We start from the raw sequence: 532,840 nt of genomic DNA, 5'->3' as shown, positions 1-532,840 counted from the left end.
ATCATTCTGGCAGGGAGATCTGCAGCAAAATAAAAAAAAAATGTACCTTCCTGGGATCCTGTGCTGCAGTTTTCTCTTTGCCCACAAGATGGCGCTAATATACATATAAACAAACTTCTCTATATTTCTCTAATATAGAGAAGTTCGTTTTCAATATTAGCCCCGCCCCCGATGACGTCACGCGGCCACCACTGCTCTGCTGCCACCACGGCTCCGCTGCTCCAACTGGCTGCCGGGTCCCCGGAAGAATAGCGGGGACATGGGGGATCCCGGCGGCCAGGGAAAGACCCCACACTGCCGGGGAGAGAGGCTGGAGTCCCGCTGCGCAGCGAGATCGCGCGCGGGACTCCACAACTTCAAGTAAAGCTCTGCAATGCATACCCCGACCTGAGCTCGGGATCACCGCTAATAGCTTGTTTTTTCTACCCCGAGCTCAGGTCGGGAAAACCGGCAAGGAGGTTAATGAGTAGTGATAAAGTTATTGGCTAATGAATGGGAAAAGTGTGAGGCCTGGAACCCACTGCAAAACGCAATCGCTAATTGCAATCGCTAGCGTTTTATATGAGCAGTTTGCAAGTGATTTCATGAGCATTTTAGGGAGCGTTTTTAAAAAGTGTATCAATTTGCCAGCGGTTGTGCAGCAATTAGCAATTAGCGTTTTAAAGTCTGATTGGTCCGTTACAATTGATTTTAATTTTGTTACAGTGTGCAGTAACTTTAAAAACGATAGCAAAATCGCTCCATGCAGGTTTTGATGAGCGATTATGCCAGTGATGATATACTTAACATTGAAGCGCTAACCCTCCCAAAATGCTGCATGTCCTGCATTTGCGATTTCAAGAAGCGCAATCGCTCCAATGGAAGTTGCCCCATCCATTAACATTAGCTGAGCGTTTTGGGAAAACGCTAGCGTTTTGAATCGCTCCAGAAATGCTCACAAAACCGCTCTTGTGGGTTCCAGCCCTTAAGGCCTCTTTCACAGTGAGACGTTGCGTTTGATGCGACGTTAAAGTCGCACAATGTCTCCCTAACGCAGCGCATGTAGGTTATAAAATTGGACGTTATTTTGTACTATGTTATGTGTCTCTTGGTGTGCCGTTTTCGTCGCATACTGATGGAACGAAAACAGCACATGCGTTACGTTTAAAAAAAAAAAAACATTACTGAGCATGAGCAACACACATAACGCAGCAAATTTATTGCTAAATGCACAGCATGCAGCACTTTCTAAATATTGCTACACGTTACACACAACGCAACGTGTGCACTGTGAATGTCGCACAGACTTTGTATTGCTGTGCGTTACTCTGCGTTATAAAATTTTCTAACGTGCGACTTTAACGTCGCACTGTGAGAGAGGCCTTAAAGTGAACCTTAAGTCAAAAAATAAAAAAGGAGTTTTATTCACCTGGGGCTTCCCTCGGTTTCGCCGTCAGGCTGGGAACGCGAGTGATTCTTCGCGTTCCCAGCCACAATAGCACCCACTATACTGCTACTGCGGCAAGCAGAGCCGGGACAAGGTCCTCCAGCACCCAAGGCTGAGACACTTAAGTGTGCCCCCCCATCCCCCCCCCCCAGCCATCACACACTGATTGCTATTAGACTAACAGGCTCCCCAGGGCCCCCAACACCTTAATCTCTAGTAATCTGGCTTGCAGTCACTGCTATGTATCCCCTTTTCTTGTTTCTCTCTGCTTTAAACACAATAGGGAAATGATAGCTGAGTGAGTTGTGCGCCCCCTCCTACACTGCGCCCTGAGGCTGGAGCCTCTCTCGCCTCTGCCTCGGCCCGGCCCTGGCGGCAAAGAAGGCCGCAATAGCTGTATAGGGGGTACTATTGTAGCTGGGAACGCGAAGAATCACTCGCGTTCCCAGCCTGACGGCCGGTGACGGCGAAACCGGAAGTAGCCGACGGCGGATACAGGAGCATCAGAGCGACTCTACGTGGGCACCGATCAGCTGCAGGGGGCTGAGGGAAGCCCCAAGTGAGTAAAACTCATTTTTTATTTTTGACTTAAGGTTCACTTTAATGTAGAAAATTGCTCTGGTTTTTAACCTCTTGCCGACCGCGTCACGCCGGTAGGCGTGGCCGCGGCGGCAGCCCCAGGACCGCCTAACGCCAATTGGCGTAAAGTCCTGGGGCTCTGTTTTGAATGAGATCGCGCGCACGCTGCGCGCGCATCTCATTCTCGGAGGGCGGAGCTCCGCCCCCTCTTCAGTCTCCGAGCGGCTATTGCCGCTCGGGAGACTGATAGACGGCGTGATCGCCGTCTATTTACCCGTACAGCGCTGCGATCGGCAGCAGCGCTGTACTGGGGACAGCCATGTGACACGGCTGTCCCCCTGGGACACTGGAGAGCGATCGGCTCTCATAGGCAGAAGTCACAATTGGCTGGCTGTGGGGAAGGAGGGAGGGAGGGAGGGAATATATTTAAAAGAACACGCTTTTTTTTTTAAAAAAGAGTAACAAAAATATTTGCAACCAAAAAAATAAACAATCTGGGGGCGATCAGACCCCACCAACAGAGAGCTCTGTTGGTGGGGAGAAAAGGGGGGGGGAAATCACGTGTGTGCTGTGTTGTGCGGATCTGCAGCTTAGCCTTAAAGCTGCAGTGGCACATTTTGCTTAAAATGGCCTGGTCACTAGGGGGGTTTAGCACTGCAGTCCTCAAGAGGTTAAGAGGGAAAACCCCAGTGTAGGGAAGTGGTTAAAACATCCAAATCTGCATTATCCTCTTGCATTGACTTGAAATGTTTTAGCATTTGTGTTACGTCAGAGGTATTGCAATGTGTTTAGTAATGTGTGTGAAATGTGAATGACACTTTGCACTCAACTTAATTATATCTGACTCATTCATTTATGGCACCATCATCTTTTCATGGACTATTGTAGCATGTATATTATTGAAAGGTAAACTAATCACACATAATCTTTGTGAAAGGTAACTACATAGTGCACATGAAATAGACTTTTAACAAAATACTCTTTCTTAAAAGGCATCAGTTGATCCTCTGTTCTGTTAGAGCGTGGTCGATGGGACGGATGCGTAGATCCGGAAGAATCGATGCAGACCCAAACTTGCGGTTCGTTCGGTGGTCCTCTTTAACCTCTTGAGGACCACAGTGCTAAACCCCCCTAAAGACCAGGCTGTTTTTGTTTAAATGGCCACTGCAGCTTTAAGGCGAAGCTGCAGGGCCACACAACACAGCACACTAGTGATGACTACCCCCCCCCCCCCACACACACACACCCTTTTCTCTCCACCAACAGAGCTCTTTGTTAGTGGGGTCTGATCGCCCCCTAGTTGTTTACTTTTTTTATATAAATATTTATTTATTTATTTTTGTATTATTTTTTAACATTTACCTAATTTTTTTTTTTTTTACAAACCCCTTCCTCCCCCCAGCCGGCCAATCCTGGCGATCGGCTGTCATAGGCTTTTGCCTTTGAGAGCCGATCACCCTCTAGTGCCCCAGGGGGACAGCCGTGTCATACATGTTAAAAGACTGTTAAAGACTGAAGGACTGTGCACAATCTCCTGCAGTAGCCGACCCCAGGACCTGACGCCAATTGGCGTTAGGCGGTCCTGGGGCTGCCGCTGCGGCCCCGCCCGTTGGCGTGGGGCGGTTGTCAGGTAGTTAAGTGTCTAAGAATATAGGACAAGTGGCTGGATAGTATACTGGTTAAGGGCACCACCTTTGACATGGGAGACCTGGGTTTGAATCCTAGCTAAGGTCAGTACCTATTCAGTAAGGAGTTCAAAGCAAGACTCCCTAATACTGCAGGGTGGCCTCTTGAGCGCATCCCAGTGGCTGCGGCTCTTGAGTGCTTTGAGTCAACAGGAGAAAAGCGCTATACAAATGTTTGGATTAATAATAAATATATATATATTACAAGTAGTGTTTAGAAATGACAGAGGTTGCACTGCTTTCTTCAGACTAGCTCCAACCATATAATGAAGGCTCAAATGACTCTCATCTTTCCTCTTCAGTGGCGCAGTTAGCTTCAGTTAGATTTGTTTTTACCTTAAATTTCCTTTAACCGTACTATGACTATAAGCTTCCAATGGTTTGTTTGCTAAATCAAAAGAAAACAACAGTAGTATGTAAATAACGTAAGTTCCAGGGGTTCTATAAGTAAATGTACGCATCTGTATAAAATGACTGGCGATATTGAAGATGGCTTGCTCACCTGACATGTATAGTCAGCTGTGGTGCTTTTTCTATTTGCTCAGTCTCCAGCCTAGTGAACACAGCACAATACCTTTCATCTCCTCTAAATTAGTGCTAATGTATTCGCACTGGCAGCTGTCCCTCCTAACTTTCTCCAACAACATATAGCTACCTCCAGGCAGCAAGGGACTGCTAATGAGAGAGTTTTATATGATACAGAGAAGCATGGCCAAGTGCTTCCGGCTCCACACTGCTCGTCCTTTCTCCTCCTCCCTCCATAGTTACAGAATGCCTTGCTATGTAGCCTGTACCACACAACTGATTTAGGCTTGGTTCACACATAAGTCTGAACATTTCCAGTCCAGTCCAGTCCTGTCAGTTTTGCATCAGTTTTCTATCAGTTTTACCTGACTGAACTGGAAATGTACATATTTTATGCGTAAACACAGCCACAGAAACACATACAAAACTGATAAAAGTGGACCGGACCAGAAATGTAGAGTTTTATGTGTGAACACAACCATACAAACTGGACATCTTTTTGTGTGTGAGCCAAGCCTGAGGGCCCTTTTACATCTTAATGTGTTTAATGCGTTTAATGCGTTGCTATGACTTGTGTTTTAATGTGTTTTTTTTTCTTCTTAACAGTTTTTCAGCATATAGTGTGAAAGAGGCCATAGGAAAACATGGAAACTGGACTGCATATCAGTTGTCCATTCAATTACAGCTGACAGCAACTGATATAGTGTAAGAACCCTAAAGGTCGGAGCAGTGCTTTTCAGCGCAGGAAGCTTTGTGCGCAGCCGTCACCACCATAGACTGTAATAGGAATTACAGCTACAGCGGCGCTCAGTGAGTAACGTCGGCGCCGTCAGAAGACGGAACTGAAGTTGCTTTTAAAACTAAATAATTCGGCCTCCAGCAATAGCTGAAAGGCGAATTATATCATTCCCCACCATCCATGGCGGCCTGGAGGGGGAATAGTAATTAATACGGCCGGGACTTGTGCAGAAGCAGGATCAGCCATATATAACGGCTTTATCCTGCGCCCAAGTCTCTCGGCACTGATTTCAAATGTATGCCTAAAGGTGGCCACACACCATACAAGTAAAAGATCCAATTTTACACCAATTCGATAATTACGATGGGTTGTCCCAAAAAAAATCGAAAGCCTTTTTTTAATTCGTTCGAGAAATCTGATTGAATTTCCTGTTTTTATTTGATAAAAGAAGATAAGGAGTGGTGGATTTTTCTGATCAATTTTTATCAAAATTGTATGGTGTGTGGTAGATTGTCAATTACTTGATGTACAGACCCAAGGAATTTTTTCTGTGTATTCAATCATTATTTTCATAATTGGGGAAATATTGAACATAGGTGTGTGGTACATTGGGTCAGATTTTTGAAATGTTGCAATCAGAAAAATTTGTTACAATTATTGAATTGAAAAGATATTTAAATAAATTGTATGGTGTGTGGCCACCTTAAGGCTTTCTGAGGGACGGTGGAGTGGGTACTTGCATTGAAGATGGGAGGATAAACATGAGGAAAGGAGAGTATCAGTTAGGGCTCGTTTCCACTAGTGCGGCGTGCGTCTCGTAGACGCACGCCGGCACTGAGCGGGTGGGCGGGATCGCAGGCGATTCCCATCAGCCGTGCCATGCACGGCTATGGGAATCGCAGCCTCCGCCGCGAATTCTGTGGGGGTTTCCGGCCGAATCGCTACTGCAAGCGATTCGGCCGGCGGCGCCGTTGTCCCCTATGGCAGAGTTTCCCCGCGCGATTTGCCTGCGGGGAAACTCTGCGGATTCGCGGCCGTTTCCGCGAGAGTGGAAACGGGCCCTTAGGGATAGGCATCTGTTAGGAGATGTAGAGTTAGAGGATAGAATATGTTTATTTGTTTGGGATAGAAATTAAGATTAAACATAGGAAAGCAGGTTCCATAAAAAAAATGATTGATAGGAATAATCAATAAGATTAAAACAGTTCCAAGTTGATGCAGAATTGTAGTAACATTGTATGTAAATGTATACAGCTTGAAATGGACCAATCAAATTAGATTTGATTCATCATTTACCAGGTGCATGCATTTGCAAATGCAAATATGCATAATTCAGGATTATGCCAGAATTATATGCATCTCATTTACCATCTGGAGTGATTACAGTTTGGTTTAAAGCCAACCTCATACCGAAATAAACTGAGTAGAGAAAATAATTGTATCTATAGAATTAAAAAACAGGACTTGCCTGGAATCCTGTAGTTAGTATTTTGTGTACACCCCAAACAAAATAAAAAATGTAAAATAACTTACTAATGCTACTACTATAACTTAAAGCCACATACACATGTTCAACAAGCGCACAACATGCAAACATCCACCTGCACGACACGGCAAAACGAATGACCTGATGTACTGCACGACCTGTATGTCCACACGTCCGGACGGATAAACGACCAAATCATTTACATTCTGCACACAATAGCAGAACAACGGACTACAAATTGAAAATAAGTATGTAACGATTGCGGAATCGTCTCCGTGGTCAGCGCACCAGACGTGCGATGACGCGGCGGATTTCCTCCACAAGCGTATAATTGAGGACACCCAGGCTAGGTGCTATGCACCTGCAGAGGGAAATTCCTGTCGGCAAGTGGAGCTGTGGAGTGCAGAGGAACAGCTCCTCTGCCCTACCACACACGCCAGACAGGAATTGTACGAAGGGAAGAAACGCAATCGCAAGAGAAGCGATTGAGAGTGAGCACAGAGACAGATTGTGTGTGTGTGTGCATAAAATTAGTCGCCAACCCACGACTGTGCACACACCACAGCAGATAAGAAGCAGGAACGCGATCGCGAGAGGTGCGATCGCCAGACGTGACACAAGGTTACAGCAAGGCGGAGCACGAGAGTAGCAAAGGCACAGCAAATCATACAATGAGGAAATATGGAAAATAACAAACGCTAGCTAACCGCGAACACCGCACTCATTCGCAACAGTGCACGCGGTTACGCGCGGTCTCCACGTGATAAGCACAATAGAGACAAGCACGCCTAACTAACCATCGACAGACAAACATGAAACAGAGGACGCGAACGCTTGCTTAACGGTTACCTCACCGAGCCTCCAGCAAGTGTCCATAGCAGACAAGACAGACACACGAAAACAGGGACAAGCGAGAGATAGGATCCACAGCACTAGCGAGAAGCGAGTGCGATCCAGGTACAGAGTAGCAGAACAGAAGGATCCCCAGCACTAGCGAAAAGTGGCTAGCGCGATCCCAGAAGACAGAACAGAAGGATCCCCAGCGCTAGCAAAAAGTGGCCAGCGCGATCCCAGGAGACAGAACAGAAGGATCCCCAGCGCTAGCGAAAAGTGGCTAGCGTGATCCAGAGAGGCAGAACAGAAGAGATAGCTGGTAGCAACCGCTGCACCAGCTATGCTCCAAGAACAGAGATCAGAACGACTTCCTATCGACCACCGCTGGGACAGGACAATCGCAACAGACAAACAAAACAGATAAACAATCCTAACTGCACTAGGGAAATCTGCCTAGCACAGTTTCCAGGAATTACTCTAAGATAACTTCAACAAGAAGTAGCATGGCTGACACTCTCTAGGAGTGTGTACTACAAACCCTGAAGGAATGATCAGCAAAGGACTGTGGGTAATCCCAAACTTTATACTGCCAGTCATCACAGGAGGCAGGTAGGGGATTTGCATAACGAATGTATGCAAATTCCTCAGCAGCAAGCTGCAGAACTGACAAAATGTCTCTCTTAAAGAGACCTGCAGAATGCAGACGTGAACAGTGATCAAAACGCTGCCTGTCTGCACAGGCAGCTGAGCAGATTTTCACAAAGTACAAGTTGATTAACAGTTGTTCATACGACTTGTACACACAGACCATCTGCACAATATAATGCAACCGTAGGCCAACAAAGGTCCGACAGTTGGATCGGGCGCAACGCCAGATATCAGTCGCTCGTCAAGTCATTTGCACGCATACACACGCCTGGTTGTCGTCCAACAGTCTAAAACGGACTAAAGTCAGACCACAATCAGGCAGTTTTGTTGAGTGTGTGTACGGGCCTCATACACACCTACCAACAATCTGTCCAACTATCTTCCAAACTTGTCTATAGAAAGATAAGTTTGGTGTGTGTACAAATGACAAACAACCAGATGACCAACTAATAACAGGTTATTTGCCAGATCCAATCGGTGGACCAACTATCAGGCAGATTGTAAAAAAGATATGTCTAGCGCTCCAAAAGACAGTCCACACCGCTTATGTAATCAGATGGTGATTATAGAGCCGCTCTCCAGTTGGGTAAAAGCAGGCAAAGGCGATCTAAGAAAGATGCATAGAGCGCTCCATAGTGTAAAACCATAAAAGAGTTTAATATGCGCAAGTATAAATTATACTTACAGAATAAAAGATGCAATGTCGCATGTAGATGGCCTGCAGACACTTCTATCCCTCCTATTGTGTGGGCACCACCAGGCTATGGCCAGCAGCGTGGCGTCCGATCTCCGGGAAAGTCCTCTCACTGGTGGGGGGCGTGTCCGCTGTCACAACATGCCTCTAGCGTGATGACGCGTTTTGGCATCACTGCCTTCGTCAGATCACGCTAGGGCACCAGGCACGGGAGGTTAAACATGCAGGGGTCCGCCCTCAATACTGTGATGTGTGGCTAAGGGCGGGGGGCGGAGTTCCGCCTATGTAGGGCGGAGTTCCACCTGCAAAATGGGGCGGGTTGTGTGCGTCAAAACGAAAGACGCATCAGAGTAAGAGCTCTTCTGTCCCGCCTCTGGTTGCCATGACAGCGGCCGGGACGCTCCTATCGCGGCTATGCCGCCAAGTACATATGTAGCTGTATGTGTGTATGTAAATGTATGTTATGCCGGTGTTCTGCCCGCTATGTCTAGCGCGTGGCTAAGGAATTGGAATACTGTGCGCTTTCTCCAATGGATCTGTCTGCTGTATAGCAAAGGGCTATTCATTAAAGGGAAGTGAAAGCAATGTCCAGTGTGGAAACAATAAAAAGTTGAATGTAAAAAGTATAATAAATTAACTGTAAATTAAAATCAAATGGAATTTGTGACATGAAATAAATGAATGGATTTATAGGCAGGGACGGATCAAGACCAAGTTGCACCTGGGGCAAGGTCAGGTTTTGGCGCCTAAACTGCCATTCATTTTGCCGCCTTTTTAAGAATTCAACAAACTGCGCCTCGGGCAAGATACCCGCTTGCCCCCCCCCCCCCCCCCCCCCAGATCCGTCCCTGTTGATAGGGTTGACAAAAGGGGGAGGGGGAAGGGGAGGATAAAGGAAGCGTTGGGCAGTGTTGATGTGACATCTGATGGTGACAAGCACTATGGGTGGGATCACTAGCTATACCTGATTTGTCCTTATGAATATGTGTATGGGACATGTGATCTCGATCCTCAATATGAGGCAGGGATGTGGTATAAATTAAAAATCCCTATTTTTTAGGGGGCTGCTATGGGATGGGGAGGGGGAGGGAGAGAGGGAAGGGGAGGATGCTGGTGGCCACCAATAGCACTAAAGTGAAGATCCAGGTGAGACAAAGTCTCCGGGGGCAGGTGGGGGAGGGGGGGGGGGGGGGGAAACTGGGCACTGCGTGGCACAGGCCGACGGTGCCCACTGGCAGAGAATGGGTACAGCTGCTAAATGAGTCTTATAGCACAGGAGGGCCAGTGAGATGTACAATCAGCAAGGTTCAAACACAACATGGTAAGTACAAGGTGTGTCTCAGGGAGTAGGATGGCGAAACTTAACGACTACACATAATCATGGGTTACTATACATGGCTACCAATTGTTAGTTACTCAAAACTCCCAATTGGACTACACAAGTGTTAAATAAGGCTGTGAGGAAAACGACAAAATACAGATGGTCAGGATCAGAGCATAGTCAACAATCATATCGTATCTATTTTACATATAGGTGGCTATTTCAAGACCCTCATTAAAGGGAACCAAAGACGCCAGTGTTAAAAAAATAATTAAGATTTCATACATACCTGGGGCTTCTTCCAGCCCCATAAGCCTGCATCACTCCCACGCCGCCATCCTCTGCTTCCTGGATCGCCGGCACCGGGTCCCGTCACTTCCAGAGGACGCGAACAATTATCCGCATGCACAGGGGCTCCCTCCATACCCGTACGCTTGCGGCTGCGCACTATGCAGCCGCACGCGTACGGGTATGCCGGGAGCCCCTGTGAGACCGCCGGATACAGGAAGCGGAGGACGGCGGCGTGGGAGCGATCCGTGCGTATGGGGCTGGAGGAAGCCCAAGGTATGTATAACTTCTTTTTTCTGGGGCCTCTGGTTCCCTTTAAGTCCGTTGGGGGCCAAGGAATCTAATCTAAAAATCCAAAATGTTTCTCTTTCACAGAGCATTCTATACCTCGCTCCTGTATTCATATTTTTGGGGATAATTTTTAAAGTATCCACTGAACCTTCATGATGTTGTTTAAAGTGTCGAGAAACATTGTGTTTCTCGTTTTTTGCTAAAATATTCCGTTTATGTTCTCCTAGTCTTTGTCTCAAGGGCCTGGTGGTTCTGCCTACATAGAGTTTAGGGCAGGAGCAGCTTAGGAGATATACTACGTACCCACTACTACAATTGATGAAATCGTTGATTAAGATGGACAGATTATGATTATCTTTAATTTCTTTTATTCTATGATTCAAAAATGGGCAACAGCCACATCTTTTTATGTTACAGCGGTTATTGCCCTTCAAACTGGGGAATATGCTGGGTTGTGGTCAGGACAGATTTACATCAAATTGACGATCTGACCATCACAGATACAGGGATACTGAGTGACTTAACAGAATTAATGGAAGAAAACATTGAACATGACAGTGAAGTCAAGTTCAACTGGCTGGACCTTTTACCGGACCAGGAAATCAAACACACGTCCTTTAAACCTCAATCCATCTTTTACCCCACCCATGCCAAGGGGCAATACATCAACACCTTTTACCGGGTTGTATTAGAACAATTCAAAAATCTGTGTAAAGAATCCTCCATAGCCCATAATAAATATGACAACCTAAATATGTCAGAGAAAAAAGCTCTAAAAAACCTGACTGAGAATAAACAGGTTGTCATTAGACAAGCGGACAAGGGAGGGGGTATTGTAGTAATGGACTATGCTAAATACAAAGAAGAAGGCTTAAGACTACTGTCTGATAACAACACTTAGCCAGTGATCCTACGCAAATCTATAGGGATGAACTAAAGGATCTTGTTGATAAGGCCTTTGAAATGGGAATTGTCAATGATAGATAGGATATGATTGTTGACTATGCTCTGATCCTGACCATCTGTATTTTGTCATTTTCCTCACAGCATTATTTAACACTTGTGTAGTCCAAATGGGAGTGGTGAGTAACTAACAATTGGTAGCCATGTATAGTAACCCATGATTATGTGTAGTCGTTAGGTTTCGCCATCCTACTCCCTGAGACACACCTTGTACTTACCATGTTGTGTTTGAACCTTGCTGATTGTACATCTCACTGGCCCTCCTGTGCTATAAGACTCATTTAGCAGCTGTACCCATTCTCTGCCAGTGGGCACCGTCGGCCTGTGCCACGCAGTGCCCAGTTTCCCCCCCCCCCCCCCCCTCCCCCACCTGCCCCCGGAGACTTTGTCTCACCTGGATCTTCACTTTAGTGCTATTGGTGGCCACCAGAATCCTCCCCTTCCCTCTCTCCCTCCCCCTCCCCATCCCATAGCAGCCCCCTAAAAAATAGGGATTTTTAATTTATACCACATCCCTGCCTCATATTGAGGATTGAGATCACATGTCCCATACACATATTCATAAGGACAAATAAGGTATAGCTAGTGATCCCACCCATTGTGCTTGTCACCATCAGATGTCACATCAACACTGCCCAACGCTTCCTTTATCCTCCCCTTCCCCCTCCCCCTTTTTGTCAAACCTATCAATACATTCATTTATTTCATGCCACAAATTCCATTCGATTTTAATTGACAGTTAATTTATTATATTTTTTTACATTCAACTTTTTATTGTTTCCACACTGGACATTGCTTTCACTTCCCTTTAATGAATAGCCCTTTGCTATACAGCAGACAGATCCATTGGAGAAAGCTCACAGTATTCCAATTCCTTAGCCACGCGCTAGACATAGCGGGCAGAACACCGGCATAACATACATTTGCATACACGCATACAACTACATATGTACTTGGTGGCGTAGCCGCGATAGGAGCGCCCCGGCCGCTGCCATGGCAACCAGAGGCGGGACAGAACAGCTCTTACTCTGATGCATCTTTCGTTTTGACGCGCACAACCCACCCCATTATGCAGGCGGAACTCCGCCCTACGTAGGCGGAACTCTGCCCCTCGCCCTCAGCCACACATCACAGTATTGAGGGCGGACCCCCGCATTTTTAACCTCCCGTGCCTGGTGCCCTAGCATGATCTGACGAAGGCAGTGATGCCGAAACGCGTCATCACGCTAGAGGCATGTTGTGACAGCAGACACGCCCCCCCCGCCAGTGAGAGGACTTTCCCGGAGATCGGACGCCACGCTGCTGGCCATAGCCTGGCAGTGCCCACACAATAGGAGTAATAGAATTGTCTGCAGGCCATCTACATGCGACATTGTATATTTTACTCTGTAAGTATAATTTATACTTGCGCATATTCAACTCTTTTATGGTTTTACACTATAGAGCGCTCTATGCATCTTTCTTAGATCGCCTTTGCCTATCAGGCAGATTGGAACGTGTGTACAAGTCTTTTGAACAACCTTATTGTTTTTGAATGCAGACTAATATACACAATAATTATATTGTGAAGTTTGGGATTTAGCTTGCACGCATAGTATTTCAATTGAGTTGATTGTTTAGTTTGTTGGCGTGTGTGTACGTACTTGTTAGGCAAACAACTTGTGTGTGGTTGGTCATGTTGTGTGGTGTGTTGTGCATTGAGTTGGATGTGTGTATGAACCTTGACTCCTGAAACTCCTCCCCCTGCTCATTGTCTTCAGGGTCCCTCCCATTCCCTGTTCCTGTCCTTTTTAATCATGGACTGTGCTAGATGTGCACATTTGCATGCTCAGTAAAAGGAAGCACTCATGTACGGAAGAAAAATGTGTACAAGCGCCTTCTTTCACTGGGCATGTGTGGTTTGGAATTTGAGCATGCCCAGTTCAGTTGTGCTTGTTCACAGCCTGGTGAACTTCCATGAAATTTAAAAAACAAAAAAAACAAAACCTGATTTTTACAGCAGTCACATAATAGTAGAGCTCTCTAAGATATAAAGAAGAGACCCACCTGGCTGTTATTTTGAGCTCCACTTTAGTATTTAACCCCCCTGACGTGTACTGGACACTAAAACATCGACATCTGCATTATCCTCTTGCATTGACTTGAAATGTTTATCATTTGTGTTACTTCAGAAGTATTGCAATGTGTTTAGCAATGTATGTGAATGACACTTTGCACTCCACTTAATTATATCTGACTCATTCATTTATGGCACCATCATCTTTTTATGGACTATTGTAGCATGTATATTATTGAAAGGCGTGAACTAATCACACATAACCATTATGAAAGGAATTACATAATGTACATGAAATTGACTTTTAACAAAATACTCTTTCTTAAAAGGCATCAGTTGATCCTCTGTTGTTCTGTCGATGGGACGGATGCGTCGATCCAAAAATATCGATGCAGACCCAAACTTGCGGTCCGTTCAGTGGAACAAGGTGAACGGATCCATTCGAACGGAGCAATGTGAACAAATCTTATTGAACAACATAGGATCCATTCACCTCCGTTAGGGTCCATTCCATTAGGGCAGGTTCACCCTAGCACTTTCTGGGAAATGGATCCGATTTCCATTTGAACAAATCTGTTTCCATTTTCCTTCCATTCCCTAAGTTTAGTTCTGTTTCCCTATATACCCCCATTACTATAGTAAAGTGTAGAAAAGAGGCTGGCACCACCAAGTGTAGAAAAGTAAAAAATTAGCTCTTTATTGATCAGTCATTAAAATGACAGCATGGTCAAAAATAAGGCTTTGGCGGCGACAGCTCGCTGTTTCGAGCTGTTATAGCTCTTTCTCAAGCCGAACAGCCCATAAAATGTTAGCAACAATGACCACACACTTATATACTGGTCTATGCATCAATTAGCCAATCATTTCAAAATCAGAAACACCAATCAGAGTGCAAGGGCGTGTGGATGGACCTGATGGGGAACAGGCAGTGTGTGATGTCATCAGAACTTACCTCCCAGTCAGCTGACCAAGGACAGCCCATCGCAGCATGGTAGAAAAAGTTCCACATGTAAAAGCAGAGTGTGCAATGTAAACAAAGATCACATGCACCAATAGGAACAGGCTCCAACAGCCCACCCATCAAAATATGGCATGGTATACGCGTACAAATGTCTGCATAGTACGCGTCCCATAGACGCGATATCAATGCATAGTAGCCGCCGTAACTAGCCATCCAAACGCATTATCAGAAAGGATGCGTACAAAAAGACGCATAATGCGTAATAATGGACGCAAGATAGCCTCATACCGCTCATAATGGCAACGCAATACTAATGCGTACAAACCGACGTAAAAACGCCCCCTGGCCGCAAAACCATATAATGGATGCGTACAAAAAGACGCATAACGCGTGGTACATAGTCGCATACTGCTCATACCAATGCCATGTTAATGCGTAAAAACCGACGCAAAAATGCCATCCGGGTGCATAAGAAAATAGATGCACAAAAAGAGGATATACTACATAGCATCATGGCGGGACTCAAATCAAGTCACACCATGAACTAATGCACAGCATTATACACGTAGAAGTCGCATAGCTAGAAAGAACAATTCTCACCAGGCCACAAAGTTCTTCCCTCCATCAGCTCACAGGGACCAAAGAAAAAGAAAAAGAAAAAACACATAACTGCAGGAAGTATCAAAGTGTTCAAAAATATTATAATGCTCCCAACCAGTGTTCCATTACTATAGTAGATTTTTGCTGGCTAGAAAGGTCCATTTTCTAGCCAGTGTGATTAAAGGATACATTTCTCATTGTCCTCAATGCAGCGCTTCAGCATCCGTTTCCGTTCCACTGGGCTCAGCGTTCAGGAAAAATTGCTGCAGCACCAAACTTGCAGTGTGTTCTGCGGAGCGTGCGGAACAGATCTGTTCGAATGGACCAATGCAAACAGATCCATAGGTTAACAGCAAGATTCTATACCATACACAACCAAGCATGCCCATACACACATGGGATCCCCAGACAATCGCTCGTTGTTATCTGAAAATGGCAGATAAACTGCCTTAGTTCATATACACTCTTTCATATAAGCTGGGTTCCTCCAGTGTAAATGTAAAATGTAAGCTAGGTAAAGCACTGTCACTGGTCGACGTCAGTAAGCAAAGCAAGCCACGTCAAACACTGGTACAATAGCTGTGGGTCATCAGATCAGGGGAGTGGATCAATGGCAAACTCCTCCCCCACTTGATCTCCTCTACAACTCTAGACTGTGCTCCAGAGTGTTAAGGATCGTCAATGAACCCTCACACCCAGGCCATTATCTGCACAGGCTGAGAATGCTCCCAACGACTGGGACATGCATTCAGCTGGGCCACGCTTGCGCAGAGAGGACTGAAGCCCTGTTACCGGGGGATATTACAGAGCAATGGAGCCACTGGGGAGGATGGCGAGAGAGGCAACAGAGTTCATGGGGCTGGAGGAAGCCCCAGGTAAGTATCAATTCTTTACTTTACTTGTCTCAGGTTCACTTTAAATCTTTAACTGAGACATGTTGCATAAGATATAGTAGTTTAGGAAGTATCAATCCAAGTTGATTCTCCCAAGCACTGAGAAGGCATGCTTACTACATGCTTAGAATTTGACCTTAATCTGTTCTAAATTTCAGTTCTACATTAAGTAACTACTGGCATCTATTAAACCTCAAACTTTTGTATATATCTGACATACAAAAGTCATCGTCATGCCCCATAAGTCAGAAACAATGAGGCTTAGTTTATGATTGTTCCTGGACTGAAACTAAACAAAATGGTTATATAGGATGGTCATGAAATGGGTGAATGGGTGAATATGCACATAAATAGCAATGATACGTGGAGCCCTCAAATAGCAATAACTGCTAAACATGAGATAATGAAAAAATATACCAACAGATGCAACAACATTGTAGTTTCCAAAACTTCACATCAGTAAAAATGATTAGGTTCAGATCAGCATACAGCAAATAACCGCAAAGTAACCCCTTCTCCTCCCTCCCTCTTCCTTAAAGTTACCAAAATAAAACACTTGTAAAAAGCCAAACTGACAGCATTCCAAAAAATACATAAATAGTTACCCTAGGGACTTAAATGTTATAATAATCAGGACAAATGGGCAAATCAAATTGGTGGGTTTTATTTACCGTAGCATTTTCAAACTATAATGGCTGAAAACTGAGAAATCATGACTTTTCAATGTTTTTCTTATTCCCTTTAAAATGCATACAAAAATAAAATAATTCTTAGTAAAGATTATTTGTCCTGCAAAAAAACAAGATATAGCCAATTAGGTGCAAGAAAATATTGATAAAGCTATTAGCGAATGGATGGAAGGAACGAGAAATGTGAAAATTGCTCCGTTTTTTTTTTAAGCGGGATTGTTACCATAAAAATCAAATTTCAACAGCAACTGGTCTGAGTGTATTAAGTGATAAAGATACTAATCCTGCATTCAAAACTTTTTCTGCTGTTGTGGTTTGGAGTTATCACATACCTTAGGCGCACTGGCCCTTTAATAACCATTGCCAAACAGTTGCATGCTGGGGGGGTCTTTTTTATCTATAATATATTCCTCCTCTTCCCTTTATCTCCCTGTCTAGTTGGCTAGCTGAAACATGATCCTCTGCTTACTTGTGTTTACAAGCAAGGCTGAGGTGACTCACTGTAACGATTGGGTGCTGCAACTCAGATGTCTAATTATTTGTGCTCTGCAGAACCAGAAATAATACAGACACTATACCTGATTATGTGGTGATCTGCAGTATCACCGATAATACAAGTATAGCTAGCAGAGTGTAAGGTGTGGTGTTTGGTGCAACAGTATAGACTTCTCCAGTGGAGCTGGAGAGTCCAATAACAGGAATATAAACAATAGACCTTTACCATAGGAGCTGGTAAAGTATAAGCAAAAAAGAGAGAATAAAAGCAGTTTGACTAAACCTTACCAGAGGAGCTGGTAAGGTACTAACAGCACAAGTGACTGAGTAGTTTAGCTAGCCCTTACCAGAGGAGCTGGCAAGGTACTATCAGTCACTGGAGCTATATACTAACTCTGAACCTCACCAGAGTAACTGGTGGGTACAACTGGAATCAGCGCTAGCCCTCACCAGAGGATCTGGTGGGTCCTAGCTACAACAGAACGAGATAGTTTGGCAACACCTTACCAGTGGAGCTGGCAAGGTACTATCAGTGATAAGACAGTATTAATTAACAAGACTTTACCAGAGGATCTGGTAAAGTACTATCAGACACAGTAACTGTATAGTTTAACTAAACCTTACCAGAGGAGCTGGTAAGGGACTATCAGAAACAAGTGTCACCTCACCAGTGGCAAGGGCCCACTGGTGAGAGGAGTGGTCAGCAGGGCCGGCCTTTGACCTGAGCGACCTGTGCGATCGCTCAGGGCGCCGGCTTCCAGGGGGCGCTCCTGCCGCCTGGCCGCATGTAGCTGGCTGTGTCCGTTTCGCTCCGCCCCCCCCCCGTGCGGCCACCGTGATGGAGGGGGGAGCCGCGGGGAGAGCAGCCCGTCCTCTCCCTCCCTCCTCTCCGGGCGCTCTCCGTGCTCCCCCTGCAGAGTGCAGACTGCAGCAGTGAGAACAACTCACCTCCCTGGTTCCGATCGCCGGCGCCTCTCACTTGCCGCTGGTCTCCTCTTGTACATTGTCACTGATGCACAATAAACTTCCTGCTTAACAGGAAGTTTACTGTGTATCAGTGTCAATGTACAAGAGGAGACCAGCGGCAAGTGATACACCGTGAGAGGCGCCGGCGATCGGAACCAGGGAGGTGAGTTGTTCTCTCTGCAGTCTGCAGCAGCATCGGAGGGGGGAGCACGGAGGGTGGCCCGGAGAGGAAGGGAGGGAGAGGTCGGGCTGCCCTCCCCGCGGCTCCCCCTCCAGTATGAGGGGAGGGGAGCACCTACCTACCTACCTAATCTATACTGGGGGCACCTACCTATCTAGCCTGTACTGGGGGGGCAGCTACCTATCTAATCTATACTGGGGGGCAGGCAGCTACCTATCTAATCTATACTGGGGGCAGCTACCTATCCAGGGCCGGCCTTTGACCTGAGCGACCTGTGCGATCGCTCAGGGCGCCGGCTTCCAGGGGGCGCTCCTGCCGCCTGGCCGCATGTAGCTGGCTGTGTCCGTTTCGCTCCGCCCCCCCCCGTGCGGCCACCGTGATGGAGGGGGGAGCCGCGGGGAGAGCAGCCCGTCCTCTCCCTCCCTCCTCTCCGGGCGCTCTCCGTGCTCCCCCTGCAGAGTGCAGACTGCAGCAGTGAGAACAACTCACCTCCCTGGTTCCGATCGCCGGCGCCTCTCACTTGCCGCTGGTCTCCTCTTGTACATTGTCACTGATGCACAATAAACTTCCTGCTTAACAGGAAGTTTACTGTGTATCAGTGTCAATGTACAAGAGGAGACCAGCGGCAAGTGATACACCGTGAGAGGCGCCGGCGATCGGAACCAGGGAGGTGAGTTGTTCTCTCTGCAGTCTGCAGCAGCATCGGAGGGGGGAGCACGGAGGGTGGCCCGGAGAGGAAGGGAGGGAGAGGTCGGGCTGCCCTCCCCGCGGCTCCCCCTCCAGTATGAGGGGAGGGGAGCACCTACCTACCTACCTAATCTATACTGGGGGCACCTACCTATCTAGCCTGTACTGGGGGGGCAGCTACCTATCTAATCTATACTGGGGGGCAGGCAGCTACCTATCTAATCTATACTGGGGGCAGCTACCTATCCAGGGCCGGCCTTTGACCTGAGCGACCTGTGCGATCGCTCAGGGCGCCGGCTTCCAGGGGGCGCTCCTGCCGCCTGGCCGCATGTAGCTGGCTGTGTCCGTTTCGCTCCGCCCCCCCCCGTGCGGCCACCGTGATGGAGGGGGGAGCCGCGGGGAGAGCAGCCCGTCCTCTCCCTCCCTCCTCTCCGGGCGCTCTCCGTGCTCCCCCTGCAGAGTGCAGACTGCAGCAGTGAGAACAACTCACCTCCCTGGTTCCGATCGCCGGCGCCTCTCACTTGCCGCTGGTCTCCTCTTGTACATTGTCACTGATGCACAATAAACTTCCTGCTTAACAGGAAGTTTACTGTGTATCAGTGTCAATGTACAAGAGGAGACCAGCGGCAAGTGATACACCGTGAGAGGCGCCGGCGATCGGAACCAGGGAGGTGAGTTGTTCTCTCTGCAGTCTGCAGCAGCATCGGAGGGGGGAGCACGGAGGGTGGCCCGGAGAGGAAGGGAGGGAGAGGTCGGGCTGCCCTCCCCGCGGCTCCCCCTCCAGTATGAGGGGAGGGGAGCACCTACCTACCTACCTAATCTATACTGGGGGCACCTACCTATCTAGCCTGTACTGGGGGGGCAGCTACCTATCTAATCTATACTGGGGGGCAGGCAGCTACCTATCTAATCTATACTGGGGGCAGCTACCTATCTAACCTATACTGGGGGGGGCAGCTACCTATCTAATCTATACTGGGGGCACCTACCTATCTAACCTATACGGGGGGGGGAAGCTACCTATCTAATCTATACTGGGGGCACCTACCTATCTAACCTATACTGGGGGGGGGGCAGCTACCTATCTAATCTATACTGGGGGCACCTACCTATCTAACCTATACTGGGGGCACCTACCTATCTAACCTATACTGGAGGGGCAGCTACCTATCTAACTTATACTGGGGGCAGCTACCTATCTAACCTATACTGGGGGCACCTACCTATCTAATCTATACTGGGGGCAGCTACCTATCTAACCTATACTGGGGGCACCTACCTATCTAATCTATACTGGGGGCAGCTACCTATCTAACCTATGCTGGGGGCAGCTACCTATCTAACCTATGCTGGGGGCAGCTACTTATCTAATCTATACTGGGGGCAGCTACCTATCTAACCTATACTGGGGGCAGCTACCTATCTAACCTATACTGGGGGCAGCTACCTATCTATACTATACTGAGGGAACCTACCTATCTAACCTATACTGGGGGGGGCAGCTACCTATCTAACCTATACTGGGGGGGGGGGGGGGGCAGCTACCTATCAAATCTATACTGGAGGGGCAGCTACCTATCTAATCTATACTGGGGCAGCAGCTACCTATCTAATCTATACTGGGGCAGCAGCTACCTATCTAATCTATACTGGGGGCAGCAGCTACCTATCTAATCTATACTGGGGGCAGCAGCTACCTATCTAATCTATACTGGGGGCAGCAGCTACCTATCTAATCTATACTGGGGGCAGCAGCTACCTATCTAATCTATACTGGGGGCAGCTACCTATCTAACCTATACTGGGGGGGGGGCAGCTACCTATCTAATCTATACTGGGGGCAGCTACCTATCTAACCTTTACTGTAGGCAGATCCCCCCTTTAGTGTATATAGGCTTAGGCTACTAGTCTTACAGTCGCAGATCCCCTTTTAGTGTATTTAGGCAGCAGATCCCCCCCCCATTAGTGTATGTGTGTGGTGCGCTCACACGCGAAGAGGATGAATTTGGGGGAGGTTGGGGGGCACCAAAATCTGGTTCTGCTCAGGGCGCTGTGAAACCTAAGGCCGGCCCTGGTGGTCAGACAGGCAAGGTTCGGCAACAGAGAGGTAATATCAGTACAGAGCGATAGGCAAGAGAATAGTAGGTAATCAGGCAGAAGTTCAGCAATAAGGCTCAGATAGGCGGAAGTACAGAATCAGTAAGCAAATGCGAGGTCAGAGTATAGCCAGAATCATACACAAGTAATCAATAACAATATCACAATTCCTAGTCTGGTGTGAAGTCCTTGGTTTCAACACCTGGGAACTAGTCTAAGGTCTGAGCGCTAACACAAAGTATTCACGACAGCAGACGGTTTGCGAATGGTGAACGAAGGCTTTATGAAGCAGAGTAAGACTCTCAGCCGCGCCCATCCCGGAACAGCCAATCCGAGCGGCGAGAGTCACCTCCGACTGGCAGGTCAGCTGACGCGCCTTCTCCCAGCATAAAGGTCCTGTCTCCGCCCGCGCGACACAGCGACCCTATGAGCAGATGACAATACCGTTCCCGGCGTGCTAGACGCCGACGGAACAAATGAGGTCTGAGACGAGGAAGCAAAGGCGGCTGCGGGTACACCCTGCGTGTCCCCAGCCGCCATTCCTACAGATGTTACACTCACCGATTGGAAGAAAAAAGAAAAAAAATTAAGGGAAAAAATGACATAAGCATTTAGCCTCAAACTGTGGCTTCTACTCAAACTTCTACACCAGGAACAGAATTCTCTTCATTTACTATATAAAATTCACTGAAATCAAAACGTGGACAGTACAATACATGTGTTATGTAAGTAGATCAAGTATTTATCTACTTTATAAATGTTTTTTTTCCCTGGCATAGTATGGCTAATCCTCCTGCTTTAAGGGGCAAAAAACCTTTGGTGGGGAAGTGGTTAAACATCATCTATCTGTGTCAAAATGTTATTAACATATTATAGGCAACATGTAAAAGACACTAGCAGCAGTGTGTGTACAGAGCATGGAGCAGCAGGGTGTGTACAGAGCATGGAGCAGTAGGGTGTGTACAGAGCATGGAGCAGCAGCGTGTGTACAGAGCATGGAAAAGCAGCGTGTGTACAGAGCATGGAGCAGCAGCGTATGTACAGAGCATCAAACAGCAATGTGTGTACAGAGCATGGAGAAGCAGTGTGTGTACAGAGCATGGAGCAGCAGTGTTTGTACAGAGCATGGAGCAGCAGCGTGTGTACAGAACATGGAGCAGCAGCGTGTGTACAGAACATGGAGCAGCAGCGTGTGTACAGAACATGGAGCAGCAGCATGTGCATAGAGCATGGAGGAGCAGCGTGTGTACAGGGCATGGAGAAGCAGAGTGTGTACATAGCATGGAGCAGCAGCGTGTGTACAGAGCATGGAGCAGCAGCGTGTGTACAGAGCATGGAGCAGCAGCGTGTGTACAGAGCATGGAGCAGCAGCGTGTGTACAGAGCATGGAGCAGCTCTGGGGATCATAGAGCCAGGTATGAACATGGCCCTGTGCCCTGCTGGGTGAATGCTTCACTTTCCTCTGCATTGCCAGTGTCGGCTGTCCTCATTATCTGTATCCAAACTGCTCCTGATTGATCCGTGGTCGGTTGGAAATTGCATTATGTGTACCTAGCATGATGTTCTTTCATATTATTATACTGTATTGTGCGTGGCTGAGGGAGACCTTTCAGGAATCCCCCCCTTGAAAATCCTGGGTTTGCCCCTGCTGTGCAGCTGCCAATGCTAGGTATTAGTCATAGCCCAGGAATGCTCTTCAGGTGATCATTCTACTTAGCCAAATATTAATTTCCATTCTTAAAAACAGAAGGTATTTGCACTTATTAATCTTTATATGAGCAAGAAAGTTCTTGATGTATCACCTCTGAATATGCAAATTATTTGCATACATTGCAGTGATGCAACATGAGAGATCAGCAAATGTATATTTGGGGGAAGGGTGGTCCTTTAGAGTCCCTTGTAATAGTCTAGTAGTTCTGGGTCATCATGAGCTATCTGGGTACTTTTTTAATATTCTACATAAGGTGAAAGTAGTTATTACATCAGAGAGAAAATTCGGGATCATTCTATGTATCCTGTACTTTCTATGTAAGCTATCTGCATCAGGAAAAGCAAGTGCTGGCATGTTGGCGCATGTTATGCTGGGAATACACTGTTCGTTTCTGCCACACATAGATAATAATACCTTTTTTTGTATAGCGCTTTTCTCCTGTCGGACTCAAAGCGCTTGCGAGGCAGCCACTAGAGCGCACTCAGTAGGCAGTAGCAGTGTTAGAGAGTCTTGCCCAAAGAGCTCCTTACTGAATTACTGGCTTACTGAACAGGCAGAGCCGAGATTCGAACCCAGGTCTCCTGTGTCAGAGGCAGAGCCCTTAACCAGTACACCATCCAGCCACTCGATGGCTAGATGGCTCGATAGATCATTTCCGACATGTCTGATCTCCCGTTCGATCGTTTCGATGCTCGATTTCTCATAGAAGTGAATAGAAAAAGATAAGGATAACGAGCAAAAGATAAGAGAATCGACTACAGAATTGAGCTGCAGAAACGATCAAGCGGAGAATCGAGCAGCAGAAACGCATCGTGGCGTACGTTAAAAAGGGGCGCTGGGAAAAAAGGGTGCGGGGTTTTAAACGATAAGCATGGATAACGTTTAAAAATGTATTGTACTGTATTTCGTTTAAAATTAATGTTTTATAAAGTTATAAATCATTAAATAATGTGCATTAAATCTACAATTGTAAAAACGTTAATCTTCCGTTTAAACAGTGAAACGTATAACGTTTAAAAAAAAATTACTAAGTAGACCTCCATGTACCTACCCCTAACCCCTAGACCCCCCTGTTTGTGCCTAAACCTAAGACCCCCCCCTGTTGGTGCCTAAGTAACCCTCCCTGCACCTACCCCTAACCCCTAGACCCCCCTGTTGGTGCCTAAACCTAAGACCCCCCTCTGTTGGTGCCTAAACCTAAGACCCCCCTGTTGGTGCCTAAACCTAAGACCCCCCTGTTGGTGCCTAAACCTAAGACCCCCCCTGATGGTGCCTAAACCTAAGACCCTCCTTAGTGATCACTGTATTGTGTGTAGAATAAGGTTTAAAAACAGTAAGGGATAAAATATATTACAATTTACATTACGTACTGATCGCTTTGTTTCGTGAATAACAATGTTTTACAAACAGTAAGGGATAACATTTAAAATAATGTTTTATTGAAATAAGAAACGTAATTCATCACAAGCAGTTATAAAACATGAAAAATCATCGGGCACCGTTGGAAAACGTTATTATTCTCGGGCACCCTTTTTTCCTGTTCGGCGCCCAGTAAATGATAATTATTATGGGAGTGAATGGTGGCGCCCGATTTGTCCACTAGCCTCCTGCGCCCTTTTTTACTGTTTCCCGCATCGTGTATTCCCAGCATTATTAGTGTATATAACTATCTTATCCTGTACAAATGAAAGAAGATAAACATATTCTATATACATTCTCCTTGAAAAGAATTCATAGAAAAGCTTGTAATCAATGACTGGCTGTTCACAATCACATGGCCATGTCTTATTTCTGCTTCCTGTGTAGGCCAAAACAAGGAGACATGATGGCGACCAATCATAACCTTGCAAATGAATCAACTGATCAAACATCACTTGTATTTCCATTAATTTGACTGAAGCAAAATTTTATGAAAATTAAAGTAACCACATCAACTAGAAATTCTGGACTCCTGCTATTGGTTAATCTACAAAAGAATATATTTAATACCAAAATGAAAATATTAAGTCGCATGCATTTTTAGTATTATACAATGTGTACAATACATGTAAATACATAAACATTAGGTAATTTGCTAAATAGATAAATAATATATTTAAATTATGGCACTAATTCAAGATACAGTAAGTGTTCCTAATTAAATAGAAAACAGCTTAATTTAACTGTGTTTCTGCAGGTCATGCATGCCAGCGTTTGAAGTTTCTTAGCACCTGAAACAATGAGCTATAGAACTAGTTTGGCAACTATGTTGTATGATGGTGAAACTGTTGGAAAACTGGACCTGTTGCAAGTACCTATAATATGAAAGATTCCAACAAAGAGAAACTGATTAAACACATCTCATTCAGTAATCGTGTACACCTCATGTATATGATGGGACAAATGAGACTTTCTATGGATGGTATAAGAAATATTTTATTTTCGGTGCATTTGAAAGGGAGCATTTAAAACAATGTGTTTAGTTGAGTCTTGCTAGCTGCTGTTCATCTTCCTCCATCGCCCCCTGGCTGGATGATCATGTAATACTGTTAAACTGCCGTTCAGGAAGATGGCACCTTAATTGGCAGCCACAGCCACATGATTCTCTTTTTTTTCCTTTTCCCTACCAATTCACCTTGTTTCCTCCCTCCCGTGAAGGTGTGCAGTGTGGTCTGGTGTAGCCTGGGATGCCGGTGCGGATTGTGGGGAGTTCAGGAACTGGAGTTTTTTCTGCCTTGCCACTGCCTGGGCCCATTGTCTGTGCAGGTACAGACCGTTTGGAGTCCACCCCACTACCCAGGAGGCTCTGCTGAAGTTGGAAGACACCACGCCTATCGGGACACCTTTGGCCTTGCTAGATGCTGGTTCCATCCATGCATCGACCGCTGCTGCTGCTCCACTGCAGCAGGGACACCTTTGGTTCAGCTCCTCCATGATGCCAGCCGCTAATTCAGAAGTAAGGGCCGCCGTGGCTGGGCACTTCTCAGACAGCCAGATTATCTAGACCAGCCCTGCCGAATGTTGCCCAGGAGTCGGTACCCACCACACAAATTAACACTACTACACCTTTCGAACTGGAATACCATGGCCAGCACTGCCAGATGCCAGATGTCAGCAATCGGGATCCTCAGCAGCGTCAGCCATCACCACCGGTTTCTTTCATGAAGAACTGGGTCATCGCTGCTGAACCTCCTTCTCCCTCTGTCCCCCTCCCCCCGCATCTCCTTAGGGATGACAGATGATTGCCAAGTGTGACTGGTGGCACCTCGGCTCTTGGCTTTTGGACATTTCTCCTCCTTACTCTCACCATCCAACCCCCCCTCCTTCCAGAACCTGTATAAGCCAAAACCAATTCTAGGTACAATCCTTCCCTTTGTACTTGGCAAAATAAAGGATTTTGATTCTGATAATAACCTATATCACATATCAAGCCAAAGAATGGAGGCGGAAGAAAGAAGCATGAGGAACTTCATTCAATTTTTGCTTGGAAACAGGCTTTTAAGATTTGTTCAGCCCTTGTGAACATGATCTATAAGTGCAGTATATAGCAATAGTGTTTTTTTATGTTATTTTTGGCATTTGAAAAAGTGCAGATAGCCCGAAAATTGGGACTTCGGCCTGGTGCACACCAAAAACCGCTAGCAGATCCGCAAAATGCTAGCAGATTTTGAAACGCTTTTTCTTCTTTTTCTGTAGCGTTTCAGCTAGCGTTCTGTGGTTTTGTGAAGCGGTTTTGGTGTAGTAGATTTCATATATTGTTACAGTAAAGCTTTTACTGAACAGCTTCTGCAACAAAAACGCCGGCAAAACCGCTCTGAACAGGCGTTTTTCAGAGCGGTTTGCGTTTTTCCTAAACTTAACATTTAGGCAGAAACGCATCCGCAATCCAAAATCTGCAGCAGCCCGGGAGTATGCGTTTCTGCAAAATGCCTCCCGCTCTGGTGTGCACCAGCCCATTGAAATACATTACCCAAGCGGATCCGCACCCGCAAGCGGGTCGCAAAAGGCAGCCGAACCGCTCTGGTGTGCACTAGGCCTTAAAGTGGATCCGAGATGAAAAACTAACTATAACAAGTAACTTGTCTATATATCTTACCTAAAGATAGTTTACACAGCAAATCTAGCGGCAAACAGCTTTAATAGGAAATTATTATTTCTTCCTGTGATACAATGACAGCAGCCATGTTGTTTGTAAACATTACACAGAGGCAGGCTTATCTGTATCTTGAGCACTCAGCCTGCGAAAAAAACCTAACCCCTCCCCCTCCTCCCCTCTGCCTCTGAAATCAATGGCTAGTAACACCTCCTCCTCCTCCTGCCCAGACTGAGCTCCCATGAGCCCTTGTTACTGCCAAGGCTCTCTGAAAACCTGTGGGCATGGTTTATTTAGTTTATATGGATTTAGAGTATTAAAACAAAAAAAAAAAAGTATTTGGCTTGAGGAATGCCCTATAAACAATAGGAAAGGAACACAATTATGCAATGAGTAAAAGTTCACCTCAGATCCACTTTAAAGAGAGTCTGAAACCAAAATAAAACATTCTTTTTACCTTCTATTTACCTTAAGCAATATGAGTAGAGCTGAAGCGCTGCATTCCCGCGGCAGAACAAGGTTTTATTACCCCCCAAATAACCGGGTCAAAAATCGGGGAGCACTTCTTGTAAGAGGCAGAGCTTTGCGCTGTAGCTCTGCGTCTACTGGAGTCAATCTCCGCCGATCCCAGCTTCTCCCTGCCCCTCTCCGTCTTCCTTCACTGAGATTGGCATGGAGAGGCGGAGATCCGCACACAGATTGACTTCAGTAGAGGCAGAGCTACAGCACTAAGCTCTGCCTCCCAGGGCAGTAAAATCCACAACTTTGAAAGTCATGGATGTTGGCCCCAGGATTTGGAGGGTATAAAGCCTTCGTTCTGCTGCGGGAATGATTCAGCTCCACTCATACTACTTAAGATAAATAGAAGGTGAAAAGATTTTATAATTGCTTCAGACTCTCTTTAACTGTAACAACTTTAATATATATATGCTTGCCATATTGCAATAGATAGGAGAAACTGATTCAAGTCGATTTGAAGTATTTCATAGTATTTCAGGCTGATCTTTGATCATTCAGTATAAAGTTCAAACAATTTTGTGCTGTGCATTAAAATTATCGTCTAGCATGTTGTGAACGACATGTCAGATGTGTGAGGGTGAGAAGCAGGCCCAGATCCTGGTACAACATTTATTTAGTGTTTGTCACTTAGCATGTTATATAATCATATGTGGATTTAGTATTAAGTAAATTTGGTGTAACTTTCCCTGTTATTCTCAAAATTACTTGAATATGTGATTGGACAAGTTGATGAAGAGATTTTCATTAATATTTTGGATAAGTGGTCAGGTTAATATGTGATTGAAGAGAGTTAATTAACCCAAATATCAAGTATGTGGCACCCTGCATGGAACATCTTGCCAGTAATGCACAGTGGTAGGGGTCACACACCCCCTAGTGGCCGGACCGCTCAATGCCTTCCAATACTATTTCAACCCACAGACTGTCTAACCTAGTGGATGTAATTGATGCGCCGAAACCACTGGAATTGGGCAGCAGACAGGCTAGTAGGGAGCGTGCATGCGGCACAAACACTTTACTACACAATACAGGTATTTCAGGTACAGTGCTGTGACCACTCTCATTTACAGGCTGAGAGAAACCTTCTGACTAATCTAAACCTGCAAATAAAAATTGGTAAACACTCTGCTCTGGCTAAACAATACAATACCTCAGGGTAATGAATCTTCAGAAAGGCTAGGATCCTTTCTGCTTGGCTTAAAGCAGGTTTGCAGCTGAAAATTATATTAATTATATTAAAATATTAAAAGTAACAATTACAGAAAAAAGTAGCCCAGATAAAAAAGGGAAAACAAAAGAAAATACTTAATACTTCAGGTTCAGGAAGCCAGCCATACGACCCTCTGCTAGCTTCAATGATGTTAAAAAATGTCAGCCTAGCAGTAGGAGAACAGAGGCGCCAGCAGGATAAAAGCGGATAAAAACTTTAAAATTTGCTGGGAGGAAGTGGTGGACTTACCTCCATAAAGCAGACACGAAAGACTGTCTGAATAGCAGCAATCACATTTATTAAATAGTACCCCAAAAAAGTGCAATGCGTTTCACAGGCCCAGCCCACTTCATCAGGCAATAAACATGGGGACAAAACAGAATTTCGGCAATAGCAGGTGTAGCGCCTCAGTGTCAGCCTGTTCCTTTTAAACAGACCTGCTCTAAAGGGTAGATCTCAGAGCCAGCCCCCTGGTCTGGGGTTTTATTTTTGGCAGGAATTTTAAGTCCAAAATATATGACATTTTCATATATCAGACCATGTTCATTGCACAAAGTAATAATAACAAAATTACAATCCCCCCCAAAAATAGATCATATTGATAGACACAGGTGTTGAACTCCAGGCCTGGAGGGCCAAATCCATGCCAGTGGATGAACTGAGAAAGAGAGGAATGAGTTCTACCTGATGGACCACACCTTTCCTGATTCACATCCATCAATTATTTTGAGCTGTGTCAAAATTGTGTGAGGGCCTCGGCCCTCGAAGAACCGATTTGACATCCCTGGTATAAGACATGAATATTGTAGAACATTCTGTTACTGAGAAGTTTAATAACTTAGTTGGGGCTTACCCCAGCTCCTTAAATTGGGTACCAAATAGCTAAACTCAGGGTCTAGACGCTAGAGGGGGCCAATCAGGTAAGCAAACAGACCAAGGACCTTTGTTTCAAAGTTGATTTTTGTTACATTCTGCAGCACGGTGGCGTAGTGGTTAGTGCTCTTGCCTTGCAGCGCTGGGTCCCCGGTTCGAATCCCAGAAAGGGCACTATCTGCAAGGAGTTTGTATGTTCTGCGTGGGTTTCCTCTGGCACTCTGGTTTCCTCCCACATCCCAAAAACATACAGATAAGTTAATTGCCTCCCCCCTAAAAATTGATTAGATTGTGAGCTCTTTTGAGGGACAGTTAGTGACTAGACTATATACTATGTACAGCGCTGCGGAAGATGTCGGCGCTATATAAATAGTAATGTGCTAAGATAATTTTGTAACTACTAGTATTCTTTACTATTTGTTGATTGTTCAGAATGGTGCAGCCGCCTTTTGTATTGTAATTCTTTTCTTGTGAAAAAAAAACAATAAAAAACATTCTTTTAAAAAAAAAAGGGGGGGGGGGGGAGGGATACGTTTTAGCAGTATATCAGTAATGCAGCAAGCACCTGCATGCCATGGGGCACACAAAAAACAAAATCTGAATTTTAATGAATTGCTTAAAGAGAGTCTGAAGCGAGAATAGATCTCGCTTCAGACCTCATATATAGCAGGGGCACTTGTGCCCCTGCTAAACCGCCGCTATCCAGCGGCTTAACGGGGGTCCCTGTCCCCCCAAATCCCCTCCGTAATGCGGGGGAGCGGTTCCGCATTGGGGCAGGGCCGCCTCAGCCCTGTCAGACGCGTATCTCCGCCTCTCCCCCGCCCCTCTCAGTCTTCCTTCACTGAGAGGGGCGGGGGAGAGGCAGCGATGCGCGTCTGATAGACGCGACTGGAGGCAGGGCTGCAGCCGTTAGCCCTGCCTCCAGGAAGGGAAATTCTACGACCAACCTAGCGACCAACTTTTGCGGGGGGTGAGTTGGGGGTGAAGGGACCCCCGTTTAGCCGCGGGATAGCGGCGTTTTAGCAGGGGCACACATGCCCCTGCTATATATGGGAGCTGAAGCGAGATTTAGTCTCGCTTCAGTGTCTCTTTAATGATCTAGCAGTACTATTGTTATTATTATTACTTCCATGGATCAGGTTAATGTAAGGGTTCCTATAGATTAAGGGTTAAAAATGAATGCCTGAGAGTGCAGGGAACACACTTGACTGTTTTTGTGAGTGTTTTCTGCACAGAAAAACTAAGAACTCATGTTAATCAATGGGCTAGTTCACACTTAATATGTTGTTCGTGCGCAGAAAAAAAACTGACATTCTGCATCCCGATTCTGCACATTTTGTCAGTTTTCTCTATCAATTACATTAGCTTCTGTGAAAAAAACATGCGCGTTTTCCTGTACAGAAACACACTTGGTGTGCAGAAAAACTATGTAGGAAAACGCGCGCAGAAAACTGAAAGACAAGTGTGTTCCCTGCCTCAAGATAAAAAGTAAAAAGATGTGTGAATGTACCAAAACTGTATATAGGGCACAAAACATGTGACTTTACATAGGGCAGAAAACAAATCTTTACATTTACATATTAACTATTAATTAAACAGCAGAGGTGCAACAAGCTGTAGTTAATAACATTTCATACAAACAAGTAGAAAAAAAATCAGCATTTAAAACTGGAGGTTTGAATCACTTACTAAATAACCAGTTAAACTATCTGTACTTTGTGTAAATGTGTAAAAGGCTGCATCCTGAGAAGGGAGAGATGTCTTTCCATCTTGGCAGAGAAGGTCAAGAAAGTTTCCCTCATTTCTGACAGTAAAACTAGGCTTCCCACAACTGAAGGCTAGGATTGAAGCAATAGAAAAGAAAGATGGACTATTAGACAGTCACCATCTCACAAGCATTTACATTCAGCTTGATACATGTGAAAATGAATATACATGCTGCAAACATGTCCACACGTGTTGTTAATAGTGATGATGGCTATTGTATCAGACACTTCCGTATAGTCTCCAGGGATAGTCATTGAGGTGCAAATAATTCAGAATTGATGCAGGATTATGCAGATAACGCATGCAAATTTATGCAGCTTGAAAATGGATGGAATTCCACACCATTGGTGTATTTTAAGCTGCATGTATCTGCATGCAAGTTTTGCATAATCCTATAGCAACGCAAAATTATTTGCATCTCATTGATCAACCCTTATGACCACCATTACAATGTCTACAGATGGAAACACAACTCACAACATGTGATGTAATGCTTGCCCAATTACAAACATCCCACTAACCATTGCATGACATCATGATATCCTGTCACTGGACTAGTGTACTTAAATGTAACATATAAATGATCAAAAATAAATTGAGCCATGACCCATACACTTACTACATAGGATTAGGTGTAAACTGTCTTCAGCAGATTAATTACTGGTTACTGGTACCAGGAAACTTGCAAGGAAAACTTACGCTACTTGCATCAGGGCTGGTTCACACTTGTTCTAAAAACATATTGATGGCTCTGTTTTTGGGCCCGGACCAAAACCGGAGCCATGGATACTAATGTTCAATCAATACCAATCAATAGCAGCCATCTTCACTCACTTTAAAAACAGGGGGCCATCCGGGGGATCCGTTTTGAAAAACTGAATGGAGAGTCAGGACTTCATGCACCCTGGATGGGACTTCATGGACCCCGATAACACTGAGGGGTAGTGGCAGGCAATGTGAAAACGGATCACCCTCTACACAGACACATACATGGAGGGAGATCCGGATTTCCTACTGCCTACTCCTCCCCTCTACGTCGAGAGGTGTCCCTTGGTAGCCTGGAGGGTGTAGCAGTCAGGAGGGGGGTGGAGGGGGCAGCGGGCACAGCGACGGGGAGGGGAGTCGGCCCTCCTCCCTCACCTGGGTTCCCACCGTCCTCGTTCCCCCTCCAGCTATTTGCGCAAATGTAATTGTAATGCAGCAAGTAAGGAAACAACTACCTTCCTTCCTTCCTCTGCTCGCTGCGTGACTTCCTGCAATGCAGCCCACTGAAGTATAGAGGGCGGCATTGCAGGAAGTGACACGGCGAGTGGTGGAACGCAAGGAAGGAAGATAATTGCTTCCCGCTTGCTGCATTACACCTGAGGGACCCAGGTGAGGGAGGGGGCCGACCCCCCTCCCCACCGAAGTGTCTGCTGCCCTCCTTCCTGGCTGCTACCCCCTCCAGTTCAGCGGTCCCCCCTCCCACGGCCAAGGCTGGGGATCCGTTTTTAAAATACAAACGGATCTAAAACAAATGCTGCAAAGGGGAGCACGGATCCGTTTGTGTTCCGGTTTTTGAAAATCGGATCCCAGACCACGGATTACGTTTTGCAGCTGTGCCTAGGGGCTTGATTCACAAAAGTGTGATAATGCTCATCATTTTACGCACGCTACAATGCACTTAACGGTTTTCAGTGCGCAAATGTGAATTTTCATGTGCAAATGCGAAAATTTTCATGCGAAAACATTCGCATATGTGCGTGAAAATTCAAAAAAACCGTTATGTGCGTTATAACACGTGCAAAACGCTAGCGAATCAAGCCCCTAGTGTGGACCGAGCCATAGTGTCACCAAGGAATTCTACAAACAAAGCATAGACTACTTACACTATGTAAACTGTATTAATAGCCAGGCACAGATGCCAAAGAGCTGTCATTCATTCTTAGGTTACTTGTCTGGGTTATGCTTAATCTGTTGTCACCTGTACTCCACCTTTGCAACCATTACCATTTTCTGAATTCTCATGGGACAACTTGTTACTGATACTGTGGGTCCTTTTACAATGTAAACATGAACTGCCAATAAGCTATACCTTTAAAGCAGCGGGAACTGCCCTACTGTCCCAGGAAAAAAAACCATATATAAGTAGATAAATACTTTCCTAATTACATAACGTATGTATTGTACTGTTTATGTTTTGATTTCAGTGAATTTTATATAGTACATAAAGAGAAATCTGTTTCAGGCACTTTGCATTTTTACTACCTCTAACTGTCAATCCTGATGTAATTTCCTCCCTTAAAGAGAGTCTGAAGCGAGAATAAATCTCGCTTCAGACCTCATAGATAGCAGGGGCACATGTGCCCCTGCTAAACCGCCGCTATCCGGCGGCTTAACGGGGGTCCCTTCACACCCAAATCCCCTCGTTTCAGCAGGGGATCGCTTCCTGGTTGGGGCAGGGCTAACCACCGCAGCCCTGCCCCACGCTCGTCTGTCAGCGCGTATCTCCGCCTCTCCCCCGCCCCTCTCAGTCTTCCTTCACTGAGAGGGGTGGGGGAGAGGCGGCGATGCGCCGCTGACAGACGCGCCTGGAGACAGGGCTGCAGCCGTTAGCCCTGCCTCCAGGAGCGACCAAGTCTGCGACCAAGTGTCGCAGTGGGGGGTTTGGGGGTGAAGGGACCCCCTTTTAGCGGCGCTATAGCGGCGGTTTAGCAGGGGCACACGTGCCCCTGCTAACTATGAGCTCTGAAGCGAGATTTATTCTCACTTCAGAGTCTCTTTCTCCTAGAAACTGCACTGTCATATCTAGCTAGCTTTGTAAAAACATGTGAGCCCAGCATAGAACGTATTTCAGAAGCTTCACACTGAAGAGCCCTCAGCCAACCAGTGAGGAGCAGGAATGTGGGAGAACAGATAACAAGCTGCCTAATGTGTGCATGTGCAGGACTGAATGACTTAAAAAGCCTACAGGGCACATGCACAAGAACTGTCTTAATGGGGGGACTATATATTGTAGATATAGTCAGACTAGGCATGAGCTTCTGATTTCTGATTGGAAATTAGCTGTTCTGGATGTCAACTCACTGCTCATAAAAGTCTATGGGTCTATTTACAGTGCTGTGCTGTAACTGATCACATTATTCTAACTCGCTGCATACAGGCTTTATATTAAATTCTATGCCCAGTCTCCATTGCAGTTCCCACTCTTTATAATGTTTGCTTTATGCAACTGACCACTGTGAGCCTAGATTAAATTAGACAAGCAGATAAGGCTATAAAGTTTCCCAGTGACCTACTATTTCCTATAGGAGGAGTGGTGAAGATCAGAAACCAAAACACCCCATTTGTGAACAGCATATTTCAGAGAATAATTGCAGGATCTACTGAAGACAATCACATTAATATAAGGGCTAGTTCACAGTGCTCAGTTGTGTTGCAGAATAATTCTGCATGACATCTCACTGCCCATACAATTCTATGGACCAGTTCACGGCACATGTTATTCTATCTCGCTGCATGCAGGCTTTGTACTTAAGTCCATGTCCAGTCTCCATTGCAGTTCACATACATAACGCTGCGTTATGCAACAAACCGCTGTGAATTCAGCCTTAGAGAATATCTGATTTTAGCTTGACCACACTGAAAGCTGTAGAGCTACTATTATTTGACTAGAGATGCATTTTTCCCCAAAAAGTTTTATTTTTACATAACTGCAAAGGCATTTTCAACAAGTACAAAATATTTCAAGGTCATACCATTGGCTGTTCTTGTTAAAGGACCAATTTATCTAATCGTTAAATTTAAAATGCATGTAAACACATACAAATAAGACGTACATTTCTTCCAGACAGGGACAGATCTAGACCAAGTTGCGCCTGGGGCAAGGTCAGGTTTTGGCGCCTACGCTCTTATCCCTACTGTTCCAATGTGGCAATTTACTGAACTCCCCAAGTGGTGACCCCCCCCCCCCCCCCGCAGCCATCCCCTGTCCGATGTAACTATAAATACCGAGCCTTTGGTCCTGCGGATGTCACACAAGCTCTGCAGCCCCTTCTCTGTCGGGACACAGACACGCGGCTTAGTGACGTCACTAAGCAGAGTGTCTGTGTCCTCGGCAGGGAAGACGGAGCTGGGAGCTGCAGCACAGAGCTTGTGTGACACCCATCCACAAGATCGAAGGCTCGGTGTGTATTATTACACCAAACAGGGGATGGCTGCGGGGGGGGGGGGGGGGGGGTGTCGCCATACAGGGGGGTTTAGTAAATCCCCAGATGAAAGGGGGGATTGCAACAACATACGGGGGGGGGGGGGGTGTGTGTGTGTGGGGGGGGTCAGTAAATCGCCACCCTCGGAGAGGAAGAAGTGGGGGTATTGCCACAAGGGGGGGGGGGGGGGGGGGTCAGTAAATCACCACCCTCGGAGAGGAAGAAGTGGGGGGATTGCTATACACAGCCTGTGTACCAGGGGGTGTAACACGGGGGGGGGGGGGGGGGGTAATAGAACACGGGGGAATGCCGCAGAGGAGCTAGAGATCTCCCTGCTGGTAATGACGAGTCTCACTTGTCATTACCAGCGACACACAAGCTAGACGCGCCGACGTGTCACGCTCCCGCGCCTGCCTATCAATGCTGCCAACTGCCAAGTATTTATTTCCCCATCCAAATTTTGCCACCTTTTTAAGAATTCAACAAACTGCGCCTGGGGCAAGATACCCACCTGCCCCCCCCCCCATAGATCCATCCCTGCTTCCAGAGTAAAATGAGCCATAAATGACTTATATCCCTGTCACTTACAGTAGGTAGTAGAAATCTGACAGAACTGACAGGTTTTTGAACAGTAGGTAGTTTCTACTACCTACTGTAAGTGACAGCAACATAGGAGAAAGGTCATTTATGGCTCATTTTACTTTGGAAGAAATGTACTTCTTATTTGTACGTGTTTACATTTTAAAATTTTTCGCGATAGTGGTCCTTTAAAAATCCTGAAACAGACGATAGAGTGAATAATATGTAGCAAGCATGAAGGCATAGTAGACATTTTCCATAGAGATGCATTTTAAAATTACCCTTTAAAAATGTTTTTGCATATATTTTACTACTTGTGAAGTGTGTGTAAAACTCAACTCACATTTCCTGTGCCTCAACAAGGCACATTATTAACCTGTTGCTGTTCCAGGATGTAGATTCTATATCCCAATTAGTCTGCTGTATGTTCCAGGACTAAGAATCTACGTCCTGCATTAAAGGGAACCAAAGACGAACGATCTCTAAGCGGAGAAAGGCGGCGTGGGAGCGATCCAGGGAGATGGGGCTGGAGGAAGCCCCAGGTATGTAGAACATCTTTTTTCTGCCTGCAGCTGCACGTGAACTGTCGCCTATCAACGCATTAGATCGACACAGACTGCGGATAACGGTCCGCTATGTGCCCAGCTAAACGTAAATGGGGTATCATTTTAATCAGAAAGGGCCAAAGAAATGTCATGTGTATATGTTTTATAACTATGGGATGTGTTGTGTAACAATTAGGAAGGGTGAAAAAATGGAAAAAAAAATTGGGTATTTTTTTTTGCATTTACACCTACATTTTTTCCCATAAAATGACTATAAAATAAAATATATTTGAGAGAAAAATCTTACCTAAAGAAAACCTAGACTGTACTGAAAAAACAAGATATATATCACAAAGATGGCATAAGTAATTCAAAAGTTACAGCTTTATCAAAACGACACAGCTAAAGTGTCAAAAATGTCAGGAACCTTAAATAGAACCCGAGGTGGGTTCTAAGAATCCTATTAGCACACAGAGGCTGGGTCTGCATATAATGCCCAGCCTCTGTTGCTATACTGTTTCCCCCCAGGCTCCCTGCGCTCTGCTGTCCCCATAAATCAAATGCCGTGCTAGCGACATCGCTAGCAGGCTGTTTACATCTGCACCTCGGGTTCTCTTTAAGGGGTAAAAGCTGTAGAACACAACCCCGTTAAAGGGACACTTAAAGTGACTCAGAGCTAAAATAAATAAAAAGTTTTATACATTCCTGGGGCTTCCTCTTGTCCCATCCGCTCAGATTGCTCCCACGCCACCGTCCTCCGCTGCCTGCAGCTTCGAGAACCTGGTCCCATCACTTCCGTCAGTTGGAGCCAGTCTAGCGTAAGAGAAGTGCGCTGTTTCAGGAGGAAGCCCAAGGTATGTATAAAACTTTTTATTTATGTTAGCTCTGTTACACTTTAAGCCAGGAATAAAAAAAAAATCAGTTTTACTTGCCTGGGGCTTCTACCAGTCCCTTGCAGCCATCCCGTGTCCTCGCAGTCACTCGCTGAGCCTCCGGTCCTCCGTTGCCAGCTAGTTTTGTTTTTGCTGAGAGGCCCTGACAAAGAGTCGGCTGGCTTTCTGCCCCTGCCTAGACCTAGCCATGTGTATTCTTCTTCATGTTCCCGTCCTCAATAGCGACCTGCACAGGCACAAGACGATATTGCGGACGGGAACGTGAAGAAAAATACACGTAGCCAGGCCTGTTGGGCCTGTTAGCGAAAACAAAACTAGCTGGTGGCAGGGGACCGGAGCCTCCATGAGTGACTGCGAGGGCACAGGACTGCTGGAGGGGGGCTGATAGAAGCCCCAGGAAAGTACAACTGATTTTTTTATTCCTGGCTTAATTGTCCCTTTAAAGAGACTCTGAAGCGAGAATAAATCTCGCTTCAGAGCTCATAGTTAGCAGGGGCATGTGTGCCCCTGCTAAAACGCCGCTGTCGCGCGGCTAAACGGGGGTCCCTTCACCCCCAAACCCACCCCTGCAAACCTTGGTCGCCTTCTTTGTCGCAGATTTTCTCTTCCTGGAGGCAGGGCTAACGGCTGCAGCCCTGCCTCCAGTCGCGTCTATCAGCGGCACATCGCCGCCTCTCCCCCGCCCCTCTCAGTGAAGGAAGACTGAGAGGGGCAGGGGAGAGGCGGAGATACGCGCTGACAGACGCGTGTGGGGCAGGGCTGCAGCGGTTAGCCCTGCCCCAATGCGGAAGCGCTCCCCCGAGGGGATTTGGGGGTGAAGGGACCCCCGTTAAGCCGCGGGATAGCGGCATTTTAGCAGGGGCACACATGCCCCTGCTATCTATGAGGTCTGATGCGAGATTTATTCTCGCTTCAGACTCTCTTTAAACATGGTGGCAAAAAAAAGTACATGGAGCAAGAAAAAAGTAGTGCAAAGTTTAGCAATACTCAGAAGAAATGATTTACAATCAGAATTGTGGTTAAAGGACAGTGAACATAATAAATATGAGTGCTCTTCACAGATCTTAGCTTGTGATAATCAGTAACAGTGCTAATGTAATTATTAACATATTGCATAAGCCTTTTTTGCCAACCACTCCACAGATTTTATATACTGTAGTGATTAGACTAATTCTAAGAGCCAGATTGTCTGATTTACTAAGCATCTCTTGTGACATGTCTCAAGTGATTGTGGAATTCTAGTACCGTATTCCAGGCCAGATACATAATTCCAATCTGGAATGAGGAAAGCCAGGACTCGTTACATAAAATTCTGGTTTTAACAAATAAAATTTGACCAGGTGTCATTATTCTGCGACAATAGTCCCAGCTACCAATCACACTAAGAAAGAGACTCAGAGCTCGTTTACACTAAGGGCGTTTTTGCCCTTTTTTCAAGCACAGGTGATTTTCAAAATCACCCTAAAAACGCTTGCGCAATGATTCCCTATGAGAGAGTTCACAGCTGAGCAGTTAATTTCCGATCCACTCAGCAAAGTGGTGCCTGTACCATTTTTTATCCGTTTTGCCTCAATGGAAGGCGTAAGAAAAATGCAAAACGCTCACAAAATCGCTTTATCGCAGTGATTGCGTGAACGTTTTTAAGAATAAATACATTGTATTTATTCCGTTCCGGGTCAAAGAGTTCACTTCCTGACTTGCGTCAGGGAGGGAATTACAAAACCGCTCTGGAAATGCGCTGAGAAAAGCTCTTCTACCAAAAACACAGTGCGCAGTGGAGGGGGGTTGAGCGAAACCCCCACAAAAACACAAAACTCTTGCGTTTGCAGTTTAGAACTGTGTAATATATATATATATATTGTAATTATAGTAATTATTGTCTTTCTGTGTATGATCCGGCAAGTCCACCAAGTCCACCACTCTGATTAATGTCTCATCCCTTTGTACCTCAGTCATCTGATAGACCCCGGCAAGCTTAACAACTTTGTCTCTGTCTCATCCTTGTCTGTGCCTCGTATATCTGATCCTATGTGTATGACGTCTGCCTGAATATTGACCTAGCACCTGTCTCTATTCCTTGTACTGTCATCTGATTACCTGTGTAACAATCTTAGCCCGTTTTTGACCTAGGTCTACATTAGTCCTTCTGTACCGCGCATTTCTGACTTTTCGTGTATGACCCGAGCTTCAACCTGACCTTGATTTATTGTATTTTCTGTGTGTACATTAGACCCAGCATTACAACACACACGTGGTTACTGTTTACATCGGCGGAGCGCGTACTGAGAGCGCGTCCTCCGCCTGTCCAATGGGAGCTGAGCGCCATCCTGCGCTCCAGTGACGTCAGTGGCTCACCGAGACACGGAAATCTGAGCTGCAGCCACGGTCCCATCGTGCCGTGCAGAGAATATTACAGTACCCCCTCCCCTAGGAGTGGTCTCTGGACACTCCAATCTGGGTTTACCAGGATTTTTCTCATAAAACTCTTTGTGACAATCCAGCCCCGCGATCCCGTCGAGATCTGTTCCCGTTAGCGTACGCAGGAAGTACGGGCGTAGACGGACAACGAGACCGGTCGCTGGATCGTCAGAGGTAAGAAAGAAAAGGGCGACAGAGCGTGCCAATCCCGTCTAATCTGCTCCCGTTAGCATACGCAGGAAGTACGGTGAACAGACTGACAATAAAGATTGGTCGCGCAGCTGCCGACAATATGTAATGGGACAAACATCCACCAATCCCGTATTACTAGGCCACTGTTGCCATGCAGGTCTCATGCACTAGAGACTGCTGGAGGCAAATTCACTGTGTGCGTAGTAAACGGTTAAGATTGGTTGGAGGTGCCCATACAGGTACAATTCTGATTGTATATACAATAGGTAAACTAAAAATATCAATTTCGCGCTGGAAATCGGGTAAATACACTGCCACCACTGTCCGGCTGTATGGAGCGGACAGTCTCCAACGCTATCATAATACAGTAGCCAGCCCAATCACGTTCAACACGCTCAAGTCACAGTTCAGGGAATAGTCACTTCCGACGGCTTAAAGACTGTGAGCAATGTGACGTTAAAGAAAGGTTACTGGGTCCCTATATGATGCAATCTCGAATTGTATTTATAATCGAGAAACGAAGTTATCGATTTCGCACAGGAAATCTGGTACTAGCTAATCCTAGAAGGAAGAAACGGTTATTTACAACCTAGCTAGCAAATCAACAATTTATAAGCAAATCATAAAACAATGCGGTAGTACGACTGACTCTTCAGAGGGCAGATTCGTTATAGCAGCAATCAGATGACCAGAACAGGCACAAGACTGAACGATAAAATCGTTAGTTTATTTCTAAACTACATACACACAGCTTATTTTGGAACAGATTGATTGACAGAGAGAAGGGAAGAAAAGGAACAGAATGTCTGATTATATACAGTTCAAATACCGTTATTGGTAGTCCATGCGGCAATCGCAAGTCTTTGGCGTAAAGTCCCAAAATGGCGGTTGCCATGCGGCCAACAGGCCTTTGCGAGAATTTCCAAGATGGAGGTTTTGGCCCGTGTCCTTGCGGGCTGCCAGGATGTTACTAGGTATCAGATTGAAGGTAAAGGACCCAGAGCTTTCTGGGCTCTCTGTGGTTATAGCCCCCACTCCAGCAAGGAGGGGTTAGGGGGCGTGGATCACACACCTCTTTGCAGCAGGAGGTCTCTGCCCCTCTCATAGAGGCAAGAATTTACCTGAATCATGATAGGTGTGCTCATCTGCAAACCGTACAAGTTATGTTAAATCTAATAACATTTTTAGGTTTGTCAGAATTTATCAAGAACGTTGATACCAAACTTGGGGGATCAGTCCCCTGGGGTATTAGAGGGTTATTTTAAAACACTCTTACGCTAGATCTGGCAGTCCGATTGGTCCGTAAACCTGTCAGAACCAGCGCCCTGTGGAATCCCACATCCTGTGCAGATTTCATGGGCAGGGAGATCTGCTATGCCAGGAATTATGACGGAAAGATGGAGAACATATGAATATTGGGATTCCTGAGGTCACAGCAGGTCAGCTGCTTCCAGAGAGAAACTGATAAGATCTGGGCATTTGCTAGTTCTGTATGGAGGTGAGAATGTTAGAGACACCATTCTGCCAGAAACTTGGGGATTTACGATTTATGCCAGCCCTATCTGTGATGGATGGGCTATAAACACCTCAGGGGGTCCCCTGTGCTGGCAGAGAATCTTTTCACAGGAGGCTAATTAACTGACCATGAAAAGATTCCTCCAGCCCTTTGGAGAAGGAGAAAAAAAAGTGTATTTAAACCAAAAATTGTCAGTTTGGTTGGTTTGCGAAGAAACTGGCGTTCGTAACTCCATGACGCATTCGATATGTCATATCGACGGCGTCACATCTCCCCCCTTTACAAGATTGGGGAAGGAGCGGTTAGCAGGACCTTGACTGAAGCAATACCAACTTGCTACTTGGGCTCATTACAGCGGGGAAGCCTGGGTTCCACATGACCTTGGGGTTTGCCCTTTTTGTGTTGGTCAGTGGTTTAGCCAGGAGGCTACAGGGCTTCGCAAACTCCCTGTAGTATCCCGCTGTTCCCAGAGAGGCCTGTACCTCTGTCATGACAATCTGATCTGCGTCTGGTTCAACGGTCAGATTGTCAGCTGACAGCTGTCCTAGTACCAGGGACGAGTGATCGCAGTGTTGCTCCCAAGTCGGGGGGAACACAGGGATGTCATCCGGGTACGTGACTGTACAACCGTGCTTGCTTTTCCACAGGTCGTTCCACGCCTGGGGAAAGGTGGCTTGGGCATTCATCATACCAAAAGACATCCGCATCGAGGCGTTTAAGTCCAAGGGCAGGGTGAATGTGGATTCCAGGCGCGCCTCCGGCACGGTTGGAATCTGCCAGTATCCGTAGCTCCGATCCATGATCGTTAGGTAGTTGGCGGATGCCAGCCAATCCAATAGATCACTGAGGGGAGTCATGGGATACGCAACGGTTACTGGGATGTCGTCCGGCATCCTATAGGCCTCACAGAACCTGGTGGTCTGTAAGCTAGAGGATTTGCGGAGGACAGCCATCTGCAACATCTCCTCATACTTCATCTTTACTTTTGCTTGCACCTCCGGAGAGGCGCTGTGGGGGACCTGCCGTAAGGGCTTGTGAGTCCCCGGGTCCCTTCTGTGAACTGCTGTATCCTGCCCAGGGTTGCTGCGAAGATTTCGCTGTGGGGGCGCAGTGCGCTTCAGCGAGGCCTTCTGGGAGTACGAGAGGTGGGGGTGACTTTCACATCATCCGCCAATCCTCGTGTGGGAGCTATCAACCCTGACAGGTGACCTGTGTCTTCCTGCTCTAAGTGGCCGTACTCTCCTAGAACTAACTGCGTCCTGTCTGACTGGGCTTCTAACAGATCCACATGGACCGTGCTTCCACCTGGGGTGTCAATTACATAGGGGATGGGTTCACTGGAGTAGTTACCATTCTCCCTGTACACCTGTAGTGGAGCTTCCACTGCGGGCGGCTTAGCGGTCTGGCCACTAAGCGCCTGCAGGTTGGAGTCTCTCTGTAGTATCCTCACGGATGTGGGACTACAAATCTCAGCCAGCTGCCTAGTGTGATCTGAGGTCAGCTGCTGAAAATCAAACTCTCTGGGGTCAGAGCTGACAGGAATGCCTGCAGGCTCTGAGCTCAGGTTACCAACAGTACTGTGTGTGTCTGTCTGCACAGGTACAACACAATAAACATCACCTTTTGGGTAAATCAAAATCACGTCAATATTGACATTGGTCTGGGGGTCAGAGATATCAGGGGAAGTCGAGACTTCTCCAGATAGTCCTGAGGCCAGACTGCCGGTGACACTGAAGGCGTCACCCAGCGTACTCTCGCAAACATGCACAACATTATCAAAAGCGTTTGCATAACATGATATGTCATTTTTAGCATGAGTGTCACCCACCTGAAAGTCAGAATTGTCAGAGGGAATCCCTGCTGTCAGCTCTGAGTTCATGCGGCTGGCCATAGGGCACGTAATGGACAAAGAATGTACAGCGTTTCTATCGCAACTATCACTGACACATGCAATTTCATTAGTAATAACAGGTGCAGAAAGAGATAAAAGACAGTCAATTGCTGGTACATGTAAATCTGAGGGTACCTCCCGCCCAGCGGCGTTAGGTACAGTAGCAATAGCAGGTAAGGGTTTGACATCTCCCTGTTTTCCCCAAGGCTTGTACAGTACCTGGTGGTCAGGGAGTCCTGCTGGGAACTCCTGCATATCAGCAGAAAATTCCGAAGGGCACACAAGCGTGCCTAGATCAGTGCCAAGCACAGGAGGAGAGGGAAACTCAGCAACAGCCCGCTCTGGAAAACCCACCCCCCATCCGGCCTTCTCGGGACCTGGGATAACAGGGTTGTGGTGGTTGGGCCTGACGTCAGTCAGGGTGAGGAGCTTTTGTGGGAGAATATCTTCCTCTGTGGCAAGGTCGGAACAGACCAAGGAAACATCTGCTTCTGGAGCACTGGAGCAAAAGATGATCTGGTCGTCCACTGGAGCACTGTGAAGATTTCCGGAACCGTAGAGCATCTCTGACATGCTGACAGGCTGTGCAGAGGGTGATGCAGGTGACGGATCAGGGTTGCTAGCCATCTTCGGGCTAGGGACGGTCGTTCTCTCCCTCTTGGGACAGAAGAACTTTATGTGGCCGGTTGCGCCACAAAGATTACACGTGCGAATGGCAGGTGTGTCAGACTGGGATGCAGCAATAGCAGCAGCTGCAGGTCTCGGTGGCGCAATGCTCACCGGACCAGGAGGAGCAAATGCAGTAGGCTTACCTCCTTCCAAGTCTTGGGACAGTGTTCTGTGACTGTCCAGCACCAGAGTTCTCTGGCTGTCAGGTACAGGAACCTGATGGTACGCCCTCTCAGAGGTGCGCACAGGAAAGTCCCAGCTGCTTACCGGTAGCCGTGTTTCGGCGAGTCCTCCAGGATGGCTGCTGCTGAGACATTGCTCGTCCCCTCCCCAAACGGAAACACCTGTAAGAGTAATCAATTTAAAAGAACCCGCCCTTATATAAGGACTCCTCCTCCCTCACCAACTCAGTTATTAAGAGTACATCACCTTTAACATAAATCAAACTTAGCAACTATATTACAATAGGGATGGGAACTCGGCAGCCATCCTGGAGGACTCGCCGAAACACGGCTACCGGTAAGCAGCTGGGACTTTCTCCCATCGTCCTCCAGGATGGCTGCTGCTGAGACCAGCGAGAAATTTTCCTTAGGGAGGGATGATGGCTTGTAATACTTTCTTCCAAAAAACTCTGATCCTGGCTTAACAGTAGTTCAACTCTGTAGTGTTTCACAAAAGTTGTGTGTGACGACCAGGTAGCTGCTTTACATATCTGTTCCAGGCTTGCTCACAACCTCTCTGCCCAAGAGGCTGCCAAGGATAGAGTAGAATGTGTCGTAATTCTAGTATGGAATACTTCCTGCGATTCCCTGTAAGCCCAACCTATTAGCTCCTTAACCCATCTAGCTATAGTGGTTTTTTTTTTTTTTTTTTTTTTTCTCTCTCATGCCTGCAATCCTTTTGAGGCTCCCATATATGATACAAATAAATAGCTAGATCTTCTCCACTGAGCTGTCCTTTCTGAATAAACTATGATAGCTCTCTCACATTAATCTGTTTCACTGCTCCTCTCACATCCTGCTGCTTGGGAGAAGAAGACGGTAAAAATCTCCTGTGAACGATGAAAAGCTGAAGATATCTTTGGAAGATAGGCTAGGTCAGGTCTGAACACAATTCTGAATGAATAACCATATAAAAAGGTCCTTAACGGATAATGCCTGAATATCCCCAATTCTTCTAGCTGATGTTATTGCTACCTTTAATGTTAGATTCTTTAAAGGGGTCTGAGCAATAGGTTCAACTTTATCAGGAGTCAAGAAATTTAGAACTAAAGATAAATCCCAAGGAGGAATTAATTTTCCTGGCATTGGTTGGAATTTCATTACTGAAAATAAGACTTTTTAACGACAAATCTTCTTGGACAATTGTGTATGAAGAAAAACCGTCTGTATATTATTCCTTTTCTTCCAGGAAGAATATGCGTTCCAAATTTTTGCATATTTCCTCGTTGTGGAAATCTTTCTGCAGTTAACTAAAGTAAATGCCACCTCTCTAGAAAACCAGTCTTACCAGGATTCTTTCCTCAATACCCAGGCTATCAATTTTAACACCAGGAGATTTGGATGAACATTTGACCCCTGAACTAAAAGGTCTTGTCTTTTCCCAGATGCCATTGGGCCTTTCAGGACTCGAGAGAACAGATAGGGAACCATGCCCTTCTCGGTCACCAGGGACCTATGAATATCACTGTTGCCCTTCAACCTCCATCTTTCTCAGGACCTTGGGAATGAAGTTGAATAGTGGAAATGTGTAGAGGAGACCGCTCAGCCAGTCCACTGATAACTTATCCAATCTGTTCCCTGACACCGATGGGTGGAGAGAGCAGAAATCCTCCACCTTCGTATCAAAAGCAGAAAACAGATCTGAACCCAAAACGCCAAGGCAAACAGATCTGAAACACATGAAAAAACATATCAGACAAACGCCAAAGCAAAACAGATCTGAAAAATGCAAAACAGATCTGAGACCAACGCATAAGCGAAACAGATCTGAGACCAACGCATAAGCGAAACAGATCTGAGACCAACGCATAAGCGAAACAGATCTGAGACCAACGCATAAGCGAAACAGATCTGAGACCAACGCATAAGCGAAACAGATCTGAGACCAACGCATATGCAAAACAGATCTGAAACCAATACAGATGCTAAACAGGTCTAGAACCAAAGCAAATGCAAAACAGATCTGAAACAAATTCAAAAGCAAAACAGATCTAGAACAAATGAAAAATGGATCCAAAGCTAAACAGATCTGACACCAATGCAAAAGCAAAACAGATCTGAACCAATTCAAATGCCAAACAGATCTGAACTAATGCAAATGCCAAACAGATCTGAACCAATTCAAATGCCAAACAGATCTGAACCAATGCAAATGCCAAACAGATCTGAACCAATGCAAATGCCAAACAGATCTGATCCAATGCAAACCAGATCTGAACCAATGCAAATGCAAACCAGATCTGAACCAATGCAAATGCAAACCAGATCTGAACCAATGCAAATGCAAACCAGATCTGAACCAATGCAAATGCAAACCAGATCTGAACCAATGCAAATGCAAACCAGATCTGAGTCCAATGCAAATGCAAACCAGCTCTGACACCAATGCAAATGCAAACCAGCTCTGACACCAATGCAAATGCAAACCAGATCTGACACCAATGCAAAAGCAAAACCGATCTGACACCAATGCAAAAGCAAAAACAGATCTGAACCAATGCAAATGCAAAACCGATCTGAACCAATGCCAAACAGATCTGACCAATGCAAAACATATCTGAACCAATGCATCAGCAAAAGAGATCTGAACCAATGAAAATGCAACACAGATCTGAACCAATGCCAATGCAACACAGATCTGAACCAATGCAACACAGATCTGACACCAATGCCAATGCAAAACAGATCTGAACCAATGCCAATGCAAAACAGATCTGAACCAATGCCAATGCAAAACAGATCTGACACCAATGCAAAACAGATCTGACACCAATGCAAAACAGATCTGACACCAATGCAAAACAGATCTGACACCAATGCAAAACAGATCTGACACCAATGCAAAACAGATCTGACACCAATGCAAATGCAAAACAGATCTGCACCAATGCAAATGCAAAACAGATCTGAACCAATGCAAGTGCAAAACAGATCTGAACCAATGCAAGTGCAAAACAGATCTGAACCAATGCAAATGCAAAACAGATCTGAAAAAAAGGAACTCCTTGAAACTACCCAGAGATTCACTTCCTGAAAAGTTCTATTTCTCATTTACATAGATTGTCAATCACCATCGCTCCAGTTCAGGCTTGACCAATCTTACTATAACCCTGGGGAAACATACTGCCGCAATGGCAACAATTCACCTTCACTCATGCTTTGCACCCACTGCTACATTGCATGGACACAGAGGATAAGTATAAACCATACAAGGGAAATCACTATCAATCAATCATGTAAGTGCACATTCCTGCAAACAATCATCAGCCTCTACAGCTAGTATAGGTTTACTGCAAGCCTGACAATCAAATTGGGAAAACAATCACTCCCTGAAACTGCTCAGGGATTCCCCATTACCCCGAAAGTTTCCATTAGCTGTTTACGTAAATTGTCTATCACTGGAGGGCGTGACCGGAAGCCGATGCAGCCACACGCTTAAGCGAGGAGCTCCGGGGAGACGGCTGCTAAAGGCGTTTTTCTAGGCTGTGTTCCCACCTTAGGAGATGGTGAAGGAGAAGGACAAGCAGGCGAAACATCCTGGGAGACAGAGAGACGAGTCTCCGGCGCCAGTCCAGCGAGGAATCCCGGAAATCTTTAAGTCCCAGAAAGCTACCCCGGGAGTAGGGACAAGAAGCAAGATGGCGGCGGAAGGCGGGCCTCAACCCATGGCCGAGCTCGGCCAGGGAGATGTCGCGCAGACGAGACAGAATGCGCACCAACCCACAGTGAAGGTACTGACTCTGGCGGACCTAAATGCAGTTGCGGGGGATCTTAAAAACGCGTTTCAAGCGGCTGTGACCTCTCTTAGAGGAGACATCCAAGGCCTTTCGTCAAAGGTTGAAGCCATCTCTACCTCGGCCAAAACGCAGGCTAAAGACATTCAATGCTTGAAAGAACGCAATACGAAGCAAGACCGCCAGATGCAACAAGCATTCCGGATTATAGAAGATTTGGACAATCGTGGGAGAAGAAACAATTTGAGGGTCCGGGGAATGCCGGAAACGATCGCTCCAGCTCAAATCATAGACGCACTTCAATCACTGTTCAATAATCTCCTGGAAAGAGATGCGGACACTACCATTAAGTTTGTTCGCGCGCACAGAGCCCTCAAAGCCCGGAATGGGGACACTGATCTGCCGAGAGATATAATCTGCTGCCTCAACTCCTTTGCTTTAAAAGAGAACATAGCAAAAGCGGCAAGAGAAAGGGAGAAGATTTTCTTTAATGACGCAGAAGTAATGATCTTCCAGGACCTATCCCCTATCACCCTACGGCAAAGGAGGGCCCTTAAGCCCCTATTACAGCTACTGAGAGATAAGAGCATGATTTATAAATGGCGATTCCCTTTTGGGCTGAGTGTCACACACCAGGGATCTACACACACTCTTCAAACACCTGATGAGCTGGAGGAGTTCTGCGCGGACCTGGGCCTAACAACCCCCAAGCTGGAGGAATGGAAGGCGGAATTCGGCCTATCCCCACCATGGGCCAAGACGGATACCTTAAAGCCGCAAAAAGCTAGAAACAGACAAGGCCGCTATAGAGGCAACAGCAGAACTCTACCCCACAGGGAGGAGGATACCCGCAAATCCACGGAGGACTCTAGTGCAGACGCTATGTCCCAAGAAGAAGGCTGAGTATTACTATACACAGAGATGAGATGGGATCCGTATGTTTTAGCTAGGTTATGGTTTGACTTTTGTTTGATCGTTGATACGTATCAGTTAATATGTGAAATGCTTTGAAACACGGGACATTTAGTTGCTATATAGGCTTTTTAATAATACTGGAGCCTCGATACTACTCTGTTTATGCTTATCCATTATGGTTGTAGGCCGCTAACCTTTTCATCCTATAATGTTTATATATATATATAGGGTTTGTCCTGCCGTTATGAACAACTATAGAAGGGAAATGATGTGAGGGACAGTGTTAGAACTGTTAGCTTTAATATGCTTAGGCTTTGACAGGGGGGGGTGGGAAATTGATGCAGAAAATGCGGTTATACGTTGAAGATCTCCTGGGAGGGCTGTGCACGCTAATCTCATGTCATTTGTAAAACATTTATGTAAATGTAGGATATTTAAGTCTGTCAGTTTTCTATACATTGTGCGCTTGCCCCCCCCCACCCCCCCCCCCCCACCCCCCCTTCTTAGATTTACAATCTCCGCAAATATTAGTATGCCTCACCCTGCTGAGGCTATACACTCGCTCTTCCCTTATGGCAGGATTAAAACACCAGCTTATGAATATACTTTTGCATACTGTATACTAGCACCATCCTGTGGTGGTGAAAATCCCAGCTTTATTAGCATATAGTCAGCACCTGTCTCCCCTATATTCTTACCTCGCACCTCAAAAACACAACCTTCTTCCCTAACACTTAAAAAGGCTTTGAAGCGTATTACTCTTCAGCTAGTAGATTTGCCTTGGAGAAGGAGTTTACAGCGGACGCTTCTTCCTGAAAGTCAGCTGGCTGCTTTCGGGTCTTCCTATTAGGACCTCCTACCCAAGACATCTCACATTCGTGTGAGAGTCACTAGTTACAGTGCAAGCGTAGGAGACAAGCTAATCTCCTACTCTGTTTTTGTTTATTGGGGACACACTCTCCCGCCTCCTGGTTTACTCCCTCCCCTCCTGGACACCTCTGAACGATAAGACACACCAAAACAGCGAAGTAACTGGTAGACACCGCCCCCCCCCCTCCCCCGCCTCCCGCTGACTCCTTGTTAGTGCAGAGTAACCCCAGGAACACATATAGAGGGGGGCAAATATGGAGAAAGTCACCTTTATGTCCTTAAATGCACAGGGCTTAAACTCCCCATATAAGAGAAAATGGATCTTTACTGAGGCACACAGACTTAAATGCGATATACTACTGATTCAAGAGTCTCATTTTCTCAGGGGCAATACACCCACATTTCGAGATAGGAAATTTCAGCTAGCATACCATGCTACAGCCCCATCAGGGAAAATAAAAGGGGTCTCTATTCTCATCTCGAAGAAAGTCTCCTGGGTCCTCAAAGATAGCCAGATAGATGATGAAGGCAGATTTATCTTCCTCAAAGGGATTCTAAACAATGTACCGGTTACAATTGGAAATGTGTATGCGCCAAACTCAGGTCAGGCCTCTTTTTTGGCAGCCATAACAGATCACCTGCTGACATTTGCACAAGGCATGCTGATTCTGGGTGGGGACTTTAATGTAGCGTTGAACCCCTCCCTGGACACATCCGATGGCAGATCCTCCATAAGATATAAAGTATTGAATAGAATTAAGCACAACCTGGCACTCCTTAGACTTATTGATACATGGAGGACTAGCCACCAGGCTGAACAAGATTTCACATTCTGGTCGGCAGTACATGATAAGTCAACCAGAATTGATTACTTTTTTCTCACACAGCAAGACCTCCCAAAATTGGTGTCGGCCCAAATAGACCTGCGCACAAGATCAGATCATGCGCCCATCACACTCACCCTGGCATTAGGGGACAGACAGGAGAGGGATTTTATCTGGAGATTCCCGGCCCAAATCTTAACGGAACCAGGAGTTCAACTTAAACTCAAGGAGGAGCTAGAGGCTTTTTTCACAACTAATGATACCCCGGATGTCAGCAGGTCATCTGTTTGGTTGGCACATAAATGTACTATCAGGGGAATCCTGCTAGGAGAACAAGCTAGGTTGAGAAAAGAAAAGAGGGCCAGAGTAGATGCCCTCATGGAGGAACTACGCCAATTAGAATTGATCAATAAGAGGAATACCTCGCAAACCCAATTGGATAGATTGAAAGATATTCGGATGCAGATTGGCAAGGCCTTGGATAGAAGGTTCCAGTCGGAATTTATGCTTAGGACCGGTATCTTTTATGAATCAGGTAATAAACCTGGTAAATACTTGGCGAGGGCTTTGAGAGAGAAACAGATTGGGGGAGACATCAAAGCAATTAGGAATAAAACAGGATCAATGTTACAAAAAACCTCTGAAATTGCTCAGAGGTTTGTAGAATTCTACTCTGAACTATACTCCCTCAAGGCGGACACTAACACTGGGGAGCCCACCTCCTCACATATCCAGAAAATTCGAGAATTTCTCAATAAATCAGGCATGCCTAGAATTAGCCCACAAATGCTGGAGGAATGGGGCGAGGAATTTCAAGAGGATGAAATTATAGCTGCAATTAAATCAGTTAAACCAAATAAAAGTCCAGGCCCAGATGGCTACTCAGGGGCATACTACAAGGCATTTAAAAATATTCTAGTCCCACATATCACTTCCATGTTCAATGAAGTATCTGCTGACCACCCACTGCAAAAGGAGATGCAAGCAGCCTACATAACAATTATACCTAAGAAAGGCAAAGACGATACAGTCTGCGCCAATTACAGACCCATCTCTCTGCTCAACGTGGATACTAAACTTTTTAGCAAGGTGATAGCCAATAGACTTGTGCAGGTAATACCTACATTGATAGGAAACGACCAAGCTGGTTTTGTGCCTGGCCGAGAGGCCAGGGACAACACCACAAAAGCTATCACCATGATTGAATATATGACAAAGCGAAATGTCGAGGGCCTTCTCCTCTCAGTGGATGCGGAGAAGGCCTTCGACAGAGTAGCATGGGACTATATGAAGGAAGTATTGTCCTACATTAATGTGGGACCTACCTTGCTACATAAAATCTTGGCCCTGTATAACTGTCCGACAGCTCAGATTAAAATTAATGGATGTCTCTCCAGATCCTTCCCCCTCTGTAATGGCACACGCCAAGGCTGCCCTCTATCGCCCTTGGTGTTTATTCTGACTTTGGAACCATTTATACGCACTATCAATCTGCATGGGGGTATCCAGGGAATCCAGGTAGGAAATCTACAGGTAAAAATTGCAGCTTTTGCTGACGATATCTTGTTATTTATTTCCAACCCCAAAAGCTCAATGAGGGCTATAATAGAAGCTTTTAATGAGTATGGATCTCTATCCAATTTCAAAATGAATCTAACAAAATCTGAAATTCTCAACATTACGTTACCAACAGCAGTAGTTACAGATTTGAAGCAAACTCTACCATTCAAGTGGAGTGATGGTGTGATTACCTACCTGGGGGTAAAACTCTCAAGGGACATCGGGATGCTTTTTGACCTGAACTTTATTCCAATACAAAGCACTATACTTACTGATCTGAAACGTTGGGAGGGTTTGACAATGTCCTGGTTTGGGCGTATTGCAATAATTAAGATGAATGTATTGCCTCGTATCTTGTACCTTTTCCAGGCAGTGCCGATCCACATCCCTATACAATATCTCCGGGGTTTACAAAGCAAGATAGGACAGTTCATATGGAACAACTCTGTCCCTAGAATAAACAAACATATTCTTTCATTGCCCAAACAAAGAGGTGGGGCGGCTATCCCCGACTTCGAGAGATATCAAATGGCCTGCATACTCACTAGAATCGTGGATTGGTCCTGCCATGGAGAGGATAAATTGTGGACTGGCTTAGATGAGCAGATTTTAGGCCAACCTGTGCGGAGTATTCCATGGATTCCTAACCCAGTTGCAAAACATACAATCCGAGACTTTAGCCTTATACAGAATGCACTGCAGACCTTCCATAAGGCATGTAAACTTTTTAAAATTTCATCCACGGTGAGCCCTCTCACTAGTTTGATCTTTAATAATGATTTTGGTCCAGGACAGAAAGGCCCCTTTCTTAAGACAGCCCGCCCCAATGCAGAATTTAAAGCATTTCAATTCAGAACAGGGAACAGGCTAGTAAACTCTTATATGGGAGAGAAGATCCCCCCATGGCCTCATAGACAGATCCGCTCATACCTGGCTAGTACAAACCACAAGGAAAACTTAAACAGAACTTTGACAGGATTTGAGGAGATGTGTCAAACTGGGGAGTCAGTACCCCACACGGTCTCTCTAATGTACAAATGCATGGAAAACCTGAAACCTGAAACAAAATTATCTTTCACCGATCAATGGGAAAAATCGTTAGAGCCCACGGGTGAGGAAATAGATTGGGAAAATATCTTTATACTTACCCATAAGTGTTCAGTAAATTCCTCCATCCAAGAAGCAAACTACAAAATATTAACTAGATGGCATAAAACCCCAGAATCTTTGCATAAGATTTTCCCAGACTATCCAGCAAATTGCTGGAGATGTAACAATACCACTGCAACATATGATCATATTTGGTGGGAATGCCCATGCATAGTCGCTTACTGGAAGAAGGTCCACAAATGGTCCATAAAAATCTCCTCGTTCTCGGTACCATTTAACAAAATGGCCTTACTTTTACACCATAATGACCTGACGGTGAAATCTTATAAAAACTCCCTTTTGATTCATCTCCTCAATGCAGCTAAGGTGCTAATTCCGAGGTATTGGAAAACATCGAGAGTACCTTCCATGAAGGAATGGTTCCAGAAAGTGGATTATATCCACTCTATGGAAGAACTCAGAGCGGTGAAACTAGACAGATCCCACAAATTTTATGTAACATGGGCCCAATGGATAGACTTCAAAGACACTGAAATGTATAAAACAACGATGCTTGGGAATTAAGTAGAGATGTGAGACATACCTGATAAGGGAAAGTACCTTGGGGGGCTCCCTTTCTGGGTAATTCTCCCTAAGCCCTGATAAATACTGGGGTAAAGTGGTAGGGAGTGTGGACGAATCCAACTTATGGAGCTGGGGCGAGGCTCGGCCCTGGGGAGGTGGTGGACAGAGGTGGGAGCCGAGGGGCTCCGATGGGGGGAGTGTGTTACCTGAATGTTGATAGTAAATTAGAGAGAACTGTTATTTTGCTTTTGGTAAAGACGAACTTCTGAATATTATATGCAAACTGACTACAAATAATTATGTGACTTATTAACACTGAAATAGCATAGATTATATGTTGAAAGGTGCATATCTTGTTCTTTCTGCTAAAAAGTGCCTTTAAAACATTGTTGCCTTTTAGCAGCTTTGGGAAACGTGATTACTGTGTTAGTCTTGCAAGTATATTTCCTGTAATGTTTCCGAATTTTTGTCTAAATAAAAAATTTTTTGAAACAAAAAAAATTGTCTATCACTACCTTTACCACAGATTTAGTGCAGGCTTGACAATTCTTTGTTATATTGCTGGGGAAGCCCAATGTTGCAGTAGCAACATTTCTAAGATATTAGCTTCTCCAACCCTATCCGATACCCCCTCTGCTTTGCATGCACTTTTAGCTTGCTAGGTTATAGAGGGAAAGGGAAAAGGTAAAACACAGGGGAAAATCACACTGCAATCTCAACCATAGGAGTGTATATTCCTGCAAAAAATGCACCATCAGTGCACTCACCTTTGCTGCTGGAACAGGCTGGGATGCCTATTGTCTGTGATCCCATCTTTCCAGCATAGTGGAGAACGTGAGGAGCAGTTACATTTCTTATCATGCAATCTAATGTTACACTTTTGGCATCTCTATCTCTCAGGCTGTTGCTGTGCAAGTTTTACAAAACCGTGAAAGAAGAGTCACTGCTCAGAAAAAACATTTTGCTAGAGGTATTTATAGGTAGCAATTGTTTTTTCATATATGTACCTGTGCCAATTCCCCCGAGAGAGAAAGTCTCGGTCGGGCATCAGAGGCTGCTGTTGCGGAGGACTGCTTCTGCTCCATGGCAGCGTCGCTGGCGTCCCACGTGTAGAGAGCGTGGAATCCGCGCTTCTCTTGGCTTTTGAAGACACCGCCCCACTTCCTGTCCTCATTGGCCAAACAGCGGCTAGCAGAAGTGATACCTGCGGGACCAGGAGATCCTATGTCATAACTTCTGACATCTCTAGCTGCTCTGTAACACATGGACGCAGCAAGAAGGGCGGTAATGGCGGCGATCCTTTTGGACAACCTGCAGCCAGGTAACATTCCGCCCCCACCGCACACAGGTTAAAACTGGGGCATCCTACTCACAGTTTCCACCGCCATCCAGGAAAAAACCCTGCCTAACAACATAGGCGCCCCAGGCCAACCTATGCCTTAAAACAACAAATGTCTACAGGTGTATCCTCAGGTGATGGGAAACAAACAAAAACTGAGTTGGTGAGGGAGGAGGAGTCCTTATATAAGGGCGGGTTCTTTTAAATTGATTACTCTTACAGGTGTTTCCGTTTGGGGAGGGGACAAGCAATGTCTCAGCAGCAGCCATCCTGGAGGACGATGGGAGAAAGTCTCGTTCCGTGCCCTCTCCCATGGCAGGAAGATTTGCTGTGGGGGTCACGGGTAGAGGTTCGCATCTCTCCACCGAAACACATAGTGAAGAGTGCTGATTCGATTGGGTTAGCTGGGCCAACTCCAATTCACGCTGGAGCCGTAGCTCTTTGTCCTGGAGATCCCACTGGCGCAGACGCTCTTGGTGCACTGCTTTCAGCAGGCGCATCTTTGCCTCATGCTGGAGTCGTCGCTCCTTGGCCTGGAGATCAAACTGGCGCATCCACACTTGGTGCTCCTGGTATATGCGCAGATCCTCGCCGGTCAGGTTTGCCAACCACTCCGGGGGTATTTGGACTGCAGGGAATAGAGGCATTAAGCAAGGTGGCGACAAGGATTCCATCTCTGGGGTTATGCCACCAGCTCAGCCTTGCTTGTGCTGCAAGCAGCAATGCCGTGCGATTCGCAGAGGGCATGCAAGTTAGGAACTGACCAATTCTGGTGAAACTGAACTGAATCAGACATTCAGAAGAGAAGAGTACAAGAAAGAATAGGGTATAGCAAAGAAAAAGTTAGGAAATGTAGACCAATCTATTCGCTATCAATGTGTACCGTTTTGTACCCAGAACTTCGGTTCTGCAAGACAGGATACTTAGTGACCACTGTCTTATTGTTCTGGTTGCAAAGACTGAGTTTGTCAGATCTTTGCGCTCTGATTTCCCAAAAGCTGGCTATGCCTGGTTTTGGGGTGTGCTATCACCACCACTGGTGGTGATACTGTGCCCCGCGATCCCGTCGAGATCTGTTCCCGTTAGCGTACGCAGGAAGTACGGGCGTAGACGGACAACGAGACCGGTCGCTGGGTCGTCAGAGGTAAGAAAGAAAAGGGCGACAGAGCGTGCCAATCCCGTCTAATCTGCTCCCGTTAGCATACGCAGGAAGTACGGTGAACAGACTGACAATAAAGATTGGTCGCGCAGCTGCCGACAATATGTAATGGGACAAACATCCACCAATCCCGTATTACTAGGCCACTGTTGCCATGCAGGTCTCATGCACTAGAGACTGCTGGAGGCAAATTCACTGTGTGCGTAGTAAACGGTTAAGATTGGTTGGAGGTGCCCATACAGGTACAATTCTGATTGTATATACAATCAGTAAACTAAAAATATCGATTTCGCGCTGGAAATCGGGTAAATACACTGCCACCACTGTCCGGTTGTATGGAGCGGACAGTCTCCAACGCTATCATAATACGGTAGCCAGCCCAATCACGTTCAACACACTTAAGTCTCCGTTCGGGGAATAGTCACTTCCGACGGCTTAAAGACTGTGAGCAATGTGACGTTAAAGAAAGGTTACTGGGTCCCTATATGATGCAATCTCGAATTGTATTTATAATCGAGAAACGAAGTTATCGATTTTGCACAGGAAATCTGGTACTAGCTAATCCTAGAAGGAAGAAACGGTTATTTACAACCTAGCTAGCAAATCAACAATTTATAAGCAAATCATAAAACAATGCGGTAGTACGACTGACTCTTCAGAGGGCAGATTCGTTATAGCAGCAATCAGATGACCAGAACAGGCACAAGACTGAACGATAAAATCGTTAGTTTATTTCTAAACTACATACACACAGCTTATTTTAGAACAGATTGATTGACAGAGAGAAGGGAAGAAAAGGAACAGAATGTCCGATTATATACAGTTCAAATACCGTTATTGGTAGTCCATGCGGCAATCGCAAGTCTTTGGCGTAAAGTCCCAAAATGGCGGTTGCCATGCGGCCAACAGGCCTTTGTGAGAATTTCCAAGATGGAGGTTTTGGCCCGTGTCCTTGCGGGCTGCCAGGATGTTACTAGGCATCAGATTGAAGGTAAAGGACCCAGAGCTTTCTGGGCTCTCTGTGGTTATAGCCCCCACTCCAGCAAGGAGGGGTTAGGGGGCGTGGATCACACACCTCTTTGCAGCAGGAGGTCTCTGCCCCTCTCATAGAGGCAAGAATTTACCTGAATCATGATAGGTGTGCTCATCTGCAAACCGTACAAGTTATGTTAAATCTAATAACATTTTTAGGTTTGTCAGAATTTATCAAGAACGTTGATACCAAACTTGGGGGATCAGTCCCCTGGGGTATTAGAGGGTTATTTTAAAACACTCTTACGCTAGATCTGGCAGTCCGATTGGTCCGTAAACCTGTCAGAACCAGCGCCCTGTGGAATCCCACAACCTGTGCAGATTTCATGGGCAGGGAGATCTGCTATGCCAGGAATTATGACGGAAAGATGGCGAACATATGAATATTGGGATTCCTGAGGTCACAGCAGGTCAGCTGCTTCCAGAGAGAAACTGATAAGATCTGGGCATTTGCTAGTTCTGTATGGAGGTGAGAATGTTAGAGACACCATTCTGCCAGAAACTTGGGGATTTACGATTTATGCCAGCCCTATCTGTGATGGATGGGCTATAAACACCTCAGGGGGTCCCCTGTGCTGGCAGAGAATCTTTTCACAGGAGGCTAATTAACTGACCATGAAAAGATTCCTCCAGCCCTTTGGAGAAGGAGAAAAAAAAGTGTATTTAAACCAAAAATTGTCAGTTTGGTTGGTTTGCGAAGAAACTGGCGTTCGTAACTCCATGACGCATTCAATATGTCATATCGACGGCGTCACACTCTTTAATTGCTAAATCAGCATGAACCTGCCTAGCAGGAACCCAAGATCTTTCTTCTGGTCCATACCCTTTCCAATCAATTAAGAATTGTAATGAATTTCTCAACATACAATAATCAAGAATTCTCTAAAGTTTAAATTCTTGTTCATTATCAACTTCCACGGGTGGAGGGGGTGGGTCTGAAGTATTATAATTAACTGTGGACAGAGAAACATGAAAAGAGTTAACCCCTCTAATGGATTTGGGCAATTTGACTCGATAAGTAACCTGGTTAATTTTCTCCCCCACTGGATATGGACGGATAAACCTGGGTCCCAGCTTAGCAGAAAGCTGGCGTAATGGAAAATGACGGGGTTGAGACCCATACCAAATCCCCCAGGCATGAATTCGTCCTAAACAGTACTGTGCATATCAGAGAACAATTTCTGGGTATTTACAACATTCCTAATGTTATTCTGCACTTGTTTCCAGATTTGATTACATATGGACCATTCCTCTAACTCAGGAGGATTGGAAATACCAGAAAGTGCATTAAACTTAAGGTTTGAACCATAAATGATCTGAAAGGGAGACATCTTTGTAGAACTATTAATCTGATTGTTCATAGCAAACTCAGCAAAAGGCAAAAACTGAACCCATTCTTCTTGACAATGTGAAACAAAACATCTCAAATATTGTTCCAAAGACTGATTCATTCTTTCAAGAAAACCTGTAACGAAGAAAACCTCCCCTGGGGGTACTCACCTCGGGTGGAAGAAGGCTCTGGATCCTACTGAGGCTTCCCTCGTCCTCCTTGGTCCCACGTCGGTGGCGAAAATCCTCCCGGAATAGCGGCAATGTAAATATTTACCTCACCGGCTCCAGCGCAGGCTCAGTATTAGCTCTCTGCACGGAGATAGGCGAAAATAGCCAATCTTCGTCGGGCCACTCTAGTCTCCTGCACCTGCGCAGTAGAGCGGACCCGACGGAGATCGGATATTTTCGCCTATCTCCGCGCGGAGAGCCGCAACAGCGCCCCCACTGGAGCCAGGAGAGGTAAATAAATCAGCGCTTATCAGCGCTTGTCAGGCTTGTCGAGGGAGGATTCCGGGACACTTCGAGGGAGCCAGCGCTGGACTGCCTGCAGCTACAGGAGTGGGGGAAGCCTCATTGGGATCCTGAGGCTTCCCCCTCCTGAGGTGAGTACCCCTCAGGGGAACTTTTTTTTTGTTAAAGTTTCTCTTTCAGTCTGTCCATTGGACTTAGGATGAAAACCAGAGGAAAATGACAAAGAAACTCCTAATTTGTCACAAAAAGCACGCCAAAACTGAGAAACAAATTGAACCCCACTATCGGATACAATGTTTTCAGGAATACCATGGATTTTAAAAATATTCTCAACAAAAATCTGGGCTAACTCCTTAGCCGATGGAAGTTTAGGAAGAGGTACAAAATGAGTCCTCTTACTAAACCTGTCCACCACTACCCAAATGACAGTTTTACCCTGGGAAACTGGAAGATCAACCACAAAATCCATGGATATGTGTGACAAGGGTTTTTCAGGAATGGGTAAGGGTAACAGGGTACCTTGAGGTGCAACACGTGTAACCTTACTTCGGGCACAAACAGAATATGATTTAACAAAAGTATCAACATCCTTACTGAGAGAGGGCCACCAAACATCCCTTCTGAGAAGCTCAATAGTCTTTTTAACTCCAGGATGACATGCAGATTTATCCTCATTAAATTGTTTAAAGACTATCTCTCAAAGGTCACATGGAATAAACGATTTCCCAGGTGGTTTATTCCAAGGTGCCTAGTCTTGTATTTCAAGCAACTGGTTGGAAAGGTCAGGAGACAATTTACAGGTGAAGATAATGCATTTCTTAGGAATTATGGATACAGTATCCATGTTGAAATTTTCTTTCTCAAAACATCTCGACAAAGCATCAGCCTTGATGTTTTTTGAACCAGGTTTATAAGTGATGTAGAAATTGAACCTGAAGAAGAACAAGGCCCAACCGGCTTGTCGAGAATTTAATCACTTGGCATTTTCAATGTATTCAAGATTTTTATGATCAATATAAATTGTCACAGGATTCTCTACTCCTTCCAACCAATGTCTCCATTCTTCTAAAGCCAATTTATTGGCTAATAACTCTATTCCCAATGTCATAGTTTCTCTCTGCGAGAGAAAATTTCTGAGAGAAAAAAGCACAAGGGTGTAATTGCTCGGGAGTGCCAGAAAGCTGGGACAGGACTGACCCAACTCCCACCTCAGATGCATCTACCTCAACAGTGAAAGGCTTTTGGATGTCAGGATGAACCAAAACTGGGGCAGAACAAAAGGCCTGTTTTAACCCCTCAAAAGCCGTAACAGCCCTAGAGCTTCAATTAGAAGGATCTGCCCCTTTTTTTTGTGAGATCCGCGAGAGGAGCTACTTTAGCAGAGAAATTACTAATGCATTTCCTGTAAAAGTGTAACGCTGGGGGGGGGTCATACTTTCTGACCAGCCAGCACAACAAGGCTGAGAGCTGAATTATGGAAGAAGCTACACAGGCTGCCCAGAGCAACTGTAGCTCTGGGCTTCTGATAAGACGCAATGACAGCGCAGTGCGATGTTGTGCTGCTCTTGCATTAACAAACATTCAGACAGATACAGGACAGACTGGAGTAAGGTAGCCAATAGCAACCACAGCAATGGCTACTTGCAAGGACAGGACTAGGAGGACAGAGGCTGACATAATGAATGCTTGCTAGTCTAGTCACTGCCACAGTAACAGCAAGCATTCACAAAGACAGGAGTGAGGTAACCAATAGCAACCACAGCAATGGCTACCTTGCAAGGACAGGACAGAATAGTCAGGAAATAGCAGAATCAAAGGCAGGCAAACGTAATACATAGCAAATATACAATAGATATGATTTCCTAGCATATTACAATTTACAGCTATCAATGAAACTACATACGACTGACTAACATATGTATATATCGGCGATGAACCGATATATAACATAAGCAAGGAACACTGGCTAGGATCAGGAGCAATACCGCAAACAAGGCTAGGCAATACCAATCTCTATACTAGGAGTACGTATATATGTCCCCGTGGGAATTATATAACGTAGCTCCACAGGATAACTGAACTAAGACAAGGAATATATTTTACAATATCAAGGGACCCAGAAACAGCCTAGACAGAGCTGAAACTATGACGGGCGGAGCACGCTTGCAGGAAGCAAACCTTTATACTAAGGTCATCCAATGAGAGCAGAGATGCAAATCTCCACACAAGTGAATGGTAATCAGTCACAAGCTGACAGCCAGAAAAGGCAGACAAAACTATGCAACCTGCATGAAAGTAACTGCAACTCAGCAGCAACAGACAATGTTTGAATTCATAACAGCATCCCAAGCTGCCCAGAACTGCAGAGCAATTGCAAATGTGACGCATTGCAAATGCACAACCGAATGCAGACTGACAAGCCGGAACTGTCCATTTACGGCTCCACATGCAATGGACAGAACACGTCACAGGAGGAATCATAACAAAAAGTTTGCAAAGCCTAAAAAATGTTGCAATCTTTAAGGTTGTTAGGCTGAGGCCATTCTAATACTGCCTTGACCTTTTCCTGATCCATGGTCAGATATCAGATATCACATAATATCAGATATATCAGATATCACATAACCCAGAAATGTGACTTGTTTTACCTCAAAGATACATTTTTCTAACTTAGCATATAATCGATTTTCTTTAACTTGGTTAATACTTTTCTCACATGATCACGATGTTCATACAAAGAAGAAGAAAAGATCAATATATCACAAAGATAAATAACCATAAATCTTCCAAGGAAATCACAAAATATATCATTAACAAAGTGTTGGAACACCGCAGGGGCATTACACATCCCGAAAGGCATGACCAAACACTTATAGTGACCATCTTTAGTATTAAATGCGGTTTTCCAGTCATCATTCTCTCTGATGTGAATAAGATTATAAGCACCTCTAAGGTCCAGTTTAGAAAAGACCATAGCACCCACAACCTGTGAAAACAAATCATCAATCAACGGCAGTGGGTAACGCTTTTTTACAGTAACCTTATTCAACCCCCTGTAATCAATACAAAGTCTTAGACCACCATCTTTTTTTTCCACAAAAAAGAACGCTGCACCAACTGGTGAGTAAGATGTTCTGATGAACCCCTTTTTAAAGTTTTCCTGTATATACTCCCTCATGGCCTTCTCTTCTGTTCTGGTCAGATGCCTGGGGATATGCGGCACCAACAAAACTTGAAGACTGGGCTGTTGTGTTCATCCGCTGGCTTCATGTGAGTCTGAGCAGAGGTCCCGTTAAAGTTTGTCTGATTGATTGTATTCTCCTGCCTGTAGGAGCACAACGCTATTTTCTCTGTACTGTGTTTTTGTGTTTAAAAATAAAATTGATTTGTTGAAAAAAAAAAAAGTTTGTCTGATTATGCATTGCCCAACCTCTTGCTCCTATGTGCTAGTTATTAGCCTGATCTGAGCGACTACCACTTGTGTTCAATGCAACACCATTCGCTATTTCTACAGTCAATGATGGCAATTGGCAAATTACTCCTAATAAAATACCTGCATGTTCCAGACTTAATACGTGACAAGATTTAGATATGTAATCTGTTTTTCTAATCTACCATAAACTTACCACTAAATTTAATTTGTCTCGCTGCAGGATTATGGAATGTCCACGTTTTTGTAGTCAGTTTGGCTGAAAACTGGCCAACTTACTTAACCCTCCTGGCGGTTTGGCAAAATCCGCCAGGGGGCAGCAAATACGTTTTTTTAAAAAAAATTTTTTTTCATGTAGCGAGACGAGGTCTCGCTACATGATAGCCGCTGCTCAGCGGCATCCCCCCAGCCCCTCCGATCAAAGAACGGGATCTCCTGGAGGGCTTCCCCCGTCGCCATGGCGACGGGGGGGATGACGTCACCGACGTCATGACGTCAAAGGGGACTCCGATCCACCCCACGGCGCTGCCTGGCACTGATTGGCCAGGCAGCGCACGGGGTCTGGGGGGGGGCGGCTGCGGCGACGCGTATAGCGGCGGATCGGCGGGTAGCGGCGGCGATCGGGCACTGCACGCAGCTAGCAAAGTGCTAGCTGCGTGCAGCAAAAAAAAAATTATGCAAATCGGCCCAGCGGGGCCTGAGCGGTGCCTCCCGGCGGCATAGCCCGTGCTCAGCACGGGCTTACCGCCAGGGAGGTTAATGAAATACTATAGAATTGTATAATGAAGCTTTTAAGGCAGGATTTAAAGTATAGAATTGTTTGCTGAACCATCTCCTTTTGTACACAAAACATATGTGAAAAACCATAAAAGTGTTTCAGTTGTTAACATCTGTTTCTGCACAGACAAAAAAACCTCTTATACAAAGTCATCAATTATTTAAATATATAAAATATGTATAATAGGCAACTGTACAATGTGAGCTTACATCAATGCAGACCAATGGGTTTATTCAAAAGAACACTGCAAAAGGCAGTAAGGATGTGTACAGATCTGGAACCCATGGCAACCACTCAGACAACACCACAACCAATACTCAATCCCAAAAGGATAACAGTGTTCCCAACACATTTCACTATAAGGGCCTGTGTACAGGGATTGTGGTACATATGCACTGCAACCTGTATGAATGTACAGCATTTGTACTGCAGTAGTGCTGTGTATGTGTCATGGTTGTAGAATTCCAAATGCTTCAAAACAGAACATGCTGCATAATACATGCGTTATACGAACGTAAACCGAAATGGAGACTGGACACAGGCTTTAATACAAAGAATAATACTATTAGTTACAATGCAGCACTGTGAACAGGTCCATAGAACTGTATGGGTAGTGAGTTGACATGGAGAATTATTCTGCAATACAACTGTCCACTGTGAACAGGGCCTAACAGAAGAAAAATTATGGCCATCCCAATTACTCAGAAGCTGGCAACTGTGCTTATTAGCATTAGCATGGTTTGGGTGTAACTCCAGCGGTTTTTAGATCCACCCATAGCAATTTGCAAACTGTATCATACACTTTTCCATATTTTTCCATTAACTACTTAAAGAGGAACTGCAGTGAAAATTATGTAATAAAAAAGTGCTTCATTTTTACAATAATTATGTATAAATGATTTAGTCAGTGTTTTTCCCATTGTAGAAGCTTTCCTCTCCTTGATTTACACTCTGACATTTATCACATGGTGACATTTTTACTGCTGGCAGGTGATGTAAGTGGAAGTACCTGCTGCATGCTTTTTTGGCAGTAGGAAACAGCTGTAAACAGCTATGTCCCACAATGCAATGAGGTTCACAGACAGAAAACTGCCAGGAAAATGGTCCTCAGTCTCCTGTGGGAGGGGCTTCACCACAATATCAGCCATACAGAGCCCCCTGATATTCAATTTGTGAAAAGGAATAGATTTCTCATGTAAAATGGGGTATCAGCTACTGATTGGGATGAAGTTCAATTCTTGGTCACGGTTTCTCTTTAAGGACCAAGGTGTTTGAAATCTACGCCGTTTGGTGGTTACCTGGCTGGAAGGGCGTAGATTGCAATCACCGCCGCAGCGCAAATCGGACGTTTTCATCTCTCCCGCCGATCTCACCGCTGAATCCCCGCCGTGTCCCGTCACAGCTCAATTGCTCTGCCTGTCTCTATGACGGCAGAGCCCTGTGAGCAAGTCAGGAGCCAATTTTATTGGCTCCTGGCCGTGTCTATCAATGCAATGAACTCCCATAGGCCTACATTGATAGACACGGTCGTTATTGTACCAGCGGTCTCTGGGCCTTAACCTCCCTGGCGGTAAGCCCGACAGTGTCGGGCTAGCCGCCGCAGGGGATCGCATGGCCCCGGGAGGATTTTTTTTTTAAATAAAATTTGTTGTATATTCTTCAGCTAGCACTTGGCTAGCTAACTATGCCCCCCAAGTGGTCTCCACCGATCGCCCCTGATCGCGGCCGCAATACATACACCCCAGGCATCCCACGATGGCGCAGCCTCCCAATCAGCTCCAGGCTTCGCTATGGGGAGGATCGGGACTGCGCATGACGTCATGTCCGATTGTCACCTTAGTGACAATTTAGCTCATTGCTGAAGCTGGGGCTCTCACGGGATCGTGGACGGGTAAATATTGCCGGCGGCGATCGGGGGGGTCAGAGAGGTGCAGGGGGACTTGCCGCACATAGTTAGCTAGCCTAGTGCTAGCTAACAAATACAAAAAAATTTTATTAAAAAAAATCACTTCCACGGACGCAGCCACTGCCCTGCATACCGCCAGGAAGGTTAAAGAGAAACCGTGACCAAGAATTGAACTTCATCCCAATCAGTAGCTGATACCCCTTTTTACATGAGAAATCTATTCCTTTTCACAAACGGATCATCAGGGGGCTCTGGCTATGGCTGATATTGTGGTGAAACCCCTCCCACAAGAAACTCTAAGGACAATGGTACTCCTGGCAGTTTCCTGTCTGTGAACCTTGTTGCATTGTGGGAAATAGCTGTTTACAGCTGTTTCCAACTGCCAAAAAAAGCAAGCAGCAGCAACATCACCTGCCAGCAGTAAAAATGTCACCATGTAAATCAGGGAGAGGAAAGATTTTACAATGGCCAAACACTTGTTTGCTGAACCATCTCCTTTTGTACACAAAACATATGTGAAAAACCATAAAAGTGTTTTAGTTGTTAACATCTGTTTCTGCACAGACAAAAAACCCTCTTATACAAAGTCATCAATTATTTAAATATATAAAATATGTATAATAGCAACTGTACAATGTGAGCTTACATCAATGCACACCAATGGGTTTATTCAAAAGAACACTGCAAAAGTGTTAAGCTTGGGGGTGTAATCTCCACAGTCAGTATACAACACATAAGCTGACGTGAAGGAGGTACACACACCAGCACAAGGGATCAGGATATCCCCAGTTTAGTGGAGGAGAGGACTGACTCCAATAGGAGATTGTGGTGCACAGAGCCGGTGCAGATCTGAACAGCCACAAACACTTTCGTAATAACGTCTCAGCGCAAAGTAGCGCTGAGCGCATAAACCAGGACTGAGGAGATCAGGACAGGTAGACAGAATGAACGCTTGCCAGCTAGCGATTACTTAGCGACAGCAAGCGTCCAAAACCAGACAGACTGGAATGAGGCAGCCAATGCGTTGCGGCGATGGCGTGCCTCACAAAGACAGGACAGGAGAGACAGGAAATAGCAGGATCGAGATAGATGAACGTAACACAGATAAATATACAATAAGTATGTTTTCCTAGCGTATTACAATTACAGCTATCAATGAAACTATTCGTAACGTCTGACTAACATATGTATATATTGGCAATGAACCGATATATGACATAAGCAGGAACTCTGACTAAGACTGAAGTAATACAGGGAACAGGACTCAGAAGGATTCGCTATCTCTTCGCAGAGATGAACGCAATCCACAAACAGGACCAGGAACAGGATTCAGAAGGATTCGTTATCTCTTCGCAGAGATGAACGCAATCCACAAACAGGACCAGGAACAGGATAACTAGCTCAGCACGGGTGTTCACGATACGCGCAAACTACCAAAACGTGCTGGAAAACTGACTAACTGAACACAGGAAATAAACAGTTCGTGTACGTATATATCAGCGACACTGATATATTAACGTAACACGAATACAAGGAAAATAACAAAATGCGCAAGTATGCGTATATATTGGCGATGAACCAATATATGACACAAGACAAGCAAGTAGCAACTTCTAGAACAAGAGCAGAACTAGGAGGACTCGCTGACCCCTTCGCAGGAGTCAGCGCAGTCCACACGGACCAGGAACGAGGTGGGGCACGAGCAGAGTAACAGATAGAGTCTGAAACTATGATAGCCCATGAGACATTGCAGGAAGCAGTTCTTTATACTGAGGTCATCCAATGGGAGCAGACCTGCAGATTCCCACACAAGTGAATGGTAATTAATCACAGGCTGATAGCAGGAAAAGGCAGACAATGATATGCAGCCTGCAGGAAAGGGACCGCCCCTCCACTGCAGCAGACAATGTTTGTTTACACAAAAGCATATTAAACTGTCATAAACTTCAGAGCGACTGCAGATGGAATCAGCAACTAGTTTAAGTGCAAACCAAACTATGCAAGCAAATGCATGTAATGACATTAGAACTGCTTGGTTTGCAATACCAGTGCAGTCAGCAGTAAACGCTGCAGAAGCGATCATAACAGTACCCCCTCCCTTAAACGCGGCCTCTGGACGCCTATGAAAACTGACATATTTCTCCTGAACCACCCAAACCAAAAAATCAGAAGTGGGAAATCCAGCAAACTGATCTGACTGAAAATTCATGAAGGTCGGATCCGTCCGACAAAACCAAATTCCCGAATCAGTCTCACCAAAACTAGACCAATTGGAACCAGAACCTACCGAACCATGCCCGTCAGCACTACAAGCCTCAGTGTGACACCCATCAGAACCACGACTTCCAGAAAACAACCCCAAGAAACTCTCTGCGCGATACCCACCGCCTTCCAAGGACTGTCCAAAAACGCCAAAGCCTTTGCAATGCCCACCGGAACTGTCCCTACCAACACAAAACCCACCGTTGAACCAGTCCAAGGTACCAGGACAAGTTTCCTCAGAGATCTCCCAGAACACTTGGAAGCTCCAAAGAGATCCCCACAGGTCAGAACGCCCCTTAGGCTCACATGGAGAACTATCAAGAACCCCTATGGAACCCAGGGCAACTCCAGAGTCAGGGTCACAAGGACAAACATCAAGATCAGGGCTTTTAGGGACCAGAACCATCTCCGGGCATGCAGGCCAACCGGCAACATCAGAACATGTCTCCACTAGGGAAGCACGTGAGCACGCTAACACAGACACATCTGGGCAGTCTGGCATACGAAGCACATCTGGGCACACCGGCACAAGAGAAACCTCTGGGCATGTCAAGGAACTGCGAACCTCAAAGTCAGTCAAGACAGGACCGAAACCAGAACTGGGCAAAAAAAATTCATCATGACTAGACTTCATAGTTACTGGATTCTCACTAAAAACTGCAGGATCAGACTTAGATGTCGCTGATTCCAGCAGGGTTATTAACAAATCATGTTCAGGGGCATTTACAAGACAGGGCAAATCTTCTGATGTATGCACTGAACTAGACAGGGTTCCCATAGCTTCTTCTGGACTAGACAGAGACTCATCAAATACACTGGACTGGAGCTCATGAAGGGCTGCAAAACAAGTCAATATTGCAGCAATCCCCACTGAACTAGGCAAAACTGAGTAACCCACTGGACAGGAAGGGGGCTCTGGAACTTCTGCCACACCGGCCAGAGAACCAGAATTTTCCAGGATACAGGGCTGGGTTTCAGAAACACTCATTAACCCGGACTGAAATTCTGAGATTTCTATTATTTTTTCCAGCGAGTCAGAATTATCCATGTTACAGGGCAAGACTTTTGAAACATTCAGAGGACAGGGCTGGAGTTCCTCGGCTGTTACAACACTGGAGAGGGACTCAACAACATTGGTTAAATCAGACTGTGTACAGGGCAAGGTATCTAACACACTTGCTGACGAGGACAATATTTCAATGGCTTCTGCTTCGCTGGGCAGAAATTCATCAAGTTTTATTAGAGCAGACTGTAATTCCAAAACAGCTGCTAGACAAGTGAATATTACTGCAACACCAACTGAGGTAAGCAGTGCTTCAGCCTCCTCTGCTAAAGGGTTTAAAGTATCCAAAGTACTGGGTGAAGCATAAGACTCTGCGACCACAGCTTCACTGGACAGGATCACTGAACAGTCCATATTGCAGGGCAAAACCATGGAAGCACCTGCTGGACAGCATAATGATTCTGTGACCTGAGTTTCATTGGAGAGATCTACTGCACAATTCATGGTACAGGGCAAATTTATTGGAAAATTTTCTGAACAAGGTAATAATTCTGTGATTTCAGGTTCACATAGCAGATGCTCTGAGCTATTCACGAAACTAGAGCGAGGTGTAGAAACAGGAAGATCAAGACACAATGTTTGCGCATCTGAATCACCATTCATTTGTAAAATTGGAAAATTCAGATGCTGGGGTTCTGAGTTTACTAGACAGGATTGCTGGGACTCGGAAACTGATGTAGTGCATCTATTGGCATCTGCTGGATCAGACAGGAGTTGAACTTTATTAACACAGGTAATTTCTGCAGAAGTGTTTGCAGAGACAGGCAAGATTTTTCTGGTGTCTGTTTCACTAAACAAAGAGTCATGAGTACTGGCTAGGCTGGACTCGAAAGTCAGCAGGACCTCTGGGTCCTCTGCTGAGAAATTTGTGCAGGGCAAGATTAAGGAAGTATTAGTAATTTCTGTCTTACTGGGAAGTAACACTGAGTTATCCATGGTACAGGGTGGAATTACAGGAACTTCAATTTCACACAAAAGGAGCTCAGAATCACTCGCTGAATCAGCCAAAGGTGCTGAAGCAGGCGAGTCCTCAGGAACTGAGGAAGTGGAACAATCTCCACTTGACAGTGTGTCTTCCCTGGTATCAACTGATTGAATTGCATAAAAATCGTCCAGAATCATTCTCCACACATCGATCAATGGAGCCACAAAGTCATACCCACACACACCAGTTTTTATTAGGTTATAAGCAGACTTAATGCATGCATTCAATACTAATTCACTTTTTGCACTGTAAAACTGACAAAATGAACTTGCATCTTTCTTCCATTCATAGACCAGAGCTTCCATCTCTCCTTTCTCAAATGGAGGATCCCATGCATATTTAACAGCTGAGCATTCCGGCTGATCATAGTTTGCAAATGTGTTAGTGGCAGAAACATACATTGGGTTATTTAGCAGGTGATTGGCCGATTTCTTATTCCTAAGGATCTCCAATACCTGTAGCAAGTATTGAACTGTAGTGTATGCAAATTTCCCTTGCTGCACGAATAAATTGATCTGTTCAATACTCTGTAATATATCTTCATAATCATATTCAGATAATTCATTTAAACAAGAACCTTTATTTTCCCTGGCTAGCAATGAAAGTTCATTAGTAGTTTCATAGGTCCATTTGACTCCCCTGAATGGTGACTGAATTTCATTATCTGCTAATGGTGGAGTCTCGTTACAGATCTGATGCGCAGTCGCCAAGGGCAACGACTCCGCTGATTGTAACGCTTTTCTTTTGGAGCGTTTACGTTTGGCTTTAGACCCTGCTGCCTTAGCAGAAGAAAAGTTATCAGAACAATTATCTGCTTGTTGATTATTTTTGTAGGCAGTAGAAGGAGCAGCTGATTGACAAGCTGCCAGGAGCTCATCAAAAGGGCTAGGCAAATCGGTTTTGCGCAGCCAGTTATGGATCACAAACGCTAGAAATTCCAGTGGTCTTTCTTTTAAATTGGTATGATCCAAGACATCGTAGGCCCACTGAAACAATCTTCCCTTAAATAAAACATAAATGTCAGGCATGGACTCACCACTCCGGCGGCTGGCAGCGTGGACGCCGCTCTCGGCTCTGACGTCACCGGATCTCCGAACTTCCGGGCTGCGTCAGCTGGCAGTGCCGGCGGCCGTTCTAGCCACAGGTCCTCATCTCAGGGCAGGGCAACACGCGCACGCACGGAGCGTCAGGCCCTTTATGCCCTGAGAAGGAGGCTGCCTTGATCCGCCCTGCTGAGGCACTCTCCGCCCCTTGCTGACCTCATCCGGGGGGTTGGAGTTCCTGAACTGACAGTCTGCATTTAAGCAGCAGACTGCCAGTCCTCTTTGTCCGCTGTAGCGATCACACTCTGTGCTAGCTCTCGGATCCACAGTATACTTATATATTGGTTACGCCAATATATAAGTACTGGAAGAAACATACCATTGTAATTTACCTGTGCCTTTGATCTTTTGCCTGTCCTTGACTCTGAGTTTGCCTAATCCTTCTGTACTGCTGCCTATCTGATTACCCGTTGCCTACCTAGCTGTGCCCTCGTTTACTCTTTTGCCTACCGTCTCTGTACCTCGTATCTCTGATCTCTGTTGCCGAACCCCGGCTAGCCCTCTAGACTCCGCCTCTGCCTCCTGATTCTGTACCTCGTATTTCTGTTTACCTGTTGCCGATCCTTGCTTGTCGACCAACCCCGCCAGCAGGCCCTTGCCGCTGGACGATAGTCTACGCTCTGTGGGCCCTCGCCACAGAGCAATACGCTATTATTGTTTGCACCAATCATTACACCCCATTTTGGGTGGACAGAGGTTAGCATATATATCGGATTATCGGTGAGACTGCAGATCACTTATAATCAGGTATATCTGTATTTCTGGCGATACTGCAGATCCCCAGAGATCAGTCACTCTCTGTTCTCTCTAGTGTTACGGAACGTGACAGTACAGCGGACCAATTAACATGGAAGCCCTGGTCCAGCAGGTTAATACTCTGTTGACAATTGTTGCTCAGTTGGACCAGACCATTAAAGACCAGCAGGTCCAGATCAATCGTCTAACAGAGATTGTGCAAAACTTGCAGGCGCCAGGTGTTCCCGCTCCTATAGCACCTGTCGAACCTAAGATGCCGTTGCCCATACCGTTTTCAGGGGAACGTGCTGATTTCCGAAATTTTCGAGATCGCTGTCAGTCATATTTTTTGATGCGTCCCATTTCATCTGCTACTGAACTACAAAAAGTCACGCTTATAAAAACCCTCTTACAGGGCAACTCACAGACCTGGGCCTATAGCTTACCCTTAGGTCATGAGGCCCTTACCTCTGTTGAGAAGTTTTTCGAAGCCATGGCGGTGGTATATGACGATCCAGATATTGCTGCCACGGCTGAAATGAAATTGAAAAGACTCAGACAGGGTCAGAACTCTGTTGAGACCTATGCTGCGGAATTCCGCAAGTGGTCGTTCTCCACCAGGTGGGAGGCACAGTCTCTTCTAGATAGGTTTTTGACTGGGTTGGCTGACTCCGTATCTGAGTTGATGTTAAGTCATCCCGAACCCAGAACCCTGGATGAGGCCATAAGCCTTGCTATTAAGATTGATCGCAGGGTACGTTTTCATAAGTCATCTAGACAGCGACCCATTATGCGACCTCAGCCTCCCATGAGTCTTCCCAGTACTCCTCCTTCTGACGAGCCCATGCAACTGGGTCACTCCAAACTATCAGAGACAGAAAAGTTAAGAAGGAGAAAGGAGGGTCTATGTCTTTATTGTGGGGAGAAAGGTCATATCGCGTCTGTTTGTTCCAGGAAGGCGGAAAACTTCTCCGCCTAGGGTTAGTCGGAGGTACTACCCTGGGCGAGAATTCTGTACCTCCCAGAGATAAGGTCTTATTACCCATTTCCATCTCCTGGAATAAACAAGACAATTTACTGCAGGCCTTTATTGATACAGGCGCTGCAGCCAATTTTATGGATTCTAATCTGGCATTAAAGATAGGCATACCAGTCATTCCTTTAGAGAAGCATATCATAGTCACGGCTATTGACGATTCACCATTGCAGGATAGTTTGCCTGTCTCTGTCACACCTGAATTAACCTGTAATGTGGGGGTTCTGCACTGTGAGAGGTTACGATTTTATCTCATTAGAATGCCATCCTGTCCTATTATTTTGGGCTTGCCATGGCTACGTCTGCATTCCCCACAGATTGATTGGGCCTCTGGGCAACTACTATCCTGGTCACCCTACTGTCAGGAGCATTGTATTTCACAAATCCCGCTTCGTTCTACTCACCTAGTTCTTCAGGGCCTCCCGCAGCCTTATGTATCTTATGCCGATGTGTTTTGTCCACGGTCTGCTGACTCACTGCCACCTCACAGACCGTATGACTGCCCGATTGAACTCAGACCTGGAACCATGCCTCCCAGGGGTCACCTTTATAATCTCACTGGTCCCGAGAAAGTGGCCATGAGAGAATACATCCGGGAAAACTTGGAGAAGGGGTTCATTCGACCCTCTAGGTCACCCGCTGGGGCAGGGGTTTTTTTTGTAAAAAAGAAAGATGGTGGGCTACGTCCTTGTATTGACTACAGAGCTCTCAACGCAATCACAATTAAAAATCGTTACCCGCTCCCCCTGATCGACGATCTTTTTAATCAGGTCACAGGTGCTCAGATATTTACTAAGTTGGATCTTAGGGGAGCCTACAATTTGGTCAGAATTAGACAGGGGGACGAATGGAAGACGGCGTTCAACACTCAGGACGGGCATTACGAATATACGGTCATGCCGTTTGGCCTGTGTAATGCCCCCGCTGTCTTCCAGGAGCTGGTTAATGACATTTTCAGGGACGTTGTAGGGAGGTTTGTGGTCGTTTATTTAGATGACATTCTGATTTTTTCTCATGATATCAAGGAACATCGGTCACAGGTTCAGTACGTCTTGCTCAAATTACGTGAGAATTCATTATATGCCAAATTGGAAAAATGTTTATTTGAGGTCACTGAGGTACCATTCTTAGGTTATATAATTTCTAGTTCCGGGTTATCAATGGATAACAGCAAAGTCACGGCTGTATTGGACTGGCCTCAACCGGTTGGGCTGAAGGCCTTACAACGGTTTTTAGGCTTTTCTAATTATTACAGAAAATTCATAAGAGGATATGCCGCTTTGGTAGCCCCTCTTACTGACATGACAAAAAAAGGGGCTAACACCGTCAATTGGTCTTCCGAGGCCATCTCCGCCTTTCAAAGCCTTAAGACAGCCTTCTGTTCCGCCCCCATTCTACATCACGTCGATTCTTCCAGGCCGTTTATCGTGGAAGTAGACGCATCTGAGATTGGGGTTGGGGCAGTCCTATCACAATACACCGGGTCACAGGGAAGACTCCATCCCTGCGCTTTTTTTTCAAAAAAATTTTCTGAGGCAGAGAGAAATTATGATATCGGGAATAGGGAATTGCTTGCTGTGAAATTGGCTTTTGAAGAGTGGCGACACTGGCTTGAGGGGGCGGAACATGTGATCACAGTATATACGGATCATAAGAATTTGGAGTATCTGAAGGGGGCTAAGAGGTTAAATCCTAGACAGGCACGGTGGTCTTTATTTTTTTCCAGGTTTGATTTCATTATCACGTTTAAACCGGGAAGTAAAAATGTCAAAGCAGATGCTCTTTCCCGATGCTTTGACATAGAATCGGTATTGCCCTCTGAACCAGATCCAATTTTATCGGAGAAAGTGGTGTTGGCTTGTATAGGCTCCAGGGAGGATCTTGCCTCTGTTCTCCTTCCTCATCAACCAGACAGTCCGGCAGGAAAACCTCCTGATCTGATGTTTGTTCCTTTACAGTTTAGGTTACAAGTGTTACAGCTGTTTCACTCATCCAAACTGGCAGGTCATCCTGGAGTAGCCAGAACCAGAGAATTGTTATCTAGAAGTGTCTGGTGGCCCAATTGGAGGAGGGATGTCGAAGAATTTGTGGTCTCTTGTACTGTATGCTCACGGAGCAAATCCTCACATATATCCCCAGTAGGTACCCTCCAACCCCTACCCATACCCTCCGAACCCTGGACTCACATATCCATGGATTTCGTGGGGGAATTACCTTCTTCAGATGGGAACACGGTGATTTGGGTTATTGTCGATCGATTTTCCAAAATGGCTCATTTCGTGCCTTTGAAAAAATTCCCTTCCGCCAGGGAACTGGCAGATCTCTTTGTGATCCACATCCTGCGCCTTCATGGGGTCCCGGAGAATATAGTATCTGACAGAGGGGTGCAGTTTGTCTCGGAATTCTGGAAGGAATTTTGCAGAATACTAGGGATCACGCTCTCATTTTCGTCTGGTTATCACCCTCAGACCAATGGTCAGACGGAGAGGGTGAACCAGTCATTGGAACAGTATCTCCGGTGTTATGTGGCAGATAATCAAACGGAATGGGTTCAATACTTACCATACTCCGAATTTGCCCACAACAATCTCCGGAGCTCTTCCTCAGGGTTTTCACCCTTTCAGATTGTGAATGGGAGATCTCCTAGGTTTTCCCCTCTTCCTGTCAGTTCCTCTCCTTTCCCTGCCCTAGAGACATGGCAGGAGACACTAAGATCTCGCTGGAAGGAAGTAAATGCCAATTTAAAGAGAACAGTTGCCCTCCAGAAACAACAGGCTGACCGAAAGCGTTCACCCGAGTGGGAGTTCTCTCCCGGGGATCTTGTTTGGATCTCCACTCGACATATCGCTTTGCGGCAGCCATCAGCTAAACTGGGGCCTAAATTTGTAGGTCCATATCCAGTAGCAAAAAGGGTCAATAAAGTATCTTATCAGATAACGTTACCCCAATCTATGCGTGGGGTAAGAACATTTCATGTGTCTTTATTGAAACCCGCGGTGCATGTGGACTCTGGTCCTCCCCCTGTTATTGTAGAAGGTGAGCCTGAGTATGAGGTCGAGAGAATACTAGACTCTCGATTCGTTAGGAATTCTCTCCAGTATCTGGTTCATTGGAGAGGATACGGTCCTGAGGAGAGATCTTGGGTACCAGCACGTCATTTCCATGCACAGGAACTCATACAGGAATTTCACGATTCCCATCCTGATAAACCTTCATTGGCGTGTTCGGAGACCACGCCTCAGGGGAGGGGTAATGTCAGGCATGGACTCACCACTCCGGCGGCTGGCAGCGTGGACGCCGCTCTCGGCTCTGACGTCACCGGATCTCCGAACTTCCGGGCTGCGTCAGCTGGCAGTGCCGGCGGCCGTTCTAGCCACAGGTCCTCATCTCAGGGCAGGGCAACACGCGCACGCACGGAGCGTCAGGCCCTTTATGCCCTGAGAAGGAGGCTGCCTTGATCCGCCCTGCTGAGGCACTCTCCGCCCCTTGCTGAACTCATCCGGGGGGTTGGAGTTCCTGAACTGACAGTCTGCATTTAAGCAGCAGACTGCCAGTCCTCTTTGTCCGCTGTAGCGATCACACTCTGTGCTAGCTCTCGGATCCACAGTATACTTATATATTGGTTACGCCAATATATAAGTACTGGAAGAAACATACCATTGTAATTTACCTGTGCCTTTGATCTTTTGCCTGTCCTTGACTCTGAGTTTGCCTAATCCTTCTGTACTGCTGCCTATCTGATTACCCGTTGCCTACCTAGCTGTGCCCTCGTTTACTCTTTTGCCTACCGTCTCTGTACCTCGTATCTCTGATCTCTGTTGCCGAACCCCGGCTAGCCCTCTAGACTCCGCCTCTGCCTCCTGATTCTGTACCTCGTATTTCTGTTTACCTGTTGCCGATCCTTGCTTGTCGACCAACCCCGCCAGCAGGCCCTTGCCGCTGGACGATAGTCTACGCTCTGTGGGCCCTCGCCACAGAGCAATACGCTATTATTGTTTGCACCAATCATTACACCCCATTTTGGGTGGACAGAGGTTAGCATATATATCGGATTATCGGTGAGACTGCAGATCACTTATAATCAGGTATATCTGTATTTCTGGCGATACTGCAGATCCCCAGAGATCAGTCACTCTCTGTTCTCTCTAGTGTTACGGAACGTGACAATAAACTAGCTGGGGGGCCCACGTTGAAACAGGAGTAGCCTGGAGCTCAGGATTGGCCAGGAATGGCACATTCAGAAAAAAACTCATTTTCTGTTTCAGAATTGAGCTTCTCAAATTTCTTAAAGGAACAGGAACCAAAACAAACAGTGTCATTTTTGCTGGGAACCCCCCCCCCACAATGGGGATTGGTAATGGGGCTATCATAATGTTAAGCTTGGGGGTGTAATCTCCACAGTCAGTATACAACACATAAGCTGACGTGAAGGAGGTACACACACCAGCACAAGGGATCAGGATATCCCCAGTTTAGTGGAGGAGAGGACTGACTCCAATAGGAGATTGTGGTGCACAGAGCCGGTGCAGATCTGAACAGCCACAAACACTTTCGTAATAACGTCTCAGCGCAAAGTAGCGCTGAGCGCATAAACCAGGACTGAGGAGATCAGGACAGGTAGACAGAATGAACGCTTGCCAGCTAGCGATTACTTAGCGACAGCAAGCGTCCAAAACCAGACAGACTGGAATGAGGCAGCCAATGCGTTGCGGCGATGGCGTGCCTCACAAAGACAGGACAGGAGAGACAGGAAATAGCAGGATCGAGATAGATGAACGTAACACAGATAAATATACAATAAGTATGTTTTCCTAGCGTATTACAATTACAGCTATCAATGAAACTATTCGTAACGTCTGACTAACATATGTATATATTGGCAATGAACCGATATATGACATAAGCAGGAACTCTGACTAAGACTGAAGTAATACAGGGAACAGGACTCAGAAGGATTCGCTATCTCTTCGCAGAGATGAACGCAATCCACAAACAGGACCAGGAACAGGATTCAGAAGGATTCGTTATCTCTTCGCAGAGATGAACGCAATCCACAAACAGGACCAGGAACAGGATAACTAGCTCAGCACGGGTGTTCACGATACGCGCAAACTACCAAAACGTGCTGGAAAACTGACTAACTGAACACAGGAAATAAACAGTTCGTGTACGTATATATCAGCGACACTGATATATTAACGTAACACGAATACAAGGAAAATAACAAAATGCGCAAGTATGCGTATATATTGGCGATGAACCAATATATGACACAAGACAAGCAAGTAGCAACTTCTAGAACAAGAGCAGAACTAGGAGGACTCGCTGACCCCTTCGCAGGAGTCAGCGCAGTCCACACGGACCAGGAACGAGGTGGGGCACGAGCAGAGTAACAGATAGAGTCTGAAACTATGATAGCCCATGAGACATTGCAGGAAGCAGTTCTTTATACTGAGGTCATCCAATGGGAGCAGACCTGCAGATTCCCACACAAGTGAATGGTAATTAATCACAGGCTGATAGCAGGAAAAGGCAGACAATGATATGCAGCCTGCAGGAAAGGGACCGCCCCTCCACTGCAGCAGACAATGTTTGTTTACACAAAAGCATATTAAACTGTCATAAACTTCAGAGCGACTGCAGATGGAATCAGCAACTAGTTTAAGTGCAAACCAAACTATGCAAGCAAATGCATGTAATGACATTAGAACTGCTTGGTTTGCAATACCAGTGCAGTCAGCAGTAAACGCTGCAGAAGCGATCATAACAAAAAGGCAGCAAGGATGTGTACAGATCTGTAACCCATGGCAACCACTCAGACAACACCACAACCAATACTCAATCCCAAAAGGAAAACAGTGTTCCCAACACATTTCACTATAAGGGCCTGTGTACAGGGATTGTGGTACATATGCACTGCAACCTGTATGAATGTACAGCATTCGTACTGCAGTAGTGCTGTGTATGTGTCATGGTTGTAGAATTCCAAATGCTTCAAAACAGAACATGCTGCATTCAGAAAAACCACACAGCTATGCAACCATTTAGCTGCGGTAAAACGGATCATTTACACAATCCCTAAGGCTGTATTCACATCGGTCAGGTGCATAGTACATGCGTTATACGAACGTAAACCAAAATGGAGACTGGACACAGGCTTTAATACAAAGAATAATGCTATTAGTTACAATGCGGCACTGTGAACAGGTCCATAGAACTGTATGGGTAGTGAGTTGACATGGAGAATTATTCTGCAATACAACTGTCCACTGTGAACAGGGCCTAACAGAAGAAAAATTCTGGCCATCCCAATTACTCAGAAACTGGCAACTGTGCTTATTAGCATTAGCATGGTTTGGGTGTAACTCCAGCGGTTTTTAGATCCACCCATAGCAATTTGCAATCTGTATCATACACTTTTCCATATTTTTCCATTAACTACTTAAAGAGGAACGGCAGTGAAAATTATGTAATAAAAAAGTGTTTCATTTTTACAATAATTATGTATAAATGATTTAGTCAGTGTTTTGCCCATTGTAAAAGCTTTCCTCTTCTTGATTTACATTCTGACATTTATCACATGGTGACATTTTTACTGCTGGCAGGTGATGTAAGTGGAAGTACCTGCTGCATGCTTTTTGGCAGTAGGAAACAGCTGTAAACAGCTATGTCCCACAATGCAATGAGGTTCACAGACAGAAAACTGCCAGGAAAATGGTCCTCAGTCTCCTGTGGGAGGGGCTTCACCACAATATCAGCCATACAGAGTCCCCTGATGATCAATTTGTGAAAAGGAATAGATTTCTCATGTAAAATGGGGTATCAGCTACTGATTGGGATGAAGTTCAATTCTTGGTCACGGTTTCTCTTTAAGGACCAAGGTTATTGAAATCTACGCCGTTTTGGTGGTTACCTGGCTGGAAGGGCGTAGATTGCAATCACCACTGCAGCGCGCATCCAACGTTTTCATCTCTCCCGACGATCTCACCGCTGAATCCCCGCCGTGTCCCGTCACAGCTCAGTTGCTCTGCCTGTCTCTATGACGGCAGAGCCCTGTGAGCAAGTCAGGAGCCAATTTTATTGGCTCCTGGCCGTGTCTATCAATGTAAGGAACTCCCATAGGCCTACATTGATAGACACGGTCGTTATTGTACCAGCGGTCTCTGGGCCTTAACCTCCCTGGCGGTAAGCATGGCCCCGGGAGGATTTTTTAAAATAAAATTTGTTGTATATTCTTCAGCTAGCACTTGGCTAGCTTACTATGCCCCCCAAGTGCCTCCGGTCCCCACCGATCGCCCTTGATCGCCGCCGCAATACATACACCCCAGGCATCCCACGATGGCGCACACTCCCAATCAGCTCCAGGCATGCGCATGACGTCATGTCCGATCATCACCATAGCGACAATGTAGCTCATTGCTGAAGCTGGGGCTTTCGCGGGATCGTGGATGGGTAAATATTGCTGGTGGCAATCGGGGGGGGGGGGGGGGGGGGTGGAGAGTCAGAGAGGTGCAGGGGGACTTGCCGCACATAAATAGCTAGCCTAGTGCTAGCTAACAAATACAAGACATTTTTTATTTCAAAAAAATTACTCCCACGGACACAGCCCCTGCATCTGCATACCGCCAGGCAGGGCCGGGCTGAGGCATAGGCTGGAGAGGCTCCAGCCTCAGGGTGCAGTGTAGGAGGGGGGAATTCATTCAGCTGTCATTCCTAATTGTGTTTGAAGCAGAAAGAAATAAGAAAAGGGGATACATGGCAGTGACTGCAAGCCAGATAACTAGAGATTAAGGTGTTTGGGAGGTTGTGAGCCCTGGGGAGCCTCTTAGTCAGTGAGTGACAGCTGGGGTAGGAGGGATGGAGGGGCGCACTTTGGTGTCTCAGCCTTGGGTGCTGGAGGACCTTGTCCCGGCTCTGCCGCCAGGGAGGTTAAAGAGAACTTCATCCCAATCAGTAGCTGATACCCCCTTTTACATGAGAAATCTATTCCTTTTCACAAATGGATCATCAGGGGGCTCTGTATGGCTGATATTGTTGTGAAACCCCTCCCACAAGAAACTCTGAGGACAATGGTACTCCTGGCAGTTTCCTGCCTGTGAACCTTGTTGCATTGTGGGAAATAGCTGTTTACAGCTGTTTCCAACTGCCAAAAAAAGCAAGCAGCAGCAACATCACCTGCCAGCAGTAAAAATGTCACCATGTAAATCAGGGAGAGGAAAGATTTTACAATGGGCAAACATTGACTAAATCATGTGTACATAATTATTGTAAAAGTAAAGCACTTTTTTATTACATTATTTTCATTGGAGTTCCTCTTTAAGGGGGCAGAGACTGCTGGTACTGAAGTGGTTAAAATTATGCTGCTATACAGCACAATATGATACTAATAAACACAATTCCTGGTTTATTCACCAAAGCACACTATTTCATGGCATTGAAACCCTGCATTCACTGGCAGAGTATAAGCCATTCCTCCGTTACTCTAGGTATGTTTTAAAAAAGCTGATTTTTTTTTTTTATTATTATTAAGTGTGATGTGGTCATGTGACTGCTCCAGCTATCATCATAGGGTCTATGGTGATGCTGAAACACAGTCATGTCTTTATACTCTACTTTCTCCTGCACCACCACCCAAAGGTTGACCTGGCAAAGCAAATCCCAGCCAGCATGTCTTCAGATTATAGGTGGTTACAGGTCACAAAACGAGAAAAAATGCTCTGAAGAGGCCCTTGCTTGACTGCAGCATCAGACTTTCATAAAAAGATTTATGGAACACTATTTTATATTTTGCAGCTATAAATGCTGTGCAGGTGGTGGTGTTTACTTCTCCATACTAAAGTGTCAGTTTAGTGTGTCTAATGTCATCCTCCAGTCCCTACAGAGCGTACTCATGTGGGAGGGGGACCAGTCTCTGAACCCGTCAGCTTTCTCTGCTATGACAGATCCTCTGGGGCTTAGCTCAGCTGCATTTTGCAAAACAGATGCCATAGACTGGTAAGTAAGGCTTCCTGAAATGCACCCAATTTATTTGAATTTTCAGATCAAATCAGTTATTTGAAATCCACATCAGTTTTTTTCAGTGAAGTTCTGCCTTAAAGCGTAGCTGTACTTACGCATGCAAACAGCTATCGGTTTGCCCTACAATGCGCATCAATAAACTAAGTTGTATAAATGTATTTGGCCAAAGGACGTAGTGCCCTCCAGTGCACACTGGCAGTTGTAAATCAAGGCCTTAAAGTGGACCCAAACTAAAAATACAAGATTTCAGAAATAAAATCTATTTTCTAAATTATAATAATAAATAGCAGCCTTTTTTCAGCTGCATGATGACAAATATAAAATATTTTACATTTATTGGAGAAACCCCTCCCTTCCTTTCATATTGCCGGCAAATAATCCGGCAAACTGGTGGATTAGATGTTGCCCAGCAAAGGAGGAATTGCTAATGGCTGCCACCTGTATAACCCTAGTTATGCAAAGAGGAGGGTGAAAAGCATGCACTGAAATACTCATAGGCTTGAAGGAGTGTTTATTTATCTTTGTATTTGTCAGAGTGGTGCAACTAAATATTTTAAATTAAAAAAATGTTTGGTTTGGGTCCGCTTTAAAGAGAGCCCGATGTGGGCTCATAGATTTAAAAAAACCATAGGCTACCAGATCCGAAGGGCTGAGCGGATCAGGTAGCCGCAAAAACCGCAGCTCCTGTGAGCCACACTTGCCCACTTTCGTGACCTCTGGGTCACGACGCTGAAAGGAGAGACTGTGTGTCTCTTACAGCGTGCAGGGAGGCGGGGGAGTGGCAGGGGGTGCGGCCAGGGAGAGAAAGCTGCCCAATGGCAGCTCTGGAAACCCTGCAGAATGCCCTTGGCAGGTGTTTTAAAGCGGAACTGAAGATACCGTTTCACTTATCTGGGGCTTCCCCAAGCCCCCAGCAGCTGTCCTGTCCCGTGCCTGTCCTGCATGATGCTCCATTCTCCCACCAACAGCTGCTTTCATTACTGTCGGCGGCAACTGCGCGCACCAGGCCATGCGTATCCTTTTTTGCGTTATTGTCCACTACAGGACGGTAACGCAAACAAAGATACGCATGGCCCAGGACATGCAGGCGCAGTTGCCGTTGACTTACAAGTCGACAATAATGAAACTAGCTGGCAGCAGGAGGAGGATCGTACAGGACTGGCACGGGACAGGACGGCTGCTGAGGGCTTGGGGAGGCCCCAGGTAAGTGAAACTGTTTGTTGTTCAGTTCCGCTTTAAGCAGGAAATCCCTCTCCTTTATGTTTACCTCCGAGATAGTGACAAATTTTGTCGATAATCTCGGGGATTTGGGGACACAGAGCCAGACAGAGAACATGCCTTTGTGTCCCATCTGCCCCCCCCCCCCCCCCCCACGAATTGCCTCGGGTTCTCTTTGAAGTGGACCTGAACTCTTGAACAGAACATAGAGTAAACAAAGAGAAATGCACCCTGTATGTATTTGGAGAGTTTAGCCTGCCTTATCCTCCTTTATCTGGTTCTAAACACATTGTAATTTTATCCCTCAGCTGTGTCAGCTGACTGCAACGGCAGAGATCTCATTTGTAAACATAAGATGTTAACAATGTGTCTGCTTCCATGAAAGCAGGAAGTAGATAAACTGCAGATTTATTGCAGGATTTCTATCAGTTGTAAGAAATAAATGTTTTTCTTTAAAGGTTATTACGCTGTTGCTTATCTTTTAGAGCAGAGAGGGAGTTCTGAGTTCAGGTCCGCTTTAACTGCTGCCTTGGCAGAGCTATTTGAAGCAATGAGCCAAACCTTGGTAGCAGTGAAAAGATTTGGCACAGTATGGAGGTAAGGCAGCAGGCAACATAAAGCTGCAGCACAACATGGGGTCGTTTGAAAGCCACCACACACCTCTGGCAGTGCTGGAGATTTGATAGATAATATTTGTTGCAAGTGGCTGAAGAATACACTTTCTGAGGGGGAAGGAGGAGGGATATGTAATGACATAATACCAAGTGCAACTGTTCTGCAAAGTTGTATGTAACTCTACAGTGGATAGGCTACGGATTTGATTATAATAAATAGACTTCATCTGTACTACACACAAATAAACTGATCTACTTGTTATGCAAGTCTTGGTTTTATGACTAACTTCCTGTTTCAATATTGTGAAACTCCTTCCCAAGCTTAGCATTATAGCGGATGCAACAACATATGTTAGTTATTCAGTTCATTTATTTGTAACAATGGTTCTTATCTCTGGCCTGTAAAGTCAGCAGATATATTTTCTCAGCAGGGCAAACAGCAAAATAATGTACATCCACAGGGTTATAAAATGTTTTTAGTCTTTTTAATTATCAGTCTATGGTATTAATACAATGGCTGAATCTCTTGCAGTTGCATAGTGTCCCCTTTTCCATGGACAGCTGAACAGCAACTACTGGTCACCTTTTCAACATCCCTGCCAAGCGCTAGCAAGTTCCTGGCCAGCCCACAGGAGGGGCTACAGGCAGTCCCACATCCTATGAAAAAGGGGTCTGACAGCTTGAAAAAAGTGTTTAAATTAAATAAATGAGCCTTTCAATTTCAAGCTTACTTAGTGTGCACATTGTCTGATTAAGGCTGATTTCACACTATGGGCCATATACAATTCAAGGTGATACGTAGCTTGCAGATGCGAGCTACTTATCACCTTGCCATTGTGCAAGGATTACCAACAAATCTTATTGCCAGTTTCCTTTGCGTGATGACCGATCGTTATGGAGCATAACTCAGGTGTAAGCCTGAACAATGCTCCCTTTTCCCAGCGATGGGAAATGAGGCTTTACACTGTAGCGCTGTCCTTCAGCACCACGGCCTCGCTCCCCAGAGATGCGCGTGAACCCGCCGTACACCTGCCACCATCTTCCACTGCTACATCTGGAAGTCTCCTTCTAATAAGAGAGCACTCGGCCTCTCGAAGCCTTCTGTGGCGGCAAAGCAGTATTTGACCCATTAGTTGAATACTGCCTGTGGGTAATGGTGCTGGAATGTGGGAACCATGAGAGGAATGGGACTGTGGGCAAGATTTATCAAGAGTATCTGAGACAAAATATTAGTAGGTTTTTAGAAATCCGTGCAGAACTGTCTCAGGCATCTTAAAGAGGAATATTTTACTGTTGGCAGGTGATGTAGCTGCTGCATGGTTTTTGGCAGTTGGAAACAGCTGTAAACAGCTATTTTCCACAATGCAACAAGGTTCACAGACAGGAAACTGCCAAAAGTTTGAACTTTTCTTGTGGGAGGGGTTTCACTACAATATCAGTCATACAGCGCCCCCTGATGGTCTGTTTGTGAAAAGGAATAGATTTCTCATGTAAAAGGGGGTATCAGCTACTGATTAAGATAAAGTTCAATTTTTGGTCGGAGTTTCTCTTTAAGAAATCATTAGATAGTGTAGATTCCTTCTAAAACTGTTGTATAATAGGAGGAGCTAGGAAGGTCTCTCAGAAAGTTCAGTGTGTGAGGGGAATTGCTGTTGCTGAGGTAACCAACACACCTGGGCCCATATGCAATTCACCTTTTCACCTGAGTTTTCTCCTAGGAGATAATTTTTTCATTTTCAATTTAAAATAACTTTCCAGCACTTTTCAACTAAAAATGTACCCAAAAGAAGTTGAAAAAGTACTATCAAAATTATTTTGAGCATTTTCTTGCTTTATGGTGGCTTAAAAGGCATTTTATTGACAAGTTTAAAAATGTCAACTTGGAGAAAACTAAGGAGGAAAAGTGAATTGCATATGGGCCCTGCTGTATTGATAGCAGCAGTCTCTGAGGAGGAATTCAGCAGGTGGGAGGGGTACATCACAAATCATGTACAGCCATAAGCCTGCACTCTGCAATCATGTCTAGCCAGCAGTTCTACATCTGTAGAACTGCTTTCAAGCACTTCTTAATCTGCGCCAGTTTAAAGTGAACCTCCGGACTAAAAATCTACTCAGCAGAAGTGAAAAGGCTTGGTGTTTCTTTAAAGCGAACCTTAAGTCACCTAAAAAAAATGAGATGAACTCACCTGGGGCTTCCCTCAGGCCCCCAGCAGACGATCGGTGCCCTCGCAGCTCCGCTCCGATGTCCCAGGACCCGCCGGCGACGACTTCCGGTTTCGCCGTCACCGGCCGACAGGCATGGGAACGCGAGTGATTGTTCGCGTTCCCAGCCTGTATATCGCCCCCTATGCTGCTATTGCGGCCTCCTGGAGGCCTGGACCTTTCCAGGCTTTAGGTTCACTTTAAAGGGAAGGTTCAGGGAGGGTGGTTAAAAAATAAAAATCAATTTCCACTTACCTGGGGCTTCCTCCAGCCCGTGGCAGGCAGGAGGTGCCCTCGCCGCCGCTCCGCAGGCTCCCGGTGGTCTCCGGTGGCCGACCCGACCTGGCCAGGCCGGCTGCCAGGTCGGGCTCTTCTGCGCTCCAAGGCCCGGCACTTCTGCGTCCCACTGACGTCATCGGACGTCCGCCAGGCTGTACTGCGCAGGCGCAGTAGTTCTGCGCCTGCGCAGTACAGCCCGGCGGACGTCCGATGACGTCAGCGCGCCGGCGTGGGACGCAGAAGTGCCGGGCCTTGGAGCGCAGAAGAGCCCGACCTGGCAGCCGGCCTGGCCAGGTCGGGTCAGCCACCGGGAGCCTGCGGAGCGGCGGCGAGGGCACCTCCTGCCTGCCACGGGCTGGAGGAAGCCCCAGGTAAGTGGAAATTGATTTTTATTTTTTAACCACCCTCCCTGAACCTTCCCTTTAAGGATGGATTTGCACTTCTCTTAACTGTAGTGCAGCTCTAGAAATCCACGCTAAAAACTGCCACTATTACTAGGATTTAAGAACGTTCTTATTATCATGCAGAACTGTTCTCCCTGCTGGTTAGAACAGATTAATAAGAAAAAACTGTCGGTAATGCATTGATAAATCTCCCCCTCAGAGCCTTCCCTCTCCATAGCAGTGGCGTAGCAATAGGGGATGCAGAGGTTGCAACTCCTGGACCAGAGGGGCCCACCTTCATACATGTGTATTGAATAGTGCTAATCCTTAAAGGGAACCTAAAGCATTTAAAATAATGCAAGTTTAACTTACATGGGGCTTCTAACAGCCCCCTGCAGCCGTTCTGTGCTCATGCTGTGCCAAAACGAACCTCCACCACTGCTCAGTTTTGCGCACCAATGCGCCTTCGTGGCCCTGGCCGCACGTGTCCTCATTCGCGCTCCCATCAGAAGAGCGTCCTGCGCAGTACGAGGCTTTCTCTTACTGTGCCTGCGCAGGACACTCTCACCAACAGGAGCGCGAATGAGGAGGTGGCCACGCAGTGGCCTGTCAAAACTGAACTACAGAGGGGAACCGGAGGATTGGTTTGGCACGACATGGGGAACCGGACAGCTGCAGGGAGCTGGTAGAAGACTAGGTAAATTAACCACTTTATCCACCGCTACAGTATATCTTATGATGAAGACTTCATCTAAGCCACGAGGATGTAGATATACGTCTTGTAGCAAAAGCACAGCTGTGCAGGATTGGGCTTGTTCCTGTGCACATGTAACGATTGTGGAACTTTCTCCGTGATCAGCGCACAACGCGTGCGCTGACACGGCGGAAATCCTCCACAAGCGTATATTTGCAGGCACCCAGCAAAAGGTGCTACGCACCTGTAGAGGGAAATTCCTGTCGGCAGATGGCGCTGGGGAGTGCAGAGGAACCAATCCTCTGTACCTCCACAAGTGCCAGACAGGAATTGTACGAAGCGCAGAACGCAATCGCAAGAGAGGCGATTGCGAAGGAGATTGAGCAAAGGGACAGGTTGTATGTGTGTGCGCCAATCCAGTCGCCACCCCGCGACCGCGCACACACAACAGCAGATATGAAATAGGAACGCGATCGCGAGAGGTGCGATCGCCAGACGTGACACAAGGCAGATCAGAATAGAATACGAGGGTAGCAAAGGCACAGCAAATAATACAATAAGGAGATACGGAAAATAACAAACGCTAGCTAACCACGAACACCGCACTCATTCGCAACAGTGCACGCGGTTATGCGCGGTCTCCACGTGATAAGCACAATAGAGACAAGCACGCCTAACTAACCATCGACAGACAAACATGAAACAGAGGACGCGAGCGCTTGCTTAACGGTTACCTCACCGAGCCTCCAGCAAGCGTAGCAGACAGGACAGACACACAAAACAGGGACAAGCGAGAGATAGGATCCACAGCACTAGCGAAAAGTGGCTAGCGCGATCCAGGTACAGAGTAGCAGAACAGAAGGATCCCCAGCGCTAGCGAAAAGTAGCTAGCGCGATCCCAGAAGACAGAACAGAAGGATCCCCAGCGCTAGCGAAAAGTAGCTAGCGCGATCCCAGAAGACAGAACAGAAGGATCCCCAGCGCTAGCGAAAAGTAGCTAGCGCGATCCCAGGAGACAGAACAGAAGAGATAGCTGGTAGCAACCGCTGCACCAGCTATACTCCAAGAACAGAGATCAGAACCATTTCCTGTCGACCACCTTTGGGACAGGACAATGGCAACAGGCAAGACAAGACAGAACAGGCAATACAGATAATACAACCTGACTGGGCTAGAAGGGGAGCCTAAAGCAACCCCCAGGAATTAACTATACTAGATAGCAATGGCTGACACTCCAGCAGTGTCCATCAGGAACAGACCATGGAAAGGAAATGACCAGCAAAGCCTTCTGGGAAACATAAAGCTCTTATAGTGCCAGTCATCAAAGAAGGCAGGTAGGGGATTTGCATAACGAATGTATGCAAATCCCCCAGCAAGAGAACAGACCAGAAACTTGCAATGGAAAAACAGGTCTCTGTTCCAGAGACCTGCAGCCCACAGACTAGAGGAATGGACAAACAGCTGTCTGCCTGTGCAGCCAGCTGAGCGGATCATCACAGCACACCTCTGGCACTATCTGCTGCAGCACTAATTGGTGAAAGGGAATACATGTTCCCTAAGCCAATGAGATTGATTTTTTTTTACCATTAAAAATACTTTTATTTTCTCATTTCATAGTGAAATATACACACTGTACCATTATTTCAGAATCAAATATCTTCACCATAAATTGTGACAGGAACATAATCTAAGTTTTGTGGTAAACGGTAGAAATAGCCAAACAAAATGTGTGCTTTTTATCTCCAGTAGTGCTTTTTATTTTTAAACTGGAATTGGTAAAACTGAGAAATGTGTTTTTGCATTTTCCCCCCTTTTCGATATATATTTCATTAAGGTGTCATAAGTAGGGATAAAGTTAGTACTGATTAAATAGGGACATTGCTGAAATGTAAAAACTGCTGTTCCATAAGGGGGAAATAAGATCTGGATTCAAAATAATTAAAGGAAACCAGAGATGTAATAAAAAAAGTTTTAGGGCCCGTTTCCATTATAGCGAATCTGCATGCAGATGCATAGCCAATGATAGTAAATGGGCTGGTTTCCACATGTTTTTGCTATGCAAATTCGCATACGTTTTTGCCTAAAATCAATGTAAAAGCACACAGGCACTGACATGGTTAAATTTACATACTTACAAAAATACGCGAAAACGTATGCAAATTTGCATTAAAATTCACATACAAATGTGCACGAATTCACATCCGAATTTGTTTGTCGCAACGAATTTGCACCGCACAAGTGGAAACAGGCCCTAATACATACCTGGGGCTTCCTCCAGCCCCATGCCCACGGATCACTCCCACGCCGCCATCCTCACTGTTCTCCTTTTCGGGAAGTTCTGTCAGTCGCGGCCAGTCTGCGCAAGACCCTCTACGAATCTCTGTGGCATAGAGGGCACACTTTTCTTGCGCAGACTGACCGCAACTGACAGAACTTACCGGACCCAGTACCAAAGCTGGAGAAAAGTGAGGACGGCGGCGTGGGAGCGGTGGGCATGGGGCTGGAGGAAGCCCCTGGTATGTAAAAAACTTTTTTTTTGTATTACGTCGCTGGTACACTTTAAACTCGCTTTTTTTTTTGTAACGCTTTAGGTTCCTTTTAACAAACTTTGCTTACTCTAAAATAAATAAAGCTCTCTGACACTGCAGCTGTCCTTTGTAGGTTTCGGGGCTCCACATCAATGAGTGCTTGGGCCCCATGTAAAACTTGCACTGGGGCCCCAAGCTTATCAGCTACACAGCTGCTCCATAAGCGAGTATCTGTTTTCGTATTTTATTTTCCATTCAGTATTGCAGGCACTTCCAATCGAGACAGAAGAGCTAGGACAGATCGCACGCTCATTCTCTATTCCCGTGTGAGCCATAGCAGAGTTCAGAAGACAGGTAACTACGGTCCTTGGCGCTGTTCATACTCCGGCCTCACATGCGGTCACCGCCAGCAGCAACACCTCCAAGTCTGCACTCTGCTCCGCCTCCCCCCGTGTTCTATGACGTGCAGTCCGATCATGTCTGTCGTAGCTCCCGGCTTCCGTCCAATGAGAGGCGAGGATTTGGCCGAGAGGCGTGGCGTTATGTGGCTGTGTGCGCTGGCCGCAGCTGGAGGCAGCGGCAGGAGTGTGCTGTGGTTTGCTGGGTCGGGCACTTTGCTCAGCGCTCCAGCCCGGGGCTGTCCTCCTGATGAGCACAGGGACATAGCGGGCACACTGAGGAGCTGAGCATGGAGCCTGTGCACAAGGAAGGGAAACCCAACCCCCTGGAAGCCGCCAACTTCTGCTCCAAACTCTTCTTCTGGTAGGTGTGCGAGCAGCCTGGCTCCTGGCAGTGGCATTATCAGTGTGTTATCTCCTGGGTATTGGGTAACACCTTCTGCACTGGATATATGCATATTGTAACCCTATATGGCTCTTACTAGTGCTTTCATCCAACTGCTTTTGGTACAATAAAGCTTCATCCATCTACACGATACGATTCTTTGTGTGATTCGATAACGATACTATTTACGATCCGATTAAATCCGACATGTCCGATCAGGATTCGATTCGATTCAATTTCGATTTGCCATTGTTTTGCAATCCCAATCGGACATGTCGGATTTAATTGTATCGTAAATAGAATTGTAATCGAATTGCACAAAGAATCGTATCGTGTAGATTGGGCTGTATGCTGGGCATACACGGGTCGATCCGGCCCGGCCAAATCGACTCCCGCCGCGTGCCCGCTCGTCCGCCCGAATCGATTCCTCCTGGTCCCTGCCGGCGCTTCTTATCTTCCGCTCGATTCACCGCTATTGTCCGCCCGCAGGTATCGAGCGCGGAATCGATCCCTGCGGTGATCGGACACGTTGGATATTATCAATCAAGCCATCAGCGGCTCGATTGATAAGCCTGCGTCGAGCCGTGTATGCCCAGCATTAGATTTACCTGCCAGATAGATAATTTCCAACATGTTGGAAATTATCTATCTGCCTAGTAATTAGGCATTGTTCTACTCAGCAGGAGATAACCAGAAGACAATGCACCAGAGATAATGACCAGTCTCTACCAGTACTTTACAGAAAATAATCTAATTACAGAAAATCTTTTGCTGGACATTCAGGGGTCGATGGGCCCTTATCAATCGAGCTGCTGATGGCTCAATTGATACTTTCCGACGTGTCCGATCACACGGCAAGTCGATTCCGCGCTTCGATCCCCGCGGGCGGACAATAGAAGACAAACGAAAGGAAGATACGAAATGCCCGCGGGGATGAGCGGGGACGCGACGGGAGTCGATCCGGCGGCTAATCGAGCCGCCGGGTCGACTCATGTATGCCCAGCATTACAGAAAATCTAACAGAAAAATCTAGCAGAAAATTGTATGGTGTGTACTAGGCATTAGTCTCAGCTACCTGATGTGTGAGGACAGATCCTGCATGACAGTGGGACCAATGTACCTTCCTGTCCGCTCATAGTCTTACATCATTCAGATCAGATTGTGTGTAGTGTATGGTTTCATAGCAGTCACTAAACATGCACAGAACAAATAAACTGAATAAACAACATTAGTATGTTATAATCTTTTGGCATATCATGCTGGAACATTGTCTGCTGCAGTGTGTTTTTTCCCCCCACAAAATCCTTTTGTATGTGAACTTTCCTGAGCAGCAAAAAGCTATTGACACAGAGAGTGTGATGGCAGTAGTTTGGGATGCTGAAACAATAGTTTTGTGATGTAAAATGCATGCAGAACAGAGGATGATGGGATTGACCATCCTAGTGTGGGCCACCAGTTTATATTTTTTTGTGTTGGGGTACCTAATGTAAAGTCTGTTTGCTGTGAATTCAGGAAGTTTTTGTATGGCTCTTCTTACCTGCATACACAGGTGAAAGGCATTTATAACTTTGTGTTTCAACATGTTTTACAGCATTTTACATATTTTAAACTATGAATTTTACTTTACAACAAGAGAACATTTTCACTTGCGGACATTTAATAATAATATGAATGATCCACATGGCAGAGAGTCTGTCATATGAACATTTGTTTGTTGTCATTGCGACCCCTGCTAAAAATATAATGTAAGCTTCTGAACCATTGAGGTTTATTATTAGTTTTGTTTATGTAAACATTGGCTTACAAAGCATCTATAAATACACTGCATAACTCTTAGCACAAGGAGTGGCAAAGAATTGTGGTCAAGGAAACTTCAAGGGCTAAAAAAATACACACCTCCATAGGCAATAATAATAAAAAAGCTTCAAAAGGTTAATCTTTAGGCTATGTTCACGGTAAAGCAGGGCCACACGTTATCCTCACGTTGCATCACATACAGTTGATTAAAAGTATACTTCACTGTCACCGTGCACGTTTTGCTGTAACACACTGCAGTCAGTATGTTGGAAAGCCGCACGCCATTTAACCCAAGCACACCTGCCACACTGAACATCACATAGGTGGTGGATTGCGATGCGCAAAGCCACGTTACCATGTAGACGTTATGCTGCACCCCTGTGAATGTAGCCTTAGGGCTAGTTAGTTATGTATAATACACACAATGCAATATCCCACCCAATTCACTTGCATTGGGCGATTATTTCCGACATGTTCGATTGGCTCCCGATCGTTAAAGTGATCGATTTTGTTGACTTATAATTGGAAAATTGAATCGCTTTATCAATGCGGTGCACTTTGGACATGTACACATGATGCAACTTCCCATGCGATCACCTGTCGATCGGGTGGGAAATTGCATCATGTGTACTCAGCATTAGCCCAGTTACGTTACAGAATAATTCTACATGTCAACTCACTGCCCATACAATTCTATGGGGCTGTTCACAGTACTGTGTTGTAACTGATTGCGTTTTTATAACTCGCTGCATGCAGGCTTTGTATTAAAGTTTATACGTATATATACTCGCACATAAGCCGGATTTTTGGGACGTGTGTGTTCGGCTTATATGCAAGTCAAGGATGACACCTCCTGAGAGAAGCACCCACTGCAATGTAAAATAATAAGCTACGTGATGATAGCCGCATGATACCCCTAGTCATGTGCTCACTGATTAGTGCTGCACGCAGTGGTGCTCAGCAGAGCTCGAATATTCGAGTAGCTCGAATATTCGAGCTCTTTTCCAGCTATTCGAGCTCGGTATTCGAGCTCCGAATAGCTGTAGCTATTCGAATGGGCTATTCGCGTACACTCGAATAGCCCTTTAACTATTCAAGCTATTCGAGCAAACGGCGCTATTCGAGCTCGGTACCGAGCTCGAATAGCGTCATAGCCCAGATTGATGTCCTTAGAGCCAATCAGAGGGCTCCCAGGCCCTCTGACGGCAGCCAATCACAGAGGGGGACCCTGGCCAGCCCCTACCCTATAAATAGCGGCCGCCATGTTACGTTTCTCCGTCCTTGCCTGAGACTTGCATAGAGAGAGAGTTGCTCCTTTGTGCTTTGGCTTAGCAAGAGCTTTATTGTGGTCATTTACCTAGCGTTTTTCTCACATACACCTCCTATACACACCTATATTGTTGTTAGTTAGTTAGACATTGTATTTTAGTTAGTAGCTTTTGTGTTACATAGAGACAGGCCAGCTGCTGCAGGCTTACAGCTTTAGGCCTCAGGGCCTGCCTGTGTGGGCAGCTGTCCTCCTGTCCTCTGTTTATTTCTCTCTATTCTATACCAGTATTTCTGCTGTCCTTTACTACTGATTGTATTAGTATTGTAGTTATATACTGTAACTGTACTAGGACACTCACTGTCACTGTTCATAGGCTACTAGCTGCTCCTGCGTGTGTGCACTCACTGTCTGTGTACACACTACACACACTCTATTTCCAAGTTCTGATAACTGATTGATTATTGTAATTGAATATTGTAATTAGTTAGTTGTACTCACTGTTACTACTTACTGTACTAGGAGTCTAGGACACTCAGTCACTGTTCATAGGCTACTAGCTCCTGCGTGTGTGCACTCACTGTCTGTGTACACACTACACACACTCTATTTCCTTCTGATAACTGATTGATTATTGTAATTAGTTAGTTGTACTTACTGTTACTACTTACTGTACTAGGAGTCTAGGACACTCAGTCACTGTTCATAGGCTACTAGCTCCTGCGTGTGTGCACTCACTGTCTGTGTACACACTACACACACTCTATTTCCTTCTGATAACTGATTGATTATTGTAATTAGTTAGTTGTACTTACTGACTGTTACTACTTACTTACTTACTGTACTAGGGACACTCACTCAGTCACTGTTCATAGGCTAGCTCCTGCGCGTGTTTGCGCGTGCGTGCACTCACTGTCTGTAGTGTACACACACTAAATTTACTTGTGATTACTACTGATTATTGTAACTGCTAGTTGTACTTCCTGACTGTTACTACTTACTTACTGTACTAGGGACACTCACTCAGTCACCTCACCCACCAACCCACTCCATTAAAGTACCCCACTTTTCACCCGCCCTTTTAAAAAACTTTTGTCTATACGCCCAAAACATCGAAGATGTCTGGAAGTGGCAGCCAGCGCGGTTTGGGCAAGGGGAAGGGCAGCAGGGGAATCAGGAGGAGAGGGAGCAGCATTGTGGCAAGCCGCGGGCGCGGGCGCGCCACCATGCACAGTTCCGCAGCAGCAGCAGCAGCGTCAGTGGCTAACATTCCTCCCATAGCCACTGGCCGTGGACGCCTTGGGCGCCGCCCAGCAGGAGCATCTGCAACTCACGCTGCAGAGACACAGCAGCAGCAGCGTGTAGCACCTGCTCCGATTTTCCTCCAGCCGGGTCGGAAACGTCCCATTGAGGAAAAGCATGCAGACACTGTGGTGCAACTCATGACGGAGGATGAGCAGCCCGCCATCAGCTCTGCATCTGAGGCCTCCACCCTCACCACCACCACCACCACCCCTGTTCGCAGCAGCCGCCCAGCAGGGTCTGGGGAGGAGGCCAGTTCACCGTCACTCGCCGACCTGTCATTCAGCAGTCTTTTGACCCCAGGCATCATGAGTAAATTGTCTGCTGTTGTTGGCGATCTTGAGGAGGAGATGCTGATGGGCACTTTGGGGGATGAGGGATTGGACAGCAAGACTGTGGCGACAGTCAAGCAGCCCATCCATGCATCAGGAGAGGAGTTTGGGGGGTCCTCATCCCAGCAGGACATGTTTCAGGAGGGGGAGGATGTTGATGACCCGGTGACAGACAGAGACTGGGTGCCACCACCTCCAGGGGATGTCGTCCTCAGCAGCTCTGAGGAGGAGGAGGAGGATGCTCTTGTGGGCCTTGCAAGGAGGCGCATCATTGCAAGCATTGGCAGCAGCAGTAGGCAGGTCCCACAGCCTGCTGGTGTCTCAGGCTCAGCAGCAGCAGCAGCAGCATCTGCCAGTACCACCACCAGCCGCACCCAAGCCCCCCAAGCCCCACCCCCAACCACCACAGGGAGACAGGCAGCAGCGCTTCCATGCCGTAGGGGGATGTTTCTGTCACCAATCTGGCGCTTTTTCACCATGCCCACAGTGTACAGCAAGTACGCCACTTGCAACCACTGTCAGCGGAAGTTGAGCAGAGGTGCAGACCCCTTAAAGTTCTGCACCAGCTCGCTCATCAACCACCTTGCTGCGAAACATTTCCACCAGCATCAGGAGTTCCAGAGGCTGAAGGCATCTGGTGCTGGCAGTGGCACCACACCCATCACTGCACAGCCTTCAGCAGCAGCAGCAACAGCAGCCACCCGCCCTCCTGCTCCTCCAGCAGCACCAGCAGGAGTGCGGAAACGCACTGCTCCTCCCCCCTCTGCAACTCCTGCCGCCGACACTGAGGCCTGTTCTGGCAGCCAGTCCTCAGTGGCCTCCTCCGCTGTGTCTGCTGATTCCCGTGCCAGCAAAAGGCCACGCCAGAGCCTTTTGAGCGAGTCCTTCCAGGGGGTGGTTAGGGCTCTGCCTCCCAGCAGCCGTCGCGTGCGGCAGCTGAACGGCTTGCTGGCACGGGCCATGTGCTCCCAACTCCTGCCGTACACGCTCGTGCAGGAGGGGAGCGACATTCGTGCGCTGCTTGCTTGCGCAGCCCCAGACTGGCAGCTCCCCAGCAGACACTTTTTCTCCCGCAAGGCCATTCCTGCACTGCACCGCTTTGTGATGGCCAATGTGGAGCGAGGGCTGGAGCACGCGGTTGGTGAAAGGGTCCACGTCACCATGGACTCCTGGAGCAGCCGCTTCGGGACAGGCCGCTACCTGTCCTTCACTGTCCACTGGGTCAGCTTGGTGGAAGGGGGTGAGGATGGGAGAGCAGCAGCGGGCACAGCAGCAGCAGCAACACAGTGGGTGGTGCCACCCCGCAGGGTCAGGGGAACTGCAGCAGGTTCCTCCGATCCTCTGCCATCCTCCGGCACACCTGGCCAAACCCCCCGCCTCAGCAGCAGCGTGAAGGCCCGCCACTGCCAAGCGCTGCTGCACTTGGTCAGCCTTGGGAAGACCAAGCTGACGGCAACCCATGTGTTGGCCAAACTCCAGGAGCAGGAGAGGATTTGGCTGACCCCCAGAGGCCTCAGAGTCGGAGAGGTGGTGGCCGACAATGGGGCCAATCTGGTTGCCGCAATAGACAGGGGAAACCTGACCCACATCCCCTGTCTTGCCCACGTGCTGAACCTGGTAGTGCAGAAGTTCTTGCGCACCTACCAGGGGATGGGCGAACTGCTGGAAACGGCAAGGAACGTTGTGCGTCACTTCCGGCGCTCGGCTGCAGCCTGTGCGAGCCTGGAAGACGTGCAAAAGGAGCTGGATCTGCCACGCCATCGGCTGATCCTTGACGTTCCGACTCGCTGGAACTCCACCCTGGCGATGTTGGAGCGTCTGGTTGAACAGAAGCACGCTGTCAACCAGTACCTTGCCCTGGCCACTGTTTCCGCCGCTCAGAGAAGGGACAAGACCAGCAACATCCCGTCCATCGTCCCCGATGATGACTGGAGGCACATGCAGCAGGTGTGCTTAGTGCTGGCTCCCTTTCTGCAGGCCACTAACATGGTGAGCAGGGACCATGCTATGGTCTGCGAGTGGGTGCCCCTGGTTTGTCTGCTGAACAGGGCCCTCGATGCTTTGCTGGAACAGGGAGCGGCAGCCTTGGACCAGCAGGAGCGGCAAGCAGCTGCACAGTCCACCTCTGAGGGGGAGGAGGAGGAGGACTTGGTGGAGGTCCCTGACCTTGCTGCTGATGAGGGGGAGCAGCACAGTGCAGCTGAGTTGGTGCGGGGGTGGAGAGAGGATGAGGCTGACGAGGCAGAGGAGGAGGATGAGGACAGCAGCACTGCCGTCGATGTGCCAGCAGACGTGGCCCGCCTCTTCCCAATGGCAGCGCACATGCTGACGTGCCTGCGCAGAGACCCCAGGGTGATCCAGATGAAGCAGAGGGAGGACATCTGGATCAGCATGATGTTGGACCCACGCCTCAAGGGGAAGTTGAGCCAGTTCCTGCCGCCTGCAGGAGGAGACCCAGCGCAACAAATAAGGAGCTTGCAGCAGGCCCTTGTTGAGCGCTTGGAGGAAGCCTTCCCCCAGCCTTCCACCCCCACTGTCCAGCAGCCAGCACAGAGGCAGCAGCAGGTGCCTGCATCCAGCAGCAAGCGCCCCACAGACCTGCTGTCTCTCAGCCACGAGCTCTACAGGACTGTAGAGGCTCCGGCAGCAGTGACTAGAGAGGAGGTGCATGCAGCAGCATCCTCCACCGGTCACAGCCAGCGCCTGACCCGCATGGTGGCTGACTACATGGGGTCCTACAGCGGGCTTGACAGCGATGCCCCTGTTGATCCCATGGAGTATTGGGTCAAGCGCCTGGAGATCTGGAGCGAGCTGGCGCAGTACGCCCTGGAAGTGCTGTCCTGCCCCCCTTCCAGCGTGCTGTCCGAGCGCTGCTTCAGTGCAGCTGGTGGTGTGGTCACCGAGAAACGCTCACGTCTGTCTCACAAGTCTGTGGACAGACTGACGTTTCTCAAGATGAACCAGGCGTGGGTGGAAGGCGAGTTCCTGGCCCCTGTTGTCGGCGAGAGGGGGACATGAACTGGCTAAGAACCATCGTTAATGTGCCTTACCACCCTTTACCACCTCCTGGCTCCTGCTCACTAAGCCAGCCTGGTTCACTTTGACTATTACGTCGCCTGCAGCCACACATTTTACACCTACAGTGGGCTGCTGTGTACTGCCCTTCTGCTGTCTGTCTGTGTTTCCCACTGCCAGGGTACACAGATTTACCTTCTGCTGCCACTCTGCCACCAGCTATTACGTCAAACAATAGCTATATATCTGTGTAATTTGTTTTACAAACAAAACCAAAAAACCATTAAAAAAAAAAAAAAAAAGGTTTAATTTTTCTGAGGTGCCCGGGTTGAAAACTGTGTTGTCCCAGTTGTGTATTGGACACGATGTGGGCTGCACGACCGCTGTCTGGGACCTCCTGTTGTGTTCATTTACGGCCTGGTATCACCGCTAGGTACCAGGGCTATTATGTCACGCTGCCTGCCTGCTGCCACACTCACACTACTCCTCCATTCCTCCTGCTGATGCTGCTGTCTGTCTGTGTTTCCCAACGCCAGGGTACACAGATTTACCTTCTGCTGCCACTCTGCCACCAGCTATTACGTCAAAAAATAGCTATATCTGTGTAATTGGTTGTAAAACCAAAACTACAAAACCATAAAAAAAAAAAAAAAAGGTTTAATTTTTCTGAGGTGCCCGGGTTGAAAACTGTGTTGTCCCAGTTGTGTATTGGACACAATGTGGGCTACACGACCGCTGTCTGGGACCTCCTGCCTGCTGTGTTTATTTACAGCCCTGGTATCACCGCTAGGTACCAGGGCTATTATGTCACGCTGCCTGCCTGCTGCCACACTCACACTACTCCTCCATTCCTCCTGCTGATGCTGCTGTCTGTCTGTGTTTCCCAACGCCAGGGTACACAGATTTACCTTCTGCTGCCACTCTGCCACCAGCTATTACGTCAAACAATAGCTGCTCACATTACTCCTCCATTCCTCCTGCTGCTGCTGCTGCTGTCTGTCTGTCTGTCTGTGTTTCCCAACGCCAGGGTACACAGATTTACCTTCTGCTGCCACTCTGCCACCAGCTATTACGTCAAAAAATAGCTATATCTGTCTGTGTAATTTGTTGTAAAAACAAAACTACAAAACCATAAAAAAAAAAAAAAAAAGGTTTAATTTTTCTGAGGTGCCCGGGTTGAAAACTGTGTTGTCCCAGTTGTGTATTGGACACAATGTGGGCTGCACGACCGCTGTCTGGGACCTCCTGCCTGCTGTGTTTATTTACAGCCCTGGTATCACCGCTAGGTACCAGGGCTATTATGTCACGCTGCCTGCCTCATTGACTGCCTGCTGCCACACACTCATCCTCCTCCTCCTGCTGCTGAATTTACCTCCTGCTGTCTGTGTGTTTCCACTGCCAGGGAGCACATACAATGGCGCTTCCAACATGCGTGCGCCACCAGCTATTTGTTACGCTCAAAAATAGCTGCATTTCTTTAAAAAAAAAAATTTGAAAAGAGAAATAAGTGAAGAAGAAGACGATATAGAAGAAGATGAAGAAGATGAAGAAGAAGAAGATGAAGAAGAAGAAGATGAAGAAGAAGAAGAAGAAGAAGAAGAAGATGAAGAAGAAGAAGATGAAGAAGATGAAGAAGAAGATGAAGAAGAAGAAGATGAAGATGATGAAGAAGAAGAAGAAGATGAAGAAGAAGATGAAGAAGATGAAGAAGAAGAAGATGAAGAAGAAGATGAAGATGAAGAAGAAGAAGATGATGAAGAAGAAGAAGAAGATGAAGAAGAAGAAGATGAAGAAGATGAAGATGAAGATGATGAAGAAGAAGAAGATGAAGAAGAAGATGAAGATGATGAAGAAGAAGAAGATGAAGAAGATGAAGATGAAGAAGATGAAGATGATGAAGAAGATGAAGAAGAAGATGAAGAAGATGAAGAAGAAGAAGAAGATGAAGAAGATGAAGAAGAAGAAGATGAAGAAGATGATGAAGAAGAAGATGATGAAGAAGAAGAAGATGAAGAAGATGAAGAAGATGAAGAAGAAGATGAAGAAGATGAAGAAGAAGAAGATGATGATGAAGAAGATGAAGAAGAAGAAGAAGAAGACAATATAAAAGAAGAAGAAGATATAGAAGAAGAAGATATAGAAGAAGAAGATATAGAAGAAGAAGAAGAAGATATAGAAGATAAAGAAGAAGAAGAAGAAGTATATACAGTACTGAACAAATTTCTGGACACAACTTCTCTTTTCAACTTTTTTTTTTTAAAGGAACATCCCCACATAATCACTTGCTGTTGTTACTTGGAAAAAAAGAGGTTTCTTGCATCATTCACCCTCAAAACAAGTGTTGGAAGCTATTTAAGGCCATTTCGAATAGTCAGCTCGAATAATGAGCTCGAATACCGACTCGAATAGTGAGCTCGAATTCCGAGGTCGAATCGAATAGTAAAAATTATTCGACTCGAATATTCGACTGATCTCGAATAATTTACTATTCGAATTCGACCTAACTCGAATTTTGAAAAGGGGTATTTGAGCACCACTAGCTGCACGTACAAGCATGTGGCCGTGTTATCCCCCCAGCGCGCCACCTGACAAGAATGTCTGGCAGCTTTGATGTGTCCGCTGCATCTCTCTCTCCCCCTGAGTGTCTCCGCAGATGTGTGCGAAGTGGTGCGGCTTCATTTGCTTACCGCCGGGCCGCCGAGATGCCTCTGTAACTGAAGTTCATAGAGGTCCCGTCTCTATGACACTTGCAACACACAAGGCGCCACTAGAGGGCGTCATAGCAACGAGACTGCTGTGGTCTTCAGTTACGGAGGATTCTCGGCGGCCTGGCGGTAAGCAAATGTGCTTTAAGGCAGCGATCCCACTTTCTATGTAAATTTTGCATGCAGTTTTCAGTGTGCACCACTGGAACCCACTACTATGCTACGTGAGCATCCACTCATCCTGGTATGTGACATCTGCTTTGTTTGCTAATCAACACTTTTGGCTTGCAGTGCTTATGCATTTTGTCACTAAGTACGTAACCTGAACTGACAAAAAAAATTGTGGAATAAAGGCCACGGTGGGCAAGATTACCTGTTTCTTAAATGGGATCCCGTTGCTCGTTGTTGTCGGGGTCCCCCGTTACCATTTCCCTGTGCTCTTAATCTTCGTCAGGACTGGCCTGTGTGGTGTGGAAAAAGTAGAACACTTCTGTTTATGCTACGTATGCAGGCAGGGTGGTATGAACAAACACCTTTCGCTTTATATCTCAGTAAAAAAAAGCAGAGGTTGTAACAGGTGCTCTATAATGTTTGATCTTCTGAGATTGCACAGATAGTGGCGTCTGCAGCTCTGGCAGGGTCGTAACAATAGACCCTGCAAGAGATGCAGCCACAGGGGGGGGCCCAGAAGCCGCTGGGGGCCCTGTGGGGAGGGAAGTTTCTTTTCCCTGTCCTGAGAGACTGACAACTAAGGGCACGGATAGAAAAATATTTTCAGCTCTCTGCCCAATTGTTCTAATGACCGAATCTGCTCAGCCACTGAAAAGGAATCACACAAAGTTTTGCAGACAAACATTTGTAGACAATCCCTATTCAGTGTTAAGCAGGCTCTTGTGTACAGAGCCCAGCCCCCAACCTCTCTACCCCTCCTTATCCTCTTGACGACCAGCTAACGCCGATTGGCGTAAACTGGTCGTCTGCGGGTTACCATGGAAGCGGCCTTTCCATGTCAGTTCACGGAGGGTGTCTCCGTGAACAGCCGGAGAGCCGCCGATCGCGGCTCGCGGGCAAAATGTAAACAGGCGGGGAAGAAATCCCCGCTGTTTACATCATACGGCGCTGCTGCGCAGCAGCGCCGTAAGGCAGATCGGCGATCCCCGGCCTCTGATTGGCCGGGGATCGCCGGCATATGATAGGCTGAAGCCTATCCTTCAATGCGCAGGACGGAAATCCGTCCTGCGCAGCTCACAGGGGGAGGGAGAAGGACGGAGCGCCGAAAACGCTTCGGAGGGGGGCTTTGAAGAGCCCCCCCAGCAAAGCGCAGCAAGCCGGTGGCGATCAGACCTCCCCAGCAGGACATCCCCCTAGTGGGGAAAAAAGAGGGGTAGTCTGATCGCCAAGGCTCACTCCTGATCGGTGCTGCGGGCTGGAGAACCCACGTAGCACCGATCAGTGCAGAAAGCCCTGGTCGGCAAGTGGTTAAGTGCTGTGTACTGTAGTAATGCTGGAGGACTCTACAGAGCTATTTCTGCTCCATCAGAGGTGGACAGAGTGAGTGTAATAAGCTGAGGCTAGGAGCACACTCGTCTGTCAGTTTTCTGTATGAGTTTTCTGAACACCATGTGTGTGAAAACATGCACGTTTTATCACAGAAGCTAATGTAATTGATGGAGAAAATGTGTGCAGTGCTTCACTGCTGTCTGTTTCTATCTGCATGGTGAAAACATATTCCAGTGTGCACTAGCCAATTAAATAACATTGATTCTCAGTTTACCTGTGCAGAAAGCGGGGAGTGGGGTAGTGGAGGAGGAGGAGAGGGCCCCATCCAAAGTTTTGCAGGGGGGGCCTAGTTATTGCTAGTTACGCCACTGAGCTCTGGGTACTTAAAGAGAACCTAAAGTAAAAAAAAAAATGAGATTAACTCACCTGGGGCTTCCTTCAGCCCCCTGCAGACGATCAGTGCCCTCACAGCCCTGCTCCGATGGCCCAGGACCCGCCGGCAAACTTCCGGTTTGGCCGTCACCGGCCGACAGGCATGGGAACGCGAGTGATTGTTCGTGTTCCCAGCCTGTATATCGCGTTCCCAGCCTGTATATCGCCCCCTATGCTGCTATTGTGGCCTCCTGGCCGCAATAGCAGCATAGGGGGCGATATACAGGCTGGGAACGCGAACAATCACTCGCGTTCCCATGCCTGTCGGCCGGTGACGGCCAAACCGGAAGTCTTCGCTGGCGGGTCCTGGGCCATCGGAGCGGGGCTGCGAGGGCACCGATCGTCTGCAGGGGGCTGAGGGAAGCCCCAGGTGAGTTAATCTCATTTTTTTTGTTGCCTTTAGGTTCACTTTAAAGGTACTTATTTGTTTTAATTATGGTGTAATGGAATGCTTGTTGGTGTACCTGACTTTAGTGACAGTTTGGCAATGCTTCATAGTTCCAATCACAATCATGTTATCTTGTAAGGAACTTGAAAAGGAGTCTTTCTGAGAACATTTCAGCATAAAAGTTTATTAAAAGTTACTCATTAATGATTTCATTCTGTCCCTAGTGAGAAGAACCTCTGTTTTTTTTGTCTTGTTTATTATATGATCTTAAAATGGACCAGAGCTAGGGCTTGATTCACAAAGTGGTGCTAACCTACTTAGCACGTCTAAAGTCTTTAGACGTGCTAACCAGGGTGCTAAGTAGGTTAGCACCAGATTTCTCAATCAGATCACGCACAAAGTTTTGTGCCCTGCGCTCTGTGCAGTGCACGCGTAAAGTTTTATGCGCGAAAGGCTCGTTTAGACGTGCTAAGGGGGTTTTCACAGGCGTGCTAACAGTTAGCACCGCTTTGTGAATCAAACCCCTAATGTAAAGCAAATCTCTAGCAGCTGTAATGAAAAGTCAGATACCTATGGAGAGGGAAGGCTCTTGGTCTCATAGAGCTTTCCTTCTCCTCTCTCAGAGTCCACGTTCCATCGCTGACCCTGTTCAAAGTTGCCATCTCTGGGAGCCCTCAGAAGGCGGGACACGAGTGCTACAGAAGCCTACCAGAGATCCCTGAAGGCATATTCAACTTGTAGAATGCCTATATCTGGAGTGACAGAACTGGAATGAGGGAGCCGAGAGGGAACCAGGAAGTATCTATAGGACCCAGAGCCTTCCCTATCCATAGGTCAGTATTTGTCTTTTATTTATTTTTTCCTGCAGTGTCTCACTACTGAAGAAGCATGCAGATCAGATGCTTGAGCAGAGTTGCCACATGCTTCGTCAGGTGTGCAATTTAGACAATACTGATGCATGGAAGATGAACAGGAAGCCAGGCAACTTGTGCTTTCAAATGAGCTTATCTGGCTTATCTGCCATAGGCAGTCATGTGACACCAAAGACATCAAATTACAACTTGCGATTAGAAACAAATGAGGGGGAATTATACAGACTAAACTCTCTAAATACCTACAGGGCGCATTTCTCTCTGTCCTGTGCAAGAGTTCAGGTCCACTTTAAAGTGAATGGGAACCGCATTTAAAAAAATGAGACAGATACTTACCCAAGGAGAGGGAAGGCTCTGGGTCCTATAGAGCCTTCCTGCTCCTCTCCTGGTCTTCTCGTTCCAGTGCTGGCTCGCTCGGTGGCAGTATTTGACTAAACTAGTCAAATACTGCTTTACATGGCCGAAGGAGGCTTCAGAAGTCTTCAGGGAGCCCGAGTGCTCCTGAAGAAGGGCGACCCTGTACTGCGCGTGCGCAAGCATGCTCTATTGCACACTCACGCCTGCGCAGTATGGAGCCGCACGTCTTCGGGAGGACACGGCTCCCGAAGACTTCCAAATACCCTTTTAACGGGGGTTTGAAATGGGGGGGGGGGGGGAGCCAGCACAGGATAGAGAGCACCGAGAGAGGAGACGGAAGGCTCTATACAACCCAGAGCCTTCCCTCTCCTTAGGTATGTATTTGCTTCATTTTTTTTAAAATGCGGTTCCCATTCACTTTAAAAGGAGATCAATATGGCAGCCTCCATTACCCTCTCACTTCAGTTGTCCTTTAACTTTCTTCACCTGTTGTTTCTGTCACTTAACCCCTTAGATCGTTGGCTTGAAAGGGTAGGGCCCACTCTCCTTGTGTTTTCATTACTGATGTTTAATGAGTGTGTTTTACGCTCTGTGGCCCATATGCAATTCACTGTTTCACCTGAGCTTTTTCCTAGGAGATAATTTTTCATCTTTCATTTAAAACATCTTTCCTGCACTTTTCAACTAAAAAGTACCAAAAAGTAGGTGAAAAGGGTACTATCAAAATTATTTTGAGTATTTTCTTGCTTTCTGGTGGCTTAAACTGTATTTTATTGACAAGTTTAAACATATCGACAAGGCGAAAACGCAGGAGAAAAAATGAATTGCATATGGGCCCCTGTTTATTTTACAAATCTGTTGATGGTTAGCCCTGAGTAATTGACACTTCTATGTGTTTTCTGTAAATGCGCCACTCTTCATACAATTCTGCTTCATTCTACGTCATGCAACTGTGTACGATGTAATGTGTATTGCACAATTCCTTGGAATATGTTTGCACTATATAAACCATTATACTAATGATGCCATGGTAATAATAATCCTTGCCTGGCCTGCAGTTCCTTGCATCACCTGCGCTCGGTACGTGGCTTGTAACGTGTCCTGGATTTCTACCTCCTACCAGCAGATGTCCTTCCACAGTTCACAGCTCTGTAATAGGCTGATACACCTGTTAATTCCCCTGCATAAAGACTAGACTTTCACTCGGCAAACTGACCTGACAGAACATTGTGCAGCCTGAGTGTTTCAGAGCTCTGGTCCCTATACCTTTATTCTTGTTCCTGACAATTCCATTTGATAGCTAGTATAGGTACTTGGCTTATCTTCGATCTTGCTCTCATCTGCTCAATTTGTGCTGTTATCTGTTGTATGGATTGTGCATTGTGACCGAAGCAGGTCCTTTGGGTGCCACGATCGCCAGGCCTCTAATAGACGCCTGTGTTAAATTTTGGCTATTATGCCCCCAATTGGTTGTTTCGTGCACAGTGCAGCTAGTAGCTGATAGGCTGTTACATTGCATATTACAGTTGGTTGGTGCATGGAAAATACAAGTCATGCAATTGCTTGGTCGTGCAATTGAGCATGTTGTCAGGATGATCATGGGGATAAGTTGAATGTGCGTACATGCCTTAAGACACTTGTCATCTTATAAACCCCCCCCCCCCCCCCAAAACTTGCTAAAAGAAGATGGTGAAAAGGATGTGGAAGGGACTTTTTGTGAGGAACAAGGGGAAGTGGTTAGAATCATTTGAATAGGTATAGTCATTCCTCTTTAGCGTGATTGATCCATGAGATAATCTGGAGTTGGAATGATGCTGTGAGATGTGTTGTTGGTGTGAGGATTGTGGTTGTGTTTTTCGTTTGGGTTGAGTGGATAACGAATTTTTATTTGTTTACATTAGTTTAGACCTCATGCCTTGTTTCAACATACATATTGATCTGGTGGCATTCAGCAGGTAGCGGGAAGAAGCCGAGAGATGGCTCTCCTCGCGCTAAGCAAATTAGGGGAATATAACAAATTTATTCCCCTGCTGATTACCTAGCCTGTTCCTCCATGGACGTATTTTGGGGTCTGACTATTGCAGGCTCACGAATTATAGTGATTCTCTGCTGCGCCGCTATAGCTGGAATAACATAATGGTTTATGGTGGCACCCACAGCAGGTGTTATGCAGCTCGGACCCAGTGCCGAGATCACCTGTCTCGCTTGTTTTGGGATCTCACATACTAAAATTGTAACTTTCAATGTTTTTACTGTCTCAGATAAATGACACAATGTTTTAGTGTTCCACAGCTACTGTCCTGAACTATTCACTTTTTGTATATATTTCCTGCACTTGTATGGTAAGTTGTTTTCTGACCAGCAAGAGTTTTATGGATTGTAATTAGTTAAAGGATACTCGGGGTTACATGTGACATGATGAGATAGACATGCATATGTACAGCGCCTAGCACACAAATAACTATGCTGTGTTCCTTTTTTTCTTTCTCTGCCTAAAAGAGTTAAAGAGACACTGAAGCGAAACATTTTTTTGATGATTTGTATGTGTAGTACAGCTAAGAAATAAAACATTAGGAACAGAGACATAAGTCTAATATTGTTTCCAGTACAGCAAGATTTAAGAAAATCCAGTTCTTATCTATGCAAAAGAGCCATTGGGCTTGATTCAGTAAACGGTGCTAACCCAGTTAGCACGCCTAAAGACTTTGGGCGTGATAACTAGGGTGCTAACTGGGTTAGCACCGTTTACTAAATTCACATCGCGCGCAAAGTCCCACACTGAATACTTTGCGTGCACACAGCACAGTGCGCGCGAAATGTCGCATCGTGGTGCGATGAAAACGGTGCACCCGATGCGCCTATAAGGTGCATTGGGTGCGACTTTAACGTCACAGGGTGCAACGTTAAAATCGCACCCAATGCGACCTTATAGGCGCATCGGGTACGCTGTTTTCACTTTGCGCGATGTGAATTTAGTAAAGGGTGCTAACCCAGTTAGCACCCTAGTTATCACGCCCAAAGTCTTTAGATGTGAATTTATCATGCCTAAACTAACTTTAGGCGTGATATAGGGCTTTTCACAGGCGTGCTAACACTTAGCACGGTTTACTGAATCGAGCCCATTGAGCTCAATGACTTTCAAAGTCACAAAGAGCTCTGTCTTCTGAAGCTCATTACCTCAAGTGTCCGGCACTGTATTGTTTTTTTTTCTCTGCAGAGGACGGTTCAAAGGTTCACTAACCTTTGCTCTGTAAAATCATTTAGAATGCTGAGTAGTGGGTAAACTGCAAATATTAGAGAATGATGCAATGTTATTAAAAAACAACAACTATATAACTGAAAATAAAAATATGAGAATCTTTTCTTTGCTACTAATGTTCTAGCAATTATCCATACTACACAACGAATTCATTATATCATACATTTTTTTTCCGCTTCAGTGTCTCCATCAGGTACAGTATGTAAGTGGCAGTTCCTGTCTGAGTCAGGACTGGGTCAGACTACAGTGTGACCCTCTCTGATAAGAAAGTACAACCATAAAACACTTTCCTAGCAGAAAATGGCTTCTGAGAAAGAGATAAAATAGGTCAATAGTTTATAGATTTTAGCTCTGGCATACTTCAATGAATGTGTCATTGAGCATAAACAATAAAACAGTAATAACTTAAAAAGTAGATTTCAATATAAACCGTGGAATATCTTAAAAAGTCATTTTCACCTTACGTGTCCTTTAAGAACGTGAACTATGCCAGCTATACAGTTCAAGTATTACTGAAGATAAAGTGTAATTTGCATACATGAATTGTTATCCTTCACAACCTAGTTTTATGGAGACTTAAGCTGGCCACTAACGGTCCAATTTCTAGTGAAATATCGTTCGAGCGATCAGAAATTCTGATCGGACGAAAAATCGTTCACTACACCATTAACTAACCAATCATTGCTTCCTATCTATCACGACCACCAAGAAAATCCAAATTTTCGTTCGACATTTTTTTCACTCGTTCATAATCGATTGTGTCCACCAATGGAGATTATTTACAACCAATCCGATCAGAATTTCTGATCGCTCGAACGATTTTTCGCTAGAAATTGGACCGTTAGTGGCCAGCTTTAGGATAGAGTATATACATGTTTATCTCATCATGGGGTAGATTCACTCCACTAAGGTAAGCAGAAAATGTACGATGGGTAGAGCATAATGTGTTGCATTCTGCTCTACTCATCATGCGGTAACACTAAATGTTCTGCTTACCGCAGTGTAGTGAATCTACTCCGTGTCACATAAGATATAATTTACTGCTGTGTTGTTTAAATTGCTTTACAGAAAATAAGTTGTACTATTACTCTATTTGCTGTGTTTGTGCACCAGTCATGGCCTTTGTTTAACATGAGAGGGCAGGATATTATTTCTTCCTCGAAATGTCCAGCCATCGTGTGATGTTTGCAAACATGTGACAAACTAGTCGCTAGGGAGCCAGTGGCTGCAGAGAGCCTATTGTTTTACATCACAGATCTAAGCTTTTTACATTTATAGAAAGGACAGATCTTCCATTGTATAAGTGCTGCCACGGAGATTAAATGAAGGCAATATATAAACACCATGTTTTCACACTTTGTTTATCAGTCTATTAGTGGAGTGTGTTAACCATAGCACCCACTTGGCAATACGTGCTGGTTTACATGACAGTTTAAATCACAAGATTAGCAAGTGGCAACTGCGTAGTTAGCCAGCAATTTGTCATCATGTATAATGTAAAGGGTACATTAAAGGAGATGTTAAGTATGGGTAAATAAGTTGATGTAATTGGGGCTTATCCCAGCCCCCAGTAGTAGCTGAGGTCCCTTGGTGTCCTCCCAGCTCCCTTCGTTGATCTGCTGTCAGCCCAAGTACTATCTTGGCCACAGGCCTCCTTGATTGTGCTCCTGCGGCTGGAAGAGTTCTGTGCATGTGCAGTTTGTAAAGTCTTGCATCTGCGCATGCGTGGAATGCTCCAGGCTATGGCAGCTTGATTGAGAAGGCATGGCCGGGACTGCCCATGTGCCATGGAACTTTAGTTGGGGGAACAGGGGCACAATGGAAGGGACTGGGAGGACACGGTGTTACTTCAGATACTACTGGGGGGTGGAATGAGCCCCAGGTAAGTTACACTCAACTTTTTCCCCCACTTAAGCTTCCCTTTTTTTTCTTCTTGTTTTAACCATTATAGTATTAAAATGAGCAGTGTTAAGTCTTGCTCCTACTATGTTCATTTCAACAATGCATATAGTGTATGGTACGCAAGGACATCAGAATGTTCATAGCCATAGATTGAAGTGTCTCGCATCCCCATTTATGCAGCGTGCAGCAGTGCATTATGGGAACATTTGTGCCTTTGTTAACTTTACTTATAAGTAGTCTCTAAGATTTAAATATTCTTCCAAAAATCATATATATATATATATATATATATATATATATATATATATATATTATATATATATATTATATATTATATATATATATATATATATATATATATATATATATATATATATATATATATATATATATATAAATATATATATATATATATATATTGTGTGTGTAAGTATGTGTGTATATACAGTACAGACCTTCTCATTCAAAGAGTTTTCTTTATTTTGATGACTATGAACATTGTAGATTCACATTGAAGGCATCCAAACTATGAATTAACACATGTGGAAGAATAGTACTTAACCAAAAAGTTTGAAACAACTGAAATTATGTCATATTCTAGGTTCTTCAAAGTAGCCACCTTTTGCTTTGATTACTGCTTTGCACACTCTTGGCATTCTCTTGATGAGCTTCAAGAGGTAGTCACCTGAAATGGTTTTCACTTCACAGGTGTGCCCTGTCAGGTTTAATAAGTGGGATTTCTTGCCTTATAAATGGGGTTGGGACCATCAGTTGCGTTGTGGAGAAGTCAGGTGGATACACAGCTGATAGTCCTAGTTGAATAGACTGTTAGAATTTGTATTATGGCAAGAAAAAAGCAGCTAAGTAAAGAAAAACGAGTGGCCATCATTACTTTAAGAAATGAAGGTCAGTCAGTCCGAAAAATTGGGAAAACTTTGAAAGTGTCCCCAAGTGCAGCCTCAAAAACCATCAAACGCTACAAAGAAACTGGCTCACATGTGGACCGCCCCAGGAAAGGAAGACCAACAGTCACCTCTGCTGCGGAAGATAAGTTAATCCGAGTCACCAGCCTCAGAAATCGCAGGTTAACAGCAGCTCAGATTAGAGACCAGGTCAATGCCACACAAAGTTCTAGCAGCAGACACATCTCTAGAACAACTGTTAAGAGGAAACTGTGTTAATGTGTGGATCAGGCCTTCATGGTAGAATATCTGCTAGGAAACCAATGCTAAGGACAGGCAACAAGCAGAAGAGACTTGTTTGGGCTAAAGAACACAAGGAATGGACATTAGACCAGTGGAAATCTGTGCTTTGGTCTGATGAGTCCAAATTTCAGATGTTTGATTCCAACCACCGTGTCTTTGTGCGATGCAGAAAAGGTGAACGGATGGTCTCTACATGCCTGGTTCCCACCGTGAAGCATGGAGGAGGAGGTGTGATGGTGTGGGGGTGCTTTGCTGGTGACACTGTTGGGGATTTATTCAAAATTGAAGGCATACTGAATCAGCATGGCTACCACAGCATCTTGCAGCAGCATGCTAATCCATTCGGCTTGCGATTAGTTGGACCATCATTTATTTTTCAACAGGACAATGACCCCAAACACACCTCTGTGTAAGAGCTATTTGACCAGGAAGGAGAGTGATAGGGTGCTGCGCCAGATGACCTGGCTTCCACAGTCACCAGATCTGACCCCAATCGAGATGTTTTGGGGTGAGCTGGACCGCAGAGTGAAGGCAAAAGGGCCAACAAGTGCTAAGCATCTCTGGGAACTCCTTCAAAACTGTTGGAAGACCATTTCAGGAGACTACCACTTAAAGCTCATCAAGAGAATGGCGTCAATTCACCAGAGGTTACCAACCTATTTATCTCTTGGGAGGTAATTTACCTCCTGTGATATCTCCAAATAGCAATTCTCCAGAAGTAAAGGGAAAAATATAGACAGAGAGAAATGCAAGAGATAAATGTGAGATAAGTATGAGATAAATAGGTGATAGTTAGTAGTTAGTTTTTCTCCAAATCACAATTCACCAGGGAAGAAAGGGGGTGTGGCCATTCGTTATTTTTTCATCTCTTTATCCCCTGAATGAACCTGGAGATATCGTGCTTTTCACACAGCGGCTGCTGCTGTGGAAGATGGAGCCTTTTGAGCTTACTCTGTTACAGCTTGCTTCTATTATGAGGAGACGAAGGCGCAGGAGGAGGGTCTGTTTAATCGCCCCTCGTATTTTTCATGAGAGAACAGTTCTTGATAATTTTACTGAGACAGAGGTGGTGAAGAAGTTCAGACTCACTCGTGATATGATTTTTAATATATATCAGGAGATAGCACCTGTAATCGATGCTCCTACTACCAAAAATAAGTCGGTGCATGGATTAGTGAAACTGTTAGCCACCCTTCACTTTTTAGGAAGGGAGAAAGCAGCGGATGCAGCAGAAACAGCTCTGCTTGAGCGGCCACACTCTCCTGAGTCTCCCGGCATAAGTTTGTGCACAGCGCCCCTCCCCCTACGCAGGGGCCTTGAGGTCAGCAGATATGCTGTCTCTGGGAGATGCAGTGAAGACAGAGTGGGGCGGCATAGAAGCCAGGGATTAGCTGCAGCCGGCGGGAGGTAGCAGAGCGGGGCGGCAGCGCTAGTAGCACAAAAAAATCGAAGGTACTGACGATCTCTAGATCGTCTGCATGTGAACCGCGGTTTCGGGTTTTAACCGCAAAACCGTGCAGCCCTACTCCCTCGTCCCAACTCGCATACTTGGTCAGATGCATCCCCAGCTGCCCCCCCCCATTCTTTTTCACATGTGTCCTCTCTTCAACCCCTCCCCTCCATACTTAGCCAGATGCCGCCGCCTCCTCCCCTCCCCCTGGTCATATGTATTCTGTCTCATTCCCCCCCCCCCCATAAGAAGATACCTCTGCTGCCCCGCTTCATAGTTTGTCAGATGTGTCCTCTAGTCACTGTGCCTCTCTCTTCGTGCAGTCACAGTACGGGGATGCGGCTTGCCGCCACAGGAGATCGGGAGGAAGGGGGGGTGGAGGAAACGGAGAAGTGAAGTGGAAGGGAGCGCATCAGATAGGAGGAGGGCGCGGAGATAACAAGGGGGTGATAGTAAAGCGCGGAGAGGGCAGGAGAGAACAAGGTGGTCTAACAGTAGAGAGGGAAATAGTTTGCAAAAAACACCGCTGGCAGCTTTGGAGAAGCTCCCAAAAATTTTTCTGCCTGGATTGCTGCATGCAGCCGCCTTCCTCTTCCACTAAACCCCACTCCACTGCACATACAGGAAGCACGCCCAGCTAACATCTGGCAGTAAAAGGCTCGAATAGTCTGATCACGTAGTGGTAAAACTCCTCCTCCTACCCACAATGCTTCACTTTCAAGCTTACAGAGAGGAAAAGTATCCCATGTAAATCATTAACAACGATTACCTAACTCTCTGCTTTCTCACACTTTTCTCATGCATATCTCTCCATTATCCCCTGCTATCAAACACTTTTCTCTCTGTCCTCTCCCACTGGTGAATTGACTCCAGAGTGTTAAAATACCTCATGAGATAAACTATCTACCTTTTTTCTCTTAGTAAATCCTCTCTGGTGAATTGACGCCAATGTCAAGATTGTGCAAAGCATTAATCAAAGCAAAAGGTGGCTACTTTGAAGAACATAGAATATGACATATTTTTGGTTATGTACTATACTTCCACATGTGTTAATTCATAGTTTTAATGCCTTCAGTGTGAATCTACAATGTTCATAGTCATGAAAATAAAGAAAACTCTTTGAATGAGAAGGTGTGTCCAAACTTTTGTTCTGTACAGTGTATATATATATATATACAGGATCTTCTCAAAAAATTAGCATATTGTGATAAAGTTCATTATTTTCTGTAATGTACTGATAAACATTAGACTTTCATATATTTTAGATTCAAATACACACAACTGAAGTAGTTCAAGCCTTTTATCGTTTTAATATTGATGATTTTGGCATACTGCTCATGAAAACCCAAAATTCCTATCTCAAAAAATTAGCATATTTCATCCGACCAATAAAAGAAAAGTGTTTTTAAAACAAAAAAAATCAACCTTCAAATAATTATGTTCAGTTACGCACTCAATACTTGGTCGGGAATCCTTTTGCAGAAATGACTTCTTCAATGCAGCGTGGCATGGAGGCAATCAACCTGTGGCACTGCTCAGGTGTTATGGAGGCCCAGGATGCTTCGATAGTGGCCTTAAGCTCATCCAGAGTGTTGGGTCTTGCGTCTCTCAACTTTCTCTTCACAATATCCCACAGATTCTCTATGGGGTTCAGGTCAGGAGAGTTGGCAGGCCAATTGAGCACAGTAATACCATGGTCAGTAAACCATTTACCAGTGGTTTTGGCACTGTGAGCAGGTGCCAGGTCATGCTGAAAAATGAAATCTTCATCTCCATAAAGCCTTTCAGCAGATGGAAGCATGAACCCACTTTTGAACCAGAAACAGCAGCAGAAGCGCCTGACCTGGGCTACAGAGAAGCAGCACTGGACTGTTGCTCAGTGGTCCAAAGTACTTTTTTCAGATGAAAGCAACTTTTGCATGTCATTTGAAAATCAAGGTGCCAGAGTCTGGAGGAAGACTGGGGAGAGGGAAATGCCAAAATGCCTGAAGTTCAGTGTCAAGTACCCACAGTCAGTGATGGTCTGGGGTGCCATGTCAGCTGCTGGTGTTGGTCCACTGTGTTTTATCAAGGGCAGGGTCAATGCAGCTAGCTATCAGGAGATTTTGGAGCACTTCATGCCTCCATCTGCTGAAACAGCTTCATGGAGATGAATATTTCATTTTTCAGCACGACCTGGCACCTGCGCACAGTGCCAAAACCACTGGTAAATGCTTTACTGACCATGGTATTACTGTGCTCAATTGGCCTGCCAACTCTCCTGACCTGAACCCCATAGAGAATCTGTGGGATATTGTGAAGAGAAAGCTGAGAGACGCAAGACCCAACACTCTGGATGAGCTTAAGGCCGCTATCGAAGCATCCTGGGCCTCCATAACACCTGAGCAGTGCCACAGGCTGATTGCCTCCATGCCACGCCGCATTGAAGCAGTCATTTCTGCAAAAGGATTCCCGATCAAGTATTGATTGCATAACTGAACATAATTATTTGAAGGTTGACTTTTTTTTGTTTTAAAACCACTTTTCTTTTATTGGTCGGATGAAATATGCTAATTTTTTGAGATAGGAATCTTGGGTTTTCATGAGCTGTATGCCAAAATCATCAATATTAAAACAATAAAAGGCTTGAACTACTTCAGTTGTAGTGTAATGAATCTAAAATATATGAAAGTCTAATGTTTATCAGTACATTACAGAAAATAATGAACTTTATCACAATATGCTAATTTTTTTAGAAGATCCTATATATATATATATATATATATATATGTGTGTGTGTGTGTGTATATGTGTATATATATATATATATATATATATATATATATATATATATATATATATATATATATATATATATGTGTGTGTATATATATATATATATATATATATATATATATATATATATATATATATATATACTCTGTGTATATATTGTTTTCCTTGTGAAATTCCCAATAAGTTGATGTGTCCCATGACCCTCTTCCTATTGAAAAAACAAAAGTTGGATTCAAAATGGCTGACTTCAAAATGGCCGCCATGGTCACCACCCATCTTGAAAAGTTTTCCCCCTCACATATACTAATGTGCCACAAACAGGAAATGTATATCACCAACCATTCCCATTATTTATATATATATATATATATATATATATATATATATATATATATATATATATATATACAGTGGGTTGCAAAAGTATTCGGCCCCCTTGAAGTTTTACACATTCGTCATATTACTGCCACAAACATGAATCAATTTTATTGGAATTCCACGTGAAAGACCAATACAAAGTGGTGTACACATGAGAAGTGGAACGAAAATCATACATGATTCCAAACATTTTTTACAAACAAATAACTGCAAAGTGGTGTGTGCATAATTATTTGGCCCCCTTTGATCTGAGTGCAGTCAGTTGCCTATAGACATTGCCTGATGAGTGCTAAAGACTAAAAACCTGTGTGTAATCTAATGTCAGTACAAATACAGCTGCTCTGTGAAGGCCTCAGAGGTTGTCTAAGAGAATATTGGGAGCAACAACACCGTGAAGTCCAAAGAACACACAAGACAGGTCAGGGATCAAGTTATTGAGAAATTTAAAGCAGACTTAGGCTACAAAAAGATTTCCAAAGCCTTGAACATCCCACGGAGCACTGTTCAAGCGTTCATTCAGAAATGGAAGGAGTATGGCACAACTGTAAACCTACCAAGACAAGGCCATCCACCTAAACTCACAGGCCAAACAAGGAGAGCGCTGATCAGAAATGCAGTCAAGAGGCCCATGTGGACTCTGGACGAGCTGCAGAGATCTACAGCTCAGGTGGGAGACTTTGTCCATAGGACAAGTATTAGTCATGCACTGTACAAAGCTGGCCTTTATGGAAGGGTGGCAAGAAGAAAGGCATTGTTAACAGAATGCATAAGAAGTCCCGTTTGCATTTTCCACAAGCCATGTGGGGGACACAGCAACCATGTGGAAGAAGGTGCTCTGGTCAGATGAGACCAAAATGGAACTTTTTGGCCAAAATGCAAAACGCTATGTGTTGCGGAAAACTAACACTGCACATCACTCTGAACACACCATCCCCACTGTCAAATATGGTGGTGGCAGCATCATGCTCGGGGGGTGCATCTCTTCAGCAGGGACAGGGAAGCTGGTCAGAGTTGATGGGAAGATGGATGGAGCCAAATACAGGGCAAACTTGGAAGAAAACCTCTTGGAGTCTGCAAAAGACTTGAGACTGGGGCGGAGGTTCACCTTCCAGCAGGACAATGACCATAAACATAAAGCCAGGGCAACAATGGAATGGTTTAAAACAAAACATATCCATGTGTTAGAATGGCCCGGTCAAAGTCCAGATCTAAATCCAATCGAGAATCTGTGGCAAGATCTGAAAACTGCTGTTCACAAACGCTGTCCATCTAATCTGACTGAGCTTGTGCTGTTTTGCAAAGAAGAATGGGCAATGATTTCAGTCTCTAGATGTGCAAAGCTGGTAGAGACATACCCTAAAAGACTGGCAGCTGTAATTGCAGCAAAAGTTGGTTCTACAAAGTATTGACTCAGGGGGCCGAATAATTACGCACACCCCACTTTGCAGTTATTTATTTTATTTGTACAAAATGTTTGGAATGATGTATGATTTTCGATCCACTTCTCACATGTACACCACTTTGTATTGGTCTTTCACTCGGAATTCCAATAAAATTGATGCATGTTTGTGGCAGTAATGTGACAAAATGTGGAAAACCTCAAGGGGGCGAATACTTTTGCAACCCACTGTATGAGTGTATATATATATATATATATATATATATATATATATATATATATATATATATATACAGTGGGATGCGAAAGTTTGGGCAACCTTGTTAACAGTCATGATTTTCCTGTATAAATCATTGCAAAAGGAGGATAACCTAAATATTAATTTCATTTCTTTTTTGTGGTGCCCAAATGTATGCACCTGCCTAATTTTGTTTAAACAATTATTGCACACTTTTTGTAAATCCAATAAACTTCATTTCACTTCTCAATTATCACTGTGTGTGTCTCCTATATGATATATTTAACTGACATTTTTTATCGTAACAACCAATGATTTATACAGGAAAATCATGACGACTAACAAGGTTGCCCAAACTTCGCATCCCAATGACTCAACAATCCTCTTCACAGCTTTCAAATCACAGGCAATGCCTTTTAAAGGACACCTGAAGTGAGAGGGATATGGAGGCTTCATATTGATTTCCTTTATAGGACTACAGTAAAATGAGTTGAACTTACCCAGGGCCTCTAACGGTCCCCCGCAGACGTCCTGTGCACGCGCAGCCACTCACCGAAGCTCCGTTCCCCGCCTCCGGTTCACTTCTGGAATTTCAGACTTTAACGTTGGAAAACCACTGTGCCTGTACAGTCGTGTTTTTGCTCCCGCTGACGTCATTGGGAGCTTACTGCGCATGTGCAGACCGTACTGGGTCTGCGCTGTACACTCCCAGTGACTTCTGCAGAAGTGAGGACACGGGCGCGCAGGCGCAGTGGTTTTCCGATGTTAAAGTTGGAAATTCTGGAAGTGAACCGGAGGCGGGGACTGGAGCATCGGTGAGTGGCTGCGTGTGCACAGGTGGTCTGCGGGGGACCGTTAGAGGCCCTTGGTAAGTTCAACTCTTTTTTTCCCCCTACCCCCCTACAGTACTCCTTTAAGGCCCATTTCACACTTACCACATTTCGTACTTTTTCTTATCGCTAGGGCAATGTAAGTCTATGGAGACCTACTCACTATGGCGAAGTGATGTGGTGTGACAAAGTAGAGAAGCTAACACAAGGTGACCGCAAACTCTGCATTGCTTTATTGCATGATCCGTGCCTGCTGACCACAGTAGCGCAGCACATGTGTAGCACGATGAAACTTCAGTGATGTACTTCTTGTCCAGTAGTACGTCACTGAGCGGGGGATGGTGATACGCATAATATCCTGTTGGTGCACTCTGCTGTAGGGTAATATGCACAAAGAAATGCAGTTGTAAGTAGCAATGTGGTGCTAAGTTGTAGCTATAATGCTAAACAGCACATGATTGCGTGAGAAATCGATAGATATATAGAAATGGAAAATGGTGGTAAACGTCACAGAGGGAAATGAAGCTAAATGAAAATGCAAAATGATCAAAAGTTGATTATTGAGTGAAAGGTTGCCATGCAGAAGCGTTTCCTAACCAACAAATTTTTTTGATGCTTACATTTTTTTTTCCGCGGCAATCTTGAACACTACTGTGTGTTAAAACTAACATTTTTTTCAAACGTATGATTTACTGAAAAATTGGATTGTATTGATTGAATCGAGTGGAAATGAGAAAAATTGTAACGTGTGGCCATCTTTAGCGGCAGAGGATCAGCATGACAGCCAGGCAATTTGCAAGAAAATAAATATGTCAGCCTCCATATCCCACTCAGTTCACGTCCTTTAAATTGTACTAAAATCAGCAACATAAACATAGTGCCAGCAACAACGTAAAACTAAATAGGCAACCAATGTGCATATTCTCTTTTCCAATCAGTGTATTGAATATATCCTCCCCGTAATTAGTTGTCAGTCTAAAATGACCAAACAGGTGGGTCACCTGGACCTTCTCACATGTCCCCAACTGTGCAACAAGCTCCAATCTATATAACCTCAAAGTAAAAAGGGACTACAGAGCGTAACCCTGCCTCTTTGACTGCGTCACCACCGCTCAGCTTGTGACACTCATTTCCAGATCCTGGGTGTGATGCCTATACAGATGTCACCACCGCTCCCCTTGTGGCCACACTTGGTATGGTCTCAACAAAAGTGCCTCTTCATCCAGAAATTGCAAGCCTACAGTGATCCACCACCACATGCAGCAATCAGATACAAACACAACACGTGTTCCTAGTCTGTCACTAGCCATGAAGCTTGTTTGGTGGGTTGCCCAGTGTCATTGGCGTCTCCACTGTTCCTCTGCTTACTCTTTCACTGCCTATAAATGCTCCAGAAATGGTATTTATAGCGTAATTTTTTTTATTACAAAACGATATAAAAGTAGTGCATTCACAAAAGATACAATATAAAAGTGTATGTAGAAAACCTTTCTTGGCAGCTCTCCATGACAGTCTGTCTTCCTGTTAGCATCTCCAGCAGATGGTGCTGTCTCTCTGCCAAGAATTTAGCACCTGTACAGTGGCCCCTTATCCCCCTAATTGCATCAGGCGGCTTTTACCAGCAAACTCAGGCCACGGGAATGGTTCTCTTACTCACCTCGCTTGTTCTTGGACGCTCCTCATGCACTGATCCATTGGCCCTTCTCTTGCCCCACCCCATAGAAACAGAAAGCTAGCCTGCAGTCTAGTGACGTATCTGTACAGAACTGAGCCTAAACTGTTGTCTGAAGGATTAAGTTCCAGTCCATGTGGGTGACAGTAATTGTGCATGTGTACGCACAATTGGAGTGTGGTTTGTTTATATCTCAAGTTTTCTTATTTAAAATATATCTAGATTCTAGAGGATAGAAAAATGTTATTATATATATTATATTATATTTATATCTATCTCTATCTAGCTAGGTAGGTCGATAGATAGATATGTTTCATTTCTGTATACAAATGTTTGGGGTCTCCTTTGGAACATAATGAATGTGTTTACACTTTATGCCGCGGTGTAGACTGTAATATAAACTACAAGACTGTCTATGTTTTTTTTAGCATGCTGGCTGTAAACAAGTATCAGCTTTCGTGCATGATCTGATTGGCTAGTGTGGCAGTTCCGGCAATCACTAAGAGGTTTATAGGACTTGTTTTGTAAATGATTTCTGTGTATAGTAGCTTGCCATCAACACTATCAGGCTGCCAAGCACAAATGTCAACTCAAGTGACCTTATAAATGAATTCAGTTACTCTTGGCTCAGCAGCACAGCTTCAGGTCTGCTTTCTGTATTCAGATTAATTTGCTTGTTGGCTTAGAATAGCCATAGCAGTAATACTGTTTCCTGAGGGAAGTGTTTTATGCTATATAGTGTAGCAGTTTGCATTAGATGACAACATATGGCACGAAGAACTGACAAGCCATGTGTTGCAAATGTTAATAGGCCCCAGTACAAAAAACAATAAACATACTACAAAGAATACACTGGCTTAATAAAAAAGGCCTAGTTTTTCCTACAGCCTTGTGTTTTGCATGCAAATTCACATGCCAATTTTTACAAAGAGAAAAAAAAAGATAAATGTGCGAATACTGTGAATTTTCACGTACATTTAGCATATATGACAATGGCCTCAATTCACTAAGCTTATCTCCTTTCTTTAATAACATTTCTAGAGTGATCACCATGGTGTCGTATTCAGGAAACATTTTACCTCAGGCAAGCCTAAAGTTAACTCTTCTGTCTTTAAGTTAACTCTTCAATCCTTAAAATAACTCCAGAGTTAAAGACAGGGGCCCATATGCAATAACTTTTTCACCCGCGTTATCTCCTAGGAGATAATTTTCATCTTCTCTTTAAACTTAATTTTCAGCCTTTTAAAATTGAAAAAGTACCCAAAAGTTGGAAAAAAAGTACTATTAAATGTATTTTGAGTATTTCCTTGGTTGGTGGTGGCTTAAAAGACATTTTATGACAAACTGTGAAAATACCATCTAGGAGAAAACTCAGGAGAAAAAGTGAATTGCATATGGGCTAGGCTGTTTATTAACTGCGTGTGAAAATAACTACAGAGGAGGTAAATTAACTACAAAGGAGGTAAATAAACTACAGAGGAGGTAACTTAAGGAATGAAAAGATAAGATAACTCTCTTACTGTGTGGTGGTACGTTTTCTCTTGCTTTATTATCTCCAGCATGATCTTAGTGAATTGAGGCCAATGTCCCCCTTTGAAAACCGATGCAATTTACATTTCTCATGCAGAGTCTTTAAGAATCACTATGTTAGATGCAGGGCTGTAGAGTAATGCCGTGTATACACGGCTCGTTTTATCCCCGCTCGTCCGCGCGGATCGATTGCCGCTCGTCCTCGCCGGCGCTTCCTTATCAATGCTCAATTCCCTGCCATTGTCCGCCGGCAGGAATCGAGCAGGCGCGGGTCGAGCGGCATGATCGGACCAGCTGAATATTATCAGCTGGCCGGATCAGCTGGTCGATACACGGTACAGAAACGTACCGTGTATCCCCAGCATAAGAGTCGAGGAGCAATTTTGGATACCTGGTTTGTGGTTTCATAAACTGAGGAGTCGGAGTTGGATGATTTTTGTACCGACTCTACAGCCCTGGTTAGATGAACACATGAACACACGCAGTAGGCAAAAAATGTAGCAGGCTGTGAGTTTTTTTTCGCCCCACAAAGCAACACGAACTAAGATTCGCATTGGAATTTTTAATTTTGCCAAGAAAGTTATTTAGCCTAGAAACTGCCCTGAATTTGCTTTTGGTTTTTGTATGTATGCATTTAAGAGGAACTGTAAGGTGCAAATAAACTTACCACCAGTGTGAAGCTGATGACAGTTTTGTCAGCAAAATCACAGTCCTCAGAGGGGAAAAAGTCCTGCAGCCAATGGAAATCCAACTGAAAAGGTAAAATCCCTCCCATTCAGTGACATTACTCCTAGGTCTAATTAAAATTCTTGGATGAACATCCTTGTGGGTCTAGCTCTGCATGCCAAGAGTAAACATGATTCCTCCCATGCTGCATGAGGCAGTTTTTCATCACCCCACTGACATTGTAAGAGTATTTTTTCAATTTACTTTTAAATTCAAGCACTTTATTATCATTGTGTAGCACAACAAAATTACTTTTTCCACTAACCCTCCAGGACAGGTGAACTATGACATTTGACCCCTCCTAGGAAATAGGAAACATCCACTTGATCTCACTATAAGTTTAGACCCACCGCAGGTGTCCGGCAGTATTGATGTTTTTCATGACAGCCCCACGGTGCATATAAGAAACCTAGTGATAATAACAAAGGAAGAAATAGAGGAATTATGCAAGTATGCCAGGTATTTCAGATATTTAAACAATTTGAACATAGTTACTGTAATTAATTCAGAGAAGATTCAGAATTTAACAAGTTTATGGCAGCTGGGAAAAAAGTTTTCAGTCTCTTTGTGTATGCGGATTGATCTAAAACGTCTGCCTGATGGAAGAAGCTCAAATAGAGTGTTGATAATGTTTTTATCCCTTTTCATACAGTTTTATAGAAGAGTTCTAGTGATGGTAGTTCAGTGCCAATAATGACTTTTGCTTTCTATGGTGCATGTATAGTTACCAGCAGCTGCTGTGGAAGGTTAGCGCTCCTAAGTTTTTTCAAAGTAGAGGCATTGTTGTGCTTTTCCGATTACAGCTAAAGCATTGTCAGCCCAGGACAAGACCTCTGCGATGGTGACTTCCAAAAATATAAAGTTGGAAACTATCTCCAGAGCCTCTGCATTGATCATTACCGGTTCAGTGGGATGCGAAAGTTTGGGCAACCTTGTTAATCGTCATGATTTTCCTGTATAAATCGTTGGTTGTTACGATAAAAAATGTCAGTAAAGTATATCATATAGGAGACACGAACAGTGATATTTGAGAAGTGAAATTAAGTTTATTGGATTTACAGAAAGTGCGCAATTATTGTTTAAATAAAATTAGGCAGGTGCATACATTTGGGCACTGTTGTCATTTTATTGATTCCGAATCCTTTAGAACTAATTATTGGAACTCAAATTGGCTTGGTAAGCTCAGTGACCCCTGACCTACATACACAGGTGAATCCAATTATGTGAAAGAGTATTTAAGGGGGTCAGTTGTAAGTTTCCCTCCTCTTTTAATTTTCTCTTAAGAGTAGCAACATGGGGGTCTCAAAACGACTCTCAAATGACCTGAAGACAAAGATTTTTCACCATCATTGTTTAGGGGAGGGATACAGAAAGCTGTCTCAAAGATTTCAGCTGTCTGTTTCCACAGTTAGGAACATATTGAGGAAATGGAAGACCACAGGCTCAGTTCAAGTTAAGGCTCGAAGCAGCAGACCAAGAAAAATCTTGGATAGACAGAAGCGATGAATGGTGAGAACAGTCACAGTCAACTCACAGACCAGCACCAAAAGACCTACAACATCATCTTGCTGCAAATGCAGTCACTTTGCATTGTTCAACCATTCGGCGCACTTTACACAAGGAGATGCTGTATGCGAGAGTGATGCAGAGGAAGCCTTCTGGCTGCTCACAGCACAAACAGAGCCACTTGAGGTATGCTAAAGCACATTTGGACAAGCCAGCTTCATTGTGGAATAAATTTTTTTTCCCTTCCCCGCCCAGCATTACATCACTGGTTACATCACTGGCCTGTCCACACTGTCCACATGGCAGTCCCTGATTGGCCCACACTCACCCAACACCTATTTAAGCTGCTATAGCTTGCTCTTTCATTACAGAGGCGCGTAACTTGAATCCTTGTGCAGATTGGTAATTCACTTTGCTACATCTTTTGGAATCTTGACTCCTAGTTTGTATAATTATGCTTTACACATCCTCAGAGTGATACCAGCAAAACCTTTATTACCTTTAGTTTAGTCACTCCTTATCCAGGACAAATACCTGATACTGAATACACTATTATTTATTACTAAACACTTACTACTTCAATCCATATGCAGCACATGGATGTTGCATTAGATCAGTTAAAACAATCACTTATTTGCTGCAATTTCTCTGCATTGCCATGTTTGGCTATGGGTTGTTCCGAGATACATTTGTTCTGAGATTTGTTTTATTATTGACATACTGAATATACAAAATACATAGTTTTGCATTTGAACTCAATTTATTGAGTTAATTGAGGGAACCATATGCATTGCCATGTTTGGCTATGTATATGTGTTTTTCCAAGATACATTTATTCTGAAATTAAATCATGGGCTTACCTTATATATTTAATCCATAGTTTTGCATTTGAACTCAATTTATTATATTGAAATCACTATTTTTGAATATTATATAATAACACATTAATGATTGTATGAGTGTATTCATACTTTGGTCTCTGGCATTTTCAGTTTGATACTCCTCCCTATATTGCCTGATGAAGCGGGGTTGAACCTGCGAAACGCGTTGCATTTCTTTTTGGAGTTCCTAATAAATGTGTTTGACTGTCTGAATCGCAGTCGTTGTCGTGTCTGCTTGAGGGAGGTAAAACCACCACTTCCTCCTTCAATTTTGCCATTTAAATTGGTTTTTAAGCTCATTTAATCTAATCTTATACTTTTGGCGCCTCTGTTCATTGTATACAATTTTGAGTCCACCCTTGGTGGAGGGTTGCTGCCCTTTCTTCCTGTCTACAGAGAGCGACTTCTTAATCCTGAGTTGGGTCAGGACAATCTTCCCACCTGCCTTTACAGTGGTCGCCTGCTGGTGACCCTGACTTGTGAGTATCTAGCAATACAAACTTATTGCCACCTTGTCCAGTATGAATTACACTATTGGGGCTCTTAGTGTTCCCTGTTTTTATCATTGTGGAATAAGGTGCTGTGGACTGATGAAACTAAAATTGAGTTATTTGGGCATAACAAGGGGTCACCGAATGTAGTAAAAAGCTCTTTATTCAAACGTCATTAAAATTACATTCAGTCAATAATGAAAAAATGTAGCAATGGCGACAGCCCGCTGTTTCGAACTTGACGTCCTTTGTCAAGCCATACTGCTAGCAGTATGGCTTGACAAAGGACGTCAAGTTCGAAACAGCGGGCTGTCGCCATTGCTACATTTTTTCATTATTGACTGAATGTCATTTTAATGACGTTTGAATAAAGAGCTTTTTACTACATTCGGTGGTGCTAGCAGTATGGCTTGACAAAGGACGTTAAGTTCGAAACAGCGGGCTGTCGCCATTGCTACATTTTTTCATTATTGACTGAATGTCATTTTAATGACGTTTGAATAAAGAGCTTTTTACTACATTCGGTGGTGCCAGCTTCGTGGAATTTTTGTTACTGGGTCACTAGGTACTGTGACCATGAGCTAAGGCACACAAAGGTCTTCTTGCTTGAGTGCTTCTCCATTTTTGTGAATTGGGCATAACAAGGGGTGTTATGCATAGAGGAAAAAGAATACAGTAGTCCAAGAAAAACACCTACTACCTATAGTAATATATGGTGGTGGTTCCATCATGCTTTGGGGCTGTGTGGCCAGTGCAGGGACTGGAAATCTTGTTAAAGTTGAGGGACGCATGGATTCCACTCAGTATCAGCAGATTCTGGAGACCAATGTCCAGGAATCAGTGACAAAGCTGAAGCTGCGCCGGGGCTGGATCTTTCAACAAGACAACGACCCTACACTGCTCAAAATCCAACGTTCTGGAATAGCCATCTCAGTGCCCAGACCAAAATATAATTGAAAATCCGTGGTGTGAGTTAAAGTGGATCCGAGGTGAGCTTTTACACATTGCATAATTGTGTTCCTTTCCTATTGTTTATAGGGCAGTCCTCAAGCTAAATACTTTTTTGTTTTTGTTTTAATACTCTAATTCCCTATAAACTAAAAAAGCCACGCCCACAAGTTTTCAGAGAGCCAAGGCAGTAGCAAGGGCTCATGGGAGCTCAGTCTGGGCAGGAGGAATGGGAGGTGTTACTAGCCATTGATTTCAGAGGCAGAGGGGAGGAGGGAGGAGGAGGGGGATTAGGCTGATGGCTCAAGATACAGATAAGCCTGCCTCTGTGTAATGTTTACAAACATGGCCGCTGTCATTGTATCACAGGAATAAATAATCATATTCTATTAAAACTGTTTGCAGCTAGATTTGCTGTGTAAACCATCTAAACTTTACATAAGATATATAGAGAAGTTACTTGTTATAGTTAGTTTTTCATCTCGGATCCGCTTTAAAGAGAGCTGTCCATGCTCGGAAGCCATCAAACCTGAATGAACTAGAGATGTTTTGTAACCTACAGGAAGTGTTTAGAGGCTGTAATAGGAACCTACAGGAAGTGTTTAGACTGAGGCTGTAATTTCTGCAAAAGGAGGATCTACTAAATATTGATTTCATTTCTTGTTTGTGGTGCCCAAATTTATGCACATGCCTAATTTTTTTTAAACAATTATCGCACAGCTTCTGTAAATCCAATAAACTTCATTTCATTTCTTAAATATCACTTTGTGTGTCTCCTATATGATATATTTAAAGTGAACCTCCGGACTAAAAATCAACTCAGCAGCACTTAAAAGGCTTGGTGTTTCTTTAACAGTTTCACAGCATCAGAACTTTGTTTCTCTTATACAAGCCTCATTTTTAGCTGCACAGAAGAAAACTGCCCGGGCTTTTTCCCCCTGATGCTGTGCAAAGCATGATGGGATTTCTGATTTTGTTGTTCTCGTTCTGCTGTTTTGGTTCAATTTTTTTTTACATTTTGAATTTGACATTTGAAGCCTAGCGCATGCAGCTGGGAGGGGTTATCAGGACACAGGACAGTTGGAACTGTGTCTCCTGCTCCTTGTCACCTCCTTTCAACCAAAAAGATGGCTGCCCCCATGACAAAGATGGCAGCCCCCATGAATCACAAACATGTTCTTTTAAAACAGGGTGGGTAAGAGATTATATTACCTATCTATTCTAATTAACATAACGAGTGTAACTTGATGACAGTATGATTGTTTAGGCTGAAGTTCCCCTTTAACTGACAATTTTTAGCATAACAACCAACGATTCAGGCCTCGTTCACATCATACGCGCTACTGTGCAGATATGGAAGCGCGTATGATGTGCTGAAACACAGGAACGGCAGAAGGGCATAGACTGCCCTTCTACTGTTCACATCTACTGCGCTGCGCAGCAGTATGATGCGCCGGGAAGCGCTTCCGTACGGCTGCCTGCATTTTGCCCGCAAGCGCAGAGCTGATCCCATCACTGTCAATGGATGGGATCAGCGGCGCAGATGGCGTGCGATCGGATGCGCTGTGTTCGGATCGCACAGCCATCTGCGCTCCTCAGATGTGAACGAGGCCTTATACAGGAAAATCATGACTATTAACAAGGTTGCCCAAACTTTCGCATCCCACTGTATGTGATTGGTCTTTTTGGTGGTCTTAAAGTCCAGAATAACTTCTTTGATTTTTTTTGTATTTAATGACAGGTTCTTAATGTCACATCATGCGGTCAGGTTCCTAACTTCTTCCCTTTATGCAGCTTCCTCATTGTCTGATATAAGCCCAATGACCTCTGTAAATGTAACAGCTATATTTGAGTTGAGGAATAGGTTGGCAGCCATGGGTGAAAAGTGCGTAGAGGAAAGGACTCAGTACACAGCCCTGTGGCACGCCAGTGCTCAAGGTGAGGGCGGAGGATGTGTGTTTTCCTAACCCTACAGCTTGAGGGTGATTTGTAAGAAAGTCCAATACAGTAACCAGTTACATATGGAGGGAGCAAGACCTACTTCATAGAGTTTGTTGATCAGCTTATCTCTCTTTTGCTTATCTCTTATTTTCCTCATAACTCACTTTTTTTCCCTTTTTTGTTTTGTAAAAATCTTCTCCTCTTTAAAGCCAGTGTTTGCCAAGTTAAAAATAAAAAAGTCAGATACTCACCTAAGGAGAGGGAAGGCTCGGTCCTAATGAGCCTTCCCTCTCCTCTCCCGGTGCCCTCGGTGCTGCGCTGGCTCCCCTGTACGTGTCCGCCGCTGCAGGGACTTCGGAGGTCTTCTGGAGCACTCGGGCTTCCGAAGACGGGCCGCTCCGTACTACGCACGCGCGAGTGCGTCATAGAGGGCGCTCGCGCATGCGTAATATGGAGCGGCTCTTCTTCGGGAGCCCGAGGCTTCCGAAAGCTCCCTTTAGCATGCGGAAGTGGCAGTATTTGACCGAACTGGTCGAATACTGCCACGGGGGATCCTGCGCGGGACCGGGCACCGGGAGAGGAGAGGGAAGGCTCATTAGGACCGAGCCTTCCCTCTCCTTAGGTGAGTATCTGACTTTTTTATTTTTAACTTGGTAAACATTCACTTTAAGCAAGGTTTTTCCCCCTGAACATTTTTCAAGACTAGCTTTTGCATCTTCAGGATGCTGAAGTTAATTATTTTACGTCAACATTACAAGCATCATTTCTTGAAAAATGCCAGTAATGGTGGGACTATGTTTTGACCTGTGATGAGGTCCAGAGAATCTTTTACTGAGGCCTCAATGCTTCTTCTAATATCAGCTCAGTCCTTAAGTGGTACGCATAGTTGACTTTCCCTATTAAAATTTTAATCAAAATTAAATTTGTATGTTCCCCTTGTATTTGTGAGACTTTCTTCCTAGTCCTTCCGTTACCTGTGACAATCCAAAGATTAACTGGTAGGACAACTAGTTTGCACAAAACAGTTGTGCACATTCTTTTGACAGTAGCATGTGATGTCCTTTTATAATTAGAAATTCATATGCTTGGACTATATAGCTGATCTGAATGAACAAAGGAATCTTCTATATGTGTACATTTATAGTTCCCCTTTAAAAAGCTGAGAGAAATATAAAAACAGTTTTGAACCCACATTTACTATTGTAATAAAATAATTTATTAAAACCTTGAAAGCATGTTATTTTTCCATCTTACAACAACATGACATCGGCTGCTCACAAGTTTTACTGTTTATCTTCCTTATGTTGGGTCTGTAGTCTGAGATTTCAGAAAGCTGAAAGATTTTTTTTTTAAATGTAAAAATAAATTTTTACATTTAACCACTTCCTCCACTGCTACAGTATATCTACGTCAGTTGTGGCACACTCCAAGCCACAATGACGTAGATATACTGACTTGTTTGCAGCCCTGCTGTGCACGATCGGGTGCGCTTCGGAGCGCAACCCCGGCACTGTCAGCTGCATTACTAATTGGCGAAAGGGAACATGTTCCCTTATAGCCAATTAGTCCACCCCCCTCCCCACCCACATGAACGATCGCTGCTTGAGTCAACTGCAGCGATCCTTCATCTGTCCCCCTCCGTGCATAAATAGTTAAAAAAATCCTCCAGCAAGCAGCCTCACTCACCTTACCTCGTTCCTGCGACTATCCTAAAGCGCGAGCCTCCGATCCCCGCTCTGCAGTCAGCCCCGCTATGCCGAATATCCGGGTCCCAGCTTGATGACGTCATCTGGGGGGGCATCTGGCTATCGATCCTGGGGAGGGGAAAGGGTATTTAAAAGGGGGGGATGTTAAGATCCCTGGGGGACATCTAGCTAACTTGGGGGGGAGTGTCTAATAGTAAGGCACATTTGGTTACCGGGGGGGGGGATAATCTAATACCGGGGGCACATTTGACTATGATGGGGGCACGGTGCTAATCCTGGGGGCATATCTGGCTAAAATGGGGGAATGCTGATCCCAGGGGTACATCTGGCTATAATTAGGGGCACTATTCTTAGGGGCGCATCTGACGATCTATGCTGGGGGTGGCACATGCAGGGGCACATCTGACTATACTGGGGGGGGCTTATATTGAGGACATATCTGACTATCCTGGGGGGGGCTGATACTGGGGACACATCTGGCTATCTATTCTGGGGGACATAATACTAGTGGCATGGTTTTTATGACAGTAGCACTTTTTATTTTTAAGCTGGAACCGATAAAACTGAGAAATCATGCATTTTTAATTTTTTTCCTCTTTTTTCCCATTAAAATGAATAGAAAACAACAATTTTCTTAGTACAAAATACCCCCCCAATGAAAGCCTAGTTTGTCTTGAAAAAAACGGTATATAGATCATTTAAGTGTCATGAGTAGGGATAAAGTTATTGCAGATTAACTAGGGTCATGGCTAAAACATCAAAACGGCTCTAGTCCATAAGGGGGAAACAAGGTCTGGATGCGAAGTGGTTAAACACTACTGTTTTTTTTGTAAGCCATTAACTGTGCTTTCTTGGGAAGTAAGGTAAATAAACTGACTTCAGTTCTAACTACTTTATCAAACGGAAATATGCTTTATTAGTTAATTTTCTATCAAAGTACAAAGAACCACTATCAAGAAAACTTGTAAATTGTAAATATACAGTGCTGTCCATAATTATTCATACCCCTGGCAAATTTTGACTTTAAAGTGAACCTTAAGTGAGAAAAAAAAATTGAGTTTTACTCACCTGGGGCTTACCTCAGCCCCCTGCAGCTGATCGGTGCCCACGACGAGTCGCTCTGATGCTCCGGGTCCCGCTGGCGGCCACTTCCGGTTTCGCCGTCAGGACCCGTCAGGCTGGGGAACGCGGCTGATACTACGCGTTCCCAGCCAAAATAGCACCCCTATGCGGCCATATGTCCGCATAGGCACCCGTATGCGGACATATGGCCGCATAGGGGTGCTATTTTGGCTGGGAACGCGTAGTATCAGCCGCGTTCCCCAGCCTGACGGGTCCTGACGGCGAAACCGGAAGTGGCCGCCAGCGGGACCCGGAGCATCAGAGCGACTCGTCGTGGGCACCGATCAGCTGCAGGGGGCTGAGGTAAGCCCCAGGTGAGTAAAACTCAATTTTTTTTTCTCACTTAAGGTTCACTTTAAGTTACCTTTATTCAATCAGCAAGTATTTTTTGAAAGGAAATGACATATGTGTCTCCAAAAAGATAATGTAACGAACGGTGAAGCACAGAGAGGATCTGATTACCGGTGATCTGCAGTATCACTGGGAATACAGATGTATACCAGATTATAAGTGATCTGCAGTATCACAGATAATCCGATATACCAGCTAACCTCTGTTCACCTGAGTAGAGTGTGGTGGCCTCAGTGCAGTGAGGAGTACTGCACGGCTTCCTTCCGAAGACCTGAACTCTCCAAGGCGGGAGGAGTCAGGCTGACAGTAGGAAGGTTAGTCTGAAAGTGACACTCAGGAGGTAGTGTCACTAACAGGACGGGGAACCGCCTCCGATAGTAAGGTCGGTTCTCGAGGTCGGACAAGCCAGGTTGTAACACACGGACTGATAAAGTACAGAATCAGAAGGCAGAGGCGGAGTCTAGGTACAGGCAGGGTTCGGCAACAGGGTATCAGAAATATCGAGGTACAAAATCAGGAGGCAGAAGCAGAGACTAAGGACGAGCCAGGGTTCGGCAACAGAGTATCAGAATGGCAAGGTACAAGATCAGAGTTCAGGAGGATAGTCAGGCAGGCAAAGAGTCATAACAGATAATCACAATCAAACTAGTTCTTTAAGCTATCAACAGAATCTAGCTAAGTGTAGGATTACAGCTCCAGCTGGTCCCGGCACACTTAAGGATCTGACTACAGGTCTGAGTGCTCCCACGTATGTGTTTGCAACGCCAGACAAAGAGCAAGTGAACAGCCAGCAGTATATATACACAAGGACCTCTCCAGGACCTCCCTAATTGCTGGACCAATGAGAGTAGTGGAAAATGTCAGCTGACCCGCCTGGTCAGCTGACTCCCTTCTGGCTGTTATTTAAGCTCTGCCTCTGTGCGCGCGTGCGTGTCACTCTGAATCTAGGTGGACTATCAGTCCCAGCCACACCAGTACTGTTTTGCAATGTATCCAGTGAACTGAGTGCGGGAGCCGCCTCTAATGCGGATTCCGCCGTTACCAACGCGGATTCCGCCGTTCCCAATGCGGATTCTGCCGCTTTGCCTATGCGGCATGCTGCGTTTTTTCCACGTTGTGACGCCCTGCTGGACGCGGAAACAGCCGCCTCACCTTGAGAGGCAGCGGCTTTTCCGCGTTTCATCACAGTACCCCCTCCCGCCCCCTCCCCCCCCCCTCCCCCAAGGAGTGGACTCCGGACAACTCCTACCGGGTTTCTCGGGGTGTAAGGCATGAAACTCCTTCCTTAATTCGTCCACATGCATGCGACTCCCCGGTACCCATTGTCTCTCCTCAATGCCGTATCCCTTCCAATGTACGAGATATTGTACCGAGTTTTGTACAAAGCGTGAATCTAAAATCTTTTCAACCTCATACTCAGGTTGGTCATCTACCACCACGGGAGGAGGAGGAGTGGGACCCACATGGACTGCTGGCTTAAGCAGGGATACGTGGAAGGACCTTACCCCACGCATGCTGGCGGGAAGATCAACGGAGTAAGTAACGTTGTTGATCTTCTTGGCTACTGAAAATGGACCCACAAACCTGGGGCCCAGTTTATCCGAGGGCTGTCTCAGGGTCAAGTGACCAGTGGACACCCAGACCAAGTCTCCTGGCTGGAACTTCCACTCCAATGAGCGTCTTTTGTCAGCCTGACCCTTTTGACTCTGGAATGCCCTTTCCAGATTACTCTTCACTGTCCCCCAGATATCTTTAAATGCCCTGTGCCAGGCTTCCAGGGTTGGAAACGGAGAAGAGACAACTGGCAAGGGAGAGAATTTGGGCGATCTCCCCGTCACCACCTGAAAAGGAGAAAATCCGGAGGAGGAATTTCTCAAATTATTTTGAGCAAATTCTGCGAAGGGCAAGAATCTGACCCAGTCGTCTTGCGCCTCCGCAACATAACATCTCAAAAATTGTTCTAAGGACTGATTTATCCTCTCAGTCTGGCCATTTGTCTGTGGGTGGTAGCCCGACGAGAATGACAGCTTCATGCCCATTAGATGGCAAAAAGCCTTCCAAAATCTGGAAACAAATTGGACTCCCCTGTCTGAAACTATGTTTTCTGGAATGCCGTGTAAACGGAAAATGTGAACAATGAATAATTCGGCCAATTCCTGAGCCGAGGGGAGTCCTTTTAAGGGCACAAAGTGGGCCATTTTGATAAAGCGGTCGACCACCACCCAAATGACTGACATGCCTTCAGATCTGGGAAGCTCACCCACAAAATCCATGGACAGGTGGGTCCACGGCTCACTCGGGGTGGGCAAAGGCTGCAAGGTACCGACAGGTGCCAGCCGGGAGGGTTTGCTTTTCGCGCATATCGCACACTCCCTAACATATTCCTTGCAATCCGCTGCCAAGGAAGGCCACCAGGCACATCTGGCTACCAGATCTTGTGTTCTAGATGCCCAAGGATGCCCAGCATTCTTGTGCGCATGGAACATCTCTAAAACCCGGAGACGAAAAGGTAGGGGAATGAACATAACCCCTGCGGGCTTCCCTTCCGGGATGTCTTGTTGGACGGGAACCGAAGTCTCCTTCAAATCTTCCCAAGTTCCAGTTGCTGCTAGTACCAACTTCTGGGGAACAATGGTCTCTGGAACGGAGGGCTGTGCTGTCTCTGGCTCGAAGTACCTGGATAAAGCATCTGCTTTAACATTTTTGCTACCCGGAGTGTATGTAATAATGAAGCTGAACCTAGAGAAAAATAACGACCATCGAGCCTGACGGGGGCTCAACCTCTTAGCCCCCTCGATGTATTCTAAGTTTTTGTGATCAGTGTAAACCGTGATCGTATGCTCTGCTCCCTCTAACCAATGTCGCCATTCCTCGAAAGCCAACTTAATGGCCAGGAGCTCCCTGTTGCCTATATCGTAGTTCCTCTCTGCCGGGGAGAATCTACGAGAGAAGTAAGCACATGGGTGCATTCTACCCTGCAAGCCTGATCGCTGAGACAGCACAGCCCCCACTCCGACCTTTGAAGCATCTACCTCAACAATAAATGGGAAAGAAGTATCCACATGTCTGAGGATGGATGCCGAACAGAATAGATCCTTCAGGGTGGAAAAAGCATGTAGAGCCTCAGGAGACCAGTGAGTGGTATCTGCCCCTTTCTTAGTGAGACTGGTAAGGGGAGAAATGACCGTGGAGTACCCCTTTATGAACCGCCTGTAATATTTAGCAAAGCCGAGAAACCGCTGAAGAGACTTCAGCCCAACTGGCTGAGGCCATTCCAGAACAGCGGAGACCTTGGCAGGGTCCATAGACAGGCCTGTGGTGGAAATTATGTACCCCAGGAAGGTGACAGACATTACTTCAAAAATACATTTTTCAAGTTTAGTGTACAACAAGTTTTGCCTCAGTTTATTCAAAACAAATTTTACATGGGTCCTATGCTCAGAGAGGTTGTTGGAGAAAATAAGTATATCAGCTAGGTAGACTAGAACAAATCTCCCCAACACCTCCCTGAAGACCTTGTTGATGAGTTTCTGGAAAACGGCCGGGGCATTACACAGCCCGAAGGGCATTACCAAGTACTCGTAATGCCCGTCCGGAGTATTAAAGGCCGTTTTCCATTCATCGCCCTTTCTTATGCGTATCAGGTTATACGCGCCCCGCAAATCCAACTTAGAAAAGATCTTAGCGTCAGTGATTTGTGTGAATAAATCGTCTATCAGAGGCAGCGGATAGCGATTCTTCACCGTAATCTTATTAAGTCCCCGGTAATCAATGCAGGGCCGCAGGCCTCCGTCCTTTTTAACGAAAAAAAAACCTGCCCCAGCAGGCGACCGGGACGGACGAATGAAACCCTTGGCCAAATTCTCACGAATGTAATCATGCATGGCCAATTTTTCGGGCCCCGACAAATTGTACAAATGGCCCCGGGGGGGGGGCACACAACCTAAATGGAGATCGATGGGACAGTCGAAAGGGCGATGTGGAGGTAACTTATCTGCTGCCTTGGGGCAAAATACATCAACATATTCCATATACTGTTCAGGAACCCCCTCCACCTGAACCCTGGTTTAGCCCAAAGTCACACTCCCTGAACAGTGCTGAAAACAACGATCTGACCAGGAAATTAATTGACCAGAGGCCCAATCAATGTGTGGGGAGTGTAGGAGTAGCCATGGCATGCCGAGTATAATTGTGGAGGTAGCCATATGTAACACAAAAAACTGTAACGTCTCCCAATGTAATACCCCTATGGTAACTCCGACCTCTGGTGTTAGAGTCAGGGAATGATTCCTCTGCAGAGGAGAATCATCCACTGCCGTAACCTGCACGGGTGGATCCACCGGTGTGAGCGGAACCCCCAATTTCTTAGCGAACTCGAAATCCATGAAATTTGCCACGGAGCCTGAATCAATAAAGGCTTCCGTGACCTCGGTTTTATCTTCCCAGGAAATTGTACAGGGAAGAAGCAACCGTCTTTCTTTTAGGGGCGTGAGTTGGGCGCCTAGGGTGTCACCCCTTACAACTCCTAGGCGATAGTGTTTCCCGGCTTATTCTTATCCGGCTTAATGGGACAGTTTCATACCCTATGTCCCCCTTCACCACAGTATAAACATAACTGTTCAATCATTCTCCGTCTTCTCTCCACTTGGGTCAGCTTAGACCGACCGATCTGCATCGGCTCAGGTGGAGGCACGACTGGAGATGATGAGACCGATGGAGATGGAGTTACCAGGGGTGCTACGGGAGGAGCTGCATAAGATGTTGCCCTGACACGATGACTGCCCCTAGTCTGTCTTTGATAACGTAGCCTACGGTCAATTCGAATGGCCGATGAGATGGCCTCATCGACTGTTTTGGGCTCGGGTTGGCTTAACATTAGGTCGGAGACGTCATCCGACAGCCCAGACAGGAAATAATCTAACAAAGCATAGGTATTAAACCTGGCCGTAACTGACCACCTACGAAATTCTGCCGCGTAATCTTCGACCGATCCCTTGCCTTGCCGCAAAAGCTTGAGCTTCCGCTCAGAGGTCGCAGCGAGGTCTGGATCGTCGTATATTACTGCCATGGCTTTAAAGAATTCCTCTACTGAGGTCAGAGCTGTATCTGTGGGGGGCAGGTTGTATGCCCAGGACTGGGAGTCGCCAGTCAACAAAGTCTTAATAAAAATGACCCGTTGGGTCTCAGTTCCCGAGGATCGGGGTCTCAACTCGAAATATGACAACACTCTACTCTTAAAATTTCGAAAGTCAGATTTGTGGCCGGAAAATTTATCAGGGACGGACATACGTATGTCATCACTAGGAGGGGATCGCACCGAATCAACTGACGTCTGGAGGGTTTGCACTGAGCCTGTTAGAGCATCAATTAAGGCTTTGTGCTGGCCCAGTGCTTGATGGATGTTATCCACCGAAGTGGCAAGCACATTCAGGGGGTCAGCGCGTGCGTCCATCTGTCTTTTGGTCTGGCATTCTGTAACGAACAAGATAAACAGAGGAACACCAAGAGCCCCAATAGTGTAGTATGTATTGACAAAGGGGGTAATGACAAAGAGTAATAGTTGTTATACTCACAAACATGGGTCACCAATAGGCAACCACTGTAAAGGCAGGTGGGGAGATTATCCTGACCCCACTCAGGAATAAGAAGTCGCTCTCTGTAGATAGTAGAAAGGGTCGCAACCCTCCACCAAGGGTGGATACAATATTATATAAGAGAGAACAGAGGCGCCAAAAGGATAAAAGGGGTTTTAAAGGAGCTTAAAAGCCAAAACTTGGTAATTAGAGGAGGCAGTGGTGGACTTACCCCCTCCAAGCAGACACAACACGACTGTACATTCAGTCTATTTATTAACGAACTCCAGATAAAACAAAGCAACGCGTTTCACGGGTCAGCGCCCGCTTCCTCAGGCAATAGAAAAAGGAGTTACAGCATCTAGCAAAACAAACGACACTCACACGACAGGCAGAGGCGCTGAGTGTCGTTTGTTTACTATATGCTGTAACTCCTTTTTCTATTGCCTGAGGAAGCGGGCGCTGACCCGTGAAACGCGTTGCTTTGTTTTATCTGGAGTTCGTTAATAAATAGACTGAATGTACAGTCGTGTTGTGTCTGCTTGGAGGGGGTAAGTCCACCACTGTCTCCTCTAATTACCAAATTTTGGCTTTTAAGCTCCTTTAAAACCCCTTTTATCCTTTTGGCGCCTCTGTTCTCTCTTATATAGTTCTGTAACGAACGGTGAAGCACAGAGAGGATCTGATTACCGGTGATCTGCAGTATCACTGGGAATACAGATGTATACCAGATTATAAGTGATCTGCAGTATCACCGATAATCCGATATACCAGCTAACCTCTGTTCACCTGAGTAGAGTGTGGTGTTTGGTGTAACAGTAACACTTAGAGGACTGGCCTCAGTGCAGTGAGGAGTACTGCACGGCTTCCTTCCGAAGACCTGAACTCTCCAAGGCGGGAGGAGTCAGGCTGACAGTAGGAAGGTTAGTCTGAAAGTGACACTCAGGAGGTAGTGTCACTAACAGGACGGGGAACCGCCTCCGATAGTAAGGTCGGTTCTCGAGGTCGGACAAGTCAGGTTGTAACACACGGACTGATAAAGTACAGAATCAGAAGGCAGAGGCGGAGTCTAGGTACAGGCAGGGTTCGGCAACAGGGTATCAGAAATATCGAGGTACAAAATCAGGAGGCAGAAGCAGAGACTAAGGACGAGCCAGGGTTCGGCAACAGAGTATCAGAATGGCAAGGTAAAAGATCAGAGTTCAGGAGGATAGTCAGGCAGGCAAAGAGTCATAACAGATAATCACAATCAAACTAGTACTTTAAGCTATCGACAGAATCTAGCTAAGTGTAGGATTACAGCTCCAGCTGGTCCCGGCACACTTAAGGATCTGACTACAGGTCTGAGTGCTCCCACGTATGTGTTTGCAACGCCAGACAAAGAGCAAGTGAACAGCCAGCAGTATATATACACAAGGACCTCTCCAGGACCTCCCTAATTGCTGGACCAATGAGAGTAGTGGAAAATGTCAGCTGACCCGCCTGGTCAGCTGACTCCCTTCTGGCTGTTATTTAAGCTCTGCCTCTGTGCGCGCGTGCGTGTCACTCTGAATCTAGGTGGACTATCAGTCCCAGCCACACCAGTACTGTTTTGCAATGTATCCAGTGAACTGAGTGCGGGAGCCGCCTCTAATGCGGATTCCGCCGTTACCAATGCGGATTCCGCCGTTCCCAATGCAGATTCTGTCGCTCTGCCTATGCGGCGTGCGGCGTTTTTTCCGCGTTGTGACACCCTGCTGGACGCGGAAACAGCCGCCTCACCTTGAGAGGCAGCGGCTTTTCCGCGTTTCATCACAGATAATAAGATGATGTGCAAGAGGAATTCTTGTGGGAAAAAAAAATTCTCAGCTTTTATTTACATTTGAGCAAAAAGTGTCCAGTCCAAAATTATTCATACCCTTCACAAACTGTCAGTCTGTGGGAAAATCCAAAGTTCTATACCATTTCAAATAGTCCAAGCTGTTCTAAAGCATCCTAATTATCCTGATTAATTGGGAACAGCTGTTTTAATCAATTCAACAGGTGAAAAACAGCAGCTCTCTGCAGGTGGTTTGTGGACAGTCATGGCTAAGACAAAGGAGCCCAGTGAGGACCTGCGGCTGTTCATTGTGGCTGCTCACAAGTCATGAAAGGGCTACAAGGCCATTTTTAAATGTTTTCTAGTTCTAGTGGCTAAAGTGCAAAGTATTATTAAAAAATACAAGATGTTCTGCACTGTAGAAAATTGAGGTTGAAAGCCAAAAGTGACACCTGTGTTGGACAGGAGGATAGTGAGAGAGGTGAAAGGGAATCCAAGGATCACCACCAAGGCTATCCTAGTGAGGTCCTGCTCGACTAACACTTATCTGGTGGTAAGCGTTGTGCATTTTTTGAGGCTGGTGCAAAAAACTCAGTTCTGGTTCCCACCCCCATACACAGACTGGCCCTACCGGTTTGGAGTATTGAAAATATTCATAAATACCTGAAACATCTCTCTGGGATAACTTAACGTTTTCTTATGTTTTCTCTTTGTCTGATCCTGTCTTCTAGACTGAGAGAGGGGTCACAGTTATTTCTCAGGTTATATCTGATACATATAATTTACTTCCTATGGAAGAAATCTCTCGTAGACGCCAAGTACCCAGCTCTGGCTCTTTTAGAATGTTTCAGCTCACACAACGCTTAAAAGCCCAGTTTGGAAACACCGATCTGCCTATTGCCAGTTATCCACCGATAGGGGTCTTAACCTCTTGCCGACCGCGTCACGCCGATGGGCGTAGCCGCGGCGGCAGCCCCAGGACCGTCTAACGCCAATTGGCGTAAAGTCCTGGGGCTCTGTTTTGCAGGAGATCGTGCGCAGGCTGCGTACGCATATCCTGCTTGGGGGCGGAGCTCAGCCCCGCCTTCAGTCTCCGAGCAGCTATTGCCACTCGGGAGACTGTTAGATCACCGTCTATTTATATGGTGCAGCGCTGCGATCAGCAGCAGCGCTGCACTGGGGACAGCCGTGTGACACGGCTGTCCCCCTGGGGGACAAGAGAGCGATTGGCTCTCATAGGGTGAAGCCTATGAGAGCTGATCGCCATGATTGGCTGGCTAGTGGGAGGGAGGGAAGGGGTTTAAAGGAACAGGTTTGTTTTTTTAAAAAACACGAACAAAAATATTGATTAAAAAAAATAAACATGGGGGGAGCGATCAGACCCCACCAACAGAGATCTCTGAAGGTGGGGAGAAAGGGGGAGGGGATCACTTGTGTGCTATGTTGTGTGGCCCTGCAGCTTGGCCTTAAAGCTGCAGTGGCCTTTTTTTTTTACAAAAAATTGCCTGGTCACTACGGGGGTTTAGACCTGCAGTCCTCAAGAGGTTAAATACCCAGGGGGCTCAAGGTTTAATCTCCTTTTTATACCCCCATCTTCTGAATGTTATGTCAGAGGGACAAAAATGTCAGGAATAACTAAATGGAGCCAATCTAGTATCTCAATTTAGGAGAATGACTTGGTTGAGTTTGACTATATTTCAGTCAGTCAAACTCTCCTCTCCTGTAGTTCACAATAGACATATTTCGCTTTATATACATAAGTAGGCATACTGGATGTAAGTCACTCTGAAATATAAACTTTTCTGTGCCAATGTTGACTGCCCAAAGTGTGGTGGGAGAGATGCAGATTTTTTTTTTTTTGCATCTAAAATAGCACCAATGCCTACTAGTTATGTCCTTCTGGAACCCAGTTGTGCAGTTGTCCACAATTGGTAGCACTACAGTCTCTCTTGAATCTAAACTTTTTGGTGTCATGGATGAATTAAACGACCAACATTTACTATAGAATCTGTCTCATGGAAACTTTATTTCTAGTTCGGAAGGTTATATTTTTTAGGTGTTTTTTCCCCCGCAAATTCACCTCAGATATCCCACTGGGTGTATTTCGTTAGTGAGGTTGTTCAATTTGAAAAGACTTTATTTTTCCATCGCTGGTGTCCCTTTAAATTTGCAAAACCTGGGACTGACTTGCTAGAATCTCCCTTATTTCAGGGCAGACCCTCTAGGTGGACTATGCTTTGACCCTCATGTTATTTATTTTTTAATTTTTGCAGGATGTCCATGTTATATATCCCCATACTTTCTATAATGAATGTCTCTGTTATGCAGCCATCGCTATACAAGACCTTTGTTGTCTAGGTTTACTTTGATACTAATTCATTGTTTGCTTTTCTCTACTGTTGAATATACATATTTGCACAATGTTTTGCTTGTAGGGATGTGCCCTAGTGTGCCCCAACCCTGTCCTCAAGGCCCACCAACCGTGCTTGTTTTGTGGAAATCCACAGAAGTAGTTAACCACTTGAGGACTGTATGCTTACACCCTACTGACAAGGCTGTTTTTTACAATTTAGGCCACTACAGCTTTAAGGCCTCGCTGCAGGGCCGTACAACCTAGCACACAAGTGATTTCTTCCCCCCCCCCCCATTTTCTGCCCACCAACAGAGATTTCTGTTGGTGGGCTCCTTGCTGGCATGTTTGTGTTTTTTTATTTTTTTTTATTGTTAAATACATTTTCCCTTTTTTAATTTATTTTATTTCCTGCACCTCCCTCCCTCCTCCCGCCAGCCAGCCAATCACATCACTTGGCTGTCATAGGCATAAGCCTATGACAGCCGATTGCTCTCCTGCCTCCTAGGGGGACAGCCGTGGCACACGGCTGTCCCCAGTACAGCGTTGCCGTAGATCACAGCACTGTAAAGTGTAAATAGACAGCGGTTTCGCAGTCTAACAGTCTCCTAGCGGCTATCATCGATGGGAGACTAAAGATGGAACGGAGCTCCTTCATTCAAGCGGAGATGCGTGTGCAACGGCACGCAATCTCCTGCAAAACCCCACCCCAGGACTTCACGCCAATTGGCGTTGAGCGGTCCTGGGGCTCCCGCTGCGAGGTTGTTTAGAAGTTAATAAGCTCTGCTGAGACACTAATTAGCCCACCTGGGCTTGTTTAGGGTTTTCTGCAAAACATGTACTGTTGGTGGTCCTTGAGGACAGGTTTTGGGAACTCTTCCCTACAAGTTTACAGAAAGTGTTTTTAACTACTTTAGGACCATAGTGATTGAAATCTATGCCCTGTTTTGGTGGGCTCCTGGCTGGCAGGGCGTAGATTTTAATCACCGTCCGCAGCGCGCATTCGCCATTACCATCGCTCCCCGCCGATCGCGCTGCTCAAACCCGACGTTTCTCGCCGAAGCTCACAGGCTCTGCTGTTTCTATGAAGGCAGAGCCATGTGAGTCAGTCAGGAGCCGATTTCATTGGCTCCTGGCCGTGTCTATCAATGTAAGCCGCTTCCATTCGCTTACATTGATAGACACGGTCAGGAGCCAATGAAAGCGGCTCCTGACCGGCTCACATGACTCTGCCGTCATAGAGACGACAGAGTCTATGTCCTGAGGATCCCGGCATGCTGCGATGGCGGCGGGTATGCGCGGCGATTCGTCGGGATTCCGTCGTTCTTGTACCAGTGGTTACTGGTCCTTAAGGGGGCAGAGACCGCAAGTACTTAAGTGGTTAATCTGCTGGTTCTGACAAAAAACTTACTGTAAGTTTGAGCTGCATAGAAATTTACAGTGCATTTTTACTCTGAAGCAAATGTGCATCTCTTATGTTTACATACATGTATTTTACATTTTACTGTCTCTTTATAGAGGCACCATAGTGACATACAGTACAACGTAGTAAATTATTCAAGATAACCACTTTTACATTTATTATTCTCATTTAGCATCAGAAACACTTTCTTTAGCTATGCTGAATTCTCTTCTCAGAGCATTCCTGGGAGACCAGGTATTATTTCTATTGGTCTCAGAACATCAAGTAAACAAACATTCTGCAGCAATGTACCTGCCAGCCTACAGATGATGCCACCTATGATGAAAATTAGAGTATAAAGGTGGCCATACACTGGTCGATTTGCCATCAGATTCGACCAACAGATAGATCGAATCTGATCAGAGAGGGATCGTATGGCTGCCTTTACTGCAAACAGATTGTGATTCAATTTCAGCATGAAACCGATCACCATCTGTGGTTGTGCTGCTGCTGCCCGCCCGCCTGCATACATTACCTGCTCCGCCGGCGCGTGTCACCGCTGTCTTCTTCTCCGCTGGGCTCCGGGTTCCGGCTGGCTTCACTTCTTTCTGTCTGGGGAAGTTTAAACAGTAGAGGGCGCTCTACTGTTTAAACTTCCTGCCAGTACGGGAAGAAGTGAAGCCTGCTGGACTCGGAGCCCAGCGTGGAGACGGAGCAGTTGTGACAGTGGGGATACGTGCCAGCCGGATCAGGTAATGTATTGCCGCTGTATTGCTTTGGTCGTCGGGCATACGAACGCCGCTATCGACGCACTCCCGACCCGCCGGCGATCGAGAAAAATCTTCCGCACGGACGGCTCGACAGGAATCGACGGGAACGTTTGATTTCGGACGGAAATCGATCGTTCTGTCAGCGTTTGCACAACGATGTTACAGCAGATTCGATCACAGTGATCGAATCTGCTGTATATCGGTGGGAAAATCGTTAGGTGTATGGGCCCCTTAAATCAGTGGGAGGAAAGGTTTTACAATGGGCAAACACTGACTAAATCATTTATAAAGAAGTAATATAAAAAATAATCAATTTTATTCATTATGTCATTTTCAGTACAGGTCCTCTTTAAGGTTTCTTTAGATATTGTTTTTAAGTTCCACGCTTCCTCTTTTTATTGATTAGTGTTTACTATTGTGTACATAGAGCACTAGGTGAAAGTGCTTATTTTGCTTCAACAAAGCCTCATTCAACCACCCTGTGACCTGTACACATGGTTTCTGGATAAGAGCCAAAGCAATGTGAAAAGTCGCCGTGAGTTCTACTCGAGTTCATTGTGGGTGGCAAAACAGTGACTGTAGATTTAAGGTATTTAGAATGGTCATTCTGTCATTTGTTTTACCGTTACAGCTAGTGACGGTCAGTGAAATGCAAATAATTCTGAATTGATGCAGGATTTCACAAATGTTTTATGCAAATGTATTCTATTTAAAAATGGACCAATGGAATTCCACCTCAGCAGCATTCTATTGGTCCATTTGGGTCAATTACCGCTATATTGTATGTCATATTTGACCAGGCAATTATCCAGTATGTACATAGGAAAACAGCTGCCCCACATGATTGGGATTCTTATATCTGACATAAGAATGACACTGAAGTTAGATATGCTAGATTCTGGTTTCCTGACCCTAAAAGGTACAGACTAACCAGCAAGTTCATGGCGAACCAGAGTGTGTAAGGGGCTACAATGGTCCAAAAATCCCCCTTTCTAAAATGCATGGAAAACAAAAGTTTGCTTTCTTAACTACCTGCGGACCAACACAGTTTAAATCTAGAACAGACCTTATGAGATGTTGTGTGGAAGGGGTATGGCCCGATTGAATACAAAAAATATTGATATATATTATTTGTAAAAATACAAAACTTTATTCATCACTTGCAGAAGACAATATACAAAATAAGCATAAAAACATATATGGCAGCAGAGAATCCCACATCCCCAACGACCCACACCCCAAAACCCACTGAACCTAGGGCCCTCTAATTCAGAAAGAATCTAACCAGTGGACTCAGTGCACGTGAATAATGGCTGGAAGCTGCGCAGCTTAATAACCAAAAAATCAAAAAAGATATCAAAAAATATATAAAAAAAAACAAACAAAATCAAGGAACAAAAGAGTCCAATCTAGCCGCATGGCTATAGCCAGAGTTCATCGTGGATATTCCAATATAAAGAGAGGCCCAAACAAGGAAAAGCAGATATCCTCAACTCTCAGCAAACCATGCAGGCATCACCTCAGGTATTTGTCAGCTCATTGATATTCACATGTGCTCAAATCCTTATTTGCTTATTTAGATCTTCCTGATATCCATACTGACATGTGCATGTAGTTTCCTGTGTCTCTGGCAAGCAATGCCTGTTGCACATGCATAGAAAGCAGGATTGTGCAGCGTTAGATGGAAGCAAAAGTCCATGCAAGTAGTTCAAATGAACACAGACAGATTGGAAGATATTGGCATTGTTGGCATGAGAAGTACTCTGCAGAAAAGCGTGTTAAAGCTGAAGGCAGATCAAGCAGCCAGTGAATATAAAGCAGCAGCAGCCATAGAGCATGATGGCAATGTGTGTCAGCCAAAGCATATGGATTGCATAAAGTTGCCCAATGGGCTCTTACTCATCCGGACAGGATTCCTGCAGGTGTCAGCAGCGTTTGTCCGAGAGGAGGTGATGTCCTATTGGGGCATGGGGAAGTCAGGCACCAGGAAGGTCCGCCGCCATATGAGAGGACGGCGTCCTCGATCGATTTCGCCGGCTACTACCGGCTTCTTCAGGAGGCGTGTCCAAACAGCTGTGACGCACTCCCTATGTAGCAGCCGCCACCCAATCCAGCCGCACAACACGGCCACTCGCGCCCCCGCCCCCGGGCCAGAGCGAGCAGGGGGGCGGGGCAGGCAGACACGACGGGCGAGCCAACCAATAGCGCGCCCGGCACGTCCGCCAAGCCCCCCCCCCCCCGCACGCAGGCCCGGGGGCAGGGGCGAGAGAGACCAGGAAGCCGGATCAGGCGGCGGGGACACACAGGGAGCGCGCACAGGTCATCCATAGACCAGATGATTACTCAATTAGATATCACAATAAACATATTATAACCAACTCTTTATCATAAATAAATCCATGTAGGACAGCAGCTAGTAAAATAACCCTATATAAGATAATATGCCCCACATGTAAAATGGGCACCCTCCAATTGTATATGGTGCCAATCCTGTGGGGCAAATGTACCACCACAACGGTGGAATTAACGAACATGAATCTAGATTAGCTAGCAAGGCTGCGAGAATGCTCCAATTGAACAGATGGTCACCATTGAGCCCACAGATAGCGGAAGGGGAATGCAGCAGCGCAACAGCAGAGACCCACAAAAATCAAAATCAAAATCAAAACTCAGAGGGGCAGAAACGGGACATAACTGATGTTCTCATTTAAGCCAGGATATCTAGTTGCATCTAACTCAAATATCCATCTAGCTTCCTTTTGTAACAAGAGACGATCCATATTACCTTCTCTAGGTGAGCCGTGGATCCTGTCCAGTCCAATGAATCGTAGAGATAGGTATCTCCCATTATGGGCTTCCTTAAAGTGCCTTGCCACCGGGGTGAGATCGGTCGCCCTCGAACTCTTGATACTAGTAATGTGCTGTGACATCCTTGAGCGGAGTTCATTCTTAGTCTTTCCCACATAAAATGCTCCACAGGGGCAAATCAATAGATAGACAACCAGAACACTGCCACAATTAACATAGTGCGAGAGCGACCAATCCCTACCATCCGGCAGCAACACACTCTTTCCAACCTGAATAAAACGGCACATAGTGCAACCTCCACAGGTATATGTGCCCGTTAACTTACAATGCTTGGTACTGGACCGAGGATCCTCAAAGTGGCTATTCACCACCAGATCACGAAGAGAAGGTGCTCTACGGAAAGATATAAGGGGAGCATCTGTAACAACGGTACTTAGTTTAGCATCGTTCGTCAAGATATGCCAGTGTTTCTGTAAAATGCGTGAAATCTCTCTGTGCTGAGCAGAAAATTTGGTGCAGAATCTCGGTCTCTGTCTCTCGCCTCCGGCAGGGCATTGTTTCCCAGCCAGGAGCGATGTCCTTGAGCTTGCATCCGCCCTTTTATATGCTTTAATCAGGTTCTTGTCATTATACCCTCTTTCTCGAAATCTCGACCTCAGGCGAAATGCCTCTTCATGAAAGGTTTCATCGTCGGAACAATTCCGACGGATGCGTAAATATTGACCAGTAGGAATACCTTTGATAGTATGTGTGGGGTGGAAGCTTTCCGCCCTTAATAGGGAATTTGTCGCTGTCTCTTTTCTGTATAAGCATGTTGATATATGGCCATCGCCGGAGATCGAGATCAGGAGATCTAAGAAAGGAACGTGCGTTGGGCTCATCTGCATGGTAAATTTAAGATTCCGAGTATTGTTATTAATAATGTTGACAAATCGATTGAGGAGATCGAGATCTCCCGTCCAGAAAACGAGGATGTCATCGATGTACCTGTGCCACGCCACAATGTGGCACAGGTACATCGAGAGACCCTCATCCGCAAACAGTTCCCTTTCCCAAGCCCCCAGGTACAGGTTGGCATACGATGGAGCACACGTGGTGCCCATCGCTGCTCCCTGCACCTGGAGGTAGTGGGACCCCTCAAAGAGAAAGAGATTGTTAGTCAGAATAAATTCCAGTAAAGTCAGCAGAAATATGTTGTGAGCTGTGTACTGAATACCCAGCTCCCCCAAAAAGGTGCTCACCGCATCAACCCCCAATTGATGGGGGATGCTAGAATAGAGGGCCTCTACATCCAGAGCCACCAGCAAAGTACCAGGGGGCAATTGCAGGCCCTCAAGGGCTCGCAATAAAAAAGATGAATCGCGTACATAAGATGGTAACGATTGTACGTGTGGCTGGAGATGTCTATCGACATACATACTGGCACGTTCGGTTAGAGAGCCCCGACCCGATACTATCGGACGACCCGGAGGTTTACTCAGGTTCTTATGGACTTTTGGTAATGCATAAAAAGTCGGCAAGATAGGATTCAAAACTTTCAAAAAAGTAGCAGTATCATGGTCAATAACTGTCCGAGCAAGAGCATCCTCGATGATGTCAAACAATGCCCCCTGACACCGCATGGCTCTGGATGGAGGGACCCTCAGATAACATTCACGTCTGTTTAAGATCTGTAAACACATATCCCTATAGAATTCCGCTTTCATCAGCACCACGTTACCCCCCTTATCAGATGGTTTGAATCTATGGCGGGCAGGGGGCACTGCGGTTCTGACCGGACGTAAACTCTACGTCCCATTCACCGCGCGTTCCCGCCGCTCTCGCTGCTCTGTCCTCGCTGCAATGTGCTGCCCTGCCGCCTCTATGACGGCAGAGCACTGTGAGCCGGGCAGGAGCCATTTTCATTGGCTCCTGGCCCTGTCATTCATGTAAGCCGTTCCCATTGACTTACATTGAGTGACAGGGTCAAGAGCCAATGAAATCGGCTCCTGACCGGCGCACAGCGCTCTGCCGTCATAGCGACGGCAGAGAGAGCAGCCTGCGGCGGGGACAGAGCGGCATGACCGGCGGGAGCGGTGGATAAATGATATAATGAATTGTATGTGTAGTACTGATAATTAGTAAAACATTCATTAATAGCAAAGAAAATAGTCTCTTTTTTTGAAATATTTTTCTTTATAACCTTGCATAAGTTTGTCATATTTGCAATTACACGCCACAATCTGTATTTTAAACTATAAAACAAGGAGAGCTAATGACCCTTTCAACTTCCCTACAGTAAAAATCTTATCTAAATCTGTCTCTGACTGTTTCAGGTGGGAGTATAATATAAGTACAGGTACTTACAAAACATCAATGGCTGCACAGGCTCATAAAACTGAAAACATAACTATAGATAAGATTATTTACATTAAAGAAAAGGAAAATGAGAATTTAGGTTATTGCTGCCTCCCTCTCCGCAGTTCACATTTTTAGGAAAACCAGATTGAAGAAAGCTCTGTGTGGTCTAATTTTAAGCCTTTAGTGGAGACGCTGGAATATAGCCAGGCAATTACTACAGTAAAGGTGGCCATACATCAAATTGCCGTCCGATTCAATAATCATTATTGAATGGTATAAATATCCTTTTCGCCTCATGCATGCCTGATCAATGATTCAGCTGATTGGTTGAATGTATCGATCGGACATGCTGGAAAATCTTAGGCTGACGTGGTAGATCAGGTGCGCAGCAGTAATGGCGTACTATAATCACCAGTGTGACAGAGTCCCCCAACGCATTGGGGGACAGCGTTAAAGTATTTTCATGCATGGGGCACATTTACATTAGGGGAGCGGCGGGGGTGGTCCTGCTGAACGCAAACAGGAAATGGGCTGCAATCTTTGGGCAGCAAACAGATCTCTCTTTGATCAGATTTGATCAGAAAGAGAGAGAGAGATCTGTCTCTTCATCCAGGCTGCCCAAATTCGTCTGGTTATACTTGTCAATATCTCATTCACATTACTGCGCCACAACTGACACCGATACTTGGCTCCACTGCTCGGTGGAAGCGCCAGTATACAGATTGGAGCTCTAGAAGAAGCATTGAGGCTCCCCATTGGATTGCAACATACCAATGCGAATCCTCCCTCAAACCAGGGAGCATTCTCATTGCTCTGTTGCAATATAGCCTGATGCTTCTGATGGCACTTTGATATGTATACCGCCCCTTCTCCTGTGCAGTGGACCAAGCACCGCTGGCAGGAGTGTGAGTAAATATATGCTGCGGGTAGTGCAGCATAGCGAGCACTAGTTACGTAACTAATAACGTGTGCTCCACTCCCTTTGAGTCCCTTCGGGTCCAGTTACTTTAACCACTTTGTCCTCCTTGACGTATAAAAACGTCAAGGAGGACAGGCGCGCTCCCGCGGCCGATCGCGCACGTGCACGCGCACTCCCGGCCACGGATTCGGTAGCCCAGGAATCAATGTATTGGGCTGTGGTGCCCGATCACTGATTCCTCTCCCCCGCTGAAAAAGCGACAGCTTCTCTCGGAAGCTACGCTTTTTCTGAAGCTATGTCCCTCTAAGCGTACATTGTACGCTTAGAGTGACGTCATGTAAACAAAATCAAGATTACCATCTTGTGGCCAAAAAGTAAAACTACAAGTAAAAGTAAAAAAACATTACAATACACAAATATTTCCCCAAATAAAACACTATTTATATCCCACCCTCCCAAAAATGCCCACATAAAATGTTTAATAAAAAAAAACAAAAACATTACTATAAAAAAACAACACATAAATATTTACCTAAGGGTCTAAACTTTTTAAATATCTATGTAAAGATGAAATATTTCTCTCTAATTTTTTTTATAAGCTTGTAAATAGTGATGGATGCAAAACGGAAAAAATGCTCTTTTATTTCCAAATAAAATATTGTCGCGATACATTGTGATAGGGACATAATTTAAATGGTGAAATAACCGTGACAAATGGGCAAATACAATACGTGTGTTTTAATTATGGAGGCATGTATTATTTTAAAACTATAATGGCCGAAAACTGACAAATAATGTACCCCCCAAAGAAAGCCTAATTGGTGGCGGAAAAAACAAGATATAGATCAGTTCATTGTGATAAGTAGTGATAAAGTTATAGGCTAATGAATGGGAGGTGAACATTGCTCGGATGCATAAAGTGAAAACGACTGAGAGCTTAAGGGCCGGTTCACACGGACGGCAGGCGGCGTTGGGGTGGCCAGGAAGTCGCGTCGTCCTGTGACGTCCCGTTCGGTGGCGGCGGTACAGAGATCGTCGCGATCGGCGTTTCTCGTCCCCGCAGGGGGACATATAGCCGCGCCGGCTAGCCGTCCCTGGACGTTGCATGCGGCTTCTAGGGACGGCCGAAACGATGCGTTAAATCGGGATCAGAACGCCGCGTTTATGCAATCGACGGTAATCGACGGTAACCGCGCAATGCTAAACGCTCCTATTCACTTGAATGGGAGAGTTTAGCCGATGGGTCCCGAACGCTTGACGGTAGACGCCGCCAAGCGTCCGTGTGAACCGGCCCTTAGTGGTTAAATAAAGTGATCCCCTTTGATTGACTTTGATTGGCCCAATAGGCTGCAGGCAGCATAGCGTGCGCTCTTGTCACTGAGGGTAATTATGCGCTCTACGCGGGCAACTTGTGTTTAAGGCATGCTGATGAAGTAGTACGAGTAACAGGAGGTTACTCGCTGTATTTTTGTTTGTGAATTAACTCGAGCGTGAATTACGCTGTACAGTATCATATGATGATCTTCTTACTCTTTCAACTCTTCATGCTGCTGATTTTCTTTGGGGTCCCTCCCATTCCTCGTTTCTGTCCATTTAAGTATTGATTTGGACCCTCAGTCAAATACACTCTGTAGGAAACAAAGTGCCCATTGCACAAGTGCTTTTCAGCTGGGCATGCGTTAGTTTCTGAGCCGAGGATGCCCAATAAAAGGGAGCACATGTGCACAAATAAAGAGATATACACAAGTTTCACTGGGCATACGCGGTTCAGAACTTGCATATGCCCAGTTTAGATATGCTTGTTCATAGCCTAGTGAACTTCCATGATGTTGTGAACAGAAATTTACACGGAACCCCAAAGGCAATGAGCAGCAGAAAGTGTTCTGGCACGCCAAGATTTCTGTTTTAAAGACAACCCAAGGTGGTTTGAAGAATCCTATTAGGACACAGAGGCCATGCCATGCTAGCGACATGCAGCTTGTTGCCAGCTGGCTGTTTACCCGAATGCTGTCACTCAGCGCCGCTCCTCAGCCTCCTCTATATCGCGGCTCCCCGCCTGCGCCGTTTGGAGGAAACATACAGAGGCAGGAAGGGACACAGGCGAGGAGCCGCGGTATAGAGGAGGCGGGGAGCGGCGCTGAGTGACAGCATTCAGGTAAACAGCCAGATGGCAACAATCTGCGTGTCGCTAGCATGGCGTTTTTTTTATGGGGGACAGCAGAGCATGGGGGGAGCCTGGGGGGACACTGTACAGACACAGAGGCTGGTGATTGTATGCAGAACCAGCCTCTGTGTCCTAATAGGAGTCTTCAAACCCACCTCGGGTTCTCTTTTATGGTTTGGCACAATTGAGGTTTTTGCTATTGAAAGCCTTGCCAAGAGTTCTGCCTTAAGCTGGCCACTAACGGTCCAATTTCTAGCGAAAAATCGTTCGAGCAATCAGAAATTCTGATCGGTTGAAAAATCGTTCACTACACCATCAACTAACCAATCATTGCTTCCTATCTATCACGACCACCAAGAAAATCCAAATTTTCGTTCGACGAAAATTCATTTGGGCGACATTTTTTTCACTCGTTCATAATCGATTGTGTCCACCAATGGAGATTATTTACAACCAATCCGATCAGAATTTCTGATCGCTCGAACGATTTTTCGCTAGAAATTGGACAGTTAGTGACCAGCTTAAAGCTCATTACCATTGGCAGGCAAGTGTACTGGGGAGGGCTCTAAGTGCTCAGCCCCCCACCCTCCCTTTTTTCTTTTCACTGGCAACATGTGTAGCCCCTCCCCCAAACTTCCGCCTTATTAATAGTGTGTTACACAATAGATAGAGGAGTATGAAGAGGAGGTAAGACAACTGCCTGTAGGGAGACATAACTATGATGCAGCCCCTGTGCTGTCACTGCCGCCTCTGCACAGCACATCTAGAGGTAGAGAGAGTAGCCAGTGTCACTGACAGCTGAGTATCTTCCTCTAACCTACTTATTACAGTATAGCACTGACAGTGCAACTCACCCCACCATGCTGTAGCAGTGCTGATCACACTCCTTTCCACTGTCCTTCCTTGCAGCACTGGGGAAACTATGGGCTCGATTCACCAAGCGGTGCAAAGTGTTAGCACCGTGGTGAAAAGGCCCTTATCACGCCTAAAGTCACTTTAGGCATGATAAGTAGAAACTCGCGCGAAGTTGCCGCGCGTACGTGCGTAAGTGCGCGCGCAACACCCGACGCTTCGCGCGAAGCTCCCATTAAGCCCTATGGGACTTTGCGCGCGCTCTCACGCGCGTACGCGCGGTAACTTCGCGCGAAGAGCAGGAAAAATCGGTGATAACTCAGTGGTGAAAAGGTCATCACGCCTAAAGTCTTTTAGGCCTGATAACTGGGTTATCACCGCTTTGTGAATCGAGGCCAATGTCTCCCACCATCCCGATCACCTCCTGCATGCAAATACTGACAGTTTAATTATGTCCTCTTCTGCTGCTTCTAATCAGGTGTCCCTGTAGTAGACCTGAACGATTTTAGGAAGAAATTGAATCAAGCGATTTCTGTCCAATACGATTTCAATTCAAATCAAGCTTTATTCCCCCTCTCAGACAATCTTTATCAGACATGCTGGAAAATATCAATCAAAATAGTGGCTAGCATTCCGAGTAAATGCCCTTTTGACATCCAATTGCTGAAATGGGATCAGGAATTTTAATAATTGCATACGTGCGTAGGCTAGCTTTCTTCTAAATCCAATCGATCTCAGATCTGATTATCGATCTGATGACTCGCTGGAATAGGATCAGAGGTGAAAAATGCACAGTGTGCACCAGGCTTTACTATGCAAACCCACTGAAGAATATGTGTACAAAATAAACTGGTAACCAGCTTCTACTTTTTATGTGTAGTATACATGATTCAATATTCTATCAGATTGACAGTCAAATCGATTATTTCCAACAGGTCCAATCTGATTTCCGATCGTTTTTGTATAGAAGTGATCGGAAAATCAATGAGAAAAAAACGATTGGAAATCAGATCGTACCTGTCGGAAATTATTGATTTGACTGTCAATCTGATTACATTGTGTGTACCATTACAAAAGAATTTTAATAAGTTCAACAGCAGCACAATGACATCTGGCAGGGTGAACTGTCAGTAAGCTGCATGAGATTAGTGTTACCCATTCCCCCAAGCACCTGGAACAGAAGAAAAAGCCACAGTAAGGCTCCCTGCACACTGCAAATCCGTTTTGCAATTCCGTTTCCGATTCCTATTTGCAATTCCAATTTTCCCTGAATGCAATCGACAGAAAAACGGAGGAAAAAACGCAGCATGCAGTAACGATTAAAAATCGGAATCAGATGTAAAAACTGATTAAAAATCAGAATCGCATGCAGTGTGCAGGGAGCCTAAAGTTCCAGCAAGTCACATCCTCAGCAACAGCGAGGCATGGATGAGCCACTTACAAGATAGTAGTCTGTAGTGACGCAGAGAGGATGTTTTCCAGCATTATGCTGGGAATACACAGTTCGCTTTTGAGCCATTTAGATTGCTTTTAGACAATTTCCTACATGTCCAATCTCCCGCTCGATCGTTTCCCGCTCGATTTGTGATAGCAGTAAATGGAAAAAGATAAGAATAACGAGTGGAAGATAAGAGAATCGACTGCAGAGTCGAGCGGGAGAATCGAGCGGCAAAAGCCAGCCGTGTATACCCAGCATTAGATGCATCTCACAGTGCACCAGAAACACAGGCAGAGCTGCTCTCCTGGGGGAGTCCAAGGAATAATCCCATTATGAGGAGGAGGAGAGCCCATGCTGACGGGGACACACTACAGGGGGAAGGTGAAGGGGAAAGAGCTGCTGCTGTGCGTCCTGCTTTCGCCCACACAGGCTCGAGTCTGTACCGATTCCTCCTGCACTTCTAATCGGGGCTCCAAGCAGAGCATATGACGTTTGTGCTCCATACACATGCACTCAGGCGCCATTTAGTGGACTAGGCTGACGTGTGCATGTTACATGCTGAATAGGATCGGAAGTTACTGGAGGAGGGGGCTGGGAGCCGAGGAGGAGGAGGCGGCCGGGAGCAGTGTAGGTACCAGCAGGGGTGGCAAAATCGTTGCAAAACCGCTACTTTGACGATCAGAAGATCGTCTTGGGCCTGATCGCGATTTTTGGTTTAAAGCTGAAAATCGTTCAGCCCTACCCTGTAGGGACAACCTTTCCTCGACAAAATCAGGCCTAGTAGGAAGGGCACCCACTTTTCTGCAGGCCTAATATGCAGAAGGTGACTCAAGGACCTACATTTAATAAATGTGCCAGTAAAAATGGTAGCTGGGTAATGCCAATAGTAGAATAGCGGTAATTTTACTGATTATTCTACTATTAACAAATTCCAATAGTAGGACATTGGTAATTATATGGATATTGTACTATTCCTCTCTGTAACACTAACCCTTTCCTTATCTATGCTTAACATTACGGTAACCTTATTCTCCTATCTACACCTAACACCAACCTCACGTCGACCTACACCTAACACTTAGTGCTACTACTCCCTGGCGCTCAGCCGTTCTCCTCATCCGCCATAGTTACTTCGGTGCCTAAATGACACACTGAGTACCACCATAGCAGCTAATTGCAAACCTATGGCGGCACCCAAATCATCAAGCTCATCTTGCACAATTTTTAACCATTTTGGACTCGTGTTGCTCACCAGCATTCATGCACTCCTTACATGGAATAATGCAAGGATAACAGAGAAGAATTATGCTAGCAGAGTGAAGTAATAAAAAAAGTTTTTTTTCAGGGTTTTCTAAATACTTTTCACCTACAGTCGAGGGTCTTGATTGCTATGGGTGATAGTTATTGTGCATGTATACGCATTCTTAGACTTGGGATAGGCAGCTAGTAAAAGTCAGTCTTGGGCAGTGAAAAGTACAAATCCTGCCTGTACAAATGAACTAGGGTTTCATTACATTAAATTTGAGCATCCTTCCCACTTATGGATCCTCTACATGGCCCTGGTTATTGGTCATTGCTAAAGTTTGTACCTGTTTTCATATTTTAGTTTCAGCAACTACCTACATTAGGGTGTGATTACTGCTTTCTCGTTCATTCTTCCCACCTCTTGGCAGAGAAGGCAGAGCAAGCAGTTCTGCACATGTTTCTGCAGTGACATACATGAGGAGGTGTGGCTTAGTATGTAGTAGGCTGGGACTGTGTTTAGCTTTGCCATCCAAATCCGGCTCAGAGGCAGGAACTGGCAGAGCTGATGTGATTTCTGCTATCTACACTAAATGTAGTTGTTTATACATTATTTTCATTTAGAGCACTACTTTACTGCTTTTGCTGGGATTCCATAACGTTAAGTTAAATTGAAGGATACCTGGAATTTAGGTTTATAAAGTGGATCTGAACTAGTAAATAGTAATAGCTGCTATTGATTACATAGCATTTCTTACATATCTGTCCCAGCTGCTTGATGCGTTTCAATAGGTCCGTGGGGGGTGCTAAAGTGTAAAAAAGGGGCCTCGCCGAACACCCCCCCCCCTCCAAAAAAAAGCACAGTAGTACCAACTCCCTTGCCCTGCAATGACATGTGACCTTCACACACACCCCTTATCGGGCTCTCCAACTGCCCTAAACCATCCCCCTGAGCCCCTCCACTTGACACACACATTCAGTCACAGGAGAGCTAGCTGCATTCAATGGTGTGGAGTCAGTCGGACCTGCATCGGTGGCCGCACATTTCCCCCTCCTTGTTTCTGGCTAGGGGGTATTGGTTGTCATGTGGGTTGTGGGTGCTGAATGCAGATGCTGGGTGCCATATGGGTTCTGGGTGCCAGTGCAGGGTGTCATGTGGGTTCTGGCTATGGGTGGGTATCAAGTGTCATACAGATGTTGATTGCAGGTACTTAGTGTCATGTGAGATCTGGGTGCATGTACTGGATGTCATGTGGGTACTTGGTGTGACATGGATGCGAATACTTGGTACAATGCCTGTACTGGGTGCTGGCTAAGGATGGGCATTGGGTGCACATAGGTTTTAAATGCAGGTACTTTGGGTGTGGGTACTAGTTAAGTGGGTGCTTGGTGCAGATAGTGGGGGCCATGTGGAGGCTGTGCAGGTGTGTGTACTTGGTACTTGGTGTCATGTGAGTATGAGTACTGGGTGACAGCTGGGGGGATGATTACACTATGATTCCCGAATGACACCTCTTTACTCCAAAGTGTCTCAGATGTAAAGAAGCTTCCCCCTGGGGTGGGTGGGGCTTCCATGGATGGGCAAAGCTTATCATGTCTGGGGCGGGGCTTCTTTTTCACAGCCAAAGGGACCTTTTTATGGGAATTTAAAAATGGGGGGGTGCTTGGACACCCAGAGTCGTTACCCCCTCCCCCCCCCCGCATGTGCCTGCAGTTCAATGCATCCTTTTGCCTCCATTTGTGTATAGTATAAATAGTAGCATGCACCCATGTGATGTCACCTTAGAACCTCTGTAGCAATGCAGAGGCAGAAGATGTGTGGTTATTTAGGAGAGAGAATGAGACCGAGAGTGCCAAATCAACTTGACTTCCATTTACATAGGATACCTGATAGGATACAGTGACAGATAGGACAGTGACAGATAGGACAGTGACAGTGACAGTCAAGCAGTCTTTCTTACCTTTGCTACAATAGAAATACTGCAACTGTTGCAGACAGACAAATATTTGCTCATTTAACGAATGAGTGCTCAAATATTCTTAAACCACAATTTTTATTAAAGTATTTTAGCTTCCAGCTGTTGATCAGTGCAAGTGAGAGAGAGAGAGAGAGAGAGAGAGAGAGCGCAAAAGTTTGATACCATCTGCTAGGCTTTTATTGTTGCTTTTGTCTATTTATGGGAGATTTCTTGTGGTGTCGCTGGTAACAGGAAGAATGCAGATATGATAACACTTGTGGAAACGGGACTTTCTAGTTATCACTACTTTCTCATAATGCTAGGAGGTACAGACTAACCAGCAAGCTCATGGTGAACCAGAACTCATTGGAGTTCTCATAATGCTACATTTTTTTTTATTTTTTTTTGCAGCTAAGTTGCTTTTGTAGAGATTTGCACACTTCCTGACTTGTCACTTGCAACAGGAAGTAAATTAATCTCCTCTCAAATGGGGAGACAGACAGCAAAACAAACTTGACAGAGTTTTTAATTCCAACCTGAAGCCCTTTTTTTTTTTTTTTTTTTTACTGCTGTTCTGCTTTAGCAGTTAACGCATAGCATATTCACTACCAGCACACCACATATGTTATTGATATTTTTTCAGCAGAGCGATATTTTTGTTCATATATTTTTCTTACACACCATTATAAAAACACTTTGTGAGTGTGCCATTGGTAGAAGATTTACTTTGAGGACTTGTCTTATTTTGATCGATTAATTATGGCAATAAAGTTTGCAACGCAAGCTCCATGTACCAGAAATGACTGGACTGACACAGGTGCCACAGAAGGACACCTTTTAGTCGCCAGAAAAATGCCAAATGATAAGAAGTAGAAAATTGTGCAGTGTGTTTTAATTACAGCCTTGAAAGTCAAGGTTATGAATCCGTTATTTCAACAGATAACATATTAAAACAAACTAAAATTGTGCCCTTGCTGATTTCATTCCACAGCTGCATATAGCTGTGGGAAAAAGCTTTGGACATGATTCTATTGTCTTTTTTTTTTTTTTTTCAATCTTCAGTTTCTCAGTTAGGCCATTCAATCCTATATTTAAAGAGGAACTGTAACCATTGTCTGTATTATTATGTACCCCATGTTTGTTTCTTACTTTGTACAGCGCCACGGAATATGTTGGCGCTTTATAAATCAATAATAATAATAATAATAACCAAGGATTGAACTTCATCCCAATCAGTAGCCGATAATGCCTTTCCCACAAGAAATCTTTACTTTTTCTCAAATGGATCATCAGGGGGCCTCTGTGTGGCTGATATTGTGGTGAAACCCCTCCCTCAGTGTGATGTCAACAGCTAGGTACTGACATCACACTGTGGGAGCCTTGATGCATTGTGGGAAATAACAGCTGGTTCCAACTGCCAAAAAAGCAGCATTTCCTTCCAAAGACCTGCCAGCAGTAAAGATGTCACCATGTGATGTATTTCAGACGGTTAGTCACTGTGAAGAAAGATTTTACAATGGGCAAACACTGAATAAATTACTAAGCACTTTTTTTTATTACATTACTTTTTACTACAGTTCCTCTTTAAATAAGAAACTGTGTATTCATCTCAATTGCTTGCATGCCTAAACAATTCTTAAGGGGCATACAGACATGCGACTAAAGTCGGTGGTAACGAACGACTAACGATCGTTTATAACGACGATCGTTACAAAATAACCGCTAACGATCGTTAAGGGTAGCGATCAGCGACTGAAGTCGTTGCAAACTGGAAATCCGTCCTGGCGGATTTTTTGTAACGACGATCGTTAGCAAAAGTACGTGTGTATGCTGATCGTTACAAAAACGATCGTTCGTTAAGTACCGTACATGCGCAGACAGAGAGAGAGAGACAGAGAGATGTATATAGATATATGTATATATATATATATATATATATATATATGTATATATAGATGTAGATAGATGTATATAGATATATAGATATATGTTGACATAGATAGAGATATATCTATCTATATCTCTCTCTCTCTGTGTGTGTGTGTATATATATATATATATATATATATATATATATATATATATATATATATATATATATATATATATAGATCTGTATGCAACTTCCTCTTTCCTACTGGCCATTAACAATGACGTTCGTTCCGGGTTCATTGATCTGAATAACGTTTAGCATAATAGATGCGCTGCATCATACGTTCGTCACTTCCGCATCGTTCGTTCGGAAACGATCTGATCGTTTGCCACTTTCAACACCTCTTTACTAACGACCTTTTCATTTCTCTACTTAATTGATCGTTCGTCGTTGCTTACGAACGATCGTTATCGCATGTCTGTACGTAGCTTTACTGCCAAATGGGATGATCGGTTTGCTGGCAGCATTCCATTTTCAGCTTTTCGTCTTTGCTGTATCCTGGTTAAAGAAAAAAAAACAGCATCCAGACTCCTCACCTTGAGCTAGGACATTTAAATATTAAAAACTGTAATGGGGGAGGTGCTAGGGGGTGTGGCAAATAAAACCGCAAAATCAATTAACCCTGAATTCTGGTTAAAGGTGCAAGGCAAGTTATTTATCAGTAGTTTCCTGCACAGTTTAATTGACAATTGGAAGTGTGCTTTGTTAACTTTTAAAGTAAACTTGTAACTGAAGCTTAGTTTTGGTAAAACATCCATTTTTTTTAAGGCCTCTTTCACAGTGCAACGTTAAACTCGCACGTTAGAAAATGTTTTAACGTGGACTAACGCACAGCAATACAAAAGTCTCTGTGACATTCACAATGCACACATTGCGTTGTGTGTAACGTGTAGCAATATTTAGAAAGTGCTGCATGCTGTGCGTTTAGCAATAAACCTGTTGCGTTATGTGTGATGCACATGCTCAGTAATTGAAAAAAATAAATGTAACGCATGCGTTGTTTTCGTTCCATCAGTATGCAACGAAAACGGCGCACCAAGAAACACAAAGCAGTGCAAAATAACGTCCAGTTTCATAACCTACATGCGCTGCATAAGGGGCACGTTGTGCGACTTTAACGTTGCATCAAATGCAAAGTCTCACTGTGAAAGAGGCCTAAATAGTTTAACATCACACCAGGAATGGGGGTAATAGTAAAGGTCTGCAAGGTGGCTACAGCCCGCCGTCGGGACCTCACCCTTGTTCACACCACACATGCCTGTTGCCACAGTGTCAGTTACACATTTTTATACATCAAACAAACATCATATGGACCAATCAGCACACACACTATGTAAGTAACAGGACCTGATGGGGAATGGGGAGGTGTGTAATGCACAACCTCCAGTACTGCATGCTTATATTATAGATAGATACACCCGAAACTGTTGCTACATTGTATTTTGTTGGCTCAATAAAGAGCTTTTGTGTGCTGCAAACCTTTGTGGAACTTTGCTTATATTATAGGTTCATTAAAAAAATCCTAACACCCCCCCCCCACCCCCCCCCCACCAAGCAAAACAAAGTGTGCCACCTAGTCATAGTCGGACCATATCTTAGGCAGGGGCCACACTAGCCTATTTTCAGAGATAAAACAAGAATGACAGAGGCGCCAACAAGTATAAAATAGTTAAAACCCGCTTAAAAGGAGGGGTGCAGGTGGACACACCACTCAGGTAAAAATAGACCAGCCAATAAGCCGTTAATTAATAACAGTAAAATTTATTGGGGATTCTCCAAAAAATGCGCAACGCGCCTCAAGGCGCTTGATCCAGAAATAGATCCACTACGGTGTTTCTCCTATTTGATTGCCTGATGAAGCGGGAGCTTTGCCCGTGAAACGCGTTGCGCATTTTTTGGAGAATCCCCAATAAATTTTAATGTTATTAATTAACGGCTTATTGGCTGGTCTATTTTTACCTGAGTGGTGTGTCCACCTGCACCCCTCCTTTCTTTAGCGGGTTTTAACTATTTTATACTTGTTGGCGCCTCTGTCATTCTTGTTTTATCACTGAATAGTCCACCCCAGGTGGAGGGGGTTTTCCCCATTTTTCTGTCTACAGAGAGCGACAATTTTAAACACCTGAGTGGGGTCAGGTTCTAATCGTCCCCACCTGCAGTTACAGTGGTTGCCTTGGAGGTAACCCAGACTTGTGAGTACATCCATCATTTACTTTCATTTTGTCTCCATCTGATTGTTGACATACTACACCATATTGGGCTCTCGGTCTCTGTGTGTTTTCTCTTTTTAAGCTAGCCTATTTTCAGAACTCATGTTAGGCCCAGTGCACACCAAAACTGCTAGCAGATCCACAAAACACAAGCGGTTTTGGGTGCGGAGTACCGAGATTTGGCGCAGTGCACACCAAGCGTATTTGGTTGCAATTCGCCGGCCGCATCCGCCTGTTAATCCGCTTGGCTATTGTATTTCAATGGGCTGGTGCACACCGGCGGTTTGAGGTTATTAGCAAACCGCAAACGTGCAGCAGGAGGCACGTTTGCGGTTTGCTAAAAATCTCAAACTGCCGGTGTGCACCAGCCCATTCAATGACATTAGATACTAATTGGATGTTCAAAGTGCACTGGCTCATATATTTTACGATTACACAATGATAGCAGAGTGCGCTCTAACCCGAGTACAGCAATACTCAAAACAATGTCTCCTTCTGGATGTGCGCTGAACTATATCTATAGACATTCAATTACATTAGCCAATCGTATTTTCAGGCGGATGCGGCCGGCGGATCCGCTCGGTGTGCACTGGGCCTTACTCAATGGGCTATTTGAAATCCTGCAGCATAATTCTGCACATTGTGTGCATTTTCTCTATCAATTACATCAGCTGTTGTGAAAAAACATGTGCTTTTTTTTTTGCACTCAAGAACACATGGTGTGCAGAAAACACATACAGAAAAACGCGTGCAGAAATTTGAAAGACAAGTGAATCTAAAAAATGGCATACTACTCTATAGTGGAGACAAGCGGGCACGTTGCTAAGGAAAAAAAAAAAGTCCATGGACTGACAATGTCCAGAAAGCGGTGAGATCATAAGCTGCGTTCCGGCAACAAAGGGGACCGGCATACAAACCTATCATATGGATTTTCTGATAGATTTTGTAAAGACGTGATTGGAAAATCGATAAAAAAAGATCAGAAATCAGATGGGACTTGTCAAAAATAATCGGTTTGACCAGTCTATCTGTCTTCACCCTGGGATAGGCATGATGTAACGATCGGTGTTAGTAAGCAGAGAGAATCTGATTATTGGCGATCTGCAGTATCACCAATAATGCAGATGTCACCTGATTATTGATGATCCGCAGAATCACCAATAATGCAAGTGTAACTAACCTCTGAATACGGTAGCAGAAAGAATAACAATCAACATGTACAATATACAAGACTGTGGAAATGTCCACCACACGATCATTCCTCAGAGGTGTGGTTACCTCTGAATGGGAACCCCGTGTGTGAGATCCTCGGCCCAAGTGAAGATTGGGATCTCAGCACCTGGCAGTAATCGTCTGCTAGGGCAGGCGTCTCGGAGAGGCAAGCCTCAGAGATATCCCACCAGTGGGAGACGTTCCACTGGGGAAAAGAGAAAGGTCAGACAGGCAGAGGTTCGGCAACAAAGAGACGGTAGCAGTACAAGAACAGAAGGCTGATTCAGAATCCGTTAAACAGGCAGGGTCGGCAACTAAGAATCAGATAGGCAAAGGTACAAAATCGAGAAGAGGAGAGAGTAGTCAGGGATAGCCAAAGTCAAGACACAGATAAATATACAATACGATCCTAGACTGAGGTGTGATGTCCTTGATATCAACACCAGGGAACTGAGCTAAGGTCTGAGCGTTTACACCTAAGTATTCACGACAGCAGACAGTGAGCAAATGACATCTGTGGGCTTAAATGCTGAAGCCCAGTTCCACCAGCCCACCCAGGTGGCTGGAGCTCAAATCAGCATGTGATTGGCTGGCTAAAGTCAGCTGATCGCCGGATCAGCTGACCTGTCTCCTCAGGGAATAAAGATCCTGCCGCCTCGCGCGCGTGCGCATGACCCTCTGCCTCTGAATCTCTGAGAGGCCAGGTCCCCAGTCAGCGCACGCCGCATACGGAAGTCCGCCGGCTGAGTAACGGGACCCGCCGCCATCCTACCAGCCGCGGCGGTGCCTGCTCTGCACCGGTGGCTCCGTGTGAGTTTCGGAAACCGCCGGCTGGGACGCGGAAGCCGCCGCCATGCTGCCCTGCGCGGCGGCGGCTCCGCTATTGTTCACACATGGTACAGATATGTGTTTAAGCGCAGTATCTAGAACATCAGGAAGGTAGACCTGGGGGGAGTACCCTAAAGGTGGCCACTAATGGTCCAATTTCTAGAGAAAAATAGTTAGAGCGATCAGAAATTCTGATCGGACGAAAAATCGTTCACTACACCATCAACTAACCAATCATTGCTTCCTATCTATCACGACCAACAAGAAAATCCAAATTTTGGTTTGACGAAAATTCAATCGGACAATTGTTTTTATAATCGTTCATTATCAATTGTGCCAACCAACTGAGATTATTTTCATCCAATCCGATCAGAATTTCTGATCCCTCAAACGATTTTTCGCTCGAAATTGGACCGTTAGTGGCCAGCTTAAGTTGCCTCACATGTATTGCGGGTTTGTGTATCTACTTCCTCAGGAGCTGCTATGGTGTATATGCTGTTTCAATAAAATAGCTCATTGTCACTAAGCACCTTATCCTGTTTGCAGCCCTGGTCATATTTTCATTTATTTTTTTACAAAGTCTTTGGTATATGCATTTTAAAGCTCAATATTTTTTCACTTTATTGACCACTATTGCAAAGTTAATGAGAAATTTAAAGCAGGCTTAGGCTACAAAAAGATTTCCAATGTCTTGAACATCCCACGGAGCACTGTTCAAGCGATCATTCAGAAATGGAAGGAGTATGGCACAACTGTAAACCTACCACAAGGCCATCCACCTAAACTCACAGGCCTAACAAGGAGAGAGCTGATCTCTGATATGGTGGTGACAGCATCATGCTCTGGGGGTGCTTCTCTTCAGCAGGTGCAGGGAAGCTGGTCAGAGTTGATGGGAAGATGGATGGAGCCAAATGCAGGGCAATCTTGGAAGAAAACCTCTTGGAGTCTGCAAAAGACTTGAGACTGGGGCGGAGGTTCACCTTCCAGCAGGACAATGACCTTAAACATAAAGCCAGGGCAACAATGGAATGGTTTAAAACAAAACGTATCCATGTGTTAGAATCGCCCAGTCAAAGTCCAGCTCTAAATCCAATCGAGAATCTGTGGCAAGATCTGAAAGCTGCTGTTCACAAACTCTGTCCATCTAATCTGACTGAGCTGGAGCTGTTTTTCAAAGAAGAATGGGCAAGGTTTTCAGTCTCTAGATGTGCAAAGCTGGTAGAGACATACCCTAAAAGACTGGCAGCTGTAATTGCAGCAAAAGGTGGTTCTACAAAGTATTGACTCATGGCTGAATAATTACGCACACCTTACTTTGCAGCTATTGATTTGTAAAAAATGTTTGGAATCAGGTATAATTTTTGTTCCCCTTCTCACGTGTACACCACTTTGTACTGGTCTTTCATGTGGAATTCCAATAAAATTGATTCATGTTTGTGGCAGTAATGTGACAAAATGTGGAAAACTTCAAGGGGGCCGAATACTTTTGCAAACCACTGTATAATATAATTCAACAGGAGGTGTATGGAGTCGAGGAGTAAGAGCCATTTTTCCGGTACCTGGAGTCACAGGGTAAAGATACACCAACTCATAATAAATGTAAATTGTAATTTAAAGAGAAAATATGATAAAATGTTCTATTTCTCAGATAATTGTCATCACAAATAACTTATACAGCATATTATTATTATTATTATTTTTTTTTTTAATTTATATAGCGCCAACATATTCCGCAGCGCTTTACAAAGCACAATAGGGGCGACAAGGGGAACATAGATACAACTAACAAATATACAGCAGAGTTCCAAGCAGCACAAATATTGTTACAAAAACAGTAAACATTAGGAGGATGACCCTGCCCTTGCGAGCTTACAATCTAATGGGTAGTGGGGGACACACTAGGTAAGGGGGTGGAGGATGGATGAGGCAGTGATTCTTTGCCTCTGATTACATTGTGACAAATAAGTAAATAAAGGGCTATAGAATGTTATAAGCTTGTCTGAAAAGGTGTGTTTTAAGAGTGCGTTTGAAGATGTCCAGGTTTGGAGCATGACGTACAGGCTGTGGAAGAGAGTTCCAGATAAGGGCTGATGCTCGTGTAAAGTCCTGGATGCGAGCATGAGAGGAGGTGATCAGCTTAGAGGCCAGGAGAATTTCTTGGGAGGAGCGAAGGTTGCGGGAGGGACAATATCTTGAGATTAGTGAGGAGATGTATGGAGGAGACAACTCGTGGAGGGCTTTGTATGTTAGAGTCAGGAGTTTGAACTGGATCCTCTGGGTAATGGGTAACCAGTGGAGAGAATGGCACAGTGGGGCTGCATCAGAAGAGCGTGTGGAAAGGTGAATGAGGCGGGCCGCTGCATTTAGAAGGGATTGGAGAGGAGCTAGCCTGTTTTTTGGTAGGCCACAGAGCAGGGTGTTGCAGTAGTCTAGGCGGGAGATGATTAAGGCATGAACAAGCATTTTGGTGGCCTCTTGTGTGAGGAAGGGACGGATACGGAATATATTTTTGAGCTGGAAATAGCAGGTGGTGGTTAATGAGGCAATGTGAGGTTTAAAGGAGAGCTCTGAGTCAAGTATAACCCCCAAGCAGCGGGCCTTAGTGGTTGAGGTTATTGGGGTGTTGTCTACCGTTATGGTTGCAATTGGTGGGGGTGTAGATAGCAATGGTGGAAAAATCACAATTTCCGTTTTAGTCATGTTGAGTTTGAGGAAGCGGGAGGACATGAATGCAGAAACGGCACGTAGACAGTCGGGGACTCTGGATAGTAGTGAGGACAGGTCAGGAGCTGAGCATATACAGTAATAGCAGTTCTTGGTCCACAAAAATTAATCAAATTAATCAAACCAATCAAAACATGTATTTGTGCTGCTGCAATAAAGCAGTCACTGTATTTTTAACCAGTTCTGGATTTTTGCTACATATATATATATGTGCCCCTGTGTTTATCACTAGCAGATCAGGGCTTATATATACTCACGGTTTACTTACCGCCACCAATCGTGATTCCCGCGCCGTTTCCATTCATCATCGCTGCATCCCTTTTCTTCCATGATCGGGGTACGAGAATCACCTATTCTCAGCCCGATCACCGTGCCGTTATGAATGGGAGAGAGATGCATCTCTCATTCATAACGGCAAGGAAACTGTTACAAACACTTTTGTTACTGTATGCCAAAACAGCAGATGGTGAACTAAGTGTTGTACCATCTTGTGGCCACAAAGTAAAATACACCCAAATATACCATAAGACACTTTTACATTCAGACATTTATTAAATATTTATTATTTTTAACCCCTTCCATCCTACCCCATAGTTACCAAAATAAAACTTAAAAAAAAATTACAACATAAAAAAAACGACATAAATAGTTACCTTAGGGACACTGGCGTAACAATAGGGGATGCGACCCCTGCCGTCGCGGGGGGGCCCGGGGCCCACTCGGGGACTTTTTGGGGGCAGGAGGGGTCGCAGCATAAGAGGAGAGCTGTGGCCGCAGATCGGTGGGGAGGGGGGAAATTCCCCCCCTCACCTCGGGCTCTCCTCTCAGCGCTCCCCTTCTGCAAGCAATAATTGGTGGTGCTCGTGGCAGCCGTGGTGGCGGCAGGCAAGCTGAGCACATACCTCCTTCTGGCCAGTCTCCGATCACGGTAAGTGCTTTATGGAACTTCCTGTGTAAACAGGAAGTTCTAATAAGCACTTAGTGATCGGAGACCTCCGGCCAGAAGGAGGTATGTGCTCAGCTTGCCTGCTGCCGCTGCAGCTGCCACGGGCACCACCAATGATTGCTTGCAGGAGGAGAGCGCTGAGAGGAGTGCCCGAGGTGAGGGAGGGGGGGGGGAATTTCCCCCCTCCCCACCGATCTGCGGCCACAGCTCTCCTTATGCTGCGACCCCTCCTGCCCCCAAAAAGTCCCTGAACGGGCCCTGGAGGGGGAGGGGGGGGGCCCGGAATTTTTTTTTGCAGGGGGGCCCAGGGCTTTCTAGGTACGCCCCTGCTTAGGGACTTTTCAAATGTGTATGTTATTGAGGGTATACTACTGTTGCTTTTGTAAATAAAAGCTTATAATTATTTTTATGGTATAAAAAAACACTAAACTGAAAAAATACCCCTTTATTTCCAAATAAAATATTATCACCGTACATTGTACTAAGGATTAGAGATGTGGCGAACTGTTCGCCCAGCGAACATCTCTGGAGCTCTTACTACTTCCGGGTCGCACTGACCCGGAGTAGTACGCCTGCGCTGCCCGGCTGAGCGCGTCCTAGATCGCGCTCCTGTTGCCGGGCACTCTCTGCGCATGAGCGCGACGTCATCCACTGTATTTTCTATGTGTGGACATATTGTACATCAACCTACTTCCTGTTTTGGTGGCCATTTTGTTTGTTTATAAACAAACTTTTTAAAACTGTTTTTAACCACTTTTAATGCGGCGAGGAGCGGCGAAATTGTGTCAGAGGGTAATAGGAGATGTCCCCTAACGCACTGGTATGTTTACTTTTGTGCGATTTTAACAATACAGATTCTCTTTAAGTTTAGTTAAAATGCATCTCTTGTGTACATAAAAAACAGAAGTACACTAATGCTTAAAAGCTAGAATGTGCCAACACATTGTCTGTGTAATAAGTTTCACTGGAACCCAGTATCAGCTGGATTCCAGTGCATAGATGCCCCCTTGCAGAAAATGGAAAACGTAGAGTCCTTTTTCTGCAAGGTGGCAAGGCTACATGCTGATATGGGTCTCCGGTGAATCTTATTATACAGACATCATGCCAGGGCATTCATGTTGGCAATGACAGGCCGCATGGCTGACAGCGTAGAGTGTCAGCTTCTTGACCGACAGCTTTTTGTTCCCAAAAGCTGATGCTTTACATAGCTTTCAAATTCCAAAGCTTTGGCAGTGATGAAATGCATTTTATGTTTCATATTTTCAATCAAGTAGATTGTTAGATGCAAATTAGAGCAGTCTGGGTTGGTGGAATCATAAACTGAGGAGTCGGAGTCTGAGTTGGTACAAATGTCACAGCCCTGGGTGTAGTCTATATGCCATTCTTTTCTCTCACAGTACTGAAATATTGGGGCTGTAAGTCTATGCATTACTTTCAGCACTCGGTTGTATGTTACTTCCTGGGGTGATCATGGCCTGTGCATGTCTGGCTATCCCTGCCTAGCCTTGTGGTAAAAGTACTGGGTAAAAATGCAGCCCTCTCTATGACAAGAATGGATATCTTGCTGTTTTAAAATTAGTTCACCATAAGCAGCTGAAAGGTAATTAAGAGGTCACAATGAGGCTAAGCCTTTCACATGCTAAGAATTTTATCCTTTCAAAATATGTTTTTGAATATGCATCCAAAAATGATTGTTACTAAACCATGCCTATTCAAGTGTGTTTATTAAAAGCTCCTAAAAGTGTAGCTGTACTCTTGTATTAATTCTGGATTAGTAATGATCATGTCTAGGAGAACTCATGGAAAAGCATTAGGGTAGAGAGGGAGGCGCCCGGAGTAAGCGTATAATTTATGTTTAAATTGTACTGAGCAATATTCAAAAAATAAAATAAAATAAAAAATAAAATATAAATAGCGACTAAAGGTAACATAATCAATAGGTCCTACCTTATAAACGTGGACCCTGCACTTAGTAAAGAGAGTAAAGGCTTCAGCATTCAGTATAGGGCTCCTTGGCCTGTCAATAGCTGTTCTTTTTATCAGGCATACCACACGACCTGAGGAAGCGGATTATCCGCGAAACGCGTTGTCTTTTAAAAGTGCCAAATAAAAGTTTATCTCTCTTTACTAAGTGCAGGGTCCACGTTTATAAGGTAGGACCTATTGCTTATGTTACCTTTAGTCGCTATTTATATTTTATTTTTTATTTTATTTTATTTTATTTTTTGAATATTGCTCAGTACAATTTAAACATAAATTATACGCTTACTCCGGGCGCCTCCCTCTCTACCCTACTGACTAATCACCCCCTCTGTGGGGTCACCACTTCTGGCGAGTGGACTTTCTTTGGGAGCTGCGACCACTACTAGACAAGGCCGAGCGGGGACGGTACTTCCCCGCACGCACAACAAATGGTTGCCAGAACAGCAACCTAATTTTGTGAGTATAACAACTATACAATTACTATACATATCCGAGACCAACATATCATACTACACCAGATCGGGCTCCCGGTTCTTTCCCCGTCCCTTTTTCTACCTCTCACCCTTCATGGAAAAGCATGTGATTTGTTTGATCAGCTGATAGATTTGCAAAACTCTGATTTGCTCTGATCACATCCTGGTTTAGCACATGATCATGATGAGCAAATCATAGACTTACATATCTATCACCTGACCAAACTGATCACATGCTTCTTCATGAGTTCTCCTAGACATGACCATCACCATATGAAAGCTTTTTGCTGCTGATTTTGGTATCTTGGTCAAGTCCTTCCCCTTTTTCTTGTCCTAGAAACAGATGATATTGGGGCAGGAGAGCAAATTGTGTAGATAAATGTGTTCATTTAGTAGAGATTAGACGTTCCCTTCATTGCTTTCGTTACCTAAGCATACTGCAGTTGCTGCTTTAACAACAGTAATATAGATAGCTGCAAATACTTTCTCTTCTATGGAGTGGGAAAGTGATAATATCTGTGAGGATTTCATGTTGCCCCTTCACTTCCTGCCTCCAAGATCTCTGGAGTTCATATTAAAGCCTTGGAAGCTTCATAAACAGAAAGAGAACTTAGGTTAGAACCAGACAGAGTTTTTAAGTGTCATCCACGCTACAAAATACAGTCCTTTTTAGCAGGGCTGTGGAGTCGGTACAAAAATCTTCCGACTCCAACTCCGACTCCTCAGTTTATGAAACCACGACTCCGACTCCGGGTACCTAAAATGTCTCTGACTCCTCGACTTCTTAGTCTAATACTTAACAGGGCTGTGGATTTTGTACAAAAATCATCCGACTCCCGACTCTGACTCCTCAGTTTATGAAACCACGACTCCAACTCCGACCCCGCGTGCCCAAAATTGCCCCGACTCCACAGCCCTGCTTTTTAGAATATAAGATGCTCCGGACTATAAGACACACCTAGAATTAGAGGCCAAAATCCGGAAAATAAAAAAATTACTAAACATGTTGCGTCTGTAGTGCAGGGGCGTCTTATGGACCTCCCCCCAAGCTGTCTCTAAGCTACTCTATATTTATCTACACTAACCAGTTACACGACACTAACACCAGTTACACTGCACTACACTTCTTTACACTACACTCGCACTGCACTGCACTACACTAACCCCTACTGCTTCACCAGCTAAGCTACTCTACACTGCAATACACTACACTACACTAAACAACAGTACTCTATGTTCTCACCTGATCCTGCTGCCGTGCTCCTCTCCCCCTCGCTTCAGTCCTGCTGATAGATGGGCTCCTGTTCTTTTCTCCTCCTGTAAATGTGACATCACTGTACACTGCAACCAGTTTTGCGGAAGAAAAGGTGTGGTAGTTTATATTTGTTGCTGTCTTTATTACTGTTAGAAAAGTTTGTTAGGTTTGTCCGTTCACTTTAAGGAAAGAAAGAGAGTAAAATTATTTCAAATTGGGACGCAGCCATAAAATTACAAGATGGTGCCGGATGGGTAGCCATGGCCATACAGGGCCCAGGCCTTTCTTTCACCACTTTCCCCTTTAATTCCACTTGATTACACTCATGTGTGTTCAGCGGTCCTGCACTGAGCTCCGTCTGTTCCGTGGCCGCTGTGTGCTGGCCTTTTTCGCCCCAGCAACCTCCCCCTGCAGCCCATGAACTGCACGTGGGCCATCTCACTGCCTCAATCCAAGAGGCATGAAGGCCACAGGTAGAACGCTGGCCAGATCTCAGTGGCCACATGATGAGTGGCCACGTGATCCCCATCACATGGACTACTACACCACCCTGCAGACCAGACGCCACAAATACTGTACAAGCAAGCTGCACCACCACGGCTAGAGGAAGTCTGAGCACTGCCACTTTCACAGCTGTATGGATCACTTCATTGCGGCTGCCAAAGAAGTCAGTACTGCCGATCCCCCAGCCAGACCTCCACTGCCTGCCGCTGCCTGGGATTTATCTCCTCACCCTGGAGTACTAGCAGCAGTACCCACTGCTGTTGGAGGAGCATCAGCTGACAGCCATTACCACCAGAATCACTTTGCATCCATCCCATGCCGCCCAATCGATCCTGCTGGATCCGGCCACTCTGCAGCAAGGCTCTCCTGGACCACATCAGCCTAAGGATTTGCACCCCTTCACCAGGGCTGCTCTCCACCACCTGCAGCCATTGTCAGGACTTTGCAGGCCTCTGAGCCAACCGCACCAGACTAGGCCGCAAACCTGGAGGATAAATTTCCAGCCAGGATAGTTATCCAAGCCACTAACCAGCCTGTCACCATTGCATCCCCAGGGAGCTATCAGACTTCCCTTTTCTTTCCTTCTTCTCTTCTCTCTCTTTCTCCTGCTCTCTTTCTTGCTTCCTTCTCTCTCTCCTACTCACTATCCTGCTCTCTCTTTATCTTCCCTCTGCACTATCCTTTCCCAAGGACATACAGTGGGGCACCAAATCGCTGCAAAATGGCTAATCACCACAGCGGAATGTGGCAGCTCCACTCAACATAGCACTCAGATGCCCCCTCTGGTCCTCTTCCATTATGCTTTGTGTATATACCTTCTCTCTGTGTATTCTACTGTATGTATATACTGTACCATCACCGACCCCGTTGTACTTGGTGAAATAAATATTTCTCATTCTGACTCTGCAGAGGTTCTAACCTCTTTTTCTTCTGAAAGTTATTACTCATTCCTGAAGATGAGTGGCTATAGCTTAGCTGCCATGTGAAAGGCCATGACAAAGGGGTCAGAACATAGACAAATTTAACACGGATCTGAACAAAATGTAAGTAAATGAAGCGTCATTAGAGCACGACCAGATTAGTAAATGAAGGATTGAGCAGGAGTCTATTTATCTCAGCAGGCAGACTTCTCAGTACAGTAATAAGTAATTGTACAAAGATTGTTTACAGGATGTTAAGAAAGTTACGTAATGTAATGTGGTAAAGTGCATTAGGGAAAGACTGTATGAAGTGAGACTTATTTGCCCCTTGTTGTATGTGCTATACCGTATGCTAAATATATTTTCTAAAAGTAATTTCGTTTCTATGTGAAGAGTATACTATACTGCACTGTAGTGAAATGTAGTAGAATACAGTAAATTATACAGGATACCTACTTTTCTGGTAAAGCAGGAGATATTGGCAGCACTTCCAGACAAAGGCTGCAACCTGCATAGATGTGCAGAGCTTGAAATACAGCAAATCGCACAACTTGCATTCAAAACAGGTACAGCAAATGAGGACGTTGACTTCAGCAAAACAATATGTGCATAAATGATTTCTTACTATACTCTTGACGTGCCCTCATGGAAGAAACCTAATCACTAACCTAACAGTTAAAACATAATTCTTACCTGGTGCTGCTAGCCATAAATGGTATACAATTTCTTTCAAAAAACAGCAAAAGATTGGCAGCGCTCTTAGGCTGAAAATGAAATTAAACCAACAGAGGTGTGCAGAGCCCCCTAGGGGCTTAAATACACACCTCGAATGCAAACTGAAGCACATGGATGCAGCTAGCCATAAGTATACTTTCATTTTCTTTTGAATAGCAGGAGATACTGGCAGCACTTCTAAACAAAGGCTGCACCTGAATTAACTACCTGCATAGATGTGCAGAGCTCAAACTACAGCAAATTACACAACTTGCAATCAAAACAGGTACAGCAAAGGAGGACGTTAGCTTCAGCAAAACAATATGTGCACAAATAAATTTTTACTAGACTATTCCATGACTAATTGCTTATATCACTATATAGCTGTATATTAGTATGTAACCCCGGCCTCCCGGTGATGCTTAACCTAGACTGTTTAGCTATGCCAATTCTCGCCCCAGAGCATTCTGGGAGACCAGCCATTATTTTCACTGGCTTTGGAATTCTCAGAAACAAACACTTCGCAGAGATCACCTGGCAGGACTAAAGATGCTACCACCTGTGATACATTTCAGAACATAAATTAGTGTTAAGAAAGATTTTACAATGAGCAAACACTGATTAAATTTAATTTGCAATTTAATTAGGTTGTTTTCACTGTAGTTCCTCTTTAAGGATGAACTAGGGTTACACACATTTTATTTATCAGCTTAAAACCATACCAAGAGTTTTGGGGGCTCTGAAGGCCCCTGAGATGTTAGCGGGCAGTCAGATGTGTATGCATTTGAATACCCCCAAGACCTTGTGCCATCAACCAGAGATCTCAGCTCAGATAAACATTTTGTTATTGTCTGGATAGAAGAGAAAGGTTGAGTGGCTAACCTGGTAGCAGATGGTTCTGGCGTTGCTTTATCTTAGAAAGAATAGTCACAATCATGTATGTTGTGTAAGTATGCCTGATAAGCTGTTTCTCCTGACATTGGTCATGCATAAATCCCATGGATATTAGACCATTTTGTCAAAAAGATGTCTATTCAGCTTTTTGAAAAAATAGAATTGACTAGATTTTTTGACACAAAACAGGAATTTACCAACAGATCTTGCTTATTTATATTTGAGGTAATGTTAATGGCCAACATGGTGGTTTAGTTGTAATTGCCATAGAGTTGCCCATAGAGTTGATATGTATACCTGCTATTGGCAGGCTGGCAATTTTTTCAAGCAGCCTGCTGCTAAACAAGTGCTGCTACAAGTATTCCAGGCTATTGTTAGCCAGTGCAGTGGAGTTGAATTAACAAGGTTGGAGAACAGTGGAGAACAAATGTGAGTCAGAAAACCTGGACTGGATGTCTTGTAATGTTTGCAACCCTGTTTGAGGTGTATGTATGTTCCAGACGCTGTTGATTTGGGCCCAGTGGAAGCCAAAGGACTGCTCTCCCTGTACTAGGTAATCTCTGGGAATACATTAATTGTATTCCCCTATGTAATTCCTTCCTCTGGGCATGTAATTTGGGGTGGATTGCCACACCTGAATTACATTGCTTTTATCAGAATCCAAGCCGAGCTGGCACTGAGATGGCTTGACTCGTGGCTGAGGTTATAATAGGACATAGCGAGATGCTGGAAGGTTATTTAAGGACACCTGAAGTGAGAGGGATACAGTGGCTGCTATATTTATTTTCTTTTAAACAATACAAATAGCCTGGCTATCCTGCAGTAGTGTTGGAATCACGCATCTGAAGCAATCATGCAGCTAATTCAGTCAGACTTCAGCCAGAGCACTTGATCTATGGCTAAAAGTATTGGAGGCACAGGATTAGCAGGACAGCCAGTCAATGTGCATTTTTTTAAAAAAGGAAATAAATATGGCAGCCTCCATATCCCTCACAGTTCAGGTGTACTTTAAATTAGCAATTATGTGAATCCAGCCATGTTCACTCAACCACAGTAAGCTTTTTAAACTCAGATGTCCTGGATTTCTTTAGTGAGTATGTTTTGCTGTGCATGCATACATGCAACTTTAATATCACAATCTCCAATTCATTCAGCTTTGCGCAACTGTCATTATATTCTCATATGGCCCAGCTGAGGGTGCCACATATTTGCCAGTGTCTAGTGGCACTGTGTCATCACACATGGTGGATGGGTATCCAGTGCACAACAGGGAAATTACATTCAGTATTGGGCTACAGGCCAGTGTTTCTCAATATTATTATATGTCCCCATTTATAGAACAAAATGGTGCTTAAAGAGTAACTGTCAGGCTGCAAAAGCTAATTTAAACCTCTATTCTCCTGTTAAACAGTTTAGAAGGAAGCCAAAAAGGCAATACTGAAGTTAAAAAACTCTCTTACTTTGATGTGTGCTGAACAGCAAGGCTGGTCATTCCCAAGCTCCTAAGGAGGCCGCAGGACGCATAACAGATACTGCAAAGCATTCTGGGGCTGCTTCTTCTCCCCACTGCACTACCTTTGGTCCTCCCCTTCATTTCCCTATCACGCCCTAAGGCTGCTTTCATAGTGGGAAGTTACAGGCTCATGTTACAGCAGCTTGTAACAGCAGCCTAAACTTCCAGCACTGAAAAATCACAGGACACATGTTCCGTTAGAGTATACTGCATGAGTCCGCTATTGTTCCTAGCCACATGGCTAATTAATATTCACTGCACAGTAGTGTTGTCTATTAGGATCTTTTTTGTTAGTCGAATCATCAGGAAGCAGGGAGGATATGATATCACAATTGGCTTCATAGGAGACAGACAAACATGGAACCTGCCATGAGCTGTCAGGAGCATCATTCTCTGCAAATACTATATACAAATTCTGTGAAATCCAAACGTGGACAGTGAAATGCATATGTAATGTAAGTACAGCCAATATTTAGCTACTGATATATGTGTTTTTTTTTTCTCTGAGACCCTATACCTAACAGCTCCTCTTTAACAAAAATCTCAATGCAATAATCTCAAGGTACTGCCGGACCCATGCATGTTTGTGAAGATTGGGCCTTAATTGTGTATAAATGAAATGACTTTGACAGGGTCAGTTATCCTTGAGGCACATATAAGTACCCCTTGAGCAATATGTTAGTACGCCATAGAGTAATTGTATGATATTCTGAGAACCTCAATGGTAGGCACATAAACCTAGACTGATGCTGATGTAACAAAGTTGAGTTTCATACCTGTATAATTGTCAGAAAAACAAAGCACACCCTTCTTCAGTTGTTATGTTTTACTTTTCAAACCTAATTAAAAATCATCTGGTCCTTGGTAATTATTTAAATCTATCCTCTGGTGTAAAATAACATGCAAGGGATTGCCCCTTCTCATTTTTTATTTAACAATCACAAAGATAACATGGAAATGCCATGTGAGAGAAACGCCACAATTCAATAGCTTGAAGAACCACTTTAAGCAACAGTAACTTGAAATAGTTTTCTGTATGACAATCTTTTATTTTCTTGTGGAGGAAGCATGCATAGGTGAGAAGGGGTTAATTAAAGCTTTGCAAAAAAGAGCTGTGAGATTACATTTTTTGGATGAAAAAAATAGGCATAGCCCCTCCCCTTGAAACTTTCTTTAACCCCTTCTGACCCATGCCGGCAGGTACAGCCAGGATGACTGAATCAACCTACATGGGGCTCCACCATATTAGCCACGCCGGCCTACATGATATGTGGGGCACTGCAAAAGCCTACCCCCTCCTGTTATGGACAAGGGGCTCTTCACCCATCTCTGGTGCCCAGGAGGAGGAGGAAGGTGCATATGTACTGGGGGAGCGTATGTAGAATCTAGAAGTTTAAGGACACCCAGATGTCCTGCCCCTTTCAGGTAAATGGGAATAAAGGGTCACTTTTGACAAAACGGTTCTCAGTGGTCCACCTAGTGAACGAATGGGAAGCCCCAGTGGGAGCTTCAATGATGCTTTTGCCAGTGTGTTCGTTAAGTTTGTTGGAACTAGAGTTCTGCTTTAACCTTCCTGAGACTTTCTGATCTGCGTCCACTTCTTGTGATGTTACAGTGGAAGGCAAAACTCTGGTATAAGCAGATGGTCTTTATAAAGCCTCAAACCTTTAGAGAGGGGGTTTCAAACCTTGAGGATAGGAGGAGGAGACTGCTCAACACTAATTGATCGGTTTCGGTATTGAGATACAGTTTGTAAATGTTTGTGTCATTTCCATTGAGTAGCAGATGAATGTTTTAGGATCCTAAAATAATTGTCCATAGATATTTTCCTTCAGGTAGATGTGAAACATTAATATTGTCTTTCTCTTTCGGTGGAGAATTGAAATGATTGAAATTATTTCATCTTGCTATATTTGCCAGAATGAATTACACACTTATAAAACCAGTACACTCTACTAGGATTCATCTATTACACTTAAATGTGGGAATATGGAATGTGTCTTCATCTACTACATAAAGGAATAACCAGGGAGTTCATGGTGACCCAGAACCACCTGGAAGATATAAAAGAGACTGCAGTGTGGTATGATATGTGTATGTGTATGAGCATAACAGGTTATGTTCGTAATGAACAGTGCCTGATAGATCACTGTTTTAAACTCATTAAAGAGAGACTTAAGTAAAATAAAAACATGAGTTTAACTTACCTGGGGCTTCTTGCAGCCCCCTGTAGTCATCCTATGGCCACGACATCGGTCCGTCTCCCTCCAGCAAGCAGTGGTGACCCCTGCAAAGCAAAGCTGTCCGCTTGCCGCCAGTCGGCGGCAACTGCGCATGCACGGCCCCTGATCATGCTCCAGCAGCCTGGAGCACTCTGTGCATGTGCAGTAGCAATTTTCACGTAGTGCGCATGCGCAGAGTGAGGTGAGGAGGTGTGTGCCCAGCCACCATTGCAGGGGTTGCCGCTGCTTGCTTGAGAGACCAACATCGTAGGCACAGGATGACTCCAGGGGTCTGCAAAAAGCTCCAGGTAAGTTAAATTCATTTTTTTTTTATTTTACTTATGATTTCTAGAAGTCAGTAAATTAGATCCCTTGTTCTTTAAAGCATAAAAAGTGTAAATTACTTAGAGCAAACCTGAACTGAAAATAAACGTATTATATAATGAATTGTATAAGTAACTGCAATGGGAAATATAACTTTGCTGCTGTCTCATACTCCCATTATTAGTTAAAATGATTACATTTTAATTCTGAAGTCTGTACAGCTGCTAAGTCAGTGTGGTTCATTCAGCTACTAACAAAAAATAATTATTTAAACTTTTTTTTAGCTGCATTATATGTAATAACCTGGAATGCACTTGGATATTCATTTCAATGTATCATTTCAATGGATATTCATTTCAATGTATACAGAAAATCTTAATGTGGAAACAAAGATGAACAGTTAGATAAAGATGTTGCAATATATCCTCAGCACAGTCTAGACATTATAAGTGCTTGGCTTAGTGATCCCCAAGGGATAATGAGAGAACAATTAATGGCATGAAGTTCCAAAGCACACTTCCTCTTCAGTAAAAGATCTTCTGCTCAAACAATGGGGCAGCAGGCAGATACTTCATGTTAGAAGCATGGCCAATGTAATTAGGAACATTTTTGTTCTTTTACAAGTTAAAATTCCAAAAAGGAATTTCTTTATCTGCTGTGGAAACACTCTCCATAATTGCGTAGTGTTCTCATCAAGTTTTCAAGAAAGCCATGTTAAACAGAAACTCCAGCCAAGAATTGAACTTTATACCAATCAGTAGCTGATACCCCCTTTTACATGAGAAATCTATTACTTTTCACAAACAGACCATCAGGGGGCGCTGTATGACTGATATTGTGGTGAAACCCCTCCCACAAGAAACTCTGAGGGCCGTGGTACTCCTGGCAGTTTCCTGTCTGTGAACCTTGTTGCTGTAACGATCGGTGTAACACAGAGAGGGTCTGATTACCGGTGATCTGCAGTATCACCGAGAATGCAGAATATACCCGATTATTGATGATCTGCAGTATCACCGATAATCAGATATATATTCTAACCTCTGGACACCTGAGAGATACGAGTGTTTTGGTGTAACAGTAATACTTGGAGTATTGCACCTTAGGAGAAGATACAGAAGCAGTAAGGAGTACTGCACAGAAGTATGTTCCTTCCGTATGCCTAGACTCTCCCGGGGGAGGAGCGAGGCTGAGGGTAGGAAGGACAGAACGTGAGTGACAGCAGTGAGGGGGTGTCACTAACAGATCTGGGAACTGCCTCTAACAGTAAGGCCAGTTCTCAAGGTCGGGCAATCCAGGTCGGTTAACACACAGACAGATACGGTACAGATTCAGGAGACAGATACGGAATCCAATAGACAGGCAGGGTTTGGCAACGGAGTATCAGAATAGCGGGGTACATAATCAGGAGGCAAATGCAGAGTCCAGGAACGAGCAGAGTTTGGCAACAGGATATCAGAGATAGCACCGTACAGAATCAGAGTACAGGAGGATAGTCAGGCAGGCAGAAGGTCATAACAAATAATACAGTTCAATATTCCTAACGCTAAGGTTTGAGGTCCGTGATCGTCAACACCTTTGGAAACTATGCTAGAACACAGATACAGACAAGGCCTGAGTACTACCACGTTGTGATCGCAATGACAGAAAACCAGAGAATGACCAGCACCCAGTATATATACACCTGTGCTCTCCAGCACCTCCCTTAAGTGCTGGACCAATGAGAGTTGCTGTAATTGTCAGCTGACCGGCCTGGTCAGCTGACCTTTCTCTGACTGCCATAAAAGTTCTGCCTCTCCGCGCGCACGCGCGTCATTCTGAACCTAGGTGGACTACTAGTCCCAGCCACACCAGTACTGCTTTGCAATGTCTCCGCTGACCCATGCGCGGGGTTGGTCGCACCGCTATCTGTACCGGCGGCTGCCTCCCCGCGCTGGGTCAAAGTGTCAGCAACAGGGCCATGCGTGCTGACGCGGCGGTTTTTCCGCGTTCCGCCATGCTCTCCATGGAAACAGCCGCCTCACGCTGAGTGGAGGCGGCTGATTTTCGGCGTTTCCTTACAGTTGCATTGTGAGAAACAGCTGTTTACAGCTGTTTCAAACTGCCAAAACAACAAGCAGCAGCTACATCACCTGCCAGTAGTAAAAATGTCACCATGTAATAAATGTCAGAATGTAAATCAGGGATTTAACATTTTTTTACATTGGGCAAACACTGACTAAATCATTTATACATAATGAAGCACTTTTTTTAATACATTCTTTTCACTGGAGTTCCTCTTTAAGTTTCACTGAACTTTCTCTTTAATTTCATATTTACCACATTCCTCTGAAAGTTGCAATTGCAGTCATAAATGCATTGCATTGTGATTTTCCAAATTGTTACTCACAAATGTTCCTTTTAAGTTATGTGTGATTTTCATTTTTTGTGTGCATTTGCATTTTCCACTTTGTTCCTGTAGAAACATGCCCCCCCCCCCCCCCCTTCCTCAAAAAAAAAGCAAAAAACAAAAAAATAAACACAATAAATGTAAACAGGAAAATTGCACAGCACCATGTGTAATATTCACTGCCATTCACTTTAACCTAGATGCAATAGTTGAGAAATGCTGCAGGGGCAGTGTTTGCATTTGTGGAAAAAAGGAATTGTATAGTGACAATGGAAATGGTACACCATGATTTTGTTTAATTCAGTGGTGATATCATTGGTCAAAGACGTGTTCTGAAAATCGGATCAAAATGCATGCGATGGAAAAGGGCCCCTAGGCTATGAAGCTAATTACCGAACAAGCATAGTGTGAACCTGGGAGCGGCTGCCCATAAGATGGTTTACACATTTTTTTAGACAACAGGGGAGAGATGACAATGCATCCTAAAACCAGGCCGCATCTGAAATGACTATCAATAGAGGCGTGCAGAACTCCCAGGCTGACACTATGCTTTTTTGGTAATTGGTTAGCGGTTAGGGTCCCTTCCAGAAAGATGGCCTCATCGTGGCGGAAGGGTCCAGTACGGAACACTCTGCATGCAAACTGTTTGTGGGAGCTACCATCCTCCATTAATGGGCGTAGTGGTTTGCGCTCGCGCCTTGCAGCGCTGGGTCCTTGGGTCAAATCCCAGCCATGGTACTATCTGCAAGAAGTGTGTTCTCCCCGTGTCTGCGTGGGTTTCCTCCCACATCCCCCCTGTGCCTCCATCCATGCCCCTGTGTCTCCTTCTGTCCCCTGTGCCTCCATCAATGCCCCCTGTGCCTCCATCCATACCTTTGTGCCTCTTTCCATCCTGCCTGTGCCACCATCTATGCCACTGTGCCTCCATCCATGCCTTCTGTGCCTCCATGTATTTTTTTTTCTAACAATATCTTTCTTTTTATCGAGAAGCTTTGAAAATGCAAACAGTTGTAACAAAGTAATGCAGTACATTTCTCAGCTTCTTGTTGCCAATTAATGATATTATGCAGGTTCCTTTGTTTTGTATCAAATCTCTACCATTTTACATACTGAAGAATGCACACATTTTAGGCATTATTGATGACAAATATATCGAACCTGAGTAGTATTTTAGAACCAGTGGAATATCCACTATTACAATTAAATAATGACTGCTTAAAAGTAATTTTTGTCTGTAGATCTTAACATATGCCATTTTTTCCTCTGATATTTCTGAAACACGTCAGTGAATTTGGTAGAATAACCAGATAGCTCATGGTGACCCAGAATAACCAGGAAAGTATAAGGTTGGGATCACACTTGTCTGTTGGTTTTCTGTTTGATGTGCTGCATGTGTGTTTGTATATGGAATGACATGCACGTTATTTCACAGCAGCTAATGGACTGTATTTATTTAATAGTAAAAGCACACAATGCTGCACTGCTGTAGTCTTTTTTTTTTCCCCCACCATGTGAAAAACCCATAAAGGGCCCATTTCCATTGTGCTCCACTGTGTCTAGCAAGACGCGATGCCGGCACTGCTGTGATAGCTATAGGGATTTGCATGTGTGATGTGGGAGAATGCAGCAAGGCATCCAATTTTATTTTATTTTTTTTATTCCCACATGCAAATCGGATGGCTGCCTATTGATTTTAATAGGCTATGTTTACCTACTCAAATTCACGTGCCGGGAAACTGCAAATTTGTGTAAGTGGAAACAGGCTCTTACTTTGAGTTATCCCACTGATTAAAATTGGTTCTCAGTTTTTATATACAGTATATTGAACACAGAAAAGTGTGCTCCCTGCCTCAGGGTCTAAAAGAAACCAAAAACCCTCTTACTAAAAAGCAATGCCGAGTATAAATTTAAGAAGGCAAAATTATATTCGAGCAGTTTGCTGTTCCATTTTACATTGGAATGCTATATTACTTCTTAATACTTTTTGTATGGGAGTAGAATCTTGTTATAGTAAACTCTGAAATAATAAACCTCTGGCTATAATAAACTCAGTCCCCAGGTCCCAACTGCTCCTGTTATGAATATACAAAACTGTATATGACAAATTCTGATCTAGTAAACTACTTGGCCAGGTCTCTTGACAGGATTCTACTGTACTGTACTGTATTGCATGAAAGTGAAAGCCCCAAACCATGATGATGGGGGCATCATGGCTTGGGGCTGCTTTACTGCGTCAGGGCCTGGACAGATTGCTATCATTGAAAGAAAAATGAATTCCCAAGTTTATCAAGACACTTTGCAGGAGAACTTAAGGCCATCTGTCCACCAGCTGAAGCTCAGCAGAAGATGGTTGCTGCAACAGGACAACGACCCATAAAAGTAAATCAACAACAGAATGGCTTAAACAGAAGAAAATATGCCTTCTGGAGTGGCCCAGTCAGAGTCCTGACCTCAACCCGATTCAGATGCGGTGGCATGACCTCAAAAAAGCAATTCACACCAGACATCCAAAGAATAATGCTGAATTTGAAACAGTTCTGTAAAGAGGAATGGTCAAAAATTACTCCTTACCTTTGTGAACGTCTAATCTGCAACTACAGGAAATGTTTGGTTGAAGTTATTGCTGCCAAAGGAGGTTCAACCAGTTAGTGAATCCAAGGGTTCACATACTTTTTCCACCTGTACTGTAAATTTTTACATGGTGTGTTCAATAAAAACATTTAATTATTTAAGTGGTATTAGTTTAAGCACACTGTGATTGTCTATTGTGACTTAGATGAAGATCAGATCACATTTTATGAGCAATTTGTGCAGAAATCCATATAATTCCAAAGGGTTCACATACTTTTTACTGCTACTGTATATCCTTGATTTTGCGCTTACCCATGCTTGCAATAAGTTTTACTTTTTTTTTTAATTAGCTGAGCAAATATTAGTATTGAGGGGGCAAAGAAAAACGTCAGGAAACTAGATCTATCAAGGACTCCTTTCATCCCTGGGTCTTTCTAACAAGTCACTATTTTGTGCTGTTTCTAGGTTTTCTGTCCACAGAGACAGCAGTTGTTGTACATTTTATGCTTGTGTGTGTAAGCTATATAGTATGTTTTGCCCGCATCTAAATTAAAGCTAAGTGATGTTTGAGCTACTATACAGTTATCTTGCTTGTGGTTTGAATTGTTTCTTTGACTTATATGTGATATAAAATTAAATCCCTTTATTCTTTCCACTAAGTTTGTTTAGAACTGTATGCAGTGCTGTGATATTGTTATGTATAGTGTTCTACCTGAGCTGTCATACTGCTTTAACCTAAGTTATGTACTGACACTAGGGGCCATATTCTATTCAAGGTGATAAGTAGCTTGCATCTACTTATCACTTTGCCATCGCGCAAGGATTACCGGCAAATCCTATTGCCGGTTTCCTTTGCGCGATAGCCCATCATTAGGGAGCATTACTCAGGTCAAAGCCTTAGCTATGCTCCCTTTACACGGCCAATGAGCAGCTAGGCTTTATGAATGTGGTGCTGTGCTTCAGCACCAGGGCTTGCTCCCCAGAGATGCGTGTGCGAGTGCTGAACATCGCCTCTATCTTCTGCCGTTGCATCTGGGGTTCTCATTTAATAAGGAGACCCACAGAGCTCCCTGTCAGGCCGTCACAGATCGCTGAAGCTCCCCCGGAGCTGCACCATCACCCCTCAGTAATTTACATACCGCCGGGGCTCCACATTGGTCCACAGTCTTGACCAATGAAAATGGTCTAGACCGTGTAACAATGGGGAGCTCCGGCAAGTGATTCAAAGAAGCTTTGCCGGGGCTCTTATACACAGTAATTACAGTGAGAGTACACTGTAATTACAGCATCGGTAAACTTGTTGTGAGAGGAGGCAGTTGATTAGCGGTGGTATGTAAATTACTAAAATCCAGAGGCTCCAAAGCTTTCTGGATAAAGCGCTTATCTGGCCAGTCTAGCAGTGGTCAGAGATATCTGGTGAGTCTGTTTCCTGTATGGTGCTTTTGGTGGTGGACTTCTGCATTTGATCTGGAAATTGAATATATTGGTGGTATGAAGGAAGAGAACATTCTGATCGAAGTTTGAATCTGAATTGACTTGTATAAAAGCTAAATGTGTGCTAAACGTATAAAATCACTTCAAAATCGATAGCGCTTTTCAGGCGATAAACAAACCGAAACAACTGACCTGAACAAATACCTATGTTTGACACCTCCCTCCAGTTGTCACAGACTCAACCCCTCCCAACACTCCAAAATCCCCCCCCCCCCCCAACCATGTCCCATTTCAGCAGACTAGAACAGGATCTGGGTACTTTGTCTGTACAGTTACTGTTTTTAAAACCGTCACCTGAAATACGCAAGACCTTCCCTTAAAAATACATAATTTGGATGGCAGCATATGTTGCTTTAATAGTCACTATCAATTAGGATCAGTGACAGTGGATGAGTTTCTTTAGGTTTTGTGCACTTAAAGAGGACCTAAACTTTTCCACAGGAGAGAAGCAAAACACAGAAAAACCCACCTCGTTTGTATTTAGAGAGAACAGCCTGTCTAATTGTCCCTTATCTGGACGTAATAAATCACTGTAATTTGAGCTAACACCTTTGTCTGATCTGTGCCAATAGGACATAGACAGTGCTAGTCTAGCAACTGTTTCGTGAAACTTGCTTCATCAGACTCTTGTTTCTTACTGCATCCTCATCAGCACTTTACTGTGTGAGAGCACAGAGGAGTTTCCCCATTTAGCAAGTGGCCTGTATGACATATTATGTCATGATATGATTATTTGGTGACAGCATATCTTGCTTTATCAGTGTAAAAACTGTTACCAACAAATTTGCACAGTTACTTTTTCATTTTGTGAACTTTAAAACATAGGAATAAATCAATGAGTATGGGAATTGTGGTATGTGCAAGTGTTTGGGAGTCTGTGAACATTCACAGGGAGATCAGGCCAGTAGAGTGATGAAATGATTCACATTTTCAGGAAGAGCAGCAGCATACTCACATCTACAATTATTCTTCTTCTGGGAAAAATACTCATCATATCCTTATTTACAAGATGCATCCTGTTAAATTCCAGAAACAAATAATGGGTAACATTAGCCCTAGAGATGTTATAAATGATAGTTCTATTTTATTTTCTGTAAAAGACAATAGGACATGTGGTTGTGAGCTTTTGCTGCAAAGAATGGCAAACAATATTTTCTTACTTTCTTGACTAATTGGTTTTCGATACAGTCTGCACTCTAGTAGAGGATCCAGGCAGTTCATTGTAAAGCTTCGTATTTCTTTTGTGTAAGCAGATGCAGAGTAAATATTACAGTAGAATCTCACTATAGTAAACTCCGATATAGTAAACTCAGTCCTCAGGTCCCAGCAAATGGGTCTGTATGAATACACAATGTATGACCAATTCTGGTATAGTAAACTACCTTTCCTGGTCCCTTGGAGTTTACTATAAAGGGATTCTACTGTATTTCTATTTTTTTTTCTTTACTTCTCATGATTTCCATACAATATTGTTAAAGTAAGGTTTTGTTCACATTTGGGAGAGATCTTCAGTGGATAGCCAGAGCGGACAGTGCAATATCTGCCCTGGTGGTTTGTTGTGGTTAGTTGGAGTCTTGAGGCAGATGCATTTCCACCATTAGCTTCTATGGGAAATGCATCCACATCTCCGGAAAAATCATGCTGGTCAGGACTTTGTTGAGGGCTTGAGCCCACTAAAGGCTCGTTTTCATATGCACGATTTTAGCCACGCTTTTGGAAATGTGATCGCAGGGACAACAGAGAGTGCATACACTGATGTTTCCATACATGCACTGCGATTCACTGAATCGCAGCGCATAGTTGCACGCATTTTGGAATGATTCCGCAGCAATCTCTTTCATTATAAATGAATGGGATCGCAAGTGTCTCTGGGAAGAATCACTTCATGCAGTGCAGAGCAATGCTGACGCGTGCCCACCTGCGTTGCACGTGGAAACGAGCCATTAGGGACAGAGACAGAAACAAAAATCATTACTTTGTAAAATGGGGAGTAGTTAAGTTAATAGGTAAGATTTAAGTTACATAAAGATGCATACGTACCGTTGCCCAAAATCATTATTAGTGACCATTTTGGGAACTGTTTAGGAAAAATCGCTGAAAAAAGACATGCTGATTGGCTCCCAGTTGATGGGCTTATTCTCTTCTATGGGGGAAGAGTGAGAAGTTTCCCGCTACCGAGACAACCGAGACAACTGGTCAATAGTAGTCCAGCAAAGTGCATCAATAATGATGGCATCATCATCATTGACATCATGAGACACCTGTCCGGACACTTGATTTTTCCTCAAGACAATTAAGAACAGTTGTTTCAGCAACCAAAATGTTGAATCTGTATATAGCGACGCACAAATTGCATCATCATATGGAAATGGGGCCTAATGGAATTATCCGCATTGCCCTGCCAAGGGCATTTGCTACGCATCCATAACATGACTGCAGCCGCACAGTCACTGATTCACTGCTCCTTCCGCCTCCCTCACTTTTGTTAATGATGACCCAGACCACACAAAAGAAGATGCTTTTTCATAAATCAAGTGTTGAAGAGTTATGTTCTGCTTGGATGACCAGCTCATAAGAATCATTTGAATATTACCATTATTATTGTAAGTGCTTGGCCTGGTCAGAACCTTTTAACTACTTTCTCTGAAAGGTATGAAAACAAGAACTTCTCCAAATAGAGTTCATAAAACTACCACTAAAGTATTGTTACTGGCATCTAAATTAGGTCCAATTAACCCACAGGAACTCAGGCAAAAAGAAAAATACAGAGAAGTTCTAACTCTTGAAACTAAAAAGAAAAATGCAGTTGTACTTCAGCACATTACTTATGCTGCCCAAAAACAGATTGACGTTCTGGCAAAACTGAAAACTCTGCAGTCAGGCTGCAATGATGCTACAGTTAGTGATTCCTCTGCAGACAATTGCCTGTGATTAGATTCTTGCAACTGTTTACTGCAAATAAAGGTTCTGCCCCTTACATGCAACACCATGAGATATACACAAAGATGGGGAACCCACTATGCAACATGTCCTGATGTACTGGTTCCTTACACCAAACAGCAAAAGAGAACTAGATACAAACACTAGAAAACTGATGGAAAAAAAGATAATATTCCAGTTAGGCAAAGGCAAAATTCTGCAGCACCACAGCAGGGTATTAATGGCTCTTTATTGGAATAAGAACACACGGCCATTCAGCTATCTCTCTGTTTTTATTCCATTAAACAGCTATTAATACTCTGACGTGGTGCTGCAGAATTTTGCTTTTGCCATTTTTGTTGGGATTTAGGGTTTTTCTGCTCTAGGTCACAAGAGGAGATGGATAGTTGGCACTACAGCTGAAAGTGAAGCAAACACCAAGAATCATTTGCAGGGTTTAAAGAGGAACTCCAGTGAAAATAATGTAGTAAAAAAAGTGCTTCATTTTTTACCATAATTATGTATAAATGATTTAGTCAGTGTTTGCTCATTGTAAAATCTTTCCTCTCCCAGATTAACATTCTGACATTTATTACATGGTGACATTGTTACTGTGGGCAGGTTATTTAGCTGTTTCTAGCTGCTCTGTCTGTTACAGACAGCTAATAACAGCTATTTCCTGTCTCTGAACATTGTTACATTGTGGCAGTTTGCCAGCAGTACCGCGGTATTCAGAGCCTCTTGTGGGAGGGGTTTCAGCACAAAATCAGTCACACAGCGCCCCCTGATGGTCTGTTTGTGAAAATCATTGTCTTTCTCATGTAAAATGGGGTATCAGCTACTGATTGGGAAAAAGTTCAATTCTTGGTTGGAGTTTCTCTTTAACTGCTTTAGCTCAGTTGGTAACGTGCTCTGACTTTAGCAGTATACTGAAGTACATACAGAGAAAGGAGAAGTCGGCACTGCTAGTTACTGTAATTATTCCAACGTGAGGCACTCAAACATGGCATATATACATAAACAAAAGTAACGTACTTATAATTTCCAAATGATTTCCATTGTATGAACACTATTATACTTCAACAAAGCAGAAATTATACTCAATCATGTGATATAAAAAAATGAATATCTGCATATTTTTGCTTTGTAATTGTGATAATGCTACTTAATAAATACAAGTGTATGCTTAATATGTATCAGTGTCCCTTTTGTAATGTACACGTGTTAATCCATGTTTTTTCCCCCCAGCTGGCTCAATTCTTTATTTCTTGTTGGCCACAAACGGAAACTTGAAGAAGATGACATGTATAATGTGCTGCCTGAAGACAGCTCGGAGAGACTTGGAGAGGAGCTGCAATGGTGAGAGATGTCTTGTCTTCTCAGACTGAGGTTCTCTTTGTATTGTGTATGTCACTGTAAATATGAACAGAAAAGTATGTATTTTTAGCATGTAAATTGTCATTATAAAGCAGTGTATGTGACCTAAAAAGTTTGATTTACCTGGGGCTTCTTCCAGCCCCTATAAGTCTCTGTCCCTCGGTGCAGCTGCGCAGTCACCCACTTGTCAGCTGCTTCCTCCGTAATGATCGGCAACCCGACTGGGTCTGCTTCTTCTGCTCATGCGTGGTTGCGCGTATGTGTAGGTAGTGCTCCCAGGTCGCGTCATGTATCCTGTAAAGCCATTGCCAGCTGCAGATACTAAGCAAAAAAAATGTCTGTATACACACACACACACACACACACACGCTATGCGTAGACATTTTTTGCTTAGTGAATGCATATGCCAGTTTTTAGAATATGTACTTTTACTGTACAAGGTTTTTTTTGGTTTGTTTTTTAACTCCAGAAGCGCTCGACTACTGCACTGCATATGCCTGTCTGCTGACAACTATGTTCTATTTCTGTCTACAGGTTAGATATTTTCCTGAGAATTCAGTATTTTTCTTTGTTCACTGCCTGCTGCAGCAAACTCATAATCCAACTTTTTATTGTACCATATTTCACATTTCAGTTGTGTGAAAAGCAATCTTTCAATACTTTCTAGGTGTTTTCATCAGTGATATGGTAGGACTGGATCTAGTTATATATTCAGTCATAAAAGAAAACATGAACATAATTTTGCTAATACAGATGACTGACAGTATGTTTAGAGATCTCCTAGGCACTGGAATGGGAATATCCCACATGGCTGAGCAATTCTGGACTGGGTTGTGGAAGTTCATTGAGATGAACTATGTGCGCCAATTACCCTGTCTAAGCTATTATGGATCGAATCTAAAGCTTGCAAACAGAGAAAGGATCCTCTCATTCTACACTTCCTATGCATCTGGGACAAAATCAAGACTCGCTGGGCTTGATGTCTCCACATCTTCCTGTCACATGTATACTGGACCAGCCATCTTTGAAACCAGGCTTTGACAACCCTGTGGCCTTCAAATTGTGGCAATTAGAAAGATTATCTATATCATACAATTTGTTACAGAAACAAAATCATGCATCCCTTATTCAGCTATCTTGAAGTAAGGCATACCTTCCAATATTTAACATGGGCTACCGAATCATTACTAACTGCAGATAGTTTCCAAAATAAGTGCCAAGATAACTCTTTAGCATTGGAAATACTTTCATTAAAATATATTTACCCCAAGCAAACCAGAAAATTCTATATATTTTCAAATGGGAGCAAAAATTGGTGATGTAGTAGATATACAAGTTTTTTTATATAATCCAAAAATATATATCTAGCAGCTCAATTTGCCCCAACATTTTAGGAACTAACCATAACATACGCTTCTGCTGGTTCTTTACCTTATGTGAAATTGTTCACTGTGGTTGTATTGTTCATACTGACCACTTTTCACTGTTGTACATAGTTGTTGCAATTTTCAATAAATACTATTGCCGATATCTGCTGTCTCATCTCCTGTATGTGCTGCACAGAGTGGTCACCAGCTCCGCTGTCAGTGAGGTTCATAACATTAACATTGGATTCATTTGTCTCCGTTCCAATCTGCGAACTGACTGTTTTTCTAACGCCAGTGTGGTTCTAACGCCAGTGTCTATAATGCTTCAGAAGTTCATTTAGGCCTTTATACACACACACACACACACACATATATATATATATATATATATATATATATATATATATATATATATATATATATATATATATATATATATATTTATTTATATATATATATATATATAATATAATATAATAATTTATAAAAAAAATATAATACTTTATAAAAAATAAGTCACATGTGTCTAAAACTGCCCACTTCTACCCAGCATGCACCTTGTCATTGGGAAGTCAGCAGCAAACTACCGCACTCAGCAAATGTTACCGACAGCTTTCCGCACCACACCGCACACTTACCGCACACTTACTGACTGCTCTCGCACTCGGAATTTTTTATATGAATTCACTGCAAAAACCCTCATTTACCACTAGCGGTAATTTCCTGCCTGTCTCTGAACTACCGCACTCACTTTTATGAATTGAGGCCAATGTGTCCAAACCAATGAAAGGTGAAGAGTGGTAATAGGAGCAGAAGTGTTGCTAAGATTCTTGTACTCCCACATCACATACATACTTTGACAGGTAAGTAGTGCCGATTTCAGGCTACAGTCTGCCTTTGCCCTTCATGGTCTACTGTGACATTCTGTAGAGTGTGCTTCTGCATGACAGTTGTGGAAACTACCCGCTCACACACACTGTTGAAGCTACGTACACTCTTTCTGCAGGGTTTTATGGAGAGCATTTACATCATTACCTGTTTCTCACCTGAGCTTACAATCTTCAGCAAAATGAGCACATTTTCCCGTTTCAGCATTTGATATGTTCTCTTTGTACTATTTTCAATGAAGGGTTTAAAGGTTTTGCAGATTTATTTTAGTATTTATATAGAGCTAAAATCTGCTGCAGCACATCACACAGTATATAGTCTTGTCACAATCTGTCCCTCAGAGAGGCTCACAATCTAATGTCTAGCATAACCAGAAATCAGCATTCCACAAACGATGCAAAGTAATCACTGTCTCGCTATAATTAAACACTAGTTAATTCTAGCAGCCCTTAAACCTCTCATCAGTGAATGACCCTTAAAGATATCATGTAACGAAACCAAAAAAGGGGCGCAGGAGCCCTTACAGGAAAAAACGGTACTGCCATAGGTGCCTACTAGGCACCTCCCGACCTGCTATTCAGGCGCCTCCCAATGTGGAAATGTACCTTCTTTGTCGCAATTTTGTGTGTGTGCGTGTGTATGTGTGGGGGGTAGTCTATAACCGGCATGCTAGGGTCTGACTTAATGCAGCCTGCATGCTGGTGGTTCAACACTGAAACACAAGAGCGGAAAAAAGGACAACCTATAATGAATAGTAATATAAGCAGCAAAGTACATCATTTAAAAGGTGTGATCACACATTTTAACGCAGGTTGGAAAAGTCATCATAAGCTTCAATTATTTCAACATGACTCACATTTTTTTTTCCTATGGTTCCTAATAAAGGAAATGTGTTCCTATGACAGCAATCTAACTTTGGAAACAAAGCCAGATATTAAAAAGTAAAACAGGAAGTGCAACAGTTCGGTGAAAGCAGCCAGGCTTTTATTAGGTCTATTGTCCAGCAGCCCACTTTCCTTTACAGAGAATCTTTTAATACTATAGTTGCTTATTTCATACAGCAGTTTAAAGAGTAATACTGTAGTAATGTAAGTGCAGAAATCCATAGCAACCAATATATCTTAAAATTACTGTGGATGCCATTGTAGGATACGGCCCTGTATTTCTTTCATTCAAAAAGTCTGGAATTATAGCAATAATCCCTATTAGTAGCCAAGGTGTGAAGTGTGGTGTGTTAAATCATGACCTACAAACCAAGTGTCCAGATACTCTTCTTCTGGAGTTACAGTGATTATTGTCATACTTTCATAAAATTAGTTTAAAATGTACTAACATATCCACAGAGAGCTCAACGCATCTCCAGGTGGGATATCATAAATCATCCAGTGAGCTTGAAATTGAATTATAAAATTTTCTTCTGCCATGTGGTAAAATTGCAGTCTTCACCTGGGCCATATACCGTAGAAAGTCATTAAATAGCATTAGCTATATTGCAGCTGAGTGACTGCAGTCTCATGCAGAAACCCACAGGAAGAACATTTTAGGAATCGTGAAATATTCTTGTAATGTGCAGGAGGAGCAGGCTGTGTAAGCAGGTGTTAACTCACCTAAACCACCTCCTCTCTTCCATTGTGCTCCACCCCACGTTGCATCTTCTGACATTTCCTTCTTCACAGCAGAAGTTTAGGTTAGAAGGCAGAAGTGTAAAAAGATGTAGAGCAGCGTGCAAAGTATTGTAAGGGAGGCAGTGGCTTAGGTGAGTTAACCTCTGCTTACATAGCCTGAACCCTCTGCACACTCTGGGACAATGGTGATTTTTGCGAAATCGCTCTTGCTCATTTTTAATCCTGTGTATAATCTGATATGACTCCCGATGAGGGTAGCAAGTCCACATATGTATAGATTTTCAGCGTGTTTATTTGGGTGCTGGATGATGTTGATAGCTAAAATATTGGAAAATATTATTTGCTCCCCTTTATCTATGATTCACATTTACCCCTCTACCTTCAACTAACATTAGCACTCCCCATTTATGCCTAACACTAACCTCTTCACCTATGCCTAACACTAACATGATCTCCCCAACTATAACCTCTATCCTACTCCTAACCCACCCCCTACCACCAGCTCCTACCTCTGTGTATTGGTGCAGATGCCTGTAGCTCATCTAGAGATAACCAAACCCTGGAAAGTTAGCCGATCACATAACGTTGCCTAACCGCTTGCTTCCTGGTGCCCAACTGAAGCACCTAATTAACATAGCAGTTTATAGGACGCCTTCAGGAACCGACGCCAAATTTACCTGATCTGGACAATATAGTAGAGCAATCGCTGGAAGTCATTTTATTGTCTATATTCTATAGTTCTCATATTTGTAGAAGTTATACTGTTAAATTACCAGACTTTAAGGGTTTATTCTCATCACTGTATATATATTTACTAAGGAGGGTGGAGGCGTTATCCATTCATAGTGTATAAATACAGGTTCCCATAGCTTTTAAAATGTATAAATGATGTGGTCAACAGTAGCCTTTACTTCATCGAAGCACATAGAGTAGCTTATTTTAATCTTTACTGGTTTGAAACTTAGAACAGGGGATTTCCATGAGGTGGCAATGACCTGCTTAGCTATGAGACACTGAGTTCTATTGAATGCTTGTGATTTGCATTGGTTTTGCTCCTAATAGAGCTATCTCTGTTGATTTGGGGAGTCTCCATGATTGTTTAAATTACTTGGTAGGTTTTGGTCAATATTATGGGAGCCTTAGGGGCAACCACTACATACTTAGGGACATGCCCCTCAGTCTGCCGACCATGGGCTTGATTCACAAAGCGGTGCTAACTGTTTAGCACGGGTGTGCTAAACAGTTAGCGCGCAAAGTGCCGTTCGCGGACTTTTGAGCACGCAAAGGGCAAATTGCGCGTGCAAAAGTCCACAATCGTGCGAATTAAGCTGCTAGATATGTATTTTTGGATTATATAAAAAATCTTGTATACTACATCACCAATTTTTGCTCCAATTTGTAAATATATGGAAATATATACAGGTATGTATAAATCGTTTCCCTCTTTTCATCTGTTACACTTTAAGGAGACTTTGGATAAAAAGATTGATGGCATACATAAAGTGTACCAGATCTGTTGTAAAAGGAATATTTGATACTCACCCGCGGCTTCCTCCAGCAGCATAAACACGTCTGAGTCCCACGACGTCCTTCCGCAGTGTGCGCAGAACACCTGTACTGACGCGACTCAGCCAGTTACCGGGGCTGATCGCAGCTGAATGGCACACTGCGGGAGGACGTCGTGGGACTCGGACATCTATATGCTGCTGGAGGAAAACGCGAGTGAGTATCAAATCTTCCTTCTACAACAGCTCTGGTTTACTATAAAAGCACCTGGGAGGCGATTGCGGCAGCCTTTTGTCCCGCGGTGGCTTCCACTTGTGTGGCTAGGGAAAAAGATTTGTTGATCAAACAATTAAAAGCTAGTATTGCAGCTGGAACTACTGCAGAGCAGTTATTAAACTCCTCTACAGATCTTACTAAAGCAGCTACTTTATTTAGCCGATGCCACTGCTGAAACTTGTTAGGTCTACAGCTTTTGCAAATGTAGCATGTCGGACTCTCAGTTTGAAGACATGGTATGGAAATTTAACTTGAAATTGTTTGTGTGGAGTTACTTTACAGGAGATCTATTGTTTGGTCCAAAAAAAGCAGAGCAGGAAATGGGGAATAAAACTTTTTTTTGTAAAACCAAAAATGCTCAAACTGTTTCTAATACAGGACAGAAAAGGTCCAGAGGTTAGACATTTGACTAATCCAAAAAAACAAGGAATTTTGGCCTTAAAAAAATCGGTCGGTCCAAAACACAATGACTTTTATCAGGCGGTGGGGGGAAGGTTGAACTTTTTTGCACAACAATGGATATTGATGGTAAAAAGACCATTCCCAGCCAGAAGGCCCTCTTTCTAGGGATAACAATAGACTTGACAAGTCAGATGTTGTTTCTTTCTTCAGAGAAGATTGGAAAATTGACTCAAGCAGTATTGTGTTTGCAGCACTAGGAGAGTCCGATCCTCAGAGTAGTGTCTGGGGTGTGGAGGATGATGTCATCAACTATAGTGGCAGTCCTTAGGAACTTATGCACCTTGGAGAGCCCTAGAATTTTTTTTCTGGAGAGTTGCGATGGCAAGCTGTAAACTCTGAACTTCAGAGTGTTTACCGCAGCTCAGGTAATAACGTTGCTTCAGTGGTAGTTCCAAGCTGGTAAAAGGCAGTCTCTGGAAGGAACCTGTACAGAATGTCTTTACCACAAATGCAAGTTTGTGGGGCTGGGGGGCTCATGTGGGCCACAGAGCTTTTCAAGGGAGATGGTTGAAGCCAAAATCTTGGCTGTCATGGAATGTGCGAGAGTTTAGAGCAGTAAATCTGGCCTTGTTGGCAGCAGACATGATTCTTCAGATGTTTCATGTGCTAGTTCAGTTGAACAATGTCACAATGGTGACATTTTTAAACAAGCAGGGAGGAACCAGATATCAGTTGTTTCAGATAGGGGCGAAAAAGATCTTTCTTTGGGCAGAGACCAATCTCTTATCCCTAAAAACGATACATTTAAAAGGGACTCTGTTTCTTCTTAGCTTGTCTCCATCTATATTCAACATTCTGTCAGCAAAGTGGTCTCTAAACAAAGAGGTTTTTCAGGTTCTGAGATTCTTTTCTCTGAATCTGTGGGACAAAGCTGTGGAGATAAATGCTTTAGTACAGGAATGGAATTGCTTTCTTCTATTTTCTTTTCCTCCTCTGCAGTTGATTCAAGCAGTTCTCAAGAAATGGGAAGAATTGAAGAATCCGATGATTCTGATTTGCCTGACATGGCCAAGGAGGAGTTGGTACTCGTTTCTCAGGTTCTTGGTAAAGGAAGATCCTTGCTGCCTGCCGTCCAAGTCAGACCTGCTTTTTCAGGGAACACTGTGGTATCCACATCTGGATCTATTAGATTTGGCAGTTTGGATCCTGAGTTAACCACTTGCCGACCGCCCGCTCATAACGTGCGTTGGCAAAGTGGTAGCTGCAGGACCAGCGACGCACATCTGCGTCGCCGACCAGGCTAATTAATCAGGAAACAGCCGCTCGCGCGAGCGGCTGCTTCCTGTCAGTTCACAGCGGGAGGCTCCGTGAATAGCCTGCGGGCTGCCGATCGCGGCTCGCAGGCTAAATGTAAACACAAGCGGAAATAATTCGCTTTGTTTACATTTTTACAACGCTGCTAACAGTAGCAGCGTTGTACTAGATCAGCGATCGGCCGGGGATCGCTGTCACATGACAGGCAGGAGCCTGTTAGAGGCTGCACATGACAGATCCATTCCTGTGCAACCTCCGATCTCCGGGGCAGGGAGGGAGAAGAGGGAGAGGGGGAATCCTGCGGTGGAGGGGGCTTTGAGGTGCCCCCCGCCACCCACACGCATGCAGGAGCGATCAGACCCCCCCCCCCCAGCACATCATTCCCCTAGTGGGGAAAAAAGGGGGGCGATCTGGTCGCTCTGCCTGTTATTTGATCTGTGCTGGGGGCTGTAGAGCCCACCCAGCACAGATCTTAGAAATCAGCGCTGGTCCTTAAGGGGGGGGGGGGGGGGGGGTAAAGGCTGAGTCCTGAAGTGGTTAAAGAGACACTGAAACGAAAAAAAAAATTATGATATGAATTGGTTGTGTAGTACAGTTAAGAAATAAAGCATTAGGAGCAGAGACATACGTTCAGGGGCGTCGCTAGCCCTATTTGGGGGGGGGGGGGCACGTGCCCCCAACCTGTCCTGGGGTGCCACGGATCTCCCAGCCGCCGCTGCCCCGCTCTGTCAGCGGCTCCCTCCAGCCGCCGCCGCAGCATCACTCAGACCTCAGGATCAGGCGGCGAGTCGGCGACCAATCGTGCGGGCGCTAGGACCCAGCGCCTGCACTGATATGCGGAAGTGACATCACTTCCGCATATCGAGCGGGTGCGTCCGGTGCCCACTGGTCGGGTCGCCGCTGATCATGAGGTCTGCTGCGAGGTAAGGGGGGGGAGCGGCGGCTAGAGGGGGGCCTCCCTGTCACTCACTCACTCACTCACTCACTCCCTAAAGGGCCTCCCTGTCACTCACTCACTACCTAAAGGGGCTCCCTGTCACTTGCTCACTACCTAAAGGGGCTCCCTGTCACTCACTCACTACCTAAAGGGGCTCCCTGTCACTCACTCACTACCTAAAGGGGGTCCCTGTCACTCACTCACTGCCTAAAGGGGCTCCCTGTCACTCACTCACTCACTCCCTAAAGGGGCTCCCTGTCACTCACTCACTCCCTAAAGGGCCTCCCTGTCACTAACTCACTCCCTAAAGGGCCTCCCTGGCACTCACTCACTACCTAAAGGGCCTACCTGTCACTCACTCCCTAAAGGGGCTCCCTGTCACTCACTCACTACCTAAAGGGGCTCCCTGTCACTCACTCACTTCCTAAAGGGGCTCCCTGTCACTCACTCACTGCCTAAAGGGGCTCCCTGGCACTCACTCACTGCCTAAAGGGCCTCACTGTCACTCACTCACTACCTAAAGGGCCTCCCTGTCACTCACTCACTCCCTAAAGGGGCTCCCTGTCACTCACTCACTCCCTAAAGGGGCTCCCTGGCACTCACTGACTCCCTTAAGGGGCTCCCTGGCACTCACTCCCTAAAGGGGCTCCCTGGCACTCACTCACTGCCTAAAGGGGCTCCCTGGCACTCACTCACTCCCTAAAGGGGCTCCCTGGCACTCACTCACTGCCTAAAGGGGCTCCCTGGCACTCATTCACTCCCTAAAGGGGCTCCCTGGCACTCACTCACTGCCTAAAGGGGCTTCCTGTCACTCACTCACTGCCTAAAGGGGCTCCCTGTCACTCACTCACTGCCTGAAGGGCCTCCCTGTCACTCACTCACTGCCTGAAGGGGCTTCCTGGCACTCACTCACTGTCTCAAGGGGCTCCCTGGCACTCACTCACTGCCTGAAGGGGCTCCCTGGCACTCACTCACTGCCTGAAGGGGCTCCCTGGCACTCACTCACTGCCTGAAGGGGCTCCCTGGCACTCACTCACTGCCTGAAGGGGCTCCCTGGCACTCACTCACTGCCTAAAGGGGCTCCCTGGCACTCACTCACTGCCTGAAGGGGCTCCCTGGCACTCACTCACTACCTAAAGGGGCTCCCTGGCACTCACTCACTACCTAAAGGGGATCCCTGGCACTCACTCACTGCCTAAAGGGGATCCCTGGCACTCACTGCCTAAAGGGGCTCCCTGGCACTCACTCACTCCCTAAAGGGGCTCCCTGGCACTCACTCACTGCCTGAAGGGCCTCCCTGTCACTCACTTACTGCCTGAAGGGCCTCCCTGTCACTCACTCACTGCCTGAAGGGGCTCCCTGTCACTCACTCACTGCCTGAAGGGGCTCCCTGTCACTCACTCACTGCCTGAAGGGGCTCCCTGGAACTCACTCACTACCTAAAGGGGCTCCCTGTCACTCACTATCGGGGTCCCTGTCACTCACTACCTAACTGGAGGCGCCTGTCACTCACTAGCTAACCTGGGGGTCCCTGTCACTCACTACCTAACTTGGGGGGGCTACCATATTAAGGGGGCATTCTGCCTATTTATGTGAAATGCTGTCTATTTATGTGCCTCATGACTGCTGAATTTGTCTTGTTGGGAGCCTTATGATTTGTTGGGGGCCTCAAGATTGCTGAATTTGTCTTGTTGGGGGCCTCATGATTTGTTGGGGGCCTCATGATTGCTGAATTTGTCTTGTTGGGGGCCTCATGATTTGTTGGAGGCCTCATGATTGCTGAATTTGTCTTGTTGGGGGCCTCATGATTTGTTGGGGGCCTCATGATTGCTGAATTTGTCTTGTTGGGAGTCACATGATTGCTAACTGCGAGACTATGGGAAAAGCTGAATCCTTATCATATGAGACAATAGCATTAAACCTACTTTTTTAGCTTTTTAAAACAGAAAATAAAACTGGGAGGTTCTAAAAAATTGAATACATTTTTCAGGAGTAGGATGGATGAAATTGTTTATCTTCACAGTTTATTTTCAACTTGGATTTTCCATAATGTTCATGTATGAGTTAAAACGTCTGTACAGTATTTAGTTTAAATTGCTGTTGCCACTTTGCGATAGATAAGTGACTTTTGGGTTGCAGTTTGGGCACTCGACCTCCAAAAGGTTTGCCACCACTGTCATAACCTAATGTCCCACCATTGCTAGGTTCATGTAAATTTGTCTCCACCCGTTACCACACCTATATTCTGGTCCATGGCCCACCCATTTTTCCAGGGCTGTGGAGTCGGTCCAAAAATCCACCGACTCCGACTCCGACTCCTCAGTTTAGGATTCCCCCGACTCCGACTCCACGACTCCGACTCCTCTAATTTGCATATTACAATTTTGTTGATTAAAAGTATGTAACATGAAATTCGTCTCTTAACTGCCAACGCTTAGGAATTTCACAAGACAACTGAAGTGAGAAGGATATGTAGACTACTATATTTATTCCCTTTAGACTAAAACTAGTCCTTGGTAAGAGTACTTGTAAAAGGTACAAACCGGAACAAAGAACATCTATCAGGCCCTAGGCAATGTAAGTGTGGGTACATGTAAGAATGATGTGCAGGTACTCTGCAGGGGAACGAGGAGATTGTAAACAGACAACACCTATGTGTTCAATGTGCACGGCATTCTCAGTAGATTCCCTGCAGCTCTGTGGGGAGTGCATATGTAGAGTATAGTACTACTGTGTAACAAAGTAAACCTGAGACAGATGAAATTAAAGTTTTATACATACCTGGGGCTTCCTCCAGCCGACTTCAGGATAATCAGTCCCTCGTTGTCCTCCTCCACCACCTGGATCTTCTGCTATGAGTCCAGGTACTTGAGCCAGTCAGGCGTAGTGCGCATGCACACACTCCGCCGCCAGGAGCATACTACACCTGTGCAGCACTATTGCGCAGGTGCAGAATGTTCCTGGCTGTGGGAGCGGCATGCGGCCGGACAGCACTGACTGGCTGAATTACCAGGACTCATAGCAGAAGATCCGGGTGGTGGAGGACAGTGAGGGACTGATTAGCCTGAAGGGGGCTGGAGGAAGCCCCAGGTATGTATAAAACTTTACTTTTAATCCGTCTCAGTTACCATTTAATTTGTAGTCACCAAACCAAATTTTAATAACATATCAAACTATTTTATTTCATCAGCAAAGGGAGTGCATACATTTGCATAAATCAGCATCAATGCAGAATTATTTCCATCTCGTTGACCATCTCTATTAGTGACACGGCTACACATCAGGCTTTATTTTTACAGCATAGATGTTATTTAGTATATATAAGAGATTCCTGTGTACACATCATATATACAGTCACAATCAGATATGTATATCTGACCTTAAAAATACGGGGACTGCTTTATTGAAGCAGCACAAGTAACTAATTTTGATTGGTTTATTTCATTTTTGTGGACTAAGCACAGCTATTACTGTATATATACTGTATATATACATTATTTTTAATGACTATTATCTGAGAAATCGAACATTTTATCATATTTTCTATTTTAATTACAGTTACAAATTCAGTAGGAGTCAGAGTCGGAGTCGGTGCATTTTTTCCCGACTCCGACTCCGACTCCAGGCACCCAAAATTGCCCGACTCCACGACTCCGACTCCACGACTCCGACTCCGACTCCACAGCCCTGATTTTTCGGTGCGGCGCGATAAGCACGCAGCACAACGTGATCCTCATATTTATGGCACGCTAGCTGCAGTGTGCTGAATTCTGCTGCCTACAGTATGTACAGTATACGCTGTTCTCTAGTGCCTGCACTGTGTGCTGATTTACCTCCAGTGTGTACAGTGTAAGGTGTTACTCTGTGCCTTTACTGATTGTAAACCAGCTATATTGTATGCTGATCCCTGCTACTTTCAGTATGTACAGTATTAGCTGTAAAGACTGGTACACACATACAATTTTGATTAGCCAATTTTAGCTCTGTTTATAAAATTCATTGTCTGTTGGCCCACTTACTGCACGGGGGTGGTAAAATTGGGGGTCAGTGATTGACCAATCAAAATTGTATGTGCGTATACATCTTTGATCTATGCCTATACTGATTGTAAATTATCCAAATAAAGGACAGGGGGCTCCATCCAATATTTCGATGGGCAGGCCCGTTATCTGTAGCTTACACTGCTGCTAAGTTCATGTACATTTGGCCCCACCCATGGCCACGCCCATGTACCTCATGGCCACGCCCATTTTTTTGCCGCGGCGCTTGCATATACCTCCCAGCCTGGTGCCCACAGGTGCCCCCGATCTCCAAGGACTCTAGAAACGCCCCTGCATACGTTTAATATTTGTTTCCAGTACAAGAAGAGTTAAGAAACTCCAGTTATTTATGCAAATAGCCATTGAGCTCTACGACTTTCAAAGTCGCAGAGAGCTCTGACTTCTGATGGTTTTTATCTCAACTGTATTGTTTTTTTCTTTTGCAGAGAACAGTTCAGGACAGGTCAAAAGTTCACTGCCTTTTCTGTGAAAACATTAAGAATGCTGAGTAGAGTGTAAAATAGAGAATGATGCAATGTTCTAAAAAAAAAGCTGTAAAACTGAAAATAAAAATATGAGAATATTTTTTTGCAACCAATGTTCTAGTAATTATCCGTACTGCACAACCAATTCATTAAATCATAATTTTTTTTCCGCTTCAGTGTCTCTTTAAATTAGCTCAGAGAGACTGGTTTCTCTGACAAAGTGGCTCATATTCTCATTGGGAGTCATAAGGATGTAACAAGGAAGATCTACTTAAAATACTGGAAGATGTTTGCTCTTCGGTTAAAGAAGTCAAAATGTGATTGTTTATCCATGCCAGCTGTTCTGGAGTCACCAATGCTAGGTACACACGTTACGTTTTTTTGTGCGATTTTGCGAGCCGATCATTTTTTTGGCATGATTCTGCACTCGATTCCGCGCTCGATTCTCTAATCTTCATTTGTTTTTCTTATCATTTTCCATTCACCGCTAAAGAAATTGAGCGCGGAAATGATCGGGAGCAATATCAGATATGACGGATTTGATCTATCTGATTAATCTATCGCATGGAAAATCGTACCGTGTGTACCCAGCATAAAGGAAGGGTGGAATAAAGGGATTTCTGTCAACACCTTGAAGGTTCAGTTGGCAGCATTTTCAGGCCTTTTCTTATCCTTCTCACCCTTGCTGGTAAGAGTCTTAAAAACTGTTAAAAGGAAATCTCCAATTGTTGAGCCTTATGTTTCTCCCTTTGTCAGTAGTATTACAGGGACTATCCAAAAGTCCATTTAAACTGCTACAGTTATGTTCTCTTAGATATTTAATGTTTAAAATGATATTTCTGGTTGCGTTTACGATATCCAGGAGAATAAGTGAATTACAGGTCTTATCTATTAATTCACCTTATTGTCAAGATTTTTAGGACAGATCCTAGCTTCTGTCCAAAAGTTATGTAAAGATTCCACAGATCTCAGGATATGTGTTACCTATGTTTTTTTGTTAATCCCTCATATGTGAAAGAAAAGATTTTTACAGTTTAGACGTTAGGCGGTATGTCCTTGAATATTTGAATAGAACTTCTGTTAGTAGGAAGCCAGATTCCTTGTTTGTTTTGTTTTCTGAAAAGTGTTTTATGTCAGAAGGCTTCAAAATCCACTTTTAGCACCTTGGAATAATAGTGAAAGCCTATAAAGTGATAAAAAAAGTATGTTCCAACATCTTTCAAGGCTCACTCAGCTAGAGCTATGGCAGCTTTGTGGGCTAATAGAGCAGGTAATGAGATCTGTAAGGCCGCTACAGGAACAAGCTTTTCTGCATTCATAAGACATTACCAAAAAGATGCTCTTTCTGCGCAAGACCAAGCATTTGGAAAGAAGGTCCTTCAAGTGGTGGTCCCAACCTTAGGTTTTATTACTTGTTAATCATCTCACCTTTGCTATCAAGGATTTTTGAAAAATAAACACAGTACCTGGTAATGTTTTGAACAATCCTGCAGGGCAATGATCCCACCCTGCTGTTATTGTCCTTGTCTGATAGTTTTACAAAATGGGAGTTAATGGGTAGTTTCACCTGTCGGGTACTTGTCTAAACACACTGAGGGGTGTACTAACAATGTGATTAATTTAAAGGGAAGTGCTGTCTGTCCCTGCCTCTGGGAGGATCAATGTCTTATGCTGGGGATACACGGTACGTCTCTGTACCGTGTATCGACCAGCTGATCCGGCCAGCTGATAATATTTAGCTGGCCCGATCACGCAGCTCGACCCGCGCCCGCTCGATTCCCGCTGGTGGACAATGGCAGGGAATCGAGCGGCTGATAAGGACCGCTGGCGGGGACGAGCGCGAATCGATCCGCGCGGGCGAGCGGGGACGCGGCTGGAGTCGATCCGGCGGCTAATCGGCCGCCGGATCGACCCGTCTATGTCCAGCATTACCTTTGCACTGAAGGATTGTTCAAAATATCATTTGCAGGTACGAACTGTTTTTTCTGTTATTTGTGAGTACATCTTGTTGTGTGTTGATTGTTGTGTTCAGCAATGTTCCTTGTTCTGATCTTTTAAATTATGTCCAGGATACATCTTTAGTATTATTGATTGTTACATTTATTGGTTTCCTTGAGTTCTACAAGGTAAATTCAAGCATTTTTTCTTAACCAAGAATATAATTGCAGTTCATGCTGTATATTACAGTTTCAGCTGGCCTACAATCAGCCTCTTGAAATATCACCGTATGTACCGGCGTATAAGATCACCGGACGTATAAGACGACCCCCTCCCCCCAACTTTTCCAGTTAAAATATACAGTTTGGGATATACTCGCCTTATAAGACTGCCCCTCTTCCAATGCACACCAAATAAAAAAATAAAAAAATCATGTACCGGTGCTATGTATGAACAGATACTGGTGCTGTACTGTATGTGGTACCCAGTATACAACAGTACAGGGAGTGCAGAATTATTAGGCAAATGAGTATTTTGACCACATCATCCTCTTTATGCATGTTGTCTTACTCCAAGCTGCATAGGCTTGAAAGCCTACTACCAATTAAGCATATTAGGTGATGTGCATCTCTGTAATGAGAAGCAAGAAGTTTAAAATCGGGATGATACCATTTATTGGCTAACTAAAAATCAATAAAATGTTATATATTTTTTTATTCATTTTTAGTTAGCCAATAAATGGTATCATCCTGATTTTAAACTTCTTGCTTTTACTGATGGCTAACACAGTACAATACCCTACTGCTACTGTAATGAGAAGGGGTGTGGTCTAATGACATCAACACCCTATATCAGGTGTGCATAATTATTAGGCAACTTCCTTTCCTTTAGCAAAATGGGTCAAAAGAAGGATTTGACAGGCTCAGAAAAGTCAAAAATAGTGAGATATCTTGCAGAGGGATGCAGCACTCTTAAAATTGCAAAGCTTCTGAAGCGTGATTATCGAACAATCAAGCGTTTCATTCAAAATAGTCAACAGGGTCGCAAGAAGCGTGTGGAAAAACCAAGGCGCAAAATAACTGCCCATGAACTGAGAAAAGTCAAGCGTGCAGCTGCCAAGATGCCACTTGCCACCAGTTTGGCCATATTTCAGAGCTGCAACATCACTGGAGTGCCCAAAAGCACAAGGTGTGCAATACTCAGAGACATGGCCAAGGAAAGAAAGGCTGAAAGACGACCACCACTGAACAAGACACACAAGCTGAAACGTCAAGACTGGGCCAAGAAATATCTCAAGACTGATTTTTCTAAGGTTTTATGGACTGATGAAATGAGAGTGAGTCTTGATGGGCCAGATGGATGGGCCCGTGGCTGGATTGGTAAAGGGCAGAGCGCTCCAGTCCGACTCAGACGCCAGCAAGGTGGAGGTGGAGTACTGGTTTGGGCTGGTATCATCAAAGATGAGCTTGTGGGGCCTTTTCGGGTTGAGGATGGAGTCAAGCTCAACTCCCAGTCCTACTGCCAGTATCTGGAAGACACCTTCTTCAAGCAGTGGTACAGGAAGAAGTCTGCATCCTTCAAGAAAAACATGATTTTCATGCAGGACAATGCTCTATCACACGCGTCCAAGTACTCCACAGCGTGGCTGTCAAGAAAGGGTATGAAAGAAGAAAAACTAATGACATGGCCTCCTTGTTCACCAGATCTGAACCCCATTGAGAACCTGTGGTCTATCATAAAATGTGAGATTTACAAGGAGGGAAAACAGTACACCTCTCTGAACAGTGTCCGGGAGGCTGTGGTTGCTACTGCACGCAATGTTGATGGTGAACAGATCAAAACACTGACAGAATCCATGGATGGCAGGCTTTTGAGTGTCCTTGCAAAGAAAAGTGGCTATATTGGTCACTGATTTGTTTTTGTTTTTGAATGTCAGAAATGTATATTTGTGAATGTTGAGATGTTATATTGGTTTCACTGGTAAAAATAAATAATTGAAATGGGTATATATTTGTTTTTTGTTAAGTTGCCTAATAATTATGCACAGTAATAGTCACCTGCACACACAGAGATCCCCCTAAAATAGCTAAAACTAAAAACAAACTAAAAACTACTTTCAAAAATATTCAGCTTTGATATTAATGAGTTTTTTGGGTTCATTGAGAACATGGTTGCTGTTCAATAATAAAATTATTCCTCAAAAATACAACTTGCCAAATAATTCTGCACTCCCTTTATATAAGCGATCTACTGGTTGGATTGTTCGACTCTCCCTAAGTGGGTTGGTCAGCTCTCCTTGTCTACTTGTTTATCAGAGCAGTATGGTAGAATAGATCGCGCTGTGCCCATAAAACCTGCCTCTTTCTATCTTCTGGCCCACCCTTGTATTGTATTTACCTCTTTCTTTGCCTCTCAGATCCCGCACATGTGTGCCTGCACCACTTCACTATAGTCCTCAGCAGCGATATCTGAGAGGCGGTAACAGGATAGGACGTATCACTCGGCATCAATAACACCTGGCGTATAAGACAACCCCTGACTTTTCAGAAAATTTTCAAGGTTTAAAAAGTAGTCTTATATGCCAGAATAAACAGTAATTGCCAACACTTGGCTTCTGATCCTGTGAAATCTGGAGTGGGAGCACATACCAGATCTTTACAAATTAACTCAGTTTCTTGGATTCTGTGCAGGTGGAAGTCACTCTAGTTAGCTAACGTTCGCTTGAACTTTATGATATACATGCTAAGATGATGCATGAAATTTGAAATAGTTCATAAATAAAACAATATTTGTAATCAGGTGTTAGTTGAAATTTTTGGGCTGCATAATAAGAGCATGTCATATTCTTAATGTTGTATCATTTTTCTTTCAAGTTACTGGGATGAAGAATTACAAAAAGCACAAAAGGAAGGCAAAGTCCCCCATTTAACCAAAGCAATTATACGTTGCCACTGGAAAGCTTACTCTCTCCTTGGATTTTTTACTTTTATTGAGGTATGTTCCCCTAAAGAGTACCTAAATTATAAATTACAGTTTGCTTTAAACCTAATAAGTTGCCAAAATATATAAACTCACACATGATAAAGTGGGCAGGCTGACAGCAGGGAGGGAGGGGCAGGGGAGTTAACCAGGCTGAAGAGGTGGGCACAATGCTTTCAGCTTCAGGAGGAATAAGAAAGTGCTACATACAGATGTAAATGTGAGTCTGATCTATCCAATATGCTGTACCAGATGTAAAATTTATATGTTCATCTAACTTTACACAGTGCCTAGATTACATATATGTATTGCCATTCAGACATTTTTTTGGCTGCAGGTGGTCTTTAATACACAACCAAATAAATAATCTGCTGTCTCATGCACATATGAAAATTTATTTATTGCCTTGGCTACATCTTGCTGTGACACTGACAGGTTTAAAAAAGACACACACAATTAAAATTAGTACCTGGCCAGGAGTGCTTGCAATTAGTCTATGGGGCCTGACCAACTCAATTGTGCAGCGCGATCGCCCAGCCTCAGCCTATGCAAAAAGCGCAGCACCGAGATTGGTCAAAAATGGCCCTCTCCCACCACCAATACACCACACGCTGTGAGATGTTTATCCAATGGGAGCAACTCCGTATGCAGATTTGATCCTCAAAGCGATTTCTTGGCAAGCTGATGTAAACTTGTTTAACACTGGGGGATGGACTACACTGCTGGGATCCCGAGCGATACATTGCAGCTACAGACCCTCCGGAGGGGAGCATATGCAGCCTGGCTGAGCCAATCGATCCGACCCAGTGCACTGCCGGTCTTACAGTAATGTGAGCTGGAGCCCACCAACAACTACGCAAGTATAAAAGGACTTGTGTCCATCACTCTGCAGAATTGATACATGTTCCGGCCAATCAAGTAATGCTGTGACCTGTAGTGCCTTTATATACAAGCAGCTGCCTCCATCCCCCAGTGTTAAACAAGTTTACATCAGCTTGCTCAATTGAGTTGGTCAGGCCCCATAGACTAATTGCAAGCACTCCGGGCCAGGTAGTAATTGTAATTGTGTGTGTCTTTTTTAAACCTGTCAGTGTCACAGCAAGATGTAGCCAAGGCAATAAATAAATTTTCATATGTGCATGAGACAGCAGATTATTTATTTGGTTGTGTATGAGGATTGTAGTTAATCTGCTGGCTCCTTAGCAGTAAGTTTGCACAGAGAAAAATAAGAGGTGGCTCTCCAAATCAAACATTTTGGAGCTAGGTAGTCTTTAATGTCACTTTTCCTTTATTGCTACTCTGCTGAGTGTAGTTTCACTTTTTTTGTATTTTATCTCTTCGAAAATCAGTAGAAATATTTGTTTACTTTTTTTAACCTAGATATTTAAAGGAATACTATAGGGGGGTCTGGGGGAAAATGAGTTGAACTTACCCAGGGCTTCTAATGGTCCCCCGCAGACATCCTGTGCCCGTGCATCCACTCACTGATGCTCCGGCTCCGCCTCCGGTTCACTTCTGCAATTTTAGACTTGAAAGTCTGAAAACCACTGCGCCTGCGTTTCCGTGTCCTCGCTCCCACTGATGTCACCAGGAGCGTACTGCGCAGGCCCAGTAGGGTGTGTGCCTGCGCAGTACGCTCCTGGTAACATCAGTGAGAGCGAGGACACGGCAACGCAGGCGTAGTGGTTTTCAGACTAAAGTCTGAAATTCCAGAAGTGAACTGGAGGCGGGGCCGGAGCATCGGTGAGTGGCCCCGCCTGGGTAAGTTCAACTCATTTTCCCCTGACCCCCCTACAGTATTCCTTTAAAGCAAAGATGAAGCGAAAATAAACTAAATGAATTGTATGTGTAGTACAGCTGAAACTCTACAGAAAGGCTCTTCAGGACGAGCCTTTCTGTAAGGTGAAACAGCTGTCGCCCTCTTTGCACTGGCAACCTCTCTCCCACCTTTACAGGATAAAAAGTGTACTGATGTTTTACTTACCTGGGGCTTCCTCCAGCCCCTAGAAGCCTCTGTGTCCCTTGCCTCAGTTCCATTATCAGCCATTGTTCTGGGGCCCACTCTGTAGCTTCTGCGCATGCACACACCGCTTGCAGTTGCACTTCTGCGGTCTAGAGCTTTCTGCACAGGCACAGTTCTATTGCACCGCTACAGAAGGTACCAAAGAAGAGTGGCTGAAGGCGAAACTACAGCAAGGAACACAGAGGCTACTAGGCCTCTAGTAGCCTCTGTTTCCCTTTCCGTAGTATAGAATAGAGATTTAGAAGAATAAAAATCTAATTGCAACTTGAATGTGCTCTCTGCTCTGTCTATTTCAAGATTGTACTGGATTGTACTATGTAAACATCCACATGTGAAGATATTTTATCACTTAGCCAATATATATATATATATATATATATATATATATATATATATATATATATATATATATATTCACCTATGTGAATATATATCTATATATATCTATATATATATGTATATATATATATAAATATATATATATATGTATGTATGTATCTGGTGTAGGCTCCATCCACTTTTTCTAACCCTAGCACACAATTACTCAATGACCAAGTTTGTGAGCTTTGCATCTTGGGCATCAATAATTTGCATTGAAATGAAACAAATCTGATTGGCTGTTTGGGACTCCACCCCCTTTTTTGAATTTTAATCCAAGTCACCTAATGACCTGTACCAGGTTTGAGGCTTGTGCCATTAACAGTGCAAGAATGGCAGCAATTGAATATTCCCCTTGAAAATCAATAGGTGAATTTTGATTGGCCTTTGTAAGCTCCACTCACTTTTCTGAATATTAATTCAGTCACCCAGTGACCAACGGGGCAAGGGTTGAGGGCCCTACCATTAACAGTGTAAGAATGGCTGCAGTTTACATTTCCCAGTGAAATTTGTATTTGTGTCCCCCACACACACACACTTTTTGGTTATGGGGATAAAAAGTATCCTATATGTTATTCCAGGTTATGTACTATGTGTGTGCCAGATTTCATTAAAATCCGTTCAGCCATTGCTGCGTGATTGAGTAACAAGCATCCAAACATTTGCATTTATAATATTAGCGAGATATATGATTTTTATTTTTTTCAAAAGAAAGCCCCACCTGCCTTGACAAAAAGTAGTGTGTAAAAAGATTATTTGCATTGGGCAAACTATAGAGGAGCTATGATCAGTAACGTGTCACAGCACTAATAGTGAGCAAAAATAAGTGGTTAAAGTAGGAGTAGTAGAATAGTATAAAGACTGTTAGGGCCCTTTTCCACTAGCAGTCGCTAGCGTTCACGCTGAACGCTAGCGATTGCTGAATCGCAATTACCGGCGATTCCCTGACGTTTGCGGCCGCGATTTTGCTATGCTATGCACTGCATAGCAAAATCGCGGCAAATATCGCTCTGCCGCGCGTTTGCGTTCCCGTCAAAAACGTATCGCGGTAGTGGAAATGACCTACCGCGATTCCTATGTTAAAAAGCAAACCGTAGCGATTGTAAAATCGCTAGCGTTTTGCGTCTTTCCGATTCAGCCAGCGCAAACGCGCTGGTGGAAAAGGGCCCTAAAACACAGTTCAAGAGGAGCCAGGGGATGAATACATATCATACACTTCAATGTAACAATTAGGATTTCACATATTGTAGGTGAAACTAAATGTCAATATGTCTGATAGGAATTTAAAAATAACCTGATCATTATAATTCTGCTATATTATATTTGCCATATTATGTTGGCTTTGATATCAATGTATTTTTTTAATACTGTTGTGATGGTATGTTGTGGAAGCTGATAGCTTATGCATCTAGTTAGCATGCAGCCCGTTGCTTATTTTTACTATACAAGTTCTCAACCTTGCATACATGGTTTACTTTCTTATTATTGATAAGTATAGCCTTTTTATTATTAAGATTTCTGTACTACAGTTATTTAAAGAGAACCCGAGGCGGCATATTGAAATCCTAATAGGACCCAGAGGCTTGTTGTGCACATTGACATGCCTCTGGGTCATTCTATCGCCGCTGCCATCACCCCCCCCCCCCCTGCGCTTTGCTGTCCCCCCTTAAAAGATCGCTAGGCTAGCGACAATCTGCTTGCAGCTAGCCGGCTTTCTTTATGTGAGGCTGCCAATCAGCTTCTTCTGCGTCGCCACCTCGATAAGATGCTCCCCCCGCCGCTCTCCGCCTCTGTTAGCCTCCTCCAATAGGAAGTACATTGTGCACAAAAAGTACATTTTTTGATTCGTGAAAAAGGGTGAGTAATGGAAAGCAGTACTGTAGAGGAAGCGATCGGGGAGGTGACAATATCTTCAGAGTTGAGCACTCCCTATTGTGGAGCAATAGCAGACTTAAAAATAAATATATTTTTGACTACCCTTACATGTTTGTAGCCAGCTTTACACTAACTAACTTTAAGCATTGTTTCCCCATCTCTGTTTGTTTTCTGATATTGATACATTATGATAATGATTTAATTATGTACTTTTATATTTTTTTTTTGTTTTGTTTTTGTTCTTCAAGGAAAGTGTCAAAGTGATCCAGCCAATTTTTCTTGGAAATGTTATAAGTTACTTTGAGATGGACAATCCCAATGATGCCGCCCTGGCTAATGCCTACATAAACGCCGCAGCCTTGTCTGTCTGTACTTTACTTTTGGCAGTCCTTCATCATCTTTATTTCTATCACGTCCTTCGAGCTGGAATGAAATTACGTGTAGCTATGTGTCATATGATCTACAAAAAGGTGAGGGCTTCTGCAAGAGCTGGCTCCATAGTGTCATTGGGTGTTATTTTATACCTCTGTATTATATTGCATTTTATTAAATTGCGTTTTAGGTGACACTGTTATTTTCTTTTGCTTTGCTTATGTTTCCATGAATGTGAGCTGATTATAATCAGTTTAGTATTAAAGACTCAATGATACAGTGATCATCTTGTATATATGTGCTCATTTGTATTCACATATACTGTACATTATATATGAAAATATATTTCAATATGATGCATTTTGGGAATTGATTATCAACTATCAATGCAAAACACGCAGCATAGAAATCTCTGTGCTTATGCTAAAGCCTTAAAAGACCACTATCACGAAAATCGTAAAATTTAAAATGTATTAAAACACATACAAATAAGAAGTACATTTCTTCCAGAGTAAAAGGAGCTATACATTAATTTTCTCCTATGTTGCTGTCACTTACAGCAGGTACCGACAGGTTTTGGACTAGCCCATGTGCTTGTGGGGAATTCTCAGGGTTTTTGTTAAGTTTCTAAAGCACTAAGTGAAAGGCAGTTGCTCCGCCCAACTGCTAACAAACGTATGCAGTGAGCACGGAGAGTGTCCAGCTTCTTTTTATAAATCTTTTTCAAGGAGTGTCTTTATAAAGAATAAAGGCCATGCAGAGAAATCTGACAGAACCAACAGGTTTTGGACTAGCCCATCACCTCATGGGGGGTTTTCAGGGATTTCTTTATTTTCAAAATGCACTTAGTGAATGACAGTTGCTCCGTCCAACTGCCAAAAAAGTGTACGGTGAGCAGGGAGACTGGCCAGCATCTTTGTATAAATCTTTTTCAGGGAGTGTCTTTATAAAGAATTAAGGCCATGCTGAGAATCCCCTGTGGAGAGATGGACTAGCCCAAAACCTGTAAGTGACAGCAACATAGAAAAAAAAATTCATAGCTCATTTTCTTCGGAAGAAATGTACTTCTTATTTGTATATGTTTACATGTATTTTAAATGTTACGATTTTTGCGATAGTGGTACTTTAATGAAGACCTCTAATAGTATTCCAAAATGAGGGGCCTAAAATTAGTTTAAAATATGTCACCTGTGAGGAAATGCATTTTGTGTAGTTCATGTACGTTCATGTATACTAATAGAATAGGTGAATGACAAAAATGTGTTTGAGCCTCGATTTGTGTGTAGTACAAGGATGGGGATCTCTTTCTTATTGGGGTTTTTTTTTTTTTTTTTTTTTTTTATAATTTGATTATGTTATTTTTACTAATTTATCTTTGCATCACAAGGGGGGTGGACATAGCCTGTATGTGACAGTACATGTTTGTGACTGATCTTTGGAGACATCAGTTATCAGATGAGTCCTATAAGTTGAAAAGGTCGTTACCATAAAGCCTAATGTTAATTGCAGTGATTAGCGGCTAACAGTGGCAAAAAATATAAATAGTTTACAGTATCTCTCACAAGTGAGTACACATCTTTTCATGGGACAATATTGAAGATATGACACTATAATAAAATGTAAAGTAGTCAGTGTACAGCTTGTATAACAGTGCAAATTTTCTATCCCATCAAAATAACTAAACACACAGCCATTAATGTCTAAACTGCTGGTGACAAACGTGAGTCTACCCCTAAGTAAGGAATGTCCAAATGTGCCCAAAGTGTCAATATTTTGTGAGTCTACCACTATTTTCCAGCACTGCCTTAACCCTCTTGGGCACGGAGTTCACTAGCGCTTCACAGGTTGCTACTGGAATCCTCTTCCTCTGCTCCATGACGAAATCACCAAGCTGGTGAATGCTAGAGACCTTGCATGCCTCCACTTTCCATTTCAGGATGCCCCAGAGATGCTTACTAGGGTTTAGGTTTGTAAACATGATTGGGGCAGTCTAGCACCTTTACCCTCATTTGTTTTAGCAAGGCTTGGGTTGTCATGGAGGTGTGTTTGAGGCCGTTATCATGTTGGAATACTGCCCTGTGGCCCATTTTCTGAAAGGAGGAAATTACGCTCTGCTTCAGTATGTCTTAGTACTTGTTGCCATTCATGGTTCCCTCGATGAACTGTAGCTTCCCAGTGACATCAGCACTCATGCAACCTCAAATTATGACACTTCCAGCACCATGCTGTAGGCAAGACACACTTCTTGTCTTTTCTCCCTTTGAGAAAGCCGGAAGTGTCCGGCGAAACATGTTAGGGCGTCTAGCGTGACACGGCTCTCGGCTCTACGCACATGCCGCCTTGCCAGGTTCATCCGCCGCTGCCTGCTGCCATCCATGCATGACCGCTTGAAGGGTCCCACAGTCCTGCCTCCTCTTGTGGCAGCAGCTCACCAGTTGTACAACGGTCTCTGCTCGGATTTCCGCACCATCACCAGTGGACTTGTCTGGACTGCTTCCTGTTCCTCCCCTAGCCGTGAGCTCCGGCGGTGGGTTGAGGAACCCTGAAACACAAACACCCATTTGGAATGCCGTCGCCCGGAGTGGGTACAGTATACGGGGTCTACTACCCAACCTGGTCATTTTGACAACAGTTTGGTGCATGATTTTACGCTTTATCTGCTGTTGCAACTTGCTTTGCTTGTCCCTGTTTTGCATCAACCTTGGGAACTAACTGTTTCAATTTGGCCAATGCTTGCTTTTTTGATTTTTGCTTTGCAATCAACACCTTGCACATTGATATTATCTATATTGCTATAACTGTGCTTATGAGATCATCTGCTGAGCTGGACTTTTGGCCTATTACATGCATTGGGATCCCTAAACCATATTAGGTGGTTCAAGCTAGGGCTGTGAGTGCATGGATGTGCGGGTCAGTATGCGTGCGATGTCCCTCTGATGATTGCTGCATGTGTGGGTTTTTATGATGGATTCTTGTGTTTTTTGATAATAATAATTAATAAAGCTTTTTTGCATTTTTATAAGTTTGACTTGTACAGTGAACTTATTACACATGCCTCCCAACCCCCATTTCCCTTGATCTTTACGTTATTACACTTCTTGTCTTTGTACTCCTCACCTGGTTGCCGCCACACATGCTTGATACTATCTGAACCAAATAAGTTTATATTGGTCTCATCTTACCACAGGAAATCCTCTGGATATAAAGCTGCACTCTACTTCCTTGATCAACTATGGCTAATCATGATCTGAGTGAAACCAATCCTGTTAAACTGCTGTATGGTCTTAGGCACTGAGCTGCAGCTTTTTATTTTTATAGATCTTTAGAGAACTCTCTGCCATGAGGTGTCATATGGAATTTCCAGTGACTAGCATGAAAGAATGTGAGAGCAAGAACATCAAATTGAACACACCTGCTCCCCATTTATACCTGAGACCTTGAAACACTAACCAGTAACCTTACTCCAGGAAGGGAAAATGTCTAATTGGGCAGAATTTGTACATTCTTCACTTAGAGGTGTACTCACATTTGTTGGCAATGGTTTAGACGTTAATGGCTAAGTGTTGAGTTATTTTTTATGGGACAGTAAATTTCCTGTCCCATAAAACAGTTATACAAGATGTACACTGACCACTTAACATCGTATCAAGTGGCATATCTTTAGTATTGCCTTTCAGGTCATAAAGAAGGAGTTGACTGCATCTGCATTAAAGTAATATAATGAATGTAACAAAACTGGTAATCAGACTTTTAAAACTGAAAGCTAAATCACAAATAGCCAGTGATCTAAAGTCAAATCCAAAAACGTTTTAAAAATATGTAAATTCAAAAATAAAGAAGACTAATAATGTAGGACTCATAGAAGATCAGGCATGAAACCCTATTGTGGATGATTAAGCCAGAGTTGAGATTTTAAATGCACCCTTTACTTCTGTTTATACCACAGTAATGCCCTTTTCTCACAACCAAGCCCTGGGTTGTTAACAGTTTACCTCATTCAGCTGTCTTAAGCTACATACTCACCGCAGTGATGTAGGAAGATGGATCCATTTACGTCCCTCCACGATGAGTGCTCCCCGCTACCCCATATTCCTGCCGGAGGGTATGCAACGTTACACGACGGGAGTGAACAAGACTTTAAGTGATCGTGGTAGTTTGCATGGAGTCGTCAGGGATCTTAAAAATTCAATCCGCCGTTTTATCGGTGCACGTCGCTAAATGTCATTAGCGCTATTGCGTGCCTGTACCCACTTCGTGAGATCGTGGAAACGATAGCTTGTCGCTCAAAAATCACTGGATGTGGTAAAAATCGTCAGAAAAAGTGCATGGTGGGTACGGGCCTTCACACAGGAAGGACTGTCTTGCACAGGAAGCTGTGCAGGTATGTCTAAATAGAATAAAGATGAGGGTATTTAGGTTTTTTTTGATGGGCCACTTTACCTTGTTTTTCTTTTACACGGGCACATTCTCTTTGACTGGAGTAAAGCTGATGCTTTCACCTTATTCAGGAAAGGAGAAAAAAAAAATCAGAATTTGGAAAACATGTAACCATAAGCTCAGCTATGTATAAACTGTATGACTGTATCCCAAGGGACACTATACGGAATTATATAGCACAAAATAATCTTATTTTAGTCCATCAGCTTGGGCTTACTAAAATTTGTTCTTGTTGATGTAACATGTGGGAGCAGACATACCTGGGTGCTGCCAGACAGAGCTCTGGTAGTGCATTTTAACCCCCCTCCCCTTTACACTATTACATATGAGCATGGTATAAAGGTCATCCCTCCTGTAATGTATTGAATAGTTGTCATCATTGAAGGTAAGCCAACACCTACCTTACTTTTAAGCGTTTTTTAGTTAAATTTTTGGGGCACCTCCAGTTTTCAGTTACTTTTGCTTTCACCCCTGTTGAGGGGTCAGAAATGTTTTATTTCATTTTGTTGTTCTATTTCGGTGAACCAACCACACTACCATTTCAAAGGCTGAGTGGGGATGGTACTTTCCCACAAGCGATTATACTGGTTGCATTCTGTACAGTCTTGGATCATTGTAATCTCAGCAAGTTCATGCCCAGAATGTTTGCGCTGAGTTGTTGATCACCTGCTTCACATGTGTATTTTTACAGACAATGGGGTAATGCAACTACCAAAGTTAAATACTTCTTTATGTCAGTTTAGGGAAAGGAGTTTGGGGGAGGAGTGTAAGGCTGTTAAGCTGCGTACACACCTTTGACTTACATCACCCTGCGGGGGTCGGAACCCGATTCCCTTTGACAACATTGCTGGGCTGGCTTGTACAGACACGTCTCAGCTGTGTAGTTGACAACGTATTCTGTTGCTATGGGGGGCAGATTGGACGACAGAACAGCGCATACGTGATGTCGTGCAGCGGGCAAGGGAGCAGCATGCACAAAAGAGTTGGCCGTTGGTTGGCCAAGTGTTTTCACTGGATGGATTTCTTGTGGCGCGGCGGTCGGGGGCTACTGTACACCTGCTTGATTATCGGCCGAGGCTGTCGTTATCAGCCGTCTCAGCCAACTGTATTGCAGCCTTTAAATGTAGTTAGAAAAACAACATAAAATTGAACTTAAAAGAAGCCAGAAGTTAACTGTCTAGTAGATGGCATTGTTCACTTTTTTGAAAAAAAAAAATTATTTAGTTGTTGTGCTGATCCTCTGCTTCTGATTTATTCTGAGGCTCTGACCCATACTGAGCAACAAGCATTGCGCCTCCAATACGTTTTTTTTGTTTTTTTTGTTTTAGGCACTTCGTCTGAGTAATTTGGCCATGGGAAAAACGACTACAGGGCAAATAGTTAATCTTCTGTCAAATGATGTGAATAAGTTTGATCAGGTATATCATTTCTTGCTTACCTGTATAAATATGTATTTTTAGTTTGTATAGCAATTTAAATACAGTAGTAACACATCAGTTGGTGCATGTTTTCTTCAATATGACAATGTGTAATACATGTTTAGTCTTTTAGTCTAGGCATTCATACTACTGGGATAGAGATGCAAGTTGTATTCTTCCTCAGTACTACATGTAGGCTGAGTTTATATCTAGTTGTGCTTTTTTAAACATTATGCATGCTGTGTTTTTTGAGTTGAGTATTGCGATCAAGTGTGCTTTGTTCTTGTGACAGGTAATATTTAGAAACTGTCAACACTCTGACAGAATTATTTGGAATACAGTACATTGCAATGTCTTCTCATATACGGCAGTTACGTGAGAAAGAAGGTGCACAGTTTAGTAAATACTGGAAATATGAAGCTAATTATATACCGGTATATATTTATTTTTTTTCTATGTCAACAGGTGACCATCTTTTTGCACTTTTTATGGGCTGGCCCATTACAGGCTATTGCAGTCACAGTTCTCCTGTGGATAGAGATTGGACCATCCTGCATGGCAGGAATGGCAGTACTGATTATTCTTATGCCTCTACAAACGTGTCTTGGAAAATTTTTTACCTCATTAAGGTACAGTTTTTCCTTCTGGTTACTTCATTTAGCTCGGTATGGTCTTTATTTCCCTGCTAATTCATGAAATTTCACAGGTGAATTCAGGTAAGTAACATTTCTGGGAGATGTTTTTTTCCTGTGCGTCATGATCAATAATAAATTGTATCAATCAACCAGTGGGGACATCTGGAGGTAAATTTAAATATGCTTTTGCCTGGGCTCTTTTCACTGCAGTGCCAATAGTATGTCAGAATGGAAGGTTGCAGGGGTTCTTTGGTCAGGAGTTTAAAAAGACCCTTGAGAATCACAAAGACTGGGGCATACATTTAAATATGGATTACAATGTGTAAAAAATAAATAAATGATGTATTATTCCCCCACATTTCTCTCCAGAGGTTTGGGAATGGGGTAGTTGCCTCCACCTCCCATAGCTCAAGCTTGAGATGAGCCCCTTCTCCTTGACATGGAGAAGGGAGCATTACAAGGGAGATGTCAGGATTGTCAGGTCAATGACTATAGGTCAGACTGTATGCTCATAAGACTGACCTATAGCCCAGCCCATAACACCTGCGCAAATTCCTACCTAATACAATACTACAATACACTGCAGGTAGATGTAGCATACAGATTGACACATAGTATTCACCAAACAAAGCACTACGAGTAATACAGTGCACAATATACTCAAGTATATAGTCACCTGAGGCCTGGAGGTTGAGGCAGTCCAGTTGAAAGCCAGGTGATCGTAGGCTGGAAAGGATAGGTTGTAGGCTGTTCAAACACTTTACAGGTAACGTGGTCAGTTCAAGCCAGATTCAGTCCAGGCAGAGTTCATGGGAAACCTTTTAACAAGCAGGGGTCGATCCAGGCGGCAGTCAGGGAAATCCAGGTACAAGCAGAGTCGGCAACAGGTAATCCAGATGGAAAGCGTGGTCAGGAACAATCGATGGTCGGCAACAGGAAATCAATCTAGAAATTAAGCTTGGTCAGGATACAGGCAAAGTCGGCAACAAGATCAATCAGCTGTGATTGCAGTCTTAGCAACAAGCCCAGCATAGGCTATCATGGGCAATAACTGAGGGCGCTCACATTACATTTATACAAGGACTAACCAGTCAGAAAGTAGAGGAATCCAAAGTGCCCAATCCCAAGCAGCGTGTCAGCAGTCAGATGACATGCAGTGTGCACATGTGATCATTGTTTACAGCGGCAGAGCGCGTACTGAGAACGCGTCCGCCGCTTATCCAATGGGAGCTGAGCGCCCTGTGCTCCAGTGACGTCAGAGGCCCGCCGAGACCCGGAAATCCGTGCTGCAAGCCGGGTCTCGGTGTTCTGCCGTACGGCATCACCGGCAGATCTGACAGGGGAGCATTAAAGGATACCTGAACTGACATCTGACATGTAAGTGGCTGACTGGAAGTGACTACAGTGTGACCCTCACTGATAAGAAATTCCAACTATAAAACACTTTACTGGCACACTGTAGTCACTTCCTGTCTGAGTCAGGACTGAGTCAGCCACTTACATACCTGATATTTAACTCTTTCAGGCTGAAAAAGAAAAAAAAAGGAACACAGCATAGTTATTTGTGTGCTAGGCACTGTACATGCACATGTCTATCTCATCATGTCAGTTCGGGTATCCTTTAAAGATTTCTGTCCCCAGTCTTGCAGAGTCCACCCAATGTCATGGACCTGGTGGACGGGTACTGACCAGGCTGTGGAGCCTAAGACTCAACACACACCATACAATCTTGGTTGTACAGATTTACCAAATCTATGTACTATAAGGGCCAACAGATTGAAAATACATTGAATGATTGATTGGATAAGCTCTTATACTACATGGAAGTGGTAAGATTGAACAACCAAGATTGTATGGTGTGTGTCGAGCCTAAGGCTGGCCAGCTCAGCTGTTTTGGCAATGCTAGCATGAAAAATGACAGAAGAATATTACACATCAGTGTTCTCCCCAGGCTCTTTTAGCCGGGTGCATTACCCGGCTAGTTTTGGTAAGCACCCGGCTGTCATTGGCTCACCTCCTCCTGTGTTTAGCAGAGTTGTGCAGAAAAGTGCCGGCCTTCTATTCTCTTATCTCGCCCCACCCAGCTGTTTTTTCAGGCCACCGGGCTACTGTTTCATGCCTCCCGACTGAAAAAGATTTCTGGGGAGAACACTGCATATAAATGTGGAAGTACAGGTTAGCCGCAGGGTCGTGGAGGAGGTGCAGGTGAGCTGCAGGATCGGTGAGGCGGAATCAGTTGAAGTAAAAGATTTTTTTATTGTAGAGAAGAAGAGGTAAGAAGAATATCATGCAGTGGGTGAGTAAACCGCCCTCCTTGTCTGCCTCTGTACCAAGCATGTCACTTTACTCACAACAAATAATGTTGTTTGTACAGATAGGACAAATATTTTGTTTCATCTGCTGAAATGAAGAATAGATGTGTACTTTTTTCTTTAAGCTTTTGCATAACTATTGTTCTTAGGAGCAAGACTGCAGCATTCACAGACATCAGAATCCGAACCATGAATGAAGTCATATCTGGAATGAGAATCATTAAGATGTATGCCTGGGAACAACCATTTACAGAGCTTGTCAACAACATCAGGAAGTAGGTTGTATTCTCTCCAGGTTACCAATTCATAGAGTCTTGCAGGCTTTTATTTATATATTTAACCACTTCCCTACCCTGGGTTATTCCCCCTTAAAAACCAGAGCAATTTTCTGCATTTTACACTTTTCACATTCATTAGCCAATAACTTTATTTATACTTATCACACATAAATGATCTATACCTGTTTTTTTGCCACCAATTAGGCTTTCTTTGGGTGGTACTTTTTGCTAAGAATTATTTTATTTTATAAGCATTTTGCATGGAATAAGGGGAGAAAATGTAAACAAGTAATTATTTCTCAGCTTTAACCACTTCCCTACCACGCTATGTTTTGCTGATCGGTGCTGCGTGGGCTCTCCAGCCCGCAGCACCGATCAGCTAGCAGCCAGGCCGATCAGACTTCCCCCCTTTTTTCCCCACTAGGGGGATGTCCTGCTGGGGGGGTCTGATCGCCGCCGGCTGCTTGCGCTTGCGGGGGGGGGGCTCTTCAAAGCCCCTCTCCGCAGCGCTTCCTGGCCCCCTTCCCTCCCTCTCCCTCCCCCTGTGAGCGGCGCAGGAGCGCCGTATACATGTAAACACCGGGGAAGATCTTCCCCGTGTGTTTACATTTACCCTGCGAGCCGCCGATCGGCTCGCAGGGTGTTCACGGAGACACCCTCCGGGAACTGACATGGAACGGCCGCTCATACGAGCGGCCGTTTCCATGGTATACACTTCTGGATTCAGGGGCGTGTATATACGCTCCGAGAATCCGGAAGTGGTTAAGCCATTACAGTTTTAAAATAATAAGAGCTACTGTAGATTAAACCCACACATTTGATTTGCCTGTTTGTCCTGGTTATTACAACATTTAAATTATGATCCTAGTACAATGTATGGCGACAATATATTATTTGAAAATAAAGGTGCTTTTTTTCATTTTGTATCCCTGGCTTTACCTGCAATTATGTGTCTCTTTTGTATCCCCCACCACCCCTAGTTTGCCAGATGTGTTCCTGTAAATCCCCCCCCCCCCCCATAGTTGGCTAGATGTACCCCTCCCGAGCCCCAGTTAGCCAGATGTGCCTCGGTAAACCGTTTATCCCCTCCCCCCCCCCATAGTTGGCCACATGTGGTTTTTAATTCTCCTTCCCCCCCCCCCCCCATGGTTAGGCGAGTGTATTCCCCTGTATCCCTCCCCCCATGGATTGCGAACTGTGTGCTATGTAATACCCCCCACCATAGATCACCACATGTGGTCCCCTTTAAAATACCACCCACATGCCAGGTGTCTCCCCCCCCCCCTTCCCGCAGAGATAGGTGCACGGAAGCAATACAAGTCACAATCTCTCACCTGACCTTGTTCCACCGGCAATCACAATCTCCTCCATGCAGTACCGTTGTCAGCAGGGCTGTGGAGTCGGTACAAAAATCTTCCGACTCCGACTCCTCGGGTTACGAAATCAGGACTCCGACTCCAACTCCGACTCCGGGTACCCAAAATGGCTCCGACTCCGACTCCTTAGTCTAATACTTAACAGGGCTGTGGGTTTTGTAGAAAAATCATCCGACTCTCGACTCCGACTCCTCAGTTTACGAAACCACGACTCCAACTCCGACTCCAGGTGCCCAAAATTTCTCCGACTCCAACTCCGACTCCACAGCCCTGATTGTCAGCCTCACTATGCTGAACGGATCGGGTCCCAGCTTGATGACGTCGTCAAGCCGGGACCCGATTCATTTAGCATAGTGAGCACAGCGGGACTGCAGGGAGAGGATCGCGATCGCCGCCGGAACAAGGTCAGGTAAAGATTTTTACATTGTTATCCTGCCCAGCCCAATCGCAACATGAAGAAGGGGGGTGTAATTACAGGGGATCGGGTGGGTGGTGGGGAGATTGGACCCCATGTGTGAGAAAACGCGGAAAAGCCGCCGCGTGTATTGATAGCAAGGCGGCTGGCTCCGTGTCCAGCGCGGCGGTTTGTACGCAGCAGCATGCGTCTGATAATATGATAGATCGCGAAAAAACCGCCGCATGCACTGGCAGCAAGGTGGTTGTTTCCGCGTCCAACGCGGCGGTTTGCACGCAGCAGCGTGCGTCTGGTGTGGCTGGGTCTGTTAGTGCACCTGGATGGAAAACTACGCGCGCGAGCCAGAAGTCAGGACCTTTATGGCAGCAGGAGATGGATCAGCTGATCAGGACGATCAGCTGATTCCTGCTGGACTCCTGATTGGCTGAGTGGCTCGGGCGGGGCGGCAGAGTCCTGCAACTATATATATTGCTTGCTTGCCAGTTGCTGGTTGTCTGCCATTGCGAACACTTACGTGGAAGCATTCAGACCATAGTCAGATCCTACAGTGTGCTTGAACCAGGAGGACCTGGGAATTCACACTGAGCCAGATTACTTTTGTTTATCATTTGTGTTATACTCCAGACTAGTTCCATGGTGCTGAGACCACGGACCTCGCATCCAAGACTAGGGTACTGTATTATCATTTGTGTTATACTCCAGACTGGTTCCAGGGTGCTGAGACCACAGACCTCGCACCCAAGACTAGGGAACTGTATTATCATTTGTGTTATACTCCAGACTAGTTCGAGGATGCTGAGACCACGGACCTCGCACCCAAGACTAGGGAACTGTATTATCATTTGTGTTATACTCCAGACTAGTTCCAGGGTGCTGAAACCACGGACCTCGCACCCCAGACTAGGGAACTGTATTATTATTTCTGTTAGTCTCCAGACCTGCCTGTGACGCCCATCTTCCAGGGGTCACTTGCCATTGGGTCTTCTTGCTATTCAGCCTGGGACTCCGCCTCTTGGATGTCTCAGGCTGCTGCAAGATCTCTGCACTTCCAAAGGGAGGTATTTCTCATACTGCCAAGGACCACCTGCTCCTCGGGTGGTCCTCACTTAAAGTTATTACTGTTGCACCAAACACTCACACTATATAGGTGTCCAGAGGTTAGCAATATAGCTGTATTAACGGTGATTCTGCAGATCATCAATAATCAGGTATATATCTGTATTCTTGGTGATACTGCAGATCACCAATAATCAGATTCTCTCTGCGTGCTGACACCGATCGTTACACCATGGCAGGGATGCCGGTATAGTGTAGTTAGGGGGAGGGGGGTTAATGAGCACAGGAGTGTGCTAGCACGCCTGCTGTGCTCATGAAATCAAAGTAACATATTCACGTCAGGTGGCTTTCAGGAGCCACTTGCAATGACGTGAATATATTGTAGTTAGGCTGTAAAGTGGTTAAAGCTCTAGTTCAGCCTGCCTTTTTTATTCAATTCTAAATGTAATAGAGGGGCTTTTTGGTCTCTTTTAGCCCTTTATACTTTCCTACCGGTAGTGGTTCTGGGTCACCATGAGCTGCCTGGATAAGCCTTATTTTTTATGTAAATGACAGCAAATGTGCACTTATTAGCAGTACGTTGAAAGTTTCTGCCTGGCACCATCTAGAAGATCCTTATTACTAATAATATAAAAAAAATTGATAATGCAAAAGTTTGTGCTTTGCAAATCACAGGCTATTCCACACAACATGCAAAAAATATTATCAAGGTGGTTGTTGGTGATTTATTTGGGGGGTTTACTCTTAAAATATGCACCATATATGTTGACATAAAGCACATTAACACTTTGTAATTTTTTTTTAAGTCTTAATGCCAAGAGTATTCTCTTACCTGTCAAATAAGGCTGTATTCACCTGTACCACCAAAGGATGATTCCTGCCATTGGTACCTTTGTGTCATCAAATTCAGATTGTAGTGCTATAACTGTTTATCTGCAGCTTGGTCTCCAGTATGCATCATTTAACAGGCATTCTTAACATCTTACCCACCCCCTGCATCATGGGTGGTTTACTTTCACAACATTTTTAAAGTTAGTGAAAGTGAGTGAGTATTGGCTGAAATATGCATGATATCTAGCCTGGATTTCTGGAGTGTGTCTTTAGAAGAAATAAATATTTGTGGATAAATTGCTTGTATACATTTCTTCAGCTTTGTTCTGGCATATTTCAAGAATTAGGTGAAAACATTTGAGGGTTTGGTTTATTAAATGTGGTGGAAACCAAAGCAAGAATGGAACATTCTTTAGGTGCAACCAAGTAAGTTACAGCTGGGACATGAAAGAAGGATCTGGTTGGTTTTCCTGTGCTGGACAAAGCACTTTTGCTCCTTAATTTTTTTAAACCATCTTGGTAAATCAACAACTTTTTGTAAATTGTTTTATAAAATTGGTCCAAATGCTCCTGGTAGTGTTGGGAGTACTTTGGCATACAGTCAATAGTAGCTCAGTTAAAGTAGTTTATGAAATAAACCATGCGTTGTTTGACTAATATCCAGAATTCCTAAAATGAGAGTCCACCAGAAAGAGATTCTAAAAACAGGTCTAAAACCCTGAAAGCGAAATTCTAGTTTGGTCAAAAATTTGTATCATTGCTGCACAAACCCTTTTTTTTATTTTAAAGCCCAGGAAAAAAATTTAGGAAAAAAATTCAGAACTAACCTGTGGGGAAAAGATGATGCTCACCTCCCTAGGAAAGCTCTTTCTGGTCTTTGCTGCTCCTCTTCTTTGTTTCCAAATCCGTGGTCTCCAGGTGCAGCAGTGAAGCCTGCATCTATCCAGCCAAGGCTGTTCATCCTACTTCTTCTGATCACAGTTCAAAAGACAAAGACAAACACTTATATCGCGCTTTTCTCCTGGCGGACTCAAAGCGCCAGAGCTGCAGCCACTAGGACGCGCTCTATAGGCAGTAGCAGTGTTAGGGAGACTTGCCTAAGGTCTCCTGCTGAAAAGGTGCTGGCTTACTGAACAGGCAGACCCGAGATTCGAACCCTGGTCTCCTGTGTCAGAGGCTGAGCCCTTAACCATTACAGTATCCAGCCACTTTCATAGTGATCTTGTCAATAAAAGTCACTCATTACCTAATCATAATGCCAAGTACTCAAAGACTGGCAGCTATTTTGGAAAATGACACATCAGCATCTACACTATTTTGACAGTGGTGAGGGAAGACAAGAGACCTGGCAAAGAGGGAAGAGGAGGACAGAGGACCAGAGGAGCCTTCCTGGTGAAGTGAGTAATAATAGTATTGCCTTTTTTTCTTCATGGGGTATTTTTTCAGGGTGCTGGAATTTTTGTTTTCTGCCAGCTATGAATTTCCAAAGCTGACCATAAGCAAAAAATTGCTTTTCTTTTCAAGTATCAAACACTTTTCTCTATTTGCTGCCCAGAAATGTTGTTTTTTTTGCATGAATAATTACTTGCACAGATCAGGAACAATTGTTACACCTGTACTTTACTCAATTAAATACTGTCACTAGATGCTAAACTCTTATGGCTTTGTGTTGGTGTACAAAAAAAACAACCCATAAAATTGTGGGTCTTACATGTTCGAGGTGTAAAATAAAACTAATATGGGGGCTATGACAGGTTGCTATCTTCACTTGCATTAACACACGGAGAAAAAATATCCTTAATTTGTCAAGTCTGGAAACCTGCAACATTGATATCCAAGTTAAGGATGGCAGGAAAATCAATAAAAGCACTCCATGCTTTATCATGTTTCTTGAGATGATGTCTGACTTGAAAGGTCAGTTTGTAAAGTGGCAAGTTATGATTAATAAGCCTTTTTTCAATAATTTGGGGAGGGAGCCAGTTCATTTTCCACTTCATGACTAGATATTTTCTGACATAGTAATAAAAAAGTCTTGTGAAAAGATTTTGATGTCTACCACCTGACACATTTTCCAGCATGCCCTGCATAAAGGAGTCACAGGTGGGCAATTACAGCTTATCCCTTAAACAGAACATACCTGATATCCAGTATTTCTGGACCAAGGGTCAACCCCACACTCAACAGGGAGTCTTAGTCTTCTCAAATTCTGTCTTTGGCTTACCCCAGCCCAAAGGAAACTTGGGATCAGGGGATCCAATGGAAGGCTACCCCAGATTTTGATTTGTATGTTCAAGTAGGCTAATTGAGAGTAGTTCTGTCTTGCATGCTTAGCTGCCTCATGCAGGGAGAACAAAATAGATTTAGTCCAGTTGACCTTCAATCCTAAGATGTTCCCAAACCTATAATAAATATTCAGTACCTCCACCAGTAGTGCTGCGCTCGTCAGCCAAAGATGTGACAAATAGATGAATATGCTCTTATAGCAGGGTTAGTAGGGGCTCCAAATTCTAGGAGAGGATTTGTTTGTTTCAGCAAAAGATTCCATTTCCAGAGTGAAAATTAAGGGAGAAAGGCCACATAGTCCTATCTTGTTCTTGTAACGATCGGTGTCAGCACGCAGAGAGAATCTGATTATTGGTGATCTGCAGTATCACCAAGAATGCACATATATTCCTGATTATGGATGATCTGCAGAATCACCAATAATACAGATATAGTACTAACCTCTGGACACCTGTATGTAATCGTGAGTGTTTGGTGTAACAGTATGACTTTGAGTAACGCACCTGCTGAGCAGGTGATCTTTAGGCAGTATGGGCAATACTGCTCTTAGAGAGTACAGAAACCTCCCAGCAGCCTGAGACTCTCCAAGGGGTGGAGTCAGGCTGAAGGTAGGAAGGACCAGAGAGTGAGTGACACCTGGAGGTGGATGTCACTGACAGATCTGGAGACTATCTCTTAAAGAGACTCTGAAGCGAGAATAAATCTCGCTTCAGAGCTGATAGTTAGCAGGGGCACGTGTGCCCCTGCTAAACCGCCGCTATCGCGCCGCTAAACGGGGGTCCCTTCACCCCCAAACCCACCCCCGCAATCGTTGGTCGTAAATTTAGTCGTGAATTTACTCTTCCTGGAGGCAGGGCTAACGGCTGCAGCCCTGCCTCCAGTCGCGTCTATCAGCGGCGCATCGCCGCCTCTCCCCCGCCCCTCTCAGTGAAGGTAGACTGATAGGGGCGGGGGAGAGGCGGAGATACGCGCTGACAGACGCGCGTGGGGCAGGGCTGCGGCGGTTAGCCCTGCCCCAACCAGGAAGCGCTCCCCCGCTGCACCGAGGGGATTTGGGGGTGAAGGGACCCCCGTTAAGCCGCGGGATAGCGACGTTTTAGCAGGGGCACACATGCCCCTGCTATCTATGAGGTCTGAAGCGAGATTTATTCTCGCTTCAGACTCTCTTTAAGGAGAGAGATAGCTCTCAAAGTCGGGCAAGCCAGGTCGGCAACACACGGACAGACAAAGTACAAAGACAGAAAGCTGATTCGATCTGACTAAGGTCTGAGTGCTTCCACATAGTGTTCGCAATGGCAGACAACCAGCAACTGACAAGCAAGCTGTATATATAGTTGCAGGACTCCCGCCCGAGCCACTCAGCCAATCAGGAGTCCAGCAGGAATCAGCTGATCGTCCTGATCAGCTGACACATCTCCTGCTGGCATAAAGGTCCTGACTTCTGGCGTGCGCGTGCGTAGCTCTCCATCCAGGTGCACTAGAGATCCCAGCCGACCCAGACATGCGTTGCTGCGCGGAAACCGCCGCGCTGGACGCGGAATCAGCCGCCTTGCCGCCAGTACATGCGGCGGCTTCTCCGCGTTTTCTCACAGTTCTACACTAGATATAGAAAGGGGGGGGGGGGGGGGGGCGGGGGAATTGACGAGAGGTAACATGAATCCTTGCTCTTGGTTTAGCACATAGATTGTGAAACCACTCACTGAAGACAAATTTTCCCAAAACAATCAAGATAAAGTCCCGTTCTACAGAATAAAACACCTTGTTCATATCTATTAATAAAATCAGTTGGAGTTTCGGTGGGGGAACAAAATATAAAGAACAAGTGCCTCACATTTAATTTTTTTATACCTCCCTAGTATGAATCCAGCTTCATTAGGGTGTGTGAGTGATGCAATATTTTTATTTATGTTTTTGGTCACAACTTTAACGAAGATCTTCCTGAGTTTGGGAAGCAGGATGATCAACGCCTCATACAAAGAGTCTGGGAGAAGTCCCTGTCTAAAAACATGTTACAATACTTTTACCAACTGGGTTTTATGAGGAATTTACTTTTACATACTCTATTACAATCTATTGGAATTCCATGAGGAATTTAGTTCTTTTGGAAGGAAATCAAGGCCTGGTATTTCAGATATGGTGATATCAAGCCCCACATCTTGCCAGAGAGTCAAAGACTGGCAAATGCAATTCATCAAAAAAGTGATACACCATTTCATCTGACATTGCCTTTATTATTTAATAGTTGGACAAACTGTTGTCAGAAGCCACCAATCTAGAGTGCATGGAGCATACTGGCTATTTAGACTTCCTCAATGATCCTCAATGTACATTTTCTTTCTTCACTGTTGACATTTTGCAATATTTATGCCCTGTGACTTGAAGGAATATTGTTTTTTTGCCTTTACTGTTTTTTTTTTCATTATTATTTTAGGAAGGAGATTTCCAAAGTCCTTTGCAGCTCTTATCTTCGTGGACTCAACTTGGCTTCTTTCTTTGTTGCAAGCAAAATCATCGTGTTTGTGACTTTCACCACGTATGTTCTGCTTGGCAATGTTATCTCTGCCAGTCGAGTGTTTGTTGCAGTGTCCCTTTATAGTGCAGTGAGACTCACTGTCACTCTCTTCTTCCCCTCAGCTATTGAGAGGGTATCTGAGGCCAAAGTCAGCATAAGAAGGATTAAGGTAAAGTTGACATCTTTGCACTGCTTCTGTTTTTGCACCATCAAAATTGTCACTGACACGTGTCTCTGTCTGGGCAGTTATTAATACATTGCAACTAACTTCACTTGGATACGTGTAAAAGTCATGTAATCTATTTCCGTTGCCTTTTTTTCGTGAACAAAATGTAAATGCTCTTCTGCAGAACCACCTAATACGCTGACGAAACACATTATTTGGAGCAGGTTTGCCTTGTCACAAATTGCAAATTAATGTACATGTCTAGTTCATTTTTTCATGCAACAATGGCTGCTTGCTATAGGGAGATTGAGAGCAGCTTTTACAATCTGGAGTTCTGCTGCCCTTTGTCCTTTTTATGTTCTTATTGCAAGCCCATCTTATATACCTCCTCCACTTACCCATTACATTATTAAGATGGTGCAGCCACTGTAAGCCTAATTTTGAAGTTGGTCACTAGCTGTAGTGTTTTTAAGCTTTATATATAAGCATAAAAGAGGTAGAATTTATGATTTATACAAATATTTCGGACCGCACTGCCCTACTTGTACTGTCGGGGTAAAGTAATATACATAAACCTAAGAAACATCAGAAAACCCCAAAAAAGAGCTGCACCAAGGAGTAGAATTCATATTCTATTACTTCAGAGGGGACACGAACAGTAATGGAAAACAGACAGATTATGTAACCCCTCTGAAACCTCTTGCTTTGTGAATAAATTAAAATAAATAAAAAAATAAATGAAATATATATTTTTAAAGCAATATATTCCATACACATGTAGAAGCTTTTAATACTGATTTTATTTTTCTTTTAAATATTGGACATTAAAATGTATTAATTCATGGAAACAGATGTAGGTTGCTGAAAACTTAAGAGGACTCTGAACTGATGCTAAAAATGAAATTTGCACTTGCGAGGTCCCCCAGCATCCTCCTGGCTCCTCTCCCAGTCCCGCTAGCGGCTCTGTTAATCGGCGACTTGGGCCTGAAGTCGCCAGTGCGCTTCCCCTCCGTGCATGCTATGTGTCATCACACCAGCTGGCATGAGAGTCCTGCACATGCGCGGTACAGTCTTAGAGAACCGTGCATGTAATGGACTCTCGCGCCGGCCAGTGTAATGATGCGTAGCGTGCATGGAGGGGACACGCGCGGGCAACTTCAGGACAAAGTCGCCAATTAACAGAGGTGCCAGCGGGACTGAGAGAGGAGCCAGGAGGATGCTGGGGGACCTTGCAGGCTACGGGGGGGGCGGGGTTGGAGTAAGCCCCAGGCAAGTGGAAACTCCGTTTTTAGCTTCAGCTCAGGGTCCCTTTAAGCTGGTCATACACTTATAGATTTCCACATGATGTTCCAAAATGATCTATTCATTTCTGAAAGAGAATCGATTCCTACCATACACTGCACTTCAATTTCCTATAGATTCCAACGGGAATCCATTGAAAATCGATCGAACTGCACAGTTGCACTGATCGATGCAGTGAAAAGCTATAGGTCATTGATCTGCCAATGCTTTTGCTCCACCCCTGGTTTTTTTTACATTTTTCATCCTGTCTGATCAGTACTTTCAATCAATAAAAAAATCGATCTATCTTACATTTTGGTGAATCGATTCTCAGCAGTTAAATCGAATCTGCAAGGAATCAAATGAGAAAATCGATGAGTGTATGGCAACCTTTAAACCCACTTTTATGCTAGTGTTATTATTCTCTTGGGCCAGTAGGATATCAAACTACACTAAAATAAACTTCTTTACTACTATTGGGTCCAGTGGAAAAAGCAGTTGTTTCATACAGCTGTTTTTATTGCTCTGTAAGGGTCTGTTCACACAAGCAGTGGTGCTGAGCTGTGCACACAGGTCAGCATCACTTACAGATGTGAACCCTCATTCGAAATGAGTCAATAAAGACACCCGTCTCTGCTGTCTGCCTGGACACCTTCTCTGATGGTGCTGCATCACATCACAGATAGGGCTTGATTCACTAAACCGTGATAACTCAAATATCACACCTCATCAAAGATTTCACACCTTATCAAAGTTATCACACCTTATCAAAGCTAACGCGCCTTATCAGAGCAGCATAGCGAGCACTACAAACTTATGCCTGCTAATTGGCAATGCCACTCGTCCTGCCCTGAGCCCCTGCGGGTTCCTAGTGCTCGCTATGCTACTCTGATAACTGATAAGGTGTGATATCTTTGATAAGATGTGATATTTGAGTTATCACGGTTTAGTGAATAAAGCCCATAGTGTGAATGGTGCTGTTGTAGTGAATGTCAATAGTGGGGAAGAGTGGGTACACTTCTCTGCACTGCTTTTGGCGTAACAGGTTCTCAAAGTGTGTCAATGTGAAGTAACAAAGTACCTGTTTAATTTAAGCAGCTGCGTGGCTATCACAAACCAATACATTTATAGTGCTCACCCCATTAAGGTGCTGTCAAAGTTAGAGATCAATTAATTAGTTGTAGATCAATTAATTAGTACAGCAAAAAAGTATTTAAAAATAAGCTCTGGTAGGTGATTATGTGGCTCAAAGGTAGAAAAAAAAACCTAAAAAAAATGCAATAAGAAAAAAGTACTGTATAAATATTAAAAGCAGTTGGTTCTCAGAGTTCCAATTAGTACACAGTAAGACCAGGATTTTAGGTGGTCCTTGGTTTCTTTCTCAAACAGAAGTGAAATAGGTTTCAATGAAGGCTCTGGTTGTTAGAAAGTTCATTCAAGGCACCATTATAATTCCTATTCCTTTTGTTTGCTATTCAAGGTTATATATTTAGAACTGCTTCTTCTAATTTAACCTGTACTATCAGTGAGTTAAATATTTCTAGGAAAAAGGCGGTTTGCCCAGATAAAGCTGAAACACTTGAGAGGCTTGGCTTGCAAATGGTTGGCACTGTTATTTTTATTGTTATATATTGTTGATTTTTATTGCACCCACATGGTCAGCCATGTTTTACAGACAAAAATGCTTATGTACACACTTCTGCTCACTACAAGAGCTATGCTGCAAGCAGGCATTGTTTAAACATCACACGTGAACCAATCAAAAGGCAGAATGTCACATCTGGGAAAAGATTATAACACTTACTAAATATTATAATGATGTTGTTTATTGACCTTGTAGCTTTGCACTGCAGATAACATATTTAATTTGATATTTAACATTTTCATTATTGTTACTAAAGGGATAGTGAGTATAGGAATTTCTCTATTGAATATCGTGTTCTATTGCATCCAGCAGCTACATAGATTGTACAGTATTTGAGATGCACTGTGCAAGGTGGAAGCTTTGTGTGATAAAATCTCCTCACTTTTATGAATAGGCCCTTATTATTTAATATAAATTCACAATCAGTCATGCTGTATTCTACTTTTGTACTCTTCATCTACCTTTGAACTCTTGTACAGTACTTTGTTTTAAATTATATGTAATGTCTTTACTGATTTTCCTGATACTTGACAAGTTTTAGATCTTATTAATCCCTTCCAAACCAGCAGTTTATGGCCCCTTAACCACTTCCTCCACTGCTACAGTATATCTACATCAGCTGTGGCACCCTCCAAGCCACCATGACGTAGATATACTGACTTGCTTGCAGCCCTGCTGTGCACGATCGGGTGCGCTTCAGAGCGCACCCCCCGGCACTGTCAGCTGCATTACTAATTGGCGAAAAGGAACATGTTCCCTTATAGCCAATTAGTCCACCCCCCCTCCCATGAACGATCGCTGCAGTAGTTAACTGCAGCGATCCTTCATCTGTCCCCCTCTGTGCATAAATAGTTGAAAAAATCCTCCAGCAAGCTGCCTCACTCACCTTACCTCGTTCCTGTGACTATCCTGAAGCCCGATCCTCCGGTCCCCGCTCTGCATTCAGCCCCGCTATGCCGAATATCCTGGTCCCGGCTTGATGACGTCATCAAGCCGGGACCGGATATTCGGCATGGCGGGGCTGACTGCAGAGCGGGGATCGGAGGCTCTGGCTTCAGGATAGTCGCAGGAACGAGGTAAGGTGAGTGAGGCTGCTTGCTGGAGGATTTTTTTTAATGATTTGTGCACGGAGAGGGCTGCCTGATGGGGGGGGGAGGGGGGGGGGCATCTGGCTATCGATCCTGGGGGGAGGGGGTATTTAAAAGGGGGGATGTTAAGATCACTGGGGGACATCTGGCTAACTGGGGGGGGGGTCTAATAGTAAGGCACATCTGGTTACCCTGGGGGGGATAACCTAATACCGGGGGCACATCTGGCTATGATGGGGGGCCGGTGCTAATCCTGGGGGCATATCTGGCTAAAATGGGGGAATGCTGATCCCAGGGGCACATCTGGCTATAATTAGGGGCACTATTCTTAGGGGCGCATCTGACAATCTATGCTGGGGGTGGCAAATGCGGGGGACACATCTGACTATACTGGGGGGGGCTTATATTGTGGACATATCTGATTATCCTGGGGGGGGGGGGGGGCTGATACTGGGGACACATCTAGCTATCTATTCTGGGGGACATAATGCTAGTGGCATGGTTTTTTATGACAGTAGCACTTTTTATTTTTAAGCTGAAACCGGTAAAAACTGAGAAATCATGCATTTTTAATTCTTTTCCTCTTTTTTCCCTTTAAAATGAATAGAAAACAACTATTTTCTTAGTACAAAATACCACCCAATGAAAGCCTAGTTTGTCTTGAAAAAAATGGTATATAGATCATTTAAGTGTCATGAGTAGGGATAAAGTTATTGCTGATTAACTAGGGTCATGGCTAAAACGTCAAAACGGCTCTGGTCCATAAGGGAGAAACAAGGTCTGGATGCGAAGTGGTTAAAGAGAACCTGAACTGAAAATTAAAAGTCAAAATAACCATACATAGGTCATACTTATCTCCCTGCTCATTAATCTCTTTTTCCTCTCCTGCGTCCTGTTTGTCCACTGTGATCAACGGAGTTCTCTGTCCTCCATTTTGAAAATGGCTATTACCCCATAACAGCTTCCTGGTCAGCACCCTGTTAAACTGTAATATCGCCCACTTGAGCCATAGGGAAACATGGACATTACTTTGCACATTCAGTTGTACCTAACAGCAGCTGGTATATAACTGACAGCAACTGGTATATTTCAGTTCTGACAGAATCTTGTCAGAACTAGAAGGGCTCACTGTAAGAAGAAAATGTTGAGCTTCTGAGAGGAACTGACGGTGAGGTAAGTATGTAATGTTCATTTGCAGCTACATCATGTGTGTATTTGAAATAATTTTACTCAGTTCAGGTTCCTTATAAGGACCAGAGACTGCTGGTTTAAAAAAATGGCGCTTTCCAACGCCACACCACACTGACCTGCAGCTACCGGTATTCACGCCAATGTCCTTTCACTGTAGCCCCCTTGGTCTGCCATCCCTATGACAGCAGAGCTCCCTGAGCCGGTCAGGAGCCGATTTCATTGGCTTGCGCACACTTCCGGTTTCGGAAATATAGAAGTGCACAGAAGCATATTGTAAAAATATGCTTCCTTGCATGCACGCTGCAATGCCACCGTGTACATTTCTTAAAAACCTTGTGTCGCCATAGACTTACCCGACTTTCGGACTGTTGCACGTCGCCACAACGTAGATTTGTCCTTGCGTCGGGGTGGTGTAGCGTAAACTTCCATACGCTAGCGCCACACGGTGTTGGTATGAACGGTCCCATAGACTTTCATTGTGCATCGGTGGGGTGCAGAAGTTACCGCACCGGCCCAGTGTGAAAGCCGAGTGCTGTAAAAACTCCGCAGGAGATTTGGGCGCATCTGGCGCCACCATAGGCCATAATAGGAATTACGGCTATAGTGGTGCTCAGTGAGGAATTTGGGCGCCGTTAAAGGACGGAACTCAAATTACTACAAAAACACTATAATTCAGACGAAATACGTCTTTACCCCACTATCCATGACGGTCTGGAGGGGGAACAGTAATTAACGCCGCTATGGCTTATGCAGGTGCAGGGTTAGTGATTTATTGGCTTTACCCTGCACCCAAATCTCCCGGCAGCCGATTCATAGGTATACGTGAAAGCACCCTGAGGGTATGCATCTTGTATTTATAGTGAAAATGATTGCCGCGTTTGTAAGATTACATTTATGCGTATAGCTCAGCTTTAAAGGAATCCCAATTTGGCTAAAAATATTTTCCGTTGAGGCTTAAAGTTAACATTCCTTAGGAGATTATCTGTATTGTATTTCAATAATTGGCTTAGCTAGACAGGATGTTTTAGTAAATTTAACAGCAGTTTTCTCAATTGCAACTTGTCAGCCTTCCCTTGTGTTGCTGTTTTATGAAAATGTTTGGTTAAGAAAACTGTGTAAGTTGTGGATAAATGTCATGCTTTATCTTTGGCTATTATGGTAGCTGGACTAAATCACTATGTGTAGGGGAGGTTATGTCCATCTACTCTTATTATATCAAAATAGTTGTTAACCATGGGTCTTGAATTTGATTTGTTCTATTCATTTTTTAGAACTTTTTATTACTTGACGAGGTTTCAAAACCAGCTGTATATCAGCCAGAGGAAAAAGAGGAAGACTTGTTGGTGCAAATTCAAGATCTGACATGTTTCTGGGACAAGGTAAAAGCCGTAAGCTGAAACTGTTCTGAGTGTTTATATTTCCAATCTGCATTATATTATTACTACTATTGTTTCCATCATTGTAATACACCATTAAAGAGAACCCGAGGTGGCATTGCATTATGCTAGTGGGGCACAGAGGCTGGTTGGGCACACTAACACCAGCCTCTGTTGCCCCATCGTGTGCCTCAAAGACCCCCCTGCTCGCCGCTATACCCCCGCAGTGCTGGTGACACGCAGCGTGTCGCCAGCACAATGTTTGCCCTAGCGCTGTCTGTCAGCGCCGCTCCGCCGCCTCCTCCGCATCGCCGCTACCCGCCCGTGTCCCTTCCCTCCCGCTGATTGGAGGGAAGGGACGAGGGCGGGTAGCAGCGATGCGGAGGAGGCGGGGGAGCGGCGCTGACAGACAGCGCTAGGGTAAACATTGTGCTGGCGACGCGCTGCGTGTCGCCAGCACTGCGGGGAGTATAGCGGCGAGCAGGGGGGTCTTTGAGGCACACGATGGGGCAACAGAGGCTGGTGTTAGTGTGCCCAACCAGCCTCTGTGCCCCAGTAACATAATGCAATGCCACCTCGGGTTCTCTTTAAGAAAGTACAAAAATCACAAATAGATTAAAGCAAATAGTCAGAATCATTGAGCACCTAACCTCCCCCTGTGGTAGCACCAGAATCAATAAGCTACTTACCTCCTCCTGTGGTATTACCCAATAAACTTACCATCCCTACTACCTCCCTCTTTCTGAGAGAAATTTGTTGCATACTGCTACTCCCTTTTCTTCCTACTGATTGGTATGATGGGAGGTGTGCTACAATTACATCTCACCAACTCCCCATTGTTCCCTGTTAGAGAAAGACACGGCTACAGCTGCCATTTTACTCTCTTCTCCAAAGAATCCTGGGCTGTTGTGCAAATGGCCTGACAGCCTTCTGCCTGTCTGAAGTGTTGAGCTGTGTTGAAAGTATTATGTAATAATAGTAACTATGTAACTATGTAACTATATATTGTCGCCCAGGCATTGTACTGGGACATCCAGTCTCCTGACAGGTGTTGAGCTGTAAAAACTACGAAAGGCTGGATCCCTCTGTACACTGCAGTTAAGTTTGCAGGTCGCACGCTCCACCTTGCTGACCGAACACCTGATTCTGGTAAGAGAACAGGTGGAGGACTATGTGTCTATATTAATAATGCTTGGTACACTAATGTAACTATAATCAACAAGTTTTGTTCTCCTTATGTGGAATATCTAATGCCAAGATGTCAACCATTTTACCTACCCAGGGAACATACATTTGTTATTATTATGGCAGTGTACATTCCACATCAGGCTAATATTATAACAGCGCTTGAACAATTGCTTGATGCCATCAGTAAACAACCAAACTCACCTCCTGGTGCAATCTTCATCATTGCTGGGGATTTTAACCAAGCAAATCTTAAAGAGGAACTTCAGCCTAAACAAAAATACTGTCATTAAGTTACATTAGTTATGTTAATTATAATAGATAGGTAATATAATCTCTTACCCACCCTGTTTTAAAAGAACAGGCAAATGTTTGATTTCATGAGGGAAGGCATCTTTTTGGTTGAAAGGAGGTGACAGGGAGTATGAGACACAACTCCAACTGTCCTGTGTGCTGATCACCTCTCCCAGTTGCTAGGCAAGTGTAACGAGCGCAGCCGCGGCGGACTGCATCGCCACCGCGGCTGCTTCTGGGCCCCTGTCCGTCTCTCCAGCGTCTAGGACGCCGGGGACGGAACTATCTTTCCCTTGCAAGGTCGCTGTCTCGCGCGAGCACTTGCATAGACAGGACCTTTATTCGAGGAGAAGGCTTGTCAACTGACCTGCTGGTCAGCTGACATCAGAGGAGACTCATGGCGCCCCGGATTGGCTACAGCAGGGGGCGTGCCGGTGAGGTCTCCTCTGCTTCTTAAGCCTTCGGGCTTCACTCCAGCGCTGTCTGTTGTCGTGAATGCTTGCGTGTTAGCACTCAGACCTTAGACTAGATCCCAGGTGTTGATGCTAAGGACTTCACACCTAGTCTAGGATATTGCTTCATTGTTACTGTTTATTTGTTAGTATAGTTCCCGTGTGTTTGATCTGGGAGGAAACCAGGGATTTCACACAAGACTAGGAATCCTGTTCATTGTAGTTAGGTTCCTGTGGATGATAGATGTATATGCAGTGTTTGCAATATACATCTATCTGTAGTTAGTTCATTATTGTTTTATTCTGTATTGATCTCCTGTGTATGACTCTTAGCTAGTATTCTGACTCTGATCCTGCTTTCCGATCCTGTACCTTTGCCTGTCTGCCTTCTTAGTTGCTGAACCTCTGCCTGATTACCGATTACTCTCCTGTCTCACGATTCTGTGCTGATACTTACCTCTCTGTTGCCGAAACTTGCCTGTCTGACCACTCTACTCACCAGTGGGCCCTCGCCACTGGTGAGGTGCTAGCTTCACCTGTGCCTCTGGTGAAGTTATTCTTTAGCGCAGTCCTACTTGTGTCTCCTAGGCTGCAGTGCAGTCTGACTCACCCGCTCCTAGGGTGATCACTCGGCTGCAGTACAGTCTGACTCACCTGTTCCCAGGCAATTACTAGTGCAATATTGGTTGTGTCTCATAGGCAGCAGTGCAGTCTGAATCGCCTACTCCTTAGGCGACCAGTAGTTGCAGCATTGTCTGTGCCTCCTGCTCCTAGGCTGCAGTACGATCTGAGCCGCCTACTCCTTAGGCGGCTATTAGTTACAGCTTTGCCTGTGCCCCCGCTCCACGGGAGATTCTATCCCAAGTTTCAGTATCCCCAGCTTGCTGGGGTTTGTACTTTATTATACGGGTGGTCAGTGTATCTTTTGTACCTCGCCAGCATCTCTGGTGAGGTCTTGCCAAACTACGAGGTCACCATATCCGTTAGTGTGTTCACAGAGCCCCGGAGGTACGGCCGTATTTAGTACTGCCGTGTAGCTACTGTCAGCCAGCACCTCTGTAGGGGCCTAGCCTATGTGGCCCTGAGGCTCATCAGCTCCACTGATGAGCACTCGTGATTTATTTATTATCCTCACTAGCTTCACTGGTGAGGTGTTGCCTAGTGATTGAGGGGACCTTCCCAGCTTCTCTGGAAGGTTCAGACAAAACCGTCTGAGTCACTAGTATCACCTTTCCAGCTCCCCTGGAAAGGTCTGGCGTAGCTTTCTTGCTACCTGTCAACTAGTTCCTTGCCAACTCCTCTGGAGAGAACTAGTCGGTCCATTCCTGCAGACGCCTGGTAGATATTCCAGGCCATCTGGTAAAGCTCTGTTAGTACCTGGTTGAGTGGTTCTTGTCTCTCGCCAGCAACCCTGGCAGAGACCAGCTATATTACCTCTGTATTTTCTGTCTGTACCTTTCCCAGCCTCACTGGGGAGGTTCTGGTCAAATCCGTCCTGTTTAGTTCTGATAAAACTATTAACCACTTGCCGACCGCACACTCATACCGCGCGTCGGCAAAGTGGCAGCTGCAGGACCAGCGACGCAGTACTGCGTCGCCAGCTGCAGGCTGATTATTCAGGAAGCAGCCGCTCGCGCGAGCGGCTGCTTCCTGTCAATTCACGGCGGGGGGCTCCGTGAATAGCCTGCGGGCCTGTAAACACAAGCGGAAATAATCCGCTTTGTTTACATTGTACGGCGCTGCTGCGCAGCAGCGCCGTAAGGCAGATCGGCGATCCCCGGCCAATCAGCGGCCGGGGATCGCCGCCATGTGACAGGGGACAGCCTGTCACTGGCTGCACAGGACGGATAGCGTCCTGTGCAGCCCCGATCCCCAGAGGAGACAGATAGGAGAGGGAGGGGGAGAATGTCGCCACGGAGGGGGGCTTTGAGGTGCCCCTCCCCTCGCAACACCCATCAGGCAGGAGCGATCAGACCCCCCCAGCACATCATCCTCCTAGTGGGGAAAAAAGGGGGGCGATCTGGTCGCTCTGCCTGCACCCTGATCTGTGCTGGGGGCTGCACAGCCCACCCAGCACAGATCACCTAAAACAGCGCTGGTCCTTAAGGGGGGGTAAAGGGTGGGTCCTCAAGTGGTTAAAGTTATGGTTGCACCAAATCACTACACACTCAGCTCTTTCTCTGCTATACTAGTATTATTGGTGATTCTGCAGATCATACATAATCAGGTATAGCGTCTGCATTGTTGGTGATTCTGCAGATCACCAAATAATCAGACGTCTGAGTGGCGGCACTAACCGTCACAGCAAGGTGAATAACAACATAGGAAATCACATCATCCTTTGCACAGCATCAGGGAAAAAACGCCCGGCAGTTTTCTTTGATAGGTGGAGCTTAGCTAAAAATGCAGCTAAAAATTATGTTTTGGAAAGAAAATGTTTTGGTGCTGTGAAACTGTTAAAGAAACACCAAGCCTTTTCAGTTCTGCTGAGTAGATTTTTAGTCCGGAGGTTCACTTTAAGAATGTACTTCCCAGATTTTACCAGATTGTAAAACCAGAGGAGAAAACACGTTATGCTGGAAACACACAATGCAATTTTCCATTCAATCCCAGGGTGAATGGACAGGACGTTATAGTGTGTGTACACGTCCAAACTTCCCGATCGATAAAGGGTTCAATTTTCTGATGATAACTTTGTAAAATTGATCTCTTTCTTGATCGAAAACAGATTAGACATTTCGGAAATAATCACCTGATTCCCGCCGTCCTGCAGGAAATGTGTTCCCAGCATTAGACCATGTCTACAGTGGCTTGCAAAAATTTCGGCCCCCTTGAAGTTTTCCACATTTTGTCATATTACTGTTACAAACATGAATCAATTTTATGGGAATTCTACATGAAAGACCAATACAAAGTGGTGTACACGTGAGAAGTGGAATGAAAATCATACATGATTCCAAACATTTTTTACAAATAAATAACGGCAAAGTGGGGTGAGCATAATTATTCAGCCACCTGAGTCAATACTTTGTAGAACCACCTTTTGCTGCAATTACAGCTGCCAGTCTTTTAGGGTATGTCTCTACCAGCTTTGCACATCTAGATACTGAAATCCTTGCCCATTCCTCTTTGCAAAACAGCTCCAGCTCAGTCAGATTAGATGGACAGCATTTGTGAACAGCAGTTTTCAGATCTTGCCACAGATTCTCGATTGGATTTAGATCTGGACTTTGACTGGGCCATTCTAACACATGGATATGTTTTGTTTTAAACCATTCCATTGTTGCCCTGGCTTTATGTTTAGGGTCATTGTCCTGCTGGAAGGTGAACCTCCACCCCAGTCTCAAGTGTTTTGCAGACTCCAAGAGGTTTTCTTCCAAGATTGCCCTGTATTTGGCTCCATCCATCTTCCCATCAACTCTGACCAGCTTCACTGTCCCTGCTGAGGAGACGCACCCCCAGAGCATGATGCTGCCACCACCATATTTGACAGTGAGGATGGTGTGTTCAGAGTGATGTGCAATGTTAGTTTTCCGCCACACATAGCGTTTTGTATTTTGGCCAAAAAGTTCCATTTTGGTCTCATCTGACCAGAGTGCCTTCTTCCACATGTTTGCTGTGTCCTCCACATGGCTTGTGGCAAACTGCAAACAGGACTTCTTATGCTTTTCTGTTAACAATGGCTTTGTTCTTGCCACTCTTCCATAAAGGTCAACTTTGTGCAGTGCACGACTAATAGTTGTCCTATGGACAGATTCCCCCACCTGAGCTGTAGATCTCTGCAGCTCGTCCAGAGTCACCATGGGCCTCTTGATTGCATTTCTGATCAGCGCTCTCCTTGTTTGGCCTGTGAGTTTAGGTGGACGGCCTTGTCTTGGTAGGTTTACAGTTGTGCAATACTCCTTCCATTTTTTAATGATCGCTTGAACAGTGCTCCGTGGGATGTTCAAGGCTTTGGAAATCTTTTTGTAGCCTAAGCCTGCTTTAAATCTCTCAATAGCTTTATCCCTGACCTGTCTGGTGTGTCCTTTGGACTTCATTGTGTTGTTGCTCCCAATATTCTCTTAGACAACGTCTGAGGCCGTCACAGAGCAGCTGTATTTGTACTGACATTAGATTAACAAATCCACAATAATTCTACTGAAGTCTGTTGGAATCTTCAGAAAGACAAAGAGAGGCTCGAGAGGACGTGGGAAAAGATATTCTTCACCGCAGAACCAAAATAACTCTGTGACAAAATCTGCAGAGTACACCCAGCCAACAACCCTAATAGCTCCAGCACAATCCAGCAGAGATGACAGCCACACATCTGGAGACTGTTCTGTCTTGGAGTCATCAATCTCAGACCCTAGCTCCCAGGGTAGCCCCATCAAGGCTGTCCTCTGTAATGTCAGATCGATAAACAACAAAACAGCAATCATACATGATCTAATAGAGTCTTCTGATCTGGCCTGCCTGACTGAAACCTGGCTTTCTGAACCAGTTGGCCCCACCCTGGAGGCTGCCGTGCCAACAAACTATTCCGTGATATACTGCAACAGGAAAGAACGCAGGGGAGGAGGGGTTGCACTTTGCTTTAGATCAGCTTTGAAAATCAGACCACTTACTGTAGGTCCTACCAACTCGTTTGAATGCTTGGGGGTGCAACTTTCAGCTGAGAAAAACATTAACATATTGCTGATCTACCGCCCACCAGAAAAACACTCAGACTTCCTTAAGGAACTTGTAGACCTCCTATGCAACCTAACACTGGAACACCCCAGATGGATTGTTCTTGGAGATTTCAATACATGGGTGGATGACTCCTCTTCAAAACTTGGAATAGAGCTACCTCGTGCCTTACATGAACTGGGCTTCCTCCAATTAATCAGCTCTGCTACTCACAGGAAAGGCCACACTCTGGACCTTATATTCCATACTGGGCTGTCAATAGCCAATGTGGAAATTAATCCTGTTGCCTGGTCAGACCATCACACTATCCACTTCTCCCTCTCAATACCAGCTGTCAAACACCAGGTCAAGAATCAAATAAAATATCGCCGCTTAAAAGGGCTAACACCTCAACATATCCGAGATAACCTTAGCTTTGATGAATTGACTGACTCCAGCTTGGACCCTGATACTCTGGTGTTTAAATACAACAAATGTGTGTCCTCCACCTTTGAGACCATTGCTCCTCTGCGCACTAAATATCTTACTCCACACCATCATGCACAGTGGTTTGATAACGCTATAAAAGAGCTGAAAAGACAAGGCCGAAAACTTGAGAGACTGTGGCGCAAATCTCAGTCCCCAGAAGACAAACATGCCTTAATCCTCCACTTGAAGAGCTACCAAAAGGTAATCACGGGAAAAAAATCATCCTTTCTATCACAAGAGATTGCAAATGCAGTTAACAAACCAGCCCAACTGTTCCGCACAGTGGAAAAACTCTGCAACCCGGCATGTCAAAAACTTAACATCGAGTCTTCAAAGGACCTCTGTGACCAATTTGCCCATTTCTTCACAGACAAAGTCTCCGCTATAAGGTCCGCCATCCAACTTACAGCATCTGAGCCTAATATAGCGCCGAAGACCATTAGCAGAGACAATGTAACACCTTGGTCAAACTTCAAAGAAATTGATGAAGAAGTCACATCAAGCATCCTCCTTCACGTCCGCCTAACTACCTGTGACCTAGATCCTGGCCCAACACAGTTCATGTTGAACTGCCCCGACCTGTTCGTACCGGTATTCCTAAAAATTGTTAACTGTTCCTTAAAATCAGGGATATTTCCTGCTTTACTGAAGGAAGCAATCATCAGGCCTCTCCTCAAAAAACCCTCCCTGGACCCAGATGCAATGACCAGCTACAGACCTGTCTCTAACCTTCCCTTTCTGGGCAAGCTAATTGAAAAAGCTGTTTACCTCCAGCTAGAAGCCAAAATCCTACAAAACAACAGTTATGACCCATTCCAGTCTGGCTTCAGGAAACACCACAGCACTGAAACGGCCCTCATCCAAATATGCAACCACCTGCTCATGGCAAGAGACAGAGGAGAGTGCTCCATCCTCATACTGCTAGACCTTTCTGCAGCCTTTGATACAGTTGACCATGACATCTTGATAAACAGGCTACAGGAATACTGCGGCATTGATGGCATAGTTCTTCAGTGGTTCCAATCCTTCTTGAGTGGCAGAACCCACAAAGTGTCTATGGGGCCCTTCCTGTCCACCCCTGTATCACTTAGGTATGGGGTGCCCCAGGGCTCAATCCTCAGTCCCCTGCTTTTCACGATTTACATGTTACCGCTGGGAAAACTAATCCAAAAACATGGCCTGACATACCACTGCTATGCAGACGACACTCAACTATATCTTTCCTTCAAGCCTGGTGTGACAGACCCAACTCTAACTATAAACGCCTGCTTACGTGAACTACAGCAATGGATGAATGACAACTGGCTGAAACTAAATGCAGACAAAACTGAAGTCCTTCTGATAGGAGGGCAGACCATGATAACAAAACAACTTAACTTGCAGTCTTCACCACTGGGAATAGGAGGCACGGATCTGCGCAGCTCTGATCATGTGCGTAGCCTGGGAGTTCTAATTGATTGGGATTTAAACTTCAGAACTCAAATCTCTGCTGTGGTGAAATCATCCTATTTTCACCTGAAGAACATTGCAAAAATCAAGCACCTCATACCCCCAGAAGATCTGCCAACCTTAGTCCACGCCTTCATCACATCCCGACTGGACTACTGCAATGCTCTCTACACTGGCCTTCCAAAAAAGGTCTTGTACCGACTACAGCTGATACAGAATACTGCTGCCAGACTGCTAACCAACCAACCCCGTCACTGCCACATAATGCCAGTCCTGCACTCCCTTCACTGGCTACCTATAGAATGGAGGGTCCTATTCAAGATCGGCCTACTGACATTTAAATCCCTGAATAATTTAGGCCCTGGATACATGAAAGATATGTTGCAGCTGCGTAGCAATCCCCGCATTCTCAGATCAACAGGTTCTAATAATCTAGTCATACCCAGAGTCCACTTGGAAACTTTTGGTCCCAGAGCCTTCTGTCATGCTGCCCCTACGTTTTGGAACTCCTTACCTCAACAGATCAGGACAGCTCCATCCCTGGACGTGTTTAAATCCAGACTGAAAACCCACCTGTTCAGTTTGGCATTTGCAGAAATATAACTTTTGTTGTGTGAATACTTCATCCTACTAATTACTGAATCTGAGAGAGCCTAAGCGCTTTGAGTCCTATGGGAGAAAAGCGCTATAGAAATGTTATTGTATTGTATTGTATTAAACACAGGTGCACTCTATTTAGTCATTAGCACTCATCACGCAACATCTATAGGCAACTGACTGCACTCAGACCAAAGGGGGCTGAATAATTACGCACACCCCACTTTGCAGTTATTTATTTGTAAAAAATGTTTGGAAACATGTATGATTTTCATTCCACTTCTCACGTGTACAACACTTTGTATTGGTTTTTCATGTGAAATTCCAATAAAATTGATTCATGTTTGTGACCGTAATATGACAAAATGTGGAAAACTTCAAGGGGGCCGAATACTTTTGCAAGCCACTGTATACAGACATTAATGTTGCCTATAAGGTAACCTCCTACTGGGACAGTATAACTCTTTGTTTCTTATTCCAGCACACAAAGCTATTATCAACATTACTAATCCAATTAGGAAGTTTATTAAGGTTTCCACACATCTAGTGATGATGGGCAGATTCGACGAGACACAGATCTTTTTCTGATTGAATCTGATCGGAGAGAGATCTCTCAGCTGCCCATACACCCCAGGCTAATTCCTGCATGAAATCTTGGGGGAATCGGCCTAGTGACGGCGCCTCGCCACCTTCAGCGCTGTCTTACCTAGTGTGATGTGCCCTGTGCATGAGTACTTCACCTGTCCGTGTCTGTCTCCCTCTCTGCACTCTTTCTCCCATACACGAGCCCCACATGGTTGCCAGCCCCCTCCCCCAGCCCCCTTAGTGTAAGCACTATCCCCCACTCCCCACCTCACACTGCACATGACTGCTGTTCACCTTTACATTGTTGCAAAGGCAGTATATGATGAGGCAGGTCAAAGGAATGATGGGATCTTCCTGGGTGGTCATTTGAACCTTGTTTTACACTTTAGAGTGTTTTGACATGATGTAGCTCTGTTTTACAATTCTGGTTGTGCTAATAGAACGGCACGCAGCCATAACACCAGGTTTACGTTAGGATTGTTTTAATATTTAGCGGCTCTTAACTGAATAGACTTAACAGTCTTTTTGCCCAGTGAGGGCATTAATTCTGGACAATTATAGATCCTTTTTATTTACTTCATACACAGGACTACTTCCATGCACACTCATGACTACTTTCTCGTGTGTTGCTGACAAATCTTTGGGGGTGCTGTAATAGGAATGGTTGGCCCCACAAAATACTGGTGTAGGATGTCTCATGTTTTCTGTTGGGAACTCTATAAGCATACAGTGCAGTTACTGTGCTGTTTTTGTAAGACATCAGCTACCTGCACTCTTAAGGTGGTCCTGAACTCCTGCACAGGACAGAAGGCAAACAGAGAAATGCCCCCTGTATGTATTTAGAGAGTTTAGCGTGTCTAATCCCTCATCATGTGTGACTAATCACAGTGCAATTGATCTCTCAGCTATGTCAGCTGGCCGCCACGGCTGAGCAGCTAATTGCTAAACACAGGATGTTAACAATATGTCTGCTTCCATGAAAGTAGAAAGTATAAACACTGCAGATTTATTGTAGGATTTGTAACAAACAAATGTTTTTCTTCAAAGATTATTATGCTGTTGTTTATCTGTTAGAGCAAAGAGGAAGCTCTGAGTTCAGGTCTGTTTTAATAAACTCCCTTTATTTACTATATATATATATATATATTTATATATATATATATATATATATATATATAATATATTGCACCATGTTTACGGAGAACCTGAACTGAGAATAAAAAAGCAAAATAACCGTACATAGGTCATACTAATCTCCTGTGTAGTCTACTCCCCAATCTCATTCTCCTCTCCTGCATCTGATTTGTCCACTGTGATCAATGGATTTCTCTGTCCTCCATTGGAAAGATGGCCATTACCTCATAACCGCTTCCTGGTCAGCACACTGTTGATCTGTAATATCACCCACTTGAGCCATAGGGAAACATGGACATTCCCTTGCACATTCAGTTGTAACAGACAGCTGCTGATATATAACTGACAGCAACTGGTATATTTCAGTTCTGACAAAATCTTGTCAGAACTGGAAGGGATCACTGTAAGAAGAAAATGGTGAGCTTCTGAGAGGAACTGACGGGGAGGTTAGTATGTAATATTCATTTGCAGCTACATCATGTGTTTATTTTAAATAACTTTACTCGCTTCAGATTCCCTTTAAGGCATACAGTGTTAAGAAAATGATTTAGTTATGGTGCTGGCAATATCTATGCATTGATGTCTGACTTTGGGGTGCTGCCAGCCATCTTGCTACATCTCTTTTGCATTCCATATCATCAGTAACCATAAGGCATGCAGGAGCATGTTTTTGCATGGTACGTGATGGATCTAGACCAATGAAGATTAACATAACCATGATGATGTGCTTACTGGTGCTCATGCTTACTTTCAGAATGAAATAAAGAAGCTTTTTTTCTGGTGCTTATAATAGCTGAAGTAATGTGTTTGCATGTTGTGAGCAGCTGTTGAAGGAGCAACTGATGAAATGAGTTATTGTTATAATAAAGAGGACCTGCATGTGAGCTAAATGCTGCACTTCAGTAAATATACACGTAGTTACAGAAGAATTTTTATGTTAGAGATTTGGTTGTGGTGTCTAATGTTGAATACAGTCGTGTAGAAATGTTCAGGTTGTGCTTATGTTAGTCTCTTATATAACGACTGCATGATTTTAGTTCTGTACAACAGCTTTTCCTGTTAATCTTTTTATTGGAGGTTAGTAGGTTACAGTGCTTTGAAAAAATTGACCACTGTGAGCCTCTTATTCAGAAATCAGCTCCATTCAGTAACATGTCTGCTTCTGGGAGCCTAATTTAGATTCGTTTTCCGTGATTGCATCCTCAAAATTGTACATTTTGTACTATTTTATCAACTCTATTCTTTTGGAATTTATCTATGTAATCTATGGATAATACAAGAAAATATATGACAGCTCTGTGTGGTTTATACCAAGTATTATGATTTAAAGTGTACCAAAAGTTTTAAAAAGTCCTTTCTTAGTCCAGAAGCTTCCAGTGTCATTCTCATCCCCACCATTGCCACACACAGACCCTCTAAACATATCTGACAAGACCTTGTTGGATATGTTTTCATGGTTGTGCACCCCACCTTGTACACGTGCAGACACACTGCACCTGCTCTTCCATGAGCGTCTCTGTGCTACTGCACTGGTGCGGCTGTACTCTCGCAGGTGCAGTATCACCATGAACAGGCTCACGGTCACCATGTAAAGAGGGTCCCAGGCAGTGGTGGTGCTCTGGAGGACGCGGGAAGCCTCTGAAGGATGCAGGAGCTTTCCTCTTTATAGGTTATTAGCTAGCTTTTTTATTTTCAAAGACCTCAGGTTCACTTTAAGATAGGGCATAAAGGAAACAGGTTGACTATTTCTGTTTCTAGCCACTGGGAGGGATGGAGAATGAGAAGGAGGCTGCCACTTATCAATCCATCTGAGAGTGGTTGTCTAGTGATCATCTTCTGAAGCCATGAACATTAGAACTAGCGTGAGTTAGACTGCTGTAACCAACCTACACATACACAATTATATTACACTACCTTTTAACTGCTCCCCAACCATGCATACCCTAATGCACACCAATATTGTCCACTACAGATGTTCCTTCCCATGGCTGGATATGCACGGGGATCAGTGTGTTTTAGGGCTGGTTCAGACGGACGACAGGGGGCGTTCAGGTGGCTGGGAAGCCGCGGCGTCATGTGACGTCTAGTTCGGGGGCGGCGGTATGACGATTGTCGGCCTAACGTCGCGATCAGCATTTCTCGTCCCCGCAGGGGGACATGAAGCCGCGGCGGCTAGCCGGCCCTGGACGCCGCATGCTGCTTCTAGGGCCGGCCAAAATGTTGCGTTAAATTGGGATCGGAATGCCACGTTTGCACAATCGACTGCAATCGCCGGTAACCGCGCAATGCTAATCGCTCCCATTCACTTGAATGGGAGCGTTTAGCCAACGAGTCTAGAGCGCTTGGCGGTAAACGCTGCCAAGCGTCCGTGTGAACCAGCCCTTAGGCTTTATATTCATTACGACTGTGAGAACATAGATAAAGCTGAGCTGTAGGCAGAGGGAGGAGCCAAAGTGCCTGTAGAAAGAGTGAACTCCAGGTGCTTTGTGAAAGTAGACCTCTGATTCTGGGGAGGAATGGCTAATGCCACCAGGTACCAGAGATTGTAGCACAAGGCAGTGTGAGGTTTGGGGCCTTACGAGGATAGTGATAGTTCTTTTATCCTATTACTAAACTAAAATACATTGTCATATAATTTGTTGTTGCTACTGTTTGCTGGTTTTTTTGAGCTGTTAATACAAAAAGCACTGAAAGTTCCACATAGGCAAGTGATAGCTAAAAGAATGACAAGCTAGCACCACTTTGCTCTGCTGTTGACTGGGGACTTATGCGGTATTTATGCAGGACACCAGAAGAGTAAATTGCTGCAGTGAGCAAATTGAATATGCAAATCATCCCTTTGTGTGCCTGACAGCTCTCCAGAACCGCTGGAAAGCAAAGTGTGCTTATATGGCCTATTCATTTCAAAGAGCCATACTTATTCAATATGGTTGTTTCAAAGTTTTTACTCATCAGTGTGCAAGACATGGATTAATATGGCTATGGTAGGGTAGGACTTGTTGAGTCAAGTGTTATGTTAAGTGCCCAGATAGCTTATGGTCGCACAGAACCACTAGAACAGTCTTTTTAAACTAAGTTTTTCTGGATCCCCAGGGTTTATTGAGAACTTTGCAGAGGTTCCTTGGCATTTTTCCCCTTTGTGGTAAGTTGCCACAGCTGGCAGCAGGGGCGGACATACGGCCGTGCAGGCCGTGCCGCCGCACGAGGGCCCCTGAAGTTCCGTTTTCTTCAGGGGCCCATGGCATTAAGTACTTTTTTTTTTTTTTTTTAATATTTTTTTTTTTTTTTTATTATTTTATTCCCGGGGGCCCCCCGACTCCTATCCTCCCTCCCTCCCTCACCTCGGGGGCCCCCTCCCGATATGCGCGGCGGGAGAGCGAGCGAGCGGCAAATGCAGGAAGGGCTCTCCAGGCATCCGCTAGAGGCCCAGCCGCTTGGTCTCCAATATGTCTCCAGTTGGAGACATATTGGAGACTCAGCGGCTGGGCCTCTAGCGGATGCCTGGAGAGCCCTGAAGACTTCCTGCATTTGCCGCTCACTCTCCCGCCGCGCATATCGGGAGGGGGCCCCCCGAGGTGAGGAAGGAAGGGAGGGAGGGAGGATAGGAGTCGGGCCCCCCACCCGGATAGCTACCCACCCGGCTACCTACCCACCCGGCTACCTACCCACCCGGCTACCTACCTACCCACCCGACTACCTAACCACCCACCAGGCTTCCTACCTACCTACCCACCCGGCTACCTACCCACCCACCAGGCTTCCTACCTAACCACCCACCCAACTACCTAACCACCCACCCGGCTACCTACCCACCCGGCTACCTACCCACCCACCAGGCTTCCTACCTAACCACCCACTCAACTACCTAACCACCCACCCGGCTACCTACCCACCCGGCTACCTACCCACCCGGCTACCTACCTACCTACCCGGCTACCTACCTAACCACCCACCCGGCTACCTACCTAACCACCCACCCGGCTACCTACCGGGCTAGTTACCAACCCACCCACCAGGCTACCTACCCACCCACCCGGCTACCTACCTAACCACCAACCCGGCTACCTACCTAACCACCCACCTGGCTACCTACCTAACCACCCACCCGGCTACCTACCGGGCTAGTTACCAACCCACCCACCAGGTTACCTACCCACCCACCAGGCTACCTACCTACCCACCCACCAGGCTACCTACCCACCCACCAGGCTTCCTACCTACCCACCCGGCTACCTACCTACCCACCAGGCTACCTACCCACCCACCAGGCTACCTACCTACCCACCCACCAGGCTACCTACCCACCCACCAGGCTTCCTACCTACCCACCCGGCTACCTACCTACCCACCCGGCTACCTACCCACCCACCAGGCTTCCTACCTACCCACCCGGCTACCTACCTAACCACCCACCCGGCTACCTACCTACCCACCCACCCGGCTACCCACCCACCAGGCTTCCTACCTAACCACCCACCCGGCTACCTACCTAACCACCCACCCGGCTACCTACCGGGCTAGTTACCAGCCCACCCACCAGGCTACCTACCCACCCACCCGGCTACCCACGCACCCACCAGGCTACCTACCTACCCGCGTACATTTGAAGTCGGCGCCGGTAGACTTGGGCGCAGGATACAGCGCTATATGGCTGATCCTGCTTCTGCACAAGTCCGGGCCGATTAAATTACTATTCCCCCTCCAGGCCGACATGGATAGTAGGGGAATGAAATAATTCGGCTTCCAGCGATTGCTGGAGGCCGAATTATTATGTTTTTAAGCAACTTCGGCTCTGTCTTCTGACGGAGCCGACGTTACTCACTGAGCGCTTAAATAGGAATGATTCCTATTGAAGTCTATGAAGGCGCCGGCTGCGCCCAAATCTAGCAGCGCTGAAAAGCACTGCTCCGTACCTACCCACCCACCGGGCTACCTACCTACCTACCGGGCTAGTTACCCACCCACCCACCAGGCTACCTACCCACCCGGCTACCTACCCACCCACCCACCAGGCTACCTACCCACCCACCCACCAGGCTACCAACCCACCCACTCAACCAGGCTACCAACCCACCCACCCACTCACCCACCCACTAGGCTACCTATCCACCCAACCACCCATGGGAGCTGCGCGCCGGATGGAGGCTGGGACAGGAGGTCTGCTGCTGCAGGTGAGTAAATGTTTTTGTTTTATTTATATTAGCAGGTGTATGTTCTGGGCAGGTCTGCCACATGATTGCATGTATTTTCTTCGCAAATCTGCCGACATGATTGCATGTATTTTCTGGGCATATCTGCCGACATGATTGCACGTATTTTCTGGGCATATCTGCCGACTTGTTTGCACGTATTTTCTGGGCATATCTGCCGACTTGATTGCATGTATTTTCTGGGCATATCTGCCGACTTGTTTGCACGTATTTTCTGGGCATATCTGCCGACTTGTTTGCACGTATTTTCTGGGCATATCTGCCGACTTGTTTGCACGTATTTTCTGGGCATATCTGCCGACTTGATTGCACGTATTTTCTGGGCATATCTGCCGACTTGATTGCACGTATTTTCTGGGCATATCTGCCGACTTGATTGCACGTATTTTCTGGGCATATCTGCCGACATGATTGCACGTATTTTCTGGGCATATCTGCCGACATGATTGCACGTATTTTCTGGGCATATATGTGTATTTTCTTGAGAAAACCTGCACAATTATGTGAATTTTCTGGGGAAAGGGTCACCAAAACTTGGGCCCACTGTCTTTGCGTTGCACTTTTCAAGGGAACCTGAGGTGAGAATAATATTGAGGCTGCCATATTTCTCTCCTTTTAAGCAATACCAGTTGCCTGGCTGCCGTGCTGGTCCTCTGCCTCTTATTCTTTCAACCATAGACCCTGAACAAGCATGCAGCAGGTCAGGGGTTTCTGACAATATTGTCAGAACTGAGAAGATTAGCTGCATGCTTGTTGCTGGTGTAATTCAGTTTATTACTGCAGCCAAATAGATCAGCAGGGCCGCCAGGCAACTAGTATTGTTTAAAAGGAAATAAACCCTCACCCCGGGTTCGCTTTAAGTTACAGTTAGCTCCGCCCTCATCCGGTCATTGCCACGCCCATTTTTTTGCCGCGGCGCTACGCGCCGCAGGTTCTGTCCACTAATAGCCACGCCCATATTTTGCCGCGGCGCGCTACGCGCGCCGCAGGTCATAGGGGGCCCACAATTACAATTTTGCACAGGGGCCCACTGCTGGCTGTGTCCGCCACTGGCTGGCAGGTTGAGAAAGTTTCAAAATGATGTCCCTAGATTCTCATTGTCCTCTTCACTCATTTTATGCCCATCCACCAAGGGATTGTTATGACACATTACATTGGTGTTTAATAAAATGTGGGATGCCAGAACTAAGGATGTGTGTACAGCAGATGAAGAGGAAAGAGAAAACCCGAACACTGAGCTACTATAATGGAGAGTGCACTAACTGAGGGCATTAAAAAGGTTCACTGTAAAGGAGAAACAAGGAATTATTATTATTATTATTATTTAGTATTTATATAGTAGTATTATTTAGTATTTATATAGCGCCGGCATCTTACGCAGCGCTGTACAGAGAATATAGTCTTGTCACTAACTGTCCCTCAGAGTGGCTCACAATCTAATCCAGGCTTTCTCAAGCAGGGTTCCCTGGAACCCCAGGGTTCCTTGAGCACTCTGCAGGGGTTCCTTGGCATTTTACCCCATCGTGGGGGAAGTAAACTAGAGCACACTATAATAGGTGGTTCTGTAACAAGAAGCACTAAATTGAGGGCTCAGGAGACAGTATAATGAGTGGCAGTGTAATAGGACTTAGTGAAATTAACAGCCTCACCTACTTTTAAAGACCATGCTTCCTGAAAAATAAATGTAGGGGTTCCTTGAGATCCAAAAGTTATTTGCAGGGTTCCTCCAGGGTAAAAAGGTTGAGAAAGGCTGATCTAATCCAAGGAATGGGGACAATTACAATAATAGTGTTTATCTTCAACCACTTTTAATAAACAATCCTACTATAAAATTAATCCCTTGTACCTCCGTTAATGCCGGGGGTTCCCTGAGATCCAAAAATTATTTGAAGGGTTCCTCCAGGGTAATAAGGGTGAGAAAAGGAGAAAGGCTGCACTAGAATATTAGGATTTGCCATATAGGCTTACTTTGAACTCGAGCAGTTCAGGACACAAAGGGCCTGATTCACAAAGCGGTGCAAATTTTTTCGCGGACTTTTGCGCGCGCAATTTGCCATTGCGCGCGCAAATGTCCGCGATCGCGCGAATTGCGGCAAATTGCGCGCGCAAAAGTCCGTGAAAAAGTTTGCACCGCTTTGTGAATCAGGCCCAAAGTGATTATTTGAATATTGTGCAGTGTTGCATCATGGGAGATCTTTCTTGCTCACATAAAGCTGAATAATTTCAAATATCTTCTGTTTTAACAAGACAAATTCAGTTTTAGCATTTGTGTTATACATTATGTGATATTTGTTGTATATTTGCTGCCACCTGCTGGTATTTGTTGGTATGTGTACGTTATTAAATGTTGGCTTAACTAGAGTTTGTTTCACTGAGTTTCTGTTTATTAAATATATGTCCTCTGAAGAGTTGAAAGCTGAAAAGCAAAAAATTATGCATGCATAAATTTTTTTATTTTTTTTTACATTGATAATTAATAGAGACCAAATGAATACGTGAACATACGTTGTTATTATTATTTTTTAAAATGTCTATAGCACAAAAGCATCCACTGTATCGCTGTACAAGACGAACACTAGTTGGGACCCTAGATACCTACCGTAATTACAGTACAATCTGTACATCCACCATTACATGTACCAAATACACACATAGTTCATGTGATCAGATAGTGATCAGATAGTGATTGGTCACAGGATACAGCCGGTATGGCTTATCCTGCTGCTGCACAAGTTCCCAACGGCGTTAATTACTATTCCCCCCTCTAGGTCCTCGTGGATAGTGGGGAATTATGTAATTTGACTTCCAGCTATAACTGGCGGCTGAATTACAGTGTTTTAAAAGCAACTTCAGCTCGTCTTCTGACGGCGCCAAAGTTACTAACTGTGCCCCACTACAGCCATAATTCTTATTACATTCTATGGTGGCGCTGGCTGCGCCCAAATCTCCTGCGCTGTTATTACAGTGCTCGCTTGATGCAGTGCAACACCATAGGCCATCGATCCCACGCCCATCACACAGAGATTTTCCAACACGTCCAATGAAAAGGCTGTATTTACAAACTTTGTTAAAATTTACGTGCGTATACAGTGCACATAAATTTTACTAGACATTATGCAAACGATGTAACGCAGTTTACGCAGTTTGCTCTTACGCAAGTACACTCTGTAGTCTCTCCTCCTTCTTTAGTACAACTTAAATGTTTTTGAAAGGTACCTGTAACCTTAAAAACAAAAGTTAGATGCATACCACTATTATTATTGGATTGCAGGAGTGGTGTCCCTGCAGGGGTCTGACACCGGCACGTAGGTCTGGAGCTGTAGACCTGAACAGGTGAGGAAGGCGTGGACATGCGGCTGGGCTCCCCATCATGTATAAGCACTGCCGCGTTGTGCAGACACAAAGTACGGCCTGTGCCTGTGCAGTTGCATGGAGCTGTTTGTGGATAGGTTTTTCCTTTGTGCATGAGTGGCTCCATCCGTAATATGTACCTGTGGGGTCCATCAAATTATAACTGAATTTTTAAAATGTTGTGTGATTACACAAGCCTCCCCCGCTTGAGTTGCATGTATATTGGCATAGGTAATATAACATTGCACGAATGATGACTCACCCTGCTGCTGCTGAAATTGCAGACAGCCTTAAATACTCTTCCCCCTCCATGTAGAAGCAAGTGACATGTAATTTGGGTCCGGCTAGTGCTGAAAATCCCGCTGCCCCATTATAGACGTAATAACAATACCTCTATGGCAGGGCCCAGGTCAGGTACTGCAAGGCTGAAGTGACCTGTCTTGTGTATATTGAGGGTTGCTGAGTATGTGCTATTGTAGTTGCCTGCAGCAGCTACAGTAAGAACTTGTACTTTAAAGAGTAACTGTCAGGCTGCAGAAGCTAATTTAAACCTCTATTCTCCTGTGTTAAACAGTTTAGAAGGAAGCTCAAAAGCCATTAGTGAAGATAAACATTTCAGTTACCTTTGATGTGTGCTTATCTTAAGTCTGTTATAGACCCATAAAGACGCAAGCCGCAGCTAAACTGCAAAGCATTCTGGGGCCCTCCCCTCGGCTGCTAATGAGACGGTACAGGAGCTTCTAATCAGTCCAGCGCGAAACACTGATAAATCTCGGGGCAGAGTTTCACTGCAGGAGTCAGCTATTGTTCCTAGCCACATGGCTCATTAATATTCACTGCACACCGTGTTGTTCAAGAACCAGCTTATCTGTGATCAGAAGCAGGCAGGACATGAGGACACATTTGGCTTCACAAACATGGAGCCTGCCATGAGCTGTCAGGAGCATCTATCTCTGCATATACTATATACAAATTCTGTGAAATCCAAACGTGGACAGTGAAATGCATATGTAATGTAAGTACAGCCAATCTTTAGCTACTGATATATGTGTTTATTTTCTCTGAGACCCTATACCTAACAGCTCCTCTTTAAATACATCTATTAAAGGTTGAAGACTTTTGTCACCAAATTTTACATCATCAGGTGCAGATCACTTATTTTGTTCAGTGTTCAGAGTTTTCTACTGCTGTCCAACATTAGTAAATGAATCCCTTCCTGTACACCTGGAGCTCATCATTTCTCCCAACAAGACTGCTCTGTGGACCATCTGAATGTTCCAATAAAAATGAAAGAGGCGCCCTGGTGATTGATAATAACATTTTAAACCAGTTTAAAAACGAAAAGAAGAGGTGGCTTACCTCAATGACAAAAATCTTTGTAGTGACAAAAGATTTTATTAGTAGCCAGCCACAGTACAAAGATTTTCGTCATCGAGGTAAGCCACCTCATCTTCTTTTCGTTTTTAAACTGGTTTTAAACGTTTTTATCAATCACCAGGGCACCTCTTTTACCTCTATTGCATCCTATACCCCCATACTCTTCCAGTCTGAGGGGTGAAGACAGGACACACATGGTTATACCACTGTGGCAGTCTGTCTCCTTTCTTTTTCAAGGAGAGCGATCACATCCAGGTCCGCAGTGACCACTCCAAGTGGCGTCGGGTACATTGTCTGCACCTGCTTCCCGTGGTCGGTTGTCCTCCTGCAACCCACCTTTGTGAGTAGTGTTTTACTTTTTCACTAGTACGAATGATCACAACATATTGCACTATTGGGCTCCCGCTTTTGTCTCCTGTGTCTTTCTCCTAGAAGGGTGCTCAGACACCCACACCCCACCAAATCTGAATGTTACAGTTCTGTGGAGGGATTTCAGAATCATACAACAAAAGATAACATTTGCATGTAGCAGGATAATGTTTTTGTAACACAAGAGGTTGGCTCCTTCTCTTTCTGTAATGTAGGTGGTCTTGCATTATACCTCAATGCTCAGTCGCTGTTTGCATCTGGTGCAGTGCTGACCCCATTCAATTCTACCCAGTGGGGCAGCAAACAGAAAAGAAATTACCATGGACTCCAGTGTGTTTTCAGAACACTTTGCAACACAACGAATTAGTGTGCACATCAGTCATTGCTTTCTGTACAATGTCTGATGTCCTTGTGGAACGTTTAATGTGCTTTGCCTAAATACACAATGCACATTGTGGGAATGAGTCTTTAATCTGCGATTTTCTAATGCTTTCAGACACTTTTACTATGCTCTTACTGCTCTTGCCACTTTGATTAAACCTTTTCTTCACTTTTTTAAGTAGCTGCTATTTAGGATTCTCTTTTTGTTAGTTTGGTAAGTGTTCCTTTACACAGAAGCTCTCTGCAACCTATTTGCATCAGCAGAAATAGAAGAACAAAAGAACACAATTATTTTTTTTTAATATACCCGAACACAGAAATACAAGTGGCATCCTTCCAGCCTTCTTCCTCATTTATTTAATTCATCTCTAACATTCTGCAGTTGGGCAAAAAATTATAAAACAATTGCATCTATACAAAATTGAACTGGCATATTATGCATGATCAATCAACTGCGATCATGTTGATCAAATGTAATCTTTTCTCTGAATGGCAAAGTATGAATGTTTTGACCCAAAGCACTTGTTTTAGAACATTTTGGCCTACAGGGAAGCAGTCCCTGTGACCACAGGGGTCCAGAGCTGTAAGAGGGTACCCAACTACAACTTCACTCCCAAGGATAAAGGGATCAATTCTTCAGATTGGGTGGTTTTGTGGCTATACTTGTTATTGGTGTGAAGATTGGGCCCACAGGCTATGAGGGTCACCAGGGGTAGACAAGGAAAGGGGTGTGAACACTGGGGGGCTCCATCCAAGTTTTGCTATGATTTGTAGTCACACCTCTAATTTTGGCAATTGTTATACAGTAAAACCCCTGTTAACCGGAAATTGTGCAACAGAAGCCACTTATCAGACTTCCGAGCGATGTCTTTTACACTTCCTGCAGCTCCCAGTGGCTTTTCTGTGTGCAAACACAGCACCCGACGTGTCTTATCTGACCTGTACCTGGTCACATGCATCCTTCGGGGTGCCGTACTGGAAAGCTGCAGGAAATGTAGCAGATGGCAGCAGGAGGTTCAGTAAGTTGCTTCTGCTGGGTGCCACTCTGCCCTGGGTGCTGTTTGTGCTAACTAATTATGTGCCCCCATACAGTATATCTATGCCCCGGCAAATTTTATCTCCACGCTCGGGGCGTAGATATGCGTATCTCCGCTGCTACCGCCCCTGTCTGCACTACCGCTCGCTCGTGAATAAGCACCCTGTTAGCAGGGAGATCTGTAAATGGGAACACAGTTTCCCATTCATTGATCTAAGCTTTCTGTATCAATGATCGCTGGATTCAATGAGAAGCCGTGTCATTGTAAAAGAAAAAGTGACAAATACACGCATTATTTCCGGTTTGCGTACTATTAGGATGCTAACAGGAAAATGAGTGAGGGCATCTCGTGGCCAAATAATAAGTTACACCTACACAATTTTTTTTAAATAAAAAGACCAACACTAACATTTAAAATTAACCCCTTACCTCCCACACTTTCATAGGTACCCTAAAAAAAACTTTTGCATAAAAAAGAGATAGTAAAAAAAATACATAAATAGTTACCTTAGGGACTGAACTTTTTTAATATGTATGTCAAGAGGATATATTACTGTTATTTTTGAAAGTATAGGCTTTTAATTAGTGATGGATGCAAAACTGAAAAATGCACTTTTTATTTCCAAATAAAATATTGGCGCCATACATTGTACTAGGGAAATATATTCAACGTTGCAATCACCGAGACAAATGGGCAAATAAAATATGTGGGTGTTATTTTAAAACTATAATGGCCGAAAACTGAGAAATCATCAATAATTTTTCTTAGTATTTCCTTTTAAATGCATTTAGAATAAAATAATTACAAGCAGAATATACCACCCAAAGAAAGCCTAATTGGTGGCGAAAGAAACAAGATATAGATAATTTCGTTAGTAGTGATTAAGTTATTGGCAAATTAATGGGAAGAGCGCTGAAAGGTGAAAATTGCTCTGGTGCTCAAGGGGAAAAACCTCTCAGTGGTGAAGTGGTTAATTTAGCGCCAGTTGCTTGACTTGAAAGGGACTTACTGTAGATTATTTTATCAGGGGCTTTTAAAACATTCAAGCAATTGGTATAGATGTTTTTACTATTGCTTTTAAATTTAATATTTAAAAAGATTGCTTTAAAATCTGTATATGTGTAAGTAGTGTTAGTGGCCTATGTATAAATTAATGTTAATGTGAATTTGTAGTTATTTTTTATGCAATTAATTGCTGGGCTTCTTTTTTAGATGATCAATGCTGTTCTAATCTTCAGGCCACCGTATAGAATGTAATGCATGCCATGGGAAATTAACCTTAGTAATCACACCATCCCGAACTGCCAGTTTCAGCTCTCAAATTTACAGAGTGGGCAGGGCATTCTCACACCCTGTCATTGGTCCGTTGAGTCAGATGGAGACAGCAGCTGGTGCAGCATCACTACTCATCACAGTTGTGCTTAGTTCCGCAAAAGTACAAAGATCTTTTATAAATACCGTAGGAAAAATGTTTTTTTTTTTAGAGCAGTTGCGATAAGTGATACTCTATGGCCTTGATTCACAAAAGGGTGCTAAGTGTTAGCACGCCTGTGAAAAGCCCCTTAGCACGCCTAAAGGTAGTTTGCGTGCGCTAATATGCGCTTGCGCGCAAAGTTTAGCGCTGCGCGTGAAACGTTGCACCGGGTGCAACTATAACGTCGCACCTGGTGCCCCTAAAACGTCGCACCTGGTGCGCCCGAAACGCCGCACCGTGCGACGGTTTAGGGGCACCAGGTGCGACGTTATAGTTGCACCCAGTGCGACGTTTCGCGCGTACCGCTAAACTTTGCGTGCGATCAGTGAGAGCTTTAGACGTGCAAACTACTTAGCACCCTAGTTTGCACGTCCAAAGCCTTTAGGCGTGCTAACTAAGTTAGTACGCTTTTGTGAATCGAGGCCTATGTCTGCTACGGATAGAACCTGGATTCATTTATAATGACAGCTGAGTGACTTCAAAATGGAAACTAAACTACAAATATTCAGTTAAGGATTTTGTTAAAAATGGTAATGTCATTAATATGATATGTATAAACTGTAGTAGGGTCTGAAATTGTATGGTTTGAAGCACATCTCCAGTTACAGAAAAAAAGACCTACAGCTTTTGGTATTGCTAGGTTGAAATTAACAGGAGTATTATTGTATGTTGTTTTAAGGTTAAAGTACATGTGTAAAAGCAACATACAGAACCTAATATACCCATCTTCTTCTGATCTAAGAAAATGAAGCTTTGAGGAGGGAAAAATTCAGCCAAATGTGATCTCAGCATCAGGAGGGAGCTTGATCGGGCTGTCATACTGTATATCTAATGTGGAGGCAAGCTATCTGCCTCTCGCTTTTCAAAGACATCCATGAATCTTCTTTAAGCTGCAAGAACTGATCTATTTGGCTGCAGTAGTGTCTGAATAACACCAGAAACAAGCATGTGGCTAATCTTGTCAAATGGGACAATAATGTCAGAAACACCTGATCTGCTGCATGCTTTTTCAAGGTCTATGGCTAAAGGTATTAGAGGTAGAGGATCAGCAGGATAGCCAGGCAATGGGTATTGCTAAAAGGAAAAAAAAAATGACAGCCTCCAGCTGTGGTTCTTCCTCGAGCCCCCTCCTCACCAATCACTCCCACGCCATCCTCCTCCGCCTCCACGTTTGCTCAGTAGAAGCCCTGTTAGCTTGGCCACTCTGCTTGTCCGACTTGCCAAGATAACTGGGTTTCTACCAAGCAAACGAGGACTAGGAAGACAACGTGGGATCGAACAGTGCATAGGGGGCTGGAGGAAGCCCCAGGCATGTATAAAACTTTTATTTTCTTACGTTTCAGGTACACTTTAAGTTTAAAGACCCAGGTTGTCTGTGCCTATAGGTTTTGGAGACGTAAATGTAGCCCTACAGAAATACAGTATATGCCATGTTTCATAGCTACATAATTTGGTTGGAAAAAAAAAATTTCCATCCATAAAGTTCAGCCAGAAAAAAAAGAAAAATTATAAAAATATGCGGGGTCACGTGGTACAGGGCACAAGCGACCATACAAACGCGAAGAAGTCATGGGACAGAGGACTCATAACACTCCGGATGGACGGCCGAGGGCTTCCACTGCGCCTTTACCTCTGCAGTTGCTGTGCAGAGACCACCTGCAATGGAGGGGGGTATGTTTTGCTAGTGCGGCAGAGGCATTGGTTACTAAGAGCGGCGGGAACCACCTGCATGGACGAGGGGCTTGGATTACTAGCAGCGCGGGGACCACCTGCATGGATGGGGGCAGGCATTACTTGTACGGGCCCCTAGTGTAATATTCGCACTATAAGACGAACCTACCCCCCCCCCCCCCCCCCCACACACACACACACACTTTTGAGAGAGAAAATGTACATGTAGTGTTTGGAAAATTTGGATTCTTACCTCCACAGTGGAGTCCAGAGGCTTCCTGGATCCTCTTACAGCATGCCAGATAGTTTCTTGTGCTGCGCTTCCCCTGTGTACTACTGAGGTAAGTACTTACATTTTTCTTCTTGCATCACAGGTTTGCTTTAATACCAGATTGCTTGTTCTATGCACAACTGTATGCAAGCAAACCTGTTTTACACAATAAAGCAAACTCTCCCAGCTACGTATGGACACTTGGCTTGTGTTGTAAAAGTTTAGCATTCTGCTTGTCTTATTACTAAATCATGTATGATTACCGTATATAATTACTGTTGTTTCCTCCTTAATTCAGCGGCATCTATGAGCCTCTGATTCCAGTTGACAGTTATGAGTTAATATGTATGTATTTATCATCATGGGGACATCCTAATGATTGCTCGGATTTCTTTGCATGCCTGGGCATATAGCAGATATACAGTAAGTGTGAAAGAGCTATTATTCCTTAATAGGAAAACAGGTGGCTGCCCATAGACTGCAGGGGGACTCAAAGTAAACCTTCACTATTGCTGAGATACAGGCAGTACCTTCAGTTCAGCTCTGTGCATTGCAGGGGTTATTTCAGCTTGCTTACATATGCATGTAAATCAGCTATTCCACAGAGTGCTTAACAGAGACCGTGTTACGGGAATGTCTCAAGTTTGCTGCCAGTCAATGAAAAATCCAGGTGTGGGAATGAATTACAAGCTTCTGCTTTGTGCAGCCAAGTGAAAAAGTGCTGTTATAATTATTCTGAGTATTTGTTTGTTTTCTTGTGTCTTAGAAGCCATTTTATTGATAAGATGTGAAAATATCACCTAGGAGAAAACTTAGGAGAAAAGGTGAATTGGATCAGGCTCAAAGAGAGTACAGATTCCAGGCTTAGAAAGAAGAGCAATTTACATAGCTTAAATCACAACATGTGTAGTTGTTTTTTGTAGCAATTTAAATTACAGTAAAGTTCCACTTTAAAAAAAAAAAATAAAAAAAAAAAATAAACATAATAATCTCCACTCTACAGTTGGTCTCACAGTATAGCATTACCAGCCTGGGATAGTTGTAGCCATTTTGAGTATTATATCCTTATTTATGATGAATCTTCTTTTTCGGTATAATTTGCACAATTCTCTAATATTTCACACACTCCCTTTTTCAGAGTAAGCAAGCAGCTCAGGGTGACCCAAACTACTAGGAATGTATAGGGGGATAAAAAGGGATAATTTGCATATTTAGTGGTAGTGCATTGTGGGTAACCACAAATGTTCATTTATAACTGAATTATTGCAAATGTCCTTCTGTTTTAAGAAGGCAATTACACCAAGCTTTCCCTTTTTCAGTAAAGGCTGTTCGATTAAAAAAAAAGACAAGTCAGGGAAAATACCACATTCTGTATTTTACACTTTTTTTTGCTAATTCATGAAGATTTTCACAGGTGCGGTAGAAGTTCAGTAATTTACTAAAACCCATTGACAAAAACTTGTTTGGTAACAGCAGAAGAGTGTGTCTCTGTTGCTACAAGCTGTTTGTGCAGTGACAGAATTACAATAGTTAGAGGCATCCCAACATCCATTTATATGTACATTTTTTTTATAGTGTGCCTCTGCTCGCTCTGAATCTGTCCATTAGTCTTTCTTATCATTTTATTTAATAGCCACAGCTTAGATGATCTCCCAGAGACATTTATACATGCCATGCTTAGGTGATTTCTCCACTAGTTCCTCCGCATCTTCAAACAGGAACCTAAAAGGTTAAATGGCAGAAGGGACGCGGGGAAACCACTTTTGTCCTTTTCTCTCTGCTTGCTGCCTGGGGGGTAGAAAAGCTTGTTCCACCCAAGAAGCCTGCGCAGCCTATCAAAAGCCGATCAGCGGCACTTGCAGGAAACGGGCCGTTTCTATTGGCTCTGCTTCTGTCAGTCATAGGTAATCCGTCTCTGCTTCATTGAGTTCTGTGAGTCCTGCCCCGTTTCTGACAGAGAAGAACTGCCGTTAATGATCAAACATGCTACTGTGTTTTACCTCATGCTGTAACCTTCATAAATTGACATTTACTGACATTTGTTGTGGTGTTTACCGCACAAGTTGGTAATTTACCTCACTGCTCTGTAATTTCAGCTTTCCATGCGGTAACAGCCTTGAGTAATTGACATTTTCCAAAGTGCTCGGTAAAGTCAGCCTTTTTCCCACTACAGTGTGCAACAAGGTGTAACTTCAGCAACAATGTGACAATACAGAAATGAGTTTTCCCTTAGAAAATTTTGATTTTGATTTGGTTTAGAAATATCATAGTATCTGAAATCCCACTGTGAAATTCAAATTTGCTATGTCCCAGCAGCCAGGTATTAGAGCTTGTTCGCACTGAGATTGTTTTTGGATTTTTTTTGTAAGCGCTGGCAATTTTTAAAATTGTTTTAAATGCGCTTGAGCAATGTTGCTTTATGTGAGTGTTCTCACATGAGTGATGAGCTTTCTTTCCGAGAGCAAACTTGGGTCCTGCACCATTTCCTGAGCGTTTGCACTTCAATGCAACGTATAGGGAAATCGCAAAACGCTTGAAACAAAGCTTTGAAAGTGATTTGGTGTGCACTTTAAAAAAAAATACATTGTAATTCTTCAGTTCGAAGTCAAATAATTAATTTCCTGTTTGATTTTAAAAAAAACAAAGAAACCTCACTAATCGCCGCTCAAAAAAGCTGAAATCGCCCTGAAAGCGCTCGGAAAAGCTCTTACAAAAGTACTCAGGGCTTGTGATTGCGCTGGCGATTTATAATGTGAACAAGGCTTCAGTGGCAGTGTTGCAGTAGCTGATTGAGAGAGTGGACTAAGGCTCTTCAGTCAAGTCAAAGGGTTAATAGATGAAGACTTTGCAAAAAGCTGAATGGATCACAATGACTGGGACACTCATCAAATCGGATTTAAAAAAATTAGGAACTGGATTTTGAGTGTAAATTAAAACATTTTATCTTTTTTTTTCATTTAAGATTTTTTTTCAAGAAGTTTGTGTTTTACTGTGACTTTTTGTGAGTTAATTTTAACGTTTCTTGGAACCCGTTGTTCTCTTATTCATCAATGTCCTTTTTGTGTGTGGAGTGAATAGGTAGGAGATTTTTTCAGCTGCGATGATTGATTTTTGCAGAAGATGTCGGAGCGGTTGTCCAATGTACTATTTGAGCTCTGTGTTGGTATTGGTTGAGGGCTCTGCCTCTGCCATAGGAGACCTGAATTCAAACCTCAGCTTTTCCTAAAGCTTTTTCCTAAGTGAGCTCTTATTCAGTAAGGAGTTCTTGGACAAGACTCCCTAACACTGCTACTGCCTACTGAGTGCGCTCTAGGGGCTGCCTTGCAAAGAATTATTATCAAATATTGGTGATGTCATGCTGTAAAGAAAAGAAACAGAAGTTATTTTTTTTATTAGTTTTACATTTAACTATGGCAAGATTTGTTATGTTTAGCAATGCATTTTTTTTTACAGACATTGGATGTGCCCACCCTCCAGAATATCTCGTGCAGTGTGCGACCTGGGGAGTTACTGGCTGTAATTGGACCGGTTGGAGCAGGGAAAGTGAGTATCATTTTATTTTTCTCTCTCTGTCCTCCCACTCTGCCAACTTCCAAACTGTGATTTTACAGCATAATGAAAATGCTGATACTTCCCGCAGGTTGCATTCAGAGCCAGCCATTGGGCGCACAGTGAAAGGGAATGTGTATTTACATTGATTGTTTCTATGCATTCCAGATGAGTGATGAAATGTTAGAGAAAACTGCTTGGGGTGTTACTTCATTGTCAAGACACAATAGACTACTTAGTTTACCTTACCCCTATGTATTGTATGTTCTTATGGGATCCTATTTGTTTGATGTTTTCAAGTGAAAGAGAAAACTACTGCTTTTTATGAGGCCTCAAATGATCCTCTATTAGACTGTGGCTAGAACATAAACTGGTTTACTATAAGGATGGTTTCCGATAACACTCATTCTGATGTTTTTCTAGAGTGTAATGCATTTCAGATTGTTTATTTGATGCGTGTACTATCCACTGTTTTATGTCCCCTAGCCATGGGGGCCTTATAGGGAAAATATAGGAACTTCCTTTTTCTACCTGCTCAGCTATAACACTCTGAGGAGAAGTGACTGCAATGCACCTAAAGTTGCAAGTGGTGTAACAATAGCTTCCATGACCCTGGCCATTGTAGGAGGGCACAGGGGCTAATGGCGCCTGCTCCTGTAAGCAAATGCTGAGTTAATTGCAAAGCAGCGGTGAGACAGGTCCTCCTCAATCCTCTTCAGTGTAGCTGAGCACATGGCAGCCAGTCACCATGCAGCTTATGATGCCTGTCACATGACAGGAGACGTGTGGTGATCAGCACAGCGCAGAGCTACACTGAAGAGGAGTGAGAAGGACATCGCCACCGGAAGCAGGTACTGTATAATGCTCTGCTGCTGCTGCTCTGCAGTTAACTCTGTCTTTGCTCACAGGAGAAAGCCCCTGAGTTCTCAGGAAGGGGGGCCTTGAAGATGGGTGCTGAGGGCCCGACCGGCAATTCTTTACTGGGGTAGGTTGTATTTACACCCCCTGAATAAATTCATATGTGCATGACTGTGGGGGCCCTCAAAGTTACAATTGCAAATCCACTGCGATGTAATTTTTTTATTTTACACTGATCGCTTTTTTGTTATGATTTGCATGTGATGAGTCGTCTTCATGATGCATTTGTATTGTGTGGTGTCCCAAAGGTTCATAGGAAGAAAATCCCTGTTGCATGCACTGTATTTGCATATGGGGTAAAAAATGAATGGAAAAGGGGCACTGCAGTTACCATTATAATTAAGTTGCCCTTGCAGTTTGAGGTTTGTCACCAAACGCATGTGATCTGAAGTTCAGATCAAAATATGGTCAGAGGTATGGTCAGTGGAAAAGGTCTTCATAGACATTGAGAACCCCATAAATGGCATGTGTTCTTTCACATCACAGATTCACAGGTTTTTGTATAAAGGGCCCTTTGGCACTGGCTGCATTCTGTTTCAATATTAAAAAGGCTTGAGATTTTCAAAACGCAAGTACAGTAAAGTTACAATTGGAATCATGGGAATAGATTTATACTGAATGCATTTGCGACTTTCTGAAAAGGCAGTCATAGTTTTGGTGCATTTTTCCTGAGTTTTGATTCAGGCCAATATAGTGAAAATCGCAAAACAAAAGGTGTGAAAGAGCCCTTAACTAGCTTGCAGCTTTTTTTTTTTTTTTTTGTAAAGTGAAGTAGTAGTAAATGCCATGCGACTAACTTTTTCAGTATAACACACAGATATTCTTCATTTCCACAACATTGATAGATAAAGAGGACATAAAATAACAAATATAAATATTACAAATATAATAAATAATGTGTAACAAGTATTACTGTGATTATTTAGGGAATTAAGTATTACCAAGTTAACCTTCCCTACTTCCTCTATTTGATTTTAACACCTTTATCTATATGTTATGTGGACGATGCCCACAAATATCAAGACTGTATATACAGAAATCTACATATAGTATAGAAATAACATTTTATTTGTGGATGCTAAGATTACTGTTTTTGTATATATGTCACCTTAGTGGCAATTTTTTTTTCAGTGGTAACTTGATGCTGTTTGTAGATGGTTAACATTCTGTGGATGTCTGGTTGCACTAAAACTATATTAGCAAAGCTTCAGCTGACATCTGTGTTTCTTTTGAGGCGGTGACCAATGTTTTTTTCAATGAAACACCAATGTAATACAATACAATACATACAATGTTGCAAAAGGTGTACAAATTAGTAATGGCAGAACCAATAGGGGATACCTATGTCTAAAAACCTAGTGGGCCTGTTTGAATGATGGTACAAAGACTAATAAAAGTATAATGTCAATATAGTGCTTTAAAGCGGACCCAAACCAAACATTTTTTTAATTCAAAATATTTAGTTGCACCACTCTGACACATACAAAGATAAATAAACACTCCTTCAAGCCTATGAGCATTTCAGTGCATGCTTTTCACCCTTCTCTTTGCATAACTAGGATTATACTGGGGCAGCCATTAGCAATTCCTCCATTGCCGGACACCACCTACTTCACCAGTTTGCTGGAAAAATCCCAGCAATATGAAAGGAAGGGAGGCGTTTCTCCAATAAATGTAAAATATTTTATATTTGTCATCATGCAGCTGAAAAAAGGCTGCTATTTTTTATTATAATTTAGAAAATAGATTTTATTTCTGAAATCTTGTATTTTTAATTTGGGTCCACTTTAATCAGATGTGACCGGTCTGGAATGTCAGGCTATCAAGGCAAGCATTGTGACTAATAGACTTAACCATGACTTGAAGCCATACACTGCCCATAATCTGAAAGTAACACTAAACAAATCGGTTATTCGGTTTCTTCCCAATATAGAAAAACACAAAATGCAATTGCTGTTTTTTGCTGTTTTACATCATAAAATGTTTGGTGCATTTCACTTTATTTGTGCTTGTTCACATTCTGTGCTAGGGAAATTAGTGTGATTGGCTAACCCATAGAAGAACAGGCAAAAAAAATACATCATGCAATTCATCATACTAGCGGGAATGAACTATAATGATTTACATCATAAATTTAATATCCTTGTTAATACCAAAAAAAATCAAATCTCATGTCGGGCCCGATCCAATTAACTTTTTCTCCTACGTTTTCTCATAGAAGATAATTTTTCATCTTCTGTTTAAAATAACTTTTCAGCACTCTGCAATTGAAAAAGTCAAAAAGTAGGTGAAAAGGTCCTGTCAAAATTATTTTGAGAATATTCTTGCTTGCTGGTGGCTTAAAAGGCATTTTATTGATAACATGCGAAAATATCACGTAGGAGAAAACGTAGGAGAAAAAAAAATGAATTGGATCGGGCCCATTGTGAGAACAATGCTTTACCTTAACCTATCCTGATGTTCCTGACTCCAGAAACCTGCGATACCTATCAGGATGTGGAGTCCGGATACTTCAGACCCCTGGATCCAAAGATTTTTTCTTTTGTTTTGAACTTTTGCCTAAAGCTAACAGAAAATATAAAAACATAAACTAAATATGAAATACCCTCTGTACTGCAACCTAGATTTTCTTCTCTAATTCCAACTCAAGTGTGCCAAATATTATCCTGAGACCATAAGAAAAAACAGCTTACTGAATTTCTCAGAAAAATGTCAGCATTATATTTGATCTGTTATATGATCCAAATGCTTAGAAGTTAAGCGATTCTGCATTTTTTTCTTTATTCCTCCACAGTCATCTCTTCTGAGTGCAGTGCTGGGTGAACTGCCTAAAGATAAAGGTTTTGTGGACATCCGAGGAAGAATTGGTTATGTTTCCCAGCAGCCCTGGGTGTTTTCAGGCACTGTCAGAAGTAACATATTATTTGGGAAAGAATACATCCAGGAGAAATATGAACGAGTCCTGAGGGTTTGCGCGCTTAAGAAAGTAAGTATTTATCTAAACAAGGCAGCTAGCTTCAGGTTTGGGCTGAGTAGTATTTCGCAAATGTATCAGGACTCAGTGATTTAGTTTTTTATTTGGAAACTAAAGGAGAGAGTTCCGATGTGATACAGACAGAGCACGGACAGAATGGCCTGGAGCACAATACGCATAGAGGAACTTCATGTGACTGTGCAGTTTCTGCTAACACAAGGATTAGTTGTACAATTAACACTATGCAATCTATACTATAGAAAAGTGGTTTGACACTTTTATTGACAAACATTAGCCATAGTTTATATAAAAAGAGGCTTTTAATGATTATCACTTTAAAATCTCTCTCATGATGCTATTCCTAATTATTCCTATTATTTTTGTCCGAATGCTCTGATATTCTTTATTTATTTTTAAGTATTTATATAGCGCCAACATATTACGCAGCGCTGTACAGAGTATATTGCCTGTCACTAACTGTCCCTCAGAGGGGCTCACAATCTAGTCCCTACCATAGTCATATGTCTATGTGTGTTTTGTGTAGTGCATGTATCATAGTCTAGGGCCAATTTTTAGGGGAAAGCCAATTAACGTACCTGTATGTTTTTGGGATGTGGGAGGAAACTGGAGTGTCCGGAGGAAACCCACGCAGAAATAGTCCTCTGCACCGGCGGGGATCCCAGGCCGGCAGGTGAGAGCGGAGCTGCGGCGTGGGGCATGGCGGCTGCCAGGGGCTGAGGAAGCCCCAAGTAAGTAGATTTTTTTTTAAGGAGCCTTTAAGAAGGCAAACTACCCTGAGCATATGTTCAAGGGCAAAGTCTGAAAGCCAGTATTGGATGATAGTGATCTTCGAGCCCATAGATCACACTGCAGTGAAAATAGACACAATTCTGTAGTTAGAAATCACTGCATGGACTGAGGAACACTGCCAAAAAACAGTGTCTGTAAACACAGTTCCTCACGGCATCTACAAGCACAAGCTCAAATCACTACCATTCCATGCAAAGAAGGAACCATATACAATATAAACAAGATCCAGAAACACTGCCTTCTTTGATGGACCAAGCTCCTTTGGTACTGAGGTGAAGTGGAAAACTATCTGGTGGTCTGACAATTTAGAATGTGAAATAAGACTACCTGCGGTCCAGACCCGTTCACCTACTGTTGAGCGCCTGAAATCCTGTATCAGACATAACTGAAACAACATTTCACTTTAAAAAAAACTGCAGCAGTTGGTCTTTTCAGGTCCCAGACATTTAAAGAGTGTTGTTAAATATAAACAGGTAATGCCCATCAGCCTTTGACCTTGATCACATCCTAAATGTTGTGTTGCTTATTAACACAACACATTAGTGTATGAGAATGCACTGTCCATATAATTCTGTAAAGCTTTTTCATAAATTTGCATCTTAATGGACTAGTATGCAATTCTAAAACACTTTCAACAGCCCGTTTCTGAAAAACGCATATGAAATGCATGCACATTGTGGTAAATGATCAGAATTACACTACACACAGTAGTTTGACTACTTTTTTGAAAGTGAGGTTGAAGTAGGCTTTGTAGAACATTTTGATGGGATTCATGCTTGTCTCTGAAGTAAAGTATTGTATAACAGAAAAAGAGGTTGTCTTTCATTGACATTGCTATTCTTTCCTGCACAGGACATGCAACAGTTAGATGATGGTGACCTGACTATGATTGGAGATCGTGGTGTTACGCTGAGTGGAGGGCAGAAAGCACGTGTTAACCTAGCTAGGTAAATCACCTGACTGATGACAGTACAACTTGTATTTTACATGCTTTAGAGACCTGCTCGTATATTTAAAGTACTGAAAGCCTGAGGCCGTTTTTAAAGTTATTTTTTGCATTGTGGTGAGGATGCAATGCTCCTGCCGCATCCCACCCAACGCAAAAAACGACAAACATTTGACCCTGTGACAGAGTGCGTGCTCTGTCAGGATCATACGGATAGTGCCACCCCTCGCTCAGTGATGTACTTCCTGCTGGGCAGGAAGTGCTTCACTGGGATTCCTGTCTGTTGGTAAATATGTGCCGTAACATCCCATGCTCGCCCATTGACTCCAATGACTTCTGCCACTGCTGCGTCACTGTAAAAGTCATGCATTAACATGCTGTAGACTGCCTTGGCTCAGCAGCGATTCGGAAGCTCCCGGTGCAGTGATAAGTGTGCTAGGCCCCATACACTTGTATTGCTGTTGCGTTACCCTGTGGTAAAACAGAGTATTGCAATGCACACTTGCAATGCAAGTGCAAAAGGGGCCTGAATTATCTGTTCATGACATTGATTGTGGAAATGTCAGGCAACAAATGTTGTCAAATAGTGACTCAAATTTTTGTATGTGTTGAGCTGCTCTAAATCGGATCTGTTTCATCACGAGTTAAACTGGGCTGATGGCCGTCGCACTTATATATAGGTTTCCTATATATAAAAGTTTAAGGTGTCCGTAATTATATTTTTATTGCAGCAGATGAACTATGGACTTCTGTATAAAACTCCATAATTTGGTGGATATTTCTCAGCGTAAGTGCCAAGTTAGCATTACAAGTCTGTGGATATATCACCCACCACTGAACAGAGTTTACCCTTTAATTCCTGCTGCACACACTGAAAGTGCTACTAGACAAAAATCTGCAATGTGTATGGACAAACCTGCCAGTTGCAGGCTGGGTATCCCACAGACATGATATTTTGATTTGCAGATCACAAAAAAGGAGTCCATTGACATTTCACACTAGTGTCTACTGAAACATGGCCCATGTGCCTCATTCCAGATGATAAACCTCGGACTTAAGATCATAAATGAATGGGAAAGCAGCATTTAACAGTGGTGGATAGTACTATTATTATGTGATACATACCTGATGCCCAGCCAAAATTATTTGTACCAAAAGCTCAATTTTTCAGATGAGAAAAATCATATGTCAGATTCAGCCGCAAACATTCAGCCAAAGCAGCACTTATCTGCAATATTGGCCTGCAAAATACTACCTCTTATTTTGTCGGTCTACATCTTTCAAAGGCTCTCTTCACATCCATGTTAAGAACCTACCATACATCATATGAAATTAACTGGGGGTGAACATGGACTGGAGGAGAGCCTCAGATGAAAATGGGCAGCAATATGCCAGGTAATGAGCCCTTCCTAATGCTGTATGCTTCTCTGTGCCATCTTGTATGGGTAGGAGCCACACAGCTCAATACATATTATGGGAAAGACATAGCCATATGTCTTATGGGGGTAGGCATGACATTTGTCATGCAAAGAATTGACAATGCTTTTTCCTTTATCCACTTGTACAGGGAATGCAGAATTATTAGGCAAGTTGTGTTTTTGAGGAATACTTTTATTATTGAACAACAACCATGTTCTCAATGAACCCAAACAACTTAATATCAAAGCTGAATATTTTTGAAAGTAGTTTTTAGTTTGTTTTTAGTTTTAGCTATTTTAGGGGGATATCTGTGTGTGCAGGTGACTATTACTGTGCATAATTATTAGGCAACTTAACAAAAAACAAATATAAACCCATTTCAATTATTTATTTTTACCAGTGAAACCAATATAACATCTCAACATTCACAAATATACATTTCTGACATTCAAAAACATAACAAAAACAAATCAGTGACCGATATAGCCACCTTTCTTTGCAAGGACACTCAAAAGCCTGCCATCCCTGGATTTTGTCAGTGTTTTGATCTGTTCACCATCAACATTGCGTGCAGCAGCAACCACAGCCTCCCAGACACTGTTCAGAGAGGTGTACTGTTTTCCCTCCTTGTAAATCTCACATTTTATGATGGACCACAGGTTCTCAATGGGGTTCAGATCTGGTGAACAAGGAGGCCATGTCATTAGTTTTTCTTCTTTTATACCCTTTCTTGCCAGCCACGCTGTGGAGTACTTGGACGCATGTGATGGAGCATTGTCCTGCATGAAAATCATGTTTTTCTTGAAGGATGCAGACTTCTTCCTGTTCCACTGCTTGAAGAAGGTGTCTTCCAGAAACTGGCAGTGGGACTGGGAGTTGAGCTTGACTCCATCCTCAACCCGAAAAGGCCCCGCAAGCTCATCTTTGATGATACCAGCCCAAACCAGTACTCCACCTCCACCTTGCTGGCATCTGAGTCGGACTGGAGCTCTCTGCCCTTTACCAATCCAGCCACAGATCCATCCATCTGGCCCATCAAGACTCACTCTCATTTCATCAGTCCATAAAACCTTAGAAAAATCAGTCTTGAGATATTTCTTGGCCCAGTCTTGACGTTTCAGCTTGTGTGTCTTGTTCAGTGGTGGTCGTCTTTCAGCCTTTCTTACGTTGGCCATGTCTCTGAGTATTGCACACCTTGTGCTTTTGGGCACTCCAGTGATGTTGCAGCTCGGAAATATGGCCAAACTGGTGGCAAGTGGCATCTTGGCAGCTGCACGCTTGACTTTTCTCAATTCATGGGCAGTTATTTTGCGCCTTGGTTTTTCCACACGCCTCTTGCGACCCTGTTGACTATTTTGAATGAAACGCTTGATTGTTCGATGATCACGCTTCAGAAGCTTTGCAATTTTAAGAGTGCTGCATCCCTCAGCAAGATATCTCACAATTTATGACTTTTCTGAGCCTGTCAAGTCCTTCTTTTGACCCATTTTGCCAAAGGAAAGGAAGTTGCCTAATAATTATGCACACCTGATATAGGGTGTTGATGTCATTAGACCACACCCCTTCTCATTACAGAGATGCACATCACCTAATATGCTTAATTGGTAGTAGGCTTTTGAGCCTATACAGCTTGGAGTAAGACAACATGCATAAAGAGGATGATGTGGTCAAAATACTCATTTGCCTAATAATTCTGCACTCCCTGTATTTGTCTTCACATTTTCCAAATTAAGAAGGTAACGTAAAGGCGTTATCAGGCAATATACAGAAAATAAGTGCTACTTACCAGGTGCTTCCTCCAGTCCCAATCTCCCAGCATGTCCCTTGCTGCAGCTCTGCAGTCAGCCGTTCGCCGCAGCTGCCTCCCGGGCCCCAGCGATGACGTCCGGCCTTCTGCGCCTGCGCAGTACGGAGCGTACTGCGCAGAAGGCCTAACGTTAGCGACAGGGACCGGGAGGCGGCGAACGGCTGACTGCAGAGCTGCGGCGAGGGACATGCTGGGAGATTGGGACTAGAGGAAGCACCGGGTAAGTAGCACTTATTTTCTGGTCCACGTGGTGGTGATTGACCGCGCCGCTCACGCAGGCGCAGTACAGGCCGACCTGGAGGTCGGCCTGACGTCATCGCCGGGTACCGGGAGGCGGCGAACGGCTGACTGCAGAGCTGCGGCGAGGGACATGCTGAGAGATTGGGACTGGAGGAAGCTCCGGGTAAGTAGCACTTATTTTCTGTATATTGCCTGATAACTCCTTTAAGTTAGTTCACCATTAAATGCTTCTCAAATGTGTTTATTGTTTTATTTTGTTTTTCAGGGCAGTTTATCAGGATGTTGACATTTATCTCTTGGATGATCCCCTGAGTGCTGTGGATGCTGAGGTTGGGAGACACTTGTTTGAAAAGTACGTATGCTATTTTGCTGAATGTATGTCTTGCATGTCCTCTATTGTTCATCATTTGAATGTGGTGAATTAAAGGGAGCCTAAACTTGGAGGGATATTTTATTTATTGATTGTATTTATAAAGCGCCAACATATTACGCAGTGCTGGACATTAGTTAAGGTGACATACAGCAATATGACAATACAGGTATACAACAAAAACCAGATCACGCGCCACAGTAAGAGTACAAGGTAATGCTTAGTCAGTCACTGGATGGAGCATGGAGATTAGGCGATTTGAGTTCACTCAAATGCATAGCATGGGTGCACAGTAATGGAGGGGCATGATCAGGTAGGACGCAAAAGGAGGAGGACCCTGCCCAAAGGCTTAGAATCTAGAGGGAGAGGTAGGGACACGAAAGGTAGGGGACCAGATGCGGGTTTAGAGCACTTGTGAGGGGTCGTAGGCCAGAGTGAAAAGGTGAGTTTTGAGGGCCTTCTTGAAGATGTTGAAGGAAGGGGTTGCCCTAATGGGTGGAGGTAGGGAGTTCCATAGTGTTGGAGCAGCTCTTGAGAAGTCCTGGAGGCGTGCATGGGACTGGGTGATGCGGGGGGTGGTCAGGCGCAGTTCATTGGAGGAGCGGAGTGAGTGGCTAGGTGTGTACCTCTGACTAAGATCGGAAATGTAGGTTGGGCAGGTTTTGTGGACAGATTTGTAGGTCAGACACAGTATCTTGAATCTGATTCTGGACTGGATTGGAAGCCAGTGGAGGGATTCGCAGAGGGGAGCTGCCCTGGTGGGGCGATGGGAGAAGTGGATAATTCTGGCTGCCGCATTCATGATGGACTGTAGCGGGGCTATTCCAGTCATAGGGAGGCCAGACAGACGTTCATTGCAGTAGTCAAGGTGGAAAATTATGAGGGCTTGGATGAGGACTTTGGTGGTGGAAACAATACTAGTTGCCTGGCAGTCCTGCTGATCTCTTTGGCTGCAGTGGTGGTTGAATCACACACCTGAAACAAGCATGCAGCTAATCCAGTCTAACTTCAGTCAGAGCACCTGATCTGCATGCTTGTTCAGGGGCTGTGGTTAAAAGTATTAGAGACACAGGATCAGCAGGAGAGTCAGGGAACTGGTATTATTTTAAAAGAAAAATCCATATCCTTCTCAGTTTAGGGTCCCTTTAAGAAGAAAGTTGTATTATCTTAGAGAAAGACTCCTTACAAATGAAAACTGGGCTAGTTACCTGGGTCTGGTACCACCAATAAATCAGCTAAACAGATGCAGTCACATCTTACATTACTTTGGTGATATTCAAATTTGGAAAAACGGGTGTGGCTCAGAAAACCAGGTAAATCCTCTATTCACATAAAGCTTTCCAAATAGTATCACTTACTATTTTGGATTATGTAGTCTGTAAAATGTTTTGGGTGTGGTTCCTGCATTTTCCCTTCACTGCATGCCCTTCCTGGTAAAGTCTTTCAGTACGTTCACCAGTGTTGCAAGTAATGTCGGTTCCCTCTTCAGTGCATGTGGAGTGACGTCACCATTCTGTTGCTTACATTTGCCCTTGTCAGTTGTGTGACAAGTGATGGATTCACATACATTACAGCTGATATGACACCCATCAAGTGACATCACACTACTTGTGTTGGCAAAGGGGGTGGGCATGACGGCTGACAGGCCTTGACCTATTTGTGGCACTGATTATACAGAGAGTCATAATGTTGGTGCATACTGTATATAGATACACACTAGTGGAATCAGTTGTACAGGAGAAATATCCGTAGTGCTCGCTTTAAAGAGACACTGAAGCCAACAAAAAATTATGATATAATCACTATCTGCAAGGAGTTTGTATGTTCTCCCCGTGTCTGTGTGGGTTTCCTCCGGGCACTCCGGTTTCCTCCCATATCCCCCAAAACATACAGATACGTTAATTGGCTCCACCCTAGACTATGATACATACACTACATGATACATACATAGACATTTGACAATGGTAGGGATTAGATTGTGAGCCCCGCTGAGGGACAGTTAGTGACAAGACAATATGTATACTCTGTACAGCACTACGGAAGATGTCAGCGCTATATAAATACTAAATATTAATAATAATAATTTGTATGTGTAGTACATCTAAGAAATAAAACAATAGGAACAGAGACATAAGTCTAATATTGTTTTCAGTACAGGAAGAGTTAAGAAACTCCAGTTGTTATCTATGCAAAAGAGCCATTGAGCTCCACGACTTTCAAAGTTGCAGAGAGTTCTGTCTTCTGAAGCTTGTTATCTCAACTGTCAGTCACTGTATTTTCTTTTTCTCTCCAGAGGACAGTTCAATAGTTCACTGGCCTGCTCTGTAAAATCATTTAGAATGCTGAGTATTGTGTAAACTGCAAATATTAGAGAATGATGCAATGTTAAAAAAAAAACACTACATAACTAAAAATAAAAATATGAGAATATTTTCTTTGCTACTAATGTTCTAGTAATTATCTGTACTACACAATCAATTTATTATATCATATTTTTTTTGCACTTTAGTGTCTCTTTAAAGAGGAACAGTTCTTGTTATAGGAGTGTCATTTGTAATTGATGAGGACAGCATGGTATTGCTTGTTATAGAAGGAAAATAATGTTGGCACTTACTATTCTTTGTCTTGTTCCTATACACATTTTTAGGAGTACAAAAACCTCAGGAAAGGTGTATATGGGGTTTCAGTTTGGTTTCAAGCTTACAGCATTGTTTTGTGCATCTGCAGGTTTGATCTGGTCAGGTTCACTGCAGGTTAGGTCTGATGCTGGTCAGAAAAAAGACAAGCTTGAGTGGGATCCTGCGTCCAGATACTGGAAGAGCAGGCCTTGAATAACATTCCCAGGCATGTGTATCAGTGCTGAAGTCAAGAATGTTCATGTTGGGTTAAGTTACAGAATTGCCAAAATCCTTTACTTTTCAGCTAAGGTTTTATGATGAGGCTCAGGGGTAAAAACAATTAACAAATCGGATCCCAGGAAATGGTAAGTAAAGCTGCAAAAATCCCACAAAACAAGCATTAACCTTCCTGGCGGCCGGTAACCCCGAACGTTGTTTGGGGTAAGCCGCGCAGGAGGTTTTCTCAGGCCCTGCTGGGCCGATCTGTGTAATTTTTTTTTTGCTGAACGCAGCTAGCACTTTGCTAGCTGCGTCAGCATACCGATCGCCGCCGCGCCGATTCGCCGCCATCCGCGTCGCCGTACAGCACCCCCCCAGACCCCTGCGCTGCCTGGCCTATCAGCGCCGGGCAGCGCTAAGGGGTGGATCGCGTCTCCCTTAGACGTCACGACGTCCATGACGTCGGTGACGTCATCCCACGCCATGGCGACGGGGAAGCCCTCCAGGAAATCCCGTTCTTTGAACGGGATTTCCTGATCGCCTATCGCTGGAGACGATCAGCGGGGCTGGGGGGATGCCGCTGAGCAGCGGCTATCATGTAGCGAGCCCTAGGCTCGCTACATGATTTAAAAAAAACAAAAAAACCGGCTGCGCTGCCCCCTGGCGGTTTTTAATAGACCACCAGGAGGGTTAAAGGAATACTATCGATTCACATATTTTTTTCAATTGACACAGTAATTGTTTGGGGAGTGCTGCTAAGTACTGGTGTATACATTTTAGTAGCAACTTCTTTGTTTACTGTTAGCAATATACATTCAAAGTTTACTGACGCCAAAACTGACGGCTGACTGAGCCATGAGGAGAGGGGAAATTCCCCTCACACTTGATCAGTTAACTCTATGTGTAGCTCTGTGTGTGACAGAAAGAGACAGGACACAGGAGCTGCAGCTGTTGGGAGCTCTGTTTCTGACTGAAGTGTCTGAAGAGAGCAGAGGAAATGTAACTAATTGTCACAGCTTTTTCATATTGTTTTTGCTTTCAGAGTTTGATATGTTTGATATTTGCTTTCTGTAGTCTGATATGCAACTCTGGCTGTGCATTGAAGCAGACACCCCTTCTGCAATTGATTTGTCCCAATATAGCTAAATCCTACCCTCAATAAATTACAGCTTTTGCCTCTGATATTTAACATGAAAAGTAGGAAAATGTTTACACAGCTACTTAGACATTATTTGTACATTGCCATTTTAGAACACTTGGGTATCGATAGTATTCCTTTAAGTAACTTCTCTTCTTCTGCTTGCCTTTAGATTATAGTGCAGTCTTCCCAGTTCTAGTGTGTATGTGCAACTGTTGAATAATTGCAAGATTTCATAATAAGGGCAGAATTGGGTATTTTTGCTGGCCTACATATAACTGTTTCTCATTGCCTTTTGCTCCTCCACACTTTGATATTTCCTATTCTTGGGGAATATTCCTTACTGTAAGTTTTGCTACATAATCTCCTAGTCTATATATCAGTCTACTTTTTGTTTGTATTTTAGGGCTCTGCAGACATCTCACCACAAATTGGGATTGAGACAGTGTGCCTAACACACAATAGGCTTGATTCAGAAAAGGGTGCTAAGTGTTAGCACGCCAGTGAAAAGCCACTTTGCATGTGCTAACATGCTTTGCACGTGCTAAGTAGTTAGCACATGCAAACGACTTAGCACTGTAGTTAGCACATGTAAACTACTTAGTAGGCCTGAAAGATAAATCGAATTTAAATCGAAATCGTGATCACCAAGATCACAATTTAGGAATCGTCAAAGCGGCAATTATCGCGATCACCTCATTTTTACATGGGGGAAGTTTGAAGAAGTGTGCTTGGCAAAACTCTGGGTTCCTGTATGTCACATGACATACAGGAAGTATTCCGTGCATTAGAAGCTATGTCCAGAACTGATGCAGTTTGGGGGACAGAGGAGGCACAGAGAGACACAGAGAGAAAGAGCGGGCACAGAGACACAAAGGGGGCAAGAGAGAGACCCAGAGGAGGCATAAAGAGGCAAAGGGGGCACAAAGAGAGACAGAGGAGGGAACAACTAGGCAAAGAGGGGGAACAAAGCTTGATTGGAAGGAAACCGTGCATCAAATCGAAATCACAATTTCAGACAGAAATCGCTCAATTCAATTTTTTCCTAAAATCGTTCAGGCCTACTACTTGGCACCGTAGTTAGCACATGTAAACTACTTAGCACCCTAGTTTAAAAAAAAAATCTGTGTTTATTCAACAAAGAAAATAAACATATGACAGAATATGCAGTGTAGCAGTGCGCCTCCTAACTCTTCCAACAGTAGCTTCAGCATCTATTATCAAGGTGGAAGATAAGAGGTATTGTTAACAATAATATAATGATCGTCACATAATATATAGAGCTCAGATTGAATTTAAATGTCCAAATATTCTATCTTTTACAAGATCATAATTAGCAAGACCAGGGGTATCTAACCATGGAGCTTAGCACCCTAGTTAGCACGGTGCTAAGTTGTAGTTTGCATGTCCTAACTACGGTGCTAAGTAGTTTGCATGTGCTAACTACGGTGCCTAGTTTGCATGTGCTAACTACGGTGCTAAGTAGTTTGTATGTGCTAACTACTTAGCACCCTAGTTATAGTTAGCATGCCCAAAGCCTTTAGGCCTGCTAACTGGGTTAGCACCGTTTACTGAATCGAGCCCAATATTCTATAAAACTGATTGTGTATACTAAATGTAGTATGTTACTCATTGCAACAAAATGTTAGGTAAAAGCACCTTGACATACAACATTTTGTTATGCACTGTTCCTTTTTTATGTTATTTGAAAATTTTTAGTAAACATTGAAATGTGAAAATGTTTCTAATTGCCTTTGTTGAGCAAATTATTTTTTTCTTCATAAATTCAGCTTTCGGTTTCTAATTGGCTAGCAAGCCTGCCTTGCATTCCTAGAATAATGGAACTGAATATAAGACAGGGCACAGTCTCTATGGGGCTTGTATGTTCTCTTCATGTTTAAACAGATATGTTTTTTTTTTCCTAGCACTATGGTGTACTGGTTAATGGCACCGTCTCTGACATAGGAGGACAGGGTTCAAATTTCATCTCTTCCTATTCAGGAAACCAGTACCTATTCAGTATGGAGTCTTTGGGAAAGACTCATACTGAGCGCGCCCTTTGTGGTTGTGGCTACAAGTCTCATGCGCTTTTTGTCCAACAGGAGAAAGGCGCTATACAAATGTTAGAATTATTATTACAGTAGAATCTGGTGATAGTAAACGCTGACATAGTAATCCTCTAGCTTTAGTAAACAATGTATGACCAATCCTTATATAGTTAACATCTGATATAGTAAATTGCTTGGCCTTGAAGTTTATTATGAATAATTTTTACTGTATTATTCACTCCCCTTACCCTTTCAAAAATGGATCCTACAGTGCTGAAGGTACATTAGAATGTAAACTAGTTCATGATGCATTTTGTGCACTGTCCCCCCTGTAAAGCACTGCGGTAAATGTACCATCATAATGCATTTATTTCTCTTCTGCCAACATAATACTTGACTGGCCCTAGTTAACTCAAGACTGATTGTTGACATTCAGTAGTCAATAGTCCAGGGCATACAGATAGGTCTCAGCCCTTGTTTGTGTGTGTGTGTTTTCTTGGCTGTGTATTATTCCTTTTGTGCAGTGTACTGGAATGCTCTCATTTCAGGAAGTTTGTATTCCCCCTGGTTATGGTTTCTGTTGCTGTCTTTGATGTTTTGTTTTCTGTTCTAAACAGCAGCTTTATCTAAATAAATTCAGACATTTGTTTTCTTGACATAGACAGAAGTTTTTCCAATGCGTATGACAATGCACAGAGAGTCACTTTGATGATTCGTTTCCCTCTTATATTCCCACAAAGTGAACTGATGCTCAATGCCTTGATTATGCCGTGAAACATATTCGCTATACAGATCGCGTTTGTTAGCTGCCGAGGCCCTGGGACATAAAACATTTATCAGTTTAGCAATACTGTAAGAATTTGCACATGAAATGTGTCAAACAAAGCAGTCAAATGAAAGCATGACAGCTTGTTATCCCACTCTTTTCTATTTATCGAATCAAAATGTAAGGCAAGAGAGGATTGAATATGTCTCCTATCTCCGATCTGTCAAGAGTCCTTTTGAAACACAGCATTCTTTTTTTATATAGTTGTGCACCCTGAACTGGAAATGTATTCTTATTGAATCCTTTTCAGAAGCTTTGCTTTCACACCTCCTCACAATGGAATTATAACACCAGTCCTTAACGGCAACGTTTCATTAAAAGAGTAAGAGTGTGGCCCTGACATGGGCTCTCCATGTGAATGAGGGGCTTCTAGCCTTGGACTTTTATCCACGCAGTTGTCAGTGACATTTATATTAACTATAGAATTCCAGAGTCCTTCAAGTTGTATGTACAGTGTCTTTGTGCAGAAGGCCTTGATTTAAGGGTAATATGTGCCTTTATTAACAAGGGTTGGGTGCTACTGTTGAGCTGCTTACATTTGTAAGCATCTGGAATCCTTTATTTCATATTGTTATCTCATAGTGGTTTAGTCTCATCTTCCAGTATGTTTGAAAGCATAAATTCAGGCACTGAAAGGAGTAGCAATATTTCCACAGTGGTCAAACTGAGATCTAGCATGTTAGTATGACCCGTTCTTGTTTAGTATGACCTGTTCTAATGAAAACAAGATCTTGCAGTTGTCGTCCAACTATGGCTGCTGTTTGATGCAGTCTGACCACCCAACCATGCACTTGTAGGTGGGTTGATATGATAGTACTTGTCATAACATAGCAGCCATTTGTGATGTTGTATAATACAGAAGCCATATTTTTCATTTTTTTGTCTGCTGTGTTCTACTTCAGATGTGTATGTATGTTCAGAAGCCGTCTGGCTTTGGGGGTATAATTGTCACCTGGCTGAAGGAAGCTGCTAATTTGATTGTCTGTATGGCCATGTAAAGTACATTAGCATTCAGTTTCCTCTGGACACTGTGGCCTCCAGCAAGGAAACAGGTAATTAGGTAATGACCCCCTATTTTGTCCTGAATTTACTGAAAAGGTGTTGCATTGCTTTCAACTCTGTATATGTAAACAGCCAATATACAATCGGACTGACTGAAGTCTGGAAAGTTGGAAGCTAAAAAAAGAACCTTTGAAGTTTGCATATCACAGCCAGCAAGGATATGAGTTCTGTGCAAACCTTTTGAGGAAATTAAATTATATCTGGACATGTACCCTCGGGATACGCTGCGTGCTATAAAAGTCAACAAAGAACACTAAAAACGTGTAGTTCCCTGGAGATAGCAAAGAAGCTAGGACTATCCTGGTTTCTAAACAGCGACTGCGTGCTCCTCGCAAACAACGCTCTGTTCATACTGGTAAAGTTTTATAGCCGTTTTTGTCTTTGAGCAAACTGTCTTGTTGTGTGTCTTTGTAATTTGTACTTTGTTTTTGTAAATCTTTTGTATATATTATTTTCTGCACTGTTCCACTTTTTTCTGGAATATTAAATATTTATTTAAGAAGTTTGACTTCTGCTGTACTAGCCAAAACTCATAGTCTGGAGAGACTGCAGTGTAATTTGCGTTACAATTTCAGTGCCTGATTGTGCCTTGCTACTGTGTGATTGTATTGTGTGTGCGGCGTTCCCTAAAGCACAAAGCTGACCCAAATACGAAAACGCTGGATTGAGCGCAGGCCACTCGACAGCAGAGTGGAAATTGTTGGAGTGTCTAGCAGCAGCTAGTGATGGCAGTGAGAAGTGTTTTTTGAGGGGTGACAGCCTTGTGTTAGCTTGAATAAGGCTGCTTCCCCTCGCAATCTGGTCAAACCCCCAGTTGGGAACAGTATGTGCAGGCGTGCCGTGGGGCCGGTTCCTGACAGTACTCAGTGGCGATGAAGGGAATTTTAATACCATCCAGAAGAAATGAGTGGGAATCTGGAGACGAGCAGGGGTAATGACTCCCTGTATGCTACCATAAGAGAACAGTGTTCTCCCCAAGCTATTTTAGCCAGGTGCTCCACCCAGCTAATTTTGATGAGCACCCAGCTGTCATCAACTCGCCTCCACATCCTCCTCCTATACTGTAAGCAGAGCTGGGCTGCCCCTTCATTCCTCCGTCATGCCTCACTCAGCTAATTTTTCATGCACCCGATATTCTAACTCACTGCGTGCAGGCTTTGTATTAAAGTCTATGTCCAGTCTCCATTGCAGTTCACAGCCATTATAACGCATTTAAATGTGTGCGTTACGCAACTGACCACTGTGCACCAAGCCTTAAGGTATAACATTTAGAAAGTCAACAATTTTCAAGTGTCTGATCTAGTACCTTGATAGAGGGTTCCTGGACAGTTCCAAAATGGTTTCTCGTTGGAAAGAATGTGCTACTGACCTTATCCAGGAAGGAGAAGAGCAGGTGTCCAAGTAATTCTGGAATCTGTCTATAGGCCTTAATTATACAGTTACATAATAATATTTTGGAAAACAAAATTTGGGTCAGTGTGTAAAACAGATCTTCTCTTGGGCCATTGTTAATCTACACTTTGAGGCAGGGAACACATTTATCTTTCAGTTTTCTGCTCTCATTTTTCTGCGTACTTTTTCTGCACACCAAGTGTGTTTCTATGCTGAAATATGCACGTTTTTTCACAGCAGCTAAGTAAACTGACAAAAAGGGCAGAGTCATCATGCAGAATATCAGGTGTAAACTAGCCCATTGGTTAACATGAGTTCTCAGTTTTTCTGTGCAGAAAACACGCACGAAAACAGCCAAGTGTGTTCCCTGCTTAAATGATCATGTATTCTTCAAAGGTCAGGTTTTTTTTCTTTGGTCCTCCCTCCTGTATAAAGCAAGAGAATGTATGAGATAAAAAAAAGTTCGATCTAAACATATTTTTTATGGCTCAAATTGCCATTGAATGATACCGATACACCTTATTCTGGGAGTGAGAAACAAAATCATTCTTAATGCATCTGAGTGAAAATTCATGAAAATTAGTTATGCACTAAATGATAGTAGCAGTAGGGTATTGTACCGTGTTAGCCATCAGTAAAAGCAAGAAGTTTTAAATCAGGATAATACCATTTATTGGCTAACTACAAATGAATAAGAATAAACAAGCTTTCGGCCTTGCAGCCTTCGTCAGGTTTACATCCTGTTAGTTTGCAAGCTGGTGGTACAGACAGCTTATATACGGTACATGCAACATCAAAAGGGAAAACAGATATTTTTTTTCAAGCATAAATACGTCATTAAGATGCCTTAATACAAACAGACCATCTAAATGGGGTAAGATAAGGATCCTTGTTTACTTTATTGCTCACAGACCTGGTATTAGGATTGACCCAGAGGTATCGTAAATTCTTAGTTCACAAGTTCAGCTAGAGTGGCTGAGACAGTCCATATATCATCAATCTCATACCAATATAGAAAGTTGTTGTCCTTATTCAAACCCTTCTGCACAGCTTTGAAACAATTTATAAATTTTGTTTCTGCTATTAATCGATCATTTGACGTTTTGAAGCCGCCCTTCAGGGCAGTGACGCGAAGATCATCCATGCTGTGTCCGTTGGACCGAAAGTGTGTAGCAACTGGGAGTCCAGATTAGGTATCATTAATAGTGTGCCTGTGTCCATTCATACGTTTGCGCAGAGTTTGTCCAGTTTCTCCCACGTACATAACATTGGGGCATTTAGCACACATGATCAGATATACCAGATTGGTGGACCCACAAGAAAATTTACCTTGTACTCTGTACTCCTGTTGTGAACCTGGTATCGTTACCCTGTCAGTGGAGTAAATGTGTCTGAAGGTCCCACTGTAACGCTCGGTGAAGCACAGAGAGGTCTGATTACCGGTGAACTGCAGTATCACGGGAAATACAGACGTATATCAGATTATATGTGATCTGCAGTATCACCGATAATCCAATATACTAGCTAACCTCTGGTCACCTGAGTAGAGTGTAGTGATTGGTGCAACAGTAATACAGAGGACAAGCCTCAGTGCAGCAAGGAGAACTGCACAGATTCCTTCCACAGGTCTGAGCTCTCCAAGACGGGAGGAGTCAGACTGACGGTGGGAAGGAAAGTCCGAAAGTGACACTCAGGCGCAAGTGTCACTAACGGGACAGGGAACCGCCTCCAATCGTGAGGTCGGTTCTCGAGGTCGGGCAAGCCAAGTCGTAAACACACAGACAGATAAGGTACAAGATCAGCAGACAAAAGGCAGAGTCAAAGTACAGGCAGGGTTCGGCAACGGGGTATCAGATATATCGGGGTACAAAATCAGGAGGCAGAAACAGAGTCTAGGAGCGAGCCGGGGTTCGGCAACGGAGTATCAGAAATAACGAGGTACAAGATCAGAGTTCAGAAGAGTAGTCAAGGCAGGCAAGAAGTCATAACAGATAATCACAATCAAACTAGTAGATGCAATAAGGATACCCACTCCAGTCAGAGCACGCTGAGTGCGCCACAAGAGTTTAACTCACTACAGCCCCGCAAGTCCTGTACATGAACAGATGTGAATCCTTTGCAGTGCCGACCTTTTCCTCTTCCCCTCCAATGTCTCTACAATCAAACTAGTACTTTAAGCTATCAACGGAATCTAGCTTAGTGTAGGATTACAGCTCCAGCTGGTCCCGGCACACTAACGGATCTGACTAACGGATCTGGGTGCTCCCACGTATGTGAACGCAACGCCAGACAAGGAACAAATGAACAGCCAGCAATATATATACCTATGTGCCTTTCGGCACCTCCCTAAGTGCTGGACCAATAGGGAGAGGTGCTGGAGTCAGCTGACCAGCCTGGTCAGCTGACTCCCCCCAGGGAGTCATAAATATGTCTTGAGTGCGCGCGCGCGCGTCACTCTAACTTCTGAGGGACTACGAGTCCCAGCCAGCACAGCCCCGCTCTGCGGAGTCTCCGCAGCGGGGACCTGCGTGCTAACCGCCGCGTCCAACGCGGCGGTTTCACCACGCTCCATACGCTGACGCACGGAGGTAGCCGCCTCATGATGTGAGGAGGCGGCTGCCTCTCCGTGCGAACGCCTGCTGTGCGCGGAAGGAGCCGCCTGCCGCTGGCTCATGGCGGCGGCTCCTTTGCGCTTCCTCACAGTACCCCCCCCCCCCCCCCGAGGAGTGGACTCCGGACAGCTCCTACCAGGTTTCTCTGGATGTGCAGCATGAAATTCTCTCACTAACTTGTCCGCATGCATGCGGTTCCCCGGTACCCATTGCCTCTCTTCAATGCCGTAACCTTTCCAATGTACGAGATACTGCACCGAGTTCTGTACAGTACGTGAATCTATGATCTTTTCCACCTCATACTCGGGTTGGGCATCGACTAAGACAGGAGGAGGAGGCGTGGGACCCACCTGAACTGCGGGTTTGAGAAGTGATACGTGAAAAGACCTTACTCCGCGCATGCTGGTGGGGAGATCAACGGTGTATGTGACATTGTTGATCTTCCTAGTAACTGGGAATGGACCCACGAACCTGGGACCAAGTTTGTCAGAGGGTTGTTTCAGGGTCAGGTGACGGGTTGATACCCAAACCAAATCTCCTGGTTGGAATTTCCACTCTAACGAGCGTCTCTTGTCAGCCTGGCTTTTCTGACTCTGAAACGCCCTCACAAGGTTGTCCTTTATGGTTCTCCACATGACCCTAAATGTCCTCTGCCAGGCCTCCAAGGCTGGGAACGGACTGGACGCAACCGGCAACGGGGAAAACTTAGGTAACTTCCCGGTCACTATCTGGAACGGACAGAACCCCGAGGAAGAACTCTTTAAGTTATTGTGCGCAAATTCTGCGTAAGGTAAGAATTTAACCCAATCATTCTGCGCTTCAGCCACGTAACATCGTAAGAATTGCTCTAAAGACTGGGTGACCCTCTCAGTTTGGCCATTAGTCTGTGGGTGGTAACCCGACGAAAATGACAGTCCCATGCCCATTTGGTGACAGAATGCCCTCCAAAATTTTAAGAGAAACTGGACTCCCCGATCGGAAACTATGTCCTCCGGAATGCCATGCAACCGGAAAATATGAGTGATGAACAGGTCGGCTAATTCCTGGGCCGAGGGGAGTCCTTTCAAGGGCACGAAATGGGCCATTTTACTAAAGCGGTCGACTACCACCCAGATGACCGACATGCCCTCCGACCTCGGAAGCTCCCCTACAAAATCCATGGACAAGTGGGTCCATGGCTCACTCGGGGTGGGCAAAGGCTGTAGGGTACCAACAGACGCCAGCCGGGAGGGCTTGCTTTTTGCGCACACCGCACATTCCCTGACAAACTCCTTGCAGTCGGCTGCCAGAGAGGGCCACCACGCACACCTTGCCACGAGATCTTGCGTCCTAGACGCCCCAGGATGTCCCGCATTCTTGTGTGAGTAAACAAACTCCAAGATCTGGAGCCGAAAGGGCAGCGGGATAAACAAAACCCCCTCAGGTTTCCCTTCTGGGACATCCTGCTGGAAAGGACCCAAAATTTCCTTCCAGTTCTCCCAAGTCTCGGTAGCGGCTAGCACCAACTTCCGTGGAACAATGGTCTCAGGAACAGAGGGCTGTGCGGTCTCTGGTTCAAAACACCTAGAGAGTGCATCTGCCTTGGTATTCTTACTACCAGGAGTGTATGTAATCAAGAATGTGAACCTCGAAAAAAATAACGACCATCGAGCCTGTCGGGGGCTTAATCTTTTAGCCCCCTCGATGTACTCGAGATTCTTGTGGTCGGTATAAACCATGATCGTGTGCTCCGCTCCTTCCAGCCAATGACGCCACTCTTCGAAGGCTAATTTGATGGCAAGGAGCTCCCTATTGCCTATATCATAGTTTTTCTCTGCCGGAGAGAATCTCCGGGAGAAATAGGCACACGGGTGTAACCTCCCCTGAAGACCTGAACGTTGAGACAGCACAGCCCCCACTCCAACTTCTGAGGCGTCTACCTCCACTATAAATGGAAAAGAAGTGTTCACATGCCTTAATATGGGTGCCGAACAGAACAATCTCTTTAGAGTGGTGAATGCCTGTACAGCCTCGGGAGACCAGTGAGTGGTGTCTGCCCCCTTTTTAGTAAGACTGGTGAGGGGTGCAACTACTGTAGAGTACCCCTTAATAAACCTTCTATAGTAGTTTGCAAACCCCAAGAAGCGTTGTAAGGACTTTAACCCCACCGGCTGCGGCCACTCCAAGACCGCGGAGACCTTAGCAGGGTCCATAGACAGGCCCGAGGTAGAGATTATATATCCCAGGAAAGCTACCGACGTGACCTCGAAAATGCATTTTTCCAACTTAGCATATAATAAATTCTGCCTCAGCTTGTTCAATACCCATCTGACATGAGCTCTGTGATCAGAAAGATTGTTAGAAAATATAAGAATGTCGTCAAGGTAAACCAAAACGAACTTCCCCAACACCTCTCTAAAGACCTCATTAATAAGTTCCTGAAAAACGGCCGGGGCATTACATAACCCAAAGGGCATCACCAGGTACTCGTAATGCCCGTCCGGAGTATTGAAGGCCGTTTTCCATTCGTCCCCTTTTCTGATCCGCACAAGATTGTATGCCCCCCTTAAATCCAGTTTCGAGAATATCCTAGCCTCCGTGACCTGTGTGAAAAGGTCATCTATTAAGGGCAACGGGTAGCGATTCTTCACTGTGATCTTATTAAGCCCCCGGTAGTCGATACATGGCCGTAAGCCCCCATCTTTTTTCTTAACAAAAAAGAACCCTGCCCCGGCGGGTGACCGAGATGGCCGAATGAAGCCCTTGGCTAGGTTCTCACGAATATATTCTCCCATGGCCACTTTCTCGGGTCCCGACAAATTATACAGATGGCCCCGGGGAGGTACACAACCTGAACGGAGATCGATGGGACAGTCGAATGGCCGATGTGGGGGCAGTTTGTCAGCTGCCTTGGGACAAAATACGTCGGCATATTCAGAGTACTGATCTGGCACACCTCCCACCTGAACCTTGGTTTGCCCCAATGTCAATTTTCCCAAACACTGTTGGAAACAATGCGGTGACCAGGAGGTTAACTGCCCCGTGGCCCAGTCTATTTGCGGCGAATGGGTTTGCAACCACGGCATGCCTAGGATAATGGTGGAGGTGGACATGTGTAACACAAAAAAACGTAATAGTTCCCCATGCAGAACCCCTATGGTGACTTTCACCTCTGGAGTCTGGGACAGCGGGCGCTCCCATTGCAGCGGGGAATCGTCCACTGCCGTGACCTGAATGGGGGGATTTACTGGAATGAGGGGAATACCCAACTCCTGAGCAAATGCAAGATTCATAAAATTAGCCGCTGAGCCGGAATCAATAAATGCTTCAGTGGCTACTGACTTATTCTCCCATGTGATAGTACAGGGGAGAAGCAGTTTTTTCTCCTTAAGGGGTGAAAATTGTGTGCCTAGGGTGTCACCCCCCACTACTCCTAGGCAGACCCGTTTCCCGACCTGTTAGGACAGTTTCGCACCCTATGCCCTGCCTCTGCACAGTATAGGCACAGTTGTTCCGTCATTCTCCTCCTCCGCTCCACCTGGGTCAGTTTTGATCGACCAATTTGCATTGGCTCTGGTGGAGGCAAGGCCGGAGAGGTCGAGACAGGCGGAGTTGTTGTTACTGGAGATGCAACAGCCGGTACTGTATACGAGGTCACCCTAACCCGGTTACTACTCCTAGCCTGCCTCTGATGACGTAGCCTGCGATCTACTCGAATGGCCGACGATATGGCCTCGTCAACTGTCTTGGGCTCGGGCACAGTCAACATTAGATCGGAAACCTCTTCCGACAACCCAGACAGGAAGTAGTCCATGAGGGCAAAATTATCAAATCTCGAGGTGACCGACCACCTACGGAACTCTGCCGCATAATCCTCGACCGACCCTCTGCCTTGTCGTAAGAGTTTGAGCTTCCGCTCCGAAGACGCAGCAAGGTCAGGGTCGTCGTAAATTACAGCCATAGCCTTAAAGAATTCCTCCACTGAGGTCAAAGCAGAATCAGTAGGAGGTAGGTTATATGCCCAGGACTGGGAGTCACCAGTCAGCAAAGTCTTAATGAAGATGACCCGTTGGGTCTCAGTCCCCGAGGATCGGGGTCTCAATTCAAAATACGATAGCACTCTACTCCTGAAATTCCGGAAGTCAGACTTGTGGGCGGAAAATTTTTCGGGTACAGGCATACGTATGTCATCACTAGGAGGGGATCGCACTGAATCAACTGACGTCTGGAGGGTTTTCACAGAGCCTGATAGGGCATCAATTAAGGCTTTGTGCTGGCCCAGTGCTTGATGGATGTTATCCACCGAAGTGGCAAGCACAGTCAGAGGATCAGTGCGTGATTCCATCGTTTTGTGGTCTGGCGTTCTGTAACGCTCGGTGAAGCACAGAGAGGTCTGATTACCGGTGAACTGCAGTATCACGGGAAATACAGACGTATATCAGATTATATGTGATCTGCAGTATCACCGATAATCCAATATACTAGCTAACCTCTGGTCACCTGAGTAGAGTGTAGTGATTGGTGCAACAGTAATACAGAGGACAAGCCTCAGTGCAGCAAGGAGAACTGCACAGATTCCTTCCACAGGTCTGAGCTCTCCAAGACGGGAGGAGTCAGACTGACGGTGGGAAGGAAAGTCTGAAAGTGACACTCAGGCGCAAGTGTCACTAACGGGACAGGGAACCGCCTCCAATCGTGAGGTCGGTTCTCGAGGTCGGGCAAGCCAAGTCGTAAACACACAGACAGATAAGGTACAAGATCAGCAGACAAAAGGCAGAGTCAAAGTACAGGCAGGGTTCGGCAACGGGGTATCAGATATATCGGGGTACAAAATCAGGAGGCAGAAACAGAGTCTAGGAGCGAGCCGGGGTTCGGCAATGGAGTATCAGAAATAACGAGGTACAAGATCAGAGTTCAGAAGAGTAGTCAAGGCAGGCAAGAAGTCATAACAGATAATCACAATCAAACTAGTACTTTAAGCTATCAACGGAATCTAGCTTAGTGTAGGATTACAGCTCCAGCTGGTCCCGGCACACTAACGGATCTGACTAACGGATCTGGGTGCTCCCACGTATGTGAACGCAACGCCAGACAAGGAACAAATGAACAGCCAGCAATATATATACCTATGTGCCTTTCGGCACCTCCCTAAGTGCTGGACCAATAGGGAGAGGTGCTGGAGTCAGCTGACCAGCCTGGTCAGCTGACTCCCCTCAGGGAGTCATAAATATGTCTTGAGTGCGCGCGCGCGCGTCACTCTAACTTCTGAGGGACTACGAGTCCCAGCCAGCACAGCCCCGCTCTGCGGAGTCTCCGCAGCGGGGACCTGCGTGCTAACCGCCGCGTCCAACGCGGCGGTTTCACCACGCTCCATACGCTGACGCACGGAGGTAGCCGCCTCATGATGTGAGGAGGCGGCTGCCTCTCCGTACGAACGCCTGCTGTGCGCGGAAGGAGCCGCCTGCCGCTGGCTCATGGCGGCGGCTCCTTTGCGCTTCCTCACACCCACATATTTTTTGTCGGCAGGGTGATGTTCTGTTTTGTTGAGGCCTATTCAAAGAGCTCCTGACGATCATCTGTTTTAGATTGTGTGGTTGCCGATATGACAAGAGTGGAGGTTTAGGGAATATCGTTCTCAGTCTGTGATCCTTGTGTAAAATGGGATGAAGTTCCTTAGCAATCCTCCTTAAGATTTCCAGGTGTGGGTTGTAGGTGACAACCAAAGGGACACGTTCCTCTTTCTGGTTTTGCTTATATTTCAGGAGTTCAGTCCTGGGGATGTTGCTGGCTTTCCTGATTTGGGCCTCGGCCATGGGAGGACTGTAACCTTGTTTAATGAAAGTGTTCTTAAGGTGATCCAGGTGCTTGTCTCTGTCCATCCTGTCAGAACAAATCCGGTTGTACCTTATAGCTTGGCTGTAAATTATAGAGTTCTTAATGTGCTTGAGATGAAAACTGTCATATCTTAGGTATGTGGGACGGTCTGTAGGTTTGCGATACACAGAGGTTTGTATGTTGTTACCCCTGATCAAGGCTAGATTACGTCATGCAGGCTTATCACTGACCGAGATATCATTATTTGATAAGAAATGACTGAATCAGTATACTAATGCATTAGGTGTGAGACTTTATTCCATGCGAATTTGCAGAAATGCAAAATGCACATGTGGACATTTTCCCCAGTATACTTGTAGTCATTACTGTCTACCTTCTTCTCCCAAGGTGCATCTGTCAGGCGCTGCGTAAGAAGCTCTGTATCTTGGTGACCCATCAGCTTCAGTACCTGAGTGCAGCTAAACAAATTCTCATCCTGAAAGAGGTATGATGTGGTAAAGGGTAGTATGGAAACATTGCTGAGTTCAGATACTTGTAATAAATATACTTTGTCTTAACTAACATCACTGAAGTTTTAACTAAGACAGCCTCCTGTGGTTTTTATGCAAATAAGGCAATCCAAAAACATAATGAAATTGTAGGTAAATGATAGCTCTGTATCTGAATGATTCAGTTTTTTGGGAGGAGTTTGGGTGGGAGGGTCATGAATGACCTTTCCTGTGCCACTACCGTTCTTAGCCACTGAGTTTTATCACCCACCAGATGTTTTGATTTCCCATAATCCCATGTGCTAATACAAATGGGTAAAGAGGTTACTTGCTAGGGATGATCAATGAGATGCAAATAAGTTTGAGTTCATGCAGTATTATTTACATTTTCTATGCAAATTTATGCAGCTTAAAAATGAATAAATTATGTCCCACCAAAGTTTAAATGCATTGGTTTATTTCCAAGCTGCATATATTTGCATATAGAATTTGTATAATCCTGCATGATCTTGGAATTATTTGCCTCTCGTTGATCATCCCTATTGCTTACAAGTCTAGCATAGTATACATTTCATGTATCATGACATCCTTGATGCAAGCTAAAATCCCCCCACTTTGCCAATACATAAGGCTTGATTCACAAAACAGTGATAACTGTTATCACGCTGTGAAAAGTGGTTCGCGCAAAATTTAGTGTGAAGCCGGTTATCGCGCGCAAAAATTTGCATTTGCATTTGCATGATAACGCAATTTTTTTGCACGTTAACGTACCACGTTGCGTACAAACGCAAATTGTTGTGCATGATAACTGTTTTTCAAGCACTTTTTCACAGCAGTGATAAGTTATCACGGTTTTGTGAATCAAGCCCATAGTCTTTGTAACACCTTTGCAGAGTGTCTCTTTCAGTCACTTACTAGAAGACATGAATGATGAAGTATTCCATTTCAAGTTTGGAAGATGTTAATTCAATAAAACACATGTTCACAATTAAAGGGCAACTGAAGCAAGAGAGCTATGGAGGCAGCCATATTTATTTCCTTTTAAACAATTCCTGTTGCCTGGCTGACCTGTTGATCCTCTGCCTCCAATACTTATAGCCATAGACCCTGAACAAGCATGCCGCAGATCAGGTGTTTCTGACATTATTGTCAGATCTGACAAGATTGACTGCATGCTTGTTTCTGGGTGGATTTAGACACTACTGGAGCCAAATAGATCAGCAGGGCTGCCAGGCAACTGGTATTGTTTAAAAGGAAATAAATATGGAAGCCTCCATATACCGCTCACTTCAGTTGTCCTTTAAATCTCTTGAAACATTACTTCTGGATTGTGCAATGACTTCTTAGTGGGCCTTGTGTTCTATCTTGCACAGAATTTATTCTAGTAAAATATCTACATCTTTTTCATGTTTTAAGGGCCAGATGGTAGGAAAGGGAACATTTTCAGAGCTCTTGCAGTCAGGTGTGGATTTTGCATCCCTCCTGAAGAGTGGGGAAGAGGACATCCCACAGGGTCAAGAAGGACAGATGGCGAAATCCACCAGAAACCGGACCTTCTCACAGTCATCAGTTTGGTCTCAAGAATCCTCTGCACAATCTCAAAAAGAAGGGGCTATTGATGCTTTGCCAGTAAGTACAAATAGCTTTTTACAGGAAGAAGACATCACTAATGTTTACTTGATGCCCCAATGTAAAAGAAGCAGCAATTCTGTGAGGAGAAACCAGTAATGTCACTCTGAATTTGCAATATCACTGGTCAGAGCTACTTAGATAATAGGTGTTTAAAGATTATTCTTACAGTCCTCCATGACGAGTACATTTATTTCCACTGATCATAGATGGTGCAGTGGATCTTGTCATGATATTTTGAGTGAAAGCAAAACTATGATTTTATAGTGTAGACACTGCTACTAAACGCTAAACCTACATAAGCCTGACTTTCACTTGAGCCTAACTAACCCTCAGTTGAAGCAGTTAACCCACAGCCTTACCCTAACCATAATGTTAACAGGCTACAATGTTATATTTACTCCACTGCAGTAAATAAATAAAAAAAACTAAAGATGCATTGCCATAAATAATTATTCATTTTGAGTTTGTCTACATTATGCACATGTGAAATCATTCTGTAAATGCAGTTAACTATAGCACATAATCTATAAACTTTCATTGCATACAGGTAATGTATGAAATTAAGATGAAAATAAAGAAGGGTTTATTAGTAGCAACAAATCAGGTTTTATCTATGTGATAATGTAACAGACAATTTTATGCAACAAACTTTTTTTCCAGCTGTCTTAAATGTCGTGGATGTTTATAGGAACATAGCTGTATTATTGAGAGGTGTTCTGACTTTTTTTTCTTTGTGGGTTCTGTCCTTTCTAACAGACAGAACCTGTTCTAACAGCAGTTCCAGAAGAGAGCCGGTCAGAGGGAACCGTTGGCTTCAAGGTGTACAGGAAATACTTCCTGGCTGGGTCCAGCTATCTAATGCTTTTTATACTTTTCTTGCTAAACATCTTAGCTCAGGTATGTGTATCCCTATTCACGATGCTATAGCTTTCTGTGCCATCCCAGAGTTTTATTTTATTGTGTGGGCATCATTTGCTCATTTTGTATAAAAATGTTGGTTCTTTAAGAGGGGTGAAGCACATGCAAAATCTGGTATACATGACTGTGAGGAGGTGATTCCAGAGGAGGATAATAGAAGGTCATGTGCAGATCTGAGATTGTGGTTGGGTTGGTATCTGGAAACTAGTGAGGAGATGTACACAGGAGAGAGATTGTGGAGAGCTTTGTAGGTTAGAGTTAAGCATTTGAACTAGATCCTCTGGTTAATTGGTATCCAATGAAGAGCTTGACAAAGAGGAGCAGCAGACGAAGAACGTGAAGAAAGATGAATGAGATGAGCAGCCTGGAGATTGGGAGTTCAGATTGGAGAGGTGCCAGTCTGTTAGCTGGTAGTCCACAAAGTAGTATGTTACAATAGTCCAGATGAGATATTATAAGAGCATGTATTAAAATGTTAGTAGTGTCCTGAGTGAGAAAAGGTCAGATGCGAGATATGTTTTTCAGTTGGAGATGACAGGAGCTGGTTAGGGAGTGAATGTGAGGAATAAAGGAGAGAGAGAGGTCAAATATTACCCCTAAGCACTGTGCTTTGGGAACTGAAGTTATAGGCCTGTTATTAAAATGTATTTGTTATATCAGGCAGAGAAGTGGACAGATTAGTTCTGTTTTACTCATATTAAGTTTTTAGAAGCGAGAGGTTATGAAAGAGGATATAGCAGACATGCAGTCAGGAACACATGTGAGGAAGGAGTTAAGGTCTGGGGCCCGAGAAGTACAGTTGTGTTGTGTATTTTCCGCATATAAGTGGTATTGAAACCCAAATGAGTCGATTAAATTGTCAAGACCGTGCATGTAGATGGACAAGGGGAGGGGGGCCAAGGACAGAGCCTTGAGGTACCCCCACAGATAAATGATGGGGAGATGAGATCTGATCTCAGTAAGAGACCGTGAAAGACCTTCTTGAAAGATAGGAATATATCCAGGAGAGAGCGAGGCCCTGTATACCTATAGATGAAAGTATCTGTAGGAGTAAGGTGTGGTCAACAGTATCAAATGCTAATGACAGATGGAAAGGATAAGTATGGAATAATGGCCTTTGGATTTAGCAGTAAGAAGATCATTTTCTACTTTAATAAGGGCTGTTTCTGTGAAGTGATTAGAGTGAAAGCCGTACCTGGAACTGATTAATCAGGGAGTTTGCAGATAAATTATTACTTAGTTCAGCATGTATATGACGTTTGGATGCGAAAGGGAGAATTGACACAGGACGTTAGTTAGCGAGCTCGGTGGGATCTATAGATCATTTTTAAGTAATACTGTCACCACAGCCTCTTTGAGTGAGGAGGGAAAGATGCCAGAGGAGAGGGATAACTGTATAATGTGGTCGCTAGTGATTCAGTCTTTTATGTCCAATCTTGCCAAATCTATGTAGTAGAAGGGTAAACTAAATGGATAGATTGAATGGATACTTTAGGCAGTCCCTCATATTACAAAGAAATGGTAAGATTGGAAAAAGAAGCTTGAATTATTAGTGGGCACCTTAAATTGCAGCAAGTTACTGTACTTCTTTGTGAAATTTTGATGCAGACTTATTCTGCATCAAAATTTCACTGGTTATTCTCAGTATGGACTAGTGCAGAGGCTGCAGTGTTGGGATCTGTGATATTGGTGAGGAGGTTTTTGGGTGGTTCATTTAGTTTAGTGTGAACATTAGGTTAGCTTAAGGTTAAGATTGATGTAAGGCAACAGCAAGAGAAGGAACAATGCACAGTGGGAGGAAACAGTGGTCTTGGCCTGAACTTGGGCGAAGTGATCTGGCATCCTGGATCTCTCAGCAGTGCATCTAGACAGCATACACATGCTAGTTTCTCAGCAGAGGTGACCTTGACCGAGAACAAAATTTCCAATACAAGGATCGCACACACGTCAGTAGGTAGGCTGGTGCTGGACCCGCAGGCAATGTGCAAGTAATTTTCATGAAGGAGTCCGCACACAAACCGTAGAAGCAATAAACATGAAGTATTTATTCTCCCATCACATACATGTGCAGACACGGTCTGACCTGCTTAGGTCGATGCACGTTTCGGGGCCACGCAGGGTCCCCTTTGTCAAGACAGATAGCAGATAAGACATACACCTTGTCAAACCAGTATACAACTATAGATATACCCCTAATCCTTTTGGAACAACCCCTGGGCGGTTCCATCAATCACAAAGCTGTTACAATTCAAAATAGCTGTTGCAATTCAAACATGTCTATTTGCAATTCAATTGCATTGCCTGAATGTCAATAGGTCTACCGACCTGTCAATCAATCTTATGACACTCTGATGACATTCCATCAATCACAAAACTGTTACAATTCAAAAATGTCTGTTTGCAATTCAATTGCATTGCCTAAATGTCAATAGGTCTATCAGCCTGTCAATCAATCCTATGACACTCCGATGCACTGCATGTCCCAGCATGGTGTTCACATGGAACAGCATATCCAACCAACCTATCCTTGCTTTGGAAGGTGTGACCACCTCCCTGGTAATCATGTATGTGACTATGTGTAGCCGAACGCGTCTCTTAGCATGAACAGCTTTACATACTGGGTTATATTACCATTTTTTTTAGCATGTTTATGTAACAGCACCATGGTAACGGGTGGGCGGCATGTGAGTTCCTTGAGGGACCTCCCCCAGCCTGTCCCATGATAGCCTGAAAGAGAATGTTGCACATTATGGGTTGATATATGCGCATCTGACCATCCTTGCTGGTTACCCTGGAGATGCGTGACGCGATGCGTACGTTGCGACGCATCATACGACGTCAAGCGCACATTGTGACGCATTACATGTTAATTTCGTACCTGCGGTTTGGCTCATATTGCGGCGCATCGCGTAACGCGATGCGTACCTTGCGACGTATCATATGGCGTCATGTGTACATTGTGACGCATCGCACGTCTATTGTGTACATGCGACATAGCCCACAATGCGACGTAACGGTCGCATCCCCTTAGAGATTGCTATGGCAACAGGGGCGGGCCATGCGAACGCATGAGACGCGTTCGGCTACACATAGTCACATACATGATTACCAGGGAGGTGGTCACACCTTCCAAAGCAAGGATAGGTTGGTTGGATATGCTGTTTCATGTGAACACCATGCTGGGACATGCAGTGCATCGGAGTGTCATAGGATTGATTGACAGGCTGATAGACCTATTGACATTTAGGCCCTGTTCACATCACAAACGCGGATGGCCATGCGTGCGAAACGCAACGCGTACAAACGCACGCCATCCGCGTCTGTGTGCGTGCAATTGAATTGCAAATAGACATTTTTGAATTGTAACAGCTATTTGAATTGTAACAGTTTTGTGATTGATGGAACCACCCATCGGAGTGTCATAAGATTGATTGACAGGTCGGTAGACCTATTGACATTCAGGCGATGCAATTGAATTGCAAATAGACATGATTGAATTGCAACAGCTATTTTGAATTGTAACAGCTTTGTGATTGATGGAACCGCCCAGGGGTTGTTCCAAAAGGATTAGGGGGTATATCTATAGTTGTATACTGGTTTGACAAGGTGTATGTCTTATCTGCTATCTGTCTTGACAAAGGGGACCCTGCGTGGCCCCGAAACATGCGTTGACCTAAGCAGGTCAGACCGTGTCTGCACATGTATGTGATGGGAGAATAAATACTTCACGTTTATTGCTTCTACGGTTTGTGTGCGGACTCCTTCATGAAAATTACTTGACCGAGAACAATCTGTCATGTATACGAAGATTTATGTATAATGGTGCAGATTCTCTTAAAGAGGACCTTTACTGAACTTTACTGAATATAACTTAATTATAAAAAATGCATTTTTTTTTTACAGTATTCATTTATACATGGTATAGTCATTGTTTGCTTATTGTAAAATCTTTCCTCTCCCTGATCAACATTCTTAAGTTTATTACAGCTGACAACATTTTTACTGCTGGCAAGGTACATCACAACAGAATGTCTATTTGTTGTGTGTTGCAGAAACAACTGGTCTCCCAGAATGCTCTGGCTAAAAATCAGTGGGAGGGCGGTTTTAAATATCAATATTCAAAAATACACATATATTGGAAGTACAGTGGTGTGAAAAACTATTTGCCCCCTTCCTGATTTCTTATTCTTTTGCGTGTTTGTCACACTTAAATGTTTCTGCTCATCAAAAACCGTTAACTATTAGTCAAAGATAACATAATTGAACACAAAATGCAGTTTTAAATGATGGTTTTTATTATTTAGTGAGGAAAAAAAACTCCAAATCTACATGGCCCTGTGTGAAAAAGTAATTGCCCCCCTTGTTAAAAAATAACTCTACTGTGGTTTATCTCACCTGAGTTCAATTTCTGTAGTCACCCCCAGGCCTGATTACTGCCACATCTGTTTCAATCAAGAAATCACTTAAATAGGAGATATCTGACACAGAGAAGTAGACCAAAAGCACCTAAAAAGCTAGACATCATGCTAAGATCCAAAGAAATTCAGGAAGAAATGAGAACAAAAGTACTGTAATTGAGATCTATCAGTCTGGTAAAGGTTATAAAGCCATTTCTTAAGCTTTGGGACTCCAGCAAATCACAGTGAGAGCCATTATCCACAAATGGCAAAAACATGGAACAGTGAAGAACCTTTCCAGGAGTGGCCGGCCGACCAAAATTACCCCAAGAGCGCGGAGAAAACTCAGCCGAGAAGCCACAAAAGACCCCAGGACAACATCTAAAGAACTGCAGGCCTCACTTGCCTCAATTAAGGTCAGTGTTCACGACTCCACCATAAGAAAGAGACTGGGCAAAAACGGCCTGCATGGCAGATATCCAAGGTGCAAACCACTTTTAAGCAAAAAGAACATTAAAGGGGAACTTCAGCTTAAACAAACATACTGTCATCAAGTTACATTAGTTATGTTATTTAGAATAAATAGGTAATATAATCTCTTACCCACCCTGTTTTAAAAGAACTGGCAAATGTTTGTGATTCATGGGGGCTGCCATCTTTGTCATGGGGGAAGCCATCTTTTTGTTTAAAAGGAGGTGACAAAGAGCAGGAGACACAGTTCCAACTGGACTGTGTCCTGATTACCCCTCCCAGCTGCACACGCTAGGCTTCAAATGTCAAATTCAAAATGTAAAAAAAAAAAAAATTGCACCAAAACAGCAGAACGAGAACAACAAAATCAGAAGTCCCATCATGCTTTGCACAGCATCAGGGGAAAAAAGCCTGGGCAGTTTTCTTCGGTGCAGCTAAAAATGAGGCTTGTATAAGAGAAACAAAATTCTGATGCTGTGAAACTGTTAAAGAAACACCAAGCCTTTTCAGTGCTGCTGAGTAGATTTTTAGTCCGGAGGTTCACTTTAAGACTCGTCTCAATTTTGCTAAAAAACATCTCAATGATTGCCACGACTTTTGGGAAAATACCTTGTGGACCGACAAGACAAAAGTTGAACTTTTTGGAAGGTGCGTGTCCCATTACATCTGGCGTAGAAGTAACACAGCATTTCAGCAAAATAACATCATACCAACAGTAAAATATGGTGGTGGTAGTGTGATGGTCTGGGGTTGTTTTGCTGCTTCAGGACCTGGAAGGCTTGCTGAGATAGATGGAACCATGAATTCTACTGCGAGGAGAATTAGGGATGCGCAGCCTTTCCCCCCCACCTTTCCTTAACTTTGTAACCATGAATTCTACTGTCTACCAAAAAATCCTGAAGGAGAATGTCCAGCCATCTGTTCGTCAACTCAAGCTGAAGCGATCTTGGGTGCTGCAGCAGGACAATGACCCAAAACACACCAGCAAATCCACCTCTGGATGGCTGAAGAAAAATAAAATGAAGACTTTGGAGTGGCCTAGTCAAAGTCCTGACCTGAATCCTATTGAGATGTTGTGGCATGACCTTAAAAAGGCGGTTCATGCTAGAAAACCCTCAAATAAAGCTGAATTACAACAATTCTGCAAAGATGAGTGGGCCAAAATTCCTCCAGAGCGCTGTAAAAGACTCGTTGCAAGTTATTGCAAACGCTTGATTGCAGTTATTGCTGCTAAGGGTGGCCCAACCAGTTATTAGGTTCAGGGGGCAATTTCTTTTTCACACAGGGCCATGTAGGTTTTGAGGTTTTTTTTCCTCACTAAATAATAAAAACCATCATTTAAAACTGCATTTTGTGGTCAGTTATGTTATCTTTGACTAATAGTTAACGGTTTTGGATGAGCAGAAACATTTAAGTGTGACAAACATGCAAAAAAATAAGAAATCAGGAAGAGGGCAAATAGTTTTTCACACCACTGTATTTGTGATGCTAAAACCAGGATAATTAACATAAAAATGAGTATTCTGAATAATTGACTACATTCGATTATATGCCATTTTGGTGCTTCTTTAACGTTACAGTACACTGATAGTGCATAAAAGTTTAGCTGGCATCACAAAAAGAGTGCAACAATTTTTAGGCAAGTAGTGCACCTCATGCACAACCTGTACGTTGCATACAACATGCTGGTTTCCTTATTTGCGTAATGCATACTGCGCATTGTGCCTAACACCCACTAAACTTCATTTTCTATTACTGCACAGTAAAGTTTAGTTATTCTGCCCTGCGGAAAGGATCAGTATTTATAAAATTTGTCGTATGTTGCTGAAAAGGTTAGCATTGACTTTTATTAAGTCTTCACTCAAGGCTGCCATAAGTTCAATACCAAGGATACAGAAAAGAGACACAGAGAGCCCAATATAGTGTAGTATGTACTGTAATAGGAGTATAAGTGGACGAGAACAATAGATATACAATAGATATACTCACAAAGCAGGGTTACCTCCAAGGAAATTGTCCTGTCCCCACTAAGGAGTAAGAAGTCGCTCGCTGTAGATAGAAAAAGGGGTATCCCCTCCATCAAGGGTGGATATAAGAACTATTTAGGTAAACAAAGGCACCAAAAGAATAAAACCAAAATGATAAGTTTAAAATGCTTAGGAGGTGGTGGTGGACTTACCTCCTGCAAGCAGACACTGGAAACTGTCAGTTAAAGTAGACACAAATTTTATTGGCGTACTCCAAAGGGGACTGCGACGCGTTTCACAGCTATAAACCTACTTCCTTAGGTAATAAAATATAGGAGCATACAACAGTAACGAGTCCGGGCGACACCAGGCGCCTCTGTGACAGACAGAAGCGCCTGGTGTCACCTGGACTCGTTACTGTTGTATGCTCCTATATTTTATTGCCTGAGGAAGCAGGCTTATACCTGTGAAATGCGTTGCAGCCCCCTTTGGAGTATGCCAATAAAATTTGTGTCTACTTTAATTGACAGTTTCCAGTGTCTGCTGGCAGGAGGCAAGTCCACCACCGCCTCCTAAGCATTTTAAACTTTTTATCATTTTGGTTTTATTCTTTTGGCGCCTCTGTTTACCTACATAATACCAAGGATGGTAATTGACCTGAGCCTACTATTATACCAGTACAAGGATATGTATAAAAGATATTGAATAAACTGAAAACGTTTATATGCAAAAATACAAAAAGTCTTTATTGAAGACAAAAAGTATGCAAAATATTTATAAAAGGTATAGAATAATGTGTGTGCAAATCATGCTTATAAACACAGTAGAGAAAGTCAAAAAGAAATGAAATAGACAAGCTTAGCAAAGTATGACAAAGATTCAAGAGATGTAAGTCTAGAATTGTATATGAGTCCCAAAACTGTTATTGCACAGGCACCCTGGTAATTGATAACTACTACCCATGAGATGTTTAATAGGAAGCAGGTATTGGCACAGGAGCACATCTGATAACTGGTATTTACCAAATGTATTATTTTAAATATGTGTGACAATATTATATCCAACATATTTTATTTTGGTTCCACAGGTTGCTTATGTGTTGCAAGACTGGTGGCTTTCTTATTGGTATGTTTTATATTCTAAAATGTATAGTAATTGTTTGATCATAGAATATAAAGTGAATGAAATAGATGTAAAACTAGCCATAACATTTTTGTTTTTTAGACTTGAGGCATAGTAGGCTTTTATTGCTGTCACTCGGTTGCAAAACACACAATTTGCTCACTCCCAGCTAAAGCAATTTCCTACCTTTATTTGGTCAGCAGGCGCCAGCCAGAGAGGTGTGCTGTCATACACCATTTGCCTGCCGTACCAAATCTAGCAGGAATTGCATAAATTAGGAAGCATTAAGGTGGGAGGCTTCGGTTGGACGTAATCGTAGATTACATCTTTTACAGGCTCGCCCCGTGTAGGCACATCCTGTTACTCGGTTGGCAAGTTCTTACCCTCAGTTTTTGCTGAAGTCACTTCAGTTGCTGTGCTACAAATACATGCCTTTATTGCTGATTTTATCGCCAGGGCAGGGAGTTCTGTTCAATCCCTGTCAGTCATCCCACTTATGGACAGCGATATAAATCTGAGGCACTATCCGTGTTTTCACTCTACCCCATGGTAAAGTAGTTTTGCTTGGAGCTTCACTAAGTGTTTCAATAAAGTATTAGAGCATGCACAAACATACTGTGGTTAATGTACTATACAGAAGGACTGCAATTTGTGATCCCTTGGCTTGTTTGCCCATAGCCAGCAGACTGAAAATTATCACATCCTTCCCAGAAGTGGTGTGACCACAATAAGCAGAAACTATGCAAATACGAAACCTTGTTGAGTGGTATGTTTCTCCATTCATTTATGGGCATTGCACTGCTCACTGGACAAGCAACTTATTAAATAAATATACTGTGGCTGTGTGGTGTGACTACTGACAACTTTTCTTCCAAATTGTGCATCATACTTTGCATCATACTTTATTAGCAAAATTGATCCAATATGGAATAGTTTTAAAATGCAACTCATCTCACCAGTCCAACCATCTACTCAACCTTCCTCAACCTCTGTCCGGTTTCTCACCCACCAATAACTACCCCTCTCTACCTGGCCAGTCACTTATTCTAAACTCACCTCCTGTAACTGAACAGCACCTTTCCTCACTAATCCATAAGGCTCACTCACTAGCTTTACTCTGGACTCTATTCCCTCTCATCTTATCCCCCAGCTCTCCTCTTCCCCTATCCCTGCTCTAACCACTTTTTTCAACCTCTCCATCTCAACTGGCATTTCTTGGAATCCCATATTTTAATTTTGGATTTAACCACTTTACCCCCGCCCGTACTAATTTCTTTGTCCCTTTTTCCATCCTTTCACACCCAGGGACGGAGAAATCCGTACTTTCCACGCTCCCGCCGCTGCCCGCGCTCCCGCTCGCTCTAGCGCGCACTCCCGCTCGTATACACGCCGCCGGCCACTCGCCCGGAGATCAATGAACGGGAAAATCCATTCCCGTTTGTTGATCTAAGCCCCGCAATGATCCGCTGCTTCTCCGCTAAGCAGCGCGATCATTGTGAAAAAAAAAAAACGTTCCCAGCCTCCTAGTACTTCCTCCAAGCGTCCGGAAGGAGGTCGCATTAAAGGTCGCATTAAACAAAAAGTTACTGTTGCCATCTTGTGGCCAAATAGTAAAACTACACCCTAAAGCATTTTTCACATACAAATACATTACTTATGCATAAAAAAATAACTCGTTACCTCCCACACTCCCCATTTTTTTTTTTTTTTTTGTAATTAAAAAAAAAGTAAAAAATGTACAATAAAAAAAATACATAAATAGTTACCTTAGGGACTGAACTTTTTAAATATTTATGTCAGGAGGGTACAACACTGTTACTTTATAAACTATGGGCTTGTAATTAGGGATGGACGCAAAACTGAAAAAAATGCACCTTTATTTCCAAATAAAATATTGGCGCCAAACATTGTGATAGGAACATAATTTAAACAATTTTATAACCGGGACAAATGGGCAAATATATTTCATGGGTTTTAATTACAGTAGCATGCATTATTTAAAAACTATAATGGCCGAAAACTGAAAAATAATGCATTTTTTCCCACTTTTTTCCTATTTTCCCATTAAAACATATTTAGAATAAAATAATTCTTGGCATAATGTCCCACCTAAAGAAAGCCTAATTGGTGGCGGAAAAAACAAGATATAGTTCATTTAATTGTGATAAGTAATGATAAAGTTATAGACGAATGAATGGAAGGAGCGCTGAAAGGTGAAAATTGCTCTGGTGCTTAAAGGGGAACTGAAGAGAGAGGTATATGGAGGCTGTCATGTTTATTTCCTTTTAGACAAAACCAGTTGCCTGGCAGCCCTGCTGATCCTCTACCTCTAATACTATTAGCCATAGCCCCTGAACAAGCATGCAGCAGATCAGGTGTTTCAGTGGTTCAGACTTATAAGTCTGATCTGACAAGACTAGCTGCATGCTTGTTTCTGGTTTTAATCAGATACTACTGCAGAGAAATAGACCAGCAGGGCTGCCAGGCAACTGGTATTGATTAAAAGGAAATAAACATGACAGCCTCCATATACCTCTCTCTTCAGTTCCCCTTTAAGGGGTAAAACCCCCTCAGTGGTGAAGTGGTTAAAAAAATCTGTGCTTGAAGGTTTGAATGTTTAGTTCACTCCTATACAGACTAATCTTGACCCACTCTGAAGTGTTTTTTTTTCTACAACTACACAGGATTTTTATGACCTCTAAAGTGAAAATTATCTGCAGAGACACTGACAATTATAGCATTGGATTCATAACCTTTACAGTGAGAAAACAAATGAACACAGAATTATTCTAATGGTTATCATACATGGTACAATTTTTTTTATCCAATCTTACCATTTCTATGTAGAATAAGGGTAAATTAAGTGAATATACTGAAAAGATAATTTAGGCAGTTCCCCTATATTACATTAAAATGGTAAGATTGGATTAAAAAAATTGTATCATGTATGGGCACCATAAGCAGTATTGGTGCTGAATTTAGATGTTTGATTTATCAAGTTATATGTCACTTCAGGGTTTCTTTAAATAGAATTCACTCACACTTGGAAGGTGGCTCTCTTTTGTCTCTTAACTGGGGATTACTAGTACACAGCATTGCACAGAATGTGTGTTCCTGAGAGAAATGGTCCTCTCAAGTCTGTCACAGCAGCCAGTCAGGTCAACACCTTGTCTCCTTTAGTCTCTTCTGTTTACTTCTATCTAAATACATTTAGCTTTATCTAAAATAATGTTTATCCTCTATAATAAAACCCCTGTGACACGCTGTCCCTGTGTAGCTGGGTCCGTGCTTCTTGCTACTGCGCATGTGCGCAGGACGGACCCAGCTACACAGAGACAGGAGGACGGGGCCAGGGAGCCAGGCCGGCGTGTGAGCGGGCGGCGGATGTGCGGCGTGTGGGCGGGCCGCCGGGTGTGTGGCAGGTGAGCGGGCGGCCAGGTGTGCGGCAGTTGGACGCGCGGCGGGTTGGTGGGCACGTGCGCTGCTGGCACGGCGTGAAACACAGACCTAGAGCCCGTTTTTAAACGGTCTTAGGTTTGCTAGTAGAAAATAATGTGCTCTTTTGCCAATTTTAAATGTTTTTTTTCTTTTTATTTTAATAAATTAACTCTATTATTGACTGTGTAGGCTAACTAGCCTATCTTCTGAATGTAAAGAGAGCCTGAGGTGGGCTCATGAAATATAAAAAAAACAACTAGGCTACCTGATCCGGGGGGCTGAGCGGATCAGGTAGTCTCCAAAACCGCCGCTCCTGTAGGCCGCAATGGCCTTCTTTCACTTTTTCTGGATCACGACGCTGGAATGAGACGGCAGCTCTGGAAACCCTGCAGGAAAGCCCCTGGTGGGCGTTTTGAACAGGGAATCCTTCTCCCACATGTTTACCTCTGAGATAGCGACAAATATTGTTGCTAGTCTCAGGGGGCTATAGCGCAGCGGTGGGGGGGCAGAGAGTGGCGGTGTGGGGACACAGATATGTCATGAGGCAGAGAACATGCCTCTATGTCCCATCTGCCCCCCAATAAACCACCTTGAGTTCTCTTTAAGGATCATCAGGGATTCCTGAGCCCTGGGGAGCCCTTTGATTCTGCCTTTTATGTTGGATTTACAGTACTCTTACCGTATTAGTTTTCAAGAGCAAAAAAAGTCACACTTTGTAAAACTATGGCCCATATACACAAAATAGTGCTCCACTACGTGTGTATGGACCATGACATTTTTCCACATTGGAGTTCATTGCTCAGTGGTCTGAGTAGCTAAATGCATGGTTTAGCCACCCAGCAAATGCCCAGAAAGATGTGACAACTGCTAAGTGTTAATGATGTTCTTGTAACATGTTGCTGTTTTGTTTACTAGGGCAACAGAGCAGGAGAAGCTGAATGTCACTGCTGGATCTAACTCATCGGAGACAGAGCAATTAGATTACAACCTATATCTGGGAGTCTATGCAGGTAACAATCTGTCTGCTATGGCAATATCACCAGAGCTTGGCTTCAAGCACTAAGTTACTGATAAAATATTTATTTATTCATCAGTCCTGATCAGGGGTGGGTCACAATTAGTGGTTTGGCAATAGTCCTCTCAGCTTCACACTACACATACAGTAAATATTCCAGAATTCATAGTAATCAAAGTACCAATATAATACTTATACAATAATTTAAGTGGCTGGATAGTGTAATGGTTACGGGGACCTGGATTCAAATCTCGGCTCTTCCTATTTAGTAAGCCAGCACCTATACAGTAGGAGTTCTTGGGCAAGACTCCCTAAGGGCCTGAGCCCACTAATGCAGTTGTATCCTCTTTTCATTTACACATCAATGTCACAGATGCTGAAAAGTGAACACAAATGTGTTAGTGGGCTTAGGCCCTAACACTGCTACTGCCCTCCGAGTGCGCTCTAATGGCTGAATCGGAAGCTCATTGAATCCAACAGGAGAAAAGCACTATACAAATTCTATAATTATTATTATTATTATTACTAGCCAGCTGATTGAGAAGGGGCATTATAGGCAGAGTGATGCAAAGTTGCAGACACAGGATTTTACGGTAGTGTCATGGTGGTCAATGCATTTTAAACTCTAGAGAGCTTTGAGAATTGTCTAAATGATTTTTAAATTAATTATTGAAAGTTAAAAAGAGCAGTGCACACTTACACTTAAAAGAGAAAACAAAATGACGACATGAATGAAAGTGGAATTTCAGAGACAAGTGTGGGCCGACCTAGGTTTGCACATAATAACTTGTTCCTGGCTGGCACAGAAATTGAGCTATGAAAGGGACTGCTCTATGATTGGTCTTTCTATGTACCTATCAGATTCTGCCAGGGTACTTCCGGCTGTCTTGCACCCTCACTGTGTCAAGGCCACTCTTTCTATGTGAATGTGTATATTGAGGACCTACATTTATAATAAGTGTAATGAACAAGTCCGGTATGGTTGTACAGGGATTCTTTATTAGGGATGAGCGAGAACGTATCTGCTCTCGAAAAATGTTATTGAAAACACAATTGTTCTGTGAATTTTGCAAAAACATTCCCGTGAATACAATAAAGTTAACAGGTGCCGACTTCAGTGGTTTATATCAAAGGCCCCACACATGCTAGAATCGCCAAATTTGGGAACAAGGGGACCTAATGGAAACTCCAGCATGAAATTCACTGCTCAGTCTCATGATATATGTTAATTTTCACTACCAATAGTTAGATACATTATCTGTCATCTAACTGCATTTAAAGAAAAATTCCTATTGTAACTTTAAAATTTTCTCAAAAACTACGTTTTCTTTAAAGATTTCCCCCCACTGTTCCTAACATACCCTGTAAATTTGGTGATTCTAGCATGTATGAGGGTTTTGCTGATAACCGCTTATGTTGGCTGTTAATTCTTGCCCCGAAAATTGCCGGTAAATTTGCGGAAATTAGTAAAGTTGAAAATGAATGCGAATGTATGTCATTATCGCAAAAATTCATAGCTAGCAAAAAAAGGCTCAGTTTGCCGAGGAGAAGTGAGCATGAACGATTTGCTTGCTTATCCCTATTCTTTATATTCTGATGCAGTGTTCTCCCCAGGCTCTTTTAGCCGGGTGCTCCACCCGGCTAGTTTTGATGACCACCCGGCTGTTATCAGCTCACCTCTTCCTATGCTGTAAGCAGAGTTGCTCACAGAAGCATCGGCCCTGCATTCTCTCATCTCGCCCCACCCAGCTACTTTTTCATGCCACCCGGCTACATTTTCATGCCACCTGGCTAGAAAAAAATTCTGGGGAGAACACTGCTCATATAACATATACATATAAAGGAGATAAGTATTTGACTTTTCTACAGTAATCCTGTTGCCTCTTTTTACAGATACTATGCTAAGTTAGAGGGGGCTCAAACCTACAGCTGTGTGTATATGTGTATCTGAGCCAAGCAAAAGTACTGCTCCAACTTGCAGAACTGTTTTTGAGTGTCTAGTCATGGATGGTTTCCCTGCTTTTCTTAAATATATTATACATTGATATTAATATTTTTTTCAGCACATATCCAGTTGATATATAATTGTACCTTCTATCACTCTGTATTTCTAGGTTTAACTGTGGCTACCATCGTGTTTGGGCTTCTTCGCAGTCTGCTGGTTTTTCAGGTCCTTGTTTCTGCTGCTCAGGCCTTACACAACCAAATGTTCCAGTCACTCCTGCGAGCACCAGTCCTATTTTTTGACAGGAACCCAATTGGTATGTTAGCATCACTCACTCTTTGTTGAAATGTTTTAAAGCAATAGAAATATCGGTTTTCCATATTAATCCTCCTCCCCCCCCCCCCCCCCTAAAAAAAGTCAAACCACAATGATAATAATTTTTCTATCTTCATTTTAGTGCGCCTAGATGCTATCATTATGAAGAGCAACTATGCGCGCTAGTTTTGTAGATGGCAAAAATTGTATTTGTGATACCTTATAACCAACCTACGGGCAGGGGAAGATATTTTACCTGCCTGCACTTTTTTTGGGGGGGGGGGAGGGGAGGGGCGACCGACCAACTTTTTTACTGTATGAGGCCTACCACCCAGGTAGGATTCATAGAGTATGCATGTGGGACACTCTTCCCCAAAAACTTTTTGAACAATGGCCACTTACCAATTTCAAGAGAGCTGGATCACATCTATCAATGTGCTGTAGATAGAAATGAGGCACCCCTCATTAGGCCTTCCTTGCATTGAAGTCGATGCATAATTTCCTTGGGAAGCCTGTGCTTGGATGTTGCCCAAATAAAGTTAAATACCTTATGCTGCAGGATTCAGATAGTACCCAGTTACCAAACAAGATGGGGACTGTAGGTTCATTCTTAAGCTGAATTTGTTTTTTAAGTCACACCCCTGTGCTTTCAGTGTCCCGTTCTGTAACCCTCCCCTTCCTACTTTTGGAGCGCTCCCATGCAGCCTACCACACACACACATACCCTCACTCACATTCCACCCAAGTACCGGTACTAGAGTCCAGCATCTTCAGAGAGGAGGCATGTATTTGAAACTGTGTAGGACCCTGATGAAGTCCGAAGACATAATGCATAGATGGGTGGCGTTTCTGTCCTGCATTCCTGCTGGCTATTGGCTGCTGCAGTGGCGACACACGTGGAAGCAGTTGTATGCACCTGCTCCCTGTTGTGTCTGTGTGGTAGTGACAGCACAGGTAGAGCGGTGCAGTGAGGTCCTCCTTCGGCCTGCTGGTGTACACTGAAGACGTGCAAAACCACATGGAATCCCGGAGAGGAAGCGGGTGAGAGCCGCGCAAAGCCTGAGCTAGACACCTTGAGGGTGCAACGATTGGTGAGATCACACTATTCCACAAAACTGCACTAATAGCCATAAGTTCTGCACTTCATCGGCTGTCCTACCCTATTTCAAATACATGCCTCTCCTTCTCTCTGAACATGCTGAACTCTAATTGGCAGCATATGTAGCAGGGAAGTTGAGACAATATTTCCTTGTTTATTGGTAGGTTTTTTTAAGTTGCCGTGATTGCCCATATAATGTGTGACATTCATGTCCCTTGTTTTACTCTCTTTGTTAGCCCTAGGATAAAGTTAAAGAGAACCCAAGGTGGGATTTAATTATGTTAGTGGGGCACAGAGGCTGGTTGTGCACACTAACACCAGCCTCTGTTGCCCCATGGTGTGCCTCCAGGACCCCCCTGCGCGCCGCTATCCCCTCCGCAGTGCTAGCGACACACAGCGTGTCGCCAGCACAATGTTTACCTATGCCTGTCTGTTAGCGCCGCTCCCCCGCCTCCTCTGTATCGGCGCTACCTGCCCGCGTCCCTTCCCTCCAATCAGCGGGAGGGAAGGGACGCAGGCTTACAATCTAGAGGGACTGACTGGTATATTGGAAGAGAAGAATGAGGGTTTGTTAATAAATGTAATACAAAACCATTAAGGAATGTAAGGATATAATAAAATATATAATTTTTATACGCAAAAAAACCCTCAAAAAAGCATCTCTTTGCACAATTTATTTTACTGTCCAGGCTGTGGAATGATTCAAAAGATATAATTAAGAGATCATTGTCTTTACATAGCAAGTCCTTTTAATTTGTGTCCTCACGGCCACAGAGCAAATTGAATCCTTCAGACTGACACTGCCGCTTTCTAGAGCCGCACTTAATCTGTTTGATGACTGTAGAGTCAGAATGGCAGTTCTTATTATTGACAATTTGATACATGAAGCCCTTTATGTGTATGTGCAGTAGTGTGAAGTGTTCTGTACTTGTATGGCTGAAAAGACAAGAATTCTAGTTGACCTTTGAATTGTACCCCTTTGTATGTAACAATTATTTTCCTTACTTTCCTTCCTCTTTGTTTGGAAGCTTTTTGTAGCTGGAAATGTAACCTGTAAATATGCCTTTCATTTCAATGTTTATTTTACGTGTTCCCTTTTGTGCTCATAAGTGTCAACAAGACTGAACACCAGAAGTAGTTTTGTCATTTGTGACCACTCTATTTTCCTTGTCTTTGCTCAACACTCTTGCCTACGTCAAGTCCCTCAGCTCACCTGAACTCCTCCAGGGGAAAACCTGTTAAAGATAGTCAGCATAAGAGCATGAGAAATATCTTGTTTTAACATGCTGGCAGTATGGCTAATGAGAACACTGAAAATGCATCTCCCGTTGTTTTGTTGGTCACTTCAATTACTAGGCAACACGCATAGAAAATGATATCATCATATTTCCTCTATGGTCACATTGTTAACTAGAACTGTTCTGTGGCTTGTGTTCATACCACTTATGATAAGTATGCAGAGTGTTGTTAGTTAAGCCTTAAATAGGGTTGTAAGCTTTTGTTATTATTGGCTTACGGTATTTTTATACCTGTAATTTTTTAATGAAAATACACCAGGAAGTGCTTTGATGAGCAATCACTGGATAACCGAAGTTATAGCTGCTTTCAAACGGTTATAAACTTTTGCTAAGGTCTTAGATGTGTGTGTCAGAACAGTGCTGTGACTAAAATTCTGTTAAAAGTGCTAATAATAGTGAAGTTCTGAGGAAGATGTCAAAACGCTATAAATACACAGTAATAATGATAACATAACACCATTGAGAACACTGTTATTACCATTTTATATAACACCACAATCTTCCATGGTGCTATGCATAGTAGATACTACAGTACATACTACAAGGTGCTGCGCAGCGAAAATACTGCTGTACATAGTTCATAGCACGATGCAGCACGGTGGCGTAGTGGTTAGCGCTCTCGCCTTGCATCGCTGGGTTCCTGGTTAAAATCCCAGCCAGGTCACCATCTGCAAGGAGTTTGTATGTTCTCCCTGTATCTGCGTGGGTTTCCTCCGAGCACTCTGCTTTCCTCACACATCCCAAAAACATACAGATAAGTTAATTGGCTTCCCCCTACATTGGCCCTAGACTATGATACGTAAACTACACGATACATACATAGACATATGGCTATGGTAGGGACTAGATTGTGAGCCCCTGTGAGGGACAGTTAGTGACAAGACAATATACTCTGTACAGCGCTGCGTAATATGTTGGCGCTATATAAATACATATATAAAAAAATATATAGATACTGCCGTACATGTGTGACAATGATAAAGCTGAAGACATTGTGAAGCTTCTACAGAGCAACATTTTGTTTTCAATGCATTTTTGTTAGAAATAATATTGATGAATGATATGCAGTTTAGAAAACTGCTTTGCACTCTCCCAAAATGTTTAAATATGCATATTGTGAAGGAAAGAAAACAACAAAAGCTTGATACAGAACGTTTCTATGTTGTCTTGAAATGCAAACTGCAATGCACTGCGGCTTTGAGGACACAAGAGGGCAGCATAATTCAGCCAACCTGTCATTATACTTTCCCTGCTCTAGCTGTGTAGCTTCATAACAAGCTATGAACTTAATTTTCCATGGTTGCGTTGTAACTCTGGGAAGCAAACTACATGTAATTTAAACTGTCTGGAGTATCACTTTGAAGTCAGTATGCTGCAGAACTATTTTTAACTTCTGCAAGGTGGAAATACAGTTAATTGGTGTGCATCAGTTGACTGGGGCCCATTTCAGTTAATGTGTGTAATGTTTTAGTGCACATCCTCTTTTTCGATACATCCACAATGTATTAGACATGCAAGACGTTAACATATTTTCAGGAAACATTGATAATATCTGATTGCAGTAATCTGTTTATACAATATTAGCATTACTAATACAGACTTGAGGCACAATGAAGGCATCACCATTGTAGCTGGCTTATAAAATGTTAATTTGACATATATTAAAAATGCTTTGCTCAAGGACTTATAAGTTAGGGACACCTTCTGATCCACTTCATTTCAAATTGTTATTACTACTTTACAAGCACATAGTATGTAAGACAGTACAAGGTGGCAGTAACAGTTATGTTTCTGTTTTTTACAGACCATTATTATGCTATTTAGCCCAGTGGTGTGAGGGTGTGGTAAATCTCCCTTGATATCTGTACAGAACAATAAGGCAAAGGATCACTATTGAGAACAATTGTAAAATGCAAAATACATGCAAGCACATACATATAAATTATACATTTATCCCAGAGTAAAATGCACTATAAATTATATTTTCCTATGTCACTTACAATTGGTACAAATCTGACAGGTAATGGGCTAATCCATTTCCTCATGGGGGATTCTCTATATTTCCTTCATTCTTTACAAAAGCATCTTTTCTAATTGTCTGCACATTATTTTGCCCATTTGACAGCGCAACTGACGTTCAGTAAATGCTTTTCAATATAAAAAGAAAATACTGAGAATCCACCATGAGTGGATGGACTAGTTCAGAACCTGTCAGATCCCTAAGATTTTTTCTAGGTACTGTAAATGAAAGTGCCACAGGGAAATAGTAACTTAGAATTCATTTTACTCTGGGACAAGGTTACATCTTATATGTATGTATATTACATTTTTCAATATGCTGTGATAGTTGACCTTTAAAGCAAATCTGAAGTGTAAATAAAGTGATGAAATAAACCATTGTGTTTATAGTCCTAATCGTAATTACGACATTACTGAAATACCATCGTTTTATTTTGTATTTAAGGGTTAAAATCAAAGTTTAAAGATTTCACTGTCTCGGGTATATGAGAGTAGTTTTTTAGGCTCCCTGCACACTGCAAATCCGTTTCCGATTTCCAACTCCGATTTTTCCTGAATACAATCAACAGAAAGGCGTCCTCTGTCCACCTCCGTACAAGGATGAGCATGGCGAACTGCGCAGGACAGCTCGCACCTGCGCAGTAACATGGAGCTACCGCTCAGGCTTGGCGGGGAATTTAGAGCCTTTTCGGGTTCGTGCTCTTGTGCAGGCATGAGCTGTCTGCACCTTTGCAGTGCTGGCCTGTGGTGGTCTTAGTGTTGGAATGGTGAGGAGGAGGTGATGGAAGAAGCCTCTGGAGGATCCAGAGGCTTCCCTCTCCTGAGGTAAGTACCCAGATTGGGCACTTTTTCCATTTATGTACTCTTTAACCTTTACAGTAAGGAAGAAATAAAAAAAAAAAAAAAACACGCTCATTCTAAGTAGCATTGGCACTGTTCCCTACACATTTATCATGTCACATCTCACTTCAGGTACCTTAAGTAGGCATACACTATTCAACACTATTTAATCATCAGATGGCTAGTTTGACAATACTTCCAGTTAAAAATATAGGCCTTTCTCAATTGATTTTGCATGAAAAATCTGAATAAACGTTGGTTGTTTTTGTTGCCTGTGTGTGAATGGAAAATCAACCACCTCATACCATTACTCTGTATTATGCTATACAAAACTTGTGGTGTTGGTGTTCTGATTAGTTTTGACTGAAGCTTCTTCTGAAATCTGAAATTCTGAAAGCCAGTGTTAGAAGGCAGTAGTATTTCTGCATTACCGTATGGTAGTAGTACTGGTATTATGCCTTTGTTTTCCAGTCAAATAATGGTTATTTAATAGTATATGCCTGGCTTAAGTTTGTATTTGTTTGTAATGCCAGGTACATTTGACCACTGTTAAGGATCCTCTGCATGGACCTGCATATTTTTTTTTTGACATTTTTGACATGCAAGAACTTCCTTAAACAAAACTTCCAGAGTAAATAAGAAAATCCTGCAGCCTACATGTAAAAGAAAGTTATATTTACCCGAGAAGCCTTGTCCCAAATATGCCCCGCCTCCTCCCTCTCCACAGAGAAAAACGCCATGCTATTTACTACAGTAAATAGCTTGAAGTTTTTCTCTGCGGAGATCAAGGAGGCGAGGCCAGGCGCAAATATGTCCCGCCTCCTCTCTCCGCAGAGAAAAATTCCATGCTATTTACTACAGTAAATAGCTTGGCGGTTTTCTCGCCAGGTGCCGGAAGTCGGGTGATGCAGGGACTTCGGGACGGCATCGCGGGACAAGGCTTCTTAGGTAAATATAACTTAGTTTTACTTGCAGGATGTTCTTATTTACTCTGGAGGTTCTGTTCAGTAGTAGTGATAAGTAGACTCTTCATCACCCCCCTTCCACAGCCGCAATTGAAGGCCTCTCCCTGCTCCCCCCCCCCCCCTCAATAGGTAGACTCCACCTGCTCAATCACACACACACACACACACACACACACACACACACACACACACACACACACACACACACACACACACACACCAGCAGTAGGTGGCCAATCCCTGCACATCTCTCCCCCACAGCAACAATAGGTGGTTCCTCCCTGCTTCACCTTCACCCCAGACAGAGTAGGAATGCATGGACCTTGCTTTCTAGCACCAGAATTGCCCCACCACTTACGACACAGAGAACACAGCTTGGACTCTGGAGCCGCGTGTGGTGTAGTCACCTGTCTCTGGCAGCTGTGTTCTCTCTCCTCGCTCCTCCAATCCAGTAGTGTATGTGAACAGAGAGCCTCTTCTCCATACTCTCCTGCAACCACATATCTTCTGATCGTCAGTCACGTGATGCTACTGCCATGGAGATGGCAAGCTCTCCAGCTCTGTTTCACACTTGGGAGCTCAGATTACTTCTCTGAGCTACCACTCTCCATAGGCTGAGATATCGCCCCAGTGAGGAGAGGAGGAGGCAGTCTTGGAGGAAAGGGGTCCATATGTCGGCAGCAAAATAGAGGAGGGTGCTTGAGCACCCAGAGCCCCTCCCTGTGCACGTGCCGGCCCACAACGGCAAATGTATTCCTTCAATATCTAAGCTTTCTTTGGAGAGTATACAGCTGAAATATAACTGGTTCCTTTCAAAACATTTAATACTCATGCTCTCTGTTGAATTAAATTATATGTGCAGCTTTATTGTTGCTCTTTTGATTCCCTTCGTTTGGTTTAAAAAGGCCCAGCAAATGTTTTATTTTCCTTTTGGGAATCGTGCTGTCCTGTCAACAGAGTGAAACAGCCTTTAAAATAAGCACCTTGTGGCCTCACACACATTTTCAATGACTAGAGCCTGCTTTTATTAATATCTGCAAGTGTCTGAGTGATTCCAGAACAAAAGGTTTCATCAGTCACAATCGTTCTGTGCAGCCACATAATAACACCCTAAATATTATTTTTGGGTGTCTGAATGGAACAGCTAATAACTTCAGTAGGTGTGTCAAAGAAATGGCTGTATGACTGCATGTTTGACAAACACCATAATGTTTTCCTACATAAGCTGCTCTGTGTACAGCAGCCCTTATCAGGGTGTGATATTAAATGATATTTTAGTGGGAGTTGCCCACTTGCACCTTACAGTATGATAATAGGTCTTGTTGCCTTTCAATGGTTTTTCAGTGGCACACACTAGACTGCTCATTGTACTCACTCTGTTAGCCTTTAAACAAGCTGATTACTTAAGTTGTGTCAACACCTTGCTAGATTGTTTTGTTTGCATGCTTTATCTGCTAGGATAACCTCACCAATCTTTTACATTTGTGTTGCTTTGTCACAATCATTATGGACATTAAGCTGATTACTTAAACAGATGATCATTTAAATGAGGAAGCGTTCTTTGGCTTTCTTTGGTAGCTGTGAAGCAGAAATATGTTGCATTGTGTTCATGGCTGTTTACCAGTCAAAAGAAATAAGGGTTCTGCTGTGTAAACAGTGTCACTACAAACTTGGACTTGAGCCCAGTGTTACAGTGTTCGTTTCTAGCAGTCTTCTAACTTCATTCTGTTTTCTAGATACAAATCTTGATTTTAACCACTTCCCAACTGAGGGGTTTTACCCCCTGACCACCAGAGCAATTTTCACCTTTCAGCGCTCCTTCCATTCATTCGTCTATAATTTTATCATTAGTTATCGCAATGAAATGAACTATATCTTGTTTTTTTCGCCACCAATTAGGCTTTCTTTAGGTGGGACATTATGCCAAGAATAATTTTATTCTAAATGTGTTTTAATGGGAAAATAGGAAAAAATGTGGGAAAAAATTTATTATTTTTCAGTTTTCGGCCTTTATAGTTTTTAAATAATGCATGCTACTGTAATTAAAACCCATTAAATGTAAATGCCTATTTATCCCGGTTATAAAACCGTTTAAATTATGTCCCTATCACAATGTTTGCCGCCAATATTTTAGTTGGAAATAAAGGTGCATTTTTTTCAGTTTTGCGTCCATCCCTAATTACAAGCCCATAGTTTATAAAGTAACAGTGTTATACCCTCTTGACATAAATATTTAAAAAGTTCAGTCCCTAAGGTAACTATTTATGTATTTTTTTTAAATTGTAAATTTTTTATTTGGGAGTGTGGGAGGTAAGGAGTTAATTTTTTGTGTAAAACAAGTTTATTTGTGTGTAAAAAATGGTTAGGGTGTAGTTTTACTATTTGGCCACAAGATGGCAACATTACCAATTTGTTTCATGCGACCTGCAAGCGTCCTTCCGGACGCTTGCAGGAAGTAGAAAGAGGCTGGGACTTTGTTATTTTTTCACAATGATCGCGCTGCTCAGCCGAGCGGCAGCAGATCATTGCGGGGCTTAGATCAACGAACGGGAATGGATTTTCCCGTTCGTTGATCTCTGGGCGAGCGGGCGGCGGCGTGTTTACTAGCGGCGGGCGGCGTGTTTACGAGCGGGAGCGCGGACAGCGGCAGGAGTGCGCAAAGTACGGATTTTTCCGTCCCTGGGGGTGAAAGGATGGAAAAAGGGGCGGAGAAATCCGTACACGCGGGGGTAAAGTGGTTAAAACATATAACTTATATGGAGAATTTGATCTAAAATTGTATGAAAGACATTTTCAGTTTGCAGTTACAGGTAACCCTTTATTAAAGAGAACCCGAGGTGGGTTTGAAGAATATTATCTGCATACAGAGGCTGGATCTGCCTATACAGCCCAGCCTCTGTTGCTATCCCAACCCCCACTAAGGTCCCCCTGCACTCTGCAATCCCTCATAAATCACAGCCACGCTGCTGACAAACAGCTTGTCAGAGATGGCTGTGTTTATCTCTATAGTGTCAGTCTGCTGCTCTCCCCGCCTCCTGCAGAACTCCGGTCCCCGCCTGCATCCCTTCCCTCCCTGCTGATTGGAGGGAAGGGACGGGGGCAGGGACCGGAGCTATGCATGAGGCGGGGGAGCAGCTGAGACTGACACTACAGATGTAAACACAGCCTCACAGCACGGCTGTGATTTATGAGGGATTGCAGAGTGCAGGGGGACCTTAGTGGGGTTTGGGATAGCAACAAAGGCTGGGCTGTATAGGCAGATTCAGCCTCTGTATGCAGATAACATTCTTTAAATATACCTCGGGTTCTCTTTAAGTTTAAAGGTACTGTATATACTCAAAATAATGTTGACCTTAATTCAGGGCTGTGGAGTCAGAGTAATTTTTGGGTATCTGGAGTCGGGAGAAACGGGCACCAACTCAGACTCCTAACAAATTTAAACTGGAATTACAAGAGAAAATATGATAAAATGTTCTATCTCTCAGATAACAGTCACCATAAATTATATATATATATATATATATATATATATATATATATATACATATATATATATACATATATATATATATATATATATAATAAGTACTAAGAATGAATGTCACTTGGGGGTTGAATAAAACTGGTAATGATGTGCACAGAAAAGACATTTGAGGTTATTTCATTATAAATGGTATGTTATATTTGTCTGACTTACAAGTGCCTCTTTGATTTAATTGTAAACAAGATGACCAAAATGATCAAAATCAATGTCAAACTGGCCAAAACACTCAATTTTAGTGGGGGTTGAATAATTTTGAACACAATTGTGTGTGTATATATATTTTTCGGCCTGTGAGTTTAGGTGGATGGCCTTGTCTTGGTAGGTTTACAGTTGTGCCATACTCCTTCCATTTCTGAATGATCACTTGAACAGGGCTCCGTGGGATGTTCAAGGCTTTCGAAATCTTTTTGTAGCCTAAGCCTGCTTTAAATTTCTCAATAACTTGATCCCTGACCTGTCTTGTGTGTCCTTTGGACTTCACTGTGTTGTTGCTCCCAATATTCTCTTAGACAACCTCTGGGGCCCTCACAGAGCAGCTGTATTTGTACTGACATTAGATTACACACTGGTGCACTCTGTTTAGTCATTAGCACTCATCAGGCAATGTCTTTAGGCAACTGACTGCACTCAGATCAAAGGGGGCCGAATAATTATGCACACACCACTTTGCAAGTATTTATTTGTAAAAATGTTTGGAACCATGTGTGATTTTCGTTCCACTTCTCATGTGTACACCACTTTGTGTTGGTCTTTCATATGGAATTCCAATAAAATGGATTCATGCTTGTGGCAGTAATATGACAAAATGTGGAAAACTTTAAGGGGGCCGAATACTTTTGCAACCCACTGTGTATATATATATACAGTGGAGGAAATAATTATTTGACCCCTCACTGATTTTGTAAGTTTGTCCAATGACAAAGAAATGAAAAGTCTCAGAACAGTATCATTTCAATGGTAGGTTTATTTTAACAGTGGCAGATAGCACATCAAAAGGAAAATCGAAAAAATAACCTTAAATAAAAGATAGCAACTGATTTGCATTTCATTGAGTGAAATAAGTTTTTGAACCCTCTAACAATAAAAGACTTAATACTTAGTGGAAAAATCCTTGTTTGCAAGCACAGAGGTCAAACGTTTCTTGTAATTGATGACCAAGTTTGCACACATTTTAGGAGGAATGTTGGTCCACTCCTCTTTGCAGACCATCTCTAAATCCCTAAGGTTTCGAGGCTGTCTCTGTGCAACTCTGAGCTTGAGCTCCCTCCATAGGTTTTCTATTGGATTAAGGTCCGGAGACTGACTAGGCCACTCCATGACCTTAATGTGCTTCTTTTTGAGCCACTCTTTTGTTGCCATTGCTGTATGTTTTGGGTCATTGTCGTGCTGGAACACTCATCCACGACACATTTTCAGTTTCCTGGCAGAGGGAAGGAGGTTGTCATTCAGGATTTCACGATACATGGCTCCGTCTATTTTCCCGTTAATGCGATTAAGTTGTCCTGTGCCCTTAGCAGAAAAACACCCCCAAAGCAAAATGTTTCTACCCCCATGCTTGACGGTGTGGACGGTGTTTTGGGGGTCATAGGCAGCATTTTTCTTCCTCCAAACACAGCGAGTTGAGTTAATGCCAAAGAGCTCTATTTTGGTCTCATCAGACCACAGCACCTTCTCCCAGTCACTCACAGAATCATTCAGGTGTTCATTGGCAAACTTCAGACGGGCCTGCACATGTGCCTTCTTGAGCAGGGGGACCTTGCGAGCCCTGCAGGATTTTAATCCATTGCGGTGTAATGTGTTTCCAATGGTTTTCTTGGTGACTGTGGTTCCTGCTAATTTGAGGTCATTCACTAACTCCTCCCGTGTAGTTCTAGGATGCTTTTTCACCTTTCTCAGAACCATTGACACCCCACGAGGTGAGATCTTGCGTGGAGTCCCAGAGCGAGGTCGATTGATGGTCATTTTGTGCTCCTTCCATTTTCGAACAATCGCACCAACCGTTGTCACCTTTTCTCCCAGCTTCTTGCTAATGGTTTTGTAGCCCATTCCAGCCTTGTGCAGGTCTACAATTTTGTCTCTGACATCCTTGGACAGCTCTTTGGTCTTTCCCATGTTGGAGAGTTTGGAGTCTGCTTGATTGATTGATTGTGTGGACAGGTGTCTTTTATACAGGTGACTAGTTAAGACAGGTGTCCTTAATGAGGGTGACTAATTGAGTAGAAGTGTCTAACCACTCTGTGGGAGCCAGAACTCTTAATGGTTGGTAGGGGTTCAAAAACTTATTTCACTCAATGAAATGCAAATCAGTTGCTATCTTTTATTTAAGGTTATTTTTTCGATCTTCCTTTTGAAGTGCTATCTGCCACTGTTAAAATAAACCTACCATTAAAATGATACTGTTCTGAGACTTTTCATTTCTTTGTCATTGGACAAACTTACAAAATCAGTGAGGGGTCAAATAATTATTTCCTCCACTGTATATATATATATATATATATATATATATATATATATATATATATATATATAGGATCTTCTAAAAAAATTAGCATTCTGTGATAAAGTTCATTATTTTCTGTAATGTACTGATAAACATTAGACTTTCATTTATTTTAGATTCAAATACACACAACTGAAGTAGTTCAAGCCTTTTATTGTTTTAATATTGATGATTTTTGTATACAGCTCATGCAAACCCAAATTTCCTATCTCAAAAAATTACCATATTTCATCCGACCAATAAAAGAAAAGTGTTTGTTCAGTTATGCACTCAATACTTGGTCGGGAATCCTTTTGCAGAAATGACTGCTTCAATGTGGTGTGGCATGGAGGCAATCAGCCTTTGGCACTGCTCAGGTGTTATGGAGGCCCAGGATGCTTCGATAGCGGCCTTAAGCTCATACAGAGTGTTGGGTCTTGCGTCTCTTAACTTTCTCTTCACAATATCCCACAGATTCTCTATGGGGTTCAGGTCAGGAGAGTTGGCAGGCCAATTGAGCACAGTAATACCATGGTCAGTAAACCATTTACCAGTGGTTTTAGCACTGTGAGCAGGTGCCAGGTCATGCTGAAAAATAAAAATCTTCATCTCTATAAAGCTTTTCAGCAGAACTGCACAGTACAGCCCAGCGGACTTCCGATGACGTCAGCGCGCCGGCGTGGGACGCAGAAGTGCCGGGCCTTGGAGCGCAGAAGAGCCCGACCTGGCAGCCGGCCTGGCCAGGTCGGGTCGGCCACCAGAGACCACCGGGAGCCTGCGGAGTGGCGACGAGGGCACCTCCTGCCTGCCACGGGCTGGAGGAAGCCCCAGGTAAGTGGAAATTGATTTTTATTTTTTAGCCACCCTCCCTGAACCTTCCCTTTAAGGCCTCTATCGAAGCATCCTGGGCCTCCATAACACCTGAGCAGTGCCACAGGCTGATTGCCTCCATGCCACGCCGCATTGAAGCAGTCATTTCTGCAAAAGGATTCCCGACCAAGTATTGAGTGCATAACTAAACATAAATATTTGAAGGTTGACTTTTTTTGTTTTTTCAAAAACACTTTTCTTTTATTGTTCGGATGAAATATGCTAATTTTTTGAGATAGGAAATTTGGGTTTGCATGAGCTGTATGCCAAAATCATCAATATTAAAACAATAAAAGGCTTGATCTACTTCAGTTGTGTATATTTGAATCTAAAATATATGAAAGTCTAATGTTTATCAGTACATTACAGAAAATAATGAACTTTATCACAATATGCTATTTTTTTAGAAGATCCTGTATATAAATATACATATACATATACAATTATAGAAGTTCTTAGTCCACGAAAATGAAATAATAAACCAATCAAAAAAACAAGTTACTTGTGCTGCTGCAATAAAGCAGTCACTGTAATTTTAAAGTCAGATTTACATATCTGAATGTTACTGTATATCTGATGTGTGCACATGAATCTTTAATTCATAATAAACAACATCTCTGCTGTGAGAATAAAGCCTGATGTGTAGTTGTGTAACTAATAGGGATGGTCAATGAGATGTAAATAATTCTGTTTTGATGCAGGTTTATGCAAATGTATGCACCCACTTTGCTCAATAAATCAATTAATTTGATATGTTGTTGAATTTGTGGTTGGTGACTACAAATTAAGTTACACAGTAGTACTGTGCTCTACATATGCATGCCCCGCAGAGCTGTTGCGAACCCACTGAGAATGCTGTGCACATTGAACACAGAGGTGTTGTCTATCACCCACAAACCTGGTTCAGATTGTGCATGAAGAATGTGTAATGCTGGGAATACACGGTTCATTTTTCCGGTGATTAGATGGTCGATAGATAATTTCCGACATGTCCGATCTCCCTTTCGATCCTTTTGCCGCTTCGATTTCTGACAGAAGTGAATGGAAAAAGATAAGAAATACGAGCGGAAGATAAAAGAATCGACTGCAGAATCGAGTGGCAAAAACGATCGAGAGGAGACTCGTGCGCAAGAAACGAACCGTGTATTCCCAGCATAATAGAGGAAGAATCCCCTCATTCTCCTGCTGAGTACCTGCACTTCACTCTTACATGTACCTACAGTTAGATTTCCTAGATCCTGCAAAAACTCACCTCTTCTTCCAAACATAATCTGACCTAAGACATATTATGTTATCTAGCTACTTTTCCTGCTTGGTCTCATTCTCTGCTAATTTGCACACAGGCTTAAGGTAGCCATACACTGGTCGATTTGCCATTAGGTCGACCAACTAATAGATCCCTCTCTGATCGAATCTGATCAGAGAGGGATCGTATGGCTGCCTTTACTGCAAACAGATTGTCAATCGATTTCAGCCTGAAACCGATCACAATCTGTTGAGCTGCTCCTGCCGCCTGCCCTCCCCCTCCCCCCTGCAGATAGAGCGCCCTCTATTTGAACTTCCTGGTCACTGGAGTGACACAGGAAGTTAATGTACGCTGGGATGGAGCAGGAACAGAGCGGTTCAGCGCGGAGAAGATGCCCGGGAGCCAGCGTCAGGTAATGTATACCTGTATCGGCCGCCGCTAGCGACGCGCTCCCTACCCGCGGGCGATCGACGGTAATTTCACGCACGCCGCGATTGAAGGACCGATCCGATTTCAGGAGGAAATCGGATCGGCGGGTGCGTTTAGCGTGAACGATTGGCAGCAGATTTGATCCCAGTGATCGAATCTGCTGTCGAACGGCGGCAAATCGGGCCAGTGTATGGCCAGCTTTACTGGCTGGCAGAGGTATCTATTGCAATCTCTTTCTAGCACACTTCCCAATGCATACTCTGCTATGGGGTTGCGGTCAGGCAAAACTGCCATGGGGTTGTCTAAATAAATGCTTGTTCAATATATGTGTGTGTGTGTGTGTGTGTGTGTGTGTGTGTGTGTGTGTGTGTGTGTGTGTGTGTGTGTGTGTATATATATATATATATATATATATATATATATATATATATATATATATATCAGTATCTTTCTGTCTCTTGAGTCTTATGCTCCGTACTAGATATGCACTGTATATGACGTGCCCCGGCGCATCTTACAGAAAAAACAATGACATAAAATAACATAATTTCACATTTTTACAATTGCACAGCAATTTAGAGTTTAGTGACTTGCATAATTACAAACTGTTGTGGAATTTAATGATCCAGGGACATCTTAAAATAATGCAATTGAATTATTGTGGATTTTTGAATGGACACATAATAGAGTTTAATTGCAACCATTGCCTGTATATATTAAACAAGTAAAGGTAGAATTAATCTATGCCCTCAGGAAGCCACTGTCTCATTCTTCTTGCTTGAGGAGATGTGAATATTTTCTTTTTTTCCTTTTTTTTTTTTTAAACAAATCATCATTATGCTTCTCTTTTCATCCTGTCCTCATCCTGATCCTATAATTGACTCTTATATCTGTGAAAAAAGAAAATTGCTCAAGGATATATTGATGAAAAATATTCTTCTGTGATGCCCATTATGTTTTTTCCAAGAAACTGTTTTGACATTGTCTGTGAATGTACTTGAGTAAGTACACATTCTTCTAATGTTATATGGAATTATTTTTCTTAATTAAGCAGTAATAGATTCTACACAGCCCTTTATTCAGCTGACACAGATTTCTTTTGGAGTTGTATTTATTGTTAGTGTATCTGTGGCAAGAGACATACATTGAAATGGTTAACACCTTGTGCTGTGAATGCAGTATGGTCAAATACCAGGATTCAGGTGATCCACTGTTTTAACATTGCAGTGATTAAAAGTGAAAAACAATTTGTGAAACAAATGCATATATGTGAATATACAGTATAGGGCATTGAATTGTCACTGGCTCAGCATTAGAAAAAAAATACAAATAGGTTTATTAAATCCTAGGTTCTCAACGTGTGGTACGCATACCCCAGGGGGTACTTCTGATGGTTACAGGGGGTACTCGGCCTTGATATACTTAACCAAGAATAACAAATGTAGAGTTTTAGAAATCCATAAATCTTAGTTAAACAACACCAAATTAGTATTTTAGCTAATTAAAAGCAATAGTAAATGCTTGGAAATTGTTTAGAACCAATTATTATTTACTACAATTAAATATATATTTGTCAAGGGGTACTTGTGATAATGTTTACTATGCCAGGGGGTACTTGGTGAGTACAGAGTTTTAAAAGGGGTACATACAAATAAAATGTTGAGAAACACTGTATTAAATCACTGATGGACATCCCTTGAAAAAAGGATGCAAGAACAGAACAGCAGCATAAAAACCATGAAAAAAGAAACTCCCATTCCCCAATCATGTAGCTAGTCTCCTATCATATAGCAGACCCACATTTACATGATCCTGACAAAGCTTATAGAAGGGGGCAGGTTAAATGCTTAGGTGGGTGGGAATAGACTTCATGGGAGCATTCTCTGATTGGACTGTCATGGTACCTCCCTATTACCAAGCAAACGGTTATCATATGAGGATTAAAAGGGAAGACCCTTATTCAATTCACTTATCTTATGTTCTGCTTAAAATAACTTTTCAGCATTTTGCAGATGAAAAAGCACCAACAATTAGGTGAAAACGTACTATCAAAATTATTCAGATAATTTTTTTTCTTGCTGGTAGTTTAACCCCTTCCCGACCTCCTAAGGCCGATAGGCGTCAGGAAGGAGGCAAGACCGCTGAAAGGCGGAGCTTAGTGGGGATCGCATGCGCAGATGTGAGCAGAGCTCCGTTATCAGTCTACCAGCAGCGATCGCTGCTAGCAGACTGTTAGACGGCAAAATTAATTAATAAAGAACAAACAATGGCAGCAGCAATCGGATGCCACCAACATAAATCTCTATTGGTGGCAAGAAAAGGGGGGGGGGGAATTAATTTGTGTGCTAAGTTGTATGGCTCTGCAGCAAGCTTTTGAAGCTGCAGAGCACTGAATAAAATGCATTTTATTGATAAGGTGTGAAAACATGACCTAGGAGAAAACTTAGCAGAAAGATAGAGTTGACTCCTGACTTATCCCCTAGGAGATATTTTTTTTTAATTTTCTCTTTAAATAAACTTTTAAGCACTTTGCAATTTAAAAAGTACCAAAAACATATGTGAAAAAGTACTACCAAAATAATTTTGAGTAATATTTTGCTTGCAGGTGGCTTAAAAGCCATTGGACAAGTTGTGAAAATATTAAAATACCGTAATAATGAAAACAATTGCAAATGGGCCATAGTGTCTTAACCAAATGTGTTGTGGAGAGTGGAAGCCAGCAGTTAGCATTCCTCGGCCAGCATAGTTGACGTGGACTTCACTGTTATTGTGGTAGCAATGAGATCTTTTACTTTTGATTGTGGCTGTTTAACACATCATTATAAGATTCATATTTGACCACAAAGAGACAGCTAATGCAGGCACGTTTTCTTTCACCTGTGTACACTGTTTGGCCCCTTCCCTAGTTGTGCAGTGCTGATCGCGTGTTAGGTGTATGCAGTCTGCAAGACATCAGAAGTGCATAGACTGCACTGAAGTTTAAATGCATGCATTATTAACCAGTGCAGAATCTCAAGCACATGGTTGCATGCATTTTCCCACAAACGCAGTGTGATTCCATTCATTATCAATGAATGGGGTTGAAACCGCATTGGGGAGAATCGTACATCAATGTAAGTGCCATGCGTTGCTATGGCCACCTGTGCTGCATGCAGCACACAAGTGGGAAAGGGGACTTACATATGGTAATTGCTTCTCAAATGTTTTTGCAATATAATACTATGAAATATTACCTTTGACTTTTATTTTATAGCTAGCTATCAATTTACAATATACAGAAACTACACCGGTTTTGCACCTTTGAATCAGTGCTTTCTGTTTTAAGGCTCGTACACACGCTTGATTTCCTGGAACGACGGGTCCGTCAGACCCTCCCGCTGGGCTGGCGTTCCAGCGACAGTACAGCGGGTGTACAGTCTGTCAGGCAGACTGATAACAGCCTTATCAGTCTGCAGACAGACTACAATTTTGACTTGTGCTTTAAAATCCATGCTTCTGTAAAGTTCTTAAAAGTGCAGCATTCAGCAGATGAGAATTTTTAATGTAAGGGTTAAACATATAGACATAAACCATTATTAGCAGCAACAGGTGCTGCTGTACAATCCTTATCTCAAACTATTGGATGCATCTGAAAAGACGTTGCAGTTGCTTGTGGCCTCTAAAGTTTAGTGTAGTCTCCAGGCCGCACTCCCCTGCAGCTTACCAGAGGTGCTACGTAGGTCAGTCCACCAGATCACCAGGCAGGACAAAGATTTACTTTATTTATTTAAGTATTTATGTAGCTCTGACATATTATGCAGCGCTGTACACAGTATATTGTCTTGTCACTAACTGTCTCTCAAAGGGGCTCACAATCCAATCCCTACCATAGTCATATGTCTATGTACGGTATGTATCTGTAGTGCATGTATCATAGTCTAGGGCCAATTTTTTTTAGGGGGAAGCCAATTAACTTATCTGTATGTTTTTGGGGTGTGGGAGGAAACTGGAGTGCCCAAAGGAAACCCACTATGCCACCCTGCTGCCCAAAAGAAAGATACAAAAGTATGTAACGACCAGCACTCTGCACAAAGTCTTTTTAAAAAAAAAACAGACTTTCTTTATTCAAAATCTTATCGGTCAAGATTTTGAATAAAGAATATCTGTTTTTTTTTAAATAAGACTTTGTGTAGAGTGCTGGTCCTTACATACTTTTCATCCCTCTCCCTGGGCATAAGCTTGCATACTTAGCTGAGCCATGTTTACTATTGCATAACCAGCATTTTTTTGTATATCTATAAGCACGGTTGGGGTTAGACCACCCTCTGATGTCTATGGCCACCTTTAGAAGCTGTTGATGCTCCTAACTGACAGGGATGAGTGTCCCTGTGCCCTTTGCCAGCAAAAACAGACTTTTTTTGTCCTTTAAAGTTTGAAAATACCTTTCCATGTTTGCATGTCTTGGAGTTGGGTCCTTTTAGGGAAATCATTTCATTTGTATTGGGTTCCTGTCATCAGGGTTTAGATAAAGAGCTTAGTCTAAAATCTCTTAAAGTTCAAGCATCTGCCACTAGGGGCAATAAATTATTTCCTCATAGGCAATCTCCTTCTGTATTGTGCTTCTTCCAAGCTGTTAATCTAATTTAAACCTCCCTGATGATTCATCGCGCCTCAATGGGATTTATACTTAGTATTAAATTCTCTCATGTCAGGAGCTTTCAGACATTCCAGCTGCCATTACTGAATATATATTTTTTACAGCGATTGGCATGTTTATTTTTTGAGGCTTCTCAACAGGAAGGGAGGGGGGGTTAGCCGTGTACATATAGAAGTTTAAGATTTTACAGGTTTCCTCCACCTGTTTGTTATTCATTACAATGATGTACACCAGTGATCTGATGAATTGCATTGGTATCAGTTACGCTGATTCTTATTTAGATGTGATATCTACATGTTAGAAGTCTGCTATTTAACTTTACTAATTATGTGGTTCTTTAATGTGAGTTGGTTTTGTCCACATAACAGGAATCCATGTGGCGGCACAGTCTGGTAGCTCTGTCATTAAAATCTGATTGCCTATTTTCCCTACAGTAATAGCTAGCACCTCACTTTACCTCTTTTCCCAGGAGACTTCCTGTCATTAGAGTTTACATATCATTTTGCATAGTGACTCCAATGCTCAGACGTCTTCTGTAAAGATTATTTTGCATCATGGTAAATTAAATGGCCCAAGACCAGTCCTCGACGGGGAATGTCAGATTATAGTTCCCTGATACTGCTTTCTCACAGATTCAAAAATTATACTGTGCAAATTCTAATTTTTTCCGACACACACTCAAAGAGCATTTGTCTGACATTGTTAAGGTGGATAATTGTTTTGCTGACATTTTGTAGTCATAGACAACCTTATAGGCCATCAATTCCATACACATGATTTTACCTTACTGACCCAAAAAATGCTTGTATTACTTCTCTGAGAATTATGTGACTAGAATATTTTATATAAAGTACCATATACTCTGTATTTGGGGAAATTATTCTGTAATATATTTTTAGTGAAAACATTTTACATTATTATTGTAGAAGCATACCTATAACACACATTAAATTAGCTTCAAGTTGGTAATGATCAATAATGAATATTCATACTGTGCTACTGCTTGTCTAAGGTTTTTTCCTTTCCCCTAAATCAACCGGGATAGGTGTGGGGTTTAGGACAGCGTTTTTTGTTGTTTTTCTGGATGAACTTGATGGATGTCATTTTTCAACAAAACTATGTAACTCAAGATATGATGCTAACTGACCAATTAGGGCAGGATATCTTGCCCTCTCATTGTAAATATTTGCTGCAATAGGTGGATATGATCAAAGCAGAACATTTTTGCAACTGCCTGAAAATTAGGGAGCTGCCATAGACCGCAATTTTAATTGCAGCTAAAGTGGCCCCCAGTGGATATTTTGGGTCTTACATGGATGGCAGATAGAGTATTAGCTTTTTGGACTTAAAGAGATCAGAAAGTGAGGAAGGATTAAACATTTAAGTCCACGGTGGGGCTATTCGTTCCTCCACGCCACCACCCACTATCCCTGTTTTTTTTATTAGCTTGATTCCAACAGGCCAATTCCTGCAAATTCACAGGAATCGTGCTATGCGCAGTGACTTTAAGAAAGAGTCTAGTGATCTTTCAAATCAATTTTTATAGACAAGGATACTCACATTAAAATGTTAGACGGTCTTACAAACTTGCAATGCGCACACCAAGAGGGGAAATGTTGGTTCCGCATGAACGCGAGAGAGTGAGTTGTGATCAGTAAGACTCATCACAAAGTTTGGATCTCATTGGGATATGCTGCTGGAAATTCTGAGTAAACACTGGGAGATACTCCAGGTGGACTAACGTATTGCTGAGATGGTGGGCCCCTGACCATCCCTGACCGCTCGTCTCCGAAGATATCTTGGTGAAATCTGAATATTTTCTTCTTGGATGTATCACGCCAACCCCGCCCTTGGGCATGTTCTGATACAGGAGATGCAATGTATGCAAATATGTTGATCCACTCAAATACTTTGGTGGCACTGATCTCTCTGATCCCCTCCTTGTGAAAAAGCTTATATTGGAAAAACTAAAAGGGAACTTAAAAAAAAAAAGAATTCAGAAACATGAAAATGCCATAAAACCAGTGACAGGGAGAACCATCTGGCTGAAGAGTAGTTGCTATTGACTTGCCAATATGTTGAAGCCACTTGCGTTTGCTACGGGGAGGAGCTGTCATATTGCTTGGGGGCTACTGAACTGCTTGTCGCTCTAACCTGGATGTGGATTGCATCCAGGAACAGTAGCTACACTTGTGGCGATGGTGGCAAGTGGTGTGTGTCTACATGGAGTTTGTATGTTCTCTCTGTGTCTGTGTGGGTTTCCTCTGGGCACGTTGGATTCCTCCCACATCCCAAAAAACATACAGATAAGTTAATTGGCTTCCCCAAATTGGCCCTAGACTATGATACATGCACTACATGATACATATATAGACATATGATTATGATAGGGACTAGATTTTGAGCCCCTCTGAGGGACAGTTAGTGACATGACAATATATACTCTGTACAGCACTGCGTAATATGTCAGTGCTATATAAATAAAGCGTGTGTGCACGTGCTGTATATTGACAAGATTGTCTTTTTTTAATTACCTCTCTTGCAATTTTATTGTTTCATTTTTTTTTAAACAAAACCAAAGTTTATTGAAGACATAAACAGGTACGCCATGCATACTTATTGATGCAGTCTTGCATTAAACACTACTTTTCATACTTTAGATAAAGACTTTTGTTCTCTTGTTTTTTCATATATATATTTGTGCAAAATGAGCGATGGAATCCACCACTTTGGTACCTTTTATTAGGTGTATGGGCATTTTTCATATTGGAATTACTGTATCGGATGTAGGTGGGAGAGGTTAGTGTTAGGCGTGGGTAGGGATTTGTTAGAGTCAGGAGTAGGTAGTGGAGGGTTACTGAGAGGACGATTAGGTAAAATGATACTAGAGTTACAGATAGGAATATTTATGAAGCAATATAATGTAATTTTGAACTTTTTTTTTTTTTAAACTGTAACACCACTGTTAATAAAGTACTGAAGAGGCATACTATAATTGCTATTTAAAACCTCTGTGGTAGAATAAAATTCCCACCTAGGTAACGATGGTGAAGTCGAAACTGCCCTGCAGAGGAGCTTATATTCAACACAAGGTGCAAGCACTGAACGCTCAGAGGATTAACCACTTGGCAATCTTTTCTGCGTACATTAAAAAAGGGTGTGTGGAAAATTGGAGCTGGGTAAAGCCGGCAGTAGAATATCAGCAATATTACCGATATTCTACCATTAAGTGCTCAATAATGCAGGTAGTAGAATTTTGTATTCACATTTTATAAGAATTTAACAGTTCTGTTTCAAACATGAACTTTTGTAAGCGGTGATAAATTTAGCTTTGACAACTTTTAAACATGTCACTTGAAATCAAATAAGGTTCCCCACCGAAATGTGATATATACTCCTCTCCATCTATATTATTTACAAACTACTAGGAATGTCTCCTAATGTACAGGATTAACACTTTGTATGTTTTGCTTCATAAGCTTGTACGAAATGGCTACATGTCACGTCAGTTACATATACAAACATAAACACTAGGGGGAGTAGCTTGTCAGGACTTCATTGCGTAGACTTGTAATTTGTGTGTTTTCTCTCAGTTTTACCTGAAATACAGTCATGAAAAATGTGAAAATGCTTTTCTGTAAATAAACTGCTAAAGAATAGCTAAATACCGCTAAAAATTAGAAAAGACTGAAAGGGCAGCAAGACAAAAGTACATTGTGCGCAGTGATATTTATTTTCCTTGCAGTACCAGCTCAGTATTCATCTGGTACAGCAAACACAAGAAAACAAATAAAAGTGAACCTGCCGTTTAGGCGGGGAGCAAGCAAATAGCTACAGTGAAAAGGTGTGAACTTCTGATACTGTCCAGCTAACTTTGCACTTGTGGTAAAATTAGTTCATAATAACACATGTATTAACCACTTGAGGACCGCGGGCTTTACCCCCCTTAAAGGACTTACAAGGTGACATGTGACATGATGAGATAGACATGTGTATGTACAGTGCCGAGCACACAAATAACTATGTTGTGTTCCTTTTTTTCTTTCTCTGCCTGAAAAAGTTAAACATCAAGTATGAAAGTGACAATTTCTGTCTGGGTCGGGACCGGGTCGGACTGGGTCAGACTATAGCATAACCCTAACTGATAAGTAATTACAGCCATAAAACATTTTTCTGTCAGTAAATGGCTTTTAAGAGCAGAAAAGAGATAAAAAGGGTCAATAATTCATAGATTTGAGCTCTAGCATACTTCAATGTAGGTGTCATTGAGCAGAGACAATGAAACTGTAAAAACTTAAAAACTAGATTTAAATATAAAATAAAACTGTGGGATATCTAAAAAAAAAGTCATTTTTAGGAGAAGTAGGATAGATATAATTGTTTTTCTCAGAAGTTTATTTTCACCTCGTAAGTCCTTTAAGGACCAGACCCTTTTTTTTCCATTCAGACCACTGCAGCTTTCACGGTTTATTGCTCGCTCATACAACCTACCACCTAAATGAATTTTGGCTCCTTTTCTTGTCACTAATAAAGCTTTCTTTTGGTGCTATTTGATTGCTGCTGCGATTTTTACTTTTTATTATATTCATCAAAAAAGACATGAATTTTGACAAAAAAATTATTTTTTTAACTTTCTGTGCTGACATTTTTCAAATAAAGCAAACATTTCTGTATACATGCAGCACGAAAAATGTGGACAAACATGTTTTTGATAAAAAAAAAAACATTCAGCCTATATTTATTGGTTTGGGTAAAAGTTATAGCGTTTACAAACTATGGTGCAAGAAGTGAATTTTCCCATTTTGTAGCATCTATGACTTTTCTGACCCCCTGTCATGTTTCATGAGGGGCTAGAATTCCAGGATAGTATAAATACCCCCCAAATGACCCCATTTTGGAAAGAAGACATCCCAAAGTATTCACTGAGAGGCATAGTGAGTTCATAGAAAATATAATTTTTTGTCACAGGTTAGCGGAAAATGACAGTTTGTGACAAGAAAAAAAAAAAAAAGTTTCCATTTCTGCTAAGTTGTGACAAAAAAAAAAAATGAAATCTGCCACGGACTCACCATGCCTCTCTTTGAATACCTTGAAGTGTCTACTTTCCAAAATGGGTCATTTGTGGGGTGTGTTTACTGTCCTGGCATTTTTGGGGGGTGCTAATTTGTAAGCACCCCTGTAAAGCCTAAAGGTGCTCATTGGACTTTGGGCCCCTTAGCGCAGTTAGGCTGCAAAAAAGTGCCACACATGTGGTATTGCCGTACTCAGGAGAAGTAGTATAATGTGTTTTGGGGTGTATTTTTACACATACCCATGCTGGGTGGGAGAAATATCTCTGTAAATGACAATTGTTTGATTTTTTTTTTTACACACAATTGTCCATTTACAGAGATATTTCTCCCACTCAGCATGGGTATGTGTAAAATACACCCCAAAACACATTACACTACTTCTCCTGAGTACGGCGATACCACATGTGTGGCACTTTTTTGCACCCTAACTGCGCTAAGGGGCCCAAAGTCCAATGAGTACCTTTAGGATTTCAGAGGTCATTTTTGTTTCAAGACTACTCCTCACGGTTTAGGGCCCCTAAAATGCCAGGGCAGTATAGGAACCCCACTAATGACCCCATTTTAGAAAGAAGACAACCCAAGGTATTCCGTTAGGTGTACAAAAAATAAAATCTTCTATGAACTCACCATACTCCTAACGGGTGCAAAAAAGTGCCACACATGTGATATCGCCGTACTCAGGAGAAGTAGTATAATGTGTTTTGGGGTGCATTTTTACACATACCCATGCTGAGTGGGAGAAATATCTCTGATAATGGACAATTGTGTGTAAAAAAATCAAACAATTGTCATTTACAGAGATATTTCTCCCACCCAGCATGGGTATGTGTAAAAATACACCCCAAAACACATTATACTACTTCTCCTGAGTACGGCGATACCACATGTGACACTTTTTTGCAGCCTAGGTGCGCTAAGGGGCCCAACGTCCTATTCACAGGTCATTTTGAGGCATTTTTTTTCTAGACTACTCCTCACGGTTTAGGGTCCCTAAAATGCCAGGGCAGTATAGGAACCCCACAAGTGACCCCATTTTAGAAAGAAGACACCCCAAGGTATTCCGTTAGGTGTATGGCGAGTTCATAGAAGATTTTATTTTTTGTCACAAGTTAGTGAAAAATGACACTTTGGGGGAAAAAACAATAAAAATCAATTTCCGCTAACCTTTGACAAAAAATTAAATCTATGAACTCGTCATACACCTAACAGAATATACTGGGGTGTCTTTTTTTCTAAAATGGGGTCACTTGTGGGGTTCCTATACCGCCCTGGCATTTTACGGGCCCAAAACCGTGAGTAATCTGGAAAACAAATGTCTCAAAATGACTGTTCAGGGGTATAAGCATCTGCAAATTTTGATGACAGGTGGTCTATGAGGGGGCGAATTTTGTGGAACCGGTCATAAGCAGGATGGCCTTTTAGATGACAGGTTGTATTGGGCCTGATCTGATGGATAGGAGTGCTAGGGGGAGTGACAGGAGGTGATTGATGGGTGTCTCAGGGGGTCGTTAGAGGGGAAAATAGATGCAATCAATGCACTGGGGAGGTGATCGGAAGGGGGTCTGAGGGGGATCTGAGGGTTTGGCCGAGTGATCAGGAGCCCACACGGGGCAAATTAGGGCCTGATCTGATGGGTAGGTGTGCTAGGGGGTGACAGGAGGTGATTGATGGGTGTCTCAAGGTGTGATTAGAGGGGGGAATAGATGCAAGCAATGCACTGGCGAGGTGATCAGGGCTGGGGTCTGAGGGCGTTCTGAGGGTGTGGGCGGGTGATTGAGTGCCCTAGGGGCAGATAGGGGTCTAATCTGATGGGTAGCAGTGACAGGGGGTGATTGATGGGTAATTAGTGTGTGTTTAGGGTAGAGAACAGATGTAAACAATGCATTTGGGAGGTGATCTGACGTCGGATCTGCGGGCGATCTATTGGTGTGGGTGGGTGATCAGATTGCCCGCAAGGGGCAGATTAGGGGCTGATTGATGGGTGGCAGTGACAGGGGGTGATTGATGGGTGGCAGTGACAGGGGGTGATTGATAGGTGATTGACAGGTGATTGACAGGTGATCAGTGGGTTATTACAGGGAAGAACAGATGTAAATAATGCACTGGCGAATTGATAAGGGGGGGTCTGAGGGCAATCTGAGCGTGTAGGCGGGTGATTGGGTGCCCGCAAGGGGCAGATTAGGGTCTGATCTGATGGGTAACAGTGACAGGTGGTGATAGGGGGTGATTGATGGGTGATTGATGGGTAATTAGTGGGTGTTTAGGGTAGAAAACAGATGTAAACACTGCACTTGGGAGGTGATCTGACGTCGGATCTGCGGGCGATCTATTGGTGTGGGTGGGTGATCAGATTGCCCGCAAGGGGCAGGTTAGGGGCTGATTGATGGGTGGCAGTGACAGGGGGTGATTGATGGGTGATTGACAGGTGATCAGGGGGATAGATGCATACAGTACACAGGGGGGGGAGAGATCTGGGGGGGTCTAGGGAGATTCTGAGGGGTGGGGGGTGATCAGGAGGGAGCAGGGGGCAGTTTAGGGAATAAAAAAAAAATAGCGTTTACAGATAGTGACAGGGAGTGATTGATGGGTGATTAGGGGGGTGATTGGGTGCAAACAGTGGTCTGGGGGGTGGGCGTCTGAGGGGTGTTGTGGGCAATCAGGGGGCAGAGGGGGGGAAATCAGTGTGCTTGGGTGCAGACTAGGGTGGCTGCAGCCTGCCCTGGTGGTCCCTCGGACACTGGGACCACCAGGGCAGGAGGCAGCCTGTATAATACACTTTGTATACGTTAAAGTAATATATTTAAAGACAGGTGAATTGTATTGAATATTTTTTCAAATGTCAGTTCACAAAGCTGTTTAAGCTAGTGTGACTAAAAATAACAGCTGTAAACTACTGAATTGTGAGGTAAATATTAAAGAGGAACTGAAGTAAAAATAACATAATGAAAATAAGTGCTTAATTCTTATATTTATTTATAAATGATTTAGTCAATGTTTGCCCATTGTAAAATCTGTGGGAAACAGCTGTTATTTCCCACAAAGCAAACCTGGTCCTGACATCACACTATGGGAGGAGTTTCACCACAATATCAGCCATACAGAGCCTCCTGATGATCCGTTTGAAAAAATATAAAGATTTCTCATGGGAAAGGGGGTATCAGCTACTGATTGAGATGATGTTCCATCCTTGGTTACGGTTTCTCTTTAAAAAAAAAAGATAATTCACAAGATGTAATATATATATATATATATATATATATATATATATATATACAGTGGGTTGCAAAAGTATTCGGCCCCCTTGAAGTTTTCCACATTTTGTCATATTACTGCCACAAACATGAATCTATTTTATTGGAATTCCACATGAAAGACCAACACAAAGTGGTGTACATGTGAGAAGTGGAACGAATATCATACATGATTCCAAACATTTTTTACAAATAAATAACTGCAAAGTGGTGTGTGCATAATTATTCGGCCCCCTTTGATCTGAGTGCAGTCAGTTGCCTATAGACATTGCCTGATGAGTGCTAATGACTAAATAGAGTGCACCTGTGTGTAATCTAATGTCAGTACAAATACAGCTGCTCTGTGAGGGCTTCAGAGGTTGTCTAAGAGAATATTGGTAACAACAACACCGTGAAGTCCAAAAAACACACAAGACAGGTCAGGGATCAAGTTATTGAGAAATGTAAAGCAGGCTTAGGCTACAAAAAGATTTCCAAAGCCTTGAACATCCCAAGGAGCACTGTTCAAGCGATCATTCAGAAATGGAAGGAGTATGGCACAGCTGTAAAACTACCAAGACAAGGTCGTCCACCTAAACTCACAGGCCGAACAAGGAGAGCGCTGATCAGAAATGCAGTCAAGAGGCCCATGGTGACTCTGGACAAGCTGCAGAGATCTACAGCTCAGGTGGGAGACTCTGTCCATAGGACAACTATTAGTCATGCACTGTACAAAGTTGGTCTTTATGGAAGAGTGGCAAGAAGAAAGGCATTGTTAACAGAAAGCATAAGAAGTCCCGTTTGCAGTTTGCCACAAGCCATGTGGGGGACACAGCAACCATGTGGAAGAAGGTGCTCTGGTCAGATGAGACCAAAATGGAACTTTTTGGCCAAAATGCAAAACGCTATGTGTGGCAGAAAACTAACACTGCACATAACTCTGAACACACCATCCCCACTGTCAAATATGGTGGTGGCAGCATCATGCTCGGGGTGTGCATCTCTTCAGCAAGGACAGGGAAGCTGGTCAGAGTTGATGTGAAGATGAATGGAACCAAATACAGGGCAAACTTGGAAGAAAACCTCTTGGAGACTGCAAAAGACTTGAGACTGGGGCGGAGGTTCACCTTCCAGCAGGACAGTGACCCTAAACATAAAGCCAGGGCAACAATGGAATGGTTTAAAACAAAACATATCTATGCGTTAGAATGGCCCAGTCAAAGTCCAGATCTAAATCCAATCGAGAATCTGTGGCAAGATCTGAAAACTGCTGTTCACAAACGCTGTCCATCTAATCTGACTGAGCTGGAGCTGTTTTGCAAAGAAGAATGGGCAAGGATTTCAGTCTCTAGATGTGCAAAGCTGGTAGAGACATACCCTAAAAGACTGGCAGCTGTAATTGCAGCAAAAAGTGGTTCTACAAAGTATTGACTCAGGGGGCCGAATAATTACGCACACCCCACTTTGCAGTTATTTATTTGTAAAAAATGTTTGGAATGATGTATGATTTTCGATCCACTTCTCACATGTACACCACTTTGTATTGGTCTTTCACGTGGAATTCCAATAAAATTGATGCATGTTTGTGGCAGTAATGTGACAAAATGTGGAAAACTTCAAGGGGGCCGAATACTTTTGCAACCCACTGTAAGTGATGTGTTATTCTGTCTCTAGTCTGGAACTGTCAAAAATATGACAAAATGTAATCTCTGACGTCATATAGAATGGTTATGGTGGCGTAATAGAGGTCAACAGAGATAATTAACCATTTTCCATAAGTATTTTGTGTCGGTTGTCGACATCTCACTAAATATAAAGGGGCTCAATTGTGGTCCCTAATATTTCTGGAGGGCTGTCTATCATCAGTGGTTCTAACCTTGTGACCCAGCTATGGCTGTTATTCTGACAGCCTCTTTTCTGGCTTTGAGACCCCATTCCAAGTATTCACAAGAAAGTGGAGTATGTCAAATCTTAAGGCGCCCATACATCTATCGATGTATGGGCAGATCGACCAAGAGAAAGATCTCTCTCTAATTGGATCTGATCAGAGAAAGATCTGTTGGTTACAAATACACTGCAGGCCAATTCTCAAATGATTTCAGCGTGAAATGCTTTGAGAATTAGCCTTGTGACAGGGCATCCACCGTCTCACCGCCTTTGTTGCTGCTCCCCCAAAAAATAGGAAGATCTTATATGATATTGTGACCAACTATGTCAATGGAACCCCCAGCAGCTGCCCCCCCCCCAAATATCATTGTGCCGCCGTGCATTAAAATTTTTCACCTGTTCCGCTGTCGTGTAGAGACCGCCTTGCTTCCAAATTCTTGTCTCATGTGACTTCAGTGTATAGCACCTGTTGTGTGCGTAACAGCACCTACGTGCTATACGCAGAAGTCACGTGGGACAAGAATGCGGAAGCACAGCTGGACAGGTGAGATATTTTAATGCACCAGGCAGCACATTGACATTTGGGGGGACATCAGCTGGCGGTTTTGTTGCGTTTGTCGGTCACGTTATTGCACAAGATTTTCCGCAATCGGTCAAATTGTCAATTGGGCATGCTTGTTGAACAGATTTTCATTCGATATTTATTGAATTGGATGGTCCATCGACCACAAAATTTCCAGATGTATGGCTACCTTTAAGGGATCCTTTGATCATTGTTGAGGTATCTACTGATAGTAGTTACTCAATCTGATAATTTTTGCCTGGTTCAGGCAATAGTCTCCTCAGAGACAAATTCTCTGCAAAGACCAATGGCTGATTTTTTATTTTTTTATTTTTTTTATAAAAGCTCCGTTCAATCATTTTTGTGCCTTAGCATTAGCTTTACTTTCCTGTGTTTTAAAGTGGTTATTGTTCATGTACTTTTAGCAACGTTATCTCTCTGGGTGGCCTCCAGACTTTCCCAGCTAACACAACTATACATGCTCTAGTTTGAGTTGAAAAGTTAACTTGCGGCTCCTGTGGTGACTAGCTGCAGTGTCCTTATAATGTCAATCAGACATAACAGTAATGCTGGTAATACACCATGAGTTTTTTCGGCAAATAGATGGCTCGATAGATAATTTTCAACAGGTCCGATATGATTTTGATCGTTTTTCTGATCGATTTTCTTATAGAAGTGAATGGAAATCGATGAGAAAAACCACCAGGGAAATTGATTGGAAAGTAAATCTGCCAAAAAAACTCATCATGTATTCCTACCATTAGATTGGCTTTCTCTTTGCAGCAGCTCTGTGTGCATTACTGGGATTGCGGATGACACTGTAGCCAGCTTCCAGGGGGCCACAAGATAACAGGTGCCTAAATAAATCACCTAGTAAGGCAAGAAACATTTTTAAAATTTATTAAAGTATAGTTTAGTTTAATAAAAATTTAAACTGGGCAGGGACATTAAAATATGTCTGACGAAGTCACATGGGACCTCTTACTCAAGGTGGCCATACATCTCTCGACTTGGCAGCCGCCAAGAGCATGCCCGATCAACGATGCAGTATACACACTAGTGGCGTGGTTTGTGTGTCACTTTATACACACGCCACATGCTACAGTACTGCCCATAATTATTCACAATTATTGTGGAAAAAAACATTTAGCTTTTATTTACATTTGAGCAAAACGTGTCCAGTCCACAATTATTCATACCCTTCTCTATAATCAATAGAAAAGCCTTTATTAGCTATTACAGTAATCAAACGCTTCCTATACTTGCAGACCAGCTTTTTGCATGTCTCCACGGGTTTGCCCTTTCATCTTTAGCAATGAGCTCCAAATCTTTCAGGTTGGAGGGTCTTCTTGCCATCACTCTGATCTCTAGTTCCCTCCACAGATTCTCAATTGGATTCAAGTCAGGACTCTGGCTTGGCCACTCCAAAACATCAATGTTGTCTGCTAACCATTTCTTCACCACTTTCGCTGTGTGTTTTTAATCATAGTCATGCTGGAATGTCCATTGGTGGTCAAGGCCAAGTTTCTCTGCAGACTACCTGATGTTGTAATGGAGAATCCTCATGTATTACTCTTTTTTTCCAATGGTTCCCTGGTCCATTGGCTGAAAAAACAACCCCAAAGCATTAGGTTCCCACCACCATGTTTCACAGTGGGGATGGTGTTCTTTGGGTTGAAGGCTTCTCCTTTTTTATGCCAAATGAAGGAAACATCATTGTGATCAAACAATTCAATTTTTGTTTCACAGATGACCATAAGTCTTCTTCTTTGTCCAGATGAGCATTTGCAAAGACCAAGCAAACTTTTGTGTGCCTTATCTGCAGAAGTAGTGTCCTCCTTATTCTGCATCAGTAGAACCCAGCAGTGTGCAGTGTCCATTGGATTGTCTGCCTTTAGACATTGCCACCAGCAGAGCCCAGATTCACCAGGATGGCCTTGGTTGTGATCCTTGGATTCTTTATCACCTCTCTCACTATCCTGCCCAGCAAAAGGTGTCACTTTTGGCTTTCGACCACGTCCTCTGAGATTTTCCACAGTGCAGAACATCTTGTATTTTTTTAATAATACTTTGCACTGTAGCCACTGGAACTGGAAAACATTTAGAAATGGCCTTGTAGCCTTTTCCTGACTTGTGAGCAGCCACAATGCGCAGCCTCAGGTCCTTACTGAGCTCCTTTGTTTTAGCCATGACTGTCCACGAACCAACTGCAGAGAGCTGCTGTTTTGCACCTGTTGAATTGATTATAACAGCTGTTCCCAATTAATCAGGGTAATTAGGATGCTTTAGAATAGCTTGGACTATTTGGAATGGTATAGAACTTTGGATTTTCCCACAGACTGTGACAGTTTGTGAAGGGTATGAATATTTTTGGACTGGGCACTTTTTGCTCAAATTTAAATGTTTTTTTCACAATAATGCCTTTTGTACGTCGTTTTATTATCTTTTGGGAGACACCTATGTCATTTCCCATCAAAAATTACTTGCTAGTTGAATAAAAGTAACTTTAAGTCAAAATTTGCCAATAATTCTGGGCAGCACTGTAAATGATGGTGGCGTGTATAATGCTAATAGGAGAACAGGGGATTCCGAAGATGGATGGGCACTGCGTGGTGGGTGACACAGGACAGGTAATGTATAAATATACACACACATTTATACGCTATGGGAGCAGTGGTGTTCTCGGCTGATTCCCAAGACATTTTATGCTGAAATAGTTTGGGAATCTTCCTGCGGTGTATGGGCAGCCAACAGATCAGATTCAATCAGAGAGAGGCTTGTCACAGGCTCAGTACTATTCTCCGCCGGAGAAAGCACACTGCACATGCTCAGACTGGCCATGACTGGCCGGAGCTGGACAAGGCGGTGGACAGCGGGGGTGGGAGTGATCCGTGCAGATGGGTCTGGTAGAAGCCCCAGGTATGTATAAAACTTTGACTATTGTTCGTCTCTGGTACACTTTAACTAATACAAGTCAATCTGCTACTTACAGTATCTCACAAGAGGGAGTACACCTGTCACATTTGTGTAAATGTTTTATTATATCTTTTCATGGGACAAAATTGAAAATGTTTGTGTGATACAATGTACAGTAGTCAGTGTACAGCTTGTATAACAGTGTAAATTTGCTACCCCATCAAAATCACTCAACACACAGCCTTATAGCCATTGGTAACAAAAGTGAGTACACCCCTAAGTCAAAATTACGCCCAAAGTGTCAATATTTTGTGCTCCCACCATTACTTTTTGAACACTGCCTTATAGGTACCCTGAGCTCAAGCTAAAACTGCAATTTGGACTTACCTGGGACTTTGTGTAGCCCGTGAGGTCCTCCAGCATCCTCCTAGTCCCACTGGTGGCCCTGTTATTCTGTGACTTGGGCCACGCACGATACGCGTTATCACGCTGGCCGCACGAGAGTCCTATGCATGCGCAGTTCTCTAAGACTGAATTGCGCATGCGCAGAACTTCCACACTAGCTGGCGGGATAATGCGTAGCATGCACGGTGGGGACACTCACGGACGACTTCAGGACGAAGTCGCGGATTAACTGAGCCACCAGCGGGACTAGGAGAAAAGCCAGCAAGATGCTGAAGGAAGCCCCAGGTAAGTCCAAATTGCGTTTTTACCCTGAGCTCAGGGTCCCTTTAACTCTCTTGAGCATTGAGTTCACTAGAGGATCACAGCCACTGGAATCCTGTTCCACTTCTCCATGACGAAGCTGGTGGATGTTAGAGATCTTGCTGTCGTCCACCTCTCGTTAGAGAATGTGCTCAGTTTCTTTAGCAAGGCAGTGGTCGCAAAACACTGGGACTGAACCACAGTCCTGATACAAAGCCCCTCCTAACGGGTAACTATAATACCTAAAATATAACTTTTATTAATGTTAATTAAAAGAATCAAAGTATGAACGGGCTGGCACACTTACCACCAACATACAGTATAACATAACAATGGGGGTAGGCAGTGGTCACCATGGAGGTGTGTTTTGGAGGTGGGGTTGTTATCATGTTAGAATATGGATTAAAATGGCATAAAATTCATGAATGAGTTAATGTAAACATGAGAGGGAGATGGAGCTCTAGGGCCCATACGCAATTAACTTTTTCTCCTATATGATATTTTCACAACTTGAAATTAAAATGCCTTTTAAACCACCAGCGAGCTAGAAAATGCTCAAACTAGTTTTCATAGAACATGTTTTTTTGTATTTTTTCAGTTGCAAAGTGCTAAAAACATTATTTTAAATACAAGATGAAAAATTATCTCCAAGGAGAAAACTCAGGAGAAAAAGTGAGTTGCATATGGCCGTAGGTGTGTTTTCTCAGCATGGTGCCCCTGGCTTGGGCATTTTCAGGATATTCTTGCAGTGTTACTTCGCCTGACTTGAGAATCCTAAATATCTGGTCTACATGAGTGCCTACTCACAGGTGATACGGGTCTTTGTCTACTTTCTGGGTACACCAGGCATATAGAACTGCAGATCATGTTCTGCACAAGTGTTTTATGGTTTAGAAAAGGCATCCCATTTTTTTACATATACCTGTACCTGTAGTAATTTGTACAAAATAATAAAAGGAATAAAGAGTGGTTACATTTGTCTGTCGATCTGTTTATTGTCACAGCAAAAGGCTAACTTATAAGTATTCTTGTGAACTCTACTAAACAGTGTGCTAAAGTTTCTGATAGCTAAGTGAAGTGTGTTTTCTGGTGTCTCTTTTTAGGTAATTAATTTGAAAAGGGCAGACAAAAGAGAGATTCTAGAGTTCAATCAGTTTGTTAGCGGTGTATTGTTCAGATAAAAATGACATGGCACCCGGCCAGGCCCTGATAAAGGATTACTGTAACTGCATCCTCCTGAGCTCAAAAGAGTATCTTCCAAGAAATGTGAGTTGTAAGATGCTCAGGACAATTTACCTAATGTGAAGGTAAATCCCAGAGGCTGTGGCACATGATTTTGGGTCAGATGGACTACAATATGCCATTGTCTGACTATATTTTCACTAACCAACAATTTGCGTTCAGCTTTACTGGCTTCATTGCTTCTCACTGTGTTACAAAATCCTCCGGAAGGAGAGACAGTAGAGAAGTTAGGGATATTAACCCAGGCACAGGCTGAAGTTTCTCAGGAAAGGTGCAAGTGAATAGGTTAGCATATGGTTTCCATTTGGACCAAGAAACTGAAATATGATTTCTGTTTCATAGCATGGGATACATAAAATGAGTGCATGTAATAGCGCTTGTTAAGTGACCAAAATAGGAAGGCCCTTTATAACTGATTGTTTTCTCTTCTTCTGAATATATGTGACCCTTTTTGCTCTTTATGCATTTCATTTAAATTGTTAGGGCCTTGTTTCCACTTCATATTAATCTGTGTGTATTTTTCTCGCATAGAAAAAGCACACTCTAAAATAAGTCAATGTGCTAGCTTCCATAGCATGCATTTTTTTGCATGCAGATTGGTACAGGGAACAATAAGTTATAGCATTCAGCATTTTTTCGCATGGCGCATACAAACAAGTCCAAATTGTTAATGATTTCTTATGACACTGCATAGAAACACGTGTGGATGTGTTTTTGTGTGTGTTTTGTTTTACAGGACAGGAAGGAAGTCTTCAAATGATAATTTATTGCTAGCAAGTACCTGTGAAAAACACATCCGAATATTTGCTTTAAAAGGCTCAGAAAATGATATGCTTTTTTTCAAATGCAGAATAAATACTCCAGAAAAACGCACACGATGGACAAAGTGTGTGTGGAAATTCAGCCTAAAAAAGCCTCAGCATGCTTGCATCTTATGTTTTATAATATGGATGCGAACTAGTGTGGCATGTGAAAAAACGCAGCAGGTTGTGAGTCCCACGGCTTTCCTACACCCCTCTGTTCCTCTGCCAATAATGTTCGTCTCTGCATGTGTACAGCAGCCCCTGGCCAGCGATCCGCCAGACAGATTCATTAACGTAAGTGTTGGCCAATACCTTTGTTTTACCTGCTCACGCCGTGTGAAGTCACATCTGAAGTCACCTCCCTACATACACCTAAAGGTGGCCACTAATGATACAGTTTGCTGAATGATCGATTAGGAACGATTCTTTGTATGAACGATCATAAATTATTGTTTGGGACCATTAATGGACAAAAATCCCCTAGCCAATCCGATCAGACTAATGCAATTGATATGAATTTCGGTTCAGTACCCTTAATCTGATCGGATTGGTTAGATTTATGTCCATTAGTGGTCCCAAACAATCATTTACGATTGTTCATATAAAGAATCGTTCGTAATCGATCGTTCACCTTAATACTAACCTGGACCCTACCTATGCCTAACACTAACCTCACCACTATGTACAACTAATACTTACCTCCCCTTACCTACATCCATACCTGACCCCCTCACTGATATCTCTCCGTTACAGTTGATAACGGTATTTGGCTAAAGATATAGCCAATATTGTTATTAGGATATACATGCACTGCAACAATGCGTAAATTGGCTAAACAGCAGCAAGAACTCCACCGCTAATGTTCACCATCACCGCATCACCATCACCGCTAATGTTCACCATCACCGGGGTTCGGCTGTACAGTAGCAGAAATCGAACGCAGATGTTCACTGTTGCCACATCAGTTAACACATTATATGATAGAATCTCACTATAGTAAACTCTGATATAGTAAACCTCTGGATATAGTAACTCAGTCCTCAGGTCCCAGCAAATGCATCTGTATAAATATACAATGTATGACCGATTCGGATAAAGTCAACTACTTTTCCTGGTCCCTTGGAGTTTACTATAAAGGAATTCTACTGTATCAGCAATCTGCAGGTTTGGGTATATGATAGCTGAACCCAGGCAATGCAGGCACCCAAATTATATACTGGGCCAGTAGTTTTTGGTGTTTTTACTCTGTTTATGGCCATATACTGTTTGTAGACCAGCAACAGTTTATAAACAAACATTTACTGGGGTCAGTACGTAAGCTACATTGTTCATTGAGGTACCATTTTGAACTAAAGGTCCATACAAACTGGCAACTTAAGGTAGCCATCATACATCTAGCGATTCTGGTTCAATCAACAAAGTGATCGACTTTATTAAAGGGAACCATAACTGAGAGGGATATGGATGTTTCCTTTCAAACAATACAAGTTACTTGTCAGTCCTGCTGATCTCTTTGGCTGCAGTAGTGGCTGAATCACAACCCTGAAACAAGCATGCAGTGAATCCAGTCTGACTTCAGTCAGAGCACCTGATCTGCATGCTTGTTGAGGGGCTGTGGCTAAAGGTATTATGCTGGGGATACACGGTACGTTTCTGTACCGTGTATCGACCAGCTGATCCGGCCAGCTGATAATAATCACGCCGCTCGACCCGCGCCCACTCGATTCCCGCCGGCGGACAATGGCAGGGAATCGAGCGGTGATAAGGAAGCGCTGGCGGGGACGAGCGGCAATCAATCCGCGGATGAGCGGGGATGCGCCGGCATCGAACCGCTGGCTCGATCCGGCGCATAAAACTAACCGTGTATGCCCACCATAAGAGACACAGGATCAGCAGGAGAGTCAGGCAACTGGTATTATTTTTAAAGGAAAAATCCATATCCTTCTCAGTTTAGGTTCCCTCTAAGGAATCAACCTCAGTATGGTTGATCGAAAGTCGATCGACTAGTGACCCACACCTTCACATTTGATCTGAACAATGTTGTGTCTCCATGCCCTGAATGCAACAATCGATTCAGAGTCGATCGAATGGCTTGTGAACAGTAGCTGATTCCGGTGCGATTGACCGATATCTTCCATCCTTCTCCATTGACCAAGCTGGTCAATTCAACATGAAATCAGCCACTTTGCATTGATTACGAATTCTGGAACACACTCAATTCTCTCATGATTCTATAAAATGATCGAATCGAATAGTTAAACGTACAGCCAAATCACTAGATATATGGCTACCTTTAGATTGCATATTACAATTTGTATGGTTTCAGGTACCCTTTTTAAAGTGTGCATGGGTGCCTCTGATGCCTACAAAACCACTTGTTATGCTGGGGATACACGGGTCGAACGGCGGCTCGATTAGCCGCCGGATCGACCCCAGCCGCGTCCCCGCTTGTCCGCGCGGATCGATTACCGCTCGCCCCCGCCGGCGCTTCCTTATCAGCGCTCGATTCCCTGCCATTGTCCGCCGGCGGGGATCGAGCGGGCGGGGGTCGAGTGGCTTGATCGGGCCAGCTGAATGTTATCAGCTGGCCGAATCAGCTGGTCGATACACGGTACAGAAACATACCATGTATCCCCAGCATTAGAGATCAGGCACTGTCACATCACTCATTCTCACCTCTACACAGAGCTAAACATGTAGATAGCTGAGCAGTGTGACTATACAGGAAAAGTCCATTTCAGATGACAATTACTGAAAGTCTGGTCTAGCTTAAATCTGCAGTTAATCTGAGTGTTGTGACATGCATGTTATACATAATTTATTGGGCTCTTATCTAGATTTTGTATCCATCACATACTTGAAGGGGATCTTAAGTGAAACCTAACTTATGAAATAATGAATAGTATGTGTAGTACAGCTAAGAAATAGAACATTGGTAGCACAGATATGAGTATCAGTCTCGTATTGTTTCCAATTCAGGAAGAGTTAAAGAGACTCTGTAACAACAAAAACCTCCCCTGGGGGGAACTCATCTCGGGTGGGGGAAGCCTCCGGATCCTAATGAGGCTTCCCACGCCGTCCTCTGTCCCACGGGGGTCTCGCTGCAGCCCTCCAAACAGCTGGCGACAGAGCCGACTGTAGCTTCAATATTTACCTTTGCTGGCTCCAGCGGGGGCGCTGTGGCGACTTTCGGCACGGAAATAGACGGAAATACCCGATCTCCGTCGGGTCCGCTCTACTGCGCAGGTGCCGGAAGCTTGCGCCTGCGCAGTAGAGCAGACCCGACGGCGATCGGGTATTTCCGCCTACTTCGGCGCCGACAGCCATCAGAGCGCCTGCGCAGGAGCCAGGAAGGTAAATATTGCGTCACGGCTGTACGGAGGGCTACAGCGAGACCCCCGAGGGACGCAGGACGGCGTGGGAAGCCTCATTAGGATCCTGAGGCTTCCCCCACCCGAGGTGAGTACCCCCCAGGGGCCGTTTTGTCGTTACAGTTCCTCTTTAAGAAACTTCAGTTGTTAGCTATGCAAAAGAGCTTCTTTGAGCTTTCTGACCAAGCTTGGTCAGCTACAGCGCTGTTTTCTGAAGCACTTATCTCAACCTGTCTCTCGCTGTTTCTTGTTTTGTTTAAGGTTTTGCTGCAGGAAAGTTCAAAGGATCATTAGCTCTGCTCTGCTTCATAGTTTAAAATACAGAGTGTAGTTTGTAAACTGCAAATATTAGAGAATGATGCAATGTTATAAAGAAAAAGCTAAATAACTGAAAATAAAAATGTTACCCTTTTCTTTGCTACTAATATTCTATTAATTATCCGTACTACACATACAATTCATTATATCATATGTTTGTTTTTCGCTTCAGTGTCACTTTAAACACTTCCGTCCACAGTGTTGTTTCACCTTATGCATCTGAGCAACTTTCACCTCCCATTCATTCACCAATAACTTTATCACTACTTATCACACTGAAATGATCTATATCTTGTTTTTTTCGCCACCTTAAGCTTTCTTTGGGTGATACATTTTGCTAAGAATTATTTTATTCTAAATCCATTTTAACAGGAAGATTAAGAAAGAAATGGAAAAAAAAACATTATTTCTCAGGTTTTGGCCATTATAGTTTGAAATTAATACATGCTACCGTATTTAAAACTTATGTATTTTATTTGCCCATTTGTCCAGGTTATTACACCGTTTAAATTATGTCCCTATCACAATGTATGGCCCCAATATTTTATTTGGAAATAAAGGTGCATTTTTTCAATTTGTGTCCATCACTATTTACTAGCTTATAATTTAAAAAATTATAGTAATATACTCGCTTAAAATGCATATTAAAAAAGTTCAGACCCTTGGGTAACTATTTATTTTTTTTATTTTTTTTAATTGTAATTTTTTTTTTAATAAAAAAATGTATTTGCGTAATTTTTGGTGTGGGAGGTAAACAATTAATTTTGAATGTAATAATATGTCTTTATTTACTAAAAAAATGTATGTGGATGTAGTTTTACTATTTGGCCACAAGATGGCCACAGTAAAAACATGTTTTTTTAGTCCTGGAAGCAAATACTTTTGCTTCCAAGAACCATAAAGAGGACGGGAAATTTTTCTGAAAAGAGGCCGTCGGTTTTTCTGCCGCGGACTTAGATCAATGAATGGGACCCATGTTCCCATTCATTGATCTTGGGGCTAACGGAAGGTGGCGGGAGCATGCCTGGCGCAGGCTATCTGGACGGATATATGTGTCATCCATTGTCCGCTTTGTGTCATCCATTGTTGACATGCCATTTGGACCTCACTTGAAGTTATAATTTAGTGGTTGTACTAACATGTTTTTGCTGTTGTGTTTTTTTATATATTTGATTGATACTGTATGTGAAAGATACATTAGGCAAGTGGGAACGTGGACTAGCACGAATGGTCTGTGTCCTCTGGTAGATGCTATACGTAAAATGAAAATAAGTAACTGAAGGCTAATGTGTCATGTTTTGTGTTGGATACTAAGCATTACCTTTTCATAGGGCGTTGAAGTTTACTGGGGCAACTAAATAAGTGGTCAAACTTTGACTTTCTCTCTGATTTCTTATTTGCCTTATCTATTTCATTCACAGAATTTTTCATGTAAATATTTTTTCTGTCTGTCAACTTTTAACACTTTAACACCTGCTTATTTTCAGTGCCTCATGGGATATTTTATGTGACAGCAGTACATCTTAAATTGATTGTGTGTTTAGTGTGCTTATTGTTCTTTTAAAATTATCATTTGAGTGTGATTGATATCAACTTGCTCAACCAAGAACATGAATTTACACATCTGTGTTTGCTGTTGCTCAAACCTGTTTGTTTTTAAATACTGAACAGCCTGCCTAACATGAGGTGCTGGTAGTAATGACCTGTGCAATAGCATATAGTAATTCCTGTTTTCTGTACCACCTGAGAAAGCTGGGGAAAAAGCATGTATTCAACCAAATCATACCACTTCTCATTTGGGAAACATACAGTAAAACTTTATCTTGAGGCTGTTATGTTTTATTACATAGATCTTAAAACTTATCCTGAATAACAGAGTATTAAGATCTGAGTATTACACCTGCTAGGTGAAGTGTATGCATGGTATTTGCAGATTATTTGAAGCATTGAAGTAAAGCCAATAGCAGAACCTGACAATTTAGTGCTAGGCTGTCCACTAGCTTTGCTGATCTCACCCTGCTGGCTGTGAGGTCAACCAGACTTTATTACTCATTGTCATTGGCTTCCATAATCTGGTCTAGCTTTCCCTTCATGTGACATTGCTTCATCTCTGCATTACAAAGTGGTGTTCACCTTTGCTTCCTCTACATGTGACTATGGACTGATTGGGACCTAATGGGGCTCAGTTTATTTTCTTAAATCCTCATAGCTCATTTAAAGATGCAGCATGCCAGATTTTCAGCACAACCACCTGAAAGTCCTAGCCATTTAATTGTAGAGACATGGTAGCTAAACGGACAGCACCAACTGCTCTTATCTATTAACACCCCCGCTAACACTATTATAAGATAAAAGGTTGGGGGTTTTATACATAAGTATGTACAGAGGTAGATACTGCCAAACAACACAACAAGCAATTGGATGTGTCTTTGTGTTATTTTCTGTTTTAATTTTGAAGAGTTCTAGAACTGCTTAAAATTGTGTAACTCTTGGTACAGAATCCAGGCCATCCATGTCTCCAAGAATTTTTCTGAATAACATTGTGCAGCATGGGTCATGTTTTCCATCTCTTGTATATAATGTATATACTTGGATACAAGGCGACCCCGTGTATAAGTCAACCCCAATATTTGACCCTCTGAAGCTGGAATTTTTTATTTACTCAATTATAAGTCTACCCAGGAAAGTTAAGGACTGCACTTGGGGAACAGGATGTCACCTTTTAGTGTGGTCACAGTGGCCCTTCTAGCTGTGTGCCCCCTCTAGCTGTGTGGCCCCTGGCTATGTGGCCCCTGTCTCCCCCTGGCTGTGAGCCCCTCTAGTTGTGTGGCTACTGTGTCCCCTTGGCTTTGTGTCCCCTGTGTCACACTGGATGTATGAGCTGCAGCAGCCAGCATCTGTCTCCCCTTCCCCACAGTGCTACAGCACGGAGCTTGCTGCAATGCCTCCCTCCCTTTCACCACTATGGAAAGGGGACCTCCCTCTCCCCAGCAACTTTCCACAAAGCCTCCCTCTCTCCTACCACCATGGAAAGCCCCCCCCCCTCTCCCTTACTGTCTCCCCAAGCAGCTTTCCGCAAAGCCCACCTGCTTTCCACCACCACGCAAAGGGTGGCCGCTTCTCCCTCTCTCTCCCCCTTATCTAATGCAGCATCAGCGTTGAAGCGGAAACCATAATTCACTGATTACCCAGCACGGCATCCTCCATTTTCCCTCTGCTCGTGCTAGTCTGTTTACAATACCACAGCTACGGCTCCGATGTCATGTGACTTCATGTGTCATGTGACATCTGAGCCATAGCTGTAGTATTGTAAACAGACCAGCACGAGCAGAGGGACAAAGGAGGATCCGCTTCAGCGCTGATGCTGCATTAGATGAGAGGGGGAGAGAGAGGGAGAAGCTGCCCCCCTCTGCGTGGTGGTTGGATGGAGGGAGGCTGCCTGCTTAAGCACTGGGGAAGGGGAGAGAAAGAGGCACCCCCACAATTCCCAGCTATAAGTTGTGAAATTTGCGATGACTCAAGTATAAGGTGACCCCCCCCCCCCCACACACACACACACACATTTTATCGTTTTGAGTCAGTCCTACATTTCTCGACTTATAGGTGAGTATATACGGTAGTCAGGTTATTTTATAAGCTCTGATAATGTAGGAGGTTGGGTAGTTTTCCATAGGCTTATTACAGATTTTTTACCAGCATTAAGGATTTGTCTGACCACTGATTTCTTGTGTACTTCTGTGTAAGTCAGCCTCTTTTAACTGTATATTTTAATATACTAGAATTTTATTTTAAGATCATCCACAGTTGAACCTGCCACTAAAGAGCACTTGTCATTAGAGATGTAGCGAACGGTTCCCGAACCGTTCGCTGGCGAACATCTCTGAAAGCATGGGGCTTTTACTACTTCCGGGTCGCTCTGACCCGGAGTAGTACGCCTGCGCTGCCCGGCAAAGCGCGTCCTAGATCGCGCTCCTGTTGCCGGGCACTCTCTGCGCATGTGCGTGACGTCATGAACGACGTCACGCACATGCGCAGAGAGTGCCCGGCAACAGGAGCGCGATCTAGGACGCGCTTTGCCGGGCAGCGCAGGCGTACTACTCCGGGTCAGAGCGATCTGGAAGTAGTAAAAGCCCCAGAGATGTTCGCCGAGCGAACAGTTCGCAACATCTCTACTTGTCATTATGCCATCATGAGTGTGTATCTGACATTCTGGCTTCATTTATACCAAAGCAATATTAATGCAGGTTGCTAAATATAGTTGCAACATAATCTTACATGTCCACATTCCTTCTAACTTCAAAGAGTGACAAGCAATCAAAATAAGAAACCAGCTTTGAATGGAACAGGTTTTTTTGGGATGTACAAGTACAGTGAGTTTAATAAAAGATCTTGGGAATGGCTTGGAAAATCCATAAGTCCTATAAAAATACACTAAAATGCACTTAGCAGTTAAAAGCTTGTCTTATAAATTAAAATGTGTGCTTCCTTCATGTAAGACTGGTGTCTACCCATGGCTATCACCTTTATTGTACACTTCCTACCATAATGTGTGGCAAAGCTAAGCATTTCTGTCAAATAATATTTGGGTGGTTGGATGAAGGTTGTCATACTGTGCCTGCCCTCTGACATTTATAAACAACATAAATTGTATTGGTAATATAAGTATTTATTGGGATATTACATTACAGATTCAAAGGCTCATAACAGCATGATGGTTAAGCTGGCAGCATTCTTGACTTGAAGCACCACAGCTCCAAGATTGGATCCTAGCCAGTATACTATCTGTGTGAAGTGAAGTCTGTATGTCTTTCCTGTGCTTGTCTGGTGTTATCCGGCTATTCTGGTTTCCTCCAACATACCAAAACATATTAGAAGATGAAAGGGCACATGAAGTGAAAGGCATATGGAGGCTCTCATATTTATTACCCTTTAAAGGACCTATTTTGCAAAAATCTTAAAAGTTAAAATACATGAAAACTTATACAAATAAGAAGTACGTTTCTTCCAGAGTAAAATGAGCCATGAATTACTTTTTCTCCTATGTTGCTGTCACTTACAGGAAGTGGTAGAAATCTGACATTCCCGACAGGTTTTGGGCTATTCCATCTTCTCATTGAGTTCTCAGGGTTTTCTTGATTTTTAAAAGCACTTAGTGAATGGCAGTTGTCCGTCCAACTGCTAAAAAAGTGTGCAGCGAGCAGGGAGGCTGGCCAGCATCATTGCACAAATTGTTTTCAGGGAATGCCTTTAAAAAAAATAAAAGCCATACTGAGAATCCTCCGCGAAGAGGTGGACTAACCCAAAACCTGTCAGTAATGTCTGATTTATACTACCTACTGTAAGTGTCAGCAATATAGGAGAAAAGTAATATATGGCCCATTTTACTCTGAAAGAAATGTACTTCTTAGGGCCCGTTCAGATCACAAATGCGGATGGCCATTCGTGCGGAACGCGTGCGGACCGCAACGCGTACGAACGCACGCCATCTGCGTTTGTGTGCGTTGCGTGGCTGATCCCATCACTGAAAAGTGAATGGGACAGCCGCGCGTTTTGACAAAATCTGTGTGCAGCATGCGTTCCCGGACCGCACAGGTCCAGAACGCATGCAGTGTGAACATCAGACAGTGCACTCTATGCACTGTCTGATGTCGTGCGTGTCGGCCTTCTGCACGCCTTTCCAAAACGCGTGTGGAAACGCGTGCAGTCTGAACGGGCCCTTATTTGTATGTGTTTTAAATTTTAAGATTTTTCGCAACAGTTCCTCTTTAAAGAATAGCATGTCAAGCAGATCTTATTCTTTCTCAGTAGAAAAAGGCTGGAATTTTAGGGAATAAGAGGGAAGTTTAAATGTGTCTACATGTGGTCAGCAATTTTAAAGTGGGCAGTATTGTTGTTGGTCATCATTGACTCATTGGGCCAGATTTATAAAAAGCATTAGGACCTGTTTCCACTGGTGTTTGGGATGCGATGCGATCGCTGCATCGCATCCTGCCACAGGTACTTCCGTTTGACGTCCGAACAACCAGATGCGACATCATGCAGCTTCCTGTTAGAGGAAAGCAGCCACAGCGCCCCCGCTGGAGCCAGCAAAGGTAAATATTGAATTGACAGTCGGGTCTGTCGCCGGCTGTTCGGAGGACTGCAGCAAGACCCCCGTGGGATGGAGGACGGCGTGGGAAGCCTCATTAGGATCCCAAGGCTTCCCCCACCCGAGGTGAGTATCCCCCAGGGGATGTTTTTGATGTTACAGTGTCTCTTTAATAGTGGCAGTTTAGCGTGAATTTGTAGCACTGCACTACAGTTAAGAAAATTGCAAATCCATCCTTAAACTGCCACAGATTAAGAAGTGCTTAATAGCACTTCTACAGATTGTGCAGTGCAGGCTAGGCCTGAATTGTAAAGAGCTCCTCCCCCTGATGAATTCCTCACTCAGAGCCTGATGCCCTGTGTCCTGTGAAGCTGTTTTGTGCTTAACCCTTTCTATGCTGGTTATTGATCCTCCTAGTCTCATATTCAGCCTTCCTCAGAGTCCCCTCCTTAGATTTTGTCTCAGACACTTTTGATATATGTCCCCCACAGAGTGTGTGTGTGAGTTAAGAACGATAAGGGGAAAACAAAATCTGATGCTGCAAGTTCCTAAGCTTGATTTTTTTCTTCAGCTCTAATACATTTATGTTATATATTTGCATTACATCTTGTCAGTTAACCTAAGATAATCTACTGTAAATAATGTATTTATGCTATTATAGCTTCCTTTTTCTGTATCAATACAGCAGATGTATTGGTTACCTCAGCAACAGCAATTTCCCTCACACACTGCACTGTTTGAGAAACCTTCCTAACACCTCCTATTTTAGAATAACTTAAGAAGGAATATGCACTATTTAGTGAGTACTTAAGATCTCTAAGAGTGGCCATACACTGCTCGATTTGCCATCAGATTCAACCAACAGATAGACCCCTCTCTGATCGAATCTGAGACGAATCGTATGGCCACCTTTACTGCAAACAGATTGTGAATCGATTTCAGCCTGAAACCGATCACAATCTGTGGAGCTGCTGCCGGCGCCCCCCCCCCCCCCCCTCATACATTACCAGCTCTGGCCGGCACGAGTCCCCGCTGGCTTCTCCGCTCCGGCCCCGCCACGCTCCGGCTACTAAACTTCCTGTCCAGGGGAAGTTTAAACAGTAGAGGGCGTTCTACTGTTTAAACTTCCTGCCAGGACAGGAAGTTCTGTGTAGCTCTGGAGCCCGAAGCCTGAAGCGGAGAAGAAGACCAGGGGACTCGCGTCGGCTGGAGCAGGTAATGTATTACCGCTGTATTACGTCGGTCGTCGGGAATTCGAACGCCGCTAACGACGCACTCCCGACCCGCCGGTGACCGAGAAAAATCTTCCGCACGGATGGGTCGACGGGAATCGATGGGAACGATCGATTTCGGACGGAAATCGATCATTCTGTCAGCGGTGTGCGCGGCGATTTCACAGAAGTTTCGATCACTGTGATCGAAGCGGCTGTATATCGGCGGGAAAATCGTTAGGTGTATGGGCCCCTTAAGACAGTTCTGCACGGCTTTCTAAAAAAAACCTATCAATATTTTGTCTCAGACACTCTTGATAAATGTCCCCCATTAAGTCAACAGTTTTTGAGATAAAAAACGTACTGGTAATACATGAGCAACCTTCAGAGAGAATATTATGAATTAACTAAGTTTAGTTCATATTTTTGTCACCCGTTCTTGTCTACTCTGTACACTACCAAAGAAGATAATGGTTCCATATAAAATACTAATACATAGAAGTTTGACAGATAACTCTTTCTGGTAAATGTACAACATTGGTGGAAGAGCAATGCTGAATCATAAGAGATTTCTTAAAGGAATACTGTAGGGGGTCGGGGGAAAATGAGCTGAACTTACCCGGGGCTTCTAATGGTCCCCCGCAGACATCCTGTGTTGGCGCAGCCACTCCCCAATGCTCCGGCCCTGCCTCCAGTTCACTTCTGGAATTTTTGACTTTAAAGTCAGAAAACCACTGCTCCTGCACGCCCGTGTCCTCGCTCCCGCTGATGTCACCAGGAGTGTACTGCGCAGACACAGATCATACTGGGCCTGCGCTGTGCGCTCTTGATGACATCAGCGGGATCGAGGACACGGCAACGCAGGCGCAGTGGTTTTCAGACTTTAAAGTCTGAAATTCCAGAAGTGAACCGGAGGCGGGGCCGGAGCATCGGTGAGTGGCTGCGCCAACACAGGATGTCTGCGGGGGACCGTTAGAAGCACCGGGTAAGTTCAACTCATTTTCCCCTGACCCCCCTACAGTATCCCTTTAAAGCAGATTCCACCAGCACCACCACCAGCTTGGTATGAAAGGTGCATTGACATAACTGACTTTTGTAAAGTCATTTAAAAATGATGAGCAGTGCATTGCAACCAAAAACAATAAAATTGCAGTTTGCTTAAATAAAACCTAAAAACACACTGCATCTATATACACATATAATTCCCCACCTCTTGTTTCCCCCGTATTCCATTACAGTGTAAGCTTGCAACGGCAGAGTTCGCTCCCTTTTGTGTCTTGAAAGTTTCCATACATTTTTTTTCCTCATGTTAAATTTGTCACTCTAATTACTATGATGTCTACCAATTCTGTATTATGTACCAATTGTGTGTTTACCATTGTCAGTATTATTATGTAACCCCTTGTGTGTTTCTTACTCTGTACAGCACCACAGGATATGTTGGTAATTTATAAATCAATAATAATGGTAAATATCAGGATACACTACCACTCAATCATGATGTGATCTAGCCCTTATAACTTCTTAAGATGGCCATCCACTTATTGATTTTTCCAATGGGCATCTGGCACATTCAATCACTGTCAATGAATATGCTAGAAATTGATGCCATAAATGATTTCCAATCTTTCAATTTCTGGGCAAAATCTATTGAATCTGTCTATTCCAATGTATTAATGATATCGGCGTGCGATGGTAGTGGCATTAGATTGTGGGTTGACCCATGGGCAGTGTTGGCAGTGAAGGTTCCACTCACTTGTTTGCCGGCACATTTCTTCTCTCCATCACCACCAGGTTCTCCTCCCTGTCTCTTCTCTGTTTCCTGTGTCCTGTGACAAACACTAGAGCTCTAGAGATCGGCCTCTAGTGTTTGGTGTGGGACACAAGGCGATGTAGAGAAGAGACAGGGAGGAGCAGCCCGGGAGAAGACACACTGGTGGATGGGTGAGTGTATGTGGCGCTGCCAACACTCTGCATGGCCTGGGATGGAGGGAGGAAGACATAAATGGGGAGACCTGGGGGGCCTTGCAGGCAGTGCTTGGCACCACAGAATTTAAATAGATTTCATGCTCATAAATCCAAGATAGACTGCGCTTCCGATGGTTCAGCTTGCTCCAAGAAATATGGACAGTACGCTAAAATGCAAATAAAAAATACTGTATGCTAAAAACACATATTGCACCCCGTTCTGCACTCCTAAGGGACGTGCCACCACCTGATCACAGACACAGGACAGGGCAATCCCCCCTCGGGAATCCACTCACTAGATCGTTTCTTGAACTGTGCATATCACAGACATTCGTCTGTACATCATACGAAGCAGCCTCAGGAATCCAGTAAATATGTCTTTATTGCACTTCTAACCGAGATAACAGACCAAACACCCTGGCCACGGAACTTAGGGTAGTGCGTCCACTTGCGGCTTGCCGTCTTCCTGTATGCAACGTCAGCGTGATCCAGCTCCTGCGTTTCGTCATATGTGACTCATTCAGGGGATGTTCATTTCATGCTGGAATCTATTGAACATCTGTGTACAGTGTGTGGATGGATTCGATCCCCCTCAGATCAGATTTCATGGGGATCAATCTGATGGCTGAATCTGATGGCCCTCTATTAGTCTATGGTCACCTTTGCATAAGACTAATGAGACAGATTCAGTAGTCTTCACACCAGCATATATAAAAATATCAGATTTTATAGTGAGTCATAAAATACACAGTATATTAGCACCATATTTTAATTGTTAAGAGCAATAGCAAAAAAATGAACCAGCCTATCACAATCTAAACCTGCTCTGGGCTATAGTACAAAGTAAAGCTAGGGCTTTACTACATACAAAAAAACACAGGTGTGGTACAATGTCAAGTATTTTCATACATAGATCAAAAGATTTTAACAAATTGACTGCAAATGACTGAAAACACCTGTGAAGGTAAAAATGGATAGTGAGCACCTGAACACATTTCAGTTCACGCAATTAAAGTATTTCACAGCCTTAGCATGGAGAGAATAATACATTCTGCGGTTTGATGTCTTTTATTAGGGAACAAAAGATTTTCAAGTTATTCACTTCAGGTTGAGCCTCACCATTGTGTAGCAAGGGAGGTTTAATGAATCATTGTTTAACTAAGATAGTGCACTGTATTTGAGTATTAAATAGTCTTGGATGTGTACATAGTAGTCTTTCACAGGTCTTGTATTTAACTGTGATTAATTAGCATTCAATGATTATTTAATTACCTGAGGAGAAATCTAAGAAGTGTGTATTTTGATTAAGATATTTAACCATGTAGAATACACATTGCTGTTGCGAACGTGTTCTTGACAAAGGGATATTACAAATAACCAAAGGTGTCTGTCACACCTGTTTTTCCTATGATTAATTGAAAATAAAGTAAGAGACCAGGAAGAAAAGTAATGAGTGTGATAAAAATGAAAAGTAAAGTGTTTGCCGTAATATATCAGTATATGATTATTACTCTAATAATGAACTGTTCTGTTTCATAATTAATGTTTCCTGGAAGACTGTAAAATGTCCAATTCAATAGGCTGTAATTGCTATTGAATTATGCTGCTTCCCAAAATATATTAAAGGTTAAAGAAGAACTCCACCCACCACCAGAAATAGACAACAATAAAGGAATATTGATTCATGACTTTTATACCTACATGGATATTCGCCACCTGTCATTTTGTTGGTGCAGGGTGAACCGAATGATTGCTCACTATTCTGCCGCACATAATCCGGGCACATTAACCAGTTCAGCCTTCAGTTGTTTTTCACCTTATGCATCCAAGCAATTTTCACCTCCCATTCATTCGCCAATAACTTTATCACTACTTATCACAACAAATTGATCTATATCTTGTTTTTTTCTGCCATCAATTAGGCTTTCTTTGGATGGTACATTTTGCTAAGAATTATTTTTTTCTCAATGCATTTTAACGGGAATATTAAGAAAAAAATTGGAAAAAATCATTATTTCTCAGTTTTCGGCCAGTGTAGCTTTAAAGGGACTCCGAGCAGTGCAGAAACTATGGAAAGATGCATATCATTTCAAAGCTCTCTTTCTCCTCTTTCCAATGATATATAAATCGTTGCCCTACACCTTTTAGTTTTCGCTATTTTCGCGATTGAAATTGCCGCGGCCGCGAATTCAATCGCGAAAATAAAGAAAACTAAAAGGCGTAGGGCAACGATTTAAGTGTCGCCAGAAAGAGGAGAAAGAGAGCTTTAAAATGATATCCATCTTTCCATAGTTACATTGTATTACGCAGGCCGACTTTTTCTGCTGAATGGAGCTGCTGACACTGGGGAAAGTGTCGTCCTGTGTAATACAAGTAACTATGGAAAGATGGATATCATTTTAAAGCTCTAATTCTCCTCTTTCTGACGACACCTAAATCGTTGCCCTACGCCTTTTAGTTTTCTTTATTTTCGCGATTGAAATCGCGGCCGCGGCAATTTCAATCACAAAAATGGCGAAAACTAAAAGGCGTAGGGCGGCGGTTTATATATCATTGGAAAGAGGAGAAAGAGAGCTTTAAAATGATATGCATCTTTCCATAGTTTCTGCACTGCTCGGAGTCCCTTTAAAATAGTACATGCTACCATGATTAAAACCTACATATTTTGTTTGCCCATTTGTCCCGGTTATTACACCATTCATTTAATTTATGTTCCTAACACAATGTATGGAGCCAATATTTTATTTGGAAATAAAGGTACATTTTTTCACTTTTGCGCCCATCACTATTTACAAACTTATAATTTAAAAAATAATAGTAATATATCCTCTTGACATGCATATTAAAGTTCAGACCCTTAGGTAACTATTTATGTTTGTTTTTTGTTTTTTTTATTAATTTTATTTGGGTATTTTTTTGTAGTGTGAGAGGTAAACAGTTAATTTTAAATGTAATTGTTGGTGTGTTTATTAAAAAAAAATGTATGTAGATGTAGTTTTACTATTTGGCCACAAATGGCCTCATATTTTTGATCATATTTTTTTCTTCCTGTAAGCGAGCACTCACGCTTACAGAAAGTATAGGGAGGATGTGAAACTTAATTTTTTTCGTTAGAAAGATTGCGGCTTCTAATAGAAGCCGTCGGTCTTTCTAACAGAGACTTAGATCAATGAATGGCAACTGTGTCAATCGGCCGCGGGAGCACGCAGCAGCTTTTTGGACTTAGCAGCTACGTCCAAAAGGCTAAAGTAGTTAATTACGATTCCCCATCCAAGTCGTAAAAACTCGAAGGGAGAAATAATTCAAGGTCCGGCGTTTGCTGGAGCCTGAATTATAATGCTGCGTGACCATAGACGTAGTAACATTTAGTATGTGGCAGCGTCCAGGTCAAGCGCAGCGTGGATTAGAGCACACACCAAAATGACCGCTCTTTTATATCTCAGGGACAGCTGTCTGTAGTAATTTTAATGCACAATTTGCTGTACCCAGGCTGTTCTCCTGTAGTAATCACTGTGGGGATTTTTCTGACATCCCTCATGCTGCAGTGGTCAGTAAAGCTGAGTAGAGGTCCAGACAAAATCTAATCCAGCAACTGGCTTGTCCGCTGAACAGTCTTTCTCATTAAGCATAGTAAGTGCATAGAAACATCAGATCATTTCCCAATCCAAACCGAATCTATAAAACTGGCCATACACTATTCTATTATCACTAGATTTTTTGGGTTTTATTGTCAATTTAACAATTGATATTATGATCAATCATTTTATGACTATCTAAAAACCAACATTGTGGATCTATCTTTTGATGTATTTTAGTCCTTAAAGAAAACCTGAACTGAAAATTAAAAGTCGAAATAAGCATACACAAGTCATACTTACCTTCCATGTAGTCTACTCCTCAGTGTCTTTCTCCTGTCCCGCGTCTTATTTGTTCACTGTGATCAAGGGAAATTTCCGTCCTCCATTTTGAAAATGGCCATTACCCATAACAGCTTTCTGGTCAGCAAACAGTTAAACTGTAACATCGCTGTAATGATCTGCGCTGCTGTCTGCACAGGCAGACAGCTGTTTGACCATTTGTTAGATCTGAGTGCTGCAGGTCCCTGGAAAAGAGACCTGTCTCCACTCTGCAAGCTGCAGAGTTGCTGTTCTGGGGAGGAATTTGCATACACTTGTCATGCAAATTGCTTAGCTGCTTCCTCTGATGGCTTGCAGTATAAAAACCATTTCTTCCCAGAATTCCTGGTTGGTCATGATGGTTTGTTCCTGCTAACTTACCTGGAGTCTCAGCCTTTGCTAATTGTTTGCTAAGATTATCTTAGAGTAATTCCTTGGGAGTGCACTAGCATTCCTTCTAGTGTAGTCAGGTTGTATTATCTGTCTTTCCTTGTACTGTCTATCTGTTGCGATTGTCTCGTCGCCAGCGGCGGTCGACAAGAAATCGTTCTGTCTGTTGGGATCGCATTCACCCTAGCGGTAGTGGCGGTGGTTCCTTCTGTACTCTGTCTTAGGGGTGCAAGCCAGAGCAGCGGTTGCTACTGGTTGCTCCGTCTGTCTGTCTGTCTGGATCGCATCCGCCCTAGCGGTAGTGGAGGTGATTCCTTCTGTACTTTGTCTGGGAGTGTAGGCCAGAGCTGAGGTTGCTACTGGCTACTCCTTCTGTCTGTCTTGTCTGGAACGAACGCTTGCTGTAGGCTCGGTGAGGTAACTGTTTAGCAAGCGTTCGCGATCTCTATTCGTTTTCGTGTTACATTGGTTAGTTAGGGTTGGCGTGCTTTGTCTCTGTTGCGCTTTTCGTGCGGAGACCACGCCATTAGCGTGCTTTGTCGCTGTTGTGCTTTTCGCACGGCTACCGCGCTTAGTGAGTACGTTTGTTATTTTCCTTGGCAATCTGATCTTGTTATTTGCTGTGTCTTTCTTGCTACACTTGTGCTCTGTCTTACTCGGTGTTGTGTCACTATTGGCAATCACCACTCTTGCGATTGCGTTCCCACTTGGTTTCTGCTGTTGTGTGTTCACCGTCGCCGGGTAGCGACTAGATTGGTGGACACACATACATTCTGTCTCTGTGCTCACTTTCTCTCTACAGGTGCATTGCACCAAAGCTGGGTTCTGTCGTTTTATACGCTTATGGAGGACTTCCGCAGTGTCAGCGCACATCTTGTGCGCTGACCATGGAGATAATTCCACAATCGTTACAATCGCCCACTTGAGCCATTGGGAAACACGGACATTACCTGGTACATCAGTTTTCCTCTTAACTATAACTGACAGCAACTGATATTTTACTGACAGCAACTGATATATTTCAGATCTGACAAAATATTGTCAGAACTGGAAGATATTATTGTCAGAAGAAAATGGTGAGCTTCTGAGAGGAACTGATGGCAAGGTAACTATGCAATGTTCATTTGAAGTTACCTCATGTGTTTATTTAAATATTTTTTACTCAGTACAGGTTCTCTTTAATGTCGATCAAAAATGAAATCTAGTGATAATTGAATAGCGTATGGCAAGCTTTCGATTGAGCTAAGATAATCAAAGGTGTATACATAGTTTAATTGTAAGCATTGCTATATATGTGCATCATTTACTGGACAGTCTTATAAGTCTACGTTGCTGAGTCTATATTAAAGTGAATGGGAACCCGCATTTAAAAAAAATGAAGCAAATACTTACCTAAGGAGAGGGAAGGCTCTGGGTCGTATAGAGCCTTCCGTCTCCTCTCTCGGTGCTCTCTATCCTGTTCTGGTTCCCATTCACTTTAAGAGAGAAATTGACCACAGCTAGTGTAGTATCCTCTTCTAATGCAGTATAATCCATGATTCTGATTATGTATGGAGCATTGGCCATGTTTGTCTTCAGACGAGCCAACAGTAGTCTTTAATAGCTGCACAGAGAAATGTTTAAAGGCCTAAGGTGGATTCTGAGTGTTTGTATAATATTCATTCTTTCAAGCCCAGTTGCTTTCCTTTGGAACAGGGATCTGATATCAGTAACTATCCTTTTGATCTTTTGCTTATCAGAATATGAATAACATCTGAAATGCAACTTTATTTGGAGGCTAATAAGCATTTGAATATTGTTTAAATGCTCTAAAGGGCTAATCATATCTGTATGTTTTTCTTTTAATGCGAGTCCTCTCCTCCCTCCGGGTATCCTTTTTAATCCCAGAACATTTCTGATAGGTACAACTGTAAATTACATTCTGAAGAGTTAAGCTCCATCCTCAAGTTTGCGGCATTTAATTAGCAATTCTACTGCCCTGCAGAAATTTCACCATCCAGCACTTGATTTTTATTAAACTTATCTTGTTCTGGTGAAGTCTTTCTACCTGAGCCTTGTACTTGAAAAGGAACATAATTCAGCAATTCTAAAGCAGTTCCGTATCCTACTTTTGGTTTATAGCGGTATCTATGACTATATACATGTGTATTTGCATGCATTTTCAGCCCAGCGTTTTTACCCTATGTACTGTAGAAACTCATTACATACTATGGGACTTTTTCAGCTTCTGCAGCTGATAAACAGTTTGGTTTTAGCCCATGATTAGTCAGATTTGCTAGACAATTATGAGATATGCCTGTCCAATAAAGCATTTGCTAAGCACCTGTCATTTCCATTACTGACCTGTACAATGGACAAACAAGGCTGTTTGCTTTGTAAAATAACACCCAAATTCCTTAACCATGAGCTGCGGGAATCAATATTATAATTCACAAATAGTATGATGTATGACCAGCTTTAGTTAAAGTGACACTGTGGCTATAGGTAAGAATTATCCTATTATGCAAGAAGCTTAGCCCTTCAGACCCCTCGGCTGGCATAGACCAATCAAAAACATTGAATATTTCCCTTTGGCTACCTATGCAAATGCAGACTGACAGAGAGTCACTTTTTGCATATGATCTTATGTGCTGTGCTCGGACAATAAATGCAGGATAAGTGAGTGGTCATAAAACTCTGTTGTGACACATTAGGGTTGTTGCACTTAACTGCAATATTACTGTTACTACTGGCAGCAGTGTACCACAAGCTATGCTATTAGAGCGGCCCGCAGTACTCGAGTAGCGTGAGTGATTCTACAGTAACTTGCATTACTAACGAGCATTACCATTAAAAATGCACATTACCGTGGTAACACCTGTACTACTCCAGCTAATAGCGTAACTCGTGGTAGACAAATGCTGGTAGTAATGGAAATACTGCTGTGTGCTGTTTTCTCTGTTCCTTTAAAGGGAATCTGACGTGAAAATACACTCATGAAATAATGTATTGTATGTGTAGTACTGCTAAGAAATAAAACATTAGCACAGATATGAGTTTCATATTGTTTCCAGTACAGGAAGAGTTAAGAAACTTAATTTATCTATGCAAAAGAGCTTCTCTTAGCTCTTCGACCAGTTTAGTCGGTTACAGACAACTTCAGATAACATTTTTATTGCAGGGAAGTTTAAAGGATCATTAGTCCTGCTCTTTTTCATAGTTTAACCATTTTAGCCCGCAGGGTTTTTTCACCTTATGCATCAGAGCAATTTTCACCTCTCATTCATTTGCTAATAACTTTATCATTACTTTACACAATTTATTGTTCTATATCTTGTTTTTTCCGCCACTAATTGGGTGGTACATTTTGCTAAGGATTATTTTTTTATAAATGCATTTTAACAGGATTAATAAGAAAAAAATTGAAAAAATTCATTATTTCTCAGTTTTCGTCCATTATAGCTTTAAAATAATCCATGCTCCCATAATTAAAACCTATGTATTTTATTTGCCTGTTTGTCTCGGTTATGACACCATTTAAATTTTGTCCCTATCACAATGTATGGCGCCAATATTTTATTTGGAAATAAAGGTGCATTTTTTCAGTTTTGCGTCCATCACTATTTACAAGCTTATAATTTAAAAAATGTTCGTAGTATACCCCCTTCACATGCATATTTAAAAAGTTCAGACCCTTAGGTAACTATTTTGTATTTTTTTTCCATTAAAAAAAAAAGTGAATTTTTAATGTTATTATATGTGTAAATTTTAATGTAAAACGTGTGTAGATGTAGTTTTACTATTTGGCCACAAGATGGCCACCTTGAGTTTATTTTTTTCTCCTTGTGCTTCTCGATCACCGGAAGCACAAGGAGGACGGGAAAACTTTTTTTTGCAGAAAGACTGAAGCCTCTAGTAAGAGAGCTTCGGTTTTTCTGCTGGGGACACGGAACGGTGATAGGGAACTATGTTCCCGTTCACTGATCCCAGGGCTACCAGGGGACAGCACAGGGGCGCGCCCGCGATCGGGCGTGGGAGCATGCCAAAGCGCGGCACCGCAGCAGAGCAGCCGTCTGGACTTGAGGAACACGTCCGGGCGGCTGAAATGGTTAATATACAGTATGGACATATGATGCAATGCTATGAAAAAAGCTACATACCTGATAATAAAAGCATGAGACTCTTTTTTTTTTCTTTGCTACTAATGTTCTATTCATTATCCATACTACACATACAATTCATTATATCATAACTTTTTTTTTTCGCTTCAGTGACACTTTAAGGCGAGAAAAGTCATGCAAAATTGGGCTTACAGTCAGTTTTGGGAAGTCATAGCTGACTAGAAATGGAAAGATCATTTTTAATAACATTACGTTTCAAAAACATTTGTGCAACGCTGAATGCATGGCCAAAGCAATTTTTTAGAGAGAATATAATTTTTCTTTAATGGGGTATTGATCAGATAGCCAAACCAAAGAAAAAGAAATAACACTTGCTTACTCAAAGAATTGACATTTTAAAGAAAAAAAAGTACCGACCTCAAAAACAAAAAAGGTATTTACTGATATCCAGGCAAATCTGTTATGAATCATGTTGAACATACTCCTTTGTTCTTCACCTTCTTCATCTCTCTTGATCTTGCTTGACTAAAGAACCTTTGCCACAATGTCTGCACTCACTGGGGCTGCATTATTTTGTTTTTCTTGTCGTTTTTTTATTTAAAATGTAAAACATATGTCTGGAAAATATTCATTTTGTATTATACTGTGATACTAAACCGGCAGTCCAGATTTATTTTTACATTTCTTCTTTAAACAAATACATATTAATAAAGCAGCACAATTTCCTATATGATGCTGATTACGGCAGCCATCTTCTAGAACCTATGCTTTGAACATATGCAATGTGCACCCCTTGGAATACTTGTGATGGGTTTAGGGGTCCTTCAACTTGTTAACATCAATTTATAAATGTATAAATAAACCAGGGCGCTCTACAATGAAATTTAAGCCAAAAAAATGGGTCCCTTAAGACCTTTACAGTCCACTCAATGAAAAAGTCCCAAAACCAAGTCCATATTCCGGCTTTCTCCAAACTTTCTTATGATGCAAGCAATCCTCATATGACACAGTGATCAATAAACGCTCACCAGATTCTAGGCTGCCTTTTCAGGAACAGCTCATATCGCTCCTGGCCCAGCCAGTAGTATAACGAATCTCCTGGATGTATCCTTGATCCTCCTGTATCCTTAGAACATGGGGGCATAAGATAGACAAAAAAGCCGAAATAGTGTAATACTGTTGATTAGGGATATGGCTAAGGTAAGCACCAGTGCTTCCTAAGGCTTATGAGACACCACGTGCCCCTACACCAAACACTCAATAAAGCCTCTCACCAGACTTCATGGCCGACCCAGCACAGACCAGCAGTAGCGTTTCACAGATGTTAACAAATGGTCCTCCTTCAGCAGCAGCGTCCCTAAGACTCAAACAAGGACCAGCATAGTGTAAAACCCTTTTTATTAAAAGATATTTAAAAAGAAGTGCACTCACAAATTTCCAGCAACAATGCGCATATAAAAATCCTAGAGCTCGTACAGCGTCCCTCGCTCCTTAGGCTCCGCCCTACTAGTTTCGTCTCATGACTCATCAGGGGCTTGGGCCAGTCAGAGCGAGAGGACGCTTTATACCCTACCCACATAGTCACATAACATCAGGTGTCAGCATAATTTATTCATCACTCGCTGGCAGACCTTTCATCCTGCGCCACGATTGGCTGAGATACGCCTACATTACCCACCAGCCTCTAGTGGCCTAAGTCTTGAGCTCCACAATTGGCTCAGTGGTCTGCCACTCACCACCCTCCACGTTTACGCAGCCAGCTGCGCCGTACTGAGTATAACTTGAGCCTGCATAGCCCATCCCTCCCTGGGGAATCTTAAAGACACTTCGCTATTGGCCAGAGGTCTCCGCTCCCAATAACATCCCCACCCAAGGGCAGTGAAATATCCAACAGCCCAATAAACTCCCATAAAACGCGTCCGACTGCCTAGCAGTGAAATCCCATAAAACGCACAGTGAAATCCCATAAAACGCCTCCTGTCCACATAACCTTACACATAGGATTTTATTCTCCCCTTAGAGCTGCATTACCCGCAATACGCGCAGTCCACCACTACATGGTGGTGGTACTACACCTCCCATCAACGTCTCAGCAGTTTACTGTCTTTGGTTAAAAAACAGCATAACTGTTCCTGCTATATCTCTCTTATCTCTTTTTAAAAAACTCCTAACAGGACAGCAATTGTTTTAAATAGAATTTTAAAGGGGGGAACTAATGAGCAGACTAGATCTTCCCTGCCCAATGCAATTAATAGTTTACAGGGGGCACCATTCTTCTTATTATATCTCTATTAGATCTTTTGGACTCTTTTGAAAGGGACAGAATTTTAGAAAAGTGGGGGGGGGGTTCCATAGACTTTCCCAACCCTTACTTTAATATGATTCATAGATTATGCATCACCTTTCATATTCACATATATAATTATACCATAATCTTCCCTTCTCAGGTAAAAATACCTCTCTATCATTACCCATCTTCAACATCTGTGGACCTGAAAAGGATGAGGTCAGCACTCACGGAAAAACCCATAACTACCGACCCCATCCTTCATACCCTTGGGGCCAGTCCGAATACCAGGGGGGTGACCACACTGTGCACATTAGGTACCCACCTAACTATGCGCCATTTTACCATCCCAACATACATTGCAGATAGTTCAAGGTGCATCAATCAGTGTGCCCCATTTTTGTCACATGTTGATCTATAATGATACCTCCCCTTAGTCATCAGCTATGAAACAATTGATGTCCAACTCGACATTCAACCCACCAGGCGACAATGTTTGCAAATCGAATATCCATCTGGTTTCCATTTTTGAAATTTCCCGTATTTTATGACATCCTCTCCATTTTGTGGTGAGCTTCTGGATACCGCAAAATTTTAACAGTGCTGGGTTACGATCGTGCTTTTCTAAGAAGTGTTTAGACACATTGTGTCCCTCAAAACCCCTAGTGATGTTAGCAATATGTTCACCCACTCGTGTTTTTAGTGTCCTTTTTGTCTGTCCTACATACTGCAGCCCGCATGGGCACCATAACAGATAAACCACATGCGAGCTGCAGCAGTGGATAAACTCATTGATCTTAAACCTCCTTCCTGTTTGATTTGATGTGACATCTTTAACCCTTATACCCTGTGCTTTTTCACACGTGGTACATTGCTGACAGGGGTAAAAACCCACATTACCCCACATATCTGTCTTATTCACAACTCTGGGACCATCCACATATGTTTTCACCAACCTTTGTTGTAGATTCTGTGCTCGTCTGTAAATGAATTTAGGGTGTGCCGGGAGTACCTTTCCCAGAGTAGGGTCATTCCTAAGTATGTTGGGATGGTAAAATGGCGCATAGTTAGGTGGGTACCTAATGTGCACAGTGTGGTCACCCCCCTGGTATTCGGACTGGCCCCAAGGGTATGAAGGATGGGGTCGGTAGTTATGGGTTTTTCCGTGAGTGCTGACCTCATCCTTTTCAGGTCCACAGATGTTGAAGATGGGTAATGATAGAGAGGTATTTTTACCTGAGAAGGGGAGATTATGGTATAATTATATATGTGAATATGAAAGGTGATGCATAATCTATAAATCATATTAAAGTAAGGGTTGGGAAAGTCTATGGAACCCCCCCCCCCCCCCTTTTCTAAAATTCTGTCCCTTTCAAAAGAGTCCAAAAGATCTAATAGAGATATAATAAGAAGAATGGTGCCCCCTGTAAACTATTAATTGCATTGGGCAGGGAAGATCTAGTCTGTTCATTAGTTCCCCCCTTTAAAATTCTATTTAAAACAATTGCTGTCCTGTTAGGAGTTTTTTTTTAAAAGAGATAAGAGAGATATAGCAGGAACAGTTATGCTGTTTTTTAACCAAAGACAGTAAACTGCTGAGACGTTGATGGGAGGTGTAGTACCACCACCATGTAGTGGTGGACTGCGCGTATTGCGGGTAATGCAGCTCTAAGGGGAGAATAAAATCCTATGTGTAAGGTTATGTGGACAGGAGGCGTTTTATGGGATTTCACTGTGCGTTTTATGGGATTTCACTGCTAGGCAGTCGGACGCGTTTTATGGGAGTTTATTGGGCTGTTGGATATTTTACTGCCCTTGGGTGGGGATGTTATTGGGAGTGGAGACCTCTGGCCAATAGCGAAGTGTCTTTAAGATTCCCCAGGGAGGGATGGGCTATGCAGGCTCAAGTTATACTCAGTACGGCGCAGCTGGCTGCGTAAACATGGAGGGTGGTGAGTGGCAGACCACTGAGCCAATTGTGGAGCTCAAGACTTAGGCCACTAGAGGCTGGTGGGTAATGTAGGCGTATCTCAGCCAATCGTGGCGCAGGATGAAAGGTCTGCCAGCGAGTGATGAATAAATTATGCTGACACCTGATGTTATGTGACTATGTGGGTAGGGTATAAAGCGTCCTCTCGCTCTGACTGGCCCAAGCCCCTGATGAGTCATGAGACGAAACTAGTAGGGCGGAGCCTAAGGAGCGAGGGACGCTGTACGAGCTCTAGGATTTTTATATGCGCATTGTTGCTGGAAATTTGTGAGTGCACTTCTTTTTAAATACCTTTTAATAAAAAACGGTTTTACACTATGCTGGTCCTTGTTTGAGTCTTAGGGACGCTGCTGCTGAAGGAGGACCATTTGTTAACATCTGTGAAACGCTACTGCTGGTCTGTGCTGGGTCAGCCATGAAGTCTGGTGAGAGGCTTTATTGAGTGTTTGGTGTAGGGGCACGTGGTGTCTCATAAGCCTTAGGGAGCACTGGTGCTTACCTTAGCCATATCCCTAATCAACAGTATTACACTATTTCGGCTTTTTTGTCTATCTTATGCCCCCATGTTCTAAGGATACAGGAGGATCAAGGATACATCCAGGAGATTCGTTATACTACTGGCTGGGCCAGGAGCGATATGAGCTGTTCCTGAAAAGGCAGCCTAGAATCTGGTGAGCGTTTATTGATCACTGTGTCATATGAGGATTGCTTGCATCATAAGAAAGTTTGGAGAAAGCCGGAATATGGACTTGGTTTTGGGACTTTTTCATTGAGTGAACTGTAAAGGTCTTAAAGAGAATCTGTATTGTTAAAATCGCACAAAAGTAAACATACCAGTGCGTTAGGGGACATCTCCTATTACCCTCTGTCACAATTTCGCCGCTCCCCGCTGCATTAAAAGTGGTTAAAAACAGTTTTAAAAAGTTTGTTTATAAACAAACAAAATGGCCACCAAAACAGGAAGTAGATTGATGTACAGTATGTCCACACATAGAAAATACATTCATACACAAGCAGGCTGTATACAGCCTTCCTTTTGAATCTCAAGAGATCATTTGTGTGTTTGTTTCCCCCTGCAGCTATCTTCCACTGAAGTGTCAGGCTGTTTCTTCCTGCAGAGTGCAGACAGCTCTGCCTGTATGTAATTCCTCAGTATGTGAAAGCCCAGCCAGCTCAGAGGAGGATTTATCCAGCTTGTAAAAGATAAGAGAGAAGAGAGAAGCTGTCCTAATCTAAATAATACACAGGCAGTGTGCAGAGAGGGGCCTGGAGGGGGGAGATGCATCACAGAACCACAATACTGAAGAACTTGGCAGCCTTCCAGACACAGGCTGACAAGTCTGACAAGAGAGAGATAAGTTGATTTATTACGGAGATGGTGATAGTAGAACGTGCTGCAGTAAGCCAGAACACATTAGAATAGCTTTTGGAACTTGTAGGATGATAAAAAACAGGATGCAATTTTTGTTACGGAGTCTCTTTAAGGGACCCATTTTTTTTGGCTTAAATTTCCTTGTAGAGCGCCCTGGTTTATTTATACATTTATTTTTGATTTAAAGTGACACACACTTGAAAACTAGGAGCGATCCAAAACACATGAGCCAATTTTAGAGTGTTGCTGGAGTAATAATTTATTGAGGAGCGCACAATATAGGTTCAATTTGGAAAAAAATAACATCAATTTATGATGGTGAAATTTGGAATTTAAACAAGTTATTGAGCCTGAATACATTTTAGTTAATTATAAGCATAAAGGGGTGTTCCTTTATTCCTAAATGGAGTATTTGTAACAATTATATTTCATGGGCATGGTATACTTGAAAAGTTGATGTTCTCAATAGTGGGTTCATGGCAAACATCATCTTTCATGAAGGGGTGTGCGCTATAGCAGTGTTCAGAGAATAGGAAAGGAACACTCTGACATTGCTTGTCTGTAGGCAGTTGTCTGCAAGCACCTTCACAAACATCTATGTAAAATTGTGCAATCTGCATTGAGAATGTACTATGACTTTAGTAATTCACCACTTACAAGAACTTTAATAAATTATTCCAACAGTTTTTAAACCGAGGTTGAGAAATACAGTACATAATTTATTATCCAGGAACCTCCTAGATAATACTTCTTAACTCCTGAAAGGTAACATGATATTTGGTTGAATCAGAAAGTATAAGAATCATAGTGATTGAATTTCAATGCTTATTTATGTGCCATTATCTTTTTTTTTTTTAATTGCAGGAAGGATTTTGAACCGTTTCTCTAAAGATATTGGACATCTGGATGACTTGCTGCCTTTTACATTTTTGGACTTCATTCAGGTAACGTTTATTTTATGTTTTACTTAGATGACATGTACATGTGTTTATCAGTGCTATTCCATTTAGATTTTTTGGTCACAGTTAAAGGAAACAAAAGTTGACACTTTGGCCGGAAGCAAGTAAACATAGCCTAATTAAAATCTGTTGGTACAAATGTCCATAAACAAGTACGTCATGATCCAGCCATGGGTGGGAAGGCACTGGTCTATATATATATATATATATATATATATATATATATATATATATATATATATATATATATATATATATATATATACGGTATATATATATATACGGTATATATATATATATATATATATATATATATATATATACTGAATATATATACAGTGGCTTGCAAAAGTATTCGGCAACCTTGAAGTTTTCCACATTTTGTCACATTGCTGCCACAAACATGAATCAATTTCATGATTCAATTTTAATGGAATTCCACATGAAAGACCAATACAAAGTGGTGTACACGTGAGAAGTGGAACGAAAATCATACATGATTCTAAACATTTTTTACAAATCAATATCTGCAAAGTGGGGTGTGCATAATTATTCAGCCCCCTTTGGTCTGAGTGCAGTCAATTGCCCATAGACATTGCCTGATGAGTGCTAATGACTAAATAGAGTGCACCTGTGTGTAATCTAATGTCAGTATAAATACAGCTGTTCTGTGACGACCTCAGAGGTTGTTTAAGAGAATATTGGGAGCAACAACACCATGAAGTCCAAAGAACACACCAGACAGGTCAGGGATAAAGTTATTGAGAAATTTAAAGCAGGCTTAGGCTACAAAAAGATTTCCAAAGCCTTGAACATCCCACGAAGCACTGTTCAAATGATCATTCAGAAATGGAAGGAGTATGGTACAACTGTAAACCTACCAAGACAAGGCCGTCCACCTAAACTCACAGGCCGAACAAGGAGAGCGCTGACCAGAAATGCAGTCAAGAGGCCCATGGTGACTCTGGACGAACTGCAGAGATCTACAGCTCGGGTAGGGGAATGTGTTCATAGGACAACTATTAGTCGTATACTGCACAAAATTGGCCTTTATGGAAGAGTGGCAAGAAGAAAGCCATTGTTAACAGAAAAGCATAAGAAGTCCCATTTGCAGTTTGTCACAAGCCATGTGGGGGACACAGCAAACATGTGGAAGAAGGTGCTCTGATTAGATGAGACCAAAACTGTACTTTTTGGCCAAAATGCAAAACGCTATGTGTGGCGGAAAACTAACACTGCGCATCACTCTGAACACACCATCCCCACTGTCAAATATGGTGGTGGCAGCATCATGCTCTGGGGGTGCTTCTCTTCAACAGGGATAGGGAAGCTGGTCATAGTTGATGGGAAGATGGATGGAGCCAAATACAGGGCAATCTTGGAAAAAAACCTCTTGGAGTCTGCAAAAGACTTGAGACTGGGGTGGAAGTTCACCTTCCAGCAGGACAACGACCCTAAACATAAAGCAAGGGCAACAATGGAATGGTCTAAAACAAAACATATCCATGTGTTAGAATGGCCCAGTCAAAGTCCAGATCTAAATCCAATCGAAAATCTGTGGCAAGATCTGAAAACTGCAGTTCACAAACGCTGTCCATCTAATCTGACTGAGCTGGAGCTGTTTTGCACAGATGAATGGGCAAGAATTTCAGTTTCTAGATGTGCAAAGCTGGTAGAGACATACCCTAAAAGACTGGCAGCTGTAATTGCAGCAAAAGGTGATTCTACAAAGTATTGACTCAGGGGGCTGAATAATTACGCACACTCCACTTTGCAGTTATTTATTTGTAAAAAATGTTTGGAATCATGTATGATTTTTGTTCCACTTCTCACGTGTACAACACTTTGTATTGGTCTTTCACGTGGAATTCCAATAAAATTGATTCATGTTTGTGGCAGTAATATGACAAAATGTGGAAAACTTCAAGGGGGCCGAATACTTTTGCAAGCCACTGTATATTAGACATTAAACTCAATATAATGATTGACTCTATTCTAATAAAATCTAATAAAAATATTATTGCCACCGTATATAAATCATAAATGCTGGGTTGTTTTTGCCATCAATCCTTTCAGAAATCACCAGGGACACTGTCGGCAATAAAGAAAAACACTAAAATTGTTCATACTAACAGCAGCTAAAATGAAAACAATGTTTGGCTTTACAATATTGTAATGAGATTACAATATTCTATTACAGGATAGTTTTAAAGTCACTGTGTCACATAAGTGTTTTTGCTGCAAAAAGTCTAGATTATTTTAGTTATTAGTATTGACAGGCAATGGTATGCACTAAACATAGACACTAGTACAAAATATGAAATTGGTAATTACATCGACAAATGTAACATAGTGAATAAAATGTAGAACAAATTCCAAGGCACAAAATGAATAACAAAATCAAATTACACACAAAAGTGTAAGAGAGCCCTGCCCTTGCAAGCTTACAGTCTAAAGGAATGGGGGAGAGGGGGGGGGGGGGGCAGGTTCCAGCTAGGTTTTACCTACTGCCAACATTTACTAAACTGGAGGCCATCTGGCTTTGGGCTGTATTTTGGAAGAATAACACATTAAAATCTATGTATCATGCAATATTTATTATGTATTTAGTATACTCTACGTATTGAAACTCCCAGAGCCCTACACAATCTTCTGTATTTGGGCATGGGAAATCCACATGAGTTGGACACTCTAATTATCACTTCAGCCCGCGGGTTGTTTACAGCTTATGGACGAGAGGAATTTTCACATTTCAGCGCTTCTCCCATTCATTCTCTAATAACTTTATCACTACTTATCACAACAAAATGATCTATACCTTGTTTTTTTCCACCACCAATTAGGCTTTCTTTGGATGGTACATTATGCTAAGTATTATTTTATTGTAAAAGTATTTTAATGGGAATAATGAGAAAAATTTTTTTGGGGTCATTAGGTTTAAAATAAAACATAAAACTCTGGATAAAAGCCACACATTTTATTTGTCCCGGTTATTGCAACGTGTAATTATATCCCTAGTACAATGTATGGTGACAATATTTTATTTGGAAATAAAGGTGCATTGTTTCAGTTTTATATCCATCACTAATCACAAGTAGAGATGTTGCGAACAGTTCCCGAACGGTTCGCCGGCAAACATCTCAGCATCTCTGGGCCCTGTACTACTTCCTGGTCGCTATGACCCGGAGTAGTATGCCTGCGCTGGCCCAGCAGTGCGCGTCCTAGATCGCGCTCCTGTTGCCGAGCACTTTCTGCGCATGTGCATGACATCATAGCGACCCGGAAGTAGTACAGGGCCCAGAGAGATTCACCCGGCGAACGGTGCGGGCCATCTCTAATCACAAGCCCATAATTTGGAGATGTTGGTTTCTGATCTTGCAATGTCATCAAGTAAATATATGTATTGACTTTTTGGGATTCATTTATTGAATGGCTAGTTTTTTTTAACTTATCCCAAATGGGAAGAATGGATGAGTCTAGCTGCTTCATTCGTGACTGATTGAAGGGGTGCAATGCGTTTCAAGGGGAGGCCACATAGTAGGGCATTGCTGTAGCGCACATCCAAATACATTTATCCTTCTGAGGTTCAAGTGCAGACTCCTATCTGGTGTGTACGATCCTCCACCATAGACACCGAACAGCATGCAGAGTCACCAGATAATTTGGCCACTATTAGGCCTCTTGCACACTGCATGCATTTCCAACTCCGATTCCGCTTTTTAATTGTTTTTTACATCCGATTCCGATAACTGCATGCTGCATTTTTTGATCCGTTTTTCTGTTGAATGTATTCAGGGAAAATCGGAATTGAAAATCGGAATCAGAATCGGAAAAAACGGATTTGCAGTGTGCAGAGAGCCTTAGATTGGCCAAATGCGCACATATCCAGGAGCCTCGGTGCCTCAGGATTCTGGTGCCGCCTCTCCACACAGGATTACCAGATTTTGTCCCAGTGTCATGCAGCATGTACCTCAAAAAAATCCTCTCATAGCGTGATTCCGTAAAAACAATAGCATCTTTATTTAAAACATTTCACTCACATGCTCCATGATGTTTAAGTGGCATAGAGTTTTCATACGGGCTCTCCCCCATTGCCTAACTGGGCAGTCCTGGACCATGTTGTTGTTATAGCGCTGTCCCCTCCACTCCAGCATATACTGCCATCCCAGCATGTCTCCGTGTAACTCCTAGTACGTCCAGTCCCCGCCCGATGGATTTCGTCACTGCCTCGTAACTCATCAGGGGTACAGGGACTGGGCGCTGTACTAGGAAACATAATACCATACGTGCGCCGCTATTGGCCGCCCGCCAGCGTTCGCCTTGCCTCATTGGGTCAATGCGCGAGTGCGCTTCGCGCTACTATTGGCCCTTTCCTTTAGTCATATGGGATTTTCACCTCCCACTCCTGCAGCGCTGATTGGCTGCTGCCTCACGATTGCCATTGGCTCAGTCCTTCATGACGTGGAAATCTTACCTCGCATCATTCCGGCCCCTCCATTGGTAGTTGTGTTTTGTTTACATCGCTCCGGGGCTGTCATTGGTGTATTCACATCAGACACCATACTCCATTACTCGAGTCCCCGTGCTCCTGCTATGCAGAGGGGGGTAGCCCATTTACATATATTTAAAACATTCATCTTAAAACAATGTTAAGCAGCTTATACCTCTTGGCAGACAATCCATCACTTGCATTATACAGCCTTTCACTTATATTGTACAAACATTATTCAGTGAGTAATCCTCCATATTACATATATGTTCAAATAGCTTATATCATTACAATGTCTACATATATCCTCTGTATATTTCACCTATTGCATCATCCTATTGTGAGGAAACGCGGAAAAGCCACCACGTGTGCCAAGAGCTAGACGGCTGACTCTGCGTCCTACGCGGCGGTTTGCACGCGTCTGGTTGTGTGGTGGAACGCGGAAAAGCCGCCGCATGTCCTGACAGCAAAGCGGCTGTTTGCATGCAGCAGCATGTGCTTGGTGTGGCTGGGTCTGTTAGTGCACCTAGGCAGATGGAGAGCTATGCTCGCGCGGGCCTGAATTCAGGACCTTTATACCTGCAGAGGAAGTGTCAGCTGATCAGGAAGGTCAGCTGATTCCTGCAGGACTCATGATTGGCTGAATGGTTCGGGCGGGGCAGCAGAGTCCAGCAACTATATATTCTGCTGCTTATTCAGTTGCTGGTTGTCTGGCGTTGCAAACACATACGTGGGAGCACGCAGACCTGTAGTCAGATCCTTAAGTGTGCCGGGACCAGCTGGAGCTGTAATCCTACACTTAGCTAGATTCTGTTGATAGCTAAAGTACTAGTTTGATTGTGATTATCTGTTATGACTCTTTGCCTGCCTGACTATCCTCCTGAACTCTGATCTTGTACCATGCCATTCTGATACTCTGTTGCCGAACCCCGGCTCGTCCTTAGACTCTGCTTCTGCCTCCTGATCTTGTACCTCGATATTTCTGATACCCTGTTGCCGAACCCTGCCTGTACCTAGACTCCGCCTCTGCCTTCTGATTCTGTACTTTATCTGTCCGTGTGTTACAACCTGGCTTGTCCGACCTCGAGAACGGACCTTACTATTGGAGGCGGTTCCCCGTCCTGTTAGTGACACTACCTCCTGAGTGTTACTTTCAGACTTACCTTCCTACTGTCAGCCCGACTCCTCCCGCCTTGGAGAGTTCAGGCCGTCGGAAGGAAGCCGTGCAGTACTCCTCACTGCACTGAGGCCAGTCCTCTAAGTGTTACTGTTACACCAAACACTACACTCTACTCAGGTGAACAGAGGTTAGCTGGTATATCGGATTATCGGTGATACTGCAGATCACTTATAATCTGGTATACATCTGTATTCCCAGTGATACTGCAAATCACCGGTAATCAGATCCTCTCTGTGCTTCACCGTTCGTTACACCTATGCACAGGTCATTTCGTACTTTATATTACATCATCCTATGCATAATTATTTCCCCACCTCCATTACAAGTGTAATGGTCATTGCAATAGGAGGTGGGGAAATAATTATCCGCTATAAAACAATTGAGGTCCAGGTCAAAGTTATGTCCTCCCGGCTGCAGGCATCCCATGCTGTAAATCCACCTGGTCTCTTTCCGTGATATGTGTCTCACTTTATGACATCCCTCCAGCTATATTTAACTTTCTCAAGACCACAGAATTGGAGTCCCTTTGGGTCACAATTATAGTGTGTCCTGAAATGTTCAGAGACACTGTGCCCCCCAAATCCTTTCTTAATATTTCTGATGTGTTCCTGAACTCTAGTTTTTAATGTCCTGGTGGTCCTTCCAATATATTGCTTCCTGCAGTCACACCAAAGCATATATACTACCCCCACACTATTGCATGTTATATTTTGCAGGATTTTAAATTTTGCCTGGTTAGTAAAGGACACCACCCCTGTCCTCCTGCTGCCGTTGGCCTCATCACATGCCTGACACCCCCTACAGAGGAAAAAACTTTTTGCCTCCAAAATGCTCCATCCCCCCTCCCTGGGCCCTCCACCAAACTAGGTGCTAGGATCTGCTTCAGGCTGGGCGCTCTCCTATAAATAAATTGTGGTCGTTCTGGAAGGATCTTCTGCAGCACCCTGTCCTCCTTTAGTATGTGCCAATGTTTTTTTATTATCACTTACAACTGTCTATGTTGGCTGCAATATTCTGATATAAACGGAACTCTATATGTTTCAACCCCCTGTGTTCTATCCCCTTTGATTAATCTACCCCTATCTATTTTCCCTACTTCAATTACTTCTTTATATAATTCTTCCTCTGTGTACCCTTTTTCCATAAATCTTTCCACCAGTTTATGTGAATGTTGCATATAGTCCTCTATTCTAGTGCAGTTTTTTTCTAATTTGTGTAAACTGCCCCCTAGGGACTGCCTTTAGCCATTGCGGGTGATGGCAGCTTTTAGTGGATAAATATCCATTTCTATCAGTGCTCTTAAAAAAAGTGCGTGTAATATATTTTCCATCGTGTTTTTCAATCTCAATATCCAAAAAGGGAATAACAGATCACACTCTACATTAAGTTGAATATTTAAATCATTATCATTTGGAGAAGCTTGGTAGTGTCTGGGGTCAGAAAAGGACGGATTTTGGAGATGTTGCAAAGGTGGAAATTGCAGGCTCTAGTAACATTTTGGATGTGGGGGCTGAAGGAGAGCAGAGTCTCGGGTGATGCCTAGGCAGCAGGCCTGGGAGGTATGGAAGATGGAGGTGCTGTTGATCATGACGTGAATATCTGGGAGGGGTGGTGCAGCACGGGGCGGGAAAGTAAGGTGCTCAGTTTTAGGCATGGAACCCACTAGGAGGGCTATTCTGAGCGCTTTGTGATTTGGAAAGCTTATGCTAATGTAATGCTATGGGTGTGATCCCACTAGAGCAATGTGATTTTATAAAAATACCTCATAGCATTGCATTAGCAAGAGCTTTTTCAAATCACTAGCGCTTAGAAAAGGCTGCTAGGGGGTTTGAGTCCTTATCCAAGTTAAGCTTCAGGAACCTAGCTGACATCCAGGAGGAGATAGTCGAGAGGCAGGAGGAGACCTTTTAATGGTGCTTATAAAAGATTCATGTTACAAGCTTTCCAAAATCTAGGCATCTTTAGAAATAACCATTGGGGTCTGCCCAACATTTTTAAATTGCATCTTTTTTTAATTATATTTTTGGGGGTTTTTTTTGCTCACGCGTCTGTCTTAGCCAACACAGTATAGAATTTTTTTGTTCTATCGCTGGAATTTTACCTGTATGTTTTGGCTGCCATCTCTCTCTGCCCACATTATGACAACTGTTCCCCTTACTGCTCTTACTAATAATATGGTGGGGGATAGATGGAGAGAGGATAATGTTGTGATGTAGGAGGATAGGGGTGGGTGCATCCACAACATCCAGGTCAAGTTCTAGTGACTTTGCATGGAGCATGACTCTGGGGCAAACCGGACTCCATTATGCTAATGAAGGTCAGAAAACTGATGCTCGACTGTAAGTACAGACTTAGTGCTTCATGGGGCTGAGCATACTTAAATATAAACTGTAATGTCCTATTGGTTTGTAACTTGAACCTCCCAGTGATGTTGAGTCTCGGCTATGATGTCATGCAGCTTTCTCCCCCAGTGCACTTTGGTAGATCATGTGATGTTCCTGCCCTTTTCAGAGGAGGGGGAAAAAATCCACAGTGATTTACCTCGACAATGTAATCAGGGCGATGTAAGATTTTACAATGGGAAAACTTTAACCAAACAATTTATAAATGAATATAGTAAAAAAAGCAGTTTTATTCATTACGTTGTATGCACTAAAGTTCATATTTAACTAACTTAGTCATAACTACAAGATCACTAGTCATGATCATGTGTTTCTTCAAATTAAATCAAATTCAATTAGGTCTTTTAATATGATCCTCTATGTGTAAAAAATAGTTTAGATAGAGTAATGTTTTGGCTGAAAGCTGAGAATACATTGTGGTTGGGTACCTGCTCTGTTAGGTCCGGCTGATGGGTCTAGGGAAAACTTGAACTTTGGTGGACTTAAGCTGGCCATATACTTGTCTATGCAGCCAAATGATAGATCCCTTTCAGATCATAATCTGATCAGAGAAGGATCCATTTGATTGAATTCCTCCATGCACTGCACTCGGAATAATAATTGATTTCTGCATGAACGTTGCACTGTTCGAGACCATTGATCTGCTACTGCTCCCAACCAATTCTGTCTGGTAATTGTAATGATCTGCTCAGCTGTCTGCACGGGCAGACAGCTGTTTGTCCATTCTTTAGGTCTGAATGCTGCAGGTCTCTGGAAAAGAGACCTGTCTTCACTTTGCAAGTTTCAGAGTTGCTCTGCTGAGGAATTTGCATACACTTGTCATGTAAATTGCTTAGCTGTCTCCTTTGAAGGCTTGCAGTATAAATACCATGTTCTCCCTGAATCCCTGGCTGGTCATGAAGGTTTGTTCCTGCTAAACTCTCCTGGAGAATCAGCCTTGCTTGTTTGCTAAAAATTATCTTAGGGTAATTCCTGGGGACTGCACTAGGCATCCCTTCTAGTGCAGTCAGGTTGTATTATCTGTATTGCCTTGTTCTGTCTCTCTGTCTCGATTGTCTTGTTGCCGGCGGCGGTCGACAGGAAATTGTTCTGTCAGTCTGGGAGTGTAGGCCAGAGCTGCGGTTGCTACTGGCTGCTCCATCTGTCTGTCTTGTCTGGTACAAACGCTTGCTGTAGGCTCGGTGAAGTACCCGTTTAGCAAGCGTTCGCGTTCTCTATTTCGTGTTTGTGTTTCTTTGGTTAGTTAGGGTGGCACGCTTATCACTGGGCGCCTAACGCGCGGTGATCGTGTTTAAACGCTGTTGCGAATGAGTGCGGTGTTCACATTTAGTTAGCGTTTGTTATTTTCCTTGTTGTTCTTATTGCTGTTACTTGCTGTGCCTTCTTGCTACTCTCGTGCTCTGTTCTGCTCGGTCTTGTGTCACTATTGGCAATCGCCACTCTGGCGATTGCGTTCCCACTTCATTTCCATTGTTGTGTGTCCACCGTCGCTGGGTGGACGAGTAGATTGGTGGACACACATACATTCTGTCTCTGTGTTCTCTCTCTTTGAGGGGCGATCTTGCCCTGCATTGCTTCAACTCATTCAATTCCCATCTGGCGTCTGTGGTAGTGCAGAGGCTGTGTTCGTCTGCACTCCACAACTCCATCTGCAGGTGGGAATCTCCCTCTACAGGTGCATAGCACCATAGCTGGGTTCTCTCTATTTACACGCTTGTGGAGGATTTCCGTAATGTCGGCGCACGTCCTGTGTGCTGACCACGGAAATAATACTGCAATCGTTACAGTAATATTGATTGATTTCTACCAAAAATGTATCTAATGATCAATCAAGCCGGCATGTTGGGGCATTGATTTCTGGGAGATTCGATCAAATGATCGTATTGTCCAGATATTGACTGAAAAAAATGTGTATGGACACCTTTTAGAGAGGCAGAGAATGTGAGGCAACTATCATTTGTGTGTGATGTCCAATATAGCATTCAGATACTAGCACAGGAAAGAAAATGGACCAATCAAATTTTACCTCAGCAGGATTTGATTGGTTCATTTTCAAACTGCATAACTTAGCATACACAATTTGCATAATGCTGCATCAACTCAAAATGATTTGCATCTCATTGACCAATCCTAGCAGTATATTACAACAGGTGCAGAAGGATCAGAGGAGTTTCCAACATCTGTTTCAGCCCTGCCTGTCGTCGTATGGCAAGAATTGCCCTTTAATATTAACAGATTGATGGCTTCATTCCGCTTGTGGTATTTTTATAGAAACATTTTGTAATAAAAAGTGTGGTGTGACTTTTTTTTTTCCTGTGATGCTCATCTCAGTGCAGAAGGTAGAAGTTCCATTTCTTTTCTCCCTCTTTATCACTTTGCTCCTGCTGGTTTGCCTTGCAGCAGTCTGGCAAGCTGAGGGATGCATTGTGAAATGTCAGAGCCTTGTAGAAACAATCCTCTCTCACGGAACGACTACAAAGATTAAGCAAATGTGAAATGTGTGTTGGCTTTGCAAAGCCTCTGTTTACTGCACCTTTCCGAACAAAACCAGGAGTGGTTATTTGTAAAGAAAGAAGAGATTAGCAATAATAAGGTAAAAATAATGATTTCTTAATAGGAATAAAAGAAAAAACTGTAGCTCGAGATCATAATCTCCGAAGACACAAAAGATTTATGTGCCAAGAAGATTGTAAGAGATCAAAGGTATTACAATATAATGCTATTGGCTGCTGCTCCAGTTCTAGCTTTTATGCATACAACATATGTATCATTAACCTGTACAACTAGATTAATAACAGTAAGAATGTAAATATGGGAGTTCTGTAAGCTTGTAAACGCTGTCCTTGATCATGATTGCTTTTAACTCCTTTTTCTTGCCTATGGCCAAGGCAGGACTCTACTGTCAAGCGGGATCACTGTGGCAGCTGAAGGGTTACAGCCTGCGTATATGGGGTTGGGCCGTGTGTGCGTGCAGTAAATCCACTGCTAATTACGCCTTCTAAGGAGTGATAGCTTTCAAAGGTGTTATGGTTTAAGAACCAAATAGGTGGGGAGGATGTTCATTTATTACACTTGCAATTTAATAAAGCCTATAAATCACGTATCACAGCACAGATGACATTGTCTTCTCACGCTTCCTATTAAGTTTGCTTTGGCTGAAATCGGGACTCTGGAAGGCATATATGACAGTTGTAAATAAGTTATACCGGTATCTACAGAAACCATACTTCTATAGGCTTTTATATACTGAATTTTATTTTAAAGAAAACATTGTTCCCTTTAAAGGACCACTATCGTGAAACATTTTAAAATGTAAAATACATGTAAACACACAGAAAAAAGAAGTATGTTTCTTCTAGAGTAAAATGAGCCAGAAATTACTTTTTTCCTATGTTGCTGTCAATTACAGTAGGTAGTAGAAATCTGACAGAACTGACAGTTTTTGACTAGTCCATCTCCTAATGGGGGATTTTTAGTATTTTGTTTATTTTGTACAACAGCAGATCAGGAGGGTATATATGTGTACTGTTACCTCACCGCTGCGTTCATGATCCCCACGCCATTTTCGCTCGCTTCACTGTCGCAGCCCCTTCCATCTGTGATCGGGATGTGAGAATCTGCCATTCTCAACCCTGATCACCATGCCTGTGGTTTCAGAGAGTTTAAAGAACCTGATGCAAGCTCTCAGACCGATACTTCCGTTTTTCTATTAATAGAACAGGGTCTCAGTAGCACCATCTTGTGGTCAAAAAGTAGAAATACACCCAATTATACCACTATACTGTTTTACATAGAAAATGTATAATTAGTTTTTTTAACCCCTTTCATCCCTGCCCCACAGTTACCAAAATAAAACACTTGTTAAAAAAAATAAAAAAAAAATGATATTATTTACATTTTTTTTACATAAATAGTTACCTTAGGGACTTTTCTAATATGTATGTCATGAGGCTATATTACTGTTAATTTTGCAAAAAAAAGTATTGTAATAAGAGAAATACTATTCAAAATCCCTAAATGGAAAAAATATACCTTTATTTCCAGATAAAATATTATTGTCATACATTGTACTAGGGACACAATTTAAACGTTGTAATAACCCGGGACAAATGGGCAAATAAAACGTGTGGGTTTTATGTATCGAAGCACATTTTATTTTAAAACTATAATGGGTGAAAACTGATAAATAATGATTTTTTTTTCTTATTATTCCCTTTACAATGCATATAAAATAAAATAATTCATACCAAAAAGTACCACTCAAAGAAAGCCTAATTTATGGCAAAAAACAATATATAGGTTATATCAGTGTGATAAGTAACAATACAGTTATCGCTGAATGAATGGGAGGAGCGCTGAAATGTGAAAATTGTTTTGGTTTTTAAGGGGAAAAAAACTGTGATCCTGAAGTGGTTAAAATCAACTGCAATGAATGGTGAATGTACAAACATGTCTCAAGAGGTACCTGCATGTTCTTCTTAATTGCTTTTGGAGCACTCTGCCATTGATATCTTTTCATACTGAAGGTGGCCTTGGATCCACTCTCCTCTGCTCTTATTACTTGTCTAGAAAGATATTCTACTCACCAGTCTTTCTGAACCATTCTCAGCCATGAGACTTCTGGTGTCTCCACCCCAAGGTGGTCCTGGGCGTGTTCCAGAATGGCGCAGTCACTGTCCTCAACTTTTCTCTGGGCTGTGCTACCTGCATGTGTGTGGGGCAGGTTAGCACAAAATCCAGGGTTGTTTAACCACTTCACCCCAAAGCGGTTTTTACCCTAACAGACAAGAGCGATTTTCACCTTTCAGTGCTCATCCCTTTCATTCGCCAATAGCTTAAACACTACTAATCACAATGAAATGATCTATATCTTGTTTTTTTCACCACCAATTAGGCTTTTTGGGGTTAATATTTGTTTTCAGTAATTACTTTATTTTCTCTGCATTTTAAAGGGAAAAACAAGGAAAAAATGAAAAAAATTACACTATTTCTCCAGTGTCACCCCCTATAGTTTTAATATAAACACTGCTACTGTACAAAAAACCCACACATTTTATCTGCCTATTTGTCCTGGTTATCACAACATTTTAATTATGTCCCTAGTACAAAGTATGTTGACAATATATTATTTGAAAATAAAGGTGTATTTTTTCTATGTTTTTTTTTCTTCTCACTAATCTCATGTGCACGGGAATGCACGCGCGGGAGCACGCACGTGCATGCGCACAGCGGCAGCAACACTGTTTGACTTATAAAAATGTCATGGAGCCATTAGGAAGGCTCTAGCAGGACGTTTTTATAAGTCTGGTTGTCATTAAGTGGTTAAACTCTGGCTAAACTGGACTCAGTGCTGTTGGCTCATAACAGCTCCAGTGTGCTTGTCATGCTATTCCTTACTCCAGTTAGCCTTAGCCCTGTTCAGTCAGCCTGCTCCAGTTAACTCTGCCCTGCCTTCCTTTCAGCCCAGCTCCCTCTCTGCTCCAGTAAACATCACCCTGCCAGCCTGTCACTCTAGACCACAGGCTTTTAAATGTATCCCTTTTTCCAGTAGCCTGTCAGTCCATTCCTCAGCCTATTACCGTTGAACTTGTCATGCTAACTTGTCAGTCCAGTTTGCAGCCTTTTATCCTTGATCCTATCTTGCCAGACTGTCCAGTCCACTGCCTGTTACCCTTAACCAAGTTCTACCAGCCTCATTCCTGCCTCAACCTGGCTCCCGTGGTTGTGTGGGTTTCTTAGATGCATCACTTTTGAATATGCAAATCATCTCTTTATGTCTCTGAGAGCCAGACACATATCCAGAACCGCTCTTGAATAGTGATTCTGTGGCAGAATCATTCACCAGTCCAACATTCATACAGCGCTGTTTCAGACTTTGTAGTCCTCATCAGTGCATGGCATGGATTGATATGGCTCTATGGGATCATGCTTGAACCAGTACTACAGAGTACCTGGATAGCTTGATTCATTAACTACTTGCCGACTGCTCCACGCCAATTGGCGTGAGCAGTGTAACAGCCCCAGGACCGCTCCATGCCGATTGGCGTGAACGGCCATCTATGGGGCTAGCAGGAGATCGCGCGCAGGCTGTGCATGCATCTCCTGCTTGGAAGGCGGAGCTCCGCTAACATAACACCACTGAATATTTGGCTGCTGTTTTGAAAGGACACAATTGCAATGTGGCTAATGATATATGGACATGCATAATTAATAGGTACACATTAGCTGTAAATATGCAGCATAGTTTTGCGTTTACATTTTTGGCAGTATCAGTATTGTACTCTATTTGTGCTTAAGAACTAGCCAGAAGCAATGATCACCTGGTATTATACAACTAACTCAGGTTACATGCTGAATCTGCCATTGTTGTAGATCTGCATTTCAACAACAGCGATATCAATTATGATAAAGATCTTTTGACACTTGTTTTGTTTGCAGGTGTCTTTTATAAGACGACCTCTAATCCCTTCAGGAAGAAATAGTTTCTCCCTTTTAAAGAGTATTAAGTAAATATAAAGGCTCTGATCCCAGCCATTGTTGCCGATTCTTTGAGGGATATTTCCCAACATTCATTGTTTAAATGGTTGTCATGAGGAATCAAGTGAAACTTGATAAACAATGCAGTGACTGGTTCATCCCATTCTTTGTGGTGGAGTGTTCCTTGAGAGGATTTAAACTGAAGAAGTGTTTTTGGCGAATCTATGCTCAGTCACTTTCAGCCTTTGGGAACTTCACTGTTTAGGCAGAACCTTTTCATTTTGGGTGCACCTTGTTAGCAGCACGTCTTAGTTTTCAGCTGTTTGAATTGGCATAGTGTACAATTTACTTGGTACAGTATATCCAAAAGGCTTTCTGGGCAGATAATGGAACTTAACTTAGTTTTATTATGGCTCACCAATTTGAAATAGAATATTGTTTTCACATTTCATATGATTTTTCATTTGACATGCATATCTGCAACTCTGCAAGACAGAATTTTGCTGATGGCATATAAGACATTGCAATTATCTCATTTGCTTCAAAATACAATTGAAGTTAAGTTTGAGACATGACCAAATTTGATAAATTACAACAGAAACTGGAAACACTATGGGGAGGTATCTGCCCTTGCAAGCTTACAATCTAGAGGGTAGTGGGTGGAGTGGAGACGTCAAAGTACATGTATAAGAGGTCAATTTACCAAGATATAGGTAGATATTTCTGCACCCCTTATTAAAGTGAACCCGAGGTAAAAATAAACCAATGAGGTCAAAATTGTATTCAGAATCCTTTTATTTCACCAAGCATGACAGAACTGGTTTTGGCACAGTACATATAGCTCAAGAAGAATACATCTAGAAGACATATATACAATGGCTTGCAAAAGTATTCGGCCCCTTTGAAGTTTTCCACATTTTGTCACATTACTGCCACAAACATGAATCAATTTTATTGGAATTCCATGTGAAAGACCAATACAAAGTGGTGTACACGTGAGAAGAGGAACGAAAATCATACATGATTCCAAACATTTTTTTACAAATAAATAACTGCAAAGTGGGGTGTGCGTAATTATTCAGCCCCCTTTGGTCTGAGTGCAGTCAGTTGCCCATAGACATTGTCTGATGAGTGTTAATGACTAAATAGAGTGCACCTGTGTGTAACCTAATGTCAGTACAAATACAGCTGCTCTTTGATGGCCTCAGAGGTTGTCTACGAGAATATTGGGAGTAACAACACCATGAAGTCCAAAGAACACACCAGACAGGTCTGGGATAAAGTTATTGAGAAATTTAAAGCAGGCTTAGACTACAAAATGATTTCCAAAGCCTTGAACATCCAACGGAGCACTGTTCAAGCGATCATTCAGAAATGGAAGGAGTATGGCACAACTGTAAACCTACCAAGACAAGGCCATCCACCTAAACTCACAGGCCGAACAAGGAGAGCGCTGATCAGAAATGCAGTCAAGAGGCCCAGCTCAGGTGGGGGAATCTGTCCATAGGACAACTATTAGTCGTGCACTGTACAAAGTTGGCCTTTATGGAAGAGTGGCAAGAAGAAAGCCATTGTTAACAGAAAAGCATAAGAAGTCCCATTTGCAGTTTGCCACAAGCCATGTGGGGGACACAGAAAACATTTGGAAGAAGGTGCTCTGATTAGATGAGACCAAAATGGAACTTTTTGGGCAAAATGCAAAACGCTATGTGTGGCGGAAAATAACACTGCACATCACTCTGAACACACCATCCCCACTGTCAAAAATGGTGGTGGCAGCATCATGCTTGGGGGTGCTTCTCTTCAGCAGGGACAAGGAAGCTCATCAGAGTTGATGGGAAGATGGATGGAGCCAAATACAGGGCAATCTTGGAAGAAAACCTCTTGGAGTCTGCAAAAGACTGGAGACTGGGGCGGAGGTTCACTTTCCAGCAGGACAACGACCCTAAACATAAAGCCAGGGCAACAATGGAATGGTTTAAAACAAAACATATCCATGTGTTAGAATGGCCCAATCAAAGTCCAGATCTAAATCCAATCGAGAATCTGTGGCAAGATCTGAAAACTGCTGTTCACAAACGCTGTCCATCTAATCTGACTGAGCTGGAGCTGTTTTGCAAAGAAGAATGGCCAAGGATTTCAGTCTCTTGATGTGCAAAGCTGGTAGAGACATACCCTAAAAGACTGGCAGCTGTAATTGCAGCAAAAGGTGGCAAAAGTATTGACTCAGGGGGCCGAATAATTACGCAAACCCCACTTTGCAGTTATTTATTTGTAAAAAATGTTTGGAATCATGTATGATTTTCATTCCACTTCTCGCGTGTACACCACTTTGTATTGGTCTTTCATGTGGAATTCCAATAAAATTCATTCATGTTTGTGGCAGTAATGTGACAAAATGTAGAAAACTTCAAGGTGGCCGAATACTTTTGCAAGCCACTGTAGATAGCAGCAACCAACAGGAGCGTCAGTTTACATCATATATCATCGCATCATACATTACATTATACATTATTATAAAATTCCACAGTCCTAAAAGTGACATAAGGTAACCAACAGTAGTCTTGTGGGCCTGTTGACTGGATGGGCGTATCAACCAGTGACAGAACCCGGGCCGCAGCTCGTTGAGGATTGCACTGATGGAAGTATGTAGAGGGAATTAAGGAGGCTGACAGCAGAGGGGAAGAAAGAGTTTGTGTCTTGTGGTCTTTGTGGGGATGGCCCAAAGCCTCCGACCCAATGGAAGCAGACTGAAGTAGCAGTGGTCTGGGTGTGAAGTGTTGTTGGCGATCGTCAGTGCCCTAGATCGTAGTCTTTTATTAATCTTCTTACTCCTAAAAATGACTTTTTAGATATATCTTGGTTTTATTTTATATTTAAACATTTACGAACTGAATTGAATGTTTGTTGTCTCTGCTCAGTGGCCGCTTATTAAGTGTCCCCGAGTTAAAATACCTGAACTATTGACTTTTTCCTATCTCCCTCTGCTCTCAGAGGTTGTATTCTGCCAAGAAAACGTTTATGGCTGTACTTTGCTTATTAGTGATGTAACACTTCCAGGCAGCAAAAAGCAAGTAAAACAGCCTGGTTTTGCATTCTACATACACATGTTTCTCTCATCATGTCGCATATCGCCTCGGGTGCACTTTAAGGGGGTGACCAGATAACCACATATGTTCCCTTCATTGCATTATCGCCACCTTCTCTTGGGCACCAGCATTGAGGAAGAGCTCCTTTTAGGACAAGGATGCTTTACATTGTGGGAAATGGCTTTTTTGCTTTGCAAGGCATACCCCCTTTTCCTCAATGTGAAAAGCCACAAAAAAAAAAAAAAAAGCAATGGCAGCTATTTGCAAACCATAGCTGCAGCCATATTCGGGAGCGCGAACACCTTTATGGCAATGACCCAAAATAACTTTGTGAGTTTCTAGTATGCCATTGTGAGCAGTGCACATGACACTTTTCTTCTTAAAACCACAACTGAGATTTTCTTGATCTGAACAATCATAATGATTTATAAAGAACTACTGCTTGTAACTCTTGAATCTAAACTAAAGTCTTGTACTCGCACTAAAGAGTTCTCAGCTAAGACTCCGGGTCAAGGCTGCCTATGCCAAGAATCTAGCATGCATATAGTGCCCCCCCCCCCCCCCGACTTCCCTATGTGCCTCAGCCAGCAATTAACTGGCTGATCAACTCGGCTCGCACTCACCATGCTTGTCCTGTGTGCTTTGTCATGTACCCCTCTGTTGGCACCCACCGACCCCCCCACCCCTCGCATAGGAACATATCAGGAGGCTAGAGACACTCCTGAACAGCCTTTGCCCCCCATCCCAGAGGGTTTCATCCTCTAAAATGTTCTCATGTTTGTTTTGAGGCACTTGCTTTACCTGTTAGATGTATTGTAATGGAAAATATTAACTTCTCTGTGAGATATGTTGTTTAAAGACGTCCTATTGTGAATTAATATTAGCCTGAAGGTAATACTGTTATAAATTCAAATGTTGACCTAAATAGCTATTCTTTTTTTTTTTTTTTTTTTTTTTTTTTTTTACAAATTTAGTTTCTGGTAATTAAAAGGAAAAAGTATATTACCTTTTTCTTCCTGCATTAAAATGCATTCCTATTAGAGAAGCATTGGCAGGAAGTTCATGGAGAATATGTGAAGTGTCCTACAGCTGCCCTCAAAAACATCTAGTGATTTATTAAAGAAAGCAGATCTAAAAAGCCTTTATTTTAAAATCAACAGCTTGACTAATTTTAAATAACTGACTTTTCAGATGCTTTCTTCACAGACAAAAGCCTAATCCTGGGACTACTTGAGCCAGTATTGAAGGGTATGGCTCAGACCACCAGTGAATGTGCCATTCCCCTCCCTGCTTGTCCTCACCACACACAAAATGCATTGACTGCAGCTTTATGAAGTGAAAACACTAAGGAAAAGGGAAATGTGAAGGAGCTGTCCAGAGCTATTTCTCAGAAAGAATCGCTCTTGCATCTGGACACCAAGAACAAAAAGTGCTTAAGACAGGAATAATAGCTGAGGTCATTCACTTTCATAAGAGCAAAAGACTGGAACTGCCGTGCCTTGTTTCTCTACCACTGACCCTTGCATTTTATTGTTTGGAAATGTCAGGGAAAGTGTGTAGAAAGAATTTTCTTTTAACAATGACTTGGTCCTTTTTTCTTCTGGCAATCTGTTAGGAGGACTTAAAAAAAGCCTTCCGTATATTCACAGAACCAAGCACAAATGTTTTGTTGCACATGTAAAAAGTATAAAATAAAAAAATAATGCTCTGATGTTTGAATAAGTAACGACATTAACATGAAGAAGCATAATTTTGATAATCATGGCAAAGTTGTGTGCAGGTTGTCTTTTTTCAAGCTGCAGCTACATAATGCCAGTCACAAATATAAGAGGGCATTTGGACATACAGGGACATACATCTGGCCACACTTGGGGCATTTCAACCAGCAGAATAAGGGTGGCCATACACTTATAGATTTGCAGCAGATTCAACCATCAGATACATTTCTTTCAGATGCCTGTCAAGTCGAATCTGACAAGAATCTATCTGATGTGTGCCACACACTAGGAACCGATTTCCAATAGATTTTAGAATTAAATCTATTGGAAATCGATCTAAATGCATTATTGGACCATTAGATCCAATGCAACTCTATGAGCCATGGATCTGCTACCAGCAGCAGATCGACCTAGATCTTCCATCCTGTCAGATAGATCAAATCATCGAAATTGATTGACAGATCGACCAATCGATAGATTTGAAAGTATCGATTTCTGATCAGTTGATTATATAGAATTGATCGATCGATCAACGGCTGAAAACGACCAGTGTATGGGCCCCTTTACACAGTGTATGGGCCCCTTTACACAGACATCCTTGTTTGATAAACTTTTTTAGGGCTGTATGTTAATGACGAGCCAGTGTTGATGAAGTCTGATGTAGTGTCATACGTTTGCATCTGGTGGTTATCAGACCGTAGCGAGGGCAGCTAGTAGTTGTCCTTTGTACAAACTAAGGCCTGTATGCATACTAGATTAAAGTTAACTGAGTGGGCCAGTAACAACCTCTGGCAATAATCTGTGTGTAGAGCAGCCCTGACCGCTGCCCAGCCAGCGACCTGCCAGACAGATAAATTCAGCCAAGCAATGGCTGATAGCTTCTTTCTCCATTCTCGCCCCGCCTGGTACGTGACATCACACCAGTGCCACTCGGGGCCCTCTGCTCCCCGGTTTGCAGTAGAGTGTGTCAATAGCCTGCAGGCTAAATATGCATCTATACAGTCTCAGCCCAGCGATATCGCTCTAGGGAACAGGTCCTGATCCCCAGCGGACGACATCCAACTAGTATGTTTATGAGCCTTTAGTTGAGACCATTTCAGAGTTACTCCAGACAAAGCATGGCAAGGTGAATATCATTTTTTATCTTTGTGGATACTTTTCATAGAAATTCAAAAGAAACTGTTGTTTTTCTGGTCTTTAATACTTAGTTGGCAAAATGGTTCACCATGTTTCTAGATTTTACAAAATTGTGTTGCTGTAGAATGCTAAGTTTTACATTGTTTATACGTTATCTGCTAATTCGGTAGTGAACATTAAAATAATTATTCAGGCCTCTTGCACACTACATGCAATTTCGATTTTTTTTTATACAATTCAACTTTTGATTCCAATAAAAAAAAGTAGCAGCATGCACAACATTTTTAATTGGAATAAAAAATCGGATCGTATAAAAAAATCAGAATCACATGTAGTGTACAAGAGGCCTTAGTTGACTTTTTAAATCAAATTTTATACAGTTGGAGATATTTCTTGCATTTAAATACAAATTTTCAATTCCCAGTTTTCTTTGCAACGACAGGTAACCTGCTAAAATACTTTTAGAATTCACATATGGTGAACCTGCCCCTTCTCTTCAATTTATTGGGGTAAAATAGCTAGTTTAAGCTCATAAATCCTAAAATTCACATTCCCTGAAGATCAATCAGTACTCTTACTTAGCAATAAACCAGACAGCCAAGACAACCCTTCACATAGAACAGGACAGCAAATTAACCAGCCTGCCAAATCTCACCAGGCCTAAAAATAGAGCCATGTTTCATTCTCTGTAGATGTAGTTAAGAAACAAAATAATTACTGTATATTATTATCTTAGAAAGAACACAAATGCTTCTTCCTCACACCTTGGAATCTTTTGGAAAACCATGGCGTCACAACGTCAAAAATGTAGGACTTGGGATGGCAACTTTCATTACAGCATAATGGCTTAGTCCTCAATAAAAGCCAAGCTAAATACTTATTAATGTTATTATTTATTGCATTTATAAACCTATTACGCAGCACTGTACAAAGATAAAGGGGTTAAAGCGGATCCGAGATGAAAAACTAACTATAAAAAGTAACTTGTCTATATATCTTATCTAAAGTTTAGATAGTTTACACAGCAGATATAGCTGCAAACAGCTTCAAAAGTGTATGATTATTTATTCCTGTGATACAATGACAGCAGCCATGTTCTGTTTGTCACATTGTCACAGGCTGAAGGCTGGAGATGCTATCAGCTTGCCTGTGGGTAAATTCAGTCCGCTTTCTTCCTCCCACCTCCCCTCTGCCTCTGAAATTAATGGCTAATAACCTACTCCTCCTCCTGCCCAGACTGAGCTCCCATAAGCCCTTGCTACAGTGCCAAGGCACAAAAGGAGCTGTGGGCGAGGCTTGTTTAGTTTATAGGGAAATTAGAGTGTTAAAACAAAACAAAAAAAAGTATTTGGCTTGAGGAATGCCCTATAAATTATATGAAAGGAACACAATTATGCAATGAGTAAAAGTTTATCTCGGATCCATTTTAATATACAAGGTAGGACATTCAAGGAGCACAGACTAAGACACAGTAAACAAGATCATGCCATGATGCCATGGGGGTGAATGTATTTGGTAACAATAGTAGTTCAAGTCCATGAGTGCGGTGCCCTACAATGAGGGTGCATAATCAAGTTGGGAACTCAAGGGAGGAGGGCCCTGCGAGAGGCTTACAACATATTGGTTGTAAGCATCAGTCATCTCTTGCATAATCTACTGTTTGTTGGGGGTATTAATAACTTTCTGTCCATGTTTGCACCAGCTTCTGTTCATTGAGGTCTGGATTTAAACTCAGTACTGTAATATGACTATAGGACAGTAAAAAGGAATTAGATAGTATCTGTTTGCATCAAAAATGTATGTTTGACCATAAAAAGCTTGCTTCTTTGTTCTAATGGGGCCCTGTCATGTGATAATGCCAAAAAATTATTGCCTGCCCTGTTGGTTAATGAGAAATAATGTACATGAAGAGAAGATTGTGGGAAATTATCTATAGGATATCGAGCACTTACCAACTTGCCATATTGCCCCATTCAGTATTAAATCAGATCTCGGCAGAGATGGGATCTGAAGTCTCTATCCCCATTTGATCTCTTATGGAATGGTCTTGCACTGCATGCTCAATGTTCAGTTGTCAAAATGCTCAAACATGAAGGCTTTTTCCTAATTCTATTGGATTCTGATTAGTTTTTTTTTTTTATTGAATCTAACGTCTATATGTCTTTCTTAGCTAAGCTGATCTCCCTCTTCCTGTATAATTCATATGTATAATTAACCCATTAACACCCTCTATAGAGGAAAGAATTTGCCTATATCACAAAGTTTTAATATATTGTCAGTAAAACCTCTTTGAAATCAAAGTGCATTTAGTACCATAAATTGCATTACTGATATGTTGTTATCATGGGATTGCTATACATTTACTCTGCACTTCCAGATCTTTATATCCAGGGGCTGTACACTGGTTTTAAAATATCAGATTCAGCTGTTGGTTTTCTTTCTAGTACTTTGGCTTGAGAACTTTCCCAAAAACAGGAGCACAAAGAGAAGAGGAACCATGGCAGTTAATCAGTTTGAAATCTGCAAGCCTGCTCTGCTTGTAGTCAAAGGCCTAATTTGTCATTCACAGCATGAGAGCAACAATAGTACCATTAAACGTTAACAAGAGGCTAATCGAAGCACTCTGGGACTAAACAAGGCTATCATTTTAACACTATAATCTCTTCATCCTTTGAAATACAGAATCTAGGTTATATGGGAGGTGGTTTTGCTTTTGTTTAATTAAATAAATATCCTTACAAACTGTCAAATTGGAAGATTGATGGTGCATGGGAAATTGGAATACTGGTAGAGAGATGCTAATTTATAGCTACAGTAGCAATAAGATTCTCTTCTGTCGAGGATTGTTTTAACTTGCAGTATGTCTTGCCAGTTTGCTGTCAGCAATACTTGTCCTACTACTCAAATAATACATTTTATGTGGGCGTAGAACAAAATCACAATTATTTTAGACTCTTTTGAAATTAAGTTGAAACTCCAGATTTGTTGATGAATAAAAAACAATCCCCTCCAGGCCCACTGTATACATTTCAATAGCAAAATATGAAGCATATCTTTATTTGCTTTTATTCTGTAGATCATGTGGTCAAAACAACTAGACTATGCACAGCTAGGAATGAAGTGTGAGGATTTGCTTCTAGAATGTGCAGTAGATATGACTAAAAGTAAAGTGCCAGTTTTTGAAGAGGGAAAGAAAATTATGAAGATGTTACCTACATACTGAATACTACTGCAGGAAATGTTTTCATTTAGCGTTTGAAAAAATTTGAATTGCTGCGGATTTGGATGGAAAATTTTTCATTAGATTTAAGTATAATTCTGCTTGTACGTTACAGTAAAGAAGATAAATGAAAATAAGTAATAAAAAAGTAAATTAGAATTAATGCTATTTGAATGTTTCACTAATTTGTGTTGGCAGTATTGAATGGATGTCAGAAAACTAAAGGTACCCATATATCTAGCGACTTGGTGGCCCTTCGACCATCTGATTTGGTAATTACAGTATTATCGAATTGGATGAAAATCGATGCCACAAGTGCATGCCTGATTGATGATGCGACCAATTTTCGGGCTGAGCATGTCGATCAGACATGCTGCAAGATTTTGGGTCGTCATGGTCGACCAGGTGCATGGCGGTAATGGTGAGCGATATCGGGTTGAGTGATAAAACCCCCCTAATGTTCAAGGTCCGTCCCCCCAGTGCACCATACATTACCTGTCCGTGGGCGCCGCATGCTCCAGGCTCCATCCTCCATCTATACACGCGCCTCGTGTGGTTGCCGGTGTACACGTGGGCGTGTGTGTGATGTCACACATGCACCCACGTTACTCCAGCAACCACGTAGGGCATGTGTATAGACGGAGCCAGCGGTGGACATGGACAGTTAATGTATTGGGCATATTGAACAGTAGGTAAACAGAGTTGGTCCAGCGAGGCAGCAGATGCAGCGTCACAAAGCTATTCCCGGATCGATTTCAGAATCAAATGAATCGGGAATCGGCCTGTGCTATATGGGCAGCCAACAGATCTTTCTCCAATCAAATTTGATTAGAGGGAGATTTGTCTCTTGGTCAAATCTTCCCATCATCACTACTGTAAGGCCTGGGGACCCCCATATCCCTCAAGTGGGAGGGACACAGTATTTCAAAGCAAAGAACAGTGTTCTAAAAAAAAATGGTCATATCCTTTTCCTGAACTGCGAGTTCTAAAATCAGACAATGATGACAATGCCTGATTCAATTAAAGTTGGCACCTGGCAATGTATTAAAAAAATTGCTTGGCCGATTTTATTGCCCAGTGAGTGCTTTACACCCTATTCCATTCCCCTTTTCATGCTTCCATGAGGGAACTTGAGTGATAGCTTAGACTTGCTATGATTGATTAAACAGTAGAATAAAGTCTTGACTGTAGTTGTAAATTAATATTAAACCACTGCTATTATGCGTATTAATTAGCTATAATTAGATAGCATTTTTACATTGACTAGTATTGTGGCAATTTAGAGCTGTTTTCATGGTCGTTATTTTTTTTTTTTTTTTGCTCAAAAGATTTGTTAAAGAAAACCTGAAATGACTGTCGCAGTTCTGCTGCCATTTTATTTCCCTTTAAAAATGCTTAACTGGAATTGTAAAAAAAAAAAAGTGCTTAACTGATGGTTGGTTAATATATGAAATATCAGTCCCCTAACCACGGGACTACTTTATCGTAGGCAAAAAGAAGGTAAGCGCTTTGAGACTATAATCCATACGTTTTTCAAAGTTTAAATATTTAAACAACATCTGAAAAAAATGTTGCAAGTCTCAGTAAGTCACCACATTGTTAAAAATCATTATGACAACATTGTCACAGTGTTATGGCACAACCCCCCACCCACCCATTAATCACTACAGAAAAACCAACTGAGGATACAAATGAAAAAAAATTATATTTATATGTAGCTCCTAGCATAGGTTACATTTCCTTTACCCTCCGAATACTATTATAATTTGTTTTACTTGGTTGATGATGTTTATGGGTAAAATGTTGTCTCCACAAATGTATTTATAATACAAACTTTTGTTGTATTCTTTTTGAATGCCTTTTTTTTTTTTAGGTGTTTTTGCAAATTTTAGGTGTGATTGCTGTTGCCATTGCTATCATTCCTTGGATATTGATACCATTGCTTCCTCTTGTGATTGTATTTTACTTCCTGAGGAAGTATTTCCTGGAGACATCTCGTGATATCAAACGACTAGAGTCAACAAGTAAGTTTCAGAATGGAAAAATTATACTAAAATCGCATTCAAAGCATAGATACATATTAGTTAAATCATCTTTAAAGCAGTTAGCTCTCATAAGGCTTTTTTACTATGACATGACACCTTTTCAAGGCAGTAAATTATAGGGTTCTCATGCCAAGGAATTCTACCAATTTTATTATTAGCTTAGGCTTTTATGATTTTATTTCATTGCCTTTTCTTTATATTCATCTCATTTCAGCCAAAGTGGTGAATAGTATTTGCCTTAACATTAAAACTGTTCTAGCCTTATGAAAGCCCCTCATTCCGGAGACTGCTATGACCTGAGTTGTATATACATAATGAAAAGTAGACTTTGCAGTAGGGCTAGTTCACCGTTTCGTTGCAGAATAACTCTGTATGTCAACTCACTGCCCATACAATTATATGGGACAGTTCACAGTGGAAACGGAAGAAGTTCCTCACGAAATCTTGTGTTCAATCGAGTCCCAACTTTATTGATTTTCAGCTCCTTGACTGTATGGCTTTTTACCTGTATCAATAAAGTTGGGACTCGATTGAACACAAGATTTCGTGCGGAACTTCTTCCGTTTTCTCTGCATATTTGGGTCAAGTCGCCTGGTTCCAGCACCATCTTGGTGTCCGAGGTGTAGCGGAATCCACCCACTTGCTACAGTTCACAGTACTGTGTTGTAACTGATCATGTTATTCTAACTCGCTGCATGCAGGCTTTTTGTTAAAATCCATGGCGAGTCTCCATTGCAGTTCATACTCATTAACCACTTCAACCCGCAGGTTGTTTTCACCTTATGGACGAGAGGAATTTTCACATTTCAGCACTGATCCCATTCATTCCCCAATAACTTTATACAACAAAATGATCTATACCTTGTTTTTTCCGCCACCAATTAGGCTTTCTTTGGATGGTAAATTAAGAATTATTTTATTCTAAATGCATTTTAACAGAAATAATATGAAAAAAATTTAAAAGATTCATTATTTCTCAGGTTTTTATTAAATAAAATGTGATACTGTGGATAAAAAGCACACATTTTATTTGCCCATTTGTCCCGGTTATTGTTTAAATTATATACCTAGTAAAATGCATGTTGATAATATTTATTTCAGAAATAAAGGTGCATTTTTTCAGTTTTACATCCATCACTAATCAACAGCCCTTAATTTAATAATAATATACCCTCTTGACATCCATATTAAAAAATGTATTTCCTTTTGTATGTAGGTGTAATTTTACTATTTGGCCACAAGATGTCCTCGCGCAGTACTTCCTATTCACGTACAATAAGTATACTATACTATAGGAAGTAATGTGTTGTTACATTGTAACTATGGAAGTGATGCAGGCATCCATTCATGCCTGCGATCATGGTGGCCTGCAGGGAGTTGAATGAATGGAAACAATGTTCCCATTCAATAATCTAACAATCGGCAGTGGAAATCAGCGAGCGAGAGGAAGCCTGGTGGCACCAATTGAGAATGATCACTGTTTTTGAACAAAAACAGTGATCATTCTCAGCGAACATGTACAGATTGGCTCAAGGGACTTTTGTCCCCTGCCACTAATCCCTCCTGTTGCTGGCAGCATCGTGATCATGCGGGCAGAAGCGCACAACCCTCCAAACCGCACAGACGTGAGCATTACATGGCTGCAGATGTAGCAGCAGGCTCACGTCTGCGCGGCTAAAGTGGTTAAAATGTGTGCATTATGGAACTGACCACTGTGAACCCAGCTATATAGAGAGTCTGATGACCAAGGTGGTAAATTAGTTTGCTGAGCTATGACACGCTTCCTGTTTATCAACTTGGACTGTACTAAAATCCTAAATGGATGAGATGCATTGTAATAAATAAACATGCCAGAGACCCACATGGAGGCTGCCATTCACCTCCACATTGGAAATCAGCATTGCCTGCTGCAGAACAAGAGACACAAAAATACAAATGCATTGACCAGATATCCGGAGGATGCAGAATAAATACCATTCTGTGTTTTGTGGCATCAGCAGCATATTCATAAACAGTCTGGAAATATGTCCATAAAAGCTCATTTATTGCTCTTGGGGCCTCACATGACTTTGGGTTGTAAAGCTATTGATAGCAAAAGTCCTTTATCTCTCCTGTCTTCACTGCTGTCTAATGGTGGCAACATACACTGCCTACTACTTACATCCACTTAGTTAAATAATTTTACTTGGAGTATACATTTCCATTGTGTCACAGGTTAGCAGGATTTTGAAAAATATTTTTACCACTTATAATTTAAGGTTATCTAATAATAGAGATTAGTTCAGTAGATGGTAGATGCTGAATAACATCAGCTTTCAACTGTTCTTTTTGGCAGACCCTTAAAGAGGAACTGTCGCGAAAATCTTAAAATTTAAAACACATACAAATAAGAAGTATCTTTCTTCCTGAGCAAAATGAGCCAGAGACTTCTTCTCTACTATGTTTCTGGCATTTACAGTAAGTAATAGAAATCTGACATTACCGACAGATTTTTGGCTAGTTCATCTCTCCATAGGGGATTCTCAGCATGACCTTTATTCTTTATAAAGACACTCCCTGAAAAAGATTTATACAAAGATGCTGACCAGCCTCCCTGCTCACTGTACACTTTTTTTGGTCGTTGGACGGAGCAACTGCCATTCACTAAGTGCATTTTGAAAATAAGGAAATCCCTGTGAACCCCCATGAGGAGATGGGCTAGTCCAAAACCTGTTGGTTCTTTCAGATTTCTACTACCTACTGTAAGTGACAGCAACATAGGAGAAAAGTAAATTATGGCTCATTTTACTCTGGAAGAAACATACTTCTTAATTGTATATGTTTACATATGTTTTAAATTTTAAGATTTTCACGACAGAGGTCCTTTAAGGTCAGGTAAAGCTCCGCCTGTCTGCTTTTCAAGGCTCTCTATTGGTTCTTTTATTGGAGATGTTTGGCTTAATTTTGAGCTTGTCTGCTTTTTCCTTATCCTTTGTAACGATTGCGGAATCGTCTCCGTGGTCAGCGCACCAGACGTGCGCTGACGCGGCGGATTTGCTCCACAAGCGTATAATTGAGGACACCCAGGCTAGGTGCTATGCACCTGCAGAGGGAAATACCTGTTGGCAGGTGGAGCTGTGGAGTGCAGAGGAACAGCTCCTCTGCCCTACCACACACGCCAGACAGGAATTGTATGAAGGGAAGAAACGCAATCGCAAGAGAAGCGATTGAGAGTGAGCACAGAGACAGATTGTGTGTGTGTGCATAAAATTAGTCGCCAACCCGCGACTGTGCACACACCACAGCAGATAAGAAGCAGGAACGCGATCGCGAGAGGTGCGATCGCCAGACGTGACACAAGGTTACAGCAAGGCGGAGCACGAGAGTAGCAAAGGCACAGCAAATAATACAATAAGGAGATACGGAAAATAACAAATGCTAGCTAACCGCGAACACCGCACTCATTCGCAACAGTGCACGCGGTTATGCGCGGTCTCCACGTGATAAGCACAATAGAGACAAGCACGCCTAACTAACCATTAACAGACAAACATGAAACAGAGGACGCGAGCGCTTGCTTAACGGTTACCTCACCGAGCCTCCAGCAAGCGCAGCAGACAAGACAGACACACGAAAACAGGGACAAGCGACAGAAGGATCCCCAGCGCTAGCTAAAAGTGGCTAGCGCGATCCCAGAAGACAGAACAGAAGGATCCCCAGCGCTAGCGAAAAGTAGCTAGCGCGATCCCAGGAGACAGAGTAGCAGAACAGAAGGATCCCCAGCGCTAGCGAAAAGTGGCTAGTGCGATCCCAGAAGACAGAACAGAAGGATCCCCAGCGCTAGCGAAAAGTAGCTAGCGTGATCCCAGGAGACAGAACAGAAGGATCCCCAGCACTAGCGCTAGGGCGAGTGCGATCCAAACACACGGCAGACAGAACAGATGAGGTAGGCAGAAACAACCGCTGTTCCAACCTACACTCCAGACTCAATCAGAAGGATCCACAGCCGCTAACGCTAGGGCTTGTGCGATCCAAACACAAGACAGACGGAACAGGCAAAACAGATAATACAACCTGACTGGGCTAGAAGGGGAGCCTAAAGCAACCCCCAGGAATTAACTATACTAGATAGCAATGGCTGACACTCCAGCAGTGTCCATCAGGAACAGACCATGGAAGGGAAATGTCCAGCAAAGCATTCTGGGAGCAGAATGCTTTTATAGTGCCAGTCATCAAAAGAAGGCAGGTAACGGATTTGCATGACTAATGTATGCAAATCCCTCAGCAACACAAGCTGCACAACTGACAGAAGGTCTCCTTTCCTGAGTCCTGCAGCAAGCAAACCTAAACCATGGTCAAAAGGCTGCCTGCCTGTGCAGGCAGCTGAGCGGATTCTCACATCCTTCACTTTGATTACTTCAATTTGACAGAATTAAAAAATTGTCTTAATGTGTAGTTTTCAATGTAGGCTACTGATTATATGTTTTTGCATCATGTGTGTTGCACATCACTGGTATGGTTCATTTAATTTCATTAAATGTTATTTAGCATTTTAGAATGAAAACATAAGTTAGAAGGTGTCTGAATTGTAAGAGCCATATGCATCTTGAATAATTCTAATGACTTGAGGGAATAAAACTCATAGCAAATTAAAAGTTCTTTTTTATGTAAATTACAATACATATTGGTATTCCATGCTTAATCTGAATTAATCCTATGTATCAGTCTCTCTATTTAAATCGTTTTTCAGCTTAATAGGCTATTGGTGAGATATATTAAGAAGACTGAAATTCTGTAATGCCTCGTAAAATATACTAAATTGATCTTGCATTTGGGTCCTTCTCCTTGATTAACAACAATAATCATACATGCTCAATTAAGCTAGCAGGCATTAACAGAAATATTTTATTACAAATATCTTTAATGCTTATTTCATTTTCCTTCAGAAACAAAAACAATTTATGTGAAATAATTTGTATGTATTTTAAATATTCTACTAAACACTGTTACCTGAAATGGCTGTGGTGTTTCCTTGGTCACTGAGACGGGGCTTCCTGTGTTCCACTGCTGTAGTTGCCTAGCATCATTGCTGCTGAGATGGGAGTGATTACATCAGTGGTTAGTTGCTGATTTCTGATGCCTGTAGAATAAAAGTGTCATTGCAGTAAGAGGAGTGCTCAGAGATTTAAGAAATGCTACTTCCTTCTTTGTGCAGATTTATGAACTAATGACCTAGACTTATGAGAATTATGGGTAACTTTTATTCTGAGTCATATACTGTTGCCAATGGCCGGTGGCCTCCACTGCTTGCTTAGGTCATGTGACAACCTCTCTACCACCATCAACCCACCCCTAGGTGGAGGCACTGCTTCTCCGCACATCGCCCTGTTCCTGTGCTCTGACACGGATGCCATTATGGGTAATTGCCCAACATGTGACACTGAGGCATGGCAGTGATGAGTGGCATGCAAGCACTGCCCCCATCTGAAGCCCCCTGCACTGCATCCCACAATGCCATACATTTCTACACTGAAGTCATGAGCCACCGTCCACAGAAAATAGTGGGAGGGTGGGACAATAGCTTTAACAGCTTCTGTCCCACTGAGTACTGGGAAGGGAGGAAGGTGTGGGATGCATACAGGAAAATGCTCAACCCATCTCAAGAAGATAGCAGAACTCTGGCAGAAAGCGCTCATAGGAAATGCAATTCAAAACAATGTATGTGCAAAGGGAGAAACTCACTGGAGATTAAAGGACTTCCTGAGGCCAAAAGGACAAAAATCGCTCTTAACCTTTATCTTAGCAGAATTCACGGAGGACGCCATCCGCGCCCTCCGCTCCATTCCACCGCCAATCCATTCTTTTTATTGCCCCCAGGCCTGGTCCCGACCCCACCGAACGGGTCGCATCTGATTCCACTCATAAGATGGCCGCCGCCTTGAGCCGCGGCTGCGCAGTACGCTTTGCCACGAGTGCAACTGCGCAGCCTTTAGCCCTCCTCCAGCCGTGTACTGGGTCCCGGCATCCTCCTGAGCGTACGTCGGGCGCAGTGATGTGAGCGCACCCGACGTACACTTAGGAGGATGCTGGGACCCAGTACGCGGCTGGTGGAGGGCTAAAGGCTGCGCAGTCGCACTCGAGACGAAGTGTACTGCGCAGCCGCGGCTCAAAGCGACGGCCATCTTATGAGTGGAATCAGATGCGACCCGTTCGGTGGGGTCGGAACCAGGCCTGGGGGCAATGAAAAGAATGGATTGGCGGCGGAACGGAGCGGAGGGCGCGGATGGTGTCCTCCGTGGATTCTGCTAAGATAAAGGTAAAGAGTGATTTTTGTCATTTTGGCCTCGGAAGTCCTTTAAGAAAGTATTAGTTTTTTGGGGAGCTGGAGCAGGGTGTTTTTAATTTAATAGAGAAGGGGAACCATGAGAGACTGACTATCAGTGTTCTGTTGATTTCGGCACTGGTGAGAGATCCGGGCACTCCCAGACGTGGAGTCTAAGTGAGCAGGGGTCTTCACCAGCACACTTTGCAAGGGATGATGGGCCGGCACCCCTAATGGGTGGCGGACTACTTTGCTACTTGGTGTTCACCTGGTCATGACCCCTAGGACTACTCCACCAGAGATAAGAAGTGTTGTGACCACGCCCTCCTACGCCAGCATAATTGAGCTAAGGGCACGCGCCCAGCAACACGCGTCCATGCCATCCGAGGACGCCAATCCCAGAAGTCTACCGGAACGGCGTCCACCGACAATGAAAGAGTCACCACTGGATTCCAGGAGCAGTAAGTGTGACACTGACCAAGAAAAAAAAACCTTTGCTATTCACTTTAAAAATGAGAACATTACACTTTTAAAAACTGAACTGTGCCTTTTTCTTATTAGAACTTCTTTTATGAATGTTCTTGTTTGTTATACAATCTATGAAGAGCTGGCGGTTTATTTAATTTTCTGTTTGTGAGCTGGTGTTGAAGGCACTCTAATCAGGGTACTTTCCATAGTCACTCAGACAATAACTACCGTTTTGTCTGTTTTAAGTGGAATGATTGACATGCCTTCTGTTGTCTGGTTCATGTTAGGTGACGTTTATTTTCTTTGAGAAAGTGACCATTGAATGAAAGGGAAATAAAAAAAGTGAAAAGGAGAAAGAAAGGGAGCTACTGCCATTTGAAAGAGCTTCATAATGCCTCCATTGTAGATCTGTCTTACCTGCTGACACGCACAACCGGTTGCTGTCACTTTATATTCCATTAATAAGCAAGCGTTGCAGTCACAGAGCTGGGGGGAAATATACAGAAGCTGTGTTAGTCTGAGCTACTTTCTTCAGTTTAGCCCTGTATAAAATACGTTCCCTATTACAAGTCCATCAAATACTCCTCCTATGTACATCTGTACTGTTCATCCCATATGCTTAGAATAGTATGTTTAACAAATATTGCATTACCCTTTTGAACAAATGACAAACAAAAACAATTGTGCTGCCATAGTCACACAATTTTTTTAAGTACAATGTCCCTTTATCTTGCTATGAATACATGAAAATGATCCAATATTTCTACTTCCTGTGACATCCCCATTTCAAAAGTGGAGGAAGTAAAAGCCAGGGAGAAAGTGGGAGATTGATATTTGTTATCATTAGGCAGATATACTGAGGGGGTATAATTTATGAAATAAGCAGCAAATGCACCTGTATTGAGAAATGTGTGCCTGTGTATGGCCACACAATGTTCCATTACTTATTCACTAATTGTGGTGATCTCTATAGGCTAACATGCTTCAGGCAATGGCTACAGTGTTTATCTTAACGGTAGGAAGGTTGGGCCATATGCCCTATTTTTCTTCAAAAAAGTATTGTCCCAATTTCAGTGCAGTGTGCGTTTGCGCGTGCATGTTCATGCATACTAATTACCGTATATACTCGTATATAAGCCGACCCGCATATAAGCCGACTCCCCAACTTTTACCTGAAAAACCAGGGAAAAATGATTGACCCCCATATAAGCCGGGGGTAGGAAATGCTGGATTGGTGCAGGCCGCGTGATCCCCCCAGTGTGTCCCAGTATAGCTAGTATAGTGCCCAGTATGGGTAGGTAGTGCCCCAGTATAGCTAGTATAGTGCCCAGTTTAGCTAGTATAGTGCCCAGTATAGCCAGTATAGTGCCCAGTATAGCCAGTATAGTGCCCAGTATAGCCAGTATAGTGCCCAGTATAGGTAGGTAGTGTCCAGTATAGCTAGTATAGTGCCCAGTATAGCTAGTAAAGTGTCCAGTATAGGTAGGTAGTGCCCCAGTATAGCTAGTATAGTGCCCAGTATAGCTAGCATAGTGCCCAGTATAGCTAGTATAGTGCCCCAGTATAGCTAGTATAGTGCCCCAGTATAGCTAGTATAGTGCCCCAGTATAGCTAGTATAGTGCCCAGTATAGCTAGTATAGTGCCCCAGTATAGCTAGTATAGTTCCCAGTATAGCTAGTAAAGTGCCCAGTTTAGCTAGTATAGTGCCCAGTATAGGTAGGTAGTGCCCCAGTATAGCTAGTATAGTGCCCAGTATAGCGCCCAGTATAGGTAGGTAGTGGCCAGTATAGTGCCCAGTATAGGTAGGTAGTGGCCAGTATAGCTCCCCGCTCCCCCCGCTGCTATTACCTGTTTAGGCAGCGGCTTCCTCTTCCCCGTTGTCATGCGCGTATGAAGTGATCACAGCAGCGCGCCCAGCGCTGCTGCTGTGACGATGCAGGGGGCAGGAAAGAGCACGGCTCCCTGTAGCGGCGATCTGTATCGCCGTTACCAGGGGAACCGCTCCTTCCTTCATACGCGCATGAGAGCGGGGAAGAGGAAGCGCCGCGGAAGAGGAAGCCACTGCCTAAACAAGTAATAGCAGCGGCGGCGGCCGCGGGGGGAGCGGCGGACCACCAGGAAAGACTCGCATACAAGCCGACCCCCCAACTTTTGACCCCCTTTTTGGTGGTCAAAAATTCGGCTTGTATGCGAGTATATACGGTAATATATGTGGTTGCTGCCTGTGGGGAGGTGTGTGTCTGCTGACAGGAAACTCTATACTGATCTCCACATATTGCTCCCTGCAGAAACCTCCCAGCAGAATATTTACTGTAAAATAAATGGAAGGAAAATCGACACACGTACACCATCCAGGCTTTTGGCAGGACTGGACTGGGGCAGCAGCACTCCTCAGTGTATGCCAGTGATAGGCAATTGCTCAGTCTGGGTACCACAAAATGCATAAGATGTAAACTTCAGGCAAAAAAAAAAAAAAAAAAAACAGGAGGTGGCATACAGGACTCCAGGAAATTGCAAAAGGCTTTATTCCACATTAAAAGTGCATCAGGCAATCCAAAAAAGGGTGTGTGCAACAAATGGAGTGAGAATGGGTTTGGTGCCTGGGGATGAACGGTGTAGCTAATGTTCCATTTATCACTGGGCACCTACCTCCCTTTGGACACACCTTGTTTTGAAATGCACTTTTAACATGGAATAAAGCCTTTTGCAATTTCATGGAGTCCTGCAATGCTGCCTTTTTTACCTGCAGTTTACGGTAAAGTGCAGCATGAGAACTTCCTGGACCAAGATATGGCCCCCAAGAGAAAGTAGGGACCTGACTAGCTGAAGGAACATCAATTTCTTCACTAAGCATCTTGTCTGGATTTCCCAAAATTACATTGGCTTGAACAGCAGTGATCATACAGCAGCAATTGTCATAGTTCACAATACAAGGGAGCAGACATATACATCGGCAGGAGGAGAGCAGTAGATGCATTTCTCAGTCTCCTCAACTCTGACCATAGGATCCCAGCAAAGACCAAGCAATGGACAGGTGATCCCAGGCCTCAGACATAACTACAAGCCACACTACTGTGGGGGAATAGAAGATGCAGAATGAGCCTAACACAATAGAGGACTTTCCTAATACCAATATTCCACCCATACAGGCAACTTAAAAAGAGATGTTAATATCCCCTGAGAGGATAGATACAGGCAGGCATTGTATCTGTAAGCTCACAATAGTAACTGGGTTGAGAAAATAAGTACCCCATCTCGGGAATCTTTGAGCACATGGCTGTTCACAACAGTATGGTAGATGTACAAAATTAAATAAAAGGTGATGTGACATGGACTAAAGCTAAGGGGCAAACTCATTTAACCACCCTGGCGTTCTGATTAAATCGCCAGGGTGGCTGCGGAAGGGTTTTTTTTAAATTAAAAAAAAACTATTTCATGCAGCCAACTGAAAGTTGGCTGCATGAAAGCCCACTAGAGGGCGCTCCGGAGGCGTTCTTCCGATCGCCTCCGGCGCCCAGAATAAACAAGGAAGGCCGCAATGAGCGGCCTTCCTTGTTTTGCTTACATCGTCGCCATAGCGACGAGCGGAGTGACGTCATCGACATCAGCCGACGTCCTGACGTCAGCCGCCTCCGATCCAGCCCTTAGCGCTGGCCGGAACTTTTTGTTCCGGCTACGCTGGGCTCAGGCGGCTGGATGGACCCTCTTTCGCCGCTGCTCGCGGCGGATCGCCGCAAAGCGGCGGCGATCAGGCAGCACACGCGGCTGGCAAAGTGCCGGCTGCGTGTGCTGCTTTTTATTTGACGAAAATCGGCCCAGCAGGGCCTGAGCGGCAGCCTCTGGCGGTGTTGGACGAGCTGAGCTCGTCCAGACCGCTCAGCAGGTTAAAGCAAATCTGAAGCAAAAAAAAAAAGTATAATACAATGAATTGTATGTGTAGTACAGATAATGAATAGAACTTCCTATAAGTCTCATATTTTTATTTTCAGTTATATAGGTTTTTGTTTTTTTTATAACATTGCATCATACTGTCACAGTTGCAGTTTTAAAAGCACACTCTCTTTTAAGCTATAAACAAAGAAGAAACAATGACCCTTTGAACATTCCAGCAGTAAAACCTTATCACAAGCTGTCTCTTGGGGCTGGTGGACACCGGAGCGGTTCTGGAGCGTTTTTTAAAACGCTTGCAGGGGGAAAACCGCTTGGCTAATGAAAGTGAATGGGGTGGTGCACACCAGAGCGGCTCATTTTTCCAGAAACGCAAACTCCCGGGCTGCAGCATTTTTTGGATTTCTGACCTCAATGTTTTGAATGATTTCTGAGGCGTTTCTGCCTCAATGTTAAAGAATAGGAAAGTGGAAAACCGTTCTGAAAAATGCTAGATCAGAGCGGTTTTCCAGGCGTTTTTGTTACAGTAGCTGTTCAGTAACAGCTGTACTGTAACAATATACAGTGGGTTGCAAAAGTATTCGGCCCCTTGAAGTTTTCCACATTTTGTCACATTACTGCTACAAACATGCAATAATTTTATTGGAATTCCACGTGAAAGACCAATACAAAGTGGTGTACATGTGAGAAGTGGATCGAAAATCATACATCATTCCAAACATTTTTTACAAATCAATAACTGCAAAGTGGGGTGTGCGTAATTATTCGGCCCCCTGAGTCAATACTTTGTAGAACCACCTTTTGCTGCAATTACAGCTGCCAGTCTTTTAGGGTATGTCTCTACCAGCTTTGCACATCTAGAGACTGAAATCCTTGCCCATTCTTCTTTGCAAAACAGCTCCAGCTCAGTCAGATTAGATGGACAGCATTTGTGAACAGCAGTTTTCAGATCTTGCCACAGATTCTCGATTGGATTTAGATCTGGACTTTGACTGGGCCATTCTAACACATAGATATGTTTTGTTTTAAACCATTCCATTGTTGCCCTGGCTTTATGTTTAGGGTCATTGTCCTGCTGGAAGGTGAACCTCCGCCCCAGTCTCCAGTCTTTTGCAGTCTCCAAGAGGTTTTCTTCCAAGTTTGCCCTGTATTTGGCTCCATCCATCTTCCCATCAACTCTGACCAGCTTCCCTGTCCCTGCTGAAGAGAAGCACCCCCAGAGCATGATTCTGCCACCATCATATTTGACAGAGGGGATGGTGTGTTCAGAGTGATGTGCAGTGTTCGTTTTCTGCCACACATAGCGTTTTGCATTTTGGCCAAAAAGTTCCATTTTGGTCTCATCTGACCAGAGCACCTTCTTCCACATGGTTACTGCGTCCCCCACATGGCTTGTGGCAAACTGCAAACGGGACTTCTTATGCTTTTCTGTTAACAATGCCTTTCTTCTTGCCACTCTTCCATAAAGGCCAACTTTGTACAGTGCATGACTAATAGTTGTCCTATGGACAGAGTCTCCCACCTGAGCTGTAGATCTCTGCAGCTCGTCCAGAGTCACCATGGGCCTCTTGACTGCATTTCTGATCAGCGTTCTCCTTGTTCGGCCTGTGAGTTTAGGTGGATGGCCTTGTCTTGGTAGGTGTACAGTTGTGCCATACTCGTTCCATTTCTGAATGATCGCTTAACCAGTGCTCCGTGGGATGTTCAAGGCTTTGGAAATCTTTTTGTAGCCTAAGCCTGCTTTAAATTTCTCAATAACTTGATCCCTGACCTGTCTTGTGTGTTCTTTGGACTTCACTGAGTTGTTGCTCCCAATATTCTCTTAGACAACCTCTGAGGCCCTCACAGAGCAGCTGTATTTGTACTGACATTAGATTACACACGGGTGCACTCTATTTAGTCATTAGCACTCATCAGGCAATGTCTATAGGCAACTGACTGCACTCAGATTAAAGGGGGCCGAATAATTATGCACACACCACTTTGCAGTTATTTATTTGTAAAAAAATGTTTGGAATCATGTATGATGTTCGTTCCACTTCTCACATGTACAGCACTTTGTGTTGGTCTTTCATGTGGAATTCTAATAAAATTGATTCAGGTTTGTGGCAGTAATATGACAAAATGTGGAAAACTTCAAGGGGGCCGAACACTTTTGCAACCCACTGTATTACATCTGTTACACAAAAACGCTCCAGAAAACACTAGGCATGTTTAGAAAACCTCTCTAAAACATGCCTAGAATCGCTCTGAAAATCTGCTTCAAAAACCTCTAGCGTTTTGCGGATCTGCTAGAGGTTTTTGATGTGCACTGGGCCTTTCTGTTTATTGGCTGTTTAAGTGCTTCAGAAAACAGAACTGTATTTGACCCAGTGGGTCGAATTGCTCAGAGACGCTATTTTGCATAGAGAACTGAAGTTTAACTCTTCCTGTACTGAACAATATGAACATTTATTTTTTATTAATGTTTGATTTCTTAACTGTATTACAGATACAATTAATTATCTCATATCTTTGTAAAGAGGCCTTTTATCTGCCCAATTGATAATGACATAACAATGAACTTGCCCACACCTGTCCATGAAACAGCCTTTGAGTCAATTGTCCAATTACTTTTGAGCCACTTAAAGGGGAACTGAAGAGAGAGGTATATGAAGGCTGTCATGTTTATTTCCTTTTAGACAATACCAGTTGTCTGGCAGCCCTGCTGATCCTCTGCCTCTAATACTATTAGCCATAGCCCCTGAACAAGCATGCAGCAGATCAGGTGTTTCAGTGGTTCAGACTTATAAGTCTGATCTGACAAGACTAGCTGCATGCTTGTTTCTGGTTTTAATCAGATACTACTGCAGAGAAATAGACCAGCAGGGCTGCCAGGCAACTGGTATTGATTAAAAAGAAATAAACAGGACAGCCTCCATATACCTCTCTCTTCAGTTCCCCTTTAAATGAAGGGATTGGGTAAAAAAAATGCTTTAGTTGCCTCACATTTTTATGCAATCGCTTTGTTCACCCCACTGAATTAAAGCTCACAGTTTGTACTTCAAATTCATTTCAGTGGTTTCATTTAAATTTCAATGTAGTAATGTACTGAACTAAAATTAGAAAAAAGTTGTCTTTGTTCAAATATTTTTTGACCTGACGATATGCAGCTGAATTGGCACAATGCTTGATAATGAAGGGGGATGTGGTGAGATCAGTTCTCATCTACTTTTCTTTATCTTGATGAAAAAGTGAAAACTCGAGACTTAAGAGACTCAGAGATGAAGTATACTAAAGGATGAAGTATACTAAAGCTCTGATACTTACCTGGGGCTTCCTCCCGTCCCACAAACACGTCTAAGTCCCACGCCGTCCTCCCGCGGTCTGCCGTTCAGCCACGTTGAGCCCTGGTAACTGGCTCAGTGACGTCAGTCTGGGTTTACTGCGCATGCGCTGGAGGTCTGCGCATGCGCAGTAGATCCGGACTGGCATCGAATGAGCCTGTTACTGGGGATCACCTCGGCTGAACGGCAGACCGTGGGAGGACAGCGTTGGATTTAAATGTGTTTATGGTGTAGGAGAAAGCCCCGGGTAAGTATCAGAGCTTTAGTATACTTGGCCTCTGAGTCTCTTTTTAAATTCTCTTAAAATTGTTATTGACAGTGATCGAAGGCTGCACCCAATTATTGTTTAACTCGCAGCATGTTGAATGTATGCAAGTGCTTTCCTATGTCTTTTTAGCGTTCTTCAACCCCTAGATGTACCAAATAACACATATTCTCTTTATCCTTGATTATATCTGTATACCAGGTCACATAATGGCTCTGATCAACAGAAGCTTTTACTTAACCAAGAATTCCTTTGACATTTCTTACTATTAATGCAAATGGTGGGCGCGAACGAGACTTTAAGCAATCACGGTACTTTGCGTGGGAGTCGTCGGGGATCTTAAATATTTGATCTGCCGTGACAGTCGTTATCAGCGCATGATGCTAAGCGACGTTCGCGTGATCGTGCACTTGTACTTATGTCATGAGATTGCTGAAACGACTGCTTGTTGCTCGGAAAATCTCCAGTTGTCGGAAAAATCACCAGGAAAAAATTTGGAAGTGGGTATGGGTCTTAAGGTACAACTTTCCATCATCTTGGAGGGCTTTAAGGAGACTCTGTACAAAAAATTCCCCTGGGGGTACTCACCTTCGGAAGGGGGAAGCCTCTGGATCCTAATGAGGCTTCCCCGTCCTCCTATGTCCCACGGTGGTCTTGCTCTGGCCCTCCGAATGAAAAGCCAACAATTTGTCAAGCTGTGCAATACTTACCTTTTCTGGCTCCAGCGGGGGCGCTGTTGCGGCTCTCAACCCGGAAATAGGCGGAAATAGACCGGACCCGACTGGGACTGGCTATTTCCACCTATTTCGGAGTCGAGAGCCGCTACTGCGCCTGTGCTGGAGCCAGGAAGGTAAATATTTACATGGCCCACTGTTCGTGGATCTGCAGAAAGACCACCATGGGACGGAGGAGGACGGGTGAAGCCTCAATCGGATCCAGAAGCTTCCCCCTCCCGAGGTGAGTACCCCCCGGGGAATTTTTTATTGATACAGATTCTCTTTAATTCAACACCAAGTTGTATTATTTTATTATTATTATTGATTTACATAGCGCCAGCATCATTTGTGGCACTGTACAACAGAATATAGACTATACCAATACAATATAAACAATACAGTTAAAAATTCAGTTTCTGCAGTGAACAAATCAATTACAGATTTTTACATAATGGTGGAATATATGCACGCAGATTACACAGCATTGAGTCAAAAATGAAAGCGAGCACTGGCCAATTGGCCTAAAGGCTCATACACATGTCCAACAAAGTGCATGAGCAACACCATGACATGACCAACACCATGACAAAACATTGACATAACAAGTATTTCCGCTCACTAACCAACTAACTAAATGATCAACTCATTTAAATACTGTGCTGCAAACGAAGCAACAAACTGCATGACATGGCCGCTAGGGTTGCTCGTCGGATTCTGCGGAATGGAGATTTCCGCGATTCCTGTCGGAAATTGGTAATTCCATTCCAGTGAGCCAGAGCGGAACATCTATAGCGGTAATTAGAAAATAATGGAATTCTGTGTGGAATTCCGTCGGAATTTAATCAGAAACGTGTAAAAGCTGCATTTATTTTTAGGCAGAATTTTTAAGCCAATCGGAAGGGATAGACCCATCACAGAAGCTTAATACATGCTGATTTCTGCAATAAAAACTGAATTTCTGCACCAATTAGAGTCTTAACAAAAACCAACAAATCCTAGTTAGCAACCAGCTCCTAGCTACCTATCATCAGCTATCCCACACATTTTGTACATAAGAGAGGTGTGACAGTCACAAAGCTTGTGGGTTTCAGTCTGGTGTTTTAGAGAGAGGAGAGACAGACCCATATTAGTTTTTTCAACATAAAACAATAGTCTTTTTAAAGACTGTATATAAAACAAAAGTATTTTTAAAGACTGAGAGAGAGAGAATTAGACTGAGTGTGAGCTATAAGTAGTAGTGGGTGTGTTCGTGAGAGAGTGAACGTAGATTGTTAGTTTGAGTGATAGATTGTAGTGTACTAGTAGTTGCTGTGTGGAGAGGGTTAGAGAGAGCCACAGGCTTAGTGTTTGACAGAGTGAGAGAGTTAGGTGATTGATTAGTTGAGTGTAGTGCAAGTTTTTTTTTTTATTATTTTCCTAAGTTCACTTTTTTTTCTTTATTTTGTGTTTGATTTATTTTCTTTATTTCACCCCCTTATTTTCTTATCTGTTTTTTAATTCAAGTTAGGTGGATTTATTTTACTTTGGTTCTGTCGCTCATACCCCTTCCCCAATAAAGTTTTTGGCCCCAAAACAATGGAGCGAGAGCAGCAGCAATTTCCTGCCACTCCTAAAAGAAAATGAACACGTCGATACTCCCCTCCTGCTCCACGTGCACGCAAATCCCCTGCATGGAATTATTTTACTGTTCTGGAAGAGGATGAATCCAGGGCAGTCTGTTCTGTGTGCCGTAAATCGGTGAGCAGAGGCAAATCGGGCAGCGTGTTCGGCACTTCAGGGCTGATAAGCCATCTGCGCAACCACCACAGACGGGAGTTCGAATATGTAAAGAATTACAATAAGATGGGTGGAGGAAAAGCAGCAGCAACAGGCCCCTCCTCTTCTTTTTCAAGTCGTCCTGTTCCTATCCAACCTGCTCAGTCCCATTCTACTTCAAATCCCTCTGCATGCCAGGCTGGAAGAGGGCTCCAGACCTTGGCAAGCACCTTATCATCACCCTTGTTGGTTTCCTCTGAATCACCAGTGTTCCAGCGTCAGGCCTCTGTGCCAGAAATGTTGCAGAGGAAGCGGATGCTCCCTGCAACTGATCCGTTTGTTGTCAAAAATAGTGCGCTCCTAGCAAGGCTGTTGGGCCAACAGCTGCTGCCCTACCAGTTTGTGGACTGTGCCTCCTTCCGCAGACTGATGAACAGTGTTGCTCCACAATGGCGGATCCCCATTCGCCATTATTTTGCCAGGAATGCTATCCCTGCCTTTCACCAGCACATTGTGGAGTGTATCAGCCGGTCTATGGATCACGCTGTCGCTGGCAAGGTGCACTTCACTATGGATGGCTGAAGCAGCAGGCATGGGCAGGAAGAGTATCTAACTTTTAGCGCACATTGGGTCACCCTCCATGGTGTTACTCAGGAGGGTGCAAGATCTGGGGCATCTCAGCTGGTGGTGAAGCCACCTGGGTTGAAGGCGAGGCCTGTTCTACTTCCCTCTGCTACCTGTTCTGTCCAAAGCCGGTCCGCCGTTGCTGAGCCTCCCAGCAAGTGGTCCCGCTCCTACACTGGTCTGCTGCATCATCGACGACAAGCAGTGCTGAAACTTGAATCCATGGACGAGAACAGGCAAACCAGATCGGTAATCCTTGCAGCCTTACAGGATCAGATTCGGCAGTGGCTGTCCCCCCGAAAACTGGAGACAGGTGTAGTGGTGTCTAATAATGGTGCCAACATGCTGACCGCCATTTCTGAAGGTGGCTACACTCACTTACCTTGCTTGGCCCACGTCTTCAACCTTGTAGTCCAGAAATTTTTACTAACTTTTGATGGGTTGAAGGATGCTGTGGCCTCAGCACGAAAAGTGTCAGCCCACATCCGTCGCTCCGCAACCGCCACCGCGGCCTTGAAACTGCTGAAGCACCGCCATAGCCTGCCGCAGCACAGGCTTATTTCTGATTGTCCGACGCAGTGGAACTCCACCCTCCACATGCTGGAGAGGTTGTGGGAGCAGCGAATGGCGGTCAGGCTATACCTGTCTCAGACATCTTCCTCCAGAACAGGGCCACTGGACTACATTACTGGGGACCAGTGGCAGCTGATTGGACAGGTGTGCAAAGTCTTGGAGCCGTTTGAGCAGGCAACAAAATTGGTCAGTGAGGAGCACTGCAGCATATCAGAAGTGCTCCCTATTGTCTTCATGCTGGACAAGGCTCTTGACAAAGTGCTCGGACAGGAGGAGGAAGCCCTACTGAACAGTGGTCAGTCAAGTGGGGGAGTGAGTGAGCATGCTCAAGTGGATGAGGAGGCAGAGCTTGTGGAAGCGGAAGAGCCCATTGTCCGGGGGTGGGAAGAAGGTTCTGATGTGGAGCTGGAGCATGACAACAGTTATGACAGCCAGGAAGAGGTGATCAATGGCAGACATCTCTTCCCTATGGTTGCACATATGCTCCAGTGCCTCCGTAAGGACCCCCGGTTTAAAACTTTAAAATCAAGGCTCGACATGTGGGTGGCCACCATCTTAGATCCCTGGTGCAAGAGGAAAATGTGGCAGTTCATACTCCCCTCCCAAGCAGACGCCAGGATGAGCCACATCCGGGATGCCCTTCTTCGTTGTGCAGAAGATGCGTTTCCTGAACCTGTATCCCGGGCCCAAGCTACCAAGTCTCATTATACTCAGCAAAGGTCTGGTGGTCCCACTCCCAGCAGCAGCACCATTAGCCAATCTGTGAACCTGCTGAGTATGTTGAAGGAATTTTATCAGCCAATGCCAGATACTCCTTGTAACAGCAGCACCACCACCGCCAGCGGCTGGCCCATATAGTGAATGATTACTTGCGATCGGCCAGTGCTCCAGACAATATGGAGAGTAATGATGACCCCATGGACTATTGGACAAACAACTGGATACCTGGCCTGAACTCGCTCAGTATGCACTCCTCCAGTGCATAAATACTCGCTCGGAAAGAACACTGGCGGCTGGCCATGCAAGAACCTCCTTCTTGAGCGAGTATTTAGTGCTGCAGGTGGGGTGGTCACTGACCAACGGACCTGTCTGTCCACAGACAATGTGGACATACTAACGTTCATAAAAATGAACGAGTCATGGATCAGTGATAATTACAAGGTCCCTCTCACTGATTCATGATGAACATTAGACAGACTTAATTAAAATTTTGCTGTTTTCCAAGCCTCAAATGGTCTCCCTCTCAAACCCTGCTGCCTATCACTATCATCGCATATTTTTGCTTTTTAAGATCATGCTGCTCCCAAAAAAATTATAATGACTGCTGTGAAACCACTTCTAGGTCCCATGGCCTACGACAACTCCACCTGCTCCCCAAAAAAATTATAATGACTGCTGTGAAACCACCTCTAGGTCCCATGGCCTACAACTTCTCCTGCTGCTCCAAAAAAAAGTTATGACTGCTGTGAAACCACCTCTAGGTCCCATGGCCTACAACTTCTCCTGCTGCTCCAAAAAAAAGTTATGACTGCCGTGGAACCACCTCTAGGTCCCATGGCCTACGACAACTCCTGCTGCTCCAAACAAAAATTGTAATGACTGCCATGGAACCACCTCTAGGTCCCATGGCCTATGACAACTCCTGCTGCTACAAAAACAAAAATTGTGATAACTGCCGTGGCACCACCTCTAGGGCCCATGACCTACGACAACTCCTGCTGCTCCAAACAAAAATTGTAATGACTGCCGTGGAACCACCTCTAGGTCCCATAGCCTACAACAACTCCTGCTGCTCCCAAAAAAATTGTAATCAGGATTGTGATTTAGCCACCACTAAAGCCAAAGTTATCATCAGGACTGCCAGGGAACTGGTATTTGTTTAAAAGGAAACATCCATTGGGTTCCCTTTAACATTGTGGAAATGGTTCCGCCGGAATGCGGAATTCCACGGAATACCGCGAGAATCCGCCGGAATGTAGCGGTATTTCATTATAGCGGAAGGCGGAATTACCGCGATATCGGAAATCTCATGTTCCGATCATCCCTAATGGCCACATTCAAAGCAACAACGTCACTCAAACGATGTTGCACACATTTGGCCAACTGCACAATATCAGCTCAACACTCATGTGAATGGATCGGGCAAACCACCTATTATTAGACAATTGTCTTGTCATTTGCCACACATACACACACCTGATTGTTGTCCAACACACCAAAATCAGATGACAATCAGGATTTTTGGTTTAGCATGTGTATGGGCCTTTAAAGTGTAAAGGGTTAAGGGAGAGGACAATAGGTGCAGGGAAGCTGTGTATCAGATGGTAAAATGGTTGTCAGTTGCCAGGGAATATGCTTGCCTGAAGAGTTGAGTTTCCAGGTTGAGTAAGTGTGGGTAAGTGGCAGATGTATTGAGGGAGGGTGTTCCAGAGGAAGGGAGAGGATCAAGAGAAGCCTTGGAGCTAGGTTGTAAAGTGCTGTTTAGGTAAGCGTCAGGATTTTGAGTGCTTTGCGGACCATCTTTCTTGCTCATCAACCAACACAGGCAGTTATTCAAAGGATACAAGTGGTGCATCATTAGATGGCTTGGTTATAGTAAAGCACATAGACTTCCTTTACTGCAAGTGTAACATGTGAGCTTGTCCCATACACCATGGTGTGTTGCAACCACAATACCTGACCCATGGTGAAGTCTCCATGGAATACAAACGGATTAAACCTATTTTCCAAGTTCACAAAATGTATTCTACAATTGACTTTTTCTTAAAGGATATGACACTGCAGAAAACTGATTCAGGCTCAGTAAAGATGATAATATTTCTTACTATAAAGTAAATTAAAGTCAGTCATATTAACTAAATATGAGCCTTGCCAAAAACCAATAACTATCTCGATAAAAGTAATTCCCATATATATGAGCTGAGAAAACTATCTTTTGTTTGGCAATACCAGTAAATAAATACATACTAGTGCAAACAGGAAGAGGAAGGCTTGTCACGATGTTCCCTCCTATCACTCACCCATTCCCTCTTCTTCTGCACTCCTTAAGGTTAGTGAATGGGGTGGGGAAGAAAAGCAAATGGGAGGGAACATCACAGTAAGCCTGCTTCTTCCTGTCTGAAAATTTGACTTTAGCCAAAAGTCTTATTTTTCAAGGATGGGATTATGGAGACAAGGGGACGAGGAAACCGCTCCTAGCGATTTTTTCTTACCCTGAGCTCAGCTTGGGGTTACCGCTAGGGAGGTTAAACGGGAGCTCTGTGCTTTTCAGTCAGGACACCCACGTCAGGCACCAGCATTTTTATTCAACTCTCCCTTCTCCCTTTCCGCTCTGTAAAGCAATACAATACTTGACATATAAATGTGGTCTTTTTGTACACTAAGGGCAAGAACGAAATGATCACAAACTAAGGGTGTACATGTCTAAAAGGAAACCAGAGACCACAGGTAGTTACCTTTTTATACATACCTGGGGCTTCCTCCAGCTCCATGGGCATGGATCGCTTTCAAGCCGCCGTCCTCCGCTGCCTGCAGCTCCGGTACCGGGTCCCGTAACTTTCTCCAATCACGGCCAGTCTACGCAAGAGGAAGTGCGCTCTTGATTTATCTCTCCATGTGGTAGAGGAAGTTTACGTATCTGTCCATGGGGCTCGAGGAAGCCTCTGGTATGTATAAAAGGTAAGTATCTGTGGTCTCTGGTACACTTTAAGATAAAAAGGTAATTACCACAGATAAAATTATCACTACTGTGATGCAGAACCTCTCATTCCATGAACAAATATGCCTACCTACAGCCTGACTGTGCATTTATGAAGGTTGTGTAGAATAACCGTAGTTTTAAGTTCATTTAATGTATCGGTTAAAGAGATATTTAAACTCTTAAAATGATCTATTGATTATTCTTCTATCTATTCTCATTAGCTGTTGTGGCTGTACTGCAGAAATTTCTTCCTGCAACAATAAAGAATTTCTTTACTTGAAAATACTTCTCATATAATATGTGCATTGTAGTTCATAGGACTGCTGTTTCTTTTTCTCTACAGTATTTACAGAATTTATGTATCTCTTTTAGCTCGAAGTCCAGTCTTCTCCCACTTATCATCTTCCCTCCAGGGCCTGTGGACCATCAGGGCATTTAAAGCAGAGGAGCGATTTCAACATTTATTTGATGCACAGCAAGATCTGCATTCAGGTTAGTCAATAAGTAAACAATATATATGGTTTATCTTAGATGACAAAAGCATAGGGCAATTTAATAGTTCTTTATGTGAGCAGAGAAATCTTGGGATTGGGGATATCCTAATTGTGCTATTCATTAGAAGTGGGTTCTTTATTGGATGCCACTCACTAACTGACTCAAGGTCAATGGGTGAGTGGATAATATTCGGGATAGAGTGTGAGGCAAGTATGGACCATCTAAATTTAAACAATCTTTATTGCTGCTAACAATCCATAATCCAACGTTTTGTGGCAACTGAGTTTCTCTTTATCATAGATTACAAAAGCAGAACATCTGAGAAATAACGTAGATGAAACCAATGCATATATGAAACTATATACTGTATATATTCATTGGTGTGATGTTTTTTTTTTTCAGATGTTATGCTTTCATACTCCTTCAAGAGACTCCATTGCCTTGAAACTCTAGACTATGAATTTTTAGCAGCAATAAAAATTGTTTTAATTTAGATGGAGTGCTGACTCCATACTTACCGCATTGGTCAGGCCTTGGTTATTCAAGTGACCAGGACCTGAGCCCCCATACTAACCTAGGGCACTTACCAAGTAGTGTGCTCTCACTACTACTACTTCTACTTGATAGAGTGTGGACTATGGATTGTAGGACACCCATACTAGTTTACTGCACTCTGGCTGAATTAAGTACCAACAAAGTAAATCTTGTCCGATGCTCTACTGATTTACTGATGAGGATATATTGGGGTGTATGCAATAAACTGCTTTAAAGAAAACCTGAACTGAAAATTTAAAAGTTAAAATAAACATACACAAGTCATACTTACCTCCCGTGTAGTCTACTCCTCAATCTCTTTTTCCTCTCCTGCGTCCTGTTTGTCCACTGACATCAATGGAATTCTCCGTCCTCCATTTTGAAAATGGCCATTACACCATAACAGCTTTCTGGTCAGCACACAGTTAAACTGTAACAACGCCCACTTGAGCCATAGGGAAACATGGACACATCAGTTCTCCTCTCAGCCGTAACTGACAGCAACTGATATATAACTGACAGCAACTGATATATTTCAGTTCTGACAAAATGTTGTCAGAACTGGAAGGGATCATTGTCGGAAGAAAATGGTGAGCTTCTGAGAGGAACTGATGGCAAGGTAACTATGTATTGTTCATTTGAAGTTACCTCATGTGTTTATTTTAAATAATTTTACTCAGTACAGGTTCCCTTTAAGCAGAATAATGTGTGTAAATTCTTACCGCATGATAAGTAGAGCAGAATACAAAACTTTACATGCTATGCATTACACTGTACCCATCGTGCACCAGACTTTATGCATTTAATGCTGTTTAACGCCATTTAGTGCATACACCCCATTGAGCTTTGTTCAATTTGACACTAGTTAGTAATAAAACTTCATTCTGAAGCCTACACAAATAGTCATTTTATTATTCTATTGTTTGAATGACAAACTGTCCTTTTTATATGTGGTAGGTTTTGCGATATGATGTCCTGAGTCACTTAAATGCCTTGTCTGCACATTTTATTCATGACATCTAATAAAATTCAATGGGCTTCTGTCACTGGTGTCAATAAAAGGAAGACAGAAATGGAAAATATTTTTGATTGTAATTAAACATTATATTGTACATCATATCACACTCATTTCTTTCTTTTTAGAGGCCTGGTTTTTATTCCTGACGACATCCCGCTGGCTTGCAGTACGTCTGGATGCCATATGTGCTCTGTTTGTTATAGCTATTGCATTTGGATCCTTAATACTTGCAAAAAGTAAGTTGTGTGCTGCAAGAATTATGATGTTAACATTAGTTTTAATATATATATATATATATATATATAGTGAGTACATTCGGTGTAGTGTTTAAGAGCTTATAATTTAAAGTAAAGTCTCAAGTTTGAGGTCTCAAGCTTTTTACATAAACAACTAGTGCACCTTTCTTCAAAGAGGTTGGTGGGTCGTATTATACATGAAAAAGGGAAATTAAACACAACTTTTGCTGCTTGCACATAGGTATACTGCATTCATTATATTTAGTCAAAAAGACCATGTCCCACACAAGATAAAGCAAGTGCCATATAAAATGTGCAGCTACTAAACAACAAGAAAAGTATTATTTTTTTGAAAGATATTTTTATTAGTTTTCAAATTCAATGAGAAAGCTAAAACTCCCGCACACAAAAGCAGAATATAAACCAGGACCAGAGTATAAATATAGTTTGACATATTATGACTGAATAGACATCAATCGAGGACCATTATGTAGAGATTAGAGGAAATGTTTTATGTAATGTCTTTTAGAAGGCATGAAGTAAGACCAGTCTAATAATTGGTGGACTTTGAGGGTTTTAAATTGTATTAGTTTTGCCTGGGGAGCAAGTTATATAAGTCACTTTGTACACAGAATACCAACAGGCAGATAGCCATGCAAGGCAGATGTTATTGAATGACAGGCAAATTCCAATAACAGTCAGTTTAATAAGATGGCAGGAGGACAGAGGCACCAGCAGGATAAAAGGTACATACATTTTTTAAAAATTAGGATAGACAGTAGTGGACTTGCCTAGTCTCAAGGATACCAAATACACGAGGTGACGTGTTAAACAAAATAATTTATTTCAATACTCCACATAAACTTGCAGGATAAAAGGTGGAGGGGCGTATTACCCCTTTTTTTTCTTCTTTCCGATCTACAGAGAGCAACGTCTTAATCCTGAGTGGGAACAGGTCTAATCTTCCCACCTGCCTATTTAGTGGTTGCCTGAACGGTAACCCTTGTTTGTGAGTATAACTATACTTACCTTTAACTCTCACCTATATTGCCAATACATACTGCAACGTATCGGGCTCTCAGTGTCCCTTGCCTTTTTATCAGTTTGATAAGATGGAATTTGCCCCCCCCCCCCCCTCCAATTAACATATTAGGCAGTGAGCGTCCCCCAAATAACATAATTAGAAAGAGTACCACTTTGAAGAACATAATAGAGATTTTTCTCCTGTATACATAATAAGTGGGAAGATTGCCTCCCTAACCAACATAGTGACAGTGCCCACCAAATAAATAACTAGGCAAAGTATCTTCCCTGCCGACTATAATATGCATGCTTCCAAATAAAATAGCAGCACCTCATTCGCTGTACCAGTTCAGAGTCTCCTGGGTACTCATGATTGGCCTAGACTATAGGGGAACCACAGTGATGAGCTTATAAACCAATCCGCTGAGCTACACCATACCAATTGTGGAACTCCATGCGCCCGTGTAGTAATGACCACATGCAGTACTTTTTTCTTTTTTTTTAAAGAAAGCTTTGAGGGCCTTTAGAAAAATGATGCAACTGGTCGTAGTTTGAGGACCTCTGTTGTACAGAATGTATTTTTCTTAATGTACTATTTTATATATTAAAAATAGAGAAACCTCAGCAGTTCTTTTTGAAGACAGCAGGCTCCAGTTAATCGGCTAGCAGCTGGTTAATTAACGTGGCTGCTGTCATATTGGCAATATGATATCTGGCAGTCTCTTGCCTGTACCACTTACTGGCCTAATTCACTCCTAACTTGTAAGCTTCATTGGATGACTTCTACAGATCTCGCCACCATTTTTCTTGATCTGGGAGAACATGTTATTCTGTCTTGTATACTGATGATTCCAGGTGAATTGCCACATTAAAAGCCTTTGAAGAAGCATCTCTGTGGTCATGAGACACGCACTAGGTTGCCTATGGATTATAACTCATGTTATAGTTAATTTTCTGTACTAACTGTGACTACAGAACATGGTTATTTTTATACTTGTATCTATGTTACTGTGAATGTAAAACACAGTAGGCCACTCTGTGAAGATCTGACATTTTAACCATTAACCTCCTGGGCGATAATCCCGAGCTGAGCTCGGGGTATGTCGCGCAGGAGGAGTTCTCAGGCCCTGGTGGGCCGATTTGCGTAATTTTTTTTTGTTACACGCAACTAGCACTTTGCTAGCTGCGTGTAACTTACAATCGCCGCCGATCCGCCGCTACCCGCCGTGCCGCGTAGCCCCCTCCCCGACCCCTTGCGCAGCCTGGCCAATCAGTGCCAGGCAGCGCTGAGGGGTGGATCGGGACTCGTCACGACGTCCATGAAATCGGTGACGTCATGTCGCCATGGCGACCGGGGAAGCCCAGCAGGAATTCCCGTTCTGAACGGGATTTCCTGCTTACTCTGATCGCCGAAGGCGATCGGAGTGGGTGGGGGGTTGCCGCTGCGCAGTGACTATCATGTAGCGAGCCTACATGATATAAAAAATAAAAAAATTTTAAAAAAGTGCTGCGCCCCCTCCTGGGCGATGTAATTATATCACCCAGAGGGTTAAAAGCACTTCTTTTCCAGGGCTGGATCCAGACCAAATGTATTTTTTTTTTACTTTGTATCCTGCAGCTGCCAGCTAATCCATTGTTTTGATTTAGAAGTACAGTTGGCCAACAGTGTGTAGTGTATAGATGTGAAGTCAGTACAATTGTGAAAAATGCTGGTTTGCTGCACACAATGCTAGTGAAAATCACTACTGAGAATTACCCTTTATTGTTAACCTTTCCGTATTTAGTTAGATTGATTCATGCATGCTGTCAGATGTAGTACAGTAATTGAGTTTTAGAAACCAAATTTCAGCCGTAGTCAAATCTTCCTACTTTCATCTGAAGAATGTTACAAAAATTAAACATCTAATCCCCAGAGGATCTTCCAACCCTAGTTCACGCCTTCATCACATCACGGCTGGACTACTGCAATGCCCTAAGAAGGACCTGCATCACCTGCAATTAGTGCAGAATGCTGCTGCCAGATTGCTAACAAACCAGCCTCGCCACTGTCACATTACACCAATCCTTCGCTCACTGCACTGGCTACCAGTAGAATGGAGAATACTCTTCAAGATTGGACTGCTGACATTTAAATCACTGCATAATTTGGGATTTGGATACATGAAGGACTTGCTGAAGCTGCACCACACCTCTCATAACCTCAGATCAGCAGGTTCCATAAACTTGGTCACTCCCAGAGAGCACCTCAAAACCTTTGGAGACCGGAGCAGTGCTTTTCAGCGCTGCTAGATTTGGGCGCAGCCGGCGCCACCATAGACTATAATGGGAATCACATCTACAGCGGCGCCCAGTGAGTAACGTCGGCGCCGTCTGAAGACGGAGCCATAGTTGCTTAAAAAAACACAATATTTCGGCCTCCAGCAATCGCTGGAAGCCGAATTATATCATTCCCCCACTATCCATGGCGGCCTGGAAGGGGAATAGTAATTAACACAGCCCAGACATGTGCAGAAGCAGGATCAGCCATATACCGACTGTATCCTTTGCCCAAGTCTACCGGCGCCGATTTCAAATGTATGCTTGGAGACAGAGCTTTCTGTCATGCTGCCCCTACTCTTTGGAACTCCCTGCCATACCCATTAAAGACAGCCCCGTCCCTGGAGTTATTCAAATCCAGACTGAAAAGCCACCTGCAGTGGTGTAGCTAAGGAGCTATGGGCCCTGGTGCAAGTTTTACATGGAGCCCCCCAAGCACTCTATACATAACAATTGATACGGTGCACCAAAACCTGCGAAGGACAACCACAGTGTCAGAAGTGCAAGATGGGGATGGGGAACAGTTTGTTAATGATTACTACTATTTAAAGCATTTATAGAAGTTATTATTACCAACACAGGGCCAATAGAGAGCTAATATTGTGCTTGATAGAGGGCCCTTCTGACCTAAGGGCCCCGATGCAGTCGCTACCTCTGCAACCCCTATTGCTACTACACTGGCCACCTGTTTAGCCTGGCATTTCCAGACTAATACAATTCTTCCTCTGTATCACGATTTACCAATCAACTAATTATTGGTCTGAGCCAAGCTCAGGCACTTTGAGTCCTATGGGAGAAAAATGCTTTACAAATGTTATTTGTTGTTGTTGTTGTTGTTGTTACAGTACTGTATATTTAAATGCAGGTTAAGGGCTCGTTTCCACCATAGCGAATCCGCATGCGGCGACGACATGCGGATTCGCTTGTTACACTGAAGTGGCCGGGGCTATTTCCACATGTGCGGCGTGCGGGAGCGATTTGGCGGCGGGCCAAATCTGCACGACGGGACCCACCGAATTCGCCTGCGTCGGGAATCCGTGCGAATCGCCGCTAATGTATTTAATAGTAAAAACGCATGCGTTTGTTACATGCGTTTTTACCCGCGATTTCGCGTGCGATTTCGCACCTTTTTCAATTTTATTTTGCCCTGGCAGTGTCATGGTTAATTTCGCATGGCACCCTGCCATGCGAAATCGCGGGTAAAAACGCATGCGGAAACGCATCCGCATGCGTTTTTACAAGCGTCGGAATGCCGGCGAAATCGCGTCGCAAAAGTGGAAGCAGTGGCTAATTAGTTTAAGTGGAATTCTCATAGAATGACTTTTTATTGTAATTGCTAATCTTTTTACTTTATTAAAATTTGATTTGCATTTGATGGAATGTTGTAACCAAGAGCTTGAAGGACCAGCTGTTGCCCTAGTTCAAATGTTGTAAAGAATTTGTTATTTTTATATTCGAACAGCTCTTGATGCCGGGCAGGTTGGTTTGGCATTGTCTTATGCCATTACAATTATGGGATCCTTCCAGTGGGGAGTAAGGCAAAGCGCAGAAGTTGAAAATCTGGTAAGATTTATTTTTATGGCATTTGACTCTTAATGTTAGTTTCTTACACCAATGCTACAGTATATTTACATCAGGCAAGACTCCATTATTAGCTCCATGACATTAATATTTCTGTAGCTTTTCATGCATGCTCATTTTCGCCAGGATCCACAAGTGGGATAATCAGGGATGCCTTCCCTATTGCCAGATTCCCTCTCTAGTTATACTTATTCCCTCCCTCCCATCGCCCCCCTCCAGGGTCTTACATGGGAGCATGCAGTAAATAATTATATTTACATATCACATTTCTTTTGTCTTGACTACTGTGCTCCCAAGTTCTGCATGCCAGTCTCCTGCTATCTCTTCCCAAGTTCTATTGTCATGATCTTATGGTGTAATTTGTATGATCATCAGACCAGGATTTGGTAGAGACACATAAGAGGATGGCATTGAAGACTCAAGAGCACTGTGACCAAGACCACAGAAGCGAGGGAGATAAGTAAGATAGACTGCTCCACTTGCAAGACTCTGCAGAGGGAAGGGGAGGCACTGTGTTGTGGGAATATTTAATAAAGGGAGAAGATTGTATAAGGTGCTGTATATAGAAGCCATTGAAAAGCACTGCACTGGGAAGCACTGTAAGAAATGGCCTTGAGTGTAGCCATAACAAAAAACAAATGTGAACCTAGGTTACATGCTCTAGTGTATTAATGTGTACCTTTGCTCATACATTACTGGACCACAAAAACCATCACTGCTCATGTTACAGCATCACAGATCAGGATGTAGACTAGATTTGCAAGGCAAATATCAATGAGGAGCAGTTATTACCATTAACAGATTATACCAGAGCCAGGCAGATATTTATAGCTAAATGCTAGCTATTATTGATTATAAAGTGCCAACATATTCCGTGGTGTTAGTTATTTATGAACTTGTTAAAAAAATAAAGATACTTACCTAGGTAGAGGGAATCCTCTGGATATTCCAGAGGATTCCCACATCCTCCTCACCCCCATCGTTGCTGCACATGGACCCTCTGAATGTATCCAACAAGAGCTTGTCGGACATGTCATAGCCCGCTCCATGCAACTGCATCTGGATGAGTAAGCAAAAAACTACTCATCCATGAGTGACTACTACAGAGACCCAGCGTACTCATGCCAGCTCAGTATGGCCACGCCCGTGCATAAGGAGTGCTGTAGCAAGTTTTCAGAGCCTCTTGGGCAGTGGCTTTGGTCTTGAGGAGGATTCATTTTTCTTTTAAAAAGGCCTCAGGTTTCCTTTAAAGGTTGATAGTTATTGGTATTTACCCAAGGTTGTGATGGGCAGATTTTAGTGGAAGGCAGGTGTTAATAGATCAATGTCAAGTGACCGTCAGTAGGAGACAATTAGTGACAAGTAATAAACGACAGAGAGTAGGTTACAAATAGTGACAGACAACATACATAGCAATGAATTAGTTTTTCAAGTGTGACCTCTGTTTTAGTGGGGAAACGAACATACTCAGCTTCTTAGTGACACATTATACTGCATTAGTGTGTGGAAGATGGACTGAAGACTCGAGCATGTCACTTTTTTTTTAAGGTTACATTTAAGTTCTGACATTATTAGGAATACTCTGATTTTGGCCACACATCATTTCTCGATTTCCCTATTTTTAACGTCATTTCTTCCTTCTTTTACAGCCTAAGGGAGCACTGTATTTTAGTTTGAATATGTTTGTCCTTTATATAACTATTATTTTAAACAGTGTTCAGTTTTACACATCATGTATGTGACTTTGTCTAAGAAAGAAAAACTTCAAGCATCTGTCTTTGTTTACGTGCTTGAAATGTGTTCTATAATCTGATGTAATGTACTCAATAACATTATTTATTTATCAATAAATTATTTACAGATGATCTCAGTAGAACGGGTCATGGAGTACACCCAACTAGAAAAGGAAGCCGCATGGGAGTCTAAAAGACATCCACCTTCAGATTGGCCAAACAAGGGCATGATAGCATTTGAAAATGTAAACTTTGCCTACAGCTTAGATGGACCAGTAGTGCTGAGGCATTTAACTGCTCTAATCCGACCAAAGGAAAAGGTATTATATTACTGTTAAAGGGGTAGCTTTGTCTTGAGGTTGTATTCTTTTTTTTTCAAAGTATTTCTATCTATCTATCTACTTACTATGAATCTGATTTTGTTTTATTGTTTTCAAACTTTTTCACTTTAATTAAAAGAACATATACAATTGATAATATTTTCACAAATAAGTAGGACAGTTTTCAAAACAAATTTTTATGCTCTTATGCTGTTAGGTGTCCTCCAAAAAGCATAACTATCAGCATACTGAAGATTTCGCTGCAAAATCATTGTCATATCCATTTAGAGTAGAATCAACTCAAATAGTGTGTGAGAGCTGTAAAGTAGATTGGAAATAGTTTCTCAGATGTGGTAATTCCAGGTACCATATTGATGGGTGGTACGTGCTACTTTTTTTTACAAAGGTCTGAAATGATTTATCATGTTTTTAAAAGATATTGAGCTTTGTTTCTTTAGAGTGAGCAAATACAGGAGTGATTGATTGATTTTATGGTAGACTGAGTCACTTTCATGAAATCTGACAATACTCTGATGACTTTGTACTGCGTCAAGCAGTTCCACGCTGACCAAGTGTTTATCAATCAGATTTTGTAGTGGTAAACATAGTAAAATGATTGCTCCTCTACAATTGATTTCCCATTGAGGAATAATCAGTTATTTGAAAGAATGACCACGAACAGTCTATTTATGACAAGCTTTATTCTTGCAGTATACCAAAACATACATACTTTATATATTACTAGTAAAAAGGCCCGCACATTAAAAAATGGGCGCTAAGCCGCGGCCGCTATTCTCCTGCAACGTGCGCACTGTTGCCCGAAGTATATGCACACAGGGATATGTTGCTTGCTTGGCAGTCGGAAAATGCTGTTATTTCCCACAATGGCCTCAATTCACTAAGCAGTTTAGACTACTCTACTGATGGTTTTTAATCTACTGATGGTTTGGTGTAAATCAGTTACACCAAAAGGGAATTCATTAATAATTACCAAATGTTTTAGACCTGTTTTTAGACCTAGTCTAAAATATTAGGTTAAAGCAGGTTGGTAAAGCAGGGGAAATTATCAAAGATGCAATTCACAAAGAGTAGCTATGACTGACATCCTTCTCCTCTGCTGATCTCTTCTCTGGATACAATTAAACTCCTGCATAATTAATTCAAAAGGTTCCACCCTCATGTGTAAAATACCTCACAGGATTATTTTACCGACAGAAATCAGCTGGTCTAATCTCTGTCAGAAAAAGTGGGTGTGGTTACTGCTTGTTTGCCTTTGGGAATCAGAGAAGAAATTGAGGCAGTGGATAGCCTTGGGTGCGATCAGGCCACCCACTCTCGGCTTGGGCTGCTCCCGATTGCCACTAAACAATGAAGAGAAAGAAAAGAGGGGCGCTCTAAGCCTTCGAGTAACAACAGTTAAGCACACTTCTAGGACAGGTCTCACCTAATTCCAGTTTGGCCAGCACAGCGTACTAGGCCATGGTCAGCGTTTGTCCCTCTCTGCCGAGCCGGGGACCAAGCTCTCCTAGTCGGATGGGGCGGATATGACGTCACTCTCCCGCGCACTTTCTGGTGGTAGCTATGGATACGGGGACGCACGCTCGCATCACAGTGCTACTGCGAGCTGCGTCTATAGGTTGGGAGTTGCGGTGGTCTGACGCAAGGAAACCGCCACCGGAGGGCAATTGGGACTAAAAAGTTTTTATTTAAAACAGACAACGCGTTTCACGGAGGATCAGCCTCCGCTTTTTCAAGTCTTGTATGTTTAACAGATCGGTTTCATTTTATACAGAGGCCTCATAGAGAATCAGCCAATCGGTTCTGTGTGGGGCGGGGATTGGGACCCTAGTGTACATAATAGTGGGGAAAGACGTAGTCTTCCTAATAGAGGGTCTAGGGAGATAAATTCATGCAGTATATCTCCTAAGGGGACACACTGGACAAATTAAGTATTATATTAGATTCGACATATTCCTCCTGTATAGATAAGTAGGGGATCAAAGAAGGTAGGGGGCCTTCCATGCCCTCACACAAGACCCACTGGCCGTAACATCATGTCTAAAGAGATACACATATATACAAAACACACACATTTCTGCCTATAAATTAATCCAGTTCAGTCATACCCAAACACTTCATATGGCTCTAACCCCATCTACACAACTCAGACGTGCGTCTATCTAGTCCCAGCCATTGCATCTTTTGATCATTTCCCCTACTTTACCGACCTAATTACCGAATGTTTTAGACCAGGTCTAAAAACAGGTCTAAAACATTACACCAAACCATCAGTAGACTAGTCTAAACTGCTTAGTGAATTGAGGGCAATGCAGTGAGGTTCACAGACAGCAAACTGTCAGGTCTGGAAGCAGGTACACAGGAGGACGCAGAGACACTTGGGTTTTATTATATAGGATACATTTTATGGGTGCCAATGACCGTAAGCCACAGAAAACTCTTTTCTTTTTTCAATTTGTAACACTTGTTAATGCTTTTATTTCATAAAGCATTGCATATGGATTAACTACACTTATACCTTTATTTGGAACAAATAAATAATTTAAATTGTAATGTTGCAATTTAAGAATAGATTTGGTTACATTATCTTTACATAATGGCTATTTTCTATAAAATGAATAGATTTCTGTTTACAAGGACACTGTACTATTATATAAATTTACCTATATGCAGATGATCTGGCCTTGAAATGGCTCTGCATTGACAAGCTCCCATTAGCCGTATGTGATGTCATCTGTTACGACAGCATTAGTGGAATATAGTATTATGTGAAATGTAGGGCTATGTCAGAGAGGAGGACCTATCATATTTAAAAGTTTTAGTTGCATTTCATATGCAAAGCCTTGAATCAAATCCATTGTGGTGAAGGGTTTATTGGTGTAATGTGTTTTTTGCTTAATAAAACTGGAATTAATTGTACTGAAGTAGCAGTAGGGTATTGTACCGTGTTAGCCATCAGTAAAAGCAAGAAGTTTTAAATCAGGATGACACCATTTATTGGCTAACTAAAAATGAATAAGAATAAGCAAGCTTTCGGCCTTGCAGCCTTCGTCTGGCTTACATCCTGTTAGTTTGCAGGCTGGTGGTACAGACAGCTATATACATGCAACATCAAAAAGGAAAACAGTTTTTTTTTCAAGCATAAATACATGTCATTAAGATGCCTTAATTGAAACAGCATGTATGATCTTCGTGTCACTGCCCTGAAGGGCGGCTTCAAAACGTCAAATGATCGATTAAAATCAGAAACAAAATTTATAAATTGGTTCAAAGCTGTGGACAAGGGCTTGAATAAGGACAAAAACTTTTTATATTGGTCTGAGGCTGATGATATTTGAACTCTTTCTCAGCCTATATAGCTGAACTTGTGAACTCAGAATTTACGATACCAATGTGTCAGTCGAACTCTGTGAGCATGGAGTAAACAAGGATCCTTATCTCAGCTAACAACCTCTCACCCCATTTAAATGTTCTATTTCAATTAAGGCATCTTAATGACATGTATTTATGCTTGGGAAAAAAAACTGTTTTCCTTTTTGATGTTGCATGTATATAGCTGTCTGTACCACCAGCCTGCAAACTAACAGGATGTAAGGCAGATGAAGGCTGCAAGGCCGAAAGCTTGCTTATTCTTATTCATTTTTAGTTAGCCAATAAATGGTATCATCCTGATTTAAAACTTCTTGCTTTAATTGTACTGAGTACAACAAAGCATCATCTTTGTTGGAAAAGCAGGGCAGGGTTGGAGAAGTAAAATCACAAAAGAAAGTTGAGATCAACAATGCTAGACAACCTGATACCAATGGGCAACAGTACAAAATTGGGTATTTCTGAGCAACACAAGCAGGAAGCCTAAAGCAGTAGGGGTATACAGAGAGTATTTATTATGTGTACCATTTGTACTCAATCAATTAGAGTATAAAAAGAGTTACTTATTTTGTTGTTCAGTCACCAGAAAATGTATTTTACTTGGGTGTAAACCTAGGGTAGAAACTCAGGCTGCTACTTTTAACTCTCCATCTCCATATTGCTTCTCTGGTGATCCCCCCTCCTCCCATATTCCCCCATTTAGCATTCCCTGGTGTCTAATGGCGCTCCTCCCCCATACAGCATTCTCTGGTTTCTAGTGGTCCCTACACATTATAGAATACCTGGCAGCTCATTAAAAAGAACCTGAAGTCACAGGCATGTGGAGGTTGCCATAATATTTATTTCCTTTTAAACAATGCAAGTTGGCTGGCAGCACTGCTTAACTCTTTGGCTGCATTACTATCTGAATCACATATCTAAAACAAGCATGCTGCTAATCTATTCAGACTGTAGTCAGAGCACCTGATCTGAATGCTTGTTCCAGGATCTATGGCTAAAGCCTCAAACACACGGCTAAGGTTGGCTGAGGCGCTCGTTATTGGCGTATGTAGAGCAGCCCCAACCGATGACCTGAAAGCAATCTGCCCAGTGGATCAGCTGACCCGAGCAATGGATGATTTCTTTGATTCCGCCACTCCCTCGCCCGCCATATGGCATCACGCACGCGCCGCTCCGTTGTCCCACACTCCCCGCATAGCAACAGAATGCATTGTCAACTACATAGCTGGCACTCCTCTGTACAGGCCGGCCCAGTGATGTCGCCCAAGGGGATAGGGTCCTAATCCCCAATGGGCGACATACATCACAGAAGTATAGACATAAAAGTATTAGAGACAGAGGACCAGACAATTTCCATTTGTCAAAGGAAAATAAATGTCAGCCTCCCTATTCGTCACCCTTTCATTTAGTTTGCAGCACGTTCAGGGATTTTCAGTATAGTCTGACTAGCAGTGTAACCTGTGCTGACAGACAAAGCTGAATTAAGTGTCATTGATCTGTATTCCCTAAATTTTGTTAAACTTAAAGGATACCAGAACTCAAAAAGTTTGGAGAAATGGGGGGAGCAGGCATATACTACCACCTGTCCTTATGCCCAGCGGTTCCCCTGTTTTCCTCTCTGCCCCTTATAGGTCACCTAAAAGCCCCCCGATCCTGCCAGCCGGAAGAGGATCCCAGGGGGATTTTAGTTGAGCTACGAGGGGCAGAGAGGAGAATGGGGGGAATGGTGGGCATAAGGACAGGTGACAGTATATGCCTTCTCCCCCCATTTCTCCAAAATGTTTGACCTCTGGTACCCTTAAACATTTGCAGACAGCACACATTAAGTTTACTGGCCTATACACAAATTGCCTGTTACACACATATCATGTTGTTTAACCTCCTTAGCGGTTATCACAAGTCCAGCTCGGGGTGGAAAAAACAAGCTAGCAGCGGTTATCCCGAGCTGAAGTCGTGGTAGCCGGCAGGAGGTCTATGCAGAGCAATGGGCACAGCTGGCATTTTTATTCACCTCCTGTGGGATCCTGACGTCAGCCACCGTTCTTCTTCCTCTCCTCCGAGGCTCTGTTTCCTCCTGGTGAGATCACCGTCTGTCTTCATGACGACAGCCAGCAATCTCACTATAGAGTTACAGCGCCACCTGGAGGACGGAAGGAGAACTGCAGCGCTGTTCAGGGAGGTAAGTGAGTCTGGGGCTGCTGCAGATCTCTCTGTGGTGTGATTTTTTTTCCAGGCTGTAGGGTCTAAAAGCATGCTAAAAAATTGCACCGCTTTTAGACCCTAAAATCTGGAAAGAATCAGACCGCCAAGGAGGTTAATTCGCGTAAGCCCTAATGGGATTTAGTAAGTATAAATTATTACTGTCTTCTATATCGTACAAGCAGTGTGCCAATTCTACACAAAGAACACAATTTTAAAAGTTTGCATGGTTGTGAATGAAATACCTTTTTTTTATCCCCGTTACCTGGATGGTAAAGATGTCACTTCCAGAGTGCCACATTAATCTGTGTCTTTGATAGGTTGGAATAGTTGGAAGAACCGGAGCTGGAAAAAGTTCTCTCATTGCAGCTCTTTTCCGTCTTGCTGAACCCGATGGGAAAATTTGGATAGATAAGATTTTAACATCTGAACTTGGCTTGCATGACTTGAGGAAGAAGATGTCCATAATACCCCAGGTATGCCATTTGGATAACTGTACTTTCAGCATGACTAATTAGGAAAAAGGAGTTTTATGTATGTCCACAGATAATATAGTATCTTATGTGTTGTGTACTGATATAAATGTGCATTTTTTTTCCTCTTTCTATTTCAAGTGGTGGTTCCTCTGGGTTCTTGGAGGATTTGTACTAGCTTTGATGATTCTGATTATGTGGCCCTTATTGAATTTACTTTTTGTCCTAAGTTTTCAACTAGGGAGTCATATTTTAATTAACTTTTCAGCACTCTGCAATTGAAAAAACAAAAGTACCGTATTTGCCGCCATATAAGACACACTTTTCCCCCCAGAAAAATGGGGAGAAAAAGTCCCTACGTCTTATACGATGAAGGGAATCCCCAACCTAAGAATGCCCATCGATACGTTCGTCAGGGATTCCCTGCGTTGTCCTGCCTTCTGTCCCCGTGTGCCCACTACAATATGTTTTGTAGTGTAGCAGCAGTTGTGTTTTACCTACTCCAGCAGCGCCTGCGGGGATAGCCGACCTCTTCTTCTCCACACTCCTCTCTCTAGTGAATGGCTTGTACTGACACGTCATCAGTAGGGATGATCAATGAGATGCAAATGTATGCAGTTTGAAAATGGACCAATCAATTTAAACCCAGGTTCAAACTGATTGGTCCATTTTCAAGCTGCATATATTTGCATACAAAATTGCATATATTTGCATCAACTCGGAAGAATTTGCATATCTGTGATCATCCCTAGTCATCAGTACAAGCCAACACACAAGGGAGCGTTCAGAACTCTCCAGGCTACGTGAATGCAGCAAGAGAGCGTGTGCGGCCAGGCAGCGCATGAACAGTTGGCCCTGAAACAGAAGACTTTCTGGGGCCAATTTTGGAAGAACGGAGAGTCAGAAGAGGACGGCTTGGGAGTGATCAGGCCGGAGGAAGCTCCAAGTATTTTTATTTTATTGCCGGTGCCTCATCTTGGTCACTTTAAATCTAGCCCACACTGTAATTTTTTTCAAAATTTACACTGGGGCCATTTTAAAAGTACGTTTTAAACAAATACAGTTCTGATAATTTACAATCAGCATAAGCACATAATACCAACTTAAATTGTGAAAAGTTGGGGTGACATGTTCATTTTATAAAATGTGGGTTGAAACAGTATCGCAAGTACTGGATATTGTGATATTTACCAGGGTCACATATTCAGATATTTTAAGAAAGAAAGCAAATCTAGTAGCAAATAACGGAGTCTCATATTTTTATTTTCAGTTATATAGCTTTATTTATAACACTAGCTAAAGACCCAGCATTGCTCGGGTATATATTTTGTTGTTGCTAGGTTCAGACACTTTTTTGAACCTTGACACACAGTCACTTAGTGACCAAGTTTGTAAGCTTTGGGGGCCTTGGCATCAATAATGTGAAAATGGAAGCAGTTTAAATTTTCCCATTGAAATCAAGAAAACAAATCTGATTGGCTGTTTATGGCTCTGCCCCATTTTCTGAATTTTAACCACAGTCACCCAATGACCGACTGTAGCAGGTTTGAGGCCTCTGCCATTAATTGTCTAAGAATAGCAAAAATTCCAATATTCCCATTGAAAATCAATAGGTGATTTTTGATTGGCTGTTTTAGGCTCCACCCACTTTCCTGAACATTAATCCCAGTGACCAACTGTGCCAAGTTTGAGAACCCTGCCATTAACAGTGTAAAATGGCAGCAGTTTAAATTTTCCCATTCAAAAATGTGGTGGTTGTCTCTACCCACTTTTTCTAACCTTGACACACAGTCACTCAGTGACCAAGTTTGTGAGCTTTGGCATCAATAATGTGAGAATGGAAGCAGTTTATCAAACAAATCTGATTTGGCTGTTTGTGGCTCCACTCACTTTTCTGAATTTGAACCCAGTCACTCGATAAATGACGGTAACAGGTTTGAGACCTCTGCCATTAACAGTGTAAGAATGGCATGAATTTAAATATTCCCCTTGAAAAGCAATAGGCGAATTTTACTATTTCTTGTTGTCTCTACCCACTTTTTCTAACTTTGGCACATTGTCACTCAAAGACCAAGTTTGTGAGCTTTGGGGTCCTTCGCATCAATAATGTAAGAATGGTAGCAGTTTATCGTTCAAACATATCTGATTGGCTGTTTGTGACCCCGTCCCTTTTAAGAATTTGAACCCCAGTCACCCAGTGATCGACTGCCAAGTTTTAGGACCTTACTATTAACAGTCTAAACGTGGTCACACACCATACAATTAAAAGATCCAATTTTTCACCAATTGAATAATTGCCCGTTTGTTTTTATTTTTGGAGACTGGACATGTTGGAAATTTCAGACCAACTTTATCAAGAATTGTATGGTGTGTGATTGTCAATTACTTGATGTACAGTTCCAATCATTTTTTTCTCAGATTCAATTATTTTTTCATGGTTTGGGAAAAATTGTACATAGGTGTGTGGTATATTGGTCAGATTTTTGAATTGTTACAATCAGCCAGAAAAAAATGATTGCTATTCTTGAATTGCACAGATATTTTAAAAAAATTGTATGGTGTGTGGCCACCTTAATAGTGGCTGCAGTTTACATTTTCCTATTTAAAATGCATGGCTGAAATGTCATTGGCAGTTTCATGCTCCACCTACATTAACTGGATTTTTAACCTTTGTCAACCAACTGTGTCAAGTTGGTTGACTCTGTCTTTATTACTGTGAGAATGGCAGCCTTCTAAAATTTCCCATTGATGTCAATGGGTTAAACTGATTGGCTGTTTGTTATTCTGCTCAGGTGTGTGTGGGGGGGGAGTACCGTGAGACCCCCAGAACATGTCTTCCCAGGTAGAAAGGGATCCATATAACAAGTTTTATTGAAATCAGTCGAGGCGTGATAATGGCACACGCACACACACGCACGCACGCACACACACACACACACACACACACACACACACACACACTTTTTTATGTATATAGATAGCATCAGACTTTAGAATCCACACTGTATTTTAAAGCAAACCTGAACTGAAAACTAAAAGTCACAATAAACATACACACGTCATACTTACTTCCCATGTAGTATACTCCTCAATCTCTTTCTCCTCTCCTGCATCCTGTTTGTCCACTGTGATTGGTCGAATTCTCCATCCTCCATTTTAAAAATGGCGATGATCACCTCCTTAGCGGTAATCCCAAGTTAGGCTCAGGATGGAAATCCGCAGCTCAGAGCGGGAATGCCGTGCCTCAGTGGGTTATATGCGGGAGCTGCTGCGGATCTCTCTGTGGTATGTTTTTTTCTAGTTTTTAGGGGCTAAAAGCTTGCTAAAAAAATCCGTGGCTTTTAAACCTAAATCTAGAAATAATCATAACGCCAGGGAGGTTAACAGCTTCCGGGTAAACACACTGTTCAACTGTAATATCTTCCACTTGAGCCATAGGAAAACATGGACATTACCTTGCACATCAGTTGTCCTTTCAGTTATAACTGACGGCAAATGAGATATAACTGACAGCAACTGATATATAATAATTGTATCAAAATCTTGTCAGTACTGGAAGGTATCATTGTTAGTAGAAAATGGTGAGCTTCTGGGAGGAACTGTTGGCGAGATAAGTATGTAATATTCATTTGCAGGTATATCATGTGTTTATTTTAAATACTTTTACTCAGTTCAGGTTCACTTTAAGCTATAAAGCAAAGCAGAAGTAATGACCCTTTGAACTTTCTGACAGTAAAACCTTATCTCAAGCTGTCTCTCTTTGTTTCTGTAGTTGTATGGGGTAAGGTCCGCTTCATTACTAAATGAGCAAATATTGGGAAATCAAACTATAAAACATGGAAAGTCTTGCAATGTGACTGCAGCTGCCAGTCTAACTCCCCTGGTCCCCTTCCCCCCACTCACACCATGAGCTGAAACTCCAATGTGGCAGGTTTTGTCAGTGGTGGTTTTAACCCCAGTTAAAATGCATAGATTAACCCCATTTATACTACATACATCACATTGGATTTCCAGTAAAAATACACAGATTACTTTGGTAAAGCAGGTGTTCCCAGCATCCTGTCTCATGTCTCTGGGTGTGATCTATGGTGTGATATGCACATTATTTAAAACAAAGCCAATTTAAAATGGCTGATTAATTACCAGTCCAGCCGGGCATAGTAAGAGCAGAAGTCAATGGGCAGAGTTGGGTAGGTATGCTGTTACTTGCAAACAAATACAAATGGATGCCGATCTTTGTTTCTGTACACTGAAGGCTTCATTAATGCACTGTGCAGCTGCTCGCCAGAGCTAGTGACCTTTCATTTCCAAAGAAGACCCTACATAGACTTAAATTCTTTAGCTTTTGTTACTGAACAATATCCCTTTTCTGCTGGAAATAAATGCTGTTGCGTTCCCTTTCGGCTAGCAGATTCAGACAGACGGTTTAGAAATCATAAATGATGCTTGTCATTTAGAAGTGTTAATTAAGTGAAAAAGAAAGAAAAACACTTATTGGACGGGGTGATCACCCTTGAGAATTTTTTCTGTACTCGGGTGCTGTGTCCTTGTCTGCATGCATGTGACCTGCAACAGTCTGTTGTTTTCATTGGATTTGCTTATTGAGTAGATTTCTGCATTGTAAAAGTCACAGTAGATAGTATATGTAATGCCCAGGATAGAATCCTGCTCAGTAGGTTAACATCAATTAAAGCCCAGCTTCAGGAAAAGGTACTTTAATTTTTAAAATGGAAAGGGTTTAGCAATCTTTTGGGGCTTTGACTCAATTGTATGCTCTAATTGTGTAAATTCTCCCCTATTTTCTTTCACGGAGACCTCCATGGCTTAGATATGAACAGTGTTGGTCTCGTCAATAGGAATGAAAATTCATGGATGTACCGTATTTTTCGGACTATAAGACGCTCCGGACTATAAGACGCACCAAGATTTAGAGGACAAAAACCAAGGGAAAAAAATCTAGTGTGTCCATGGTGCAGGAGCATGTTATGGACCTCCCCTCCATTATGTTCCCCTTGTGCCTTCCTTGTACCACTTGTGTTCCCCCTGTATCCAGTGACTCCCTGTGTCCAGTGTCCTTGTGTGTCCAGTGTCCTTGTGTGTCCAGTGTCCTTGTGTGTCCAGTGACCTCTTGTGTCCAGTGACCTCTTGTGTCCAGTGACCTCTTGTGTCCAGTGTCCAGTGTCTTTGTGTGTCTAGTGACCTCTTGTGTCCAGTGTCCTCTTGTGTCCAGTGTCCTCTTGTGTCCAGTGTCCCCCTGTGTCCAGTGTCCCCCTGTGTCCAGTGTCCTCCTGTGTCATGTGACCCCTGTGTGCAATGACCCCTGTGTCCATCTGTGTCAAGTGACACCTGTGCCCAGTGACCCCTGTGTCCAGTGACCCCTGTGTATAGTTACCCCTGTGTCCTCCTGTGTATAGTGACCCCTGTGTCCAATGACTCCTGTGTCCTTCTGTGTCCAGCAACCCCTGTGTCCAGTGACCCCTGTGTCCTCCTGTGTCCAGTGACCCCTGTGTCTCCCGTGTTTAGTGCCCCTTGGGTCCAGTGTCCCCCTATGTCCAGTGTCCCCCCCCTCCTCTTTCCCTGTGCTCTCCAATGTCCTGTTCCTATGGCCGGTGTTACGACGTGATAACCTACACATCGAATCTGTCCCCATGCACATAGTTACACAGCAGCCTGAGACGCTTCAGAAAACTCAGAGTGCATTGAGCCCGAAGATATTTGTGAGGCAGAACAGCTCTGACACCTCACCTGGACCCACTGCAAAGCCGCATTTCACATGTTCGCCGCTCCAGCTCAAAGTTCCCCGCACTGTCCTGCCTGCACGCGAAATGAAGAATCGCAAGAAATGAATCCCACATTTACAATGCCGACGCACAACTACCAATCAGGCGGGGGGCGCTGCCCCAAACCACCTATCACAGCGCTCACTGCTCACTACCATTCAGGCGCAGATGCCGTGCAGTGATTGGCCACAATGGTCCCACCCGCGAGACCATCGCTGCCTGTAATAAAACGAGCAGGAAGCAGTGAGCGCTGTGATAGGCGGTCTGGGGCAGCACCCTCTGCCTGATTGGTAGTTGTACTGCGTATACGTCGGCATTGTAAATATGTGATTGGTTGCTTGCGCCTCTTCATTTTGCGTGCAGGCAGGACAGTGCGGGGAACTTTGAGCTGGAGCGGCGAACATGTGAAAAACGGCTTTGCAGTGGGTCCAGGTGAGGTGTCAGAGCTGTTCTGCCTCACAAATATCTGCGGGCTCAATGCACTCGGAGTTTTCTGAAGGTGTCTCAGGCTGCAGTGTGAATGTCTGTCTGTGCAGATTCGCCCGCATTGGGCTTCCTGGTTCTCCTCCGCACCGCATACTGAGACATGGTATGCTGCGAGGAGCCTGCGGGCACATTCACACTTGGTGCATTCGGACTATAAGAGGCAGGGACTTTTTCTCCCCACTTTTAGAGGAGAAAAAGTGCGTCTTATAGTCTGAAAAATACGGTAACTTCCCTGCTTTACAATAATAAAGAAAAGGATATATTGCTGGCCTAGATACAGAGGTGCCAGAAGGATAAAAGATCTAAAACGTTTAAAAATGAGGAGGTAGTGGTGGACTGACAGAGGCGCTTGGAATAGTACCAGACCTGTCTTTGTATATGCTCCATCTTATTGCCTGAGGAAGCGGGTCACTCCCGCGAAACGCGTTGTATTTTACTGGAGTATGTAAATAAATTGTTTGCTGAAAATTGATCGGCATTTTCTTGTGTCTGCCCAGAGGAGGTATGTCATTTTTAAATGTTTTAGATCTTTTTATCCTTCTGGCAGGGCCGGATTTCTGGAAAGGCCAGTAAGGCCACGGCCTAGGGCGATGAAATTAGATAAGATAAGAAGGGCGGCATGACTTGGAGAGAGAAGAGGTCATATGTCAAAGTAAATCATCTCTTCTGGTCCCGCAGCGCAGCCATCCAGCGTCCTGCTCTGCACTAATAGCTGAATTCCAGAGTTCCCCAATCCCTGCATCTCTCTCTCACTTCCTGATGTGTTAAAACAATCAGGATCAATCATAACGGTCACCTGATAATCCATTCCTTTCTTTGTATGATAGACTTACAGATCGATGTGAGAAATACCAGAGATATACATTACAAAGCAGATAGAACTAAGTTCCACTGAGTTTTAATGCAGGCATTCCCAAACATCAGAGAGCTCTGCAGTTTCTTCTTCACCTCTTTTATAGCTTTGACCCCAGCAGTTGTTAATTTATCTAATCCTAATTTATGAGGGTCTTTCTTTTTTTTTTTCCTAGTAGCAGTGGTCGCTTCTCTTCCTTAACTCTTTCCTGACTCATTTTCTGTCCTCCTACCATCTATGAGACTGCAGGATAAAACATGTTGTTTTCTTCCCTTTCATTGCTAAACTGTCATTTTAAATACACCTGAGCAGTGGTGCTCATCCAATATTTGGGTATCAGAACTACCCAGATAATCTGAACTTTTTCCACTATCCGAACTTTGAATAGCAATTCGGATATTTTTTAAAATCTGCATAGCACTATCCGAGCAAACTCGGATTTCCCATCTGAGAGAGAGAGGGATTTTAAGTCCCCACATCATTAAAAAAACATGATGTTACATGCCTCATTTACTCTAAAAAAAAGTTTTAAAGGCAATTTAAATAAGCGTTCCTCAGATTTTGTTCCCGTATACTGCCAATATGTTAGAGCACACCACCATATGTACATTCAGCATTCAAAAGAGATGCATAGATTTTTCAGCAAATATAAATAAATGTCATTCAGATGCTTTAAAGTTGAGCTGAACTCTTGCACAGGACAGAAGGAAAACAGAGAAATGTACCCTGTATGTATTTAGAGAGCCTGTCTAATTCCACCTCCTCTGTGTCACAAGTTGTAATTTGATCTCTACACTGTGTCACCCGACTGCCACAACAGCTAAGCTCATTTGAAAGCACAGGATGTTAAAAATGTCTGCTTCCATAAAAGCAGGAGGAGAAGACACACTGCAGATTTATTGCAGGATTTGTATCAGCTGTAACAAAAATGTTTTTGTTGAAAAGTTATGTTGTTGCGTATCTTTTAGAGCAGAGAGGAAGTTCTGAGTTCAGGTACAGGTATAAATACAACAGAACATCCAAAGTGGGTCTTGAGTGGGTCTTGACAGGCTACTTACCTGTTCTCTGTTTTGGATGGGCTTTTCTCCATTGCACTGCCCTGCCACCTGTTTGTGGCTCCGACTGCAGCCAGTCGCACAGAGGACAAAGAAGCAGCGCATACCCTGGCCACTCGCGCTTCCTGTAATTTCTCGCTCCTGCCCAGATGTGCACAGCAACCGAGGCCGGTACAGTGTCATGCTTTCTTGACAAGTACCGGTCATACATTAGCGTCATTTCTCAAGTATGCATGCCCAGAACACTATCGGCTGCTGTGCACATTCGGGCAGGAGCGCAAATTACAGGAATTATTTGTTGAATGAGAGGCAGAGCAGCACAACTGAGATGAGCCCATTCAAACCAATGATCGCTAGTCAGAGTGTTGGACAATTTTTTTTTGGGGGGGGGGGGGGGGGGCGCTTGGTGACAGCAGGCCTAGGGCACTGGAAAGTACAAATCCGGCCCTGCCTTCTGGCGTCTCTGTACCCATACTACATTATACATATTCCTTGGTGGAGGAGTGTTGCCCCTTTTTTCCTTGATCTACAGAGAGCGACTTCTTAATCCTGAGTGGGGACAGGCCTAATCTCCCCACCTGCCTTTAAAGGGACTCTGACCTCTAAAAATAAACGAAAATGGTACTCACCTAGGTCTTTCTCCAGCCCACCGTGGGTCAGGAGGTCCCTCGGCGTCCTCCTGGCTCTTCTCCCGGTCCTTCCGCCGCATACCGCACCGGGGACACCCACGGCGGGTGTCAGGCTCCCACTTCCTGAACGGGGACGCTCTTCGTCTTTACCCCGGCCACTGCACGTCATCACAGCGGCCGACGTGACAGTACTGTGCATGCGCAGTACTGTCACGCCGGCCGTCGTGATGACGCACAGCGGCCGGCGTGATGACGAAGCGCGTCCCCGTTCAGGAAGAGGGAGCCCAACACCTGGCCCGGGTGTCGGCGGGCCGGTATGCGGCGGAAGGACCGGGTGAGGAGCCAGGAGCATGCCGGTGGACCTCCCGACCTACGATGGGCTGCAGAAAGCCCCAGGTGAGTACCATTTTCGTAAATTTTTAGAGCTCTGAGTCCCTTTAAAGTGGTTGCCTATGTGGTAACCTTGACTTGTGAGTATACTACACATACTCTTTCCACACACCTTCATTTACCAGTGCATACTACACTATATTGGGCTCTTGGTGTCCCTCTTTTTATATTGCTAGCCTGTCTCTTTTGGAGTTATCCTTCAGGGACAAAGGGTTTTCTCTCACCTCCCACCTCCCTTCCCTCCAAAAAGAGTTAGAGGGCCATATGCAATTCACTTTTTCTCCTGAGTTTTCTCCTAGAAGATAATTTTTCATCTTTTATTTAAAATAACTTCCCATCGCTATTCAACTGAAAAAGTACCATAAAGTAGGTGTAAAAGTACTATCAAAATTATTTTGAGTATTTTCTTTCTTTCTGGTGGCTTAACCACTTCAGGACACTTCAACAAACAATATCATGCGCCAGAGCATTTTAAAGCATATTGTACCCACTTCAGGGCCTCAGGCTTACACCCCCCTAGTGACCAGGCCATTTATTATAACATAGGGCTGTGCAGCTTTGTTGGCATGCTGCACAGCCCTACAAATCAGCACATATAATAGACAGAAGGGAGGCTTTTTCCTCCTCCCTCTCCAACCCTCCCCCTCCCTTCCCCCTGTGCCGTTCTAATCGCCATAGGATGGCGATCGGCACTGTTCCCCGCCTCTCATAGGTATCAGCCTATGAGAGGCCATGCAGATTGAGCCGCTCTGAGGGACAGCCCAGTGTCCCTCGTACAGCGCTGCAGGAGATAGCAGCACTGTACAATTGTAAACAAAGGGGAATTCTTTCCCCTGTCGGCTCTCAACAGACTGCTAGCTAGCAGGCTAATCACGGAGCAGAGCGTCTGTGAACCAGCAGGGAATGATTGAGTATGCGCTCGTGCATTCCTGCTAAACTGCAGCTCCAGGACGCCAATCGGTGTTAGGCGGTCCTGGGGTGGCCGCTGCGGTCATGCCAATCGGCGTGACGCGGTCGTTAAGTAGTTAAAAGACATTTTACTGACAGGTTTAAAATATCTCCTAGGAGAAAACGCAGGAGAGAAAGTTAATTGCAAATGGGCCGAAGTGTCTTATTATGTCTTAAGTAGCTTATAATAATTTCTGGGAAGATGTGGGAGGATACAGATTGAGAAAAATGACTATACCGTCATGCCAGACATAACCAGCCAAGTTGGCAGTTCCCCTTACATCAGAAATGTGCTTTCCAATTATTTCCTGAGGGAAAGGTAACCTCTCTGAGGCTTAAAGGGGAACTTCAGCCTAAACAAACATTAGTTATGTTAATTAAAATAGATGGGTAATATAATCTCTTACCCACCCTGTTTTAAAAGAACAGGCAAATGTATGTGATTTCATGGGGGCAGCCATCTTTTTGGTTGAAAGGGAGCATGAGATGCAGTTCCAACTGTCCTGTGTCCTGATCACACCTCCCAGCTGTGCGCACTAGGCTTCAAATCTCAAATTCAAAATAAAAAAATAAAAAAATTTGCGCCAGGAGAACAACAATATTAGAAATCCCATCATGCTTTGCACAGCATCAGTTAAAAAATGCCTGGGCAGTTTTCTTCTGTGCTGCTAAAAATGAGGCTTGGGTAAGATTCTGTGAAACTGTGAAAGAAGTACCAAGCCTTTTCAGTGCTGCTGAGTAGGTTTTTAGTCTGGAGGTTCACTTTAACACCACCTGCCATTGAAACAGCTTTTAGGTCGACTGTTAGGTCGATGGGCTTATAAATAAGTACCATTAAAACTTAGTGTGGTGATCCGTGTCACTTTCTACTAATCTTTCCTATTTACTTTTCTGTTCTTCTTTCTTTCTAGCAGAACATTGCTCCACTGTCTGCATCTGACTGGGAGTCATGGCATGGAAATCTTTGAATTTTCTGCTAAGGCTTCCTATCGGTCTATTAATTTGAACCAACCAGAATCCAGGCCATAAGCCCCTTAAAGTGCTCTACCACTCTTCCTCCTCTGCACCGGAGGTGGGGGAGGAAGGCTTGCTGCCTCTCTCTTGTAAGGTTGTAGTCCTTTGGTTCAGTGAATCCCACCCCTGGGTATAGATAAACTAAGCAGGAATTTCAGTATGCTGTTATTTTTGCACATTAAGAAAGTAATAAATCAGATGAAAAAAAAAATGATAATAGGAGAGGTCAGCGATTCAGACGCATTGTGCTAATATGACTCAATTACAGAACTGATTATTTTGCTAAGTATTAATGCCACCGCTCATATTGCACTTGCACATGTTAAAATAACAAATGGAAAAACCTAATCATCCACTGGCTTCATTGTTCTGATTTCAGCACAGCTGTAACTGTTATAGTTTTTAATTAAAGACCACCAGCAGGATGCCTTTGCCTATTGTTCACATTTAATTTCATTTCAATTAATATGGTATTCATTTTTTTTACCTAAATCATTAGAACCAGCTTCTGGAATGGTAGTTTTTCTATATGTTCTGTATTATCATTTATCGAAGAATAATCTTTGTTTTATACAGACTGTGCATTAATTGTATTGTTAGTGTTTTAAAGAGAACCTGTCCTCTTCAAAGAGCTGAGGAGGTCTTTTTTTTTGTATTTTAAACAAATATTTGATGTACTAACGTCTTTCACATGTATATAGAACACTAAGATTTTCTTTGTGGTATTTAATAATTTTTTTTTAAAAAGGTAGTTCCCCCCCACCCTCCTCCAAGTCACTTCTAACAACTCTCCATGCAGTCTGGTATTGCCACAACAGATGAGTGGGCCAGCATGGTGCTCTGCCACCTGAACAATACCAGCTACATGATCTACAGGATAGGGGCAGAAATCTTTACAATCACTTGCATAGCCCCCTTGTCCATGACAAGGGGTTTATCCCCATCTCCAAGCTCAGGGAGATGGAGTGTCTACCATGTAGGGATAGGTCATCAGGGTCTCTTATGGCAGAATCATTAATTCCCCTTTAATAGTAATAAGGGGACCCTTCGATGTCTGTCTCCTTCCTGGTAAATAGGTAAAGGGCATATTTTTTTATCCCCTACCTTTTTATGACAAAGGGCTACATATAAATCTTCACTTGAAATGAAAGACAGGAAGTGCAGGGTTCCCGGTTTGCATACCAGACAGGGCACTAACTGCATGGAGTTTGTATGTTCTCCCCATGTTTGCGTGGGTTTCCTCTGGGCACGCTGGTTCCCTCCCACATACCAAAAACATGCAGATAAGTTCATTGGCTTTCCTTAAAATTTTCCCTAGACTACAATCAGTGGCGTCCCTACCATAGTGCGCAGGGGGGCGGGGCGCACCGGGTGTCAGACACCCAGGGGGGTGTCACCACGACCCCCCACAGCAGCACAGCAGGAGGGAGAAGCAGGGCTAGAAGGAGGGGCAGTGGGGGCAGCGGTGGGGAGGGGGGAAATATCCCCCCCCCCTCCCTCACCTGGGACCCCTCCTTCTGCCTCTCTCCCCCTCCAGAATAGCGGCGACAAGTGCGGGGCGGCCGGAGGCATATGAACAATTACTCACCTGATTTCCGCGTTCCAAGCGTGGAGCGCAGCGTCATGACGTCACAGGTCTCCGTCTTCAATGCCGCCCACTGTGCTTCCTGATTAGCGGAAGCACAGTGGGCGGCATTGGAGGCGGAGACCTGTAACGTCATGACACTGGGAACGCGGAGATTAGGTGAGTAATTGTCTATACGCCTCCGGCCGCCCCGCACTTGTCGCAGCTATTCTGGAGGGGGAGAGAGAGGCAGAAGGAGGGGTCCCAGGTGAGGGAGGGGGGGATATTTCCCCCCTCCCCACCGCTGCCCCCACTGCCCCTTCTTCTAGCGCTGCTTCCCCCCCTCCTGGGCATCTTTACTGGGGGGAACTGTACTAGCTATACTGGGGGCAGCTATACTGGGGGCAACTAAACTAGCTATACTGGGGGCAACTACCAGCTATACTGGGGGCAGCTATACTGGGGGCAACTAAACTAGCTATACTGGGGGCAACTATACCAGCTATACTGGGTGCAACTATACTGGGGGCAACTAAACTAGCTATACTGGGGGCAACTATACCAGCTATAGTGGGGGCAACTATACTAGCTATACTGGGGGCAGCTATACTGGGGGCAACTAAACTAGCTATACTGGGGGGCAACTAAACTAGCTATACTGGGGGGCAACTATACTAGCTATACTGGGGGCAACTAAACTAGCTATACTGGGGGCAACTAAACCAGCTATACTGGGGGCAACTATACCAGCTATACTGGGGGCAACTATACTAGCTATACTGGGGGCAACTAAACTAGCTATACTGGGGGCAACTATACCAGCTATACTGGGGGCAACTATACCAGCTATACTGGGGGCAACTATACTGGGGGCAACTAAACTAGCTATACTGGGGGCAACTAAACTGGGCAACTAAACTAGCTATACTGGAGGCAGCTATACTGGGGGCAGGTATACTAGCTATACTGGGGGCAGCTATACTGGGGGCAACTAAACTAGCTATACTGGGGGCAACTAAACTAGCTATACTGGGGGCAACTAAACTAGCTATACTGGGGCAACTAAACTAGCTATACTAGGGCAACTAAACCAGCTATACTGGGGCAACTAAACCAGCTATACTGGGGGCAACTAAACTAGCTATACTGGAGGCAACTATACTAACTTCATTGGGGGCAACTAGTTTCACTGGGGGCAGCTATACTGGGGGAAACTACTAGCTATACTGGAGCAACTATACTAGCTAATACTTTAAATTACAGTTAGCTCCGCCCTCATCCGGTCACGACCACGCCCATTTTTGCCGCGAAGCATGCCGCAGGTTGTGGCCACGCCCATTTTTTTTTTTTTTTTTTTTTTTTTTTTTTTTGGGAGGGGGGGGGGGGGGGTGTCTTTTAATACCCAGCACCGGGTGCCAAATGCCCTAGGTACGCCACTGACTACAATGGACATATGACTATGGAAGAGATAAGATTGTGAGCCCCTCTGAGGGACAGTTAGTGACAAGACTATATATTGTATACTCTGTAAAGCACTGCAGAAAATGTTGGTGTTTCTATAAATACTAAAAAAATAAAAAATAATGATACTGACAGGCAGCCCTGGCAAAAGGAGAGGAGAGGTATGATTTCAATGTTCAAAAAGATACATTTGTGTCACCAGTCGGGATCTAACTTGATCCTGCAGTTGACCCTAGGGTGGCAAAAGCACTTTACAGACTCATAGCTTTGGAATACCAGAATTAAGTGTACTTTTTCTAAGTGGAGGAGAGGCGACAGAACAGCACATAATGGAGTGGTTTCCAACAATGTGGGTAATAATGTGCTCAGCATGCTGGAACTTTACATGACCTTGGGGACACCTGTACTCACATTAGCTTCTAAGCCAAGATGGCCCTAAATCAGAGTCAGTGCTGTGGCATTAAGCGCCTTGTTTGATGATTGTAGGCACTGCTATTTGGCACTGCTATTTGGCCTGAGGAAGTTAGTATGCACCCACGAAACGCATTGCCAGTGCAATAAAATGCTATTAATACGTGAATTTGTCTTCATTGAGGTAAGCCACCTCACATTTTTTCATTTTATTTGTTTTTATGGCATTTTATTTTCTCTGGGTGCCTCTTTCCCCTTTATCAAGATGGCCCTAAATGGCTGCTTTGGTCAATTTCCATTGAGCATGTGTATGTAGCTTACGACTTGCATAATTGGCTTTTGTACCCATTATTTAATGTCACATTACTAAAGTAATTTTTTTTCATAGTTTGCTGACTTTTTCTCAGCTTTTTTGTTCCTGTAATGTAAATAAAGAATATAAAAAGAAATGTTGCTTTCCTTTTACCATTAAAATTTTAAATAAAGTCACATGTGGGGATAAGTTTCTCTTTGGAATGTAGTACACACGACATTATTTCCAGGGATGTGCCGCATCTGTGCATTGCCATCTATTCCCATGACATCACTCTCTGCCTAGATCCACATGTGCTTGTGTTTCAGTCTTCATGAGCTACTTACGTTATCCAGTGAATACAGCCATGTGCCATTGTATTTTTACAGTAAAAGAAGAACCTAAGAACAAACTGTCTATTAAATACGAACTACCTGTTATCTAGCTGTGATCTTGTTTTTCTAATTTGTGCATTTCTATTGCGCTGGAAACCCCCAACTGTGACACCATTCATTATTTCCTTTTATCACTGTAACAATTTGTGACTTTAACTTCCTGGATATTATAGGAGTATTTAGCAGGATCAAAACATTGATGACTTACTTGTGCTGTACTTGTCTGTAGCACTTGCAACTAACACTACAGTGCAATTCTTACTGATTCATAGACCAGAACCTATGGCCCATTTTGATGTTTGCCTGGTTAATATGAAGATTGAAATTTGTTTTTTCTTCTATCAGCCATACTAGAAGTAACTGACTATGCTGTGATGTATAGTCAAGACTCGTAAAAACTATTAAGAATTTATAACTGGGCAAGAGGAGACTATTATAAATGTGTAACTGGACAGTCCTTAGATATATAATTTTCACAGGAAAATGGTGTAAAAACAAACAAGACCAAAACCCAACATACATTAACACAAGGGTGCCCATTAGGTAGATTGTGATCTACTGGTAGATCGCAAAGGACTTCTTGGTAGATCCCGACCCCACTACATTTTCCATTCTGTATATACAAGTGTGCTCCTAAAATTGTACATAGGTAGATCATTTTGACTTGCTAATTTTTCAAAGTAGCTCACAAGCCAAAAAAGTGTGGGCACCTCTGCATTAACACAAACATAGCCCTGACTTGTACTCTCGTCTGATGCCAAAACTAACTCCCTCACTTGTTCCACGGGATATCGTTGCCATTTTTATTATTCATCTTCTGTTTAAAATAACTTTTCAGCATTCTGCAATTAACTCCATAAAGTAGGTAAAAAGGATTTTTAAAATTATTATAGTATTTTCTTGCTTGTTGTTGGCTTAAAATGCATTTTATTATTAAGGTGCGAAAAGTTCACCTAGTAGAAAAGGTTGGAGAAAAGGGGAATTAAATAAGGTGCCAAAGTGTCACCAGGTTTTCATCTTGAGTGCACTACTATACTCAGGATCACAACACTGTTGTCACTTGTTACATTATTAAAAATCTGCTGTTACACTAAAAACCTGGAGTAATTGGAATGGAACTGGAGGACTGTTGGCACTGCAGCTATAGACTAGGCTTTTTGGGGTGGCAGTTGCCAGTGCCCACTGTGCTGGATGGTGTCCCCAGCGTGCTCTGACCATGTAGTATGCAAACCTGTGAATGAGAGGCGGAGAAAAGGTCGGCACTGCTGTATGGACTTTTTAATTGTGCAACATGTGGCAAAACAAGCATATCATGTGGCTGTGTCTGTAAACAATGCAAGGTGTGTGCACATACCAATCGAGTCGAGCAAGTGGTTGCACTGGGTGCAGGGCTCTGGAACCTATGGAACTTCCAGTGCCTTGCAACCACCGCAACCACTTGGATTGGTATGTGCACACTCCTTGCATTGTTTACTATATGGACACATCCACTTGATATGTTTGTCTTGCCGCATGTTGGACAATTAAAAAGTCCATACAGCAGTGCCGTCCTTTTCTCCGCCTCTCATTCACACACTAAAAGCCTGTCTGATGGAAGCTTCCATTTACCTGTTAGCTGTGTCCAAACCGGTCACCTTTTTACAGTCAAGCTCAGTAGAAGTTTCACTGTTTTGTAGCCTGTGTCCCCTTTCAAACTAGAATGTTTTCATTGTGTTGCGTTGCCTGTTTTTACCGCAGGGTAACGCTACATCATTGAAAGTCTGTGGGACATTACATACCTGATGCGGTGCGATGCTCCGGAAGTATCACATCTGACGTGAAGGCATCAGCGTGTTATGGGTTAACATCCGCCGTGATGTGCTTTGACCGGAAGCCATATAAGTCAACGGCAGCACAGATATTGTAAACTGCTGATTTTTTTCAATACACTTCCTTGCAATTCGTATTTTGACCACAGGAAGTGAGCGCTAGAGGACCTCACTTATAGTTTTGTTTGCTGCCAAAAATCACATTACCGTGCATCAACGTAGGTGTATAAGAAGCTTCTTTTTAGCGTTGCGGGATCATCCGATCGCACTGCAACTAAAACACAGGCTGCTAATGTTAAACCGGCCTGCCTGTAATCTGCAGGTTACAATATGGCCGCCTGTAAAAATTGTATTAAACTACTTACAAGCTTTGCTTTAGAAAACTATTCTGTTTACCAGTAAATGCTTATTGAGCCCTTTGTTGCTACTAAGGTTTTGATTGAAGTTAAACTAATTGAAAAAATATTAGATCCAAATCTGTGGAATGATGCAACAAAGGAAATAAAGCAATTGCCTGTCTTAATGTGTTTAATATGCCGCTAATTCAATCTGAAAACACTTCAGTGAATTATAAGATTAAAACAACAATATGCATATTTGTCTTATTTAAAAATACAGCATAGCATAAATTCTTACATAACAGGAAAACATTGCTCAAACATGTGACATTTTAATAATACAATTTAGCATGTGAAAGTAATAAACACAATTATGGCATCAAACAATAGCAAATTGACTGCTGCATTTTCAAATAAATGTGATTGATTTTGTCATCTATTTTTAAATTAAATGTGATGTGTTTTTTGGAGCATCTTTCTAATGGGTCTCTCATCCAGACAGTCACTATTGAAGTGTTGGTCAGGACTCCCTCACCTGCAAGTCCCTGTATTACAGACTTGCATAGCTGTAGACCACATATTTGTCTGTCTGAAATTCCATCCTACAGAGCCTACTTTTAATTTTTAGCTGAGCTGCTTCAGGTCATGTGACTAGTTTTTTTAAATAAGATTTGCAGCCACAGAATCCTCCTTTGATGCAAAAAAGCAACATTTAGCAATGACATTTACAACATTTTCAACATTTGACATAACACTATAATTTCTATAATTTAATTTTTCAAAGAATTTTTTTGGAAGGGTTGAATGTTGTGTTTCTATAACTCTTTGCTAAATAAAAACCTACTTGTATTCAAATAAAATGAAATAATTTTATTAATACTTTACTGATGTTTCAAATTACTGCAAAATCCAAATATTCACTGAAATGAAACCAGCAGTTCCAAAATTCTGGACATCCATAAAATGTTCCAGTGTTTTAATTTAGAGCTAAGTTTAGTTATTGCTTCATTAAAAAAAATGAAATAAAATTATGAAAATATAATCTAAAATAAAATTCTAAAATAACTCCAGACCTCTTGCATAAATTTTACCCCAATGTACCTGAATGCTGTTGGAGATGTCAGGGGGGCTGGGGGACCTACTGCACATGGCTTGAGGATATCCTTTGATGCAGCCCTTCTGGAAGTAGGTGCACAGAATTACGGAACAGGTGTCAGGACTTCAAGTGGTGTATTCCCCAGATGCATACCTATTACATAATTCCATTTACACTTACCAAATTGCTGCATACAGTATGATCCATGCAGCAAGTACCTTGATCTCAGCTTTATAGAAGTCTCACGGTGAAGCTGTGGTTTCAGAGGATTAATAAGACTAGGGACCTAGAGTAGCTGGTCCTTATCGCGCATGATCGGATAAGCAGAATATCCAACACTTGGGCATGTTGGTATGAATTCCAGAGCACTAAGGAGAATAGCAGCATAGTGGCCTGAGATATTGGTTCTGGGAAGAGTCGCCCTTAATTAATAGGTTGTGAAAATATTGGTGAAATACAAGGTAGATGTACTCTGCCTCCCGCAGTAAATAGTAAGCAATAAGCTACCTTTTATACTTTTCTCTTACTTTCCCTCCTCTCTCTTTTCTGTCTCTTATATGGATTACAATACAGTAGGTTTCTTATGGGCTGAATTCGTAGAATGATAGGATATTTTGTGCAGACCACAAGGCCTTGTTCATATTGTTTGAATATAACATTTCTTAGTGGATGTTTTAAGATGCATATTAGTCAAGGTATGTTTAGAATGACATATTTCAATGCTGGAAATGTTATGAAAGTTTTTATTATAGATGTTGATAGATGATGTTGGAACTGTCAATGCAACAGTTTTGTTTTCTCATTTTGCACATTAATAAAAACATTGAAACCGGGAAAAAACATTCAGTACTCAGAATAATCTGCTTAAAGTGGTCTGAAAGCTAGCATTTCTACTTAGCTTTAAAAGATTCCTTTAACAGCTTTTAAGCTACTATCCCAGAAAAAAAATTTAGCAGGACATCACTGAAATGGTTAAACAAAGTATTTTGTCCTGCTATTCAGCTTCAAATCCTCATCCAAACTGGGGATAACAGTATCTTTTTTTACTTTTTAAACAGAAATTTATCAACACTGTAATGTAAACAAACACTCTTTGAAAAGCTGTCTCTGCTTCAGGCACACACACCGTTCAGAATAGCTCATTAGAAGATTTTCATATATAATAAAAAGCAGTTATAATAGAAATACAATAAAATGCAATGGCAGGTTTCAGGGCAAGATAAACTACTCTTTGGAAACTTGTAATTTGTAGACAGACAATATTACTTGTGCACAAAAGCAAATATGATAACTGTATGAGTAATAAAAAGTAGGAAAACACATTTTCATTGAATGTTATGTCATAGTTTCAGACCACTTTAAAGCGGAAGCTCTCTGTTATAATGAATTATGATATCCGCAATTTTGGCCTGACCCCATTACGGGGAAAAACGCCATGCCTTTTTTGGAGGCTGAGTTACCCCCTTCACAGCTCAGCCTTCAGCTCTGTAGCCTACCCTCAGCTCTGTGGCCAAGGCATAATCACGCTACATTACTCTTTGAGGCATAATGTGGGTGGAGCGGGTATGTAAATAAAATTGTGAATATCATAATTGATTATAACATAGAGAGTTAGTGTCCCTGACTCTAGCTTTAAATTACACAGGATTTTTGAAGTAAAAAAAATTGTACAAAAACTTTATCTTTTTCATTTAGATTTGAGTTTTAAGTGTATCTCCATTCACGGAAATGGCATGGTATAGTTTTCAGTGGGGCCTGGTTGCATTCCAACAGTCTTTTATTACACTTTTGTTAATGTTTTCGCACAAGTTCAGGTTGTGCAAAAAGTGCTGTACAGAGTATTGTGTTATGCTGCCTAATGCTGGGGATAAACGGTACGTTTCTGTACCGTGTATCGAGCAGCTGATCCGGCCAGCTGATAATATTCAGCTGGTCCGATCATGCTGCTCGACCCCCGCCCGCTCGATCCCCGCTGGCGGACAATGGCAGGGAATTGATCGGCTGATAAGGAGCGCCGGTGGGGCGGTAATCGATCCGCACGGACGAGTGGGGACACGGCTGGGGTCGATCCGGCGGCTAATCGGCCGCCGGATCGACCCGTGTATTCCCAGCATTACTCTAACTACTGCTACTAAAAGGAGCAAGACCGAGGAACTCCCATCTTTCCCACATGAGATCACTCCTCATAATCCCTTATCATACATAATGCTCTTGTAAAGACTGAAGGTGTATACGCACACCAGGGACTTTTCACCCACAGGGACTCGATCTCCTGGGTGACAACTCAAGGCTGAATGCCAAACAGCCACGTTGCTAGACTACAGCTTCGCAATGTGTTCTGTTATGCTATGGGGAGGGAAGAAGGAACGACAGCACATCATACAACAGGCTTCAGGTTGGTGGGGTAAGATTGAGAATAATGCGCTTAGCTTTGGCACACCAGATATTATGGTGCTGCATCGGGGCAACTGTACTCACACTAGATTCTGGGCAGAGATCACTCAGCAGCCTTAAAGAGACACTGAAGCGAAAAAAATGAGGATATAATGATTTGTATGTGTAGTACAGCTAAGAAATAAAACATTAGGAGCAGAGACATAAGTCTAATGTTGTTTCCAGTACAGGAAGAGTTAAGAGACTCCAGTTGTTATCTATGCAAAAAGCCATTGAGCTCTACGACTTTTATGCCGGAAATACACTTGACGTTTCCGTGGCTCAGTTATGCCGCCGGATCGATTCCCGCTCATCCCCGCAGGCGATTCTCTTATCTTCTGCTCGTTTTCCTTATCTTTTTCTATTGTCCTACACACGGTATCGAGCGCGGAATTGATTCGGAATTGAATCTGACACGTCAGAAATTGTCAATCGAGCCATCTAATGGCTCGATCGTGTCTCACAGAAACGCACCGTGTATTCCCGGCATTAGTCACAGAGAGCTCTGGGTTCTGAAGGTTGTTATCTCAACTGTCAGTCAAGGATTTTCTTTTTCTCTGCCAGAGGACAGGTCAATAGTTCACAGCCTGCTCTGTAAAAAATTTAGAATGCTGAGTAGTGTGTAAACTGCACATATTAGAGAATAATGCAATGTTATGAAAAACACTATATAACTGAAAATAACAATATGAGAACATTTTCTTTGCTACTAATCTGTGTAATTATCCGTACTACACAACCAATTCATTATATCATCATTTTTTTTTCGCTTCAGTGTCTCGTTAAGGCTGAGCCTGACACATTTAATTCATGTTTTGCTTAAAATGGTCGCTTTCAGATTGATATTGCTGTATGCATGGCTCAAGGATGTAGTTCTTCTACAGGAAAGAAGTACATTGATAGTTGGATAGTGGAGGAAGGGATTTTTTGTTTCTAAAAGTAGTTTGCATTTATTTTTGAAAGCAGTACAGATGATAGTTTTAAGGACACACAAGTCCTCTTCTTCAGTGTATAAGCAGCATCCTGAAGAGGACCTATGTGTCTTCGAAACAATTGTACATCACTCTATGCTTCTTCCTGAATAAGCGAACTTAAACCTTAGTGAGTGTGCAGTCTTACAATTGCCTTATGTACTACAGGAGGATAGTACCAACCTTCCCAGGTGATTACACCTCACAATTGGCTGTGCGTATACTACAACCTTTTTGAACTAATTTTGAAAGCCTAATACAGGATACATGGTCACAATTTTGGATGAATATATTTGCAATTTATTAGTTTTTTTGTAAATATGTACTGTTTGCATAGTGCTAGGTCCAGGGATGCAGATGCGCAAATACTTTTGGAAATTGGTATATGGTTTTGGACGGATAGTCACACATAAAGACACAAAAATTTGTAAGCACAAACTGAAAGACAGACTCACAGGTAATCCTCACACTATGCAGATGATCGCTCCAGGGTATTTTGGTCTTTCTCCCTTTCCTTGCTTTGCTGCTTATGTTGGATTATTAGCGAACAGTGCTGAGCTATCTCATTTCATGTCATCTCTGCTCTAGACATAAGAAAAGCAGATCTTTTTTTTTCTACCAGAACAGTTGTCCTTTGGGGATGCAAAGGGTCGGATTTACGAACATCACATCAAGTTGCACTGATCTGCAATTAAACATTTACAGATTTACTGTATCGGCAAGGCCACCTTTTGACACATGGAATTCCTACAATATTCCTAACCCATAATACACAGCTTTATGGGACAGAAAGTGAGAGAAATTCTCTCAGATGGTATTTCCTTGACTACAATAAACCCAAAAGAGGTTCTAGCTTTTCCAAGCTACCAAAAACTTAAGTGCTGTACACACTGAAATATAAACCACTTTTATTTTGAACTGAGCTCCTGATTTTCATCTGAGAGCAGGTAAAAATGGCAGACTCAATTATTAAGCTAGAAAACCTTTACTTCTGCACTGTCACACTGTTTCTCCATTTTGGCCTTGTTTCCAGCCTGTTCCTTATTGATAGTGTGTTGCACTCCCCTTTCCGGGCTTCTGCCTATAGTGATGGCCCTTGTAACATAATACAGTATGCAGGAGACCTTTTTATTTCCACTAGGGAACCCTCAACGTCATAGGAAGTAATATGCAGGGGAGTGTTCTTCATTTTTCATGATATTCGAAATGAATAATCTGTTATTTCATGAAGAGAGAAAATACTTCTCACATCGCTCTGTTTTGCCTTATTTCATTGTAACTGATTGTAGAGGATTTGATGTGGTCTAATTAAATTCGACCATGGACCAATTTTATTGCAACTTCCTTATTACTACAAATCTCCACGGTCTCATATTTACAGCATATAAATGAGAACAGTCTTGATTACAATAATATATACCATAAGCCGAGGTCTGATAGGCACTTTAATAAAATCACGACTGGATGCTTTAAAGAGACTCCGTAACAAAAATTGCATCCTGTTTTTTATCATCCTACAAGTTCCAAAAGCTATTCTAATGTGTTCTGGCTTACTGCAGCACTTTGTACTATCACAGTCTCTGTAATAAATCAACTTATCTCTCTCTTGTCAGACTTGTCAGCCTGTGTCTGGAAGGCTGCCAAGTTCTTCAGTGTTGTGGTTCTGTGATGCATCTCCCCCCTCCAGGCCCCTCTCTGCACACTGCCTGCATATTATTTAGATTAGGGCAGCTTCTCTCTTCTCTCTTATCTTTTACAAGCTGGATAAATCCTCCTCTGAGCTGGCTGGGCTTTCACATACTGATGAATTACATATGGGCAGAGCTGTCTGCACTCTGCAGTAAGAAACAGCCTGACACTTCAGTGGAAGATAGCTGCAGGGGGAAAGAAACACACAAATGATCTCTTGAGATTCAAAAGAAAGGGTGTATACAGCCTGCTTGTGTATGGATGTATTTTCTATGTGTGGACATACTGTACATCAACCTACTTCCTGTTTTGGTGGCCATTTTGTTTGTTTATAAACAAACTTTTTAAAACTGTTTTTAACCACTTTTAATGCGGCGAGGAGCGGCGAAATTGTGACAGAGGGTAATAGGAGATGTCCCCTAACGCACTGGTATGTTTACTTTTGTGCGATTTTAACAATACAGATTCTCTTTAAAGGGACTCCGAGCAGTGCAGAAACCAAGGAAAGATGCATATCATTTTAAAGCTCTCTTTCTCCTCTTTCCAATGATATATAAACCGCCGCCCTACGCCTTTTAGTTTGCGCTATTTTCGCGATTGAAATTGCCGCAGCCGCGATTTCAATCGCAAAAATAGAGAAAACTAAAAGGCGTAGGGCGACGATTTATGTGTCGCCAGAAAGAGGAGAAAGAGAGCTTTAAAATGATATCCATCTTTACATAGTTACTTGTATTACACAGGACGACACTTTCCCCAGTGTCAGCAGCTCCATTCAGCAGAATGGGGCTGCTGACTTTAGGAAAAAGTCGCCCTGTGTAATACAATGTAACTATGGAAAGATGGATATCATTTTAAAGCGCTCTTTCTCCTCTTTCTGGCGACACCTAAATCGTCGCCCTACGCCTTTTAGTTTTCTCTATTTTTGCGATTGAAATCGCGGCCACGGCAATTTCAATCGCGAAAATAGCGAAAACTAAAAGGCATAGGGCGGCGATTTATATATCATTGGAAAGAGGAGAAATAGAGCTTTAAAATGTTATGCATCTTTCCATGGTTTCTGCACTGCTCGGAGTCCCTTTAAAGCTGACCAGAGTTTTTAAGACTTAGTAGACCATGATTAATGTGAATATATGATCATGGCAACACAGTGGAGGCATAGTTGGTATTGCCTTTCAGCACATGGGTGCCAATTCAGTTTCCTATGCCAACATAATTTATATTTTTGATGTAGCTAGGTTTGTGTGGGTTACTGTCCACATGACAAATATATAGTAGGTTCAGTGGCTTCTGTGCCTTTTTTTAGGTCCTTACAACTTGCACCACATTTTAAGATACTGCTGTGAACTGTCTTTATCCTCCTTTTAGTAGTGCAAAATTTCTTGACCATGTATCAGAAAGTAAAATTAATGCAAACCTTATAGTAATGTAGACAACATGTGCCTGCATCTGCCATTCACTTGCCATTCCAGACTACAATCTTGGTGAAGGGCTGCTTCACTTCACTGCTGGGAATTGTGAGCACTAATTATATTACATTGCTGTTTGTATATTGTTTTTTGCTGCTGCAATATCTGGTGGATTGTCTGTGTGGTTCATCTGATATTAAACAGCAAGTGTCAGTTTTTAAAAGTACAAATTTTTTTTTCTTTTCCCTCTAGTTTGTTTTGCAGCAGGCAATTGGCTAGGGGGAGGGACTAGCTGCAACAGGAGGTATTTGGTCAGCTTCAGGACTCAGTACTGAGCTTGCTCAGTCTGTGGCTTGCTCACTAAGTGGCTGCGACACAAGTGGCATAGGCGTTAAAAACAGGCGTTACAACACAGGCACAAAGAGAGTGGTGAGAGGAAGTAGGTAAGGACAAAAAAAAAAAAAAAAAACTTCAATCAATATTGTGGTTTTTTGCATTGGTTAGAATGTGCTAGGCACGTTGTGGTGTAGTCTTTAAATTTTGAGGACTCCACCCCAACTTCACTCACTCCACCTCCACTCCTCCACCCCTCCCGCCCCTCCTCCTCCCCCTCCTCCCCTCCCCCCCCCCCCTCTTCACTCACTCCCCAACTTCACTTACTCTCCCTTTCCTCCTCCCCAGCTACACTCACTCTCCCATTTCATCTTTTACCACCACAGTTTACTTTAAATAATTTTTCCCCACACAAAAGTCATCATGTTGGACTATGCTGTACAGTGTACATCCTGCAACATGTATGCATGCCTTGATCAGCGGATTGAGGGTGTTTACTGTTGCCCTGGGTGTGTGCGTGTTGCTCAGTTAGAGGCGGAAGTCGCAGAGCTAAATAAGCATCTCGCAACACTGAGAAGCATACACAACATGGAGAAGAGCTTGGATCTCACGATCCAGACACTGGATGGAACCGTTGAAGATGAGGAGGGTGGAGTACAGCCGGACCAAGAAGCAGAGGCAGCCGCTAGTTGGGTCACAGTTAGAAGGGGTAGGGGAAAAAGTGGCAGGGAGGCTACTCCCGAGTTGTCCCTCACTAATAAGTATGCTTGTTTGCGTAATATTGGGGAGGATGATTCAGGAGTAGCAATGCTGCAGCAGGATGTGCTCCTTAGCAACCAAGGGGCAGACTGCTGTAACGAGAAAGGGAATAGGAGTGCAGCTAAGGCTAGACAGGTACTGGTGGTAGGGGATTCAATTATTAGGCGCACAGATAGGGTAATCTGTCGAAGAAACCGCGAATGCCGTACAGTCTGTTGCCTCCCGGGTGCTCGGGTTCGGCATGTAGCGGAAAGAATTGACAGATTACTGGGTGGGGCTGGGGAAGACCCGGCTGTCATGGTACACATTGGCACCAATGACAAAGTTAGTGGGAGATTGAAGGTCCTCAAAAATGATTTTCAGGTACTTGGAGATAAACTTAAAGCAAGGACCTCCAAGGTGGTGTTTTCTGAAATACTGCCAGTGCCACGTGCTACATCTGAGAGACAGAGGGAGCTTAGGGAGTTAAATAAGTGGCTGAGAAATTGGTGTAGGAAGGAAGGGTTTGGGTTCCTGGAGAACTGGGCAGACTTTGCAGTCGGCTACAGGTTCTACAGCAGGGATGGGCTGCACCTTAATGGGGAGGGTGCAGCTGCATTGGGGGAGAAGATGGCTAAACGGTTGGAGGAGATTTTAAACTAGGATCTGGGGGGAGGCGGGAGGATAAAGTCTCAATACATAGACAAGATGAGGTAAAAAGACAGTGGGAACCTATCATTATGGAGGGTGGAGAGGGGGGTGGGGACAGTGTAAAGATTAAGGAGGTTGGTAAAAATTCAAGTAGCCAATTTCATGTAAACAAAATTGGTAAATGTGGTGGTAAAAATATAAAGTGCATGGTAACCAATGCTCGGAGCCTTGCAAATAAAATAGACGAACTAGAGTTCATTCTGAATGACAAAGGCTATGACATTGTGGGAATAACCGAGACATGGATGGATGAAAGCCATGACTGGATAGCTAATTTAAAAGGATACAATGTGTTTAGGAGGGATAGAACAAGGAAAAAAGGTGGAGGGGTTTGTCTCTTTGTTAAGAATTCTCTTACAGCTGTCCTCAACGATGAGATGGAGGAAGATTGCGAAGATGTGGAGTCCGTTTGGGTAAATATTCATGGTGGAAATAAAAGTTGCCAATTGCTTATTGGGGTATGCTACAGGCCACCTCTTATTAATGAAGCTGCAGAACTGCGATTACTACAGCAGATTGAAAAAGCTGCAGGTAAAAATGAGGTCATTATTATGGGCGACTTCAACTTTCCAGACATTGACTGGAGTATTGAGGCTACCCATTCTGGTAAAAGCAGCAGATTTCTGGCAGCACTACAGGACAATTACTTGACTCAAATGGTAACTGAACCAACTAGGGGGAATGCGTTACTGGATCTGATCATTTCTAATAGACCAGATAATGTATCAAATGTGCATGTTCAAGAACATTTGGGAAATAGTGATTACAACATGATAACGTTTGAGCTGGTGACTGATAGGCCACGGGGCAGCGGGACCACTAAAACTATGAACTTTAGAAAAGCAAAGTTCACTCAAATTAGGCAGGCACTAAGTTTGGTGAACTGGGATAATGTACTACAAGGGGAAGACACTGAAGGGAAATGGCAAGCTTTTAAACTTATACTCAATCAATACTGTAGTATGTATATCCCATATGGAAACAAAATGTCTAGGAATAAAAAAAGGCCTCTATGGATGAATAGAAAGGTTAAAGATAAAATGAAGAGGAAAAAGAATGCATATAAGGTCTTAAAACAGGAGGGGACAGAGGCTGCACTAAGCAATTATAAGGAGTGCAATAAAAATTGTAAAAAAGAAATTAGGCAGGCAAAGATTGAAGCTGAAAAACAAATCGCTAAGGATATCAAATCTAACCCAAAAAAGTTTTACAAGTACATTAACTCTAAAAAAAGAAAGGTTGACTGTATAGGACTCCTAAAGGATGAGGATGGGAACTCAATGGAGGATGACCAAGGTAAGGCAGAGTTATTAAATGCTTTCTTTGCTTCTGTCTTCACAAAAGAAACAGCACTGTTGCAAACTACAGAGGCGGAAGAGTCTCAATCTTCTAACTGTAATATTAAATACTTAACGCAGGAAGAAGTGAAGGCAAGACTAAATAAATTAAAAATAGACAAGGCACCTGGCCCGGATGGCATGCATCCTCGGGTCCTAAGGGAATTAAGTTCAGTTATAGATAAACCCCTTTATCTTATCTTTTGTGACTCTCTTGCAACTGGCAGAGTCCCAGTGGATTGGCGTACAGCCCACGTTTTCCCATTATTTAAGAAGGGCAAAAAATCTGATCCAGGAAATTATAGACCTGTAAGTTTAACATCAGTTGTATGCAAACTATTTGAGGGGTTACTAAGAGATACTATACATGACTTCATAGTAGAAAATAATCTTATTTCTCAGCATCAACATGGGTTTACTAAAGACAGGTCCTGTTTGACTAACATGCTCAGCTTTTATGAGGTAGTGAATGCTAATATGGATATTGGGAATGCTGTAGATGTGATATACTTGGACTTTGCAAAGGCCTTCGACACTGTTCCCCACAAAAGTCTGGTGCAAAAGTTGAGGATGCAAGGACTGGGGAAGAGTCTGTGTTCATGGATAGGGAACTGGCTAATGGACAGAAAACAAAGAGTTGTGGTCAATGGATCATACTCAAAATGGGAGACTGTTAGCAGTGGGGTCCCACAGGGGTCTGTTCTGGGTCCAGTGCTCTTCAATTTATTTATTAATGACCTAGTAGATGCAGTAGTGAGCAATGTTGCTATTTTTGCAGATGATACAAAATTGTGCAGAATCGTTAACTCTCAGGAAGATAGTGTCATATTGCAACAGGATCTGGATAGGATGGCTATATGGGCACATACATGGCAGATGAAATTCAATGTTGACAAATGTAAGGTCATGCATTTTGGACGTACTAATGGTCTAGCACCATACAAAATAAATGGGATACAGTTGGGGACATCAAACTTGGAGAAGGACTTAGGAGTACTCATTGACAACAAGTTAAATAATCGTACTCAATGCCAAGCAGCTGCAGCTAAAGCTAACAAAATTTTGGGATGCATTAAAAGGGAAATAAAAACTCGAGATGCTAGCATAATATTGCCCCTGTTTAACTCTCTAGTAAGGCCACATCTGGAATATGGAATTCAGTTCTGGGCACCACATTACAAAAAAGATATTGCAGTTTTAGAGCAGGTGCAGAGACGAGCAACAAAATTGATGCGTGGGATGGAAGGTCTCACTTATCGAGAAAGGTTAGATAAACTGGGTTTATTTAGTCTAGAGAAAAGACGCCTTAGAGGGGATCTAATTAACATGTATAAATACATCAGAGGGCAATATAATACCTTGGCGGATGAGCTTTTTGTCCCTAGGCCTTCTCAAAGGACTAGAGGACATGATCTGCGCATGGAGGAAAAATGTTTTAGCCATTTATTTAGGAAAGGGTTCTTTACAGTAAGAGTGATTAAGATGTGGAATGCATTGCCACAGGAAGTCGTTATGGCAAACTCTATACCTGCATTTAAAGGGGGCTTAGATGCTTTCCTTGCGTTGAAAGACATCCATGGCTACAATTACTAGGTAATGCCTAATGATGTTGATCCAGGGATTTTATCTGATTGCCATCTGGAGTCGGGAAGGAATTTTTCCCTTTAGGGGCTAATTGGACCATGCCTTGTAAGGGTTTTTTCGCCTTCCTCTGGATCAACAGGGATATGTGAGGGAGCAGGCTGGTGTTGTACTTTATACTGGTTGAACTCGATGGACGTATGTCTTTTTTCAACCAAAATAACTATGTAACTATGTAACATTCCTTGGACTACTAATCACATGGCTGCTGAAGGCATCAGATGAAAGGCACAATCCAGCATTATAAACATTGGGATTGTCACCTTAAGCACCACTTGTTTATCCCATCAGCAACAAAAATGATTTGTTTAATCTGTCTTGATGATAGAATAACAAAAGTCACTGAAGAGGTTAATGTGTTTTGATGCTTAGGTGTGTATCTACTGATGATCAGCCCTTGGGACATTGTCCTAAAATTATTTGTAAAGATAACCTACTATTGAGCTGATGTAATCACCTCTACTTATGATTAATGTATATACATTAACATGTCATTTTTGTGGAAATTGGTCTGGTTTGTATTAAAATTATTAAAATGTTGCTTGTTTAAATACTAATATTTTTAGCATGCTTTGAATTTTGTTTAAGAAAAAATATTTTTACAGCAAGTATTTAAAGAGAACCTTAACCTTAACAGCTGAAAAAAAAAGTTTCACTTACTTGGTGCTTCCACCAGCCCCCTGCAGACATCCTGTGCCTGCGCTGTCACTCACCGATCATCTGGCCCCCCGCCGTGGCTCAGTTTTGTGCTCCCGTCCCTGTGGCTGTACTGCGATTGCACAGGACAGCCACAGGGGCGGGATCGTGATCAATGATGCACATGGCCAAGGCCGCGCAGGCCGAAAATGAAACTGAGTCACGTTGGGGAATCAGATGATTGGTAAGTGAGGGCGCGGGCACAGGATGTCTGCAGGCGGCTGGTGGAACCCCCGGGTAAGTGAAACTTTTATCTTCTGGCTCAGTTAAAGTTCCCCTTAATAGGGGTTACAGGCGTAGTGTTTATGCTGCAAAAAAAAATGGGATAACTGTTGAGAAAACCCAGCACTGCCTGCTTGCCTTTTTGATCACTTTACAGGATGATGGAGAGGAGAATGTTGCTGTTCTGTGAGTCATTTCACAGTGTGGTGCATTCTGATCTCAAAACTACCATTTTTATTAGAGTGCTGTGGTTTATTCCCGAATCCTGCTAACTGCTGGCTAACAGTGGTATCCATGAAATATTCCCTTAAAACTAAAACACATAAATAGGTTTTCCATACCAAGAATAATACATAATCCCATAGATATGCACGGATTCAAACTCTGCGCATTTCTTTTAAAATCATTTTTGTTAATGTATATGTGTTTTATGTATGTAATAAAAAAAAAAGAAAAATCACAAGAGGATATTTAAGACCATGTCCCCTAAAGGATGTAAATCCCTTTTATTCTGACTTCAACATGCTTCAGAAAGCAAAGTCAAACCCCAAGTAACAATGCATGTTAGAAAACTTCAAAGCCCTTTTTGTAGTTGAGTCTTTGTAAAACAAATCACAAGGAAAAAAAAAACTGGTCAAGATATTTATCGATAGAAAAACAGACATACCTAACCTGAGATAACGGACCTGTTTCAAGTCAGCGCTGTTCTGTGTATTATATCACGGCAGGCAATTAAGTAGTACATTTATTCTACAAGATTATGTGAGCAAATACAAATGAATAGACCGTGAATGGGAAAATATTACCATGACAGTAGAAAACCATCCGAACCAAACAAAATAAAGAATAGCATTTCCATACAAAAGAAAGATCATCATACTACTTTGTGCTGTTCTATTATATAGCCTTTATTTGTATGATTTATTTCTTTCACATATTTCATTTTATGCTTTTAAATAACAGGAGCCTGTGCTTTTCACTGGGACAATGAGGAAAAACCTTGATCCTTTTGACGAGCATACTGATGAGGAACTGTGGGATGTTTTAGAAGAGGTACAGAACAGATAAAATGATGTATTTTTTTTTATTTTCTAAGCGAATTAGAATGTCTGCTCTTAATGTGTATGCACATTTAATGCTTGTTCTGTTTCATTGTAAATGTCATAAATGCGCTCTTCATCCCTGGAATTATTTTATCATTTAAACAGAAGCAAGGTCAAAGTGTGTGAAAATTCAGTATGCACTATGAAAAACTTTTATTACAATTTGTATGAATACATTTGTGGTCAAAATTCATTTTGAATATTATAATAATGATGTGATCTCATTTAGGGTTGCAACTTTAAGTGTATACCAAAATCTACAGTTAATCTATCACACTACAACATTAAAGTGGAATAGCATTTTTCTCGAAGAGAAAGAAAGTAATCCCTTAAAGTCAGCTCTATAAATTGCTAGGATTAAATCCACAAGTTATTTCAAATTGCTTACCTTGTGTATTTGAATTCAAATCCTGAGCAGCTTCACACTGTCGAGAACAGAATCTGTCGAGACTGGAAATGTGAGAGTCTGCTGCCAATCACTCAGTTTTTGCAGGTGTAGAAAAAAAGCAACAGTTATGCTCTGTGCAGCTAATTCTGCATGAAGGGGACTGTAACTGAGTTGTATGCATTGAAGACTGAGGCAACAAAGAGTACAGTTTCCAGACTAGAAATGTAATACAACTTGAGTTCAATGTCAGCTTTGGAAAACCATAGCCAGCTGCAAACTGAAATGGAAAGATATTTTGAATAACATTATGTTACAGATATACTAGTGCAGCAAAAAAAATCTACTTCCTCCAGCCCCTGACAGCTGATCTGTTCCTCACCGCAGCTCTGGGGTCCCCTCTGTTGCAGATGCCGACCTAGCCAGGTTGGCATCTTCTGCGCAAGTGCACGCCCATGCCCCTCTTGTTTGTTCTCCAATAGCTGGAAGTGTTATGCACAGGCGCAGTAGTTCTGTATGATTTTAGGATGTGGATGGAAACCATGTGGGTGGAAACCCACACAAAAACAGGGAGAACATGCATATAAAGTCCTGACCCGGTATAGAACCTGGGACTCTAGCACTGCAAGACAGAGACTCTACCAGCCACACTGCCTTTTATGTGTAATAGCTAACTCTGTTAGACTGGAAAGCTGCAGTGAGGTCATACCTAATTTATTGATGTAACACTAGTCTTATCAGGGTAATGGGAGGATCTTGGTCTTAAGAGTAAAAGCTCTGTGCTGCCGTGTAATCAGGTAGGCAAGAAGTGTAAAGGTGGCCATACATCAGGCGACTTGGCGGTCGATCGACCATCTAAATTGATTATTATAATCGAATTGGATGAAAATTGGTGCCGCCAAGTGCATACCCGACCTACAATGCAACCAATTTCGGGGTGAAAATTGGTCACATTGTTGATCGCGCATGCTGTAAGATGTCGGGCTGAAGTTGGTTGGTCGGGTGTGTGGCGGTACGGCGGGCGATTTCGGAACAAGCAATGAAACAGCAAAGCTGCCGCCATGATGTATAAATGTGTCCCCTCCCCATGTTTGCATTTATACATTACCTGGCCTGTAGCAGCCTTCCGCACGTTGTCCGTCCATCTCCCCAAGGTTCTAACAGCCGCATACATGCTGGCGACGCATAGCACTTGAGGTCGGACGCTATGCGCCGTCAGCGTGTATGTGGCTGTTTGAACCTGGTGAGATGGACGTACACCGTTGAAGGCTGGTAATTTTTAAATGCGCACACTGGGGGTTTGAGGGGGGGGGGGGGGCAACACATTTATACACTGGGGTCAGCGGCAGGGCGGATGCAGCACGCTCAGCCAATTCCCTGAAGATTTCATGCTGAAATCGGACGGGTATTGGCCAGTAGTATATGGTCAAATTTATCTCGAATCAGATTCGATTAGGGATACATTTGACTCTTTGTCAAATCTGCCCATAATCTTCAGCTGTATGGCTACCTTATCATCTACCTTCTAGCAGTCCCTTGTGATAAGCCATTTTTTAGCAGTTATACTTATTTTTGTTGCTAATACAATGTCTGCATTGTTTAAAAAGTGTTAAAACAGCTGTGTTACTTTAACCAGATGAAAGGTCTTCTGCTTCTCTTGAGCAGCGGTGGAGTCAAAACTCTTTCACTTTACAACATAATTTAAAGTTAATCTCTTACTTATAAAGACAACGATTATCAAATGTCAGCACACCAAATAGCTAATCATGAAGTTTATTGTGATATATAATTGAGAATCCAATGTTTCAGAATGTCTAAGCATCCGTTTGTCAAGGAAAATCAGCCAGAATTCAATCTGGTGCAAACATGCAGCTCTCATTAACAGGCGATGTGCTATGTTTCCTGGTGTCTAACGTCTCTGTGTTCAATCCCAGATCTGCAGTTTTAAACCTTTGTATACTTTTTGTTTCCCACATAACTTTATCCCTCTATGGTGATTTTATGCATGATCAGATTGGTTGATCCACAGATAAAGGTGATTTGTACTCTGCACTCTACTGTGAGCCTGATATAAATAGCTGGTCTTTGGAATACATTTGCAGGTCTTGCACCTTCTCTGTGGGCAGGGATATGTTCAGGGCTTTTCTGTGCTTACATATTCAAGGAGCTTCTTACAATCAACGATTTTAGATTGAGTGGCTGTTAATGTGACAACGTAGATTCAGTGATTTTCTTTCTCAACCTTTGTTTTTATGTAATGCTAGGTGCACACGATGAGATTTTCCTGGGAGATTTACTGTCAGATTGATTATTTCAAACATGTCCTATTGGATTGCTGATCAATTTCTGATCATTTCTATTTTCCCTAGGAGTAAACCAAAAATAGACTGGAAAATGATCAGAAATTGATCAGAAATCAAATAGGACATGTTGGAAATAATCGATCTGCCAGTAAATCTGCCAGAAAATCTCATTGTGTGTACCTAGCATAAGATGTGTCCTTCCTAAGACCTACAGATATGGCATGTAGAAGGCAACCATTGCAATCCAGATCTCTTCCTTCTTCTGCTTGTATTGCAAGAGGTCAGTTCTGGGCATGATGCTTGATTTTTAGTATCTGCTCTGTTTAACTACTGTATTGGAGTGAATCCTAGATTTGAAGTCTTTTTTTTTTTTTTTTGCTTGCCGGGTCTGACGTTTCAAGCTACGTGAGAATTTTTCTGCTTGTTGTAACATCTTAATGACATTGATTGATTGTGTAGCACTTTGTAAACGAATCCAATGCAAACTGGCAGAAATTACTTTGATTTGATTTGGATTGGCCCAGTTTTAATAATTTGCATACAAAATTTGCATCAAGTGTAAAAAAAAATTATCTAACCCACTTATGGATCTGCTTTAACAAGAATACATGAAAGCCCTGTGAATGTGTTGTGGGATATCTAAGTACATGTTCTTATAGACATCAGCTCTCTCACACAGATGCATATAATGGAATGGTCACCCCATTGATAAATAAGTGCCTTGCTTGCACTGCTAGCCACTGTGAGATACAGAGCAGAACAGCCCCATTTGGTACACATGAATTGTCTCCTCTGATTGGAAATGTGTTCAGATGCATTTTTACACAGCATTGCTGCTGCTACATTTGATTGGTCCATTTTCAAGCTGCATAAGTTTGTATAAAAATAGATTCAAATTTTTATCAGTTAGAATTAATACCATTTCATTGGACATCCCTGCTGACTAATATATCAAGTGCTTGTGACATCTCACTATAGGAAACAGTTCAATGGCCATCTCAGGTGTGGCCTAGAGAGAAGTCCGTGCACCATGGAAGGCTGATGTGTGAGGGAAGGCACATTCTAGTTTCTCATTTCAATTATTTAACCTTTTTATTGCAAGGTAGTGATGTTGACAAGCAAAACTGTTTAGATGCATTATCAGGTACAGTGTATCTGGCAACAAGGGCCACCAACAGACTACAGTAGAAAACAATTTGGTTAAAACTAAATTCCAGATTTTAGTTTGCTGCGAAAAATGTAAATCTTCTGTCAGGTTTTTATGGCTGCCTGGGTCACTGATAGAAAATTACCTTCCGACTCCCTGTTCTTTACGCTGCTGTAAATAACTGAAAAACTGTCTGAAGATATTGACAGTGATTACACCTGACAGCCACTAAACTCCTTTAACCCATACTACAAAGCTTTCATCACTGTAAGTTGGGGAAACAGTGGCCAAAACCAAAATACAGTAGAGTCCCGGCTATCCTGAACTCAACTAAACAGCAGTCTCAACCAACCAGCACAAACCGCTGGCAGTACTCACAGGGGTGAAGGCCAACTTATTAGATCGTTTGTGGGCTCTGCTGTTTCCACAGCTCCCCCAAGATCTTTCAATTTCTGTATTTTAACATTTAATACAGAGATCATGGTAGGTATATAGATTGAGGTATACATAGTACTGTGTTAGTTGGGCCTATTTTTAACATGGAGTCTTAAGTAACCCGAAAGCACCCGTATCCAGCATAAATCAATCCCCTCTGATGCCGGATAACCAAGACTTTGCTGCAGTTTGTGTTTTTTTTGTTTTCTTGCTTGGAGCTCCACTTTGAAATCCATCTCCTGTTCTAATTATGAATTTGTGTTCCAGGTGCAACTGAAGGAAGCTATTGAAGAATTACCTGGTAAAATAGAGACTCAGCTGGCTGAATCGGGCTCAAACTTCAGCGTTGGTCAAAGGCAACTTGTATGTCTTGCCCGGGCAATTTTGAGAAAGAATAGAATTTTGATTATTGATGAAGCAACCGCAAATGTTGATCCAAGGTACTTTACAAGTTGTTTTTGTGTGAAAGGTTTCATTTGAAAAACTTATATAAGTAAAGGTTTGCTAAAGTCTATTTTCATCCAATTTTATGTTTGCTACTGTTCTATCCGAATCACAGTTCTACCGTTTTATATTAGAGGTTATACTCACCAATCCCTTTATTTAGGGAAGACTATATTAATGCTGAGTAGGTCCTCCTGTTGTCCTCCGTATCTTTGAGGCTGGGTGCACACATAACATAACGTGACAGGCTGCGTTTTATGTCATGTTTTATGATAATATTGTGTGCGTTTTTACTGCATTTTTGGTGCATTTGCAATGCGTTTTTCATGGGTTTTGCGTGCGTTTTAATGCGTTCGCGGTTCGCATATATAATGCGCATATGAGTTTTCTATGCGTTTTCCGTGCTTTTTATATTTCTATTTATGCAAATCACTAGGAAGACAACAGGAAGCGGAAATACAGCATAAAAAAATATATTTTTGGGCAAAAAAAAGCATATAAAAATGCATGAATAAGGCATACCATTGCGTTCCCATTGACTTTCATAATTTGCGTTTTTGATGCGTTTATGAATATTATGCAACAAAAATTGCGTTTTTAAAAACGCAGGTTTGAAAACGCATAGAAAAGGCATATGCGTTTTTTTATATGCGTTTTTTCCTGCAGCCCATAGACTTTCATTAGTGGCAAATTGCTGGGTTTTTTGAAACGCTAGCGTTTCTGCTATGTGTGCACCTACGGGTAGAAGGCTGCGCATCCCTGACCCAATACTACAGTTGAATGGTTAATCGCTGTGGGGTACACCACCCCTCCTGGACTAAAAGTGCACGCCCCGCATCCAAACAATGCAATACTGGTTTATGGAGAAAGTTTACCTTCGATTATAGTTTGCATGCAAAATACAATTTACTGGACATCTGCACCAACGTTGAGGTAATTCTCCGGAGCCGATGTCCTACACTATCTGACCTAAGTTAAAAGCATATGTCCTTACCTTGGCAGCAGCTAAGCAGAAATGTGTAACTTACATTCAATATGGACAGCAGAGAATAAAGCCAGCGCTCACCATATGGGCTGCATTTGAGTGACTTATCATCTCATGTGCACCACTTCTACAGCTCAAATACACACTATGTATTTGAGCGGTAGAAGTGGTGCACATGAGGTGATAAGTCATTCAAATGCAGCCCATGTGGTGAGCGCTGGCTTTATTCTCTGCTATGTGTACACCTATCCTACTACATTCTTTAAAAGACTCCATGGTCCATTGTGATTGTTCATGCTGTCATGATTGCATCATACAATTTCTTCAGATTTGTGAGCTGTGCATTTTTTAATTTATTTATTTTTACTGGAGAATGGCCATTCCTGGGCCCACAGACAGTCTAAAATTCAGAGTAGGCATGGTTGATGCAGGCTTATTAATATTTTGTTTGAACACACATAAACCTGTACATTTCTGGTCCAGTCGTGTCCTTCCAGTTTTGCATCAGTTTTCTATCAGTTTTACCTGACTGGACCGCAAATGTACCCCTTTTATATGTGAATACATCCATAGAAACACATACAAAACTAATACAAAACTGACTGGACTGGACCGGAAATGTACAGATTTATATGTGAATACATCCATAGAAACACATACTGTCAAAATCTGACAGGACAGGAGTGGACAGTTTTTTGTATGCGTGAACTAAGCCTACCTGAATCACAGCAAGGTGGAATTTGATTGGTCTGTTTTAAAACTGCATACATTTACATACAGAATTTTCAAATACAGTACATTCCATTGACATCCCTAATCCTGAGTAAAACTTCATATAGGTATATGTGGTTTTTAGCTGCTCGCCAATCAGATTTTGTTGGTTTTCAACTTATTTTATTATATCCTTATCCAAATGGCATTTGATACACTGGAACATCTTGTTTTTCTCTTTTTCCTTATTCTATGTTTAGCATCTGAGCTGCTAACAAAAGACACATGTATTTGTGCTGTTAAGGGCAAAGTATGACCCTGCCTTATGTAAACTTGGTAGAGAAGACCAGTATGAAAATTTACCATGCAGAAATGGACCATATGCAAAACTAGTAAAGTGGATAAATTATCTGCACATTATCATAATTGCAAATGTTAATTATAAGGAATTTAGCTCCTGTTACTTGCGCTATTTCCACAGCGTGCCTTAAATGTAATGGGCTGCACGCTATTAGCCGCGTAATCATAGGAGCACATGCAATGCAGCATAGCAAGCGCTAGTAACTTAAGCCTCCTTCCGGCAAATAAGGAGCGCTCCTCTCCTCCCACCCTGAACCCCTATAGGTCCAATCACTTTAAATGACGTGTTCCCTTTTGTCAAGTGACAGGTAGCCTATTGGGCCAATCAGATTGCGGGGATCACGTCCATATGGCGTGATCGAGGGACTAGGAAGCCACTCTGCGGCTGCCATCCTGCGTTAGGCGGTCGCAGAGTGGGTAAAATAGTTTTGATAGTACTTTTCCACTTACTTTTTGGTGCCCTTTCAATTGCAAACTGCTGAAAAGTTATTCTAAATAGAAGATGAGAAATGATGATCCAGGAGAAAACCCAAGAGAAAAAGTGAATTGCATATGGGCCAGTATATGAGATCCTTCAGGAGGGCTGGCCATGGCTCAGATCATTGACCACAATTCACTAAGCTTATCTCCTGTCTTTAATAACGATTCAGAGCTTTATTTACTGATATCACCATGGTAATAAGTCATTTAGGGGTTGATTCACTAAGCAGCTCTACTTAATAAAGCTTGTAAGGCGTAGCGCTGCACGCAGAAGGCGCGTTATAGCTGGAATGCGGTATAGTGTGCTTTAATTAGATAGCTCTTGGTAGCAGCATAACAGCGAGTGGTGATTACTATTATGCGCGTAATTGATGTATTGTATGTGCGTAATACTTTGCCTCAGCCGAATTCCAGCAAAACCCCAAACGGCTCCATCTCTGAAGGAGAATTAAAAATATATATATAACATTTGACCATAACTATTCACAGTTTTTAAAATGTTATAAATAATAATTTATGTGATCAGTTGCATTTAATCATCTGTAAGGGGCCAACAACACCATGTAAATACATGTTCCCTTGGGGGGGGGGAACCTGGGGTGCAGTGAGGAGGAGGTAATTTGGGGTACTGCAGTGCAGGTGCCACTGCAGAGCTCAGGGACCCTGGCAGCAATTGTCCACTTTGCCTCTATGGCAGCTCCAGGCCAGACTGTGTCGCAGCTTCCCAGTGTCCCCAACAAATGTGTTGCAGCTTCCCAGTGTCCCCAGCAGTGTTGCAGCTTCCCAGTGTCTTACATTAAACATTTGTGTCAGCAATCACATTTGAATAACTATACCATCAAAGTTCCAAGTATGCATTCATAGCACACACATTACACAACACACAAGTCACACTACACGGTATCCACATGTTACATTGCCTACAGTGATATAAAATCAATGTTATGCTTGCTTGGCACTGTACATATGCCCAACACAATTTACTTGCTAATTAAAAAACAATGAAAAATACACATACAAACACAGAACACTTACTTGCCCACTCTCAAACTATTCTGAAACAGGTGCTGATGAGCAAAGCTTATATAGGCCAAAAACATGTTGAGTACTACCTGATCGAAATGCGTGCGTATTTCTAACATTACGCTTGTTATAAGCAATAGCGCACAGTAAGTAGCAATTACGTACGTTAATAAAGTTAACGATCGTTGCATACACCGTTACACGCGTTCAGTTCTACGCGCTCAACTAATGTGCTTTATTGATGCAGCGCTCTAGCATTATTAGCTAGCGCTGCTTAGTGAATCAACCCCTTAGTATTCACTTAGAAATTTACCTCATGCAATCCTTAAAATAAGGATCATGTCCTTAAGTGATTCCTAAAGTTAATGATTGAACCCTTAAATGAACAACTGAATACTAAACTTAAAGACAGGATGTTAATTCACAAAGAGAAATGCAAGTGATAACAACTCTAAGGCCCCATTCACACTAGAGCGTTCTCTCTGCGATTTCGTGAAAACGTTAAAGCGCTTTTTAAAGTGCTAGTGCTATAAAACCCTATGGGCCCATTCTTACTTTGGCGATTTGCGTTAATCGCTGGCGATTAACGCAAATTGCCAAACGCGTAGCCTCACCATTTTCAGGCGATAACCTGGCGTTGGCGTTTCAGTGCTATAGAAGTGCTAAACGCGATCACGGAAAAATCGATGCAGTGTCCATCGCTGAAAAATCACTCCCGCAAGTTTTGCACTTTTAAAGAGAGTCTGAAGCGAGATTAAAACTCGCTAATCACCTTATATTCAGCAGGGGCATGTGTGCCCCTGCTAAAACACCGCTATCCCGCGGCTGAACGAGAGGTCTTTACCCCCCAAATCCCGTCCGTTGTTCCCGGGGATCACTTCCTGCTTAAGGCAGGGCTAATGGCCGCAGCCCTGCCTCCATGCGCATCTATCAGCGCATATCTCCGCCCGCCCCCCTCTCAGTCTTCCTTCGCTGAGAGGGGCGGGGAGAGGCGGAGATCCGCCGCTGATAGACGCGCATGGAGGCAGGGCTGCAGCCGTTAGCCCTGCCTCCATGACCAGCAAAATCTAGCAAGTTGGTTGTGGATTTTGCAGGGGGGGATTTGGGGGTAAAGACCCCTCGTTCAGCCGCGGGATAGTGGCGTTTTAGCAGGGGCAAACATGCTCTTGCTGACTATAAGGTGATTAGCAAGTTTTAATCTCGCTTCAGAATCTCTTTAAGTGTGAATGGGGCCTCAAGTGTGGGAGGAATTATCACCTGGCTTAAGCTGTCATTAAGTGGAGTGTTGTTATTTTAGACTGCAGAATAAAATGGAGGATTCTGAGCTGTCTGCTTTATTTTTTAGTATTTTATACAAAAGGGGACTATGTAGAGAGAAATACACAGCAGGCACACAGAGAGAAAGGAAGAGAGAGGCATCAAGCATATGTATACACAGACACAGCGATGTAGCTACACACCAACACAGATACACACGAACACAGTCACACACCGACACAGGCACTCTCTCTCCTTCCCAGGCTGCCATACACAATCTGCAGAAAAGCTGTAATCTTGCTGGCAGCAGGAGGGGTGGAGCTACATTCTCCCTATGTGTGCCCCTCCCCTCCCTATCTACTGCATGTAAGAATAACTACTGAAGAGATAACTTAAGGACTGGAGTGATAAGATAAAACTCTCACTGTGAAAGTGTAGCACTAAATGTTAATAAGGCAAGCTTCTTTAGTGAATTACCATTTAAAATACCGATCGATGCGTGGTGATAAGTCTTCACTTGGCTTATTATCACCAGCATGATCTTAGTGAATTATGGCTAATATTTAGATAGAGTAGAGATGAGACTAACATCCTCAGATTTGATTCAGGTGTTAAAGATGAAAACTTCCACTGGCTGTAGCAGAAGTAAGTGTGAATACTTGCTTCTTCCTTTGCTGACACATTGAACTTTGTGATTTAAAGAGAAACCGTAGGATTGAACTTCATCCCAATCAATAGCTGATACCCCTTTCTCATGAGAAAAAAAATCCTTTTCTCAAATGGATCATCAGGGGGCTCTGTACGGCTGATATTATGGTGAAACCCCTGTGCTGCATTGTGGGAAATGACAGCTGTTTCCAACTTACAAAAATGCATCATCTCTTTCCACAGACATCACCTGCCAGCAGTAAAAATGTCACCATGTGATACATGTCAGAATGTAAATCAAGGAGAGGAAAGATTTTATAATGGGAAAACATTGACTAATTAATTTATAAATAATAATTGTAAAAATTAATCACTTTTTTTTCATTAGGTTATTTTCATTGGAGTTCCTCTTTAAATATAAAGAATGTTATGTAAGTTAAAATAACCATTTCAAGTAATGTAGCTCATTAGCTTACATCACACTTCAAAATAAAAATATACATTTTCCTTCACGTGCATAAAACTTAATGCACACAGATGTATCCTTTTGTATATGTACATGAATCGCGTATAATGCTTTTGGAAGAAAAAAAGTAAAGATTATCACAATTGCAAATGTAGATTTAACACAATTTCAGCATCTACTTCTAAGCATGAAACAATAAATGACAGGCACATGAAGACTAAAGCCTTGCAAAAAAACTTGCTGTTTCTAAAAGTAGAATTTAATCCTTAGCATTTGCATTAAGAATCATGAATCACCCTCCTCCAAGCATTACAGCTTAAAATCTCCATTAATTGAGGCGTATGAGAAACTTTGTGAGGAATTTACATTTCTTTTGAAGATTAATCTATGTGATTGACATTTAAATGGTGGTTTATTAACAGCTGTTTTGTGCCCAGATAAGACACTAGTTCTATTTTGTGAGTGTAAACCGTGTTTGACTGGAAACGGCGTGACAACTATATTGTACGATTGTAGGTGCAGCTCAGATCATGTCATAATTGTGACAAGAGGTTCCAGCAGCAAACTTGTATTGGTCAGACCTTGATATGTGGCAAGTTTAAAAACAAAAAAAATGAATTGTATTGTTGTTCTCTCCATTTACCCCTATTGTCTACTTATCTGTTCTTGAGAGGATAATCTAATACAACAATTTCATTATTTCACACAGAATTCATTGTCAGGATGTGAAATGTCTCTTGCCATAATCTAACCTCTGAATAGCAAGCGCAGCCCTTAAAGACAGAGACAGATAAAAGTGTATATTGTTCTAAACCTTGCGGATGATGTTTACCTTGTTCTGCATTACAGCACAATTCATTGTTTTGCCGCCCACATTCAATTACTGCCCATTGAAAGTAGCTAAAATGATAATGAAGTCTTGGGTTATATTAGGCTAACCTTTTCGTTACTGTAGAATGCGCACAATGGTTGTCCTTCAAAAGTATTCCCATTGTTAGACTGAACAAGTTTTTAGTCTGTTGTATGTTAGGAACGCTCAAACTTGCTGCCGCTAGGCTACACCATTGAAACACATCCAGTTTATATATTTCTTACAGAGCACAAGGCGATGCTGCTGCTTAATATTTTCTAACTATGCATTTAAAACATGAATATCAAATGTAAGCCTGTAATCGAGATGTCTTTTTGAAAATGTGTTTTTGTTAGGGGGCTTTGTAGATAGTAGCTGGCTAAGGTACTGTGTAAAGGCTCTGCCTCTGACACAGGAGACCAGGGTTCAGAATCTATTCACTAAGGAGACCTTGGTTAAGACTCCCTTGTCAAGTCTTATGCTTGGTACGCATGATTTAATTTCTTGTTTGATTGATGGGAATTATTTCCAACATGTCTGATCCATCTCCGATTGATAACTGGATCAATTTTGCGACATTATCATTGGAAAATCAATCTATCCCGTCATCAATCGGGAGCAGTTGGACATGTACACAGTACAACTTCCCATCACATTACATGTCGATCGGACAGGAAATTGTGTGTACCTAGTACTATTTAGTCCAGGTATACGTGGTTGAATACAAGTTAGAAAACTGAATATATAGTTATGGACACTGTAGCAAAAACAAAAATTGTACAAGACCAAGTGTAATAGCAATCGGTATGCAATCAGTGAATATAAATAGTGTAGTGTAGCAAAGTGGGAAACAAAATATTTTTTCATAAGTCAGATGTACTTGCCAGTGCATTATAGCTAGCTTCCTGCCCTCTGTAGACTTAGCTGGTGGATAGGACACTCTAGTTTTCTGAAACTAACCTCTCCTCCCCATGACTAAAAGTTATTCAGTTTTAGCAGTATAATTCTCCTAACTTATATATTTTAATGTTCATCTTATTACACTGTATTAGCTCTTTGTGTCTACCTTGTTTTTTATCCCTCGGCTTCTTCATTCCTCTAACCCAAATCTGGGCAAAATATGGCCCGTTAGTCCTTTGAATCCCGCACACTGTTGCAGGGCTGAATTACTCTCCTCCCTCCCTGAAGAGTTATGAGCAGTGCATAATGACAGGTTTAACTCACTGAAACGCAGCTCTCGGAGAGATCGGCGATGGAAGCTGCGATTGGGTGAGCAACCTGTCATTACGCATCACTTGCAACTCTGCAGGAGGAAAGGAATGCGGTCCTTGGTCCGTGCTGGAAAAAGTTTGCCCACCACTGCTCTAGCCACTACTTGTTGACAGTTTGCTACACAAATAGCTTGTTTGGATCGAATTCCTCTAAAAGCCATACATTATGGGTTGGGTTCATTACATATTGGGTTTAGGCGTCTCATTGTTGTTCAGCCGTTTTCATTTGTATTATTTCCAACATGCTGTTGAATCGGCGTTCTTAAGAAAAGTTGTTGTTTTGGTAAATATGGAATATGCATCGGTGACTGCCAATTGCTGCTGTCAGTTGAAAGGTTTTTGTTGTTTTTTTACATTTGATTTGTTTTGTATTTTTAGACAATTTTTTGTGGATGGGGTACAAGAAAATGCCCCCAATCTGTATATTTATCTTGATTATTTTCCTGTTATTTTGTGAACACAGAGCAAAAATCCACAGAGCTCTCTTTATGGTTGGCTAATCAAGATCATGCTAACCTGCTCAAGAAATTATAATGCAACATGAGATATTGATCTGGTCAGTTAAGAACTTCAATGGTGTTAATGAAATTAACAACAGGCAAAAATAATAGTTACATTTAAAAAAAACTAACCGTGGCAACAATGAGATACCCACCATAACAGGGATGGTTTACTGGCTGGAGGCCACTGACATTTTTTGCTCCCCATTTTCTTACCTTATTTTTATTCGCTCTGCAGTTGGCTACCGTCAATGTCACTAGTGGTGGCATGAAATAATACCTTCACTTTACTACTCTGGGAAGACATCAATATTTGGCATTGCCAGAAGGTTTACTGTGTCTCCCAGCCCAGTCTCTAGGGCATTAGGAAAATTCCAAGGGGCAGGCATTTACTCTAGGAGTGATGGACAGCACTGTGGAAGGAAGGTCCTTAAGCCAGTAGCAGGGACTGGTATCTGCTACTTTCAGGAAAGAGAAACAGCATAAGCAATTCCAAGGCCCCACAAAATTATATTCAGCAGGCCACTGGTGTGAATGTCTCTGACCAAACAATCAGAAACATTCTTCATGAAGGTGGATTCAGGCCACGACATGCTCGCTGCCCTGCCCCATGGAGCCTAATTTGCATTTGCCATTGAAAACCCGAATTGGCAGGTCTACCACTTCCCTCCTGTGTTTTCCACAAATGAGAGGAGTTCACCCACAGAACTTGTGGCAGACGTATAAGGATATGGAGAAGCCGTGAAGAATGTTATACTGCCTGAAACATGACCAGTAGCACAACAGCATGTCCAATTTCGGTGTTTGGTCAGTGACGGTCTGTGGATGCATATTAATGGATAGATGCACAGACCTCTAGAGGCTAGACAATGGCACCTTGACTGCTATTAGGTATCAGAATGAAACCCTTAAGATCATTGTCAGACCCGATGCTTGCACAGTAGTCTTGGATTCCTCCTGGTGCACAATAATGCGACTAGAGCAGAGGTCAGGAACCTTTTTGGCTGAGAGAGCCATAAACGCCACATATTTTAAAATGTAATTCCGTGAGGGCCATACTATATGTTTCAAACTGGGACAGGAGGGCTCACGTCCCTGTTGCCATGGTGATGTGTATACAGTTGATCCCCCGGGCAGGGGAAGTGTCCGACACATCTTCAGCTTCTCTTGGATTTCAGAAACATCAGCAATTTCCCAGAGAGCCAGGCGAAATACCGACTAACAGCTTGTACAATTAGCTAGCTGACTTGGGGGTTGATTCACTTTGTAGGATGATATCCCCGCACTTTGGTCCAATAGGCTGCCTGTCACTTGACAGGCAGCCTATTGGGTCAAAGTGCAGGGATATCATCCTACAAAGTCACTGGATCTGATATGGTCCAGAGTGGAACAACTGGAACAGCCGTTCATTTTGGGGTAGTGCGAGTAAGTTAGTAGTGCGTGCTACAGCACTAGCGTGCCTTCTTTGAAAATGTTACTTGCACTGCCACACTAAGCTGTGCTGTTTGATCAGTGTAGATTAGTGAATCAACCCCTACTGATTTGTATGTGAGCCAGATGTAGCCATCAAAAGAGCCGCATCTGGCTCCTGAGCCATAGGTTCCCTACCCCTGGAATAGAGTATGTAGGCAGTTCCTGGAAGATGTAGGTATTGATACCAATAATTGGCCCCCATGCTTGCCTGACCAAAATCCAATAGCACACCTCTGGGACATTGTCTCAGTCTGTCCCAACGGAGCAAGATTGTACCTCAGACTATTTTATGGCTCACTCATGTCCTGGTTCAGATCTGGGAGATCACCCATCATCCGTCGTCTCATTAGGATCATGCCCCAACTTTGTCAGGCATGCATACAAGTACCTGTGGGCCATACACATAACTATGATTTTGATTTGCTGCAATTACATTTTGGCAAAATGAAATAGCCTGAAGCCTAATTTTTCCACTTCAATTTTTGGGGTGTTTTCAATTTAGCCTTTTGTTCCTAACATGTTACCCATTCCATAAAGATCCATGATATTTTTTCCCCATTGAGATCTCGTGCTTTTTCAAAGTGTTCCTTGAATTTGTTTACACAACGAATTTAGCCTTCATAGACTTTTAGAACTGATGGCATACAGTATATTATGTATGGCACTGGTAAGCGATGAGTACTCTCCTTATTTTAGCCTGTTTCATACCGTACCAAATGTATTGAGAATTGTGGCATATTTATGATTTGATTACCTTTACAGGACAGATGAGCTGATTCAAAAGACAATTCGAGAGAAGTTTGCGGACTGTACAGTTCTTACCATTGCGCACAGGCTGAACACCATTATTGACAGTGATAAAATCATGGTATGTTTGTTTCTGCCTCTTGTGTTACATCTTATAACGCATTTATGTTTGATAATTAAAACTTTGACTCTTTAGGGTTTACCTTTGTGAATAGGAGAGAATTCTGCTTTGTGGTCTTGATACTAATCAGGCCATAAAGGCCAAATGGCATGCTTCTGGAGTAGTTCTATAAATTATAGGTTATAGTGTTGGGACGGTGGGGATGCAGATAGGCATTTGGGACACCATTATATATTCTGGGTGATTTCACAGCTAAAAAATGTCGAAGCAAACCTGAAGTGAAAATAAACTTATGAGATAATGAATTGTATGTGTAGTACATCTAAGGCTCAACACACACCATACAATCTTGGTTGTTCAACCTTACCACTTTCATGTAGTATAAGAACTTATCCATTCAATTATTCAAGGTATTTTCAGTCTGTTGGCCCTTATACTACATAGATTTGGTAAATCTGTACAACCAAGATTGTATGGTGTGTGTTGAGCTTAAGAAATAGAATGTTAGTAGCAAATAAAAGAGTCTCATATTTTTTCCAGTACAGGAAGAATAAAAAACTTCACGTGTTATATATGCAAAAGAGCTTCTCTGAGCTATTTGACCCAACTTGGGTAGAATACAGTCCTGTTTTCTCAAGCACTTACACAGCCAGGGAACAGTGACAGACAGCTTGAGATACAATTTTACTGCAGGAAAGTTCAAATGGTCACTATTTCTACTTTGTTTTATTGCTTAAAACTGATTTTAAAACTGCAGATGGGACAGAATGATTCATTGTTATAAAAAAGCTATATAACTGAAAATAAAAAGTTGAGACGCTTTTCTTTGCTACTAATGCTCTGTTCCTTATACGTACTACACATACAATTCATTATATCATAAGGGATTTTTTTCGCTTCAGGTTTGTGTTGAACTCTTTCAAACTAAATTACGTGAACCGTGTATCATTAGCATTTCATGTCTCAAATGTCATAAATCTTTGCCTTTCGTTTATTGTGGTAGGATGTTTATGAATTCAAAGTTTACAGTATGTCCTCCTGACTATTCTGTCCTTGGAGAACTGTTTTTTTCATGTAAAGCCACGGTACTCTGATATCATGTAACGCTATGACACTTGAATATTTTGATATAAATGATTTTTTGTGCTATGCTGCACACTGAATAAATACGACAAAAATGCTTAAAATGGAATGTTCCCTTTAAGGAGTATGTAAAGCATTACTATGACATCATGCAGTCATAAAGTTATGATAAAACCTCACTTTGATCTTCAGTAAGAGATCTCCTTTTTAGTCAAGTACTGAAAGCAATTTGCTAATAAAGCTGTTCAGCATTAGTGTTGTCATCATAACATCACTTAATTACAATTGTTAAACTCATTATAATCCCATTGTTCTCCCCTGGATTATTTCTCTGTACAAATACAAGTGGGACGTATTTTTGTTGCTTATTATGAGGCCTAACAAAAGAGTTATATAGAAACATCTGTGAAATAATTAATAGTATTATGACTGTTGTTTACTTGCCGGTTTTCTAAAGGGATTCATCCAGTTTTAATTCACAATTTTCTGTAAGAAGTTAAGCTTGGTTATGTTTCTTTTTCCTTAGCCATTTTCCATTATGTTCACTTATTTGTTTTTACGTAGCTGTGACTTATTATAAGCTCTTAATTATAGTCATTTGGAAATATTTGTCTAGGGGAAATGTTTGTGGAAATGTATCTATGTAGCAGTCTTTGAGCCATATGTTTTAGCTGCCAGTAGTGATCATGCACAGTTCCTCTTACACTGAATGGATTCTCAGGAAGAGCTGGAAGGTCACATCAACTCGACACAGAGAGAAGCTATTAAATAAAAAAAAAATACAATGCATATATGTTCATTTTTATGCAGTGAATATGAACCATTTTAGGTAGAAGCATTTATTACCGTACATTTCAATTTCACCATGAAGGCAGATTGTACGAGTCGCATACGTATTAATATATTTATATAGTTTGGTTGAAAAAAGACATAAGTACTTCAAGTTTAACCACAAAAAAAAATCACTGTCCTGGATGCGCATGTATCCCAGTTGATCCAGAGAAAGGTGAAAACCTTTAGGTTTGGCCAAATATCCTTAAAAGTTAAACATTTCTTGCCAACTCAAGATGGCAGTCAGATGAAATCCCTGTACCAACACCACAGGGAATTATCTAGTAATTACAGCTATGGATGTCCTTCAATGCAAGGAAAGCATCCAAGACCTCTTTAAATTCCGATATAGCATTTTCTGTAACTACTGTAGTTCTTGTGGTAAGATATTCCAGATTTTAACCACTCTTACTGTAAAGAACCCTTTTCTAAATAGATGTCAAAGCATTTTTTGTACAAGCCTAGGGTATTTTGTATTGCCTTCTGATGTATTTATACACGTTAATAAGGTCACCTCTCAGTCCTGTTTTTCCCAAGCTAAATAAGCTGAAATTGAGACCTTTCATCCCTCTGATGAATTTAGTTGCCCATGTTTGTACCTAAGGTCAATGTATTTTCTATAGTGCCCACAACAGTGGGTGCCCACTATGGTGCCCACAACAGTACCCCATACTCCAGATGTGGCCTCACAAGTAATTTATACAGAGGGAGTAGTAAACTAGCTTCTCATGATTTCATTTCTTGTTTTATGCATCACAGAATTGTATTTGCTTTAGCTACCACTGCTTAGCATAGTATACAGTTACTTAACTTATCAACCAGTATTCCCAAGTCCTTCTCCTAATATCCCTTCATTACCTCTTGCCTCTTGAAGTCTGTGTCAGGAGACAGGAGATAACATTTCTGTTACTCTGCATGGGTGCCAGTCTCCTTTCCCTTATTTCTCCTACAGTGGCCTCTCATGGTGGGATGAAGCAAAAGTGGGCTCACATCAAGGACTGGCTTGGAGATAATTTTTACTATAATTTAGAGATTTGTTAGTGTAACAGTCTCTCTTTGCATTAAGGATGTCTCTCCAGCAGCACCATTTCCTGATAACTTGGAATAAAAAAAAATTGGCCTATTGAAATTGCAGTTATTTTATCTCCAGCTGGAGGTGGAGATAAATTACCTAACAGTCACATAAGAGGCAAGCAGTTATTATTATGAAGACTTTGGCCTCAATTCACTAAGATCATGCTAGAGATAATAAGGCAAGGGAAAACTTACCATGACACAGTGAGATAGTTATCTTATCTCTTCATTCCTTAAGGTACCTCCTCTGTAGTTAAGTTACCTCCTGTGTAGTTAAGTTATCTCCTCTATAGTTATTTTCACACGCAGTTAATTAACAGCCTGTCTTTAACTTTAGAATTTTGGAGTTATTTTAAGGATTGAAGAGTTAACTTTAGGTTTGCCCGAGGTAAAATGTTTCCTGAATACGACATGCCTTATCACCATGGTGATGACTCTAGAAACGTTATTAAAGACAGGAGATAAGCTTAGTGAATTGAGGCCATTATGTTAAAAGTAAAGTCACACTGAGATGAAAAGCTGTCATTTTCAGTTGTGATTTTTAAATCAACCCTGAAATAATTTTTTCCGTAAAGGCCCATGTCCACTAGACGCATCACAATGCGGAAACCGCTCTGAATCGCAATGCAAGTAAACTGAAACCAATTTACGTCATTGGAGTAGTTTCCATTGGCGCGAATTGACCTATGCGATCCGGCGCAATGTGATGCAGTGGAAATTATGGATAGCACGCTGCAGTTTTCCGCAGCACACATCCAAGTCCCCATAGCCGCCGACGGGTAGCCAGATGACGTCGCATCCGGATGTTCTAAGGAAAACCGGAAGTACCTGCAGAGGGATGCGAGGTGATGCGGCAATCGCCTCACATCCTAATCCTTAGTGGAAACGGACCCTAAAGGAGCACACCTCTGCCATTTTACACATAGCTAAATAAGTAGTTTTAATAAACTGCCAGCTGCTGGTAAATACTTAAAGGACTTCCTAGGTGAAAAAAATTATGAGATAAACAATTGTATCTATCCTCCTTTTCCTAAAAATGTTTTTTTAAGTTATCCCACATATTTATTTTATATTTAAATCTAATTTAAAAGTTTTTACTGTTTCATGGCCTTTTCTCAATGACACTGTAACGATTGGGGGATAATCTCCACGGTCAGCACACAACGTGTACGCTGACACTGAGGACATCTCCCACAAGCGCTCAGACAGAGGACCCCAGTTATGGTGCAAATGCACCTGTGGAGGCACAGACCAACCAGCAGGAGGAGCTGTGGAGCACAGAGGGTCAATACCTCTGAATGTCCCACAGAAGTCAGATAGAAATCGCTCAGTGCGAGTGCAGCAATGAGCGATACTAAAGCAGCATAGAAACAGAGTAGAATGGAAACAGATTAAATGAATGTCTGTCAATCTGATCGTAGGCCTTGCAAGGACAGACATTCACACACAGAGCAGATAGAGCGATGTAGCAAATCACAACCGCAGTGATGCTCACTTCGCAAAGCAAGACAATAAGGATTCGCCTGCCCAGGTCGACATCCAATAGACAAAACTGGCAGGGCAGGAGTGAGTAAGAAGATACACAGAAATACAACAGTCCGAATGCGCGTATACCAACGTATTGATATATCTCCACAATTCGAATACAAGAAAATAACAAAAGGCGCTAGCATGCGCATATATCGACGTAGAACCAATATATGATGCATGTACTAGCAAAATAACAAACGTGTGCTGTAGGTCCTAACTATTGTGTACGAGTCGCTGGGGTCCTGCCAGTTCGAGCGTACAAGGAAAACTAACTAAGATAAACATAGACTGATGGACGGAACGCTTGCTAATCGGTCGCAATACCACAGCGACAGCTAGCGTCCATACAAGACAAGACAGACAGGTGAGGTAACCAGTAGCAACCGCTGCTATGGCTTACACTCCAAGAACACAGGCCAGCAGGATCCACTGCCTCTAACGCTAGGGCGAATGCGATCCACAAGGAACTCGACTAGAAGATTCACTGTCACCCAACACAGGAGACCAGTGCAATCGCAGAGTACAAGACAAGACAGAGAAATATAAATCACAATACAATATTCTCCAGTACTTATATATTGGCCTTACCAATATATAAGTATTCTGGGTGTCAAGGACCCGGGACTACAATCCAAGCTGGACTGACAGTATGTCGGGCAACGAAGCAGACTCAGGAAGTGACATGTATGCATGCAAGCACCAATCAGAAACAAACATGCAAAAAGCCAAAGAAGCAATCTGCAATCACTCAGCCTGCCGACTGCAGGCTGAGAGCAAGAACTGCATCTCATAAACTCATGCATAATTATGCAAACAGCATAACATTTGGATTCAGAATAGCAAGCCAGACTATAATGGAATGCGGAGGATTTGCAAATGGACAGAACACTCACTGTGAATGCCAGAAAAGCCATGCAAACAGCAGTCAGCATTGCCTGGCTGCAGTAGTGTCTGAACGCAGAACGGACACCACAGGGGAGATCATCACAGACACATTCATTAAAGTATGCCAGAGCTAAAAATCTATCATCTATTATCCCTTTTTATCTCTTTTCTGCTCTCAGAAACCGTTTTCTGCCAGAAAAGTATTTTATTGCTGTAATTCCTTTTAAGTGAGGGTTACGCTATAGTCCAACCCAGACAGAAACTGTAATTTGTGTAAATGATTTTGAATTTTCAGACAGAGAAAGAAAAAAGGAACACAGCATAGTTATTTGTGTGCTTGGCACTGTACATACACATGTCTATCTCATCATGTCACATGTAACCTCGGGTTTCCTTTAAGGCTTATCGCTACACATGCCGCTCACCTACTGCAAGTGTGTTTTTTATACACTAGAGGGACACAGCAGGTATAACCAACTGACCACAAGTAATGTGTGCTCTCCCGTGGTGTAGAATGACTGTAATAACTGGAAGGGCAGCAGAAATAAGAAAGACAGTAGCAGTTGTTAACAGGCTAACAGAGAAGCGGTGGGCAGGTGGCACAATAAGAAGTGTTCAGATGGGTGGTGCAGATAGTACTGAGAAGATAGCTATAGGTGGGACAGAAGTGGTAGCAGCAATGATTGTAGCAAGTGTCTGGACTTTGCAGAAGTGTTAGTATCAAGCATCTGGACTTTGCAAAAATGTTAGTAGCAAGTGTCTGGACTTTGCAGATATGTTAGTAGGGCCACTCCACATAGGCACCCTTCCAGAAGTGGTTTTCCAGGCAGGAGCTCACAATAGTGGTGCCTGTAGATGGCATATGCCTGCTGGCAAATTCTACCTAGCACAAATCATCCTGCTTTTCTATAAGAGAGGCCAATATAAGTAGGAGGTTTGAAATGGCAAAGCCTATGATAACCGCTCTCAAAGGAGAGGAAATGAAAGCAGAAACCTAAAAGATTTCCTTTGCTAATATTCCTTATTTTATGTGCCTAGATCTATTAAAGGATCAGGACACATGTTCTTAGACCGTAGGATGAAAATAGTTGTTGGACTAAGCTTATTAATCTGAGCCCCTTCCATCAATCTTCTTTATGCTATACATATTATCTATCATGTTGCTTACTCAGCAAAGACAGTATCTTGTTTTTCTGGCTACGTCATTACCTTTTATTGTTCCGGAAACACCCTCTGATATCGATGTAGATATTTCTGCTGAGACTTCTCTTTATAACTAGTGAATTGAGGCGAGATTGCCCATAAATTGCAACAGTTTTAGTGTCAAAGGTCATTTGCTCTGCCTTCTAATGTTCTCTAAGGCAGCCATGAACTTAATTGTTGTCTCTTAAAGCATTGTTCCTTAACCCTGTCCTCAAGGCCCACCAACACTGCATGTTTTGTATAAATCCACAGAGGTAGTTAATCAGCTCTGCTGCAACACTAATTACTCCACCTGTGATTGTGGTCTCCTGCAAAACATTTACTGTTGGTGAGCCTTGAGGACAGGGTTGGGAAACTCTGTCTTAAAGTGAACCTAAAGCCGGGGGAAAAAAATGAGATTAACTCACCTGGGGCTTCCCTCAGCCCCCTGCAGCCGATCGGTGCCCTCGCAGTCCCGCTCTGACGCTCCAGGACCCGCCAGCGAGCACTTCCGGTTTGGCCGTCACCGGCCGACAGGCATGGGAACGTGAGTGATTGTTCGCGTTCCCAGCCTGTATATCGCCCCCTATGCTGCTATTGCATCCAGGAGCCGCAATAGCAGCATAGGGGGCGATATACAGGCTGGGAACGCGAACAATCACTCACGTTCCCATGCCTGTCGGCCGGTGACGGCCAAACCGGAAGTGCTCGCCGGCGGGTCCTGGAGCGTCAGAGCGGGGCTGCGAGCGCACCGATCGGCTGCAGGGGGCTGAGGAAAGCCCTAGGTGAGTTATTCTCATTTTTCCCCCCGGCTTTAGGTTCACTTTAAGGTGCGTACACACGTCGGATTTGCGCAAAAGACCCGTCGTTTAGACATCAAATCAGGCATGTGTACAGTCTGTCGTTCAGCTGATAAGTCCGGACTTGAGCGATCCGCTAAGCCAAGCGGATCGCTCAAGTCCGGTCTTATCAGCTGAACGACAGACTGTACACACGCCCGATTTGACGTCCAAACGATGGGTCGTTTGCGCAAATCCGACGTGTGTATGTACCTTTAAAGGACTTCCGAGGTTAAGCAGAGTAGTAAGGAGTTGAGTTGTGTAGATAATGCATTACTGATCAGGACTCCTCTTCTCCCCTGCACTGCATAGTTTAGCTATAAATCCTCCCGGACTTATCCACTACAAGACCTATGACCAGGATCTATAAATTATGGTCCCTGTCATGCGCAAGCGCAGATCAATTCCGAATGGCGTTGCAGCCATGCTTCTTCTGGCCTCCAGAACGCACTCACAGCACCATACGGGAAACTTGATTTACTGCACATGTGCCACATTTATGCGCCCAGGTCAGAGGACCCGATTCAAGTGGGTCGTGGATAAGTCCGGGAGGGTTTATAGCTAAAGTGTACAGCGCAGGGGAGAATGGGAGACAGAGTCCTGATCTGCATTGCATTAGCTACACAACTAAGTCAACTTCTTATGCTAGGTACACACAATGCAATTTTCTGACGGATTTATTGTGAGATCGACTATTTCCAACAGGTCTGACCTGATTTCCGATCGATTTTCTGTAGAAGTGAACGGAAAATCGATCGGAAATCAGATCGGACATCTTGGAAATAGTTAATCTCACAGTAAATCTGTCAGAAAATTGCATTGTGTTCACCTAACATTACTACCCTTCTTCACCCCGGAAGTCCTTTAACCACTTCTGCCTAACTGGACAAATATATTTGTCCAGAAAGCGCCACTCAGAGGCAATCTGGATGAATATATTTGTCCAGCGTTGTAGCGGTGGTTGCGCAAGCATATACGCTTGCAGTCAGCTCGTACCCTGCCACTATTACAGGGGATTGATTGTGGAAGAGGAATAAATGTGTTCCCTCGAGTCATACAATGAATGATCAGGAGGCATCTTGATTCATGAAAACGTAATGTCACAAAATGAAAAAAAAAAAAGATCTAGCACTTTCTGGTCGCCAAACACCAAAAGAATGGCTCACTGACAGACAGCACTCTGCCACATATAGTCTGCAGACTGCCTGTTGGCCAATAAAAAATGCAAATACATTACACCTAGTCTGCAGTACTTAATTAAGCAGAGGCTGTGCAATACAGCCAATCGTTTGAGAGGGCTTCACTCACATATAGACAAAGGCTATATGACCAGCAGGGGGTACCAACGTGCAGGAATCTCCCTCTCATCCGCCCCCCCCCTCCTAACTAAACTTCATAAGGAGCTGTAAATGAAATAAATATGCAAACACTAGTGCACATGGCAGGCAGGGGCCCCAAGCACTGCCACTGCTCGGGACCCCAAAACCAGCATGTAACACAATAAGGAGGCGCAGGCAAGCCCCGGAGCTGCCACCACCAGGAACCTGCCCCAACTACTGCCCCCACTACTAGCACTTTCTGGTATCTTCCAGGACATTGCTTAGTGTCACCTAGTGGCCAAAAAGTAAAATATAGTAGAAAAAAAACACATTACACATTTAACCACTTGCCGACCAGGGGTGATTTGCCTGATCTGTGCTGCGTGGGCTCTCCAGCCCGCAGCACAGATCAGTATTATGCCAGGGCGATCAGACTTCCCCCCCCCCCCTTTTTTCCCCACTAGGGGGATGTCCTGCCCCGGGGGTCTGATCGCCGCCGGCCATCTGCATTTTGCGGGGGGGGGGGCTCCTCCGCCATCTGGCTCCTTACCTCCCTCCCTTCCTCTCTCCGTAATGCGCAGGACGGAGTTCCATCCTGCGCATTGAAGGATAGGCTTCCGCCAATCAGAGGCCGGGGATCGCCGATCTGCCCTATGGCGCTGCTGCGCAGCAGCGCCGTATGATGTAAACAGCGGGGATTTCTTCCCCGCGTGTTTAAATTTTGCCGGCGAGCCGCGATCGGCGGCTCTCCGGCTGTTCACGGAGACACCCTCCGTGAACTGACATGGAAAGGCCGCTCGATCGAGCGGCCGCCATGGTAACCCGCAGATGACCAGTTTACGCCGATCGGCGTTAGCTGGTCGTCAAGAGGTTAATAAAGACTTATTAACCCTGCACCCTCCCCTGTAGATTAAAAAAATTACAGTTAAAAAAAAAAAAAAACATAAATAGTTACCGTATGTATGTTGTGAGGGTATATTACTGTTAACTTTTGCCTATATGGGCTTGCAGTTAGTGATGGATGTAAAACTGAAAAAATGCACCTATATTTCCAAATAAAATATTGGTGCCATACATTGTACTGGGAAAATATTTTAAACCTTGCAATAACCGGGACAAATGGGCAAATAAAATGTGTGGGTTTTATGTACAGCAGATTGTTTTATCTTAAAACTATAATGGTTGAAAACTGAGAAATAATGTATTTGTTTCCATTTTTCTCTTAATATTCCAGTTAAAGGGCATTTAGAATAAAATAACTCTTAGCAAAATGTACCACCTAAAAAAGCCTAATTGGTGGCGAAAAAAAAACAAGATATAGATTGTTTTGTTGTGATAAGTAGTAATAAAGTTATTGGCAAATTAATGGCAGGAACGTTGACAGGAAAATTGCTTCTGTCCTAGAGGTAAAAATACCTGCAAGTGGTTCAGTCACCCAAATCTCTTCTATAATGGGTTATTTCCACTAGGAGCCGCGGCCGCAACTCCCATTCTTCTGCATAGCCGCAGCCTGAATCGCTAAGTTAATACACGGACATAAGGATTCATCTGCGTGCTGCATAAATCTGCAGCAAGCCATCCAGATCCACACCGCAGTGTAATATGGAGGGCAAACCATTAGGCAGCGTTTCCCCAACTCTCTCAAATGCAGAAAAACGCTGCAGATTCAGCCCAGATTTGGGTGTAGTGGAAATAGGCCCTTAAAGAGACTCTGAAGCGAGAATAAATCTCGCTTCAGAGCTCATAGTTAGCAGGGGCATGTGTGTCCCTGCTAAAACGCTGCTATTGCGCGGCTAAACGGGGGTCCCTTCACCCCCAAACCCACCCCCGCAAACCTTGGTCGTATAGTTGGTCGTAAATCTTCCCTTCCTGGAGGCAGGGCTAACGGCTGCAGCCCTGCCTCCAGTCGCGTCTATCAGACGCGCATCGCCGCCTCTCCCCCGCCCCTCTTAGTGAAGGAAGACTGAGAGGGGCGGGGGAGAGGCGGAGATACGCGTCTGATAGACGCGGGTGGGGCAGGGCTGAGGCGGTTAGCCCTGCCCCAATGCGGAAGCGCTCCCCCGCTTTACGCAGGGGATTTGGGGGTGAAGGGATCCCCGTTAAGCCGCGGGATAGCAGCGTTTTAGCAGGGGCACACATGCCCCTGATATCTATGAGGTCTGAAGCGAGATTTATTCTCGCTTCAGACTCTCTTTAAGGCTAGTGAGCAGCAGTTCTTTCTGCTCACTAGGAGTATGGCCCAGTGCACACCAAAACCGCTAGCAGATCCGCAATACGCTAGCGGTTTTGGGAGCTGATTTCAGAGCGATTCTAGGTATGTTTAGAGAGGTTTTCTAAACATACCTAGCGGTTTTGCGTGCGTTTTTGTGTAGCAGATTACACATATTGTTACAGTAAAAGCTGTTACTGAACAGCTACTGTAACAAAAATGCCTGGCAAAGCGCTCTGAACTAGCGTTTTTCAGAGCGGTTTGCGTTTTTCCTATACTTTACATTGAGGACGAAACGCTTCCGAAAACCGCAAACGCGCAGCAGGAGGCGCGTTTGCGGCTTGGCAAAAACCGCAAACCGCCGGTGTGCACCATCCCATTGCAATACATTAGACAAGCGTTTTTAGAGGCGGATGCGGCCGGCGGATCGCTCCAAAAACCGCTCGGTGTGCACTGAGCCTTACATGGCGTTGTGCAGGAGCCACTGCACATCAAGGGTTGTGCCAGCTGCACAAGTAGCTGTGTGAAGTACCGATGGAATGAATAGGGGAAAAGTGCAATACCCGGGGAGATCTTCTTTTTAAATACTATGCTTAAATACTCTTATTAGTAGGACTTAGAAACAGCATAGCCTAATCCCCAAAATCTTATTAAAGCGGACCCAAACCAAACATTTTTATAATTCAAAATATTTAGTTGCACCACTCTGACACATACAAAGATAAATAAGCACTCCTTCAAGCCTATGATCATCTCAGTGCATGCTTTTCACCCTTCTCTTTGCATAACTAGGGTTATACAGGTGGCAGCCATTAGCAATTCCTCCTTTGCTGGACACCATCTACTCCACCAGTTTGCCGGATTATTTGCCGGCAATATGAAAGGAAGGGGAGGGGTTCCTCCAATAAATGTAAAATATTTTATATTTTTTATCATGCAGCTGAAAAAAGGCTGCTATTTATTGTTATAATTTAAAAAATAGATTTTATTTCTGAAATCTTGTATTTTTAGTTTGGGTCCACTTTAACCTCTTTTTCTAATGCAAGCTGTTATAAAAGTGCTTTTGAAGGATCAGTCATATTTTTTTTTTAAACACAACTACTAACTAAAATGAAAATATGATAAATAATTTATAATCCAAGGTTGATCAGTAGTTCCAGAGTTATAGGGTGCTGGAATCAAAGTGTAAGTAAACCTATAGTGGTGGGTAAAACATTACACAACACTGAGAGCCCCCATCCATACTTGTACAATTGTAAAAAGGAATAGTTTATACTGAAATTCTGTACAGTTTTTGATAACAAAAAATATTCATATGTTCTTGTAAATTTGATATCTCTGAGGCAGGTTGCACATCGCCCTGCAGAAATGATCCTTAATATGACCCTGCGACAGGGTCATATGCATAGCCCCACACCCGTCTAGTGATGTACTTCCTGCTGGGCAGGAAGTACGTCACTGGGATACATCACTGGGATTCCCGTCGGTCTGCACATGCGTGTCGCACTGCACTGCCGTCATGCACATTTACTGCATCGCCCATTGACTTGCATTACTACATAATCTGCAGTAATGCGCTGCAGCCTTTGTGTCGGCATTTTGGCTATTTGGATACTTCCGGTGCGCCAACTCGCATGTAGTGTGCAAGTCTCTATAGACTTGCATTGCTTTTTGCAGCGGGGGTACGGTGTGAAAGAGTAATGTAGTGCAATGCAGTGTGCAAAGGGCCCGAACATAAGTCATCAGCTCATCATAGGACAGCATTATTGTGACATCCTAACTTCAAGTGGTAGAGAGAAAGAGGTAATTAAATTGGGGTAGTTTGAACAGACAGATCAGTGTCGTTTGTTGACACCATGCTGTCACCTTCTGAAAAGAAAGAAATTACGTACAGCTCTGCTAAACTGGAATGTCAAATTATAGGATGTCTTAATTATTGTGTGGGCAGATAAAAAAGATCAAATTACTTTTAAATGCTTTAAAGAAAATTGCTTTGGCTATGATTTACAGTCCCAAATTACAGATTACTTGAAGTTTAAACTTTAACCTAGGTCAAGATAGGTGGTTAGGCGGGTTTGCATACAGCAGGCACTCTTTTCTTCTAGTTTTATTTGTGTGTAAAAATACAAATGAAATTGTAAGAGATGTGAATCACACTTATGGAATCCTGCTCAATCCTTGGCCTACAGCAGCTGTAAACAACTTGAAATAACTGTAGTTACAACTTTTTTAACCACTTCAGGATTCTGCGTACGCTTAACTACGCCCCTGAATCCTGAAGTGGTTTCCATGGAAACGGCCGCTCGTATGAGCGGCCGTTCCATGTCAGTTCACGGAGGGTGTCTCCGTGAGCACCCTGCGAGCCGCCGATCGCAGCTCGCAGGGTAAATGTAAACACACGGGGAAGATCTTCCCCGGTGTTTACATGTAAAAGATCGGCGATCCCCGGCCTCTGATTGGCCGGGGACCGCCGGCACCTGATAGGCTGAAGCCTATCCTATCCGGCGCATGACGGCTTTCCGTCCTGCGCCGCACACAGGGGACGGGAGAGGGAGGGAAGGAGGCAGAGGGAGGACTAGTGCTGCGGAGGGGGGCTTTGAGGAGCCCCCCCCCCCCCCCGCTAGGCACAGCAGCGCGGCGGCGATCAGACCCCCCCAGCAGGACATCCCCCTAGTGGGGAAAAAAGGGGGGAGGTCTGATCGCCCTGCCTGATTTCTGATCTGTGCTGCGGGCTGAAGAGCCCCCGCAGCACAGATCAGCCAAACCACCCGGTATCCGGATGTGGTTAAAGAGAATCTGTATTGTTAAAATCGCACAAAAGTAAACATACCAGTGCGTTAGGGGACATCTCCTATTACCCTCTGTCACAATTTCGCCGCTCCCCGCCGCATTAAAAGTAGTCAAAAACAGTTTTAAAAAGTTTGTTTATAAACAAACAAAATGGCCACCAAAACAGGAAGTAGGTTGATGTACAGCATGTCCACACATAGAAAATACATCCATACACAAGCAGGCTGTATACAGCCTTACTTCTGAATCTCAAGAGATCACTTGTGTGTGTTTACCTGCTGTTCCCAGCTTCTCTCATGCACTGAACATTACAGGCTTCCTGCAGACAGCTCTGCCTATGTCGTTAATTCCTCAGTATGTGACAGACCAGCTCCTTTCACAGCCTCCAGAGGAGGATTTTTATCCAGCTCTCTTCTATCACTGATAAGATAGCAGAGAAGCTGCTGGCTTATGTAAATAAAACACACACTGGAGTGTGCATAGAGGAACAGTTCAACACTGAAGAACTTGGCAGCCTTCCAGACACAGGCCGACAAGTCTGACAGGGAAAAGATACATTGATTTATTACAGAGATGGTTATAGTAGAAAGAGCTGCAGTGAGCCAGAACAGATTAGAATAGGTTTAGGAACTTGTAGGATGGTAGAAAAAACGTTGTAATTTTTGTTACAGAGTCACTTTAAGAAGCTTAGGTTTTTTAGGTGAAGAAATTTAACTACCTAAAGACCGCTTCAACCTATAATTGGCATAAACGCGGCGGCAGCCCCAGGACCACCTAACGACAATTGGCGTGCAGTCCTGAGGGCTTGTTTTGCAGGAGATTGTGCACGCCGATGCACGCGTATCTCCACTTGAATGACAGAGCTCCACTCCCCCGATTGCCACTAGGAGACTGTTAGACAGCGAAACCTCCGTATATTTAAATTGTACAGCACTGCGAACTAAGGGCAGCCGTGACACTCTGCTGTCCCCCTGGGTGGCTCAGAGAGTGACCGGCTTTCATAGGCTGATGTCTAAGAGAGCCGATCGCTGGGATTGGCTGATGGGAGGAGGGAGGGAGGGAGAGTAGTAAATAAAATATAAAAAAGGCAACATTTATTTAAAAAAAGCAAATAAATATTTACAAATAAATAAACAAACACTGCAGCACCAATCAGAGCCCACCAACAGAAATCTCTGTTGGTGGGCAGAAAAGGGGGGCGGGGAGAATCACTTGTGTGCTGAGTTGTACAACCCTGCAGCGAGCCCTTAAAGCTGCAGTGGCTTAATTTGTAAAAAATAGCCTGGTCAATAGGGGGGTAAAGCCTGTGGTCCTTAATTGCTTAAAAAGGTCTTTTTTTCTATTGGTACTTACAATATTTTGTTGTAATGTGAATAGTGGATAGTATATCTATGGCCGGCGGGAGGGGTGTTCCCATTCCAGGGGAGTAGATATACAGCTCCCACCGCGATTGCCACTTGTTACTGCCCATTAGTAGACAGATCAGTGAATGGGAACACCGTTCTAAATTTAAATGCCTGTGTTTAGTGACCACTGGAATCAATGAGATTCCATGGTCATTGACAAACTGAAAGTAAAAATATACGCACATTACTTCCTGTTAACGTACTAACAGTACACACTGGAAGATAAAGTGGGGGGTACCTAGTGGCCAAATAGTAAAAATACACCCTACATACATTACATTTAATAAATAAAATACATAAAATACCACATAAATGAACCCCTCCCATAGTTACCAAAATAAAACCCTTGTATAAAAAAAATGTAATAAAAAAAAAAATACATAAACAGTTACCTTAGGACAGTCCTTTTTTAATATGTATGTCATTAGGGTATATTACTGTTATTTTTGCAAATAAGGGCTTGTAATCAGTGACAGATGCAAAACGGAAAAAAAATAAACCTGTATTTCAAAATAAAGTATTGTCACCATGCATTATACTAGGGACATATTTTAAACGTTGTAATAACTAGGACAAATTGGCAAATAAAATGTGTGGGTTGTATTCGTGGTTGCATGTTTTATTTTAAAATAAGAGAAATAATGAAATGTTTCAATTTTTTTCTTATTATGCCTGTTAAAATGCATTTAGAATAAATGGAACTGTGTTCCCATTTATTTATCTCCGGTTAACGAGCGGTGACGAGTACCGCCGCGGGTGAACGCGCAATTGTCCATGGCGACGGGTTCTTTCATGGATGTAGCTCCTGCATCCAGCATGCATTTTTGGACGTAGGAGCTACGCCCAAAAAGCTAAAGTGGTTAAAACAAAAGGTATTTCAGCTGAGGAAAACATTAACATATTGCTGATCTACCGCCCACCAGAAAAATACTCAGACTTCCTTGAGGAACTTGTAGACCTCCTATGCAACCTAACACTGGAACACCCCAGATGGATTGTTCTTGGAGATTTCAATACATGGGTGGACGACTCCTCCTCACAATTTGGAAAAGAGCTACCTCGTGCCTTACATGAACTGGGCTTCCTCCAATCAATCAGCTCTGCTACTCACAGGAAAGGTCACACTCTGGACCTTATATTCCATACTGGGCTGTCAATAGCCAATGTGGAAATTAATCCTGTTGCCTGGTCAGACCATCACACTATCCACTTCTCCCTCTCAATACCAGCCGTCAAACACCAGGTCAAGAATCAAATAAAATATCGCCGCTTAAAAGGGCTAACACCTCAACATATCCGAGATAACCTTAGCTTTGATGAATTGACCGACTCCAGCTTGGACCCTGATACTCTGGTGTTTAAATACAACAAATGTGTGTCCTCCACCTTTGAGACCATTGCTCCTCTGCGCACCAAATATCTTACTCCACACCATCATGCACAGTGGTTTGATAACGCTATAAAAGAGCTGAAAAGACAAGGCCGAAAACTTGAGAGGCTGTGGCGCAAATCTCAGTCCCCAGAAGACAAACATGCCTTAATCTTCCACTTGAAGAGCTACCAAAAGGTAATCACAGGAAAAAAATCATCCTTTCTATCACAAGAGATTGCAAATGCAGTTAACAAACCTGCCCAACTGTTCCGCACAGTGGAAAAACTCTGCAACCCAGCATGTCAAAAACTTAATATCGAGTCTTCAAAGGACCTCTGTGACCAATTTGCCCATTTCTTCACAGACAAAGTCTCCGCTATAAGGTCCGCCATCCAACTTACAGCATCTGAGCCTAATATAGCGCCGAAGACCACTAGCAGAGACAGCGTAACACCTTGGTCAAACTTCAAAGAAATTGATGAAGAAGTCACATCAAGCATCCTCCTTCACGTCCGCCTAACTACCTGTGACCTGGATCCTGGCCCAACACAGTTCATGTTGAACTGCCCCGACCTGTTCGTACCGGTATTCCTCAAAATTGTTAACTGTTCCTTACAATCAGGGATATTTCCTGCTTTACTGAAGGAAGCAATCATCAGGCATCTCCTCAAAAAACCCTCCCTGGACCCAGATGCAATGACCAGCTACAGACCTGTCTCTAACCTCCCCTTTCTGGGCAAGCTAATTGAAAAAGCTGTATACCTCCAGCTAGAAGCCAGAATCCTACAAAATAACAGTTATGACTTATTCCAGTCTCGCTTCAGGAAACACCACAGCACTGAAACTGCCCTCATCCAAATATGCAACCACCTGCTCATGGCAAGAGACGGAGGAGAGTGTTCGATCCTCATACTGCTAGACCTTTCTGCAGCCTTGACACAGTTGACCATGACATCTTGATAAACAGGCTACAGGAATACTGTGGCATTGATGGCATAGTACTTCAGTGGTTCCAATCCTTCTTGAGTGGCAGAACCCACAAAGTGTCTATGGGGCCCTTCCTGTCCACCCCTGTAACACTTAAGTATGGGGTGCTCCAGGGCTCAATCCTCTCTCCCCTGCTTTTCACGATTTACATGCTACCGTTGGGAAAACGAATCCAAAAACATGGCCTGACATACCACTGCTATGCAGACGACACCCAACTATATCTTTCCTTCAAGCCTGGTGTGACAGACCCAACTCTAACTATAAACGCCTGCTTACGTGAACTACAGCAATGGATGAATGACAACTGGCTGAAACTAAATGCAGACAAAACTGAAGTCCTTCTGATTGGAGGGCAGAGCATGATAACAAAACAACTTAACTTGCAGTCTTCACCACTGGGAATAGGAGGCTCGGATCTACGCAGCTCTGATCATGTGCCTAGCCTGGGAGTTCTAATTGATGGGGATTTAAACTTCAGAACTCAAATCTCTGCTGTGGTGAAATCATCCTATTTTCACCTGAAGAACATTGCAAAAATCAAGCACCTCATACCCCCAGAAGATCTGCCAACCTTAGTCCACGCCTTCATCACATCCCGACTGGACTACTGCAATGCTCTATACACTGGCCTTCCAAAAAAGGCCTTGTACCGCCTACAGCTGATACAGAATACTGCTGCCAGACTGCTAACCAACCAACCCCGTCACTGCCACATAACGCCAGTCCTGCATTCCCTTCACTGGCTACCTATAGAATGGAGGGTCCTATTCAAGATCGGCCTACTGACATTTAAATCCCTGAATAATCTAGGCCCTGGATACATGAAAAATATGTTACAGCTGCGTAGCAATCCCCGCATTCTCAGATCCACAGGTTCTAATAATCTAGTCATACCCAGAGTCCACTTGGAAACTTTTGGTCCCAGAGCCTTCTGTCATGCTGCCCCTACGTTTTGGAACTCCTTACCTCAACAGATCAGGACAGCCCCATCCCTGGGCGTGTTTAAATCCAGACTGAAAACCCACCTGTTCAGTCTGGCATTTGCAGAAATATAACTTTTGTTGTGTGAATACTTCATCCTACCACCAATTACTGAATCTGAGAGAGCCTAAGCGCTTTGAGTCCTATGGGAGAAAAGCGCTATAGAAATGTTATTGTATTGTATTGTATATTTTTTGTGTGATTATTCAGGTTGGAGGGAGCATATGAGGTCTCCCACAGTGCATCATTGTTGTCCCTGAAATCCAATAACTAAATCACTCCAGTAATGACTGAATCATTCCAGCGGTTCTGGAGATGTGTTAAGCTTTCATGGACATCAAAGGGATGATTTGCATATTCAGCAATGATGCATTGTGGGAAACCTCATATGCTCACTCTAACCTAAATAATCGCAAATACCTTCTGTTTTAAGAAGGCAAATTTCTTTTTTAGCTTATAAGATAATTTTCACTTCAGGTTCACTTTATCTGTCTCATAGGCATAGCTGCTACATTGTGTTTAGTGAATATGGATGGAAATAATATTTGTAGTGATACTCACTGTGGATGTTACATTTATCTAGGTGCTTGATGCAGGAAGAGTTAAAGAATTTGATGAGCCTTATAACTTACTACAAAATAAAGAAAGCCTCTTCTACAAGATGGTGCAGCAGGTGGGGAAAGCAGAAGCCAAGGCTCTTACAGAAGCCGCCAAACAAGTGAGTATTTTTCTTTGTGTTCTTTGTGTACTTTTCAACATCAGTTTTCCTTAGCCTGCAGTGCAGAGATTAAGGGCCAAAACAATAGTCTGCTACTGCCTCTATAGCAGGGGTGTCAAACTCAAATACAAAATGGGCCGAAATTAAACACGGGAGCCGGCCTTAATGTCTAGTGGCTAGCTCCCTCCTTTATAAAGTTCCCAGGTGTCTAATGGCTTCCCTCCCCTATATAGTTCCCTGGTGTCCAGTGGCCTCCCCCCTCAAACCCCTAAACAGTTTGCTGGTGTGTAGTGCTTTCCCCCTTCTCCCCATGTCTTGCTTCCCTGGTGACCTAAGGCTTTTCCTCCAGTATAGCTCCCCTGGGGTTCTAGGGAAGGTCAAACATAATGCAAAGCCTGTTGGCCAAATTTGATGGCATGCTCTAGAGAAACTAGGCAGATTTAATCTATTTGACCATTTGTTGCATTTCACAATAGCTGAATGTCAATCGGAGGTCGGACACCAGGGTATAAGTTATGGGTTAGTACCCCAAGCACAAGCGCAAACTAGTATGTCCGCTGTGCTCATCAGCGTTGCAGACTAACATTCACTTCCTTTTGCTGCAACTGGTGACAGAGAGGATGAGAATGTACTCTAGCATGGGTACAAGTGGTTCAATTACACTTATATGCCTAGAGAGAGAAGGAGGGGACTGTTATGCTAATGCTGCCAAATGCTTAAAGGGAACCTTAACTGAACGGGGGGTATAGAGTTTTACTTAACTGGGGCTATTACCAGCCCTCTGCAGCAGTCCTGTGCCCTCGGCGCCGCTCTGGAATCCTCTGGTCCCCCACTGTCACTTAGTTTCGTTTTTGACGACTCACCAGTTGCCGGCCACCATGCGTATTATTGGACGCATTCACCAATGCAATTAGCGCTATTGCGGACCGCAACGCGTACAAAAATACGCGTTGCCGCATATCTACGCGTGCGGAATGCGGCAACGCGTATTTTTGTACGCGTTGCGGTCCGCAATAGCGTTAATTGCATTGGTGAATGCGTCCAATAATACGCATTGCGGTCGGCGACTGGTGAGTCGTCAAAAACGAAACTAAGTGACAGCGGGGGACCAGAGGATTCCAGAGCGGCGCCGAGGGCACAGGACTGCTGCAGGGGGCTGGCAATAGCCCCAGGTAAGTAAAACTCTATACCCCCCGTTCAGTTAAGGTTCCCTTTAACTGCTAGGTCCAAAAGGCTGCCGCTCGTCGCTGCGGACGATCCCACTGCCGCCCGTTAGCCTGGAGATCAACGAATGGGAACACAGATCTAAGTCCCCGTATGAAAGACCAACGCCATCTACGAGACGGCTCCGTCTTTCACAAAGCCCATACTTTCAGGTCCACCCATTACTTCCATTTTGCGTAGTAATACTACGCATACGCAAGATATGTGTGAGGACATCTTGTGGCCAGATACTAAAATTACATGAAGAAACTTGTTTTTTATTTAAAGTGAACCTCTTACCACCCACACTCCACAATAGTCACCCATTATTTTTTTTGTATAAAAAAAAATAAAAAATACACAATTTAAAAAAAAAACATAAATTGTCACCTTAGGAACTGAACTTTTTTAAATATGTACTGTATGTCATAAAGGTATATTATGTTACTTTTTAAATTATGGATTTGTAAATAGTGACGGACACAAAACTGAAAAAATGCATCTTTATTTCCAAATAAAATCTTGGTGCCATATATAATGATAGGGACGAAATGGTGTAATAACTGCGACAAATGGGCAAATAAAATACGTGGGTTTTAATTATGGTAGCATGCATTATTTTAAAGCTATAGTGGCCGAAAACGGAGAAATAATTTTTTTCCATTTTTTTCTTAATTTACTCGTTAAAATGCATTTAGAATAAACTAATTCTTAGTATAATGTACTACCCAAAGAAAGCCTAATTGATGATGGAAAAAACAAGATATAGATCATTTGATTGTGATAAGCAGTGATAAAGTTATTGGCGAATGAATGGGAGGTGAAAGTTGCTCGGATGCATAAGGTGAAACAACACTGAAGGCTGAAGTGATTAAAGAAAGCCTACATACATAGGCATTTTGAAAGCATTTGTCAGACATTCACACAATGTCTGGACACTGCTAGTACTGATATTTTCTTGGCATTTGGCAGCAAGTGTCCAAAAAAACTGGCTAAAATGCTGATTCCAATGCCAAAAAAGAAAGATCGTATTTTCGTGGTATTTAAAATATTCCTCTATCTGAGCATCCTCTCCCAGTGACAGAAGCACTTCCTAAGCGTAGCCAAGCTGTGTCCAAGGTTGGTGACATCCTAATGTATTGTGACAAAGAACAAAGTCAAATTGTAAAATTTTGTGGTTGCTAGAGAAGTAGAGGAAAATGTCATTTGCTGTCCTCCTTCCCCTAGTCTCCTTACTCAATGTGTAGTAGTATGGTGGCAGAGATTGCATTTTTGCAGGTTAAGAATTGATACAAGTTTCCTGTCCTCGGGATGACTCCATATACCGTGATATTGTTAGTTTTATAGTAATGTGACACATATGGTGAATAGGGACAGCTGTATATACTTTTCAATTCAAGCAAGTTAATGTGAAAATGATTTTTCAGCCCTAGAGCAGCTCAGCAGTGTCTCATTGCCATATACCTGTGCATCTCAATTTGGCCATGTTTAATGCATTACTGAAGCTTTAGGCAAGACTCTGCCGCACAGTAAAGAAGCTCCATACTATGGACATTTCTTTTTTTTTTTTCTATTCATCATATAATTTAAAGCACATAGAGAAATCACATTAAACCCCGCAGGAAAAGCTCATTATTGTCAGACATCAGTTTATGGCAGCCCCTCTATATGTATATTGTAAATATAATTCTGAGATGCTGTACGTTTATTTTTGGCCTAGCTAGCGACAGATGTCAGCATTTGAAGATTGCATTTGCCTTTTGAAAAGCTCAAACAAAACTTTTTACATTCAGCTGTGTGGAAGAAAAAAATTGCATTTGAAGTCCCTTTTTCTGGCATACACAGTGGCTGATAACAGCACACAAGTCTTGACATTATTTCATTTTGTTATGCGCATCTGTCAAAGCACAGAGATACCATACAGCTCCTAAAAACTGCCGATTGTGTAACAGTGGAACTTGACAGCATTTCATTCCTTTTATATTCTGATTATACATTTATCAGGAAACCTGTATCTCTTCTAGTTCAGCTAGAAATCACTAGGATTCAGCTGCTGAAAGGGATGGCGTGAAGGAAAAAAATACATCTTCTATTACTTGGGATCATCTTACGTTTTAAAGAAGTTGCTTGGATGAGGCTTTGTCAGAGCCTTACCCTTCCGTTTTATTATTGTGCTATACTATCCACAGATCACATTTCTATGGGCCTTGTAACTGCTCTGTGCTACAAATTAAACACTCTGATCTTTCGAATATATGCGCCTTGAAGTTTCAATGCTTGCCAATCATAGTTTGTAAAATATCAGGATTACAAGCTGATATTAACATCCAATGCCATTGTGTTTTGGTTTTATGTGTGAAAATGAGAAACCTTTTTGCTGACGCTGGGCTCCCCATGCTTTTTGTCACGCAGTTTAATTTATCTTCATGTTTTCCGTTCGCAAAGTGACTCTGTCTTATCAGTGTAATGTGGCCGTGGCGCGCATCAATACACAGTAGGATAACAGCCAGTCTATCATTTTGGTTTATTGGCAATTAATTCAGGTCATTGTCGGGATAATGTACTAGGGCATTTGCTGATGTTTACTGAGATTAAATAGTTTGTTTTATGTCAACAACCGTCTTATAGTTTTAAGAGTCCAGCATTTCCTTTGTAAACACTGAAATGAGAGCAATTCACAATTTTCAGGCTCAGTAATGGTCTGGCCAGAAGCTTAAGGTAATCATGTAGAGTATTGCATTACAGGAAACTCGTGGTAAAGCTTTGTAGTAGGTAGGCTCACAACCAGAACTTGTATGGCTGTTGCCACTAACTGAGCCCCAACAAGATCCTGGATTTAGCTGGACTTTGTGGATTGAACCTTTAGCTGCACTTCCTCTTTGCCCAGTTACAGGGTCACATAAATTTGGGTATGATCCGCGCCATTGAATTTGAGTGCCCCTATAGGTAAAATATTGGGCGCCGGGGCAAACCAAGTTGCAAATTGAGCCGCCAACCAGGGGAGTTTTAGGGTTAAGCACCACCAGGGTTGGATTGGTTATTGTTAGGCTTTAAGAGGGAGGGCTCTGTAGTGGCTGGATAATGGGTACTGCCTCTGACACAAGACAACTCTCACCTCTTCCTGTTCAGTAAGCCTACTGCCCATATAGAGCGCCCCCTAGTGGCTGCATCTCAAGCGCTTTGAGTCTGCCAGGAGAATAGCGCAGCATAAATGTTGTTTGTCTTTTCTTGTCATGTCTGTGTGAAAATAGGGTTAGGTTAGGACATAGTAAAATATCTGTAACATTACAGATATTCTATTACTGCTGTTTCACGCCCATTTCTACTTGCAGTGCTATAATATGTACTCCCAGTTACATCTTCTCTTCCCCATACATTCCTTACCAAGTCGAGTAGTATATAGCTAAGCACACTTCAAATAAGCAGGTGATGTGCTCTGGCCAAATCGGGTGCCAAATGGTAAAAGAATACAAGTGAATGAAGGTGGTTGGCGCCAACAAAGTAATTTGTATTTGTAGAACCTCCTCTGATGTCCTTCAAAAGGGCCCCTATTTTGTGCGATGAGATTGTTTGTGCAGATATTGTCCCGGCACCCTCTGATCAGCTCAGATCTGTTTTGATGGCAGAAACATATACCTGACATTATTGTGTACACTGTACACAATGGCAGGGAATTTATTCATCCATGCAAAGGAACAAGATATACTATTAGGGCTTATTTCCACTGGTAGCCATGGACGTTTCTGACTCTGCCGCGGCTATAGTGCTGTAGCAATTCACGGCCCTCCATGGCTGTAGTGATTCGGTTGCATGCTGCAGAAATCTGCAACTTGCCATTCAGATTCCCACTGAAGTGCAGGCCATGTCATTAATTCATATATAGGCAAAACCATGCCGAAAGGACTTGTTGATCAATCTGGTTACAAACTAAGCACACATTAAATCAGTTCAAATATCTAGGGATGAGTAAAGAGGGGAGGGGTTTGTAGTTAGGTCAGGGGTGTCATACTCAAATACAAAGTGGGCATACCAAATACAAAGTGGGGGTCCCCCTCCCCATATGGCTTCCCTAGTGATATAGGGCTTATCCTCCTATATAGCTTCTCTAGTGGTCTAGAGTGGGCCAAACATAATGCAAAGTGGGGAAACCACCTGAGGGCCAAATCCGATTGCTCTGAGGGCCAGATTTATATATGTATATATATATATATATATATATATATATGTGTGTGTGTATATATACAGGATCTTCTCAAAAAATTAGCATATTGTGATAAAGTTCATTATTTTCTGTAATGTACTGATAAACATTAGACTTTCATATATTTTAGATTCAAATACACACAACTGAAGTAGTTCAAGCCTTTTATTGTTTTAATATTGATGATTTTGGCATACAGCTCATGAAACCCCAAATTTCCTATCTCAAAAAATTTGCATATTTCATCCGACCAATAAAAGAAAAGTGTTTTTAAAACAAAAAAAGTCAACCTTCAAATAATTAGTTCAGTTATGCACTCAATACTTGGTCGGGAATCCTTTTGCAGAAATGACTGCTTCAATGCGGCTTGGCATGGAGGCAATCAGCCTGTGGCACTGCTCAGGTGTTATGGAGGCCCAGGATGCTTCGATAGCGGCCTTAAGCTCATCCAGAGTGTTGGGTCTTGCGTCTCTCAACTTTCTCTTCACAATATGTAACAGATTCTCTATGGGGTTTAGGTCAGGAGAGTTGGCAGGCCAATTGAGCACAGTAATATCATGGTCAATGAACCATTTACCAGTGGTTTTGGCACTGTGAGCAATTGCCAGGTCATGCTAAAAAATGAAATCTTCATCTCCATAACGCTTTTCAGCAGATGGAAGCATGAAGTGCTCCAAAATCTCCTGATAGCTAGCTGCATTGACCCTGCCCTTGATAAAACACAGTGGACCAACACCAGCAGCTGACATGGCACACCACAAGGATTCCCAACCAAGTATTGAGTGCATAACTGAACATAATTATTTGAAGGTTGACTTTTTTTTGCTTTAAAAACACTTTTCTTTTATTGGTCGGATGAAATATGCTAATTTTTTGAGATAGGAAATTTGGGTCTTTTTGAGCTGTATGCCAAAATCATCAATATTAAAACAATAAAAGGCTTGAACTACTTCAGTTGTGTGTATTGGAATCTAAAATATATGAAAGTCTAATGTTTATCAGTACATTACAGAAAATAATGAACTTTATCACAATATGCTAATTTTTTGAGAAGATCCTGTATATATATATATATATATATATATATATATATATATATATATATATATACATACACACATACATTGCACACGTGGCTTTGCCTTTTGACGCAAAATGAAAAACTGATGCAATTTTACCAATTGTGCACCCAGCTTTTAATGTTTGTGCCTTTGTTACAATTATCAGTTGTTTTTCTTCTGTTGTAAAAAAAATTTTTTTATTTTCAGGTGTCTCTGAACCGAGTCCAGGAAGCCAACCTGAAAAAATCCATAAAGGACCCATCCGAACCATTTATTATTTTTGAAACTGCTCTTTGACCGTATTTGTATTGTTTAATTTAAAAACAAGTGCCTAGCATTGAAGATGGCTTCTTGGCACACAGCGTGCATTGCCAGGGCTTCTCATTGGCTCTCTGGATACCTTTAAAGTGCCATTAGTCTTTTTCATGTCTATCATTTGAAATCAGACATAATCTTTTCTGTACTTTTTGAGACATTTCATTTTTTATGGAAATGCTGGTTTATAGTGTTACTGTGGGACTTGCTGTATGGCATAGCTGAACCATTGTGCTTTAAAGAGAATCTGTAAGTGAAAAAAAACCCTCTGGTGGATGCTTACCTCGGGAGGGGGAAGCCTCTGGATCCTAACAAGGCTTCCCTGTCCTCCTCCATCCCTCTGTTCAAGCGCTGGGACCCCCCGAAGTGCAGCGAGGTAAATATTTACCCCTCCGTGATCCTGCGCAGGCGCTCTTCATTCGGGTAAGGCAGAAATAGCTGAACTCGAACGCATCCACTCTACTGCGCAGGCACAAATTCTTTGCATCTGCGCAGTAGAGCGAATAAGATCGGGCTCGACTCTTTCCGCCTAGTCCAAATGAAGAGCCACTAGTGCGCCTGCGCAGGATCGGTAGAGCCAGCGCTGGATTCCTCCAAGCTTCAGAGATCGAGGAAGCCCTGAGGCTTCCCCCTCCCGAGGTAAGTATCCCCCAGAGAGGTTTTTTTTTTGTTACAGGTTCACCTTAAGAGTCCACTATTCTTAATAAGTTATGTAGTACAGTTTGTTTTCAAATATATGTACAATATGTATGCCAGTATCAATAAGCCAATCATAATTAAGTAAAAGTGTTGAGCTTGCTATCCAAACAATAACATCTAAAATGTAGAATTTCAATAATCAAACTCCACCCCTTAGACTTTGATTACATTGTGTTTGCTGCCCTGAATTTTTATGGACCGGCAGAGGACTTAAAATGGATGGTTGGAAGACTGTAAAGTTTTCCTATTGGGTCAGTTCACATTTCCTTGTTCTCTTTTCATCTGTTTCGGTGTTCTGAAGGAAAATCCAATTACATTGTACAGACAGTGGATTGTGTTAACATTTATTTGATGAAGGCACTCCTCTGCTCCAGATTGACAGCAGAAGGACCTTGCCACTGGTGCAGTGCATCCGTCAATAGGCATACTGGAATTCATGTAAAAAGGTGCCTGCAAAAAAAGGGCACTGGATGTCCCGCAGATCAGAGAGCCACCGCACAGCAGCAGTGGCTCTGTCCCACAGATTAGAGAGCCACCGCACAGCAGCATTGGCTCTGTCCCGCACATCAGAGAGCCACTGCACAGCACAGATCACACACATGCAGATCAGAGAGCCACTGCACAGCAGCAATGGCTCTGTCCCACAGATCAAAGAGCAACCGCACAGCAGCATTGGCTCTGTCCCACAGATCAGAGAGCCACTGCACAGCAGCATTGGCTCTGTCCCACAGATTAGAGAGCCACCGCACAGCAGCATTGGCTCTGTCCCGCAGATCAGAGAGCCACCGCACAGCAGCAGTGGCTTTGTCCCGCAGATCAGAGAGCCACTGCACAGCAGCAGTGGCTTTGTCCCGCAGATCAGAGAGCCACTGCACAGCAGCAGTGGCTTTGTCCCGCAGATCAGAGAGGCACCGCACAGCAGCAGTGGCTCTGTCCCACAGATTAGAGAGCCACCGCACAGCAGCAGTGGCTTTGTCCCGCAGATCAGAGAGGCACTGCACAGCAGCAGTGGCTCTGTCCCGCAGATCAGAGAGGCACCGCACAGCAGCAGTGGCTCTGTCCCACAGATCAGAGAGCCACTGCACAGCAGCATTGGCTCTGTCCCACAGATTAGAGAGCCACCGCACAGCAGCATTGGCTCTGTCCCGCAGATCAGAGAGCCACCGCACAGCAGCAGTGGCTCTGTCCCGCAGATCAGAGAGCCACCGCACAGCAGCATTGGCTCTGTCTCGCAGATCAGAGAGCCACCGCACAGCAGCAGTGGCTCTGTCCCGCAGATCAGAGAGCCACCGCACAGCAGCATTGGCTCTGTCCCGCAGATCAGAGAGCCACCGCACAGCAGCAGTGGCTTTGTCCCGCAGATCAGAGAGCCACTGCACAGCAGCAGTGGCTCTGTCCCGCAGATCAGAGAGCCACCGCACAGCAGCAGTGGCTTTGTCCCGCAGATCAGAGAGCCACTGCACAGCAGCAGTGACTTTGTCCCGCAGATCAGAGAGCCACTGCACAGCACAGATCACACACACACACACACACACAGATCAGAGTCACTGCCGCTATTGGGTACCCGACACCCAATTTAATGCCCTGGTGCTGCTATAGCCAGTAATTATATTGTGGGCCATGGCGACACCTAAGTTAACCACAGGTACACTGTGCGCACTTTTTAGCTTCTCCAGGGATCCTGTACCACTCCAACATAGTGTACTGAACTGTACCACTCCAGCATAGTGTGAACCCAGCCTAACTTTCTACATTTTTAACTGTGTTCTTTTCTTAGGCATCAAGGACTTCCCTCTTGGAAATCTGGTAATGATTGTCAAAATTAAATACTGGCATTTGAAATAGCTTTCCTCTAAAATGTTTTTATAAAAATTAGCTAAGTGTACTTCTAAATGGCCTATCAATGATCAACCCCCCCAAGCCTCCCCCCCCTCCCCCGCCCCCCCCCAAAAGCACTTACTTTGTTGATTAGGCCAGATGATGAATGTTTGCGGGTTTTCTCAGGGTAATCCTCTCCTTTATCAGGCTTCCCTTCTTTTAGCTGCAGAAGAAACAGCCGACCTGAATGTGCCTTGAGCTATCTGAAATTGGCTTTGTTATTGTTTACACTGAGGTTTTTATTCTGATTCTGATTTGAATTGCTTCTGTACTGTTGATATTTAAAAAAAATCTTTGTGGCCTTTTTATCACCTCCATGATCAGAAAGATTTTGTGCCTTCATGATAAAAAGATTTTAACTGATTTTATTTTTTATCAGTTGCAATGTGGTTTGATGTAAAAGCTTTTTATTATTTTTTTTTAAATAACAGAGCAGTGTTTAGGCAACATTGTTTTGTCAGTTGATCAATGTCTGATGACAGTGATCAGGTGGTAGAAGGCCAGGTGTTTAGCTTTCAGAACCTTCACTTACATTGTCCACGGCTGCCTCTGGTATGAACAGTGTGGGCATAGCAGGGAAAGCAGGTCATGTGACTAGGTGCACATTCCAATAAGTGTGTGCACACTAAACCATAATATAAGGTAGATTATTAGATAAGGTTATTTCCTGTGGCATTACATCTGCCTCACTCAGTGGTAGAACTACAGCTACATTAAGAGGTTACATGAGATGTATATTACCCAAGCTACCACACTTATGAATGGAATGTAAATTGCCACCAAGTAGCCATGTTTCCATCTCAATGTATTCAACTTTCATGCTTTATTTCTAGAAACAATCAGTTAAATGTTATTAATGCAATTAGTATTCATGGTTCTTCAGTAATTCTGGCATATCAGCTGAATTTTAATTCACAAATGGTTGTAATTAAGATCTGTACCCGAAAGACATAGAGAAAGTGTATATTAAATCTATGCAAAATTTCATAGAGCCCTGTTCTGTGCCTATGTGCATTTTTTCTCGATTATTATTGTTTGTTGTACACTACAGTGATGTTTGCTGACTTGTTTGTTAATTTTATGTTGTATTTATAATTTGTAAAAGCAAGTTGTCATTTCAAAAACATATGTTTTGACTAAAGGGACAATCGTTAGATACCACAATTATTTTAATTCTAGAGTTATTTAATTGCTAAAAGTATGTATGTTTGAGAAGCAGTGGAAACGGTGCACTTTGAAGTCTGCAGTCTTGCATGCTTACTTATTCTAATTTCAGATGATAATAGGAAATGTGGGCGTGACCACATGTCCTCGGCTAATGGAGAGATACCTTTGGCTTTCAACCACTAGTCATGTAACCAAGAGGTATTCAATACAGCTTCATTAACATCTGCTGCATTATATACTTTACATGAGATCCACATAAATGATTCAAAAAGTTTGAGGGTGCGTTTCCACTAGTGCGGTGGGAAATCGCCGCAGATTCTCCGCGGACGAATTCGCATGCAGGAGCGAAATCGCATGCGGTTGTATGTGCATTTAACCGCGAATTTGCATACGATTTCGCATGGATGCCGCTGTGTGCGAATTGAACCATGTCAGTGCCTGTGTGCTTTTTCATTGATTCCATGCGAAATCGTATGCGAATTCGCATGAAAATTCGCATGAAAAAACACTATGCGAATTCCCTATTAAATACATTGTATGCGAATCGCATGTGTGTGTGCGGTGTCCGAATTCGGATAACTCTGTTGTGCAGATTTTTTCCTGCACAAGAAAACGCAACGTTTTCCTGACAAGTGGACACAGGCTCATTTACTTTTATTGGTTATGCGAATTTGCATGCGATGAACGCATGCGAATTCGCGTTAGTGGAAACGTACCCTGACACTATCTATTGAGTGCAGCTTTTCCTATATAATCAATCTCCATTATCAAATAGAAAGCTAGTGAGGATCTACTGGTTTTCATAAAGTGCACCTGAACCGAGTAAAATTATTTAAAATAAACATAAGTTGTACCTGCAAATGAATATTACATACTTACCTCACCATCAGTTCCTCTCAGAAGCACAGCATTTTCTTCTAACAGTGATCCCTTCCAGTTCTGACAATATTTTGTCTGAACTGAAATATACCAGTTTCTGTCAGTTATAACTGAAAGGAAAACTGATGAGCAAGGGAAGCCTATGGCTCTAGTGGGCGAGTTAACAGTTTAACAGTGTGCTGACTAAAAAGCTGTTATGGGGTAATGACCATTTTCAAAATGGAGGACAGAATTCCATTGATCACAGTGGACAAACAGGACGCAGGAGAGGAGAATGAGATTGATGAGTAGACTACACGGGAGGTAAATATGATCTGTGTATGTTTATTTTGACTTTTAATTTTCAGTTCAAGTTTGCTTGAAATTCAAAATAAAGCTATGCAAAATGTCAAGTATGTCACAACTGGATTTAAGAAAAGCCAGTTCTAGCACTTAATTTTTATATTGCACTTTTATTTATTGCTGACATTTCTGAAGATATTTTGCAGAGAACTATTAGCCTGGCTTGTTTGCCTTTTAAAAAGCTCACAATTGAATATCCCTGTCACAGTGTAGGGCCAGTTTCTTTCGGAATACTGTTATCCTACGAGTTGAATACAGTTATCCTACCAGTCGAATACAGTTATCCTACCAGATGTGGGAGGAAACAAAAGCAGAACATAGAAACACCATGCAGATAGGTTTAGTTTCCACCAACAAAACTAATACTCCAGATCTATAAGACAGGAGTGCTAACCACTTAGCAGCTTGTACACAAAAGGTTGTCATAACAGCAAAGCCGTCAATGCTCAGGGAAGCTTGGCTGAATGCTGAACACACCTGAAATATAACTTGCACTATTCAGTGTGTGAAAGAGGGCAACATGCATACATAAATGCAATGGCTGTCACATTATGGCTGCAAATAACTTCTTGTACCACTGCAAAGGGCTCGGAGCAGCATGCACACATTCTGAAGGTATGTGTGTCTAAGTCTCAGAGAAAGAAGTTGCTGAGCATTGGGCATCTAGTGTGAGTACTGGTGTCCCCGAAAGTCTGCAGCCCACCCTTCCATGATCCATTGACACACATACTTCTCTGCAGCCCACCCTTCCATGATCCATTGACACACATACTTCTCTGCAGCCCACCCTTCCATGATCCATTGACACACATACTTCTCTGCAGCCCACCCTTCCATGATCCATTGACACACATACTTCTCTGCAGCCCACCCCTCCATGATCCATTGACACACATACTTCTCTGCAGCCCACCCTTCCATGATCCATTGACACACATACTTCTTTGCAGCCCACCCCTCCATGATCCATTGACACAGATATTTCTGGCCTTACCACTAAGCTGCAGCCAGGCACCTCCATCTTATTCTCCTCCCTTACCTCTCAATAAATTTGAATGCACTTTTTGACAGAACGGAGGTAGATCATCTGTACACTGATTGAGGATAAACTGTCACCCAAAGTGATCACCATGTCTTTTTGCAACTTAAAGCGGAACTGGAAATACAATTTAAGCACACTGTTTCACTTACCTGGGGCTTCTGCAAGCCCCCAGCAGCTGTCCTGTCCAGCGCCGGTCCTGCCCGAGCAGCTGTTCTCCTGCCGCCAGATAGTTTCGGTTTCGTCGCCGGGCCACTGCGCCTGCATGGCTCTGGCCACACGTATCCTTTCTTCGTGTCCCATGCAATTGCAGAGAGGAACGCGAAGAAAGGATACACTTGACAGGGCTACGCTGGCGTCGACTTAGAAGTCTAGGAACGGAGCAGAGCTGGCAGCCAGGAGAACGGCGGCTCGGGCAGGACCGACGCGGGACAGGGCGGCTGCTGTGGGCTTGCAGAAGCCCCAGGTAAGTGGAACACTGTGCTTAAATTGTATTTACAGTTCCGCTTTAAAGCCTCATACATATGTTTGATGACCAAGATTAATTTTTCAGGCTACCTTGGCTAAGAGTTTGGCATGAGTAGAATTTTCCCACAACATCAGTTAGCAATGAAAAAGTGCATTGTGTTTCAGTGTACCTCAAACCACAAGACATCTCATCTACCTGTTCTCCCTCCTCCCCTCTCTATAGAAAATCAGATGCTGCTCAGCTGTCGTCAAGCAGCATGTCTTTACAGCCCTCACTCCCAAAATCATCGCCCTAATAATGGACTAATTAATGTTAGAGTAACAAACATAAAAACCCTGTGTGTGAGGCTCCAAGCTGTCTGTAGAACATATATTCTTGATTGTACAATATAATGATAAGAACACACAATACAATTTTTTGACAGATTTACTGTCAGATCAACGATTTCCACCAGGTCCAATCTGATTTCCAATCGATTTTACATAGAAGTGAACAGAAAATCGTTCGATATCAGATCAGACCTGTTTAAAATAGTCGATCTGACAGTAAATCTTTTGGAAAATTGAATCGTGTGTACCTAGCATTACACAAGCTTGCCATATTTATGTTGTATACGGTCGGGATTACTTGAAATATCTGTTCAAAAAGTAAATTCAGTCAGGTTACCATTCTGCTACTTAAGTTTGGCAAAAAGTGAACAAAACTTTACAATCAAAATGTGCTGTATGAACAGCTTTGTTATATGTTATGTAACAACGTCAACTCATAAGCAATCTAAGGGTTCTACTTTTCTACTTCAGTACAAACATCTACGGTGTACAACACAAGTCACCAGTACATAAGCCACATTATAACCAACATTAAATATTATCTTCCAACTTTAGTTTGCAGATGCTGTACCATTTGGTTGTTTTTCTTATATAGAACTTGCTGGAAACACTACACAGCTTGATATTAGATGCACAAATATCTGCTCCCTTAATCTTATTTGTTCATAAATCTGCACAAAGCAGAAAGCAAAACTTCTTTCTTTGTGCCCTGCTACCTTTGCTGCATTTACTGCAGTATTCATATCACAGGGAAATATCCACACTCTCTTGGAGATAATGCCCTTCTCACTACAAGGTAGCTTCCACACTAAAACTGGCAGAGAGCAGTAATTGAGCGAACACCAGAGAAAACACAGGTATGCAGCTGTGTAATACTGTAAAATACTTGAACTTTGATGATATTTGTTCTGTGGAAAAGTGATGCAGTATGCTTACTGAATGCTTATGTTAATTGTTATTTATCAGTAAACGGTGTTTCTTTTTTCTTATTAGTTCCAAATGTTAACAGATGTTACTGTCTTGTTATGTCTATGCTGAACAGGCTCCTACACACATCCTTATCTGTAACAAAGTAAAAAATGCACATCTTGTCTTTAAAGTGTTACGTTGATCTATATTGCATCTATTCACTGTACATTGACAACAGCCATATGTAGTACTGTATTGCAGACAAGCACTTCTTTATTTTATTTAGAAAATAAAGTGAAGTATTGCTTGAACATGCCTTAATGAAATTAAAGTATTGAATCTCGTGTTTTATTATGTGGTCTTTTTGTTGTTTGTTTTGTTGGTAATATGTTTACAATGTTATTCAATTAGGCAGTTTATCTGTAGACATGGAATCTACAGTGTTAGTGAGAGACGGCCTATGAACAGATCATTAATTTTGTGTGAATAAGTTGTATTTCATATACAAGTTTGCTCCCACTAGAGGGCTCAGCTATCTGTATGTCGCACAGTAGATAGTATATGTGCTGTGCCACCTCTGTAAGAAAATGATTTAGTTTCCAAGCTTTTATTGAGGGACGCGAGCACAGATTAAATAACAAATGCCTTCAATGCCAATTTTACTTTTTAACTGAAGAATCATTTCTCTTGGTAGAGCTGAGAAGCAGTAGTGTGTTGTACCGTGTTGGCCATCAGTAAAAGAAAGAAGTTTTGAATCCGGATGATACCTTTTATAGCCAGTAAATGGTATCATCCTGATTCAAAACTTTTTGCTAGAGCTGAGAAGAATTCCTACCAGCTTTCTATTCCTATGAAGGAAGAACTTTCACACTGGAAATGCCTGCCTGCACACCTGTCAGCACGTTCAGTCTCCTATCTGCTCACCACTGAATGCAACTGAATGGTAGTGTCTTCTTAAAACTGTTCTAACTAGCAGGGGGAACGGTTCTGCATGATAATAAGAAAATTCTTAAATCCTACTTAACCACCCTGGCGTTCTGATTAAATCGCCAGGGTGGCTGCGGGAGGGTTTTTTTTAAATAAAAAAAAAACTATTTCATGCAGCCAACTGAAAGTTGGCTGCATGAAAGCCCACTAGAGGGCGCTCCGGAGGCGATCTTCCGATCGCCTCCGGCGCCCAGAATAAACAAGGAAGGCCGCAATGAGCGGCCTTCCTTGTTTTGCTTATATCGTCGCCATAGCGACGAGCGGAGTGACGTCATCGACGTCAGCCGACGTCCTGACGTCAGCCGCCTCCGATCCAGCCCTTAGCGCTGGCCGGAACTTTTTGTTCCGGCTGTGCAGGGCTCAGGCGGCTAGGGGGGCCCTCTTTCGCCGCTGCTCGCGGCGAATCGCCGCAGGGCGGCGGCGATCAGGCAGCACACGCGGCTGGCAAAGTGCCGGCTGCGTGTGCTGCACTTTATTTGATAAAAATCGGCCCAGCAGGGCCTGAGCGGCAGCCTCCGGCGGTGATGGACGAGCTGAGCTCGTCCAGACCGCTCAGGAGGTTAATTGCAGCAGTTTAGCGTTCATTTCTAGAACTTCACTACAGTTAAGAAAAGTACAAATCAATTCCTAAACTGCAGCAGATTAAGAAGTGCTTAAAAGCACTTTTAGGGCCCATTCACACTTGCTGATCGCAAAACGCTAGCGATTTTGCTAGTGTTTTGCTCTGGCGTTTTTTGGCGATTAACGCCAAAAAATCACTATTCACACCTGGCGATTTTTTAGCGAAACGCGATTTGCACTTCTATAGCACTAAAACGCGATTGCCGGGAAATCGCCTCAAAATGGTGCAAGCTACGCATTTACGTTTATCAATTTTGGGCGATTTGCGGCGATTAGCGCAAATCGCCCAAATGAGAACGGGCCCATAGACTTTTATTACCCTAGCGCTTTGAAAAGAGCTAGCGTTTGAGCGTTTTGCCGAAATCGCCTGGAAAAACGCTCAAGTGTGAATGGGGCCCATGCTGTGCAGGCTAGACATGATTTGTTAAGCGCTCCTCCCTTGTGAATCCTGTAAAGCTTTTCTGTGCTTAACCCTTCCAGTGCTAGGCATTGATTCCTAAGCCTGATTTTTTTTTTTCAGCTCTAAACACATTTAAATTATATATTTATTTACATTACATCTTGTAAGTTAACCTACAATAATCTAACGTATTATATACTTATAACTTCTCTTTTCTGTATCAACACGCACCGGTAGCTAAGGCCACAGGGCACCGGCCTCCTCTTCTCTTGTCTTTTCCTTTCCTTTTTGTAGGTTTTTACCCCCTAGTTCCCACTAATCTATAGGGGACAATGCGGGGAACAGACATAGACACGTGCTGGTCCCATGGAGCCTGGTTTTCAGCTACCGGGTGGCCTTCTGATCCCGCGGTCAGATGTTTGCCCATGTGCTCACTCACAACCATCGCTGGACTGCCGCTGCGGGAGCCACCAAACAAGGTGAGGTTCTCTTGACGTCACCGCTGCACTGCCTGCCGCATTGCCTACCACAACCATGGAAGCCGGGGCTGCATGGGGTCGACTCCACTGCCCTGATTGGGGGTACGCCACATGGTGCATGTGCAGCGCAGCTGCCCAGGGCAACCAGATGCCACCAGAGACATGGGGCTGCTCCCTGCCACAATCAGAGGACCCAGAGGCTGCCTGAGGTCCCAGCAACGCTGCTCCTTATCACGTGGGACTACTACACCGCCGCTGCCCGGGGAACACCAGACTAGAGATGGGAAGTCCGGATCTTTTCAATGATTCAGATGATTCAAATCTGATCATTGAAAAGATCTGGATCTTTGATCTGAATCTCGAATCATTTAATAGGAATCTTAAATCATTTTACTAGGGAAGCATTGGGGGGTGAAATGACTAGCAGGACAGGACTTTCCCTGCAGTAGACAGAGAAGGGAAGGGGGGTGGACAGACAGAGAAGCGGAGAAGATGGTCAGAGGGCAGGGAGTGGACAGAGAAAGGAAGCCACTACCCCAAGAGTACTCAACTTTCTTTCTTTCTGTGTCACTTTTTTCTCTCTCCCCTTTACTCTCCTCTCTCTGTTCTCCAGGGACAGACTGTGAGGCATCTGATTTATTTATCTCTGCAAAAGCGTTTGAGTGCCATAGACAGCAGCAGATTACCCCGGTCTTTCTCCTGGGTCCATCTTTCATGTACCTTTCTATCTATACCTAACATCTGTATACTGTATCTATCTTCTGTATGCATATGGCACCAATATGTTGTGTTCTGTACTGCTGTATGTTACTGTATCAAATGCATATTGCATGTACTGTTATTTTCTTTACCTCTGTATGTTACTGTATACTACTGTATCACCACCGACCCTGCAGTGCCAAAACCAATTCCAGGTACAACCCTTGTCGTACTTGGCAAAATAAATTCTGGTACTATTGTAGACCAGTTTAAGTGGAGAACTGCACTATCTGGTGATTTCTTAACAACTGTAGTGTAAAGAATACGAAGGCTGCCATATTTATTTCCTCATATGCAATATCAGTTGCCTGGCTGCCCTGCTGGTTCCTGGCTCTAATACTTTCAGACATATACCCTGAAAAAGGATGCAGCAGATCATGTGTTTCTGAAATTATTGTCAGATCTGACAAGCTTAGCTGCATGCTTGTTTCTGGTGTGATTCAGATACTACTGCAGCCAAATAGACCAGCAGAGTTGTCAAGTAACTGGTATTGTTTAAAAGGAGATGAATATGGCAGCCTCCATATTTTTCACACTACAGGCGTTCTTTAACCACACAATTTAGGCCATTGCAGCTTTAAAGGGGAACTGAAGTAAGAGGTAAACGGAGGCTGCCATATTTATTTCCTTTTAATCGATCGCAATCTGCAAAACCCTGCACTAGGACGTCATGCTAATTGGCGTTACGTGGTCCTGGGGCTGCTGCCGCGTGCACGCCGATTAGCATGGATCGGTCGCTAGGTAGTTAAGATGACCGAGATAGTTCTGCACGTATTTCTAAAAACCTACCAATATTTTGTCTCAGACACTCTTGATAAATGTACCCCAGTGTTTCACGTGTGGTGCGGTTATCTTGTAGCTAAGCCCAGATGTGAATGAATCCCACAGACACATCTGCATTGCTGCAGGATTGTTACCGAGCTCCCGCCGGAGCAAGGGCAGTGAATTCACTGCCTTCAGCTACCCTTGTCAAAAGGGCCTAAGACTGGGGACCCACTAGCAGCACTTTTCTTAGCTTCAGTGATTTGAAAAGCTCTTACTAATCTAATCCTATGGTTGTTTTTTTTCGTTTTTTTTAAATGTCACATCCCTCAAGTGGGATCACACCCATAGCATTACATCCCTGGTGGCAGAATTAGCCACTAATGAGACTTTGGATTTCTTCAATGAGCTGCAGATTTTTAAAGACCGGTGGAAAAGTAGAAACAGCAACACAGAGGGATTTGTGAAGAAGCTAGACAATATTTTGTCAGTTTGTTTCAAATAATTTGTAACCCAACCCATTATTATAAATGGGAAGGAATCAAAAATGACCCATTTTACCTATTTTCCTGGGAGAGTGCATATATCTGGGGGGCCCCTTATTAAAGGGGGCTTCCAGAAATGTACCCCTTGTGTCAGCATTGGCATAGTAAGCCCCACCTCTACCTGAATAGTAACAGTGGGGAAGAGCCACTTGCTGCCTTACCTCCCCCATTTGGCAGAGTACTTTTTAGGCAGGGCTAAAGCTTTAATCTGCAGAAAAAGGGCACATTTTTTCACACACTATGCAGATTTGTTTGCAAAAGTTTTTATGTGATTCTGCTTTGCTGGAAAATGCTTGTGAATATGACAAGTGTGACCGTGCTGGCTGGCATTGCTCCTGGGAAAAGCTCCACACTGGCAAGCTCCAAATCCCAGAGGGAATAGCTGCCTGCATGGGGAAAAGGGGAATAATAAAGTTTAGATGAAGAGGATGCCCTTTTTTATTTTAATGTAAAGTCCCACTTTTGACGTACGCCACACACAAAGTGCTTTCAGAAGTTATTTTATTAGCCATTGCACTGCCTAGCCCAGTGATGGCTAACCTTGGCACTCCAGCTGTGGTGGAACTACAAGTCCCATGAGGCATTGCAATACTCTGACAGCTCTAAGCATAACTTGGGGAGGCAGAGGCATGATGGGATTTGTAGTTTTGTCACAGCTGGAGTGCCAAGGTTAGCCATCACTGGCCTAGCCATTGCATATTTATTTCTCAAGTGTATCGGTGTGCCTTCACCTCTGACCAGCCATGTGTAGGAAAACACATCTGCATATACACTGTTTTGCTAGCTATGACAACGGCTTCAATACACAAAGGGCAGTTCGATATCGGTATAATACCACATTCTGTATTTTAGACTTTTTTGGCAATTCATAAAGATTTTCACAGGTGCGTTAAAAGTTTGGTAATGTACCAGAAATCATGGCTTCAATTCCCAAAGTCCTGTTCGGTAACAGTAGAATAGCAGCATGGAGTCTCTGTTTTGTTACATGCTGTTCTCCGCGCACTGACGGCATTACAATAGTAAACGGCATCCCTTTAGATGTTTATGTTTGTTCTACTCCCTCTGAATCTGTCTATTAGTCTCTATTAGTCTTTATTTACATTTTATTTAGTTGCCAAAGTTTAGATGAACTTCCAAGAAACATTAAACACACCATGCTTAGGTGATTTTCCCGCTAGCTCTTCTGCATCTTCAAACAGGAACCTAAAGGGTTAAACATCTGAAGGGCTTCAGGGAAATCTCTTTTCTACTGGTTCTCTCCTCCGCTGCCTGCGGGGTAGAAAAGTCGGACCTTCCCTAGAAGGTATCGGAGCGTATTACAGGGACCTGCAGGAGATGGAGGCTGTTCCTATTGGCCCTCTGCTCCTCTCAGTCATGGGTTATCCCTCTCTGATTCTGTGAGTCATGGGCTACCACACTGTTTCCGACACATCAGAGCTTCCGGATCTCACCACACATGTTTCTGGGCTTTGCCGCATGTTCTACTCTTCATGAGTTGACATTTACTGACGTGTTGAGGTATTTACTGCACAAGTCTGTAATTTACCTCACTGGTTGGTATTTTCTACTTACCATGGGGTAACATGCTTTATGAATTGACATTTCACATAATGTTCTGTAAAAACAGCTGTTTTCTGCATTACGGAATGCAGTAATGCTTTGTGAATTGAAGCCAATGATCCATTCTTGGCTAGTAAACCTATTAACCAAGGAAAACCATCACTTTTGTTACTGTGTATAACTGCACAATTAGCGGGAGCCATATTGTGAATATTACTGCATAGAATCCACAATTATCACAATCGTCTCAAAAACACATACTAAAACAACTTTAATGATGCCTTAGCAGAGTATACAAAATGATTGCTTTAAAACCATTTAAAAACCGCTAACCATGACATAGCGTTTCAAAATGTTATACTGCAGCAGCTAGACAGTTAATGTATGTAGCAGTCACCCAGCTATGCCTATGCAAACTGCCCTCACCACGGTCTAACTGCTGTCTCGGACACAACACCAAAAACACCCCACACAAAGTGACATGCAACTGACCCAGTCTATCTAAGGCCAATGAACCTTGATGGCAGTCTATTGACTATGGCTGTTCGGTACAATATCCGAAAAATACAGGATTACCAATAAAGATGAATGTGAAACTGCTATCCATAGGGTACTTGCATGCTTGTGGTTAATTTCCTCTGTAGGTGACATCCAGTGTCATAAGGCACTGGCCAGTGGAAGGTTGCCTCCTACATATAAGGATGTATTATAGCAGAAACCGCTTTAGCTGTATTTGCATTACAGGACTCCCAATGTATGCTAGTAAGTGCTTCACATTTTTTAAAGGAACCATAACCTCAAAAATAGACTTTCCTTTATACTATATATGTTAAAAAAGACTTAATAAGAAGCGAAAAATGGGCAATGCACCTATTGTTCAATTCTTGCAACAACTTAAAGGATGTTATGCTTTATTACAAACATCCCACTCTCAGGGCTAATACCATTTCTTCTCATATATTATGTGCACTCAATGCAACATTATTCAATAGTGAAACTGTTAAATTATTTTAACGCAGTAATTTTGTATACTCTGCTAGGGCATCATTAATGTTGTTTTTGTATGCGTTTTTTGAAATTATTGTGATACTTGTGGATTGTGAACCATTATAGGCTTCAGTTTCTGCACAGAACAGCTCTAAAAGTGTAATAGCTGCTGCTCTACTAGTGCTTTGATTACCATGCCAATCTCCACCTTGAGGAAGCCCCAAGAGGTGGGGCGAAATGCATCTGTGGGCGTGGCTTACTACTGAGTGTCTCACACTCGATGCTGCCATAGCTCCTCTACGTGAGCCTTACACCCAGCCTGACAACGTGGATGCACTTCCGCGCATCCTTGCCACCACCTGCAGGATGGACTCTCCCTCTGCTAACATAGCCACTGATGGAGGGATCCTGTTTAGGTGTTGTAGGCACTACCACTGCATTTCTAAGACCTCTGTTAATATTGCCGCTTCCTGGACCTGTCTTCATCACTGGGCAGTGCATCAGGAGATAATTTGGGGAGCCGTGGGCAGGAGCCCACCCACATATGGGCAAGTATCTCTGCTAAAAACCTGGATGTTTATACACACATTAATACATGGTTAAACTTATGGGAGAAAGTTCTATTTATATGCCCCTCAACCACCTCTACATCATCCGACGTGGATTGTGAATAATCCAGTTGACATTGAGCATTATTGCCCAAAGATAGTTTCAGTTTATGGCCAGTATATGCTGCACGTCATAGAAAGTTTGATCTGTCTATATTACAAAAACAGTCCCCATAGCCGAGCACTAGTTCAGGGCCGGATTTACCATAAGGCACTGTAGGCATATGCCTACAGGCACCTAATGATGTAAAGGTCTGTCAGTCCCTTCCTAGAATGCCTTCCTCCTTCCTGTCCCATGTGGAGTATAAATGAGAGTTTCCTCACCTAGTTCTCGGCATTCCACTCACAAGATCTCCCTTCAGTCGGGGGCACCTCTAGCTACCTAATACCTGGGGGCACCTCTAGCTACTTAGTGTTAGGTAGCCAGAGGTACACTCAGTATTAGGGGGCACCTGCAGCTACATACCCCAGGAAGAGGAAGTAAGGGAGAAGTGACAGCTGGGCTAGCCAGCACATTTTCGGTGCGCTTCGGTTGGGGGTTTCTAGGTTCCTGGAGGGCGGAGTCGAAGTTGCCAGGACATCTGTGCCTATAGGCTCCTGTGATGTAAATCTGGGCCTGCTGTAGTTCTCTGTAGAGCTATCTTTTCTTTACTACACATCAGAAAAATTAGACCATTCTTGCTGATGATGAAAAATACAATTAAAATACTTTTAAGAAATCTATTTCTAGTAATTAATACATTAAACAAAATCACTATGTATTCCCTCGTAACATTCCCACACTTACCTGATTGGTTAGTGAAGTGGAGAACTTCAGTTCTAGCTCTTATCACTTACAGGAATAACGAAGACAAAATTGTAAGTTACCTTTAAACACAAGTAGGTTTGAGAACAATCACCACTAATGATGTTTGCTTAGGATGAACATTATGGTCATACAGAAGAGGATATTATTTGATAGTTTCATTTGTGTAATAGGTTCTTAGGTTTTCTAATTCTGAAACACATCAAAGTCTATTATCTTTACTTGTATAAAATGTATCTGTTTTTTGGGGATTTGTGTAATAGCTCATCATTATACTTCCTCTGGATGTTTTGAAGTTTGTCCGTAGTCTTGATTACAGCTTCGTTGGTTTAATCCCTAAAATGTTTATTGTGTAATGTTTACTGTGTAAGTGTAAGGCCTAGAGGGATACCGCTCTTAACAATCTGTTTTATTGCATAATCTTGTGTGGAATATTTGTGTACTAAAATTGGAGAAAGATTCCACAAAATATATATGTGAGCCAAGTCAAGATACATTCATTGGTGCAGTCCAAAGTATTTCCAGATTCTTACTGTGCTGGGCCAGCTGCAGTTGTGATGTCAGTATTACTTAAAGGGAACCTAAAGCAAGAGGGATATGGAGGCTGCCATATTTATTTCCTTTTAAACAGTGCATATTGCCTGGCTGTCCTGCAGATCCTCTGCCTCTAATACTTTTATCCATAGACCCTGAACATGCATGCAGATCAGATGCAAAGTGTGACTGGATTAGCTGCATGCTTGTTTCAGGTTTGTGATTCATACACTATTGCAGCCAAAGTGATCAGCAGGATAGCCAGGCAACTGGTATTGCTTAAAGTAGACCTGAGCTCTCGAACAGGACAAAAGGACAAACAGAGAGAAGTGCACCCTGTATGTATTTAGAGAGTTTAGCCTGTTTAATTCTCCCTAATTTGTGTCTAATCACAAGTTGTAATTTGATCTCTCCCCTGTGTCACATGACCGCCAACAGATATGTTTTTTGTTTAAAGGTTATTATGCTGTTTTGTATCTTTTAAAGCATCAAGGAAGTTCTGAGTTCAGGTCCGCTTTAAAGTGAACCTTAAAGCGGAATATAGCCCTGCATTTCAACTTTGCTCTAAAACATTATTTACAGCATATTATATGCAAAAAGCATTTTTTTTTACTAGACCAGCATTGGAAGGGTTAAACACAGAGGTTTTAAGTTCCGTGCAGACATTCAGATAGTTACATTCTATTTAGTTATATGTATATATTTAGAAATGTTACACACTCTTTGGCTGTCCTCCAACTCCTTCTCAGTGAGAGAGATGAGTCACAATAAACACTTAGATACATTTATGTAAACAAAAAGTATCTAACTCAAGTTCGGATGCGTCTGCAGAAATCTCCAGGGACTTTAAAGCCCTGTGTAACCCTTCCAATGCTGGTCTAGTAAAAAAAAAATGCTGGTTGCATATAATATACTGTAAATAATGTTTTAGAGCAAAGTTGAAATGCAGGGTTATATTCCGCTTTAAGCCAGAAAAAAAAATGAGTTTTACTCACCTGGGCCTTCTACCATCCCCCTGCAGCAGTCCTGTGCCCTCGCAGCCACTCACTAATCCTCTGGTCCCCCGCTGCCAGCTAGTTTCGTTTTTGCCGACAGGACTGGCCACGCGTTGCTTTTTCTGCATTCCCCACTGTAATTAGCGCTATTGCGGGCCGCAACGCGTACAAAAATATGCGTTGCTGCATATCTATGCGTGCACAATAGCGCTAATTACAGTCGGGAATGCGGAAAAAGCTACGCGTGGCCAGTCCTGACGGGCCTGTCGGCAAAAACGAAACTAGCTGGCAGCAGGTGACCAGAGGATCATTGAGTGGCTGCGAGGGCACGGGATGGCTGGAGGGGGCTGGTAGAAGCCCCAGGTGAGTAAAACTCATTTTTTTTCTGGCTTAAGTGTCCCTTTAAAAGGAAATAAATATGGAAGCATCACTTTAGGTTCCCTTTAAACGAATCCTGAGGTGCTACACAGAAAGTGGTGAAAAGACTGTAATCTAGGTTCTAGGTTGCTCTACCACCCTGTTACTGCTGCATTCACACTTATTACAATCGGCGTTTTACTCACAAATGCGTGGGCTTCTGTGTTATTGAATTGGAGCAAAAATGCAAATGCATACTGATGTGGCAAAATGCGAGCATGCCCACATTTATGCAAATTAGGTTGTATTTCATAGTGTACAATGGACCTAAGTCCACACCGATTACCTGGGAGAAGTGTGCTTTGACTTATTATTTACCTTATCATGTTCTTCTCCTACAAGTGGTCATGTGTTAAATAGTCTGAAACATGCAGGCAGTGGCCAAAACTGATCGTTAACAATTTGTATATCTAGTTCAAATGGGCATATCTTTTGATTTTATTTGTATTATTCATAGATTGGAAGGATCAGGTTTGCAGTTTTAGAATATTTTTGATGTGACCTGGTTTTCAATTGCAGAGCTGGCCTTTCTTTAACGTGAACCGAGCACCTTTTTTTTATCATTCAGGACATTTCTATAGCACATGAAAAATGCATGCCGACAATCTGTTTCATTATTAAAATAAACTTTCATTTTACCTTGTATTTTACATTCAAAGTAGATTAATTACCCTGTTTCAGCAGGGCTGCCCGGCCGTCCCCGGCCGCAGAGCTTTCAGGTTCCTAATTGTTTTATTGGGCTAATTACCAAGAGGTAAACAATGCTATTAGACAACAAAGGGGGTTAGTAATTAGGACTGTTTCTTCAAAGACCTAGTTTGTGTCAATGTGTCAAGATAGCATCTCTTACTTCTGTAAATAAGGAATGTGAGAAGGGGAGGGGGGAACATGGCAGCTTCTATGCCAGGAGAGATTCCATTGAAAGAGAATGTGCTCAGTTCCCTTTAACCACTTTATCCACCACTACAGTATATCTACGTCCTCTGTGATTTCATCTAAGCCACGAGGACGTAGATATACGTCTTGTAGCTGCAGCACAGATGTGAACAGTTGGGTTTGCTCCTATGCAAAACCTCCTGCACTATCTGATGCAGCACTAATTGGTGTAAGGGAGTATATATTCCCTGAGCCAATAAGATTGTTTTTTATTTTCTCAGTTCATAGTGAAGAATACACACTGTAGCATTATTTCAGAATCAAATATCCTCATCATAAATTGTGACAGGAACATAATCTAAGTTTTGTGATAAATGGTAGACATAGCCAAACAAAATTTGTGGGTTTTTTATCTACAGTAGCGCTTTTTATTTTTAAACTGGAATTGGTAAAACTGATGTGTTTTTTCAATTTTTTCTTCTTTGAGAGAAAAACTGCCATATAATGAAAGCCTAGTTTGTCTTAAGAAAAACAATACATATTTAATTTAGTTGTCATAAGTAGGGATAAAGTTATTGCTAATTAAATAAGGACAGAGATAAAATGTCAAAACTGCTCTAGTCCATAAGGGGGAAACAAGGTCTGAAGTGGATAAAATGAAATTGTGGGATTTTCATCTCATGTAGGAGATGGTAACACTCAGCATCACTTGTCTTTCAGCTCAGTTACTACAGAACAGAAGCTTTCCAAGATGGTGAACATGGCCAACTTTAATAAAAGTAAAAAAAAATAAATATGGGGTTGTTCTCCACGGGAACTATAAGCCTGTGGCTAAGTGGTTAGCGCTCTCGCTTCGCAGCGCTGGGTCCCTGGTTCGAATCCCAGCCAGGTCAACATCTGCAAGGAGTTTGTATGTTCTCCCTGTGGCTGTGTGGGTTTCCTCCGGGCACTCCGGTTGCCTCCCTCATCCCGAAATCATATGGATAATTTGATTGGCTTCCCCCTAAAATTGGCCATAGACTACAATACATACACTACACAATACATACATAGACATAAGACTATGGTAGGGATTAGATTGTGAGCTCCTCCGAGGGACAGTTAGTGACAAGACTATATATACTCTGTACAGCGCTGCGGAAGATGTTGGCGCTATATAAATACTAAATAATAATAATAACTCCAAACTAATGGCATCGCTAAATATCACTAAAGCCTGCTGGTTATAATACTGTATATTGCAAGTATACTATAAATCCTGTGGCTCAATTGGCTTTTTAGACAAATACAGCAAGTAAAAACTAAAGTTCATACCCTGCTTTTGAAAGGCAGATAGTACTGAGTGCATATAGCCGTATGTAGCAAGTTTATACTGTAGATATAACTTTAGGCTTCTCTGTCTGTAAGTTGGTTCTGTGAACACATACCCCGGGCTGAATAATTTATGCTCAAACAAAACAAAAATGGAGAGCTCTCTGGTGCATTAATCTTTTTAATTAATCTCTTGAGGGCCGCGGTCTTAAACCCCCCTAGTGACCAGGCCATTTTTTACAAAATAGGTCACTGCAGCTTGAAGGCCTCACTACAGGGCCGTACAACTCAGCACACAAGTGATTCCTCCCCCCCCCCCTTTTCTGCCCACCAACAGAGATTTCTGTTGGTGGGGTCTGATCCCTCCTGCCTTCTTTATCTATATTTTAATAAATATTTTTTTTTATTTTCTTAATAAATGTTCCTTTTTTTTTTTTAATTCTCTCTCCCTCCCCCCGCCAGCCAATCAGCGTGATCGGCTCTCACAGGCCTCAGCCTATGACAGTGGATCACTTTTCTGCCTCCCAAGGGGGCAGCCGTGTCACACGGTTGTCCCCAGTACAGCACTGCCTTAGATCTAAGCGCTGTACAGTGTTATTAGACGGCGAGTGGAGCTCCGTCATTCAAGCGGGGATGCGCGCGCACAGATACACAGATTTTTGTTCATATCGCACACAATGGTGCCAGGTCTCCGTCTCCCTTGGATCGAGCTCACCACGCTGTCCTCCACCCCACTATGGCCAGTAGTGCAGGTTTTCCTGCCAGAAACAGAGCTACAGCGTGGAACACAACTCAGCACCTATTGCGTCATATTGTTTTCCAACATGACCATAAGTAAACTTCTTGGGGATGCAGTGATTTGTTGATCAAGCAGATGTTACTATATTAGACAATTGTGTGTATAGCCATCTTTAAAAAGAACTCCAGGTTTTTAATTGCTAAAAACTGTGGATTCCATCTTTGTATTGGTGCAATAGTTTGTAGAGTACTTAAGAAGACTTATTTTGATTTCACATTAATCAGCAAAACTGACTGATTCAGTTGTATGGAAGTCTTTGTCTCTGTAGCCATTATCTAACATTTAAAGAGGGCCTGGTTATAAATAATAAGGGTGAAAGAGCTCTGTGTCAGAGCAGCGAGGATCGGCAGCCACTCACCCGTAAATCATTAAGACCATATTCACACTGGGAATCGCATAACACTAGCTAAATCACTAGCATTTTGCAAAGCGATTTTCATGGGATTTTTTTCACTGCGCAGGAAAGCGATTTTGGAGCAATTGCATGCTGTGATTCTAACATTGAAATGCAATCACTCCCCCACCAAAAAAACTCCAAATAAATTCTGCATGCACCATTTTTGTGATTTCATCAAATCACTGGCAATCGACAATCGATACAGTGTGATCAGTACTATTGATTTGCATTGCCATAGCGCTTTTTCAAGTGCTAACGTTTTAAAGACAATCTGAAATCACTATTAAAATTTTCCAGTCTGAATGAGGCCTAAAAGTCTTAAACTTTGCCACCTTCCATCCTCAAGGTAGCTGTGGCCACAGAGCTTCATAGCAATTTAGGGAAACTGCCATGGTGTTGATTGGGTGGGCAGAGTTTCAGGGCGAGCAAGTGACTTACTGCAGCTCACATGCGCAAATTCTTGCAGCTCTGACAGAGTTTTACATGACACCTTTTATTAATTACAAAATAGGTACTCTTTAATATATCAATTTAAAGGTGCATACACATGCTATACTAAACTTTGCAGAGGCAGCTGGTTGAGGCTGTAGCACCCCAGAATCAAATATGTATACAGACACTCGATGTGAAATATCTGGAGTACCGAATCATCTCTGGAAAAAAATAAAAATTCACTTCAGGTTTGATATGTACCTGAGTAGAGGGGAATTCTCTGGATAGTATAGAGCCTTCCTGTTCCTGCATCCATCTCATTATTCTAGCGCGGTCAGTCAGTAGTATTGTATGAACAAAGCCGCCAGCCAGTAAGACTCCGCGGAGCCTAAGGAGGAAGTGTTGAACCAAGATAGTCAGGAAGTGTGTGCAGCAGTGGCCGGGATCGCTTTTGAAGGATGGTGATTGTATGCTGCTACACTTTTATTCTGTGCTTCATGCTATGATTATTTTAATAGGACTGTTATATTAAACGTGGTTTTATATAAGAAAAGCTGTTTATGTGGTTGGCAAATCGGAGTGGGCATCTGCTAAGGGTTTGCTAAATCTGCAGAGCTGAGGTTAAAGGCAAAGCAACACCATTATATCAGGAGCTGTGGACCCTGATGCAAATTTTACAATGGGCCCCCAAGCACTCTATACATAACAATTGATACGGCGCACCAAAACCTGTCAATGGCAACTACAGCGTCAGAGGTGCAAGAAGGGGATGGGAGGCAGTTGGTTAATGATTACCACTATTCAGAAGTCATTATTATGAGCACAGGACCAATAGTGAGCTAATACTGTAGTTGAGGGAGGGCCCATCTGGCCCAAGGGCCCTGATGCAGTAGCAACCTCTACAACCCCTATTGTTACACCCCTGTACAGAGGTGGCGCCATTCAGGTCAAGCTACATGAACATTTAGTCTCCATAAAGCATAAGAAAGTCTTCTCTAGATAATGCAGTAAACACAGTCTCTAATATTAGATCACTTCAATCTTCCATACACTGGACAATCTGCTGGATAGTATAGCCTCCACCACACCTGTTTGTGCCAGTCTCACCGTCCAATAAGACCCACTGGCGGGTCTGATGTGGCCTTGGGACTGTTACCGGGTCGTCCCCCACCTCTCTGGCAATAGATTGGGTCACGCCAACAACATCTGTCTCTTCCGTATAATCAATAAAACTTTCTCTAAAAGCTCAATTAAAAGGCCCCTCATAGCGTAAAAACATCTCACATTTATTGGAAAAATAAAATATTATTGCACTCACATATTCCTTGACGATAAAATCGCATAGAGCTTTGCATCAACAACGGGCTCACCCCCCGCTATGTTGGCCACAGGTAGTCTGGTATCTGTAGTCTCACTGTGCTCCGCCATTAGTGCACGCTCCTCCCGGCTTCACCCTACGTGGGGGCATCAGTCTGGATCTTCTGCAAAGGTCCGTGCATGTGCAGAGGACCCAGACTGGACCTCACTGAGCCAGTTACCGGGCTGATTGCCGCTGAACGGCAGACTGTGGGAGGATGGTGAGGGACTCGCATGTGTTTATGGGCCTGGAGGAAGCCAAAGGTAAGTATTGATTCTTTGTATGTCATGATCTCTGGTACACTTTCAGTAACTATCAAACCTGAAGTGAATTTCTCAATTCAGGTTTGCTTTAACTTCTATTAACAAATTTGTTTGAGAGCTGATCAGACAATTTAGGAAATATTCAAAACTTTTTCAGCTAAAATTTCAAATACAGAGACATTTTAGAAAATTTACAAATGATGTTTTTATTCAATGCCCAGTTTGATGCAATTACATATACTTCTTTAAGAAGCTGAATAGTGCTGTTCAGTCATCTGTATGGAACTCAGCACAACCGGAGAGGAGCAAAGGTGTGGCTAACATGCAAAGCCGGGACAAGGTCCTCCAGTACCCAAGGCTGAGACACCAAAGTGCGCCCCTCCATCCCTGCCACCCCAGCCATCACACACTGATTGCTATTAGACTAAGAGGGCCACAGGGCCCACAACCTCCCCAACACCTTAATATCTAGTTATCTGGCTTGCAGTCACTGCCATGTATCCCCTGTTATTTCTTTCTGCTTCAAACACAATTAGGAATGACAGCTGAATGAATTCTGCGCCCCCTCCTACACTGCGCCCTGAGGCTAGAGCCTCTCCAGCCTATGCCTCGGCCCGGCCC

The 532,840-nt window shown here is 43.3% G+C and overlaps 1 protein-coding gene across 2 annotated transcripts; it reads left to right on the top strand.

Annotated features, from left to right (window-relative positions):
* Positions 1-90,060: 90,060 nt before the first annotated feature.
* ABCC4 (ATP binding cassette subfamily C member 4 (PEL blood group)) lies at positions 90,061-508,607 on the top strand. Of its 2 annotated transcripts, XM_068267922.1 has the most exons (31): positions 90,061-90,273; positions 187,459-187,569; positions 205,239-205,359; positions 209,869-210,090; positions 215,758-215,847; positions 216,313-216,476; positions 218,944-219,069; positions 227,465-227,714; positions 234,188-234,295; positions 263,722-263,811; positions 267,530-267,721; positions 269,372-269,466; positions 273,197-273,283; positions 291,418-291,514; positions 292,935-293,147; positions 293,907-294,047; positions 301,991-302,028; positions 306,379-306,473; positions 308,593-308,739; positions 372,436-372,515; positions 398,116-398,266; positions 420,277-420,396; positions 422,077-422,187; positions 426,989-427,089; positions 428,969-429,160; positions 435,067-435,222; positions 466,880-466,969; positions 471,557-471,729; positions 482,520-482,625; positions 501,700-501,834; positions 508,507-508,607. In XM_068267922.1, exons 1-31 carry the CDS (start codon positions 90,200-90,202, stop codon positions 508,594-508,596), a joined length of 3,966 nt encoding a protein of 1,321 aa, XP_068124023.1. In that variant the 5' UTR covers positions 90,061-90,199; the 3' UTR covers positions 508,597-508,607. The 2 variants fall into 2 exon arrangements, with proteins under 2 accessions (XP_068124023.1, XP_068124024.1); XM_068267923.1 differs by lacking the exons at positions 90,061-90,273; positions 205,239-205,359 and having other exon boundaries at positions 187,487-187,569.
* Positions 508,608-532,840: the final 24,233 nt, after the last annotated feature.

Source organism: Hyperolius riggenbachi, chromosome 2 (assembly GCF_040937935.1).
Source record: "Hyperolius riggenbachi isolate aHypRig1 chromosome 2, aHypRig1.pri, whole genome shotgun sequence".
Lineage (NCBI taxonomy): Eukaryota > Metazoa > Chordata > Amphibia > Anura > Hyperoliidae > Hyperolius > Hyperolius riggenbachi.
The sequence above is the reverse complement of the archived record's forward strand: the minus strand, read 5'-3'. Positions and strand labels throughout refer to the sequence as shown.

Coding starts and splice junctions, on each gene's coding strand:
- ABCC4 (XM_068267922.1), top strand. CDS start 90,200: ATGGAGCCTGTGCACAAGGAAGGGAAACCCAACCCCCTGGAAGCCGCC. Junction 306,474..308,592: donor ATATCTGGGAGTCTATGCAG/GTAACAATCTGT, acceptor CTGTATTTCTAG/GTTTAACTGTGGCTACCATC. Junction 308,740..372,435: donor TTTTGACAGGAACCCAATTG/GTATGTTAGCAT, acceptor TTTTAATTGCAG/GAAGGATTTTGAACCGTTTC.